Source organism: Carettochelys insculpta, chromosome 9 (genome assembly GCF_033958435.1).
Source record: "Carettochelys insculpta isolate YL-2023 chromosome 9, ASM3395843v1, whole genome shotgun sequence".
NCBI lineage: Eukaryota > Metazoa > Chordata > Testudines > Carettochelyidae > Carettochelys > Carettochelys insculpta.
Window position 1 is genome coordinate 22,876,564 of NC_134145.1, and position 576,716 is coordinate 23,453,279.

The 576,716-nt window shown below is 43.5% G+C and overlaps 8 protein-coding genes and 1 non-coding gene across 28 annotated transcripts in view; 5 read left to right on the forward strand and 4 right to left on the reverse strand.

Moving 5' to 3' along the window:
• Nucleotides 1-29,650: 29,650 nt before the first annotated feature.
• Nucleotides 29,651-93,791, reverse strand: LRRIQ3 (leucine rich repeats and IQ motif containing 3). Of its 2 annotated transcripts, XM_075002562.1 has the most exons (9): nucleotides 93,658-93,699; nucleotides 89,086-89,145; nucleotides 87,158-87,455; nucleotides 85,688-86,011; nucleotides 80,930-81,063; nucleotides 53,926-54,094; nucleotides 44,599-44,737; nucleotides 35,057-35,771; nucleotides 29,651-30,406 (listed from the first exon to the last, which is right to left on the reverse strand). In XM_075002562.1, exons 3-9 carry the CDS (start codon nucleotides 87,416-87,418, stop codon nucleotides 30,223-30,225), a joined length of 1,926 nt encoding a protein of 641 aa, XP_074858663.1. In that variant the 5' UTR covers nucleotides 87,419-87,455; nucleotides 89,086-89,145; nucleotides 93,658-93,699; the 3' UTR covers nucleotides 29,651-30,222. The 2 variants fall into 2 exon arrangements, with proteins under 2 accessions (XP_074858663.1, XP_074858662.1); XM_075002561.1 differs by lacking the exon at nucleotides 89,086-89,145 and having other exon boundaries at nucleotides 93,658-93,791.
• FPGT (fucose-1-phosphate guanylyltransferase) lies at nucleotides 93,748-116,160 on the forward strand. Of its 4 annotated transcripts, XM_075002566.1 has the most exons (6): nucleotides 93,751-93,909; nucleotides 97,247-97,414; nucleotides 100,595-100,687; nucleotides 101,665-103,350; nucleotides 105,064-105,934; nucleotides 106,132-107,144. In XM_075002566.1, the coding sequence occupies exons 1-4, from the start codon at nucleotides 93,831-93,833 to the stop codon at nucleotides 103,110-103,112; spliced, it is 1,788 nt and encodes a 595-aa protein (XP_074858667.1). In that variant the 5' UTR covers nucleotides 93,751-93,830; the 3' UTR covers nucleotides 103,113-103,350; nucleotides 105,064-105,934; nucleotides 106,132-107,144. The 4 variants fall into 4 exon arrangements, with proteins under 4 accessions (XP_074858668.1, XP_074858667.1, XP_074858665.1 ...); XM_075002564.1 differs by lacking the exons at nucleotides 105,064-105,934; nucleotides 106,132-107,144 and adding an exon at nucleotides 112,751-116,160 and having other exon boundaries at nucleotides 101,665-103,524; XM_075002563.1 differs by having other exon boundaries at nucleotides 101,665-105,934.
• On the forward strand, nucleotides 115,464-115,584 carry LOC142018137 (U5 spliceosomal RNA). Its single transcript, XR_012646735.1, has one exon. It is a non-coding gene; the product is annotated as a U5 spliceosomal RNA (small nuclear RNA).
• Nucleotides 116,161-126,616: 10,456 nt separating the features above from the next.
• On the forward strand, nucleotides 126,617-294,602 carry TNNI3K (TNNI3 interacting kinase). 4 transcript variants are annotated; one of them, XM_075002557.1, is made up of 26 exons: nucleotides 126,669-126,997; nucleotides 127,654-127,762; nucleotides 130,824-130,909; nucleotides 132,786-132,883; nucleotides 136,483-136,593; nucleotides 154,687-154,785; nucleotides 156,992-157,130; nucleotides 175,767-175,911; nucleotides 175,998-176,102; nucleotides 177,085-177,179; nucleotides 178,277-178,426; nucleotides 184,699-184,785; nucleotides 186,176-186,232; nucleotides 188,117-188,209; nucleotides 188,288-188,345; nucleotides 188,467-188,661; nucleotides 189,021-189,125; nucleotides 232,193-232,245; nucleotides 235,139-235,191; nucleotides 237,759-237,891; nucleotides 240,581-240,688; nucleotides 246,439-246,548; nucleotides 270,017-270,076; nucleotides 271,998-272,167; nucleotides 287,496-287,575; nucleotides 293,060-294,602. In XM_075002557.1, exons 1-26 carry the CDS (start codon nucleotides 126,958-126,960, stop codon nucleotides 293,134-293,136), a joined length of 2,616 nt encoding a protein of 871 aa, XP_074858658.1. In that variant the 5' UTR covers nucleotides 126,669-126,957; the 3' UTR covers nucleotides 293,137-294,602. The 4 variants fall into 4 exon arrangements, with proteins under 4 accessions (XP_074858660.1, XP_074858661.1, XP_074858658.1 ...); XM_075002558.1 differs by lacking the exon at nucleotides 240,581-240,688 and having other exon boundaries at nucleotides 126,676-126,997; XM_075002559.1 differs by lacking the exons at nucleotides 270,017-270,076; nucleotides 271,998-272,167; nucleotides 287,496-287,575; nucleotides 293,060-294,602 and adding an exon at nucleotides 262,368-262,517 and having other exon boundaries at nucleotides 126,617-126,997.
• On the reverse strand, nucleotides 250,250-257,196 carry LRRC53 (leucine rich repeat containing 53). The gene is made up of 2 exons (XM_075003228.1): nucleotides 257,031-257,196; nucleotides 250,250-252,789 (listed from the first exon to the last, which is right to left on the reverse strand). Exons 1-2 carry the CDS (start codon nucleotides 257,194-257,196, stop codon nucleotides 250,250-250,252), a joined length of 2,706 nt encoding a protein of 901 aa, XP_074859329.1.
• Nucleotides 294,603-304,661: 10,059 nt separating the features above from the next.
• On the reverse strand, nucleotides 304,662-372,870 carry ERICH3 (glutamate rich 3). Of its 2 annotated transcripts, none has more exons than XM_075003354.1 (15): nucleotides 372,685-372,870; nucleotides 358,050-358,143; nucleotides 357,633-357,758; nucleotides 354,902-354,973; nucleotides 352,686-352,814; nucleotides 349,502-349,663; nucleotides 346,727-346,942; nucleotides 344,869-345,049; nucleotides 343,268-343,454; nucleotides 337,189-337,487; nucleotides 332,426-332,662; nucleotides 323,169-323,474; nucleotides 317,377-317,514; nucleotides 309,112-311,168; nucleotides 304,662-308,099 (listed from the first exon to the last, which is right to left on the reverse strand). In XM_075003354.1, exons 1-14 carry the CDS (start codon nucleotides 372,702-372,704, stop codon nucleotides 309,130-309,132), a joined length of 4,206 nt encoding a protein of 1,401 aa, XP_074859455.1. In that variant the 5' UTR covers nucleotides 372,705-372,870; the 3' UTR covers nucleotides 304,662-308,099; nucleotides 309,112-309,129. The 2 variants fall into 2 exon arrangements, with proteins under 2 accessions (XP_074859455.1, XP_074859454.1); XM_075003353.1 differs by having other exon boundaries at nucleotides 322,980-323,474.
• A 15,609-nt stretch (nucleotides 372,871-388,479) lies between these two features.
• CRYZ (crystallin zeta) lies at nucleotides 388,480-476,717 on the reverse strand. 12 transcript variants are annotated; one of them, XM_075003486.1, is made up of 10 exons: nucleotides 476,680-476,717; nucleotides 473,842-473,908; nucleotides 415,461-415,577; nucleotides 414,978-415,130; nucleotides 413,008-413,171; nucleotides 411,641-411,692; nucleotides 406,491-406,640; nucleotides 405,721-405,822; nucleotides 405,526-405,621; nucleotides 403,867-405,232 (listed from the first exon to the last, which is right to left on the reverse strand). In XM_075003486.1, exons 3-10 carry the CDS (start codon nucleotides 415,569-415,571, stop codon nucleotides 405,071-405,073), a joined length of 990 nt encoding a protein of 329 aa, XP_074859587.1. In that variant the 5' UTR covers nucleotides 415,572-415,577; nucleotides 473,842-473,908; nucleotides 476,680-476,717; the 3' UTR covers nucleotides 403,867-405,070. The 12 variants fall into 12 exon arrangements, with proteins under 12 accessions (XP_074859582.1, XP_074859580.1, XP_074859585.1 ...); XM_075003477.1 differs by lacking the exons at nucleotides 473,842-473,908; nucleotides 476,680-476,717 and adding an exon at nucleotides 416,594-416,599; XM_075003476.1 differs by lacking the exons at nucleotides 473,842-473,908; nucleotides 476,680-476,717 and adding an exon at nucleotides 416,019-416,199.
• Nucleotides 416,662-431,708, forward strand: TYW3 (tRNA-yW synthesizing protein 3 homolog). Its single transcript, XM_075003488.1, has 6 exons — nucleotides 416,662-416,929; nucleotides 421,833-421,913; nucleotides 427,117-427,215; nucleotides 428,622-428,693; nucleotides 428,922-429,055; nucleotides 430,681-431,708. Exons 1-6 carry the CDS (start codon nucleotides 416,756-416,758, stop codon nucleotides 430,886-430,888), a joined length of 768 nt encoding a protein of 255 aa, XP_074859589.1. The 5' UTR covers nucleotides 416,662-416,755; the 3' UTR covers nucleotides 430,889-431,708.
• Nucleotides 476,718-568,245: 91,528 nt separating the features above from the next.
• The window catches only part of LHX8 (LIM homeobox 8), a 20,704-nt gene continuing 12,233 nt past the window's right edge, over nucleotides 568,246-576,716 (forward strand). The window contains exons 1-4 of the mRNA XM_075003474.1: nucleotides 568,246-568,607; nucleotides 569,517-569,770; nucleotides 570,453-570,611; nucleotides 575,293-575,414. Of these exons, the coding sequence (XP_074859575.1) occupies nucleotides 569,690-569,770; nucleotides 570,453-570,611; nucleotides 575,293-575,414 (362 nt within the window). The 5' untranslated portion in view covers nucleotides 568,246-568,607; nucleotides 569,517-569,689. The remainder of the gene's footprint in view (nucleotides 568,608-569,516; nucleotides 569,771-570,452; nucleotides 570,612-575,292; nucleotides 575,415-576,716) is intronic.

Genomic DNA, 576,716 nt, shown 5'->3' on the forward strand with positions numbered 1-576,716 from the left:
ACAGAACATGTACAAAAACAATTGTACCCTATGCTGAGGAGAAAGAAACCTCATCCTCTCCTCCAATCACCTTGGAGAGGAGAGGTCTGGATTCATATTTCCTTACCAGTTGTGGCAGGCAGGGGGTGGGGCTAGTGTCACTGCAATAGAAATACTGGGGGAGGGTGGGGGTGATTTATGTTTCTAGCCTTATGTGCAGGTATTCAGCAAGCTATTTCACATCCTCAGGCTGAGCAGGGCTCCCTGGCTGTTGGTATGGAGGAGACGGTGGAGGGGATGCAGCAGCACCATTGTGCCTGAGATCAAGGTGGAAACTGGGTGCTCAGGCTGGGAAGAAAGAGGCAAACTACTAGCACCATCCCCTTTTCCCAGTCTGGGGATGGATGCCTCCCTCAGTTCTTCCTGCTGTGTCTCACTAGTGCCCAAAGCACCCATCCTGCTAACCCCCTCTCTCTCGCTGATACCCCATGTGTCCCCCACTACCCATGTAGAGCTCCACCCAACTTCCCTCCCTGTCTGACACCCTGATTCTCTTTCTTCCCCGTGCTTAGTACATTTATGTTTCACTGTGCACCTCTGCCGCACCCCACCTCCTACTCTAAGTGTGCTTCTGCTGCCTTTGTGGATGACAGCTCTCTTTCACAGCTGTTGTCCAGGTGATTTCTGTGAGCCCTGTACAATCCCCATAATGACCCCCAGCTATCACTCAAGCCTGAAGGAATCCTTCCTCTTCCTGCCACTGAAGGCAAAGACAGTTTTTGACAGGATTAAGCCCTAGGATGTTGAGAGAACACAGGTATGCTCAGGCTCCCTAATGTCATCTCCTCTCTGGTGCTAAAGTAAGGCAGAACCTGTGCTCCACAGCTGGGCAGATGAGTGCACTGGGCAGCCACATAGCTGCTTCTGAGGGACCTTACCCTCTCGGTGAGCAGTGGTGCGCAGCAGTTTAACATCTGCATGGCTGCTCAATCCTTGCCCTTGAATGGCAGACTTTCTGTGACCCAGAAAAGGCTAGTAGAAAGATACACAACCAGATTTTAAAACCAAACAAAACCCAGTGCTCCACAAATCCCAACTAGGCACCCAAATAAATGGACAGGAAAGGCCAGCTCCCATTAAACGGCAAAATAAAGTTTTTCAAAACTCCACAACACTCAGCAACTCCCACTGCACGTGCAACAATGAATGCCAGTGTGCACCTCATTTGCACATGTAATTACAACATGAAAGCAAAGTGGGTATTTAAAAATTCAAGTGGCCAGCTGGATGCAAAACTGCCCATTCACATATTCATTCTCAACGGGAGCAGCTGAGTGCTGAACACTTTCAAAAAATACATCAAAAACATATGAGCTTGTACATAAAACCACCCAGCTTAAAAGTCATTGCCATGGCTACATGACAAGCTATTCCGCAGTATGGTATGTTCTGTAAAAAATGCATGACCCCAGTTATTTTTAGCACTACAGTTTGGCTAATAGCCTTTTAATTATATCCACCGTCTTCTAATTGTTAGCATAATTATAAGCTTATAAATTAAGATGTTTTATGGGAAATATGCTGAACTCTTTCAGAAAATATTTATTTTTCCTGGTAATTGAAATCTTGCTTTGCTCTTTGCACTATGTGGGAACTATCTGTATGGAATGGTATTTAAAACTCTTGCTGGATTTTTATATCCTTTATCCTAGCTGTGACACATTCCTTGTGCCCATTTTCTTTTACTTGAAGATGTCATAAAAAGGGCAAACTCAAACATCAAGTGTTTTCATATAAAATGCCATTCATCTCTACCCTTCATTTTTTAAAAAAGACATAAATCATTACTAGAAATAATCCTAGAAATACGTTATAAACATTAGAACTAAAAAAAATTAAGAAATATAGTCTGCAGACTGCCAAAGATATAACTGTGTTCTCAAAATAACTGATAATATTTCTTTATTAATTCCTTTCACTTTTTCTGGATTAATATTAGATTGCTAAATGAATTATAATTTTTTTTCATTTTTGAAAGCCCCATGTCATTTAAGTTTTCATAGCCTAAAATATTGACAGCTTTCAGTAAGGCAATATATCCCATATTTCAAAAGGAAATATCATGTTATTAATTTCATCTTCCAGTGCTTATAATACAAATACCTTAATTTTAACTTTTCTCCACTTTTATTTTAAATCCTCACTGAAACTACAATTAAGCATTTCCAGTGCAAGCTCCTTCATGCTGTCTCTTCAATGCCTCAGCTTTGACCTGGGTAGACCATAATTTGTAGATGTAAAATGCAGTTCAGATATCATGGTGTCCAATTCTGGTCTGACTTTCAGCAGAGTAAATAAAAGAATTACTCACCTTGTACAGTAACAGTGGTCATTTGAGACGTGTGTCCCTGTGGGTTCTCCACTCTGGTGCTGGTGCGTCCTCGCGCAGGTCACCAGAGATTTTCTAGCAGTGTCCGTCATGCCACATTCGTGCCATGGCACTCCCTCATGCCATTGGTGTCTGTTAGGTGCGTGCACAACACAGCGCCCTCCATTCCTTCTATACTGTCCTCGGCAGCAGACAGAAGTCCTTCTCTTGCCCCTGCTTTGACAGAAAAACAACAAAGAAACTGTTACTTTACCTTTGTTTCCTCATACGTTCAAGTTTTAAGACCCCTTCCTCACCCTACAATCACCAATTTTTTTTTCTCTCTGTTGTCATCAGCCTGCCGCTTTTTACCATGCCTAATGCCAGGATCTCCCAGCTTCAAAAGATGTGAATCCTGCCGAGATGCTACGCCCATCTCAGATGGGCATTCCTTGTGCATAAAGTGCTTCAGAGAGGTCCATCAGACACACAAGGGTACTTACAGCTCTAATCTGAAGCCAGAGCATGCCGCAACTGTGCTAACAGGTTAAAACTTTTTCTACATGAAAAGTCATTCCAGCCACCTTCTGAAGACAGACCATCTACCTCAAAGTTAACATCTGAGCCAAAAGGTATGGACAAAATGCATCCCTCTACCTCTTACGGGAAATCTGGCCAAAGCCAGTCTTTCCCTAGTCATATCCCTAGCCTCAATACTGACTTTCACAATGGTCAGCACCACAGGCAAGCCCAGGAACTCTGACACAGCACCGTCCAAGACCAAGAGTAAACCAGGAATCTCTTTTTACAGTGCAAGTAAGAGAAAAATCCAACTCCCAGTGATCTTGGCATGAAGAACCATTCATATTATATAAAAGCAACGAGGGGTCCTGTGGCACCTTATAGACTAACAGAAATGTATGAGCATAAGCTTTCGTGGGCAAAGACCCACTTCGTCAGATGCAGGTAGTGGAAATTTGCAGAGGCAGGTATAAATAAGCAGGCCAGAACAAGGCTGGAGATAATGAGGTTAACTCAGTCAGGAAGGGTGAGGCCTTCTACCAGCACTTGATCTGGAGGCGTGAACACCAAGAGAGGAGAAACTGCTCTTGTATTTAGCTAGCTATTCACAGTCTTTGTTTAATCCTGAGCTGAGGGTGTCAAATTTGCAGATGAAATGCAGCTCAGCAGTTTCTCTTTGGAGTCTGGTTTTAAAATTTTTTTGCTGTAGGATAGCTACTTTTAAATCTGCTCCTGTGTGTCCGGGGAGATTGAAGTGCTCTCCTACAGGCTTTTGTACATTGCAATTTCTGATCTCCGACTTGTGTGCATTTATTCTTTTCCATAGGGACTGTCCAGTTTGTCCAATGTATATAGCAGAGGGGCACTGCTGTCACATGATGGCATATCTTACATTGGTAGATGTGCAGCTGAATGAACCTGTGATGGTGTGACTGACCTGGTTAGGGCCTGTGATGGTGTTGCTGGTGTTGATACGTGGGCAGAACTGGCACCGAGGCTTGTGGAATGGGTAGGTTCCTGAGTCAGTATATAGTTGCTAGTGAGAATTTGGTGTGGTATATAGTTGCTGGTGAGAATTTGCTTCAGGTTGGCAGGTTGTCTGTGGGCAAGGACTGGCCTGCCTCCCAAGGCCCATGAAAGTTGGGGATCGTTGTCCAGGATGGGTTGTAAATCACTGATGATGCACTGGAGGGGTTTTAGCTGAGGACTGTAGGTGATGGCCCATGCTGTTCTGTTGGTTTCTTTCTTGGGCTTGTCCTGTAGTAGGAGTCTTCTGGGTACATGTCTGGCTCTGTTGATCTGTTTCCTTACTTCCTCGAGCGGGTATTGTAGTTTCAAGAATGCTTAGTAAAGATCCTGTAGGTGTTTGTCACTGATTAGAGAGATTTTCTAATTGTTGGCGTAATTATAATCTCACAAATTAACATGTTTTATGTGAAGTATGAGGAACTCTTTCAGAAAATATTTATTTTCCCTTTATCTGAAATATGCTGCTTTACAGCACGAACATGATTTTCCTCATCGACATATAATATGTTACTAAAACACATGAAAATTGTCACTCCTAGGGCCCAGACCCTGAAATATGTACACAGTTCAGTAACGTTGCTCACACAGACCTCGATACATGATTTCAAGGTCAGGCTGGTTGGTGAGCTAAGTGCTCCAACCAGGGGCTAATTCTTCACACAGCACTGGAAGCATGATGTGCCCCACCATGGGGGACATGGACGAGCAATGGAATGGGGGAGAGGGGGGTGCCACACTCATGTAATTTCATTTTGGCAGTTGCAATCAAATTGCTTCACAGGGCTAGCCAAAAATAAATCGTCTGCTCTGTCCTGCTGTCAGAAATCTCTGCTCGTTCTATTTTGGATTTCCAATAAAGTGGCTCTTTCTAAAGAATGTGTTCTCCTTGCACAAGAGCTGGCCTCAAAGCCTCATATTAGACTTCTACATCCATATTCAGGCAAAAAGAGCTGAAGACCCACCAGCTGTCATTATGTTCAGGTCAGTCTCTCTTTATAGGAGTGCGAACAATTTGGCTATGTCTACACTAGAGTTTTGTAGCCAAAACTGGGATTTTATAGACAAAATTCATGGCTTGTCTACACACAAAATGTGTTTTGTTGACAGAAACTGTTGACAAAAGAGCTGTGTAGATGCTCCGGGGGGGGCGCTTTTGTTTACAGAGTGGATCAAAAGATTGATCTATTTTTATGTGTAGACAGATCTGTTGACAGAAGTTTTGTGAGAACATCTCTTCTGACCGTAACTTCTGTAGATAGATGCTTCTAGTGTAGATGTAGCCTTTAGGTATTTTTCCATTTACACTGGAGAAGAGTTGAATCTATTTTAAAAGGGGAGAATACAGACAAAGTGCAAGGCAAACTATGTTTTGTTCAACTGGCTTACTAAAAAAGCTACTGAATGCATAAGTAGGATGAAAAGTATCTACATGTTTTATATCACCAGTGCTTAAACTATTGACATATTCAGAAAACTGCAAATGCATAGTTGTTACTCTCAAAGAGTGGTTTTCAAATTTGGCAGACTCCTGAAAAAAGTCACATGGAGGTGTGGACTTTGGAAATCTTAGACATAACGCGGACCACTGATGAAAACCACAGTTCTATGGGGACAACAACCTTAGACTGATTCCTTAGACATACTCTGTGGACCACCAGGAGTAAACGTGGACCTCATGTTGAAAACCGCTGGTCCAAAAGACAGTTATTTGCAGTCCTGTGGCCTAGAGGTCATGCACTGCAGAGCTATACAAGATACCTGGGTTTAATTCCTATTCACACACTTTCACTTTTGAGGCTGAGGCTATGCCGAGACTGCAGCCTTTTCCTGGGATACTGAAGGTCTACCGGAAAAGCTATGCTGCATCCAAGGAAGGTGTCTTCTTTTATGGAAACAATTTTAGAAAAGCGGATACATTCTTTCACCATCCCTATAAACCTCATTCTACAAGGAAGAAGGGATGGCCCAGAAGAGGAGGTTCTTCCAATATTTGTTGTCATGTAGACATGCCAATTTTTGGAAAAGCCTCTTTCAAAACCAAAGCAGAAAATGGTACACAAATTGCAGTGCGCAACTTGTGTATCTTTTTCCAACAGTTCTTTGTAGTGTAGCCATACCCTGGGGTGTAGCTGGCATTATTCAGTGGTGACTTTGATACCAATTAATGAACCAGGCTTCAAACACCAAGAGGAGTCCTATTAAGTTTCCTTTACCCAGAAGGAAAGTGACTGAGGGGGATATAGAGTGAAGAAAAAGAGAATTTTCAGAGTTCTAACAGGAACCCCAGGGGAAAACAAACACAAAAGCTGAAGTAGCTCAATGCGATCATTGCTGCAAACAACCATAGCAGAGTCAATAGTGTGACAGGATGGTCCATTGCTGTTCTGCCTCCCTTTTCTAAAGGCATTATTCTGCGGTGTCTTCTAAAAAGCAATCCAATAAAGTTATTGACATCACTCTCGCTTTCTGGTGCTGAAGTACATTTTTGGCTTTGTTTGCTCAGTTTGTGACTTTGGCACCGGCTTATAACCGCTTATAGCATTACAAGCCCGTGCAGAATCTGACATAAGCCCTGTCCACGTTGGCAGTAAGCTAACCCAATCTTAAGTATAATTTGCTTTGAAATAGCTTTCAAAACTGCTTAGTGGGTCTGATATAGTTCCCAAAGAGGTAGTGGACTGCATTAGTCAAACTGTGTTTGAGATTAACCCCCATCCATAACAGTGCTCAAATATAGGTCGCTAACACGCATGCAACCCAATTTAAAAATGTCATAAGATTGAGATAAAATATGCTGTACAGTTTTAAATTGTTCTATTACTTAATATAGTAGTGAGAGATGAAGAGCAACAGATGCCAGCAGATGGTTCACCCCTGGAATAAACAGAAACTGCTAACGAAAATTGCCTTATTAGGTGCCTTGCAGGAGAGTAAACATAAATACCACTGACGAATAGTAGAAGAAAAAGGCAAGCATGATAATGATTAGCTACCCCCCAAGGAATTAGAAACAAGAACATCTGTATCTTTAGGTAGGGTAACAAGTTGCTCACAGCCCTTTGTGTGTGGAAAGGGAAATGTAATACCAAGCATACCTGCACCTGTTTGTGCTCTGTCACTCAGTATCCAGTGATGTCTCTTTCATTATTTGTGTTGTCATCAAATGAGCAGCTCAGGTGGGACAGGACTAAGGTATGGTCTTCACTACAAAGTTAGGTCAACACAAGGCAGTTTATATGGACCTAACAATGGAAGTGTTTACACTTAATTTCACTTGCACCAACATAACTGCCCCGCTATGCTGATTTAATAATTCCAACTCCATGAGTGGCATAGAGTTGAGGTCAATGTATCAGAGGGGTAGCCATGTTAGTCTGTATCCACAAAAATGAGAAGTTTTGTCACCTTAGAGACTCATAGATTTTTTGGAGCATAAGCTTTTATGGGCAAAGACACATGCAGCTAATGAAGTTGGTCTTTGCCCACGATAGCTCATGCTCCAAAAAAAATCTGGTGATCTATAAGGTGTCACAGGACTTCTGATTGTTTTTAAGGTCAATGTAGTTAGATCAACATAGAGTTAGTGCAGACCCTGCATTACTGACATCATCCATTACCAGTTTTCAGAAGCCATATAACATGGATGGTAAAATCAATACCAGTGCTCCTGGGGAGGATGAATGGTGCCAACAAAAAGAGCAGAGTGTAGACACAAGTGATGTAATTACTGTGGCAGCTGTATGCTGACATATGTTAGAGTGACTTCATTTTATAGTTTACTCATAGGCTAAAAGATGAAGAATAGCAGCTTTGCCTCACCTGCACTGAAAATAGAATATCTGGGTGGATCTGTGAAGATACTGTTATGCAACCACAGATATTTTGACTTTTCAGTGAGAAAAACTTAGTTTGAGCTATAAATGTAGCAGATATTTTCTCTATACTAACACTGGAGAGACCATTATAACTATTATTTGCGACAACATTTTGAACAAAAATGTTAGAGGGAAAAATAATTAAAATAAGACACGCATGCCTGACAGCGAAAGAAAGATAGTTATGCTTAATACATTAGAGAAATTGTTTGAGAACAGCTCAGCAAGAACTTGGCTTATCTGTCACATACAGTATAGTACATGCTGGCTTCCTCAAGTTAAAGGAGCCCACTGGGTTCAGAAGACATTCCAAGTGTCTGTTTGCAGGAAAGTAAAGGGGCCAGAGGATGACATTCCCCATGGAAAGTCATACAAAATAAAATGCCTTCCAGTTTTAGTCTAAACAAGCCAAATTAGAGAGGAGAGAGAGCAGGACTTCTTCAGCCTATGAAGAAGAGGTTTCCAGAAAAATTGCAGCACTAGAGTCAGAGTAAAATGTTCCAAACCCCGTACGCGACTTAGCATCCTAAATCTTGCTTGCAGAAGAAGGAGTTAGGGTCCTAAATACATCTCTAATATGCAGATATTTAGGGATTGCTGTACTTAAGAGTCAAAGGGATTTTGGCTCCTGCTTGCCTAAAGCCTTATTGAAAGTGAGAATTAGGTACCAAAAATAGTTAGATGTTGCAACACTGAGCATAGCAATGCTTAACTAAGGCTGTTTCTACACTCACTCCCTCCTGTCGGAGGTGCCACGTTCATGAGGCAATTTGAAGCAAGCTAATGAGGCGCTAACATGAATATTCAGTGCCTCATTAGCATAATGGCAGCCACACAAATTTTGAAGTACAGACTTCAAATTGCAGATTGACAGTGAAGATGGGGGCAGCTTTGAAATAAGTGCCCCACTTCAACATTCCCTTACTCTCACAAAACTAGAACGGAGTAAGAGAATGTTGAAGCAGGGTGCTTATTTTGAAGCTGCCCCCATCTTCACTGTCAATCTGCAATTTGAAGTCTGCACTTTGAAATCTGGGTGGCTGCCGTTATGCTGATGAGGTGCTGAATATGCACATTAGCCCCTCATTAGCTTGCTTCAAATTGCCTCATCATCATAACCCCTCCTGATGGGAGGGGGTGAGTGTAGAAGCAGCCTATATTCAAAAACCTGTTCTTTAAGTCTTAAGTTTCAGTCACCTAAGTCTTACGTGTGTTTTGGAAATCAGATTTAGGTACTTTTGAAAACATTATCTGTTTTCATGTGAGAACCATTTGTTTAACAGAAAGCTTAAAGATTCACTTCTGCCACCGTACCAACAAACTTATCCAACTTCTTCTTAGACAAGAAGACAGAGAGTTCAACTGAAAAATTACTGTATATATAAAAAACCTAATCAATCAAAAGCCCTCAACCTTACACTGTCCACCAGGCTCACCAGTTTGACTGATCTTACCTGACTCTACTAGAAACAGTCCTTGAATTTCTGATGGACTGGGCCCTCTTTGACTGTAAGACTGTAAAAAGAAAACATGGTCATCTGGATAATATGTTGAACTGAGATGCAGGACAGCTGAGTTTAATTCCTGGCTCTGCCACAGACTTCATATGTTCTAGTGGGAAAGTTATTTAATCTTGAGTTAAAATCTCTGGCAAACTCATATTGACTTCAAAAGGGCCAAAATTTCAACATGGTGTCATAGTTCTTTATTTAAGAAGATAAATTAGGTAATATACATGACATTCTTTGAGAAATGAAAGAAGTTCCATGCGGCAGGATAATTATTATATTTGTGTCCTGTATAACAACGGGCATAGTATGTTTATAATGTGTACAAAATAGATTTATCCAGATCTCTAGGCCATTGTCAAAAGCTCTAAAATAAGATCAGTTATAAAGCTACTAGCTGCTCCCAATACTGCAGTGCAGAAAATAACCAACCACAGCATAACAAACCCTGTCATGGATTCCCTCCCCCACAAACATCAGATTTCTTCTTGTGCCTCAATCCCCTGAAACCTGAGTATATTTACGCACCTTGCACTGTGTCCTTATGATCAAGCAGTTCGGAGGATACTGGAGCCAGAAGAGCCAAGGGAGAGGACCCTCATAGAGAACGCCATGCTGACAGTTTCCTCTCATATATACCGAGTGAGCTCCATCTTAAGCACTTCCAGTCATCACAGGTGTGGTTTTTCAAGTACTCAGACGCAGGGTGTGTAGGGCTTTGTGTCAAATGCAGCAGGCAGCAAAATCATGACACGTCCATGTCTCATGCTTTTGGCAAGCAGCAGGGCTTCTCAAGTGAAATGCTGCGTTTTATGTCAGTTTCATTTTCTATGCTGCTTTAAGGTTTAATCCTGTGTGGAGTGCATTATAGTAGTCTAATCTTGTGGTGACAAAGGGAAGAATCACAGTAATGAGCTAGTATGTAAAAATGCTTAAAGCCAGACAAAGATGAAGAAAAGCCTGCAGCACCACTACATAGCCATCTAACAGCCTATGGAAAGCTGTAGCCCTCAATATGTTAGCTTAAGTAACAAATACTTGATACACCATGAATAAAGAATTGTGTCTTCTACTTTCACCTGCAAGCCTACAAGCATCAAGATTTATTCAGATTGTGATGCAGCTAGCAAGCTCTGACCTATGCCCTATCTTGCCACAACCTGCGCAAGCTGTTCAGTGGCAAGGGTGGATTGCATGAGACAAATACATATGTAGGTGTTATCAGTATATGGAGAAGACCACACCACATGCCTCCTCACTAACCTTCCCCGTAGCACCATATAGCACCATATACATGATCAACAAGAATGCAACAGGACAGATCCTTCTAAAACTCTGCATTGCAGCACTTATATAGATCAACCTGTTGCCCAAAACCCTCCTGTGGAAAGACTCAGCAAGGATAGAATGGAATAGAATGGAACCACTGACCAACGTTCCATCCACACTTGTTGAAGTCCACAGGTGAGATAGCAGCTCACGATCAGAAATATGCAATGCAACAAGCACTCCATATACTATCACCATTGAGGCATTGATGCAGTCTTTGATTGTTACCCAGGTCTGTCCTCAGACTGACATGGATCAAAACAACAGAAAGTGTATATGTACTAAAAGTTATCTTTTCAGTCTTTTATATAATCTTCATAAAAATTGTAGGCAGTGAACTAGACATTTGGATAGATTAGCAATAGCAGTGTCAGTTTCTCGGATGAAGTCCACCCTGCCATGCACTCACAAGGGATGGAGTCATCCATTGGCTGTCCAGACCTAGAATACCAGCAAATTTGCTGCTTGCCAGGAGCTATAATCTGGGATATTACAGAGTCCCTGCCAAAAATCATTAAATATGCAGACTATTACCCCCTCCTACTTCTCCACGTAGGAACCAATGATTCAGCTAAGAGCAACTTTGATGAGATCACAGCAGATTACGTAACACTAGGAAGGAAGATCAAGGAATATGAAGCACAAGTGGTGCTCTCGTCTATCCTCCCTGTGGAAGGAAGGGGTCCATATAGAGATCGTCAAACCACAGAGGTGGTTGCATGGTTGCATAGGTTGTGTAGCGGGGAAGGATTTGGTCTCTTTGACCATAGGATTCTCTTTCATGAACAGGAATTGCTGGGAAGAGATGAGATCCACCTAATGAATAGAGGAAAGAGCATCTTTGCGGGCAGGCTTGCAAATCTAGTGAGGAGGGCTTTAAATTAGGTTTGTCGGGGGTCAGCGACACAAGCCCTAAGGTAAGTGGGGAAGGAGGAGGGAACAATCAAGCGGGTTTCCAGAGTGAAGAGGAGAAAGTGGGCCAATTAGCTGCTTCTCTAAGATGCTTGTACACTAATGCCAGAAGCCTAGGGAACAAACACAAAGAATTAGAGGCCCTAGCACAGTCAAAGAAGTATGAGGTGGTTGGAATAACGGAGACTTGGTGGGACGATTCGCATAACTGGAGCACGGTCATGGAAGATTACAAACCATTTAGGAAGGACAGACAGGGGAGAAAAGGAGGAGGAGTTGCACTTTATGTGAGGGAGAAGAATGATTGCTCAGAGCTCCCTTATAAGGAGGGAGAAAATCCAGTTGAGCGTCTTTGGGTTAAGCTTAGAGGCGGAAGTAACAGAAGTGACGTTGTAGTTGGTGTCTGCTATAGACCGTCAGATCGGGGAGATGAGGTAGATGAGGATTTCTTCAGGCAGCTAAGTGAAACTTTCAAATCACAGGCCCTGGTTCTCATGGGAGACTTTAATCATCCAGACATTTGTTGGGAGACCAATACAGCAGCACACAGACAATCCAGGAAGTTTTTGGAGAATGTTGGGGGTAACTTCTTGGTACAAGTGCTGAAGGAATTGACCAGGAGCCATGCACAACTTGATCTGCTGCTCACAAACAGGGAAGAACTAGTAGGAGAAATAGAAGTGGGTGGAAACCTGGGCTGCAGCAACCATGAGATCATAGATTTCAGGATCTGGACAAAAGGAAGAAGGGCGAACAGTAACATACAGACCCTTGATTTCAAAAGAGCAGACTTCGACTCCCTGAGACAACTGATGAGCAGGATCCCTTGGGAAACAAAGATGAAGGAGAAAAGCATTCAAGAGAACTGGCAGTATTTTAAAGAAGTCTTACTGAAGGCACAGGAACAAACCATCCCACTGCAGAGTAAGAAATGCAAACATGGTAGGCAACCAGCTTGGCTTAACAGGGAAATCCTTAGTCAGCTTAAACTAAAAAAGGATGCATACAGGAAATGAAAATGAGGACAGTTGACTAAGGGAGAGTATAAACCTATGGCTGGAGAATTCCATGGAGTAATCAGGAAAGCAAAAGCACAATTGGAACTGCAGTTGGCAAGGGATGTGAGGAATAGCAAGAAGGGTTTCTACAGGCATATTAACAATAAACAGGTTATCTAAGAAGGTGTGGGGCTGTTACTGGATGAGAGAGATAACCTACTGGCAGATGATGTAGGAAAAGTCTTCACGGACAAAGTCAACTCCCACATGATGGTCCTAGATAATACAATATGGGAAGGTGGAGGGCAGCCATCTGTGGGGAAGGAACAAGTTCTGAGCTATCTGGGAAAACTGGATGTACACAAATCCAAGGGTCTAGATTTAATGCACCCGAGGGCACTAAGGAAATTGGCAGATGCCATTGCCGAACCTTTGGCCATTATCTTTGAAGACTCTTGGAGCTCAGGAGAGGTCCTGGATGACTGGAAAAAGGCAAATGTAGTGCCCATCTTTAAAAAAGGAAAGGACAATCCAGGGAACTATACACTGGTCAGCCTTACCTCAGTCCCTGGGAAAATAATGGAGGGGATCCTCAAGGAACCCATTTTGGAGCACTTGGAAGAGGGGAAAGTGAGCAAAAGTAGCCAACATGGATTCACCAGGGGCAAATCCTGCCTGACCAATCTGATTAGCTTCTATGACAAGGTAACAAGCTCTGTGGACATGGGGAAGTCAGTGGATGTGATATAACTTGACTTCAGCAAAGGTTTTGATACAGTCTCCCACAACATCCTTGCCCATAAGTTAAGGAAATATGGATTGGATCCTTGGACTATAAGATGGATAGAAAGCTGGCTTGACGGTCGGGCCCAACTGGTAGTGGTCAATGGCTCAATATCTAGATCGTGGTCGGTTTCAAGTGGAGTGCCACAAGGCACGGTTCTGGAGCCGGTGTCGTTCAACATCTTTATTAATTACCTGGATGAGGGACTGGACTGCACCCTCAGCAAGTCTGTGGATGACACAAAACGGGGGGAGAAGTAGATACATTGGAGGGTAGAGAGTGACCTGGATAAATTGGAGGACTGGGCCAAAAGAAATCTGAGGGGGCTGCAGGGGGTTGGCAGGCAGGGCAGCCAGTCTGTCATGGCCCAGGTGAGGGTGTGAAGGGCTGCCGGCACCTCACCCCAGGCCTTCCACCGCCATGCCACATCAGCCTACTCCAGTGCCAGACACTCCCACGGAATAGCATTCTGCTCCCACCAGACAGATGTGTGGTTGGCACCCTCCTTGTCATGGTGGCAGTGTGGCCTCCTCTCCCCATGCCCTGCTGTCAGCTAGCCCAGTAGCCCTGGTGGTTCCCAGGTGTTGTGGGGTCCACACATGGGTGAGGTGTGCATTGGGCATGGTCCACTTCCCCCCTCCCCCAGCATGCAGCTAGTGATGCTGTCCACATGAGCCGGTGCTGAGTGTCACATGCAGCCATCTGCACAGCCCAGGAGACATGGCCATCCAGGATGCATCCACACTGGGACCATCAGCCATGGGGCCAGCTGGCTATTACAGAGGTGGGCACACCCTCTCCACGCTCCAGGGTGTGTGATGCACCCAGTACATACCTAAGGATCCCTTGAGGAACTTGGGGAAGGCCCTGGTGGAAGGTGCCAAGCTTGACAATCCAGACAGGAGGACGATTATGAGCATCCCACCTGTGGACCTGTCATCTTTGGAGGTCATCTCTGGCTCCTGATTCTGGGGGGTGGTCCAGCCCAAGGGTCCCAGCAGGCCTTCTGGCTCCAACTTGGGCTCTGGCTCAGGCCCCCACAGTATCCAGCACCATAATTAGGGTGCTGCTTCATTAGCCTCAAGGAGGCAGTCGATCTCCTTATACTGGGGGTAGCTGGTGGGCACTGCCCCAAGTGGCCGGCCATGTCTTTGGCCCTTCTGTAGGCCTGCCACATTTCTTTAACCTTCGACTGGACTTGGTCCAGAGGAGAAGTGCCTCCAGGCAGTCAGGCCAGCAGACAGCCTGCAGAATGCTGTGGTGTTGAGACTCTAGCCGGTGGTCTGCAGCAGGACCCCTTCATCCCCCCTCAGCCCATTGTGGTCCTGCAGCTCTGGCTCTGACCACGATGGAGCCCACTTCTTCGTGCCCTGGGCTGGCTCCTGCAAGCCCTCTGCTAGCTCACTGGAGGGCTCCTGGGGGCACAGGGCTTCTGGTTGCTGGCCATAGGCGCATTGGTGTGGCTCCAGTGGCTTCAGACTGGGCAAGAGGGTGTACTGCTGTGGGCTTGTGCCTGTGGTGCTGTTTGCATGCTCTCAGCACCATGCCACAGGGTTTCTGGGTCTCTGCATCTTTAAATGCGGCTGGATGCAGGGAGAATAGAGCTCCAGTCATGCTGGCCCATGCGTCTCTGCATGCCAGCTGGCTGGCACCATGGAGGACTGCTCTTTCAACAGAGCAGCCTGCAGAGTGTCTACACGCATTTTCTTTTGAAAGTGCCTTTTGAAACTAGGCTTTTTACCTGAAACGGGAGTGGAAGAGCACATTTCAAAGGAGGGCCACATTCTTTCAAAATTGATTTTGAAAGAATGCATTGTGTATGTAGATGCTCCCCCAGATGTTTCAAAAGAGACCCTTCTTTCAAAAAATATTTTGAAAGAAATTGCTAGTGTAGACACAGCCACTGTGGATTTATATTGCAGCATTATGGTATTTTCTCTCCTTTTCCTATTGGTTCCTAATATTCTATAGCTTTCTGACTATTTTTGCACATTGAGCAGATGTTTTTTAGAGAACTATCAACAGTGACTCCACCACCCCCCTCTTGAGCAGTAACAGCCAGTTTAGATCCCTTTATTGTGTGTGTTTAGTTGGGATTATAATTTTCCAATGTGCACTCCTTTGCCACTGATGATCACTGAATTTCATCTACCATTTTGTTGCCAAGTCACCCCTTTTTGTGAGGTCCCTGTGTAACTCCTTACAGTCAGCATTGGACTTAACTATGTAGACTAATTTTGTATGTCTCCAAACTTTGCCATCTCACTGTTTTCCTTTTTGCTGAACAGCACTCATCCCCATACAGATCTCTCCAGGACACTGCTATCTATATCTCTTCCCTGTAAATATTGACTATTTATTCCTACCCTTTACTTCCTGTCTATTAACTCATTATTGATCCACAAGTTACCTTCCCTCATCTCAGGGCTGCTTAATTTGTTTGTGCTGTTGGATTAATTTAAAAAATGAATAAACTTAAAACTATTTAAAAAAATAAAGAAAAGCTATGAGAGTTCACTTATTTTAAACCTCATTTTAATTGACTCAATACATACTGAATAATAATTAATTGGGGGGAGGGATAGCTCAGTGGTTTGCACATTGGCTTGCTAAACACAGGGTTATGAACTCAATCCTTGAGGAGACCATTTAGGGATTGGAGCAAATAGATGTCAGGGGTGGTGCTTGGTCCTGCCAAGAGTGCAGGGGACTGGACTAGATGACCTCCCAAGGTCCCTTCCAGGTCTAGGAGATGTGTATCTCCAATTATATCTATCTAAGCCTTGCCTAACACAAAGAGATGGTTTGGGTTTCTCTGCATAAGAAGATTTCTTCATATATTGTATCTATAGTATATCAATCATAATATTAATGTTTAATGCAAACATTAAGAGGCCAGCTACAGTGAGGTTCTGAATATCCTCATTACTCAGTAAAGGCAAGAGTTGAAGATGCTCCGCACCTCAAAGGATTTAGTCCAAGGTGACATTTATTTATTGTCAGAAAAAGAGTTTCATGCCATTTTGTTTGGGAAGAAAGGATATTTTTATCTTTCCAGTGCAAGCAATCATGTTTTTAATCAGCAACATCAGGCGACTATGTAGGTCATTATAATAATTTATTCTTGGATTGGTATAAATGGAATCTTTAAACATTTCAGAAATACATTTTAACTAAGAGTACAAAAAAAATCAAAGTAGTTTACAAATTACGTACTCCTCTTTCAATAAATCCTTCCTGAAGAGTAACTTCTAGGTTACAACATACGGACTCTTTCATATCTGGAATTATATTATGGGGAACTCTCAAATAACCAGCATTTTAACCTTCAGTAAATTTTAGTTACATTTTCCATAGGTACGGTATAGGGAAAGTGAATACAAATAAATACAGCAAATACAGGATAAGTGTACAGTGTACAATGCTACTGTTGTTCTGTTGTTGGTAAATAAAGTACTCTGCATATATGTAATACTGTTCTTCTTTAGTATTATGCATTGCTGGTTATATGTCTCTACTATCCAAAATAACTGAATATTCGGCAACCTCCCAGTCCCAGATATGAAAGTATAGTGTACTGTTGGGAGGACGGGGGTAGCTGTGTTAGTCTGTAGGTTCTTAAAATACAAGCAGTCCTATAGTACCTCAAAGACTAACAATTTTATTGATTAGGTAATGAGCTTTCATGGGTAATGAAGTGAGTCTTACCCACAAAATCCCATCACCTAATCAATAAAATTGTTAGTCTTTAATGTGCTACAGGACTGCTGGTTTTTTTGTGAGGTTACAACATGGTTCATACGGGTAAATTTTTTAAAGAAAATTAAATCTAACATCACTTTTTCCTTTAGTGTGGGTCTAGCTTTTCATACAACTTTAGGCCTTAACTAAACAAAAACTACAGTCAAACAAAGAAAAATGTATTTCTGTTTCCTGCAGACCATACAGAATTTTCCTTTTTGAGCTCCTGGTGTTTGATTCTCTGCACCAAATTCTCAAAGCACTTATTAATACTAAAACCAAACAGAAGTTAAATATTTGGTGATTGCATCAAACATAAACGCTTAGCAAACAATGTCTGAAAGTTTGTTTTGTAGATTTTAGTATGTTTTTGCTGCACATTCATTTATTCATTTATTAAATTCAGAATATTTTCTTTGAAAAAAGATTGAATGTATGCTGCCATCTACTGGAAAGTACCACTTGATCAAGCAAAGTTGATAACACAAGCATAACTATACTCCCTGGAGTAGCTATTTTGAGTCGATGAGACTAAATTTAAGCACATGTAAAAGTACATGCAAGACTGGGGCCTAAATTACTTCAGATTATATTTGGAAAACATCATTAAAAATCTAAGCAGTATCTACACTAGAATGCAACATCGAAGTAGCAAGCCCAACTTCGAAATAGCGCACACCACGTCTACACACAGCACACGCTACTTCGAAGTTGAAATTGGAGTTAGACAGCAAGACGTCGAAATCACTATTCCTATCAGAAGATGGGAATAGCACCCTACATCAACGCGTGTAGACATTCTGCGTCCCGCAACTTCGAAACAGTGAGGTCCGCCATGGCGGCAATCAGCTGTTAGGCGGAGACGTGCTGTCCAGCCCCTGCGGGGCTCTATGATCTCTGCAGCCAGCGGTTCTTAAAGCTGCATGGACCCGGAAACCCCATAGCAGGAAGCTGACACCATGCAGGCAGCAGCCGTGCCACAAGGTGCCCCTGCACAGCCCAGAAGGAGACCATGACAGCAAGCCAGCCCCCCAAGTGCCCCCAGAGCTCCCCCCCCGGGGCCATCCCAGGGCTCCCAGGCCTGCAGCCAAAGGCACAGAAAGCGGGGCCCCTCCTGGACCAATTCGGAGCTCTGTGACCTGCTGGGGCTCTGGGGTGAGGATGAGGTGTTCCACGTAATGGGGAGCAAGCGGTGGAATGCAGAGGTGTTCGCCTGGCTGGCCGAGGGCCTGGCCACCCGGGGTCACCCTGTCCACACTCCTGACCATGTCAGGAGTAAAGTCAAGGAGTTGCAGCAGGGTTATGCCCGGGCCCAGGACTCGGCCAGCCAGTCTGGGGCTGCACCTGCTGCTTGCCCCTGTTACTGGGAGCTCAGGGCTATCCTGGGCCCCCAGGACAGCTCCTCCCCTAGCCACCCTTGACAGCACAGCTGTCAAGCCCCAGCAGGCCTCAGAGCCAGGGTCAGGTCCAGAGGCCAGCCCTACACCCCCAGGGCCAGAGCCGGGACCCTCCAAACTGGCCATGGAGTGGTCCAGTGAGGAGGGAGAGCTCATGCTGGACATCCCTTCCTGCAGTTCCAGCTGGGCATCCGCCAGACAGGCCTCCCCTGACCATGGCAGTGGACCATCTGGTATGTACCCCACAGGGCACAGACCCCCAGGTCATGGTGCGGGGGCACTGCTTGACCAGGGCCCCCCCACATCCCTAAAAGACCCCAGCCTGCCAGGGCCTGGGCAGACCATGGCTCTGGGACAGTGCCACAGCCACCAGTGCCCATCAGTACCTCCACCCATGGACAGTGCCGTGCCCCAACCCCAGTGGGAGGTGGGAGGGGTGGACCACTGGAAGAGGCCACCCACAGGGTCACTGCACGCACCAATGGGGGATGGGGACCAGATGCCGTTGGGGGGATGGGGTGTGGGCCACAGGTCAGAGCTGGATACTCACAGCCTCCCTCCCCGCTTCCCCCGTTTCCCCAGCAATACCATCCGTGGTCCCAGACAGCCCCCTGAGACCCTCAGACCACCACTGCCCAGGGTCACCTCCTGTGCCAGGATGGGCCCACCCCTGCCAGGGCCAGAGGCACACCATGCATGACCCCAAGGTGGCCACTGCCCTCTGGCGCCAGGCGGACATCATGGAGCAGAGACTCCACTTCGAGGAGCAGGAGGCCACCTGGCGCCAGGAGGCCTGGCGGGACTTTATGGCCACCTTTAACCAGGTGGCCACCACATTCAAGGAGCTGGTGGCCTGGCTGCCTCCCCGTTGTCCTCCGTGCTGCCCTCCCTGCCACCCTGCCTGATGTCCCGCCTGCCGCCCCATCTGATGTCCCGCTTGCTGCCCCATCTGACGTCCTGCCTGCTGCCCCACCCACCAGCTCCGCAGGGCTGAAGCCCACTGGGCCAATGACTGGGCCGAGGACCCACCTCAGCTGTACCTTCCAGCCCCCAGCCAGTCTTGCCGGGGACCCCGGCTGAGGGGGGACTGGCCACCCGAACAGTGGGGTTTGCACCCTTCCACCGGTGCCCCGGAATGATAGGCCGATGTCTGGCCTGCCCATGTCTCCCCCCGTGTATATAGTTGTCCACGCCCTGTATATTGTTATTATAGTTTCCCCCCCCGTATATAGTTTATAATAGTTGTCTCCACCTGTATATCGTTATTTTCCATGATGCTGTTTGTTATTAGTTTGATATGCACAGAGGCAAGGTTTTTGGTTATTTAGACAACGAGGCACTTTTATTTTTCAAAAACCCGTGTCCCGTGTGCTTTTGGTGAAGGCAGGGTGCGGATGCTGGGACGGGGTGCAGGGGACCCACCAGGGATGGCCTGGGTGGCACTCACTAGGCCTCCTTGTCAAAGTACTCCTGAAGGACCTCTCAGACCCGGACCCAGTCCCGATGGGCCTGGCAGCTAGGGGCAATGGCTGGCTGGGAGTAGCCTGTTCCGGCCTCCAGCACCTAGCCCTGCATGAAGGCCTCCCCCTTGCTTTCCACCAGGTTGTGGAGCATGCAGCAGGCACCCACAACCTGGGGAATCTTTGGGAGGCCTACATCCAGGCGGACCAGGAGGCAACGCCACCAGCCCTTCAGGCACCCGAAGGCCCACTCAACCATTTGGCGGGCATGGTTGAGTCATGCATTGTAGTGCTCCTGGCTGGCATTGAGGTGGCCTGTGTAGGGCCGCATAAGCCAGGGCTGGAGGGGGTAGGCCGCATCCACCATGAGGCAGAGGAGTAGGGAGGGAGATCCCTCTGGGGGATGTAGGTCTCCGCCTCCAGTCGGCGGCATAGTCCTGAATTGCGGAACACGCGAGCGTCACGGGTTCAGCTGGGCCAGCCCATGTATGCGTCCTGGAAGCGGCCACAGCTGTCCACCATGGCCTACAGGACCACGGAGTGATAGTCCTTCCTGTTTATATAGCACCCACCACTGTGTTCCGGGGCGCAGATGGGGAGGTGGGTCCCATCGAGGGCCCTAAAGCAGTTAGGGAATCCCATGGCAGCGAATCCCATGATGGCTACATCCAAGTCCCCAACTCAGATGACCTTCTGCAGCAGCAGGGCACTGAGTGCACGCACCACCTGTGGGGAGGGGACATGGGTGCCTGTGAGGGTATGCAGAGTGCGCCCCAAAACCTGGGCCCCCCACCCGGGCCCCCCTGCCCAGGACCCCCTCCCTAGGACCCTCTCCCCAGGTCCCCCTCCTCTTCAGGACCCCCTCCCAGGCTCCCCTCCCCAGTGGGTTCAGGTCCAGGCTTCCTTACCTCCATCACAACAGCCCCGACTTTGGCCTTGCCAACGCCAAACTGCTGTCCCATGGAGCAGTAGCTGTCTGGAGTGTCCAGCTTCCAGACTGCTATTGCGACCTTCTTCTCAACAGTGAGGGTGCGCCACATCCAGGTGTCCTGGTGCCTCAAGGTGGAGGGGAGCCACTGGCAGAGCTCCATGAAAGTTTGCTGGCTCATGCGGAAGTTCCGCAGCCACTGGTTATCATCCCATTCCCCCATAACCAGGCGCTCCCACCACTCAGTGCTGGAGGGGTAGCTCCAGAGCTGGCAGGGCACCTGTGTGGGGGGGAAGCAGGAGGGCCCGACGGTCCAGGGTGTCCCCTTGTGCCCGTGGGGAGGGCTCCCATGCCAGAAGCTGTTGGTCAGCCACCCATGCAGCATCTAGCAGGGCACCTGCTCCGCGGGAAGAGGCTTGGAAGGCTACCAGCTGCTACTGGACATCCATGTCTGTGGGCTTAAGGCCTGCGAGGCTTGTGTCACCAACGCAGGGCTCGTGCAGTGCAGGCCAGGTGTGTCTGGGAGGGGCCCTTTAAGGGAGCGGCTTGCTGTTGCCCCAGAAAGGATAGTCTGCTCTGAGACCCCGTCCGCGGGCTTTCTTGGCCCCTTATTTCAAAGCAGGGGGTGCTTGTGTGTGCGGACGCTCTGCTTTTCCTTCTGGGTGGCCCCTTTTGACATTCCCCATCGCTACTTCAACGTTGTACATCAACAGCACCAGCCCTGTAGGATGTGCGGACGATACACGTTGACGTAGCCTATTTCGATGTCGTTACTTCAAAATAACCTACCGTGACGTCACGTCCTAGTATAGATGTGGCCCTAATGTATAGCCATTGAATTTTGTAAATTCCTTGAGGTGTGGACTATCTTTTTCTATGCACAGGTACAGCACCAAGCATAAAAGAAGGCTGGCCCTTGTTAGGAATTGTCACAATACAAACAGTGATATTAAACAGTTTCATCTGACAATCAGTATATGATCTACCCTTCAGTTAGGGCAAATAAACAAATGACATATTGCTTCATAGGCTTTCAGTTAAAGGGATAATAGCTGGGATTTGTGCTTTTCAGACTGCCTACATACTATTAACAGTGCTGCCAGCTGCCACTGTTTAAACACCACCACCACAAAAATCAAAACAAACCACAACCAAAAAAACCACTGGAAACACACAGACATTTACTCCTGTTTGATAGCTCTCTGGGATAATAACTTGAGATCACTAAAAATAAAGATGTCTCCACTTTTACTGATGGCCTGGATAGGGCACAGAACATGTTCTCCTTGTCCTCTTTAAGAGGAAGCCTCCATCTACTACTGCTCTAATTCAGTGGACCCCAAATAGTGGCTAGGGTTACTTTATGAGATGGCATGTTTCCCCTGCTCACATACACAAATTTGTGGTAGTTCAATGAGGATAAATAGCCATGTAGCTGTAGTAACATGGGCAACAACAATGGAGCCATGGCTTATATCATGAATCAAGGATTTGTGTTCTTCATGGCATGGAGCCATAATAGTAACACCTGTGACTTGGGTGAACGTTATGCCTAGGTGGTAATATCTGAGTGCCTCCCTGGCCTACATCACTGTAAAAACTTCTTTTTTCTGTCATGGAGTAGGCTGTCTTGGGAACGATTTTCAGCTTAGGTTGAGGACAGGATAGTCCAGAAAGGAGACAATAGCAAGGAAGCTCATGGACTAATCAAACAGGCTTTTTAAAACAAACTTCAATTCATGCCTTAAAAATGTTTTGCTCTCTGTAACACCAGGCAGCAATGATGAAGTAGATATCATTTAATGTGATATAAGTACATTTTTGATACAACAAGAGAAGCTTATGGAGAAGTTGATACTGGTCTGAACACATATTTAGGGATATGAATTGGGGGTAATTACTAGTGGGGGGTCTCAAATATAGGAAGGTATCAAATGAGTTTTCCAAGATCTGAAGGATGATATAAATCTCACATTACATAAAACTATATGAGGATGTTAAACTAGAACAGCAAGGCTTAATTAGTAATGAGTTACGTGCCAGGGTTCAAACGACTTTTTACTTTCATAATGACCACGACAAGCCCTGGACACACATTAAGCATTGTGGAAGGAACAGAAAGCACTCCAGAAAGAATTGATCAGAGTTACAGAACAGTCTAGCAATCTTAGCGAGATGGACAAATGTATTTATGAGATGAGACATAACGCAGGTGAGATTTTGTTATAGAGACTCTCAAGCAAATAACAGCCTTCTACTGACTATACTCGAGACATTTCCTATCTGATGTTTTAGAATAAGAAATATTTTCCATTGTTAGTTGCCCTTATTTTTATTTAGAAAGGGATCTTCAGCTAGAATATTGAAGCGACACTTGCAAGACTAGCAAAAGCAATGAGGGGTCCTGTGGCACCTTATAGACTAACAGAAATGTATGAGCATAAGATTTCATGGGCAAAGACCCACTTCGTCAGATGCAAGTGACGAAGTGGGTCTTTGCCCACGAAAGCTGATGCCCATACATTTCTGTTATTCTATAAGGTGCCACAGGACCCCTCGTTGCTTTTGCAGATCCAGACTAACACGGCTACCCCTCTGATACTTGCAAGATTAGTTGGACCCAAAATTAATCTACTTAATATCTGATTACAGGCCAAACTTCTGCACCAAAATAAATACCAGCATTCTTTTTCTGTTCATAAACTTAAGCCTCTAATACTAGTGTGAACAAGCAGAGTTCCCAGGCCACCTTCTACACAGCACACATATGTTGTTAACATCCAAATGCCTAGTCCACTTTCTTTAGGGTGACCATAACTCCCTGTCCCGTCTACAGGACAGGGGTATATGGAGCTGAGAGGGGTGGCTCCTCCTGGCTCCACCAAACCACAGTGAGCCGGGAAGGAGGCAGCAGCCACCAGCCCTCCCTGGCTGCGTCTACACGTGCACGCTACTTCGAAGTAGCGGCAGTAACTTCGAAATAGCGCCCGTCACGTCTACACGTGTTGGGCGCTATTTCGAAGTTGACATCGACGTTAGGCGGCGAGACGTCGAAGTCGCTAACCCCATGAGCGGATGGGAATAGCGCCCTACTTCGACGTTCAACATTGAAGTAGGGACATGTAGACGATCCGCGTCCCGCAACATCGAAATAGCGGGGTCCTCCATGGCGGCCATCAGCTGGGGGGTTGAGAGATACTCTCTCTCCAGCCCTTGCGGGGCTCTGTGGTCACCGTGGGCAGCAGCCCTTAGCCCAGGGCTTCTGGCTGCTGCTGCTGCAGCTGGGGGTCCGTGCTGCATATACAGGGTCTGCAACTAGTTGTTGGCTCTGTGTATCTTGCACTGTTTAATGAAAGTGTGTCTGGGAGGGGCCCTTTAAGGGAGCGGCTTGCTGTTGAGTCCGCCCCGTGACCCTGTCTGCAGCTGTGCCTGGCTCCCTTATTTCGATGTGTGCTACTTTGACGTGTAGACGTTCCCTCGCTGTGCCTATTTCGATGTTGGGCTGAGCAACGTCGAAGTTGAACATCGACGTTGCCAGCCCTGGAGGACGTGTAGACGTTATTCATCGAAATAGCCTATTTCGATGTCGCAACATCGAAATAAGCTATTTCGAAGTTGGGTGCACGTGTAGACGTAGCCCCTGGGCCCCAGGGAAGCAGCTGCTGCCCGCACTCTCAGGAAGCCCCAGGGAAGCAGCAGCCACCCATGCTACCCATACTTCCACTAGGGAAGTGACCTAGTGCTCTCTGGCCAATAACTGCGCCTGCGCAGCTGCTGGTGGAAAAGGTCAGCAGGGGAAGGCCAAAATATGGGACAATTAATTCCTTTTAAAAAATAAGTAGGGTCACCTTTTTGATGTTGCAAATACTGGACTGTCTCACCAAATATGGGACGGATGGTCACGCTACCTTTCTTGGCCTCTACCATCTTTCCAGTAGAATAACAACACAATGTACATTATAATCTGAGTTTCCTCCTGAGCGGGTTTTACTAGTTTCCCACACAGTCTTTCAGTCCCCATAGAAGAACATACAAACCTTTTATACTTTAAATTGGATCTAATGAGATCCATGTGGACTGGCTGCCAGGATATGTCAACAGAATAGTCCTGCCTCATTCTTCAACACCTGACATTCTATCAGTGCTAGAAGACTAGTGATAGTGAAAGAAATAAAGGTATCAAATTGGTCTTGTATAAGATGTGCAGGGAAAATGCTGTTGGTTTAAAAAAAAATCAAGAGATTTTATTGATCAACTTCAAATTAATAATATTAAGCAGTCTGCATAACTTTAAAAGATTTGTGATTTGGTACCCCTTAAAGCCAGTTATGGGAGATGTTCTTAATGTGACTTTCTGAAAACATAGTAAGATTTTGTACTGTGCCGTCAAAGGGCTTTAATCCAACATTGAGAACTTGCAGTTCAGTTTCAGGAACTGTAGCCAATGGGAGCTGTAGAGGAACTGCCTGTAGGTGCAAGTGCAGTGCACAGAGTCTCCTTGGCTGCTTGGCACACGCCTGGTGGCTGCAGGACCTTGGCAGCTGCTTCCTGGGAGCAACAGTAAACACCAGTGGGACCCACATCCCAACTTTGAGCTTTTTCCTGTACTCCAGACTCCTCATCTCTGGCCCCACTACAAAGCCTGCACCCTGGGCAGAGTTTGCACCCTCTCCTACATTCCAACCCCCTCAACCTCACCCCAGAGCCTGTACCCTCAACCAAAGCCTGCACCCCACTCCATGCCAAACCCATGCTCCAGCCTGTAGCCTTCTCCTGCACCCCAAGTCCCCTCACCCCACAACACCTCTCCATTGCTCACACTCCCAGCCACAGCCCTCACCTTCTCCTCCTGCACCCTAACCCTCTGCCCCAGCCTGGTGAAAGTGAGTGGGGAGCAGGGCCTGGGAGAAAGGGAACAGGGGTGTTTGGCTTTATGCAATTGGAAAGTGTCACCCCTGGAACACCCCATGTAAGGACTTCTGAGGGCTCCTCTGTACAGCAACCTACAGCTGTCACAGCCAGGAACAATCCTGGGGAATTCCTCCCACAACCTGATATGGGGTTTATGGCACCATACAAGAGATGTTGAGGTAAAAATTGAACTATGTGGGGTTTTTTAAGGTCTTACAGGAATTAGCAAATATTTCTTCTATAAATAGCAACAGCCTGATTCCACATGAACCTTTGCTCCCATGAGATGTCTGTAGTCAATGTGCCACCATGGAAATCATTGCGAGTTCTTCCGTGAGTAACTTTCAAATGCCGATTGAGCGTAGAGGGCCTAGTGCAGGGGACTTGTTCAAGCAACTTTGCATCATGAAACCTCTTGATTTGGGCCAAAATGGTGTGGTGGATATTGCACTTCACCCCACTGGCAAAATTAAATCAGTGAGAAGAGGGCATGCAAAATTCTAGAAAGATCAGAGGTTATTAAAATGGAGAAATGTACCTCATAGAATTGGAAGGGACCTCAGGAAGTCATTGAGTCCAGTCCCCAGCCTGCTTGGCAGGACAAGCACTATCCCTCTCTTTCTTTTTTTTTTTAGTTCACCCCAGATCCCTAAATGGCCCCCTCAAGGATTCAATTCACAACTCTGGGTTTAGCAAGCCAATGCTCAAACCACCAAGCTATCTCTGCTATCCTTGCAGGGACTTAAATGAGATCTGCCCAAACAAAAAAAGCCAATAATTATGACTTTTTTAAAATTCTTTACAGATTGTAATACCAATATTTTCTTGTCAGTCCTCTTTTTTAATTTGGAAAATCTCAAGGGGGTTTTGCATTTGGAATGCAACAAAAATGGACATGGTTGCTTTTGTTTCAATTAGAGCTAGATCAAGTTTGTTTAAGGGTAAAAATCATCACTGATTATGTTTAAATAAAATATGAAATTAACTCCAAAATGACACTGAATACAAGTTGGTACATCACAAAAGTCAGAAGCCTGCATATTACAAAGTCCAAAAGCAAACTGCATTTTGTAATAAATAACTAATAATTAAGGAAAATGACATTCTGTTGAACTTTGTCTTTAAGGAACCCATAGACATTTCTTTATGCTATGATTTACTGCTACATTTTCCTCCTGGCACTTTATTCCTTTGATATTAGCACTGCCTCATCTCTATAGCACCTGCTATCTGATGTAAGGGAGGCAGGAAGGCTGAGACATTAATGAATAAAGTGATTAAACTACAGACCAAACAAAATAAGAAAAATGAAAATCTACTTGACGTGATATTTGCAGAGCATGTATGTCTAATGCTACTAACACAATCCCAATATACTGAAAGAGAAATTCATTAAAATTTATAGATACTAGGGCAAATTTTCTTGCGTTCCAAAACTGTGCTCAGACTAGCATAGGAATGGCAGAAGATCTGTCAGTGAACCAGTTTTGGCTCCCGCAACACAGAGATCCTGAGAGAGAGATTTCTGAATGCTAAATAGAACTCATTGCAATGCAGAATAGGAATAGTAAAGTGTAGCTGCCCCAGGTCCCTCACAAACCCTGTCATCCTTTAGGACAAAAGTTCCAGAGGGGGAGGGTAGTAAACTCTATGCCCAGAATCAGAACTTTTGCACCAGCAAGAAATATCCATAGGGCTGGGGAATTCTCTGCTGAACTTTGCAGGCCAGTTTCCAGACCCTTGGCACCTCTGACATGTTACAAAGAGAAAAGATCTGATTAGAATCCAGCTGAATGTCTTGTTTTCTAATTGCTCCAGCTTTTCAAAGCTTTAGGCTCTTCGCACCTTCTCTACGCACTTATAATTACAGGCGTGGGTAATAGAAATCACTCACTTGTAATTTTGTCTTTTGTAATTTTAGCTGATCAGGCTGAAAATCTCCGTATTTCCTCTGTTTCTTGAAACTTTCGGTGAAAATTGCTCAGCAAGTCTCAAAAAACTGAAAAAGAGATGATAGGAAAACAGGATGTGGCAGTGCTAATATCAGCGTTAAAAAAATTCCAGGTGGTTTTTACTTGCTTTTAACAAGTTCTAATGCCTACATGTTTCTGAGCAAGAACTTGATATTTTGAAAGGAAATAAACAGAAGGTTCTCACACAGTGACACAGGTAGTTCTGGCTGTAAGCACATACCTACCTAGATCTGACTGTTGTAAGCTCCTGAATACCACCATTTGCCCAGGATCAGTAGAGCTTGTTAGAGGCCAGTTGTTAAATTCTTTGAACTTTCAAACAGCCATTAGCATGTTTCAGCTCCCTACATACTGACTGCAATAAGCATGCAGCCTTTCTGATCCTCTTCATTGACAGGCACATAACTAGAATCCTAAAGGAAGCAGGAGTCGTAAATGCTGCTTCTCTAGTAGCCACTTTGCCCTATGAATAGGTGAATTGGATTAAGAGCCAAGATCAGACAATGAATCATAAACTTATGTTTCTTGATAATTAGTATTAATAATCCTGTGAACTTCATAGCTCTTATTATTGAGCACCATCTCTTACCTTGACCTTTTGAGGCAGGTTACAATCATTCACCCATTTCAAATATCAGACAGCTGAGAGATTACAAAAGGTCGCTTCTGGCAGAGCTGAGAATAGGAACCGGGTCTCTAACACGACAGATCAAAGACCCAGCCATTTAGTCATACAACCTCTTAGACTCAAGTTTATCTCCCTTATGACCTGTGAGATTTTTAAGTCTGAAACATCGTTCTCACTTTTCGAGGACATTGTTTTCTTGATGTTATATTCATATTGTTAAGGTCACGACTTCCAAAAGCTGGCTTTTACCAAGAACATTCATGTAGCATGAGGGATGCTAGTAGTGTTCTCCACTGAGTGATCAGTAGTGTTCTCCACTGAGCAGCCATTTTTATTAGAACGGTCGCCTAATGCTATTTCTATAACCTGTAACTCTTTTTTTAGGTGTGCAGTTGCATTATCTATCCTCCCAACATAATCTGTGCCTGGGATTGACAGCCAGAAGTTCAGAAACAGTAGCAAATGAGAGAAGTGTGGAAGGGTATATTTGCACTACAAAGTTATTTCAAAATAACAGCTGTTAATTCAAAATAACTTGCTAGCTTCTACACAACACAACCACTATTTCAAAATAATTTCAAAATAGCAATTGACCTATTTCAAAAAAGGTAAACTTCATTCCATGGAGAACAGCAGCTATTTTGACCTATTTCAAAATAAGTGCTGTCAACAAAGGGGCTACATCTACACTTGCATTACTCTTTTGAAAAAGGAATGCAAATGAAGGAAACTGAAAATGCAAATGAAGCACTGATTTATACCTCTTGTGCTTCATTTGCATAATCTTTTTTCGAAAGAGATTCTTTTGAAAGAAAAAAGCAGTGTAGATGTGGCTCTTTTGAAAATAAACCCTGTTTCTGAAAGAACCATTATTGCCAATGTATTTTATTTCAAAATATTTCTAGAATATCTTATTTTGGAGTAAAAGCGCTGGGTAGAGATACCCAAAGAGACTAGTTTCCACCCTGTGTGCCAAGAAAGAAAAGTGAAATTAAAACAATAATAAAGATTATATTTTGTAAATGTAGTGTAGTGGTTGCTGGAGTCCTGGGATATTTGGGAGATAAGATGGGTGAGATAATATCATCTGTTGGTGAGAGAGTTTGTCTATTAGTCCAATAAAAGATATTCCCTCACCCACTTGTCTCTCATATTTTATATAGACATGCATGCACACATATACACATACAGTCAGAAGTATGTATAAAAATAATGTAATCCGAATAAATTTGAAACATAATTAATTACATGTTTGAAAGCAGCTCATGAGATTAATCAATGTACACAGTGTGCTAATGAAAGTTAGCAGCCAGGACAAAATTAATGCAGGGGTTGCCAGAATGAACTGGAAAATACATTCTGGCACGAGCTAATGGCATGTGGCATTGTATACATACATTTACTGATGCAAAGCTTCAGCAGCATTGTCTGAAATAACTGTGGTCAAAATTTTAATTTTACACTGCTATTTATCCACATTATGAAACCATGAGTTTTTCACCTCTTGTCACATGAATAGTTACAGAGATATTTGTAACGATTTCCATTTAAAAATAAATATTTATTACCTTACAAGGCAATCTGAAATACATAGTCACATCTAAGGTAAGGAAAATACTGAGCTATCTCAAATGCTACAGTGTGTTATCTAACATTAAATGCTGATTTTTAGAAAAATACACTTAAAATTAGTTATATACATTCTAGGAATAAACATATGTAATTGTCTCTCTTCCTTTTTTTTCCTAACTGAAGACCTGGAAGTTCAATTTAAATGATGAGAGTATAAACTTATACATTTAGCATCCAAATAAAAAGACACAATTTGGTTTATATTCAGATACACAGTTGCGAACTAGCATCTTAAACATTGGAATTTATTATACATGTTTTAAAGCACTGCTGCTCAATGGCAGCTTGATCACAGTTTTCATAGTGGCTTGATGATTCTTTACAGTTGCAACTTTTGCCTTGGCTTTCTGTAATCTCTCATTGGACATTTGAGAAACAATGGAACCAAGAACCATTTTTTCTGCTAAATTTTCTTTTTGTAACATCAATTGCCTGGAGAAAAATAAAGGGAGAGACTTCAGTTTTATTCACACCAACTCACAGCCATGGTTTACCATTCACAGATGAGCTGAATAAAATGTCTTGTCTCTAAGGCTATGTCTAGACTAGAGAGTTTTGTCAGCAAAATGGCTGTTTTGTTGACAAAACCCGTGAAGCATCCAGATTCCCAAGGGTGTTCTGTCAACAGTAAGTCAACAGAACAGAGCAATTTTGTCTATAGCTGTACCCCACTCACCATGAAAAATGCTTCTGTTGACAGAAATCTGACGAAAAAAGCCAGTCTGGACGTTACAGGGGAGGGCTTCTGTAGACAGAAAGGGATTCTGGGACACTGAGCAACTCTTTCTGCTGTGCTTCCAGTTGGCTGTTTTGCTGATAGAGCAGCTGGACAGCCTGGCCGCTCTCTGTTGACACAGCAGATCACTCTTTTGATCCGTCCTGAGGATCAAAACTTCTGTCGACAGAAGTTTGTCGGAAGGTATCATCCAACAAAAACTTTGGCCAACAAATCCCTCTGGTATAGACACAGACTAAGAGTTAGACTCATATGGATATGCTCTTGGTGGCTTCTTTAAATTTTACAACTTTGTCTGGCTTCTTTTTTCTCCAATTAAACTGGATTAATTAAATTTATTTTAATTAAAAATTTTGATAGCGTTGAAATTTGACATGTTACATCCTCCTCTTCTTTCACTTCCTTTCCCATAGTAATTAAATTTATATATAATTTAGACAAGCCAGAGGAATAATTTTTACTCCTGTAGCCGGAAGTTCACCTACATGCAGAGGACCATCACAAGGCTCTCTGCACCAAGGATTCTCAACCAGAAGTATATGCACGACAAGGGACATGCAGAAGTCTTCCAGGAAGTATATCAAAGTGGATAGTGAATTCATTTTTGTGGAGTTGCCAAAGCCAGAATTAGACAAGCTGGAGCCCAGTGGAGAAGCTAAAGCCTAAGAGAACCCAAGGCTGAAGCTAAAGCCCAAGCAACCAAGCTTTGCAGGGCTCCCTGTACTGTGTGGATTCCACCATCAGTTACATTAAAAAGACACTAAAAAGAGTGGTATTGTCCTGTTTACGACGATTCCTCATGGTCAAACTATTAAAATTTTCACTTTCTTAAAACGTTACATTGTACTCTAAGTTTTTAATTTGATTAAGCAGTGAAGCTGTGGTTGAAAGTCTCCAAGTATCTTGGATATCAACCCAAATTATGTGGTTCATAATTGGATATTGCACATTTCATAAAACTGAATATCAGTAGACAACTTAACTTCCAAAGAGAACAGTCTATTTAAGGAATGTACAAATCAATTTTAGCCACACGGTATAGGGCATAAAGTTGGGTTCCCAAGGCCATACACACTATAGATCTCTTTTCCAACTGCTGTACAGAGAGACCATTCCCAAACAAACCAAAACAAGGACCAAAACAAACAAAAGCCCCAAATCAAACCTAAGAAATAACATAATTACTTATTTTAGGCCAGATCTACACTAGGCAGTAAAATTGATTTTAGATACACAAATCTAACTACAAGAATTGACTCATCTAAAATTGATTTTTGCCACTATCCACACAGCAGGAGGTCTCCCATCAATGTCCCTTACACCTCACAACTGCCAGGAGTACAGGGCTCGATGGTGGCATTATGACAGTTTGATTTAGCACATCCCCATTAGGCACAAGCTAAATCAAGCTCCAGAAGATTGACTACCAGAAAGTCGATCTTCCCATAAGTGCAGATGTACCACTAGGAAAAGTACACAAATGGGCTACAGCTACACTAGCAAGTTTTACCAGGAAAAGCCCAGTTTTGTTGACAAAACTGGTGGAGCGTCCACACACAAAATGGGATTTGTAGACAGTATCTCAACAAAACCCAGCATATTCACCAACAACCTTCTGCCTCTCCCAAATGAGGAAGAACACCTTTTGTTGACAGGATGTGTGGATGCTCTGTGGAGGCGGGGGGCCTTCTCTTGACAGACAGGGCATCCAGAACAATGGGCAACTGTGTCTGCTGTGCTTCTGGGTGCCTATTTTTTCAAGAGAGCAGCCAGGCAGTTTGGCTGCTCTGTCATCACAGTGGAGCACTCTTCCAGTTGGACTTTGTCTGTGGCTGTATTCTATCGACAGAAGTTTTGTTAGGAAGTATCTTCCAACAGTGACAGAGCTGGCATTAATTTAGGGTCCAAACCTAAAATCTTTACATAGGCAAAATTCCCCTGGTGAATCAATGGGAGTTTTGCCTATACAAATCTTGAATGAACAACCTCCTGAGATGGATAAGCCCTTGTTAGTGTGGCTGCCCCTATGAACTGTCCTCTCTGTTGGCAACACTGTGATCCTTAGACTCCAGGAAGGTCTACACTTCAGCAGAAGGTTGAATACTGTAATATGCCATTCCCGCTATGTTAATTACATAGCAGGAATTGGCATACCTTAATTCAGGCTTCTGTGCAGTTTCCACTAAGACAGGTCCGCAGAAGTTCTCACTACTAACAAGGGGCAGGAGTACTGACCATCACAGGTGCTCTGTAAGTTTGGTTTGGCACATCTGTACTAGGCATGCTAAATTGAACACTACAAGATCAACCATGGCAGGGTCAATCTTACCTGTTGAGAAGACATACCCTCAAACTACTGGAAAGATGTAGAATTAGGTGAACTGAATAGTTCAATTGCTGTGGTAATTTTCCTTGAATGAGACTGCTGTTAATGTACAGCTATATTTGAGTCCCTTGTCTCCTGTGAACCACAATGACTGCTAGTCACTTGAGCTACAGGTACGCTAGCAAGTTTTTTCGACCAAGGCATATTCAAAGTCACTGATTTCCAGAATCTTGTCCTCCATTGTCTAAGTGTAATCTCTACCTCTTTTTTCTTAGGTGTACAAAATTATTATATTAAAATGCATGTAGTTCAAGTCAGCATACTTTACCAAGCAGTTCAGATTGTTCTGTAGAACAGATCTGGTCTTTTCATTCCATTATTGCTTTTTATTTCTTCTAGCACAACAGATCCAATAACTAAGAGGGAGAGAGCTAAATTCTATTTCATCTTGTTTATCACCACCAGAATCATTTATTAAACTTCCAATCAGTTCCACAACTGCAAGCTCACTGAAGACAATGGAATTGCTCGGCTTCCACTAATGGCATAATTTGAGATGATAAGGTTGTACAGGTGCAACTGGGGGTTTAATCTGGCTTGCAGAACATCCGTTTATGACAAAGACCAACAACATGGAAATTGGCTTACTTACCTCTAACCTTGGAGGTTAAGTTTGTAGTTAAAGAAAAACATTTATTTTGTAAAGTAAGCATATTTTATATGGATGTCCCTGAAAGCCAACACACATGGACTCTCACATGTCATTTTTTAGAGCAGAGCTATACTTTAAATTTGAATGGGCGTCTTTAGGGATTTGGAAAAAACACTTTAAAATAGATAATGTAATTGCCTGGAAAATGTAATTAGCCGGTGTTCAGAATAGCTATATTACACAATAGAATTTATTTTCGCCATACATTTACAAAATCCAAACTTTCACGGTTCAAGGCTCAACAATTTCAAATTGTATCAAGCTGAATTCTAACGAATGCATTGACAATCTCGATTCAATTTTTGTCCCCAAATTGTCTTGGGCCTTAAAACTGTTAAAGATTTATTTGCACCACTGATTTCAATCCGAGTATGCTTAGTAAAAATAGTACAGTATTGTGCTACATGTAAAGACACTGCAGAGTAAAACAAAAAAGGCTGCTGTTGCGTCTTATCTAAACACCATTAAAACGCAGCTTGGGCATTGATTGTTCTATATATTTGTTTTATATTTTCTACCATGCAAAGTCTCCAATGAAAGAATGAAAAATCTTAACCATCATGGTGAAGTTTTAAATTAATGAAGTTTTAAACTCAATGCTATTTGTTTCTTGCTTTTTATGGACTTTTGTCTTCATAATCCAGCAGAGGTGATGCTGTATGGTAAGAATAATGTACTGTCTGCTTTATTTTTATGGGTGACCCCTGCTACATACAGTATTTTATTTGTGGAATTTTCCCTTAAAAAGTCGCATTAGTGTTGCAATGTTAAAGGAGCAAATCCTGCCCCATCCTTCCTAGCCATGAAAAATGATGAATGCAGGGAACTTTCACGTTGCAGAGGTGGGTGAGCTGAGGCAGAAGGCTCTCAATTCCACTACTTTGTGCATCTGTTGGATTGTCTCGAGTGGGATGAATAAATCATTATACAAGCCACTTCAGGCCTGATCTCTCTCCCCCACCTCCCCAAGTATCTCGTATCTAGTACATATAGCCATGACTTTGTACTCAGAATCAGTGCAAGGGGCAGGATTGGCCAATCTGGTCTAAGAGAGGGAAAAAGGATGTACTTAAAGTTCCCCTTGATTTCATAGTTCCACTTCTAGAGGAATACTTTGCTTACAGTACTGTAACTCTGATATTTGATCTGCATTTGGAGCTGAGTAAGAATGTGATTTGTGTTTCTGCCTATTCTACAAATAAACATCCAAAACCTTCTAAAGAATGGATGTATTTCAGTCTAGAAAAATGATCCACATTTCTGTACAGCATTCATATTTTACAACACTGAATATTAATAAAAATATACCTCTGCTTCTGAAAATTTTTAATCAGCTCCTTCCATTTTTCTGCATCTTCTTTGTTTTCCTTAACAATGCTCTTTCTTTCCTTTATGCTTTCCTCACGTTTCCTCCATCTGTCAACTCTAAACAAATGCTGTGTCAAAGAAGCATGCTGACTGCTGAAGTTTTGAATTAACAAATACTCTGATGCTTTTTGGCTCTTGTTTTCTAAAAACTGAGCATGCCTTTGCCTTACTTTTTCAATAAATCCTGATCTTCTCAACTGATGATGTTGTAAAGCTTCCTGACTTCTAATGTCTTCTTTGCATCTTTGCTGAACACCATTCTTTTTCTCCTTAAGGAAATTCTTACTGCAATAGTCAGCTTCACCTTTGGCAATTTGCATCTGTGTAACCTCAGATATCTTTTTCGTTTGGACTTCACATCTCTTACTCTCCCTGTAGGCTTTATCAATAACACAAAGTGGTCCAAGTCTTACAGATCCATACATTCTAGCAAAAATTCTCTTCTCTATACTTACAGGGCGATTCACAGCTTTAAGTTGTGGATCAGGACGAACAAGAGAATGAAATGGGTGTACAGCATACCAAATGTCTTCTTCTTTCTTTTGAAAAGTCATCAGCTTATCTTTCAATTTATGAAAAACAGGCTTACCAACTGAAAGCCTAAATTTAGTTTCTGCCTGTCTCTCCATATTAGCTCTCTCCACATCCAAGAAACCTACAATACAAAGACTAAAATAGTTAATCTGTTAATATGTATTTGGTTTATAAAAATGTACCATTACTTAATATTTCAGACTCCTTATTAGATTTCAATCTGCTGATAAATGTTCTAGTTAAGTCAATCTATCTTCTTGAGAGTTTGAACTAAATATTAAATTACTTTGAAAAAAGACATTACAGTATTATTATCTGGCAAAATTTGCTTGCTCAAATCACCTAATGATGATAAGCAAGGGCTTAGAGTTAGGTCTAACAGACTGCTTTTTATTGTATCAAAATGACTCTTCAAATTTTTAAAATATTTAATATTAATAGTAGTAAGTGCTAACTTAAAAATCATCTACTATTTTAGTTGGTGCTTAATCCAACTCCTCAATGAAATGATTAAGAATCCTTGAATTTACTTTAAGTTTTAGATCAGCAACTTATTTCTCATAAAGCAGCTAGTTCCCTTTCTGTGATATGGAAAACAATAGTATTCCAGGCACATCCCATTATCTTAGCAAAACCAAACCCTTACCTTCTTGAAGTTATGATAAGAGTAAGTTGTATATCAAATTTGGTAGTCCTAGCTTTTACCATTTAGGAAGAATTCTTCAACAGACAGGTAGACAGACTCGCTCATTCACAAACAAATATACAGCAGACTAATTCAATCAAGCCAACTGAACTAAATTATACAGGGTGATCCTTGTTTAACTGAAGCTTGTCCCATGTGTCTAGATGAGCCATGCCATCACAGGTTTCAGCAAAAATCTGTGACTCACTCATATGGACTCCCTCCCCAGTCTCCAAGCCATGCTTCACCACAACAAACGTCCCCCAGATTCCAAACTGTTCCATTTTGGAACAGGCTATGCCAATCCTGGCAGTGGGTCAATATCCCACTACACTGGCTTTCATACACCTTTGTTTCCTTCCCTGACCTGTTGCAAATGGCAAGATTCTGTGTTGTACATGTCAGTCTATATACACAGGGCCCAGGTCATTTAATCCAGCTACTCCCTGGGAACATGTGGTATCTGAAATAATACCAAGTGACTACAAAAATCACAGTAACTAAGTAAACAGCAAACAAGCTGTGCCACAAACATGATACACATGCATACACAAAACATGTGTATGATGAAAACCCACACAGTAAGTCAGAAAATTCTTCCAGGAATTCTCCAGGACCTCAGATGTAATCAGATGTAATTTCACATCCCCCAGGATGAATACGATGTAGAGCAAGATAATAAGACAAAGGCATCAAGGAAGTACAAAATATAAAATTCTAAACCAAAGGAATTGAGTAAATTCAATGAACAGTCAAACAATTGGGAAGGCAGGTAAAGAAAGCAGAGAAGGTCCATGATATGAATGCAGGGAAGACACCTGCTACACATGGGAGGGCCTTTTACATAATTTAGTATGGGTAATCTCAGCCAAGATAAGAGGCTGCATGACTCCAGGCACAGCCAGTAGCCTATCTGTTTGGCAAGCTGATTCAAAATGCCATGTTGAGTCAGAATTTGCAGCTCCTCATCCAAGGCCAGCTTGCTTATTCCATCATTGCCCAACCATCACTCCTTTGGAGGGGGAGCTGGATTACACCCAAGCTTTCACTTGGGGATTGCAGAGTGCATTTTGTCCAACTGTTGTGCAGAAGAACCAGTCACAGCCCAAGCCAAGCCTTCCCACAGGGAAGTAGAATTTCATACCACTACCCAGTTCTGTAACAAGGGCATAGTGAGTGACGGACTTGCCTTGGGCACATAGCTGAGGGGGTGCAGAATAACAATAATGAAAATTAATTATTTTAAGACAACTACTAAACTACCTTCACTTATGCCCCGCAGCACATCAGCATCCCGCCCCGCACCGAGGAAGGTCAACTGCTCCTTAGGGGCGCCATTTCCTTAGGGGTGCATCTTTTTCAAACTGGTATAGTAAAATAATATGCTTTGCAACAAAGATTTTGTCCATTTCTAAAAAGATGTTTCCTTTTTGAGGTTCACAGTAAAGTCAATGGGGCAAACCCTTAAACATATGTTTCCAATATTCAAGACAACTATTTTAACTGGGAGTGTGAGACATTAAAGACAACTGTATTTAAGTTTAAGAATTGAAGCAGAAGAAAGTTTTTCTTATCAGTTGTGTATTGTGTTTGACAGTAGGTAGACATTCTTTTGTTAACATGGAATTGTTAATTTTCAAAAAGCAGCAGTAGATTTAAGTTTTAAATATGTGTCAGAGTTTCAGAGTTTTAAACATCAGGCACTAGCACTGTTGCCAAATGTTTAATCTGCAACTAGTTGGGACCTTATACAGTAAATTTATTAATACAGTATGGCCAAATCTTATCCAAATTTGGAAAATCACCCTGTGAATATTTTTGCATTTGCCAGTGACTGTGGCTTCTCACGAAACAAGCTTTAGGAAGCTAAAATTAATTAAGAACTACCTTCGAGCATCCACGGGTCAGGAGAGATTATCAAATAAATCCATTTTATCAATAGACCATGAGGTAGTGAATAATATTAATTTCAACACAATTATTGATAAATTTGCCTTATTAAAAGCATGCAAAGTACAATTATAAACAAATACTTAATAGTGTCTGACATGGTGATATTTTATAATTATACATATTAATATATAGATTATATATAGATTATGTTATAATCATATGTATTAAGATATATATTAATTGATTGTTTATGCAAATCTGATAACTATAATAAACACTGTGGTATTATTATTATTATTATCATTATTTCCCTTTTCTACAAAATAACTACTATGAATATATAAACACGAGGGGACATAATTTTATATTCTTGCCTCATGCACAAAATTAGCTAGTTATGGCACTGCCACTGCCCATGAGGGTTAGAAGCTAACTAGCACAACTGCCAAATATACATACTACATTTCTGAAAGAGAGATGAAATTTTAAAAAGCCTGATGCCAAATTTTTTATAGAATATTTTTTCTTTTTAAAACATCACTAATCAAAGTGCACTGTTTTAGGGTACCAGTAAAAACATAATTACAACTACTCCAGGTGTAGCTTTCTGAACGGGATAAACCATCTTCTAAAATATTTCAGCGCAGTGAATGGCGGGAAAGGTGCACTGCTTCAGAAACAATTGACTATGGTGATACAGTGCATGCAATCCACTTTTTCTGTGTGTATTTAAATATAGATAGTATTCTCATTAATAACATATGGCTCTGTACTTCTGATTAGCACTACTACACTACGAGAGGAACTGTCTTTGTATTAAAGATCAAAAATATACTTCAATGGCTCTTATGAATGATGGAGTTTGTTTGAGTATGGCTGAAGAAGAGGAGAACTATTTCTATGGAACTTTTTATGCTACCTAAAAAAGCAATTTAGAAACTTGAAGAAAGGCTTAAATATGACATTGTTTCCTTAATTTATTTTGCGATGTTCAGCTCATGCACTTCCCTCAGAACCTTACAGAGCCAACAACATAAGAAGCAGGGATTGAACTGTTTGACCTTTGGGCTTTTATTTAAGGACTCGATATTTTTATGCAACAGTTGCATTTGAAATATACACCTGGTTACAAAAAGGTGTTTTTGCTCTATCTGTTTTCTACTCAAATCCACTTCTTACTTGTGTTCTAGTCATATTTGCTTCATTTGCTCACTAGCAAACTGCCAGGCATTGCTCAAGTATTTAAGGCTTTTTTTTTCTGTTTGCACAATAAAAGGAAAATGTGGCTGTGTCTACACGTGCCCCAAACTTTGAAATGGCCATGCAAATGGCCATTTCGAAGTTTACTAATGAAGCGCTGAAATGCATATTCAGCGCTTCATTAGCATGCGGGCGGCAGCGGCGCTTCGAAATTGATGAGCCTTGCCGCCGCGCAGCGCGTCCAGACGGGGCTCCTTTTCGAAAGCACGCCACCTACTTCGAAGTCCCCTTATTCCCGTGAGCTCATGGGAATAAGGGGACTTCGAAGAAGGTGGCGTCCTTTCGAAAAGGAGCCCCGTCTGGACGCGCCGCGCAGCGGCAAGGCTCGTCAATTTCGAAGCGCCGCTGCCGCCCGCATGCTAATGAAGCGCTGAATATGCATTTCAGCGCTTCATTAGTAAACTTCGAAATGGCCATTTGCATGGCCATTTCGAAGTTTGGGGCACGTGTAGACGTAGCCTGTATGTTTTATGCAAATAATTGCATTTTTTTTGGAAAATGAAGGAGAAAAGAAGTTTGTATTTATAAAAGTCTGAATGATTTAAAGATTACACAGGGCTCACTGGCAAACAACATTTACCATCTTTCCGTCATTTGCTAGAATAAATGGAGGGGTCGATGAGTGCTGGGTTGTGGGAGGGCTGACAGTAGCGGTGGGTGGCATGGGAGTGAGAGCAGGGGGCTTGGAGAGTTGGGAAGGGCAGGGCAGGGGATAGAGGGTGTTGCAGTGAGGGCTCAGAGTGTGGAGGGGGAAGGGCAGAGGGCTTGTTGTGTGGTGGGGCTGACTGTATGGATGGGGGTAGAGAAGTGAGGGCAGGGGATTGGGTGTGGGGGTGGAGGCCAGAGAGTGAGGGGTGCTAGAATGAGGGTAGGTGGTATGGACTCAGAGAACAGTATTTTGTGTAAGTGAGGAGGATCTGGGGTGGGGATGGGAACATAGATGCCACAGCGAGAGTCTTGGTGTGGGGGTGGCAAGAGGGGAGTGTGGCAGAGTGACGGCATGGACTGGGGGCTAAGGGACGAGGGTCTGTCCAGGAGTTAAGAAGTGGTGTTGAGGTGTGGGGGCAGGCTGTGGCCAATGGGTTTGGGTGCAGAAATGCAGGGGCTGGGAGACTATAGGCCCTTAGTGGAAGGGAATGGGTTGGTGTGGTGAGGGTAGACAGTGGGGATGAAGATGTCAAAGCAGGGGCAGGGGTGAGCGCAGAGGGTTTGGTGTGTGTGGGAGGGTCAGGCCACAGGCTTGGGGTGCAGATATCAAAGCAGTGGTTTTGTTGGGGGAAGGAGGTTCAAGGCAGGAGGTAGAAAGTTGTGGAGTCAGGGCAGTTGGAAGGGGCTGAGGATAGAGAGTTGGTTGAGGATGGGGAGTCGCAGAGCAGGGGACTTACAGCAGGGGATTGGGAAGTCTCAGGGAGCTTACCGGGGAAGGCCACAGCAGTGAAAGTGGAGCTGATCTGGGGGGACGATGGAGAGCGAGGCTATGGCCATGGATCTTTTCTTGGCTTCAACCCAGTAGGAGACAGGGCAATGCAACCCGGGCCAGGGCTGGGGCTTTTTTCCCCCCAGCCTTGGGGAGAGCAATGGGAGAGGCCAGGCTTGGGGCTGGGCATGGTTTTTCCAGGCCCAGCATGAATTTGGGGGTGTGGGCCAGGTCCAGGCTTTGTGGCTGCAGCCTCTTGGAGGGAATGCTAATTGTGTAAGGAGTTGTGTGGTGGGTAGCGGGGCTGCCACTGCACTGCACTGTGGCCAAGCGCCAGGAGGGAGGATTGGGGTAGACGGGTACTTACCTCTCCTGGTAGGGTGCAGAGCCCTGTCTCTAGATGGGCACTGTTTTCCTGCTGCCGCTACCCCCACTGGTCAGTCTGCCACATGGCTTTTCTCTTTGCTCGCTGCTCACTGAAGTATGTTGTCTCTCCTGTTGGAGCCCCTCCCTTTCCATGTTGCGGGAAATCCTGGGATTTCAGATATTTCCCAATTTCCAGGGACAACCAAGCCCTGAGCTTGGTTTAAGTCAGAGTAAGAGGAAGCTGTCTAACAAATTTCATGGTCGTAGCTCTTATGGTTTAAGAGAAGTGCTTGAAAAAACCTAGCACCAACAGACAGACAGACACACTCTGAAATATATAGTAGATAAAATAAGTTTTATTACTGTAAGAAAGCCAATAATGCAGTAGCTGCACAGGAGTCTACTAAATTTTGTCCTGCCTCATGCATCATCATGCAAAGCAAGCCACATGCTGACTTCAGCATATTTACTGTACAAGGTAAAAAAGAAAATAACTTGATTTCCAGATACCTGACATGCTGTCAGTTAAAAAAAATCCTGGTTTGATTTGAAAACTAAGCAAGTTTGATACAGAGTGACTTAAGGGGAATAAACATCAAACACCAAAATGGCTTTTCACAAAATATTTTTTCTAATCATACATTAAAAGTAAGTGTGAGCAGTCTTTCTTTTCAAGCTAAAAAGAATTTTTTGTCAGTAAAAACTGGATAAAGGTTTACATGAAGTATCCTTTTAAAAAGAGTATGCAGCGACATATTTGTGATAGGCTACGTCAGCTTTATCTAAGATTTCTGGCAAATAACGTAAATCAAGCTCTTGTCTCGTTTTTCAGCTTTCTTTCCCTGACATCCTCAACACCATAATCCTTTGACTATGTCAACTAGAATAATTCAGTATGTCTGCTATGATTTTTTCTTATGTTTTGAGGTATGTGAGAATTCAAAAATGCTTTTCTTTAAAATTATCTTACTTTTTGTTACAAGAGACTCAAAACATACTTATAAAGCAGAAATAGTGGCCCGCTTGTTTATTTAGCACATCATTTATTGAGTCAGCATTTCCTTATATATACTAGTTTTTTTTTTAATGTCCACAGTGCTTTAAAGACTGTTCAATAATAAGGTGTTGTTAAAAACATTATTTTGATTTCCTGGAATGATCATACCACTATGGCTGCCCAAATCTGTTACAAAAGATTCCAGATTACATTATGTGCAACTATTCATAATATAAATTAGCCACTTGAATTAACAGTAACTAACAGCAACAGTAGGTTGTACTGGGGAGCAATTCAATACAATTAAATATAATGAATTCAAGTAAGAAACACCTCAAAATGCAACCAGTGAAAGTAATGATAACACCCTATCTTGACATTAGACTTTGAGTTAAACAGCCATGTTTGAGGAAGATAAAAAATGGTTCATTTTAGAGGGGCATCATATTCTCCATAATTTCACCATTCAAATGAAAAATAAAAGGTCGTGATATTAAAAGAGACAAGATGACGATGTAATATCTTCTTATTGGGACAACTTGTGATGAGAGTTAAGGTCTTGTTAAGGTCTTGCAAAGGCACTACGGCCATGTCTACACTAGCCAAAAACTTCAAAATGGACATGCAAACGGCCACTTCGAAGTTTACTAATGAAGCGCTGAAATACATATTCAGCGCCTCATTAGAATGCAGGCGGCCGCAGCACTTCGAAATTGACACGGCTCATCACCATACAGCTCGTCCAGATGGGGCTCCTTTTCGAAAGGACTCCAGATACTTTGAAGTCCCCTTATTCCTGGCTGCTCATTTTTTACTGTTTTCCTATCTGCTCATAGGAAAAAGGGGACTTCAAAGTAGCCAGAGTCCTTTTGAAAAGGAGCCCTGTCTGGACAAGCCATGCGGTGGCAAGCCGCATCAATTTCAAAGTGCCACGGCTGCCCGCATGCTAATGAGGTCCTGAATATGTATTTCAGCGCTTCATTAGTAAACTTCGAAATGGCCATTTGCTTGGCCATTTACAAGTTTTTGGCTAGTGTGGACACGGCCTACATGAGTCAAAGCTAAACACAAGCTATTTTGTTATTCTTTAGAGTGCTATATGACTGTTTTTTTGTTTTGACAAGATCAAACAGATAGCATAAGTAGTCAGCATATATTTTAAGGGACCATTCGAGGAGAAGTAGCCTATTAACATCTTTGAAGACATAGAACGAAAAGAAGAGTCAGTAGGTTGGAAAATGTTGTAAAAACCATAAAGCCAGTATCTATATCAAGACTATGATTTTTAGTGTCTAGCAAAATTATGAATTTAAGCTCCCAAGTTTGTCTTTTGAAAGTGTTGTGCCAGTTTCTTTTGAGGGTGAGGTCACATAGGTCAGACATAAACTGACTGCTTTGTGGAAAGTGTTTACCCACTTTCCTGGGCACCCTGATCATCTTCAACAATGGAACTCGGTAGAAAACTATCTGCAAGAAACACATTAATCCATCACACCTGCCTTCATAGTCCCAATAACTACCCCAAACACACCAAGAAATCTCTTATCTACAGCCAGGACTTCAAATACCACAGAATACACTTCAAGAAGAAAGTATAGAATACATATCTTAACACACTCTAAACTGTCTTCAGTAAACAAGGACACTTCTTTGGAGAAGTAGGTCACATCATAGAATGGGCAAACCAAATACCCTGAGAGAACCTGCTGATAAAAACCCGTGTTCCCGCCACTGCCAGTAATAGTGGGGAAGCAAACTGCTGCTGCCAGCACCACCCCTCCAGCCTCACTCGTCCCCCATTGGCTGTTGACCAGCCTTTCCCAACTTGGGGCCCAGGTGGCTCCTCATGGCCCTCTCCCTGACATGTCACCCCTGTACCACTCCACCCTAGATCCCATTCAGGTTATCATCAAACAACTTCAACCCATGCTCAATGTGAACCCCATTGTAAAAGAAATATTTCCTGAAGCCCCTCTTCTGGCCTTCAAATGACCTATCAGCCTCACCAAGATCATCATCAGAAGAAAGTTCTTCATAAACAAGACCACACAAACATAAAGGCACACTAGATTCAAGAATTTTCAATTCAGTTTAAGCTCTAGATGGGAGTGCTCTCAGAAGGGCATAGATACTTGTCTGCTATCTCTGAGCCTGATCCCTCTTGCCCTTCACTTCTCCAACTTGTCTCTGTCCCAGCTCTAGTTCACTTTTCCAGTTTCATTTTCCCATCATAAGCAGGATTGATACAATCTTTTTCGTAGCTTTGTCTCAGTTATGTTTACTTAGATCTTTTATTTTATGAAGCATTTTAAAAGAATTACATAACAAACCCTTTGGTGGAATTCTTTGTTTCTTTAATTTATTCCTTTTTTCTTTTCTTCTCAATGTGGTTGAAATAGAAAAATCTGATTGATTGTTTCTTCTCAGATATAAAACAGGAAGGTTTTTAAAATAATTCATATATAAGACCTGTTAAGAAAACATTTTTAATTAAACTTGCCATTATAATAAAGAAAAGTGAAAATTTCTAGCAATAATACTTCATATACTACTTTTTACTATAATTAGATACTCTATATACATTTTTACAGATTTGATAAAAAAATTCCTCCTTTTTCTATTTATTTATTTTTGTAAACAGCTGCTACCCCTTTATTGAAAAACTAGTTGTAAATAGCCAGAGCCTCTATTTGCTTGGCTAGGTGAATACTTTTTCCAACTTCACCTCTATAATTCTGGGGTAAAAAGTCCCAGTTTTTATTCTTCACCCATCATCTGTTGTACTAAAAGGCATTCATCTGCAGTTTGTCAATGAGAAGGGCACCTTGGCTGTGACTACAAGTCAGATCTTCCAGAAGAACACTGGCTTCTTCTGGGAGATCTGGGGAGTATCCACACATGTAAGGCACTCTTCCTTAACATGCCCCCTTCGAAGTTGGGGGCAGGAGTAGACACAGCCATACGGAGGTGATAGCCACATAATTGCACAGAAGAGTGATAAATAATTTATCCTGCTCCCCCAAATGCCAGATCATTGAACAGTTTCAAAGATCTATTAGCTGTTATATCCTGTTTACTGGAGAAATATTTCCTCCTACCTTTTAAAGGAAAATTCCCCTCTCCCACCCTCAGAGTATGAAAAGTCACAGGGTAAGAGTCACTGCATAAACTGAAATACATATTTTGTAAAAAATCAGTATTAACCACGCTGCCTAGTGAAGGAGACAACCACTGAAAAGTAGTATCGTCTGCAATAATGATGACTAAGATCTCTGGTGGTAATGGCTTAACATCACAAGAACAATTTCAGTATATATAAACACTAAATATTTTAAGGGGATTGAAAAATGATGTACAATCTTACACTAGGCTTCCACAGTACTTATGTCAAAAATGGCATGGTCTCAAGTTTCTCTCTAGCAATGTTCTATAAAATATCAACCTTAATAAATGGTGAAAAAGAATATTGTATAGTTCATTTGTGATTAGAAGTATTTTTATGTGTTAAAAATGTAAATGTTAGGCTTAGGAAAATGAACACAACTTTTCTTTCCTTGTAATTCCTAAATTCATGTTGCATTAACAGCTCAGCTACATTTGTTGTAAATTAAATGTTTATTTTTCTTACACTTTTTGAAGAGAAACACAATGCTAATTCTGTGTACAGACACTAACCTAACCATTTCCATTTGGTAAACCATTCAACTCAAGAATCTCAGGGCAGTGCTTTTAGATGACTTCTGGAAATCAATGTTTATAGGTTCATAAGCAGAACCAACAAGTGTTGTAACAGAAGTCAAAACTCCAATGGCTAATTTCAGCTGTGATTTCAGAAGAAGCAATTCTGCTGGGGTCAGTGGAACTCCACTTGCTTAAAGTAGAGTTGAATTTGGCCTGCAGAGTCTGATTCATCTACCTTGTGGAACGAACATAAGCTTAGGGTGTTTGAAATTCACTCCACTTTGTCTTCACATTCACACTGCTTTATGGAGTCTTCCATTTTGATGAGAAGAAGATTTAATATTAAGAAGAAAAGTAAGAGATGCCATGTGTTACACTGCAGTACCTATTCTTCACAATGAGATTTATGGCATGATTATGGAATAGTTATGCTGCATTTTATGCAGGATGAGTCATGTGACATCACTGGAAAAGTTGTGATTTACTGACGATAATTTACCTTATTTATATGCATATAGTATCTTTTTATTTGAAGTTATGAATATTGTTTTGTATCTGTTATGTATCTCTATTTCAAATGTAGTTGCACTTGGGGAAAGCCCACTATGCTCTCAGTATAAAATGGTGGGAGGGGAATGATCTATTCACACCAATGGGTCATTAGTAAAAACAACAGTGAGGAACTTTCCAATGGATGCTCCAAACAGCCTGTGAGTGCTGGCTGCTATGATTCTAAAAGGATATATGACCAGGTCATGTGATGCTGAATGCCATCTAGGGATGTCGGTGTTTTTCCACATGTTGGTCTGGAAATCAAACTTTGAAACAAAGGGTTTGCACTATGTACAAAAGCTGTGTAAGGCAGGGAGTGACATCATCTTGGATTCTTCACTCTCCACCCAACAGGACTCCTGGAAACACCTGAGGAACAAAGACTAGATGGGCTAGTGCGGGGCCCAGGCTAAAGAGCTTTTCTCTGTGAATGAAACAACTGCCCCTTCAGAATCTGAAGCCAGTTTTCATCATCCCTTAGGATTAGAGTGACCATATTTCCTGTTATTAATGAATTTTCTGTTATGCGTGTGATGGGTTAAACCCAGGGATAGTGGGTTCTCTGTTGACAAGCAGCCAAGTGAGCAAAGGGAAAAGAGAAGGCTCTTTTGAATTGAAGGGGTTACCTGCAGAGGGGCCTTAAATTTCTGTGGCTGGAAGAGAGAGACACAAAGATTTTTAAACCTACCCAGGCCACAGGGAGATCTGGGCATACAGATATGGAAGCAGAAAGGGAATGTTTAGTCAGACACAATCAGATTATTTTTATTTTGGGTTTCTTGTGGGCCTCCTTAGAATGGCTTGTATACTCCTCTGTACACTATAATTTCTAAACTGAATCTCAGAAAAGTAATTCTCTGTGCTTTCATCTACCTTTTTTTTTTTTCAGTTGCTCTGTAACGCCTAGCTACCAAGTATGCTTTGGTAATAAATCACCTTTTTGTTTAAAGGCAATGATTTGATTCCTGTGTCCTAGAGAAGGGGCTACGTATACGCACACCTAAGACTGAAAGGTCAGCTATCAGAGTGCAGCTTAAGTTCTTTCTCTTTCACTTCAACCTCTGTCCAAAGGGAGGGCTAAGAGCTTTTGGTTACCCCACATGGGCCACATCTACATGAGCGGCTTTTCCCAGCAAAGCTGGGCTTTTGCTAGAAAAAAACACAGAGCGTCTACACAGAAAATGTGCTTTGTTGACAGTCTGTTGACAAAACCTGGCACATCTGTTGGCAGCATTATCCCCCGCCCGGTTCAGGTATAATGCTCTCGTAACGGTATTCTGTCAACAAAACAGTTGTATAGATGCTCTGGGGCCCTTTTGTCAACAGACTGGGCTTCCAGTTCCCCCTTTTGTCAGCCATTCTGTCAAGAGAGGGCCAGGCAGTCTGGCTGCTCTCTGTCAACAGAGCAGATTGCTCTTTCAATCTGCTTTGATGCGTAGATGTAATCTGTTGACAGAAATTTTGCCAGGAACCCCCTTCTGACAGTAACTTCTGTCGACAGTGGCTTCTCATGTAGCTGTGGCCATGGAGACATCTCAAATATATCTTCCTGAGTTTTAAAAATGGGTTTTCTCACTTGGGTGGTGGTAACTAACTCCCAGGGTCCGGGAATCTGGGACTTTTGGAAGCTTTAAGCAGATGCCTATAGAGGCAAATATCAGAGAGGCAGCTGTGTTAGTCTGTATCTTGAAGAACAACAAGAATTCCTGTGGCACCTTACAGACTAACAGATATTTTGGAGCATAAGCTTTCGTGGGCAAAGACCCATTTTGTCAGTTGCAGCTAACAAAGTGGGCCTTTGCCCACAAAAGCTTATGCTCCAAAATATCTGTCAGTCTGTAAGGTGCCACAGGAATTCTTGTTGTATAGAATCAAGGTATTTTTAAGGTCTCTTGCAGGCCCCCACCTTCTGCACTCAAAATGTCAGAGTGGGGGGTCAGCCCTGACATTTCCGTATGGTGAATATGGGACAAATGGTAAAATTATTATATTCAAGCAAGTTCTACATCAAGCAGTTGCACAAATATTCAAATTAATATCAAATTAATGGAGCCACTCTTAAAAAAGAAATACTGTGTTGATGGCTTCTTTTTATTAACCTTATGGGGAGGAGTGACACACACAATCTCATATGCCTCTCTGACAGAGGGGATTGTGTGTGTGACCCACTAACCATTCAATCCTCCCCGCCAAGCTCTTTGTCTTCCATGTCTGGCTGGAGCCCTGGGACAGACCCACCTAACCTAGCCCTGGCAGTGCATCTTCCCAAGGCAATATGTTAGTGGGGTAAGGGTGGGAGGAAGCATTCAGGATCACATTCCACCCTGCTTCCAAGCAGGAAAGGGCAGGCGAAGAGATGATTTTGCCTGTGTTTGCAGGACTCATCTCTTCTTCTGCTTGCCCGCTTATATGTGCCTGAAAGCACCTTGTCCTTCAGTGCTCACACACTGTCAAAATGCAACTAACACCTCCAGGCTGCTGCTGGTGAATGATATATCCCAGACTCCTCCTGCTATAGCACGGGCAGGAAAAATCAAGCCCTAAGGATGTATTGAGCACCTCAGCCCAGGGAGCCTGCCTCCAGGGGGCTTCAATGAACCCAGCCAGAGAGGTTGTTCAGCAGGGGAGGGCGCCTAGGAACGTAGTAGCATTGTGTGTGCTGAGGGCAGAACCGAGGGAGGTATGTGTGAGAGAGAGAGAGCCAGAGAGAGAAAGAGAAACCTGCTAGGAACCTTCCCAAGGGGCTGCTGTGGAGTTTGTAGGCTTGGGGTGCGAACAGGCAGGAAATGTCTTTCATTCCCCCATCTCTACAGACCTTAGCTGAAGGGCAGAGAGGCTTCTCCCTGCCAGTTACATGTGGAGTGTTGGCACAGGCAGGACTTGGTTCTTTCTGGCCAGGGCCCTGAGCAAGAGGGTCTTCAACTTTCACAGGGTGCCAGCCCAGCCAGAGACAGTAGAGGAAGGAAGGAGCAGGCCACTCAGGCTGCTGGTGACCTCAGTGCTCTGACTAGGGCCTGGTTCTCCACACAACACTGGGAGCAGAACACACCCTGCTGGAGGGCATATGGAGGAGCAGTGGGGTTTGACGGAAAGGAAAAACAGAGAGGACAGCAAGAGTAGGAACCTACAAAAGGCGAATAGGTGGGCAGCAGAGGTGACACATAACTTGTCAGGCGCCTACCCCTACTCACCAACAACAGCAGCTCACAACCAGAGCCAGCTGGAAATTGGACAAGGTGGCAGGGCCCTGCTGGTCAAAAGCTAGATGCAGCAGGGGCAGCATTGATGAATCAGTGGGAGGAGCAGCTGACCCCATGTGCTGCATCTTCATGCTGCCAAAATCTGTGCACACCCACCCTAGCCACTGGCCAACAGAGCCCACTGGTTTGACAGGTAGCTGGTGAACAGGGATCTGACCAACAGCAGGACCCACCAGTACTGATGGCGGGGAGACAGAAAACATGGAACAATTTGTCCATTTTTAAGAAAAAGTCAGGATACCTGCAAGAGAGCTTAAATATGGGACTGTCCTTTTAAAAATGGGACCGCTTGTTCCCCTACTTAGGGTGAAAAGCTGCTATTCATAGCCAAATTATTTAGTATATTAAGCCTCGTTTGCATTTTTATTTATGTGCTTTGATCTGTTTGCTGTTACCTAGAATCACTTTAAATCTATCTTTTGTGGTTAATAAACTTGCTTTTGCTTTACCTAAAACAGTGAATTGGAGTGAAATGTAGGGAAATCTTAACCCAGGGGCCAAAGACTGTTGCATATTCCTTTCATCATTGAAGGAGGGGATGAATTTGAGCTTCCACTGCATGTTCACTATGCAGAACAAGTCAATATAATTTTGGGCTTATACTCCAGAGCAGGTGCATGCCTGAGGAGCTGGTAGCTGCCTTAGCTGTAGCCTTTCTATGCAGGGAATGGGTCAGACCACCCGCATGTGACTGCAGTTGAGTATGTCCAACCTCGCCAATGGAGAGCACAAAGGGGACTGTTGTCCCTGGGCCCAGCGTTGCAAAGGGACCCAGAGCTCCAGTTCCTTTGAAATGCTACTTCAGCAGCAGTACCAGCCAGAGCACCAGACCTCTTTGAATGCCATGGAGGGCTCTGCCACTGCTCTGTGTATGGTGGTGGGGCCCAGGGCTGACTGCCTTAATTACCACCCCTTCCACCCTTGCACCCACCTCTTTAGGGGCAGGGAGTGGGGCACCCCTCCCACTTTGCCCTCAGGCCCACGGCAGCTGCCAGAGCAGCTAAGTGTGTCTCTATCTTATATGTATGCTTATGAAAGTGCAGGGTGGCGGGCTAGCTCTGCAGCTCATCCCAACAGTACAGTGTGAGAGCGAGCCCAGGCTAGTAGGTCAGAAGGCTCTTTTGTACCCCAGTTCCAGGTGGTACCCCAGGGGAACCCATCATGCCATGTATCAGAAAAAATATATAACAAATAGTATACAGTAAACCCTCGATTTAACGGACCCCAATTTAACGGACATCCAAAACAATGGATGCTGCCTGCTGCCCCTCTGCCCCCAAATAAATGCTGGCAACACACCAGAGCCACTGGACCTGGAGCTGCCGGGGCTGGAGCAGCCAGAACCATGACTGGGGCTGCCGGGCCAAAGGAGCCACCACTGTGGCTGGGGCTGACACTGCAGCTGGGACCACCAGAGCCGGGGCAGCCACCAGGCCTGGAGGAGCCACTGGGGCTGCTGCTGCTGGAGCTGCCATGCACTCCTCCCTCCAGGGGTGGGGCACATATATGGGCAGGCAGTATGTGCTGACCTGCTACAGATTTGGATTTAACGGGCTTTGGGCATTAACGGACACACCTTCCCCTCTATTAGTCCATTAAATGGAGAGTTTACTCTACATTTAGAATAGTACTTTTCATGGATTTATGAAATGAAAAAATGCCTTAGACTCTGGGCCTGAGCCTCATTTACAAGAAGGTCCTGGCATGGTAAAAGAACTTTAACATGGTATAAAGAACTTCATTATAAATGAGAATCAGGCCCTCTATCATATTTACCATTAAAATATATCTCTCTCTGGGATACAAACTAAGCAACTACTCTGCTGACAGACACAACCTTCAGCAGCAGTTTCCTCTGTGGTCAAAAATTTCCTTTTCCTAAGTTCAGAACTTTATTTATTTATGGGCATTCCTATGGAGATTTGCCATATTCATTTTAAACCAGTGCAAAAAGCATTGCTAGATTAAGGGATCCATGACAGTTTTAAAGTTCAATAATTCACATGCAATCAAAAGCTAGAAATTAATGCTGTATATCATAGGCAAGTTTTTCTATTGTTATATATCAAGTATATTTAGCTACAGCAAGTCACAGAATACTGGAACTTGGTATCATACCATTCTGGTTACTTGATTGCTCTTCCTTTCACCTCTATCCCCTTATTTTAACACCAGCTACATTGACTATTGCTAGAGCTAAAAATCTAAAATTGGAGTTGTAGGTATCCAAAACCTTTGACCCAACCATTCAGCTATCATAGAGTTGACTGAAAGGCCAAACTCCCACTGATTTTGAAGGAAGAAGGATCACACCAATAAAGCATTAGCCATATCACATGTCCACCAGATATCATCTGTTAAAATCATATCAAAATCGAACTGCAGAAAATAGGAAAATGGTAATAATAATAATCTGATTTTAAGGTTGAATGTATCACACTACCACCTACTACACCAATATTGTGTGAACTTCTCTGATTACTGCTTCTAAACCAGTAACCAGAAAGGAAAGGGTTAGATCTATGGCTTTCACTGGAAATGAGATAAGGAGGAAAGCACTTTGTTTAAGGCTATAAAACTGATTATTAAAGGAACTCTGCGTCAGGATCAGGATAAAGGAAACACAAAAAGCTAGAATCAGATAAGGAAATTTACAGGCAGTATCAGATGGATGGCAATTGACAAGGACCTTTCCTGACTCCTACCATGCTTGCAGCTATGCTTAGAACCATCTCTGGTAAAGTATGATTTTTAAGTTCAAGACAGATAGTTTAAAATTAAATACAATAACTTTATGTAACTTTCTACATGAAATTAATTCAGCAATTATATTTAAGGTTGTAATATATAACCCTATTTACTATATAAAGAGAGGGTATTTTTGGTTTTAATTCTAAAAAAAGAAGACTGATTCTCTTCTAGGAGCAGGAAAATTACAATTGTGTGCAAAAGTGGGACAGTGCCATCCTATGCAATATCTGCCAACAGAAAGAAAAGCACAAGGAAAGAAGGAAAACAGAATAATCTATTTGCAGAAAGAAAGCAGATATGTTCTTTTTTTCAAGTGGGTTTTCTAATGTTCTTTATTTTTTTGCCACAGAATAGCAGCACTGTATCTTTAAACTGTGTGAACAGATATGAAAAAGATAATTAAATAACAGAAGTGCACAAATGACATGTAGACTTGATAACACTGCACAGCACTAACAATTAACATGCCACAGTATATAGAGCTGCAATATGTACACCAACCATTAGCATTCCTGTCTTTTTCATCCATTTGTATCACACATCAGCATTTTGCATCATACATTCTAGACACACAGGAAGACAGACATGATGTGAGGCATGTGCTTTAATTAGGCCATAACATTATTAACCTAGTCGATCTGCGAACCATTCTGCAATATCTTGTACCATGCAGTTCATGATTCTTTCTTTATCCATTTCTATCTGGTAGAGGGCTATAATCATTCTTCCACAGCCATTCCACAGCCAGCTGCTGGGACCTCACCAACTCACACACGGGTTAGGAAGCTATCTCCTCATGACACCAGAGACTAGGAGCCCCCACATGCCTTACATCTGTGTTCATCTCCAGTTAATCAAGGATCTGGTTCCCCGACAAATATTTGCACTTGTGGATACCTTCCACAAGGAGATGCCAGTAATTAACTTGGCTACTTCCCTCCTGTTCCTCAGCTGGTTTCTCAGATGTTTAACATTTCTTTACCTAATTTTAGCCAAAAATACACCCACTCCCAAATCAGAGAGGTGTACCTCATTTTCCCTGAACAGAAGAGGCTCTTGCTGGAAGGAGTGGGTGTACATATCTTTTTCCCTGTGTGCACTGGGGCCAATGTTTTATCAGCCCAACCATTCAGCTGATACCTTCTCTACTTTGCCCCCAATCCCTCCAGGGTGAGGGAACCCCTAAAAGATCCAGAACTCTTTTTTTGTCCTCTTGAGTCCTGTCTTTGAGGATGTAGGGATTGCAACATGATGTAAAACAGGGCCTTAAATATGTTGAACAAAGTTTTATCAGCAGATGCTCTTTATTCTTAACAGATGTTCCTGGAATATTTAAAATTATCTTTGGAACTATAGCCAGAGTCCAGATTTTGAGACAATAGTTATTAAATAAATATTTAATGGTACACTTACTTGTTTCCCAGATGTAAGCATTTTGTCTTCAGTATTCTGTTCAGGTTTAATGATGTGATATATGGAACTTTTACTATTGCAGACTGGAAGTGTGCTTTGACTATAAATATATTTTGCTCCATCTCTGATATAATGTCTCTTCAGAAGAACTTCAGCCAAAGAAATTTTGCTGTAAAAACAGAGCGTGTGTTACTTTTGTTCACAGGAGATAAAAATATAGGTACTTGTGAGTGACTGAATAATCTGGACAACTGATGTTTTTATTGTAATTAAAGAACAAAGTGAAATTCAGTACTTGAAATTTCTTCCTGTACATCATTATTACATAAGAAAAACAAGGAAATTATATGACAAAAGTAATGTTAATTGAATATGTCGGGTGAAATCTTTTAACCATAAAAGGGAGAAAATTCACTTACAGTTCCCACTTCTAATTTAACTCAGTTCCCTTGATGATATATGCAGTAAAATAAAGATATGTAACTATATACAAAATAAGAAAAACTAGAAAGGCCCTTGAGTTAAATGTAAGCCTCACGGTTGTCTTAAGAGGGCCTTCAAGAAAGAAAAAGGCAAAGAAAGTACTGACTAAATGAAGTGAAGGAGAAGTAAGAAAAAGATGCATATAAAGCCTTTAGGGCCTAACTCAAGTTAATTCATGTTAGATCCCATTCAAGTCAAGATTTTGTTGAGAGATTTCTTATACCGAAAAACTGGGTCTTAAGAACTGATATCTAACTGTATAGATATTACCTGATGTTTATTAGCTCAGCTTGTAAATCAAATACATTAAATTTTATTGCTTTTGAAAATATACATTTTGGCCTACACAATCAATTTCTCTTTTTTTTTCTTTACCTCTCAATGCTGATTTTAAAGAAGTGAGCCTACAACTCACAAATCCACACTATCTGTACATAATGACATTTAGGTTTGAGAAAAATTGTCTTTTTAATCATGTCTTTAATCATTTTGACTTGTAAATGTTATTTTTAATTTTTTAAATTTTATTTAAATTTTCGCAGCTGTGGAAAATTACAGGGGTGTTGCAAAATTGAGTTACACAGTAAGCTTCAAAAAGTTCACACTTTACAACCATTAAATAGTAACACAAATTGTCAAACCCTATCAAAATACACAAATAAATGACCTTAAATCTAACACTAGTAAGTTCTCAAGCAACATTTTTCTAACTTTGTCTATCTGTAAATATTGTCTGTGTATATAGGGTGAAAATGGATGCTTAAAGAAAGATATCAAAAAATCCAATCCTTCCAATTGTAATTACATTTGCATTCACTTTAAGGAAACTTTATACTACCAGTGTAGTGTGAAAGGATTGTCAGTGATTTAAATGGGATTGGGACCTAAATATAGGGTTCTGTTTTCTTTGCTTTACACCTTATATGGTAATTCTACCTGTCATATAGAAAAGTCAGCCTGTTGTCCAACCATGACACAGTACGACTCAGAAGATAATAGATCATTTCAAATGTATAAGTAAGATTACAATTCTAGCAGGGAGGTCACAGATTCAATGACTTTCTGAGACACCCATGACTTTGTGGACCAGGGCTAGAAGAGCTATCAGCCGTTGGGTTGCTGGACTACCAGATGCTGGAACAGCTGACCAGCAGCCAGTTCCAAGGCGGCAGGAACAACTTACCCACCATCACCCAACAGGCTGCTATAACAATGGCCCCCAACCCACCAGGGCAGCAGCTGAAGTTGAGTCAGTCCTTCATGCAGGAGCAGTGATGGGCCTATAGCAGCTGCAAGCTTTGGTCTCATTCTGTTTGCACCTCCCAGGGTATTTTTATTTACAAGAAAAAAGAATTCATGAGCACCTCACAGGCATCAGCGAATTTTTGTTAATGATTGTGACATGACTGTAAATCATATCTGCTAGATGTTCTAGGGGGCTGGTGTTGATCAGGAACTCCTAACCAGTAAAAGCTAGGACAACAAAATTCAGTATATAGCTTCCTCTTGTCATAACTTAAAGCAAAGTCAGGGGTTGGTTGTGCCAGGACAATGGGGTCTGCAGGAATGGGAATGCTTCTCCTAAAACCAATCAGAGAAGAGAGTCACCAAATCAAGTATAGCCCTCAAAATTGATATAACTGAGCAAACATTGAAAATAGGATGAACCTTGAATGCGATTGCTTCTCAATAAACCTAACATCAAAGAAATAAAATGGAGACATGCGGGGCAGTGCTCTGCATTGACACAGCTAAATCAATGCTTAAGGGTTGAAAACTAGAATAAAAGGTTATTGGCGACCAAATGGACTATAGCCCTTTTTTGTTAAAACATAGCAAATAAGAGCTTATAACAATGAAGACAATAGAAAAAAACAATTACTAAAACAAATGAATAAATTTTAACATACAAAACACTATTTTTGAAAAACACAATTATTTAAATAACACATATGCATTTTCCTTTTGTTGAGTTACGAACCTGAGCAACTCTCGGTAAATCTGCTAGTTAATAAATATTTAGATAACAGCTAACTCACTCTCTGAAAGCAAGCCCCATATCCATGGGTGATTTGTAAACCACTGGCAAGCACCCTTCCCTACCCTTCCACCCAAGCTCCTGCCCCTTCTGCATGCCCCAGAACTTACCTAGAACCCCCTCCCTGTGGCTGACAGGTTCCACAACCTGCCACCCCCACCCTGCCCACAGCCCTGGAGTACTTGGAGGGAGACTAGACAGTGGTGTAAACCGCCCAGCCCCAGGAAGTTGGGTGACATGATCCCAGCCCTAGAACCCAGCAGCACCAGTGAAGTGAGGTCCTGTAGTGAAGGATAGGCAGGGCTACACCTGGCTTTCAGTGTTCCTTGGAAGCTGTGCCCTGGATGACTGCTCAAGAGAAAGTCAAAGCACCCAGCTGATTAGAAGAGTGCCCATAGCTAGGTTTTGTGTTTTTATTGGTGCAATTCACACGTTCCTAGGCGCACATAAAAATTTTATTCTGCACGTGGATGGAAAGATTAGAGTGAACACAGATGGTTGTCTGGGAAGGCACAGCCCCCCCGACCCAAATCCAAATCTTCTGTGTGAATTTACATCTGCCATCTAATTAACTAAGAAAAGCTTTTCAAATATACCAGCACAAATTCCAGTGATATGGTATGCTGTGAGATTCCCATTTAACGCATTAGATAAAACAAGAAAAAATATTTTCTCTCTGCTAACAGGATGCAAGGTTACAATTCTGAACTCTTTCAAGACAGGAAGTACTTCAGTGATGTGGGCTTGAAACAAATTAGTTTACATCCATGGGGAATGAAGAGAGGATTTGGAAAGTAAAATTTAATATTTATGTTGAACCTTAGGATCAGCAAACACAAGGTTTCGCTTGCTTCTGATTTTCTTTTTAAAACAGAGGTCAAATAGGGGCACCATCCACAACAACGGACTTCAGTGAGATTTTTTTTTATCAGTACTTAGGGTTGTCTTCACTGCAAAACAAACAAAAAAGGAGTATTTTTACATCATGATAGCTAACTTCATGGAAAACCCTAATGGAGATAAGGCATAAGTCATCTTCCAATGTGGCCAGTCGAAAATCAGCCTAATATCCACCCTCACCTGGTATCTGTAGTTAATTGGTGGGGGATATAGGTTTACTTCAACTACCCTGAGGTAAAACTACATGTCTTGTCTACACTAGAACTTTACATGAAGATAGCTATCTTGAGTTTTCTATGTTAATGTAAAAACATAACTTTTCTGAAATTATTCAGAAGATAGTGAGGATATTCTCAAGAGAAATTCAGTAAATGTCTATACAACACAAATCATAGCAAAAGTAGGAATGACTACTGTTATTGTGGAAAAAGGTATAATACAGGAGGAGGTAATTATATGCACTAGGAAAATTAAAATCCTTAGACCCAGCATGGAGGGGATACAAACATACCATTAAAAGCAAGAAATAAATCAGTATAACTAAATGGCAAGGTTCAAGAGGGTTATTCATGCCAAACAAGTATAATTATGAAAATGAAAATTCAACACTAGTAGAGCTTAAAGTAATATGTAAAATGGAAATTAGGAAAGTTAAGTTGGTATTTGAAGAGCAAAAAGCCAAAGGTATAAAAAGCAATAAAAAATTCAGTATATCAGACATAGGATCTCTGCAAAAGAATTGGTATTTCTGTTGTTCAGATGTACCAAAGGAAGGAAATGAAACACTTGGTATGGTTTTAATCAGGCTACAACTTTACTATTTGCTGTAAATGTACGGTGTAGGTAAGTCAGAAATGCAGCACTGTCTGAGCCATGCAAGTTATGCTTTTGCCCACCTGAGACAAAGGGTCTTCAAGAACTGATATATCTATCCCAAAACAAAGCTCCTTGTATACCGTGCAATGGTTGTTCCATATGCATGTGAAACTTGGACAACATACAAGCGTCATTTGAAGGCACTTGAACAATCATCAACGCTGCCATAGGAGAATCATAAATATCTCTTGGGAAGATAGGCACACGAACACTAGTGTCCAGTGTTGGGAGTGGAAATCCAAACCCCCAAATTCAAAATGGACGATGGTCACATGTCCAAGCTGAAACCCTTATCTGACACTGAATCCCAAAATGGAGGACCATAATTTGCTGAGTCATTCTGATACAGCAGGTTTTTCCCACCTTTTTCTAAATCACCTCAGGAGCTTCCTACAGGGTCTCCTGGCAGGGGCTTAATTACGTCAGTTTGCCCGCCACAAAGACAATATATGGACAGCATCCAGCCTTCAGTGGGGGCTGTCCATCTGAGTGGCAGAGTGGCTCACGCTTCCACCAACATCAAGCATCAAACACCGCAGGACTCCCAACAAGAGACAACGCCCATCGTCACCAGAGACATTGCCACTACGGATATCGGAGGGCAACATACCATTTACTCACCATTGAGGGGTCGCCCCAGAGTTCCTTCTGAAGGAGTTACAATTAGTCCGACAGTGGAAGGTCCTGGGTAACCATCTGGAACCTTGAAGAAGGGTTATTATGAGTTTATGTGTATGTTGATGTGGGACTGATTGCTATGATTAAGAGTGTTGTGTTTTATAATCTTAATTAGCTTTCTCTCACTTTCTCTGTTCACTGTATACTTAACAAAAAGGCCTTCTGTTTGGTTTACATAACTTTTGCTTTTATCCTCATTGGTTAACATAACAGTCAACCAGATGGCAGATGCTGGCATGCAGTGGCACAGGCTAGAGGACTAACTTGTTAGGGCTACTAGCATAGCCTTATCCAGAGATCCTACCTAACACCTAGGGAGACAAACATAACCAGTGGTGAAGCCATTATCATTCATCAACAACTTTGTTGGACTGGTCACATAGTTTGGATTGTCTGATCAGCATCTCCCAAAACAGATTCTGTTTTCCAAACTGGAGGAAGGATAGAGGAGCGCTGGGAGCCAGCAGAACCGATAGAAGAACACACTGAATTCGCACATGAAAAAGTGCAGCCTCAGTGTCGACCCTTGGGAGAACCTTGCCCAAGACCATCCCCAGTGCAGAATGGTAATCCATGAGGGGGTGGCACAATTTGAGAGGTCCCACCCACCACAGTGCAACTAGGAGAGGCGAAGTAGAAAAGAGCATCAAAAACTGCCCTGTGCACCTCCAACAGCTACTAACACTGGCCTCTTCTGTGATAAGATCTGCGGTTCCAGAATTGGGCTAATCAGCCATCAATGGACTCACAAATATTATCAAATGACCGCCAAAAGACCCCGCCATCACACAATCACTTGTAAAGCATCCTCTCCCTCATCAAGCCAGACAATGCCCCATCCAAAAAAAGTGAGGTGTGTTCAAACTAATAACAAGGGGACAAACAAGGGGGACAATGACACTGTAGATATGCTAACTGCCTTATAGGCATCAGTCTTCGCTATAGCTGATGTTGAGGAAATCTCTCTTCTGAACATAGTTGTGCAAGTAACAAAGGTGAGATAATATTTGACTGAAATATCAAAAGGACTAGAAGAAATTGATACACTGAGGAACAAATTACTATGACCCGACGGTTTTTAGTCAAAATTGTTGAAAGCTTTTAAGAAGGAAATGTCTGAATTGATAACAAAAATAAACAATCTCTTACTAAAATCAACTGCTATACAGGAGAGCTAGAAGGTAGCAAATATTCTACCTATTTTAAGGCACAAGAGGTGATCCTGAGAATAGCAAAACTTGCAAATGACAAAAGATTTGTGCTAGCAAAATCTACAGGCAACTGTGAGAAACTTCAGGAGGGACCTATCAAAGATGTATAAAAAGACAGCACATGTATTTCAGTGTTGATACATGCAAAGTGATGTATAATTGAAGGAAAACTCTGAAATGTTTATAAATTTACTTGTTTCTAAACTATAACAGTTTAGGGAAAATCTAGGTGTAACTGCAGATGGATCAATGAACACTTCTGCTCAAGATGAAATTATTTAAAGCACTAAATCACTACATGCAATCGTGATTTAAAACAAGCAGGAAACCTTTACTTAAATAATGTATTTTAATCTTGTTTTATATTTGTACTTTTTAGTTACCTGCCTAAAAAAATGTTGAGTTTCATTGGTTGGTAACTGTTAAAAATGTTGATTTGCAACTAAATACAGCCTTTACACTTATTTGATACTTTTCTTTGCTAACCAAGAGGGTATGCTAGATCTATGAATCTTTATTCATGCGATTACATAGCTTATTATTCAAATTCTTATTTTTTACATTTTTTTAAAATTATGTTAGGAAATGGAGAATGATGCATTTCTTATGTATTAAATGTTAACTATTTTAACTCATAATTTGTGTCAAGCATTTGGACGGAAATAGAAATTCAATTAAAAACAGTATTTTCAATTTTAATAGTTAAATAAAATTACATTAAATGTGTGGGATATGTAAGGGAAGAACATTTAGCAGGACATGTTTTGCATTTGAAACTAGCTGATCTAATAAACAAGGAAGTATTACAGTACTCATGTCCCACAGCTTGCATTTTACTCCACAAGAAATCCTCACATCTGCGTAGTTTCACCATAGTGTGTTTTATTTGCAGTATCTTCTACAGTTCTGTGTGCATGCAGCATACAATCCACCATGCTTCACTCTATTCCTATGTATAGGGCTGGGGGATTTTCATCTGTCTGAGATCCCAGGTTTTATTACCCTTCTTTTTCCTCCCTCTTCCTGTCTCCTATTTAACCAACTATAGTTCATGAGCTGGATTCCCTTGTTTACTGGTTAATCAACCAGTCTTTAATCAATTATCTCCCAGTTTAGGCCAGGAGGAAGCAATGGTTCATCCTTATGCTATTCCTACTCTGTCATAAGAAGTGTTAGGCTTATTTTGCTGCTCTTTCGACCAGGAAGTTAACAGCTGATGTTTGATTTTATTTGTCATGATTTCAATCCTCCATCCAAGAGTTGTACAAGAGCTGGTTCAGAAGCTTACTGAATCACTGATGTTGCTTTTAATAAATCTAGGAACACTGAGACAGTTCCAGAAGACTGGAAGAAAGCTAATGTGGTGCCAGTATTGAAAAAGGACAAAAGAGTTGACGTGAGTAATTATGGGCTTGTCCGTCTGACATGAATCCCAAGCAAAACAGTGAAGCACAGAACCAGGAATCAATTACAAAAGAATTAAAGGACAGCAAAATAATTAATGCCAATCAACACATTTATGAAAAACATATCCTGTCAAACGTTCTTGATATTTTGTTCTGATGAGATCACAAGCTTGGTTGATAAAGGTCTGTCACAAGGTAGCTACTGCCTGCGGACAAACTAGGCCCAGCCACCCTGGACCAGGGCAGATAGGACCAATCCAACCAATTAAAGCAGAGCAGGGGGCCTCAGCAATAGTTGAGCCTGTAACAGGCTATTAGCACGTAACAAGACAGAGGAACTTATTAAGATACGCTATGCCTGGGGGAGGAAAGGCCACAGTGAAGTAGGGTTAAGTTTTGTGGCATATTTCCTGGAACAGGGTTTTCAGATCCTCATGCAAACTGCTCTGAGGCTACTGCATCAGAGAGAGAAAGTAGAGTAGGCTGAAATGGCAAAGCTGCAAGAGGCCCCTTAGAGGAGAGGAGCTGCAACTTGAAAATAAAAGTTAAAAGATTGTTTTGCTGTTTGTCTGTCTGTCAAGAAAATAAAATTCCTTGCAAAAGATTGAGTGTAGTAGCATATATTTTGGAGCTGGGGAGATGCCCCACGTAGGGGCAAGGTCACACAGTTTTGATGTATTATACTTCTGGAATGTGTTTGAATTGGTAGCGCTTTTTATTTTAAAAAACCTAGGATAATATAAAATCAACATGGCACACATTTAAGCTGGACAAGTGATGTCTCAAAACATAATTGTAAAGATGCATCATCATCCAGGGGATATGTTTCTACTAGAGTCTCTGAAGGGATTAGTTCTTGAAGCTACATTAGTTATTTTTACCAGTGACACAGAAGAACACATAAAATCATCAATGATACAGTTTGCAGAACACACAAAAATGTGGGGAGTGCTTAATAATAAAGAGGACACATCACTGACACAGTGATCAGGATGGTTCGAGGAATAAATATTCTTCCAGAAGGGGAATTTCCTTCCCAAGAAGCCCTGTCTACATGGCAGCTTTTGCTTCCAGAAAAGGCTCTTCTGGAAGCAAGATGTCACAGGAATATGCAAATGAGGTGTGAGATATTTAAATCCACTCCTCATTTGTATGTTCCCCTTCACTCATTAGCATGCCCCTGTCGGAAGGGCAAAGCCCTGTAGACGTGGCCATAATGACTACCAGGGCATTTGCTGAATCATTCACTTTTCTTTTTGTGGATTAGTGTCCGAAGGGCAATTGGGAATTCCACTTGAATGGGGCATCCAAAGCCAAGGCATGTTATTTTAGCCTTAAACTTGCTTCAACTTGTATCACACCAACACAAGTATTTTGGGTAGTGGGGATATGTCTACACAGCAAAATTATTTCAGAATAACAGCCATTATTTCAAAATAACTTTGCAAGCATCTACCTTACACACACTCTTTTGAAATAAATTCAATATAGCAGGCATGTTATTTTGAATTTTGTAAACCTCACTTCAGGAGGAATAAAGCCAATTTTGAAATAGGCGCTGTTAAAACGGAATACTGCTATTACAAAATAAGCCATAATGGAATCTGAAATGAAATCTGTCCAGACATGCTATCTCAAAATAGCTGAATGCTATTTCAAAATGCATTCTTAAGTGTATTATTTATTAATTATTATTATTTTGAAACACACTATGTTGGAATAGCTATTCCGGAATGGATTATTTTGAAATAACACTGCTGTGTAGACATAGCTTGGGAGAACACACAGATAGTTTTAAGGTACTTTTTCTCCCAACCCAGCTGGGTTAAGTAGGGGCTGCGACACCTCAGGATCTGAGCCTGAATATTTTTTTCTGAGTCTTCAGGTAATGCACAGATTGTACTTTCCTGCTGACTGGGAACATCAATTCAGTTACAGAGCACTTGATTTATGTTGTGCTTCATTAGCTTCCTAAGGTCCCAGTTAGGCTCAGGACTCCAAGCCACGATAAAGACACACAAAAATTCCTCATTCCAGAAGAATTTATGATCTAAGACGACAAAAAGAAACCAACACCCACATATGAATGCTGAGATGAAATATACTGCATAAGTACAAAGTTATTAGGGAAATGGTATTTTTCTGTTCTGCCACCCTTTTCAAGCCATTTGCAAGGATTGGTGTTTGTTATCAGAACTTAGTTTTAGGATTTTTTGGGCAGACCCAGGATAGAAATGAAAAAGAGTTGATGAAGAAAGAAAGGGAAGTAGGTAAAAAGGAGAGTGAAACTGAGGCAGAGACAGGTAAAAATGGGAAATGAAGAAGAGAGTGAAACTCAGGCTCCATCTACAGTATGACGTAAATTCAATTTTATTAAAATCAATTTTGTAATGCTGGGTTTTATAAATTCAAATCTGACTATCCTGACCGCCCCACAAAGTCACCACAAAGTCAACTTACTGCTGCCACACTCAATCATCAAACATCAATTGTTGCCACAGTGCATTGTGGGAACCTATCCCACAGTTCCCTTAGCCCCATAGCATTCTGGATATTTTTGCTGGTGCAGTATGGGGAAAAAAATGCTCTGCAAGTGGTTGTGCATACATGATGTAATCTTCCCACACTGCATTGCCCTCACTCCCTCCCATGGAAAGCAAATGGCCATTTATTCAGAGTGTAAGTAGTAAAATCAGGGAATCCCAGGTGAAGGAAAACCAAACAGACTGGCTTCAGAAGGTGTAGTGCTCCAGGCAGGGGATCTGTCATATTGACCTGGGATCATCTAGGCGCCTGCATCATCTCATCTGGTCCTCCAGCCACTTCCCACCACCTTGAATCCATAAACAACATCCCTGAAAATGTGAACAGTGCACAATTTGAAGAAAGAGAATGATAGTAAACTTGAGGAAAAAAGGCAATTGTGATGCAGGATTTTTGGCTTTCCACTTCATTACACAGACATGTCCAACATGGGGGATGCAGCTTGCCAAATTTCCACATGCATGAATGACTCTGTGCCCTGTGATCACCCAGGTTTCTGTGCCATCTCAACTGGCCCTCCAGCCACTTTTCGCCTGCTTGAAAGCATCCCTACCTGGACAGAATGGTATAGCTTCTACCTGATATGCCAGCTAGTGCTCCAGGCATGGGATTACCACTCCCCTCGACCGCCCCACATTCTATTAGGGGCTTTGTGGAGTGTTAGATTGCCTGTTGAACGGCCCGTTGAAAATGACCCTTCAGTGTGTTGCTCAGGTGGGGGAGGGCAGCCCTGACTGAATGCGGGGGCGGCCCCCCCACATCCCATTCGGGGGGTGTTGTGCGGTGAGGGGGGCTGTCAGTTGAAGGGCCAGTTGAAACGGTCCCTTCAGTACGTTGTGCAGGCAGCACGGCCAGCCGCAACTGACTGTGTGGGCACCAGCCCTCCCACATCCCATTGGGATTGTCATGGTGGTAAGAGGGTTATCATTCGAAGGGACAGATGAAATAGTCCCTTTTCCCCTGTTGGCAGCAAGCGCCTGAAAATCTTTCCCACCTTTGGAGCCCTCACCGCGCACAAGTCAAGACATAGTGCGGCCTAGCAGCATGGTCCACACTGCATAGCAGGCACATCCTTGTACTAAGTTGGGGGCTAGCCAGGTGATGTGTTTGGGTGCGGGAAAGACCCCGACTACATGGCCCCTGTGGGGGAGGTGAGGCTGCCCCTGTACAAATGTAAACTGCAGAAAAGAAGTCTCTTGGTCTCTCACACAAGCACGACCCTTACAGCCTAGGTGCCACATGGTGCAGTGGGGTGGGGGCTGACACCAGTGCTGGGAAAAAAAAAATCCAAGTGCTGCTCAACTTACAAAGGGAGAGACAGAACAATGAACTCTGTGCTGGGGCTATTTTTAATAGGTAGATGCTCTCACTGCACTGATAATAAAGAAAGAAGTTTCTCATCCAGCCATACAAGCATGACCCCACAGGTTAGCTGCCGCAGGGTTTCTGGTGCTGAATTCACATATGTGGGCTTTCTGTTACCTAATTCCTACGCACCTGGAGAGCATCGGCGTTCGAAACAGCCAGAGAAGACAACCATGGGGCACTGTGGGACACAAGCAGGACTCCTCTGGAGACTAATAAAGTTGATTTAAGGACATGGTTTTTCCACGCTAGCCTTAATTCAAACTCTTAAGTTCAAACTTGATGCTACACTGAGTCACTTTCAGCAATGTTACAATATTGACCTGAGCACTCCCTAAAATCAACCCAATGGTATTTACAGTGAAGATAGTGATGTTGTAAAATCGAGCTAAGTGCCTTAAATTCAACTTTATCGGGTAGGGCAGACATAGCCTCACAATGGGCAGGGAAAAAGGGGCTGGACAGCTGAAGGCCTTCAGTAGTAGAAGTAATCTGCAGCAAAGTTAATACAATCCAGGAGGGGGACAAATTCAGAAGCTCAGTTTTAAGGTTGGATGAATGATTATATCAGGGGGTTGTGAAAGCTCCTCACAGCTGCCAAACTTCCTTGAATGTGGGTGGGGTGGGTGGGGCACTGGGTATTGCACTTTGTGTGAAGTTTTCTAAGCGCAGTCAGAGTATAAAGTGATACTAATTTAAGCCCTGAATCCTTGACTGTTAATAATGCTGAGATTAAAAATGAACCCATGGATGTTACTATTTAAGGTAACTAACTTTTTTTTATCACAGAAGGCAACATTATGACAGTTTTACTCAAAGGCAATGTCTACACTAGAGTGATCTGTCAACAGAAGTTGCTGTCAGAAGAGATCTTCCAACAAAACTTCTGTTGACAGCTCACAGCCACACATGGAAGTGGATCACTCTGTCAATCTGCTCTGTCAACAGGGAGTGTCCAGACTGCCTGGCCAGTCTCTCCACAGAACAGCCAGCTGGAAGCACAGCAGAGAGGGTTGCCTGGTTGATAAGAGTCCCCTCGTCTCCCTCCCCAGGAGAGTCCACATGGCTTTTTTTGTTGACAGATTCTGTCGAGACGGGCATTTTGCCTCATGGAGGAGAGGCAGAAGACTGCCACCAAAAGTGCCAACAAAACACATTTTTATTGTGGACACTTTGTGGGTTTTGTTGACAAAATGCCTGTTTTCTCAACAAAACCCCCTAGTGTAGCTGTAGGTAAGAAGAGTAGTACCTTACACCTCAAGCAGTTCAGCTGGTGTCAATAGTAGGGAAATATTTTATTTTATCTGAGCAAAACCATCACAATCTGGCACCACAATTACTTAAAACAGGCTTTTTCATGTCACTAATCTTCAGTTACACCTGGCACCAAGGCCAGAAAGGGAAGGTTTAAAGTAGCTTACATAGTATAAATGAGCTCAAAATAATAACTGAGGGCAAAACTAAGACAAGGTTCAGTGAGTTGTTTGGGGCACAAAAGAATAATTGCAGAAGCAAATATAAGAAAAGAGCATACTAGCTAACAGCACTAAAAAAAACCAAAAAATCAGATGTGAATCTAGTAGGCCATGTCTACACTAGCCCCAAACTTCGAAATGGCCATGCAAATGGCCATTTTGAAGTTTACTAATGAAGTTTACTAATTAGCATGCGGGCGGCCACAGCACATCGAAATTGACGCGCCTCGCCGCCGCGCAGCTCGTCCCAATGGGGCTCCTTTTCGAAAGGACCCCGCCTACTTCAAAGTCCCCTTATTCCCATGAGCAGGAAGGAGCCCCGTTGGGACGAGCTGCGCGGTGGCAAGATGCATCGATTTCGAAGTGCCGCGGCTGCCCGCATGCTAATGAAGCGCTGAATATGTATTTCAGCGCTTCATTAGTAAACTTCGAAATGGCCATTTGCACGGCCATTTCAAAGTTTGGGGCTAGTGTAGACATGGCCGCATAGTGGTAGAAGAGGAAAAGATTATTTCAGGACTACTCAAATCTAAACTGACTTTAAGACAGAATTTGACAGATCTGAAAACAGATCTGAGGATGGCCAAGGAACTAAAAGTTCTGGGCTGATGAACATGTCCAAATAAACAAAACATACGGCAAGCATCAGTAAATGAATCAGCTCGCATGCCTTCTTGTTGTTATTCATGCTTCACTAATCATTGTAAGGTCCTCAATTATATGCATTCGGTCTTCTGCCATAAAGACACCATGGTGTTGTATCTGGTTCTCCTTGCTAACCTTACTTTCTAGCATATTGTAATGGGGAGAAGATTATCCCAACTTGGTTTTAAAATAATATTCTAACTGCCCTCATACAATAAAAATCTCATTTAAAATCACTACAAATCTTGTGTACTTATTTTTCAGCCTTACAATGGCAACGTATTATCGTCCATATTAATAATGATGAGCTACTAAATATTGTTATGTTGGTGTACTCCGGACACAATGATATCCATTAGCTATACCATGATACAAAACAGGCAGCAGAGTCCTGAGGCCTGTTACACGGCACAAGAGGCATTTTTAACACTAGGTTGGGTCAAACAAATTACATTTATTAAGTTTATGTACAATTTACCTACTTAAAAAGCAGTAAGTTTAAAAGACCATGAGAATGAAAACTTTATTTCCTTCATTTCAACTTCAGCTTTGGAGGAACATGAAAGACCACACTTGGGTCCTCAGAGACTCTTAAGATAGCAGAGACTGACAATGAAGAATACCTAACCACCTCAGCTACACCAGCTCCATCATTTTAATGTTTTGGATACACTTCATCCACAGGCGTTTTCTTAGCTGAAAGTAGGAAGCTGTCTCCCTCCCAGAGGAAAGCTTGGTTTACGTCCCAAACAACAAAGAACCTGTTATTTTTCGTAAGGAAAGATGAACAACAAAATTACCCTTGGAACACCAAAATATGTTTTCATAAATCTTCAAGTAAAACCTGACTAAAATACCGCTGAAACAAATGGAAATAAGTCCTTGAAATAAGGGTCAATATCGAGAGAAATGTCATAATCCCACATCAGTGCTGGTTCTCACCTTATGGATAAAACACAAAGACATATTTCTCAAGAAAGAAATATGAAGCTGCAAAAAAAGCGCTAAAAATATTTCTTAAATATAATCTAGCAGCTATTGGTACTTGTTGTCTGTTCTGCAAAAGGAAATGTTGATATTGACGCAAGCCAGCCCAAACAGTTAATGTTCATACTCACCCTTTTCCTTAGGAAAGACTATATTGATAAAAAAACATATAACACAGTGTAAGCTTAGTAACAGAGAGACAGCCATGTTATTCTGTATTCTATCAAAACAAAAAAGCAGTCATGTAGCACTTTAAAGACTAACAAAATAATGTATTAGATGATGAGCTTTCATGGCACGGATTCACTTCTTCAGATCATAGCCTTACCAGAACAGACACAATATATAAAACACAGAGGTCCAAAAATTGTTATTAAGGTTGACAAATCAGAAAAATTATTGTCAAGGTTGGCAAATCAGGTAGAAGAGAAGAAAGGGGGGGGTGGGGTGGGGAAGTTAAGTGTTCAATCAAACATCAAAGTATGCATAAGTAAGACTCTTTCACATACTTTGATATTTAAATAAATAACAACTACGAGAAATCTCTGTTCTTATAAAACATTCCACAGTCTCTTCTACGGCCATATACAGCAAAACTGCTCATATTTTTATAAGGACTCTTTTACATATTTTATCTGACTCTTGACTCCCCCCCCATCTCTTCTGGTTTGCCCACCTTGATTACAATTTTTTCTGATTTGTCAACCTTGATAACTATTTATGGGTCTCTTTGCCTTAAATATTGAGTCTGTTTTGGTATGGCTATGGTCTGAAGAAGTGGGTCTGTCCCATGAAAGCTCATCACCTAATAAATTATTTTGTTATTCTTTAAAGTGCTACTGGACTGCTTTTTTGTTTTGATAGTTTTTAACGTCATCCTAAAATCACACACAGAGTATACTGTTTACCTTGCCCACTATAGAAAGATGAAGGACAAAGTTGACCCACTGTAATATGAAACTGGAGTTCTACGACGTTCTGATATTCAAAGCTAAAGCTCAAAGTGATGTGGAGGGTTTGTTTTCAGTTCTGTCTAATCTCAAAACTAATTTACATTTGTCTGTTTCACTATTTTAACATTGTATCTATCGCACAGGAGCCTGCTTTTGGTCTTTCTCTACAAAATCATGACCTGGATAGGACCTGCCTACCTATGATTTATTGTACTTGACATTGCATTCATTCTAACATCTCAGGAGAACACTTTTTCATTCCAAAGGTAAGTAGGCAGAAAGAGTATATAAATATGTAAGAACAACCCAGAGTTTATGAGAATTACAAACATTAAATTTTATGTGATGCACCAAGTCCCTTTGAAGCACCTTATGTTTCTTGCTGGATATATAATCTAAATATTCAAAGGAGATGAGCTTCCCCCCTTTGATGTACAATATTGCTTTGATGATCCATGAATACATTCTTATACTAGACATCATTGGTGATAAATAAAAACTTTAAAGGTTTTACCCTTTTATAGAAGGCAATGAAAATATAACCTACACTATGGCAATGAAAGATAAAAAACACATGTTAAAATGACAACTATGCAAAAGTTCAAGGCTCTATAAAATGATGCTCTAAGAATACAAGCAACAGTAAGAGAAGGAATGCAAATTGCCACAAGCCTTGTAAAAACACAGATAATACACACAAAAAACAAAGAAGTGAAACCAACATATGTAGTATTACCTACAGAACAAAGATGCATCATGCCTGTATTTTCATAATAGATTTGAGTGAAGAAGTGGTTAAGCCATAAAAACTATCTGCTAATTTAAACAGCAATCCTTTTGCCAGAGGAAAGATTAGAAGTCAAATGGCTTAGAACCAAATTCTGCCTTCGGGTACCATTTGTGACCCACCTGTGATGTTGCACCTCTATATTTCTATGGAAATATGTTTTTGAATATGAATATGCATAACTCAAATGTTGTGTGTAAATTGGGGCATGTAAATTATTACCAGAACTTGTTATCCCCTGAATGTATATATTTTGAGTGCATGTATCATTCTTGAATATGAAATTAGGAATATGAAGTATAAACCCATTTATAAATCTAGATGTGCTAGTAAAGGCCATTAGCAGTACTTAAGAAACGTAATGGCCTGATATGCAAACCAATGAGCTGTGAATAGTCTTGTTTTTCTTGTAAGTGTATAATATGGTTGGTCCCAGGGCCACTGAGGCCGTGTCTACACGTGCACGCGACTTCGAAGTAGCGGCGCCAACTTCGAAATAGCGCCCGTCATGGCTACACGTGTTGGGCACTATTTCGAAGTTGAAATCGACGTTAGGTGGCGAGACGTCGAAGTCGCTAATCCCATGAGGGGATGGGAATAGCGCCCTACTTCGAAGTTGAACGTCGAAGTAGGGCACGTGTAGACAATCTGCATCCCGCACCATCGAAATAGCGGGGTCCGCCATGGCGGCCATCAGCTGAGGGGTTGAGAGACGCTCTCTCTCCAGCCCCTGCGGGGCTCTATGGTCATCGTGTGCAGCAGCCCTTAGCCCAGGGCTTCTGGCTGCTGCTGCCGCAGCTGGGGATCCATGCTGCATGCACAGGGTCTGCAACCAGTTGTCGGTTCTGTGGATCTTGTGTTGTTTAGTGCAACTGTGTCTGGGAGGGGCCCTTTAAGGGAGTGGCTTGCTGTTGAGTCTGCCCTGTGACCCTGTCTGCAGCTGTTCCTGGCACCCTTATTTCGATGTGTGCTACTTTGGCGTGTAGATGTTCCCTCGCAGCGCCTATTTCGATGTGGTGCTGCCCAACGTCGAAGTTGAACATCGACGTTGCCAGCCCTGGAGGACGTGTAGACGTTATTCATTGAAATAGACTATTTCGATGTAGCGTGCATGTGTAGACGTAGCCTGAGAGCTGCTGAAGGCCCTGGAGCTAGGGAGGGCCAGGCTCCACCCCCTGGAAGATGTGGGGCTTCAGGCATTCAGTCCTCAGTGCTGCTGGGACCACGATGCTGGGCTCCTAGACCCTGCTCCCTCCTAGCCACAAGCAAACCAAGCCGCACTACTCTGGCAATTTAGAGGGGCCTGTAGCTCCAGCAGCCTCTGCTGCTACTCTCACAGTGGCAGAGACTGGAGTTCCAGGCCCCTTTGAAAGGCTGAGTCCAGGGGCAACTTCCTCTCTTTGCATCGCCCCATCACCAGGCCTGCTTAGTCCTACAAAGACATGTAGCCAAACCACTTGATGCTGGAACCCATTTTGATTGTGGTAATTGTCCATGAGGGTTGGGGGAGGGTCAAAGCTAAACACAAAGGATTCCCACCTTGGGAAAAATCTATTTATAAGCAGAGAACCCAAGAAAAAAAGTCCTTTCACTTTTTAGGCTTTGTCTCTTTTCAAAGGTGGTGGTTAGCATGCAAAAGAAGCAGACTTGTAAGTGGTCTGGCCTTCTGGTTTCTACTAGATGTCATTACTAGCAAATTAACACCTGACAATCTATTTTTCAGGTGTACAATATTTTCTCAGACTAATCCATTATATTAGTCCTACATGTTTTTACATTATTCTCCAGCTTAATAATGGGATATAATCTTTATTTTTTCCCTAATCAGTCTATGGAAAAGGTGAGATACATGCAACAATGTACATTTCTTTTAATTTTAAACAGATTTTGTCTCAAGGTTTTGAATAACAGAAGGGGCAATGATCAGAAAGATCATTTCACATGTACCTCTTCTATACGTGAACAATCTGATTGATAACATCACAGTTCAGTTTTAAATGGTCTTGTTTCTGAAACATTATAGAAGCTTTTAAACCAGACAGTGATTATCAACTGTTATGTGGGTGCATTTCTGCTCTCTCATCATTTCATCCCCAGACAAATTATATTTCACTCCTGATTTTAAAGCTGTGAACTCAAGCCAAATTAAGTGGAATCCAAGTCTACATTCAGAGAGAAACTTGCATTCAATTATTTGTTAGCTTTGGAGAACAAACTTTTAGACCCTAATGACCCCGCATAAGTCAGTGTTTACTGAGATTGTTAAAAGACTGAAGGATGACCTGACCAAAAAAAGTGAGATTTTTTCATCCTCGAAATGATAAAAGAATGTGCTGTGATTTGGATTGCCTTTGTTATAGGACACTTCTTCAGAATATAAAGACAGTAACATTTTTCCTGTTTCTGTTAAGAAATAAGTTACCTTTAGAAGGGAATATAAAAAAATTTCTGGATGAGAAAAAGTTGTATCACAGGCATCTTGGGAAGGAGTTTGAACTTGCTGCCACAGAGAAAATGTAATCTCTATTTTGGAATTGGTGGCAATGAGGTACAATCTTAACATCAAACTTGCTTGGGAAAGACATTTTTCTTCCTTTTGTAATAACTTTCTATTAATCATTTGTTATGGTCCAGCTCAGTGGATCTCAGCCTCCTTAAAATGGCTTCCAGTTTCCACCAGGGAAGTAAGAACACTGATCACCCCAAAATGCCAAAACAAAGCTCCTGGGAACAATTTTATCTTATCAGTAGCTTACAAGGACAATATTGCTTGGTGGGACTCTAAGTAGCAAAATTATTTACTCCATCTTTTGAAAACCCTTCACAGACAGTGGCCAGAATTAGGATAGTGTGGGAGGTTAACCTAGTTGGTCCCATCACGAGCTATGTCTAGACTACAGAGTTTTGTTGACAAAATGGCTGTGTTGTCAACAAAACCCACAGAGGGCCCAGATTGCCAAGCATGTTCTGTCGAAAGTAAGTCAACAAAATGCAGTGTTTTTGTCAACAGCCATACTCCACTCGCCACGAGGAAGAATGCAGCTGTTGACAGAGATCTGTCAACAAAATGCCAGTCTGCACATTCCGGGGGCGGGGGGGTGAGGGTGCAGAAAGGGCACCTTCTGTCAACAGGAAAGGTCTCAGGACACCGTGCAACCCTCTGCTATGCTTGCACATGGCCGCTTTGCCAACAGAGCTGTGGGGCAATCTGGCTTCTCTCTGTTGACAGAGCAGAGTGCTCTTTTGATCCACCCTGCAGTCTAGACACAATCTATTGACAGAAGTTTTGTTGCAAGATATCTTCCAACACAAACTTCTGCTGAAAAAGTCCTGTTGTCTAGACGTAGCCAAAGGGTGTCCACCATGCAAGCACATTTCCCTCTTTTAGAACTCTTGCAGTATTTTACTCTCAAATTTTTGACTGGATTTTTTCCAATCCTTCCTTTCCTTCCATTACATGGTTTTCCACTATTTTTCAGCAGTCACTCGATTCCTCAATATCCCTAGCATAGCACACATTCATTTACATCCCCTTTTTTGACTTGTCAAAGAGTGTGTTCTGTGAGGGATTTGAAACATCAATGCATTCAATACTTACCTAGCTTGCTGTTTACACTGTTATGTTGCAAACCTCTCCAGTAAGACTGTTCCTAAAGTACACATAAGTAAATGTAACATTTATGAGCAACCGATTCAGCTGAAAAAAATGGGCAGTTGGTGGAATTGTTTGCCTCATTGAAGTGTGTTGTGTTACTGTAAAGATTGGGAACCACTGACCTAGAGAGGTTGCAGAACCTCCATGATTGGAAATTTTTAAGAGCAGATTAGACAAACACTGGTCATGGATGATCTAGATAGTGCTTGGTCCTATCATTAGGGCAGGGAACTGGACTTGATGGCCTCTTGAGGTTCCTTCCAGTTATATGAGAAACAAAAATATGTTATATTACATTTAACAAATGAAATGTGAACAGAAAAGCAGTGCTTATGCGCAATGCGGCTGAGATAATATTACAGAACCAAGCTTAGTTTTTGGAAATTCCTAACTTGATATATCCAACTTGAGCAAAATGCACTATTACGTGCTTTTGCATTTCTTTTCTTCTTTTAAAGGAAACAATTAAAAAGATAACATCTGAAGTTCTGTAACTCAGGAATTTAAAAATCCCATCATAAACACCCATGTATATTGTTAATTCACTGATTTAGAACTAAAGACTTCTTAGCCATCTTATAAGCTCTGCATTCTTCCAGTCATTCTAATGAAAGCATTTTAGCTAAGGAGGTGTTTACAGCCTTTATCTGCTCATCCAAATTTATCAATACATGTTGAAATTTGCCTAACAACAACATTGTCAACTTCTGAAAATCAAATTAATTGGGAAAAAGTTGTCTGTATTTGAATCACGTGAACTTTTTGACTAGGTTCATAAAGAATACTGATGCCCATTTATTAAGAGATGCCTCACACAGAGAATACGCAAGTGAGGCTGTAGTTTCTTCCAATTAATTTCTGGTAGACTTAAAAAGTGTTGACTTTTCCATGCAAATTCATAATTGATTTGGATTCCGGCAGCCCCAGAGCCTCTTTACCTCCGTGATATTACTAAAGCTGTAGTCACTGGAATGCTCTAATAGCACAAATGTGATTTAAAAGAGGCAGATAGCAGGTCATTTTCTATAAATAGTTCTTGAGTCTCAAAGTCACTCCTCCAATCAGCCTAGCAGAGCCCAGGTTGTTAACCTTTAGGGAATACTGCAAGGTTCATGTTACAGTTCAGGATTTTTCATTAGTTTGGAGAGGATTTTTTTTTAAGGATACATTGCTTTATAATTTTGAACTGGGACCTGGATAGGGGGAAGAGGTAGAGGTAAACCATTCATTTCTTTAAGATGTGCTTGTTTCCTTTGTTTGCATAGCATTTACACCTTAAGCAACTTTTGGTGAAAAAATCCCATTTAATTTACCACACCCTTTTTTTAAAATCATTTCCCTTACACCATAATTTGATCTTTTTATCTATCTCAGATAATTCCTCCCTCTGCTTATGGACAATATGTACTATAGATGGATTAGTTGTACAGATTGCCATTTGATGGCTGAACTGTGCACTTCATTTTAAATTTGGATTTAACATATTCCATTAATATTTAATGCCAAATAAAAGAAAGGTGGCGGGAGTGGTGCAGAGTCCTCCTCACAGGCCAGATCTCCAATTTCAAATTGATGCTAGTGACTAGACTCTGAACTGTGCCACTGATGTGCTCCTAGTCGTCAGCAGAAGGTACCACATTATCGAAATTCAAATGGTCTTCCCCATACTATCATTTGCCAAATCCCTACATAATTTGCACCCAGAAAACCCCCTGAAAAAGAGCCCCACAGCAGGACTGGAATCCCACAGGTTCCATATGACCAGGTTCCACAATAGCAAGAGCTGGCAAAATGTACTTTGTTGCAGGCAAGATTGAGTGGGGAGGGGAAAACCCACAGTGTGCACTAATTTGCAGGAAAACATTAAATCTTTCATTCGTAACAGAGAGAAAGCCGTGCTAGTCTATATACTATCAAAACAAAAAAACAGTCAAGTAGCACTTTAAAGACAAACAAAATAATTTATTAGGTGAGCTTTCATGGGACAGACCCACTTCTTCAGACCATAGCCATACCAGTACAGACTCAATAACACATGGTTTGAATAGGGATGCAAATTTTCTGGGTCATTATAGGGGCTCTTTTGCAAACTTGGCTTAATCTTATTCTTGACTCCCCTGCCCCTGCCCCTCTACTCTCTGATTTGCTCACCTTGATAATTTTTTTTCTGACTTGTCAACCTTGATTACTGTTTTTGGTTCTCTGTGCCTTAAATATTGAGTCTATTCTGGTATAGCTATGGTCCGACGAAGTGGGTCTGTCCCACGAAAGCTCACCTAATAAATTATTTTGTTAGTCTTTAAATCTTTCATTAGTTTGTTACAAATAGAATTTCAGGAATGTACCAGTTTTCCCTTTTTTAAAATAAAGGTTTTAATATTTAAATGGAAGTAAGATAAAAAAAAATTGATGTCTATTACAATGGGAGTTGAAGTATTTTTACATGGTTTAAGCAAGATTTATTTTATCCCTCCAGTGGTAAAAACTGTGTGTGAATTCTGTGTGTGTGTGTGCATATATATTAACATTGTGGAGTTTGGTGGGCAGTTGTAGCTGAGGGAACCTATATTTTGCATTATTTGAGGGATCTAAAGTTTTTACAAGTGGGAGTGGGATAAAATTAAGAACCAATACAGGGCTCTTCCTCTTACAATCAAAGCCTTTCTTATATTTTGAACAGAGGAGGAGCTGGCTCTCTGGCAGACCCATATCAAGCAGGTATATCCTCCAATAAGTGGGATAGTAGATTCAACTGAATATTTAAAAACCAAGTGGTTAAGTTAAGATAATTTGTCCTCTCATAATGCAGATATTGCTATGATTCACTCTTCAGATAACACGTTACAACCCAATTTAAAATAAAAAGACTTCTGCCACCTTAGTGTGTCAAGTTTTATGCTTACTTTCTTTGACCATTTTCCAAAGAGACACACATGGTGGGCAATATTTACTCTATAAACACTACGTTAGACTGCAATTTCTAACCATTATAGATGCAGAACAGGTGTAGAATCAGATTGCAAGAGTATGATTTGAGAGCAGATCATTGCAGCACACAGTAAAAATGAACAATTGTGCATAAATGCTATGAATACTTTCAGCATTAGGCTATCTTACCCTGCATAATGACAAATGCCCTGATATACTTATTTTTGGTGCAATCATCCAAGCGAACATTCTGCAAAATAAGTGCCAAACATCTTGTACTTATCATTATTATTGATTGGCAGTGTTGTATAGCTGTGATGTATAGACAACTCTATATGAAAATGAACTTACTTTACATCTTTACAGGAAAATGAAATCAAGCTGTAAGATATATAGAGATTAAGATAAAATGAAAATAGAATAGACATAAATAATGCACACAAATTTTATTTGCACTGTGAAAAAACAATTTATTGCAGCTCTGCTTTCTGCCATTTAGTTGATTGCTAGCCAATAAACTAGAGATACGTTCAGACTGTGTCTCCACTACAAAATAACTTTGAAGTTGCTTACTTCGAAGTTATATTTCGACGGAACTTCGAAATAGAGCGTCTACACACAAAATGCACCCTCTCTTACTTCGAAGTGGGCTTCCCCCTACTTCAAAGTTAAGTGCCTACACATAATTAGCCCCTACTTCAACATAAGGGGCCAGGAAATGCTGCAGGCATAGGGTCGCATGACCAACAAGCCCTTCCAGGCTCCCAGCCAGCTGACCCCTTAAAGGGCCCCTCCCAACACCCACACCCGGCACATGTTCAGGACTGCCAGGCTGCAGACAGCAGCAGAGCACATGCTGGGCAGAACAGCCGAGAAACATGACCACTCACACCCTCCCTGAGGCCAGGGTACTCTCCACCCTGTCCAGCCTGCTGGCCATGATGGTTGCCCTGATCTTCCAGTGGCACGGCTAGGTTGCCCACCTGGGATCCAGGCTGCAGGCCCTGGCCACGACACTGCTGACCCACCCCCGGGACCCCCTAGTGATGCTGATGGGCCTTCACCACCACCAGCAAGTGGTGAGACTGGCTGCTGCTGAAGGACTGGGATGACGAGCGGCAGCTGAGGCACTTCAGAGTGACCTGCCAGACATTTGAAGACCTCTGCCACTTGCTCACCCCAGTCCTCCAGCACCAAGACACATGGATGCGGCTAGCACTCCCAATGCAGAAGAGGATGGTCATTGCCCTGTGGATGCTGGCCATCCCCAACAGCCTCCAGTCTGTCAGCCACCAATTCTGCATTGGCAAGACTGCTGTCAGAGGGGTGATGATTGATGTACATCTGGCCCCCACCATGGACCCACCCAGGGGAGAGGGCTACTAGGCAGGGGGAAGGAAGTCCCTGGTGGGAAGGGGGACCTCCCATTCTGGCATTCATGGATGTGTCTTCCTCCCCCTCCCTGCCCCCGCAGGTCATCCAAGCCATCAACAAGGTGCTCTTGCCATGAGTTATGACCCTGCGGGACCTGGACACTGACCTTGTTGGGTTCAGGATCTGGGCTTCCCCCATTGTTTCAGAGCTCTGCACGGGATGCATGTGGCAATGCAGGCTCTGGACCACTGCAGGGGCTCCTACATTAACGGGAAGAGGTACCACTTGGGGACTGGATATGAGCAGCCACCCACTGCCCCGTTCCATGAGGCACAGAGGGATGGGGTCAGGGGCTGGGAGGCCTTGTGCCAGGCCTTCACACAGGGCCTGCCCTGATCCTCCCAGCCACACTCCACACCACAGGCCCCTCCATTGTCCCATCCCGCATGCTGCCCCACCCCACTCTCCCACCAAGCACCAGGGACACAGGTTAGTGTGGGAATATTAAATTTTAGTATTAGAGTAAATTTTTTTTTGCAAAACCAAACAAAACAATGTGTGAAACTATTTACAGTGCACGGGGCAAAGAGGCCCCGGGAAAGAGGTGAGGGGCTAGGTAAGGGGACTGAATTGGGAAGGGAGGCCAGGTGGTGTGCCTGAACTGGTAGGGAGGCCTAGGTGGGGGAAAGCTCAGTCGCCCAGGGCCATGGGGGGCTGGGAATCGCATCGGCTATGGCTGCCCCTACCACCCTGGGTCCGGGGCCCTCTGTGGGGCTGCGACGGGGCTGGGACCACAGTGAGGTAGGAATGAGGTGGGGGTGCCAGAGACTTGGCCCGCGCAGGGTGTGCAGAGGGGGCAACTGGGGCTGGGCCAGGTGCACCCATCTCAGCCAGCAGCCACCAAGCCAGCTCCAGGTGTGCAGGCAGTGACAGGTCTGCTAGGAGGTAGGCAGCTGCCAGAGTGGTGGCTGTAGACCAGGCTGGCAAGGGGGTGGGTGGTTGGGCAAGGCAGGCAGCCAAGGCCTGGGCGATGGCATCCAGACTGCCAGCCGGACACATCCACACGTCCCCCTACATCACCAGCCAGTCCCAGACCGCCCCAGTCACCTCCCACGACTGCCTGGTTGGTGGCCGCCTCCTCATCCCTCCAGGGCTGCGTGCGGGAGGCCCTGATGTGGCTGCGACAGAGGGATGCAGGCAAGGCAATAGGGTGGCCTCCCAGGCCCCTGCGGCTGCATCCGGCTCCAGTGGGCTCTGGCGCCTTCCCAATGATGGACCTGTGGAGACAGAAGAAGACAGGGGGATGGCCTGCTAGTGCTGGCCCCCAACTGCTGAGGGGGCTGGGGCCCCCGCTCCACTGGTCCCCACCCAGCTTCCCTTCCACCCGAAGGCCCACGAGTCCTATGAGATCCCGGATATTCAAAGGTTCCCACCTGGCGAGGGTCGGGCCATGTTCCTTCCTCTTCCCCTAGCATGTGGACTGCAGGGCTGTTCTGGGGCGGTCCCATCTCTGGTGACATCCCGCTTGTCCTGTATGTACTGGCTGTAATGTCCTGGGGCTCTGGCGAGGCGAGGCTGGAGGTGTCCCAGAGGGGAGGGCGATGATGAGGGTTGGCCACTCCCTGCCCAGGGAGCTCATGGTGCCAGAGGGGCCCTCCTCGTCCCCACTGTGTGTGGGGCGGAGCGGGGAAGCAGCGGTGTCCACCACATGCTCTGGGGTGGCTGCCTCCCTTGGCCTCAGGAGCCTGTGCAGCTCCCTATAGCAGAGGCAGTAGATGGGCTGTGCCCCCAACCAGCTAGCAGCACCATGAGCCTTGATGTGGGTCTGGTGGAGTTCCTTAACTTTTATCTGCATGCTACTGCCAATGTGGTAGGGGTGGCCTCGGGCGGTGAGGCTGCTGGTCAGCCAGTCAAAGGCTTCTGCATTTCTCTGCCAGGCGCCGGTTTGGCAAAGGATCTTCCCCTTCCCCCCCTAGGGCAAGGAGGTCCTTCAGCTCATCCTCTGTCCAGGAGGGTCCCATCCTGCCATGGCCCCTGCCTGAGCACTGCAAGCACTCGGACTTCTCATCCAGGTCTCCTGGGGGTGGGGGGAGGGGGGAAGGCAGCGTGGTTAGGGTGCTCCTGGCATGCAGCAATGGTGGCCAGGGGAGTGCAGATGGACTGGTGCTTTGAGCAGGAGTAGTCCAAGTGGGAGCTCATGCTGACCCTACTTGTGGCACAGTCTCAGCTTCCTGTCTTGGGTTGCTGGGGAGGTGTTTCCTTTAAAGGTGGCCAGAAAGGACCACAGAGCCCTGCCTGCGCTGGCCAGTGTGTCTCTGTCCTCCATGGAGTCAAGGAAGGAAAAGCGTGTAGACACTCTGCATGCTACTTCAAAGTTAACTTTGAAGTAAGTTTGTGGTGCAGACACAGCCTCAGAGACTCAGAACTTTAGCCATCAAGCAACACAATAGAATTTGGTTGAATGATTTCTTCAAAAACTGTATGTTGTGAGAACACAGAACCATTTTTAAATTCTGGAATGCTCATACGTATGCCATTCCTGAATATACCTTGGCTGTCCTTAAATATATATCTGTTGCATAAAGTGATCACAAATGTGGCACAGTATTTTATAAGTTTCCTAAATATGTAATTATTCTTCTGCATAAAAAGCTCCATTTCCATCCTGAAAAAATTAAAAATAAGTGCAGTCTACATACCTAAATCTTTTTCTAGTCAAATATCCCCTTATCCATCTTTGAACAATCAAAATTGGTGAGTGATGAGCTAGAATGCGATTGATTTTTGAAATGATATCCTTTACCACATTTATATTCTCCTCAACAGTTGCTTCCTGTATGAATTCAAATGAAAATACGTTGACTACTGTACCTTAAAATCTGTACTTCTCTAATAAATAGTTTTGAAACAACACATTGAAGGGATTATTTTAATTTTCATTCCATAGATATGGATTGAAGGGAAAAGCAAGGTATTTTGTTTGAAGAAAACTTAAAACAAGAAGAATAAAACTGTTGATTTTATTGAAACAGAGCTAGAAATAATTTATAACTAGAATCTGAATCAGTATGCACCTTCCCATATTAAACACACACGTGTTGGTGAGAAAATTTTGCCTATTGTAGAAATGTCATTCATTTTAAGTTATAGAAAAGCCATCTAGCACTCTCAACAAAGATAACCCTAGGTTATTACAATATTATTTTTAGAGTAGGACAATTAAAAATACTGATTTCTTTATAGTTGAACAATGGAAGAGGTTAAAAGGAATTATGAAAATGAGAATATAGTTTGATTATAAATACTATAAAAAGTAATGTAAAACAACACACAGCTCACTTTTCTATAGTATTCCATTAAACCTAAAATGAAGGGGTAAAAAAAGCCTTCTCATTTTTGCACAAAATGTTATGTCTTCTCAGGTACTGAGTCCACCTACTGCATGAACTGTTTATGCCCAAACCCACATGGAGCTGGCCTAAAGTACAGGTTGCTACTTTAAACAGCCTGCAGACGTTACACATTTTCAATTTTAGAAAATGTTAATACAGTCAAACATATCTTCAGAAGTTATTCAAATGGACTGACAAATTTGGTTGTTTAAAGGAGATGTTCTTTTATAATAGGCAGGATAGAATTACACATAGCACATTTAGATATGCTTAGATGAGGTTTCTTAAATCAGAAAGATGTCTTATTGCTAGGTTTCAAACAGATTTCAACATAAAAGCACATTACAAATGTTCAAGGATGGCTTTATTACAATATCCTAAGTATAATTTGAAAAAGTGATAGAAGATAATATTTTCAGTGTTTCTCCTTCCCCAAAAGAGAACTTATTCTTATTTCAGGGCCTAATACTCTACTTATTTCTGTGTGAATAGTGCCAATGAAATAAAGTAGTATCACCTCATTCAGCAGCTCGGGATATGAAAGATTAGGTTTTCTACTATTTTTAATTTTTTTCTATTGTAAATCATCCCAAGAATTGGTGAAGTTAACTGCACAAATGTTTTGTCATTACTGCATAACCTTTTGCTGTCATCTTCACTATGATATCCCATCTCCATTAAAGTACTCCCACAAAGAGAAGGGGAAAACAGCATTCCTGAGGAGAATTTTCCTATTCTCTGCATTTACTGAATGCTTTTTCTCAAGGGGCGCACCTACACTCGCAAGTGCTTTCAGAAAATCCGCCCTTTTCCAAAAGAACACGCAGAGCATCTACGCACAAAATGTGCTTAAAGTAATTCAAGAGAACACATCTCTTCTTCCAGAAGCTCTCTTCCACTCACAGAACTCGGGGCTTGGCCAGCGGAGGGGACCTACACCCCGCGGTGAGAGCTTCCAGTTGGGGACATCGCCATGCCCCTGTGCATGGTGGCCAACACCACCTAACCCCTGTACCTGTGGCTCATGCGGTCCTACACCTGTGACCCAGACCCAACACAGCACCATTTTTAACACCCAGCTGAACCAGGGCCACCATCCTGCAGGGTGTGCGTTTGGGCACCTGAAAGGCTGGTTTAGCTGCCTCCTGATGCACGTAGAGGTTGGCCTGCACAATGTGCCTGCCATGGTGGGGGCATGCTGTGCTCTCCACAGTGCTGTGGAGAGCAAGGATGACGTCCGGGGTGGGCTGCCAAGGCCTGCCCCAACTATGAGCAGCTGGCCCAGGCCCTGTGTCACCAGGCGGACAGGGTGTTGGTCTGGGAGGCAGGTGGAAGGTGTCTGACCAAGGCATGCCTTACCTTCATAAAGACGGCCCCAACAGTCACCTTGCCCACCCAAACTGATGCCCCATGGACCAGTATCTGCTCAGGGTGGCTAGCTTCCACACTGTGATGGCGACCCACTTCTTGAGGGGGGAAAAAACGGGCCACAGGCAGGTGTCCTGGTGTTGGAAGGTGGGGGCGAGCCAGTGGCACAGCTCCAGAATGTCCACTTGGTCATTCTGAAATTCTGGAGCCAGAGGGCATCATCCCACTAGCCCATCACAAGCCAGTCCCACCACTCGGAGCTGCTGACATGGCTCCATAGGCACAGGAGCACCCAGGGGTGGAGGCACAGATGGAGCCCTGTGGAGAGGGCCAGAACAACAGCAGTGGCAGGGGTGTCACCCACCAGAGGAGGTGAAGGGCAACAATGACCACCATGGCCAGCTTGCAGACTGCAGCATCTAGGAGGTCCCTCCTGGGGAGCTGCTGAGGATCCATCTTGCTGTGGGCTGGGCATCTGGTCCCTCCACTGGGTCTGCTCTGCTGCAAACAGCTCGACAGGTCTCAGCAGCATTTACAGGGAGGGGCGTGTTAGGGAGGGTCCCTTTAAGGAGTGGCTGACTGAGCCTTCAGAAGGGCTTGGCAGCTATGCAACCCTGTCCACAGCACTTCCTGCTCTGTTCTTTTGAAAGAACAAACAGGGCTGTGTGGATGCCCTCTTTGGAAAGAACGGCTTGTTCTTTCAAAATAGCAGATTGAAGGATCAATCTGCTTTTTGTTTGTGGATGCGCTCTTTCAAAAGACGATCTTCTGGAAAATCTTCTTTCAAAAGACTGCTGTAGTGTAGCCAGGGCCTAGGTATAATAATATTTAAGTTTCTCAGATTGTTTATATTCAAGTATATTTTGTGACCTTTGGGATTCTTTCTATGCTTTTGAAACTTCAGAAAAACAGGATTACAAGCACCAAAAAATACCTCGGCAGGCTATTCTTCTTAGGGCAAAGATGTTTTCAAAAACCATTTTAATAGCACTTTTTTTTTAAAGTTATAGATTTTATTTTAGGCAAAAAACTTGTAGGAAGCCAAAATCTGTTCATATTTTAGTGCATATGCTGCAGGGCTCTATCCCAGCCATGTACCATCTAGTACTGGCTGTTGTCAGAGAAAGAGAAAATACTAAACTACATAGTCTAATGCACTGTCTCAATACCTATTTTCACAAAATCAGAGGTTTCCATATGCTCCATAGCAGCAATGCAAGAGAACAAAACAAAAATAATTGGATTCAGATTAGAATCCTAAATTGACCCCAGTACAAGGTTGTTTAGGGCAAGGGTTTTGGCAGCACTGCTTCTTAATACATTAAGATACTTTCAGTATTTGTTGTGATACAGCAAACTAGCCTTCTGAAATAGTTAACTGTGAAGTTTTTGCATCATACAATATAGGATTATTATATTTCTGTACTGCAGATTTATTTTTGACATCAGAGTTGTACTAGTCTAGTACAAAAGCTTGGCATTTCTTATAATACAATTTTTCAAGTACTTTTCCAGTAAAAAAAAAAAATCCAAAGAATTATCTTTTTAAACTATGATGCACATTACAGAGAGAAGAGTGAGTGACTGAATATAAGACAACTCTGGAAATTGTCTGCATAATCAGCAGATTTATTTCAATGGTATATGGTGCAGTAAAATTAAAAGTCATAGACAAAACATTAGTTATCAACTTTAGCAGACATTAGCTTGGCTGAATGAGTTTGACATGCTGCAGTTATTATCCATCATCATCAAAGGCCACTGTACATTTAAAAGTATTGTATGGCAAATTAATGCTTATTTTTCTGTGTGCTGGTACTGAAAAGTTTTCTTGAATATGTATGTCAAATCTTAACCAGTGTAGACCAGCAACCTTTAATGCCATCTGATATGGGAGTGCAGCAGGGTTGCCAGAATCTCCTGAGTCTAATACTTAACATTCTTGTTCAAAGAGCATAATATGAGGTCTCAAATGAAAGCTGGTCTCATAGTGGATGTCAGTATCCTTGTGAAATGCACACACAGATTATAAGTAGTTTAAGTTTATAATATATTCTTACACATTTGTATCAAGTTATTAATCACCACCATAGATGAAAAGCATGTTTTCTGTCAGAACATAGCTATCCATTTCTCTCATTATGTCTAAATTACGTATTGTTTCATTCAGATTGGGTCACCTATCTCTACTACTAATTGAATGCAAACTAAGGAAAGCAAGATCCTTTCTGAAGTTCCTTCTAATAGGAAGAGAATAGCAGTGAAGGAGAGAACTTTATTAAGAAGGTACCCTGGCTCCCTGCACTGAGCAAGAAAACTAACAGGGTTTTTGCACCATGCCAACCGGAGCTCAAGTGCTTGAAAGGCACTTCACAGTCATGGTACTTATGGGAGTGACACAGACTTTTTGAAATGTTCATATACTATATGACGCATATTACTGATTTTTTTTAAATTGAAGAACAGAAATACATCAGCAAACCAATGAGTATGTACTATGTAGATAGATGAAGCATTATTATGAAATACAACGGTTTTAATATATGAATGCTTTAGTCTAACCAAAATATGCGGAACACAGTTTTAACACAGCTATTATAAAAAGATGTAATTATCAGTGCAACAAAGCCAAATAAAAAAAACCAAACATGTTAGTAATAAATATCTAATCAAATGTAATGGAACATAATTGCTTACCTTGCTAGGAGCAGTGCAAAAATCAAGGAGAAGGCTAGGGCTAAATCTTTTAAATGTGGGGGGGAGTTTCCAGTCTTCAACAATTTCTTCATCAGAAATTACATAGTAATCCAATGCTTTGAGTGAGAAAATGCTGTTAACAACAATATGCCGATATGCTATTCTTAGGCTCAGTGGAGTATCGAACAAGGTGAGGCCTATCAGATTGGGACAGAAAGACAACGAATGCACAATATCCAGTTTTCCAATCCCATTGTCATGAAGATAGAGTAGATTTAATTCCTTCATGCCTTGCCAAAACATTGGGCCAGGAAGATGCAAAATCTGAAACAACCATTAAAATGAAATTTTGAATTATGCATTTTATTAGCTCCCACATTAAAAATGCCACAGTGATCAAAGTAGATGCAAATCCACTGAATACACCAGGGCTGTACATGGACCCTACTTACTGTTCCATTTTGGAGCTACTGTATGATGTGACCAGGATGTCACTAAATGGCTACGTCTACACTAGCCCAAGTCTTCGAAATGGACATTGTGAAGATTACTAATGAGGCACTGAAATATATATATTTAGCACCTCATTAGCATGCCACCAGCCACAGCACTTCAAACTTGCCGCAGCTCGCTGATGCGCGGCTTGTCCAGACGGGGCTCCTTTTCAAAAGGACCCCGCCACCTTCAAAATCCTCTTATTCCTACCTGCAGCCAGATTGTGAAGCCAATTAATTTCAAAGTAGAAGTCCAACTCTAGGTTGAAGCCCAAACTTTAGGAACCCGCCAAGTGGGAGGGTCCCAGAACTCCAGGAACAGCCTAAGCCAGAATATCTACACTACAATAAAACATCTCCGTATCAAAAGTCAGCAGGCAGGAACCAGCTGTGTGTGTCTAATTCCAGCATAGATATACCTGAAATGGCCTATCTTAGCAAGTCTTTTCCACTGCTAACATGCATGTATTAGAAGATGAATGGAAAATGTTGATGGCATAAAAAGGAGTTTTTCCAATACATCACATTTCAGCCTCCCAAATTCTGTATTTATATCATCTTGACAGAGCTTTATAAGTGCTATGCAAATATGTGGAACTATTATTATTATCATCACTTTAGACTTAAGTTACAGCATTGCACAGAGTCCCCAGTAAGAATCAGAACCAGCTACAATAGATGGGATTGTAGAAAAAAGATAGACATAGGGTGAAATCCTGGACCCACTTGATTCAATGAAAAAACTCCAATTGTCTTCAGTGCAGCCAAGATTTTACCAACTGTTTCTGAATAGATATTTTTAAAATACAAATTTAAAATATTAAATAAGAGAGCAACTTCTATGAACAAATAATATTGTTAAAGTCTGCATTTAAAATCTAATTGAGTCTAAGATATACTGTGGAAATACAAGCTTACAGATAAATTTACTTCATCAAACTATTCTATTTAACATATCTCCAAAACAGCTGTTTACCTGATTTCCATGAAGATCCAGCTTAACTAAATGAATGCAACATTCAAGTGCATCAATATTTGTAATATAATTATTAGACAAGATGCATACTTTAAGCAAAATACAGTATTGCAAATGGTTAACATTCTTTAAATATAGGCCATTTAACCAAACTATAATAAGATCTTTCAGCTTCTTAACGTGGGCTTGACTGGTAGTTTGTCCATATTCAAGTAATAGGTTTTCAGAAGTAGAGACAAGGTATTCAGTTAATTCCGTCATGGCTGTTTATCTGCTTTGTGGCTCATCCACTAAAGATCTAAGGGGGTAAGAAAGAATTATACAATAGGTTACATTTATTCAACTTCCAAAAATACCTTCAAATACTGAAAACAAAATATCCAACTATTTGTTGTAGATCATGTACTATTACAAAACATTACACCTCCATGTGGGAGAAAACTCTTATAGCACCAATTTGAAAACTTAAAAGTGAATGAAAGAGTGCAAGTGCATGTTGTTATTATACAGGATATTTTATTCCAAAGGAACCCCAAAAGTGCTTTGGAAACTGTAAGCTTGATTCTGCAATCCTTTATATTTTCTATTCACTCAATCTGTCAATGAACTGTACATACATAAATGTACTGAGCTGTTTATTAGTTATCCTTTTAACATGAATATGGGTTGTAATGATGAATTCATCAGCTGCTAACATGAAGCCACGTTGGAAGTGAGGCAATGTTTAACAATTCACTGCAGCACAACACAATAAATTGGCCAGAAAAAAAGAAATTGATTACCATGAGCCATTGAAACTGCACAGAGAAATATGATGGCAGTATGTAAATTTCTGAGATACACTCTGGTGAGAATACTAATGTTAACTGCCCATACCTTACAAAAACTGCTATGAATTCTTTAATCACAAATGGTGAACAACTCTGTTTTACATCTTCCCAAAAAAGAGCAGCTACAGCAGTACAAACGTCCCTGTTGATAATGTTTCTTAATGAATCATGAATGCTACTTTCTGCATCAGCTAAGAAGGTTTCCTTTTCAAATATCAAGACAATCCAACACTACTTATTGTATGAAATTTCCTGGAATCAGCCACAAGTTGATAAAGTTTTACTGATAAAGGGAGGAATATTCCTCTAACTGAAATTATTTTTTTAAAAGATAACTAAAAACAACAGCTGAAATCAGCAATTTTTATTTTTAGACCAATAATTTTAACATAATTTAAATGTATAAATTATCAAAGTTAAATAATGCCACAATATTAAAAATAAAAAATCAGTACAGTAACATTTTACTCCAGTGATAAGGCTCTAATTATAGATGCAAACATTTCAGTTAAACAGAAATATTTTGTCTGCAAACTTTACATTAGTTTTACAACTTCAGCAATTTCATGAATGCCTTTTAAATTATAATATATTTATTATATAAAAACAGGTGAAGCATGTGTGGCAGAGCTATAAGTTAAAAAGGCAAGGGATGACTCAATGACAGTCTATAATGAATAGTAACAAAGAGGTAGCCATGTTAGTCTGTATTCTAACAAATCAAAACAGAAGTCATGTAGCACTTTAAAGACTAACCAAATAATTTATGATGCATCTGACGAAGTGGGTCTTTGCCCACAAAAGCTTCATCCAAAATGTCTGTTAGTCTATAAGGTGCCAAAAGACTTCTTGTTATTTTAGAAGTTATTAAAAGTTTAGAAAATATGACCTATGTGAGAAGACTGAAAGAAAGAATCAGGTTTGTTTAGTTTGGAAAGAGAAGACTGACAGGGGACATAAAAGTTCTGAAGTACCTAAAAGTTTGTTACAAGGAGGAGGAAGAAAAAATGTTCTCCTTTACCTCTGATGGTAGGACAGGAAGTAATAGGCTTAAAGTGCAGGAAGAGAAGTTTAGAATGGATATTAGAAAATACTTACTAGCTCTCAGGGTGGTTAAGCTCTGGGATAAATTGCCTAGGGGAGTTACTGGATCTCCATCTGGAGTGACATTTAAGAGCTGGTTAGACAAATATCTGTCAGGGATGATCTAAACAAGGAAGGGCAATAATTTGTGATGGAGGGGCCATTCCAAGAATTTGGTAAATGATCAAAGGCTGCACATCTCTATGATATTAATGGAGGAAGTGCAGGGTCTGGGATAGAAGTTGGGTGCAGAGGGGGTTGGGTGAGGGACTGGGACACAGAAGGCATGGGATCTGAGAGGGAGTTTGGGTGAAGAAGCGGGTTGTGACCAGGGCAGAGGACTGTATACAGCAGGCGTGTCCAACCCACGGCCCTTGACAGCTAGTAATGCGGCCCCACAAGATCGTAAACTTTTAACATTATTATGTGATTTATATACATTAACTATATTATATATTTTATATGCGGCCCAAGACAATTCCTCTTCACTCAATGCGGCCCAGGCAAGCCAAAAGGTTGGACACCCATGGTATACAGGATGGTGTTTGGGGTTGGGGAGGGGAGGGATGGGTTCAGATGCATTCAGAGCAGCACACGTGGCCTCTGCAGCCTTGCTTTAGGCCCCCACTGGACCACATGCTGAATCCGGCAGCTTGGTGCACTGAATGCAACCTGCATGTCATACTTTTTCCTCTCCCTCTCCCCAGTCTACACAATGCTTGGTCCTGCTGTAAGTGTAAGGGACTGGACTTGATCACCTCTCAATGTCCCTTCCATTTCTAGAATTCTATGATTCTATAAGAATACAGTATTCATAAAGCAAGGCAAATTAATGAGATCTGCTTATGATGTTACATTTCTGCTAATTGGCAGAGCAGAATGAAAATAGTAGTAAGAACCTAAAACATCAAGAATAGTCACCTTATTTACAAACAAATCATATAGTTATACCTGCAGCAGTGAACAAATGATCTAACTTTCTCTCACCAATGTGAATAGCAGCAGTGAACAAATGATCTAACTTTCTCTCACCAATGTGAATAGAAGTTTTGCCATTACATGTCAATTGAAACTGAGTCTAGGAAAATAAGAATGGAATTTACGTAAGTAAAGCTGCTTCTCTCAGGAATGAGGGTGCCTGACTCTGGAGGAGAGCACTTACATTTGGGGAAGGCTGTGGATGCCTGGCTCTGGGGGCTCAGCAATATGGGAAAACTAAGACTGGACCAGGGTCACATATGATGATCAAAAAATAACCTAATTTTAAATTTATTTTTAACAGCTTTTCAAACTATATTGTCATTGTGATATCAAACTGTATTTAATGGAACACTGAAAAAATTTCTTAATTCCAGATCAATAGCACTTTGATATTTTAACATCCATCTGCATTCACTTGCTAAGCCACCACTTTTAGCAAGTTGTACCAAGGTGATAAAAAATGGCTTTCTGGAAGAATTAGGCTATTATCTCAAGAAGATATACTTTGTTTCCTAAATTCTTTATAGCAGTTTCTGCATAACTTTGAAGGCTTCCTTTATTGCAAGATTTGTATATGGTGAGACATCATGAAAAGATACCAACATTTCATTTTCTTCTGTTTGTATTCTGCACCTGTAAAATCTAAATTCACAAGAGCAAGTGAAGATTGGAATGTTATGACTGCTGAGAAGCAAAGAAAGTAATGAGGCAAGAAAAGCTTTCAGCAACATGGATTATACGAATGCTGTACAACTGCTTGTAAGTTAGGAGAAAGGACTACATGTAAAATTAAGCATGCATGAAAGATCATGGGGATCCCATTCGCTACTTGACATATTACTATGGCACTAAGGAAGTGTAAATTACTAATTGAGTACTGAGTAAAACAACCCAGCATCACAATGATGCATTTCTTTTGAACCCAAATGGTGATAAATTGACACTAGTCCACTAGCCTGAAAATTGAAACTAGCCTATGAGGTCTACACTAGAAAATTAAGTCATCTTAGCTGTGTTGCTTAGAAGTGCGAAAAATCCAAACTGTCTTGAGCAGACAGTTAAACCAACATAATTCCTTGTGTAGGCAGCACTACATCAGTGAAAGAATTTCTTTCATCAACCTAGCTACCCTCTCTTGACAATTCCTTACACCGGAGGCGGCCAAACTGCAGCTCACAAGCTGTATGTGGCTCTCCAAGCCATTAAATGCAGCTCCTCAGAGCTGCCATGTTGGAAGCACTGAGTGGCAGCGATGGCCAGCATAAAATTAGAGCTGAGCAGGGTCTGAGAATGCCTGGCCCTGCGGGAAGGGCACGGCGTTGGGTTAGAGCAGGGAGGCAGAGGGTGCCTGGCTCTCGGGGAGAACATTCACTTACATCTGGGGAACGCTTTGAGCCACTTAGTAACTGTTTATTCTATATATCGATCTATATTTATTTTATATATCTATAAATCTAGCTATATCTACATATAGATAAATATAAAATGCATGGCTCTTTGTACTCTATCCACTGCTATTTGTGCTCTTCATCTGTAACTGGTTGGCCACCCCTATCCTACACAAATGGAGAACCTTCCCATCAGTGTAGGAAGGGTCTCTACCCTGAAGCACTGTATGGTGAAGTAGCTGTGCTGGTGCAGTATTATAAGTGTAGACACACTAAGGCTTGTGAATAAATTTACAACTTCTGTGAATAAAGTTATTGACGTGCCCAAAACCTGGTCTACACTAAGAATTAATTTCAGTATAGCTGCTTCTCTCGGGAATGTGAAAAATCTATCCCTTGGAAATTCAGTATGGAGCTATCCCAACCTATCCCAGGTGAAGAGCACTACACTGGAAGATTTGTTCCCATCAACCTGGTTACCACCTGTCAAGGAGGTTGATTATCTACTTAAACAGTTGCACCAATATAGCATTTTAAGTACAGTAAGTCCCCAACTTACATGGGTCTTAGTTGCATGGATCCATAGATACATGGATACACAACCATGATCCTTAGTTCAACTACCTCTCAATAGATGGTGTAACTTATCAGCGTGCTTGATTGTTAGTTCAGCTGCAGCTCAATAGATGCACAGCTGGCAGTGTTGCTTTTTCCATGTTGGTATGTCAAAAATCTATTCTACTTAAGTAGTACTGGACATACATGGTTTTCAATTTACATGGCAACCTTCAGAACAAATTACCAGTATAAACTGGGGACTTTTCTGTATAGGCATACCCTAAGCCTTTGTAAGTTTGAGCTTATGCACAAAAGACACATTCATGGGTTCCTACAAAGCTTCACCATTACTAGAACTGGAAAAAAGGGTATTTTGTTTTTAAACTGATAATCCTTGCTTGCAGTGAATAAACAAAATACCACTAAAAACTGCAAATTGTTTGACATTATTGGTATAAGCTGTCACAAGATTTCAATGAAGAATGCTTATGATTACAAATGCATAGTTTCAAAAACAAGAAGTCCTGTGGCAACTTATAGACTAACAGATATTTTGGAGCACAAGGCTTTGTGGGCAAAAGCTTTGCCCATGAAAGGTTATGCTCCAAAATATTTGTTAGTCCATACAGAGCCACAGGATGACTTGTTTTTGAAGATACAGACTAACCTGGCTACCCCCTCCAATATATATATACAAAATTAGAGATACACATCTCCTAAAACTGGAAAGGACTTCCGGAGGTCAACCTAGTCCAGTCCCCTACTCTCTTAGCAGAGCCAAGCTCCATCCGTGACATCTATTTGCCCCAGTCCCTAAATGGCCCCCTCCAGGAATTGAACTCCCAACCCTGGGTTAAACAGGCCAACATGCAAATCACTGAGCCAGCCCTCCCCCAAAAGAGAAAACCTAAAGCACTGGAGAATGCGTGTAGTGATCCCACTACCTCTCACGCGCAAAGCAAGCGCTCTGCCATTTGAGCTATTTCTTGTACAGGTTTTTAAACCAGATTGTATTAGCACAGTAATTCTTTACCTGGCGTCTTTAGAAACTAGAACATAGCAAAAGAAACCACACTTGCTTCTTCAACAAAAAAGCCAAGACGAAATACAAAGGGAAACTACGTGACCCAACACAGCATGAACACATTGTAAATTGTAAGTAAATTCCCAGTTCCCCCGGGCGTGCCTCAGAGAGAGCCAGGCAATCGACTCGGGTTCTTGAAACCCCCCTAGTAACACAGAAAACAAGGACCCTGAACTGCCTGGGTAGACGCTACCGGGCCCGTGATTACAGGTGTAAGGCGGGGCCAGACCACGCAGGTGCACGCGAGGCTTAGGAAAGAATTCGGGACCAGCTACTTTGAAGATAAAACTCCTCGTGTCACTTTCACACCTGCGCTCTGGCTGCACAGATCCTAACTCGCCCCTCCCTCCCCAGCTCTCTACGGCGCAACTCCCAGCGCCGCGGGCAGCTACTCCTAGCGAGCACAGGACCCCGCTTGCGATCTTCACTCGCGTCTGTCGGAGACCCAGGGACGCAGCCCCCTACCAGGCGCCACCCGAGAGCCAGGCTCCGTTGGTTCCCCCGCCCTCCGGGCTCATTAAAACACTCCCCGGCTCCGGCTCTGCCCCCGCCCGGCTCCCTCTCCTAGTCACTCACCGGGCTCCCGCTCCATCCCGGAGCCGCTCGGCTGCGAGCCGCGGCCTTGTTTGTCTGGCGGTTACCATGGGAACACCCCCCACCCCCCGTCCGGTCGGGCCGAGCCGCGCGGGGAGGCGGGCCCGAGAGGCCAACCCGGAAGCCGCTGGCGGGCCGGGCCTTGCGCCGCCGCGATGTCCGCGGAGGAAGAGCTCGACGTTTTGCTCCAAGAGGCCACTCGGCGGAGACTGGCCAAGTTTGACGAGCTTCGAGGTAGGGGCCGGACGGGGGTCGCCGGCCTCTGGGCGGGGTGACGACCTGTGGTCGCTGCCCGGCAGGCTCCCGCCCTCAGCAAGGCCCCTTCCCGCTTCCTCAATGCGGCCTCAGGCCGCGGGGGGTCAGCCTTAAGTGCCTGCGCCTGGGCCGCGGGGTTAAGGCGGGCGTCCCAGCCCAGCAGAAACACGGGCTGCTTCCCGAAGCTGCCTCCCCTAAGCCCCACGGCCCGCTCGCCCCTCCCCGTTGGTCTCCATTGCAAGTAAAGTTTAGCACATGGGTGTCCAACCTTTTGGCTTGCCTGGGCCGCATTGAATGAAGAGGAATTGTCTTGGGCGGCATATAAAATATCTAATATAGTTAATGTATATAAATCACATAATAATGTTAAAAGTTTACGATCTTGTGGGGCCGCATTACTAGCTGTCCAGGACTGCAGGTTGGACATGCCTGGTTTAGCATATGTAGAAGGGTGTGTCTACACTAGCTCGCTTCTTTGAAGGGAGCATGTTAAGTAGAGTGTCGGGAGATTATTAATCAAGTGCTGTGCTACATATGCAGCACTTTATTAAGCTAATTCTCCCCTGTGGCAACTTCGAAGTGCTGGCTTGTGTGTAGCCCCAGCTAACCCACTGGCACTTGACTTTGAAGTTGCCCAGGAGTAAAGGGACTTCGAAGTACTGGCAGGTTAGCCATGGCTACACACAGGCCAGCACTTCAGAGTTTAACACTTAGAAGTTGCCGGGGTGGAGGGGAGAATTAGCTGCATATGCACTGCAGCACTTCTTTAATAACCTCCCGACACCTTACTTACCATGCTCCCTTCAAAGTAGGGAGCTAGTGTAGACGCATCCCAAGTGTTTGCAGGATCCACCCAAGGCCTAGGTCAATGCTTTAGCCCCTAATCCTTCGAAAGGTTCCACTTCGGAGATACTTACATCAGTGTGACTCCATGGATTTAAATCCTTTGGTTGGATCACGACTTTATGGAGTGTGGTGTTAAGCATAGGAGAGAAAAAGGTCTGAATTTGAGCTGAAATAATGAGTGCTGAGGACAAAACTTTTGTAGATTCTGCATAAGAGTTTTGGGGATCAAAGAAAGTAAAAAAGAATGATTGCAAATGATTTTTACATTTCTTCATTTTACTGGTAAGATTTTTTTAAAGCCACTCTTTAAGAGAGAGAGATTCCAAAAGGGAGGAGAAATGTGGTGCTTCCTACAGCTGCTCCAGGTTGAACCTCTGTCTGGCATCCTTGGTAAATGCAAAGAGCTATCTTTTGCCAGCCCAGCTCCCCTCCAACTGTAGGTCCTGGCTGTTGGCCCCAGCTCCTGGCCACCTGGGGTCCTAGCAGCCAGTGGCAAATAGTCATAGCTCCCTGCCACCCACAGGGTCTCAGTAGTGGGTCTCTTGCCTCTGGTACAAAATATTTCTCAAATCATTTCAGACATAGTTTAGTCATTATCCATCCCTTTTGGTTGCCATGGTATGCCACTGGAAATAATTTTCACCCCTTTGAATGCCCTTGGGTTCACACTTTTCCCAACAATCATGAGTTTGAATTTTTGTGTAACTGCTGTGTTGCTACAACCAAAGACAGTTACCCTGTACTTTTCTGTGCCTGAACTTCAACTCCTTCATACCAGATGGTGGCTCCTCTGCATCAGTAGCGAATGCCTTTTTTAGTCATACAACATCCGTGGAGAGCAATTTCATCTGCATTGTGTACTTACTCTGGGGATAACCTCTCATTTTCAAATCCATCAGCTTACTTAGCAGCAGCTTCTGTATCTGCACTTTTTTCACCGCACGTGATGTGGACTAATGCCATCTCTGTTCATAGATTTCTATAGCCATCCTTGGGAATAGTCAAAGTCATGCTGCAGGTTAAGTTCTTTATGGAATATTTTTGCTAGTTCCATCATCATCTCACCTGCTATGCTAATGCCTCCATTCCTGTGTAACTTGATCACATGCCTACATTGACTATCCAAATCACCACTTTTCCAGCACCATTAACAACACTGCCACTGCTTGCTGGTCGCTTAGAAGACACATCTGGGGTAAACCACAGCCAAATATAGCACAGAACTAGGGCTGACAGGACTTTCCCTGGCCTGAGGAAACTTGTGCTCACCCGCAATAAGCAGACATGTGGCTAACTTTGGGAGGTAAGGGGTGCCATCCTTTCTGCTCCAAGCCCTGCTCTCACTCCACCCCTTATCTAAGACCCCAAGCCTGCCCCATCTCTTCCTGCCCCTGCTCCACCCTGTCCCTCCTTTTCCCTGACTCCTGCCCTGAGTGAACCTCCCTTTCTGAGCTTGGTACTCTGGAAGCTATGGGAAGATGGGGGAGGAGGAGCTGCTGAGCTGGGAGAGGAGATGTTGCTGGGTGACAGAATTCCAGTTGAGAGGTACATCCTGTAGTTCTGTAGCTCGACATTGAGTCTTGTAACATAATCTGAGGTTTAAAGTCATTCAGATTACAGGAGACATCCTTCATATTGAATATATGAACTGCCCTTTGTCACCATATTAGTGTTTTCTAAAATAATAATTCCATTAAGAGTAACTGTTCTGCAAGACAAAGAATAATGTACATTTCGTGGTCTTTGAATTACAATGAGCTCATAGGTAGCTCTGAGCTATAACATGAAGGAAAGTATGTGCAATAGTCCAGTCTTATTATTTAGGGAGTTAGTTAAGAATATACATTTTCCTGGCTCACCTGTAAACAGGGAGCTCAACACTGTGCCACAGAGTGCTAAAGTGCTAGAATTGTTATGTGAATAATACGTCCATGTCTAGACTAAAAGCTTATCCAAACAATTAGTTTGCAGCAGGCTGGGGCATAAATCTTGAAGCTGGCCTGCTGTGCTCTAAGTGTTCATGTGGACCCTGCTGACATACTATAGCAGTTCTTTAAGCAAACTAGTTTTGTAGCAAGATAGATAAAACCTTAAGGTAACATTCTGACTCCACTCAACACTTCCATTGTCTTCAGTGATGCCCTGATTTCACTTCTAGTGTAAGCAGGATAAGTTGTAGTTTTACTTTAATGTAGCCAGTAGAGTGGAATTTAGTAGGAAGATTAGGATTTCTGTGATTTTCTAAGCAGTGTTGAGCAAGTCTGTTCTAAAGAATATGCATGAGGTGATGAAATGAAGGATATATATGGACCCCTTTTATTTGGGCATTTAATAATTATCGAGTGGTTCATTTTACAAATGTAAGTTCCTTGCAACATAGTTATTGTATTTGATACTACAGAGAATGTCATTAATCTTTCATTTTTATACCATTTTGGTGGTTTCTCTTATTAACACCCTTTTCAAATAGGTAAAGTCATACAAACTGGAGAATTCTGGGATGTTGTTGCCATTACAGCAGCTGACAAAAAACAACAATTGGCTTATCAGCAACAGGTGTCAGAAAAGTTGAAAAGAAAGGAACTGCCCCTTGGAATCCATTACCATGTGTTTGTGGATCCCCCGGGACCAAAAATTGGTGGGTATATTATTGCCAATTTTTCCTATTTTCTCTTACATGACATAATAGTTGATGACATACCTTTTTCTAGCAATCAAATAAATAAATTAATGTTTCCAGGTTCTAGCTACATTCGTTCAATAAATGTATATAAAATAGATTGTAAAAACAGAAGGCACCTTTGTTACCATCTGGTGTATCCTCCTATATAACACAGGCCATAAAACTTCCCTCAGTTAACTTCTACATGAACTAATACATATCTTTTAGAAAAACAGCCAATCTTGATTTTAAATGTTTCCAAGGATGCAGAGGCCACCTCAACCATTGGTAATGTTCATAGTTTTAAGATTTCACTATAAAGTGACTAATTTTCAGACAGGCAAAAAGTGCTCACTGTCAGTATTATGACAGTAGCTTCTGTCTTGTACAGTGAAAGATTTCCAGAAATCTATTAGAAGCTGAATTGTATTAATTAAATTTTAAAAAAATGTTCTAACAGCATTAAGTAGTGTGCTTTGATTCAAATGTGTAATTATTAGTGTTAATGAGTGTGGAGCTTCTTTGGACTTCGTATCAGTTCAGCAGATAGATTTTAAATTTGCCTAATAACATTTATATATTGCTATTAAAGTGCTTTCAAACTACATGTCATGGTGGCATAAACGTCAATTGTACGTTACTGTCTATTATAAGTGCATAACACAAAATGCCTCTGATTCATGTTGCTTCCTATATATTCATGTTGCACATCATAAGAAATCCATTATACTTTATGGAAAGTTGATCCAGCATTGCTTAGATTTTTCAGAGTAGGGGGCTAGAGGTATGGGGGTACAGAAATCATGACAGGGTTTGGGGGTGAGTGCAGGAGTCAGAGTAGGGGGTGAGGAGGGGCTTGGGGCTGGGGTATGCAGGAATCACAGGACAGGGAGTTGTGAGGTTTCTGGGGCTCAAGGCAGGATGTGGGGTGTGCAGGAGGCAGGGCAAGAGGTTGAGAGATAGGAGGGGGCTCCATAGGGGCATTGGGGCCTACACTGTCTGCTGGCGCCTGCTTCCCATCCAGCAACTACTCCCCATGGAGTTCTCTTATTAACTCTACCTATCCTCTGCACGTACGGCCTCCCCATGGTCATTCTGTAGCATAACTATCCATGCAATCGGACCCTTCCCTTTTCGTTTGATGAGAAACAGTTGAATTCCAAGGACATTCCATTGTCCTGACACGGTCAAACCCTTACCTTGTTTTAAGTTATGATAAGAGAAAACTGCATGCCAAATTTGGTGCTCCTATTTCTTACCATGTAGGAAGAGATCTTGAAGAAACAGACTCACAGACAGAAGAACAGATAGTTACACAAACTCTTTAAAAATGTAGGAGATACTGGAATATGTTTAAACCTGTTAGGTCCAAAATATTAAATACAAAGGAGGTGTCTTAATGAAAAATAAAATTAATTATGTATGGACGGGAGAGTTGTAAGCAAGGCACGAGAAGTAATTCTTCTGACCTACTATGTACTGATTAGGCCTTACCTGGAGTTCTCTTCGGTTCTGGGAACCACATTTCAGGAAAAATGGATAAATTGGAGAAGGTACAGAGAAGAGCAACAAAAATGACTAAATGTCTAGAAAACATAACCGGTGAAGAAAAACTGAAATAATTTGGTTCGTTTAGTCTGAAAAAGTGAAGAATGAGAGAAGACATGATAATAGTTTTCAAGTACCTTAAACAGCGTTACAAGGAGGAGGGAGAAAGATTATGTTCTTTAACCTCTGACAATACAACAAGAAGCAATGGGATTAACTGCACCAAGGAACTTTTAGGTTGGTCACTAGGAAAAACTTCCAAGCTGTCAGGGTTGTTAGATACTGACATAAATTGCCTAGGGAGGTTGCGGAATCTCCATCATTGCAGATTTTTAAGAGCAGGTTAGACACATCCCTGTAAGGGATGATCTAGATGGTGTTTGGTTCTGCCATGAGTGCAGGGAACTGGCCTTTTTGAACTCTCAAATTTCCTTCTAGTTCTAGTATTCAATGAGTCCATGATAACTAGTTATAGCGCATGCACAGTATCATCTACTAAACTGCAATAGTTTGGCCATTTGTTTCATTAGAAATAATGAATCTGATTAGGGACGTTAACAGTTAACTCATGTTAACAGTTAATCCACAACCTAAATGGATGAGGTTTACCAGTTATGGTAATCAGTGAGTGGTGGAGCAGTCCCCTGCACACCAGGGACAGGGAGCTTCTCCAGCCCAAGTCATGCCATGGGCAGGGGACGTTCCAGCCTGGCCAAAGCAGCACTGTTCCGTGGTGGGCCTGTGGCATGCTTTGGGCACAGGCACCCCAGCCCACTTGGAACAGCCCTGGTCAGCGCTGTGGGGCAGGGGCTCTCCAGCCTGGCCAGAGCAGCCCCTGTCAGTGGTCACCTTCCTCCCCATTTAATTATTTAACCAATTAAATGTATATCCAATTAACTAATTAAATGGGATTTTACACCCCTAAATCTGATTAGAATATAGAATTATTTGCAAAATATTAATTTTAAAAAACAAAACAAAATTTTGTTACTGAAGAATAAGAATAAAAATGTCTGGATTTTTTTTTCCATTTCTGTACTGTGTATGTCAAAGTCCTTCTGAAAATCTGCTTAAAATCATTAGTAAGATTTTGTATGATAGGTTATATGAGACAGCTAATTTTTGTAGCTGAGTTATGATTCTCTGTGACTGATGTTGGATCTTGAATGATGATATTACTCAGAGATGAATTGGAGGGGGAAGAAATGTCTTTTTCATCAAGACCTGACCCTTTGAGATGCTATTCATAGAGGATTGTGCCTAACCTCCTTCCTGCCAGGTTTGAACAACGGTATGGAGATGAATAGTACTGTTGTTTCAGAGTTGTTTATGCTATCACAGGTGGACATCATTGTGTCAGTAGACACTAGTTTACAATTTAAAAGTGATCTTTGCAGTCACAAGGGCTAGAAGTGCCATTTAAAAATCATGGACAGCATATGCTCTGGAGTAAGAGGTCAACACCTTTAAAAAGTGCTTGTGTGCCCAGCTTCCTGAAACTAACCTGGTTCAATCCCTGATACTGGTAGCATGTGATTTTTTGTACACATGACATGTTTATGTAACTAATTGATGATGTTCTTAATTTATGTATTGAATATTTTGCAGGAAATGGTGGCTCAACACTTCATGTCCTTCAGTGTTTGGAAGAGATGTATGGTGATAAATGGACTTCTCTGACTATCATCCTAATTCATTCTGGTAAATCGTTTTTCGTGTTTTACATTTTCTAGAACACCTCTCTATTTTTCCTTTGTCTCGGAATGCAAGTATGGTGGTGGGGAGAAGTAGTTGTCAAATGTGATCTCCCTCTCCCTTTCTCTCTCCCTCTGTCTCTCGAGAGCTCCAGTCTGTCTGTCTGACTTGGCAATATAATGCCATCTGAATGGGAGTTTGCAGTGTAAGTCCAACAATCTCAGTTAAAGGAATCTGGAAGTGCTGTGAAACAGCAGCCTCAGCTTTTTGAGAGAAAGAAACTTATGTCACCATAAGGCAATATCCTCTGGAGGCTCATCTGTGGTTTGAAATTGCAAAACGGATTGCTTACATGTTGCAGAAAGAGAGACATTAATGCCAGTCACTTTCTGACAGTTAGCTTTATGCCAGATGTTTGCTGATTTCAAGGGTGTGGGAGAAGTAAATATAAAAAAATAAAGGCTGGTATGGTGAGAAAAGGGCTGGGTTAGAAGGTTCATCTACCAAATCGAAGATGAAGTGGAAATAATTCGGTTTTGCTGTTCCCATTGCAAGCAAAAAAATCCTTTTCTTAATTTATTTTGAACACAAACGATAGAGGATTAAGTCAATAAATGAGATTTCATGCTTTTCACTTCATCTGTCACAGTGTGTTGCTACTCACAAAAGCTTATGTAGTAAACTAAGTGTTAGTCTTTAAAGTGCTGTTGGACTCCTTGTTTTTTCTCACTAAATTAGGAAGTTGTCCCCCTTTAATGTCCCTCTCTTTTGTACACTCTGAGGATCCAACATTAGTTCTTCCTGAAGGAGTTTGACTGATATTAAAGGTCTAGACAGCATGACCTGTGAGGGAATACTGACTAAACATGTCAGTTCTTTGTATTTCATTTTTCTTTTTAATAGCATACTTAGAATACAGCCATGTGCATATGAGAAAGTCACTGCGATCCTGTATATAATATTTGTTTTCTTTTTTTTTAAAGGTGGCTATAGTCAACGTTTACCAAATGCAAGTGCGCTGGGAAAAATTTTCATAGCTTTGCCTTTTGGTGACCCTATTTATCAGATGTTGGAGCTAAAGCTGGCAATGTACGTTGATTTTCCTACCCATATGAATCCAGGAATTCTCATTACTTGTTCAGATGATATTGAACTTTATAGTGTTGGAGCAACAGAAGTCATCAGATTTGATAAACCTGGGTTCACTGCTTTAGCTCACCCTTCCAATTTGGCTATTGGTACCACTCATGGAGTTTTTGTGTTAGATTCATCTGGTTCATCAGAAAAGCAGCTTGAATACAGATCTTGTCATCGCTTCCTACACAAACCTAGTATTGAAAAGATGCATCAGTTTGGTGCAGTATGCATAAAAAGGAATTGCTCTCACTCAAAGTCTTCTGGAGAACACAGTGACTTAAAAATGTGCTATGAGTATGTGTATACAGACAGTTTATTTTACATTGATCATAACAGTGCAAAACAATTACTGTCTTTTTCTAAGCAGCTTGGTACTCTTTGCTGTGAAATAGATGCATATGGTGATTTTCTCCAGGCTCTGGGACCTGGAACAACTCAAGATTACATAAAAAACACAGAAAATATTACAAAAGAAGGATCACAGTTAGCAGAAGTAAGGCAGAAGCTATTTTCTCTTCTAAAAGGAACACCGCTTAATGTTGTACTCTTAAATAACTCCAGGTTCTATCATATAGGGACTACAAAAGAATATTTGTTTCATTTTACTTCAGATAGTAAATTGAAATTGGAGCTTGGCTTACTATCTAAAGCTTTTAGCATCTTCCCAGATGAAGCAGAAAACTCAGATATATCAGCATGTATCATTCAAAGCATAGTGGATTCAAGACGTGTTATAGCACCTGCCTCTGTTATTGAATATTCTAGGCTGGGACCTGAGGTTTCAGTTGGCACAAACAGCATTCTCAGTGGTTGTTGCATCAGTGCTAAAGCAGATGTACCACCAAACACTTTTGTGAGTTCACTGAGTGTCAGGATTAATGGAAAAGTAATGTATGCAAGTGTGGTGCTTGGTGTTGAAGATGACTTGAAAAAGAATGTGAAATTATTGTCAGACATACATTCTCTTCATCTTTTTGGGGTCAGTTTACTTCAATGCTTGGATGTCTGGGACCTGAGAGTTTCAGATCAGCTCTTCTCTGGTGACAAGACAAGTTTGTCTTTGTGGACTGCCCGAATTTTTCCCATTTGTTCCACTTTAAGTGATTCAGTTAGAATGTCATTAAAGATGTTAAGTGCTGTGCAAAACAAATCATGTTTTAAACTGAGTGGCTGGAAGCTCCTGTCCATTGAAGAAATGCTCTTCTACAAAGATGTAGAAGATATGTTGAAATTCAGGCAGCAAATTTATGAAGAAATCACTCTAAAAAAACAAAAAGAGAAATCTGATTTGTAGATGTGGCACATTTTACACTGTGTTTTTCTAATGTGAAGATGATTGATTGTTTTCAAGCTTGTAAACCACAGAAGCAAGAAGTATAGAACTTTTTTCCTGATTTCGTTGAAGTAGAAATAATTAAATTGCATTAACAGTGTTATTGTAGCATAACATTAGTAATGCAAAAAACATAGATAAACCATTCTTTTGATGAAAGAATTAATGAAATATTTCAAATCTATGAAAACACTAAGAGGTAAATTTTCTTGGCATATCCATTATGGGCTTTTTTTAAGATTTTGTTAATAAGAATATGGAATGAACATTAATTCAGTGTTTGATTGAAAACTACTTAAAACTTCTTCAAAATACAATGTTGGTTCTTGCAATGTGCCGTGACAGCAATGAGTTACCTTTTCCTCTTTTCACTGTATCCTTTTCAAACTGGTATTTTAAAAGGCTAAGGGAATTTTTCATTATTTTAAGCAAAACAAAGATTTCACTTGTGTTTGCTTAAACCTAATGGTTCGTTAACTTATGATTCCAGTTCTTTGAATCCCCTCATAGTGCACAAGTATCTCTGAAGACTTTTCCATTTTGTGGTTACTTCATAACTTCAGTTCTCAAAGGAGACCAGTGCCAATGAAATTCCCTGGTTCAGTATCAACTTTTTAAATATCAAGCCATGATACAACCTTCTCTGTCCCATGTTCAGGTGTGACAACTTGATACCTGCAGCATCTACAAGATAACGTTCCCTTTCGTTTTATACTATATTAACAATATTCAGTGGCACTGCATTAAATTGCTGTTTTGCCCAGAATGTAGAGTTCTGAACAGTCAAGATGGCAGCACAGATGGTAATGCTGGCAAGATGGTGAAGCTGCCGGTGTGATGGCGGCCTCAGGGTTCAGTGGCCAGGTACGCAGTACCCACTGCCTGGCGGCGGCGGGCCAGTTCACCACCCAGCCATGTCCCCGCTGAGGCCGCTTGGGTGCGCTGGCGTCTCGCCACTTGGATACTCTGGTACCTTTTTGGGAGCGTTGGCAGCTGAGGCTGGTGAGCGCTGCCGATGACGTGGTGGCAAGAAATCTTGCGCCTCAGGTGGTGAAGGCAGTGCTCTGGGCTGCTGACACGGCAGTGGTGTGGCAGTTTTGTTAGTGATTTTAGCTCTGGTGTACGCTGCCTAGGCAGCCACACCAAGAGTGATTTGGCTCAGTGATTCAGCTAGGTGGATGCTGCTGTGCAGCCACACCAGAAGTGATTTCAATCAGGTGGACGCTGCTATGCAGCCACACCAACAGCGATTCAGCTCAGCTCTGTGCAGCCACACCTTTCTGCTCTCAGCCCCCTACTGGGGTGAGTGAGACCCCCAGTGAGAGCCCTGAGCTCTACTTATATAGAGCAGTCTCATGAATCATTCATGATACGATTATCATATTTGTGCGGTTTTCAACAAGGTCCTCTGATTCAGGGAAGGTTCTGGAAACTCCAGGTGTCACCCAATCAGAGGCCTTTGATTCAAATACCTGTTTATGAGTTCAGGTTACTGGGGAAACCAACTGACAAAAAATGACCATTGGTGCTGCTGCTAAATGGCAGCCTATGGAACTTTGGATTCTTCATGTGCCTGCATGATGTTACACAGCCAAGGGCTTGTTTTCCCTGGCCCATGGGGACGATAATGCCCAGGGGACAAAAATCCCTGACAAATTGATGAATATATCTGCTCTTTCATTTTCATCCTCTAGGAACATACAGTCACATTCCAACCCACCTCACCCCTTCCCTCATGCATTTTTATTCTTTTACTGACTGTGGGTAATCCTGAGCTGAAGCTGTCCATTTTGTGTTTGTATGCCAAACTAATTAACTTTGCATTCCATAAATTAATTTTATTTATATTTTTCTTAAATTGTTTTACTACATTGTTACAATGTAAAATATTTTAACTTTGTTTCCCTTACAGTGTGCTTGTTAAGCTGTGACAATGCTTGGCTACATCTACATGTGCACGCTACATCGAACTAGCTAATTTCGAAGTAGAGACATCGAAATAGGCTATTTAGATGAATAGCGTCTACACGTCCTCCAGGGCCGGCAACGTCGATGTTCAACTTCGACGTTGCGCAGCCCAACATCGAAATAGGCGCAGCAAGGGAACGTCTACACGCCAAAGTAGCACACATCGAAATAGGGATGCCAGGCACAGCTGCAGACAGGGTCACAGGGCGGACTAGCGCTTCCGGGGCAACAGCTAGCCGCTCCCTTAAAGGGCCCGTCCCACACACTCAGCCTGCACAGCACGCGGTCTGAGGAGCCATAGGCACACAGACCCCGGGCGCCGCAGTCATGGACCCCTAGCAGCAGCAGCAGCAGCCAGAGGTCCACCCAGCCCTCCCAGCAGGAGCAGGGCTTGCCCTGCTCCATGCCATGCAGGAGGCAGCTGAGCACCTCCTTGCCACAGAGGAGGAGATGCCCCCAGGGCAGCAGGGCTCAACCCCTAACCCTGCAGCACCCCGCCCCACCCCCCCCGCCTCACACGCCGGCGGCTGTGGAGCTACCCCACCAGCACCGACTGGTGGGAGCGGCTGGTGCTTGGGGAGTGGGATGATGACCGCTGGCTCAGGAACTTCAGGATGAGCCGGCAGACATTTCTGGAGCTGTGCCAGTGGCTCACCCCCGCACTCAAGCACCAGGACACCGCCATGCGGCGTGCCCTCACAGTGCAGAAACGGGTCGGCATCGCTGTCTGGAAGCTGGCCACTCCAGACAGCTACCGATCCGTGGGGCAGCAGTTTGGTGTCGGCAAGGCCACCGTCGGGGCTGTCTTCATGGAGGTAAGAGAACCCACGGGGGGAGGGCAGGGCAGGGGAGGGGGGCCCGGGCAGAGGAGGGGAGGGGAGGCCAGGGCGGGGGAGGGCAGAGGAGGGCAGGGCAGGGGAGAAGGAGGGGAGGGGAGGCCAGGGCGGGGGAGGGCAGGGCCACGCACACCCTGCTCACCCCTCATTGGTGCTGTCCCATGTGTTCTCTGCAGGTTGTGCGTGCCATCAACGCCATGCTCCTGCACGGGCTCGTGAGGCTGGGGGACCCACATGCCACCATCGCGGCCTTTGCCACCCTGGGCTTCCCCAACTGCTTCGGGGCTCTGGATGGGACTCACATCCCCATCCGCGCCCCACATCACAGTGGAGGACGCTACATGAATCGAAAGGGCTACCATTCTGTCGTCCTCCAGGCCTTGGTGGACAGCCGGGGACGTTTCCAGGACATTTATGTGGGCTGGCCTGGCAGCACCCACGACGCCCGGGTTTTCCGGAACTCGGGCCTGTGCCGCCGGCTGGAGGCGGGGACCTACATTCCCCAGCGGGAGATCCCTCTGGGGGACACCACCATGCCCTTCTGCGTCATCGCAGATGCGGCGTACCCCCTCCAGCCGTGGCTCATGCACCCCTACATGGGCCATCTCTCCGCTAGCCAGGAGCGCTTCAACGAGCGCCTGAACCGTGCGCGCCAGGTGGTGGAGCGCTCATTTGGCCGCCTGAAGGAACGCTGGAGATGTCTCCTGACCCACCTGGATGCGGGCGCCAACAACATCCCCCAGATCGTGGGTGCCTGCTGCGCCCTGCACAATTTGGTGGAGAGCAAGGGGGACACCTTTTTCCAGGGCTGGGCTGCGGAGGCCGGCAGGGCAGACGTCCAGCCACCTGCTGCCCCCAGTCGGCAGGTGGACCCCGAGGGGACCCGGGTCCGAGAGGCCCTGCGGGCCCACTTTGATGAAGAGGCCGCGGGGTGAACTCTGCCCAGGCCCCCTACTGCCCGCCCCTTCCTCCACCACACTCTTGCCCCAACGCCTACACCATGGAGCACCCCACCGCACCCCCCTCCCACTTTTCCTGGACAAATGACAGCATGCACTGGTGGCTGAACTTAAACGTCTTTTTGTTTCAGAACCTTTTTTTTTTTAACTGTAAATATTTGAACCAAAAACAAACTATGTACAAACATGTGGAAAAAAACTAATATGTCCAAAAATAAAACAATACAAAGAAACAAGTGTCCTCAATAATAAAAAGAAAACCAGGGAGGATAAAGGGGAGAACTATTTACATGGGGGGACGGGGCAAACGGGGGGCAACAAATAACTGTAAACTATATACGGGGGGGGGCCACGTCCCGGGCCCCTCGCCCCTATAGCCCAGCACTGGGCGTTGGCGGCTGGGAGCCCCGCCACGGTCGCAGCCCTGTCCGGGGCTGGGTGGGGGCGGGCCGGACTGGAAGGAAGGATGCCCGGCGAGGCTCAGGTGGCTCCAGGGGTCCCTCGGTGCTCCGGCCCTCGGCGGTGGGTGGCGGGGCGACGGCGGACGGGACGGCGACGGGCGGAGCAGCTGGTGGTGGGGCTGGTGGAGCAGGCAGGGCGGGCGATGCAGCGGCCGGCGTGGCATGGGGGGGACAAGTAGTCCACCAAGCGGTTAAAAGTCTCCATGTAGGCCCCCCATGCCTCCTGGCACCAGGCCAGCGCCCGCTTCTGCAACTACAGGTGCTGCTCCGCGACCTCCAGCTGCTGACGGTGGATGGCCAGCAGCTGGGGGTCCGTCACCGTCGGCTGGTGGTAGCGCGGGGTCCGCCGTCTAGCCCGCCGCGGGGCCGGTTGGTCCTCGGCCGAGGGGCTGGCCTGGAGCGATGGTCCCGGAGGGCTCTCCGGGACGACTGAGGCCTCGCCGGCGCTCTCTTCCGGTCCTTCTGATGGGGCAGGTGCAGGACACAGGAGAGGAGGCGGGGAAGAAGAATGGAGACAGGCGTTAGTATGGGCCCCGAGCCGTGGCCTTTGTCCCCCCAGCCCTGTGCTGCAGGTTCCCCATCCCCGTCCCCGGGAGATGCTGCTGTGATGGATGGGGTTCAGGGGTCCCCCTGCCCTGCACCCTGTCCCCTGGTGGGAGCAACTCTCACTTCACCCCGCAGGGTCTGACAGCAGGAGAGGTTTCTTAGGCCACAGATGCCCAGTTTCTGCCAGGAGTGACAGCACCAGCTGTCAGAAGAGACAGTCCTTCCAACCCGTCGTGGGGAGAAGACCCCAAGGGGTGCCCCTCTGGGATGCAGCTTTCCCCCTCCTCAGGCTGGCTGCCTTCCAGCTCTCCCTTCCCCTAGCCTCTACCTGTGGCCCCCGCCCTCGCCCCCTGATTCCAAGCCAGCTCGGCTCCTCCCTCCTCTTTGTTCAGGGCAGAGGTGTCATCTGCCAGCTGTAGCCCCAGGATCCTCCTTTGCCCCTGGGGGAGCTATTCGGCTCTTGTTGCTCCATGTGTAGCCTGAGTCTCCCTTTTGCACTCCCCCCACTCCATCACATGCTGCTGCTGCGGGGTGTCCCACCCCCTCCTCCCGGGGGCCCCTCGAGGTTCCGCTCCCCCCTGCCCCGGGGATGGGGCATGGCACTGTCGTGCGTGGTGGTGGGGGGCAGGGGCTGATGCAGTGCTGTGAGGGCCATGGCCCTGCTGTCCTTGGGGCCATGGCCATGTGAGCATGTGGGGGGCCCCGGACACATATCTGTTACCCCCTGCCCCTCAAGGCCAGGGGTGTACACCAGAGGGGGGTACCTACCTGTCGGTCCACTCCCACGGTCCGGAGATCCCCGGGGGGCAGAGGCCCTGCTGCTGCTCCGGGATGGCAGGAGGAGGATCTGCAGCCCGGATTCTGCGGAGGAGGAGCCCCCCTCCTCCTCCTCCTCTTCCTCCTCCTGCCGCGATGTCCCAGGGGTGGCCTCCGGGGGGGGGGCCCCCGGGGTGCGGGGCTTGCCTCCGGGGCGGACTCCGTGTGCAGGGCCTGCTGGGGCTCGTCGGCCGAGGTGTCAAGGGTGGCCGGAGGGGAGGAGGTGTGCCGGGGGCCCAGGATGTCCCTGAGCTCCCTGTAAAAGGGGCAAGTGACGGGGGCGGCCCCAGATCGGCCGGCCGCATCCCGGGCCTGGGAGTAACCCTGCCGCAGCTCCTTCACCTTACTCCTGACGTGGTCAGGAGTGCGGGCAGGGTGACCCCGGGCAGCCAGGCCGTCAGCCAGCCGAGCGAACGCATTCGCGTTCCACCTCTTGCTCCCCATTACCTGGAGCACCTCCTCCTCGCTCCAGAGCCCCAGCAGGTCCCGCAGCTGAGCCTCCGTCCAGGAGGGGCCCCGCTGCTGCTTCCCAGCCTGGCTGCCCTTCTGGCTGGGCTGTGAGCCCTGGCTCCCCTTGGGGGGGGTCCCCTGGGGGGGCTTCCAGGCAGCCATCGCAGCTGGGTGGAGGGCTGAGGGGGGTGCAGGCTGGCCGCGTGTGCAGGCTACCGCCTGCACGATCCCTCAGCTTCCTGCACAGGAAGGGAGGGGGAGGGGACATTTCAGGGGCCGCTCCACGCAGCCACCAGTGAGCTGAGGGGCTGGAGAGAGCGTCTCTCAACCCCTCAGCTGATGGCCGCCATGGAGGACCCAGCAATTTCGATGTTGCGGGACACGCAACGACTACACGGTCCCTACTTCAACGTTGAACATCGAAGTAGGGCGCTATTCCTATCCCCTCATGGGGTTAGCGACTTCGACGTCTCGCCGCCTAACGTCGAAGTTAACTTTGAAATAGCGCCCGACGCGTGTAGCCGCGACGGGCGCTATTTCGAAGTTAGTGCCGCTACTTCGAAGTAGCGTGCACGTGTAGACGCGGCTCTTGAGAGCATACAACATGCGACTCTATGTAACGAGGATTTGATGGGAAGCACCGATGATGCAATCAATGAGAGTGAATTGCTCAAAGGTGTCCCAGGGCAACTGGCCCTCAGGTTTTACCCCGCGACCTGCCTCTATGTACACGGGGATCTAGTCCAGTGAAGTTTACAGGGTGTGTGACAAGCTGTTCCACCTCCAGAAAGACGACAGACAAGGAAATTAAGTTTAAACTAACAAGGGAGTTTATTAGGAGGAAAATTATCTTATTAAATAAATCTGTTTGATTAATATGTACTAAAACCACAACTACTTAATCCCTCACCTACTAGCCCTAGCACAGGATTTTATTCCTATTAGACTTGTAGCCTTTAAACAATGTACAACTGCAACAGCAGTAATATATCTAACCCCTTCTATTACTTACTGTGTGTCCTGGGGTGATCATAGTATTCTTCCTCGTGTGCTGAAAAATGGAGATAATTATTACAGAGCTATGTATAATGTTTAATTTATTCCTGGTTCTTCCTTTTAGGTTCACCAGGTCGCTCAACCCTAGGCCGAGTTACCTTGGGGAGCAGATTTTTTTTGTTAAATGAGGAAATTTGCCTATACTAAACTATAAGCTTTCCTTTTTATATTAAATGGGTTGCCCTGCTGGCCATACAGGGGAGAGCCCAACATATATATGGGGACACTTAAAGTGTTTTTTCCCCCTTACCAACAAATATACGGGATTTTCCTATTTAAAGGTTATCCCCTTAATCAAAATGGGGTTTTCCTCCTCAAGAGGTTTGCTCCTAATTGGCCTTAAAGGGTTATCTTTGCTAGGGTTTTCCCTTTAACGGGTTTTCCCCAGCCGCTCTACCCCTCCTAAATAGGGGGGGAGCTAACAGCTCTGTAAACAACAATAATAATAACAATGCTACATAAACCTAACTAGTCTTCTATTTGAATGCAATCTTTATAGGCTAGGCTGATAAGACTGGCCTCCTGTGCTTTACAACTATGCACTAGAAGGTGTGGGTTACAAAATGTAAGACGCGTCTAGACGTGTACTGTCTCTTTAAATTCTTTGTGCACAAAATAACAGTAGAACACTATAAACTTAAGTACAGCTATGAGCAACAATAAACACAACAGAAAGAATAAAAATCCTGTATCCATTCTAACATAAATAACAGCAAGCAAATAAACAGCATAAGCAATAGAACATGCACATCCAGTTGTTCATGTTGTTACTAGACCTAATGAATGTTAAATACCTCCTCTTTCCTGCTCTGTTGTCCGGGCGCCAGGCCCGCAGGTCTCCTCACAGAAGCTAAGAAGGTATGACCTTCACTGGCGCACTTGTACGGCTGCCGCGTCAGGTCAGATAGGAAAGAGAGGAGGAGGGAGGAAACCAGGAGGAAAAAGGCCAACGTGGTTAACAAAAAACCTCCTGGATTTAGAACAACCTTGATTTCAGCCACCGGCCCCGAGCAAAGGTCGATGACTGAAAGGGCAGGGCCGCTGCTGCAGTTCACCCATGCAGGGCGCCGTAGATTGGGCGGCGCAGTCTGCCGAGTGAACCCTCCGGATAAAAACACCGGAGCCTTTAAAGTGATTTCAGCTCTAAATGCTGGAGCTCTTCTCTTTAGATCTTCTACGGCCCACGGCGGCTAGAGAGTGATGACTGACATGCAGTTCAGCTTTGGCTCTTCCGCCAATGATCTTCGGCTGTAAGCACAGTCCAGCTCTTAGCTCAGTCCTTTTTAGATCTTCTCTTCTGGTCCGCTTCCTCCCGAGGTCGACGACGGTCTTCCGTGGACTCCTGCGGACTGACGGGCTGCCAGGTGCGCTCCAGAATTTATGGAGCTAGGGCGGACCTGGTTGAGCACCCTCACCTGTCAGGTCCTCTCCGCCGTTGCCCCAGCAACCAGGACGCACCTGCTCATTGCATATGCATGAGCATTCTAAACCAACCTATCAGATTACAGGATTTCAAACCTTAACCTATTAATATTAATAACCCTAATGAATATTCATACTAACCGGCCCTTTCTAACGGCCGTCCTGTAGAACTTACATTGAGCCTATTTGTATAACCAATTCAACACTTTTCTGAAGTAAATTTCTTTTGTTTTTTGTTTCATTTTAACGCGGATTGATGGGGAATAAAGTTTAAATTGCTAATGTAGCGAATTTTATTTTTAAATGCTTGGTTTCTTGAGGCTATCTGGAAAGGGTAGTGGAAAGCACACAAACCTCACAGCCTATGGCCAGGGACATGTTCTCTTAAAAGAGGAATTTACAACACTATGTATGAGTGAAAGATTTGTTCAGTAGTTTGAAATGTGAGCAAGAATAAAACTGCATCTCTCATTTAAAAGAAAAACAGTTGAAGTCAAATGTGAATTTTATGTTTTCAGTCTTCAGCCTCCTAAAATTAATCGTTTCTATATGATAAGCACACAGGTAGATTCTGATCTCTAGAACTAGTGTAACTCTATAAGAACTCCTTGGATTTACTCCAGTAAAACAGAGATCAGAATTGGGCCCAGTATTTTTAGTGTTTAACAACAGTTCTAACGACAAAACATGGCAGCGGTATGCTTAGTGCAAAATACAGAATACATGTAGCTTTGATTTTTTTATCATGAAATTACCAGTAATAAAACTATCCGTTGTTGAATTCTTCAGAGGCTTTAGAAGACGGAGAAGCCTAGGGTAATAATCTGGAATTTGAGGTTTGGCTTTTTAGTGTGGGAAGCTGAATGAGTGAATGTGTCATGGTTCACAAAAGATCCTGTGCTTACGAGTAGGGTTGAAATCAAAGACAAGTATTATCAGATTAAGTTTGTATGATCCTTTTTGACATATGGGATGCTTTCTTGACTTCTACTTGTATTTCTCGATGCCAGTTACAAGGCAATGGAATATCTCTCTAATCCTATTTAATAGCAAAGTCGTCCTTAACTTTCACTATGTATCGCCAGTAAGACACTACTTCTTTTGGAAGGTTTATCTGCTTGAGCTAAGTCTTCTGCATATGAATGGATACTGAAGGACTAGATCCCCTCGACAAGATGGCTGGGGAGTGAGAGCCTGGGGTTTAATTTGCATGGGGGAATGGAAGCCAAGGAAAAAAGACAACAGGATAAAGTACTATTGAAATGGTTTTTGTTGTTGTTGTTGTTTTTAATGGCTGCAGAGCGGTATATGAAAACAGAATTTAAAGCTTGAAATCAAACACCATACAAATAAAGCAGTAAAATTAACCATAGACTATAGTGCATGAGGCATAAGAATGCTCAGTCTGTCTTCAAAGTTGCATAATCTTTGTGTCATGAACTATTGTGGTGTTATACAAAACAATGTGCGTGGAAAAACGTTTAACATACGGACATTGCATCTTCAGTTTGAGACCAGACTTAGCTCCTAGGGTTGTCCTGCTGATTTGCCTCATCAGACTTAAGTATGTAGCCCATATAACCAGTAATTTGTTTTCAACTCCTATAAGAGGATTAATTTTAAGAAGGTCCCCAAACAAAATGCATTAATAACTACTTTGTTCACTGAAATTCGCTTAGTATAAAGACAGGTTTTGGGTTTTATGACCACAGCTGGTTATTGAACATGAGGAGGTAAGAGAAAGGCACACTGACCAAATAGATGCTGAAGCGTGCTAAAGTAATCTTAACAGACTGGTAGCTGAGGTGTAGCCGAGTTAGTCTATATCTTCAAAAACAACAAGAAGTCCTGTGGTACCTTTATACACAAACAGATGTTTTGGAGCATAAGATGCATGAGTGGAGGTTCCAGAGGAGAGTATAAATTTAACAGACTGGTAACTATATTCCTGAAAACACTGCAGCCTGTATTGCTCTCAGCAGGGAGGATGGAAAGGGTAGGGTCCTTATTAGACCCCATCTCACCCCATCATGATCCTGTGGTTTGTGGATTGCTTCAGAAGCATATAAATATTTGGGCTAGGGCTGGAGTCCAAATGTCTGTGCCACTGTTTCACAGCCCTCTAGCCTGAGATATACCACCCCAAGTCAGCTAAATGTGGCCAGCTGTGGATGTTTAATGAGTGTACACATACCCTAAGACACCTTTCCTTCCTTGCACAGGTTCACGAGGAACCAAAAATTTCCTTGAGGTGTCTCCTTCCACTTTGGAAGAGAAATCACAATCTATTCCAGAATATGGAAGCATGAATGTGCTGCTTATTAGCTGTGTTCAATGGTGATTTAATATCCCATCATTTATGTATGCTTCCCTGCACTAGCCAGTTTCAATAACCAAACATTTAAAGCCAGAGGCTTTAAACTCACTCTGGGAATAAAGGTTGATGCTATCTCTGTTTTTCTTTTGCGTTGTTATAATCTACACAGCTTCTGTTTCCGCTATTTAGCTTTTACTAGCAGAACTGTCCATAACAAAGAAAATAATTGTTCCCAACAAAGTTTCTTGTGATGGAGAACTGTTCAGTCAGGATCATATTAGCAGTACTAGCTGTGAGATACTGCATTGGTGGTATAAGAGCTAGTGGTATTCTAGGCTCAATACAACTCATCACAGCACCGATATAACTATCCAGACCAAGTTGCACTGAAACCTTTTGTTACCAAAACATGCTGACTAAGCTGTGCCTAATTTTTTTCATAAGATGGCAATTAGTATATTTTAATTATGATATCATGGTTGGACTAATTGCATAGTTTGTAAGATGGAGCTTGTGTTAAATCTGGTTTTTTGAAGCTTGCCCATATCCTTTCCTGGTTTGTTGCTGTTTCATCAGAGAGGAATTTCTGGGGTGAAAGGCAACTGCACAATTTGTTTGAACATGTTCTTTGCAGGGGTTGGGGGAAACTGGATTTAAACTTTAAAAATTTGTGGTAACATTTCTGAATAGGGCTGTAAACAAGGGTTTTACAAGAGCCTCAGATCAGCCCCATTCCACTAAATCTGCAGTGGATATCAGGCATGGAGATTGGTTTAACTAAGTTGGTAGCTGATGGAGAAAGGGAGTGATCTCCAACTTGTATTGAGTGATGGAAGCCTGAGAGCTGAGAGAAACTGCTGTCTGTCAGAGCCTTGAGGAAAGGTAGGCTGACAAATGGAGCCCAAATGAGTGTTACCTAGATAAGTCAGACTGAATAGAAGGGCTGGGTCCAACCACAGTCTAAGATGGATGACTGGTGATTTTAGTTCTGTTGTATTTGTTTTGGAGCTTGGATACCCAGGAAGGAACCTCAGTTTATTTAGCTGGAGAACTAACTCAGCACAAGGCCTTAACACGTAAGAAGCAGATGCTGACTATTGAAGAACTGGAAGGATACTGAGGCATGGTGAGTAGTACCATGGCAGGCCACAACAGAGTGCTGCACCACTTGTCCTGCAACAATGTCTTTGTCCACTTTTAAGATTTCAAAATGGCTTTCTGTGTTCACATTCCGCCCCCCCCCCCCCCCCCCGAAAAGTAACAGACCAACTTTTACCTCAAATTATTTTCTGGCATATAATTTTATTCAATTTTTGCAGAAATTGGCCCATACAATTGTCATAGTAAAAAAAAAATGTTGCATGTAATTTTACTGTTTCAGAATATTGTGGAATCTCTGTTATGCAGGATCTCTTCTTCACATTTTTATAGTACAATTATTCCTAAAGGAGAGATTGCTTAAACAGTTGTCTGTATTAAATGTACTGTGGTTTCTTTTCCAATTGTATCAATCTTTCATCTTTTACTAAAGATTTCCATGGAGAGGAACATTTACATTGCATTCTTTGCTTAAAATCTTACTTGTGATTACATCTCTTACAATATGTGATAACCTTGAATAACGTGACTAAGGAATTTCCTGAACATGCAGATGCAGTATTTTCCTATCACTTTTGAATAGATTGGTTGAATGTCCACTCTTTTTCCTTTGCAAACCAGTAAGGTGTTTCATATAGAGTCTCATGTAACATGTAGCTTGTCAGTGCATTACTCAAAGAGGAAATAAAACATTTTAATCTTTAAGCAGAGAGGTTAATACTAGCAGATCTTTTGTAACAGAATAAATGTAGATTTTTTTTAACTGAGTGAGCAAGATTAGAGCTTTTTATGGGCTTGTGCCAATCCATGATTGCTTTCTACACTATGTATTTTGGCCTTGAGTTTTCAGAGAGCCAATGGAGATTGATGGGAGCTGTGGTTAATAAAATTGTGACTCCTCATGTATTTATTTCATGTTTCTAGTATTTAAGATGCAATTAGGTTACTGTAATACCTTTGAAAAGCAATCAGTTATACAGATGTGTTTTAGATAACCTATGGTTTTCCATATATTTTTCAAATAAGCATTATGAGTATTTTGCAATATGCATGTAGTGTATTTTTTTTTCAAAATAATGGAGATACACATCTCCTACAGCTAGAAGGGGCCTTGGGAGGTCATCTAGTCCAGTTGCCTGCCCTCTTGGCAGGATCAAGCATCATCCCTGACATTTATTTGCCCCAATCCGTAAATGGCCTTCTGAAGGATTGATCTCACAATGCAGGGAGATGCTCAAACCACTGAGCTATCACTCCCCCCCCCGCACTGTATGTGCATGAATATAAAGTATGTATGGTTGACACATACAGCATCACCAGTTGCAGATCCATCATTCATGAATAAGCACTTACATATGTATTTGTTGATTTCTAGTGGGTCATAATAGAAAAAAATTACCCAGTAACTTTAATGAATCTATAGGCTGTCCTCCACGGTTACTCAAGATGATCCAGTCGTTCCACGAAGACATGAGAGGAACCATCCAATATGACGGCGCATTATCGGATACTTTCAGAATCAGGAGCGGCATCAAACAAGGATGCGTGCTTGCTCCGACATTGTTTGGGATCTTCTTCGCACTCCTCCTGAAGCATGCCTTTGGATCTTCAACAGAGGGCATCTTGCTGCACACAAGATCTGATGGGAAACTGTTTAACCTTGCAAGGCTGAAAGCTAAGTCTAAGGTGCGAGAAGTCCTCATCAGAGACATGCTGTTGGCAGACGATGCTGCTGTAGTGTCTCACACAGAAGACCAGCTTCAAAAACTGCTGGATCGGTTCTCCAAAGCGTGCAAGGACTTTGGGCTTACCATCAGCCTAAAGAAGACAAACGTACTCAGTCAGGATGTTGCTGAATCCCCATCAATCAGCATTGACAACTATACGTTAGAGGTTGTCCACGAGTTCGTTTACCTAGGGTCCACCATCATTGACACCCTGTCGTTGGACACTGAGCTAAATAGGAGGATCAGAAAAGCGGCCACAACTCTGTCCAGACTCAGCACTAGTGTAGAAACACTAGTAAAGAATAAAATTGCAAGGCACGTAGAAGAGCACGAATTGTTGGGCAAAAGTCAGCATGGTTTCTGCAGAGGGAAGTCGTGTCTAACTAATCTATTAGAATTCTTTGAAGGGGTTAATAAACATGCGGACAAGGGGCACCCAGTGGACATAATATACCTAGATTTCCAGAAAGCCTTTGACACGGTCCCACACCAAAGGCTTTTATGTAAATTAGGTGGTCATGGGATAGGAGGAAAGATCCTTTCATGGATCGGGAATTGGTTAAAAGACAGAAAACAAAGGGTTGGAATAAATGGTAAATTTTCACAATGGAGGAGGGTAACTAGTGGTGTTCCCCAGGGGTCAGTCCTGGGACCGATCCTGTTCAACTTGTTCATCAATGATCTAGAAAATGAGGTAAGCAGTGAGGTGGCAAAGTTTGCAGATGACACCAAGTTGTTCAGGACAGTCAAAACCAAAACAGATTGTGAAGAACTACAAAAAGATCTCAGCAAACTGGGCAGCAAAATGGCAAATGAAATTTAATGTGGGTAAGTGTAAGGTAATGCATGTTGGAAAAAATAACCCAAATTACACGTACTACATGATGGGGTCAAATTTAGCTACGACAGATCAGGAAAGGGATCTTGGAGTTATAGTGGATAGTTCTCTGAAGACATCCACGCAGTGTGCAGCGGCAGTTAGTAAAGCAAATAGGATGTTAGGAATTATTAAAAAAGGGATCGATAATAAGACAAAAGATATCATGCTTCCCCTGTATAAAACTATGGTACGCCCACATCTTGAGTACTGTGTGCAGATGTGGTCTCCTCACCTCAAAAAAGATATATTGGCATTAGAAAAGGTTCAAAAAGGGCGACTAAGATGATTAGGGGCTTGGAACGGGTCCCATATGGGGAGAGGCTAGAGAGACTGGGACTTTTCAGTTTGGAAAAGAGGCGATTGAGGGGCGATATGATAGAGGTATATACAATCATGAATGGTGTGGAGAAAGTGAATATAGAAAAATTATTTACCTTTTCCCATAATACAAGAACTAGGGGACACCAAATGAAATTGACGGGTAGTAGGTTAAAAACTAATAAAAGGAAATTTTTCTTCACATAGCGCACAGTCAACCTGTGGAACTCCTTGCCCGAGGAGGCTGTGAAGGCCAGGACTCTATTAGGGTTTAAAAAAGAGCTTGATAAATTTTTGCAGGTTAGGTCCATAAATGGCTATTAGCCAGGGATAAAGTATGGTGCCCTGGCCTTCAGAACAAGGGCAGGAGATGGATGGCAGGAGATAAATCACTTGATCATTGTCTTCTGTTCTCCTTCTCTGGGGCACCTGGCATTGGCCACCGTCGGCAGATGGGATGCTGGGCTGGATGGACCTTTGGTCTGACCCAGTATGGCCATTCTTATGTTCTTATGTAGCAAGAGAGTGTGGAATAACAACAAGCTGTACACTCACACCAAAATGCAAGTCTACAGAGCCTGCATCCTCAGCACCCTCCTTTATGGCAGCGAGACTTGGACCTGTATGCCCGCCAGGAAAAGAGGCTGAACGTCTTCCACTTACGCTGCCTCAGGCGCATCCTTGGAATATCATGGAAGGACAGAGTTACCAACACAGCCGTCCTCGAGCAAGCTGGAATCCCAACCATGCACACCCTCCTCAGGCAGCGTCGGCTCTGCTGGCTTGGCCACGTCCACAGGATGGACAATGGAAGGATTCCAAAAGACATCCTGTATGGTGAGCTAGCCTCTGGCAAAAGACCCCCCGGACGCCCCCAGTTGCGTTACAAAGATGTGTGCAAGAGAGACCTCAGAGAGGTAGACATCGAGCTGGACAGCTGGGAAGAACTAGCAGACGACTGCAGAAGATGGAGGCAGGGCTTACACAAGGGCCTTCAGAAGGGCGAGTTGAAGATCAGACAGCTAGCAGAGGAGAAGCGAGCACACAGAAAGCACAATAAGGACTTGCCAGACACCCACTACATCTGCAAGAGATGCAGCAAGGACTGTCACTCTCGTGTGGGTCTTTATAGTCACAATAGACGCTGTAAATGAAGTCTTCAATTGAAACTTTTAAGGGCGCGATCCATAGTCTATGCAGACTGAAGGATGCCTACTACTAATAGAAAAAAATTACCCAGTAACTTTAATGAATCTATAGTTTTATGTGGCCCTCTTTACATTAAAATGATGGTAATATACAATATCAGTTATGACATTATTGCTACAGGGAGAAAAGGAATTATAAAAGAAAATTTCTGTATGAAAAATTCTGCTTAGTGGGAATAAAGACATATATGGGACCATGTCAAAAGGGATCTCATTTAGGCTATTTAAAAAATTAAAGCAAACTTTAGTTGCCATCTGCAGGATTCTCTTGAATATGTTTGGTTTTTTTAAAGCCATGACTTTACATTGACTGTACATGTTCAACCAAAGCAAGATACAGCACTTACAGCAAAGTTCAACAAAAATAGCTAATATATTATCAAGAATGATCGAGTGTGAAATACTGAAATCTAGTGTGAAATTCTACAGAAGTCACTGGAAATTTTGCCATTGATTTCAATGAAGCTGGGATTTTACCTGTTATTTTGTTGACACAACAAAGGTTTCTTTACTCCATTAGGAATATGATTTCTTGAAACAAAGTGTGACAGGGATTCATTGCTCTTTTGGTGGCCATCTTGTTAGTAAATGGCATAAAGCTGCTGAAGCACTACTGACTTAGTAGGGCTAGCGTAGCTCCTTAATTTCTGTAGAAAGTTAAGGAAACAGGAGCAGCTCATTGAACCAGGACACAGGCACCTTGGTGGAAAATGTCAGGGAAAAAGTTTAGTCTGAGGGTGATGAGATCCCATTTTTGAGTTAAAAAGCCCTGCCCCAGAGGGTGGTGAATTTGGACACTAACCCAGTCTCTGTAGGCACTGTTGATGATACTGTTAGGTATTTAGCATCTTCACTTGGGGATGAGATTGTTGTTTGTGGGTATTAGAGTGCCATAGAGGCAAAGTATATCACTTTGGGGTCATAATACATGATCCCAGCCCTTTGGGCCTTTACAGTCCTTTCTAGATGGAGATTTGCAGAAACAAAAGCTTTGCCATCACCATGTTTTACAGTCTGAAGAATTAGTAGGATGAACAAAAAGAAAAAGGGAAAGGGGGCAAATGTCTGGGAGTGTATGCTTTGGGCTGGCTTGTAAGACCTTTCTTTCACACATGAGTAATTATTCACATGAATGCCCTTTCCTACACAGATGAGTAATTGTTCACATGAATACTACCTCTGAATCCAAAGAGACTCATGAAATTAAATGTTCCCCTGTGTAAGAAATTTATAATCTGGTCCATTTTACTTAATGTTGCTGAAGTGACCAGTTGACTTACCGGGATTTAAAACTGACTTCTGTAATATCAATGTGCATGTACAGAAGGTACAGAAAAGAGCGACTAAGATGATTAGGGGCTTGGAAAGGGTCCCATATGGGGAGAGGCTAGAGAGACTGGGACTTTTCAGTTTGGAAAAGAGGCGATTGAGGGGCGATATGATAGAGGTATATAAAATCATGAATGGTGTGGAGAAAGTGAATATAGAAAAATTATTTACCTTTTCCCATAATACAAGAACTAGGGGACACCAAATGAAATTGATGGGTAGTAGGTTCAAAACTAATAAAAGGAAATTTTTCTTCACACAGCGCACAGTCAACCTGTGGAACTCCTTGCCCGAGGAGGCTGTGAAGGCCAGGACTCTATTAGGGTTTAAAAAAGAGCTTGATAAATTTTTGCAGGTCAGGTCCATAAATGGCTATTAGCCAGGGATAAAGTATGGTGCCCTAGCCTTCAGTACAAGGGCAGGAGATGGATGGCACGAGATAAATCACTTGTCTTCTGTTCTCCTTCTCTGGGGCACCTGGCATTGGCCACCGTCGGCAGATGGGATGCTGGGCTTGATGGACCTTTGGTCTGACCCAGTATGGCCATTCTTATGTTCTTATGTTCTTATGTTCTTATGTGGGTTGCAGGGGGATCAAGAGAGGTGAGATTAGTAGCAGAAGACAAGCTAAAGGAAGTGAGGTTTGAAAAAAGCTTTCAAAGGGAAGGAGTTAGTTAAGCCACATTGTAGGATGATCTGAGACAGAACTTGGAGTCCCTGCAGGAGAAGGAGATGAAGGCTATGTCTACGCTGCAGGGATTTGTTGAAAGCAGCTTTTTTTTAGAAGAGAGATTCCAAAAAAACTGAAATGGCTGTCAGCAGAGCATATCCAGACACCAAAGTGCACTGAAAGAGCAATCTGCTCTTCCAACAGAGAGCAGCCAGACAGATGTGATGCACTCTCAGCAAAATGGCTACCCAGCATATGTCATCCAGAATTGCAGGTTACCAGTTCCTTCTGAGTGCTGGTGCCAGAGTCCTGCAGAGATGTGCCCTTAAAGGGACCCTTCCACAAAACAATTCACTGCCCCTACTTCAGGCTTACCTATCGGTTTGAGGGACAGCAAAACTCTTGCAGTGGCCTCTGTGCTTACCCTGAGTTTGCGGGTGACTCAGCTGATCCTTGGGCGTCATGCAACCAGAGCTGCCCCGTGGCTTGCGATGGCCCCACACAGACATGCTGTGGCTTACACTGCACCTTCTGGCAGCTCCCTTCTCATTCCTCAGTGAGGTTGACCCCAAGCTCATCTGTGGGACCGTCTCCCTGTCTTCAGGAGCTACACTCTGGCAACCACACCCCATACTAATTTAGACTGGGGGACCGGCTGGTCACGGAGTGATAGGAGAGCCAGCAGTGGCTCCAGAACTTCTGCATGCAGAAGGCCACTTTCTTTGATCTCTGTGCCTGGCTTGCATCTGCCCTTTGGAGACATGACACCCAGCTGTGGCCTACCATCCCCCTGCAGAAGTGGGTTATTATTGCCAGCCGGAAGCTCGCCACCCCCGACAGCTACCCGTTGGTGGGCAACCAGTTCAGCATGGGGAAGTCCACTGTTGGGGCCCTCCTCATGGAGGTAACACACTCTTGTGATGCAGTCCCCTCATGGGGGTGTGTCCTGCTAAAGGGGGACCCTCAGAGTTGAGGAGTGTGAGGGGTTGAGAAGTGTGAGGGATGGAATGAGGGCGAGGGGAGGAGCCCTGCCCCCGGGGGATTGTGCCATCCCGCCCTCATACAGTCCTGCTGCTGGGGCGGACAGCCTCACAAGATGGGGGGATCCTGGAACATTTCCTTGAGCACAGCAACATGCTGGCACAGTATGTCCTTGTGGAGCCAGGGCCACTTCCTCCAGCTCCTGGCGCATTCAGCAAGAGAGGTCGGGGTGGCTCCTCTCTCAGTTGGGGGTATTCTGGCTGTACAGAACACAAGGAGGGAGAGACAGTCATTCATTCATGTAGACACAGTCCCTGAGGCCATGACCTCCACCGTGAGCAGCAACCAATACCCCCTAGGGCAGGGGAGGAGGGTTTTGCCAACAATTAGTCTGGACATAGCCAAAGAAATTGCTAGCATGCCTGCAAGGCAGTGGGGCCCTTACCTGGGTTCTATTCCTAGGTATGCTTCTTCACGTCTCTGTGCTTGTTTCCCTTCTTATTCATTGCCTGTGTAGACCAGGGGTGGCCAACCTTTTTTTCATTGGGGGCCACATGGCAATTTTTACATGTTCTGGGGGCCAAACACAAAATAGCTCTGATCCCCCCCCAGCCTTAACCCCTCTCAGCCCCAAACCCAGAATTAACCTACCTGAGACACAAGCTCCACATGTTGCCACTGCTGTCCCCTGCTGCTTTGTCACTGCAGCCATGGCTACCTCCTTCTCAGCACAGCTGCACAACTCCCCAACTGCCCCCAGCTTTCCTATTCCCCCCACCTGCAGCATGGACAGCTCCCTGCCCTGCTGCACTGAAATAATGGATCTCAATTGAATTAGCAGGGCAGGGAGCCAGAGGAGGAGTCAGTGGTGGCAGCATCCGGAGCCACAAATGGCCCCTTAAAGGGCCATATGCGGCCCCGGAGCCACAGGTTATCGACCCCGCAGCCAGCTATCAAAATGGTGCTGCTGCCAGCTTCAAGGGCTAGATTCTGGCCTGCGGGCCATGTGTTGGTCACCCCAGTTTATATGAAGCCCCTCAGGGCAGAAACTGTCACTTTGAATGTTTATGAAGTACCCATACAATACAGCCCTGATCTCAACTGGACCTGTAATCCGACTGCAATACAAATAACTGATTATATTAACAATCTGAGCAGAGTTATCAGTGAAAAGGGGTGCAAAGAAATATTAGGAAACCTGCTGCTGCTTCAGCAGAAATTCTCGGCTCTTGGGGAAATATAATGAAAAAACATTTTTTCCTTGGAATTTATTCCGGTTTCCCAGGCTACCTAGGGCCAGTTCACTGGAACTCAGTGAAGGTAGCAATAGGCCTATAATAAACAGCTGTTCTCTAAACTTAACATAGTGTCTTTTTTAAACTTACACAGCACTTTACAAGTATGAAGTATTTTTTTTCCTCAACCCACTTTTAAATTAGACAACTATAGCTGTCTCCATCTCACAGCTGATAAATGCAAGGCCTGGCACAGTCAAGGGAGTTGCACAAGGGTACAGAGTAATTGGAATTCCTGACACCTATTCCTATGCCCAGACAATTAGATCATGATGCTGCTCCAAATATATATTTACTTCCAACTTTTTGGGGTATACAGGATGCACTAATGAATTCTTCATTTAGGTAGCATTAATGAACCTTTCACATTCTACACATCAGGAATTTTCCATTAAATGGGGACTGTTCTGAAGAAATGCAGGATTTGACTCAGGAGCATGTGCTGGTGTTGCCAGACAGATATAGTATTTATAGACTCTGTAGCGCTGTCTGGCTTCCATCCATCCTGAAATGTTACTCTGCAGGATGGCACAATCTCAAAGATGAGTGTTTAATGATTTTATTCATGTTAGCTTTCTTTATTTAATTAGTTTTGCTGTGTAGTGCAATAATAGGGCTCATAATGAACACCATCCTAATGATTTCCCTGAATGCTCTGAGAACATGGTATAATGAACAGAGATTTGGCCATACTGTATATATTATTATGAAATTTGAGATGGGAATATTATTTCAGCAACCTTCTAGGCAGGAAATTGAAATCTGAGAAATTGGGCACTTAGAGAAGAACATCAGGAGTAGTAGATGGCAGGGAAAAAATGAAAGTCGGAAAGACAAAAGTGCCAGAAAGATAGGGGAGGTTGAGAAGAGCAATACAGAAGGGTGAAAATGATACAGATCTCAAAAGAAACACTGTTGCCTTGGAAAGAAAATGAATCTGTAATACAAGAGCTCAGAGGCTCCATCCTGTTCTTCCTAAATCTCTAATGCACACACTTCACTTTCTCTCTCCTTTCCACTTGCAGCTCAATAGATGGCATGCAGAAGATTAATCCCTTTGCAAATGCCAGTGTTACACTGTGGTAACAAAAATAGCAGTACTTTTAATCCACTGTCACAGAGAAGCGACTGTAAACACCTGTTTCATTTTAGGGGCGATTGAGTCGCTTGTATTTTATTTTCATAGTAATGTGCTTCATTTTAAAGTTCCTGTGATTATCCATGATATATCTGTATGTCACTGGGAATGATATTGAAATAGATAATGGTGACTTAGAACCCTTAGATATGCTCAGAATGAGAAGGAAAGAATCTGAAATAAGGATCATTTCAAAGGGCCTAATCCAGTAGAGGCTCAACAATAGGAAAATATACTACCTGAAATGAGAAGTGACTTTGGCAGGCAGTATTCTGACAAAGCCAAGTTTGAGAGACGTACATTTTCAAATAAAAACATTAACATAACTTCAAAAATTAATCAAAGAACTGCATAGCTGAATGTTCTGTATGTGTCATTTCTGAAGATTATGTTCACTGAAAAATATTGCTCTTGGCTTTTTAATACTAACTGTATGGATGTTAATTAGAACTGGGCTAACAGTTCAATCTGTGTATTTATGTTTTTATTTGTGAACTGCCTGTGAAACAACTGTAATTTTTTCCTCCTTTTTTCTTTTTTTTTAACCGCTTTGTTCATTGTTTTCAGTTATTCTATGGATTCTTCGTGCAAATACAACTCAGCTTATAGGGTGGATGGAGAAGTAGCACTCTCAGTCTTGCTGGAAAGTGAGGCATGACCACAGGGACTTCCCCGCCAAAGGGGATAACAACAGTTACTGCGGCTTCAGAACTACTCCTTGTGTGATCCTGTACATGGCCAGATAAGAATCCAAGTTTAAGGGCCCGAGCCCTGGATGTTCCCTGATCACTGGTTTTGGTTTAGCTGGCAGGGCAATCCTTGTAACAGCCTTGTTGTGTTTCTAAAGTATAGGCTAAGTATTTGCAGAACCTTCTTTTGTATGGGTGCACAAAACTGCATTTTAGGAATCTGAAGAAAAGTATGTAAATATGAAGCCAATATGAGTTGGGAAATACAAACATCCATGATGACTGTAGATTCATAGTTCTGATAACTGCTTAAATGTGGATTATCAGGCCTGTGTCTTTTCTCAGATATTTGGGTGCATATCACAAGCTGCACTGTCAATGCCAGTCAAAATATTAAAAATACATTGTTGTTTTTGTGTGAAAATTGATGCAAATGAACTGCTGCAGTTTAAGCACAATAGGAATGCTGGTTTGTTTACTATGGAATGTAGCACATTTAGAGTTTTAACTTATTCATATATTAATAGGAACCCTTAAGGTAAGAAATTTTATTCAGGACAATGGTCAAGGTCAATTGTGATGGTCTTACCATGGTAGTATCACTTTAAATGTTTATTTTAAACTGCTGGTATAAAAAATAAATAGAAGATTCACAAGTGCAGTGATCAGAATGAACAAAATATCAGAGTGAGAAAATGAACATGAGAGATTATCGGGTTTGAGGGAGGGGTTGAGAGAGAAAGACAGACAAGGGAGCAGACCATTAGTAAGGACAATCCAATGCACTGAGCTGTTTGTTTTAGATCCTCAAAGATAACCAAACTACTTCCTTCCTTCCATCTTAGAAATAATGACCTATGTCAAGTTGCCATCCCCAATGATGGAAAACAAAACAGCAGTCATGTAGCACTTTCAAGAGTAGTAAAGTCCACTCACAGCAGGGATGCAAGCCACATAACAGAGTAAAAGAGCTGGCCAGTACAGCAGTCTCCAAGACAACATCCTGCATTAGTACCCCAACAGAACCCCAAGCTTTGTTGCCCTAGCACAGATGATGGCAGTACTGCTGCTTTCCTTGTCTCCTGAGTTGAACTCCTGGGGGTGGGTCAGGAAACAAAGACATAATATGCATACATATGCCATAACTGTGAGCTAAGAGGTTAATCAGATTTTCTGTTCAGTTCTGTGATACTTCATTGGCATAACAACAAGCTTGACATGTTACTAAAGTGTAAGAAAGAGGCATTCTCAGAGGTGAACACACAGCCTACCCACAATAGGACTATATGCTGTGATCAGGGTTCAATCATGTGTCTATTCCTCACAGCTGGTTTGATGGCAGCTTGCTTGCCCTCCCCTTTGTATGGATAGCCAACAGACGGACACAAATATTTCTGCAGAAACATTTACAATTTATTCTTGACACAGTATTTTAAATAAACTGATTAGTTACCTTTATTATTTTACACTTCATGGCACACACTGTTTTGCTCTGTGTCATTGTTGCATGACATTCCATTTGGCACAAGTTTATTTTTAGCCAGAGACTATCAAAGTATTTTCAGTGGGATTGTCACTGCTCTTGAATAAGGAATCATTACTGCAAGAACTTTACTGAAACAAAGAAGAAATATTGAACAAAATGGGGAATTATAAATCTAGACCAACCCAAACATGCACGGGTAATTAATGTTGTTTCTTTAAAAGTAGTATGGTCCTTCAATAAGCAAATGCAGCTTTAGTAAATTTGCTCATTGCTAATTTACTCTTGCGTTCAAGGATATTGTATTGTATTATTCCTGCTTGCTATGAGGAATGGCTTGATTCGAATCACATGCATTATGCATGAAAGAAAAAGTGGAAGGAAAGACGGCAAATTTCTTCAATTCATTAGATCAAATTAAATTAGATTATTTTGTTGATTTAACTAATATTCAATTAGTACATTACTAAACCTATAACTATTTTTATTCTAAACCGTTCACTTACGTGGTTTGAACTAACAAATGCAGCCTTATGAATTTAGCTCTTGTTTATTTAAATGAAATTCATTTTCCAGAAAGATTTATATATAATATATAGTATATGGCTGTATGTGCCTAGATGATTTTACACAAAGAAAAAAAACCATGCATAATACATACAATAGCATTTAAACTTCAAATATCCATAATTTAAATTTAAACTGAAAATGTTAGTACCAAAATAATGCATAATTTAGCAAAATTAAAAGTGGAATTGTTTGATTACTGTGAGACTGTCATCTGTGTGCTAGGTTTTTATAGACCATGAAGTAGAATGTGACTCCTATTTGCTTTTTTATTGTTGTTGTGGTTAGATGAATGGAAGAAGAAAGTTAGTGAATCATATGCTATAATCTTAGAAAGATTAGAAGATGACCTGCAGATCAAAGAAAAGGAGCTTACAGAATTGAAACATGTCTTCAGGTAAATTATTCAGGAAACTTGCTGAGTATATTTAGAAACAATAATTAGCTTTTAAATGTTGGTGTAGTTGCAAATGTTTTCATATGTGCCAATGAGTGTTTCACATATGGATAGTCTATCTGTTCTCTATTTATATCTGCTGTTTTCAGGAGTCAGTTTTGTAATTCTGGGCAGTGTCCCACATCCTATAACCAAGATTAATGGCTTCTTTTTACTACAGCTGGGTGAATACTGCCAAATTTGTACTGCAAATGTATGTTTGAATTTTTAAATGAATTTGCTTTAGTAGTGTGCATACCTCCTTTTGTTCATTCTCCAAAAATACTTTGGCAAACAAGTCTCCTCGCAGGCATAGTTGTAGATTTTTACGTAAAGATGCAGGCACAGTAGTTGCTGAAAGTAATTTCACATTCCTACTTGTAGTCACTTTGTCAGGATACCTTGGTTCTAAAACTCCTATTTAACCCATAAAGTAACATGAGTCAGGCGTGACCACTACCTAATATTCAGAATAAATGTAAAGAAACCATTGTAGTCAGGGCTGAAATAATAGACTCATAGGACTAGAAGAGACTTCCAGCTGAGTCCCCTGCACTCGAGGCAGAACTATGTATTATCCTGATGATCCCTGACAAATGTCCATCTCACCTACTTTTACAAATCTCCAATGATGACTATTCTACAACCTCCATAGGAAACGTATTCAACCTGATGGGAAGCTTTTCCTAATGTGCAACCTAAACCATCCTTTCTGCAATTTAAGCCCATTGCTTCTTGTCCTATCCTCAGAAGTTAATGAGAACAAATTTTCTTCCTCCACCGTGTAGGAACCTGTTAGGTATTTGAAACAGCAGTAGCCCACAAAATACAGACACATGGAGAAGTGGAGTAAAAGTTGAATCATATGGTGGTGGGGTTCAAACACAGGGGCTACGGCTGTGATCGATAGACCTCTTTTGGGTGTGGGAGGAGGATAATTGACAACAAGCTGAAGCATCTATAGAGGGCTAAGAAGACAGGCTGATAACAGTCCAGAGAAAATGGCCAAGTCCAAATGGGAAGGATAGGCTTGTATCAGCAAACAAAGGAACTGATTCCCACTGTTGTTTCTTCCTATGTTCAGGGAAACAAAATTTTCGAAAGAACACTCACATTAAAAAATACCAACTGCCAATTTCTCTTCACCGGAACAACCTACACAACTGAATTTTCTACTAGTCACTCAGGTGTAAAGGGATGACAATACCATGTGAGCTACTTGTCCAGTCGAGACAGCTCAAGTAATGAATATATTCAAAAAAAGGACTTTTGAATTTGCAGCAACTATCTAGTAAATAATTTCAAGCATCAAATGTTGTCGAGAAAAATCTTGTGTTCTATTACCAATTAAAAATGAAAAAGACAAAATTGGTCAGCTAAATTATTCATTAGGATAGTTCTCTCAAATATGTTAATGGCCCTTGTTTGAAATCCCCATTTGAAATGCAGACTGTTGATTATATTTGGTTCCATCCTGCACTCTGCTTTGAGAGTAATTTTAAGTATGTGAGGAACCTCCTTGACTTATCTTTATGGCAACATCTACACTAGAAGCATCTGTCTACAGAAGTTACCATTGGAAGAGCTGTCCGAACAAAACTTCTGTCAACAGATTGTGTCTGCACATAAAAGCAGATGGATCATTAGATCTGCTCTGTCAACAAGGGGGGCCCTGGAGCATCTACACTACTTTTTTGTCGAAATTTTCTGTCAACAAAACACATTTTGTGTGTAGACACTCTGCGAGTTTTGTCTACAAATCCCCAGTTTTGTCTTCAAAACTCTAGTGTAGACATAGCTTTAAGTGTGTACATAAATGCTTTGCTAGAATGCTCAGCACTGTGCTGCATTGAACCTTATCTTGTGACATAGATAGTGGTATTAATTCCCACTCAGTTTAATGGGAATGACAGATAGGTTGGGACCTTCTGTTACTGACGTCCAAAAGGTGGACTTTTGACTTTTAATCAGGGTTGGCATGTCTTCGACAGGTTCAGCTCTCCCATCCACCCATGGTCATTGGAATTGTCTGTCTTACGTGCATCTAAAATCAGAATCAGGTCTGGAGGGGAAGGGGATGCCTATTCATAAAAAAATAGTGAAAATTAACTAAGATATAGTTGGTCCCACCTGAGTTTGAAGCTAAAATTCATTGTCACACCCCCATTGCCCCCAAGGAAAACTAGTAATTGGAGAAAATATATGCAGTACTTGAGGTGCTGGCAATATCATTATCATATTTACCCAAGAGAGCTTAGCATGTAACTTGCCATGTGGTAACACAAAAACTGAGATCACTTATGGTGCTTGAGCAAATGATCCCAGCTTAATTCTTGACTGTGGAATGCACCTCTTACTCTAACAAAGTTGTTCTGGGGAGTACTGGCTACACTGGTTTTAATAACACAGCCAAAGCCAATTTGCAGTGTATGCTATCACCATTTCCAGAATAATTGAAGGTGGTATGCTTCACAAATCATATGACGTTTTCATGTGCTACGGTGTGGGCAATGCAGTTCCTCTGCCTCCTTCTCCCCTACACAACACCGCCTGATGGGAGTGCTACTTTTGCCAAGAGCAATCATGTTTATCATTCATATATATATATTTTATATTCCTTACAGTCAGTAAAAAAGGAAAATGTGTCAATGCATTTTATTCTTCCTGCCAAGAAATGGGTTTCATACAACCACTGTACAGACTATAAAAGAGGTGTAAGATTCCTAATATGATTCATTGCAGTTAGGGGTAAAGTAAAGCTTATTAGCAGATTTAACCTTGTAACACTAAGCTTTACAGCAAGGTCATTTGGCAGATATGGTAGAAAAATGTCAAACACCTGAGTGGCACAACATTTTATAATCCATTGACATCAGTGAACTAATTCTGGATTTACAGTATTGTGAATGAGTGCAGAATCCATCCCAGTTTCTCTAAGAAACTGCAGTGAGATTTCTCTTTTCAAATATAAGAAAATATGCTAACAGGTGAAAACTGATCATCCGTAAATCTCTTTTTCCAGCTCTGATGAAGCCTTCAGCAAAGTCAATTTAAATTACCGTACAGAAAATGGTCTGTCTCTTCTTCATTTATGTTGTATTTGTGGTGGTAAGTAGTTGAACCTTCATACTCTTTAAGCGTGTTATTTACATGCTTAGTGATTTGATCTCTTTAATAACCCACAGGAACATTATATTTTTAAATCTGCCTTTCAGGCCTTGTCCTTGTTGATGCTCAGGGAAGCATTATTTACAACACTCTAAAACTAAGGTGACAAAGTGAACTGGATCGAAGTAAATTTTGATATCTTTTCTAAACAATTTTTCAATGTAGCAAAAAATCCAATCAACTCTGCATATTTAAGTGTAGATGTGTAACTAACTTGAAATTATTTGTTATATTTATTTTGTAATCTATACCATTATTTTATATGAAATATACACATTATAGATTCATATGAAGGATGATTTTTATATTCTTTCCACAGAGATATTTCATTTTTCTAATATTGTGAAAAAGTTTTTTACAAAATGTCAAATAATGATTAATAATAAAATAAAATCAGATTTTCTAGCCCCCTGTGTTCTCTGATGGGATACTTGCAGTTGGCAAACCAGGAGAACAAGAAAAGTCATGTGAGAGACCATATGGGCACTCATACTGATAGTAGAATATTCCACTCTGATCCATACCGCAGATCTGTTGTCCATACTGTGCTAATTTTTGCATTTGTTCTACAATCTGTAGTAGAGATCAGCATTCACAATTAATGAGAATTTTACCCTAAGGCTTCAGTTCCACAGGGCACTTCAACATGTGTTTAAGTGCTTTGCTGAATCTGGGCCCAGATGTGTAATCAGTGAGAACCTGATTATGCACCATTGAAATCAGTGGGAGCTTGTCATTAGCTTCAGTGCGTACAAGACCTCAGAGACCAGGATTGTTTCAGTTTTAGAACAGGCTGTTCCCATTAATGGCTAGATTGTGCTTGATGCTGACTGGTACCTTAAGAGGGTGGTGCCCTGCCACATGCTGTGAGTTCATTAAGAAATAGATTATTGCATAGTCACAATGTGAGCTAAATTATGGCAACCCTGTGAAGGAGGGAGAGAGCGTATACAGCACTTTCTCTTTATTCTATCATAGCTGTGCAGGAGGCAGCCATAGCGTTGATCACACCACTTAAGTGAATATAAGGCAGGTGGCAGGAGATGAGAGCGTGTTCAAGTTAAGGTTCACTAATATTCCTATAAGCTACTATCTCAGTAACAATGAACTGTAAAGGTGCTTTACAGCATTCCCTGCTTGTGTAGCCACTCAGGAGAGATTCAAATGCCTCTCAGCTCATTAGCAGAACACCCCAGAGCTAGGTTTTGTTTCTAAGGGTGGTACGCATTCTTACACACCTTGGCACACATGGGAAAGATAGGTAGGTGTCCAGGAGAGCCAACTCATACAGCAGGAAGGGAAGGAGGGAACTAAAAGAGGAGTTTGTGCTCTTTAGCACCTCAAATACTTCTGAAAAGTCCTTCCTCAAAGATGAGAATGAGATTAGCAATTGAACCGGTGTCCAAAGACACAAATATTCTCAGAAATCGCTAGATTGTACCTGATGGTGGCTGGTACCATAAAGGCATGCTCCAGCCTCTGTCATCTTTCCCCTGTCCACTTTGGAGTCACCAGCAAAGTCGGGGGATGCTAAGACAGAGAGGACTCCATTCATTTCCTTTGCACGCCCATGCAAAAGCCAGCACAATCTACTATTTAATTCTAAAGCCAAGTAACACTATCAGCTACAAGGACTGTTGCTTGCATTTTGAATACTCCAAATGTGAATACAAGCATTGAGATCTGATCTGAGCTTAATAAGAGTTTGGCTACAAATTTGTCAGTTTCTTATTAAGAGTAGAAGCTCTTACCTGATTGCTTTCATTTGTATGTTCTTTTCAGTAAATGACTTCTCTTTCCAATTTTTATTATAAAGGTAACAAATCGCATATTAGAACTCTTATGCTAAAAGGGTTGCGTCCATCCAGATTAACAAGAAATGGATTTACAGCTCTGCATTTGGCAGCTTACAAGGTAAATTAGGAATGAGAAGTCAGTGTGTTTGATATTCAGAGGTCTCTAAATTACTAATCCCAATGAAAATCTCTGTGTCTTGTATAGGAAGATTATTTATAAATGTCTGCACACAGGAAAATACTATAGACTTAGCATCTTTCATGAACATTGTTTAATTAAACCAGTATTCTTAGGGTTATGATTAGAGAAAGAAAAACATCTTCTCAAAAACTTTGTTGTTTCCCTGGCTTATTTTTGTCACATTTTTTTCTTCTGAAGTTCCCTGATCTGCTGTAATGTTTGTTTTATTTTACTATGTATTTTATTTATTGTTAAGTGCTGACATTGTGAGTGGTGACGAATGAAGCAGAAAAACAAAGACACCATCTGCCCCAAAACACTGTTGTTATTCCCATTTTACAGGCCAAGAAACTTAATGTACAGGAAAAGTAAGTGACTTGCCCAAAGTTATACAGCAAATCTATTGGCAGACCTAGTACTAAAAGTTCCTGTCTTAACTTTCTATTTGCTCACCACAAGACAGCCTTTTATTTCATAATTATAAAGGATTTATTTACCTGGCATTGCTTGGGTCCTTGGGGGAGTGGGGGTTCAGGACAGGGGAGGCACAGGAGCCACAGCAGCAGGATGGGAGGAACAGGGTATGATGGGTGCAGGATTCAGGACTGGGGTTGGCTGGGGGGATCAGGGCAGGTAGAGGGAGGTGCAGGAGTCAGGGCAGGGGGTTGGGAGGTGTGGGGGGCTTGAGACAGGGTGTTGGGGAGCGTGTTTAGGAAATAAGGTAGGAGAGTTGGAGGTGGTGGGGGCATAGACCAGCCCTGAGGCCCGGCAGTGGGGCTGTGACAGTGGGGTCTGCACTTGTGGGTCCTGCCCCGGAGCTGCTTCCCAAGCCCACCTGGGAGATGTGCTGCTTGACCAGCAGTTGCTCCGCAAGGCAGCCTGGGTGTAAGGGGGGACCAGGTATTCCCAGCTGGTGGCTGCTCCCTGGGACTGGCTGAGTCCTCCCTCTGTCACCAATGTCTAGGGCTAGGGCTGGGGCTGAGGTTTGGGGTCCAGCTCTGGGGCAGTGAGGCCACTTCCCTTGGAAGGTGGCTGGCAACATGTAAAGCCCTGTCCCCAGCTAGCTAGTGTCTTACAGTTGCACACACCTCCCTGTGGTCACTTTGCAGTATAACTGCTCCCTGGGCTTACTGACCCCCATGGTCATTTCAGAGCATAACTGTCCCTGCCAACAGACCCCTCCTTTTCCATTTAATGAGAAACAATCAGATTACAGGCACGTCCCGTTGTCCTATTACAACCAAACCCTAACCTTGCTTTAAATCATGATGAGAAGAAGCTGCATACCAAATATGATGGTCCTATCTCTTACCATTTAAGAGTTCTTGAACAAATGGACTCACAGGTGGATGGACAGATACACACAACATTTCTAAAATATATTGTAGATTATAACTTGCTATTTTGCCTATTTCTGTAATCCTTATACTACTTTTATTTTATGACCACTGATGATAACTGACATTGACAGGTGCCAACTAAGGTAATAAAAGTAGTCAAACTGGTGCTTCAGAATGTAGGATGATGATCAATTGCAGTCATAAAAACTTTCACTCTTGTGCAAGGAGGCACAATTAGCAAAGTGCCTTACAGGAATTTTGTTAACTTACTCTCAAGTAAAGCAGTAAGGGTTTACTTGAGAAATTTTGCATTTTGTTTCTCAATTACATGTTATTTGCAGATAGATTCAAATATTCTTGAAAGCACTCTTTAAATTAGACCTTTTTTCTTTTTTTGTAGTTTCTTTGGTAAACACTGCTTTGTCTGCTCATAATTTTCAATGTGTACAGTGAAGTCAATGAAAATAAAGAATATACTTAAAGTTAAGCATATGCTTAAGTGATTTTGTGATTCAGGACCTTAGTCAGTCACCCGAGCCACATGGTATCTTTTCTGCATTCTGATTTGATTCCATGCAGCTAAGCAAAAATTATTGCAAACTATAAATTTTGAAATCAGCTATACCATCTGAAATGTCTTTAAAGGATATGTGAAAATTTAAGGCTGCAGGATTTACCAATCATTATCATACCATACATCTATGAGATTACAATGATGCTATGTAGTTAGCATGGGGAACTACAGATAGATCCCAGATGCTGCAGTGCAGTAAGCATTGGTAAAGGAAGACTTGAATGGCACACTCTGGGTCTGGCTATGGCCAGATTACCTAGTGAAATTTGAGGCCATGAACATAAACTTGCTTTCAGCTGGACTAAGTTTTCATTTGGAAAAGGAAATCTCCAAGGAATTCTTATTTTAGGCCGTTTTATGTTCAGGTTTTATTTTTCACTAAATTCAGATTAAAATATCACATCCAGTAATACAGCACCATCTTCCGGAGCCCTGGGCCTAAAAAGATTGCTTTTATTTTTAGAACTAAAATTTGGCAGAGAGGACGGCGTTAGGGAATGCCGTGGTTCGTGATTTCACACAGAAATCGATAATTGCTTCATGAAGCTGAACACACACATTTGCAACACTAACAGAATGACAGGTCAGCTGTCACATCTTCACTGCATGTTCTGTTATGCCAACTCATTCATGACATATGCTAGATTTTGTATAAAACATAGGAAGAGGGAGCTGTTGGGATGGCGTGAGCTTGAGTATCTTTTATGCTATTATGGTCTTCTTGGTTATGATTTTTTTCACGGTACCACTTAGGAACTCTAGGCCTAGACTAGGACCCCATTATGCTAAGCAGACCAAGACAGAACAACCCACCCCCAAGAGATGGTCTTTGCCTGTAAGATACGAGACAATGGGTGGCTACTGACAGACAGAGGACTACAAGGAAACAATGAGACAGTACTACTCAGCATGACAGTCCATTGGATGCTGACTCATTTGAATATGTTTTATTCCAAGCTGGCTCACAGGACCAATTATTCAGCTGGTATAAATTACCTTAGCTCCACTGGAGTCAGCTGAGGATCCGGCTTGATATTGGAGCAAGTCTAGTTTTGCAGTTAGATAGGGGACCGGGTGTTACATGATCTGGCTTCTGTTTAGGGTTCAGCCAGTGAATCACAGAGTGACCCCAACTGAGTCCCTTCATTTCTTTATGCATAAGTTTACCCTTTTGTAAATGATTTCAGTAATATCCACCTCACCTAGATATTGCCCCACCAATCCTAAGGTTTGTGAACTGATTTTAGAGTCTCAACACATTATAATTACCATTATAATTTCCTTTGCCATTTTTATATCTGGCAAAAATCTCATTGGTGTTCTAGCCCATTATGGTGCCAACAAGGACACTCATCCAAAATACCAACCTCATAGAGCTGGTATTCAGCACTGTATATCCTGTGTATTTGGGGGATTGCCTTTGTAAATCCTGAGAAGTCCTAACACATCCTTCTTCTGGGTTTGACACACTAATGGTTCTGATACTTAAAATAGTCCATACAACCAGTTAAAGATGGTTCTGAAGCCAAGTGATATTTAATTAGCTCATGAAATTAGGGAAAGACACTGCATTAGAGAAGTCTATTTCCCTAACAACAGCATTTGAAATGTGTGCTTTGTAGGATAGTGCAGAACTTGTGACCGCACTGCTGCACGGTGGAGCTGACATTCAGCAAGTCGGATACGGAGCTCTTACAGCACTTCATATTGCTACAATGGCTGGTCATCGCGAGGTATGTTTTTTCCTCTTCTAAACAGGAAATGGTGAGAGGGAATGGCATGATCAGTTGGCTCATGTATCTTTTATCATGGTACTGCTTAAAACACAGACAAAGCCGCTCATCAATAACTCAGTAAATCTAAGCTTCATTAACTGACACTTAGTAACACCTGGGAGAGGCTAGTAGGATTAAATAAGTTTTTCTTGGTCTATGTGTACAAAATATACATGAATGACTGTACCAGGCATATTCATACCTCTTCTGCTCTTTGTATCACATCCCTTGAGAGTTTTGCTGGGAGCCAGTGCCATTCCTTTCTTACTATCAAAGAGTTTAGCAAAGACTTGAGGTGACATGAATGCAGATGAATACCTTTGGTGGGCTCCTCCCCAGATCTGCGAGGCTCCTCTTTACTGTGGAAGTGGTGACTCCATGATAGTCTCACCCCCTTCTCCATACCCTGTAGTTTATGCTCCACAAATGGAGTGAATGTTCTGCACTTGGGTGGGAGAGTAGGTGCTGGGGCAGGGAGACAATATTAGCCCTGCTGCATTAGTTTGTCTGTGAGTTGTGTCTGGGGATCCCAGGAGCAGCTGCAGTCAGGGGAAGTCCCTAAGCTGAGGCTCCAGTAGAGCCATGCAGCTGTTAAGGTAGAGCACATGTGTAGCTATTGCCTTCTGTGGACACCTGGGGATCCTCCAAACTTGGGCTTGAGCCCCATGCCTTGTTCCTCCTGACAGAATGAGCTGTAGGCACTCAGTGAGGGACTTCTTCCTGTAGAATCTGCTCCTGAGCGGAGGGCAGGCGTCCTGCAGCCCAGCTCCTTCTTATATAAACATGCTTTTAGTCATGAACCTGCTAGAGCCCATCACTTTGCATCTCAGTCTCTATTTGGTTGCAGGTTTCTGGGAGCAGATGTGTGATACAGTTAAGAGGGCAAGTGGAAACTTTGGCCCATATTATATTAGGGTGGTATTCCTCAACCTGTGTCCATACTGGAGTTCCTTTCTCATTTAGCATTGATAACTCACACAGAATTTATGGGAAGGACCAAGGGTTGAGACCATGCTGGAGAGAACACTTGCTTTAGGGATGGGATTTCATTCTAAACTTTGTATTTTTAAAAGATTTTTATTGGAAATCAACTTAGAGTTCAGGTCAATTCCTAATAGAGGAGTGTCAACATCACCAGAACTAACATGCTGCTTTGTTCTAATTGGCACCTGTGCTGGCATGCTCAGTGTGAAGAACAAAGACTAAATGAGCACAAGGTCTATCTAGCTTCGTGCTAAGCACACTGAAGCAGTGGAGAGGGTATGGGGAAGAGGGAAGCATAGGTGTTCTGCAGAAAGTGAGAGGTTTTATTTTAATCCAGTCCAGCCCTTTTTAAATGACTGAAATCAGGAGGGAAAAAACCCATAAGACTAAATAACTAACACTTCTCTGATAGAGGAGAAATACATCACTATGAAAACACTTACTGTAATGATTGTAAAGCAACATTCGTGATTTACTGATACCCCAGAAAACAAAGAGATTCAAAGATAAGATTTAATCTCTGTCATTCACCCTGCATTGCAAGCATCACCAAAATTGACAGTGCTGCCCTTGGAGAGTGTAACAAAATTGCTAAGTCCCACAGGCTTCGAAACTGCAGAAGAAACAAAGCTGCCATCTTGGGATAACTGCATTTGCGAAGCTTTGAGATGCTCCTGTTTACCCTGAGACCCCAGTCAGCTCAAGCATATCTTTACTATATCAATTCATAGATAGATTCCTACCTCCCTTTGAAATCAATGGGAGTTTAGTGCTTAACCTGCTTAGGAGCTTTTAAAAAGTTATTTAAGTCCCTAGTTGCATCTTTAGGCACATAAATACCTTTGAATATTTAGCAGTCTCTAAAACTCTGTATCTGTGCACTGCTAAGCATAACATGCCTCAATTCTATCTGCAGTCTCTGGATGCTAACATAATGTAAATAGTAACTACAGCGACTTTATCCTAGGCAAGTTCAAATGCCCTTTGCAGAGCCAGCTTCAGTTATCTGCCCTTCCTTGGCATTTCCACCAGGAATAGAAATGCTATGCTCTGTTAAACTCTCTCTAGAGTCATGCTGTGACCATAGAAGCCCTAGTGGCAAGGACTGCCTAGTGGAAGGACCAAATCAGACCATATCCCATCCACTTCCTCCTCCCATCCACATCACTCACACTTTAAGCTGAGCTGGCTGCCTAATGCCCCATGGGCAAGGGAGAATGAGGGCGCAATACACTGTTTCATCCTTCCACCTGGCCAGACATTCTGCATTTGGGGACCTTCTCCCAAGCCGGGGCCAGAAGAAGCCAGTGTCTGAATCTTGCCTCAGGTCTATATCTGCTAATACTTACAAACAGTAAATACAAAACATGCCAAAATGAGAATAATTCCAAATGTTACCTTTGCATTGATTGATTGGGAGCTAGAAACCATAAAGAAAATTCACACTAAAGCTTGGCAATACCTCTGAAATCTGTGCAGATGTGACAAAGTGAGAAAAGGGATAAAGCACTTTACAGTTAGTCACACACAAACTCAATTAAAAAGCTGTTATTCTTCAATGTTTCGGTCAGCAACTCCAACAGTTATCAGGGGACAAATCAATTTGCAGTATCTGTGGGCAACTGTTTAAGTCTGTGGATGGAGAAGCATGCTAATAGAGTAGACTGACATTAAATACTTTGTTTTGAAGTTTGGCTTTTCAGGGGGTAGGTTTTGCTGGTGATTTGGTGTTTGTTTTTTAGCACTACATTCTTAAACTCATGAGACATCATGTCATTCCCTTCATTAGTCAAGTCTATTCCTATGTCTGGTTGTTTACTTACTTGAAATGCTTCCTAGTGTCTCCTGTCTCAAAAAGCAAATACTGTTTACAACGTCAAAAAACAAAAAAAATATCCAGTCATTTTGTTCAATTACAATAGGCAAGTTAACAGAAGTCTTACTAGTTTTATGATCCTTTCATCGTCTCAGAAATGTGTTTTGTGTATGTCGACTATGTGTTACTTGGTAATGAGCTTATGTGCAGAGTGATATTTTGCCTTGTTGGGGTCATGATCGTTAAGGGAATTGTCTATATTCTTTAATGGAGCCCCAAGTACCTTAGGTGCAAGCTGTAGTATATAGTCTTCATAAAACAGTTTCTATCTTTTCCAAAGTACCTTGTATAGCAAGTAAGACTGTCTTATATTATCTTATTGATTTTGTTGTCTTACACATTATGCTGGATGCTCATTAGATTGGTCTGTTTACTAGAGTCATTTTAATAGCTCATTATTTCATATAAGTGTTATTTACAGCTGGTACATTGCAAGGCAGACTTTTATAGAATCACTTTCCCTACCATAAAAGGGCTCCAGTGTGGTAGTGAGATGTACTACTGTGGTTCCCTCTCTCTGTGTGGCAGCAGAGCCCTGGGCCCTTTAAACCACTGCCGGAGCACCATGGGCTGAGGTGGGAGATGCACCTCAGTCAGGGTGGCACTGATGGCTGGCTGCCCCTAGCCTTGCCCTTTCTGCCAGAGGATGCACCCTGTCCCCTGCCTTGCTTAGGGGCCTGTTAAGGCTATTGTCCCTGCTGCCATTTAAGCACTCAAAATAAGGTTCACTGGGGACAGAGTTGAATAATTCTTGGGTAAACCCTCTTTTCAGGGGGGAAATCTCAGCAAAATATACTATTATAAAAATATTTCTTTCAAATGCATAAGGCATTGGATCAGCTAGAGGTACAGATATTTATATATATTAAAAATAAAGAAATATATGTTTTCAGTTCAATACTATGCTGTATCGGTGCACGGTGACATACTTAACACTTCTCAGAGGTTCTCAACTACGCGTACTCAGAGATCTTCTGGGGGTAGATCAGTTCATCTAAATATTTGCCTAATTTTAAAACAGGGTACATGAAAAGCACTAGTGAAGTCAGTACAAATGAAAATTTCATTCAATTACTTATTTATACTGCTCCATATTTTATACACTGAAATGTAAGTACAATATGTATATGCCAATTGGTTTATTTTATAATTATATGGCAAAAATGAGAAAATAAGCAATCTTTCAGTAACTGTGCTGCGACATTTTGTCTTTTTAGGTCATATATTTTTCTATCTGATTTCTAGGGAAGTAGTTTTTAAGCTACTCGTCCCCTTTCAGGAGATGGATAAGGTTGAGAATCTCTACTGGAACAAGAAATACCATGCTTCAAAAATTACTAAAAATGATTTTCTTCTCTGGTGAAATTCAAAAGTAGCATATGCTTTTGATGATCATTACTGGATTTAAATATTTATAGAAAATAGCATATGATCAATCTGCCATATAAATAGTGTTTTTTTCAGTGGCTCCTACATATTTCTGCTTCTGTATGTGGCACCTCCTGGCATTGAGCAGGAGAGATTATTCTGACAGTGAACTAGTGGAATGGCCACACCCACTCTTCAGTTCCTTTTAAATTACTCAAGGTGCAGCAAGCTCAGCTCATAGGTGGTGTCTGTCCTCAACATTTCACTCTTCTTTTTCTTGTTTTCATCTGTCCTTTCAAGGGCTATTTTATTTTGGTGGGTTAAATTAACATTAGTGAAGGTTTCTTTTGTTGAGTTAGAAGAATAAACAGGAAAAGGGCACCTGTTAGAAATGGATCTCATTAGAATCAGAGGGCTGCTTCTCTCTCTCTCTCTCTCTCTCTCTCTCTCTCACACACACACACACACACACACGAGGTAATGTTGACGAGGCCTGTTGAGCCAACCCTAATTAACTCTGACAACTGTATGAATGGAGAATTAACCTTGAACATCAATGGCCATTTTGTCATAGGATTTCACCCATTGCATTTTGGTGTGCTACTGTGCCTCTGTGTTTGATGTTGGAAAGTGAGAGATAAGAACAAAAGCTTGCAATAGGAAAAATTATTAGTTTTAATTAAATCTACACGTGAGCTAATATCTTAGGGTACTCTGCTGTGTTGTTCATGGTTCAAGTGGACTGAGATGAGTCACAGGAGCATTGTTCACCAGGTGTGGTGGGATGATGATTGGGGTAGTCCATAGATAAAATTCCTCAGTTTGACATCTGCATACCAATGGTCAACCTTGTGCATCAGACTTTTGCTCATTTTTTATGGTACTTCATCCTTCTCATTACAATCCTCTCTGAGGAATGTGTTTACTGATGGAGTAGTCTGGCATAAGATCATTCACTGAGTCACAGCCTTATGTTATCGTACATTCTCCAACAGCTGCAGGAAGGAAATGTTTGCAAACCTTTATGAAATCAAGATGTTTTAAAATAGAAGTATATGGCACATGGCTAAGATAGAAAAGGTTTATTATTTGCTATTTACAGCTATGCTTTTTCCTCAGAACTATGGTTTACCATATAAAATTATGGGACCTAGACCTAATTTTTGCAACATTAATGACTCATCTGGTTTTAAGTATCGGAGGGGTAGCTGTGTTATTCTGGATCTGTAACAGCAACGAAGGGTCCTGTGGCACCTTATAGACTAACAGAAAAGTTTTGAGCATGAGTTTTCGTGAGCACAGACTCACTTCATCAGATGCTGGTCTTGGAAATCTGCAGGGCCAGGTATAAATAAGCTAGAGCAAGGGTGGGGATAACAAGGTTAGCTCAGTCAGCAAGGGTGAGGCTTACTACCAAAGTGAGTCTGTGCTCATGAAAGCTCATGCTCAAAACTTTTCTGTTAGTCTATAAGGTGCCACGGGACCCTTCGTTGCTGTCATCTGGTTTGGTGTCCTAACCAACTGCCAAGAGAAATATCAATCCATTATCGAGAGAAATGGTGTGTGTGTGTGAGAGAGAGAGAGAGAGAGAAAGTCTGGACAACTAAAGCCAGGGGGAAAATCTCTTCAGGCTGTGTTTCTTGGTGCTACTGTTTTCTAAGCCTGGAGATGGGGCAGAACCTGTAGGCCACGATGCTCAGGGCACCACACCCCCATATCCCACAGTGAGTCAGATGCTGCAGGAGGGAGCCCTGAACTTCAGGGGCCGGATTCAGGCAAGTGCGGGCTGATTCCCCAGCCCTGACTTACAGCCTCACCACTGATGCAGTACTGTCACTGTAAGAGCTCTAGCAGTTCTATGTTGATGGGCAGGAACTCTCCTAATGACATAATTAAATCACTCCCAGTGAGCAGCGATAGCTATGTTGGTGGGAGAAACTCATCCATGACAATGCTGTGCATCCTACCCCTCGTGCCAGTGAAGCTTATATTGCTCAGGGGGACGATTTTTCCACACCCTCTGAGGGACATAAGTAGTAGTGCAGACATGGCACTCGTTCTACAACACGCTGCCTTGTTATTGGTGAGTAAGGCACCTCTTTTTCAAAAGCAATAAAATATCTCTTGTGCAGTGGTTCTCTAAGTGTGGTCCATGATCATCTTGCAAGTGGGCTGTTGGCTTGGGACTTCCCCCTGACCCTACCCGTGCAGCAGGGAGCCCACCCTGGCTCTCCAGCCCTGTGTGCCCACCCCCACTTATGTTGCAACTACGTACATGTTTTTATGTTCCTGTAGACTAATGGGAATTAAATGGTATTTAGCAGTAAAGGCATTTTCTACTAACGGGTGGCTGGCTGGTGGTCTACAGAAAGGTTTGCATTGAGCAGGGCAGGCTGCGATCCAAAAAGTTTGAGAGCTGCTTCTCTAAGGCTAATGAATTTCAATTTTCAGATGGTGTCCTCTCAGAATGCATACTGCGGACAGTCGAAATTGCCCATTTTGTTACAAAGTAAATATCAGCTCCTGTCAATCTTTTGGGTACAATAAATAAGAAAGAAGTGGCAGATTCATCTCTGATGGCATTTAATAAAAATCTTTTAGCTATAAAAAAGTGGTGTAGTAGTAAACTACTCAATTTGATGTAAAATATGACTTAACTTTGCTTCCTGAAGACATCGGAGGTGGAAAAAGGCGTCCTGACAGACATGTCAAAAGGAAAGTGATTCAATGTGCAGCAGCAGTCAAGGAAGAAAATAGAATGTTAGGAATCATTAAAAAGGGGAAAGAAAATAAAGACAGGGAATGTCTTATTGCCTTTATATAAATCCATGGTACACCCACATCTTGAATGGTACATATAGATATGGTCATTTCATCTCAAAAAAAGATACCTTCGCATTGAAAAAAGTTCAGAACAGGGCAGCAAAAATGATGGAATGGCTACCATATGAAGAGAGATTAAAAAGACTAGGACTTTTCAGCATAGAAGAGAAGAGACTAAGGATGGATTACGATCGTGGTCTATAAAATCATGACTGGTGTGGAGACAGTGAATATGGAAAAATTATTTACTTGTTCTTACAATTAAGAACAAGGAATCACCAAATAAAATTAATAGGTTGCAGATTTAAAACAAACAAAAGTAAGTATTTCTTCACCCAGCTCACAGTCAGCCTGTGGAACTTAGTGCCACGAGACTTGTGAAGCCTGGGATTTAACAGGGTTCAAATAAGAAAGGGATAAATACATGGAGGATAGATGCATTAGCCTCTGTTTGTCAGAAGCTGGAAATGGGAATGCCTGGTATTGACCACAGTCAGAAGACAAGATTCTGGGCTAGGTGGACCCTTGGTTTGACCTAGTACAGCTGTTCTTATCTTCCTAAGAAAGACAGTCCCTGAACTCTTGCACACAAATTTGTAGTGATGTACCAAATAGCTAGAGAAGAGCCTAAACAATCCAAGATGTGAACACTCAAATCTGGATCTGAATTTGTGGCTGGCCTCATCATAATAGGCACCTCAGATCTGAAAACCTGGGCAACTCAGATCCATCCCTGAATTTTGTGGATGTTGCTCATTTCTGTAAGTCACCTGCTTCCACTTAGAAGGGAGAAGGATTTATTCACAGGCTGGTGGCTGTGAAAACTACTTTGCTATTCCAGATAATTTCTAAATAAAACAAGGAAATTCATTGTTTCCCTGCATGCTTTCAAAGGTTTGCTTCAGTTCAGCGTATATGAACACACTGATTATCTCTCTGACGTGTGGCCTGAATGTACTGATATTTGGAAATTTCAGTCCAAGTATACCAAATTCTGGAATAAGTCCAGTCTTTCATTACCAGCATCACGTGAACAACTGCTGAGCAGCCAGTTTCAACGACAGGAAAATAATTAGGATGGAACCTATATGAAGAATCTGCATTTGTCATGTGGAAACATGAGCTTATTTAAGCCAACTAGATCTTGTAATTCTTTAGTTGTTTGTTGTTGTTTGAGAAATGTATAAAAATATAGGACATGATGAGAGTGAGCAGCTTGTCAATGTATTTCCATAAGATAGAGTGAGATCAGATAAGAAGATACAGAAAGGCAAGATAAAAGAATCACTCATTACAGAAGAAATAGTTATACAATACTTCATTATATAAACAGTGTAAAATATCTCACAACTTATATACATGTAATGTATGCAAATATCCAGAGTGGTATAACAGGCCCTAATATTAATAAGACATGTAGAATGACATACTGACCCACTGAAATCAATTGTAAAATTTACAAATACTTTGAAGTGCCCAGAGTTTCTCCCTTACTATTTCATAACAGGAAAAGCCATATTCTCAGTCTGGCCCATGACTATGGGCAGAAAAATACTGCATTCACAAACCCCACACTTACACAAATCAGATAATTTAATGCTTACCACATGTGGAGGTGTGGGTGCAGAAATTTTTTATGAACAAATATTGAAGCTGGGCTACAAATTGAAGCATATGATGTTGATTGGTTTCTTTGTGTTGCTTGCAGAAAACTGCTGCGTATCGAGTCCAAAGTCATTCTTCTTGCAAATGAAATTTGTCATTATTTCTCTTTCACTAAAGCAGAATTATTTGAGAAGAGAAATGAGTCAACTTCACTAATAAAATTTGATTTCCAGATAATGAGACAGATTAATTTGCAATTTTTTGGCTTTCCTGAATAGATCTTTCACATACAGCTTTGAATTCTTTATTACTTAATTACCATTAGTTGGCTAAAGGAAACAAAATATTATCGATCTAATTATGCAAGATTGTATCAGAGTGTGCGCTTTTTCTCTCAAGCAGTTGAATTGTTTTATGTGCTAGCCGGAAAGAATTTTTCAGATTATGGCCCATACTTTGAAATTCTGGCCTTCCAGACTTTCACTCTTCTCCCTCTTTCTATTGTTTCCTATATCTACTTTAGCCAATGTGTTTTTCCTCTAGAAAGTTATATAACTAATGTACCATTCTGGCAAGATAGTGCTCATGACAGAATTGAGGGAGTTGAGGAAAAGCCTGTGGGGAAGACTTGACATGATGCTGTATTTTCTATAGCTCAATTGAAAGATACTCTAGTTTGTGTGTGTATATAATTCATGTGATATGCACAAGAACATAAAGATGCACTTCAGTTCATTAAAAAGAATGATAATGAGCAGAAAATACCAAATACCTTGACTGTATTTTACTTTTTCAAGTTGATTTTTTTTAAAACTTTTGGGCCTGATGCTCTGAGTGAGTGGGCGCTGCCTACAATGAGCAGAGGGTGCTCAGCTCCTTGCAAGGATAAAGTCCCTAATTTAATGTAGAACCATTTTTGTGAGTAGTTTACATCCATGCAGATACATATCTCAAAGAACTGGAAGGGACCTTGAGAATTTATTGAGTCCAGTCCCCTGACCTCTTGGCAGGGCCAAGTCCCATCTCTTATAGTTTTTCATTTTTAAATCTCTTTGCCTGAGGCCCCTAAATGTCCTCCTCAGGGGTTGAGCTCACCGCCCTGAGTTTACAAGGCCAATGCTCAAACCAGTGACCTATTGTTTTCTGTGTTATTAATAAGCAAATCTTTGCCAGAAATATCCCTACAGAGGTTTGTACTCTATGTACCTCACTTGGTCCTGCTGCTGGTTTCGAATCTGAAGCTTTATAGTTCAGATTCTGCCTTTTCCTTTTTTTTTTTTGTTTGTCGTAGAACTTTGAAATAGTCAGGCTGCTGAGAATCTTCTCTGCTAGGTGAAATAGCTTACGTTGCACAAAATTTTATTAATATTCATGGAAACTGGAACTGTAAAAAACCCTAAAAAGTGCAGTGAAATGTAAGTCAGAGAGAGAAAATATATTTGACATTTTCCTCCATTTCAGTAAGATAAGAAAAATGTTATTTATTCAGTTACAGAAATAAGAAATACGCACCAGCTTATTATACATATTATTCAATTCTCCATTTCTTTAGAAGAGATACTCACTATTTCAGAGCCAGAAGAGAAGGAACTGAAGACTATTGCTTTGATTCTCAGTTCTGCTTCAGGGCCAGTTTGTGACCTTGGTAAAGTTTCCACACACCTCAAACCACGATGGTAGTCACCTGTATAAACCTGGGAGACTGATGGACACTGCTATAAATAAGGCCAGGTCTACAACTGCATAGCTGGGATCGATGTATCCTAAATAGATTTTTCTGGTTACCCACACAGAGGAGGATCGATGGGAGAAGCTCTCTGTCAACCTCCCTTACTTCTCACAACAATGAGGAGTACCAGGGCCAACTGTAGAGCCCTGATGGTTCGATTATAGTGCATCCCCACTGGGCATGCTAAATCAAACCCCAGAAGACTGACTCTGGAGGAGTTGTTCGTCTGGTAAATGTAGACATACCCTGAGATGTTCCAACTCAGCTGAGCTAGTTTTGTGCATAAATATTTCCTCTTCCCTGTGATATTTGTGTCATGTTTGTTTACTTTAGCCAAACTAGTTTGTTAGCTTGTTTTGCCAATTAGTGGACATTCAGAGCATGATCCTTTTACTAGAGTCCTCAGTGGGAAGTGTACAAAATTGAGAAAAAATAAGATGCTGGAAACCAAATTAGATTCCCAGTTTAAAAAATGGCTCCTAAGCCTGATGTTTCAAAAACATTAAATGTTTCCAGCCCAGAGAGGTCACTGCTGAATTAATAATACATTCTTAATAAGCACTGATGTGCTATCCAATATTGCCACACTGAAAAACTAATATTGCTGCCTAATTCATTTCATAAATTAAAACTGACATTTGCAGTTTACAGTGCGGAGAGGTTTGAGATCTGAGCTGAGATTTCAGTTGGGAGGGAGGAGTGTTATTTCATTTCACCACATGTTCAATTGACACTAATGAGTGAATCCATTTGTCTTCTTTCAACAAGGACTTGTCGGTAAAGAAGGGGTTTGTCTTATAACTACAGCTTTCCTAGAATAAAACACAGATTTTCACATCTAAACCCTATTTTACAATAGAATATTTTTGTCAGCTCTAGTTTTCACATGAGAGATGATTATGAATAGGGATGGGTGAACCTCAAACAATTTGAGAAAAGTTGGAAAGTTTTCATATTTATTTTAAATGTATCTGAATATTTCAAAGTCCTCATTTTCTTTCATCTCTCTCATCATTCTACAGTTATACTTCTATGTGCTACACAGTTACACGTTTTCCCTTTCTTCCAATCTCTTTTATTCCTGACTTCCAATCTCTAACATCTCAGTTTCCCCCACCTGACATCCAGTATACCCTCTTCATGTCATGCAGTCCTGAGAGGTCTGATCTGAAGTTGTCATATTTCAATGTTATAGTCTGTCTGGCTAGAAAAAAAATCTAATCTCATGAATTCCAGGGGCCTGGGATCTTTATAGGCCTGAAACTTTGCTGAAGGTTTGTTGCAGTCATTTATGCTGGCACAAAGTCAGCGTAAAATGCTGCCAAATCAAGGTAGTAGAGCAAAACCTAGGCCGCCTATAGATGACTACACACCTTGCTGGGGCAATGGTGAATAAGGTCCAGGTCTTCTTCAGACTTTGCCTTCATTTGAAACCTGGGCAGTGGGCGGAGATACCCAAGACTTGAATACCGTAGTCATTTTAACAGAAATTGCCCAGTCTCCCAAAAGTATTTAACTAAAGTTCATGTCAGTTCTTATTTTTAGAAAGGTTCAGTTGTGATTTAAATTAATACCCTTCTTTTCTGTGGAACCAGTTCACTTGTTCTTGGTCATTGCTCTCCTGAATTTAATTATGAAAGCAAATTTGCAGCAAAACAAGATGAAGACAATGCATTTCCATTTCTCTAGGGTTCCAAAATAGCACAGAGATGAAATCACACAGTAGCCAGATCCTGCCAACTCTCATGGGAGCCTAGCACATTCCTCAGTGTTCTACATCAAACATCTTTTACTTGACGTCTCTTGCCTTCTTCAAAGGTGATCCAACAGCAGCTAGACCAAGATATTGTGGTCATTTTTTTTTTTTTAAGATGGTACACTGATGAGGAGGAAAGAGTGGTTTTCTTTTGTTTTGTTTTTTTTCCAGCTGAGTTCTCAGTTGAATAACCTTTCATTGGAATGCCCTCTTACCATCCATGCAGACATAATTTAACATCTTCAGAACTGCGTGAGCTGTTTGTGTGGTTGTCTAGCTGGAACCCTAGTTACTTCAAAAGTGCCTACAATGGCGCTGCTGTAGATTTTCAAGTATTGGCATTCCCCTGGAATCTGAAGTCTTTGTGTTGCTTTTGAAAATGAGACTTGGGCTCGTAAGTCACTTAGGCACTTTTGAAAATTTTACCCTCCATGCTGGTATGGTATTAAAGGATCTTTCACCTTTACTATGACACCACCAGCCAAACAACTCAAAAGGTGTTAAAATGTGTCTGCAGTGGCCCACAACAGAGCTTCAGCTAACTTGACTGAGCCCCCAACTCATCAATTCTCCCCAAGAGTCTGCCTTTTGAAGCAAATTGCCTCTTTTAATGTCTTTAAACCACCTGTCAAAATAATTGCGATGTTTCAAAGTATAGTATTATTAATGAAATGATGAGGGCAAGACAATTGTCTTCCCATAATATATCAGTCAGTCACATTCTGTGTGCAATATCTTCAGATAAGAAAACAAAACACCTCAGTTCCTTGCTACCTGCTTTGGAATGAGAAACCATTCTTGTGGGGTGAATGATATATTTCAGATCAGTACCTATATCTTTCACTACTTCTTTATCTTATCTATTCTAATGCGGCTATGAGAATATACAAATAGCTTGGTTCAGTTCTGTCTTCTGTCCAAGTCTAACAAAAAATCATGTAGAAACATTTCGGTATACTTCTTCCTTAATAGACAACTTAATTAATTTATCTTACATCTGTCAATTAGAGTTTCACAACCACGTGGGAACATTTTAGGCATTTAGTGCTTCATTCTGTTCAAGGTTGATTGTAAAATTCTTGCAAATCAACAAAGAGTTAAGAGTTTTGTGCAAAGAATCTTTACAGGACCTGACTGACTACATCTATGTCTGCTAAATTGGAAAGAATTAGGCCAGTGTTTGGTACTCTTCTTATTTAGATTTTAATGGCTTAATTAATAAAGAAGCTCTGAAAAGCATTCTAGATACATTAGATGTGTTAACACAAGGATGTATGTAGGCTAATGCTGATGCACATGGCTTAATTGTAGAAGTGGTCTCTCGTTTTAATTTTACCTACTAGCAAGTCAATATCCATTGATTTAATTTTGTTAGAATTCTTATCTCCTGCTCTTGTTCAAGAGATAAAATCTTTATGTAGTCTTACATTCCATTTGTTGACTCTCTCTAACCTTCAAAGTTACCTTAATTAACAGACTTTATTTGAAGTGGGCATAATTTACTTGAATTTTCAAAAAGTATTGGATAATGCCTTTCATAAAAGACTCAGTGTAAATAATGAGAGGATAACAGAAAAGATATTTTGTGAATTAAAAACTGGTTAAGCAAGAAGAAATAGAAATAGAGTTGTAGTGAATGATTACTCAGAGTGGAAAGCAAATTAATTGTGGGGCACCACAATTGTCAGTCTTATTTAATAAACTAAAGCTTTGGAGGAGAAAGTAGCTGAAGATTGAAAATAGTGCAATCAGCAATTAGTTAAGAAGATCGTGAGAAATTCTAGCCAGTTATAAACTTTAAATGGATCTGTTGCAGTTCAGAGGCCAAAGTCCTTCCATCCTATACCAAGAAGAATTGGGCCCTTCTTTGAACAGTATGCTCTGTCCAGTTTCTCACTCAGAAAGAACATGAATCAATCTAAACTCAGGTATTTAGCCTAAAGATTTTCTTTGTCTGTTGGTCTCTGAAGACTCTAGCTTGAATTAATATTTGCAAGTCTGGCCCAAAATGACTCTCAACCTTAATACAGTAAGATCTCCAACAAATATTGCGGGAAATTGCCCCATATATCATAGGACCAAAACTGGAATCTCATCTCTAACTCCCCTGGAATACTGGATTGTAATGATTTTCCTTCTGGTTCAAATCTAAAACCAGAAAGATCCTACCCTCTGATCTGATTCAAATACAGGCAAAATCTTGTAGGCATGCTATTCTTGTGTGGTTTGTTTTTGTTTATTTTGTTTGTTTGTTTTTTGGTAAATAATGGTAATTTAGCTAACACTCGTAGTGATTTTGAATCCAGAGTTTTCAAGGTGCTTTACAATCCTCGCATTGTGGCAGATGATGAAATCGAGACACTTCTCAGTTAAACCTCAGTTTTTCCAAACTGACTTGTGCCTTTAAACGCCTACAGTCTATTTTCTGCTGTTACTGAACACCCACAACTCCATAGCAAATCTGTGAGGTTCTCTGAGATCTGCTTGAAAACTCCCTGTGATGTAAGAGTCACACCTTTGTTCACAATGCTTGCTTTCTAAAGAAAGATTTCTCTCTCTGGTGTTTTCATGAGGACCTGAAACTATCCTCTCCTCCAAAGCATTCTCTGAAACACAAGCCTACTCATATAGATCACCCCAGAATTTACAATTCCTCAGAGCAATTAGAAGTTTTCTGTGATTTTCCTAAGATACCATGGTGCTCTCTTTCCTACAAGGGTTACTGCCTATGAATCAAACAATATTGCCCACAGGCAATGGTTGAAGGCCCAATGGGGAAGACTGGTCCAAGCCCCACCCTTTTCTCCCAAGACCCTGCCCCTTCCATCACCCCCATGCCCTGCAGAGCCAATCCCAGCCCCAGATTACTGCTCCTAGCTCTTGACCCCTTAATCCCCCTTCCAAGGTGCAGGGAATGGTCACACCCTTCCTGGCACACCACAGTGCCTGGCAACTGTAGGGCAGACAGCCCTGGCCCCAACCCTCCCAGATGGCTGAACAGCCACAGCCCTCTCCCATCCCTCACTGGGTGACAGGCAGCCCTGGCCCCCTCCCATGCCTTCTCAGGTGGCGGGACAGCTGCAGCCCAGTCCTTCCTGGACCACTCCAGCCCCCCTTGGGTTGCTGGACAGCCATGTCCCAGCCTCCCACAGATAGCCAGACAGCTGCAGCCCTGGCTCACCCCTTCCCAGGCCACTGGAGAGCAGCAGCTGCAGCCAGAACCCCAGCCCTGCCTGGGTGGTCAGGCATCCATGGCCCAGGTTCTAAGCCTTGTAGCAGTGTGAGTCTTGTTCCTGGGCCCCAGGCCCTCTGTTCAGTCCACTGACCCCACCATAGGAGCTCTGATACCCTTGATGGGGCAGATGGGTGGTCTGGGGGGAACCCAGTCCCCACACACTCATTCCAGGTTCCAGCCCAGACACCCTGAATGACTGCTGCCAGTGAGGGCTGACTCCCTTCACCCTTACCCCTGCTGCTCTTCTCCCTGGGCCACTTCCCAAGTGGACTTCCCCCACCAGTACCTCCTTCAGATAGTGGCAGCAGCAGCAGCAGCAGCAAGTCCCCTTCCTTGGTTGACTCCACCAGCTGACCAGTTCTCCACAGTCTCTGGTTGAGCCACAGGGTCCCCTGGACTGGGGGGCAGCCCAGCCCCAGGTTACTGAGGCTCTTCTCCTTCTCTGCTGACTCTGTTGTTCCTCCAAGTCTCCTTAACCACCTCTCACACTCCCCACTTGCCCTGCGAGGGAAAGGGTTTATAAAGGTAGCCCTGAATGGGATCAGCTGGTCCTAATTACTTTAGGACAGCCTACTCCTCAGCTGCTCCCACTCTGATTGTCAGCTCCAAATCTGCCCTAGTTTTACTCTTGTCTTTCCTCCCCTGGCCTCACCCTGCCACAGCCTTCCTGAGCAGCCAGGTTGCTATACTGCAGGCTCCGACCCTAGACCTCACTGGGCAGTCACTCTACAGCCCCCAACCCCATCTTTAGCCAGGCAGCCCAGTGGTGGCCCCTTCCATCCCCATCTGGTTGGGGGATGTAGGCAGTTTGGGGAAGGCAACGCCTTCCCTTGCCTACATTACCCACCACACATGAGATTGCTTCTCTTTCTCCCACCTCTTATGGGTGAGTGTGATGAGTCACAAGAAGCTCTGTTGAAGTTAGTGGAGCTATCTTGAGTTACCCCTGCAGGGCATCAGGCAAAGGACTTTAGACCATGAGGGAATGAATCCCCGCTGATGCATGAAGATCTCAAGATATTCCAGAGGAAAGCATCATTCATAAGGAGACAAATTCCTTCTGCACCTCTTCCTACCCTCAGAACTATCTCCTTGAGGACCTTGACAATATGGCTTCAAGACTACTGAGTTTCCTTGAACTAAGTTCTATAGCTCTGAGGGTAAAATCTGACAAAACAAGGCCCTCCCTCCATGCCTGTAGTGCCCCTAAAGAGGCAGTGCCATGACATAGTTGCATAGCCCTCCATGCATGTTGTTTTCAGATTGCAATTCCGGTTCTCTTCTGCTGAAGAGCGTTTGAGCCATTTCTAGAACGTGATAAATGCTTTGAGGTCTTATTGGAGTGAATGGGATGGGAGGAGGATATGTGTGTGGCAGAAGTAGCCCCTAAAACACTAGTCCTAGACAGTCTTGCACAGAGTGTTAGAGTGACATTGTAAACTATAAGGGAAAAAAACATTAAATGTGGCATGGGCAGGGCTCCACGCAGAAAATTCATTCTGTGAAGCACATTGAAAAAATATTTTTCAGTTTAAATAGTCTAAAGAGAGAATCTCTGAACACTAATGTTGCTTAGTAACCGGTCTTAGTTCCACCAGTGCTTGTGAGTGACATAAATTTAAATATCTGGCCTCATTGTTGCTCAGGTAAAATGACCTGGTGGTCTCAATCCAGTTACTAGTTGACAGGAGTTCACATCACAAATGATTCATCATGTCTGACACTAATTGGGACCATAGCTGGCAGTGTCAGCAGAGAGGAGGAGTGAATAGCACTGGCATCTAAACTATCCACTTATCCCCTCACGTGAGGGGGTCCCTTTATGTCACCTTTGAGATACACGGGTTGGCTGAGCGGCAGTGTGTTTTCCCTGCTGTGCCCCATGCTGTGGATAATTTCCAAGGTTGTCACTCCGGCACCTTTCACAATCATTAAACTCCCATGCAGGATATAAGGAAAAACAATAGCATTCCATAAGCCTGTGTAGAATTATGCAAATGATCTGTGGCATAAGACCTTTAGTGAGTACAAAGACTCCCTGGGGCTTCAAAAATAACTTGTGCTGAGGCTTCAATAAATAATCCAAAATGGTTTAATTCAAATTTCCATTCTGACAGTTATTCAGAAGGCCAGTGCTTCAAAATTAATAGCTGCTCGACCAAACTATTGGCCTCTGAAATGACTAAGAGAGTGGAAATTTGAAAGAAACCACTTTGGGTTATTTATTGATGTCGAAGGGCTATTCTCTTCTAACATACACTGAAATCTTTACATGTGGAGGGAATTATGCTTCTGAATTTGCCTGCATGCATTTAAATTAAAAGGGGTCTTTGGTTTTGTTTTCTTTTTAAAACTGTGATGTATTTATTGGTGTTTGTTCAGGAAGCCTAAAAGAAGATTAAAGTCTATTCTAAGCCTTCTGAGTCGGTCATATCTAGGCCTCTCTCTTCAGGCTTTTTACTGTCAACTACATGCTCAGGTTTATTTATAAGGCATCAGTGACATTCAGTGTTCAGTTATAGTACTGTAAGTTAATTGCTTTTATATGCTGTATGCAGCTCTCCACCATTATAGTTTCGTGTTTGTTCTTTCCAGGCATAATGTAATAGAATTTTATGATAAAGTGACCACATACCAAGCCTCTAATTGGAATTTTTTATTTCTTTTTATTTTAGGCTGTGGATATACTTTTACAGCATGGCGCTTACGTCAATGTTCAGGATGCAGTGTTTTTCACCCCTTTACATGTCGCAGCATACTATGGCCATGAACAGGTAACTAAATGGGTAGAATCTGACAAAGGTGATAGGGTGCAATCATTCAATGAGCCACACATAGGTTTACTGTCAGCCAACCCCTATCTTTGTATTCAGAAGGATCCCAATAGAGCAGCTGCACAGGTTTCACATAACTTAAGTTGTGCCTTTAATTATGACAATTTCTGGTGCTTGACTGCTCACAGGATTATGGCTATTCATGTTTTAACTACCCACTGCTAGGACCCACTCCCCCCCCAGCCAAATTTATTGACCTTCAGAAGAGCCCTTGGAATTGGTTGCCATTCATGAGAGAGAGCTTTTCTAACCTACAGAAGGGTTTCTCACTCATACAGCACTTACCTCCCATCCTGCACCTTGTAGCTACTTTGTATCCATTAAGTGTGTCCAGGCTCACTGATGGGGGTGGGGCAGGGCAATGGGGCAGTTGCACTGGGGCCCAGCAATTCAAGAAGCTCCCAGGCAGCGCCGCTGCAACCACTGCAGGCAGCCCCAGGGGCTGGCTCAGGACAGTGAGGAGCTTTGGTGCAGCACACTCTGAGTGGAGGTGAGGGCTGGCTGCCACAGCCCTGCCACTTCTACCCAAGGCCTGTTCCTTCCCATAGTGCAGAACCTGCCCTGCTCTGGGACCCACCAAGTCTGTTGCCCCCCACCCTACCCCCAAGTGTATCAGTTTAAATACAGCTACAAAAATGTGTCTCAATGGCCCATAGTAACTCAATAACGCCAGGATTGGGGCACTTGGGATTTAATAGGCAAAATCCAGGCCTCATGAAAGTCAGTGGAAAAATTCCTAGTGGACCCAGTGAAGCCAGGACTTCACCCAGCATGTTGTGGATGCAAAGGGCTAAGTCTTGTTTCTTGCAATCACCAGCAGTGAAATTTTAAAAAAAACACTCAGGCCTTGGACCTCCTCCCCACTAATCCCATTTCTCTTTGCTGATGTAGAAATGTCTGTGGCTTATTGGCAATATAGCCGTTTGCACAGCAGGAGATCCTTGGGTTCTGAAGTAGCCTTGTGTCTGTGTTGGCTTATATGAGCCAGTCCCTATGCCTTTTTTCTCCTGGAAACATGCGTGTGTTGGAACATTTTCAGAATTTCAAAGCATGACCTCTAGGTAGAATATATTTTTCATTTCACTGAAGTTATTTAGCGCGTGTTGGAGAGTCATTCCCAGAAAATGCTTTTGAAAGGACAGACTCCAAGAGCTCGAACAGATGATTGAAAATTCTATACTTCTATGGTTCAATAGCAGTAAGGATGTGCACAAAGCATGCATTCCTGCACCCTCCTTTTTTTATACATTCACCTCATCATCCAATAACATTAAGAAACTCTATTACATGTTGGGCTGAGAGATTAGTTTGCTTATTTCCCGTGAACCACTTTTGAACAAATAGTCACAGTCTTGTGAAATTATGCTAAAATGCACATGGTGCTTTTGTGATAAGGGACTGTACTTTCTGAAGGAAGCTACAGCTCTGACATAGCTAATTTATGGATGTTAAGGGCTTTTACTTTATTATGCTGACTAGGTCAGTTAAACAAGTAAGTGTGTCTTTTTCCCAACCTCTTTCTATCCATATCATTTTTTAAAAATGAACTGGCATTTGCTAGTGAGCGATGCAATATTTTTATAGGTATAACTTACAAATGGACTTTATAATGAGTTTTGTGACAAGAAATTATATACCTACGTAACCCTGTTTTAATTTTCAAAAATAGAGTTTTCTTACTCAAAATGTTAAATCCAGTATAGAGTAAGCTTTAACACAAGAACTAACGATTATCATTTGAAGTCAATAGATGATATGTTTAAAAAATAAAAGGAATTATTTATTCACACAATGCACAGCCAACCTGTGGAACATGTTGTCAGAGGAAGTTGAGAAGGGCAAGACTATAACAAGGTTAAAAAAAGAACTCGATGAATTCATAGGCATCCATCAATGGCTGTTAGCTAAGATGAGCAGGGATGGTGCCCCTAGCCTTTGCCAGAAGTGTGGAATGTGTGACTGGATGAATGATTACCAGTACTGTTCATTCATATTAGCAATTGGCACTGGCCACTGCTGGAAGACAGGATACTGGACTACATGGAGCTTTGCTTTGACCCAGTATGGCAATTCTTATGTTCTTGTGTTCTGGTTTTATTGAAATGTTTGTTTTCACTTGATCTAATTTACTTTGTTAAATATTTAGGTTACCCGCCTCTTGCTGAAGTTTGGTGCTGATGTGAATGTGAGTGGAGAAGTTGGAGATAGACCTCTTCACTTAGCTTCTGCAAAAGGGTTTCTTAATATTGCAAAACTCTTGATGGAAGAGGGCAGCAAGGCAGATGGTAAGGGAAGATTTTAAGAAGACATTAAAATTGTATTTTGTATGTAGAGTCACGTTCTAAAACATATTTTGCAGCAGTCTTGGATTTTGCTTTCTGATATGTGAGTGCATGTTTGTGTCTTGAAGTTTGTGAGTAGTGCAAAAACATTCTGGAAATATTTATTCATATTCCAAATATACTTTGTCTATATTTCTGCTACCTTTGGGTCAGCTTTTCATGAGTTAGCTAGAGGTTTAGCTTATTGGCAAAAGTGCTTACAGGAACGGTGAGTTCCAAGAGAATGCTGGAGAATGAGGCATGAACAAATTTGACATTCATAATCACAATAGTGGAAATTTGTTTCTAAAAGTTATTCTGATGCAGCCAGAGCACAGAAGGAAATCACGTGATGTATGCGTCCAATCTAAACGACTCAGAGTTTGAATAATAAACACCCACAATAAAGTTAGTGAAGGAGCTACAGATGAAGGCTATTAAAGTAGAAAACGTGATAAATATTTTCAAGTAATAATATGGATTGCATGGGTGAAGTGTTGTTCTCCAACTGCTCCCCACTATGGAAGAGCTGGTAGGAGGCTGTTGCAGCTAAGCATAACTTACAACAGCCCTAAAGCTCAACACTCAGCAGTCATAAACATGGCTTAACATCTTTGCTAACATCCATGCCCTGTCACACATTTCCCATATCTGGCAAAGGCTAGGGGCACCTGTCCACCTCCCTTATTTCTGGAGTTTAGCATCACATGAGAGGAAAGAAAGAAATTGTCCCATTAGCCTGCTTGAAAAAAGGACCTGAGTAGTACTATAAATAATTCATTTGAAAAATCTCTAAAGTAATTAAGCTGGTTTTCCAGCACATAAATGGTTATGGCACCCCTGCCATCCTGGGACCTTCCTCATCTATAAGCAAGGCCTGTGTTTTACTGTAAAAGGGGACTCTGCTCTTGCCAGGAGCGTCCATGTCTAGCTCTGCAGAATTATGAGATGTTAGATCGTCACCTTGGTTTCTGTGCAATACTGATTATTGCCTGTTTTCAACAGTAGGGCTGTACAATTTGGGCAGACAGAGAGATAAGTAAGCATTTTTCTGGTAGGCTGATTGTTGTCTTATTACATGGTGACTCTTTGAAGCTGCTCAGAGATTGGGGATGGTGGGCAGAGTGTGAGGGAAACAATCTAAGGTACATGATTACTATATGCTGGATACTTTTGAAATGTATCACAACTATGCAGAGGGCAGAGGAAGGGGTGTTGGGTTTCCAGATCTGGGCAGCACTCACCTCTGACAGCTCCCCACAAATGGGAGCAAGTCCCTGCTGCTCCTAAGTGGAGGCATGGTTAGATAGCTCTGTGTACCATCTCCGCCTCTGGGTGCCACCACAGCTTCCATTAGCCATAGTTCCCAGACAATGAGAATTGCTGACTTAGCACTCAAAGTGAGGGTAATGCATAGAACCCCCATGGCTGTGCCTCTACCTAAGAGCCCCTGTGACAAGTTCCAACTTCCGGAGAGGCATGCGTAGCCAAGTAGGGGGCCTATTGCACCGTAACCTGGATTTTCAATGAAGAGCAGAAATGCTACTTTATCGAGCTTTCTGGTTGGGAAAGTGCCAAGAGAAATAGATTTTACTATACAGTATCATGGACCTGCTCTGCAAGTGATACTGTAACTGTGTCTGCACCCACACTCCTCATACTTTCTGAAGTCTGACAGTATAAATTTATTCTCAGAGAGTTATGAATGTATTACGTCCCTCCTACTCACCCATTAGGAAAAAATGAGGAAACAGCATGACTCAGATTTGTAAGAGTTTTTTTTTCAACAGTGAGCTCTTGATATGTAAGTCTTGATATGTGTGCAGTGAACCAATATAATTGTAATAAAAGGAGAGAGGGAGAGAAGGAGAGATGTGCATTCACCATACAAGTGTATAAAAGGCTTATTATCACTTGCTTAATTTATTCCAAAAGACGACGACATTGGATCCCCATTCAAGATTAACATCTGTATATTCCTCAGTAGAAAAGCAAAGAAATCTGAACATGTCTTACCCCCAAAGTAGCACATTTTGAAACTTGAAATCACCATAGCAACAGAGTAAGAACTCATAAACGTTTAAGAATGAAAATAATTCATGTTATAAAATTAGCCAGAGGAATCTGAAAACATGCTCTGAAATTCAGAAACATGTTTCATGGCTTTCACCTTTTCATTTTAACAATTATTGAGTGTCTAGACATTCAATTCATGTCTCTGAAAAAGAGAAAGAAAAGCAGTTACCACTGCATCATAATAAAAAGATCAAAGTATGGCCAAACTTTACAAATATTTACAAATTCTAAGAAGTGCTGGTGTTCCACTTCATCCCCATCGCAAAGAGATAGAAAAGTAAATACACAAGTGCATTGTTCACATACCAAAATGCAGTGCACTTTCTCTCCAAACTTTAGTCCTGTAGCTTACATGGAACTTCCTAACATTCAATATGAACACCATTGGAAAGAAAGTCTTAGCAGAATAACCAGATAAATAAAACATTTGTATTAAATACTGTGGCCCTATCAAGACTGTGATAGTGCATTTTTATTATAAACTCTCAATTTATTTGGTCCACCAATAGATTTTAAACTCTAATTTACCTTTATGAACTGTTGTCACTTGAAATTCACTTAATATTGAAAATGTCTATTTGCTGACCTTGATTTATTGGCAGGAAAAATCTCATTTTTGTATAATTTTTTTCACATTTTTGTCTTTCTATCTTCTTTTCACTCCTGTGCTCCTATTGGGTTAATGTTCTATTTGCATTATTCATGGGTTCATTATTTTTACCTATTTGCCTTATGTAGTATCTTGGTAAATTCAATCTCCAATTTAGAAAATACAAATAAAATGGTATGATAGCAGGAAATACTTTATTATGAGGTGACAGCATAAGCCATTCTGATTTTGGCCCACATCCCACAAATACTTCCTCATGTCCAAAATCCTCACACATGTGCGTAGTTTCATAGTCAGTGCTACTGTTTATGTAAATTGATACTTCTGCCATGTGGCAATGGTAAAGAATCACTTTCTTCTAACACCAAACAAGGAACATTCTTACAACAAGAAGAAAGAGGTATCTCTATAATAACCCCCTACTCTCCAATATTTTTCAATATAGAACTTTTTTCCTCGAGTTTTCCTCATCTCCCTGCTGCCTCTCTTTCTGCCAGAGGTCAAAAGAAACACAACACATTCCTTCAAGAGGATTTTTCCAGCTGATTCATTTAGCTGATCAAATCCTAGGGCTGTAGACTCCAGTCTAATAGTCTTCAGGTTCTTATCTCCATTCGCCATGGGAACATTTCAAGTAGAGTTATATAGCAATTCTGCTGGGCTGTGAACTATCTGAAGATGCCATCCTCTTCTTCCATGCTTCTGAATATTTTGATCCGTCACCATCTTGAGTACAGAATGATGACTCATTTGGAACACTGGCACAACGATGCCTCAGGACAAAAGCTGGTGCTATCCAAATTTTATTTTGTCTCCTGTTTTATCAAGACCGGGTCTACTAATTTAAGATTGGATTAACCTTAATATTCATTCTGATGGCTGAAGAAAGATAACCCTCTTATATTTAGTGTTTCTCAGTGTAGTGAGTCAGTATGGCCTCCTGCAGACCCGGAGGCCGGGGAGACTATGCAGAGGCCCTGGTGGGTGGGGCCAGAGCCAGGAGATCAGAGGCCCGCCCCTCAGAGGGCGGGGCCAAGGGCTAGAAGAGGCAACGGCGGGACTCAGGACCCATTCGGGCCTGGGCCTCCGGGCAGGGAGGACGTGCCTGCACAAGCTCCTCGGCACCAAAGGGAGAGGGCCTGCGGCCGCCCGGCCAGGCCAGAGGAGCAGGCCCCCAGAGGCTCCAAGCAACCCTAGGTCCATATGCCCCAAGGAGACTACCCGGACTTCCCAGACCTACCAGGACCTTCACGCTGGCGGAGACCCCCCGCCTTGGAAGAGGCCCCAGGAGCGGGCTGCCCCAGAGTCCCAGCGGATCCTTACAGCACTCAGACCCAGGATCGCCTTGCGTCTCCTGTATTGCCGCCACCTGACTACCCTAACGACATTGTTATGGACGATTGGCCGGAGCCCCCGAAGGTGGATGACCCGGAGGAGACCGACCTAGGGGGACCCCTCGACCAGATGGACTGGGACCTTCCGCCAGCAGAGGGTGAGGTAGGAAGTGGCCCGGGGAACGACGCTCACGAACCCATGGCAGTGTGTTGCGGTCTGGATCCCCACTGCCAGGGTGGCGTGTGAGCGACCCTCAGGGCCCCGGGCCGGGTCGCAGTGGAGTGGGAGGGCCTGCGACCCCCTACCCGCCTCCTTGACAGGGCCAGCCTGTGCTGGGCCTGCGCTTAAAACCCTTGTGTTGCTGCCCCGCCCCAAACTGAGGGCTGGGCTTGTGTTTAAACCCTTGGGTTGCTGCCCTGCCCCAAACTGAGGGCTGGGCCTGTGGTTATACCTTGTGTTGCTGCCCCGCCCCAAACTGAGGGCTGGGCCTGTGGTTGTACCTTGTGTTGCTGCCCCGCCCCAGACGGAGGGCTGGGCCCAGAACTATACTACTCTTGTGAACTGCGGCCCCGCCCTAGGTTGAGGGCTGGGGCCTGTATGGTGTTGTAGCGGTGAGCTGCTGACCACCCGAACTGAGTACGGGCTGGTGCTCTAACCCCTTTTTGCTGCCGCCCGCCCTAGGCCAAGGGGCTGGGCGTCTCTGGACGTGTTACACTCAGCCTCACGTCCTTTTAACAGGACCACATAGATACACCTCTGAATTTGAAAATATTATTCTTAACTGTAGACTCATAACCATCTGAATTGTCCAACTTAGGTGCAAAATATAGGGGTTCCCTTATCAACCCAACAGAACATGGAGGCAAGATTCAGGTTTGGGGAGTTTTTGTATTTGGTTGGTTGGGTGGTTGGTTTTTCGTTAATTCTAAGAATACTGTCTTTTAGCTTCTCTCCCTTGAGGGTGGTGAGGGCTGGAAGTAATGTTCTTGAAATCCTTATTTTGCAAAAGCTTGGAACTCTAAATCAGCAGATTGTGCTTTGTTATTTGTAACTGTTCCTCCAAAACAAGAAATCCTAGTTTTGTAACCTAGTGGGTAAAAAATAAGGAGAATCTCTACATATCTAGAAAAGTAGTCAACAGCTAGTAGATAAGTATGTCCTTTGTCTTCACACAGACATAACGCAATTTTTTCTTCAGTCTGTTACGAAGTCCATATCAATGGCCGTGGTTTCGTCTAGGCAACTGCTGCAGTGGTTGTCAGACATATATTCACTGCCTGTGTAAGTCTGATGGGTATTTCATTAACCTAGAAAATTTGTCTGGCCCCTTCAGATGACTGAACGTTACCCTGGTTTGTGATTTGTCTTCTTAAAAGTCTGTTTGCAAATCACAATCACCTCTGTACATTAAAATTAAATTGAAATTAGATACCAGATTTTAAAATTAACAGGACAAGCCCATTCATTAATATTGGTTTTGAATAGAGAGCCCATGAACAGGTAGAACTCACGCTCTGTTGGCTATTTCCTTGGCTCCCTTGACACATGGACTCCTTTTCTTGATTCAGCTAGTTGGCAATTGTCAGGCCTGTCATATTTCTGTCCTGATGATCTGAAGGGTAATTTTTTATGGTGCTTCACTTTTTCCCCAGCTGGAATTTATTCATTTCTTCTTCATATACCCTGCTTCTACTATTTTCTTTCTGGCTGATTTTCATTTTTGCTATCTCAGACTGTCAAGCCAGCAGCACCAGCTGTCCCAGGATTAGTTCAGACATTACCTGTGATTTTTCTAAAAGGTCCTTATTAAAAATCCAACTATCACAAGACTCTTCCTTACTGAAACTCAAATCACACTGCACTTAATTACCTTAGGAAAGCATTTGTGCTTTTTTCTGGGCCTCTGCTCCCTTGGGGAATATATTGCTGGTTGTCTATTAAATTCCTTTTGGGAATGAAATGCTCATTGCATTTAAAAAAAAACAGTGTGAAAGTTACTCTTATCTCCTGCCTCTACAAAAGGAAATGCTTTAAAAATAGTTTTAGCTTCACTCTCCAGGCCATAAATGAATGTGCCAAGCTGTGCTTCACCACTCTTTGTGCTGCTCTTTGTTGTGGTTTGGAATGTGGTGACGTACTCCTGCCTCTCACACTACGTGGTGGTCTTATCATACTGGAAGTCTTCTAGGAGAGTTGAACTTTGACATTTTATTTCCCTCTTATTTATTCTTGTTCCAAATGAATTAGCCTCTGGCACTGTGACAGATAACAGTAGTAAAAAATCAAAAGTGGCACAATAGAGCTTTACAAAATAAGGAATGGTCTAGAGAGAAATGAAATTGTAGGCCATTTTCCCCTTCTTAGAATACAAAAACAAAAGGACAATTGATGGAACTGAGCACCAACAAACAATACTGATTTTGCACAATGCATAACTAAACCATGAAACTTATTGCTGTGATATATCATTGAAGCCAAGAGCTTGTTGCATCAAAAAGGGAGATGAACAATTTACATGGGTATTACGAACATCACAGATACTTTACAACAGTGATACACAGAGCAAAGTGGTTCCAATTTAGTGATCATCATTACCCAGAAGAGCCAAGGTAGTGTGATTTCATAGTTCCATTTATTATATGTATGTAAATAGGAAATAAACAATTTGTGTGTGTACATATGTGTACGCACATGCACAGCAAAATAGCTGACCAAGCATTCTACAGTTGGTCAATAACATAGTAATGTCAGTGCGGGCAAAGTCGCAGGCCAAAGCAGGCCTCGCTGACCCCACACCAGTAGGCCGCCCGGACCCTCAAGGGGCTCGAGACGAGGAGAAGGAGGGAGCGGCGGAGACCAGGCGACGAGTGAAGGTTGCCCCGCCCCTCCGCAGACCAACCCCACCCACCTCCGGCAGGGAGCCCTGGGGGATTGCGCACAGGCCCTGAGGGAAGAGGGTGAGACAAGAAGAGGAGGACGGCTGAGTGCTGGTGCAAATAATAACAGAGTTTATTAACAAGTTAACTGAACAAACAGAAAGGCAAACAACAAGTGTAATACAATAAGCAATTTCTTACAAACTAGTAACTACTATTGCTATTATACTAAGATGCTGAAACAATATATTACTTAAACACTTACAACTATTATATTCAGGAACTTCATGAGGTAGACCTGTACAGTATTTTCTATTCAGTTGAGAAACAAAGAGGGCAGTTTAAGAAGAGGGAAAAGGAAAAAGGCTTAGGGAATTTAATTTGTTTCTTCAGTTCCGAGCAGGGACAGGTTAATATACCTTTCCTTCCCTTATTGCTCTGGGTGGTATGGTTGTCCACCCTAGTGGGGACCCAAGGGCTGCTTTGCCTGCTGGGGTCTCCTCCCAGGGAAGCATTACCTTCCTGACTGGGGTTTGGAGGGTAATAGAAAGACAAGGTTTGGGTTAGAACACAAGGGTAGAAGGGTGCTGGGGAGGTTAAACCTCTACCAAATATTTAACTAATATCTTATCTAGTAACTAACTAAGTTCAATCAAACAAACTTCAACTGTGAAAGTTATTAATACAAGTGTACGCTGATGTTGTTAAGCCTGGGCGTTAAGGTCCGGCCCTAAAGGTCGAGCCTTTGGGTATGTCCCTCCCTCGGCCCTGGAAGGGCGTGATTTGGGTAGCGACCCCAAATCCCCCAACGCGGGGACCCGACACCCACAATACTATTACAGTGTAATGTTTACGACCTGGGCCAGGCCTCGGGCTTACAAGAAGTTTTTTGTGGCCTGGAGGAATTATTAGGCCTGTGAGGAGTCTTAGTAGCTTAGGCCAGACCTCAGGCCTGTAAAAGTCTATATAGCCCTTGGCAGTCCGTAGGACCACGGGTTGGTGAAGCCTGAGGTGAGCTTCAGGCCTGCAGGGAATTTTACGTGTCTCGACGGGTGAAGTCCTCTCAGGCGAATGGGTTGGCGGCGAGATCGTAGGTGCCGCAGTGATGGCAGGCCCTAAGGCTTCTATAGGTGAGCGTACAGTACCTCACCCTATGGATGAGGCCAGTTCATCACCCACCCGATCTGCCTTAGGGCTGTGTGAAGGCGGTGGGATCGATGGTGCCGCTGTGGTAGTAAGTTCTGGGCTTCTAGTGTCAAGCGTGCAGTACCTCACCCTATGAGTAAGGCCAGTTCAGCACTTGCCAGACCTGCCTCAGAGCTGCTTTATGCTCTTTTTGTGATAGCAGCACTCTCTTGCCACAGCAGGTGGACCCTGCTGGGTGGTGCTGGTGTTGGAAGCTGTTATGAGCTCTTCAAAAAGGCTTCTGAGCCAGAGCTCTTCGAAAAGGCTTCTTAGCTGGAGCGAAAAGGAACACTGGCGCTGTGATGCGCTGCTTTTTATCTGGTGTTCTTATGAATAATGTATGACGTGATTTGAATATGTATGAGTTTGTTTGCGGTTTTCAGTCAGGTCCTCCAACCTGTGGACGCTTCGAGAACTTTTCCCCAGGTACCCAATTAGAAGCCTGGGTTAAGGGCCCAATCAGAACATGACTGGAGACAACCAATTGGAGGCCTGGATTTTGATCCAGGGTGTAAAGTGTTTGAATTCAGGGTTACCAGGGTAACCAACTAACCCAAAATGGCCATTACAAGGGCTGCAAATGGCAGCTTATATGTTTTTGGGTTAAACCTGTTTCTGCAATGATATTAAATGGCCCAAGGCTTGCTACCCCTGACCCATGGGGGCGATAATGCCCGAGGGATGAAAAATCCCTGACAAGTAAAAGCATCCTGGTTGGTTAATAATTTACATTGTTTAATAATTAAATCGCAGAGTTTTTATATCATGTTGTGAAGAGCTGCAGGCAACGCATTAAACATCACTTGGGACCCCCCGAACTGCAGTTTGAGTATCACTGCTTTTGATAAAAAAGAATTTATATAAACTTTAATGCTTTAAGGTATAAAACAGCTGCTAATTGAGAGGGTTGGGAAGAAACTTGCAGTCTGGAATCTACCACTTACAGGAGGAAGATTTTGTAGGATATTGCCTTTAAATGAAAATAGCATTTTTGCTAATCTTGTGGGTGCTAACTGAAACAAAGCCCCAATTCGATGAAGCATTTTGGAATATACACTTGAGTGTTTTATTGGATTGAGATGCAAAGTTTCAAGAGTGAAATCCTGACCCTATTGAATTCAGTGAGCGTTTTGCCACTGACTTCAGCGGGGCTGGGATTTCACCCCAAACCTTCTAAAGTTCACCCAGAGCTAATTAATACAGTCTGTCCCCTAAATATTTTTTAAGAAAAATATATTCATTAAAGTGGGAAATAATAAACTTATCAAATTTTAGGAGATTGGTATCACACCACATCTCTTGGTGGATTTGAGTTTATTTTTAGAGGTATTTTAATTTTTCTTCTCAGTGTGATACATTTGCATGGTAACTAATGCAACTGGCTTTCCAGGTGGAGGGATATATGAAATTGTCTTCATACATTTTTAAAAATTCTCTCTAAAACATTTATAGATTTTATCTGTTGTAAAATGTATGCCACCACATATAAAATCCATGACACTGCTAAAAAATGTGATTGCCTTTCCATAGTAATGCAGCCTTCCCAAACCCTCACACTATGGGTATGTCTTCCATGTAGCATTACGTACAAAAGACAGAGAAAGAGAGACTGTGCCTGTCTGAAAATTGGTTATCCCAATCCCGCAAAGATTACAGACCTGCTTAATATTGCTGGAATCAGTAGTTCCCTCTCCTGACGCATTCCTGTCGAGTTAAATGTGTGTACCTTTTTAAAAAAAAACGAAACCTCTTTTCTTTAAAGCAGTTACCATGGCTAGAGGTGGGACATTAGAAGTGGGTCAGGGTTCTGAAGTGGCATCAAGTGGCCTCTCTCATAAATGATTGGCTGATTCTTGCTCGCATGCTTAAAGAACAGATCAGCATGTGTGAAGCTGGGAAGGAATTTTCTCCTAGATTGGCAGTGTTCTTAGGAGGTTTTCACCTTCCACTGTCGTGCAGATGCAGATCACTTGGCAGGATCACCTCGGGCATACCTCATGTAATTATATCTCTGACGTTGTGGGGGCCACAGTCCCTCCTATTCTCTGCTTGTGGCTTATAATATCCTACTCTTCTGTGGACTTTGTTCTAATTTCGGGGCTTCACTTTAGCATGCTGATGCAGCTTGGATGATACAGGAGGTCAGACAAGATGTTATGGTGGTTCCTTCTGGCCCTAAACTCTGTGACTCAATGGCTGCAGAACTGAGGTTTAAACATATCCACAGGAGGCAAGGGACACTTGGGAAATCCCAAAGAGGAAGTACCCAGAAAGCACTTAGAGCGGCCAGAAGAACAGTACAGCAGACAGCCAGGTGCTCTGCCAACAACCACTGGCTCCAGCTATGCAGCAGCATCCAAGACCTGTGCTGACTTTGGTAATCTCAGAGGAATGTACGAGCATATGAAGAAGGCATTAGTACCCACCCAGAACAAGGTGGCACCTCTGAAATCCAAATCTGGTGATGTCATCGCTGACAAAGCCAAACAGATGGAGCGCTGGGTTGAACACTACTCCGAGCTGTACTCACGCGAGAAAGTTGTGGTTGATGCAGCCCTCGATGCCGTCGAGCTCCTACCAGTAATGGACGAACTGGATCAGGAACCAACTGTGGATGAACTGAAGAGAGCCATCGACAGCATTGCAGCAGGAAAGGCCCCTGGTCAGGATGGTATACCACCAGAGGTAATCAAGTGTGCCACAGACACACTCCTGGAACCCCTACATGAGCTACTGTGCCTGTGCTGGAAAGAGGGTGAAGTTCCACAGGATATGCGCGACGCTAACATTGTAACGTATAAGAACAAAGGAGACAGAAGCGACTGCAACAACTACCATGGAATCTCCCTCCTAAGCGTCACTGGTAAACTGTTCGCTCACATCATCCTTGGCAGACTCCAGAAGATTGCTGAGAGGGTGTACCCCGAATCTCAGTGCGGATTCCTTGCAGAGAGGTCTACCGTTGACATGGTCTTCTCTCTAAGGCAGCTGCAGGAGAAGTGCAGGGAGCAGAGGAAGCCACTCTACATAGCCTTCATCGACCTGACCAAGGCCTTTGACTTGGTCAGCAGGGATGGTCTGTTCAAACTGCTGCACAAGATAGGCTGTCCTCCACGGTTACTCAAGATGATCCAGTCGTTCCACGAAGACATGAGAGGAACCATCCAATATGACGGCGCATTATCGGATGCTTTCAGAATCAGGAGCGGCGTCAAACAGGGATGCGTGCTTGCTCCGACATTGTTCTGGATCTTCTTCGCACTCCTCCTGAAGCTTGCCTTTGGATCTTCAACAGAGGGCATCTTGCTGCACACAAGATCTGATGGGAAACTGTTTAACCTTGCAAGGCTGAAAGCTAAGTCTAAGGTGCGGGAAGTCCTCATCAGAGACATGCTGTTCGCAGACGATGCTTCTGTAGTGTCTCACACAGAAGACCAGCTTCAAAAACTGCTGGATCAGTTCTCCAAAGCGTGCAAGGACTTTGGGCTTACCATCAGCCTAAAGAAGACAAACGTACTCGGTCAGGATGTTGCTGAATCCCCATCAATCAGCATTGACAACTATACGTTAGAGGTCGTCCACAAGTTTGTTTACCTCGGGTCCCACATCACTGACACCCTGTCATTGGACACTGAGCTAAATAGGAGGACTGGAAAAGCAGCCACAACTCTGTCCATACTCACCAAGAGAGTGTGGAATAACAACAAGCTGTACACTCACACCAAAATGCAAGTCTACAGAGCCTGCATCCTCAGCACCCTCCTTTATGGCAGCGAGACTTGGACCCTGTATGCCTGCCAGGAAAAGAGGCTGAACGTCTTCCACTTGCACTGCCTCAGGCACATCCTTGGAATATCATGGAAGGACAGAGTGACCAATACCGCCATCCTTGAGCAAGCTGGAATCCCAACCATGCACACCCTCCTCAGGCAGCGGCAGCTCCACTGGCTCGGCCACGTCCACAGGATGAATGATGGAAGGATTCCAAAAGACATCCTGTATGGTGAGCTAGCCTCTGGCAAAAGACCTCCCGGACTCCCCCAGTTGCACTACAAAGATGTGTGCAAGAGAGACCTCAGAGAGGTAGACATCAAGCTGGACAACTGGGAAGAACTAGCAGATGATCGCAGCAGATGGAAGCCGAGGTTACACAAGGGCCTTCAGAAGGGCGAGATGAGGATCAGACAGCTAGCAGAGGAGAAGCGAGTGCACAGAAAGCACACTAAGGACTTGCCAGACACCCACCACATCTGCAAGAGATGCAGCAAGGACTGTGACTCTTGTGTGGGTCTTCATAGTCACAGTAGACACTGTAAATGAAGTCCTCAGTTGAAACTATAAAGGGCGCGATCCATAGTCTATGCAGACTGAAGGATGCCTACTAAACTAATGCACATAGAATCATAGAACTATACAGCTGGCTAAAAAAGCCATCAAGTCCAGCCCCTGCCCTAGGCAGGACCAAACCCATCAGATCAGCCCAGCCAGGGCTTTGTCAAGGCGAGACTTAAACACCTCCAGGGATGGAGACTCCACTACTTCCTGGGTAGACCATTCCAATGCTTCACCACCCTCCTAGTGAAAAAGTTTTCCCTCATGTTCAACCTGGACCTTCCCAACTGCAACTTGAGACCATTGTTCCATGTTCTGCCATCCGTGACAACTGTGAACAGCCTCTCTCCAGCCTCTTTGCAACCTCCCTTCAGTAAGTTGAAGGCTGTTATCAATTCCCCCCTCAGTCTTCTCTTCTGCAGACTAAACAGTCCCAATTCCCTCAACCTTACTTTATAGGTCATGTGCTCCAGCCCCCTAATTATTTTGGTTGCCCTCTGCTGGACCCTTTCCAGTGTATCCACATCCTTCCTATAATTGGGGGCCCGGAACTGGACACAGTACTCCAGATGTGGCCTCACCAAAGCCGAATAAAGAGGAACAATCACTTCTCTGGATCTACTAGCAACGCTCCTCTTGATGCAACCTAATATGCCATTAGCCTTCTTGGCTACAACAGCACACTGTTGACTCATGTCCAGTTTCTCGTCCACTACAACTCCCAGGTCCTTTTCTGCAGACCTACTACTGAGCAAGTCGGACCCCAGCCTGTAACAATGCATGGGATTCTTCGGGCCCAAGTGCAGGACTCTGCACTTGTCCTTATTGAACCTCATCAGATTTCTTGCAGCCCAGTCTTCCAATTTGTCTAAGTCACTCTGGACCCTATCCCTACCCTCCCACGTATCTACCTCTCCCCCTAGCTTAGTGACATCCACAAACTTGATGACGGTGCAATCCAACCTCTCATCCAGGTCATTGATAAATATGTTGAACAGAACAGGACCCAGAACCGAACCTTGGGGCACTCCACTAGAAACCGGCCACCATCCCGACATCAAGCCGTTGATCACTACCTACTGGGCCTGACCTTCTAGCCAGCTTTCTATCCATCTTACCATCCATTTATCCAATCCACATTCCTTTAACTTTCTGACAAGAATATTGTGGGAGACGGTATCAAAAGCTTTGCTAAAGTCAAGATAAATCACATCCATTGATTTTTCCCCTATCTACAGAGCCAGTTATTTCATCATAGAAACTAATCAGATTGGTCAGGCATGACTTGCTCTTCATGAATCCATGCTGACTATTCCTGATCACTTTCCCCTCCTCCAAGTGCCTCAAAATGATGTCCTTGAGGAGCCCATCCATGATTTTTTCCAGGTACTGATGTAAGACTGACCATCCAATAGTTCCCTGGATCATCCTTCTTCCCTTTTTTAAAGATGGGCACTACATTTGCCTTTTTCCAATCATTCCGGATCTCTCCCGATCTCCACAACTTTTCAAAGATAATGGCCAAGGGCTCATCAGCAACATACGCCAACTCCCTCAGAACCCTCTGATGAATTAGGTCTGGGCACATGGATTTATGTACGTTTAGCTTTTTTAGATAGCTCCTAACCTGTTCTTTCCCCACCAAAGGCTGTCCACCTTCATCCCACAGTGCATCACTTATCACATTAGTCTGGGAGCTATCCTTGTCTGTGAAGACAGAGGCAAAGAAAGCATTAAGTACTTCAGCTTTTCCTACATCATGGCTACATCTACACTAGCCCCAAACTTCAAAATGGCCACGCAAATGGCCATTTCGAAGTTTACTAATGAAGCGCTGAAATGCATATTCAGCGCGTCATTAGCATGCGGGCGGCCGCAGCACTTCGAAATTGACGCGCCTCGTCCCGACTGGGCTCCTTTTCAAAAGGACCCCACCTACTTCCCCACCTACATGAGCTCATGGGAATAAGGGGACTTCGAAGTAGGCGGGGTCCTTTCGAAAAGGAGCCCTGTCGGGATGAGGCATGTCAATTTCGAAGTGCCGCGGCCGCCCGCATGCTAATGAAGCGCTGAATATGCATTTCAGCGCTTCATTAGTAAACTTCGAAATGGCCATTTGCGTGGCCATTTTGAAGTTTGGGGCTAGTGTAGACACGGCCCATCTGTCACTGGGTTACCTCCCTCATCCAGTAGGGGCCCCATGCCCTCTCTGATCACCTTCTTCTTGCTAACATGCCTTTTCTTGTTTACCTTCACATTCCTCGCAATGTGCAATTCCAGTTATGTTTTTCCCTTCCTGATAAATGCCCTACATTCTTGAGCTATACCTTTTATATCCCTCCCTAGATATCTGTTGAAGTTTCCACTTTTTGTACGCTCCCTTTTTGTGCCTAAGTTTTCCAAGGATTTCCCCAGTAAGCCAGTCTGGTCTCCTACCATATTTACTTCTCTTGCTGCACACCGGGACAGTTTCTTTCTGTGCCTTCAAGAGGGCTTCCTTAAAATACTGCCAGTTTTCCTGGACTCCTTTTCCCTTCATGGTAGCATCCCAGGGGATTCTGCCCATCAGGTTCCTGAAGGAGTCAAAGTCTGCTTTTCTGAAGTCCAAGGTGTGTTATTTACTACTCTTTCCTTCGTTTGGTCAGGATCCTGAAGTCTACCATCTCATGATCACTGCTTCCCAGGTTGTCACCCACCTGTACCTTCCCTATTAGTTCCTCCCTGTTTGTAAGCAGCAGGTCGAGCCGCGCACAACCTCTGGTCGGGTCCTTCAGCACTTGTACCATGAAGTGGTCCCCAACATTCTCCAGAAACTTCCTGGACTGCTTGTGTACTGCCTTATTGGTCTCCCAACAGATGTCAGGATAATTGAAGTCCCCCACGATAACGAGAGCCTGTGATCTGGAAACTTCTCTCAGTTGTCCAAAAAAAGCCTCATCTACCTCATCATCCTGATTTGGTGGCCTGTAGCAGACACCAACACCACATCTCCAGTGCGGTCTACACAAGTAAGCTTGACCCACAGATTCTCAACAGGCTTTGTTAACTCTATGTACTGGAGTTCCAAGCAATCATAGGGCTCTCTTACATACGGTGCAACTCCTCCTCCTTTTCTCCCTTGCCCGTTCTTCCTGAACAGTTTATACCCTTTCATGACAGCACTCCAGTCATGAGAGTCATCCCACCAAGTTTCTGTTATCCCAATCAGGTCATAGTTCTTGGACTGTGCCAGGGCTTCTAATTCCTCCTGCTTGTTACCCAGGCTTCCAGCATTCGTGTACAAACACCTTAGATAATCAGTCGATCTCCCCGCCCTCCCTACTCGAATGAGGGGTCCACTTTTGTTATATGTTCCTCTTTGCATTTCTTCCCAGCCTCCAAGTTCCTTTCTCCCCACAGGATTTCGGTCACCATCCCCCAGCAAACCTAGTTTAAAGCTCTCCTCACTAAGTTTGTAAGCCTACTTGCAAAAATGCTCCTTCCACGCTTGGTTAGGTGGACCCCATCTCTTCCCAATAATTCTTGTGCCTGGAACAGCGTCCCATGATCGAAGAATCCAAGGCCCTCTCTCCGACACCACCTGCGTAATCGTGCATTTACTTCCTCAATTCGACGGTCCCTACCTAGCCCTTTCCCTTCGACAGGAAGGATGGACAAGAACACCACTTGAGCTCCAAATTCTTTGACCCTTCTTCCCAGCACCACATAATCCGTAGTAACCTGCTCAAGGTCATTCTTGGCCGTATCGTTAGTTCCCACATGCAGAAGTAGGATGGGGTGGTATTCTGAAGGCTTGAGCAGTTTTGTAAGTCTCTCAGTCACATCCTGAATTCGAGCTCTGGGTAAACAGCACAGCTCACAAGATTCCAGGTCCGGTCAGCAGATGGATGGTTCAGTCCCTCTTAGGAGGGAGTCCCCAGACACCACGACCTATCTTTTTCTTATGAGGGTGGTGGTCATTGAACTCCTACCCCTAGGATTACACATCCCATGTCTTGCAGTAGAAGCAGTTCCCTTCCAATTTTTTCCTTGTGAGGCTCCTTCCAAAGCATTCACCACCACAGAACCGGTGGAGAGAGCCTGAAAGCAATTATTTATCTCTAGATTGATGAGAGACTTCTGTACCAGCCTTCTTTTTCATCTCGAACTTACATGCTGCCAGTTGCCTGCTTCATCCCCTACCACCTTCCCCTTTTCTTCCGCCTGCCTTGCTTGCAAGATTAAACGCTCCCTTCTGTCACGGAAATCTTCATCCTCCCTGATTGAGCATAGAGTTGACACCTGAGCCTCCAGTCCTCTAATCTTTTCTTCTGAAATGGAGACCAGTTTGCACTTAGTGCAGAAAAAATCCCTTCTTTCCTCGGGAAGGAAGGCACACATGGTGCATCCCAAGCAGGTACAAACAGCTGACCTGTGACTATCCATGCCTGCCATCCTAGAACAGGGATTTAAAAGAAAGGCAAGGGTCTCTGGCCCCTTCCAAACTCCCTCTCTAAACTCCCTGTTTGCAGTCCCCTGTTAACTCCCTCTCTAAACTCCCTGTTTGCAGTCACCTGTTCATAAGCTCACCTGTTTGCCTGGACACTGCTTTATAAAGCCCTGAACTCCCTCTAAGTCCCTCCCCTTACTGAGGCTCAGCCAATCAGCAGAGGCTTCTAGATATCAAGCTTATTTAGAAGCCAACAGTTTCCAACTGCCAGTCCCAGTCCACCCTCCGTGGGGGTGGGGGGCAGGCAGGAGGGGAAAAAAAAACACAACACAGAGCAGAAAAATACCACAGCCACAGCCAGAAAGCCCCAAACACCAACACATGAAACATTATATTCTTACTTGTGTTTCCTGTACTTCTCTGTTGATATTATTCTGTCACTCTGTGAATGCTCCTGGTTCCATGGTTCTAATGCTGGCACTGAAGAATCCTAATATATTCTTTAAAAACAGCTCTGGTTTTCCACCCCAGAGAACAGCAATGAAAGATTTTCTTCCTGATTTTTTTTAAGTGAATGAGTTTTGTTCCACTTGAGCTGCGTCTACACGTGCAAGCTACTTCGAAGTAGCGGCACCAACTTCAAAATAGCGCCCGTCGCGTCTACACACGTCGGGCGCTATTTCGAAGTTAACTTCGACGTTAGGCGGCGAGACGTCGAAGTCGCTAACCTCATGAGGAGATAGGAATAGCGCCCTACTTCGACGTTCAACGTCGAAGTAGGGACCGTGTAGACGATCCGCGTCCCGCAATGTCGAAATTGCTGGGTCCTCCATGGCGGCCATCAGCTGGGGGGTTGAGAGATGCTCTCTCTCCAGCCCCTGCGGGGCTCTATGGTCACCGTGGGCAGCAGCCCTTAGCCCAGGGCTTCTGGCTGCTTCTGCGGCAGCTGGGGATCTATGCTGCAGGCACAGGGTCTGCAACCAGTTGTCAGCTCTGTGTATCTTGTGTTGTTTAGTGCAACTGTGTCTGGGAGGGGCCCTTTAAGGGAGCGGCTGGCTGTTGAGTCCGCCCTGTGACCCTGTCTGCAGCTGTGCCTGGCATCCCTATTTCGATGTGTGCTACTTTGACGTGTAGACGTTCCCTCACTGCGCCTATTTCGATGTTGGGCTGAGCAACGTCGAAGTTGAACATCGACGTTGCCGGCCCTGGAGGACGTGTAGACGTTATTCATCGAAATAGCCTATTTCGATGTTGGCTGCACGTGTAGACGTAGCCTTGGTGTTTTTTTCCTTATGCTTATTGTCTTTGGATCATAGTTTTGTTCCACACTCTTAATACACCGGCAGCAATCCACTTTCTGAGGGTCATTCATTCATTCATTCACACCTCCCACTTTTCTTCACTGAAAACTTTATTGAAACATTCTGTAAATCTTCTGTGGCAATAACTAATTATATCCTGAATAATTACAAAATACTAGCTTTGGCCATTTATTATGAACAGTGTCAAATTACATGGTCTGATATGTCATGTATTGAATCAATGGAAAAGTTCCCATTAACTTTGGTGCAGCAGGCTCATACATATTTCATCAATTATTTCAATTTCATCATATTTTATCTTGGGATTTCATAGTGCACATGTGTAAACTTCCTTTCTCTCCCCCCGTGCCTCTCCCCCACCCACCCTCCCACCCACCCAAAACATTTACAGTCAATGTAAACAGTTTACTTTCCTCTATCTTGTTCAAATGACAGTGAATGCTCAGGACAATGAAGACCATGTTCCTCTACACTTCTGCTCTCGATTTGGTCACCACGAAATAGTGAAGTTCCTACTCCAAAGTAATTTTGAAGTTCAGCCCCATGTGGCCAATATTTATGGAGACACACCTTTGCACCTGTGAGTAACGCATGGAAGCTTTGCTTTGCATTGCAGTGGTGTCGTTCATAGCATTATCAGTAACTGTCTGCTGACTTTGTCTTCAGTGCTTGTTACAGTGGAAAAATTGAGGTTGTCAAGGAAATAATCCATCTGTCAGGAACAGAAAGCTTGACTAAAGAAAATATATTCAGTGAAACAGCTTTCCACAGGTAAGGACATTTTACACACCATTGTCCATAGAATTCTACTCATAGATGCATGCAAAACTGGCTGTAGCAATCATTGGAATCTAAGCAGGATTAGGACTGCAGTAAGCTGTGAATGCTAGACTCATGTCTGAGGGAGAAGGAATACTTAAAAGTAGGTGCCATCCCACAGATAGCAGAGAAGAAGAAAAGAATAGAACCAGATGCTAATATCAGATGCAATATTGACAGTTTGTCAACAGCTGTATAAAGCACTGCTTCTTTTCCTTTTTCTGATCAAAGGAAATCTAAGCTTGGACCACATTATACCCAGAATGCACCTGGCCTCCATACTTTTTATCTCACAAAGTAGCACAGCAAAAGTTGTGTAAAATTTTGTTCCAAATACTTTTGTCTTCAATTTTATGAAAATGTAAAAAGTTCTTTAAAAGCATGAACAGAACAGACCCAATAATTTTTGCACAGTTGTGTCTGATATTGGCACTGGGATATTCAGAATGTTTCCATTGTACCAGGAAAGCAAAATCAGTTTGAACCTCTCTCATCCAGTACTCTTGGGACCTGACCAATGCCAAACGAAGAATTTGCTAGATGACAAAAGGTCAATGTTTTCTAGCACATTACCAACTTCCACTGCTTACTGGGCTCTTAGAAGACATATTAGCACAGAACACTGAGAGCTAGGACAGCTGGCTGTAAACAAACTTTATCAGAGAATGGGGAACTTGTCCACACCCATGATAAGTGATCATCTAGCTAACTAAAATCATGCCAGATTACGGATGTTGATGAACAAGAAAGTTCCAGATAAGAGAGGTTCATCATGTATTTGTTTTGGTAGATAAACACTGCATTTGCACATGTAGATTCTCAAGACCGTTGCATGGGTTTATGTCAATGCAACTCTCTTTAGGTAAGCAAAGTCAATTTTGCTGTTTCTTGGGAATGGGGAATTCTTTTTCATTTTCTTATTTATTTGTTGCAGTGCCTGTACCTATGGGAAGAACATAGAACTTGTAAAATTTCTTCTTGACCAGAATGTTTTAAGCATCAATCATCAAGGAAGAGACGGCCATACAGGTATGGTTGTGAGGACCATGATTTACCATTTGTACATACAGATAACACCAAACTTTTTAACAAGTAAAATGTACTAATCAGGGAACACATTTCCAAGCCTGAAGTAGTTAGGCTGGGATTTCCAAAGGTGCCTACCCGTAGGCATTAGGTCCCGCTGGATTTAAGAGGGATTTTCATACTCTTGGCTGCCTTTGAAAATTCCAGTCTAGCACACCAAGTACCCAATTCTGCAATGGGCTGAGCATTCTCAACTCCCACTGAAGGCAACAGGTGCTCAGTTAGGTATTTTACCTGAAAGACATAAGCAAGTACATTACAGTGACCAAACACAAAGCAGCATGTGATCTTTATAAGTAGTGCACTTCATATAACAAGTGGGTTCCCATAAATTTTTTGCACTGTTTGATGGAGAGTAGTACATTATTGTGCAGCTGTTCCAACCCATGTTCCCTATAAGCTGTGCACGTATGGGACCCTTCAGGAGAGATTCCAGCACTGCCCAGATGAGTAGCAGAATGCCCACAGCTAGGTTTGTGTTTCTCCTGGTGGTGCATACTCACTTTGGTCTACATAACAAACTTTATTCTGCACATGAGTGGAAATGATTAGAGGGAACGTTGGTTCCAACTAAGCATGGTGACATGGAAGAGGGTGCAAAGAGGGCAGCAGTGTAGGGAGCTGGAAGTGTCAGTCCTGAGAGAAAGTTGGCTGAATGGGGTTTGGGGACAGATATGTAAGCAGAGAGGTTGTGAAGTGCTTAGAGAAAGCTAAATAGGTGGGGAATTAGTGAAGATAAACAACAGGGAAGGAGCCCTGCTCAAACCAGAGGGTGAGGGAGCCCATTTTCTGTTTGTCTTTACATCTGTTTCCAGTTGCTAACCTGTGTTTGTGGTAGTGAATAGTAAAATAAGCACTGACATGTACCATAAGGCACACAAGAGATTGGCTCTGTTCTTACATTGCACCGTCTTTTGTCTGATAATATATTCCTTTCTCAAGAAAATCGGTTCCAGTTTTATAGCGATTTCTACAAGTCCAATTATGTTACAGCAGTTGTGCTTACCACAGTGACTGTTCTTTCTTTTCTAATGTTCTAGGATTACACTCTGCTTGCTACCATGGTCACATTCGTCTAGTACAGTTTTTGCTGGATAATGGAGCTGATATGAATCTGGTAGCCTGTGATCCCAGCAGGTCTAGTGGAGAAAAAGATGAGCAGACCTGTTTGATGTGGGCTTATGAGAAAGGTATTTCAATTCTCCACTTTCTGCTGCAAATACATAGGAACACCACGGGTAGAAGATAATAGTACAAAATAACCCTGTAACCCCTGTAGATTGGGAGCTCCTGCTATCTACATACCAGTTTCTGGCTTCAAGGATTATGAAAACTAAGGCTGGAATTTATCTTTTTGCATATTCTAGGCTGCTAAACATCACCTTGGCCCCACACAATCTTTGCTGCAAAAATGTCCTGCTAAAATTAAAGAAATATATTTTTCAGAAAGACTGTTTAGAAATGCAATTTCTGCCTATTTTCTATAGATATCAGTTTGTGTTTTGTGGAGGGAGAAGGAATTGTAAGAAGCAGTGCATTACAACAGAGCAATCCTTTATTTCCACCAAGAAGAGGACTTTCAGTACTACCATACATTCCTGTTTGTGTCTCATAGAAATTGCCTCAGTAACGTGTCAGATTTGGGGCCTGCATCTCTTTCATTTTCCTATTCAACCCAAAACCTTTGTTTCTTGCTGAAAATGTTTCCAGCTATGCACAACCATTGTTGGGTTGGGAGCTGCATGTGTAAGAATGCTTGTGCCCCTGTCTCCTGCCCCGAGCGCTCTTACCGCTCACTAAGCCTGTCAAAGTGTTTGTCTACATGATGCATCAGTGCACACCAGCTGGAGTGTAAACTGTAGTTTACACCAGTGTGTCACACACCATCGGTGCATACCTTGCTGGTATCCAGTAAAAGGTTGCTTGTGCACATTGATGTAATAGTGTATGAAGTGGGACTACATCAACATGCACCAGGGAGGAGCATGTAACAGGGCCCACATGGACAGTTAGGCCAAGGCTACACTGCAGACCAATTTCAAAATAAGATATTTCCAAACAGCTATTTTGAAATATCTTATTTTGAAATAAAACAACCACACACCAAATACCTTTCGAAATAACACCCAGATATCTCAAGGTAGCATTTCGGGGTCAATAGCACTATTTCAAAATAGGGCCATTGGAGCCCATTATGGCTTATTTCGAAATAGCGCTATTCCATGTCTCAATAGCGCCTATTTCAAACAAGCAATTTTGAAATAGACATTATTCCTCTCTTTGTGGCTGCAGCTACAGTATGTTCCCCTTTCAGAGGAAGAATGTAAAAGAATGCGCTTGAAAATGCAAATGGAGTGGTGATTTACAAATCTCATGTCTCATTTACATAATGTCACGCAGTCTCATTTCAGGAAGAAGCTTTTCTGAAAGCAAAGACACCTGTGTAGACAGGGTTCCTTTAGAAAAAGAAAAAAAATGTTTTCGAAAGAACCCTTCTTCCTGAAACAAAAGAGGAAGAAGGGTTCTTACAAAAACAGGGTTTCTTTTTTTCCTGAAGGAACTCCACATACATGGCTGTTTTTGGTTTTGGAAAAGTCTCTTCCTGAAATGAGTTCACACAAGATTATGCAAATGAGGTGTGAGATTTGTAAATTAGTGCTTCATTTGCCTTTTAATCTCCCTCATTCGTATTCTTCCTCTGAAAGGGGAATGTAGTGTAGCCGTAGCCTCTGAGGTTTACTAATTTCAGTATAAGACATCTGCTATTTTGAAATTATTTCAAAATAGTGTGGCCACAGTCTAGACAGCAGCTCAGTTATTTCAAAATAACTGCTGTTATTTCTGAATGACTGAGTAATGGAGCCCTGGCCTTAGTGCTTGATACACTCATGAACACGAAAATGTACATCCTTGATAGTGCTTGGTAATTCATGATGTAGGCAAGTTTTTAGTGTGTAGTAGTCTGCTGCAATTTGGAAGCAAAGTAATCTGTTCTGCCCAAGGGCATACAAGAAATGTGTCCACATGGGGAGTTTGGGAGGAGAAGCTAGTGCTCTTTGAATTCACACATCAGCTTACTGCATACTAACTTCCCTGTGTAGATCAGCCCTCGTGCTCTTCCATGCATGACCCCAGGCTTTTTTTGCCACCTCTGCGCAATCAATATGTAGAAATAAGAGCTGAGAGAATAATCAATTTTTCAGCTCCCTGTGAATTCTGCAAAATCGAAACATAAACATTTTAGGTAAACTCTAAAAGGAAAATTACAATCAATTAAAAATGAAACGCAACAAAAAACAAAACAAAACAAACCTACCATGTTGCTTCAAAGCCCCTGCCATTTTAGTTCTAACAAATTTTTTTTCTCACTTTTGAGGATTTTTCAACATTTAAAATATAATCAAAAGAAATGTTCTAAACAAAATGTGTTTGAATTAAAAAAAAAACAAAATATTTTGTTCAGGAATTGAGGAAACATTTTGGACTTTTTTTAGGTTATGGAAGGAGTGGTTTTGTGTTTTAATAAATAAATTCAGCAATATTGTCATGAATTCTCAAAATGATTGGAGTCTCTGAGTTTACATTTTTCACCGAAAAGTCTGTCAAAAATTTTTGCCCAGCTCTAATTCAAAGACCAGTCAGTAAGTTGTCCCACGACTAGAATGACCAAGGAAGACACAGCAGTTTTACAGACCAACCAAAATTAATCAAATAATTTAACATATGTTATTAAAGTACTATTTGAATAAACATAACAGCTACAAAATAATGATGGATCTTTTGGCTCCCAAGCATGTTTCCCTCAGTGTAGATATATACTGTGATTTCAGGAACAGAGAAAACACTTTAGGGCATTTTCTTTTTCTCCTCCTTTTCTGTGTACAGCACTCCTGTTGATATCAATGGTAGCTGTGTCCAGAGATCAAGGGGACAATAGATTTTTACTTTACTCTGAGGGTAACTATAGAGGAGGTCAAAAGATTTCTGTATGAAGACATAGGTGCAGTACCTCCTTTTTGTCCTGCTCTGCGCTGTGACTTTGGGAAGTCCTGAAATTTTTGCTGTTTTGATGATTTTTACAGAAGAAAATGAACCATGAACATCTGCACAAAATACAACGGACATCGTATTTGTGGTGAAACAGACTTTGGCATCCACAGGAACAGTCTCATGAATTTATCAAAATCACAAAAGAAGAGCTGCTATCACCTTGGCCCCAGAATGTCAATGAATTCTAGAGGCACAGTGTAAGCAGGTGCTTTTGCAATGCTCCTCCTAATATACATTGAACCTGGTCCAGATTCACCCACTTTCTTGCCTTTACGTTACTTTAAAAAGCATCAAAGCATAAACCTCAGTCTGAGCAGTTTCTGAGCTGGATGCACGCAGGCTTTAGAATCACACTCTTGTTCCTGAATTCTTCTGTGTTCAAGCAACACTGGAGCACATTTATTTTCCTTGGTTGGAACTAACAGTCATAGTCAGGAGGGTCAGCAGAGGTTCTCTGGTCCCAGCACCTGACCACAGGATGAATCAGCAGGACCCTTGCATATGATCCTAAATTAAATGAATCAGAGTAGTCCTAGCCTGCCTGGTGTCTTTTTACATGTGCCCTTAGCTGCCATTATTTCTTTGACTTACTATAGTGTCACTATAACCAAATTATTAAGGTGACGAGTGTTCAGTTAACCTTTCTGCAGAGTAAATAATAATCTATTGTCATTTTCCTCAATTCCACTTCGATAATACACTTGAACCTCTGTACTCTAAGTGTCCTTGATCTGGGAACATCCATGGCATAGACCCCGGCAGGGGGAGAAGGAAGTGGCTCTGTGCCCTGCCACTGCCATTCTCCCTTCCCCTCTCCCCCAGCTGGAGGAATTGCAGCACAGCACTGCACTTCTCATGAGTCTCTTTCCCGATGTTCCCATAGCAGCAGGGGATGTTTCCCAGGAGATGGGCACCAGGAGAGCCCCTCACCTCCATCCCTCTCATGTCCTCACCCCACAGTGCCAATCCTGCCCTGGAAAATCTTTAACCCCATTTCCCTTGGTTGCTGAATGAAAGAGATTTACGTGAAGTATGACCAAGGTTTCAAATGAATATTTGCATACAGTCAATCACTTCAAATTATAGGTACAGGTCGAACCTCTGAAATGTGGGACTCTTTCTGGTCAGTAACTTCCTTGGTCTGGCATGGCATGGATGTTGCTGGACCGGAGAGCTCCAGAGGTTGGGAGCAGGGACCAGCTCAGAGTCCGGTGGCTGGAAGCCTCGGCCTGGGCTGGGCAGACATAGCTGGGCCAGCAACAGGGGGACTGGCAGTGGCTAAGGAGCCATGGCCATGGCCAGGAAGCTGCAGTAGGGAGCAGAGGGCTATGGCCGGAGCTGGGAAGCTGCTGGCCCGGGGCTAGGAAGTCAGGGCTGGAGAGTGGGGACCAGGGCTGGAAAGTGAGTGGCCCATAGTCCAAGGCCAGGAATTGTAAGCCAGCAGCCAGGTGGCCAGGGCCAGAAAGCTGCAGATGGTGTCCAGGAAGTGGCTGGGACTGGTAGCTAGGAGTGCACTGGCAGCTGGGAGGAGGTCCTGGAGAACATTGACCTCCCCTGGTCCAACAAAATCCCTGGTCCAGGACAGCTCTGGTCCCAAGGGTCCAGACCATAGAGCTGCAACCTGTATTTCAATTGGAGTAGATGAAGAGATGCAATAGCTGAGGTTATAAGCAACATCACATCATCAATCACCAGGTTGTAGGCTGTCTTGATTAATTAGTTCCTGATAGCGCTCCATAAGATTTGCCCCAAGCAAAATTTTTTACTTTCTCAACGACTATATTAAAATACTAACCAATATTGGACAAAAGTAGTGTCATGTCAGTTCCCTAGTTAAATCCCAGGGATCATCTCAGGAGACAGAAAAACTGACTCTAGCAATCTTCAGCACTCTTGAACTCTAGTGAAGAAGCCTTTCAGTGCTTGCAAGTTTACTGGCATTTCCTTGGCAGGTTCATGCTTATTATGAGCCAGGATGCTTGCACTCATTAAGCTATTACTAAAGTATATCCCTAAGAAAATGGCTGCAAATTGTGCCACTGGGTTGGCTGGGAGTTAAAACATTTCCAAGTAAACACAGCCAGGAGAGCTGTTCGACTGCAAGGTAGCCTTTGGTATGTGAGTACTCCATCACAATCTCATTCTGAATGTCTCTCTTGTTTCTACTCTCCTCTTTGTGGGAGGCAAACAGCAGCCCTGGCTGATGCCTGGAGTGAGAACCCATGATACAGTTTTCCATTGTACTGGGGAAAAATGAAATAATAGGGAGGGGATTCTGAGGTCCCCTAGAAGCATTAAAAATAATATGTTGAAAATTCATCTAATTAACCGCGCAAAAAACCTCAAAAGAATAAGGAATTCCTCCTTTTAAAAGAGCATTCTGATAACTGGTAAAGTGAGTGATCTAGGTGTACCAAATGCAACCCCATGCTTCACTTTGAAGTGTTAAGGGGTTTGTTTGATCTCCAAAGCCTCCAAGAGACTGAGACTATAAAAGTCTGACTAATTTGTTCCTTGGTGAAACAGAGTGACAAATATTCCCAAAACAAAACAGAGAAGGTTTTGGGTACTGTGGCTTGAGTAGCTGAAATATTTTCAGTGTTTGCTTTTTCCCCATTGACTTCAATGAAGATTATTCCCATCTTTTACATTTGGATTTCATACTGCGATTTATCAGTATAGTTTCCATGGCTATGTCTACACTGCCATAACGAAAAACAAACAAATCCAGAACAGCAGGTGACGTGGGCTCTAGCTACAAGACTAAAAATAGCAGTGTAGGTAAGTAGTCTTGGCTAGACCATAGGCTGCAAGCACCTCAGGTTCTAGACCTTGGGCCCCAGCTTTAATTCAACATGACTTTTCCCCCTGAAAAGTAGAGTGGAAACCGTTGCTCTGTAGTGCAAACTCTCATGACTTCCTAACAAATCTCAAGGTGCGTGGTTTGAAAAAAAAGACAAAAAAACAAGTCAAAAAATTAGTCTTTAAGGTGCTACAGGACTGCTTATTTTTTGAGAAGCTACAGACTAACATGGCTACCCCTCTGAGACTATTTTAAGATGCATCGTGAGTCTCTGAAAGTCTCATCACTTGGAGTAGGGTGATTATGTCAAAATCTGAATATCTATGCCACTATTTTTAGACCCATGAGCCTGACAGTTGACCCATGCTCCCAGACTTGCTGCCATTTTTTTTTCTTTTTGCAGCGTATTCAGACATGCCAGCCTGTGGTATAAATTACTTTTACTTTTATCCAGATTTTCCTCATGTTCACCTGATTCAAAAGCCTACCTAATTTCTGATCGCAGTCACTGAATACCTTATTGATATGTTTCCATAAGCAGAAGCGTTGTTTATGTGTAAATAATGAATAGTGATATTTAGTACACAAATCCATTCTTCTGCTTTTTAGGACATGATGGCATTGTTACCCTTCTGAAGCATTATAAAAGACCCCAGGATGACTCACCTTGTAATGAATATTCGCAACCTGGAGGAGGTATGGTTTGATAAGCTAGTTACTTTACATTGTGAAGGAACTGATCTGAAATCCATTGAAATCCAATATACTCTTTCCCCTGCTATCTGTGAGCTTGCATCAGGCCCTATCTGGTACAGTAAGTTTAAATTTGAAGGTAGTTTAATGGCATGAGTGTCCCTATTTTTTTAGGTGCAGAGTGTCTCTGATTTGTGTCCAAACTTCTCCTTTATCTTAGAATACTGTTGTCCCTCTGTGTTACTGGTTTGAGATAAAAACTGAGCTTTGAAATAAAAGTCATTCCTTAATAATCATTACACATACCTTTCTACATATTTAATTTCTTGTTTAGGCATTCTCTTTGTTTTCTCTTCATTTGATGTCTGTTTGATTACTGACATGCAGTAAGTTTCCTTGTTCAACCCAATCCTTCATATTTTTTAACATCTTTAGCTATCTAATTGCCCTGTATCTAAAATTAATTACTCTTTTTGTTACAAAAATCTTTCTTTCCTTTGCTAACTAAATGATAAGTAGCAGGAAGTAAATTTGCTAATCACAGCTCTCAGGTGGGCTCACAAAAGTTTTAGATTGTGTTAAGAAAATATGTGCAAATAAAATGAGACATGAAGCATTCTTGCTTTGATTCCTCAGACGTACAGCTCACCTAGGGCACGAATTTGCTCTTAGTGAGTGAATGAAAAATTCCCATTTATATACATAGGACTAATATTGGGCCCTGAAAGCCTGGATTGTCCAAGTACAGTGCACTCTAGCATAGGTATACTGTATTTCTGAGGCAAGCGTGTCTCTGAAGGGCTGAGTTTGCACACCTCCTTGTATTTCAACTCCAGCAAGCTACTAGCACATGCAGACAACAAAATTAAATCTGCTCACAGCAGATAAATGCCAGACTTTTTCATGAGTTCCCTCTCTTGGTACTTAAATATACACTCTGTAGTGTGGGTCACATTTTTAAAAGTTCAGCATCGCCAGTTAAGGCCAGGTCTTGAAACGGAGCTCAGCTCCCATTTAGGCATTGAAAGAAGTGGTCCGATTCTCAATGCATGGTGAGCACTGAGCTCTCTTGAGCATCTGGCTGAAGTGTCAGAAGAGTGAGTGATTGGCTGGTGAGTGTTTTGGGAATCTGTCTCCAGCAGTTGATGCTGAGCACTTACAAATATAGGCACCGGTGGAGTTATGCCAATACACCTGCTAAGCATCTGGCCTAGCATATAGAGCATATGTGTTTGAAAACTCGCTCACAGTCCCATCAGAATTTTTAAAATTATATTTTTGCCCACATTTTCTCTACTCTTTAAGTAAAAATTGCCTCGTTTCTTTTATCAGCAAAGGCATTTATGCTGTCCTCAGAGAAGTCCATATACTTCATTTTCTTCTTTGATTTCAGATGGTTCCTACGTGTCTGTTCCGTCCCCTCTAGGGAAGATTAAAAGCATGACAAAAGGTATTTTAATGACAGAGGGGGGACCAAGGTTTATATTCTGTTGCTGAAGTTGTTTATCATCCTCAATATAATGCACATGATCAATTTTACCTGCTTTTTTATTTGGAAATGTGAAAAAATGTGACTAAACAGGAGCTGTGTTCCTATGGGAGCATTTTGGAAAGCAATTTACTTACTCTGAGTTATTAACTTTAGTGGAGACAGAGGTGTTCAGTGTCTGGCAGGAGCAAAGCCATACTACTGAAGTCTTACTTCATTTTCTTTTTATGCAGCATTGTTGTAGCTGTGTTGTTCCCAAGATATTAGAGATGTAAGGTGGGTGAGGTAATATAGTTCATTGGACCAACTTTAATTGGTGAGAGAGGTACATTTCTGAACTTAAACAGAGCTGAACAAGTTGGTCTAATAAAAGATGTTGCCTCACCCACCTTTTTTCTTCGTTTTCTTTAAACTTTTAAATTTCCAGAGATTTTGACTTTTCTAAGGATTCAAACCAAAGTCTCTTGTTTTGACAAAAATATGTGACCGTGAATTGATATGAAAGAAATATAAATATAAGAATGCAGAGCAAGCAAACATTAGACTGGAATCTTCAGTGAAATGTTTGGGGATAATTTTGTGATAGAGTTGCTATCCAAAAATTAAAGATGTTGTGTAGATGCAGATTAGCCAGAGAATTCAGCTGCATATTTATATTTAAAGGTATTTCATTTGCAGAGATCCTTTTGATTTTCTATTTCAGATGTTAGAGCTGTGTGTACTCACATGCATATAGTGTTTGCATGTAAGCATGTGTATTAGAACGAGCATTTCCAGCAGATCAAGAGAAGTTATTATTCCTCTTTATCTGGGACTGGTGAGGCCACATCTGGAGTATTGCATCCAGTTCTGTGCCCCCCAACCCCCACCAGTATGGAAAGCATGTGGATGCATTGGACAGGGTCCAGCAGAGGGCAACAAAAATTATTAGGGGGCTGGAGCACATGACCTGCAAGGAGAAGCTGAGAAATTTGGGCTGATTTAGTTTGCAGAAGAGAAAAGTGAGGGGTGATTTGATAGAAGCCTACAACTTCCTGAAGGGGGCTTCTAAAGAGGATGGAGAAAGGCTGTTCTCAGTAGGGACAGATGGCAGAACAAGGAGCAATGGTCTCAAGTTACAGCAGAGGAGGTCTAGGTTAGATATTAGGAAACGCTGTTTCACTAGGAGAGTGGTGAAGCACTGGAACTGGTTACCTAGAGGGGTGGTGGAATCTCCATCTCTAGAGGTTTTTAAGTCCCAGCTTGACATAGTCCCATATGGGATGATTTAGTTAGGATTGGTCCTGCTTTGGACAGAGGACTAGACTTCATGACCTCCTGAGGTCTATTCCAGCACTAGGATTCTATATTAAAATGTTATATTTAGGTTCTTATAAGCACATTGTTGTAGACCACATGAATCAAGAGTTTAGGATTGTGTGGTGTGTGAATTCAGTTCAATATAAGAGTTCAGATTTCAGATGTCATTAAACAGTAGGATGTGATCACAAATACGAACTAGAGGATTGGTGGAGAGTGCTAGAGGCACAGAACGGAGAATTCCTTCTGTAAAGGATTTTGTGCAAAAATCACATGATCCAGACAGAATATGCTTATGGGACAGTGTTCATCAGTGATAAGACTTTAGAGCCCAGATACCCTGAAGCACCTTTAATGTTGTAAATCCCATGTTTATTACTGGGGTTTATCCTGAGTAATGACACAAAAAAGAAATGGGATTACCAGTCAAACAATTTATGGTAGGAAAAGCAACTGCTGCTGTGTAATGTTTTTGTCAGTTTAAGTGTTTTTATTTCCCCTCTCCCTCAGCACCCTATAAAAAAGGATAACTATTCTCTTTTGCAGAAAAGGCAGATGTTCTCCTTCTCCGTGCTGGTTTGCCCTCACATTTCCATCTCCAGCTCTCTGAAATAGAGTTCCATGAGATTATTGGCTCAGGTATGAGAAAGCTTCTGTCTTAAAAGTTTGACGCACACAGAAAATATCTTTGTGCTTATTTATTTTTAATCATTTTAGGGTCTTTTGGAAAAGTGTATAAGGGAAAATGCAGAAATAAAATAGTAGCCATCAAACGGTAAGTTTGCAAAGACGTTTTGCATAGTTAGTACCCAAATGTAGAGGGCCAAAAATCATCCCACATAACTTTCTTGCTATTTTTCAATTATTTTTTTATTTCTCTCCACGTCAACTATTAGCTACAGAGCCAATACCTACTGTTCCAAATCAGATGTGGACATGTTTTGCCGTGAAGTTTCTATCCTCTGCCGACTCAATCATCCTTGTGTCATCCAGTTTGTTGGTGCTTGCTTAGATGACCCAAGTCAGTTTGCTATAGTCACTCAATATATTTCCGGAGGATCGCTCTTTTCACTCCTGCATGAACAGAAGAGGTATGTGATTAACTCTTTGTATGACGCTATTATAAATAATACTGAACATTATAAGAATTCCCCAGGTGCAAATATTTATTATTCATTTTCAGTTAGAGGAATGCACCAAATTGTTGTTTTAATTATAGGACTGTTTGGTATGTAAAGTAAACAAGCAATTAATCACAAAAATATTAGATTTCTCACTGTTGTTTTACTTGGAAAGATTTTTAAATTCAAAATACAATAAACCAACTATGAAGGAATTTCTGATTTGCAGCTGACTCAACTGTCAGGGTATTATGATCTCTTCAGAATGTTGCAAGTAAGTTTGTCTTATATCTGTCCATTTTGACCAGTACTATATGTTTTCAATCTAGGAATCTTGACTTGCAGTCTAAATTAATCATTGCTGTAGATGTTGCCAAAGGCATGGAGTATCTTCACAATCTTACACAACCAATCATACATCGGGACTTGAACAGGTAAGTTTCTCTCCTTGTCCCTCAAATTCAGTGAAGGATGCAGTACTCAAAAAAAAAAAAAACACCAATATTCTGTAGTCTGATCTGCACAGCCAGGCTCTTGTACCCTGTGCAGAAGCTCATTGAAATCCATGGGGCTCTGCACAGGCGCATGAATCGACCTGCATGGATCAGATTGAATCACCAAGCCTGAGTGTGTCAGCATTACTGAAGGTTTAATGTGTTTATTCTGAATTATTTATTGGATACATTTCATTTATCCTTCATACTAATACCTATTTCACAACAACGTGTCATTCTGAAATAATTTATGATTTGTGTGCATCATGTGAGGATAAAATTGACATGGGAAATACACATCTGTTGTGTAATTTACACTAAGTTGCACCCCTTAATATAGTTACTTGACATTCAGTGGAGTAGTCAGCTGGTATATACATACAAAGTGACAGGAGAGGCTCAAGTATGAAAGATCTGGGTATCCAAATTCATGTATGTAAATGTTAGAGCAGATTTGAAAACTGTCAACTGCCCGTCACACTTCTAGCATATGTTCCATATATAACCACTGCTTGTGGTGATGTCTGTTGAATTCTGGTGGTAATCTTTCCAAAAGGATGCAGCTGTTTAACAACTATATTCTCTCCAGTATACAGTCCTGGTCTCTGGAAGGAAGGAAATGATTTTTATACAGGACCTTGCTGTTAAGTCAATGGAATTCACGCTATAAGACTATAAATCCAGCTACAGGAAGAATTGTAACGGGTTAGGACCTTATTAGGTACAGAAAGGATTTTCCTCAATATCAGGCATATATACCTTCTTTTCTCTTCATTTATTCAATAAGCATTTTTGGTAAATAAGATTACAGGATTCATTTTTGTTTGGTTTCCCCAATGACCCACTTCCAGTGTTGCAGCCTAGTGTGATACGGAACTGTGTTCCACATACATCTCTCTTTTTGTATGATCTTTTGATCCTTGCTCAAAGCTTTCATGTCCTGTTGTAATTGGTAGCCGCACTAAAAGCTTCGTGTGCCAGTAGTTCTTTCCCTGGGGAATAGAACTGGGTTTTCTCCTCTTGCTTTGTGAACATGAGTATTTATTGTATTGTCTTCCGAACCAGTTTTCTAGTGCCAGCATCAGAGGAGCCTGAGGCAGTGGTAACTTTTCTGGCTGTTGTCAGTGCTAGCATCACAAGAATTAATTGTATGGCCTTAATATTTGAAAACATCTGTAATATTTTCTTGCTTCCAGCAGTACTTAAATGGAGGACATTCAACTCTTTTAGCTTTTTAAAGTTCTGACTTGACTTGTACATCTATTTTGGATGATAACATATGAAGCTCAACAAAGAAATAGGTCAAAATCCTGAGGTGCAGCTCTTGGCTCATATGGGGATCTGCCACTTTTCCACCTGCTGTTCTAAGTTGTTCTGGCAGATAATAGCTCATAATGAGCCATTCTCTGCACCAGCTCTGCTTCCCCAGCTGGGATAGCTGGCGTGCATCAGGCTGAGACCTTGCTCTGGTTCACCTTCCCTGACGTGTCTCCATCTCATCCTAGAACACTCACGGGGCCCTGGCAGGGGTAGAGAGACAGAACAGCTGTCACAGGCATATCCAGCTGATGATTTCCCACCCTAGGGAAATCTTCAGGTGCTGCCATGCAGTAGTTTGTAAGTCTATAACTTGTGGCTCCAGAGTGGTGTAATGTAGACTTAGAAAGAGCAAAAAAAATTAGGCTAGATAATAATTTCCACAAAGCATACGCACAGCATCTATTAATAATTACTAGCCAGTGCAATATATTCCATCACTGAAAGATAGTTTGAGATGTAAGTCCAGTGATCTTAGCCAAAGAAATGGGGGGAAATTTTCAAAGGCATGAGTGGGGCTTAGGTGCCCATTGACTTTCAGTGGAAGTCTGAAGTCTGTCTGGCCTTTGTGACCATGACAGCTCACTCTCTATCGCCACCTCTCAAGTTACGCTTTCAAAAAGACAGCATAACTTCTGTCTTGCCAACTCTCGTGATTGTCACCAAAGTCTCACAAAGACACTGCTTTGGCTTTTTTTCAGTCTGAGCTCCTATGGTCATGTTATTATGTAACTTTTAAAAAGTATAATTCTAGCCTTCATGTTTGTAGGTAAAAGCTTGATATTATGAGCCCGAAAGTCTCAAAACCCAGACAACAAATCTCACAATATTTAAACCAGTCTCACACAGCAGGACTCATGAGCTGTGTCTACATGTGCACGCGACTTCGAAGTAGCGGCACTAACATCGAAATAGCGCCCGTCGTGGCTACACGCGTCGGGCGCTATTTCGAAGTTAACTTCGACGTTAGGCGGCGAGACGTCGAAGTCGCTAACCTCATGAGGGGATCGGAATAGCGCCCTACTTCGACGTTCAACGTCGAAGTAGGGACCGTGTAGACGATCCGCATCCCGCAACATCGAAATTGTGGGGTCCTCCATGGCAGCCATCAGCTGGGGGGTTGAGAGATGCTCTCTCTCCAGCCCCTGCGGGGCTCTATGGTCACCGTGTGCAGCAGCCCTTAGCCCAGGGCTTCTGGCTGCTGCTGCTGCAGCAGGGGATTCATGCTGCATGCACAGGGTCTGCAACTCGTTGTCGGCTCTGTGTATCTTGTGCTGTTTAGTGCAAGTGTGTCTGGGAGGGGCCCTTTAAGGGAGCGGCTGGCTGTTGAGTCCGCCCTGTGACCTTGTCTGCAGCTGTGCCTGGCACCCTTATTTCGATGTGTGCTACTGTGGCGTGTAGACTTTCCCTCGCTGCACCTATTTCGATGTGGTGCTGCGCAACGTCGATGTTGAACATCGACGTTGCCAGCCCTGGAGGACGTGTAGACGTTATTCATCAAAATAGCCTATTTCAATGTCACCACATCGAAATAGGCTACTTCGATGTAGGCTTCACGTGTAGACGTAGCCATGGTTTTTAAAAGTTGCCAGATAGCTATTGTGGCCTAAAATCTGCCTTGTGCTGTATCTCAAATTACTTGTATGCCTTAATTCAGTGGTTCTCAAACTGTGGGTGTTGACTCCAAAGTGGGTTGTAACCTCATTTTAATTGGCTTGCCAGGGCTGGCATTAGACTTGTTTGTCACTGTGGTGGGGGCCAACACCCAAGTCCCACAGCCTGGCACCAGCAGGCTTTGGAATTGCCCTTTGCACCCCCCCACATCCCCAGTAGTGTGCCTTGGATGGGCTCGAGCTTCAGTCTCCGCCCCCTTCTTTCTGGGGTCGTGTAGCATTTTGTGTTGTCTGTACAGGGTCATAGTGCAGTGAATTTTGAGAAATCCTCCCTTAATTAGTCTGCCTACTAAATGTCTGAGTATGTCTATTTGTACATGCAAACACCTGTATTAAGAGGCAGAAATGAATGCCCGTGTACCAGCTGCCTGACTGCATGCACAATCACTTGATTTGAATGTGCAGCTTTAGGTATTTCTAAGTACAAATACACCACTCAGCAGTGCTTACAGGTGTATCAATAGAGGCCAGCTGAAGATGTGAGTCTTACTGTGCAACTTTTTTTCTGAATAGCAGAGCAGGACCATTGGTATCAGGAGAACCAAATTCTGCCCGTAAGTTCAATGCCTGTCCCTTGCATTCTGTACTAATTGCGGCTCATTTATCAAACAAGTTGGAACACTCGTTTGCAAAGTTTTGCAATAACCAGTTCTGTAGAGTTCAAAGGCACTGATCAATTCACCTGAAAGGGAAAGAAAAGAATGAAGTGTGGAAATGTTTATCACAATGCAAAAGAGCCATATGTTGTCATATGAGCTCTTCGAAGAAATTCCTATGGCACACTACATGGCTGCTTTCCTCTCTACCACTTGGAGAATACACTCTAAACTCTTACTTTTTGAATCCTCAGGTGTCAAGTACAAGCTATGGGTGCAGTCTGACCCCTATGGCATCCTATTTCATTTCGCCAGTTAGAAAAAGTTCCCCATTTAGCCTTCTTGTAACCTAATTAAACAGATTTTTTACTAATCAATGATTTCTCAACTTACATATTATCCTTCTATGTGAAAATTGGGAGAAGGCATTCTTTTAAAAAATCCATGTGATGTCCACTTCACTGCACTTTCATCTACCCTGTCAGAAGCATCCGCTGAGATTCACAGCAAGTCAGTGAGGCATGATATTCCTTTCTCACTACTGTGTCAACTACTCTTAACCAGGCAGTGCTTTTAGTACAGTAAATGTTGCACCTCTTGATCCTCTAAAACATTTCTGAATGTTTTCTCTACAGCTGGCAGTGAACTACCTGGCCTCTAATTTCTTAGTGTGTTACTGCCCCTTTACACTGCTATTTTCTAGTCTTCAGGGATATGCCCTGAATTAAGTTAGCTTTTGAAAATGTCAGCTTTGGGTTCTTCAGCTTCTGTCCTCTGCTCTGACTATTTCTCTGGTGTACACTATGCTCTCTAGTCCTGACACTTTGACAAGTTTAAGAATACAGCTGAATGATATTCTGGACACCTAACTCATCAATTTCGCTCCTTGCTGACCTGATTTCTGATTTACGTAAATAACCCCTCTCTTGTTCTGAAAAGATAGACACCAACCATTGTTGAGCAATTGTTGATTCTTTTGCATGTACACAAAATGCATGGCCACCCCTTCAAAGGGAATGGCTATTTCATTGTTTCATTCCCTACCCCTCACAGTCTTCCTCCTGCATCTATCTTCATTTATGCCTCCTTTATCTCTATCCTACTGTCCAGTCCAGTCCACTCCAGTCATCCTCCTGTATTCCATATTTCTCTCTCTTCATCTGCTCATACACCTACACTGCCCTCCACTTCCTCAGTATCTCTTCTCCCCACCACTCATATTCTCTTCTCCTTCCTGTGACTCTCTCTCCTGTACCTCAACTACTTCAGTCCCCTCATGATTCCCTGTCCAGTTTCCCAACCAGAGTGCACAGAGGAGTGGCCATGTTCTCAGAGGGAAGCACAACTGTTGCCCTTTAGGTTTCTGTTGATAATGAGCCAAACCAAAAACTCAAATCTAACTATATCTGACCATCAAAGCAGTTAAAAACCATATCCTAACTTTATAGCATTTCTAGTCACAAGGGATCATTTCAAAAATGATTTCCAAACATATCATCTCTTATAATTGGCAGGCTGGAATCTCTACCAGGTCACGTTAATACAATGACCAAACGGTACCGTTTTGCTTTCATGTCAACAATGCAAAAGGCATGTTTGCAGTTTTTCGGTGGTGTTGGCCACTGCTAGAGTAGATGAAACTTTGAAACTTACTTTTAAATGCACCCCATTCCCTGCATGACTCTCATTCAGCCCCAGACTGCTCTCTAGTCAGAGACAAAGAAAATCACAGAGAGAACACACTTGACTCCAATTAGGTCAAAAGAAGTTTTGCCACTGCCTTCACTGGAGCCAGGATTTCACCTCAAATTTGTTCATCAGTTATAATCATTTTTGTGAAGTTCAGAAATGACATAATGTCTCACATAATAAATTACATGGAACCACAACATGAGGTGAGGGAAGAGAAGGATGAAGATGTATCTCCATACTTCGTATGCTGGACTAAAGGTTGTCTCTGCTATGCCATTGATACAATCGTTTGGATTTTTGTGTTTGGTTTTGTTTTCCCGATTAACTTCCAGATTTAGATGGTCACCAGCATTGAGTATGAACTCCACCTTAGTGCCAGGTTGACCAAGATCACTTTTTGAGTGAGCTCAAACAGCATCATTAAAGCACTTTAATAAAAGCCTATATACTTTCAGTACCAGCATCATTGAAACTATAATAGCTGGCCATGGTGGAACCTGTCTTTTTTAGTGACTAAGTGTCATTTGATGGCTTTAACTATCTATAAAAATTTCTTAAGATCTGGCTTGGTGACACAGATGAAAGAGTGGACAGCAGCTTGGCAGTAATGAGGATGATTTCTGCAACTCTTCTTTGTTATAAAAATCCCCTTACAACATCTTGAAATAGTATTGCCTTTCATTAAATCTTCAGTCTCTTAAGGGTAGAAGGATCTTTTAGTGACCCTGTGCTTTGGAAAAGGGAACACACATTTAATAGGCTTTGCCTGCCTTTTGCTCTGAAAGATGCTCTTGAGTCTGGCAGTCAAGCACAACTACTGGGTTTTATAAAGGACAGAATTGATTACATGTTCTTCTAATTCTTTTTCTAATTTCTTTCAGTTCATCAGTGAAGGAATGAAAAGGGGTATTCTTGGTTTTGCCAACTCAAACTGCATGTTTTGCCAACTCAAACTTCATGCAATTTAGTCTTGATTCCTCTGAATTCTTTATTAACCTTCTCTTGGCTGTACTGAGGTTTCTTCTTGTGTATTTCCCAAGTGTGAGGCTTAAGGGTTCCTTTCTCTCTGTCTGCACTTTTCAATGTTCTAAGTGCCTTGAAGGTAACAATGGCATTTGAGAGCTCTCTTTCTATGGCCTAGGGTTTTTTTCCTTAAAATTAATGCATGTAGTGCTAATGAAAGGGGCCAAATTGACAGCCCTGGAAAAACACTTCTGTTTTTTTTTCCAGTGAATGGGTTCAGCATAGGTGGCAAAACAGGTTATCCAATATTGACTCGTCATGGTGCCTTAATTTTAAACGGAGGGGGGTGACTGCATTGTACTATCTATTTCTATTGAACCTTTCTGCATGAAATTGTTACATGGATTCCAGACAGCACCAATTCTTGGGCTGCTTTCACTGAATTTATATCTGCCCACTATGACCTACTGACCAAGATTAGATGTGAACCAATAACTTAGAGATGTCTGTAATTCTATACTAATTTTGTTGTTTACAGTTCTACCAGGATTTACCATTCTAGAGTGGGTCCGGTTTAGTTTTGCATTTGATTATTATTTTTATTTGACATCTCCTGTTGTCTCAAAATAATTCGACTTGTCATACTCAAATCCATATATTCTGATGGTAAGTATGTATGGGAGCTGAAAGATTCACTAGAAACTTCAAGAATCGTGGAAACGTTGAATGAACCCATTACATTTTTATGATTAAATTTGTCATCCTGTGATTTTGGTTTGCGTGGCACTAGAAATTTTGAAGACAGTGATTTGTAGGAGTCCTGGTTGGGGGAGTTCAAATTTTATCTGTCTTGAAAACTATTATCTGGAAAGAATTTGTGTTCCTCACTTGACTGTCCTCTCTCCTATCAACAGCTCAAATATGGACGTGTTCTGCTTTTTGTCGAGACCATCAATATTACTTTCATTTTCCCTTTATCATGTGTACTGGTGCCAGCTAGTTCATTTCTTTCTTTTCAAATACTTTTCACCCCCTTAAATCTACTTGGATCTGTCACCACTTTGATAAATATCATATGAGCATTGCCAAGTCCACATTCATAACCTCTTCATGTTGTAATTTGTTCTGTCCTTCACACACCCTGTGCCATGAACATACAGTATAGTAACTGGCACATGAAAACTTCCTAAATGCTTTGATCTTCACAGTTTCTTGGAGTTTTTGACATATACAATACCATTTTCTAACTCCTTAGCCATACTCACAGCTTCAGTTTCCAAATCCTCATAGCAATTATAGTTCTAATTTCCAGAAGCCTTGCCTTTTGTGTATTTGTTGCATGCAACCTGTATTTTTGAGCTTCCTCTTGCGTGCTCTTTGCTTCAAATTAAATCAATTGTAATAGCTTTCCCAAGTCAGTACATCAATTTTCATTAGTTTCTGTAGACGCTTTTATTCCTAAATGACATTTTGCAAAAGGCAAAATCCATTTTAGCTGTATGACCATGATCTCCAGTTTTGTACTGCATCTTAGATGCAGTATATTGTTTTAACCTGTATGATTTTAGATGCATTTTCTCTATGTATTTGACTTGAGCTTGCTCCAGATTTTCCAGGTGGTCTTAAATGTACATAACCCCGATGACGCTCCATTGTTTTTCATTTATTTTTAAAGGTTTCATCCCTTGATAGCTTTTCTCAGTAGACGCAGACATTTCCACATTTTGCTACTGAGTATTAAAAAATTTGAACACATTTATATCCAACAAAACTTTAACTGAATTGAGTGCTGAATGCACAAACCTGGTTACAGTCTTCCTCTCTCTCTTCCTATCACTTCTCAGCTTTTGCGGATGCTAACACTTATGGCAAATGGCTTGTCCTTGCAGCAATACATATTTGCATTCTGTGACAGTATCAGAGTAAATCTATTTTTCCAATTCACTAATGTCAGCTCCTTTCACTTTATATGAATTGCTTTTGATAGCTTAGATGAGGTTTCTTTGCAAGTGGTTATTGTATACCTTTTATAAAATGGCAAACTCTCCTTTCACAACTAGGTGCCATTTCACACTGTCTTAAGTATTTTTTGGTCTTCACATTCCGTCTCTAAATTAGGCAAGTTACTTGATCCTGTTTTGAAGGTACTGAGACATGCTAGAGTACATGTCTAGCATACCACAGAAGTGCAGATTTACATTCCGTATTGGGGGGGGGGACTTCAAATTTTGGTAAGTTGTCAAGGGTCACACTTCCCTATGGAAGGAGTGTGGGGTCTGGGATGGAGGCTGAGTGCAGAAGGGAGTCTGAGATAGGAGACTGGGGTGGAGGAGAGGTGGTGGGATCTAAGAAGGAGTTTGGGAAAAGTAGGGGGTTGTGACCGGGGTTGGTGCTCAGTAGGCAGGGTCTGGGAAGGAGTATGGGTGTTGGGATGGAGCAGAAGGCAGGATACCAGAGGTAGGCTCTGGCTGGGAGGCACTTTACTAAGCAGCTCCTGGCCAGCAGCACTCTCAGGCAAACCTCTCTGTTGCATGTGGCGTTCTGCACTGGGGAGAGAGAGCTTCCCATGTGGCTCCCACCCAATGCAAAATCTCTTCACTTCCATTGGCCTGTTTCAGGCACTGGCCCCACCTGCATCAAAATCTCTCAGCTCCTGTCCTCTGGAAACTGGCCAGCTGGAGTTGAGAATTTGTACTGCCACCGCCCCCAGCAAAGTCGCTCAGTTCCTATTGACTGGTTTTGCTTGAGAGGCAGAGGCAGCACCAAAAGCTCTCCTGCCTCTACAGTAGTATAGCTGGCTGCAGGCCAGATTAAAAGGTTTGGTGGGCTGGATCCAGCCCGTGGGCCTTATCTTACCCACCCCTGCTCTATAAGCTTCATTTTATTTCATCCCTAAAATAGTTTTGGTGTTCGTATGGCTGTGTGAGCTTGTGGTCATGACAGTGCAGCTAAGATCATTGCCTGTTAGCCAGAAACACATGCCACATGTCCAGATGATAAATGTATTCATAAATATTTTAAAATAATCAGTTGAGCTTCTGTAGAAGTCAGGTGTACCCATGATCAAGGGAAATACTGACAAGGGGAGATGGCGGTAGCGTGAAAAGGCTGGAGAGTAGCCTAAGTATATATTCAATAGTGGTAATAAGTTGTTCGGTACAGTGATGAAGGAAAAACTCTGTAGTCATGGTGTAGCCAACTTCCAGTCACTTATAACTTTCTCAAGATATTTACTGTTTGGGCTGAAAATTCCCTTCTTTACTGTCATCCCAGAACATTTTTATATGAAAATTTTATAAAACTCCATTGAGTTGTAGAGCTCTATTTGTATTACTGAAATGTGAAAAAGTATTATTCAGAGTTAAGCCATTTTCTGATGCTTTTTCTTCTCTCTTCCCTCTCCTTTCCGCCCCCCACCCTGCCAACACTTTTGTAACTCAAGCATAGTTTCATTTTAAAGTGTGGTTCTGCTTTGAAGAAGAGCTCTGTAAAAGTTTTTTAACTCAAGCCATCTAAACTCAACCTTAACTCTTCAAGACAAACTAGGTTCTATCCTTGTACATTATTGCCAGAAGTAAAACATCTTCATTACTGGTTATTCTGTAAGTGATTCCTGTGCAATCACAGTGCTCTACTTGGGGTCACATGGGTGCAAGCAATTCATCATCATCATCAACCATGGGCTCAGCACCCATTGGTGTCCAGTGCCTCCCTCACTATTTCCTTCCATCTTTCCCTGTCCAGTGCGGAATGGCTTAGTTGTAGCAGACCAGCCCCACATCCATCTACTATATCATTTCTGTGGGGTCTGCCTCTCCTATTCAAACCAGCCATTATGCCGAATACCAGGGTCTAGACTTTTTGTTCATTGTTCACTCTCCAGATATGTCCGAATAGCTGTAACTTCCATTGTATAACCTTCTGCAGTAGGTTCTCTTTCAACTGTATCTTCCTATTATAATTCCTCATTGGTGACCTTTTGCATCCATCCTATTCTCAGGATCTTTCTGTAACAACTCCTCTCGAGCACCAATATCCTTCTCTTCAAATCTTTCGTTATCACCCATCTCACATCCATACAACATGCTGCTAAATACATACATTTTCAAGATGCTCAACTTCATTCCTCAGCTAATCTCTAATTTCATCCCTTACACTTATATCCCTTCTACCTCTTCCTTGATCTTGTCCATCACCCTCTCTAGGTGCATGATGAAGATTCTCGGAGATATTGAATTTCCTTCTCTCATACTTCTACTCAATCTAAACCAACTTCCTAACTCTCTCTGCACATTCGTACTGCTGCCTCTGCATTGTCATTGATATCCTTCAACAACTGTATCAGTCTGCTGTCCACGCCGTATGACTCCAACACTGCCCAAGTCACTTTCTAATCAATACTGTCAAATGCCTTCTGAAAATCAATGAAGAAACTGTAGATGTTCTTGTTCTTTCGTCAAGCTTTTTCCACTATCTTAGTGCCGATATCTGTTGTATGGTACTTCTGTCTTTCCTGAACCATGCTTGCTCATCCATTAGATGTTCTATCTGTGATCTCCACCTCTCCATCAGTATCATCATCAGCATCTTGTCTAGATGATTCATTAAGGCAATCATTTTATAGTTCTTGCACTCCAACCCACTTCCTTTCTTGTGTATTGTCACTAACATTAGCACAGATCTTGTCCATTCCTTAGGTATCTTCCTTTCTTTCCACACTGTATTGCATGGTGTATTTCCTGAATCATACTTTCTCCTCTGTATTTGATCATCTCTCTCGTGATCTTATCATTTCCAGGACTCTTGTTTTTCTTTAGTCATGTCATTGCTCTTTCTATTTCCTCCTTCGAAATATCAGTCTTGCTTTTGATGGTCAGTGGAGATTTCTTTGATCAGTCTCTCTGAGATACTCAGGTCCAAATGTGCCTTGTACAGATCAGTGCAATATCTCATCCATCACTGCACAACCTTCTCCTTGTTCTTGAGCACCTCATCGTTCTCGTCTTTGATTACCATCTGCTTCAGCTGCCACTTCCTATTAATATTCCTAATCATTATATGCACCTACGTGCTCTTATGCTCACCGTAATACCTCTATATCTTCACACTGATCCTCTAACCATTTTGCCTTATCCATTCTGGCTGCTTTCCTTACCTTGTTGCATTTCATTCTATATTACTGTTCTGCCCTCTCGGAAATATCCCTGCTGATCTTCAGTTCTCTCTTCTTTTGGACCAACTTCAGTGTCTCCTGCATAATCCATTTCTTATTGATCTTCTCTTCTTCTGGAACCATCTGCTCAATTGCCTCTTCTATTACTATGCCTATCCTTCAACTCTTTTATGCAGGTCTTTCTATGTGCCTGCATTCCTAATCTTCTCTTGGAGTGCTCCTCTGTACATAATTGGAAGTTATAAATATGTTTATCATGCACAAGAAGGAATTTACCCACCTCGCCCTCTCTCATAGCTGTGATGGCTTTTCAGAGTTATCCCAACTGGGGAAAAAAGGTCAAAACTTACTTTTGTCAATAAAGTGGGCTGGTCTATAAGCCAGAGGATCTGATAAGTAAAAGATCATGTGTTCACATGGCCACTTTTAGAGTAGATGGTTTGCATATACTGGAGGGACGGATAGCTCAGTGGTTAGCGGCTTGGCCTTGTAATCTGAGACCTTTGAGTTCAGTTCCTGAAGGGGCCCTTCTGGGGCAGGTCAGATTTATGTAAAATTTAAAAAAAAAATGTGTCACAGATGGTGATAGGTTGATAGGTCCTGCTGTGAGTACAGTGGGCTGGACTTGACCTCTCAGCATCCCTTCCAGCTCTATGAGATATAATAGCCACATAGTTATAGCTGTTAGGAGGATACTTGTCTCTGCTTTACAACCATATATTGAAACATACAGCCGTGAAGGTCTGACCTCCCGAGGTCCCTATCAGCTCTATGAGATGTGTGTATCTCCATATTTCCTGCTTGAAGCAGGGGGCTGGACTAGATGACCTCCTGAGGTCCCTTCCAGCCCTATTATCCTATGGTACCTAGTGAAAATGTAGCGGTCGCTGAAGTCTGATGTTGATTGTAAGTAAGCAACTGTATTGTCTTCAGCTCTGAACTGTTAGTGCCAGCAACTCTTAGGATCAGGTTCTGAGACTGAAAAGGTAAAGAAATCCTGAACTGTGTTTTATTTTAAGTATTCTCAGGCAAGTTGATGGTATGGTATGGCCATCCTTCCTTCTGGGCTGCTGATGGTGGGCGGCGTTGCTGCTGTCCAGCCACCCAATTGTGCAGTCCCCATTTAATTCAGTAGAGCCAGCATTCAATCTTAGGAACTTAATTTCCATTCATTCAAAGGGAACCCGATTCACCTCTCTCTTTGTGCTGCAAATCAGGAGTTTCACTATAGCAAAAATAATCCAAAGTGAGAGCAGAATCAGGCCCAGTGTCCATTTGTCATTTTCACATCTAGGTTTGGATTTCAGTTCTCCCGAGCTCCTTATTACATGAAGGTGCTCATATGTGGGACTTGGTTTCAACTCTGTCTCTTCAAATGATTATTACTCTGGGTTTAATCAATTCTTGGACAAGAGAGCACCAAGCACAAGGTGAATCTGGAATGAATGCATGTTTGCTTCCCCAGACAATTTATAGAACTACTATCAACAGAGAAAGCTCAGTAGGTGGCCTGTCTGATTCCAAACACAAAGGTCCCTGGTTCAATTTCTTGCTGGAATGGATTCCTCACAAATAAGAATTATCCTTGTTTGAGACATACTCATTTGATTACTTTCTGCATCAGGCTTTGAAGTATTTTGTTTGTTCCTACATTTCTGAGGATGAGAGTGTCAGGTGAATACATCTGGGGGTTTTTTTCTTTGACAAAGCAGAGTGCTTATTGAAATACATGTGGGAGAGGTTCTAATTCTCTCCCTGCCCCTTCATTATTAAAGAAATAAAATTATGGTAACTGCAACACACAATGAGTGAAATCCCCACCCTCACTCTGAGCCCATCATGCCAGAAAAAGGCTGGTGTACTATGTAGAGACTAAAAGAACCAGTTTCTGCTCAGGAAGGAGTCATCTCCTTCAGGAGACCTGCTCTGGAGCCCCTTAAAGCACTGATGTAAGGAGTGTGTAAGTGGGCCTGGCCTGGGCAGGAGAGGGGTGTGTCTGGGCAGGGTTGTAGGATTGCGGAGATTCTGGGCACAACTGCATCTTATTGGGCAGTCTCAGAAAGGGTGCCATAATTTAGACATTTCTTCTGAACTGTCCAAATTATCCTCAGGGTCTTGATTGCCCCTGGAGGAACCCAAGATCTGGAGGACGGAGACAGGCTCAAAAAAATCAAAAAAAATCAAAAAGGCAAAAATTATATTTTTCAAGGAAAATTGTATTTTCAGCTAAACTTCGTTTTGACATAATTTTTTGTTGGAAACATTTAGAGCAATCCATATAGGTGTGTATATAAGAGACAGATGTAACTGTGTATATGTGCATCCTGTAATCGAAATCCATGGGGTACAGAGAAAAATGCCTGGAAACAGGACTACTGTGATTGCACTGTGCAGGATTTGGGGGGACCATGCTGTGGATACAGCGTCTTTCTATGGCACAGAACACTCTGCAGAGGCAGCTGGGGTTGAAGTGCCAAATGCAGCTCTGTGGATCCTGCCTTCTTCCTACCAGCATTTAACTGTAAGGGTGAGGTTTGGCTCTGTGGGACACAGAACCTTCTCTTGGGATTCTCTTGAATTATCTCCCCCATGAACTAAGGACAAGCTCACACTTCACCAATTTATGCTCAATGTACAAGGTAAACACATAGCAACAGGTATATCTAACAAATGGAAAAATAATAGTATTGAAAGCCAGGCATTCATTTCCACCTGCTTCTTCCTCTAAGAATGAGAGAATAAATAATATCTGACATTGGTTAATGCACTATTGGAAGGTACTAGGCTACACTATGCTATGCTACAGTGATGAGTGCAATATAAACACATAAATATAAGAGTATTCTGACCCCATCTCTATATATAGATTATTTTCCTAATGATTAATGTGTCACGAATGCCTTCTTAAATGATCTTAATTTGTGCTGAATATAAAATGACTGCAGCATTAACCTGACTCCACAAACGTTTGACAAACTGCTTGAACAGATCTTTTCAAAATGGGATCTATGCAGTGTTTTGTTTTGCATGTTCACTCAGTTTCCTTTTTATTTGGCCAGCCTTCCATTCCACTGGTCATGCCTCCCTGCCAGCCATTCACCAAGATGTCTTTAGGACTCCACGCTTAATGCAGCTCCCAGTGAACCCAGCTGCTGGTGCATAAGGGACAGAGCTCCCAGGGACTCCCACTGCTGGTGCATAAGGGACAGTTTTACAACATCAGAAACACAGTCCAAAACTAGGTTACTTGGTGATTTCAGCTCTGCAGCACATAAGAAGAATCTCAACTGAGTCTAAATTAGCTCTACTATTATACCATGGAGAGAGGAAGGATTACACAGAATTCAGGCTCCACACCACTCACTACAGATATCCTTGAACAGTAACGGAGGTAGCCATGTTAGTCTGTACTTCAACAAACCAAAGCAGCAGAAACATAGCACTTTAAAGACTAACAAAATAATTTATTCAGTGATGGGCTTTCATGGGACAGACCTAATTTATCAGATCTGATGAAGTGGGTCTATCCCACGAAAGCTCATCATTGACTAAATCATTTTGTTACACATATTCTTCTCCACTTTTCTGCTCCCCCTACTGCTCTTTGGAGCCCATGTCCCCTGCCTACAAGTGCCATGTAGTTGAGGGGAGTCTGGATGTGCCAGGTACTGTTCTGCTGCCCTGGATTCACACAACAAGGATGGCCACACTAACTGCCCCAATAAAAAGGAGACTGGGGACCCAACACCATCCAAAAGTGATCTTTAAGGCAAGCAATCTCATCATGCTGAGTAGGGGGTGTGCCAAGGCAAATGAGCTCAGCTCCTGAACTCCTCTTCCACAGCTTATCACTTGAGGTCAGGGGAGAGCTCATTCAGACTCTGCTTACAATAATGAGTAAATATGATCTATTGAGCTTTGAAATGAAACCAGGATTCCTAGATTTAGTAGTATTTGCTACGCTATCACCATTCTTTTATTAGCCAGCCTTCACTATCTGCTTTAGTAGCAACTCTCTGAGCTAAGAATGAAGTACTATTAACCTCCAGGGGCATATTTGTAATTTCAATTTTAATAGCACAAATCCTGAGAAGTGCATTTCTCAGCAAAGTCAGTGGAAGCTGCATGTGTTCAGTATATCTCAGGATTTGTCCCATGGTTGGTAAATTGTTGGTTCTCACATCACCATTGGGATCATTTTGGTACCAATGCCTGCATACTTTTATTCATCCTACAGATCCTGGGGAATTGTTCCAAAGGATCTAAGTATAAGTTCTAAGCCTTCCTTTGGAGCATTTCACCATATAGTTCCTTCGCCCCAGTCCTTTCCCCTGTGACTTGACACAAAGCACTGAGTGGATCACGGTAGCTTATCTGGACAGCCATCTTCTGCTGTTTCTTCCTACCTATAGGAATATGTAATCCTATAAATCCATTAAATTGTCATCTTCAAGTTTTGCTGATGCCAACGTGTGTGCACAGAGTGCAGTGAAGCAGTACTACTGAGGGGGATAAAAAAAAGATGAAGTGGTAGATCAATTCCATTCTCTCAAGGTGCACGCAGGAGAAATAAACATCCCCACTGCTGGTTAGTGATTGATCCCTCAGGAGGCAGAAGGACAGAGAGGGAAGAAAGAGAAGGACAAAGGATGAAAAATCAAAGCTCATTGGGGGGGAAAGCGAAGGAATCTGACACAAGCGTGGCTCTCGGAACAGCAAACAATACCCCACCAAACACTACTGGATTGAACAGAAGACTGACAGAGACAGTAGCTGGGTAGCTTTCTTCACCTGCCCTCTTGAACTTCCTCTGCTGGAATATGAATAATTCCACAGTATTCTCCCTCTAAGAATCTGGAGGTGCATTACAATCAATCATTAAGCTTCCTGCCCGAGATATAGGTATTTTTAAACGCATGTCACACATGAACAATAAAGAGGAAGAAAAGTAAAAATGAGTTGCCAGGGATCACACAGCATTAGTGAGAGAGCTAGAAATAGCAATGCAGAGTTGTAACTGTGCTCTGATTTCTAGCCTCTTCCCTCCCTCAAACAGACTGGCACTCAGGTTGCTACCAGAACCTTAGTACTAAATTTTATGAGTTTTGAGAAATTATGTACACATCAATAGTGCATTAACCATTGCTAATGCTGAGCAGGATGGGTGTGCCCATGTAAATGAGAAAAAGCTAGCTTCTTTGCATTGTTAAAAGCAGGTGGATGGCAGGGGGAGGGCTAGGAATTATAATCAGTTTTTTAAAATTGTATGTTAGAGCTAGACAATTAAATGTATATTTATGCACTTGAACAAGCAGCCAGATTTTCAGAGGTACTGAAAACCCACAAATTCCACCAAAGTCTATGAGGACTGCGTGTAGAAAATCCAGTGTCACATAGTGGTTCACATGATTGATTTAGCCTACCTGTTTACCTACATCCAATCCTGAGATTTGTAATTCAGGAACTTTGCCCAGAGGTCAAAAGGGCCCCACAGAAACTGGTTTTAACTGTTTTGAAAGCTAGACTCTTTAATGTGAAGACTATTCTGCTCATGCTTGTATAGTTCTACAGAAAAGTCAATATTACTAGAAAAGTAATTCAAACATTAATGAAGTCAGAATGTATGATGGTTCACATCAGAAGTCTGTGTGGAATAATACCCTTATTAAATCACAGCTCCTTGCAGGATGTAACCATTTATCATTTGCATTGCAGTTGTAACGAACCACTGCAACGTGAAAAATAAGGGATCTCTAAATGGAGTCATGATACAAGTACACTGAAGTGAAATAGATTAGCTTTAAATCTAACACGTCATTTTCTTTTATTGGAGAGGAATCTCCCATTTTATGTTTTGCAATCCAGAGTTTTCCAGTTTGTTACAGTATGGGCATCAGGAGAGCCTCATGAATAAACATTTAACTTCTACTTCCCCCATAAAAAGGGCTTACTTCAGAGCTTTCCTGTTTGTGAACCAGAAGTGAAGCCTGCTTAACCTGGAAAAAGCTTGTAAAACAAAGCAAGGCCATGTCTACACTACAAAATTATGCCAACCTAACTTACATCAGCATATGGTACCCGCACTTTTTAAATCACTTGTTTGTGCATGTGCTTATTTCCTTGTCTTGGTGGAGCATGTCAATTGTACTATCAGTGTGAAGCTTTGTGGGACAACTCCTGAAAGCCAGTAACAGTAGATGTAGGCAAGTTAGTGTCCATACTGGCACTGTGTGTCGACCCAGCTACATGGACCATAACTCTACAGTGCTGAGAGAGATGGTTATACTCCATCAGTGCAGAGAAACCCTTATGTCAGCAGAAGCCTAGTTTAAGTGAAAACACTCTGACAGCTAGGTCAGTGCCTTACCATCAAGTGTAGCTTGTGCTTAATATCCGAGGAAATTTGTTTCTACACAGCGAGGAATGGGAACCACATTGCTTTTCACATTTGGGAGGTACCACCTTTTAATACTTGAAACTTGCAACTGCTAAATTGCATTTTTTCAGGTAAATTCCAAGACGTGAAGCCAGAAGGGATCATTATAATCATCTCATCGGATATCTTGTATAATAGTGCCATAACTCAGGTTGATCTAAATATAGATGTTTTAGAAAAACATCCAACCTTGATTTAAAGACTTCAAGTGATAAATAATTCATCATGTCTCTAGCTAAGTTGTTCCAATAATTGATTACCCTCTCTGTTGAAAAAAATTGCATCTTATTTTTAATTTGAATTTGTCTATTTTCATCTTCCAGATATAGGCCAATAGTATGTTCTCTGCTATTAGGAGTTTTCTCCCCATTTAGATACCTATTGCTTAGGGTCAGTCTGTGTTGTAGCCTTCTTTGATAAGTCAAAAGATTGAGACTGACAAGTCTTATTGTAAGGCAAATTTTCCAGACCTGAAAATCTTTCTTGTTGCTCTTTTCTGAACCCACTTCAGCTTTTCAACATCTTTGGGTTTTAAGTGTGGGCCCCAGAACTGGACATGATATTCCAATAATGCTCTTCTGTGCCATCTTTTCCTTAATAGCTCAAGCTTGATGGGATGATGTCACAGCACAGGCCATGTGGAGATCATTGGCTCAGCAAGTCTAGCTTGTTGGACTCATGTTACAGAGTGTGTGAATGGTTCCACATTCCTAATTTGTTGCACTAATGTGAAGGAAGCAACTTTTTCTGTGAGGTTAGTGGCTCAGCACCAGTGAGTGAGCCCTTCAGTTCTGGTGACTGTATGCCATCATGGGTATAGATGTCATGTGGTCAGGATATATGTATGACACTGAAAATGAGGGAATAAGTGTATCTGAATGGAGTTCATGTCCCTGAGGAGACCCATAGCCAGCTGAGCAAAATGCATGTTTGTGCGTGTGAGTGTATGTACCAACTTAAAGGCAAGTAGATGGATATATGGCTAGGTGGTGGACAGTTTCCTGAACAAAGATAATCTTTTTTGGTGGTAAGTGGGGAGTTCCCTCACTGAGGGAGTAAATTTTATGATAAAAAAAATGGTAGAGTAAATTGCATGACCATAGGGATAAGAATATCCCTACACTGTGCCAGCATTGAATCTTAATTTCTGCCAAAATATTTCACCTCAAAGGACAAAATTGAACCCACTCAGCTCCTGTTGTAGATCATAAAAGATTTGTAAGACAGACAATTCTTTGACATGTAAGCACCCTGGAATGGCTCACCACAGCCCTGAAGATACTGCCCTTTGCAATATTCCCTTCCCTCTGTAAGAAAGTACCACAGAACAGTAAGGAATACAGCTAACAGTGCTGGTTTAAGCACCCTGAAACATTTAAAAGACAGGGCACTAGCACTGATGTAAGGGGGTTGGCAGTACGACAGAGCTTCAAATGAGATTAATTTTTTGAAGATTTGGTAAGCCCTACCTACAGTATGGTGCTCCTAAAATCAGTAGTGTCTAGTGTAATCAGAGGATGTGCCTGTCTTTGAGGGATGTAGCCAAGAGTGTCAAACAGACTGATTTCATTCACTGCTCACTGTCATCCTGGGGTGTGGGGGATTAAGAGATTGTGAAAAAGAAGATCTCTTTCTTATTTTTCCCTTTGTCAATTAAAGGGGGGGGGGGTGCGCATGCGTGTGCTGGAGAGGGGGTTTTAGAGTTTGATCCTCTTTTTGTGGCTTTTTAAAAGCAGGTGTACTATAGAACACCCGCTGCGTGCTAAGCTTTGGGTCCAGAAAAGCATTGACAGGTATTCATGATGTGCAAAACTATCAGAAAATAACAATGCCGATACGATAAAGTAGTTGGCAAAAGCATAGTTTTATCTATTCTGACAGTTCCCAGGCTTGTTAACTGTTTATTTTTGCTTCTTTACACAGCATTGCTGATTATTGGTAAAGTAAACATAATTTGAAGTATCTCTCTAAAATGAGCTTGTTCAAATAAATTTTAAAAGTGTAACTGAATGGTATAACTAATCTATATCTTTGAGAGCGCAGCAGCTGGAAGATGAAGAAAAATTCAAAGATAGTGGGACATGCTTGTAAAACATGCACTGCATCCCCCTCTAGTGGCTAACTGACATATAAAACCTGCTCCCTACTAGTTTTCCAACTGAAATAGCTGATTAGATTAACTACATTTTGCAGGAATGTATTTCATCAACATTTTCAATAGGAAATTAGTTTGATGAGGTCAGATGTTTAGTGTTGACATTATCGTTTTAAATTTTAGTTGAGTAGTTTGTGCAATTGCAGAACAATTAACTCTGCTACATAACATAACACTGCCATCAGCCTCTTACTGGATGACTGGCAGATAGCTTATGTTATGCTTATTTTTAAAAGAAGACTTCAGAAGTGATCTTAGCAATTACAGGCCAGTAAGTCTAACTTCAGTACCAAGCAAATCGATTGAAACTGTAAGAACAGAATTATTAAATGTGCAGATAAACATGGTAACACTTGAGGAAGAGTCAAGGGGCATCATGCCTGACCAATGTATTAGAATCTTTTGGTGGTGCCAACAAACATGAGCAAGGGAGATCCAGTCAATATTATGTATTTGGACTTTCAGAAAGCCATAGACATGGACCCTCACCAAAGGCTCATAAGCAAAGTAGGCACTCCTATAGCTCAATAAGTGCTTAAAAATAGGAAGCAAGGGGTCGAAATAAATGATGTTTTCATAGTGGAAAGTGGTAAATAGCAGGGTCCCCTCCAAGAATTGGCACTGGGGCTAGTGCTGTTCCACATGTTCATAAATAGTCTGGAAAAAGGAGGTAGGCAGTGACGAGGCCAAGCTCGCAGACCATTCAAAATTACTCAAGATAGTTAAGTCCAGACTGACTGTGAAGAGTTGCAAAGGGATCCCACAGAACTGGGTGACTGGGCAACAAAATGGCAGATGTCATTAAATGTTGATAAGTGCAAAGTAATGCATATCAAAAACCACCCCACCTAGCCATACAAAATGATGGGGTCTAAGTAAGCTGTTACCACTGACGAAACAGAGGTTGGAGTCCTTGCGGATAGTTTAACTGGAGCAGCAGCCTAAAAAGTTAACGCAACATTAAGGACCAATAGCAATGAGCTGGATAATAAAAAATAAAATAAAATAAAAAATCTTAATGTTACTATATAAAGCCAATGTAAGCCCACACCATGAATACTGTGTGCAACTCTGATCACTTCATTCAGAAAAGGCTTGAGAGAATTAGTCTGTGTTAGTCTGTTCAGCATGAAGTGCATCTGAGGAAGTGAGTTGCAACTTATACAAGCTTATGCCATAATAAAATTGTTAACCTTTAAGGTGCCACTGGACTCCTTGTTGTTTCATCTCCATAAAAATACATTAAAAATTAGGAAAAGTATAGAGAAGGGCAGTGTAATAATTAGGGGTAGGGAACAACTTCCATAAGAGGGGAGATTAAAGAGAGTGGAACTAGAGCTTTATAAAAGCACCCTAATTCGCTTTAATTGGAATTAATCCCCTAGTGTAGACCAGGCCTTAGAAAAGAACCAACTAAGGGAGAGGGAGGTCTATTAAATCAGGAATGGTGTGGGGAAAGCAAATAAAGAAGTGTTGTTTACCTTTCACATAACACAAGCACCCAATTAAATTAATAGGCAGCAGGTTTAAAACAGATGTAATTACTTCTTCGCATAGCACAGTCAACATGTGGAATTCCTAGTTGGGGAGTCTTGTGAAAGCCAAAAGTATAAATGCATTTAAAAAAGAAAAAAACTTCGATCCGTTCATGGAGAGTAGGTCTATCAATGGCTACTAGTCAGGGTAATCAGGACTGCAACTCCATGCACTGGGCATCCCTAAGCTGCTGACTAACAAAGACTGGAACTGAATCATTTAATAATTCCACGTTCGGTTCATTCCCTCTGAGGATCTTGGGCTAGATACACCATTCTTCTGATCCTGTCTGTATATTCCTATGTTTCATGTTTATGAAACAAAATATTTTGATTTTTTTTCCAGCAAATTTAGACATAGTGACTTTTTGTTTGTGTTTTGATTCAGGGTGAAAATTCCATTTTCTGACCAGCTCTACTCATGACATAAAGTAGAGCTTGTTACAATAGCTCGTAAGGTCTGACATTCTTTGGGGGATCTCAGCCTAGCTTCTGCCTGCACATTCATTATTTTCTGCCCAGGCACACATCACTGGCACGAATTGAGATGAACACGCAGACACAAACACAACCTTCGGGAATCTGATCAATTCTATCACCTATGTGTGAGTATGCTATAGCTGAATGTCAGTGGAGGCTGAGTATCACAAAGACCCTAAACCTTAAAACCTTGACTTCCGTCTAGGTGAAAAAACAAATCCAAGCAAACCTGGAGTCTAGCGATACTGTGTTTCATTGCATTCATCCAAAGCAAGAGAGGATTTGACACCAACATACCTCTGATCCTGCCTAACTGAAGGCAGATTTTGGCCCATAATGTTTCTCTTAGTGCTAGTGATTTAGTGCTGAAAAACCTTTGGTTTTATTACAAAGACAATATAGTAGGAAGTCTAAATATAAATAAGAAAAATCAGGTGGCAAAAAAAGCCTCCCTAATATTTATCACATCAGCAGAAGAACCTTAATATAGAATATTGTGATACAGCCAGTGTTGTGAGAGTGTAAGAGTAAAGGTGCTTTACAATTTTGCATTTGTTACTGACATGATTATAGACTTTGAGAAGATGCACGCTATTTTTTTTGCAGTGCTTATAAACTGCCATCCCTTTCTAAATAGGTACTAGGCATGTGAGAGCCCATAAGTGCTCTAAAAGGGACTTCAGTTTCTCTGATCAAAGTCTACTGTTGGATATTTCATTTCACGGGTCATTGAGTCAATAGACAGTAACAGATCTGCTATGCAGCTCTATGGCTTTTTAGCTCAGTACCTGTGCTGGACGTGTGTGATAGGAGTGCAAGCTAAAAAATCTTTTATGAAATTTGTATTTCAAAAAGGTACAGAGACAGGATTTGTTTGGTGGGTAATTGTGTTTTTTGATTGTACACAGGTAACGTTTGGGCCATCTGCAATAGCAGAGCAACTGGCCACAATGTAACCCTTCCGTTACCCTGATCACAAAAGCTATGGAAAGTTAACACAGGTGCCCGCAGTAATCTCTCCACGGTAAGGAGTGCAGAGACAGGGCACATGTCCCCACCACCATGGTCCTGTGCACCAGCCTTCAGTGCTGATCAAATGCTGCACCTTCTCCTAAGATGGCAGAACAGCTGTTTCTCATGGCATTCTGGGAGGTATTGCTCAGCCCTGCCCTGGGTCAGGGGTTCTGTTTCAAAGGCACAGCAGAGCACTTTGTTATCTGAGCCACTTCTCTCCGTTTGGTACACATACAGGTCCTTTCCTGAGGCAAGCAAGACATGTTAAATACATGGATTGAGTCCCTCAGGAATTCTTTCATATCTGCAATAGCATAATTATTATTCCTATTTTAGGAAGAAGAAAAAACGATCAATGGAGGCATGAGCAGGTTATGTGACTTGGGGCATGTCTACACAGCAGCCTTATTTCAAAATAAGCTATTCCAGGGGAGCTATTCTGGAATAGCTTATTTCAAAATAATGCTGCTTTGCCCAAAAATGTATTTTAAAATAGCACTTAGCTATTCTGAAATAGAGCATGTACACACCTAGGCTGTGTCTCCACGTGCCACTTCTTCTGGAAATAGCATGCTAATGACCTATCTGGAAGATGCTAATGAGATGCGGATGCAAATTTTCTGTGCCTTATTAGCATATCAGCACGTGGTTTCAAATCCAAATTGTGGGAAAGAAGGGGCTTCCAGAAGGAGGCTTTCCTTCCAGAAGATCCCCGCAGGCCGCACGTCTGCACATGTACCTTGGAGTCTGAAAGAGCTTCTTCCGTACTCCAAACCACGTGCCAATATGCTAATGAGGCACTGAAAATTGGCATCCATGCCCCATTAGCATCTTATGGATAGCTCTTTAGTGTTCTGCTTCTGGAAGAAGCAGCACGTAGAAGTGACAGCCATAGAGCCTTTTTTGAACGGAGCCATTAGATGCACTAAGGCTTATTTTGAAATAGGTGCTATTGCTCGTGTACAAATCACTGATAGCCAAATCAACAGCACTCTCTACCAGAAACCCACTGACCACTACTCTTACCTACATGCCTGCAGATTCCACCCAGGATGCATCACACGATCCATCTTTTATAGTCAAGTCCTGCATTTACTCCAGTCCAACTGCTAGGCCATGTCTATACTAGCCAAAAACTTTGAAATGGCCATGCAAATGGCCATTTCGAAGTTTATTAATGAAGTGCTGAAATACATATTCAGCGCCTCATTAGCATGCGGGCGGCTGCAGCACTTCGAAATTGACGCGGCTCGCCGCCATGCGGCTCGTCCAGACAGGGCTCCTTTTCGAAAGCACCCCGCCTACTTCGAAGTCCCCTTATTCCTATCTGCTCATAGGAATAAGGGAACTTCGAAGTAGGCGGGGTGCTTTCGAAAAGGAGCCCCGTCTGGACGAGCCGCACAGTGGCGAGCCGTGTCAATTTCGAAGTGCCGCGGCCACCTGCATGCTAATGAGGTGCTGAATATGCATTTCAGCGCTTCATTAGTAAACTTGAAAATGGCCATTTGCATGGCCATTTCGAAGTTTTTGGCTAGTGTAAACATGGCCATAGAGACCAAAAACTTCAAGGTCTTTACCAGGCATTTGTAAAATTTAATTGCCCACTAGGAGAAGTAAAAAAGCTGATTGACAGAGTCAGACAAATACATAGAACCCAGCTTTTTCCAGATAGGCCCGAGAAGGTTAATAACAGAACACCATTTCTCATCACCTATAGTCGCTAACTCAAACCCCTCCAACTCAGTATTGACAATGTGCAACCTATACTGGAACATGATGCTGGACTTGCACAGGCCTTGGGTGAGAGGCTTGTTCTTTCCTACAGACAACCACCTAACCTCAGGAAAATTCTCACTAGCAACCACAAACCACACCACACCACAGAAATACTAATCCTGGAATTTTTCCCTGCAACAAACCCCATTGCCAACTCTGTCCACGTATTTACTCTGGAGACACCATCACTGGACCTAACCACATCAGGTACCTGATCAGGGGCTCATATTCCTGTACCTCCAGTAATATGATATATGCCATCATGTGCCAGCAGTGCCCCTCTGCCACATATATTGGACAAATTGGACGATCACTTCGCCAAAGAATCAATGGACACAAATCAGACATTAGGAATCGGAATACACATAAACCCGTCAGTGAGTATTTCAATGGAGCAGGCCATAGCATTCAAAACTTGAAAACCTGCATTCTAAAACAAAGAGACTTTAACACCAGATTACAAAGGGAAAAGTGAATTGGAATTTATACTCAAGTCTGATACTTCACATCTTGGTCTCAGCAAAGATACCAATTACCTTACGCATTACATGGACATTTTCCCCATGTTTGATATCCACAGTGATCTCTGGCAGCCCAGTTAATAGACACTTGCAGTAAGTAATTTTCTTCCCCTTCTCTCCCCACCTTCTTCTGTCCTATGTCTGATTCATCAGTTTTCATTTAATTTTTTTTCTATATTTCTGTTAAATTCTCTGTTAGTTTTCTTTTATAAGAAGTCTCCAGACCTGGAGAAGTGGGTCTGTCCCATGAAAGCTCGTCACCTAATAAATTATTTTGTTAGCCTTTCACGTGTTACAGGACTGCATTTTTGTTTTGTGAAGATACAAACTAACATGGAGTCCTCTCTCAGACTGTTCGTGGAATGAGGTTTACCAATTTTGAAATAAGGCAACTGCTATTTCAAAATTACTTCAAAATAGCAGTTGTGTTGTATAGAAGCTAGATTAGTTGTTTTGAAATAACTTTGCTGTGCAGACCTGCCCATGTTCACGTTTTCATGGTAAACTACTGAGAAGAGGAGTAAGAGTCAGCAATAGAGTCAGCTAGATCCGTGGATCCCATCGTTTTCAGTAACACAGTACACTACAATGAGATAGATGATTGTACAGCACTCCCACTTTTTTCAGCTGAGTAGGTTGTTCATAAACATCACATTTACTTACAGTTGCTGTAGTTATGATCTTACTAGAGAGATTTGCAACATATTAGTGCATACAACAAGCTAAACAGGATCAAATGAGATGTTGAGTAATCAAGTAATTGCTGAAATCTCATGGGGTGGGGAGGCTCCCCTTCCTGCCAGCCTGTTGGAGCTGGGGCATGGCATTTAAACTGCATCCCAGCTTCAACAGGCTTCTGCCCTACCTTCCCCCTCGCCACATCAGTGAGGGGGAGCAGGCTCCCTGCCAGCCCATCTTGGCTTGGAAGCAGCATTTCAGCTACCTCACAGCACCAACAGGGTCCTGCAGGGTTGGTATTACCCCTCACAGCAGCTCTGCGAAGATCCACCGCAGAGGGAAATTGACCAACCTCACACCAGCTTGCCCAGCCCAACCCACCCCCCTGCAGGGGCCATGCAAAGAGCCATGGTGAGGGGAAATTGATGAAATTTCATGGCACACTCGGACATTTCTCATGGCACACCAGCTGAAAACCACTGAGCTAAATTCCCAGCTTCAGTTTAACCAGCTGGTATCCTGCAGCCCTTCAATCTGGAGTCTGGACCCTGTGGAAATGAGAGTAATCTTATTTTAAAAGTCTCAGGATATCGCTTCTGTTATTTCCCCTGAAGGTATTACTTCTGAGAAGAAAACCATCTCAAGTAATGCAAGTGTTACTAATGTTGTTGTTGTGGAGCTATATATAGTCTTCAATACACACATGAAAGTAGAAAATACAAGGGCATTGAATTTTTTTAATTTAAGCTCTGACACCTGGTTGTTTGTTAAGCAAATTCCAGTACCAATTTAATGTTTTTGACTATAAACCATTGAAATGGGAATGTTGCTGGGGGGAGGAGGGTGTTGGTTAGCATGTGTACATTGGAAAGAAAATATCTAAAGGTTTTGAATAAATTTATAGTTTACTTATTAAATGCAGCATCAGACTGTTTGCCAGAGATTCAAACTCTGGCAAACAAGCTACTCTCGGGTCCTAGCTGTGACGTGATTGCTTTTTGCCCATGATGTCTGAGCTCAAAAACAAGCTGAAATGCTGCCGAGAATTATCCTGACCTACCAGTGACCTTCAGAATTCATACTGTTCCACCAGCTAATAACCATGCTGCCAAAAACAAGATGACATGGGGCAGTGTAATCTCATTTTCAGTATGATTTCTTGTTTGGTGTGAGATTGTTTGGGAAAGGTGAGGGGACATGTGCCTTTAGCAACACTCCTAGTTTAAATCAGAATTACAGTGCAAAGATACAGCCACAGAAACTCACTCCACTAAAAACATGTCCTCACATCTGCCCTGTTTGCAGTCCTTTTGTATTCATTTTCAGCAAATGTTCATGCAGTCAAACTGTAGTAGCCCAAAAATGGTGGAAGGGGATTAGGAGCTAGTCATTAATGTGCAAGTGTTACGGGTCCCTCTCTGTGCCTTGCCCACAGGAGACATGAGCCTGTTACAGCCCCATCTAGCACATCTTGGCTATTAAGTTCAACCTGTCACAGCCTATTCTTTTTAACCGCAGGTATCCTCAGTTGTATCAGTGAAGATAGGCTCCATTCACTGTCACATGTATTCACACTGGGAGTGGGAAGTTAGGATGGTGAGCTGAGAGGCTATTGGTCTTAACAGACAAAGCACAAGGCTGGACCTCAGCAGATCTGGGATCTACTTCAAGCTCTGCCAGTAACATGTTGGGTGACCTTGGGCTGTCATTTCTTCTTTTCTGTGGATCAGTTTCCCCATCTGTAAAATGGGGAGGATGGTACTTCCCCTTCTTTGTAAACTGCTTTGAGATCTACTAATGGAAAGCACTATAAAAAGCTACCTATTATTATTTACTGAATGGCACCATTGTTAAGGGTATCTCCAATTCTCTCCTTTGAGGGACTATAAAACCTCCCTATTAAACACACCTTATTGCTGTTGAGGAAATCCAAAAGTAGGAAGTAATCTTTGTATGGTGTGTGAATTGGTAAACTACATTTGTACCACTGGAGACTTACCCAGCAAAGATGGGTTCCCTGGAATAAGTTAAGGTGTGGGAAGAAAGAGTGTTTCTGGAATTTCAGAACTCTAGGTCTATGATGAGTGTTCTGAGCCTGATGAGTCTTTTGAGATAATTTAATTGAGAGGAGTACCCCAGTTGTCCTTCAGTCTCAGTAGATCTTCTCCACGTTGTTTGAGGCCTTTCTCTTTTGCGTTTTCCTTGCGGGTCCCATGTGGGAGCTTGATGGACTATGCTGGATGATGGTTTTCTGAGAGTGTGGCCAAGCCATCCCCATTTTCTACTCTTGATTTGAATGTCAAGTGATTCTTGTTCTGCTCTGTTCCAAAGTTCCTCATTTGTGACAAAGTCTTGCCATTTGATGCTAGGAATATACCTAACGTATCTGTTTATGAATGTTTGTAGCTCGTGAGCTGAAGACTTTTCAGTATGCCAGGTCTTGCATCCATACAAGAGCACACTCTTCACATTTGTGTTGAAGATCCGCAGTTTCATCTTCACAGATATTATTTGTCAGCTCCATATGGGATGAGGAGTCTTGAATGCAGCTGTTGCTTTCCCTATCCTGGCACTGATATCCTTGTCTGTTCCTCCATCTCTGCCCATAATACTCTCCAAGTAGGTGAACTGCTCCATGTCTTCCAGATCATCCCCTCCCACTGTAATGGTGGTGTTGTTGGACTGGCTGATCCTCATTGTCTTTGTCTTTCCCTTGTTAATGCTCAGGAAGTTTTGTCTAGCGTTGCAACCTTTCCTTTCACATTTTCATGTTAGTGTGAAAGGAGGGCGACGTGATCAGCAAAATCAATGTCCTCTAGCTGTTTGAAAAGTGTCCAGTGAATGCCCCATTGATGGCCATCTGTTGTGATTCAGTCCATTGTGATCAAGAACAGGAATGGTGACAATAGGCACCCTTGTCACACTCCTGACAGTATGCTGAAGGATTCTGTCAAGACACCGTTGAGAACAACTTGGCATGTCGAGGGTTTGTACATTGAAAAGATCAGGTTAATAATTTTGAATGGGATGTCATAGAGTTGCAGCAGTTTCTACAAAGTGTCTCTATCAATGCTGTCAAAGGTTTTTTCAAAGTTTACAAAGTTTATGTATGGGGGATAACTTCCACTCAAGCAACCGTCCTGTGATCATTCAGAGAGTTGCTATTTGGTCAGTGCAAGATCTCTCACTTCAAAAGCCAGCCTATTCTTCCCTGAGCTGTCTATCAACTTCTGTCTTCAGTCTCTCCAAGGTAATCTTATTGAACACTTTTCCTTGAATAGACAGTTAACATGATGCCCCTCCAGTTCTTGCATTCCTTCAGCTTGCCTTTCTTTGGAAGCTTCATGAGGCAGCCATGTTTCTGGTCTTGTGGGATCTCCTCAGTGTCCTGAATTGTCCCAAATAGACTACCCATCATATTGACTGATGTCTCATTACCAGCCTTGGTTGCTTCTGTAGGGATGTTGTCTAGACCAGGTGCTTTTCCGCTTTTCTGATTTCTTCTTTTGTAGGTCTGCTGCTGTTAATTAGCAGAGGTATACAGTAATCCCTTGAAATGCATGAGTTAAGTGCAACTCAAAATCTCACTCCACCCAGCCCTGGCTCAACTCCCCTACACAGCCCCAGTTCAACCCCCACCTCCACACAGCTCCAGTTCAAACCCCCCTGTGTGGCCCTGGCTCAAACAGCACCCTGCCTGGGTTCAACACCCCTGCCACAGTTCTACAGCCCTGACTCATGCCCTTCCCCTGTGCCTGGCTCACCCTTACCCCTGCACATAGCTCCAGCTCAGTACCCCCCACGTGGCTGCGGCTCACCCACCCACATGCCCAACTCTGGCTCACCTCCACCCCCGCCACCCCCCCTGCAGTCCTAGCCCACCCCAGGCTTAGCCCCCCTGCCCTCAACCACCGCCAGACTCAACTCTCCGCAACTGCTCTCCCCCAACCTCAGGACTTACCTTTCAAAAGGAGCTCCAGGTGCTCCTGCTGCTTCCCCAGCTGCAGAACGTTCATTTGGCCGGGGAAAAAAGCCGCTCCCCACCCCAATATGCAAAATTCTTAATGCCTTGTCACATCATAAACAGGCTGTGTTCTAATAAAAATGCCTGAGATCAAATTATAACAAAAGAAGTTCAGTAGTAAACTCTATCTTCCCAAATGTTGGTTTTGGAAATGGAAAAATCAGCAAAGATGTAAAATATACTCCACTGAAATCTTCTATTAAAAATGGTTATTAATTTGTATTGCTTAAACTGAACCCCTCTGTTTCACTTCATCAGCGATCTTACAGGTGTATAACTGAGGCTGTGTCTGCACCACCCCTCCCTTTCAGAAGGGGTATTACATGACACAGATTGGAACTGTCAAAACAAAAAAGCAGTCCAGTAGCACTTTAAAGACTAGCAAAATAATTTATTAGGTGATGAGCTTTCATGGGACAGAAGTGGGTCTGTCCTACGAAAGCTCATCACCTAATAAATTATTTTGCTAGTCTTTAAAGTGCTACTGGACTGCTTTTCTGTTTTGATAGCCATGTTAGTCTATATTCTATCTCTGTCACTATGCAGATTGGAACTGGTTAATGAGGCACTGATATGAATATTCTGCACCTCATTAACATACTAGCAAACTAGCTGTGTAGATGCAGGTGCTTCAAAATAAACTCCAGACTTCGAAATTCCCTTATTCCCACCATACAGCACAATGCCACCTCTTCCCCTCCCACACCACCACATACAAATCCTTTCAGAAAAAGCTTTCGCCATCAAAGCTGGTATTTTAGTCATTGGCGTTTTCCCACCAAGTGTCTACAATGCCCATTACGTCATAATTTCCTTCATAGTCCATGACTTCATGTTCATCCTGGTTGTTCCCCACATTCCTTGCATTTGTGAACAGGCTTCCCAGATACTTTGCAGACTGTTCTGTTGCTTTTCTTCTGGCCTTTTTGCAGAAATTAGCCTTGTCTCTTCATCTTCATTATTCGAGTCTAGATGCTTATTGGCCAGATTTTTGTCACTGTCTTCCACAGGACTTAGTTTAAAGCTCTCTTTTCAGGTTAGCCAGACAATGCCCAAAGATGCTTGTGACAGGGTGGGACTCACCAAACTAGCACCTCATACTGGCTGTCTTGGGAATTAGCTGTACGTGCCAGTGTGCTTTCTGGTGATTTCTGGCTGCTGGCACTTCTGCTTCAGGTCCTGCATCATGAACAGGGCCACAGCATCCTCTTCATGACACAGCCCTCCAGCTATGGCAAGCTCTGTTCTCTCCCCTTCCAGGGGAACTGCATTCTGCGGTCCAGTCACTACTGTCAGTGGTGACTGCAGCCAACTGGCTGGCCATTTCCTCAATGATGAGTGGGAAACCAAACCCATTCACAACTCTGCGTGAGGCAGTGTGTAGGGATAGAGATGTGGCATGCTATCATCCCTTTCCCAATCTGATGAAAGGGCTATAGGAGTCTACCACATCCATTGGGCTGGAGTCGTCACAACAGAACAAGTTTCAGAGGGGTGGCCATGTTAGTCTGTTTTAGCAAAATCAGAGCAGCATCTTGTTGCATCTTAAAAACTAACATTTATTTGGGCAGAAGCTTTCACGCGCTGGAACTGATTTTGTGGAAACCAGTTTGGGAAGCACAAGCAATGCATAGGGAGCTTGTGGCCCCCCTCCAATGCCATGGGCAAGAAGCAAGCAAGCAGTCGGTGGTGGGGCTAATGGAGGAGGGTGGTGCCTGCAGCAAGTGTGGAGGTCCCATGCCCTGTCAGGGTTCTGTCCCCACTCTGGCACTCCAAGGGCAGGAAGTGGGGGCCCGCAAAATCTTAAAACAATTTGCCTATACATAGCCTTTACTTTAAAACTTCCCAAGGTCACAGGTCCCTGGGACAGTATGCTGCCACCACTCAGGTAAAACAAAAACCCCTTAACCCAGGAAAATACTGGGATTATCTTCCTCTGGGAGCAACCCAAGCTTTTAACCCTCCCTCCAGGGACAGCTCAGGCACAAAAGCTGTAATTTAGTAGCTGACCCCTCAGTCCACGGCACAAATATACACAAACCCTTCTTAAGACACAGATATCAGATCAATTGCTAAAAAACAGTGATTTGTTCACAAAACAAGAGAAAATAAATTATGAGGTTTCATGCAGAGAAAAATCTTTTCCCTGGGATTCAGCTTAAAAGTTACAGAGGGAAGAACATCAAGTCAAAATAACAAAAAGAACGGAGCAGTAAGCAACAAAAAAAGGTAGCAAGCAAACAGCAGTAGCAGTCCAACCAAATTCAAAATAACCATAACCCGATCACATCTAATTATGCATTACATTACATCTCTATGGCTGATCTTGAGATGATCAGGGTATTTGAGCTACATTCCAATCTTCTGGGAGACATCCTCTTCCCCTGTCTTCTCTCTACCTTCCCAGCAGACCAAGCCCCGTAAATTGCAATTGTTATTTGTTCAAAATAGTCACTCCACTCACATGGGCTCAAGTTACCTCAGGAAGAGATTAACCCCTTCCCTGCTCATTCATGACACAAAAACACACACCCACACACCCACACACACACTCATTGGCAATGGTGGAGCAGCAGCTCAACTCATTGAGCTCCTCCAACCATGCATTTGGGCGAGGGACAGGACTGCCCCTTACTAACTAGAGAGAGGTGGCAGGAGGAGCAAAGTTAACTGGGGCCATTGTTCCACTTGCCCCACTGCTGCTGCCAGGGGAGGCAGGTTAACTCCTTATGCTGATACTGGTGTGGAGGGAAGAGGAAGAGGCAGGTTGACTCCTGCTGCTGGCACTGGCCTCCACCCATGCTAGTCCTCCAAGTTGCAGTGCTCAAGGGAAGGGACAGAAGTGGGGGTTGGGTGGATCAAAGGCAGGAAAGCAACAGGGTCTGAACTGGGCCTGGGAGTAGCTAGATCATCACAAAAAGTAATTTTTCCTCTTTTGGTATTTGTACTTTCTCATCAACTGTTGGGACTGGGCTGCCCCCCGACCCCATTTAATTGGCTTTGTTAGCACTGATCCTCTGCATAGTAATGTAACACACCCCTCTTTGTATGTGTATAGATCCCTGCCAAACTGAAGTTCCCACTTCATGCATCTGATGAAGTGGGTTCCAGATCACAAAAGCTTATGCTCCTCCCAACAGCTATGCAGCAACTCCATGATTTCTGGAAGCATGCCAAGCCACCCTGCATAGCTCTTCAGTGCCTTATTTGGCAACTCAGGGTTTGTCCTGGGCTCTGGATATGGTTGAAAGTCACTTTGAAACTGTGACCCATAGGACATGCACATCCTCTGATATGTGGAGTTGCCCAGCATTTCATTTTAAATAAAAGCTCAGTTCTCTTATTGTTTAGTAAAACATGGAGTATTATTGCCAGTATTTTGCAAAACACCAATACCCTGCCCAGTGTTTTGTTTTATAAAAAAAAAAAAAAAATGGAGAGAGATGTCAGTACTCACCCTCCTCCCCAGCTGGAGCTGGAGATCTTACAGCCCCACAGCTGGGAGCCAGCTAGGGCACAGAGCCCTGCCGGCATCCCCAGCCATGGGATCCCTGGCTGGGACACTATGAAAAAGGCTCCTTTGCATATCACACATATTGGTGAAAAAAAAAAACCACTGCCTCTGCCACATATATATGACTGCATAGCCGCGCTAATCATCTCTCATGCACAAAGTGCTTGCTCTGGCTATCGTGAAGCTAATGGGAGCATTTCAGTTACTTCAGTAGAAGTGGGCTATTGCCCCAGAGCTCAATCCTAAGATTCAGTCAAAACTTTGAGTGAAACCTACTCAGAGAATTTAAGGTACAAACATAGCTGTGGGTTAGCAGCAGGAGCTCCTTTTGCCTGGTTATCTCTTTGTATGTAAATGTGAAGATGTTACACATCTTTGCCTCATATGGATGGATGAGACAAATATCCTTAAGCCAATATGTTTTGTAGTAACTTACAGCACATCCTCTGTTGTTAGCTATTTGAAATCCTTAGGGGCTGAGGACCTGCATGAGTGAGGTTATGTTTCTCAGAAATAGAGTTAAGCTGGCCCCATGTCATGGAGTTGGCAAGGTATGCTCTATTTTGATAAATTTCATACAGCCTTGTTCTTGATCACTTACAGCTCTCCTCTCAGCTGCTTCTCTGGGTGGAGCACTTTAAAACTTGCAAATGTTTCCCTGTCTCCATGGCTACGTCTACACGTGCACGCTACATCGAAATAGCTTATTTCAATGTAGCAACATCGAAATAGGCTATTTCAATGAATAACGTCTACACGTCCTCCAGGGCTGGCAACGTCGACGTTCAGCTTTGACATAGGGCAGCACCACATCGAAATAGGCGCTGCAAGGGAACGTCTACACACCAAAGTAGCACACATCGAAATAAGGGTGCCAGGAACAGCTGCAGACAAGGTCACAGGGCGGACTCAACAGCAAGCCGCTCCCTTAAAGGGCCCCTCCCAGACACAGTTGCACTAAACAACACAAGATCCACAGAGCCGACAACTGGTTGCAGACCCTGTGCATGCAGCATGGATCCCCAGCTGCAGCAGCAGCAGCCAGAAGCCCTGGGCTAAGGGCTGCTGCACACGGTGACCATAGATCCCTGCAGGGGCTGGAGAGAGAGCGTCTCTCAACCCCTCAGCTGATGGCCACCATGGAGGACCCCGCAATTTCGATGTTGCGGGACACGCAACGACTACACGTTCCCTACTTCGACGTTGATTGTCGAAGTAGGGCGCTATTCCCATCCCCTCATGGGGTTAGCAACTTCGACTTCTCGCCGCCTAACGTCGATGTTAACATCGAAATAGCGCCCAACACGTGTAGCCGTGACGGGCGCTATTTCGAAGTTAGTGCCGCTACTTCGAAGTGTAGTCACGGCTATAGTCAATAAAGAGGGCAGGGTTTTGTTCACATAACCCTCACTGTCCTGTGCACAAACACAGGAAACTAGGGACTAGAATCCCAGTTTGTCATATCCAAAAATAAAGGTCTCTCCTACTTGAGCTAAAGAAGAGTGCCTCTAGCTAGCCCTGTTTGTAGGATACAGATTCTGTATGGACCAGTGACAATAGCACAGTATCATTCCTAAACACAAAAACAGCCCATTACAATAAAATTTCAGCCTAAATTTCCAGACATAAAGGGCTAAAGTGCTCACCCATTTAGTGTCACATGGTCCCTTTTATGTTCAGTCAAATTCCAGCAGTGAATTGCCCCTAAATCAAAACCTGTTCTTTTTTTGAGATCAAAGTTCTGTTTTTTCTCATCTGAAGCGATAGAAGTGAAAATCTATATTGAAAACCCATTTGGTTCTTATCTAATAACAACATCATCTTGCTCACAGTTCCAGTGTCAGAACAACTGTGGTTTGTTTTCCTTTGCTTTGTGGTTCTGTTACCTACCTGTACACAAGATCATGCCCCTATGAAAGAGATAAGTGTTTATAACCATACCTAGAAATTTACTTTGTAGCCGATTTGCTGATTCTTGGCAGCTCATTTGTAGGAATCCTATTATCACTAGGATACATGTATATAGTTAGATTTATTTGTAGACATTATCACAATCCCCTATTGCATTCCCTGGTTTTGAACAAATAGTCAATAAAGAGGGCAGTGTTTTGTTCACATTACCCTCAATAAATTGGTTTAACTATGATACAAATCTCATAATTCGCCTCTTGAATCCCAGTGGTTATCAGACAAATCCAAGGCTTAGCTGTAAGCCTTCAAATATACCTCTGCTGCCAGTCTGAGGTAATGTCGTAGGTCTGCAGTCCTTCAACTTATTGGCGTTTTCAGTTGCTATGGTTTCAAAGATTTCACTGAAATTAAACTTTTTACGTATGTCAATATGGCTAATGAGCTTTTACAAATAACTCCACCGTTGCCAGCTCTGAGCGGGGATTACCCCATGCCAGGAGCTGACCCAAGGCCAATTATTAAGGATTCTCCACCCCATCATTCTGAACAGTCATTTCTCTCCCAAGAAGCCTCTTTTCTCAACAGCTGCAGCATGCTCAGAATACACCAATGCTGCTGGAAAGACGAACTTGCCTGGGGTGCTGATACAGCTAATCGAATAAATGGCTCCACCCTCCCCACCACTAAACCTTAGCACATAATTTTTGTGGGCTCTCTGAGCTCGGCTAGTGGAGACATAAAGAAATCCTCTGTCATCTCCAGATCTGAGTCTCTACTTTATCAAGCTGCTAACAGCCGGCTTCCCTATATTGTCTTGCTTTTAATTATATGAGTGATTGCATAGCAGGCAGATGTGTTTGTAAACTAATAGCTTTAATGATGTGATGAGATTAAAAATGAAGCCTAATTAGCTCAGTATATTTAACCCTTGGAATGCTTCCAACTTTGCCTATGGCTATGCCACGCTAATCATACAGGTTAATCACTTTCACTGCTGTAGCACAGAGTGCTCCCACTTCACGGGAGACATCATTTTCTCAGTATGGTAGGCAAGTAGTAAGTGCCTTCTGGAAGCAGCCTTTCTCGTAATAATGAAATTGCATGATGTGTGATGGTGTTTGTGAGTATAGGTTGAACCTCTCTAATTTGGAACTTTCTCCTCCAGCAACGTCCGTAATCAGGCATGATTTTAGTCAGCTGGGTGACCACTTATCGTGTGTGTGGCCAAGTTTCCCGTGCTCCCATAAAGTTTGTTTCCAGCCACCAGTCCTGGCTCTCAATGTTCTGTGCTGTTATTTAGCTGTAATTTACCCCTAAATGTCTTCTAAGAGCAGTGGAGGTGTTGGTAATGCTGCTAGACAATATTGTCCTTCTGTGGTCCAACAAATTCTCTTATCTGGCACCAGTCAGGTCCCGAGGGTGCCAGATTAGAGAGGCTCAACCAGTATATGAGTATTTGTAGTAACCCAGAACAAGGACAGAAGAAGTTATTTTTTAAAAGGACTCTCCGCATATCGCTAAGATCCAGATCAGTGCCCTTGTCATTCTTAGATGAGTCCTGTTACTACAGTTCCCTGAATGGTGAGGCTGGCTTCAGAAAAAAGAGGTGATACAGTGGTGGTCTGTCTGTCTATCAACACTATGCTTAAGAACATACATAAGAACATAAGAATGGCCATACTGGGTCAGACCAAAGGTCCATCAAGCCCAGCATCCCATCTGCCGACGGTGGCCAATGCCAGGCGCCCCAGAGAAGGAGAACAGAAGACAAGTGATTTATCTCCTGCCATCCATCTCCTGCCCTTGTTATGAAGGCTAGGGCACCATACTTTATCCCTGGCTAATAGCCATTTATGGACCTGACCTGCAAAAATTTATCAAGCTCTTTTTTAAACCCTAATAGAGTCCTGGCCTTCACAGCCGCCTCGGGCAAGGAGTTCCACAGGTTGACTGTGCGCTGTGTGAAGAAAAATTTCCTTTTATTAGTTTTGAACCCACTACCCATCAATTTCATTTGGTGTCCCCTAGTTCTTGTATTATGGGAAAAGGTAAATAATTTTTCTATATTCACTTTCTCCACACCATTCATGATTTTATATACCTCTATCATATCGCCCCTCAATCGCCTCTTTTCCAAACTGAAAAGTCCCAGTCTCTCTAGCCTCTCCCCATATGGGACCCTTTCCAAGCCCCTAATCATCTTAGTCGCCCTTTTCTGAACCTTTTCTAATGCCAATATATCTTTTTTGAGGTGAGGAGACCACATCTGCACGCAGTACTCGAGTACTATTAAATGCTATTTAAGTATTGCATAGTGTCCGTCTTCTTCAATTGGCATTGGCTTGAACTTCCAGTGGCATGTCACATAGATTTGACACATTTGGGTTCAATATTTGAGATCCATTGACCGATAATGTTGTTCCAAAAAAACAGCCTATGTTGGGGCTTTGCACCAGACTCTGAGAGAAGCTTGGTGTATGGCAAGTGAAACCCTGAAGTTTGGGTTTTCACTCACAAAATAATGGAAAAGCAAATTTTCTTCCATGGTTTGGTTTATACTTTTTGAAGATTCAATGTAAGTGCTATGATTAAGTGAAGAATTGAAGGTGATCATCTAAATATTGGTTCCTGCAAACCTACGCTATGGTCCCACTCCCACTGACGTGGAGGGGAGTTTTGCCACTAACTTCACTGAAAGCAGATATAACACTACTCTGAACTCTTCGATTTCATCACACTTCTCCTAATTATAACCCCTTTTACCTCTCCATCCCATGATTAAAAGTATAGAATTATCCTTCCCTTCTACTTTTTGTTTATGATTATTACAATCTTTCCTTGTATGTCATCCCTAAACCATTTTTATACTCAGATGTCCTGGTGCTTGGTTTAACCATGTTCCTACATAGATACCTGAAAACCTCTTTTCTTATCTGTAGATCTCAAATCACTATTTAAAGCATTATCTCCATTTTACAGACAGGGAGAATGAGGCAGTGATAGGGCATATGATTGCCCAATGCCATACAGCAAGTTAGTGCATAAATGGGAGTGGAAGCCAGGTGTGCTAAGTCTCTGTCTTGAATGCTAACCAGTAACCTCCTGATTTTTAAAGATCTAAGGTTAAATTTTCAAAAGTGCTAAAGAGACAAAGGATCTTATTTCCCTTATTGTAAAGAGATTTAGGTATGTCAGTGCCACTGAAAGTCAATGGTACCTGGGCGTGCAAGGGCCAGATTTTTTTTAAAGTATTTAGGTGCCTGAAGCTGGAGACAGGCACCTAGTGGGATTTTCGAAACTGACTAGCCACCTATTTCCCATTGAAATCAAGTCCCTCCTTGACTCCAACCTGTCTATATCATTGGGCCTAAATGCCTTCAAAACTCTGACCCTTACACACTTTTGAAAGTTTGACCCGTTTACTGTGCTTAGTAGAGCAGATAGACTATATGATATTTTTACAACCCCTCCCCCCAACTTTTGCAATAGTTTTCTGATAATAGAAACATAGGACAGGAAGGGACTTCAAGAAGTTATCTAGTCCAGTGCCTGCACTCATGCCAGGACTAAATATTATCTAACCTGCTCTTAGAAATCTCCAGTGAGGGAGATGCCACAACCTCCTGGGGCAATTTATTCCATTGCTTAACCACCATGATATTTAGGAACTTTTTCTTAATGTCTTACCTAAGCCTCCCCTGCTGCCATTTAAGCCCATTTATTCTTGTCCTATATTCAGAGGTTAAAAAGAACAGTTTTTCTCCATCCCCATTATAACAACCTTTATGTACTTTAATGTGGTATCCAGCAATGAATGCTGTATTCCATACGTAATCACACCAGAGTCACACAGCGACAAGGAAAATTAATTTAATTCCTCAGAAGATAAAGTAATAATACATGAAGTTAGTGGTCTTCAGCCCGTACTTTGCAGATGCCCGGGGGTCTACAGACTATATCTAAGGTTGTTGCTACCACAGAACAGTGATTTTCAATCTGTAATCTATAGACCCCTGGGGCTACATAGATGTAAGTCTAAGATTTCTAAAGGGATCAGCAGCTCCATTCAAAACTTTTTAGAGGTCCGCAAATTTAAAAAACTAGAAAACCACTGCACTAAGTGCTACTTACTCCCTTGAAGTCAATGGAGAGATGCTGATTTACATCAGATGCAGATCTAGACCTTTTTGTCAAAATAGCTTTGACAAAAGTCATCAGTTATCTCATACTACGTGAATTCCCTGAGATATTGAGAACAGTGATATCCTGGAACTCAAACCTAAACAGTGCATAAGGGTGAAATCCTGGATTAATTGAAGCTAATGGCAAAACTCCTGTTAACTTCATTGGGACCAGGATTTCATATGAAGGTTGTTTGCATAAATTATTGTAAAGATTTCAGTTTGTCATGCTGTCAGGAATGGCTCTCCACCAGGAATGCCTGCCTCAGGGCAGACTGTCAAACACAAGGCAGACACCCCAAACTGGTGGTATGTTCTAGAATGAGATTTCACACACCCAGTGATAAATGCCACATCTATACCAAGGCAAAGTGGCTTATATACCAGGCAGTGGTTATTCTAATGGTACTGTACACATGTGAAACCTAGACAACATACAAGCGTCATTTGAAGGCACTTAAACAATATCATCAATGCTGCCTCAGGAGAATCCTAAATATCTCTTGGAAGGGTAGGCACACGAACACTAGTGTCCTGGAAGAGTCAGACCTGACCAGCATTGAAACCATTATCATTCTTCATCAACTTCATTGGACTGATTACGTGGTTCAGATGTCTCATTAGTGCCTCCCGAAACAGATTCTGTTTTCGGAGTTGAAGGAAGCATGGAGGAGCATTGGGGGTCAGAGGAAGCAATATAAGGACATGATGAAGGCACACAGGAAAAAGTGTGGCATCAGTGTCGACACTTGGGAGAACTTTGCCCAGGACCATCTCCATTAGAAGGCAGTAATCTCTGAGGGGGTGGCACAATTGGAGAGGTCCTGCTGCAGTGCAGATGAGGAGAGGTGGTGAAGAAGAAAAGAGTGCCAAAAACTGCCCTGCACCTCTTCAACAGCTACCAACAACTGCCCTCTTTTACTAAGACCTGTGGTTCCAAAAGTGGGCTGATCAGCCATCAACGGCCTCACAAATAGGAGGCTGACATGCCTTACCAAGTGACCGCTGAGAGAGAACAAATATGAATTCCTGGGTCACTGTAGCAGTCTTACCAAGAAGTCCTCTTCAGCTCACCAGTCTGTCTTGCCACTGAGGCAAGATGGACTTCATGAAAAATGGTCACTTATACCAAAAATCACAAAATAGTCAGTTTGCTTCCAATCCCAAGGGACTAATCACTTACCCTAGGTCAAATGATGCCCCAGATCTTATGCTAAAGACAAAGCTTCTATCCAATACTGTAACAAACTATTTACAGTTAGGAAAAGGAAATAAGGCTGTGGCCACACTTGGCCAAACTTCGAAATGGCCATACAAATGGCCATTTCAAAGATTACCTATGAGGTGCAGAAATGAATATTCAGTGCCTCGTTAGCATTAGGACGCTTCCAGCCGCGGCACTTTGAAAGTGCTGCTTTCGAACGCATGCAACTCAGCGCAGCTATACGAGGGTCCTTTTTGAAAGGACCCCGCACCTTTTGAAATCCCTTTATTCCTCTCACCAGAGGGGAATAAGGAGATTTCAAAAGGTTCGGGTCCTTTCGAAAAGGATCCCCATGTAGCTGCGTTGAGGCGTGCATGTTCAAAAGTGGCGCTTTTGAAGCGCCACGGTCAGAAGCATCCTAATGCTAGTGAAGCACTGAATATTCAATTCAGCGCCTCATTAGTAATCTTCGAAATGGCCATGCGAATGACCATCTCGAAGTTTTGGCCAAGTGTGGCCACAGCCTAAGAGTTATTTATGGGTTAAACCAAGCAGAGCTTTTGTCTATATCCTGAGAGTGACAGCGCTGTAGTGATATGTCGGTTCAAAGTGTCTTTCAGGGGTAACTCAGAGATAACTGCAGGGGATCTCTCACTTCAGTTTAGAGTCTCTGGCTGTCTGTGAGTTCAAACAGCAAAGAGATGAAGAATTTTTCCTCATGTCCATATTTATAGCTTCAACTCACAGACACCAAACTGACACCAATAGTCCCTTCTTCCCGGTGTGGGAAAAGGAGAGGAATGTTCTGAACGAAGTCTTTGATCCTGGATCTCACACAATAGCTCATTTGCATTTAATGAACATGATTTAACATCTTCTTGCTAGAGGCCATCATTTGCATTACTCAAGGTTTTTTTTCCCTGTTTGATGACTTACATAGTGGAGGTTTGCAATGCAAATGCTTGCTATCACTTTATAAAATGAAGTATAGCTGAGTGAGAAGAGTACATGCAGCATCCTACAAGTATTTCATAAAACACTAAATGCAGTCTTATCAATTTAACATCTTTTATTTATTTGTAATGCTAACACAGAGTTATTTATTTAGTTATGGTCAGTGGGCATGTTACCTTGAAATGAGCTGGCATCTGGACTGCAAGCATCCCACAGTCAATATAAACTGAACATTGATAGGAGGCACACAGTATATCTGCAGCTGAAGGAAAGACTGTGTCTAAATCTAAGTGCCTAAAACATTAGAGAAACTTTACTAAAATAATGGTGTCACAGAGATATTTTTAAAAACCTAGGGTAAAGGATAAGATAGCTTGTATCTTATAATGTTGAAGTTTGTACCATACTTCACCTGTGGTCAATATAAGCTAGGGTCACCTGGTGCAGAAATGTGATAAGGTCCCTCATTTTTCTACCTCCTCAGACAGCATCACACTGGTCACAAATATGGGTGAGCAAAACCACTTTGGTGTAGTTTTCTGTTGAGAGCTGGTGAAAATCAGATGAATGTGGGATGTAATTCAGGGCAAATTGAATGAGGCCTTCATGACGCATTGGTAAAGAATCTTTAGAAAATCATCCCAAAATACTTTCCAGTATGTATTTATGTTTTCTCATCTCCATGAAGCTTCAGTGGCTTCTAGCAGTTATCCCTAATATTTAGCCTCTACAGCCTTGCTTCTGCTCTTACTTCCATCCATGTAACTCTAGGAATTAATGTAATAGAGTTACAATGGTGTAAAACCAGTGTGAGAGGAGAATTGGACCTTACCATTTTGTTTAGAGGGTTCACCTTAAAAATGTCATCGTTTTCACTTTGGTAATGCCGGGTACATAATTCGTAAAGCTGTTATATTTGATCTACTACTAACGAAAAAATGTATTTGTTCTACGACTGATTGGAAAATGACTCTGACATTTTAGTTTATGAAACCGTCAGGTTTCCTTGTTTTTTGTTTTGGTTTTTTTTAAGTCCTCTGAGTAGGTAGGTGTACTTTGTTGTACAAAGTGGCTGCTCGACAGACAAGCCACTGCTTAAAAGGGTATAAGATGCTAGAGAGTAGAATAAAGAGGCAGAACCTTAAAATACACTATTGCTTCAGGGAAGTATCATGTAGTTACCTATTCTAACAACTGTCTTTCCTTACAGCCACAATATTCTGCTCTACGAAGATGGCCATGCTGTTGTTGCTGATTTTGGAGGTGCGTTTTTGGTGATTTAATCAGAAAAAATGTCAGCAAGTTCTCAAAAACTGGGGCTCTGTTTTTGCTGATGAATCAGAAAGTTAATGAGGCTGCACTTTGCTTCATTATTTCTCTGAAAAAGATTCTGGAGAGTAGATTTGAGCCATTGCTGTTGTGTCCTGCTGTGTTCGGCAGGGTTCTGTCTTGTACTCGCTCTTATTAAAGCTGTGTAGAGGGCTGTGTGGAGAGCTAGAGAGGGGCAAGGCTACAGTCCATGTGCAATCTATAGAACTTTCAGAATGCCAATGAACCCCTGCTTCACAGATCTCATTTAAGTCAACCTGTGCAGCTGAACACCTAATCCAGGGTCTAACTGAGACTGATGCATGGATGAGGTTCAAAGAGCCAACTCTCAGTCCAGATAAGAATGCAGTCATGGCAGTAGGATGAAGGAAATAGCTGTGGGAAATGGCAAGGGCTTTGTTTGTCCTTTTAATTCAGGATGGCTGGGTCTACACTACACAATTTTGTTGACAGAAGTTACTGTCAGGACATTATTTCCTGACAGAACTTCTGTTGACAGAACGTGTCCACACTGAATAGAGGCTCCCCTGTCAATGCCCTCGGTCGACAGAGAGCAGCCAAACTGCCCAGCCCTCTCTTGACAGACCAGCTAACTGGAAGCTCTGCAAACAGGGCTGTTTGGTGAACTGGAAGCCCTCTCCGTCAACAGAGAGCCCCCTGGAGCATCTATGCTATTTTTTTGTTGATGCAATCTGTCAACAGAGGCATTTATGCATTGTATAGGAGTGACTTAACTCTCCCAAGAAAACTGCTGCGTTCTATGATCAGTTTCTTGACAGAACGCATTTGTATTGTGAACACTCTGAGTTTTGTTGACAAAACTCTGTAGTGTAGCCACAGCCGATGAGTTCCCATCATTTGTTACTAGAGTTCCCAGTCCAGGAGTAATGTTGGAGCCATGCTGCTATCACACAATCCTAAAGCATCAGGGACCAGGATAGCTTTTGGTCATCTTCATCCAGGCCCACTGAGAGTGGGGATAAAAATGTCATGTTCCCCAAGGCCTGGCATTTTAGTGGAGCCTGGAGCTCCATCTGCATTGCTGCTACTATGGCTGCTGCAGATGCCAGAGCTCCTGGCCCCTTCGAAGTGCTATGCCAGCTCTACTCCACTGCTCTGCTTGGCTCTGAGTGAGTGGGGGAATCACCAGTGCTGTGGTCCTGGCCGCCCTAAGGCCTTAGGCCACACCCCTTTCTGCCTTTGGCCCCGCCCCTTCTGAGGCATACACCTGAGCCCCCCGTCCCACCTTGCCCAGGGCCCACAATAGCTGTTGACCCTACTGTCTTCCTCTGAAGAGAAGATTGTGACTCTTCCTTTCAGCCGTAGAATTTTGGATATGTCTATACTATAAAATTAGCCACTCATGAGAGCTAGTCTCAGAGGTCAGGTCAGCTGACATAAGCTATCAAGGCTCATGCTATGGGGATAAAAATAGCAGTGAAGATGTTCTTACTCAGTCTGGATCCTAGTCTCTCAGATCTACCACCTGTTGATCCACACTGCCATTTTCAGTCACATAGCATGAGCCCACAAGCCCAGATCAGTTGACTGGGGTCTGAGGCTCACTGCCCCAATGTGATGGGTTTTTTTTTCCAGTGTAATCATACCCTTTGTCATGACAAATTTTGACCAGACTTCTTAATTATTGAGGCTGATTCAAAGTACAATGGCTGATTAATTAAGTACATTTTCTGTCTGGAGCACAGGTCTCAAGTCACTGCCTGTTGGTGTCTGGGTGGAGTTATGGAGTTGGTTTTCATCTCTAAAGCTCTACGTTCCCTGGGGCCTGCCTATCTGAGATACCAACTCTGTCACTGTGCCATATCAGCACAGTTTTGATGAGCAGGCGTACGTGAGCATGATTTTTAAAGAGAGAGAGAATGGTGATGCTGACAGAACATGTGCAAGGGGCTCTTAATTTTGAAACAGTCCAAATTAGAAGCAGACACTTTGCAAGTCCCACCTACTTTCCCAGGCTATTGGAGAACAAGGGGTGCACTCTAGTCAGGTAGTTGTAGAGGTGGCCAAGTGAATATTTTTCTTATTGCTGGTTATATTCTGCGTAGTGAAGCTGCTGGCTGTGTTTTTGTTTGTACAACATGCAGTCCGGTGGCACCTTAGAGACCAACAAATTTATTAGGTCATGAATTTCATGGATTAGTGTCTAAAGTGCCACAAGGCTGTTCACTGTTTTTAAAGTTACAGACTGACACAGTTATTCCTCTGAGTCTTGTTTGTACAGGTAGGAATGTATTTTTAACATGTCTTATAAGTACCTACATTTCTGGATAAGCACTTATTTATATCTATATAAATGCATAAATATTTAATCTATTGCCTCTGCCAAAGTCATGTAAGAGCTAATTAAACTAAATTTAACAGAGAGGCCTGTAGCTGGTATATCACCAGCCAGCTGAAAGGCAGTGTGATATTAAATCAGAGTGCCACTCTTCTGTGCCTTTTAATTTTAGTATAGGGCTTTGGTGATGTTTGTTTTAAATCTAAATGAAGTTAGACACACCAGTATAGTTAACCCCAAATTTAAAACTCTAAGATGGAACCTTAGCTGGTATAAATCACCATGAGATCCGGTGGAGATTATGCCAATTTATAGCAGCTGAAGCTCTGGCTCACTGATGTAGGAAGCTCCTTTTCATTGGGAATACCTTTATGTGTCCATGTTGAATAGTGGGATATTATATTTCCTCTTAATTTTACAAAACTCTTATTATACAGAAGTGCTGGGTTTCCGGCAAGATTTCTGTAAAATAAGGTTGGTTTATTTATTTATTTGTTTATTTTAAAAGCTTTTCCTTTTTTGTCTCAGAATCTAGATTTCTGCAGTCCCTGGATGAAGACAACATGACAAAACAACCTGGGGTTTGCTTCTTGTTCTGTTCCATTTACTTAGTATAATATTTATGTGCAAACTCAGCCTAGGAGAATGTAATGAGATTAGATGTTTTTGCTGGAATGGATGTTGTTGTACTGTGACAGTGTAATACTTTGTAACTTTTGAATGCTAATTTTTCTTAGGCTGTGTCTAGACTAGCCTCCAGCTTCGAAGGGGGCATGGTAATTAGGGTATTGGGAGATTGCTAATGAAGTTCTGCGCTGCATATGCAGCACGTCATTAGGCTAATTCTCCCCCATGCAACTTCAAAGTGTGAAACTTCAAAGTGCCAGCTTGTGTGTACCCGTGGGTCAGCTGTGGGGACTTCGAGGTGCCCACACTATTTCAAAGTCCCTTGAGTAGCAAAGGGACTTCGAAGTAGCTCAGGCACTTGAAAGTACCCGCAGCTACACGCAAGATGGCACTTTGAAGTTTCATACTTCGAAGTTGCTGCAGGAAGAATAAGCCTAATGAAGTGCTGCATATGCACCACAGCACTTCATTAATAATCTCCCAACTTCCTAATTACCATGCCCCCTTCGAAGTTGGGGGCTAGTCTAGACACAGCCTTAGGGCTTGTCTACACTAGCTCCCTACTTCAAAGGGAGGATGGTAAGCAGGGTGTTGGGAGTTTATTAATGAAGTGCTGCGGTGCATATGCAGCACTTCATTAAGCAAATTACCACCCGCGGCAACTCCGAAGTGTTAAACTTCAAAGTGCCGGCTTGCATGTAGCCCCGGCTCATCCGCTGGTACTTCAAAATGCCCAGGGTACTCTGAAGGCCCTTTACTCTTCAAAATTCTGGGGAGTAACGGGACTTCGGAGTAGCCCAGGCACTTTGAAGTACTGATGGGTGAGCCAAAGCTATACACAAGCTGGCATTTCAAAGTTTAACACTTTGGAGTTGCCACGGGGACGAATTTGCTTAATACAGTGCTGCATATGCAGTGCAGCACTTCATTAATAAACTCCCAACACCCTACTTACCATGCTCCCTTCGAAGTAGGGAGGTAGTGTAGACACAGCCTTACTGTTTAGTATCAGCCCTTATAATTAATAACAGAGATTATTGGACTCACGGTTGGGGTCCCTATTGTGGGTATTATTGATTATTGGATACTAAATTGTGTGTGGATTATTGGATACTCACAATTGGCCTCCCTATTGTGTACTCAAAAAACAGTGTTGTTATATGGTTCTTATTTTAGCAATATCACTTAGGCACAACATTCAAATCATTCCACATACATGGCTCTCGGATAGTCAAAATTTCTGATAGGGAAACTATTATCCAGTGTGGATTTTCTTTTCTGACTTTCTTTCTCAGAGCAGCTATTGAAAATAGATTGCAAATAAATTGCTCATACAGGCTCCACTATTCAAAAGACACCACCCAAAAGCTTGAACATGCACTTTATAATGTTTAGCCCATACCCTTCCCTCCTGTGAGAAAAAGGTAACAATACATTCATTCCGCATTGCAGCAGCATCATCTATTACTCTGGAATAGAGTAGACTACAGTGTTAGAAATAGCATCATCCTCTAAACAAGCAGCAATGCAAACCAAACAAGGAGACATGATGGCTGTCAGTACAGGCTCGGTAGCTACTGGATGCAGTATGATGATTCACTAAGAAACATTCTTTAACATCTTGGTCTTTTAAGAACTGTGCAGGAAATTCCCTTTGGAATAGGGGATCAAAGCAAGACCCACCACTCCTCATGAGCCCAATGGGTGGTAGTTTGTTTGTGAAGCAGCCACATAGATGGATTCCTGCAGAATGAGATGATGGCCCAGGAGAGAAGTAGAAAGATTTATGTATACATAGATATAAATATTCTGCACAGTTGTCATTACTTGTTGAACCTCTCTAATCCAGCACCCTCGAGACCTGACTGGTGCCAGACAAGAGAATTTGACAACCCACAGGAGGTCATTTATTGTCTGGCAGCATTACCAACACTTCCACTGCTTACTGGTCTCTTAGAAGATATTTAGGGGCAAATTACAGCTAAATAACAGCACAGAACACTGAAAGCCAGGACTAGTGGCTGTAAACAAACTTTATGGGACCACAGGAAGCTTGGCCACACTCATAAGGAGTTGTCTAGCTAACTAAAAGCATGCCAGATTACAGATGTTGCCGGATGAGAGAGTTCCCGATGAGAGAAATTCAACCTGTACCATTATTCCAGCTCCTAAACTGGAGTGATAGTGAAAGTGAGTTAGACATGCTAAAGCTCTGTACCCTAGTCTCAAACTGGAAGCATGGATTTCATCTCCTGCTCCACTCTCAACCCTACTCTTCACTCACTTAAAGCCTGACTATATTAGCTTTATGTGAGTGAAATGAATTCCATCCTAATGCTGAAGACACAGTATAATATATGGTGATTTACCACATGAATTTTGTGTGGTACTATGACTGTGTGTCATTAGATTTACCTGTTAGCTTGTGAGGGAAGGGAGGCAAAATAGAGGAACGATATGTTCTTCTGCAAAGGAGCAAAGCATTCTGTTAACGTATGATGGATGGATTTTTTATGCACAGAACCTGCGCTGGATGGCCCCTGAGGTATTCACTCAGTGCACTCGATACACTATAAAAGCAGATGTTTTCAGCTATGCTTTGTGTCTCTGGGAGCTGTTAACAGGTGAAATTCCATTTGCTCACCTCAAACCAGGTAAGAGCCTCGTTAAACTAACATGAACCTTACTTACATCTCTGAACTGTAATAAAGTAGCTGCATTTCATAGTGTAGTACCCAGAGGCACTGAGACCTCATACTAGGGTGAGTGAAGTCTCTGCTCTACAGCCTTGGTTAAGAGCCAGCTGGCCTTTAGCTCATATGGTAGAGCACAGGGCTTTAGCCCCAATGATTGCAGGTTGAATCCCTGGTTCCTGCAACACAGGTCTGTCAGGGTTACAATAGCATTAACCCTTATTCTACTAGTATTCATACTGTGTGGTAGTCACCAGAAAGTCAGCTTTGCTAAGGAACCAGGAAACACAGGAAACTGAGTGTGCTTCCAGATTTGGGTGAAACCTTGAGAAATGTGAGAATATCACTCCTGAAACTGTGAACTGAAGTACTGGGGACTTGTTCTTGTAGTTGGAAAAGGAAGGAGAGGGTGGTAGTTAGGACAAGAGCCGTGATCCTCACAAGGCTTATTAGACAGGAATTTCAAATAGTTTTCTTACCAGGTGGAAGAAGACAGGTCTGGGTATGAAATTTTGTGTGGGAAAGGTAGTATTTGTTTGTACAATTTTGAATTCTTTACTCAGTAATATATATCAACAATTACAAGCAATTCTCCCTCTCTTGCTTTAATCCTGAAGGTGTACCATCATTGTACCAGATCAATTAATTTGTAAAATAAATAACTCAAATGCTAAATGAAAAGTCATTCATGACTTTCTGAATCAATGTCATCCCCATGTTATTAAAACAAGTACTAATTAAATGTATTATGTGATATTAACATAAGCAACATGTTAACAAATGATATTCCAAATAGTAACTGAAACTTCAACTTTGGAAATAGTTTCCTGTTAGCTCTCTGACCTGTGAAATGCCTGCTTAGCCATTGCTATCATAAAAGTGTTTAGGTATGGATCGTCCAGGTTTCTGATACCCTTGAAGTTAGATGTAAATTAATTAATTTTTTAGCTATGTCTACATGTGCCCTTCCCTTTCAGAAGGGGCATGTAAATGAAACGGGTTCAAAAATACTAGTGAGGCACTAATATGAATATTCAACACCTCGTTTGCATAATGGCAGCCACACGGAACATCGAAAGTGCTGCTCTTGAATTGCAAACTAACCATGTAGACAGAGTTCCTTCAAAAGGAAACCCTGATTTCAAAAGCACTCTTTTTTCAATCTATACAGCTAATTTCTAATTCGAAAGCAGCACTTCCGATGCTCCAGGTGACCACCATTATGCAAGTGAGGCACCAAATATTCATATCAGTGCCTCATTAGCATTTTGACCCACTTTTTTTATATGTCCCTTCCAAAAGGGAGGGGCATAAGTAGACGTAACTTTTGCAAAATGATGTAGCTCATCTCTTATTCCTGTGGACCAAATATTTTTCCATTCAAATTTGACTAATAAGTTATTTTTAAAGCAATTGGGTAACTAATTTTCTTTTTTACATATATATTTTATTTAATTCTTCGGTATTAGATTTAATTGGAAGTACCAAACACCACGTGACAGCTTGTCTTGGAACCAAAAGCAGGAACTGCCGGAGCTCATCTAAGTATACCTGTTCTCACACGATTTCCAGTCTGATTTTCAGAACACAGAGTTTCAGATAAATTTAGGTTAGCACCTCAAGGTTCACCCATCAGTAGTTTTCATCAGTCTATGTTTCCATCTCTTGACTTCAACTTGGCCATATTAAGTAGTTGATGGTACTCCACAGGAATTCAGTTTCTCAGCAGTATCCTAGCAACTGTTGCATCTCAGAAGTCTTGCTTCCAGAAATGCTAAGGAATGGATGTTTACTCTATTGCTATCCACCCTGACTGATTGTCAATAGTTGCGCAAAGACATCCTCCATTCTGCTACTCGCATGAGCTCTTCTGTCTCGTTTTCCATGTACCACTGTTCTGGTTTCTCTCACTCATTTACTTCATCTTCCACCAAACACTTTTTCTACCACAAGCTCTATACATGGTGGCCACACAGTACTCAATGAGGACACTATTCCACAGACAGAGGCCTTGAAGGAGCATTTTGACCATTGAGTGTCATATGTGTTGCTGTAGCATGCTCAGCTGGGCACTGTTTGTTTGTACTGTGCTGCAAACATAATTATTGGTGCATGTGCTGAAAAGTAACACATTTTAAATCACTTCTTAAAGTAGCACTTGGTACTATGACTGAAGTGATGTTGCTGAACGGTAATACAAAAAGTCCACAAAAGCGTTTGGGAAAGGTGTGGAGAGGGGAGAGGAGAGAGAGAGTGGGGGTCTGAGTGTGTTGATCCAGACCAGCTTGACTGTCTCAAGTGTGCGTGCAGCCTGCTGTGCCTGCCTGCCTGCCACTGCAGTCCTAGTGCCATGGAGAACAAAATTCCACATTAATGTTTTCATTCCATGCATGTTATCCTTAATGCAGATTTCATAGGGCCCTGTATATGTGTGGCTTATGTTGGGTTTAGTCTCCTGTGAGGAGGAGTGCATTAAATACTACAGCACCCCAGGAGATCCATGGAATGGGGTGGGGAGGGAGAGAGGGAGAGCAGGTCCTTGTGATTCTCTCCATGTGCCTCCTTCCAGTGATTTCTCCCCACAGACCCATACTCACTGCCTCCTCTTCTCCCAGATCACGAAGATCTTCCCTCCTCCTCTATACTACAGGCACGAGGGTGTTTGCTGCATGCTCAGCTTGGCAGTGCCTTCCTGGGGCTTTGGAAGGGCAAGGATGTGTGTCAGTGTTCCTAGCTTCAGGGAGTGGAGTTCAAAACAGTGAGTACAACAGTCACAGTGAGCAAAGTGGGATACCTCCTGTAGGCCACTTAGTAGGATGTAAGCAATGGTGTTCCCACACGACACTGCATCAGTCTAATGTGGAAAAAAAACAAGCCCATCTCTTTCTCATCGAGGAGGTTTCACTAGGCTGGTGTAGCAGGAGGGTGAAATCAGCAAGAGGAACATTGTGGGGTGTGCACCTTCACTGGTTTGTCCAACAAACTCTAATCTAGGGCTGCTGCTGCTCCACTGCACAAAGATGAATTTCAGCTCTAGTACTAAGCTTAAGAAGTGAGGAGGGTTGTGGGGGGAGGCATTCTGAACTGAACTGGCATTCATTGGAGACGTGGGGAGGATTCCTTGCTAAGTGAATTAACCCAAACAATAATGCTTCCTTTGATTTTTTCGTGTGTCTCTTTGTCCTCCAGCAGGCCTGTTGTGGTAGCCACACATAAATGCTCCCAGTGTAGAAAGGATGTGGATGCTTTGGAGAGAATCCAGCAGAGGTCAGCCAAACTGATTAGGGGGCTGGAGCACATGACCTACAAGGAGAAGCTGAGGGATTTGGGCTGATTTAGTTTGCAGAAGAGAAGAGAAGAATTAGGGGTGATCTGATAGCAGCCTTCGACTTCCTGAAGGGGTGGGGGTTAAAGAGGGTGGAGAAGGACTGTTCTCAGTATGCGTTCTGACAGATGGCAGAACAAGGAGTAATTGTCTCATGTTACAGTGGGTGAGGTCTAGGTGATGGAATCTCCATCCCTAGAGGTTTTTAAGTCCTGGCTTCACAAAGTGCTGGCTGGGATGTTTTAGTTGGGGTTGCTCCTGCTTTAGTCAGAGGGCTGGACTCAATGACCTCCTGAGGTCTCCTCCAGCCCTAGGATTCTATGATTCTATATTTCCCTATTCTAAGCAGGAATCCTTTGATTACTGTTTAATTAGGCTTTCTTGTCCTGATCATCAGCCATTCATTCAACTTCCTTCCCTAACAGAGGATACTTAACTTTTCATGGCCTTATTTCTGATGCATTTATAGCTATACTTATTGATCCCAGAGTATGGCACTATTTTTGGTGCCTGATGGAGAAAGCTTCCCCGTTCCCTTTCCTCTGAAATCTTATTAAATCCAGATTCTTTTCCCCTTTGCTCTTTGCACAATTGTGCTACTTTACAGTCCTTTGGAGGTCTCCACACTGTTCAAAAAGTCCACTTCTCTTATACAGGTGGTGTAGCTGCCATTGACCTCAATAACAAGGGGCATTCCAATTCACTGTATAGTCCTGAGTTTCTAAACTGTGTTAGCTATATATATATATGAACACAGTTGTCTGATATTTGATTCAATGCTGCTTCAGTTTCTAGTATGACACACCATTGTCATCCCAAATTCGAAACCCAAATTTGCTTCCTCCATTCTATCTTTCTACCACAGCTGTTTAATTGAAGATCCAGAGTATGCCATCTGAAACATAGCACCACTGCCCTGTAGGTCAGATCTTCATCTCCTTCTGCATGACAGGGCCATGCTTGCCATTTATCCCATTTCATTCTGTGTTAACCATTTGTCTGCTCTGTGAGATACCAGATGTGAGAAAAAACACTACACTTGTTGTACCAGGCATGTCGTCAGTCTTCTACTGCATGGAAGCTGGAGCACAATACAGCACTAAAATAGTATAGAGAAGTAAACCTTGCCGCTCAGCAGCTATCTGGGTGATGGAAGCATTTCAAGTAGATGGATGAGCAGAAGGAAGGATGAAAGAAAGGGGAACATGAAGCCTGTGTTTCTGAAAGGGGTCACAATTTAATCTTTTCTTTCTCGTATTTTTTTAATCTTCTTCTTTCTTTTCTTTTTTTCTTTCTTTCTTGGAACCCCACAGTGAACTTCCACAGTGTTCTACTCCCATTAAAGTCAATGAGCACTTTAAAGTCTCATCTATCCATCACTGTTATCTTTAAATAACACTAAGTTTGGGGGATTCCTTTTTTCAAAACATCAACTAATTAATGCTCCCATTTGCTCTGTTGGAACTTTTATTGTCCCTAGGTTCAGGACTGCAGAGAGACTTGCCAGGCTTCTGGGCAAGGTAGAGCAGGGGGCCTTCAGGAAGAAGGGATGGGGATGGAGTTAGCCTCCCCCAGCTAGCCACTGGGAATGCCCAGAATGCACTGCACAGAGGTCCAATGTCAATTTAAAGGCCCAGGGCTCCAGCTGCTGCTGGTGCCACAGTAGCAACAGTGATGGTCAGGAGCTCCAGGCCCTTTAAATCACCAGGCCCCAGTGAAGCCACCCCTTCCTCCTGTGGGCTCCCCAGTCTCATCCCCTGCAGCCTCAGCAGCCCTACCCAAGTTGTAGTTGGGGCCACTAAGGCAGACAAAGAAAGAATTTGCAAAAGTCCACTGAGCAAGTCAGTGTCAGATTCAGGAGTAGTACTCAGTAGCTCCTGGCTTGTAGCCTCTGCTCCAAGACTCCTTTGTTTCTCAGAAGTGTATAATGTGCTGAAATAAGAAATCTGTCTGTGAATTCAATGGTGTACATTTCATTTAGAGCCATATCTTCCAAACCTATTGTGGGGAGGGAGCATCGCTAATAGTCTTTGTACAAATCCCACCCTCTCCCTAAGTTCAGGTAATGAGCATTTGATTTAAAACAGAAAGCCCATATTTGTCACTGACTATACATTTTAAGCTGATGAGAGTTCTGTTTTCTTTTTAAATGTTTTATGTATGCTGTGTGTGGAGCTCTGTAACTTTACTTATATATTCTTAACTTTCCTTCTGTCTGATGTTGACCTTTGTACAGGCACAGAAGCATGGGAAACCATTCAGGCTAAGCACATGGGAATAATTAGATGTTGAAAAGAACACCTAACTATAAAACTTAGCACATGTAGAATCTGTACATCACCCTTTGAAATGGATGTTGTCTTTGCAGTAATAGCACCTCTGTACCCCTTATTGAATCAAATATTGTATCCAGTTCAGTACAGGGTCGCTGTACACAGAATTAGATATCCATTTTTCAGTTTGCAGAAACAGTCTTATGGCTATTGAATCAAAATCGCTACTTATTTTATCAAAAGGAGCATCCGTTGAATCAAACAGAATCCCCAATGAAATCATGTCAGTATTAAATCAAATGTGTTTTGTGAAATAGCGTATCATGTAATTGTATCCAGGCCCACCAATGGGAGGGGAGAAGTGGGAAATGCTCCTGAGCCTGGTGTTTCCAAGGGGCCCAGAGATCCAGCCACTGATGGTGCAACTTTGGCAGTGGGGACAGACAGAGCTCCAGGCCCCTTTGAATTGCCACAACAGCGCTACTGTGCATGGCCATCAGGGAGAGCAGGACCTAGCACTATGGTCCAGACATGGTTGAAGGCCAAATGCCCTAGGCCCCACCCCTTCCACCTTTGGCCCTGCTCCTTCCAGGGCATGGAGCCAGACCTCCGTCCCACTTTGCTCTGGGCCTGCAGTGCCATTCAAAACTGCTGATTCTATTGTACCAAAGATGCTGTATGTTCTGTGGCCAGTAAAGAAAATCTACTGGATGTCAACCATGCCAGTTCCCAAAGCAGAGGAGTCAATACAGAACCAAAATCCTTACATGGAGAAGTTACTAGAAAATGCACTCATTACTAATATTTAACAAGCACTAAAGTGATGTCTGCACTAATGACTTTACAATCTAAAGCTCAGTCTATACTACAGTTGCAGTTGAACTAAGGGTTCTGGTTGCAACTCTTTGTCCCTTTACCAATAAGATTTAAGTCTAGTCTACCTTACCTGTTAAAACCATGTTTGTAACCAGGTTAGGAGATCACTGAGTTATATAATCAGATTCCCAAACATGGTTGCATTTGTATCATAGATAACCAAAAAGGCCAAATACCTAATAGTGTACTAAGGTCAATAGGATTGTGTCCAGGAGAAACAAGCAGGAGTTTTGGCTGCAGATCTTATGGTTGAGTAAGAGGGGTTTGATAAATGGCATGTTTGGTCTGTCATTATCTTTCTGGACAGATACAAAGGTGAAAATCTGGTATATTAAAAAGAAGAAAAGAACGTCTAGAAACTCAAGAAAAGATTTAGATCTTATGTCAATCTGAACAATGCAGTAGTGTTTATCAGTTATATGAGGACTTTGTTGGGTACTTAAAGATCAGATATCAGGATGAATTGCACTTAACAAATAATCTGAATCTGAAAGATTAAACCATTGAAAGCATTGGAGTAGCATCTCTTTGAACTCTTGAGTGTTCTGCTGCCATAAAAAGTCAGTTTGTTCTTTGAGGTTGGATTGTGTGGGCATAGAATGTCACTATCTAACAGCTACTGGGCTTTTTATCTTAATTATTTAATCAATGTTATCCATATAGCACCAAACCATGTTCATCTCTCTAATGAACTGGAGTGGGAAACAACAGTATCAGAATTGGGTGTCAGCTAAAACACCAAGGTGAGATCTTGACCTCTATTGAAGTCAAAGGAGTTTTGTCATTGGCTTCATTGGAATCAGGATTTCACCCCAGCATTGGGAAAGGCCAGGTCCAGGTCCACATCTGAACATAGCCCTTCTATCCCTAATACATAACACAATCTCCAAGGAGTATATTGTGGGGAAAAGAGAAAAAGACTGTGCATAGATAAATGATAGGCTGTATTTATTTTTCATTAACAGCTTTTTTTCCCAATCTGCTCCTATTCTCTGTCTCTCTTAAGCAGAACATGAACCCAGTGAGGTTTGAATCAGGCTTTCAAATATGCATTAGAATTGGGCCAAAATTAGGCAAAATATGTTTGCCCACCCCCTTGCATGCTGCTACATTTCACAGACTGTATCTGATATTAACATTCCGAGACTTCATTACAGTGACAAAGATTGCAATGAGAACAGACAATAGCACAAATTAATCTGTTCTTGTGACAAAGGCTGTAATGAGAATGGGATATGGTTAAAAAAATTAAACCATTCTTGTTACAATCTCAAGATTACAATCTCCTGGTCTCCCTCAGATACTTTATACTCTGGTGATGTATCACTTAAGAGTGTCAGTTTAACAACAAATTTTCTTACTCTTGCTATGAGTCTGGCAGACATTTGCTTTTACTTTCCACATCTAAGCTGTTTAAAAAGAATGCAGTGGGGATTTTTTTTTTTAAATCCTTCTATGTATAAACATAATTAGGGGAACATTCTGACATTTTTTTCTTAGTTCATTGCAACTAGCACATATAAAGAATTTTCTGATTTGTTTTTGTTAAAGTAATGCTTGGGATTACTTTTAGTCTTCAGCCATACCAGAGCTAACTATATGTTATTTTCAGAAGTTGGAATCTGGCCTCAGTTTATAAGTCAAATGCATCTAATGCATGTTATTGAAAGCTGCTCAGTCATGCTCTATTATTATGTCATATGTGAGGTGAGGGTCAACTGATGTCTTTTTTTAAAGGCTATTGTTTCAGGGTTTACACCTGAATCAGATCATTTTCAGCCAGGCTAATAAACACTGGCAGAAATGTGTACACATCAATCTGGACTGTTGGTTGTTTTAACCTAGTGCATTAATAATAGTGCTTTGATGGCTTTGGAAGCATCCGAGGCCCACTCCATTTGCAAGTTTAATACTTAAGCATTACCATCTGCACAGATCTGTTTTTCATTCAAATACTAAAGTAAAAAGTGTTGGCATATGAATGTTTTTTATATCTGAATCATAATTAGCTTTATTGTATTGTTTTATTTGTAGCTGCAGCAGCAGCAGATATGGCTTATCATCACATCCGGCCTCCAATAGGTTATTCAATTCCCAAGCCCATATCATCACTGTTAATGAGGGGCTGGAATGCGTGTCCTGAGGTAAGTGCTCCCACTTCGTTAACCTGTGAAGTGGTGATTACCCGTGTTTGTCATGTGTAAATGGTTATTTTGCCAAGAGCCTCAGGGAGAAGGTGCACAGGTGGCTATTTTTATATTTCCATTTTTTCACACTTTAGAAGGCTCCTAGTTATTTTGCTGACCTGACAACATAGAAAGCATTGCAACAACAAGGCTCTTGCTCGTTCCTAATTGGTGTCATAATATATGCAATTTAAATCCTCTTTTATGATTCCTAATTACAAGCTGGATATCTGTGTAAGTCAGCTGCTTCAAATCTTCAAGGCCAAGCTCCAGGACCCTAGCTCCCCTTCCCTGTAAGCCATTCTGTATATGAACAGAGCCTTAAGGATTTCAGTTAGGCTCAAAGAGGTCACTGGGGATCAGTGCTGAAAAGCAATGTGAAAGAAGCGTGTTTCAAGATTTGACCAGAGGTGTAAGCACTAACACTCTACCTGCTGGATATCTGACTAAAATATTTAGACCATACCTACTATTTGAGCATCTCATTATATTAATCCTCCCTTCATGTCAATTTGGTAAGGAAGTACAATTATCCCCGTTTTACAGATGGAAAACTGAGGCCCAGAGGCTCAAGTGACTTGTCTGTGACCACTTAGGAAGTCTGTGACAGAGCAGGTCTGCAAACTCAGATAGCCCAAGCCCTAGGCTTGTGCCCTAATCACTGAACCATCCTTCCTCCTCAGGGACCACAACCCTGACTCATGAACTGGAATGCCTTTCTGGAACACTTGCAGACAGCTTATAAAGAGCCTCTCCATGATTTTAGAGACAACAAAGCAGCAAGGACTCTTTAGCCTCTCAATCCCCTCTCTGAGCTTGGCTTCCGCATAGCCTGTAGACAGGTTATTGCTCCCATAACTTCTCATTTGGGGCTAAATGGTGACTCCTCCTGTGTAATAAGGACTCCCATTGTACCTCTGTATGGGCTGCCTGAACCTTCGATGTGTGCACATATGAATAAAAGGGCTCTGTTTACTCCACACTCCATCACTGGGTTTGAGAAGGGCTGGGCGGAGTGAGGAGTAGGCAAGACTGTGGTCCTAGAAGTCCCTCTGGCAAGGCACTGGCAAGACAGCTGAGCCTGTTTAACTGTTTGTATTTACTCCTGATATAAGCCATCAGCAAACTGCTATATTCCTGCCCCAGAGCAAGGTGGTAGGAAGGAATGATTTGAAATTCAACAGTGTGTCTCTGAGTCACAAGCCTGCTATGGCTAATACAAGGGTAATGTTATTTATGCATCTCCTTTGCTCAGGGCAGTGCCTAAAGTCACAATCAAGCCTCAGGAACGAAGGGTCCTGTGGCACCTCATAGACTAACAGAAAAGTTTTGAGCATGAGCTTTCGTGAGCACATACTCACTTCATCAGATGCTGGTCTTGGAAATCTGCAGGGCCAGGTATGAATAAGCCAGAGCGAGAGTGGGGATAACAAGGTTAGCTCAGTCAGCAAGGGTAAGGCTTACTACCAACAGTTGAGCCTGTAATTGGTTTCATATTTATGGTTACCATATCTGACATTTCCAGAAAGGGGACACCCCTGAAAGGGAGTGTACTTGTATCAGTATCTTCTAGTTGTGTTAATGTACTGTATACACTATAGCTTTGATTGAGTTGGTAAATACTGATACATATTACACTCTTTCTCAAAGGAGTGTCCTCTTTTTTGAAAGTTCAAATATGGTAACCCTATATTTGACCTTCACATATAAAAGATACTGACAGTAATGATGTGAAAGCAATGGGAGTGATATACCATATGTCTGCTACTCACTGAGTACTTCTTTGTGATGCTAAAAAAACCACCTTTCCTTTCCTTTTTCTTACTGTGTTTACTTAATGGTTGGCTTTTTTCTACTTTGTTTTGTTTCTCAGGCCCAAATTACTCATATGCTCTGGCTTTCATATGATTGGAGAAGAAGGAGTCTTAATCTATTTAGTTTATTTAGAGTGTCATCCAGAGAGGAAAGGAAGGAATGGGGAAATCAATGAAACAGGCAGAAAAACTAAATAGGAAGGAAGAGAAACTAATGGAAATACAGGAGAAAGGCATGGCAGGAAAAAAAGTCAGGAGGGAAAGGGGAAGTGGAAAGACAGGAATTTGCAAATAAAGGAGGAAAACAGAGACCAGAAGGATTATGTGGAGCAGAAAATAATCATTTAGGCATACCACAAAAAGCTTTTGATATTTCCATTATGAGTCCAGTGTTTGGATATATACTGAAGAAGTAGGAGCTTGTAACCTGCTCTGATGGTACATTTGTAAATCCTCTTTTAAATTGTTGAATTTCTCTTCTCTGATCAAAGTGAAATTCAGATATTCAAAGAGAGGGTCCAGGTTACTCCACAGGTGCTGGGTAATATTTTTACAATGCCCTGAGGCTACCATCCAATCTCCTCTAACTCTGTACTGGTACAGTACTAATGTAGAAGTCAGAACTAGAGGGGGGAAAATAGCTAGATGTTAAGTTTCCAGGGCAATTAATATTTTAAAGAGCCCCTAATGTATACAACGGTATGGGACACACTGCTGGTCCATTGAAACAGGACAAATAGCCAGCAATCATGAGTTATAAGTTTTCATAAATCTTGAATCAGAAGGAAATGGGAAACAGTATTCCAATAATATGGGACATATTTTTACCCTAGGGATTTATGGACTTGGCACTTAATGTTCTATGCTTTTTGCTTCTTTCTACTTTTCATAACTTGGTGCATCCCTTAAGTAGGATGTTTTCTTTTTGTACATTTCATGAAATGTCACTGTAATAAATATACAATTTCTTTTCATTTTGTTTCCTGTTCTCCAAGGCACATTCTTCTCTCATAAGAAAGCCAAATGGTAATGTGTTGCCTCACCCAAGAGACCAGTCCTAGAAAGCTGATATGTTAATGAGATATTTATTTTTTCAAAAGCTTAAGTTTATGACAATGAAGAGATGCAAGTATCATGGAGCTCCATAACCCCCTTTCTATGCAGAAACCATTGTGTTTCTGTAGATATTCTTCCCAATTGTTCAGAGTCTGAAAAGATTGAATCAGAGATCTCCTCCTAGTGGTTAAACATAGTTTTCCAGATTCTGTATGGACTATTCCATCCACTACTCCCCTCCATCCTCCCCGCAGTTTGGCCAGATTTCATTTAGTTCCTTTCCCCAAAGAGAACTTAATGGGTAAGAAAGGTTTTACAGCTCCAGGAAACCAGAAATCATAGAGATCTACATGACTTTAAAGTAGAATATAAGAGTTATAGATAAAAAGAAGATTTTACATTATCTTCAACAAACACTGTAATAAATGGAGCACAGAAATGTTTTAAATAATGTAACTTGTAAACAATAGAAAGCAGCAGTGTTTATAGCAGTTATAAACATAATTTTGTACATTGTCTGAAATACACAGTATATATTCTGGTTCATAAACGTCAATTGCTGTTCTGGTCAGTTAACAGTTCTGTTTTATCTTTCTCATGTTTATGCCATGAATTTTACTTTTTGGCTGCTCTAAAAATACCATGCCTGTGTCTGTCTTCTGATGTCTCCTTTCCCCAGAAATGGTATTCAGTTAATCAAGCAAAACGTCTCTAGTTCATTGGTTTTGCATTTTTTATCTGAGTCAATCAAATATTGTTTTATGTTCATTGACTTGTTGAAATTATCTGCTACAGTAATGAATTTTCAGAAAGGCTGGGCTTGCTTGTCTGTTGTTTGGAAGCAAGCAACAGAGGAATGTGATTGTTATTTGAGTTATTTTCATCACTTTGCTCTGCCTCTAAGGGTGATGTATTAGCGCATTCAGCAGATGGTGGGTACAGTGTAGCTTCTGGAGCAGAGTTTTCAGCATCATTTATTCTGCTAGGAATTAAAGACGCTTCATTTTCTGCCTCAGAACTAATGTCTTTTAACTCTGATAACACAAAAGGCTCTTTATACTCTTCCAGTGCCATTTCACCTTCTTCATGTGTATTGTTATCTTCATCAGATTGATTGTTTTGAACATGTTGCAAATTCTGCACGTTCTCCATGTGCATATTATTATTTATCTGAAAACTGATGTTGCTACATGGTAGCATATTTCTAGTTTTAGGAGAACTGGGGATACTGGATGTGTTAGACATAATAGACACTTTGACAGTGCTTGTACAAAATAATTTACATCTTTCATTTGCCACATCATTCTGAGTTTGTGGTATAACTTCAGATATCCCATCTAAGTTCACTTGTGTGCCTGGAATTAACACTTCAGACAGTAATTCACTGTCATTCGATGGCTGTTTATATTCTCTCTGTTCTATTTTTACCCCATCTTCCATGTGAACTGTTCCATGCAGGTTATCAGTATTGTCAGCTCCTTCTTTGCTCCTGATAGTTAAATGCTTATTGGTTTCAGTATACTGAAGCAAACTCGTGCTGTGATTTGAAGAGTCTGTGTTACTTGGTTTGGGAACAAAACACGTTTCTGGTGCAATTGAGTGGCTATCTGGTGGAATCTGAGGTATCGCAGTGATGGTATAAGATTCCACAGCAAGTAGCTTTTCTTCTAATGATTCACATTCCTTCACCTTTTCACAACTCTCCAATCTTTCTATCATGTTTAAGTTTTCATTCTGGCTTTTTAATACTTGGTTTTCCATCTGGCCGTGACTGACGTTTTTCACTGTGTTCTGCATAACTGATCTCAGTCCCAAAACACATTCACTGTTGGCATTTTTATTCTCTAAGTTGCCTGTGATTTGTGTTTGGGCAGTAAGACCTGAAGAAGAATGCAAACCTTTTTGCTTTCTGGTAGTCATCTGTGAATTTTGGTACACACGTGAGTCTGTAGCCCCTGTGTCTTTTGCATTTACTTCTCTAGAATTCAGGGGTATGGAAATATCATTTGCCCCATTTTGTGAAGTATTTACTGAATTCTGAGTTGCAAGAGATATAGTTGGAATAACAGTCTTTGAAGTTTCCTTTGTTGAAGGCAGAAGTAAATTCTCATTATACATTACAGCTTCTGCAGGCACAGGTGATGTGAGACCTTTAGAATTTCTTGCATTGGAAATATTCTCAAAAGGAGGAGGAACACTCACTATTGGATTATTGCACTTTTCTTCAGATAATTCTGCTGCATCAGCACTTGTTATAATAGTTGCACTTTTGGCATTTTTGCTCATAGCAGAGGTCTGCTTGTCAAAGAACTGCATAGCAACATTTTTGGAATAAATCTTCCTCTCTTCTCTGGTGCTTTGCTGCACTTGGGGAACTGCAGAAAACCCTTGGTTTGATTTTCTTTTTTTTCTTTTCAACTCTTTGTTGGAAGCGTGGGACAGTTTCTTCTTAGAGTCATTTGGTGGCTCTTTGTGTTGATGATCAGGCTTTTGTTGTGGTTTTTCACTACAAAAGGATTTCTGTGGGTGGATTCTCACTTTTCTGAAGGGATGTAAATTTAATTTTACTGTTAAAATGTCTGGTCCTTTAGTTTTCATTTTATTCTTTTGTTTGACTTCACATTCTCTCACCCATTTTTTCCTTCCAAGGTCTTGCTTAGCAGAAGACAATTTAGCTTCTTCACTTCTTGTTTCTGAACTGCTGTGCATTCCGCTTTCCAAAGTGATCACTTGGTTTCCTCGAATACTCTTCTTATGAGATCCTACCTCACTGGAGTCCATCATCAACGCATCCAAATTGTTTATTGTTGCCAGGCCAGGTACATAAAAGTTAACACTTTTTGGAATATATCTTTTCTTGATTCCTGATGATGACATCATGTCTTCATCACTCATAAAGTCATCTCCTACTACTCTTGTATTAGCTTTGGTTTGCTCTTTCTCCAACTTTAACATTTCCCTGTGATTTTCTTTCTTTTCTTTTGTATAGCCCTGGAATTTATCACAGTTCACATATTTACAGATAAGGGAGATGTGTGGCTGTGAAGAAATATTTTTCCTCCTTTCCAGCAATCCACATTGATCATCACATTGTAATCTATGACTTTCTAAAGTCTTTTGCACACAACATTCCTTTGACTCTATTGATGTGTTAGGTGCTGTTGGTGAGTTGGTAATAAAATATCTTTGCCTGTAATGTTTTAAAGTCTTGTCTTCTGCTTCTGATGGAAGCTGCTGTGATTCATTTATTGAACACTTTTCAAGTCCTTCTTTTGCCAAGGCAGGCATAGGAATTGCACATCTTCTGTTAGATGTGTCATGCCTGATACCTGCTAAATAATAAATGTTGGTATTTAGCACATGGAAGAGTTTTATTACACTGACTAAACACATTCGAACACCTCTGTACATAATGCCAAAAGAACTCTCTCTGCTTGTGGTATAACATCAACATTTAGCTACTGTAATATTCCAATCAAATCTGGGTAAGACATTTTAACTCTATAGTACTCTGGTAATTACACTCACATACTGGAGTCACATTTTAATCAGTTGAATTTAAACTGACTGACTGAATTTTGAAAATTTCAGTCTTAATCAGAACTATCTGTAAACCCTCCTGTCCACTAGCCCAGTGTGAGGTTAATCAGCACAGGGGAAGCCTTGCGATTTCTTGCATAACTTGGGAGACTAGGCCTGAGGCTCCTTGGTGTGCTCTGCGTTGTATGTTAATTTGTGTGTGCACCTCAGACCAGACCCACTCAGACAAACCACCAAAATCAGGCTTTACTCTGTAGAAAAATGCAAAACAGGATACAAGTCAGCAGACCGGCTCCTCTGTCTGCAGCCTGCATGCTGCTTCAGCTCAGTCTCTGCTGAGACCCTGCTGGGGGCAGGGTGCACATCCTGGCAGGAACTAGGGAGTCCTCCCAGCATGCTGCAGTTTGTGGTCCACAACTTGTAGTTCCCAGGGCTGGGGCTGAAATGTGCTGGTCATTGGGCTACATATCCATAGGATAGTATGTGTGATTATAGTTATGTTAAAGCAGTGTAACAGGTGGTATGTTCAAAGATTGGGTATAGCAGTACAAGGCTCTTCTGCTGATACTCTGCACTGTCTGGCACATACTACGTTGTGCAAAGGTGCAACAGTGTTTTTCTGACTCATGCCAATAGGTAGATTTTGTTGGAGCCACCCAAAGAGCAAGGCTGCACAGGGAACTAAGGATGCAGACAAGAGTTAGTCTGCCGGAAAAACCCTAGAAATAGTCAAACTCAGGAGAAAGATTTGATTACATCTATTTTTGGTGTCATGATTTAAGTGAAATAACAAAGGCCAACTGAAAGAATGAGTAAGAACCTATTTCCTTCAACTTAGTATATTTTTATATTCAGTTTTCCCTAATATAACTGTATTTGTTTTCTCTTCAGTGACATCTGAGTTTGGAAAAATGAAAGAATTTTTATGGAAAAGTTTTCAGAAATGCTTGAGTCCCATTTTCAAAAGTGATTTAGGAGCTTATGTCTCCTTGAAAGTTCATGGAACTTGTGTACCTGAATACTTACGTTACTTTTAAAAATGAGGCTTAGTCTTTTAAGCCACTGAAGTGCTTTAGAAAATATTACTTCTACTTCCTAGAGTGATAGAACTTGGCTGTGTCAGGGAGGTGAGCCTGCAGACAGAAAGTACAGTAGGAACCAATTTCCCCACTCCCTTCAGTGGGCCAATTCACAGAATATTGTTGTTGTGTCCTGTCCTTCATGCCTGCTATACAAAGAAAAGTGGAAAGGGCAAATCCTGAGATGACAGAATGAGAGCAAACAGTAGAGTCCTTCGAGATCATCCCTTAGGTAAGTAAAGAGCCCACAGTGTTGGTGATGGGGGAGGGCAGGAATGAGAATTATCTTCGGAAAGCAACCCAATTTTTCCATATTGTGAACGATATTCCAGTAATGAGCAGTTACTCACAGGAAGAGTAACCTTGTTACATATAGTGGGATGATCTGTGAAACTAGCTCACCAATGTGAATAAAACACTCAAAATCTGGTCCTAAATTTCCTTCTCATCAAGCCTTGGGGGAGTATATCTAGGTGGAGATTGTCAACAAAACACATTTGTGGTCAAAATGTAGATTTGTCCACACTAAATTTGTATTGGTTTTGCAAAATTGCCTGTGTTGGAAAAAAAGGGTGGAAGGGGAGCAGAACAAGCCTGCCACCAAATGCTAGATTAAAACACTTTTGCGCATGAACCATTGATCTTTTGGTTTGAAACAACTTTTCCTTTAGAATTTTTAAAAAATTTCTAAAATCTTGAAAATAGCCAAAATTTAAGTGAGACATTTTGTTCTGGGTCACATGAAATGACATTTTTGACTTTTTGATTAGATGAAAGCACTGAAACATTTCATTTTTAGTTCCATCAGACCAGTTTTTCCCCTATTGTTTTTAACTGCTAACAAACTGGAAAATCCATTATTCATACAGCTGTATTGAGAGGTGCTGTGCAGCTCCATCTGCCATTAACTCCATTTTGTTCAGTGCTTCTCATGGTATTGCCTGAAGTCTCTGTAACTTTTAACATTTGGAATATCTCTCCCAAGGCTCTGCCTTTAGCCCTGCATCTTTCATAAAAATGAATTAGCAGAGTGTCACTTCTGAAAGCAAATGAATAAATTCAAATTCATTGCTGCTCATAAACAAGCTTAAAATGCCTATTTTAAAAGAAGCTGCAACTTTAGGAAAATAAATTGATAAATGTGTGGCATCTGGAGAATAACGTGGAAGCCCCAGGGAATACCTCTCTAAATTAAAAAAGGAAAACAGATAACACGTATGAAATAAGTATATTATAATCGGATTTCTGGTTATGAACTAAACCCGTAAATCACTGGATATAAGCTCTTTCTGCAGGAGCGCTCACAAGAGCTAGCGTGCTCCATGTTGTCCTGCATAAGTCACCTAAATAAAGAGATATCACAGAATGAAATGGGAGAAGCAGAGCAACAGCCTGCTTAAAGTAATGGTTAATATAATGGAAGACTGGCAGGATTTTGTTGTGCTTGAGTGATAGTGGAGTTTTCTGAAAGCAGTGATAGTGCAGATTGGAAGATGAAATTTTGCCTCATTGGGATAAGAAGGGAACAATCCATACATAGGGAACAATGCAGAGGACAGTAAAGCACATGGAGGGTGTGTCTACCCAGCAAAGTTATTTCGGAATTACAACCACTGAGTGCTATTAAAAAATGCATTTTGTGTGTAGGTGCGCTATTTCAAAGTGAACTATTCCAGAAAATCTCTTCTGGAATAGCTTAGTTTGAAATAAAAATTCAGGCATAAGGGACTGGTGACAGAAGTGGATGTAACTGGCAGAGGCAAGTCTGCATGGCCTATTTCCTGCTGGCAGATCCCTCTAACAAGAGCGAAATCTTGCGTGACTATGCTAATTAGCTGTGTGAGTATGCAAATTGGAAGCCATCTGCAATTTCCAGAAACTTGCTTAGCATATCTCTGCTGGCCGCAGAGCTGACGACTCGGGCAGTGTAGACATGGTCATTATTTTAGGATTTCCCTAAACATCAGACATTTGAGTTTCCTTTTTAAAAACTCATTATGTAAGAAACTTGACATCACTGATGAGGACTGTGACAGAGGCAGGTATTTTCCAGTGCAATCCATCAACCCAACCACAAAATCAGAGTTCACTTCTCGCCAGCATACCTGGACTGACACTGTCAATGCAGGGTCACTTCATTGATTTGTCAGGTTGCATAAGGAGTATTAACTGCAATATTGTTACAACAAGATGGATAACCACTCAAGTTCAAGCCTGTCAGATGTCATTATGAAATGCCAGTATCCTCCCATTGTTCTTATTTGGGAGTGTGGGGGGAGGTGTTTCTTTTGAAAGGCAAGATTGCTATTGATAAAAAGCTCTGGGAGAGTGAAGGAAGGGTAGGGAAACATGATAACCTGCTTTCTATAGGACTGTCTGCTTTTCAACAAACTAGTCTGCTTTTTCGACACCTCAGAGGACAGCCAAATGTCCCTCTCTTTAACACTGATGACTGATCTTATGCTTGTCCTACTTTAGCAGAATTAAGGCCTCATGTTACACCCATTTCAGAAACAGGAAACTTTTACCGTCTTGCATCTGGTCTTGATTCTTTACTATTTTGCACGTGGTTTAGTCGTTTATACCTGGCACAGTGGGTGTAAAATGTTACCAAATTCCCCACGTTCCTCAAGTATAAATTGCTGCCAAAGCCATGGACAATGAAGCTCAGAATATTTATTTTGGTATCTCAAAGTTACTATTGCTTCCTGCCATTTAGGGTTACTATATTTGGCCTTTCAAAAAAGAGGACACCCCTGAGAGAAAGTGTATCTGTAACAGTATCTAACTCACATTATATTATTTTCCTATATATGCTATAACCTATTCATACAACATGAGTTGGTATATACTGACACAGATACACCCCCTCTCAGGGGTATCCTCTGTTTTACATGGTAACCCTACTGCCGTTCGATCCTGTCAGTACTGTCTTTGAAAAGGAAACTCACCTTTCTCAATCTTTGAACGTTCCTGCGTCACTGTAGTCTGGAAATCTTCCCACTGCTCAAAGCTGTTTTGGCTTTTAACTCTCCTGTCGAAATCTTTGGTCAGGCCACCTGTTTCATTCGTTATAGACATAGTCTCATAAAGCTCTTGAGGAGAGGACTCTACCATTCTGCATTTAAGGCAGAAATATGAGCCACTCTTTTGGTATTCTTTCTCAGTTTGAATGCTTCTGAGGGCTGCGTCTAGCCCAGTGGACATAGCGTCTGCCTGTACTGTTGCTTGATGCCTGTATTCCTGTAAAAATGGCATTTCCCTGCCAGACCCCACAATGGATGTGACCTTTATTTCATTTTCCCCAGTTAAGTGGCAGTTACAGTATCCCTCCATGAGGTAATTTCTTCCCTCATGACCACATTGGGATTCATCTAGAGTTCTGCAACAGCAGTTTTCTGATGTGTGTTCATTTGCTTTGCCTTGTTGAAGTTTCCAGTTAAAGAGGGTTAAAACTAGGCAAGTGAGACCAACAGCTCCTGTGACAGACACAAGGTTCATCAAAGACACAATCATAAAGGTACATAAAGGTATAAATCATCCAATATTAAATATACAAGCAGGAATGGAATTAATTAAAATTTCCATGGTAGCTTTCCTGCCTTACAGTGTTGTTAAGATATAGGAAAAATACCCAATTAAGCAGTGAATATTTCATCGGTATTATTCGATCTTTCCATAGAGCTATCTCATGCAACATTTTCTGTAGCAATAATTCAAGAAGAAAATGCATTTGTAATGATTGGGAATATGTCTGAGATTTCTTTAGCAGAAAGGAGAAGCTGAGACTCCATTTCTTCTGTGGTACAATTACTGAATTAAAGGGGGGCTGTCAAGTCTGATAGGCTCAAATTCCCTTGCCTTTTTCTAGAAAGGTCATCTTACCATTCTGAAATGCCACCCACGGCCTCCCAAATGAATGAAGCTTTATGTAAACTCTCCAAAAATGAAGTTAAAAACAGCTTGAAAAACTCAGCCTCCTAAAATGAGCAACTGTACAGTGAATGCAACACGTAGACAAGAAAAGGGTAAGTCATCTATAAAATTAGGTACTGAAAACCAATATACAGAAAGCATTAAGGTGGAATCTTTAAGCACCCAAAGTCAGGAAATGCCAAAATAAGCCACAGCCATACCTCTGTCTGCTGCTGCAAATGTTTTACCGTACTATGTTCAGTTATGTCATCACTCTATCTCCACCAGGAGAGTTAAATAGTCATATGATTTTTTTACAGCCTTAAATAAATCTGTGTCCAGAGATTTATTTAACAGTGGTTAAAGACACTATGCTTCCCCATCCTAGCTAGCAACCTTTGATGGGCCTATCCTTCATGAACTTACCTACTTCTTGTAGCAATATGTAAAGTGTGGGCAAGGTGCCTATGGGGGCAGATTGGTGGTAGTTCTTTAGGGCTTCCATCTGCCACAGTTGTGGTGGTTACTTGAGGGGGCCAGGTCACAGGATGCATTTCTGAACAGATGCACTGGGACCTCTCCTCCAGGCGGAGGTGGCCCAGGAGGGCCCAAGGTGGCACTTTGACAGCGGGTCCAGTCAGTGGGCAGCAAATACTATAGTCAGTTAGAGCATGGGGCCCTGAAGGCGTCACGGCCAAGGATCCTCCTTGATCACCTTGCCCTTAGCCTGGGCCTACCTCCAGGCTTTGGATGGGATGGATACTAGCATTACAGATGTTACAGCCTTAGCTTGGAGTTGTCTCTGTAGTCTTAAAAGAAGGATTACTCCACTCTGCTGGTCCCCCACCACCCTGCCTAGATACAGCTAAATGTTAACTTGTAGCTCAGTAGAGCTGTTACTGAGGTCTTCCCTCTCTGGGGCACAGGGGGAGCAGCACCTGGCAGGCCGGGGCTCATTACAAACAAATGCTAATTTTTAATAGAAAAAATGTGACGGCTTTCCAAAAACAAAATCAAGCTCCTGAATTTGGAGCTAAGCCTCCTGGGTCCAAACAGCCATTCAGAGGCTGTTGGCAAAGCCATGGTAACACACCAGTGGGCCAGCAAATGATTAATCCAAGTGATAAATATGTGCATGAGAGCTCTTTCAATGAACCTGAGCAGGTGAATATTAGGTCTGATGGCATCTCCAGCTGTCTGCTGCCAAGCAATATTGCAGAGCATTGGTTCTCTTTACACTCAGTAGGAGAAGTTCCACCTACCGTATCACCAGTCTCGTTGCCTACAGCCCCCATGTGATTCGTTGGTTTGTTTTCCTTGGCAGTCCAAGCACTGACTAGATCTAACCTTTCTTAGCTTGTGAAATCAAACAAAATCACAGCCTGAGGCGGTCTGACTTCTGGCAATGCTATGGCTGCAGGCTAGACTTTAGACTGTAAGGTAAAACTGTACCTGGGTATGTACAAGGACAGAAGTTGACAGCTGCACAGGAATCCATGAGACATACAAGGCATAACTGTTGCTTCATTCCACAGAGAGGATGGCAACATTCTTTAGGTGTTTTGAGGAATTTGATGGTGAAGGGAGAGAAAGAGCAACCAAGCCAATCTGCTTAAAATGATTTGTGATAGGAACTGCTACAAACATTGCCTGTTGTGTCCTGAATCACTACTGACTATTAGGCTAATACAATAAAATGCTCATTGAAAGTTCTACTTAATAAACAAATTCATGGTTAATAAATGCGAAGTAATGCATTCTGGGAATACAATCTGAAATATACATATAAAAAGAAGACATCTAAATTAGCTGTTCCTGATCAGGAAAAAAGATCTCGAAATCATGGATAGTTCTTTGGAAATGTCTGCTCAATGTGTAGCACGAATCAGAAAAGCAAACCAAATGTTTGGAACATTTAGGAAAGGGATAGGTAAAACCAAAAAATATCATGGTATTGCACTATAAATCCAAGGTACCTACACACCTTGAATGCTGCGTTCATTTTTGGTGGACCCATCTCAAGAAACATCTGCTGGAACTGGAGAAGTTGAAGAGAAGGGCAGCAAAAATTATTATGGGTATAGAACAGCTTCCATACAACGCCCAGTTAAAAAGATGGGGACTGTTCAGTGATCAGTGTTCTCTGTAAGATGAGCATTTGGGCATCTGCCCAGGAGAGATCTGGATGGTCAGCAGAGTGCCCACAGCCAGCAACATGTGTTTCTATTGGTGGTACACATCTACACATGCCTTGGTGCACATAACAAAATGTATTGCACCCATGGATGGAAAAAAATAGAGGGAACACTGAAGATGATAATGGTCTACAAAATCATGAATGTGTGGGGAAAGTGCATAGGAAAACGTTGTCCGCCCCCTCACAAACACAAGGGCTCAGAGTCACCCAATAAAATTAATAGGTGGAAGGTTTGAAACAAACAAAAAATTCACTTCTTCACACAAGACATAATCAACTCATTGCCGTAGGATGTTGTGAAGCGCAAAATTGTAACCGAGTTTAAAGAAGAAATACATAAATTCAGGAAATATAATCCATCAATGGCTATTAGGCTAGATGGTCTGGTACACAAGAACAGCAATGTGCAGATCACAGGTCCAGCTAACCCAGTATCCCATCTTCTGACAGAAAATGCACACAACAGGTAATCATCAAGTGATCCATCCCCTATGACCCATTCCCAATTTCTGGCTAGCAGAGGCTAAGGACACCATCCATGCCCATTCTGACTAATAGCCGTTGATGGACCTATCCTCCATGAACTTCTCCAGTTCTTTTTTTTTACCATTACAGTCTTGTCTTCACAACATCCACAAGTTGGAATTATCAGTGCAAGACCTGCCAGCCTGAAGTGGTGAAAAAGTGAAAGAAGTTCAGAATCCTGCACTGGGACACCCCATGAAAAAGCACCCCGAGAGAGTGGCAGGGAGGGAGAATGAGAAGGAGGGATGAAATGGAATTGTATGGGATACCCTGCTGAAATCGTCTCTAGGACCCATCTATTTGATGTAATACTCTGCCAGGCAGGTAGGAAATGAAAAGAGACCGATTTCTGACCTTTGACCAGGCTGACAAAACTTCCATTTGGTTGACATCTCAGAATTACATGTGACACTTGTGAAGGGTCCTTTTTTGTGAGGTCTAGACCTCTTTCTGGATGTTCAGTGGGCCTTATACAGGTCTGCTATTGTATTCATCTGGAACAAGGAGCTGTCTGGGACTTCATAAACTGTCTCTTCATTGCAGGCTTGTATATCCCAAGAGATTGCACTTTCACAGGTCTCTTTAAGGAAGTGAAATGTGCACTATGTATTGTGTAAAAAATACTTCTGTTTGGTTTTAAATCCCCAGTCTTATTTATCTCTTCTCATAAGGCAGTCATTCCACACCTCTAATTATTTTGTTGTCCTTTTCTGAACCTTTTCCAATTCCAATATGTCTTTTTTGAGATGAGGCAATGGCATCTACACTCATAATACAGGTTGAACCTCTCTAATCTGGCAGTTTCTCGTCCAGCAACATCCATAATGTCATAATTTTAGTCAGCTGAATGACCGCCTATCATGGATTTTCTGTGGCCAAGTTTTCCGTGGTCCCATAAAGTTTGTTTCTAGGAACCAGTGTTCTGTGGCTCTTAGTGTTCTGTGCTGTTATTTAGCAGTATTTTGCCTCTGAATGTCTTCTAAGAGCCCAGCAACCAGTGGAAATGTTGGTAATGTGCTAGACAGTATTGACTTCCTGTGGTCTGGCAAATTGTCTCATCCGGCACCGGTCAGGTCCCTAGGCTGCTGGATTAGAGAGGTTCAACCTGTATTCAATATGGATACCTAACAATTTAGACAACTTATTTCGTGTGTATAAAAAAGCTAAAGAGCTAGAAAGTGGATTTATGTAGCTCCAGTCTGATATTTGCTGTCTGTGCTGGGATCACCCAAGTCCCTGTCAGAAATAGAATGCTGAGTTAGGTGGGCTGTCGGTCTGATCCACTGCAATCATTGTCATATGATATAGAGGTTTGTAAACATCTGGGCAATTAATAAACACAAGGGCCATTATTTTCAAATTCAGATGCCTAAAGTTAGGCAACTAAGACAATTAAGACCTGAGTACATTCAACTCTCTTCAAAAATCAAGCCACTTATTTGGAAGCCTAACCATAAATGTAGGCCTTTAACATTAGGTACCCAAGTTTGAAGATCTTGGCCTGTATGTTTTCAGTATGAAGTAAAAGCATAGACAAGATATTTCATGTGCATAAAAAAGTAGAGGGCCAGGATTATACATTACCTACAACGCAAAATACAGCTACCAGAGTAACATCACACCAATAGGAATTCATCTTTTTGTTTCCTAGAATTGCAGTCATATTTTGAAGATCTGAGTCACAGTTGACCTCTGTCAGCTCAAGCACATTGTGAACTGCTGGGTTTTGGGAAGTTTTGCAGTTTATATCATTGGCATTTTTGAGCAACCTGCTTGTAGAATTCACATAACTCCTTAAGAAGAAGGCTAGATCACAAAGTTGGCACGTGCAATCCCACTGATTTTGATCTAAACCTAGAAGAATTAGCTGAGTGAGTGGAGAAAACGTGTCTGGAATGAGTGCCAGCCTGTTCCGAGAAAGGTCCATTTCTTTCAGCTGAGGTAGGCATTGGAAGGCATTTTTCTCAATGTAACTAATGAAATTGTTAGATAAATCCAAACTCCTAAGACTATCAAGACATGCTGCTCCAAAGCTGCTGGCCATCAGAGTAGTGATTCGATTCCCATTTAGCTGCAGCCTCATAAGACTCTTTGTAGTTTTGAACCAGATCCCATTGATATTGCTCAAAACATTGTTGCTTAGCACCAGGACTTCCAGCTTTTGAAGCTCACTGAAGGTATGATCACTGAGAGAAGAACTCAATAATTGGTTTTGGTCTAGCAGTAGCGTCCTTAGATCTCGAAGCCCATTAAATGCATTTTCTTTAATGTCTGCAATTCGGTTGCTGCTTAGCCTTAGTAGGGTTATGTTGAACAGGAGCGACAAGCTGAAGCTTTCTACTGAAGTGATGTTTCCATCAGTAACAATTAAAGCTTTTGTGGCTGGAGGAACAGCTGTAAAAAAGAGGAAGAGAGACATTAGCTACAGGAAATAGGCCTGGATTATGCCTGAGTTAAGATCTTAGCACTACCAAGGAGTTTTACGGATGGGAAAATAAATCTTTTTTTCACGTATTCTGATTTTAAGGAAATGCTTCATATTGTATTTATTTAGATTTCTAAAATTCTTCATAGGCTCCACTTCAAAAATTAATAACATGGGACAAAAGAATGATCATCTCAGATTGACAGGTACATGAATATTCACCAACAAATTACTGAGGACATTAAAATAGACCCAAACCTCTCAGCCTACTCCCCCACCACAAAAACCTGGTGGAAAAGAATGGGTTTTGTAGAGTTCTTGGGTGGTTAATTGACCCAGCCTCTGGTGAACCAGGAGGGTGACCGTCTCACAGAGAGCCACCTGCTGCCCATGCCAGCTGTCTCCCAGTTGCAGAAATGCAGCTCCCACTCTAGCACCCTCCCTGGACTCATCTATGGAGCCAGCGCATGGGGAGTTTGCCAGGTCCACACAGTAGATGAATAGCTTCAGAGCTGAATAGAACACTTTGCATTCCACCCAGGAGCATGCTGGTCCCCAAAGCATTGATGCAATATGCTTGCAGCATGGAACTCCACTTACAAGGCAGGCTGCAGAGTTCTGCGCTAGCATCAGTTTCCCAGTAACCTAGAGGTTGAGCCACATGTAGAGGACATTGCAACAATCTAACCGTACCATGACAAAGGGGGATAGCTGTGGTAAGGGCCCCACATCAGAGAGAAAAGATTCTCTTTTTTGCCATGTATAGATGGGAGCAAAAAAGCTACTGGCAAGTAGCCCTGCCTGCGCATCCAGGTCCTTGCGGTCCTTGCTCTGATACTGACTCTTCGAGGTGGTCCTTTCTCTAATACCAACTCGTCTGTCAGGTCCTAGCAACGCACCAGGTTACACAGCTGTGGTTCAAACTGCAGTAACAACACACCCTCAGTCCGTGGCACCAACAGTAAGTCTGCCAGCCCTTCCGGCAGCTTCCCCCAGGTCACCAGCATAATTTCTATCTTGTCTAGGTTACACTGCAGACAGGTAGCCCTCCTCTGAGGCGCAGGGTTATTCATCATAACCTGCATGCATCAGTATATTAGATTTTTTTTTTAGTAGTGCACTGACATGACATATTTGCTCAAGAAAGAAAAACCCATCTGTTCCACTAGAAGGCCAAGTTAATGCATTGCTTATAACTGTCACTGTTTTTATTTTGGGTTGAATTTTTTCATTGCTCGTGGAACTGCAAAACTACCATTTGGGGCCAGACATGGTGCAGGCAAGAGCTGTGCTCATCAGCAGGCCTCATTCCTGTCTTACACCACCTCTACTGTTTTTAAAGGTCCAATCCTCCCCCCCACCACCACCCAAAGTGGCACTGGCATTTGAACTACCTAACCCATTCATGGGTATTAATGTTTATCTGCACACACACACACACACAGTTGTTTTTTGTTTTGTTTTGTTTTCATTACAATATGTTGTTGTTTTTCTTTTGAGGCTCAACGTAGCAAATGTGATGGGGGTTTGTTCTGTTTTGGGTGCCCTGAGGATTTTCACATGGGAATCTCATATGCTCTGGAGAGCACAGACCCCTGTTGGACATGTGTTGCATTAAATAAACTTCTCAGTGTGATGTAAGGCAAATATCCTCTTGACTTCAAACTATGGCCAATCCAACTGGGATAATGCTATAATGTGCATAATAACTTACTGTTATGTCACGTTTATTGGAGCATCTCTCAAACATAAGTTACTGGATTCTTCTGACCATTTTTAAAATGAAAGGGAAGGCCAGACTATCGTCCCTCCTTGCTCAACAGACTGGAGAGTAACAGTCATGCAAATAATGTAAATGAAAAATTTGCTTCTGATCATATCAAATATTATAGAAAAAAGGATCATTTTACTTTTGTGTGTATGGCTTCTTCCTGTTACTGGAATGAGGGAAAATATGTTGCTTTAACTGAAAACATTTATTGATTGACTGACTAATTATGTGGTGGAGTCTAAACACCCTCTCCTAGAGCAGGGGTCCACTCTGCAAGTGCTACACAAACACTTTAAAAGAGGAGGAAATCTTTTTAAATCACTCTGTTTTGGTTGCTGACATTATACAAAGGGCTAAATCTTCAGGACGCATACCCACATTCTTCTGCTTCAGGTGTGTACACGGCCCAGTACATAAGCCTAATGCACCCACAAGCTGGGGTGGACAGGCAGGCTAATCTGTCTGCGCACACAAACTCTGTCTTGCATAGCAATAGCAGGGCTTGTGTGTCTTTAAACTGGCACATCCCATGGCGCACGTGCTGTCAAAGATTGTTTTGCCTTAAAGATTTGTTGCTTAGTAAAAACAAATCTTTTACTTGTAGCATTTTTGGGACTTTGCCAGTCCCCCCAGCGATGGATAATAGGAAGTGGCCAGCTTCTCTCTGTTTTATCTCGCACTGAATAATGTAAAGAATGACAGGCCATTTATTTGTTCTGCAGGCTTCTCTACACTTGAATTGCTACAGCAGCCTGGCTGCATGGCTGCTCCTGTGCCACTGCAGTGCTTTGCTGCACACAAAACTTACACAAATGGGTGGGTGGGGTGCTTCCATCTGCCAAGATGCTCCCACCAGCCATTCACAGCTAAGTCAGTGGAAGAATTTCTCCGTTGACATTGGGAATTGGGTGTGGACTTTTTGTGCTTCTAAGTGACATCAGTGAGCCAAGTTTATTTCCTAGTGCAGACCAGGCCTGTGTCTCAACAACTAAGCACAAAATACTGCTTTTGCACATGCACGAGGACAGTGATGTCACCTTTAGACACTCAGATCCTACAATCTAGGAACTCAAAATACAATCTGTTTCATATGTTCAGCAACACAGATAGCAATGCTAATAACACTGCTTTTCTCTGGCCTGATCTAAGAAAATAAAGTGGTTTTAATTATACCATTCAGAGGTGTGAAAAATCCACACTCCCAAGTGGTCTAGTGAAGCTGACCTAACTCCCAATGTCCACTTCAGTGCTGTCTGCAAATTCTTCCAATGACACGCACCTCTCAGAGAGATGGATCACCAACTCCAGTGAGAGAACCCCTCCTATCAGCAGAGGTCATTCTACACTGAAATGAGGCTTCAGCAGTGCTTCAGCCATGCGGTGATAGCGTTTTCGAATGCAGACAAGCCCTCAGGCAGGACATTCCAGAAGCTGGAGAATTCATAGCAAACTGGGTGCTTAATTTGTAATTGTTTGGGGCTGGAATTTGGAATAATGGTACTCTACTTAGTCTTAATAGCAGCCATAGCTTTCTGTAAGCAAATGCTGGACTCGCATTCTTGTAGTCTTGGATTGTTTGGGTTCTGGAATCTATTTCTGGCTCTGTCGGTGGTTCAATTTGGCCCCATTTCAGGGAAGTACTTGAGTATGAGCTTAAGGCTGTCCCTACTCAGGTCACCACATATGAACTTGCATAACTGAAGCAATGGGACTTAAGCATTTGTCGTACTTTTCTGAATCAAGGCCTCAGTCACTAGCAGGCTGTTGGGCTTTACATCAAGACCTTAGCCTCCTTTTGAGTTAGCATCCCCTTGCATAAGCTGGACTTAATAATACTTACCCACCTTAGTGAAGCACTTTGAGAACTATGGATAAAAGATGATTTACATGCCAAATGTTATTCAGTTTTATGGCTGTTAGGACTTCGGATTTCTTAAACTGATAGCACCTTTCTCTTTTCTAAATGAGTGTTAGAGGCTTGCTGCTTTCACAATAAACAAAATATGTTATTTAGCGTCAGTATGAAAGTTACATTCTGTTTAAATTTGTTCATCACGTATCTTATTAAACTGTTGACTTCAGCAAGCAATATGTACTGAATAAAGTCCATGTATCTTGGTAGCATTTCTACATCTCATTTAGCCCTAATGAAAAGACACCATTGTTTCAGAAGTATAATGTTATAATGCACTTTGATTCTAATCAGTATCACTGGTATATGACTTAATCTTACTAATGCTGTAGCATTGCCTGGCAAGGTTTTGAGGCAATCCATAGTTGGTTCAGCCAATATAAGGCTTGAACTTAGCACAAAATGTGGACAATAATTTAGTCAAACAATCTATTTTTAAAGGAGCCTTGCTGCATGAAATGACTCCCTCCACAGTAACAAAGGTTTTCAATTACCTCAGAGGGCCTTAGAATGGCTTTGGTAAGGTGCTAGGCAAAAGAGCACTAAGCCAATGTTATCACTCTTTAGACAGCAAGAGACTTGCTTTTAGAAGCAGAGTCCAAACTCAGTCAATATAAATAAGAGTACTGCAGTGAGCTTGCTGTATGAAATAAATATCAGCTCTCTTAAAGTGGCTTATTTAATTACCTGGTATATATGTTAATCCTTGACACAGAGTTACATTTCCAGAGCATACCAGGCATGAGGAGGGACATGATGTTATTAACTGAATCACCATAGCAAGTAGAATAAGCAATGTACCTAAAAAAAAAAGAGCAAATATTTCATGATATTGACATATATTATTCAGGGTTTAATTGCAAGTGGATAATTAAGTAAATTAGTCACCTCTGCATTTTTAAAAGGAGAGTTAAATTTGTCATGAGAGAATGGTGAATTTTATGGCCCAGAAAGAAATCCAGTGGACAGCAATTATGACTAAAATTTTCCATTACCCGATTTATTAAACAATACAGTACATGTGAGACAACAGTGTGTGTTTATGTGATATTTTGGTCCCATTCTTTAAAGGGCCTTAAAATTAAAGAGTACAGCTTAACATTTGCAATTAATTTAAGGCAAACTCATAGCTCATGTCACTTCACCACCAGACTGTGCCCATGTATCAGGTACTTAGACGTTTCCCTGCTGAAAAATATAATTGCAGTTGTTTCCAAAGGCAAACGCGTGCCCAGAAAATCAAAGACAGCAACTCATAATACATTCCTTTTATGTTTAGCTTTTGCCTTTTTTTTAATCAAAATAAAACTAAGTTGCTTTGACAGGGCTGGGGTCCTGATTCAGCAAAGTACATAAATGCATGCGTCATGTGACTAATTATGGGCCTAATCCATGTTAATTGCAATCAATGGCAGTCTTTCCATTGATCACAATTGGCTTTAGATCCCTAAAGTCAATGGGACTTAATCACTCAGTAAGATAAGCAGGTGCTTAAGTGTTTTGCAGAGTTGGGGCCACAAAGATGCTTTCGGGCCCAGTACAAGAAGAGAGACAGACAGGTATCTCCAAAAGTACATTCCAGTTATTATAATGACTAGATTGATATATCAAGCAAACCCCATGAAATAACTTCACATCCAGGCCTTCTGTAACATCCAGAGAAGATGCTTCCATGCTCCTGACCGAAGTCATAGAACAAATGGAAAAGAGAGGATCTTCAAGAACTCATATTTGGTTTTGCAACAGACTCTGCACATTGGAGTCAGGATACATTGGAAAAATGTAATCCATTCATCATAAACAATGAAGGCAAAAGATAATAAAGAGAATAGGTTTTTACTACTGAGTCTAGTTGCATTAATCCAAAGCAAGCAGAAATATGAGACACAACAGCTCTCAAAAGTGTCCTCCTTCACCCACCTCTCAGCTTGGAGACGTAACAAAAGCTCTTAGCATCACACAAGTTGGCCCTTTGCAGGGGATACATTGTGCAATATGTCACAAAGCATTCAGATTAGCAGTAAGAACCTATTGGCTGCAACCCAAATTCTGAAGTCTGGCTCATGTGTATTGTCTGGCTACAGTCAGTGTGACTGCCCATGTGGGTAAGAGCTTCAGGCACTTGACCCTAAAGCCTGGTCTACACTAGAGGGCAACCTCAACCTAAGATACACAACTCCAGCTATATGACTAGCATAGCTGGAATTGATGTACTTTAAATCGAATTTCCATCCCCACAGTGGGTGGTCAAATGGGGGGAATTTGCCCATCAATTTCCCTTACTCCTCACAACTTTGAGGAGTACTGGTGTTGACTGGGATGCCTGGAACATTTGATTTAGTGCATCCCTACCAGGTGCACTAAATCAAACTCCAAGAGATCGATCTCTGCTGCGGTAAGTAGAGACAGACCCTTAGACTCCTATGCTATGGTTACACTGCGGAGCTATTTTGGGATATCTCGGTGTCCTGAAAGAGTAACTCTGTGTCTAGGAAACATGCCAGCCATGCTATTTTGGCAGCCCCTTGTTGTGAGAGGGGTAAGGGATGCCGTGAAATAGCACTGTATTTCAAAATTTGGCACTGTGTAAAAAGTGCCAAATCCCAAAATACCCTATTTCCAAATTGACTTGAAATAGGATATGCAATTTGTGTAGTGGAAATTGCATATTTTATTTCAAGTTAGGGGCACATTGTAGACCTCGCCTTAATGCTGGAGTTGGGAGGAGTGGCGTTGCCATCAGCCCAAGTATTGGTCGTTACATAGGTGTTAAAGAAGTCTCCCTAAGTGCACATCTGATAAATTGCACATTTTCAGGTCCTATAAAAACCAAATTGAAGCACGTGTGGCTTCTAGACAACACTCATGTTCTAAGATCTGAACAAGCCGTGCATATAGGACTTGCACATAAACTCACAGAGGTGCCAAGGAACGCAGCGACAGAAGGGGAGAGGGTTCATAATCACTCTCCCCTCTCTTATCTGTATAGTGTTTAAATGGGAAGTTAGAACAATCAGTCAGTATGGAGCAGGCTGCCCTGTAAATGGTACCTTCTTTCCTGGGCAGGGTCTCTGACAAATGCAGATATCTGCATTTTAAAGTTTAAAGCTGCAGCTAGCAGTCCCTCTTTGGTTTGCAATGCAAATTTGCCTTCTCTCTCTCTCTCTCTCTCTCTCTCTCTTGCATTTGCAGGGAAGACCTGAATTTTCTGAAGTAGTCACAAAATTAGAAGAATGCCTGTGCAATATTGAGGTAAAGCTATACGCTCCTGCAATTAAGTAATACACATGCACCAAACGAGCAAGTGTGAATGCAAGCTGGAAAGCAAGACACGTGTGAAACAGACCATAGCACTTGCTGACCTGATTCACCCAGTTGTAACTTCCCTCATTAAACATTAAGGTGCTACAGTAAACAGCTGCCCCATGAGCACACTAAGAAGAAGAAGGCGAAAGGCCAGCCTGGCAAAGTATGATATGAGATGAGGTCTCTGGCTCCCGGCATTTCCACAAACCGTAACGCTGCAGAGAGAAACTGTTCAGCATTGCAGGGATGTACCACAAAGGCGGGACCCATCTAGCCATCTGAGTTCTGCTTGGCTAACAAGACGAGGCATGGATTTTAGGGAGGGGGGTTAAAAGAGCTACCATAAAAAGAGAAATACAAAGGTACGTTGCTGCTTCTCTCTGTGGCTAGTAACTGGATCTATCAGCATTCAACCTAATGAAGGTAACTGATCAAACAAGGAGTGAGTTTGATTAGGGACTCCTCCTGTTCCTGACTTTACATTTGCACTCTGTGTGTGTGTGCGCACGCCCACACACAAGAATTATAAAACTCCCCCCTCCCCTTATTTCAAATGTATGACTGCTTTTAAACCAAAGGGTCAGTGCAGACTCCCATCATCTGTTACATTTCTTCATGCTCTGACTGCAGCAGGTTGCTTTATGTGTAGGTGGAAGCTTTTAAGTTTTTTAAAACAAGTGAAGTACCACATCACAAGTAACCATGCTGTCTCATGGGAGACCTGGCTTCTGTGGTACAGGGGCAGCAGCGCATGCAGGATGAACTCTGGGCTATGAACCACAAAAAGAAGCTCTATTTATCTAAGGGGTTAGTGCTAAGTTCTATTGTCTTCATGGCAAAACCCTGTTTCAGAGAGTTTTAAGGAACAAAATCTTTGGATAGTTGTTAAGTGTGACAGGCAACAAAGGACAAACTCTGAGATGATAAGATTTCCCTTTTTTTTTTTTTTTTGTCTTGTCTGTTTCCTCCTTCCCTTCATTCAGAAAGGTAATTTGGTTCCTTATTAAACGTTTAAGTGCCTCCTCCACCTGCCCTGCCATTCTGGCTTTGTACTTAAACATTCATAAATTATAAGGCCAGAAAAGACCGCTATGCTCATTTAGCATAACTTCCTGTAGAACAGAGGCCATGGAATTTCACCCAATAATGGCTGAAGTGGAAGGAATTACTCTTCCCTGCTATGTAAGTGAACACTATCAAGCCCAATAACTCACAGCTGAACTAGAGCATATCTTTTAGAAACACATCCAATCTCAATTTAAAGACTCCAGCTGATGATGAATTTACTACTTCCCTTAGGGCTTGTCTACACTATCTCCTTACTTCAAAGGGAGCATGCTAAGTGGGGTGTCAGGAGATTATTAATGAAGTGCTGAGCTTTAAGCTAATTGTCCCCCTCTCAGCAACTCCGAAGTACTAAACTTAGAAGTGCTGGTTCGCATGTAGCTGCAGCTAACCCAACGGTACTTTGAAGGGCCTGGGCTACTTCAATGTCCCTTTAACGCCCATTACAAAGTTTTGAGGAGTAAAGGGACTTCAAAGTTGCCCAGGAACTTCAAAATACCAGCGGGTGAGCTGTGGCTACATGCGAACCCGCACTTCGAACTTTAACACTTTGGAATTGCCACAGAGGAGAATTACCTTAATGAAGTGCCGCATATGCACCACAGCATTTCATTAGTAATCTCCCGACACCCTACTTACCACCCTCCCTTCGAAGCTGGGAGCTAGTGTAGACACAGCCTTCGTAAGCTGAACTCCAGAACTCCAATAAAATTCTTGTTCTTTTGCATGCTCAGGGCTTTGAAGCCTCTTCAACATTACGAGGCTTGTGGATAAATGTTGACAATGTCCTTTTTTAATTTAGTTGATGTCTCCAGCTTCCAGCAACAGCAGTGGCTCTCTGTCTCCTTCCTCTTCTTCTGACTGTCTTGTTGCTCGAGGAGGTCCAGGCCGTAGCCATGTAGCAGCTTTACGTAGCCGGTTTGAGCTGGAATATGCCTTGAATGCAAGAGCTTATGCTGTTTGGTCACAAAGGTAAGTCACAAAACCTTGAAGTCAGACTAGCTTGCATTATGGGCCAGATGTGCTGGATATCATCAAGAGAGTGCCTCCACAGAGACATCCGTCATCTTCCATAGCCTGTAAGATTCCCAGATCAGTGGTCATCCTTCTTAGATATTTGGAAAGCACCTTGAAAGTAGTGGGCACTACCATGAGTAAATAATCACATGAAGCATACCTGGTGTTGCTGCAATGCAAAGGTTAAAAAAAGTGTTTCAGAAACCTAGCTTCTCAGATATTCCCACAGCAATATGACAAGTATCAGAAGGGTAGCTGTGTTAGTCTACATATGCAAAAACAACAGATGCCTCTGAAGAAGTGGGATTTTGCCCATGAAAGCTATACCCAAATAAATCAGTTGGTCTTTAAGGTGCCACAAAATGCCTTGTTGTCTTAAAATTCTATTTAAAATGTTATGGACTTTATCTGGTTTGGTAGGCCACAAGTGCAAGCATCAGTCTAAAAGCTTCACAAAATCTAATATTAATACAGATTTTGTTCATGATTAAAAATATAAAGAGTCCAGGAGGTGTTCAAACAGCTGCCTGCTCTGCTTGAACTGTAAACTTGGCAACACTGCTTCTAACGTAGGTCAACAAAGAATGACGACTGCCCATTTAGTGGTGTCGTTACAAGTGCTCTGTCAGTCGCCATGCACATTGCACTGCCAGGCACTGGACCCAGGGGAGCTGGTTTTTACTTTATGGTTTATTGTTCACATTTGAAATTCAAAACGAGGAAAAGTTATGCAATCAAAAGGTTTATCTTTGCAACAATAATAATGAATCATTAATAAGCTGTGTGTAAACTATAACCATAGGGGCTTCTGGCTTCAAAATGGGAAAGCCAATTTAGATAGCTGACAAGCATTTCAATACTACTGTGGTGGGAGTTGCCAACTGGTGCTGTTACACACAGTCCAGCAAGTTATTTCTTAGCCTGTGGGCATTGTTTAAGCTCTTAAAATAGTCTATACAATTTCTTATTAGGAAACTGTGGCAAGTTTGAACTTGCTTGACCCAAAGGACCAGGTCCTTATGACTTAAGAATCTGCTGTCGTCTTCAAGGTACAGATTTGGTCCTTTAGCCACCAGAGGGAGCTGTGTTCATGTGAGTCATGTTTATTAAAACCACCTGGTAGGCTATACCAGCTCTAGGGTGAAGTCAAGGCTTTCCTAGCAGCTCACCCGGTTAGCAGGCTGCAAAACCCTGCATAGAGCTGCCAAATAGATTCCTCTGACTCCTTGTGACCAACATAGTTTGTTAACTCTGTCACGGTATAAGAGACATGGGCATGGCCTTCTAGCCAGTGGGAACACTGGAAGCAGAGACAGTCGTTTCTTAAAGGAACACTAAAAACAGCCAAGCTTGGGAAGAAAGTTAATATTATTTGTGTTGCCAGGAAACCTTCCTCCACCCTTGCTTATTTTAATATGAAGTGTATCGCCATTATCTGGAGTGGTGTGTGAACACCATCAGCTCACCATGGCATTTTGCAGCAGCAGTAAAATGCCATTCTCTCCGGTCAATGATCAGTAGCAGTAGTATGTAAGCAGGTATGTATGTATTCACTACATCTGGATAGCACAGGCACAGCAAATCCCTAGGTAGCGAAGGTGCCTTGATATTAATATTATGTGCATGACTAGACTGTGGCTTGAGCTACGCAACCTGAGGGGAACACCCGGCCTTGAGTATTGTGTAGCTGGACACATCCCTGGGGGTATGAAGTACTAGCTTTGCCCAATGTGCAGCTAGCATGGAAAGCGTGGCAATCTGCTGCCCCTATAACCAGGAGCAAAATACAATGCTCCCTCCTGAGCCTGTCTCCTTTCCCCCACAAGAAGGAGGGAGAAGACGGAATTGTACCTCTATATGTGTGTCCAGGTCAAAGGCCTTGGGACTTCTCCTGGGTTGCTCATGTTCTGTCTAGAGTGAGCATTTAGTCCTTAGTGATTAAGAGCGATAGAATGAAAACCTGACCTCATCACAGTAACAGTAAAACTCCCACTGATTTCACTGGGGCCAGAACTTCATCCCCAATGTATGCTCCAGTGAAATCAGAACGGGGAATAGGAAATCTGTAAGGACTGGTGCAAATGTATGTGTTACATTTCTTTAGAGAAGAGAAGCCATTACAGAGTTTTCTGGGGCCGTCTCAAGATCCATGTTCTCTGCATTATTGTAACATTAAGGTTCATATCTGAAGGAGTCTGTGCTATCCCTTGGGAGACCTGGGTTTCAGGGCAAATTTAACAATCTCCCTTCTGGGTCTCAGGGGGGCTGAGAGCACTGCTGAAATGAAATGACACTCTTAATTTCTGCTAGAAGACACAGATTTATGCTTTACTCTTCAGCACCACCAAGCAGTCAAAAACCGGAACAGCAGAAAAACCATCCGGACATCCTACCCTCCTGGCTGTAATGGGGAGTGAAGGGCCTGAGCTGGAAAGACTTAAAGTAGTGGCCTTGGAGAAGCGAGCAAATAAAAGCAAAAACTGCTGTCTGTTTGGGCCCCAGATAGGGAAGGCAGGAAGGGGCACCTGCTCTCAGATGTGAAAGCTTTCTGTATTCAAAATAGAAATCCTCCTCTGGTGAAATAAGAGCAGTTTTAAATGTGAGAAGGGCATGCAGGTGGGACTGGGGTCACAAGGAATGAAGAAAGACCCTGGCTTAATCCTCCTGCTGTAAAGGCTCAGACTTTGCTGTGGAATGTAATAGTTTTGGATGAAAAGAACGAGGGAGTGACATATTCAGGTTACGTGCAGACCCCTGCGAGAAACAGCAAAGAACCTCTCACTCCTGCCTGCCTGAGCCTGTAGTTTAGCATTCTCAGTCTGCCAACCACACTAGTTAGTTCACTGAAATGGGGGGTTCTCCGTAACCCAATGGGTTGTTTAAAGTTCCCCACCTCAGATCCTCTGCAACACAAATTAACTAAATCCAATCCTATACATAAAACTTTGATTCACCTAGAGGCAAAATGCACAACAAAATGGAGCTGAATTCTGCAGTTTGTCAATTATATGACATACTGAGATGATTAATGACTTGACTTTCTAATGACAATAGTTTCTGAAGTTTTTAATTTTTGAACGTGCATCTCTTGGAAGACAGAGGGGCCTCCTGCATTTCTAGCATATTTCTCCATCTCTTCTACCTTCTCGGTTCTGACCACTTCATATTCTCTGAAATACTGTGCAGTGTGCAATGTGGTAACACAGCTGAGACAATTCAGCTAATGAAATCTCCCTGTTCCACACATGGAGTTAAACAGGCATGACACTGAAGTTATTTGTTTGCTTCTTGCCTTGTAACTTCAGTGTTTGTGTTTAGTGAGCCTCTCTCCTGCATAGTAGCTGTTACCATAGGAGAAATAATGAAAGACAGGTCACAGTGCCCTGGTAATGAATTGGGTGCAATAGAAATGCATTCTGATTGCCGATCTAATCAGTCTGCTTAATGTATCAACCCATCACATATTAGAAGCTTTAGTAGTTGATTTTCTACTTCTTTGCACCTTTAGCACTTCTCATATAAGGGCAAATTTGCAGAAGAATAGCAATCCTCTTAATCTAAGTAGACCCTAGACCCAGCAAGATTAGCATGAGTCAGAATGGTTTTGTGCCTCTTTGCCTCTGAAGTATGAAATTAACACATTCTTGGGCATTGGTTACAAACTGGAGGAGATGCATTTGAAACTATGCTACAGGTCCGTTCAAGTGGCCAAAGATTCCTAGGCAGAGCACGGTGTGGCCCACCACACTATTAAATGAATTCCCTGTTCATTCCGGACCAAGGACTCATGCCACTAGAACTTGCTATGAACAGGTCCTTTGCAGCATTTTCAGCTAAAGTTGTTTGCTGACTGCTTTTGAATAAAATTGCTAACAACATAGTTCCATGTGTAGTGAGGACAGGACCTTCATGTTTGTGTGATGTATGCAAGCCTAGATTCCTCCTATCCAGAACTTGGTGCACCTTGTTTTGTATTGCACTGGCTTGACTATGATTCAATATCATGTGCATGCTACTGATTATTTCTGTTGAAAGCAGAGGAACACCAGAGACCGCAGTCAGACTCTTCAACCAGTGGCACTTGCTGCTACATATGCACACATAGGAAAGATACAGCCCTGGCCTCACATAGCTTCCATCCTGTAAAGATATTTGTGCAGTCAGACCTTTATGCCTATGTGCAGTTTCATAATTAATACCACGTGAATTCTGTGAAAATACCTCTCAAGCCAAGCCGGTGAAATGGGCTCTTTGTAGTCATAGGAGTCTGCTTGTGGGCCCTGTTCAAGGCTTGGAGCTTATGTAGGCAATGGCAATGCTAGCAAACCGCAAAGCTTCTATTTGGAATCGGGGCATCCTTCATGAGGTACACACACATGCATGGAGATTTCAGCCATGGGACGGGCAATTCTACTTGCAGCACCTCAGCCCAGGGTTGAAAAGGAAAGGTGATCCATTCAGGAAGCAACTGTGCAAGACCAAGGCAATTAGAGTGATGGGTTTTGTTCAGCAAGAAGACTCTTCTGTTTTGTTAAATAGCTCTTTCCCTCTAAGGCAAGCAATGGTCTAGCAGAGACTAAAATACCAGCACTGTATCACTCACCCACTCAGCCTCTTCCCATCCCTAGCATTATTAAACTTTTACCAGGTGGCTGTCCACGTGGAATTAGGATCAAAGTTCTATCCTTTACCAACTACTGAAAAGAGGAGGCAGCAGGAGAGAAAAGCCAAACTGAAATATTTCCCCACACACCATCCCTGAAGAAATAGCCATAATTTTTTTATCAAGGGAAAGGCCATTTTTCCAAGCGCTTCTCTGCTTTTGCTTTCCTTCAGCTGCTCTTTCCACCCCCCCTACTCCAAACTTGACAGCAGTGATTTATTGCCATTAGTTTCTGTTGTTCTAATTGTTTACTATAATCTTTTACCCAATTGACAACAAATTGCTAAGTCATCCTTTCAGTAAAGTGTGTATGTGGATGAGTCTAAGGGCTTGTCTACATTGTTTTTTGTTTTTTATGGTTTTTGTTTTTGCAAAAAAATCCCTTTTTTCCACACTGCAAATCTTGTTCTTCTGGAATAACAGGGCATTTAACTTGAAATAGTACCTCCACCAAAACGAACAACTTTCCCTGCCACCCACCCCCTTGAATTTCAAAATGGACTCTGTCTATACTTAGCAGAGGTAACTACAACTTAACTGGCCTCCCCGGAGGCATCCCATCATTGCTCTTATTTTGAAATTGGGCTGTAGTGCGAACGCTCAATTTGGAAATGATCTTACACTGTGAACACTGTTTCCAGAAATAACTTATTTTGACATTAGAGCATCTAAATAAGTTATTTCTGATAAACCCTGAGGTGTAACAATAGCCAAAGATTTAAAAAAATGTTCTGAGGATGATTAGCTTCAGTGATTTACCTTTTTTGCCTCCTGTAAAATCAGGGTCATGGTACATGGCTGTAGCTTTTCATGCATGCATATACTTGCATTGTAGTCCTCTCTCAACAGCTGAATTATCAGCAGTTCTGTTTTTTAGATATTTAAAATTCATGAACATCTCAGTTCCCTCTGGCTGCTTTGGGCTGAAGGTTGACAGCAGCCCTTGAGCTAGTTTGAGGATTTCCCCTGCTAATGCTACACTCACTTTTGCCTGGAGTCTGGCCTGGTAGAGCTCAGATCCCAAACCAGGATTACAAAGCTCCATGACTCCAGCTTTGCCACCACTGCCTCCATCCTGTTCTGTATGAAACACACTTAGCCAGTCCTGAGGATCCACTGCCTCCATCCTGTTCTGTATGAAATACACTTAGCCAGTCCTGAGGATCTTGGACCATTTCTGTACCCTAGTGCATTAATTCTGTGAGATGCTGCACTAAGTGATTCAAGCCATGTTCCAAAAGATTTACTGGCGCTGCACTGTGATAGCATAAAGACACTCAGTAGTGCGGCTATGTTCAGCTACATATTTATCCTTCTATGACTTCAAGATTGATACTAGTCTTTGCCCCCCCCATGTGTTTGTCCACAAGTGGGGGGTTGGGGAGGGATTGTCATAAATTATGAGTTAACATTAATAATATATCTAGGATCACAAATATGCAAGGCTTTATATTATGGTAGGATAGCCCCCAAAATTGTCTCATCTAAAGGCAGGCACATATGCAAGATAGAGCTGAAAATATAAGTGTGGGAGGAAAGGGGAGCATGGCCATTATCACATGCTTCACAGAAAAATTGTTGTCAATCAGTGGTGAAGAGAACTACATGGCTGGCAGAGGCTTACCCCCAAAATATAAGATGCCATGAAAAGACACAATATGGGGATGGGGTGAAAGGTGGTGGTAAAAAGGTTATGGTCAGAGGTGGTAATACACCTCTCATAGAAAGCTGGGTAAAAAGAGCCCCAGGAACATGCCTGACCCTCAGAACACTCAGCACAGCCCTAGAATAATATTTGCTTTGAGGCTAGAGCTGCAACCCAACCCTAAGCATACTTAAAACAAGCAGCTTGTATCCTGACAGAGGTAGCTAACCTTCAACAGTTCATGTTCTCTCACTTGGACAAGTGATTGAGTCACTCTTTTTGTTCTATGGCTTTGTGTTTTAGGGGTTGAATAGCTGGATTGATGAGCTTTGCCAGAGAAAAAACATTTGAAGAGTAAGTGAAGCCAATGACACATTACTTTGCAGTTTAGTGGAATATAGCAAATCTAATTCTATTATCCTGTCAAAGTTTTACTAAAGAAAGACCTAAAAGCATATTTTCAGAAGATCCTAAATAAAAGCCAGGAGCTGTGAATACCTCTGCTAAATTCAGATATATCTAGTGGTGATAGACCTTTGCTTTTCCATATGCTGTGAAATAAATAATATCCCCAACAACTAATTAAGTTTAAATAATGTTCCGTTTAATTAATCTCACTTTTGCCTATGCTATGAAAAGTATCAGAGTCCTAGAGCCACAGTCTTTCAATTCAAAGACTGCTCAAGGTTTATGTGAGCATATTAACTGAAGGCAGACCAAATGAAAAAATCCTCTTTTTAAAGCACAGAACTGAAATGCAGTTTTTATGGAGCATTTAAAACCAACAGTCCTTGTTTATTCTCCCAACTGAGTATCAGATATGGTCTGATAACGGTAGACTCACTTTCATGCCTAGAAGAGCGCAAAAGCATTTCAGTGATGTCACTGTTTGTCAGGTGCTAAACAAAAGGATGATAATTTGCTTGGTTGTCACCATTGCTAGTTTATGCAATATATGTATGGTCACAAATATGGTAGAACCCTCATGCAGCCCTTTTTAAAATATTTTCACAGAGCAGTTTTACATTGGCTGAAATTCCACCACAAGTAAAATTGCAATGTTCATATTGCCCTGCATTGGAACTCTGTGTTATTTTCATTTTCATTCACTGTAAACAGAGTGCCTCTGTAACTGAAGCTTTGTCTACACTACAGCTTATGTTGGCACAACTTATGTCACTTAGACCACATCTACACTAACAGGAAAGGTTGAATTAAGATATGCTATTCTAGTTACGTTAATTGTGTAGCTGGAGTCAAAGTACCTTAAATTTGAGCTTCTGCGCCGTCTCCACTGAGGAGCAGGAGTACTGGTACCAACAGGAGGTGCTTCCGAGTTCAATTTAGCATGTCCCTACCAGACATGAAAAATCAAACTCTGGAAGATCAATTGCCGTAACATCAAACTTCTCCATAGTGAAGCATGCCCTCAGGAGTGCAAATAAACCACCCCCCGACTGACACAAGTTACACAGACATAAATGTCAGTGTGGACAGAACTATGACAGCAAGAGAATGTCTCCTTTTGACATAGTTATTGCTGCTTGTGGCTGTGGTTTTATTATGCCAGTGGTAGAGCTCTCTCGGTCTCTCTCTCTGTCTCTCTCTCTCTCTCTCTCCTGTTGGCACAGAGTGTCTTCGCCAAACATGCTGCAAAGGCACAGCCACAGTGCTGTAAGTGTAGACATGCCCTGAACTCATGCTCACCTAAGTAATAGGCAGAAGACATGAATAAAGTGTATTAGTTCTCGAAATTATAACATAGACCATACTAAGTCATTGGCCCCTGTAGACAACTGCCATTGACATCAGTAACTAACTGTGCAAAAATGTTAGTTAATTAATGCAACAATTAACTGGCTTTCCTGGTATAGTGTCAGATTTTCTGTTCAGTCACAAAATTTCAGTGCACATACTTGTATATGCAATTGCAGACAGATGAAAAATTCTAACACCTGCAAACAATGTGCCACTTAGAATTTGCCCTGAAAAACCCTAATTTGCCTGGTGGATTCTATTGGTATAAACTCTTGCACATGCAAGCACACAGTTGATACTTCAAAGTGAAAATACCACAGAGTTTCAGACCTTTGCAACTGACTCTAACAAGACCAGGATTTCAGCCCTTGAGAACTGGGTGAATTGAAGGCAGCATGTAGAGATCCTGTGGGAGTAGGTGCTCTTTGAAACAGCACATGCAAGAAGAACTCAGCTGAAATATATGAGCATTCTAAACATCTCACCATGGCTCAGTTATAATGATAGTAAATGTCAAACGATCACTGTTTCATTCCCAGTTCTGTTTCTGAGGTGAAGCACTACGGACACAGAAAGGCCCACCACACACTTCAAAACTTAACACTTGTCAGGGATTTGTACCCTGATCCCTCTGCTCTGCAGCTGCACAAAGAGAGGGAGGCTGGGGAAGGAGTGGCTCAGAGAATATTCTTCTGGTGGATTTTCCTTTTACGTCAAGTGTCTTTGCTCCGTTTTTTGCCTAGCTTTTTGTCAGGAGCCTAAAAATTGCTGCACTCGGGCCTGTAATGTACAGTGAGGTTCAAGACACAAATGACAGGCAGTAGGCACAAGAGCTTTGAAGAGTTTGTTTGCCAGCAGGGACACTAGTTTACTGCAGCTCTACTCTAGGGGCAGCTGTCTGCACTTTCCAAGAGCTAGACTCCAAATGAGGCAGCTGTTCCAAACACGTATAAATAAAAGAAATGTGTTCCTATGGGAACCTTTGCAATATTAGATTACCTATTCCCCAGCTAGGGTTTCCTTTCAGTTCACTTTCTCACAGAGAATTGTAGATTGCAGCATACATTTTCAGAGCTGTGCATGTGGCATTTTGCTTCTTAGCTCACTAAAAACATACTTAAGATGTACCCCATGGATTATCCCTTAATGATGTGCTTACTATTAATTGTCCTTTCCTCTTACAAATGAAATTGTTTAGAACAGATTTACAACACAGTCATGGAGAAAGTATCAATTCAGACACAGACTCACCCACATTAGGTCAGGATGATGAAGGAAAAATGAATGATATGTCAACCCACCAATAAATATTATTTTTTCATGGGTGGGTAAGATTTTTTCCAGAATAATTTAAGTACGCTCAATTTTATTTTTATTCCTTAACATTTCAGAGGGCAGAAAGCACCAGAAAACCCTTGTGGGAATCCATCTCCTTATTTTGCGCAAAATAAAAAGATTTAAAGTCAAACGTTGCTACTGCATATACCTAACAGCTCTTTGAGGCAAGGATTGATTACTGCATGTCTGAACAAATGCTAGCACAATGGAGATCAAATCCTGGTTAGCTCCTCTGGGTGCTATTGTCATATCAGTAAAAGGTGGGCTGGTTTATGCATTTAAGATAGTGTTTCAATAGCAAGTTAATCTGTTCTGGAAAGCATTTTTTTTGTTAGTACCAAACCAATTTTGGTTTATATTTAAAATGGAATATAAATTATAGAAAACATTAGTTTATATAGTGGCATAGTAGATGCAATGAGACTAGAGCCAAACCAGCTATTTGCAATTAATTTCATTTATGTAGCTGCTTTTTCCATTTGTATTATCCATGAGCAGACATACAGACTTCCTAGTGGTTCAATATTATTTAACAAATGCCTTATGTGAATCTGTCTTATTCTGGGGATTGTTCAGAAATGGTTCACTTCGACTAAGCCCTGATCCAAAGGACCTTGAAGTCAATGGAAGGACTCCCATTTATTTTAATGGCTTTGGATCAGTGCTGGGTTGTTTCAGATAATTGCTATTCATAATAAGCTGTTTATGCTGGGTGATGAAATACTACTGGTAAATTGCATGGTATTATTTCTGCTGCTGCCCCACAGAGATATTTTGCAATGATTATCAAACACTATTTCTTTATAGAAAAGTCCTAATGGATATAATAGAAAAAGGTAGCCTTCCTATATCTTCTTAAACCATCCTACACAACTGAATAAAAATTTATATCTTTACATGGACCATTCTATACAATTCTATTACAATCATGAAAAAGGAGATTATTCATGATTAAAGTCTATGATATTTCACAGAATTTCTATTAAAACCTGATTTTTTAAATTGTTATACAATTATGTACAACTCTTCCAAAGGGCCTCCAGGACTGTTCATGGAAGTATTTCTATGAGTGTACATGACATTTTTTTCCTTCTGTGAACACCTTAGCAATCAAAAAAAAATCATGTGTTAATGTTTATGGGAAACGAATGACGTGGTTCAAATTATGACATAAAATTGTTATATTTATTGATGGGATTATGCAGCATCCACCTAGTTCTCTCTCTCTCTCTCTCTCTCTCTCTCTCTCTCTGTCTCTCCCTCAGAGACATCATAAGCAATCTCACAAAGGGCTGATAAAAACCAGTCCTCAATGGCAGTGTTCTTTCCTTAAGTGATGTCATGTACTACTTATGCAGAGTAAATACAGTAACATAGATATTGTTTTCTTTTGCATATACCCACTACAGCACATACACACAAAGGGAGAGAAGGAGTCTGGCTTTATGAGTCATGTATTAATGCAAACATCCCCAAAGAGTCAATATGATTTTCACTCAAAACCAAAACATTAGTTATAAGTTTGTAGCTTCTGTGGAATATTTCAAATATGTGGCAGTGATCCATGTTTTGCACGTTGAAGGAATGCTCTAGTTTTAAATCAGTACATTCAGACCAGCCTGTCTCAGCAACAAAACAGCATGAGATCCCCTTGAAGAATTCACTTGATCCCCATACAGGCCATTGAGGTAAACAAAGATGACCTTTGATTTCGCTGCACTCAGAAGAAGATGGAACAGTGTTCTGTACAGCAATCTCAAACCAACGTCCTTCACAAATTCACTGTGTTTCTCTAAGCCATTGCATAAATATAGGCTGGACTTCTCAATGGAAGGGAGTTTAATGCCCCATTCCAATTGAAATTCACTTGATTCCCTTGCATTCCAACCCTCTCCATCCCAGGTACAGACTTAATACATTATACATGTGTACTGCTCCCCGGACATAACGTCATGTATGTTCAGGGTCTAAAATCTGGACGTGAGGGGCTCAGAGACAACGTTTGATTTCTCTCTAGGAACGTACAACTACGTATACACGTCATATCAGAGTGAAGGGAAAGAGAAAGTTATCTTTGATTATGACCTTGCCAGAGGTTGGGGCCCAAACGTACTGCTCACATTCTATCGGGGCAATTGTAAAAATGCACCTTCCCTACAACTGGAAGACTGCATATGATTAATATGGATCTCGATTCTGTCTTCGGCTGTATTCCTTGGAATAGTGGGCATACAGTGTGAGCCGCTTGCCCATGATCTATGAGGGTTTGGGGTAAATGTTCCAAGGCACTCTGGTCACTTATTAGCCTAACTAGTATTAAGTGCCAGTGGGGCTTAGGGTCTGTCAGCATGACCCTTCAGTTTGGACTACAGGGAATGAATTGCTGTGCACATTGGAGTGGGCATTGGTAACTACCCTGTGTGGATGCTGCTTATGCAAACTAAAAGGTAAAATAAGTGTATGGAAATATACATATCTCATGGAGCTGGAAGGGACCTCAGGAGGTCATTGAGTCCAGTTTGCTGTCCTCTCAGCTGGACCAAGCACCCTACCTGTGAGATTTGTTTTAAATCTATTTGTCCCACATCTCTAAATGGCCTCTATAAGGACTAAGCTTACAACCCGGGGTTATAAGGCCAATGCTCAAACCATTGAGCTAGCCCAATATCACCTTACTTAAACTAGTAGCAAAGCAGACATGAGCCTCTCAGCTGTATCTTTGTATGAAGACCCTCAAGCCTTATTTTTTCCTACTCTAACCTGCCCCAGGCCCTCAAAAGGCCTCCTCAAGGATTGAGCGCACCACCCTGAGGCTTATAAGGCCTAGGAGCTAACCACTGAGCTATCCCGCCCCCCTTTAGCTAATTTGGATTAAGTCAGTCCTCTTTGAACAGGATTAAATCAATGTAAACAAGCTGTGTCCACCTGGGGGAGTTACAATACACCAGGCTAGTGCCTACTGCAGTTCATATCCTACTCCACGCAGCAGGACCGATCGGACAAGCGCTAAGGCTCTGATTTAGGTCTGTACTCACACAACAAATGCAGTTTTAGGTATTGTTTCTTTTATGAAAACTGCTGAGCTTGAGTTGGGTGCTATTGGCATTGTATATTTTGACCAGGACACAAATTAGGTATCATTGCCCGAACATTGTTTCTGAGCTATAAATTAGTATTAATTAACAATATCATGGAGCTGGAGCAGTGAGAAAGTATTGTTTCTGTAAACAGCCAGAATGAAGCCATGGCTTGAGGTTAGTCACTAAATTGGTAAATATTTTATCCAGTAAGTAAAAGTAATGTTGGAGGAAAGGCTCTCTCTTTCCTGTGGCCCACTGACCTACACATTAGCTACTGAACCCATGAAGGAGACATGCTTCAGGGAAACACAGGCTACATCTATGCTACAGAGCTCTTTTCAAAGAAGCCCTTCTGGAAGATCTCTTCCAAAAGAACTTCTTTCAAAATAGCAATGAAGGGTCCTGTGGCACCTTATAGACTAACAGAAAAGTTTTGAGCATGAACTTTCGTGAGCAAAGACTCACTTCATCAGATGCTGATGAACTTCTTTCAAAATAGTGCGTCCACACACAAAAAAGCAGATCAAAAAAGTGATCTGCTCTTTCAAAAGAATGGGCCAGTGACTGAAAAATCAGGCCCCAGGAGGACAGCTCTTTTGAAAAAAAGTGGGCCTGGGGAGCATCTCAACATGTTTTCTTTTGAAAGAAGCTTTCAAAAGGGGGCAGGCTTCCTGAAATGGGAAAGGAAGAGCAGTTTCCAAAGGAGCACCTCAGTCTTTGGATCTACTTTCAAAAGAACACTTTTTGTGTGTAGACGCTCCACAGAATCTTTCGAAAGAGCCCCCTTCTTTCAAAGAATTTGCTAGTGTAGACACAGGCATGATGTATATTCACTTTTTTAAATATAAATCTTACATATACTGAGCGCTGTGCAGCTTTGTTGCTGATTGTAACCAAAGTCAGGACTGAATCAGAATCCCAGACCTTTGGGAAAATTCACTTCTGGGTCTGAAGTTCATGGATAAACAAACCAAGATCTTAGATCAAACAGCTCCAATAAGTGGGAGATTTTGAGCTGGTTCTCTAATTAAAGCACACTGGTTGGTGTAAGGCACAAAAGCCAATTGAATTTAATGGCCTCTGCTATGCAATGATTCCACTGTCCAGTTTCCGAAAAATTACTAGGACATTATATACAGCTAACTGTAAAACTCTGCTTGTGTCCAAAGCTCTAAAAAAAGGGCTATAGTCTAGTATCTCTTGGTGTCTATTCTTAACTCTGCTGCTTGTCTGCTGTGTTAACTTAAGCAAAGCACTGTACTTTTCTGTTCTGCAGTTTGCCTATCTGTAAAAGATGTACAATAACGTAGCTCATAGTTATCACAGTCAAGTGACAAGTATCAGAGGGGTAACTGTGTTAGTCTGTATCCGCAAAAACAATGAAACATCCTGTGGTACCTTTTAAACTAACAGAGTTTTTAGAGCATAAGCTTTTGTGGGCAAAGACCTGCTTCATCAGATGCAACTGATGAAGTGGCTCTTTGCCCATGAAAGCTTATGCTCGAAAAAATTTGTTAGACTGTAAGGTGCCACAGGACTTCTTGTTACACTTGAATGACTAATATTTGTGAAGCATCATGGATTTAAGGGGCTAAAGAAAGGAAACAAATTAACAAAGACTTCCAAGATAATGCTTATACTATTATTTAAACTACCTCACCACCTGCAAAAGTATTCCCCCCAAAAGTTTTTTCTCCAAAGAAGCAAATAGATGAGCTGCTCTCAAAACCAGTTTTTGTCTCCCTCCCTCTTCTGTAAAAGCTTATTCAACACAGAACAAAAATGTCAAGTATCTTTATACATTTAAAAAATAAGATGATATGTCAGGGAGGAAAGGAACATCTTTTATGTTTTTATTAGTCAGAGTGTCCTTTTGAAGGAGAAAAGTCATTTCGTTCCTGTAATAAAGGTTATAGCAGAAAACTAGAGAGTTTTTTTTTTAAATGAAAAAGGTCTGATTTAAAATCATCTTTGGTACAATTGAGACTAAAAGATAAAATATTACCCAGGTCTAACCATTCTTGGAAACCACACAACTTTTTCAGGCATAAGATCAACCAGGTTGTGACAACCTTACCTGCCATTAGCAACTTGCCACACTGAAATCACCAGGGAAACTGCACTGCTGCAAATAATCTTGTGTCCTTTCCAACGATGTCTCCAACCAGCGTACCTGGAGATGCTATGTAACCGTAACCGCTGTGAATCACTATATATATATATATATATATATATATATATCTTGCCTTATTCTGTTATGCCTCCCTAGAAATACAGCTCTCGTGAGGCTTCTTGTTTTCTTTTCCATGTGTATGCTCAATTTCTGTTTGTCTGTTATCTGAGAAGAGCCAGTAAAGGACAGTCTGTACGTGATAGCTCTTTACAAATGAGGATAGATAAACCCATTGGCAATGTGGTGGTAGTAGTCGGTACCACTGAAAGACAGCTCAGGGATGTTCTTTGTCAGAGCAACTCATTTGCGAGAACCTGATAGCAGCGATGCATAAAATATTGATGCCTAGAATAGCTACTAAAATAGCAATTTACAAGCAGTTGTGAAGCCAAACCAGGATATTTGAAGAAAGTAACTTTGGGCATGTGAGTGGTGCACATGTGTTTGATTTACAGTTGTGAATAAGAGTCCTTCACTCTGAAGGCTTTACTGTGAATGCTGGTGGCATCTAAGCAGGTATATTCCATGCTAGTGTCTTTTGCTTCAAAGTTTGTTAATTAAAAAAGCCAAAATCTGATGCAAATCATTATGGTAATTGTAATCCAGGTCTCATGTCAATTTTTCAGCACTGGTCAACACCCCTCCCATGGCCTGTCCTTGGACGACATGAGGAGGAATTTTCAGTACCCGCCTATTGACAGAAATGGTGAGTACAAGTAGAACTCTCATCTTCAGCAAAAGCTGAGTGTAATTGTGTTTGGTTTTCCTTGGGGCCCATGCACTTACCTGTGAATTTAAGTGATATGAGTCAGGAGGCATTTGTCACCCCACACTGAAAATGATCTGCCTTGGAGAGGGAGGGGACACACCATGTTGTCAGAGGAGACCAAAGCTCCAGTGGTTCTTGAGGGTGGCTCTTAGCTGAAGTGAGTATGGCATTGTCACTCCCTGCAAGGAGGGTCCCTGGCAGATGTTCTCTGGGGGTTAGAATCTGGAGCTGAGGGAGATGCAGGAGGACTGAGGCCCTGGTGACCTCTTAGGTGTATTTGAGCAGACCTCAGGCATGGTAATTTCAGGCATTTGCTGTGACAACTGCTTATTCCCACTAATCACCACTGTCACACTGCACTTTTGCTGTTTGTTGTCACTACCTGATTTTGTTTGTCTTACGCTAAGATCAGAAGGGCCAGGTTTGCAAAGGCCTGACATTAAAGATATTAACTGAAATCAGTGGGAGCTAGGCACCAAGAGACGATTAAAAAAATCTAGCCCTAAACATTTGGGAAAGGGGCTGTCTGTTCATTGACTGGGGTCTCTGGGCACTCCTGTACTGTAAATAAAAGCAACAATTGTTATGAAAACGGATGGTGCTAGAGTAAGTGGGATCATTTAAGGCAAGGGCAGGGAAAGTTTTTGGTTCAGGAATCAGACTCACAAAAAAAAACAGTCGGGGGGCCACACAAGTGAACAACAAAATAAAAAAAATCCCCTCATCCCCCTCCCCAGAGTCTAGGGGTACCTGAGCTAATAGATTCTGGGGGCTCCCCTACACTCTGGGGAGTGCTAAAAATGAGGGTTCCATGTGAGAGGAGGCCTCCAGGAAGCAGGTTTTGGGTATGGGGTCTGGAAGGAAGAGAGATATAGGAGCAGGCTGGCGGTGGAGGGTCTGGATGGGATGGGGGTGCAGGAGCATGCTGTGGGTGGGGAGGTCAGTGGGAGGGGGTGCAGGAGTGGCCTGAGAGTGCAGCATCTGGGCAATGAGGGTCATTTTCCTGGTGCAGCTCCCTGTGGGGACACCTATGACTGTCTCCCCTGCCGCTCCCAGGCACTGCCCTCAGCTGCTCGGCTTGGCTGCAGTTCCAGCCAGTTAGAGCAGCTGGGGAAAAGGCTCTCCAGGCTGTGCTTCTCGGTGCTGACATTCCCCCAGCTGGGGGAAGAGGGAGGGTGAATGGGGGAGCATGGCAGCAGTCTGCAGAACCACTTTCTGCCCCCGCTAGGCAAAGCCCATGGGTCAGACCTGGCCCTGGCCTGCCTGACTCTGGCCCATGAAGCTCAGGGCTCCACACTCTGCTGTGGGCTGGATACAGTGGAGGGGAGCTCCAGGCCTCAGGACAGGATCCAGGCAAGCTGCAGGCCAGTTGCAGGCTGCGGGCCGGGGGTTCCTCCCCACTGCCCTCAGTTTACGGGAAAGAAGCTTATTCACCTCAGACTTGTAGCCAGTTCTTGTGGCACATCCCAGGCTGGTTGGAGAACACGTTCTTCTGGAAGAAGTTAGGGCTCCACATGTGACAGCCTCACTCTGTGCTTTAAATGGGACACTTATTGTTGCGGGGGAGGTGGGCGGGGGGAACACAGGATGGCTGTGAAAACTGAAAAATTATCACAATAAAGTGCATGGCCCAGAAACAGTCTTAGGCCAATGGCAGTGGAGAGTGGTTATGTCAATAATACACAGGAGCTATCAAGAACCAGCACGATCAATGGCACTAACACTGAGGAGTGCCACAGGAAATGACACGAATAATAAATAACACTCAGCACACTTCTTCCATGGCACTTTGCTAAGGAGGACAAGTGAGATTATCCCCAGTGTATTACAAAGAGCTAATTGAAACTCAGACAGTAGAACTGACTTGGCCAGGGTAACACTTAAAGGGCGTGAATGTAACCCAGGTCTCCTGTGCCTTTTCTCCCAGACCACAACAGCAATTAAAGGCAGTAGGGTGCAGGTAAACAGCCACTGAAGACAAGACTTGCAAGAGCAGGAGCCTGAAGGGATGTTCCTGAATCCAGATTATTACATAAATAAGTGGCCAGATTTTCAAACATGCTGAGCACCCAGCAGGTCCTACCAAGGTTCCCAGGCGCTAGCTGTTTATCACATTAGAAAATGTGCACACTTATTTAAGTGCCCAAACAAGGCGCTCAGAGGCAGATTTTAGGAAACCATTTTTTTAAATCTAGGTACAACATAAGTGGAAGGTCGATAGTATTGTCACCTCCGGCCAGAGGGCATAACCAATAATGGGGAGCTTGCACATTTGTTTCTATTGGGTGTCCAGTGCTTCGATATATCTGTTAGTGCAATCCAGTTTATGTACAAAGTTGCTATTCCCCAGCACACAGTAGAAACAAACAACAGCAGGCAGCTTCCTTGCTCACAATGTACAAGCTCCTTCTCCAGTTAGGAGTGTGCCCAGGGAAGATTGTGTCTCTGCTCCCCCTCACAAGTGCCTCTCTCCTTGCCGCCTCACTTGCTTGGCCTCCCACCGCACCATCCACCCCCATTTAGCCGGTCAGTCCCCTAGCCCATACAGTTGCACTGGTTCCAGGGAAACCACTGTGATTCTCCATGGATTAAGTTCTTGCTCAGGCCTTTCCATGTGGCCCAGTGCCTTGAGCAGCAGCTTCTGCTGTTTCCTGCTCTCTCTGGCTACAGCTGCACGAGCGGATTTTGCTGATGAAATTATGGTTGTGTCGACAAAACAGTGGACAGTCCATGCACAAAATGTGTTTTGTCCACAGTTTGTTGACAAAAGTCGGCACTTCCACTGACAACCTCCTGCCTCTGCCAGAGGAGGAGGAGCGCCCATTGGCAACAGGTTCTGATGACAAAAAAACTGCTTAAACACCGCCAGGGGGCCTCTCTCGACAGACAGGACATCCAAAACAATGGGCAGCCCTGTCTGCTGTGCTTCCGGGTGCCTGTTTTGTCGAGAGAGCAGCCAGCCAGGCCAGCCACTCTGTCGACAGAGCGGAGTGCTCTCCTGATTGGCTTTTGTGTGTGGCCGCACTCTGTCAACAGACGTTCTGTTGGGAAATCTCTTCCGCGAGCGACTTCTGTCGACAGATCGCTGTAGTGTAACTGTAGCCACTATGTAAAATTGGCTAAGTTGGTCCTGCCACTTACCCTGACTAAAGGGTGTTGCGCACCCCCTATTGGTTTCACCAGGGCTGTGACTGCCTACTTATGAAAGACCATTTTGGTGAGACCCATTAACACATCACCATAACAGTACTGTGTAGAGGTAGGCACTTGACCTCCACAGTTATATTAAAATATGATAAGCGATTTAGAATTATTTAAAGAATGGCACTTCCAACTCTGCAGCTGCGCATAAAACCAGCCTGAGTTCAAGCATATTGGGTCTTGTTCAAATCTGCAGGCCACATGTTTTTGTAGAGCACATCCTGCACTCTGATGTCTCCACAAGTAAATTGCCCCAGCACACACATGCATAGAAACCCTTCATGCCTTTGGCCCTAATAGTGGCAATTCCAGCAGTTTCACTGATTCTGCACTAACCACCTCAGTGGGCCATGACCATTTTGCACTCACCAGTGTAGTGGCAGCCATAAGTCTAGGTAGGCAGGGCTTTTGGATCCCAGTGATGTTTGATATAGTTGGCAGCCCTTTTACCCTAACTACATATAAGGCTTGTTTACACTTGTGCCCAGCTTCGAAGGGGGCAGGTGAATCAGGGCCACAGGAGATGACTAATGAAGTGCTGTGGTGAATACACAGCTCTTCATTAGGCTAATTTTCTGCACCCGCATCCACCCTTCCCCCCCCGGCAGCAACTTCAAAGCTTCAAACTTCAAAGTGCCAGTGTACATGTAGCCGCATATGTGTAGATCCAGTCATAGAGCATCAAAGGGCTAAATCAGGGATGTCAAACCTTTTTTTTTCAGTGAGAGCCACACAGCAAATTTTTACATGTTCCAGGGACAAAACACAAAGTAGCCCCAAACCACTCCCCCAGCCGCAGGTTTAACCCATCACAGCCCCCAACCACACTGAGCCCCGAGAGCTGCACTGAGCCATGCCCAGCCCTGAGAGCTAAGTGGCTGCCTTTTAAAAATGGTGCCCCTGCCAGCTCCACAGGTCAGATTAAAAAGTTCCGCTGGCCAGATTCTGGCCCACAGGCCACATGTTGGACACCCCTGGGTTAAATGATAGGCACTAAGGCCTGACAATGATTTTTCCTCCTGGGGAATGAAGCGATGGTTTGGGGCGCCATAAAGGTGTTGCCCACGCTGCAAGAGTCTTTAGCTTGTGTCTTTGCCTTTGAGGATATTTTTCTACATACTTATATTTGATAGCCTAGCAAAAAAGAGTTGTACACATCGGCCAAAATACTGAAGCACAGACTCAGCCCTGGGAGATTCCTTCCCAACACGGCATGACTCAAGGAGCAGAAGGAAAAAAGGTCTGAACATAAAATGTCTCAACTCCTTGCTTTTTATACCCTGAACAAACAAGCAATGCTATCACTGGTTCCTGGCCTTTAGTCAACGACTCCAAAGGCTGTCTTGTGCCTGGTGCCCAGGTAATCAGGTTTCCTGTAGGTCCGTTACTGCAGCACAGAACCTCTGTAAGCTAATAGTGATGTTTACAAGGCAGTTACACATATAACACAAACAATTTTTCTTTCTTGTGATCTTACTCTTTTGGTCCTTCCCTGTCACATTCTCAAAATGAACTTAAAGCCATTGTTCACATGGGCTGTAAGCCCCTACACCTCCAGGCTGCTAATAGGTGGTGGCGCTGAGTTTCACTGTTGAGGGTTTTGTTTACTTTTTTCTCCTCCTTAGCCACATTTTATCTTTTTTTTTCTGTTACCTAACCTCTGACTAGAGCTGTAGAATGACTCAAGACCCAGAAATTTGAGCTGATGGGGTCAGATTTAGACAAGTTACAGCAGCATCATAAGAACATCAATAACTGTTGAAAATATAATGCTGGCAATGGCAGTAGATCTCCTCTTGATAACCTCCAAGAATGAAAGCATGAAGAATTATTCATGCAGGCTGCTTACTTTGGCCATTTTGGACCCCAATTTGAAAGGTCAAAAAGATATTTTAATATAAACCATGCACTGCATTATTAAAGTACTTGGAGTCAAGTTTTGTGTCAATCATTGATGTTTTCCTCTGCCTGAGTGCTGTTAAATTCCTTCAATGAATGATAGGGTCTGTAGGCTTTGTGTTTTAATTTTGACTTCAGGAGGTTATATTGACTTGGGTTAAATAGGCAGTAAATAGACATCAGCGTGAACATTGCTTATTTATCTTGAAAAGGCGATTGCCTTATCTTTAGGACATGGTCACTGGCTGAAAAGGAGAAAAAATATTGCTATGGTGAGAGGTGCTTGTGAATAACACCTGAACTTTTCTCTGCTTTATGCAGGTTACGTGTCTGATCCCATGAGTTCCATGAGATTTCATTCCTGCAGTAATAGTGGCAGCTTTGAAGACAGCAGCTGACAGCATGAACCATCTACCTGGAGTGAGATTCCCCATATACTGACAGCAGCAATTCTTACTGTGTCAGCGTAGCTCCTAGTCATCATACTTTACACCAAAGATGCCTAAAGGGACCTGTTTATTTTCTGGTGGAGAACATTTCTATCATAAATTATACTGTCGCCTATTTTTCCTGCCAGCACGCTTAGGATTTTCTGATGGTGCACATCTACTTGTCCTTAATAAAACCAAATGTCCACAAGGAATGCTGCACCTTAAACTTGACCATTAATAATTCAAAAAGCAAAAGTAAATTTGTTGAAGTTACACTATTCTAGGGCAAGTTGTTTTACCTTGGCCTGCAGTAAGACATACAGATGTCATAAACCTCCCAACTGATACAAAGTAATAACAAACCCAATTTACATCACAGAAAAGGATCACCTTACAGAAGTCCTGCAGCCACAACAGGACACAGAACAGCCAATAGTGTTCCAGTTGCCTAACATTTTCCTCATGTGCTTTTTGGGTTTCTGTGTTTAGAAACATCCTGTTCTCTAATGCCTTATGTTCCTGAAAGTTGTACAGCTGCAGTTCTCCAGGCTCTGAGTCCCACGGTCCTCAATCCCAGGCCCTGGAGGCTTTAAATCCTCTGTATGAGACTGAAGAAAGCCTCAGCTGACTGTCATAATTGGCTTCTGAAGAGATTTCTTTTTCATATCTGCTTTTTACTTCAAGTTGTGTGCCTTACATCCTCAAATTACATAAAAAATTATCTGTAGTTCTGTTATGTTTGTTTTTAAAAAAACTTTAACCAGCTAGAGAGAGAGAGATAAGACACTAAACCCCAACCCATATAAGTTTAATGTAGCCATATAAAAATTTTGTGTCACAAATGTAATAACCTTGCAGCTAGACAAAAGGTTACATTTTCCCTCTCCCAAAGCAAAACTACTCTGCAGTGCCATCTAGTGGCTGTATGATGCAAACATCACGATTGAGCATGCGAGGTTTTCACCGATGTGTTTCAATCATTTGGTTCCATGACAAAATTTTAATTACTGAGAACCCTCTTTTATCCCCCCAGCTCCAAACCCAGAAAAATAAGAAATAAAAGGCGCGTAAATTATTGTTCTGCAAGCTAATGTAAAGCTAAATCCTTTACTAATTAGTTTGTATTGTATGGAAAATAAAATTTGGAAGAGGATTCTCTTGCTATAATATTTTGTCTTCGCTGGATTATACGTAGCTATCAAGATGCATATAAACTCATGTTCAAGATTTGTGTTTTTCTGAGACTATTATATGTTTGTTTCATGTAGCTGATGCTTCTGATTTTTTTTTTTCGAGCTCTGTGATTAGGCATTGCAAGTGCTAACGCATTTGGTCTATAAACATGAAATATGTTTTATTGACTCAAGTCTTCTCTGCATGTTGTTAGTTTCAGGCTCCTGCAGCAATAAAAAAGGAGGAAGGTTTCGCTTGGTGAGCTGTGTAGGTGGTGCAGTGTTTTATTATTTGTTTTACTTCAGAGTCATCTGATGCATTGCAGGGGAAAGCAAAACTGAAATATTAACATTGGCAGGTTGCAGCTTCCTTCCCTCAGTGTCAGCCCCAAGGCATCTCCTGGGTGGCTCCTTCAGCTTGTGAAAGGTTGAGGCTTCATGTAGAGAAACAAACCACTTAGGTAAATGTAAATGAGATGGCTACTCACACAGAGCATGGCTAAGAGTCCAGCTCCTCACCAAGAGGATTTAATATCAGAATAACATTTCCCTCCATAGAACCGAGAATCCTCTCTGCCAGGAACACCAACTCTATAGCTGATAAGCCCCCCCCCCACCCCCCAAACCCGGCTTCCAACCCTGCATACCTGTTCCCAGGCATCGCTTTTAAGCCAGCAGCTTCTTTACCTACCACCTCCTATCACAAGGCAAGAAGTGGAATGGCATCACGCTGCGCCAATATTTCCATCACTACACGAAGGTTCACAGCTAGTGCAGCATGGGTTCAAAAGAGCTTTTTGGTCTCCTGTGCCTACTAGCTGGGTTTTTCCATTGCTTTCTATGGGAGAGGCCCACAACAGATTACTTGCCCTTTGAGACATTTTTTTCTAAGCCCAGAAGCTTCCACACCCCCTCTTACTCATTAAATCGGTAACGTCTGACTCCACCAGCCTGCATCGTGTCTGCCAGGCTCAACTGAGTAGCAATGCTGACCACCAGGCTTCCTCTGCTCCACTGTTGCCACTTTAGCCCTGAATACTCAGCTAAGTGTTGAACATGTGCCGCCACAAAAGGTAACTGCACCAAACCACTTTCTAGCCTAGCTAGAAAAGAATGGCCCGACTCTCTCTGAGGCCCTGCCCACAGCCATCAGTGGTAGGTCCTACTAGTGACCCTGGTCCTCATGTGGTTAATGCTACATAAAGCCCCTGATTAAAAAAACCAATAAAAAGAGCATAGACTGTCTTGTCTATTGCTAGAAAGAGACTGTCAGCTCTCCCAACAAAAGTCTGTGATATCAGCACTTCATTGGCTGTTTAATGGCTCATCGGCCTTATCTATAATCACCATTTCTAGCGATTTTTCACTGCTACAGTACCAAAGCAGCTACCTGCTTGGAGCAGAGCTAGACAATGTGATGTAAACACCTGTGCGTGGTCTCTTCTCCCTCTTGTAGCACAGCAGCAGAGATGGGACAATGGCTGTGTCTGCACTGACTGTTTCCAGATAGTCCTTCAAGCATGTATAGTGTGGTGGCGCTAGAGGTAGGCAAACTATTGCCGGAAATGCTTGGGGCAATTGAAACATTTCATATTTGTGTCATACCTGCTAAATTGTTTCAGGGGAGGCTGGGGAGGGGCAGCCAAAAGCTGAACCATATTTTGCCATTTGCAACAGTATAGGTTTGACCTCAGTTCAAAATGAAAAAACCTCATTGAAAATTAAAATTTTATTTAAAAAAAATAGAAGTTTTAAAAACAAAAAAAAAACCACCTTGAAAATGAAATGAAAGTGCCTTGTGGAAATGGGAAGAAAAGCCGCCTTCCAGATGAACATGTACCAGGGATGAGTTTGGGCCTTTGGGAAAGGGGAACAGGGCTGACAGCCACTGTGACCTTAGGGTGGGGGTATGAGGGATTGGTGCTATGCTCCAGAAGAGGTGGGGCCAAGGGCACAGGGGGAGGGCCTAAGCACCCCTCAGCACTGCCCTGACCGTGGCGCAGGGTCCCACACTACTCCCTCACTGCACAGTGCACAGTGGAGGAGCAGCACTTCAAAAGGACCCAGCGCACCGGCCACTGATACTGCCAAATGCCAGGTCCCAAGGCAACTGCCCCTGCCTCCCTCCTCTCCCCCCGTCAGGGGCCTGGGAAAGGCTGAGTTTCTTAGGGAAACTGGAAGGGCGCTGCTTGACTATAAAACTGGCTGCACCTACTACACTCGTGGGCTGATATTCGGCATACAGGAAACCCCTGAAATGTGCGATTTGGAGTTGCACTGTACTTGCATTAATTTAAGAGCAACTCAAAATCCAGCTCGTCCCAGCCCTGGCTCAGCCCCCTTCTCCACCCCGCACGGCCCCCAAGTCAACCCCCGCCCCAGCCCCATTCATCCCCTGTGCATGGCTCTGGCTCACCCCCAGGCAACCCCGCACCCAGCTCTGGATCTGGATCGCCAACCCCATGCACCACTCCAATTCACCCCCACCCCCAGTTCAAATCCCCCATGCATGACTCCAGCTCACCCCCTCCTGCCCCGTTTCAAACCCCCCCCCACCCCCACCGCCCAGCTCACCACGCCCACGCATGGCTCCAGCGTATCTCCAGCCCTGTCCACCCACAGCCCTAACCTACCCCAGGCTTAACTCTCCCCAATTGCCCCCCCCCCCCCCAAACCCAGGATGTACCATGCAAAAGGAGCTGCAGGTGCGCCTGCTGTTTCTGCAGCTGCAGAACGTGCGTTCCACCAGGGAAAAAGCCACCCCCCAACTTACGCAAAATTCAACTTATGTGAGGGTGCATGGGAATGGAACCCTTGTGTAAATCAAGGCACTGCTATACAGAGATACCCCATTCCTTGACAGCAGCAGTTCCCAGCCGTTTCCAGACAGGGCCCCATTTTGACAAGTCAGGAAGACTTGGTGACCAAGGCAATTCAAAAAGGGGTTGCGGGGGTGGGGGGAAGGATGGAGGGAGCAGTGCCATAACTAGCTTTGCACCTGAGGCAGAAATATAAAATTGCACACACACCCATTTCACAGTAGTTACTTCATAGAAAAAGGAAAAATACATTAATAATAATAAAACTACCCTTATTATAGTTTATTATTATTTTATTATAGCTGAGCTGCGTAGTGGCGGGGAAAGACCCTTGTCTCCAAACTGCTCCCCCAGCTTAAACCCCACACCGAGGCTGGAGGGAATCACACTCAGGGGCTGGGGGGGGGGGACTCATGCTCAAGGGCTGGGGGGAGCCACACTCAGGGCCTGGGGGGGGATCATGCTCAGGAGTGGGAGGGCAGGGGGGGTCACGCCCAGGGGCTAGAGGGAGTCACACTCAGTCTGGGGGGCTGGGAGGGTCACACTCAGAAGCTGGAGGGGCTGAGGGGTCACACAGGGCTGAGGGTGTCACATTCAAAGGCTGGAGAGAGACACAAATGAAAAATGACAAATCAGCTGCACAGAATAGAAGGCGGGGGGGGGCATGAAGATTACTTACTGCAAGAGTTTATTAAGTGGCTTGCCTGGGATGGCTACAAATATCAAAGATGGAGAAGCTCTTTGTAATGCATAATTGCTTCTCTATTGATAGAGCTATTAATTAGAGCTATAATTGCTGCTCTGTTGATGGATATGGCAGTGTTAAGGAGCTGTAAATGGCTTCTTTAAGAGCCACATGCAGCTCTGAGCTGCTGGTGATCCTTAACAAAGCTAATTGTGACCCATGTTTCGGTCCAAACCCATAGGCTGGGAAACCCTGCTTTAAGGTGTCAAAGAATTGCAAATGAACACATGGTCTCATCTGAAAAGTCTATTCGTAGCTCCAATATTTTTTCCCCTAGATGTGAATGTTTTTGCACAGGTATCATTACACTAGTGTACGTTCCCCTCACAGCAGATGCTTGAGGATCCGCCCTTAATACAGTAGCACCATGTCAAACCTGGTAATGAGTCTGGATCAGAAGAAGAAAAAAGGAATCATCAAGGAAAACTAACTGTGTTTTATTAGCCTGGTGTACCTATGGCTCTCTGCTCTGTAGTACTACCTATGGGACTTTTAGCAGTTTGCCCCAATGTATCATTTGGGGAGATTTGCTAGTATGAGGAATGTAATTCTAAAAGCTTCAAGAGTTTGAAATGTAAAGCATTAATAAAGTCCAACTGATCAAATCTATGCACAGCAAACAGTTTTTACCAGTAATTAAAATAATTGGCTACTTGAAAAAAACAATCTCTCTGATAATTGGTCTCCATAGATGAAACATTAGGCCTTAGGGGAGCAAACATAGTGATAAGTTATTAATACAAATGGAAATGCTGTAAAATTGAAATACTGATTAAAACATGTTCCAGAAGTGGCTAGCAGAAGCCAAATTAGTGCAGGTTGAACCTCTCTCAGCCAGCACATTTGCTGGACGATGGGAGGTCAATATTTTCTAGCACATTATCAACAATTTCACTACTTATTGGGCTCTTAGAAGACATCTGGGGGTAAATTACAGCTAAACAACAACACAGAACACTGAAAGCCAGGACTGGTGGCTAGAAACAAACTTTATGAGACCACAGAAAACTTGGCTACACTCATGATAAGTGGTCATCAGGCTAACTAAAATCATTGCAGATTACAGATGTTGCTGCATGAGAGAGTTCCAGATTAGAGAGGTTTAACCAGTATGTGCCTTTCCTAGACGAACCCAAAACAAAAAAGCAGTCCAGTAGCACTTTAAAGACTAACAAAACAATTTATTCAGTGATGAGCTTTCATGGGGCAGACCCATTTCTTCAGATCTAGAAATAATGCTGAAAATGAACTGGCATGACGAATGTATAACAGAGAAATAGAAAACTTCCAGCTACTCCTAGACAGGCCCAAGAAAGGCAATAACAGAACACCACGTCATCACCTATAGCCCTCAACTCAAACCCCTCCAGCACATTATCAACAACTTACAACCTATACTGGAACTGAACTCATATACTGATCTGAAGAAGTGGGTCTGTCCCACGAAAGCTCATCACCTAATAAATTATTTTGTTAGTTTTTAAAGTGCTAGATTACTGCTTTTTTGTTTTGGTAGAATACAGACAAACATGGCTATCTCTCTGCCTATACTGGAATATGATGCTACACTCTGAGAGGGTCTGGGTGAGAGGCCTGTTCTAACCAACAGACAACCACCTTACCTCAGGAAAATTCTCACTAGCAACCACACACCACACCACCAAAATGCTACTCCTGGAACTTTTCCTTGCAACAAACCCTGTTGACAACTCTGCCCACATATACACTCTGGAGCCACCACCACTGGACACCAATTATGCAATCAGGGGCTCATATTCCTGTGCCTCCACTACTGTTATATATGCCATCATGTGCCAGCAATGCCCCGCTGCTATGTATATTGGACAGACTGAACAAGCACTCTGCCACAGAATGAATGGACACAAATCAGACGTCAGGAATCTGAATACTCATAAGCCTGTCAGTGAGTATTTCAGCGGAGAAGGCCACAGTATTAAAGACATGAGACTCTGCATCCTGCAACAAAGAGACTTTACCACCATGTTACAAAGGGAGACATCTGAACTGGAATGTGTTCTCAAATTCGACATTTTCTGCCTTAGCCTTAACAGAGAGAGCAATTACCTTACACATTACAAAGACAGCTTCCCCATCTTCAATATGTGTCGTGCTCTCAGACAAGTCACTTAACTTTATAGACACTTGCAGTAAGTAATTTCCAACCTACTCTTCATCCCTGCTCCTAGCTGATTTGTCAGTTTTTATTTCTTTTTTTGTTTGTTTGTTTGTTTTCTATCTCTCTGTTACATATCCATCATGCCAGTTCATTTTCAGCACTATTTCCAGATTGGAAGAAGTGGGTCTGCCTCATGAAAGCTCATCACTTAATAAATTACTTTGTGAGTCTTTAAAGTGCTACATAACTGCTTTTTTTTTTTTTTTGTGAAGATACAGATTAACACAGCTACCTCTCTGTGAATATTCACCAGAGAACTCAGTTCATTTGAAATATTTATAAAGGACGAGACCCACCCCCACCGCTGAGATGAATTAGTTTGTTTTCAAGACTATCCAATCTGTAATAGCCAGGACAATACTGCAAAAGTGTTACATGAATGATAATCAGATAGTTACCAAAGGATTCACATTAAAAAGCAGATAAAGGAACAAGCAAATTGCAAACCAGAAATAAAAAACTACCTTTTATCATGAGCACTTTAGATACTTCATTTAAGATAAATGTTTCTATTAACTTAAATGGATTCTACACTGGTTCCCCACTCAGGAAATAGAAAGAGAAACAACACCCCGAAAAAATCAAGCCCATCACATTATATTTTCACACAAGATGTTACAGGCTTGTAACAATCATACTCTTCAGTTACTGGAATTCAGGCTTTTGCATACAAAACATATAATCCACAAGTGGGATTTAACACTGGCAAATTCCATAGATTCAATTTGGCACGTATGAAGACCTGTAGCCATTTCCAGACGTTGTAGAGAACTATAACGTGTTCACCTCTGATCAAGGGATGAGTTACACCAGTGGCAACACAATTAAATATTTTCATTGTCTCACATATGTTTCATCTAATCATTGGTCTTTTGTATACCTAATTTGTTTTCGCTTTAATGGCTCTTTTGGGTTTCCTTTTTGACTTAAATACTAGTAAGAAAGGGCATTCATGAATAACACTTCACACACCTTTGTAATTTCACCTGTTCATTTTTCCTATCAAAATTGTACTTGCCTGGATTCCTGATGTATCCAGAGCTTGAATTTATCTGATGTAGCCATCTATACAGCCAGTGTAGCCAGGTTTAAAAAATGTCAAATGATAATGTGGTGCTTAAATGAGAACTTTCATCCAGATCCCTAATGATTTTCCAAAATTGGCTCATTGTCTTTTAGAAACAATGTACCAAATGTATTTATTTTATAAGACCACATACCAATGTAACAAGCACTGTCATAGCAAAATAGAATGAATTCATTGATGTGCTCAGAAACAGACTAATCTGCTGCAGGATTTTATTTTATGCAGTAATGGTTTGCTATTTACACATCAGTTTGAGAATTACAGTATCTGGGTAAATATAGAGCTTTAAAATGGATAGAACATACCTCACCCACCCTGATTTATAACAGTTTAAATGCATAGTTCATTATTCATTTTCCTAACAGCTAAAATAAGATTTAGAAGAGAACTTTATAAATAATTCAAGTATATTTAATAATGCAATGTTTGGTTCTCAACTTCCTACAATCCTAGACTAAAATATTACTCTAACTCACAAGTCTTCTCTTCTGTCCCACACCTTTCACCAGCATGGGGAACTACTGTGGGTTTTGTTAGCCTTTCACTGAAGCTCTTTTCTTTCATCCTTTCCTAAAGTTGTTACTGGATTTTGTTAACAATTTTGCTGTAACAAAAAAACTCTTTCTCCATATGCTTACCTTCAACATGCATCTGAAACATCATGTTTTCTGCCAGGTCAACCCTAATGGTTGGTATACTGCCCGATTTGACATTGAGCAGAGCAATTGTTATTGCAGGGCGCTGGGAGCAAAAGTGAAGGTGTAGATGGCAGTCTCAGCCAACCTCCCTGTCATGGATCAGTGCCCAGGCCAGAATACGTGCAGCCAGGATATGAATGCATGGATGTGCAGTTGATGTCGACAGGAGGGCTTTGGCTTCCTTGACCACAGGATGCTGTTCAGCGAATGAGACCTGCTGACAATAGATGGAAGCCACCTGCTTAAGCTGGAGAAGAGCCTCTTTGGACACCAACTTATTGAGGATGGTTTTACCTGTGTGTCGAAGGCAGCAGGTGACAAAAGTCCACAGGTAACCACTAAAAAGGCGGGAGGGAAGGTTGTGGGGGATATGGCAATTTATAGTACAGTCAAAGGAGCAATGAGTGGAGGAATCTGTGCAGCATCTTAGATGTTTACAAAGGCAAGGAATACAGGAGATGAGCAGGATGAACTGGAAATAATAGTGCATAAGATAAAATATGCCTTAACTGATATCACAGAAACTTTGATCAGGAGAGGCTTACAAGAACTGGTTGGACCCACACCTGCCAGGGATGAGCTATAGCAGTTTTTTCCTAAACTTAAAACATTTGTGTACCCCTTTGGGGACTTACGCCTTATTAGTGTACTTCTCTCCCAGTCCTGCTCTACTGCTTAGAGCCTGAGTTCTAGTAATTTAGCTTCTGCTGTGTACCCCTTGAAATCCTTTCCTGTACCACTGGGTGGTATGCACACCACGCTTTCAGAAACACTCATCTATATTTCCCTGGCTCTGCCTCAGCACAGGGGCCTTGACCACACAAGGGACTAGCCAGCCCTGCAGTTGTGGATGGCAAGCTGAGAACTCGTTACCTGGGTAAGTCTGTTCTGCATCTCTGAGAGAATTTGCAGTCTGAGGTTGGGTGTGGAGGCCAGTATGGAGGGGCGGGGTTAGGTCAGTTTGGTGCCCTCCTAATTCTGGGCTGTGCCAGGAGCTGAAGAGAGCCACAGTGTAACAGCACTGGCAGCCTTCTAAGGTACAACAGCTGCCTCAAGCTCCCCAGAAATAGATCTACCATTGGGGAAAAAAACAGAGCAGGGGTTGAGGCTCTCAGTGTTCCCTGTTTTTATTTTGCAAAACGACTGTTCTTTCATGGTATGTTGGGGTGGTTTGCAAACCACTCTAGCCCTCATTAAATGATCCCAACTAAGCTTTCATTCTCTGCATTGTCACAAAAGGTCATGTATGTTAGGACATGCCACATCACAATCCCCAACAGAAAAAAAATCACTGGGATGCACAAAGCCTTAGGCTCAGCCTTCCTATACCTGGAGGCGGTGTCTACACTTGCATTCCTCTTCTGAAAGAGGCATGTAATGAGGGAACTCATATATGCAAATGAGGTGCAGATTTACATATCTGGCACCTAATTTGCACGGTCTTCTTTTGAAAGAGCTTGTTTCAAAAGAAGAAAAAGCAGCGTAGACGCAGCTCTTTCAAAAGTAAATCCCATCTTGGAAAGAACCCATGTTCCTTTTCTTTTCTTTTTTTTTTGAGGAAGAATGGTTCTTTTGAAGATGGGGTTTACTTTTGAAAGAGCCGCCTCTACACAGCTTTTCTGCTTTCAAAAGATGCTCTTTCAAAATAATATGCAAATGAGGTGCCAGGCATGTAAATATGCATCTCATTTGCATTTTCACTTTCCCTCATTTGCATGCCTTTTTCAGAAGAGGTATGTAAGTGTAGACAGCTTGAATGGTGGGAGAGAGGTGCCCAAGACTGGGATTCACAATAGTCACCAGGCTAGGCAGCTCCCCACTTAGCCTAGTCAATGGGCGGTGTTGAGAAGGGCGTGCTTTAACCTTTGCCCCCCCCAAAGGCTCAGCACCTGAATCCAGACTGGAAGGAGGTGCTGTGTCTTTCTAGGGATGTATCCTACCCACTAGGCTGAAGGTTGAAAGGAAGTGCTTTCTGGTCCTGGCCTGTGTAGCATGAGGTACACCTACTGGAATGGGCCCTGCAGGCGAATTAGGCAGCTGATCATCTCTTTCCCTGGTGTGTAAGTAGTTCTGGGGGTTTGTCAGGAGGAGCCATCTGGACACCCAAAGGGAGACAGCAGTGCACCCACTCAAAGGCAGAGATACTGCAAAAACATAGGGCCTGAGATCTGACATGTGAAGGGTTAGGCAGCAATTGAGAGGGATTTTTTTTTTTTGAATACCAGGAGCAGCTGTCTTAGATTTGGGCTCCTAAACTGGCAGCCAGGCACCTAAGTTCCTTATTGAATCTAGCCCATTGTGTTCAGTGAAATAACTATCACCAACGAGGCAGGGCAGCTTTGTGAACTCAGAACAGAGCTAGCTCTAGCCCTGGCTCTTGCCGTGCAAGCACATCATTCTACTCCTGTACATTTTCCTCTATCCCAAAAATTTGGATAATGGCACATACTAGAGCTGAGAAATACTGGAACAATGGCATTTATCACAGTTAAATGGATTTCTTTGTGTCCTTATATGCGCTTATGGTTGTTTCTTACCACACGCCGTACTGTGAAAAATTTTAGTGGCACAAATATTCACACAACATGCCCATATTTTTATACAGATGTAATTCTTCAGGCACCCCTTCAATCAGAGATGAGCAACAAGTATCCTGTGGCTTATTTGGCCAACCACAATTCCTCAGCCTGGTTCAGCCATTGAAGGTTTACAGAGAACTGGTCACCAAAGAGCTTTTTTTTTTCTTTTCTTTTCTTTCTTTTTTCAAATTGCCAACATAAAAAAAATCATCATTTCAAACACAGTAATACATTTTCAAGCTGTTTGTGGATAGTCTTGGGGGTAGGAACTAAGGGTATACTCAGCTGTTGGAAGACCCAGCATGACAAGGTCTTACAAAGATTAATTCGTTAATGTATGTACAATGCATTGGAGAAGTATCAAACCTGGTCCTAAGCCAGCTACAGCCAGGGGCAAGGCCACCACATCAAGAGGTCCCTGACTGACTGCTAAGCATTAGTATTCTTAAATGAAAGATATCACCAAAAATCCAGACAGCTGCATAAACTGAAATATGGCATCACTTAGATGGTCTAAAGCAAATATGTGAATCTATGCACATACACGTGTGGACAGACGACCTCCACCAACCCATCTCTCTCTCTGGCACTCTCTCTCAGAAGGCCATGAAGAAAAGTACAATTAACATACCAGATTTATTCATCTGTCAAATACATAAATATATCACATCCATTTACTGTTAATATTGAACAAAAGTGAAAAAGTATTTGTCCACAGAATACACTGATTCATATTTCATGAACACTCTTTAAATAAAAATAGACCAAGAGGGTTGCAACACAGGTACACACTTCCAAAGAAAGTAGTGCACAAATTGTACAAAACTAAGGATTTAAAATGCAGAGGTTCACTTGATACAATGCCTCAATTTAAATTACCAACAAATATAAAAATAATCTGCCCTTGATCTTGTTTAATCCCTTGATGTTCCTTTCTACTAAAACAGATGCATTTAGAAGATTTATTTTGGATACTTTTCTCTCTCAAAGTGCTCATTAGAGATTCTGGCCCAGGAACTCAAATCCAACTCTCTTTTAAAACAAACACAAAGTACGTTACTGTGTTTAAATTTACTACCCCGTGTGGAAACCAAAACTAATTCAGCATAATGAAGCACAGAGCTTCCATTTGATTTTATTCCATTGTGGCATGCCCTGTGTATGGGAGGCCATACAGAAGGGAAGTATTTCTCATCTCTAGCAATGTCTAATTGTGAGTGCATGCCTCAGATGGCTTTTTAAAAATGTTGTGTGTTGACTGGGTCACGGTACAGATGCCAGCAAAGCTGGGAAGCCTTGGCTTTGATAAGGGCATGGTCTGATTAATAGTGTGAAAAACAGCCGTTACAAAGTGTTCTCTCATTTTTGTGAGTTTTACACTGGCTTCACACCCATTGCATTATTACTGGTTGACAGCAAGATGAGTGACAGGAGACTCCAGCCTATTGTTTATACCTATACCCATCAGATTTTTGAATCTGAAGTTTGTAATTGTGTACTTGCATAACAGACATGGAAAGTATGGCACTTTTTTTCCCAGTTTTTACTCTGAAGGAATCCACTGGCTTATTTTCATTTTTTCTACCCTAATCTATCAGGGCTCTTTCATATTAGTTATTTCGTTCAGGCCACTCATTGCAGCTTGTGTGTCTTTCTGTACTGAAACGATGTTTCTGGAAATGTCAGGCCACTGCCCATACCATCAGAGGCCTTAGCCTCAGAATCTGCCTGGCCCGCACTGGAAGATGGCACAAGGAACTGACTCTTTCATGGCCTGTGTAAAGATCAGGACAAATTCCAGTTGTTTTATGTAGGGGAGAATAGAGACAGCTCTGCCCCTGTATCAACGGGAGCATAAAGCATTCTGCAAGGAAGCAGTGGAGCAAGATCACGGTTCCATTTTCACCACCACCTCACTCCATACAACTGTCCAGCCACAATGGGGCAGGCCAGCCATAGGCTGCAAAGGGACCATAAACAGGACTACACCCTTGACATACGTACGAGGTCCCAGAGCTCACTCAGGACAGGGCAGCTTTGCTCAGTTCCTCAGAGCCAGGCTAGGCTAGCAAGCCACCAGCAAGGTCTTACTAACTGTGATGGCATCTGAGTGTAGGCTCCAAGGGGCAATGCCTTCTCTGACTGAAACAGATTGGTGCTGTTCAGTAAGCCTCATAAAAACAACATTGGCATACACACCACAGAAACACTATGGCTGGGAAAACAATCTTGGCTCTACTATTTGCAGCCCCAGAGGTGGATAAAGCTGAGTGATGCCAGGTGGCTGAGTACAGCTGAGCAACATATTCCCACCCATTCATCTCATCAATGTCAATGACCCTTGGCTGTCAGATATACCTGCTGGATCCATTTCTCTGCCATTCAGCCATTGGGTGAATGGTTTGGGAGAACATTTCAGCCTTTGATTTCCTTGTGAGCTACTCATCCTACCTATTGCTTCATGTGTATTTGCTATTCATGCTAGGCCATCGGTCATGTAGGTCACATGGCTCAGGTCCTGATCCCTGCTCTCTTCCAAGCCCACTAAGGGCTTTAAGAGTAGCCAAACTGCCCCTGGAGCTGTAGGAGCCTGCCTCTGGGGCAGTGGAGAAGGGATGGCATTTTTTGCAATGCTTTTGAGCAGTAGCAGCAAGGCACTATGCATGCCCACCTACCATGTGCTGTACACCTCAGCTGGTGCTCAGGGGAACATGTGGAGCCTAAGTTTCATTGGCACCAAGGTCCACCATGTGTTGGCTCCTCCCCAGTCTAATGTTCTCTGAAGTCCTATCCTGACATGCTGCTCTGGATGTTTTCTCCACTCAGGGAAGCAATTGTCTTTACAGCCCCCACGTCTGCCCTCCATTAGATAGCACAGTTCCCACTGGCTTCAATTCCAGGGGCATCACCACTCTGTGAGATCAGAATTGTGTTCCTTATTGTTATTACTCTCATTTACTGTTTACATTATAATGCCACCATGATGCTCCAGACAGAGAATCCAGGCCTCCATCTGCTGGGGAACCACATATACATACAGGTGGGCATAGCCACTGCCTTGAAGAGTTTACAATCTACAAATGCAAATGCCATGCAAAAATTGTGGGGGGTTACAATCACATAAGTACAATTATATATCCACATGTACATTTGCACTTTGTATTATTAAACACAAAGTGCCAGCAAACCACTACCTCCTCCTTCACGCTAGTTGTCACAAAACCCACTGAATTCTATGAGGCGGGACAGGGGAGAGAATTTGAGTTCAACCACCATAAGAATTCTCTGTATTTCAAAAAGAAACTCATGACAGCTTTGGAAAGAGCCTTATTATTAGAGTCGGCAGAACTATAGAGGAATGTGATTTCCCACACTAGCTGCATAAGCTTATTTCAGTCATCTATTGCACATTCCAGAGATGGTCTAGTAAACAAACAGATCGTTATGCTACTCATAAAGTAAAATGAAATGAGGGAGGGAATGTCCCAGCCAGCACAAAGCCACAGTGATCTGTAAAAAATACTACTAAAATAAGATGACAGAAGGAACTGTAGAGGATGCTCTGATGTGTCTTTCTTCCCCTTCCTGCGATTGTATCGAAGGCAAGATAATTATGTCCAGCTTTAGTGCATTCTGGAAAACAACAAGGAAAGTGTTAGTTCCATATTAAACAGGTACATTAAGGATCATGAGGTGCTTAGTTGTTAGTGTTCCAGGACCATACAAAGCTACTGCTCTTGCTCATTTACTTGCTTCCTCCTTTGTCAGCCCCTCCTCCATCACCATACCTCTAGTGCTGCCTCCTCTGGTACTGCCAGACCCTCCATTGCTGCTCTCTCAGTCACCGACACCTCCCCATCACTGTCAGTCAGCCATGGCCACCCCCTCAGCCACTGTTGCACCCTCAGCCATCTCCTCTATATCTATTGCCTCTTAACCACTAGGGTCAGTCCCACTGATGGTAGGGGGCACGTAGGGGGCTGTTGCCCAGCACCTTGTGTTTCAAAGGTACCTGACAGTTTGGAGCACCATCGCTGCTACTGCAACAGCGGCTGAAACTCCAGGTCCCTTTGAAATGCAGCAGCAGTGCTGCTCCACGTGGCTCTGAGGGGATGGAACCTGGCACCGTGGTCAGAGTAGTGCTAAGGGCTGGCTGTTCTTGGCCCTGCCCAGCTGCCCTTAGCCTTGCCCCTTCCGGGATGCAGAGCTGGGCCCCCCTCCCAGCTTTTCCCAGTGCTCACAGGGCTATCGGCCCCACTGGATAGAATAATTTTTGTTCCTGTAACTAGTCCCAGTACAACACCTGGCACTACTCATGGAGGCCAGTCTCACTCAGTACAAACAAAGATTCAGACATTTAACAGAGCTCTGACTGCTCATAATGTAACTCAAAGTCACTCCTGACTCTCCAGTACTAACTCTTAGGAAGCACTGGACGTGAAAGAGAAAAGACTATAATAAATGTTAGAAGAAAACCATGGCCACTTATCTCCAAATAAATCTCACAGTTCAGTATTTCACCATTCAGTGGGACTGGGGCTTTGATAGCACAGCTGAGGTGCAGCAACTTCGAACACCTTACAAAGGAATGTAAAAAAAAAACATTCCTCTGTTAGTTAGGAATCTGGCTCTTACCGATACTTACCATCTCCTGTGGAGCCCCTTAATTTCTTCCTTCTGTAAAGGGTGTCCCTATGGTGTCTGTCAGGCATTCTTCCCCGTGCTGGGTTTCAAGCAGATGTGTATTCCCATGAATCCCCTGTGGATATTCATTCAGAGCCTCTGTCTTTTCTGTTTTTATTTTTTCTCTTTTCTCCTCTATTGTCTCTGACTCTCCCACCTCTGTTCTGTCATTCCCATCAGCATGTCTCACTTTTGCCATTATCTCTTCCACAAGGACTGCTTCCTTCTCTACATCACCCTTGTGATTGGCCACTGCCTGTGTCACACCTTCCGCCTCACATGCTGCTTCCACTTCATCCTTCAGAGATGATGGTGTCATCTTCTCCACCTCCGGCAATGCTCTTTCTGATCCCATATCTTCATTGGGTATTATCTCCTCTGTCATCACCTTCTGCTTCTCTGATCCTGCCTCCTCCTCTTCCTGGCCCTCCTTGCATCCTGCATCCTCTGTCTGCACCTCCCAGTCCAATAATACTTCTGCACTTCCTCTCTCACCACACTTCTCTACTATCTCCTCTCCTTGGTATGGTGTTTCAGTGCCCATTACTTTCCCACTGCCTCCTACACCCTCTGACATTGCCTCCTCAGAGGCTGGTATTTCTGACATCCCTTTTCCCTCTCTCTCTCCTGACTCCTCAGTCACCACAGCTCTCTCCTCTGTGGCTCCCTCAGCCATCTCCAATTCCTCCATTGCCATCCCCTCAGTCACCACCACCCTGTTCATTGCTGCTCCCTCTGCTACTGCCTCTTTTATTGTGGATTTATCTATTGCCTCTTCAATAGATACCTCTTTTTCTAACACCAACTCTTTTTCAGCGACTGCTACTTGGGGCAACACCTTGTCTTCTGCTTCCTCTATCACCTCCTCCTCAACAGCTGTCACTAGTTTTTCTCCCATATGTGTTGTTTCCTCAGCTACCAACTCCCCTCTGTATGCTGCTTCATCTACTACCTCCTCTTCACTTTCTGGATCATCTGCTGCTTCTTCCTCTTCAGATGCTTCCACTATGCTCTCCCCTTCTTTGTGTGCTCCTTCTTCTGTTGCAAGGTCCATTTTTATTTCCCTGTCCAATGCGGTTTCTTCTCTCCGAGGTGGTGATTCCTCTATTTCTGGCTCTTCTTCAGTGGTTTTATTTCTTGTCTCTCCTTCCTCTGACATTGTTTCCAGTACATCCTCCACCTCCTCCTCGGATGTTTCTTCTGCTACTGCCTCTTCCACTTCTGACACTGCTTCACCTGTGGGAACTGCTCTTGATTCTACTGATTCTTCTATTTCAGTTTCTGCTCCCACTAGAGGAACCTTTACTGATGCTACTGACTCCTCCAGAACATATTCTGTCTCTCCCACAGCCTCCTGTCCCTCAGAAACCGCCTCCTCCACAACCTCCTCTCCTTCCAATTCTATCCCTTCTGGATCTCCCTTTCCTGCAGAGTCTGCCCTCCCAATAGCCTTCTCTGCCTCAGCAACTGGCTCCTCCACATCTTCCTTTTTCATGTATTCTGCCATCCCCACAACCTCTTCTGCCTCAAATGCTGCTTCCCCTATGGCCTCCTCTCCCTCAGGCACCTCCTCAGCCACCTCCTCTCCTCCAGCTGATCCTTCCTCCACCACCCTCCCCTCATATGCTGCCTTTTCCACTGCCTCCTCTCCTTCATCAACTTCTTCCTCCATAGCTACATTTCCCTCAGAGACTTGTTCTCCCTCAAATGTCATTTCCTTTCCTGCCCTACTCCCTTCCAGATCTTCTTCCATGACTGCCTTCTCCTCAGACGCTTCTTCTTTTACTGTAAGTACATTGTCCACTGTCTGTCCCATCATAGCTCCTGCTTCTTTCATGGCCAGCAAATCTGCATTCAGACCTGTTTCCTTGCCTGCCTCTTCAGTGTCAGGGGCACCATCCTCAGCTACAAACTCCTCTTTCTCCACCAGTGTTTTTTGCTCATTTGCCATCTGCACTTCTTGTACCACTTGCTCTGCTGCCTTCTGTTTTTCATATGCTTCTGCCAAGAAAGCTCCATCTGAGGAAATAATCCAAACATTAGTTTCATTGTGATAATTATGTTAATGTTAAGGCTCTTTATGAAGTGATTATTAGAGATTCCATCATTCCAAATCAGTAATAGGATTTTAGCCTGGGTGATGTGGGCAGCAAGGGACTTGGCCTGCTGCTTCCCATGATGCACTGTCCTCTGACTGTTTCCAATGCTGTCATTCTGGCATCAGGAACAAATAATTGAAACAAAAATCATGTTGCATGGTCAAGATGTGACCTCAGGGTACACAGAGAAAGGTAGCCATAGGCGTGGCACTAAGATTTATATATTCAAAACAGGTGCTACTTTACTCATGCAAAACAAGCATGTACCGGAGACAAAATATACAGCGGTCCATGCAAAATGGGTAATGACTTATGCATGTCTGGGATCTGTGCCTGTCCTCTTGGAAGTCAATGGCCAAAGCACTCACCGAATTCAATGGTGCAAGATGAAGTTCTTGGCAAGTACAGTTTCTTATTTGTGCTAGTGCACTTGTACATGTACACACAATTTAGGATAAGGCTATATTTTTGAAAAACTGGCCTAAATGCCATAGGAAACAAAAGAATGATGCTTTCCAGATACTGCTCTGGTGGCACTCATAAAAAAGCAAAAGGGAGGGGGAAGGCCACCCTGCCCATAATCCCTGACTTTCTTTGATTTATTCTCCTGTCAGCTTCTTGTATCTCCACAGCCCTCCATCAGTGCCTTGTTTAGCCTGTCTGGGCCTAAACATTTATTCAGAGCACCAAGCTGCATGAGCCTTTCTCTGAAATGTCTGCGTAGAGATGGTTCAGATCCCTGGCCTGAAGCACAATGCTCTGTAAGTCAATGCCTTAGCACCAGAACACAGATGGGCTCTTGTCTTCTCCATGTGGTTCCTCCTGAAACGTCCATCTGCGTGGCCAACTCCCTAGAGTCACTTTCCTCACACTAGAGCAGCACTGACAAGAGAGGAATTGGTGACCTAACTCGCATGCTGCAGTGCTCCACCCTGCCCTATAGGTGATACTGAGCTCAGAGGGCTGTAAGCAGTCCATTGCAGCAGAAACCAAGGGAAGCCTTGTGCCACTGGAGAGGCTGAAAGCATAGGGGGAACGGGATGGCAGCAGTGAAATACTTGAGAAACTGAGTGTTATGGAGGGGCAAGAGAAGAGGGAAAGTGTGAAAAATCAGGGCACTTCTCTGAGGAAGGGGGAATATAGTTGCATATATAAGGAAAAAACCCTACTGTTGAGATGGCCCCTTTATGTCAGGACAGCTGGTCACCATTTCTAGACAGAGATCAGGGATAGGTGGAGAAAGAGAAAGGGGCTCTTGGAGGGATTTATTTTGCAGACTTCCTGCTTCTGATATACTTAAAGTGTTGCTATTACTTTTTGAGTTTTAGGCTGGGTGTTCTTCAAATTGTTTTTGGCCTTCCTACTTATATTTTTATACTTTATTTGATAGCGATTATGCACCTATTTTTTTCACGAGGATTTAACTTCCATTTTTTAAACAATGCCTTTTATTTCTCACTGTTTCTTTTATTTGTTTGTTAAGCCACGGTGGCACTTTTTGGTTCTCTTACTATGTTGTTGTTTTGTTTTTTTTTTTAATTTGGGGCATACATTTAAGTTGAGCCTTTATTATGGTGTCTTAGAAAAGTTTCCATGAAGCTTTCAGGAATTTCACTTTTGACACTGTACTTTTTAATTTCTGTTTATCTAATCTCATTTTCCATAGTTCACCCTTCTGAAATTAAATGTCACGGTGCTGGGCTGCTGTGGTGTTTTTCCCACCATTGAGATGTAAAATTTAACTGATTTGCTATTTCCAAGAAGTCCAGCTATCCACCTCCTGGGCAAGATCCTGTGCTCCACTTTGGACTAAATCAAGAATTGCCTCTACTTTTATATCAGAGGGGTAGCTGAGTTAGTCTGTATCTTCAAAAACAACAAGAAGTTCTGTGGCAACTTACAGACTAACAGATATTTTGAAGCATAAGCTTTCATGGGCAAAGACCCGCTTCGTCAGATGCATGAGTGAGGGTGTTTCAGAGGAGAGTTTAAAGAGGGAATCTCAGTCAAGGGGAGAGCCAGAGTTGACAAGGTCTGTTCATTCATGGAGGATGTGGCCCATTGTAAGCAATGAATGTGGAGTTGTGAACATCAAGAGAGGAGAAATCAGGTCACATCAGTCAGGGTGTATATGGCCCATTATCAGTAGCTAATATACAGATGTGAACATCAAGAGCAGAGAAACTGCTTTTGTAATGGGCCAACCACTCCCAGTCTCTGATGAATCCTTGGTTGATGGTATCAAATTTGCAAATGAATTGCAGCTCTGTAGTTTCTCTTTAGAGTTTATTTTTGAAGTTTTTTTGCTGTAGGACTGCTACTTTTAAACCTGTTACTGAGTGTCCAGGGAAACTGAAGTGTTCTCCTACAGGTTTTTGTATGTTATCGTTCCTGGTGTCTGATTTATGCCCATTTATTCTTTTACGTAGAGACTGTCCAGTTTGGCCAATGTAAATTACAGTGGGGCATTGTTGGCACATGATGGCGTATATTATATTAGCCAATGTGCAGGTGAAAGAGCTCCTGATCGTATGATTGATGTGGTTAGGTCCTGTGATGATCTCACTGGTGTAGATATGTGAGCAGAGTTGGCACCGAGGTTTGTTGAAGGGATTAGTTCCAGGTTTAGAGTCACTGCGGTGTGGTCTATAGTTGCTGATGAGAATTTGTTTCAGGTTTTCAGGTTGTCTGTAGGCAAGGACCGGCCTGCCTTCCAAGGTCTGCGAGAGTGAAGGATCATTGTCCAGGATGGGTTGCAGTCACTGATGATGTGCTGGAGAGGCTTTAGCTGGGGGCTGTATGTGATGGCCAGTGGTATTCTGTTGTTTTCCTTGTTGGGCCTGTCTTGTAGCAGGTGGCTTCTGGGTACACATCTGGCTGGAGCACTTAGGGGATAATCTAATGAGTTTTAGTTCACTTTAATGACATTACAGTGATATTCAGGCTGTGTTGCAGTTAATGTTGCCCCCCAAGTCTTGAATATTCATGGTGCCTGAGAACCTCTTGCCCACATAACTCGCTGCCCATGCCCTTATGTTAAAAAAAGACTGGCTGCTGTGATCACAATGAAGGCAGTTTAGTGTCACCATCACCCAATTATAACAGCATTCAGTTTTGGGGACTGCAGACTGCATATTCCGTGTCCTTTCCTCCTCTGCCAAAAGAGCTTGTGGAGACGTTCTTCCTTTGCCCCTGCTCAGGTCGAATTCAGTATTTTGTTCTTAATCTATAACTGATCCACAGGACAGAAGCTACTAATATTTGTTTTTTTTCAAAGGCAGAAAAGATAAACGGTAAGTATTATGGAAAGGCATTTAAACCAGTCAGTCAACTAGGTACTTTCATGAGAGGGACCTCTCCCAAGACTAGCTTGCACTCTGTACGCATCTCATTCAAAAGTCCAGCTAGCATTACATGGCAAGGCAGTGCAAGCGAGGGCAGAGGATGTTTTGCCACCCAGAAAACACATGTATATGCACACACATACACACTTCCTCTTAGCACGAGCCAAAACTGGGCTCAGTGTGCACTGTAGGCAAAGTCAGTTCTATCAACCGTCTTTAGTTTTGGTCCCATTGTACAAGAGTCACCTGTTATCTCCTATTGAAAGATGGCTCCTTTGTTCAATTGGGATGAAACCCTAAGGGCTGGATTCTGACCTCAAGGTGGTCTACGTCAATGTTACTCCACTGACTTCAAAGTTGTTCTCTAGAATGTGAGCACAGATTCAGGCCCAGAGAGTGTTTTATTATCTGTTGGGGGCTGCAAAGGACAACTGGGGTGTTTGAATGCAGCAATTCAGCTCTTTGAAGCCACTTTGATTCCATGTGGCAACATAATGGCAACCAGCAACTAACACTATATTGAGTTAGGAAATGGACAAAATCCAGGTATAAACATAAGGTCTTTCAATAGACTGATGTGTTACAAACCATTTTTGTTCTTTAATTAGTGTTATTCTGGCTATATTTTTAAGAAAACAAGGTCCAGGGTAATTTTGCCAGACACCCACTGTTCATTAGTAATTGTTTTTAATAATTAGGCTCTATATTTATAGGTTAATTTTCAAAACATACTAGATTCCACTAAAATACAGTGATTTTTGGCTCATGTGCCTGTATAATTTAACAGTCTTCAGCAAAAATTCTGGGAGCTGAAGTGTTGATGGCATCTCTCTACCATTGTCTATAAAGTTCACAGAACAGCGTAATCAAACCTGGCAATTCTTGAAATCCGAAAGATGTATCTATGGGGAGCAGAACAGAAGAAAGCTTCTGTAATGCACAAAGGAGAAGCACAGGAGTAAACAAAGGTATTATCACAAAGAACTGCATTATTCACCTTATGGAAAAATTGTCTATACTTATTTGAGTAGCCAAATGTGTTTCATTGTAAATGTCTAAATCTATGTGCTTTACTCACAAACCAATCCCCATTTGCTAATACCTAAAAGCAATGTCTTGTGTAATAAAGCTAGGCAAACATCTAGGACAAGATTTCAGGTAGTCATTACAGCCTTTGTGTATCTCAGTCTCTGGGGCAATATCTACAAAGCAGTTATTTCAAAGTAACTTTGGCAGTGTCTAAATAATGCATATGCGGTTTCAAAATAAAATTGAAATAGTGGGTGTATTATTCTGAGTCTGATAAACCTCATTCTGGCTACATCTACACTAGCCCAAAACTTCGAAATGGCCACGCAAATGGCCATTTCAAAGTTTACTAATGAAGCGTTGAAATACATATTCAGCACCTCATTAGAATGCTGACAGCCGCAGTACTTTGAAATTGATATGGCTCGCTGCCGCATGGCTCATCCAGACGGGGCTCCTTTTCGAAAGGACCCCAGGAACTTCGAAATCCCCTTATACCTATCTGCTGTTAGGAATAAGGAGATTTCAAAGTTGTCAGGGTCCTTTCAAAAAGGAGCCCCGTCTGGACGAGCCGCACGTCGGCAAGCCGCGTCAATTTTGAAGTGCCGCCGCTGCCAGCATGCTAATGAGGCCTTGAATATGTATTTCAGTGCTTCATTAGTAAATTTCAAAATGGCCATTTCAAAGTTTTGGGCTAGAGTAGACACGGCCTCTATGAGGAATAATGTGTATTCTGAACTTGCTATTTTGAAATAGGCACATCTACATTCATTTAATAGAGCCTATCTCACAGAACTGGAAGGGACCTTGAGAGGTCATTGCATCCAGTCTCCTGCACTCACAGCAGGACCTTTCACTCTGATGGAAAATTTTTAACTCTTTTTGCCCCAGATCTCTAAATGGCCCCCTCAAAGATTGAATTCACAACCCTTGGTTTAGCAGGCCAATGCTCAAACCACTGAGCCATCCTTCCTCCCTCTGGATGAGCACTATTTCTAAATAAGACATAATGGGTTCTAATGGCACTATTTCAAAAGAGTGCTATGCGTCCGGAATTGTTATTTTGCAATAGCTGGGTGCTATTGCAAAATGCATTTTGTGTGTGGTTGTGTTATTTTGAAATAAGATATTTTCTTATATATCTTATTTTGAAATAAGGTTGTTGTGTAGACGTAGCCCAAGTGTCCAACCTAGGCCACCTGACAAACAAGCTTCTTTAAGGTATCCAAAACCTGGCACCCAAAATCACCTGACATTTTAAAAATTGTTTGCTCTAGTGAATAGAACTTATTTCTGATGGGTTAGAAACTCCCAGTGCAAGCATTCTCCCAATGTAAAACACTCTAGTATTCCTTGAGATACTGAAGCATCATTACTCTACCAGTGAATTCTTTCCCTCTTTGGGAAAGAACATTCCAGGCATCTGAGAGTTGACAGGTTGGAACCAAAGTGAAACTTACCAGATTCCTATTTTTTTGCAGCAGTCTCTACTAGCAATCACTTTTTCTTGGCCTGAACTATTTATCCAGAATCACTGGTAGCCCCTAAATTGCCTCACTTTTGCAAGCTTCACAGCTCTAGAGGCTAATTAATCAGACCCATGATTTTATTCAAGGAAGGAAAGAAAAGAAAAACAGAAGGCAGACATGCAAGTGAGAAAAGGAAAGTGAAAGAAGGAACTAGCTGTTCTTTAAGGGGCTTTTCAATGCAGAATGAAGTTTAACCCAGGTCCCTGATCCTATTAATTGACCTCACCTTCTTTTAGATCATGAGCTGTACTTGTTAAGTTCTCCTCTTCTTCATCTGTACTGGAATCACTGGGCTCAGGTTCAGAACTCAAGTGATGATTCTTTTCAATTGCCTCTGTTATTTTCTCTTGGACTGATTTACAATCTTTAAAAAATATCACATAATTACTAAACAAGGAGCAAAGAAGAGAAATAACCAAAAGCATATGGGGAAACGGAATCATTCAGTTGTCTGAAATTGGCTTAAACAAAGCAATCTTCTCAGTGCAGGGTTAATTAAAATCCAGCAAGCATTCACCAGTGATAATGTTTTGAAGTATAGTAAAATCAAACGGCAAACCATTATAAAAACTCATGCAGGTGGATCTACAAACATACATGCAGGAAGCCAGCCACAAAAACATCACAAAGACACAAAACTTCCTTTGTTAAACGGTACATGCACAAACAAAAAAACTGTTCGATTACCAGAAACGTTTTATTGTCCTGTGCTTCTTTTCTAAAAAAAAATCTTACACCATATTTTTACACACTAAAGTCTCCATATTCATTTCTGATTATTTGTAAAATTCCTCAGACTGAAGACATAGTCTTATCTAGAGACACAGTAATAGGGGAATGTAAATCCAGAGAAATATTTGCTTCACCTAACAGCAACAAACTATGATGTTTAAGATTTTGTTTGATAGACAGGATTATTAGCATGACATTTGTAGCATTATAGTGGAGGTTGTGCTATTCCTTCTAGCAGTGTTTCACGTATCATATGCTAAAGAGTAAAATTAGAAGATCACATGCTTCTAAACTACGCTATTTAACAAAGAAGGACAATGGTAGCTCGTGTTGATTTTAGCTGTGCTCACAGACTAACTTCCTGATGCCTCCTCCTACTTCTTCCCTCCTGCAAACTGGGCTTATCCCTCCAAATACCAAGCAGGTTACTACAACTGTAGCTTCCATTTGAAGAGTCATAATATGACTATATTGTGTTTAATTTTTATTGAGGGAGATGTATTAAGAACACTACATTTCTGTCAATGTTGTCCAATTTTCAGACCAAAGGAAGGAACTATCCTGCTTGCAGATAATGCTACTGCTTTTATGGAGAATGCTAAAAAAAGAAAAGAAAATTGCTCTGTGAGAAAAATAAAACCCCTGGGAGGAGGGAGTGTATGGACAGAAGAGGTTTCTCCTACCAATGAATGGAAAATAATAGCTAGTGATGCTTTTGAGACTGGAGAATGAACACCAACAATCCACAAACCACAATATCTATCAGTAGATATAACAGGGTTAAGGTGCCCAGTATTTCAGAATTACTCATGGCAGTGAAAGACTCTGTCAGAAGCACTAAAGGTGACAATCCAACTGTCAAAACAAAAAAGCTGTCCAGTAGCACTTTAAAGACTAACAAAATAATTTATTAGGTGATGAGCTTTTGTGGGACAGATCCACTTCTTCAGATCATAGCTATACCAGAGCAGAGTGGTTCTCAGTGGAGGTTAGGAAGGCCAGTGGAAGTCGCTACAGGCTGAACCTCTCTAATCCAAAACTCTTTCATCCAGCAAACTCCATAACCCAGAATGATTTTAGTTAGCTGGAAAACCAGCTAACCATGGGTGTGGCCAAGTTTCCTGTGGTCTCACAAAGTTTGTTTTCAGTCATGAGCCCTGGCTCTCAGTGTTTTGTGCTATTGTTTAGCTGTAACTTACCCCTAAATGTTTTCTAAGAGTGTTTACCCCTACACATCTTCCAAGAGTGGAAGCGTTAGTAATGCTGCTAGCTAATACTGGCAAATTCTCTCGTGTGGCACCAATCAAGTCCCAAGGGTACCTGATTAGAGAGGTTCAACCTGTAGTCAAACTCCTCCTCGCTTATCTTTTTCCCCTGACTCTCTGTCTACATCTTACCATTCTACTTTCTTTCCTTTCCCCTTCCTCTTTTGCATTTCCCGTGGGCTTCCTTGTTCTCCACTGCTGCCCCTTCTCCCTACTTCCTTTTCTGAGGGTGTGTTTACGCTAGAAACTAACGTCAAAGTTAACTTCAAAGTTAGGCACTACTTCGAAGTAGCCAGTGGAGAGTCTACACACATTTTCCCTTCCTTCAAAGTTAACTTCAAAGTAGGGAGCCCAACTTCAAACTCTTTACTCCATTCCTGGGAATGGAGTAGTGCCCTACTTCAAAGTTTAACTGCAAAGTAGGGTGTGCGTAAACGCTCAGCTTCAAAGTTGCTTACTTCAAAGTTGTACTTCGAAGTAAGTAACTTAAAAGTTATTTTTATAGTGTAGACACAGCCTGAAATAGGACAAAGTCAAGGAAAGACAAATTTTGTCGGACTGGCAGGGAAAGCTTTCTAAGGATGATCAGTTTCCCACAGGAAATGAGAGACACCGCCACTTACAGCTTATAAATAGAGACTGAACAAACAATAGGAACCTTGGAAACAGTCCCATGCGGGCAGGACGTAGACTGGATGGCACTTACTAGGTCCTTCCTCTCTGTAACTCTGTGATTAGATTATTGTTTTTCTTCCTCACGCTTGTTTATTCTCACCTCTTCCCCACCTCTCAGCTGTCTTGCTATCTTTCTCCCCAGCATTTCTGTTCTTTCTCCCCAGGCCTGGCCTTCACCCACTTGCATTCTGGTTAAATAATATACTAGCCCCAATGTGAAGCCACTCCATTTTCTTGGAGTTATCTGGACATGACACAACCACAGAAACATAGAACACTAGAACTGGAAGGGACCTTGAGAGGTCATTGAGTCCAGTCCCCTGCCCTCAGGTCAGGACCAAGCACCATCTACACCACCCTGATAGAGGTCTATCTAACCTACTCTTTAATATCTTCGGTGGTGGAGCTTCCACAACCTCCCTAGGCAACTTATTCCAGTGTCTAATCACCCTAACAGGTAGTTTTTCCTAATGTCCAACCTAAACCTCCCTTGCTGCTAAACCATGCTGCAGCATTTCAAGGCAGAGTCTTACCTGTTGATTAGCTGGCAGCTCCCACTCATCCCAGCTTACTGCCCTTGTTACATGTTCGACAAAAGGGAGCACTGGGAATCAATCAGAATATAAAGCCCAAAGCAGGCTGATAAATACAGCACACAGTAATTCTGTCTCTTGGGATGAGTGATATCTCTTTGTCACAAAATCCACAAGATCAGAAAATACACAGCAGGTATTTACATGCCTTCTACCAATTCTAACTCTCACATTTATGATGCCTTTCCCAGACTCAGGCAGCAACTGAATAAGCCCTGACCAGTGTTTCCTCTTATGAATTTCTTTTCATGTAAATTAACCTCTGAGGACTATTTCTGCAACACCTAGAATCAGACAGGTTGGCAGCAGCGTAGTCAATTTGCTACCAACAGTAGCACAGTATCTGCTACCAACCACCAGGGCAGGGTAGGAACACCAGATACAGGGGGAAGAGCAGTGGCGACTACTTTCTATAGGAAAGGTGGGCAAAATACAGCCTGTGGGCCTGATACAGCCCACCAAGCCTTTGGATCTGGCCTGCCAGGACCTTCAGGCAGGCTCCTTGCCTGCTGCAGCACCAAGCAGCTCAAAATGACCTCCCCATCAAAAATTACCTACCCATCTTCTACAGAATGTTGGCAACTAACCAAAGGAACTCATGTGCAGAAGAGAGCTAAGAGCCTAATTTTGCAACTCCTTCTAGATGTTAGCCAGCGAGAGCGAAGCAGGTTTTCTCTGGAAGTGGGTGCAACGCAACAATTTTCCGGACTGGCCCAGTATTTTGCTAGATTAGTGAGTAGGGGGAGATTGTGGGGTCAGGCCCTAAGGAAAGTTTGATTGACAAGGTGCCAGGTACTATCCGTCAAATCCTTTTTTCTCAACGGTAGTGTCCTTACAAAAAGGCCCTTATTCAACCATTACTCACATGCTCTTCCTTGACAAATTCTGTATCTTCTCCCAAATTCACCATGAGTATCCTGTAGTGGGCAGGGAGCTGGATTGGATAGGACCTACTTTTGTATTTCTACCTTCTATGATTAAATTATTATTTTTGGCCGCATAGCCCTTGTTTTCCCTATTTGGCCCCTGAATCTTAGACATTCTCCAGGCACTGACAATGCTGTATTTTGATGGAAAAATATATATTCTTTTATCAGTACTACACTTACCCCATCTGGCATCCTCATCCTGGCAACTGAAATAAGCCTTTCTAAAAACAGAAGCCATCCCAAATGCTATATTCATTCAAAACTATAACTACAGTATAAAATTATGCATTAATATCAGCACCCAGGAATTTGATCGAATAAGGACAATGGTCTTATTTTGTGCCAAAACCATGGCAGGTCATTAGCTCAGCACATATGATTATCCCTTTCTTCCCTTTCCTTTATTACAGCACTTTATTCTATATGCATGCTTGCTAATGACTTCAATCTTCAACCCCACTTAATACTCATCTAACAGTCTAATGGTGAAACTGCTTAAGCTGAGGTGCCTCACACAAGTAAAAGGAAAGTTTTGAGAAACACTATAAATAATTCAATGTTATCCATGAATACTAAATTATCCCCTTTTTACAATTTTGAATGCATAATAGAGCAAAGCCAAAGTGCAGTGCAATCCAAAGCAATCTAACACCACAAGACTTGCAAATAATACAGCAAAGCATTCTACAGGGTTTGCTTTGCACAAGCAGTGCTATTTGATACATGCTGCACTCAAACAGAAAGCAACAGGGACAAAACACAAACAGCTATTAAAACTAACTGAGATCTTTACATACTCCACTGCAAAACTGACATCCAAAATACAGTTATGCATCACTACAGAAGGCCATTTCATTACTTTACAGGGACATTCCCAGTCTTTTCAGAAAACACTCCACATGAAATTTCATGCCAAATACGTAACTTCCTTCCCACGCAAATATGCAATCCCGAACAGTCTTATTCATATGGGTACAACTATAAACTGTAATTTGCCCAGCCCCCAAAACGTCCCTCCATAGCAGTGGGGCTGGAACATTAATATCCCCTTTTTACAAACAGCCAAACGGAGGCCCGTGGAGGTTAAGTGGTTTGCTCATGGTCAGAGAGAGAGTCTGTGACAGAATGGAAGACCATGTCTGTGGACTCCCAGTTTGGTTGCCTGCGCACTGCACCACAATATACAAGAGATTTTAAGGGGTCCTTATGGAAATTGGAATTACAAGAATTACAAACCAGTTCATCTGAGCTGGCATATGAATCCTCTAGGTCTTCCAATCTTGTCATATGAACAGGACTGAGCTTTATAAAATTACAGAAGATGTCCAACGTAAGGGTACTGCAGTCCATGGGGAAAAATTAATCACATATTGCCCCCATGACTGATAGAAACACAAAAAGAATAGCCAAACCATACATTGGAATACTTCATAATATCAAGCAAAGAACTCACAACACATCACTGCTGGTTATTTGGCACACAGATCAAAACTACAATCTAACCGTTTTACAGTATACACTAAGAACTTCTCATACTGTATCAAAATGCCATCTCAGTTATGAATGGTAAGACCAAATGACATAACACTTCCATGCACTGGACACATCACATTTCCACCAAGAGACCATACTTACCACCTCCTTCATCAGCCTCAGGAGGATCCTTGTTTGTATTCTCTGCTTCCACAGTGCTGACTTCCAAATGCTCTAGAATAACCTCCTCCCCATCTTCCCTCATGTCGCTTCCATCCTCCACCCCCTCTTCCCTTGCATTATTTTCTATTGACCCTGCACAATTGAGTTCCCCATTGAGTTTATTTGCACCTTGATGATGTATTTCCATCATACTTGCATGAAGACCCTCAACTTCTTCCCTCACCACAACCTCTGCTTTTCTCTCTTCTGCTTCATCCATTTCTTCCTCTTCCACTGCATCTATTTCCTGATTTTCCACAGCTTTCAGCAGTTTGCTTTCCCAAGTCTCATTTCCATACTTCTCATGTGTTGGTGCCCTTTCAATGTCTTCCTTTTCATTGCCCTTCACACTGTCTTTCATCTTTTCAGTTTCAGAGTTGTCTTCACTGCTATACAGAGTACTGCTGGATGAGAGAGAGGATGCAGACTTCCTATCTACAAACAGTAAACACAATTTTATTTTACTATTTTTCTGCAAAGCATCTGGCCTCTCTGTGCACCAGTTCATTTAGCTCTGCTGAAAGTGCCAGATCCCCATCTGGGGTAAAGTGCCATTGTTCTGCTTCAGACCAGCTGAGGATCTGCCACAAAATGCCTAATTACACCGACAGGTCCATGACCTGAAGCTAAAAAAAAAAAAAAAAAAGAGTTAATCAAAGCCAGTTAACATATTTTGTTTCTGATACTGCAACCATAGCACCGGAAATCTCTATCAATGATACATGGGATCTGCTTCTCAGACTACCTCTGAATACAGCTGGAAAGGAGTAACAACAAACTCATCCAGCTGTATTTGGCATGATGTTTCAACAGTCAGAGTTCTTCAGCACACTTATAATAGATCCAGCAAGATGTTATGAATCTCCTGTGGCCCACACAGGAATCAATACCATACAGGATTAATCCTTGCTGTTACACAGTAGCTCTCATTTTCTGGCATTCTACACAACTTTATTTTTCTTGATGCATTCTTATGACTATGCTTCAATTTTATTTTTTTAAAACTTAAGTACAATATTTTTACAGGAGCTAAATTCTTTGAGTTATTTATGTACAACTTCCATGAACTTCGGTAAGACTAGTGAGGTTGTCTTCCCATAGGGAATGTGGCCCTAAAACAATATACTGCTTGCTAAGAGTAACAGATTATCCATCCAGGAGGCTAAAGTCTTCTATTTATCACAGAGGAAGACAAAGAACAGAGCAATCCTCCCTACATGTCAGTTCTAGGGTGCCTCAGCTTTGTTCTAGAAAGGCCATCACTGCATTAGCTCAGAATCACTTGCCCATCCAAGCCTTACCATCTCCACAGAGACTGACAGTGAAGATGATAATTAATATCAGTGGGGATGTGGAATCTGCCCGCTTGTATTTTACTGAAAAACATCTCACACGCAGACTACTGAACAGCAATCCCACGGTAGTGACTTCCAGTAGCTACTGTCTGCCTAAATCCGACCCTGCAAACTAGAGGTAAAAAGTTCTGAATCCCTAGGGCCACCCAGTTCCTTAGGAACATTATAATTATTAAAGATACAAACAACAACATGAATAGACTCATTGAGAAAAAACAAAATTCATACACTCACGTAAGTAGCGTGTGTTTCTTTCCAGTAGAACTGGTCAATGATACTTTACTATGTATTCATCGGCTTATGCGCCTTAATGATGTAAGTATCCAATTATTTTTTATTTGCTCCTTGTTTATGCCTAAGCCATAACTTTACTTGTGAAAATAAGAACTTAGGCTTCTCAGTTATCTGAATATATTTATAAATCTTTTCACAATGGCTACATCTACACTAGAAGCATCTGTCTACAGAAGTTACTGTCGGAAGAGATGTTCCGACAAAACTTCTGTCAACAGATTGCGTCTACACATAAAAATGGATCAATCTTTTGATCTTCTCTGTTGAAAAAGGGCCCCCTGGAGTATCTACACAGCTTTTTTTCAACAGTTTCTGCTGAGAAAACATATCTTGTGTGTAGATGCTCCACAAGTTTTGTCAAAAAAACCCCAGTTTTGTCTACAAAACTCTCTAGCGTAGAGGTAGCCATAGGGTGAAATTCTGCTTTCAGTTACACCTGTACAATCCTTTTGAATTCAGGTGCTGTAGTGATGCATGCAGCATAAATGAAGAGATCATATGAAATAAGATATAATTTGATCTACCCTGTATTATTCTTTGTCCCATTATTATCATCAAAAAAACAAACCAGCAGTCACGCAGCACTTTAAAGACTAACAAAATAATCTATTAGGTGAAGTGCCAGCTCCATTTTGAAGGGGGAGGCTGCCTGGTGAAGGGCAGCCTGGGGGAGTTCCTGGCCATATTCCAGGATGTCGCAGCCTCCTAACAGCAGTTCTTGGCCCAGCTGCCCCCTCCCGCTGCCCCCACCACTGCCCCTCCCACCAGCCACCCAGGAGAGGACCCTGCTGGCTTGGACTGCCAGCCTGAGGACAATCCCTGGCCCGACCTCCCTGTACTCCCCGCCGGGGACTCCTGACAAGGCGGGGCATAGGACCCAGGTCTGGCACGGACTGCACTCCTCCCTGGCCCCTGAGTGATGGCCCACTGGGTGGGACACCTAGGTCCCCCACCCCCTCCATAGTTAGCCCCCTAGTAAATAGCTAGCCCCCCTGTAAATACTTAGCCATAGCATTATGTTTAGCAATAACTATTACACACACAGTTTCTACAGTTACCAATACACGGGTTTCTTTTTCAAAAACGATGTGTGCTGTGTGTTTGGCTGGGGGGAGCATGAGGTGCGGCGGGGAGTGTGCAGGAAGCCCTCCGGGGGTGGCCAGGGCAGCACTCACTGAGGCCCCTGGTCAAAGTACCAGTGCAGGGCCTCCCGGATGCAGATCCTGTCCTGGTGGGCCTGATGGCTAGGGGCAGCAGCTGGCTGGGAGTAGCCCATGCCAGCCTCGACTGGCCACACCTGCACGAAGGCCTCCCCCTTACTCTCCACAAGATTGTGGAGCGTGCATCAGGCGCTCTCAACCTGGGGCACACTGACGACGCCCACATCCAGGCAGTCGAGGAGATAGCACCACCACCCTTTCAAGAAGCCAGAAGGTACGCTCAACCACCTGGTAGACATGGTTGAGCTGGTGGTTGAAGCTCTCCTGGCTGGGGTTGGGGGCCGAATGAGCCAGGGCTGGAGCGGGTATGCAGCGTCAGCCACGAGGCAGGGGGGCATGGTAGTGTCCTGCAGTGGAATCTCCCTCTGGGGGACGTAGGTCCCTGCCCCCGGCCAGTGGCACAAGCCCGATTTCTGGAAGACCCGCACATCATGGGTGCAGCCCGGCCAGCCCACGTATATGTTCTGGAACTGGCCCCGGCTGTCCACCGTGGCCTGCAGGACCAGAGAATGGTAGCCCTTCCTGTTTACGAATTGTCCTCTGCTGTGCTCCAGGGCATAGATAGGTGTGTGGGTCCCATCAAGGGCCCTGAAGCTATTCAAGAACCCCACTGCGGTGAACCCCACAGTGGCCACATCCAGGTCCCCAATGTGGATGACCCACTGGAGGAGCATGGCATTTACAGCACAGACCACCTGCAAGGGGGTGGGGGCATAGGCATACATGAGGGTGTGTGGGGTGTGCCCAGCCCCACCCTGGAGCCCCTTGGCCCCACCCCTGGTGGGTGCACGCTCGGACCTCCTTACCTCCATCACGAAAGCCCCAACTGTGGCCTTGCCCACACCAAATTGGTGTCCCACTGAGCAGTAGCAGTCTGGAGTGGCCGATTTCCCAGAAGTTATCACAACCCTCTTCTCCACAGGGAGGGTGCACTACATCCGGGTGTCCTGGTGTCTCAGCACAGGGGACAGCCCCTGGCAGAGCTCCAGGAAGGCCTGCTGCCACATCCGGAAATTCCAGAGCCACCGGTCATCATCCCACTCCCCCATGACCAGTTGCTCCCGCTGCTCTGAGCTAGTGGGCTCACTCCAAAGCTGGCAGAGTGCCTGCGGCGGGGGGAGCAGAGGACCTCATGGTTTGGGGCATGCCCTTCTGCCCCTTGGGCGGGGGCCCTGCCAGGACCTGCAGGGCAGCCAACAGTGCTGCAGCCAGCAGGGCACCCACTCTGCTGGTGGCAGCCAGCAGGGTGTCAAGCTGCTGCTGCTTCATGTCTGTTCCTGAGGGCACTGTGTCAGCGGGGGTTGTGGCAGCTCCGCAGGCCTCCTGCTGTGCTGGCCGAGGGTGCTGGAGAGGGGCCCTTTAAAGGAGCAGCTTGTTGCGGCCCCAGAAGACGTTGGCTACCCTGCAACCCTGTCCGCAGCATTTCCTGGCCCTTTCTTTCGAAAGAGGCCATTGGCGAGTGTAGATGCTCTCTTTTGACGTCCTGGATGGCCCCTTTTGACATGGCATGTGGCCCTTTCAATAGTGCTCATCAACACCGTCAGCCCCGGCCCGTGTGTAGACGCTCCCCTTCAAAAGATTGTCTTTCGACCACGCTATTTTAAAAGAGCGCTCTAGTGTTCAGATAGGTAGTATGTCTTCTATCTATCTAACTACAAAAAAGTGAATTTTCTTCCATTAGCTTATAAAGTATCTCTTGTTTAGAAGAATGGGGATTTTATTTTATTTTTGTTTTGTTTTTATTTCTCAGCTCCTGCTCCAATCATTTTAAGCAGTGGTCCTCTATACTGATCATAACCAGTACCCTTGTCCGCACTGTCTTTTGACTGTCTGCTTTCTTGCCCATAAGTCATTGCTGACAATCACATACACTCTTAACAGGTAAATCAGTGCCTGGCATAGTTAACAAAAACACAATAAGAAAAGTTGTCGTTCTTTTTTGATAATTAAAAGCAAATCTTGCCCATCATTCCTAAGCTAAATTCTTCTTTTCTTACCAGTCTCACAGCACTGTGTCTTACCATGCTGCATGACACAAGTGTGTTTATCAAATGCATCAGTTTCCATTGTTATCCAGACGTTCAAATTTTCCACGCTTTTCGCGCATGTAACATACAGTATTTTGTAACTACTTGCCCTCAAAGAACATTTGTCATCTAGGCAAAACTAAGCCTAGCCAAAAGAATGAAAGCTAGATAGTTAATCACATGCCATGGAAAGGATTTACTGGTGGCTTGAATTCCATTGCCACAATGTCATCTTCTATTTCATATTGTTGAGGCAGACTCTTGTCCATTGAAAAGTTGTCTTTTTTTCAGCATTGACTTTCAATACATACATCCTTTCACTTCAATAGCCAAAGAGTTCTGGTTCAATGAGCCATTGCTAGCTGGCTCTCTAAGAACAAAACCCTGTGCTCAGCGCACTGGGGGTAAATCAAAATTACTACAGATTATGATGCCAATAAAGTAAATGGATGTTAGGAGAAGATAAATCCTCCTTGTGGCAGACTTTTAGTTCTAGATCAAAAGAAATGTTTGAAGACTGAGTTTGAGTTCAACAGTGGTGAAATCTCACATGCTGTTATAGGGAGACTCTGGCCCACAATTATGACAATCTCATAAAATAAACTCACTTCTGGAGATTTCTCCCATCTTGAATAGTAGAAATCTCTTTAAGGAGACCAGTCATTCTCCAGAGACTTTGAGTGCACTGCAGTCAGAACTCAAAGACCACTCTGACTGTAGATCAAGGAATTCAAAGCCAGACCTACTGGAAATCCAAGAGTTTTGGAAGTCATTGTTGCAATTTGGCTCCACCCCTAGTTCATAACCAAGTGCCTCACAACAGCCCTCTGCTGACTACTGACAAATAAAAACTACAGGGCCCTTTCTGTCTTTCCACACTCAGTATATAAAGCCAGTGTAACTGTACATCTTGTCAACAACCACTTTCATAATACAGGGAGCAAGTTTAGAAATACTTGTGAGAAAGTATTTTCTGGCAGTTGGTTGGTGCTTTCTAACTCTTCAGTTATGATGGTGCTAAACATGCACCTTTCTTGACAAATCTTTATGTTTCTAATGGCATCTAGTTCCTAACGTCCTTTTCTCTTTCTCTTTTAACCACAAAGAAAAGAAGCAGTGACTCTGAACTGAGGTCCATGCCAGGTCAGTAATATCCATGAAGAACAGAGGCAAGCCCACTGACTGCACTTCCGTAACAAGTCTCATAGCTAGCTATCCAACAAGCATGATCATTCTGCTTAAAATAATTTCTCATTAGGGTTGCATGAGGAAGAGAACAATTACCAGCCCAACAAGTTAGTAAGGATCTACATTTAAAAAGCAATTGATCTGAAAACTGATATTGGGGAAAATTGTTTGCATGATGCTGGCAACTTACTAGGAAATACAATTTGTGTTACTATCTGGTTCAATTTATCCAATTTCATTAAACATGGCCAACAAAGCAAAGCTAACTAAAATAATTTAGGGACAGAATGTGAGAATCCCTGGGCACAGACTTTCAGAAGCATTTTGTCAATGAGAAAAAACAAATTTCAGGCATTTCTGAATGGCCATGCCATGCCCTTATCCGTGTGCAAGCCTCACAAGTGAGTACTGATAAACAGAAGAATCTCAGAGTTACAGGCACCTCAGGAATGGAGGTTGTCAGTAACGCTGCTATGTTCGTAACTCTGACTAAAAGACAGTCCAGGCTCCAGATCCACTAGCTGACACTCCAGGTTAGGCTTTAGTAGTGGCTGAGCTCCCTACTCCAACCTCAGCCTGACTTTGCAAGCCTGTCTCCCTCCTGGCAGAGACATGTGGAAAAAGGCACGTTCCACTGCCAGGGAACGGGAGGAAGAATAGTACATCCCCCTCTGAGGAGAAGGGGGGAAACGGTGCACACCCCACTGCTGCTCCCCTTTCGCTGGCTTTGGTGGCCTTGGCCATTTGCTGTAAGTAGCTCTCCCTGTGCATGACAATGGGAGTAGGGGTAGAGTGTGGACAGGCAGCCCAGAGGAGCCTATCCTTAAGATGCAACACAGGCACATTAGTGTCCCCCTCTGCCCCAATCCCCTCCCCTCCCAACGCTTTCTCTGCTCCTGTCCCCACGCACATCTTCCCCCAGTGGCACAGCACTGGTATGGGGCGGGGTGGGACCACCTTATGCTCACAGGAAGCAGCACAGTGCTGAGGGTGAGTGCAGGGCAATGGATGCTGGGGGTTGCATATGACCCCTCGTACACCCCCCCCACACACACACACCTCGCCACTGTAGGCACAGTGCAGTATTTGTATTTTATTTTTGTTTCTGCTGCTGCTTGATTGGCTGCATTCAGTTTCACATGAGGTCTGTAACTCTGATGTTTGCATCTTTGAGGCCCTACTGTATTTCAAACGGTTGCATGAAAGAGACTTAAGGGAAACACCTCTCTGTACCTTAATGACACCATGTGAAGAGTTGTGGTATTCAACAGTCAAATAAGAAGTATACTAATTTAGAAATAACCAAGAATCCTCACTGTTATGTGACACACACATACACACACGCGCGCTCTCTCTCTCTCTCTCCTGACCCTAACACAACTGATACAGCTCAAGAAGCAATTAATTTGGTCACAAGAACACTGATTATGCAAGACACTAATAAGCGGAAAACAATTTTTAGAAGTGTACTGATTGCCAAGGAATCAATAAATAAATTATTCCTGGTAACCATCTGGGAAATGAAAAATTAAGATTCCTTCTTATCATTGTGGTGATTTGATATGCAAACATATGTCAAACCTGGTTTGAGTTTCTGAAGACTTTTACGTTTTCTACAGAGAGCTGCAATTTTGTTCCTGAGAGCTGCTTTACGTTTGCCTATTTCACATAGAAATACAAACATGAAAGTAACATTTACATGTAACTTGAGCAAATAACTCACATATAAGATCTGCCAGATGGAAAACACCTGGGCTGGGTCTACACTTGCCCCCAACTTTGAAGGGGGCATGTTAATCAGGGCAACAGGAGATTACTAATGAAGTGCTGCAGTGAATATGCAGCACTTCATTAGGCTAATCCTCCCCCACGGCAACTTCGAAGCTTCAACCTTCAAAGGGCCAGCATGTGTAAAGGAGTAAAGGGACTTGGAAGTAGCACAGGCATTTCGAAGTGCCCATGGCTACATGCATACCAGCACTTCAAAGTTTGAAGCTTCGAAGTTGCCATGGGGGGGGCGGAGAATTAGCCTACTGAAGTGCTGTGTATTCACCGCAGCACTTCATTAGTAATCTTCCATTGCCCTGATTAACATGCCCCCTTCGAAGTTGGGGACAAGCGTAGACAAGCCCCTGATGAGTTAAAGGTTACACATCTCATAAGAGCAGGGACGTTAACCAGGGTCTGCTGGTCAAATCACAGCTAAAAGAACAAATCCTGAGTTGACATAAACTGCCATAGATCCAATGAAATTGAAGGAAGTGTGAAAATTTATACAAGCTGAAGATCTGCCCCCAAAATATTTAGTTTGTCTAAATTCCTCCCTAAATTCCCCTAGCAACTACATCTTCATTTCTGCTGCTGAACTAATCTGCAACATTGCTATAAAGCTATTCAACAGCTGGTGCCTTGCCATCCACAACTGACTGTATTTCCATCCTGGGTGTGAAGTGATTTTTCTATGTCTCTTATCTGTTACATTTTGCTAGGTACAATTAATATTTGTAGTTCTCAGACGAAAGGGACTATGGCAGGTTAAATGCCTACGATGCTGTGACACAGCTAATAATATGCCCGTCTTTCTTTCTCCTCACCCCTGGACGTGCAGTAATGCGACTGCAGACCAGAGCTGGATTAACTGAATGGATGCAGTGAGGAGGGATGAAGGGTTCTGAGACTCAGGAATAGTGGAGCTAAGATGGGAAGAGAAGGTCTGTGGTCTTCACTTCTAGTTGACTCCACAGTGAGCTACTGCAAAGCTAGGTTAGCTGTGGAACAGCCTGGAAAACCTATGAAAGGGGACAGAATCCACAGCATTCTAGGGCAGTGGTTCCCAACCTGGGGGTCATGAGAGTCTGTGAAAGTACTGCAGAGGGTCCATGAAAAAGAGAGAAATAAAAATGATCATATAAAATATGTTTTTAAAAAATTGCAAACTTACAATCAATTATTATTTTTAAATTAAGTATCTTCCATTGCTGTCCAAAAATCTAGGCTGTGGTTTCCTTTTTGATGTAATGAAGTGTATGTAGTGGCTAGAATTGGCTTTGATAGGAGTCCATGAACGGTTGGGGGGGGCACTAGTGAAAAGGAGGTGAATCATTATTCTAGGGGGTTGCCAGCAGCTCTGCAGGCCGTGGCTATTTTTTGATGGATGATGCCCTACGTGTCACTTTAATGACACAGTGTAATGTGGAGCTCACCATAAATGCAAGCTAGATGTACAAGTTGGGGCACATATAAAATGTAAAACACGGATCAGGTCAAGTACCCTAAGCCATGATAAGAAAAAAACAACTAACCTTGTTTATCTTCCTCTGAGTCACTGTTTGAGTATCCATCACTTTCATCTTTCTCACTGTCAGAGGCCTGCAGTGTTTTCTGTGATGAGCTTTTACTCTCCTTTTCATGGTCTAAATTATCTTTTTCATCATCTGAGGGTGACTTTGACATTCCATTCATTTGATCATCAGCCTGTCCTTCTTCATTAACTTCCTCATCCGATTTCTCTTCATCGGCTTCAAAATCTTCATCATATTCTGAAATAAAAGAAGGCCTCTACCGTGAGACAGAAAATGGAATTCATAACTACTTAAAGTTCTTATTAACCAGGGAGTTAACTCCATTAACCCTCTTTTTCCTTTGCATTTCCTCACTTCTTTTTACAATAAGAGAATATATGAAGCCACAGGAGGAATTGTAAAAGTACATTACCTCAAGAAAAGTCATTTTCTTTGTATCTAGAGTAACAGAAATGGAACAAAGCTATTCAGCGATCTAGCAGGTGTCATTCAGGTGCAAAGAATAAAAATCAACAAAGATAAGTCAGATAGGCAAATGCAGGAATAACATTAAGGAAGAAATCCCCATCAAAAAAAAAACACAAAAAACAAAAAACCATGCTTCACGGAAAATTAACTTAGGAGATAAAGCACCAGAAGGATAATATGTTCTATGTGGAAAGTCAGATAAAGGGGACTGACAAGGCTAATTAAAAGAGAGGTGTGCTGCAAAATAAATTAATTATTCAGGCTCAGTCAAAGGACGCTGTAGGAACACTATGACTATAGCACAGTTCTTCTAATATATTCTTTTTGTTACAGGGTGAATTCCTAACTCCACTGACACTAATGGTAAAATTCCCATTTTGACTTCAGTGGGGACAGGATTTCAACCCAAGCCTCTTACTGCGAATTTGATTCAGAACATTTGATAACCTCAGGGCTTTGTATGTAATTCCAAAACTGAAATCATACATGTTTTAGAAAATGTTCTCCACTCTGCCCAGAAAGAGTGCTAATTATATTCCCACAAACCTGAACATACATAAATCCCTCTCACAATACAATATTTACACTGCAACCATTAATTTGCTGCACAGTTTGCAGACAGGCAACAAAACTGTATCATGAAAGAGAATTGTCACATCAGACACGCTCCAGCTGTCCCTCGTGGCAATAATTTCTCACCTTTCAGATATAATTGTTCACCTCTTTTTCTTGTTGAAGTGACAAAATGCCAAAGACAGAAGGGAAGAGTATCTGATGTGGAACCAATTAGGCAAATAAACAATTATTCCACAATGAGAATTAAGAAAAATAAGTAAATTTATTTTCTACATTCAAATCAATTGAGATTCCAGCTGCCTCTGAGGTGCCAAGCCTTCTCAGTAAATTGTCAGAGAGTTGTCCACCCCCTGCAGGGATAAAGGGAAAACTAATTACAAAAACGTATATGTCGTGCCTAATAGAAAAGTCTTCTGAGGGTGCAGAAACTGAGGACGGGAGTAGAAAGTGTGAAAGTCCGAGAATATTTATTAAGAAATAGTATGATATACTAGAGGATTTACCCAGTGTTACTCAGGTCCTTAATAGAAATCATTTTTGCTTTTCTTCATTTAAATCATTGGTTTGGGCTGGGGGGGAGGGGGCTGAGGGGTTCAGTATGAAGGCTTCCAGGTAGAAAGAACTATCCCGAAAAAGCTTGGAGCCAGGTGAGAAGCACCTGTCCATGGCTGCTGCAGCTGGCACAGCTGGGAAACAGGGAATGTGCCCCCTGACTGGGGGACAGATACACACACAAACTAGCAGACAAAACTCTCTCAAATATGTAGTATGTGTCTGTCCCTTTCTCTACCCCAGCCCTCTGCTGCCCCCAAGGGTTATAGTTGTTCCAGTCCCCATCTCTGGCCCCATGCTGCCCCACCCCCATGGTCATTATACAGTAAAACTGTCCCTGCTACCAGACCCCGCCCTTTCTGTTTTATGAGAAACAATTGTATTTCAGGCACATCCCATTGTTATAGCACAACTGGACCCTTACTTGCTTTAAGAAGCTGCATACCAACCTTGGTGGTCCTGGCTTTTACCGATTAGGAGGTGTTCTTCAACAAACAGACTCACAGACAGACGGATGACTGACAGACACATTAAGGCCATGTCTACACTAGCCCCAAACTTCGAAATGGCCATGCAAATGGCCATTTCGAAGTTTACTAATGAAGCGCTGAAATGCATATTCAGCGCTTCATTAGCATGCGGGCGGCCACGGCACTTCGAAATTGACGCGCCTCGCCACCAAGTGGCTCGTCCCGATGGGGCTCCTTTTCGAAAGGACCCTGCCTACTTCGAAGTCCCCTTATTCCCATCTGCTCATAGGAATAAGGGGACTTCAAAGTAGCTGCAGTTATTTCGAAAAGGAGCCCCATCTGGATGAGCCGTGCGGTGGCGAGGTGTGTCAATTTCGAAACACCGCAGCTGCCCGCTTGCCAATGAAGCGCTGAATATGCACTTCAGCGCTTCATTAGTAAACTTTGAAATGGCCATTTACATGGTCATTTCGAATTCTGGGGCTAGTGTAGACACGGCCAAACTCTCTCAAATATTCAGCAGATCATGAATAAGGCTTCTCTTAAATAAGTAAATGAATAAACAGAAGGTTCTAGCAATCTTTGTATAGACAGATAGGGTATGTCTACACTACAGAGTTATTCTGGAATAATTTATTCCATGGTTATAATTCCAAAATAAACTATTCCAGAATAATGCGTCTACACTACAGGGAAGCCCCAAAACAAACAAAACTTGTTCTGAAATAGTGTCTCCATGCACAATAGAGCCTATTACAGATTAGAGCCCCTGGAAGCAGTGATTACAGGGGCTCTAATCCAAAATACTATGTCTACACAGCAGCATTATTATGGAATAACCTATTCTGGAATAGCTTATTTCAAAATAACCCCTATTTCCTGTGTACACAGCCCTTATTTTGAAATATCTATTTTTAAATGGGTGCTATTCCTTGTGGAATGAAGTTTACCAAATTCGAAATAAGCTGTCTGCTATTTCAAAATTATTTCAAAAGAATGGTTGCATTGTGTAGACATTTGCGAAGTTATTCGAAATAGCAGCCATTATTCCGAAATAGCTTTGCTGTGTAGACTCACCCATAGAGGGCAGCTTGGGCCCTGCACAGAGCTTTTAAGCCACCAAGGCGGCAGCTTGAGCCCAGTGGACAGGGGTGGGGGCGGGGGGGCAGCTCAGGCCCAGCACAGGGTGGCTAAGCCACTGGGGGGACAGTTTGGGCCTCAGGGGGTGATTAAGCTGCCACAGGGCAGTTTGGAGACCCCGGTGGGCCCTGCAGGGGGCAGTCTGGAGACCCCTGGGGGGCAGCTTGGTCCCCACGGGGGGGGTGCAGCTTGGGCCCTGCAGGGAGGGCAACTAAGCCACTGGGGGGCTGTTTGGTCCCCCCACAGGGCACCTCAGGCGTAGCGCAGGAGGGCTGCTTGGGCCCAGCACAGGGTGGCTAAGCCACAGGGAGGGTGGTTTGAGCCTCCCCTGGGGTGGTTGAGCCCCAGGGTAGTTAGAGTCCCTGGAGGGCGCAGCTTGGGCCACCTGCTGGCAGGGTTAAGCTGCCAGGAGGGGGTTGGGCAGTTTTGGGCTTGAGTTCTGCCACCACTTTTTCTAGGACAAAAGCACTGGTTTTGCTCCTCACACTGCCACTCTGCTGATATTATCCCCTCATTACAGGTGAGAGACTTAGGCACAGAGGGGTCAACATGCCCACTAATTCTGAGACCCCTCAGGCCTGATTTACAAATGAATTAGGCACCTGAAGTTGCACATATGCACCTAGTGGGATTTTTAAAAGCAATTCAATGAATTGGGCAACCAGTTCCCAATGACATTGACCTTAACACCTGCCTTGCCCCGCTCACTCTATTCCCTACACATTTGCCCTCGTCCGCCAATGGTGGGGGGACTAAGGGGGCACTGATTCAAAAGGGCCAAGGGCTCCCGGCTGCTGCTAATACAGGAGCAGCAGCACCCAGAGCCCTGGGCCCTTTAAATTGCGACTGGAGCATTGCAATGTCTTTTCCGCCACATGACCCCTTGAGCTCTGCCCCTTCCGGGAGCTTGGAACCAGCCCCTGCAACTTGCCCAGGAGCCCAGCAAGTCTGTTGGTGCCCCTGCATCTCCCACCTCAGTTCCAGCCTTCCCTGCACCCATGCATCCCCCTCACAATACGACTCCTGGCTCTTTCCCCATCCTTCTACACACACCCCAACCCCCACTTCTGCCTCTTTCCACATCCTTCTACACACACCTCAACCTCCACTTCTGCCTACTCCCACATCCTTCTACACATACCCCCAACCCCTCCACTACTGCACACTACAATCTGTCTCTATGCTAAGCGTTTGTATCACTGCACTTATGCTGTTTGCTACAGTCATGGTGTAAACAGGACTAGACATTTATTCTGAAAGATTCTAAAGCCCTGTTTTCTGTTCTTACTTTCTGTAACCAAGTACCACACTCAGGGGATTAAGACCCTGGGATTATAGGAACAAACACAATGCAAGAGACCGTCCTTGAGCCTCCTGCCTAAACAGACAAGATATAGATGGACTGGGAAGTGGAAGAGAGGTGAAGGTACATGCTTGAAGTCAGTGACTTCCTTAGGACTAGAGCCCAGTTCTCCTGACTAGCAGTACTGTGCCCTTTCCATTAGACAACTCTGCCTCCATATTTGTGTTCCTTAATGGTGATTTTTGATACTGCACCTTCTTTGCTAGCAGTTTCCTTGTCATCTTTAGACTCAACCTTTGGTCTTTCTTGTGAGTCACTTTCTCTTTTCTCCTCTCCAAGCACCACCTTGTCCTTTGCAGGCTCCTGACTCTCTTCATGAGATGATGACATTTCTGCTATTGAGTGTTTGATTGCCTCCTGCTCACTTCTGCCCTCACTCAGCTCCCTGTGCTCCTCATCCTTCACAGAATCCTCTTGCTTTTCTCCATTATCTTCCTTCATCTTTTTCTTTGGAGGAGAGGGTTTTTTGTCCAGGCCCATCGCAATAATACACCTAACAAAAACAACATAGGAAACTTGGAAACTACATGTTTTTCCTTCAGCAAACAATGGAAAGGTATGAAACATAACCTGACATATGCCTAGTTATTTAATAATAAAATTAAATACATTGTCCTGAGCCTCAGGTTAATCAGCAATAAACATGGGACAATAACATTCACCCACCTCTGCAAAGGACTTTGGAATCCTGGGATGAGAGATACTTCAGAGCAAATCTTAGCCCTGCTGTGGAGTAACTCTTTACAGCTAAATATGCCAGCTCCCAGTGGCCCAGCCAAGGGATGAATGAGTTGGATGTACAGGAAGAGAGGTAAATGGACTCTGTTGTGATAATGGTGCTAAAGATGTACCGTATCCTAAATGTGAGTTCTGCTGTAAAAAGTGAACGAAGGTTCATAATATGTTGCCATAAACTGTAACAACAAATGCAGCTGGGCAGTGGTACTAAAAGGTGTGAGAAAGATTAAAACTAGCCCAGACAAGAAGGCTTACAGCTATTACTCTACCAATTCCAGCTAATCTCCATCCACCACATGAGTGAAAGGGGCTCAGGCTTTAACAACAGCACTTCTAGCAGGTCTCAACTAGCTTCTCTCTTCCCCCAAGGACAGTTATTACCATCTAAGATGGCGTTAAACAAGCAGGGGTCCTTCTAAATGTTTTCTTGCCAAAGGGGAAAGGAACCGAGGATATTGTTAAAATTAAAGCCTCATAGAACACTTTGCATTTCAATACTCTAAGTGTTTTCCTCCTTTCCACATCCCTAATAAAATGTTAAAAGGATTTTAATAATATGTTTGCCAAGGTACTAAGTAAGCTAAAGTTCCCTGTATTCAAACCCTGTGCTTTGATAAACATTATTTAATGTTGGACAGCAACTCAGTTATGTTAACACTGTTGGCCCATATAGTCCATGTGAATTAAAAGATCACCACCATACATGCTAGGCTTCTGGGAGCTGTCCAGCTAGAAGAACAGTTCACACAAATGTAAGTACAGTCAAAGCTGGCCTGGCCGTTGGATGACGATTTGGGGCAGCCACCCCAGATCCTGAACCAGCCACCTTATCCGTCCTATGGATAGTGCCCAGGGCTAGTGACCATGTTCCAAGCAGGTAGATTATCTCCAGCCCTGGGAAAACCCCCTTGCATCACTGTAGCAAGTGTCTACACTACAGCACCATAATGGCACACTGTGCTAGCTGTACCACTGTAGCATGTATAGTGTAGACACTACCCAGCGACTCAGTGCCTTGACTTAGGGAATAATAAAAACCCCACTCTGCTTATTCCTTTTACTTTCCTTACGCCAACTGTTCTGGGACTGATCACTCTCACTTACTCTCAGCAGTTCCCCTCTCCCATAAGCTCCTTCCCATACCTTTCATTCCCTTCCTAGAAAACTGTGGCCTAGGGTCTTTTTCTTCACTCCCTTTCCAACTGCTCTTCTCACATCAGGCTTTAATGCAGCAATCCCTCATGCTAACCCTTTCTACCAGTGCTGCTGGGTGCCATGAGGTAGTCTTGTGACTTCTAAGGACAGGATTTCAGCAACTGATTTTGGGTATGTCTACACAGCAGCCTGATTTTGAAAGAAGCTATTCTGGAAGAAAACAAGAAGAAATCCTGTGGCATCCTACAGACTAACACATAATTTGGATCATAAGCTTTCACGGGCAAGAACCCGCTTTGTCTTTGCCTATGAAAGCTTATGCTCCAAGTTATCTGTTAGTCTGTAAGATGGCACAGGACTTCCTGTTGTTTTTGAAGATGCAGACTAACTTGGCTACCTCTCTGCAGAGCTATTCTGGAATAGCTTATTTCGCAATAACAGAGCTACACACAAATATGCATTTTGAAATAGCACTTAGCCGTTTCGGAATACAAACAACAGAGCCACTGGACACACTATGGCATTTTTTGAAAGGCTTCTATTCTCTGTCTTAATAGCCACAATTTTGAAATAGGTCAAAATAGGTGCTATTCCTCATGGAATGAGGGTTACCTATTTTGAAATAAGCCAACTGTTATTCTGAAATTTTTTTGAAATAGCGGTTGCATTGTGTAGATGCTAGCGAAGTTATTTTGAAATAAGGGCTGTTATTTAGAAATAACTTTGCTGTGTAGACATACCCTTTCAGTTTCCTTGGCACCAAAATGTAGGTGTGAATAATTATGTTAGGAGTTCTGTCCCCTCAGTTATTAGTGTCCATAACTTCCTTAAGGTCATTCAGATGCTGGCATTCCCATGTGCAGGTGCATAGCTATTTAGGGCTTCCAATCTGCACAGGTTAAACCCAGCATCCAGGCAGAACTTACTGTGTAATCAGGGACTAAGTCAGGGCTTGACCCATCACCATGAAAATCAGTGGGAACCTGCTCTGAACAGGGGTTGAATCTGTGGATTCAAAAATCACACACAAGATTCTTTGTGCTCACCACTTTGCTCCTACAAACATACAGGGATAAAGCATGACTTTATGGGATATGACTTGCTGGAGACGTGTAAATACAGCTGTCTCCACTGGAAACGGAAGCTAGAGTTGGGTGGGCTGGTGGGACAGGAAAGAGTTTCATTAATCATTGGACTTTTTGCAATATTAAATAATCTGAACCATATTTCCAGGCTCATATCACTTCAGATAAAACTAATTCATTTTCTTCTTCACACACACACACAGGCACTCAGAAAGGCTAATATTTGAGCTAGTTGGGTATTTACTGAAATCAGTACCTCCATCCCTAATTCAGCTGATTTTCTGTCCTCAGAGAATCCTTATCACAGCAACTACAGCATAACATTTACATGAATCATGCAAATGTTTGCTTGAAATGGAGAGACACAGGAATTTTTTCCTCAGAATTTAGTGCTTATCTAAAAAGTTAGTTTGGCTCTGCGGGGGCTTCTCTCTCTCTTCCTCTTCCTCCTTATCTAACTGTTATTGTTGTTTTTAAAATATTTTTATGAAAAGATAAAAAGATGAAAAATTATCCTCAACAGCAGTAGTTCCACTGTGTGACAGCTTTGAAAACCAGAAGACAGATTTTATTTATTACTATTATTATTATTGCTGAAGCTTCTTAGCATACGCGCCAGCTGTGTTCATGACATTGTCTTTGGTCATGAACACAACGACTGCTCGGTTGTGCTCGTATTTGTTTTCTATATCCTAGCCAATGTCCTGTATTGGCCTACTCTGTAGCCAGGGAAATGACCGTGGACTTCAAATGCAGAGGCAGCTTTTCCTCCAGAGTCTGAGATTTTGTTTTTATTCTTTTAATTATGTATCTAGCTTGTGTGGTGGCCTAGAAAACCATAAGAACACAAACTGAGTGTGAACTTATTTAATGATGTGTACCTGAGTCAACAATAGGTCTCAGCACTGGGAATGGCCCTCTGAGATTAATGGATTGTTAACTCTGGAACCTACAGATAGTTTAAATGGCACCATTGTTACTTATTTCACTGCTTATATTTAGAATGAACATCTAGATGGCACACTAATCCAACAAGACCAAACCACTTTCTGTGCCTCTCTGGTAGATAAAAGGACCATTTCCCCCTTCCCACACTAACAGATGTGCCAACTTCCTCCTGACTAACCCTCTGATCGAATCACACATCTTCAGTTTAATGCTCTCTGGCATATTGAAAACAGAAAACATGGTTGTGACCCAAAAACCCCTCAGCATCAACTTGCAATAGAGTTGCAAGAATATCCTGATTCTGGTTTGTGCTTTCTGGTTCAACATAGAATGCCACGTGAGGTCTTAAATGAAAGACAGGGTCACACCTGTTCTTAATATCATTGTGAAATGTGTGGACAGTTACTATGTATGGAGTAAGGTGGGACTATGGAAAAGATGTTTAGATTCTGTATCACAGCCAAAGTGGAGAAACAACTGAAAGATGTTTATTCACCTGTACCTGTTAGTACGCAAATCAAGCATGGTAAGCCAACATATTAGCAGTATTTACAAACAAAGTCAATATAGATGTGAAATCAACATGGGAGCGCACATAGCAGAGAAAAAGAACCTTGTCTTGAGTTACATTTCAAAGGTTTGCTGAACTACATTTGGGTAACAAAGGAGATCCTCTCTCATCCTGTACCCAGGCAATAAATAGGCAGTATGTTGACATTCATGAAAACAGGAGTCCAATCAGGTTGGGCTGAACATGCTGTAAAAGGCTTTGGGTGGTATGAACTTCATTAAACAGGAGGTTAATCTACTAGGTAAGTGAAACACCTAGAACGTGTGTTATGGTTTTATTTTATCAGTAGCCCTTGTTTCCACTGACCTTACTCACAATCTCTTGAATCTTTGACAATAAACTTGTTTTTGCTATGGCTGTGTCTACAATTGTACTTCTCTTTTGAAAGAGACATGCAAATGAGGGAAATTGAAAATGCAAATAAGGTGCAGATTTACATATCTGGTACTTCATTTGCATATTCTTTCAAAAGAGCTCCTTTCTGAAGGAAAAAAGCAGTGTAGATGTGGCTCTTTCGAAAGTAAACCCCATCTTTGAAAGAACCTTTCCTTTTTTTTTTCATAGGAAGAGGGTTCTTTTGAAGATGGGGTTTACTTATGAAAGAGCCACATCGACACTGCTTTTCTTTTTCAAAAGAATATGCAAATGAAGTGCCAGATATATAAATCTGCACCTCATTTGTATTTTTGGTTTCCCTCATTTGCATGCTTCTTTTGAAAAAGAAATGCAAATACAGACACAGCCTATCAGTGCTGTGGTATTAATCAAGGAGCTGACCCTGAGTTGAATCCTACAACCTGCTTCCTTGGGCACAACTGACCCTGGTATTGCTGTGAGTGATCAGGGCAAGGGGGCTGCATACCACAGGGAAATGCTGTGAAGGGACTCAGGGACTGGGATTCACCAACTGTTAACTTCATGTCAAAGTGAGGACTGGTGTAGGCCAGAGGGGAAGATTCAAGAGTTTGTCTAGACCAGGGCTGAGCAAAGTTTTTATATGTCAGCCCCCTGCCCCCAAACTGTCTAATGCAATCCAAAATGACAGAACTTTCAGTAATGTTCATATGAAAAAACCCACCCTTTTGGCACATGTAAGACAATAAGTATGTAGAATGTAAAAACGTTATTAATTGGCACATAAATATGAATACACGTACATGAAAACAGTAACATAGTTCAACATTTTTAATGAGATGGATGATCCTGAGACCCACAGCTTTATGAAATTTCATGCCCCCCATGGGGCCCCACCCCCACACTTTGCATAACGCTGGTCTAGACTACACAGAAGATCAACTCAGTCAGGGTCAGTCTTCTGGGGTTCAGTTTTGTGCACTTGGTAGAGACAAGCAAAATCTAACTAACTATCTGGAGCTGTCCGTCAACCCTGGTATCCTCAATATCGCGATGAGTAAGGGAAGTCAGCAAAGAAACTCTTCTGCCGACCTCCCTCTGTGAAAACAGCCAGGTAAGTCGATGGCAGATAAGTCAATTCTAGCTATGGGGGAACTAGGGGACTCAGTCCTGGATACTCTGAGTGTTATCACAATAGTATAGTGTTAAAATCAACTGATTTCAGTGTGAGAGACCTACCAGAAGCCTACTGCACAAGTAGATCCAATATCCAGATGAGATAGCTGGTTTCAAAATAGGCAATAGATCCCCATTCGTTTGAGCTAGTACCTGGGCTCTGGTGAGATCAATGGGTGAAATGTTTGACAGATGTTTTTCAAAAGGTGGGGGGAAGTGTTGTAACCTAAACACCTGTGAGCATACCTGTAGCAAGGAGAGGCTTTGTCCACGTTCACGAAGCCAAAGTATCCGTGCTTGCCTCCCAGTCTTGCACCCTTGCGATGCTTGTATTCGCAGCAGGAACTCAGCCTGTCCACCTGTATCCCATTGAGGAAAAAGGTGAGACTGAAGGGGAAACCGTGGTGCCGTTTTGAGGTAAAGTGAAAGGTCTCTGCAAGTGGACAAAGAAAGAGGTTACTGCTCTACTGACAATCTGTCTCGGGTGATCCCCATTTTGTCTGCCTATGTGCCAAACCTATGGACCCTCTCAGAAGAGGCTCTTTACCTCTCGTCTGCAAAAGTTCATTATGCTGTAAAATTCCATCTGCTGATATCTACAGAAACCATCCTTGTCCCCAGCCCCACAGCAGCATCCTGGAGGTGCTGTAACACATCTAAGGTCAGCTAGGACCATTGTCACTGCAGCCATGCTAAACTTTAGAGCTGTAGAAGACTGGAACCCAGAGCCTCCCATTTAAAAAAATACAGGCTCCCTACCACTTGATTTACAAAAAGGCATCCATCCCTCAGCTGTTAGCTAGCAATGCAGGGCTTATGGCACACAGCTGAGCACTGACGATTCTCTCCAGCAAAAGGCAGTAGGATGCAAACATAGCTCTCTGTCATATTCTGTGAAACCCCAGAAGCAAACACAAACCATTACATACAACTCTCTGAGAGAAACAGAGCTACTGGTTCTAATGCTTCTCTCAACAGGGAGACTAAAATCATCTCTTCTGCAATAGCAGTCACCCCTCTGGGTCACAGAGACTCATCAGCACGGCACTGGAGGTGGGGAAAGTTGTATTGTGCCGGGACCTAGGCTTTATACAGAGGAACTCCGTCACATTGGTAGTGATGGGAAGGAATCTTCCTCCAATCCTTGGGGTAACTCTCCCCCATTCCATAAATGTAGATGCCCCTCCTTCCTCCACAGTCAGCTAGGCAGAGCCAAAGCAGCGCACAGTTGTATGATGCACAGTGATTAAGAGCCATCCGTGCCCTATGCAGCAGAAAAACTCTGATTCCTCTGCATATGAGGATTTATGATCATAACTCTGAATTGATCTTCAGCTCCCAAGACCAGTAGATTCCCAAGTTTGATTCTCTTCTCCCTCCTGATATACACCAGAGTAATTCTAGAGAAGTCACTGGAGTAGCACTGGTATAAAATGGACCAGAATTGGGCCCCAAGAATATAGCTTTACTTCTGGAACGATAAACAGCATACATTCCTGGATTGCTGCTACTCAGAAACAGATCATTTAGTATTCAGGGATAGTTTACTCCTGCAAATATTTTATTAACCATACATCTCTGTCCAAAAATTAATCTAACCCATAGTATTTTGTTAAATTACTCCTCTAAATTCCTTCTTCCCTAATTTGCAGAAGTAATTGCAACCTCATTTTCAATCACGGAACAGTAAACCTCTATTTCAGTTGGAGACAGCTGGTTTATAAGTCCCTGGATGCGCATATCTTGACTGAGCTCAGCTGAAATCATTTTGATATCACATTGACAGTTAATTTACAAAATAAGATGTTGCCAAAATTAAAATGAACTCCTCAACTTTTAATCCTCACCTCCTTCCAGTAGCTTGCCTTTGTAGACACAAAGGTTTTCTCCTCCGCAGTGTTGCTGATAGACTTTTATTTCATCTCTGTAATCAGTGTCATCATGAGACAAGTGCACACTTCTTCCTAGGTAGACCATCGTAACGGATGCATTGCTGTGTAAAGTGGGCTTATGGAATTTTCCTGAGTCCTACAACAGGAGTACAAACACGCACGCAATAAGCCGATTTCTACTTAGAGGTGAACAAAGGGGCAGCACTGATGAGACATTTTTAAGTACTCATTCACCACTGTCTCACACTGAATGTAACCTTCCTGAAGTGCAAATAGATCAAAATGTTGTGCGAAATCCACGGCCCTGATTCACAGCCTATGTAATAAACCAGTTGGGCAGAGAGGCCTCAAAGCTGCCCTACTCAGTCCACTGAGGATTCCATGGCATGGGAATGCACCTTGGCGAAGGGAGCGTGGCTAGAGCACTGCTGGACCCCAGCAGTCCCCAGATGGTGTAATCGAACATCAAGTCAGCCTAGCGAGAGTTAATTTTAAAAAGTGCTGCGGCTGCTCTGACTCACACTGAGGCAACCGTGCGGCTCAGGACTGTGCAAAGGTGGTACAAAGCTCCACCAGACCCAAGGATCAGCCCGTGTGTCTTCACCAGACAGACCTTGTCCAGAGGGATAAATTCTATTTTCTCCTTTGAGTTGGCAAACGTTTACCCACATCTGAAAGTACAAAACCTGCATCTGGTATCCCAAGCCCAAATCAGCTTTCCTCCCTGCTACAGAACCCTGTGGTTAAACAATTCCCAGATGTCCATGGCTAACTCCAGGCATGTCACTAACCCTCAAATGTGATCTGTTCCTGTTCTCACTCGTGACATCAAAGAAAGGAAAGGGGCATTTCCCAGCACTGCTGATGACTAAGGGCCCATAAGGACAATCTGGTGCTGGCAGTGGAATGGATTGAATGGTCAAATCAGGCTTTCCCACCTCTGCCTTCTGTGATTCTGCCCACAATGTAGGCTTAATCGTGCAGTTTGCATAACGGCAAGCTCTTATGGAAGTTTAGGGCAGTTCTGCCCAAGAAAGGACTGCCACAAAAGCCAATTTTTCAATTTTTCACTAGCACAGAAGTCAAATACATCACTTATTTGAATGGCGCCATCACAGGAGGCAGTGGTGTATGAGGTGAAATCCCGAGTCGATAAATTATCTTCCCAACACTCCAATCTTGGTTCTGTGAACACATCTGCTTGTCAAATGGTTTGATGCACTTCATTTCCTTTAACAAATGATTTTAGGTTCATGCTCTTGCACGCATGTGCAAAGCCACTCTCTTCATTGGAAATGCTTTAGGGAGGAATCCTTGGAAGGTGTTCACAAAACAAAATTATCCAAAGGTGGGTCTTTAGGAGTAAATAGAGCTTTACATAGGGGGTATTAATAACTCTGGTTATTTATATTAGACTACTCTATTAATGTATTCTGGCTAGGGAAAACCCAGGCTGGTGCATTCAACAGAAGACTGTGCAGTAGCTTAGCACAGATTTTAAGGAACCATGTACATCCAGATTGTGCCATTAAAGCATCCTCCTAAGTAGAGCCCCACTGACAAAGCACTGAGGGTGGCCAGCCTTAGATGCATGCTGTATATGTACCACATACATACCCTGGTCTGCTCATCTTGCTATTTCTGGCCCGCTGGGGAGACCGGCATTGCTTCCACTGGAAACCAGGTTCAGCCTGTCTTAAACCACTTCACTGCCTTTTCACATACTCAGGGCACCAAGTCTGACAAAAGTGCCTCTGGAGTAAGACAAATAGGTGTGGGGGGGGAAGAAGTGGGAGGAAAAGCGATCTCATACCTTTGTTAACAGCTGCTCTAAGCCATCTGATGCGGTGGTCGGGCGAAAGCGTCTCCCCCGGGCAGTCCCATAACTAGCTCCCTTTAGGTTCTTATCTCTTTTTTGGGTTGGAGGTGGCACTGGTATAACGTAATTGTTAATGATGGGAAGTTGGTATGGAGATAGTCCCGCTGAATAATCCACTGAGTTCATACTCCTCAGCATGCGTTTTTCTCCCTGCAATCACATTTAACCAAGTCAAAGCCGAGGTCATACAGACCCTGAGCCTGCACAGCACAGTGCACACTGAAGGGACATGGTTTGATTGTTCCTTCCATTTTACATTCACGTTTTCAAAAGGAGTCTCTAAATCTGCACCCACGGCTTTCCTCATGAAATGATTTGTGTGAATCTGGAAGGACCTGGGTCCAAGCCCCTTGAAAATCTGATCCAAGAGTCTAGTAAACTGATTATAATTATTTTAAATTTTGTATTACTTATGATCCTGGCTGACTCTGGACCATGGCCAGCCAGAACAGTGAATGAAAGAGCAGTGGATGAAATAACAGTGTTTTTGCAGTGCTAGTTGCCTTTCACTTGTAGGACAAAAACTAAAGGTAGCCAGAGTTTATCCATCATGGTTCATGATTTCTTACTGCAGTACTTTGTAGTGGCCGCATAAAGATCACAGTCCCTAGTTCAGCCTCTAGACCACTCATATCTTTAACAACATAAACCCTGTTAACTTAATTTTTTTCAAAGCTATGGAAGAAGGAGCTGAATATCCTCTGTAGGCAACTGCACACATGCGAGCAGGTTCTACAAGCCTGAGCATCTCCTCTTCCGTAGGCCTACTTCTTGGGTTTCGCAGGAGGAGCTGTGGTGAGGAAAGGAGAGATGATTGCTTCTCCTTTACAGCTGTGGACTCCAAATGACCTTGACAGGCCATATAATCCAGTCCCCTACTTTTATGGAAGGGCCTTGTGTTATCTAGACCAGGGGTGCAAAAAATGGAGGGTGGTCCCCCTCGGGCGTAGAGGGGCATGAAATTTCATAAGGTAGGGTGCAGCACAACTGGCTGCTGGGACTAAGGCTCATCCATCTCATTAAAAATGTTGAAATATGCTCCCCTTTTTATGTACGTGTACTCACATTCATATACCAATTAATAAAGCTTTTACATTCTACATGATTATTTTCTTACACCTGCTGAAAGGGGCTTTTTTTCCATATGAACATAACCATTGTTTTAGATTACTTTACACATGAGGTTTCTAACTGTAGGGACAAAAAGTGGGGCCCAGCAAAAAAAGTTTGCTCATCCCGATGTAAACTATCCCTGACAGATGTTTGTCTAACCCTGCTCTTAAAAAATCTCCAATGAGAGAGATTCCACAATCTCCACAGGGAATTTATTTCAGTGCTTAAGTAACCTGACAGGAAGTTTTTCCTAATTTCCAGACTAACCTGTCCTGGTTGCAATTTCAGCCCAATGCTTCATATCCAATTCTCAGAAGTTAAGGAAAACAATTTATCTCCCTCCTTGTAACAAATTTTACATACTTGAAAACTGTTATCATGCCCCCACTCCATTCTTCGCTTAGCCAGGCTCAACATATCTACTTCTTTCAATTTTCCCTCATGTGTCACATCTTCCAGAACTGTAATAATTTTTGTTGCTCTTTTCTAGAGTTTCTCGTATTTGTTCACCTCTTTCCTGAAATGCGACACCCAAACCCGGCTGCCATATGTCAGTTGAGGTCTAATCAGCTCTGAGTAAAATGGAAGAATTATTTCTCACATTTTGTTTACAACACACCTGCTAATACATCTTAGAAGTATATTTGGTTTTTTTTTTCGCCCCCAATAGTGTTACACTGTTGACTCACTTTTAGCTTTTGAACACTAGATACCCCAGATCTCTTTCTTCCGTTCTCCTTCCTAGACAGTCACTTCCCATTTCACATGTGTGCAACTGATTGTTCCTTTGAAGTGGAATACTTTATCTTTGGCCTATTGAATTTCATAGTATTTATTTTAGATCATTTCTCCAATTTGCCCACACCAATTTGAATTTTAACCACTGACAACCCCAAATAGATTTGTATTATTTGCAAACTTTACAAGCCTACTCTCTATGCCATTACCTAAATCACTGATGAAGATATTGAACAGAACCAGAACTTATCCTTGCTGGACTCCCACTTGTTATGCACTTCCAGCTTGACTGTGAACCACTGATAACTCCTCTCTGGAATGGTTTTCCAACCAGTTACACACCCAACGGATAGTACCTCCATTTAGATGCTCTATAAATACCCTCTGCTACACCCGTTCAGATGCAGAAACACCCCCTATAGAGAATCACCACAGATAGTTCCATCTGAAGCAGGTCTTTGCCCATGAAAGCTTACGCTCCAAAATACGTGTTAGTCTACAAGGTACCACAGGACTTCTTGTTGTTCTCGAAGATACAGACTAACATGGCTACCTCTCTGATACACAAATAGTAAACAATTTGCATGCAAAGAAAGACTATTCAATTAAAAAAAAGCATCCCATTGTGTTTCTCAATGCTGTGATGCAGGTCTGAACATCAAGTCAATAGTATAATGGCTTTGACAAAACAAAAGGAAGAGAAAGAAGGAGAACAAACAGCTCATGGTAAATAATTGTGCATTAAACACTTCATCTGATGGTCACAGTTCTGAGACACACAGTGTTTGTCTACCTCTAAGTCATTCTTTCTGATGGTCCCTAAAACTACGTAACTCCCATAAAGAAAAAAGGGCTAACCCCTCTGGGAAACTGATGATTGTGTTCAAGTTCCAAGAACTTTTGTCTGGATCTTGAAGAAGTCTTTGCTGTGGATCCTACTGTGGGATGTCCAGGAAGCGGCTGAAGTCGGACTGGGCGTTGCATATTTCCTGGTGCGGTGTTTGGCCGAGGAGAGGAGGACTGGAAAATTGAAACAAGAGAGCAGACATGTAAAGGAGTATTCCCACACATTACAGAACCTAGGAGCCATCCAATAAAGCAATGGTTCTCAATCTTTCCAAAGTACTTCCCGCAATTCAGGAGTATGATTTCAGCTCCAGGCAGTAGCGACTGAGCTTTGGCTTCAGCATGTCTCTTACTTTTGCAGGGCCCCTGCAAGTGGCTCTACACTAGTGACTCCCCATCCCATGATCCCGCAGGGCCACCACTCTCCCAGGACAAGAAACACTCATACAATATATACAGCAGAATATACAAGTCACTATCTGTATGAAATTTTAGCTTGCACTGACTTCACTAGAGCTTTTTATGTAGTCTGCTGTAAGACTAGCCAAATATCTAGAGAAGTTGATGTAGCCCCTCGGTATATGCATCCCTGCAGGAGAACCACTGCAATAAGGGACTTAGTATAATTATACATGAATCTTGAACCTGTTATTCAATCAAGCCTTGCAATTTGGGATGTAGACTTCTTATAAATTAAAAGGTGGGAAGAAACATGTACTTATGAATATAGGCCTTACAACAGGGATAGAAAGTACACCATCCCAAAACCCAATTTTTTGGAGGACACAAAAAAGTTATTGATCAAGATGTTCAAAACTGGTGACAGCTTTTGGGTGCTCAAGTTGAGACACATCAAGAAAGCCTGATATTCAGAAAGAGCTGAAAAGCATCCCTCTGAAGAGCGTGTCCCAAATTGGGCACCAAAAATGGGCACATCCAAAAATCACTCTTTTTTCGTAATTGTAGCTGTGTCAGTCCCAGGTTGTTAGAGAGACCAGGTGGGTGAGTAGATATTTTCTACTAGACTGGCTTCTGTTGAGCTAATAGAAGAGGGGTGCCAGTGAGCAGCTTCAACACAATAAAATAGTGGACCTTTCATTAGCATTTGGTCATCATATTTACATAATTTGAGCTTATGCAAGTGTGATACTATACACAGAAACAATCTAAATACATATAAAACAAGCTGAGCTTAAAACAGAAATCACAACAGGTGACTTGAAATCTTAGGGCTAGACTACACTGGTGCACCTGCACCGCTCTAATGCATCTGATGAAAACGCTCTATGCTGAAGGGTGAGAGCTCCCCCACTGTCACAGTGAAACCACCTCCATGGGAGGCACTAGCTATATTCATGGGAGAAGCTCCCCCACTGATATAGCACTGTCCACACTGGTGCTTAGGTCAGCGTTGATGTTGCTCAGGAGGGTGAGTTACACCCCTCTGTGACACATGATGTAGTGTAGATGAGCCTGTATTAAAATATGTAGAATCAGTTTGCCCCACACAGGCTTGTGTTTAGGTTTCTGTGACCCTCCGGTGTAATATGGTTGGGCACCACTGCAGTAGAAGATGTTACCTCATCTGCCTTGTTTCATGGTCCCCTTCTGAAAAGCACCATCTAGTTCAGGCGTCAGTAAACTTTCCAAGGCGGAGTGCTGAAATTTGACCTTTTGACCTCTGTCTGAGTGCCAGTGATACACAAGATACCCCCAACCCCCACCTGTCCATGAAGGGGGGGAGACACACCTGCTCCTCAGACTCCAGGGAGGGGTGCAGGGTGAGGCTGGGTCAGCAGCGGCCAGGGTCCCTTTGGCCATGTCTACACTAGCCCCAAACTTCGAAACGGCCACGCAAATGGCCATTTCGAAGTTTACTAATGAAGCACTGAAATGCATATTCAGTGCTTCATTAGCATGCAGGCGGTGCGGCACTTCGAAATTGATGTGCCTCGCCACCACACGGCTCATCCCAACGGGGCTCCTTTTCGAAAGGACCCTGCCTCCTTCGAAGTCCCCTTATTCCCATGAGCTGATATTCCCATCAGCTCATGGGAATAAGGGGACTTCGAAGTAGGCGGGGTCCTTTCGAAAAGGAGCCCCGTCGGGACGAGCCGCGCGGCAGCAAGGCGCGTCAATTTCAAAGGGCCGTGGCCACCCGCATGCTAATGAAGCGCTGAATATGCATTTCAGTGCTTCATTAGTAAACTTCAAAATGGCCATTTGCGTGGCCGTTTCGAAGTTTGGGGCTAGTGTAGACGTAGCCTTTGTGTCCAGTACTCCCTGCCCCTCCCACCCCATGGGCACTGAAGGCTACACCAGAGCTGGATGGCCAGACAGCTCAGGCCCAGAGCCCAGGTGCCTGCCCCTCGGTCAGCGGGCTGGCAGGCGGCCTTGCCTGTCCAAATCTCTGCTCCACCACCGCTTGGTGGGGGAGGAGGGATGGGGCTGAGTGCCTGCCACGTGCCACTGAAAAGCAGCTCATGTGCCAGGAGTAGCTCACATGTCAGGGGTTGATAACCCCGATCTAGCTTTTCCTATTGCCATTTAACATTGCAGCCCTCTTGGGATTATAACGAGCTCATAGCCAGTCTCCCAGTTTTAGTATTGCTTATAAAGATGTTTATCACCAACATCACCAAGGCTATATGAGCTCTACAGCTTAACTTGTTGTAAGTCATGCTGCTCAGGGATGTGAATAAGCCACACGCACCCCGAGCGAGTAATTTACACAGACCTATGTGCCGGTGTGGACAGCATTATGTCCACAGGAGAGCTTCTCCTGCCAACACAGCTACTGCCACTCCCAGAGGTGTTTTATTATACTGACAGGAGAGCTCTCTGCTGTTGGCATACAGGGCTACACCAGATGTGCTGCAGTGATATATCTGCATCCACGCAGCTGCACTGCGGCAGAAACGTACCTGTGGACAGGCCCACAACTTCTGTAACACTTACTGCGGTGATACAGATCCAATCTTGGGCGGTGGTGCAGATAAAATTGAGAATTAAGGTATTAAGATAGATTTATTGTGAAAGCCACTGTTCTCTCAGTACTGGCATGTCAATCCTGCCACATAACGTGTGGCTTCCTCTCTAAGGGCCTGATCCTACTCCCTTTGGAGCAATCAGCTCAGTCAGTGCTACAATGAGAGCAGTGACGGGTGCAGGACTAAGGCTATTTGATAAGACTCACTGATTGTGAAGGACCAGCTTGCTCTCCATCACCAAAAGCATGGCGCCCACAGTGACTTCTTGGACAAGCAGGTGGATGTGGAGAGAGCAGAGGATTAATATCTTCCACTGATCTTCTTGATCGTTCCATCTAGAGGAAGAAAAAATTATACATCTGCACTTTTTGTCTGAGAGGAGTCTGTACATCTCTGTTACGGAATGCTGAGCTTCCCTTCTGAAACAGCTCATGTTAGATGGCTGCAAGTACAGAGCAGAGGGGTAGCCATATTAGTCCGTACCTGCAAAAAGAATGAGAAGTCCTATGGCCCTTTATAGACTAACAGATTTTTTGGAGCATAAGCTTTCGTGGGCAAAGACCCACTTCGTTAGATGTACGTAACATGCATCTAAGTGGGTCTTTGCCCACCAAAGCTTATGCTCCAAAAAAATCTGTTAGTCTGCAAAGTGCCACAGGACTTCTCGTTGTTTTTGAGAATAATGAATAGCTTTGGCAAGTGCTCAAATCAGTGCTCAGTCATTATTCCTGGTACAGAAAAAGCAACCTAGATCTAACAACAGAGCAGGAAAGGGCAGATGGATAGAACGGGAGAAGAACAGAGAATCTCTCACTCTTTTTGGTTCCCAGTTCTGCTGCCTGTTTCCCATCTTTCTGTTTCTTTCCTTTCTCCCTCCTCCTTTAGTCTTGTCCAAACACTGGATGGTCCCCATCACTCCCACTTCCCCATCACTCCTCCCCTTGTTTCTGTGTATGTTTGACTCTCTGCCCTCGCCTTCTCTATTTCAGTCTTCTACACTTTGTTTTCTTTGAAGCCTCACTTCTTTTCTGAATTTTGAGGACCCTGTGCAATCCCCTACTTCCTTTCTTTGACATCTGTTCCGCCTCCTCCCCCCTCAAAGTCTCTATATTATGGGGATTCTCTCCCTGGCAGTGAAGGGCTAGAGGTGCCTTTATCCCCTGTCCCCTTCACTGCATAATCACAAATCAGCTACTGCCCAGATGAGCAGACTATTGCGGAGAAAGATGTAAATTACACCTCCCTGCATCAGCCTAACTCTTGAGTTTCCAAAAGAGACAGAAGACAACCAGCACCAACCACAGAATTCCCACTGAGGGGAGCAATTTTTGTTTATGGTCAGGAGTCCAAAATGACCCAGCACTGTGACAGGCATTCTTCCATAAAGGGTCCTGAATATAATCTCGGGCAGACTCTAAACCTCAGCCTCTCTCCTGTACCTCCTGGGTAGGGGCTAGGTTTTCATTTATTTTTCCATCTCCCTGTCGCAGAGGCAATGCTGAGAAAAGTGCAGTCCAAACCCCTGCTAGCCTGCATTGGTTTCTGCATGTAATCAAAGGACCAGACAGCTTCTGAACCTAACTCTCAAGATTTTGTTGTCATGAATCTCACAATAATTGTTTTCCTTAAAGCCCCAGCTCCTGAAGTGAAGGGGATAGGTGATGATTTCAATCTTTGTTCTTAAAGACAAAGTCAGTTTCTAGCCCTCCTGCCTGTGGAGAAATGTGACCCTGGTGCACCCTAAAGGCTCAAAAAGCAAAAGGCAAATAAAAAGGATTCCGGCTCTATTATTTTTACATATTATTTTTATTTTAAAGCCAACCTCATGATTTTGAACATGCGGGGCTGCCCAGGCTGCACACCCTGCACTATGCATGCATTCCTATTGTAAAGGGTAGGAGACTGACTTCAGAGGCGCCAGCAGAACTGGCAGGTCCCTGGGCAAGGTGTTGGGGGTGGCCCCATGCTCCCAGAAGGGGCGGGGACTCAGGCAGGAGCAGCCAGCCCTCAGCGTCACTCTCTTGGTGCTGCAACAGCAATTTAAAGGGCCTGGGGCTCCATCCACCTCCATTGCGGTGGCAGCAGTGGCAGTGGCAGCCAACGCCTTTTGAATCGCCGGGCCCTGGGGCAACTGCCTTCTTTGCTCTCCCCACTCCCCACCATCTGTGGGCCTGACTGATTGAGAAGACAAGATCCCCAGTGCACTTTTTTAAGTGCTAGCGAGTTATTCGTGCCTTGTGAATTTTCCTAGCTCCTTGGCTGGAACAACCACTGACTTCCATGGCACTTCCACGAGTCCTGTGGCTTCAAAATCAAGCCAAACTCCTGAAAGAACTCTACCCTACTGTGGTGCCGAGGAAAACCAGGCAGAGGCAAGTACCACAGAGCAAGTTTGGCAAGGGCCCAAGTGACACATCCTTACCTTCAGTCTCTGAACCTGCTCCCTCCTCACGACATTTTCCAGCTTCCTTTTAATTTCTAGCTGGTGATGGCGCTGTCGGTGCAAGAGAGAAAGCAATCCTATTAATCCCCATAACGAGGCGTGAGTGAGTGCAACAAGGCTGAGCTCCAGCTTTGGCTACTTCTCCTGTGTCTTGCTAGTTGTTACACCCGTTGCTCACTGCTCTGTAACTATCTTTGACTTCAGCACAGGAAACAGTTACCCGCCCAGCACAAACGCCATAGTGGCCCAGTCAGCTTTTATTTCTGCTGATGCTATTCCCACCACCAGAGCAGCACACTGAGGGCAGATTTGTGCCCATAACCTTGCATGGGCAGAGAGAATGTGGGGGTAGCTGCACTGCCTCAGTAACAGACCAGGGCCACCATTCACTCCAGGGCTCTCCTTACTCCTGGGGGGAAAGCAGCTGGCTACTGGGCTATAGTTGTGACAGATTTCCTTTCTCCTGCCCCGGGAATGGTGGGGGAAGGGAGATGAGGAACACAGTCTTGGCCGTGCCCATTCTTCTCCTGTTGCATTGCACCATCGTGTAAAGCCTGCACTCAGCAAGCAGGAAGCTGCCTGTGGACAGAGGCGGACGGGGCTGCTGAGTTCCGCCCCCATTCACTAGTTAAACAAACGCTTTGCAGGGAAAGCTGATGGCCTCAGCTGGGTAGAGAGTGCTGCCCCACCCTGCCCACCTGCGTGCGCAGGGAGGGGGTGACTGTACTGCAAGAGGGGAGGGAGCCACTGTGCAGAAGCAGAGGGCAAGAGAGGACCTTGCTCCTAATTGATGTTTATTAGGAAGTAAGCACCTGTGTGCTCCGGGGCCCAGTGAGAATGCCTTGAAATTTGCTGAGCTCCCCTCACCCCACGGCCAAGGGAGCAAGGAGCCCCTCAAGAGGCACTCAACAGCTCACCATTGCAGGCTACACACAATGAGCAGCCGGAGCCTGATTCCCCACTGCCCTGTATTTTGTGCAGACATTTACACCTCAGAGCACCCTGTCAAACCAGAATTCCCCACTTCCTTCCAACAGCAGCAGCTTTTTACCCCATGGTGCAACGGTGTCAACCACCACACCAGGAACAAGTCAATGGGGTAGCAATAGCTCCGCACCTGCAGCATCTTCCCCTCTGTGCCAAAGTGACAGCAGGCAGCTGCAAGTAGCACTCCAGTATCAACCTGGCATGAGAGTCAGCTGCCAGCAAAGACGAACTGCCTAGGGAGGTTGTGGAATCTCCATCACTGGAGGTATTTAAGAGCAGGGATGGTCTAGAGACTCTAGATAGGACTTGGTCCTGCCGGGAGAGCAGGGGACTGGACTTGATGACCTCTCGATGTCCCTTCCCGTTCCAGAGTTCTATTGTTCTATGGCACAGAGACAAGACCGCTTGCTTTGCAAATCTTCTTGGGCTCTGCGCTAGCTGACCTCTGACGTAGCCATGGCCACTCTCTGTTCTCTCTTGCTAGACTGTCTTTTTCACCTGTGTGAGTGAGGGGACCATGCACTGGAGGAACTGTGTCTGGGTTCTCACAGCCATGTCCCCCTCAGAAGGGGATGACTCGGCTTTCGATTTACAGTGCATTTTATAAAACAAAGTGGATCTCTGACGGGGGTGGGGGAGGAGGTATAAGCTGCTGTGGGCACATCAATGAGCTCTGTCCCTAGTCCAGGCCCCCACTGGGCTGGGAGCTGTATGAACAGAACATAATGACAATCCCTAATGCCAAAAGTTGCAAAGGGAGGAATTAGTGGCAGTTTTAGAGCTTTTCATCCCATCTAGTTAAGAATTTCATGAGGCAAATATTCCTCCCTAGCGTTGTGCTGTTTGGATGAGCCCAGAAGATTCATAGGCTCTGAAACAGGACCAAAGCAGGTGCTGTCACACTGGAGGCTACAAGATGCCTGAGGTGAGCTTCAACAATGAATTTGAATATTTATTTGAATATTCAGATATAAGAACTGTGTTAATCCGTGGTAATCAGAATGCCATTTACTGAATGTTTGTCTAGGAAGTCAAGCTGGCCAACACAAACAAGTGAAGAGGGCAGCTATTTAAACACCATGCTCTGCAACCCTCTGAAGCTTGGGAAGAGCAGTGTAAATCTCAGAATCTTTAAGGGGAGAGTGAGTTTGAGCTAAGTTCAACATGACGATGATGATGATAATTTTTTTAAAACAGGTGTTAATCATCTTACATTTTTTTTCTTTTTAGGCAATGGAAACCAAGCAACAGGTGGTGAGGGCTGAAGAGTTACGAAGAGCTGTGCTGTACACAGACCCTCAGTTCATAAAAACAAAGAAGAGCGTATAACAGTACTCAAATTCTGAGATCAAAGAAAAGCAGATAAGCAACAATACACAGAGGCAACTAGATCTTTTGGCACACAAGAGAGGGTGTGATTATCTGATCTCATGACCCTGGGACTCTGTCTGAGCGCTGAAGCGGCTTCCTTCCCACATGGCAGACCACAGCACCTTCCACTACCATGTGCAGATGAGTGGGAGAAGATAAGTGTTCTTATCAGGGGTGTTGCAGAAACATTCTCTTTGTTGGAGTCACCAACAGTGGAAACATCAAGCTTCCCTCTCTTTCAAAACCCCTCTTCTTTGGGGCAGCCCCATAACATACCAGCACGAGTACACAGCCCTTAGACATGACAAGGGAACTACTCTACAAGGCTGATACATGGACAATATGTTCATACCTCCATGTCAAGGACCTTGTGAAATATGGCCTGAGCTAGGCATTCCCGTACATATCTTTGGTGTTCCTTCCTCATAGCATTTAGCCGATACTCCTTCTCAGAAATTATTCTTCCATTTCTTGAAATCTGCCGTAAGCAAATAAAATATAAACATAGGGAAAAGGAAAAGAGAGACCAAGGGGCATTCCAAACAAAACCAGGTACAAAAGGAGAGCAAAATTACTTGAACATATACAACCTGTCTCCACTTTTACTATGTCCTCCCTTCCCCTGCCCCCTGCCTCCACCATTAGAGACCATAGAGACACAAGATGGGTGAGGTAACACCTTTTACTGCATTGACAAATTCACAACCCCATGTCTCTACTGAAAAGCAGTTTGAACAAATAGTAACACAAAGGAAGCCTTTAAACCTACCAGCCCTGATCGCTGAAGATGCCGTCTTATCCTGGTATTGCTGAAGTATCCTGCCAAGTGTTTGTCTGCAAGGCTGTTGTAGTTAGCAAGTGACCTGAAACCAATAACTGCCATCACCATGGAGACATTATGAAAACCCAGAATTTAGCTGTGACAATTTTTGTTGGCATTATAAATAATCTACCTGAAATACAGATGCATAAAATGGAGTCTTGACGTGTCAATTCAGCCATTTTTTCAGGTGCATAACCTTCAAAATGTGCTTTGAAGGTAACATGCCCCTGTGAGAGATTTACATCTTCTGCAGAAATCACTCATCCTCTGACACACTGACCCTTTGTTTGCTCAATGTGAGATAAAATATCAACTAGTAAGGATAGTTTTCTCTGTGTCCTCCCCACCCAGGCTTGAAGTTCTTACTTAGACAAAATCCCCATGAAATGTCTGCCATAGTAAGAAATTGCTGGATTTACGGTAGCTTAACACCATACCCATAGCACCAAGGAACACTCAGGTGCAATTAATATGGGGGCAGAATTGGCTACGAGGAGTTTGTGTACAGTGAAGACAGGCAGGAGTACATCAAGGAGCTAGCAGCAGCTCTCTAATCCCAACATGCCTGGCCCTAGTGCAAGCTGGAATTGCAGAGGAACACAGCTTTAATTTTCACCAGTGAAAGATCACACATACAGGAAATCTGCTTCCTTAAAACATGGTGACATACCTATCTTAGAGAACTGGAAGAAACCTGGAGAGGTCATTGATTTTAGCCTGTTGCACTCACAGCAGGACCTATTACCATCCCTGACCATTTTTTTAACCTATTTGCCCCAGAACCCTAAATGGTCCCCTCAAGGAATAGAGCTTACAACCCTAGGTTTGAGAACAACAAGAAGTCCTGTGACACCCTAGGTTTGGCAGGCTAATGTTCAAACCACTGAGCTATCCCTCCCCATTCCTTATACCCTTCTCCATGTCTCCAGCTCACCTGCAACATGCACCCTCTATCCTTTTACACTGGGACTGGAAGGAGATGGTGCATAATGGAGCTATGCCACCTCGGCCAGTTTTATGCAGTCAGAGCTCACCTACACAGGGTCAAAATTGCATTTGCCTTCTCCAGCTGATTTCAATCCTTTCTGTGCTACTTGCATAAAACAAACCAGTTAGCAGAGAATCTGCTTCTTTCTATATATATCTATAACTGAAACAGCAACTTCTAGCCCCACTGAATATAAAGAACATGGTCTTTCCTTTCCTCCCACAGCATCAGACCCTAGGGATCCAACAGTTTCCACTACGTATTTCAGTTTTGTGCTGGCATGTTCAGGCTTCTGAGCAGCTTGTTGAGGGAACTGCCTTTTCTCTGTATTGTTCTGCTTAATATCTCTCTCGGTCATCCTCTTCTTCTTTCTGGGTGGTTTTCATCTTATCAGTAGTCAGGAGAGTCGTGTGGGTGGCATCCAAACACACTGTTTCTATAATAAACCTTGGACCATCTTTATTTGTGTTGGTTTTAAAATTAACATGCAGTTGTTAAGCCCAGGATGCACGCCTTCTCAAAAGGGCTGATTAAGCTTTTGTCTGTACCTCAGAATTACTGAGTGTTTCTTCTGTTGTTATGAATCCACCTGTCTTTCTAGAGCATCTCTATTTACTTTCATGACTGCAATATCTATAAACCAGCTCCATTCCTTGGGGCATTTTTTCTCTTTATTTTAAGCCACTGTCTCCATAAGGATTTAGCTAAGTGGTTGTTTCCCAAGAGGAAATGTTGCCAGGCCAGCAGGCTAATGCACTAATGAGGAAAGGCTCACTTAAAGAAATGCATCTTGCACTGGATCCTCAAAGTGGCAGATCTCAAGCTCTGTATGTGATGACTAACTCATGACAATAGGATTAGCATCTGTTCCACCTATTTTCAGAGCTGTTTTAAAAAAAAAAATCAGTGGTACATCAGCACAGCTAGAATATATTATTTAAACAAGATACACAAACCTGTATGTCTCATTACCAATATGCCTGAATTCACCTGCACAGAATTTACACTGCCTCATATTCACACATTTCATGGCGTTACAAAATCATGATGCTATGGTACCATGTTTTAGTCTGCACTTGCCATATGGCAGCTGTTTGTCTTGTTTAAAGTGCAGCTGGTAATGGTGAGATTGCTCCTTCTGTTTTCCTCCACAGTAGCTACAGCCTGTTGGAGAAAATCATCAGACTCACTCTGCTAGGTTGGTGTTCTAAAGCTAAATACGATAGTTAATTTACTCCACAAGCCACTGAAGAGCTGGTTTAAAACGCCAATGTGCACACTCATCTCTTATTAGTGTTCTGTCTGAATCCAGATCTGACACTGTCCCCACCAAAATCTGACATCGAGTTTTACTGTCATTTTTGGAAAATCAGCTAGGAATATACTGAGTGCCCAAGAGGCTGGCACAGACACTTCTGTAAGGCCAACACTAACACTGATGAAAGTGGGTCTTTGCCCACAAAAGCTCACGCTCCAAAATATCTGTTAGTCTATAAGGTGCCACAGGACTTCCTGTTGTTTTTGAAGATACAGAAATGGTGAAAAGTTGTCACTAGCCTTTCAGGAATGCAAGCTCTGCTCACCTAGAACGCTAAAGATACCAAACAGCCCACCCTGATGTACCATATGAACCTTCTCAGGAAAAAAGCAGTTGTCTTTCCATTCTGTGTTTGTACAGCACCTCGTACAATAGAGCCCTAGTGAATGACTGGAGCTCCTATCTGCTGCTTCTAATAACTACATAAGCTCATCAAAAGCTGCCATGCTCAGTCAGACAAATGACCCAAGCCTAATATCTTGTGTTCAGACAGGGGTCAATGCCAAGTGCCCCAGAGAGAATGAGCAGAACAGTAAGTCATCCATCCCCTGTCGCCTAATCCCAGTTTCTGGCAATCAGAGGCAGACCATGGGGTTGCATCCCTAGCCACCTAGGCCAACAGCCACTGATGGACCCATCCTCCAAAAATGTATGTATCTAAGTCATTTTTGAACCCTACTATAATTTTGGCCTTCATGACATCCCCTGGCAAGGAATTCCACAAGTTGACTGTGTCTTCTTTGAAGAAGTACTTCGTGTTGGCTAGTTTAACTAGTAACATGTAGAGCAGATGGATTACAGAAAACAATACTGGGATACTTAAAAGAACCAAGGAAACTGGATCATCATATCCCATTGAATTTAAATGAGAATTGGGCTCCTAACTCATTTAGACCCCAATGAATATCTCACCTAGCTCAAGTAAGTGAGCAGTAAGGGTGTACAAGATAAACCTCTACACGCATTTTATCAGAGAAGTAGCCGAGTTAGTCTGTATCTTCAAAAACAACAAGTCCTGTGGCACCTTATAGACTAACAGATATTTTGGAGCATAAGCTTTCATGGGCAAAGACCCACTTCATCAGATGCATCATATTTTAGTGTGTGAACACTAATAAATGAAGAATTATTTAGGGTGAAGCCAAGCTTATTGGCATAAGTGTACCAATAATGCACAACATTTATAAGCACATACGACAGTTCAAATATACTAAACTATTACAACATCTATAGTAAATGAGAATTGTCTTTTTAGATGGGTAAACTCAAGCAAAAATATTTGCGAAAAGCCACACAAGCCAGTAGCAGAGCGACCATTATAATTCAGGGCATCCCGACTCCCAACCTGTACTTACTCATTGATTCGCTATGGAATTAGACATAACAGCCAGAATATGTAGTCTGAATTTCAGAAAAATTATTTTCTTTCCTGAGAGTGGAATTGTAAAAATGGTCAAAGCCCATTTTAAAGACACTCTTCTAAATGAGAAAAGTATAAAATCTATTACTTGAGATTTTTAAAATTAGAATAGTCTAACAAAGAGCTTAATAATATACCAAAGGGAACAAGGCTCCATTAGCAGAACAGGGAGTCCTCAAGCTTCAGGCACACTGAGCTACGCATGAGGGGGCAGAAGTTTGCAACCTGTTCTGCCTCCCAGACTGGGGCTGGTTCAGGGTAGTGGTGGGCAAGCTGCAGACCATCAGGTTCTGTGTATAGCTGCAGGACATTTTGTTTACTGTTACTTATGCACAGGGTTATCAGATTCCACAGGTTTCCATCCGTGGCATTTTTTGTACAATTATTACTACAGTGGGACACAAGTAAAACAAGGTTGCATGAAGTGCACACACACACACACACAACATTGCTGCGAGAGCCACATTCTGCCTCTGCAACCAATCAACATCCTGCTACACTTCAATTGGCTCACACTGCAAATTCTAGGTACACAAGCACAGTTCGCAAAACTTCCCTGTCCCAGGAGATTGTCTTGGTTACAACAATCTTGCAGCCCACTGAGATAAAGGAGGGCCACTCATGCGGTCCACTCCCTACCCTAGGTTGCCCATTGCTGCCCTAGAGCAATGTGAACAGCTTTGTTACTGCTATGAATTACAATTGCTTCCAACAGTCCCTTACAAGTCACTGTGCTAGGTTATGATCGATGGAGTGCAACGTGCTTGGGCTACCCCAGCTTCTGCCCCAGCTCATCCCCAACATTGGTGGTTCAGGGCAGTGTATCAGAGACCCATCTAGAGCAACTTTAAGTCCACTACATGTCACTAGAGCAGCATAAAGAGCTCCCAATGTGCTCCCAGATCTGGTTCAGGGTAATTCAACTTAATCAGTCTCTTCCATCTCTATCCTCACATTATGTATTAAACATCCTTTCTAATGAGCATGACCATTCCCTGTAAACAAATAACATGTCTCTTGCCTAATTCTCAGTGAGAAACAGAGAGAACCACCAAGTGAAGAAAGATGGCCATGGAGTCAAGAAATGAGGCTTCTCTGCCTGCCTCTATCCCAGACATGTTCTGTGAGCTTTGGAAAGTCACCAAGGTCAACACCAAGCCTGCACTAGATGTAGTCACCTCCAGTTTTGGGCATCCAACCTGAGATTACTAGGGCCCAACTGTCAAAGCTACTGAGTCCTCACAGCTCCATTGGAACTCAGTAAGAGTTGTACGTGCTCAGAAGTACTGATAATTTAAGGGGTCCCAACTGGGTATGAAAAACTGAGGCATGTGCCAGTAAGTATTAATGAAAATTTATCACCTTTGTTTCTCAGTTCTCTCTTCAGTAAAACGGGACTAACAATATTTATCTCCAGGAGGAGAAAGGCTGAGCCTAATTAGTTCATTAATATTTGTATAGGTCCTTGGCACACTGTTGGGTGGAAGAGGTTTGCTCATTTGTTTTTAACCTGAGCTTGGCTGTATATTTGATGTGTAACTTTCAATTGGTTTATGTAGGCTTCATGTCTATTACACTACATAGAAGTACTGTGTGCAAAAGAGCTCTCAAGTTGATGGCCAGAATGGAATCGCCTAAGAAATACACGAGGAAGGAGACAGACTTACGGTCAGTTTATTCTTGATTTCACAATTGAGGTAGCCTGAACCAACCAAATTAAACTTTAAACAAACAACTTAGTTTATCATGTTATGCACGGAGATTAAACATTGGAACTATGGCAACTATTTTGTTACTTTCTTTACTCATTGTTTGCATTTTGCATCTGCATTTGAAACCACCAGATTACAGCAATTATGGCAGGTCTTGATTTACACAATCACTTGGCAATGCTGTGCCATATTATTAAAGACAGAAGAGAAATTTAACCCATTATCTTTTTACTTACTTACTTCCATTTAATATTTCATGTGTCATATAGCAAGTTATAATACAGCTTCTCTCTGGGTGTGTACCAGTCCTAGCTCTTGGTAGATTTCTTGTTCTCAAATCTCCTTTGACTTATGAATAGGCAGTGCCTCAAAAATACTGAATTCAAAGATCAGTTGAATCTTGGAGAAAGGCAGAGACATTCTTTTGGGGCCTGATTGAAAGCCCAGTGACATCAAGGGAAAGAATCCTACTGACTTTCACAGACTTTAAAGCAGGCCCACACTGATTTACCCAGACTGGTTAGCATATAACTGACGCATACAGAGTAGTGAGACATCGACTAGAATTCAGATTTGAGTCACATGTATGGAATATGGGCCTGATTCTACAAACCCATGTTCATGACAGTCATACGGCCTCTGGTAAATACTGAACAGGTCATCAGTAAAGGGTGGTTTCTGTATCTAACACTCTGCAGCAAGGGGTCATATTAACACTGTGTAAGGCAGGGGTGACCTGGGGCAGGCGACTGAGGTGCAGGAGGAGGTGCAGGGTGCAGGAGGGGGTATGGTGACAAAGAAGATTCTGACCTGGAGAAGGGTGTAGGAAGGGGTGCAGGGTCTGGGAGGGGGCTGTAACCTGGGGCAGGGGTGCAGAGAAGGTGCAGGGATTTGGCTTGCGACTGGGTGCAAGGTCTGGGAGGGGTTATGGGTGCTGGACTGGCGGGTGCCGAGGGTTTGGTTTCTGTGATGTAAAGGTGCAGGAGGGGAGGCAGAGAGTTGGGGGAGGGAGGGACTGGGGTGCCAGAGGCAGGCTCTGGCAGGAAATGCACTCATGTGAGAGTCTCCCAGCCAGCAACCCAGCAGGTCCCTGAGCCAGGCTCGCTACTGACCCTGCCCATGCACACCACACAGAGTAGCTGGCTGTGAGAGCCGTATGTTTCTCAGAAAGGTATGGGGCATTTCGTATACTGTCTGTCCTGCAAACAGGCGACTCCCACTGGCTGGAAACCAGCCAATGGGAGCTGCAAGATTGTGCTGGGGCAGGGGCAGCACATAAAGCCTCTCTCCCTTTCCCCCCAGGCTCGCAGCCTTCAGAGAAGCACATTTCCTCGCTGCCGGCTTCTCAGAGTGGCGTGTGAGGACAAGAAGCCTGGCTCAGGCTCCTGCGGGACTGCAAACCAGATCTGGCATTTTGGTGGGCCAGATCCAGCCCATGGGCTATATGCTTCTTGCCACGGGGGAGGGGCTGTCTCCAAAGCCCACCGAAATAAGTGGGACAGCAATGGGCCTGGGAGCACTTCAAAAGGACTGTGTGTGTGAATATTGTTCATATAGAATGTATTCCTCGTCAGGCCTTCTCCTCAGACTCTAATGACAAGGCACACCACTTACTCAAAGACCTGCATTTCAGACGAGGCTTGTGTTCTCAGATGCTGAAAGCTGCCTATGGCACAGATATAAGGTGTTCCTTGTTGTGACAAGGGCACCAGCCGCACGATCCTCATATTACCTCTCCCAGACACTCCACCGTGAGCTATTTATGTCCAGCTCCAACTAATTTACCTGTCCTACCCGGTGAGACGATTCCGAAAAACACTCATCTGTTACAGTGGGGAAAAAGCAGGGAAAGAATCAAGAAAGAGAGTAAAATATCTCACACTTTAGATTGGTACCCGCCGCCAAAGGCCTATGGTGAGTTATTAATTAGCTTCAAAAGTAAGGCACTCACTAACTTCAGGGTGTTAGGCTGAAACCTTCCATGGAAACAGATTCTCTCATGGCTCTAGCTAGTGTAAGGTTTCCTCCTCTGAAGCACCTTGTACTGGCCACTGCCAGAGACAGGATACTGAACAAGATGGTCCCGTGGTGTGATTTAATAAAGAAGTTCTTGTGTCCCCGTACTCCTAAATATCATGAGGAAGGGGAGGTTAGTGAGGTGATTGTTGTCATTTCAAAGGCCATATCGTAAAAATTAAGTCCATAGATTATATATATGCAGAAAATCTAGCAGAAGTGAACAGCATAAACACTTTGGTATCACTGGTCTTCTAGCATGTTCACACAGCTTGTTACTGGTATGACTTAAAAATTTAAAAGCCCATCACCTCTGAAAATGTTACTAATATTACCCTATTCTTTGCTGTTTCATAAGTGCTTTGTTACTTTCTATGTCTATTTTTTCCAGTCCATTAGTTTTGGGGGTTCATTCTACAATTATTTTTTATTTATAATCTCTCTATTGGCTAAATCAGAATGCCCAAATCCCACATGTGAGCATTAGGCATTTGCATGTGTACATGCCTATGTGGGCACTGAAAGGAGATGAGTGCTTGGAAGTTAGACCAGCATACACGTGCATTCATTTTCAGACATTAACTAGAGAAGGCTTAGCACTGCCATTCCAGAAGGATCCATTTAGCTGGGTCCAGGACTAAACACAATTCATACCTCATGCAACCAACCCAGCCAGGGAAGTAAGCAGTGAAGGATCTGTACGGGAAAGGTTGTCCAGCCATGCTCCTACCCACCTGTTGCACGCTGCTTTGCCAGGAGTCCCCATCAAGTGGGACTTGTAACCGTAGAGACCAAATGCTATCCCTCCAATTTCCAAGTCCCTTTATGTAATATAAAATCTGGCCTAAAGTAAGCTCAGGAAGTTTGCTAAAATGTTGCATTTCCAATAAAGCCATGCATGGCGGGGTAGGGGGAGAGAGGGAGGAGATACCTGTGATGGATAGCTTGGCCTTACATCATCCAGGATGTGTCATTTCACTTGCCCACCACTCACATTTTGGTATCATTACACTAAGATAACATCCTAAAAACCTGATCAGGAAAATAAATTGCTGTCAGTGGAGCCATCTCTCCTTTTACATGTTAAGGACAAACACTCAGAATGACAGATGGATAAACGCCTAGAAACCAACGCCCACCTTCCCCCTCTAATGTCCCAGGACCGACACAGTTACAACTACAGGGCATACAAACTAACAAACAGAATTTTGCCCTTTTGAAAATTAAACATCAGACTATCAAAGTTTGCATCTCTCAAGAACACCCAGCAATAAATCTGTCAATGGCACTGGGGAATTCAAAGACAAGAGTACATGCCGCTCATTCATATTGCACATGATTTTAGATGAGTTCCTTTTACTGCCTTTCAGTACCAAACAGAACTATGTCATTTTCATTCAACCACCCAGCACTACCTGATTAAGCCATGAAGTATTTAGTAAATTAAGGGATTATTCACTTGGAATCATCTACTCTATCAGGTGTTCATTCACAACATCATTGCCAGATATTTTTCAACAATGTCTGGTGTTTACCAGTTTACAACGCATTATGTACTGTAGCTCAGAGACAAACAATGCTGTCTCTGTAGTGATGATTTTATGGACATTTTTATTGATTCGTAAGTGTATTTGAACAAAGTCTGGTAGGCCCCTAATGTTACTTTTATAAATCAAATCTTCATGGTTAATTGGTCATTGTGTAATCAAGTTAGTGATGTTCCACCGAAGAAACAGGCTTAGAGTGCATCCATGCCTTATTTATTGATTCATAGTATCACTAGGCATTACAATTCCTGCTTTATATTGTACAATTGCAGTTTATTGCCACTTTTTCACTTAAGCCCTAATGAGAACAAACAGTTCTAGCCCTGAGGGAGATTCCGTCTCCAATTTAATAAAAAAATTTTAATAAACTGTAGAATCTTGCATTGCTTCCAGTTGATGACATACAAAGACTTTCACCATTCTTATTTACCTTGCAAAAAGAGGAAATCTAAAAGAAATGTTACCCTTATGCTTTAATTGTCAGCCACCATCATCATCAACAGCATTCTACTACAGAAAAGAACCAAATCCACAGCCCTGGCTCCTATAAGAAGTCCCACAGAAGAGATGTGTGAGTAATTTCCACAAGTCTTCTGGTGGCAATAGGGAGTTCTCAAAGTCAGGTTTCGCAGAATCAGATGTGAAATGGAATCATGCTATGCCCCTTAAGGAAGCTCTGCTGCCATCATGCCCCCACTTGCAATGGGGTTTCTCGGTACCCTGCCAAACCAAAGGCATGCTTCTGAGGCCTGCTTTTTGCAGAAGGGCAAACAGACCTTTAATCTCAGCAGCATAGGATTTAAGAGTCCCAGCTGGGAGTGTCTGCTTCAGAAGATAATCAAGTGCAGCTGAGCTTTAGTACCCATCAAAGAGCTGGGCTAGTCTCAGTTTAGGCACAGAAATGGATTTTGCTGTTTACAAGCCAAGACAGCGTGCTCCAGAGCCAGAACAGCTGCCTTGATCATACTGCTATATATTTACAGTCGGTTATCTCATTTGCCATTTATGAACTTAAACTACATGAAGGAAATGTAGCCAGTGATTGAGACAAGTTTGCAGGGGTTTGGTTTGGGGATTGGGGATTTTTTTGGGGAGGCAGCAGGGGCTGGAGGTTCATTTGCTGAAAAAGAATGTTGTGGTAGAACTCTGAATCCCCAGAGATGAATTGTTATTTTGCTTTGTAGGGGAGATTCTCTCTCCACCGGTTCCTAGCAAAATGCCCTAAGGCAGTATCTCTGAAAACACCAGCAGTCTGCTTGAGCAGATCTGTTTGCAGAGCCAAAGCCATAATGGAAAAGGGGCTGAACAGCATGATGAATGCATTTGCAGGTATTCAAGATAGTTAAGCTCAAAGCTGACTTAAGGGTTATATAAGGATCTCGATAAACTGGGCAACAAAGTGGCAAATGAAATTCAACTTGGTAGGTATGACAGGATGTTCTCTGGGGAGAAAAAAAAAGGTTATTCCAACTATACATATAATTTGATGGGATCCAAATTTAGCTGTTCCCACTCAAGGAAAAGTTCTTGGAATCATTATGGATCGTTCTCTGAAAATATCCTCAGTGTGCAATAGCAGTCAAAATGCTACCGATGAATGCTAAGAATGACTGGGAAAGAGATAGATCAGTGGTCAGCAACCTTTCCAAGGCAGAGTGCCAAACTTTGACCTTTTGACCTGTATATGTAGGCCGAGTGCCCGTGATACTTTTTAAAGTTACTGATAGTCCCACTTACAATAGCTTCACAAATGAGTTAAGATGCAGAGCTTTACCATTTGGGTGGTGGCTGGTAGCCTTAGCTGATCTTTTGTTACTCCACAGGCAGCATGGCTTTGAGCAAGCTTCTAGCTACATGGGGGAGGAGGGATGGGACTGAGCTCCTGTCTCAGGTGTGGATGAAAATTGGCTTGCCTGCAACTCTTGGCACACGTGCCAAGGGTTGGTGTCCCCTGGGATAGATGAGATAGAAAAAAAAATCATAAGGTTGCTATATAAATCCATGGTGCATCCACACTTGAATATTCCATCTCAAAAAAGATATGAAAATTGGAAAAGGCGATGAAAATGCACAAAGGGAGCTAGAACAGCTTCCTAAAAGGCAAAATTAAAAAGATGAAGCCTCTTCATCTTAGAAAAAGAACTGATATTGGGGGGAGAGGGGGAGATAGGGCATAAATCTATAGAATCCTGTACAGTACAGTGTTGCTGGGGGTACACATTTTGTCCCTTCCTTGGGGATGAAACCCTTGCGACTTATTTCTTTCCCCCTTTTTCTACCTCAGGGGGAAGACCAATCAATCAGTACTGTTGCAGATAGTGCTGTCTGTCTCCTGCCCCCCTCAGCTACTAAAGTTGTTCTCACTGGTGGGAAAAGTTGGAAGAGAGCACAGCAGAAAAATTCCAGCAGCTTCTCCCTTCCTTCAGATCAGTGGTGTCCAACAGGAATTCAAAGATTGCCACATTTGTGGTTGTCGTCTTTCCATATTCGCCACAATATACAAAACCTTAGAGAGCCAGGCACTCTCAATCCCCCGCTCCCTGCCCGCTGTAAGTAAATGCCATCCCCCTACCCCAGAGCCAGGCCCCCCCAAAGCCAGGCGCTCCCAGCATCCCCCTCTAAATAAATGCCCACCCCAGGATCCCCATTTTAATTCAATGCCAGTGACTCACCAGAGCCGCCGGAGCCGCCACCACCATCAAGCAGCAGAGCACATGCACAGAGCAGGAGGACGGCACTCCCCGCTTGCGGCTCTCAGAAAGAGCTTCATTTAAAGGCGCCAAGAGCCACAAACAGCCCGAGAGCCGTGGGGTGGCTGTCCTCATATATGCCCCAATGCAATATCCTTTTCACCACATGTGGCCAGTGGTAAACATTGGACATTCCTGCTATAAATAATGGGATGGCTCCTCCACCTCCGCAACACCAAGCCTGGGCAAAGGGAGAGGTGACCCTGCTACAGGCCCCTCATACCAACGGAAGGGACTAAAAACCATTAGGAGCTGTGGGAGAAGAAAAAGATGAGACTGGAGTAGGTGCCGAATTGACCTGGGGACTAGAGAAGCAGATGGGATGTTGCTTTTACTATGGCATGAAAAGAGAGACTCTCAGCCCCTACACGCACTTTTTAAAGATCACCTGCAATACTGGTTGTAACATGGCTGGTTTGCTGATCCAAAATCCAATAGACAGACATGTTCACAGTGATGGGCTGTGGATTGGGCCAATGGTTAATCACTTTGCCCCAAAGCTGCAAACAGTTCTGCAAAACTTTACTCCCATGATAAACCCACAGCCTCACTGGGAAGGCAATGAGATTACTAACATGAGTACATTTACAAACTCAAGTGTTTGCCAGATCAAGATTAGGCCTGCAAATCTGATGCAATGCCCACCTGATATCTTTTGGAACCTTTCCACAGACTTCAGTTGGCTGAGGATCAGACCCTTACTTATTAAATAGGCTTTCCATATAAATATTTTAATACTAGCTATTGACTATTTCATGTGTCCCTGCTTCGTTAAGTAGCTGTGGTTTCGATAAGAACAGAAGACAAAGATTTTTACATCTACATTGTTCTTGTTGAAAACATTTATTTTATTTTATTTTCCCTAAATTTATTTTATAAATTTATTTTAAGTATATTTATTTATTTTCATTTAAGTATATTTTCCCTAAATTATAGTCACTGATCTTAATTATCCACAGTGCTTTAATTCTCTCTATTTTCACTAAACAGATGATTAGCCAGTCTAATCAGACTACCTCATAAGTCTTTTGAGAAATATGTTATAAGGGCTGGTTCTCCAACTTACAGCAAGTCTGGTTCATAGGTACAAGAATGGGAATGCAGTGACTTGGGTTCTAATCCCCATTCTGCTATTAACTTGCATTGAGACCCTGAGCAAGTCACTTCAACAGAAGGCCTAATTTGTAGAGCCTGCAGCTCCCATTGATTTCAATAGGGGCTGTCAAGTATCAGAGGGGTAGCCATGTTAGTCTATAAGGTGCCACAGAACTTCTCACTGTTTTTGCACATACAGACTAACGGATAGATTGGAGCATAAGCTTTTCGTGGGCAAAGACCCACTTTGTCAGATGCATCTGATACACAGAAGTTGATGCACAGAGAAATTAAGATGCATCTGACGAGGTGGATCTTTGTCCACAAAAGCTTATGCTCCAATATATCTGTTAGTCTATAAGGTGCCACAGGACTCGTCAGTGTTTTTAATAGGGGCTGTGTGTACTTCCAAGATCAGGCCCTAAGCATCTCAATATGAACATCCAAAAATTGAGAGACTCAAAATAACAGGTGCTTTTGACAATGCTGATCTTAACTTTTCTGTGTATCAGCTTCTCCTTATGTAAAAAAAGGAATATTTGCTCATCTTTGCAAAGAGCTTTGACATCTATGGATGTTCTCTAGACAGAAATGCCAGGTAAGAGCTCAGTTCTGTACAGGCTTATTGAGCTAATAATTAAATAATTTAATTAATATGAGCAGTCTAATGGATTTCAATGGTGCCTACACTCCTGAGTTAAATTATTCAGGTTACTATAGGACAGAGTGCTGTGTAAATATTATTGACTAAAGTTTATTGAGAGTTTTGTCTAAATCTGAATGCAAGATCAGGCCCTGAAATCTTTCAGGCTATTTGTTTCACTGGATTTTATTTCAGTATTCCTATAAAATTAATTAGAAACCCAAATAACTATAAAACAAAGATTACAGTCTCATTTCAAACATAAAGAAAATCAACTGCTTTTAAGTAAGCTGTGCTATTCTTTAAAAATTTAAAACTCTAATCAATACAATGAAAGGGAAAGAGCACATTCAAATCATTTGTAAAATACGAAGCTTCATTCTCGCTATTTGTATTTCCGATGTTACCAGGGGAAAAAAAAAACTAGTCTAAGATACATTCCACTGTGTAATACAGAAGGGAATCTGAGAATACCAGATTGCTATTATTGGTTTGGGGTTTTTTTTCCTCTCTCTCTCTCTCTCTCTTAAGGACTGTATTTGTTTTTAGTAAGAGATAGCAGTGGTTAAGAAACTATAAGAGATCCAAAGGGAATCACAATCTCTCTTCAAAATAGTAAACCTAAAGAAGGAAGATATGGAAACCCTAACCTTGATGCAGCTTTTTAATATTAAATTACCCCACACTCCTTCTTACTGCAGCACTGCAGGAGAATGTGCAATAAATTAGCTCCCATTCTCCCAACTAATCCTATTTTTAGTACTTATAATTTTCCATGCAAATGTTATCTTGCAACCACCACTCCTTTGACATGCCTGAGACTGTTGCTGGTCCTGACATGTCATGACGTGCAGTGTTTTATTTAAAAACAAATGACCTGGTAAAACAAAGGGCTTCAGAAGCTTCATCACAGAAATCGTGGGAAAGGTATTTTGTGTACTTCTCAATAGTTTATTATTATTATTATTATATAGCATCAGTCCATGCCCCTTATTCATTAATTAACCTGCCACCGTCGGCTTCCCCAGCCAGGGGAGGCACAGCTGGCCCAACCCCCTGGCTGCACAGCTGCAAACTTCAGTTCTCACTTACCCCGGGCGAGGGTGACTCATTTTTGCAGGCTGCCTTTTGGATCGTGCAGGAAATGCAAAGTGAGCTGCAGATGGTTGTGCTAATGGCTGGGCGCTTAGGAGGAGGCAGCTGTCACAGCTCACGCTGCGGAGACACCTGCCTAACACAAGCTCTTCGGCCCAGCGTCAGCCCCTCCGGCCTCAGCTTGCCGAGCCTCCTGTACCGAGCCATCCCCTCCTGTTGCTAGGGCAGAACCACGTGGTGATGCTTTGGCGGAGGCGGGCAGAAAAGCGAGCTTAGCCCAATGAGTCTCCTCTCTCCCAGGGCCTGGCTGTGGTGGGGAGCGGGGAGCCGGCTGCCACTCATAATGTGTTGCAGGCAGGTTCTCAGGCACGCACACACAGCAGGGGTCTCTCCCCGGCGAGCAGCCGCCACGGCCCCCTGAGGACGAGTTTCAGACACTGTGGGTAGCACACGTGGCTCCAGGGCTCTGCATGCTGCCACGAGGTTTAAGCACTGGGTGGGTAAAGGCAGAGGAGTTATCAAGTGCTCTGCCCTAAGCCTGGCTCCTCTTGCTCCAAGCAGTCAGCTGGGCTACTGACACTCATTTGGATTGCCCCCAGTTGGTATAAAGCTTTGCAGTCATGTAAGAGGACACAGCCCTGGCCCTAAGTGGCAGGTGGGACTGTCCCCATCCTGCCACACAAAATCTGTGAGTGATCTATGGGACTGCCTTTCTGGGTGGTCCACATACAGGCCCCTGGTTCTGGCCTTCAGGCATCGTTGGTAGTTCCCCACATGCCGGGTCAGAATGCTATACTACAGATCACACAAGTCATAATGATCAGCAAAGCTCAGACCAGGGGTCGGCAACCACAATAGCAAGAACCATTTTTACCAATTTGGTAAAAAATTTAATTCAAGAGCCACAATGCATATGAATACGAGACGGCCTTATACATGGACATACACATATCTCACAGAGCTGGAAGAGATCTGAAGAAGCCATTAGGTCCAGTCCCCCACCCTATTGACAGGATCAAGCATCATCCCTGGCAGATTTTTTTTTAATCTATTTGCTCCAGACCCTTCAATGGCTTCCTCATGGACAGAGCTCATAACCCTTGGTTTACAAGGCCAATACTCAAACCACTGAGTCAAATGATACATTTTGTAACCCTTATTTTAAAAACAATGAGTTGTAAAGTCATACATGTTTACTCCAAGGTGGCAAGTATCAGAGAGGTAGCCATGTTAGTCTGTATCTTGAAAAACAACAAGAATTCTTGTGGCACCTTATAGACTAACATATTTTGGAGCATAAGCTTATGCTCCAAAATATCTGTTAGTCTATAAGGTGCTGCAGGACTTCTTGATGTTTACTGCAGGACATTAAACTATTTACATAATCTCCTCACAATTACATGTGTATTTGTATCACTGACTTCCTAACGTTCATTCCCAAACCTCCTCTCTCTCTGGAGAACAGTAGGGGAAGTTATCCAACATTCTGAAATCACATTGTTTGCTATTTAGATATGAGTTGTTCATTTTTGGGCTTTTATACATTCAACTGTTTATCGAAAACAATCAGGAGGGGTTGTTTTTTGTTTACTTTGTAATTATAAGTGTCAGGATCCACAAAGAAGTCCTTAAGGAGGCACATTGGCTCCAGAGCCGCAGTTTACAGACCCCTGGGTCAAACCGTGCAGCAGGGGAGACAGACCAGTACACGAGGCTGGCAAAGCATTTCTCAGATTTTAAGGAAAGCCATTATTTCTGCCTAGTTCTGTACCATTCTAATTAATTAGGGTTTTTCTGTAATCAAAATGATGAGGCACGAGAGTAAAAAGACCGAGCTTACAGCAGATGCTGGGACCTATTGTTTGTGGGTTGCACCTTCTGTGATTTCCCATGATAGGCTACACTTTCTGATCTATATACATTAGGTACAGCTCCTTGCACACCCCGCACTGAAGTGATAGCAGTAGCTCTCACTAGGCAGACAAGAACCTAGATGTCACTTGGCAAGCACTACAATGCAATCTCCATTGAAGTGTCTCACCTACCTGCACAGATAAATAGTAACAGAGGTAGCCATGTTAGTCTGTATTCCAACCAGCAGTCAGGTAGCACTTTAAAGACTAACAAAATAATTGATTAGGTGATGAGCTTTCATGGGGAAGACCCATTTCCAGTACAGCACTATCTGCAGATCTGAAGTGGGTCTGCCCCCAGAAAGTTCATCACCTAATCAATTATTTTGTTAGTCTTTAAAGTGTTACATGTGCTGTTGTGTTCTGCATTGATAAGGTCAGTGGAAATCCTGCTTCAGAACAGGTATGTCAGAGAATGCCTGGTGCTGATTCAGAAATACTCAGACCACTAACTTGCTTAAAACAGTGCAAAAGAGCCTTTTTAAATCACAGAATTAAATTAATACAAATATTCTGAAACACCAGGTCTCTATGCTGTCTCCACCAACACCCTCCAACAGGTACCTTGGAAGTCTGATTCTCTGGGAATAACGAGAATTCCCACTCCAGGAAGAACTCTGCAGCAAAATATAAAAATTCTGCAAAAGTCTGTCAAAATACCAACGTAATCACACCAGTTTCAATTACTGTTGGAAATTTATTTCAAAATACCTGTCCACAAGTCCATACCAGTACAGACAATGAAACAGAGTCAGGACTTTTTTTTTTTCCGGAAAAATAGATTCTTCACTCGTCAAATTAACATAGGACAGAGTAACAATTTATTTAAAACTACAGTACAGAACCATATTTACTTCACCCCTCAAAAGCAGTGTGAAGGCTTGGGTGAGTCAGGGCTAGCAAAAATGCCGAGGAAGAGAGAAATAATTGCTGGGAAGGAGCCTCCATGTGAACTTGGAGGGTTGTTGGGAATGAATGGGAAAAGAATGGAATGGGTGTTTTTATTTTTGGGGAGGGCACAGGGGAGGGGGGTTGAAGCACAGAGAGGGACCATTAGGGAGCCTCCCACCATGCAGACCCTGGCTGACCTGTAGCTACTTCTATTCAGTCAGGCACAAGGGCACTGGAACAATTGTTATAGTGGGAACCACGGAACCAAACAGAAAATCCCTGCATCTAAAGGATACAACCTCAAGCTAGGGAGTGCTGCTGCATGCCCCCGTTCCTCTAGTTTCAGCAGCTATGGTCAGGCGCATCTGCCCCTCTACCCATATGTCCTGGCAGCCCATATGCCCTTGTACCATCTGTCCAAATGTCCATCCACCCTCACTCAGCCATCCACTCCGTCCATCCCCATGTGGCCTTACACCGCCCCCCGTCCCATTCAGCAACTGCCCCAGTCCATCCGCCCCCAACAAGCTGTTATGCACTCTGTCTGATCCCCCTGCAGCCCCATGCAATCGGTCTCTGCACAGCCCATCTCCTGACATGGCCCAACAGACACTGTGAAGAAAGCAGGTTCCTTCTTATCCTTAGCTGGCAGGGAGCTGCTCATGCTCTTTTCTTGCACCATAATACCCCTCTGACAGGCAAAAGGCAGCAGTACAGCTACTTTCCTGCAGCTGCTTTTTCCTCTGCAAAAAAATTAAAATATGCATAGCTCATTAATTATGCACACCCAGAGAGGTGCAGAATTCCCCCACGAGTAATAAATGTACTGGAGCAGAAAAGACACCAGGTCTGCTAGCCCCTCACACCAATCCCACATCACCATGCTAAATCCACAGTTGCAACATCATAGGACTAGAAGTGCCAGTCCCTAGCATTCATGGCAAGAGAAAGTATTACACCATTCCTGAGAGGTTTTTGTCCAACTTGTTCATAAAAACCTTCAGCGATAGGGATTACACATTTCCTAGACAATTTGTTCCTGTAATTAACTACCCTGATGGGATAGGAAGTTTTTCCTAATGTCCAACCTAAATTGCTCTTGCTGCAATTTAGACCAATTGCTTCTTGTTCTACCATCAGATATTAAAGGAACAGTTTTTCTCTCTCCTCTTTTAACACTTTTGTATGTACCTGAAAACCGTTATCAGGCTGGCCCTTTTCCTCCCACCGAACACACACACACACCTGTCTTCTTTTCACCAAATTAAACAAATCCATTTTTTTTCTATCTTCCCTCAGAAGTCATATTTTTCTAGCCTTCTAATCATTTTTGTTGCTCACCTCTGGACTTCTGGATTTATCTACATCATTCCTGAAACGTGGCACAAAGAACTGGACACAAGACTCCAGCTGAGGCCTAATCAGCATGGAGTATAGCAAAAGGATCACTGCTTGGCCATGTCTACATGAGACATTTCTGTCGACAGAACTCACTGTAAAAAGGGATTTCCTGGCAAAACTTCTGTCGACCGATATGAACCACTTTTATGCGTGGACATAAAGAGCAATCTGCTCCGTTAACAAAGAGCAGCCAGACTGCCCAGCTCCCTCTAGACAGAACGGCTGACCAGAAGCTCTGCAAACAGGGCTGCCTGGAGAACCAGAAGCTCTGTCTTCAACAAAAGGTCCTTGGAGGGTCTACAAGGCTGTTTTGTTGACAGTACACTGTTGAGAGAGACCTTATACCTGAACAGGGGGAAGTTTAACACTGCTGGCAGATGCGCAGCATTTTGTCAACAAAGCGCATTTGCTGTGTAGACGCTGCATGTTTTTTCCCATCAAAAGCCCGGTTTTGCCGGGAAAAGCCACTTGTGTGGACGTGGCCCTTGTGTTTTGCTTCCAAAACTCCTGCTAATACATCACAGAATGATATTTGCTTTTTTCCCCAAGTGTTGGCTCATGTTTAGCTTGTGATTCAGTGTATCCCCCAGATCACTTTCTGCACTACACCTTCCAAGGCAGTCATTTCCAATTTTGCATGTGTGAAACCAATTGTTTCTTCCTAAGTGGAGTACTTTGCATCTGGCCTTATTGCATTTCATCTTATATAATTCAGACCATTTCTTCAGTATGTCCAGATCATTTTGAATTTTGATCCTATCCTCCAAAGCATTTGCAACACCCCCGTACTTGGTATTATTTGCAAACTTTATAAGTGTACTCTCTGTGCCATTATGTAAATCATTGCTGAACACACTGAATAGAATGCTCTTCCAACTTGACTTTGAACCTCTGGTAAGTATTCTGGGAATGGTTTTCTAACCAGTTATGCACCTACCTTTAATAGTTCTATCTAGATGATATTTCTCTATTTATTTATTAATTATTTATGTGAACGTTACACAAAGCAGTGTTAAAAACCTTACTGAAGGCAAGATACACCACATCTACCACGTCTCTACATTCATAAGACTTGTTACCCGGTCAAAGAAAGCTGTTAGGCTGGTTTCACATGATCTATGCTTGAGAAATTCATACTGTTACATATCACCTCATCTTCTAGGTGATTGCATAACTATTTACTCCGTTATCTTTCAGCATAATGAAGTTGATTGGTCTATAATTCCCCGGGTTGTTCTTATTTCTGTTTTTACAGATTGGCACCAGTTTTGCCTTTTTAACATTGCTCTAGAATCTATCCCATTTTCCAAGACTTTTTGGGTCACTAATAAACAGTCTCTAGTGGCTCAGATATCTCCTCAATCAGTAGTAGTAGTAGTAGGCATCCTTCAGTCTGCATAGATTATGGATCGCACCCTTTACAGTTTCAATTGAGGACTTCATTTACAGCATCTACTGTGACTATGAAGACCCACACGAGAGTGACAGTCCTTGCTGCCTCTCTTGCAGATGTAGTGGGTGTCTAGCAAGTCCTTAGTGTGCTTTCTGTGCACTCGCTTCTCCTCTGCTAGCTGTCTGATCCTCATCTCGCCCTTCTGAAGGCCCTTGTGTAATCCCTGCCTTCATCTGCTGCGGTCGTCTGCTAGTTCTTCCCAGTTGTCCAGCTCAATGTCTACCTCTCGGGGGTCTCTCTTGAAGACTTCAAATTATTTCTTAAGGCCCTGGTGACTTGAAGACATCTACTTTGTCTAAGTAATATTTAACTTGTTCTTTCCTTATTTTTGCCTCTGATTCTCCCTCATTTTCATAGGCACTTACTATCTTAAAGAGTAAGGGAGAGGTAGCTGTGTTAGTCTGTACTCCAACAAAACAAAACAACAGAAATATAGCACTTTAAAGACTAACAAAATGATTTATCTGGTGATGAGCTTTTGTGAGACAGACCCACTTCATCAGGTCAGTCTCATTTCCAATACAGACTGATATTTTTAGGTACAGAGGACAAAAAAAAATTGCAATAAAAACTGATGAATCAAATATATAGAACTGAAGGAGGGGGTGGGGGTAGGGGGATGTTAATTGTCTTCCCTGAGATAATTACGAACATCAAAGGAAGGGAAGCAGTCCTTCTAATGTGTGAGGTAATTGATGTCTTTGTTCATACCATGTGTTAATGTGTCAAATTTGAATATGAATTCCAACTCAAAAATTTCTCTCTAATCTGTTTTTAAATTCGTTTTGCTCCAGGACACAGATTCTCAGGTCTTTAACAGAATGGCCTACTACATTGAAGTGTTCGCTGACCAGCTTATTTGTATTGAGTTTCTTGATGTCTGCTCTGTGTCCATTTATTCTTTGGCAAAGGTTTTGCCCCATCTGTCTAACGTACATAGTGGCAGGCCATTGTTGACACATAATGGCATATATTATGTTGCCAGAAGTGCAAGAGAATGTGCCTTTGATCTTGTAACTAACATGGTTAGGTCCAGTGATGGTATCCCCAGAATAAATACGTGGACAAAGTTGGCAGCGGGGTCTGTTGCAAGGAGAAGTTCCAGGATTAGTATTCCTGTGGTATATGTTGTGATTGCTGGTGAGAATCTTTCTTAGGTTAGGAGGTTGTCTATAGGAGAGGATAGGCCTGTCACCTAGGGCCTTCTGGAGCATAGCATCCTGATCCAGAATAGGTCGTAGGTTTTTAATGATGCATTGCAGGGGTTTGAGTTGAGGGCTACAGTGATGACAAGGGGTGTTCTGTTATTGATCTTCTGGGGCCTATCTTCAAGTAGCTGGTTTCTGGGCATTTGTCTGGCCCTGTCAATTTGTTTTACTTCTCCCAGTGGGTAATTCAGTTTTATGAATGCTTGGTAGAGGTCTTGTAGTTTTCGGTCTCTGTCGGTAGGACCAGAGCAGATGTGATTGCATTACAAGGACTACTTCCCTTCCCTTGATGCTCGTAATTACCTCAAGCAGGACAATTAACATCCCTCCACCCCTCTTCCCCCTCTTTCAGTTCTATGTATTTGATTTATCAGTTTTTATTGCCTTTTTTTTGGTCCTCTGCACTTATAAATGTCAGTCTGTAGTGGAAATAAGATTGATCTAAAGAAGTGGGTGTGTCCCACGAAAGCTCATCACTGACTAAATTATTTTGTTAGTCTTTAAAGTGCTGCATTTCTGCAGTTTTATTTACTGTCTTAGACAGTCATGGATACTGTGGAAGCAGGGTGCACAGGGGGCCACACACACACACACACACACACACAGAGAGAGTCAGTGCTGCACCCCATTGCTTCTGATGAGTACAGGGGCCTCCTCCAGAACTGCGCAGCATGAGAGCAGCACAAGCTTCCTAGAAGCTGGGGCGGGGAAAGAGCAAGGCAGGGCCAAGGAAGGACTGGGGAATGGGTGGAGCAGTGGGGGGGGAAGGGTAATGGGCAGGGGAGGAAAAGGGCATGGGAGGAACAGAGGCACACAGTTAGTGCCCCCTCTGCAATTCCCACACTGATCAACCTCTGTAGATGCCAATTGCTACTAACCCTTTTGTGAAAACTGAACCAAAATCTTTCAGCACTTCTTCCACTTCAACATGTCCCATTATTTTTTTTGTCCCTCAAAGGCTGCGTCTACACGTGCACGCTACTTCGAAGTAGCGGCAGTAACTTCGAAATAGCGCCCGTCACGTCTACACGTGTTGGGCGCTATTTCGAAGTTGAAATCGACGTTAGGCGGCGAGACGTCGAAGTCGCTAACCCCATGAGCGGATGGGAATAGCGCCCTACTTCGACGTTCAACATCGAAGTAGGGACGTGTAGACGATCCGCGTCCCGCAACATCGAAATAGCGGGGTCCTCCATGGCGGCCATCAGCTGGGGGGTTGAGAGATACTCTCTCTCCAGCCCTTGCGGGCCTCTGTGGTCACCGTGGGCAGCAGCCCTTAGCCCAGGGCTTCTGGCTGCTGCTGCTGCAGCTGGGGGTCCGTGCTGCATATACAGGGTCTGCAACTAGTTGTTGGCTCTGTGTATCTTGCACTGTTTAATGAAAGTGTGTCTGGGAGGGGCCCTTTAAGGGAGCGACTTGCTGTTGAGTCCGCCCCGTGACCCTGTCTGCAGCTGTGCCTGGCTCCCTTATTTCGATGTGTGCTACTTTGGCGTGTAGACGTTCCCTCGCTGTGCCTATTTCGATGTTGGGCTGAGCAACGTCGAAGTTGAACATCGACGTTGCCAGCCCTGGAGGACGTGTAGACGTTATTCATCGAAATAGCCTATTTCGATGTCGCAACATCGAAATAAGCTATTTCGAAGTTGGGTGCACGTGTAGACGTAGCCAAAGAATAATAGGCTTGCCTAGTCCTGGGTTTTCCTCATGTCTCTAATGTATTGTAGCTTTTTAGCCTTTTATGTCCCTTTATTTTGTTCCTTAGCCTAACATCCACCTACTGCCAAGTTCCTGAACTTCAGCTCTGTTTGCACTGAGGCCATGGCTGCATGCTTTGTCCTCATCAGGTAGTCTACCTTTGCACTCTTGTAAGGGCCTCATCCAAATCCCTTTTCATTCAAGGGGAATATTGGGTAAAAACTAAGTTAAGGAATTTTATTCACTGTTCAAATGCTTAAGAAGTGTCCATAGAAGACAGTTGCACAAGTTTAACAAATATGATTTAGAAACAGAGGTTGTTAAATTGGTACAATTTCTGTATGTTCCCAAGCTCCACAGGTAGAGAGGGAAGCACTGATTGTCAGAGAAGAGTAAGATGAAGACTCTAAGGACATAAGTAAAATACAACCATGTTTCACCACCTTTACCCCCACAATTAATCCTCACCCCCTCTTCATCTTCAGTGCTTACTTAAGGTTGTCCAGTATTCTGGATGTGCAGTTTGGTCTCCATTCAATTGCAGCTGTGATGAGAAACCACACTCCAAGCAGCAGTTTGTTTTACAACGTGATCATTCTATTTCCATTCTGAGAGCATCATCTGGAAAGCAGGTTGTGGCAGGGCCATCCTGCCAGTTAGGCAGTCATACTGCAATTTTTGCATCAAAACAACTGGATCAAGAGAAATAAGCCTGTGCCATCTTAGTGCTCTGCACCCCAAAATAAGAATAATATCTCCAGCTATTTGCCAAAGAAAAGCTCTGCAAATGGAGGCAGGGAACCAAATGGTGAAAAGCCTGAAAACACAAGCACAGGGGAAGAGAAGAAACAAGTTAAACCATATTTTATCTTGTTTAATTAATTTTTTAGTGACAGCAAGTCAGGAAAAAATAAATTGGAAAGTGCTTTGTATATTATATACTTATTTATTTATGACATGAAGATGAGGTGCCAAGGATCTTTTTATAGCAAGAGACAGCAAGAAGTCCAAAAAAAAAAAAGTGAATAGATGGGACTAAATAAAAGTCTCCCAGTAAAGGTTGTAGCTATCTACCTGGAGCTATACAGCATTCCAGCTTAGCATCAAAAATAGAAAGTGTGTTGAATGACTTCAGGGGATCCTCATTGGGGTGTTTCTGTGCTAGTATTGCTGGCTGGCTGGCTGCCTCTCTCAGTGAAGGGCACATCAGAGCTCTGACAAGCAGAGGTATGTTCGTGTGGTTTGATGTTCACACCAGGAGGCTATTGTGACATGCAACTTTATGTCGGGAGAAATTATTACTGCTGACCCATACGAACTCACGATTTTCTAATGCCATTTTCCAACACATTCTTTCTGTTGTTGCTCACCTCTTATTTGACTTATGCACCAAGGCCTGAAGTGAGAATGCCCAAACTGTGCCACTGTGGCCAGTATCAGAGACCTATCAGGAGCCTGAAGAAAACACCTAATTTATTGGCGTTTTACCAGAAGCAATGCTTTTTCTTGTGCTGGTACTTGCCAGTACTGAGCACCAGCACCTCTGCAGCCATAGCCATGGGATTGGCTAGGGCGTGAGGACAGGGAACCAGCTGAGTACTGGCTCCTCCTTTATTTATTTATTTATTTTGGCTGAAGTAAATGTATGCCTTTCCTTACTAATTCCTCATGACGTTCTAGTCACATACCTAGAACCTGAGATCGGATTAAGTGCTTTGTATTCATTCACAGATACTTTAGTCTTGAAAAAGAAACAAAACACATCCCAGTTCTTTAGAGAAGATAGGTGAATAATAGCTACTCTATGTAGGTCACTTTCAAGAACAAGGAAGGGTAAATTCTACTCCACTGGGGAAAGCAATTTATTGTCTTTTAAACAGAGATTTCACACAGGTTCCTGAACACATAAAGGGGAACAAAATGGAGTAACTGAGCAAATATGGTTAGGGTGGGGAGGACGGGGAAGAAGGGGGAACTAAAGCAACTGAAGCAGCAAAATAAACTTTTCAATAGTAATAATTTTCTAAAGTTTTAGCTATTCACAAGGCCACAGACAAGAGGCCAGTGACAGACGCCCTAAAATATGCAAACCATTGAAGAGAGAATAAAATGTAAATTAAGATTTATCTCAAAATATAGCTTCCCATACAGTAGTGCATGGCACACAACTATATCACAAGTTCCAAGCAGGCTGGAACCTACAAGATCTGTTTAGAACCTAAAACAAAGCCAAAAACTGGCTGATGTGGCACTTACTGTCTTTTACATGACCTCTAAGCACCAGTCAAGACAATAACAAAACCACATTGACATGGTTCTCTTAGGCCAGGTCTACACTAAAGGGGAAGGTTTGAATTAAGACACACAACTCCAGCTATGTGCACTTTAAAAACTAACAAAATAACTTTTTAGGTGATGAGCTTTCATGAGTCTGCCTCACAAAATCTCATCACCTAACAGATTATTTTGTTAGTCTTTAAAGTGCTACATTACTGCTGGCTTGTTTTGTTAATATACAGACTAACACAGCTTCCTCTCTGTTACAACTCCAGCTATGTTAATTACGTAATTGGTGTTCACATACCTTAATTCAACTTTTGTTTCCTCTCCACTATGGGAGGTCGATGGGAGCAAACCCTCTTGTCAACTTCCCTTACTCCTAGCAAGGGGCAGGAGTACCCATGCCAATGGGAACACCCTATCAGTACAATTTAACATGTCTCTACCAAGCGTGCTAATCGAAATCTGGAAGAGTGACCACACAGGACTCCCCAGCATAGAGGAGTATCTGGGTGGTGCATAACCCAGATATATCTGAGAATCCAACTCGAGGAGTCTCAATTTTCTGCTTCAAAATAAACCAAGGAAACTTTAAGGTTTGATATCTCAGTGTCCAAACTCAGCTGCTTGCATTGTCCTTAAAGCATTGATCGTATTTGTTCTGGACCAGCGTATGTACAATGTGCTTATTGTATAATGCTCAACTTTTTCCATGTGTAGGATATTATGAAGACTATCAAATCCAAGACATGTATAGACATTCATAGGTTATCTTCACAATAACCTGGAGACACAGGAAAGTAGATTTGTCTTCCCTTTACAGCTGAAGAAATGAAGCAGCTTGCCCAAGGTTAAGCAGAAGTCTGTGAGCCAAAATTAGAACTCAGATCTCCTGAGCCTCAGTCCCCTATCACCCGCTCTTTGAGAACATTCTCTCTTTTGCAGACTGGCTTCACCATTCCCTCTCTTTGTCCATCCTCTTTATTTTTGGCTCTATGTTGAGCTTGTTTTTGTTCATCCTACTCAATTTGTTTTTAACATTAAAACTTTCCCTCTTATTTGTGTGGTTCATTAACCAATGGGCAAAAGAATTAAAGGTTACGTTTCTTCAAACCCTGTCTAATTTATTGTTATTATTCCCTTGCAGACAATGGCTGGAGTGAAGCATGAACTGTATCAAAAGTGGTAGAACTAGTATGACATCTGCTGGCGAGAAAACCTGAAACAAACGGTTACCAGGAGTCACAACTGACAGACAGAAATGTTACCTCAGTACACTGATCGTATAAGACTCAAAGGTAGCTCAACAGAGTGGCGTCATGGAGCAAATTACACAGCAAAAGCAATTAATGTACCTTTCTTCCATGTAATCCATCTTGTCTGATTAGGATGGCATTGTAAGGGTGGAAGGGAGGAAAACCTAGGATAAGGAATATTTAAAAATAAGAAACAAAAATATAGTAAAGGGTGAGAAGAGATCGAAGTGAATAAAATGCTTTGAGAATCAAGGCAAAAATCAAAAAGTCTTATGCTAGTTAGAAGGGTCTGACTATAAAAGACAAACCTGTTCCAAATGGAAATGAGGAACTCCTGTACTCTAATCTCGTACTGGAGTCCCTCACTTAAACAAGGACTAAATGTTACCAACTGAAGTGCATTCACACAATGGTATCTTTTCCCAAATGCCATCTTCAGTGCTCTGTCCAGTCTAAAAGAAAGTTCCCCTAAAGAGCTCTAATAATTAGAATCAGCACAAACTGATCTTTCATACTAAACTCCTTTGTTCTCACAGCTTATAATCATTATGCACCTCACTTACTACAGCTGGGTGTTGTCATTCATTTCATTGTGCTATTGTTTCCTTGTTCTCTTGCCAGAGGCAAGTTTGCAAATTAACAGAAGATATCGAAAATGAGTGTTATTGATATATGGGGGACCTGTAGGTTTAAAGACACATTTGTGCTTTTGATGGCTATATACATCACTGCTATCATTTTTCCCCACTTACGTTTGATGTTTCACCTATGATATGCTCCCTCCTGCCAATGATAATAGTTAATACCTCTTTTGCAGAGAGTAAAATGTGAATTCAATATGTTCAAAGTTGCACTGCAGTGTAATAAGAATCCAGTATAACTAAATGTAACAAACTGATGTCAAGAACATCAGAGAACCAACAGGCAACTGGAAGATATAATGAACTCTTTTCATGCAGTGGTGGTAACGAGTGGGAAGTCATATACATCCTGACTAGAAAGCTAACACCAAAAAAAAGAGAAACTCAGTTTAATCTGAAATCTCATTAAAATTTGAGGGGCATTTGACCAGTATAGTTTTTCACTGAAAAATAACCACGGTGCTAAGCAGCTGAAATCTGCTATGAGAAGATATTTAATAGCCTACAATATACCTTTTGCAAATGAATCTAGTCATGTTATTGATTCCAAGAAAGCACAAACATGCAGACCCACCCACTTACAATGCCAGTAAGTACCCTCACAACCATTGATATTTTAAATATTTTATAATTTGCTAGTTTTCCATAAAAGCCAGAAAAAACCCTTTCTAATCCCAGCTCTGATGACATATGTCTGTTTAGTCTTCTGTAAAATTAGGATAATCCTGTTTGTCTACTTCACAGTGATACTGGACTACTAACCTTTTTTGTATCATACTTCAATATTTAGTCTTGAGAGAGACACTTGGACATATTCATGAGTACTTATTTACAAATAAATTTGTGAGCATTCTGCCAGTAGCTAACACATTAGAGCCGCGTCTACACGTGCCGGCTACTTCGAAGTAGCCGTGCCAACTTCGAAATAGCGCCCGTCACGGCTACACGTGTTGGGCGCTATTTCGAAGTTAACATTGACGTTAGGCGGTGAGATGTCGAAGTCGCTATCCCCATCAGGAGATGGGAATAGCGCCCTACTTCGGCATTCAACATCGAAGTAGGGAACATGTAGCCGTTGCACATCCCGCAACATCGAAATAGCAGGGTCCGCCATGGCGGCCATCAGCTGAGGGGTTGAGAGACGCTGTCTCCAGCCCCTGAGCTCGATGGTTGCCGTGTGCAGCGGCCCCTTAAAGGTCCCCGCCCCCTGCCTTCCTGTGCAGGAAGCTGAGAGAGCATGCAGGCGGCAGCCCAGCCACGCGGCCAGCCTGCACGCTCCTCTGCAGCCACAACCACCCCCCAGCACTGCGATGGCCACCCCCCAGCCCCCTAAGTGCCCCCAGGGGACCCCCCCCAAGGGGAGCCAGGGCTCCCAGACCAGCAGCCAGGCTGGGAAGCAGCAGCGGGGCCCCTCCTGGATGGAGGCCGAGCTTCAGGACCTGCTGGGGCTCTGGAGTGAGGAGGAGGTGCTCCAGGTAACGGGGAGCAAGAGGCAGAACGCGGATGCATTCGCTTGGCTGGCCGAGGGCCTGGCCGCCTGGGGTCACCCTGCCCACACTCCTTACCACGTCAGGAGTAAGGTGAAGGAGCTGCGGCAGGGTTACGCCCGGGCCTGGGATGCGGCCGGCCGGCCGATCTGGGGCCGCCCCTGTCACTTGCCCCTTTTACAGGGAGCTCAGGGCCATCCTGGGCCCCCGGCACACGTCCTCCCCTCCGGCCACTCTTGATACCTCAGCCAACGAGCCCCAGCAGGCCCCAGAGGTGCAGTCCGCCCAGGAGGTAAGCCCCGCACCCCAGGGGCCCCCCCAAGAGCCCACCCCTGGGGCACTGGAGGAGGAGGAGGGGGAGTCGTCCTCCAGCAACACGGGGCTCCGGATCCACATCCCGTCCTGGAACTCCAGCAGGGCATCCACCCACCAGGTGTACCCCAACTGTGGGAGTGGACCATCAGGTATGTACCCCCCGGTGCACACCCCTGGAGTTGAGGGGCAGGGCTAACAGACATGACCAGGGCCCTTCACATGCCCAGATGACCGTGGCCCCAAGGACAGCAGTGGCACGTCTCTCAGAAGAGTGCATCAGCCCCTGCCCCCCCAGCACGACAGTGCTATGCCCCATCCCTGGGGATGGGAGGAGCGGAACCTCTAGGGTCCCCCGGGGGGAAGGGGTGGGACACCCATCAGCAGCAGCATCTCCCGGGGACAGGGATGGGGAACCAGCAGCAGAGGGGTCGGGGGACAAGGGCCACGGCTCGGGGCCCACACTAACGGCTGTCTTCACTCTTCTTCCCCCGCCGTGTTCCGCAGCTGCACTATCGGAAGGACAGGAGAGCGACGGTGAGGTGTCAGTGGTCCCGGAGAGCCCACTGGGGCCATCACTCCAGGCCAGCCCCTCGGTGGAGCACCAACCGGCCCCAGGGCGGGGACGACGGCGGAGCCAGCACCATCCGAGGACGGCAACGGACCACCAGCTGCTGGCCATCCTTCGTCGGCAGCTGGAGGTCTCCGAGCAGCGCCTGCGGGTGGAGGAGCGGCACCTCCAACTCCAACAGCGGGCGCTGGACTGGCGCCAGGAGGCCTGGGGGGCCTTTATGTGCACTTTTGAGCGCATAGCAGACTACCTGGCCCCCCCCCACGCCGTGCCGGCCGCTGCTCTGCCCGCCCTGCCTGCTCCACCCGCTGCTGCACCGCCGTCCGCCACTGAGGGCCCTTCCGTCGAGGGGGACCTGGGGCCAGTTGACACCCACAGCCTTATCTCCCGGTCCGCCCGGCCCCCAGCCAGCCCTGGTGTGGGCTGCGGCCGAGGCGCGGCTCGCGGCCGACCACCCCCAGCGCTGGACATTAGGGGGTGTGGGGCCCAGGACGTGCCTCCCCCCGCTTTGTATATATACCCTTCACCTATCTTTTGTAAATAGTTTGTATTAGACCCCTGTTCTGTTATGTTATGATGATACCTACCCCCCCATGTCAATAGTTCCCCCCTTCCTTGTCTTCCCCTTTTTTTTCCCTTTCATCTTATAATACGTATATATATATAATATTTATTTTGGCTGTACATAGTTACGATATAATAAGAGTTCAACATATATATTCTGGTTTCACAAAAAACATGTCTGCTTTTATTTACAAGAAAAGGGGAGGGGTGTGCGCTCTTGGGTGCTCTGTGGTGTGGGTGTAAGGGCAGGGAGTGTTGTGGAGGATGGAGGGGGTGCAGTGGGGGGCCTGCCAGTGTTCACCCCGCAGCCTTGTCGAACTGGGCCCACAGGGCCTCCCGGACCCGGGTCCCTTCGGGGTCCACCTGGCGACTGGGGGCAGCGGGTGGCTGCACGTCGGCCCTGCCGGCCTCCACAGCCCAGCCCTGAAAGAAGGCCTCCCCCTTGCTCTTGACGAGGTTGTGTAGGGCGCTGCACATGCCCACAATCTGGGGGATATTGGTGGGGCCCACATCAAGGCAGGTGAGGAGACACCTCCAGCGCCCCTTGAGGCGGCCAAATGTGCGCTCCACCACCTGGCACAGGTGGTTCAGGCGCATGTTGAAGCACTCCTGGCTGGCTGACAGGTGGCCCGTGTAAGGGTGCATGAGCCAGGGCCGGAGGGGGTATGCCGCGTCTGCGATGACGCAGAGGGGCATGGTGGTGTCCCCCACAGGGATCTCCCGCTGGGGGATGTAGGTCCCCGCCTCCAGCCGGCGGCACAGGCCCAAATTCCGGAATACCCGGGCATCGTGGTTGCTGCCAGGCCTGCCCACATATATGTCCAGGAAGCGGTCTCGGCTGTCCACCAAGGCCTGGAGGACTACTGAGTGGTAGCCCTTCTGGTTTAGGTAGCGTCCTCCACTGTGCTCCGGGGCGCGGATGGGGATGTGGGTCCCATCCAGAGCCCCGAAGCAATTGGGGAAGCCCAGGATGGCAAAGCCCGCAATGGCGGCATCCGGGTCCCCAAGCCTCACGAGCCTGTGGAGGAGCATGGCGTTGATGGCGCGGACGACCTGCAGGGGAAGCACATGGGAGAGCACCAGTGAGGGGTGTGCAGGGTGTGTGTGGCCCTCCCCTGCCAGGGCCCCCCTCCCCTCCCCTGCCAGAGCTGCCGCCCCCTCCCCCCGTGGGTCCTCTTACCTCCATGAGGACAGCCCCGACGGTGGCCTTGCCGATGCCAAACTGCTGGCCCACGGATCGGTAGCTGTCTGGAGTGGCCAGCTTCCAGACAGCGATGCCGACCCATTTCTCCACACTGAGGGCACGCGGCATGAAGATATCCTGGTGCCTCAGTGTGGAGGTGAGCCACTGGCATAGCTCCAGAAATGTCTGCCGGCTCATGCAAAAGTTCTGGAGCCAGCGGTCATCGTCCCACTCGTCGAGCACCAGCTGCTCCCACCAGTCGGTGCTCGTGGGGTAGTTCCACAGCCGGCGGCGTGTGAGGCGGGGGTGCTGCAGGGTTGGGGGTTGCGTCCTCCTCCCCTGCGGGCAGCTCCTCCTCTGTGGCTAGGATGTGATCAGCTGCCTCCTGCCTGGCATGGAGCAGGGCGAGCACTGCTCCTACAGGGGCGGCTGGGTGGACCTCTGGCTGCTGCTGCTGCTGCTGCTGGGGGTCCATGACTGCGTCGCCCGAGGTGTGCGTGCCTATGGCTCTGCAGACCACGTGCTGTGCAGGCTGCGTGTGTCTGGGAGGGGCCCTTTAAGGGAGCAGCTAGCTGTTGCCCCGGAAGCGCTAGTCCGCCCTGTGACCCTGTCTGCAGCTGTTCCTGGCACCCTTATTTCGATGTGTGCTACTTTGGCGTGCAGACGTTCCCTCGCAGCGCCTACTTCAATGTGGTGCTGCCCAACGTTGATGTTGAACGTTGACGGCACCAGCCCTGGAGGACGTGTAGATGTTATTCATCGAAATGCGCTATTTCAATGTAGTGTTCACATGTAGACGTAGCCTAGAAGTCTCCTAAATTTAGAACCAAGGTCGATTGTTTTCAACTTCTTATTGTACTTGAAAGTGGCTTAACAGTAATTCTTTGCTGGAAAAGCAAGCTGGCATGTTGATATATGGATTTTATAAGGCCCGTGTTGAGCTATCACATAATATTTACCCAGAGGGCCACGTCTTGAAACGACACTTGTAAAATTACATTCAAAATGGTTTGCATAAACAACCCATTTAGCTATTCTGTTTGCACAAATAAATCCAGGCTTTGCACATGCAAACAATTCTGCATGTGAATTTGGCTAGCACAGATTTAATGGCTGAGGTGACAATTTGGTCCCAAATACTAACTTTTTAATGGGCCTCAACTCGGCCTCTGTTTTGCACCTACGATTATTTGCGAGTGAAAATGACAGTGTTCTTAATTTTACCTGATCGGCAGTTCTAACCAGATTGATACTGAAACACCATCTTCGGCACAAGTTGTCATTTGTGATCCTGAAGCGTGAACACAAAAACAGAGAAAAATTAGTCCTAAATGTTCCAAGGCCTCAACACTGTTTTAGGAAGCTAAACAATCCTGCTAAAAGGCCAAACATGCAAAACTGTGTGTGACCAGTAAGAGAGAAAGCTGTACTAGTCTATATACTATCAAAACAAAAAAGCAGTGAAGTTGCACTTTAAAGACTAACAAAATAATTTATTAGGTGAGTTTTCATGGGACAGACCCACTTCTTCAGACTGTAGCCATACCAGAACAGTCTCAATAATTTAAGGCTTAGAGAGCCAAAAATAGTAACCAAGGTTGACAAATCAGAAAAAAAAAATATCAAGGTGAGCAAATCAGAGAGTAGAGGGGCGGGGGGAGGGGGGAGTCAAGAATTAGATTAAGCCAAGTTTGCAAAAGAGCCCCTATAATGACCCAGAAAATTCACATCCTGGTTCAAACCATGTGTTAATGTGTCGAATTTGAATATAAACAGAGTTCAGCAGCCTCTCATTCCAAAAGAGTGTGAAAATTCCTCTTCAGTAAGACGCAAACTCTTAAGTCATTAACATAATGGCCCACTCCATTAAAATGTCGCTGACCGGTTTGTGGATCAGGAGTGTTTTTATGTCTGTTTTGTGCCCATTAACTCTTTCTCTAAGAGAGGTTGAAGTCTGCACTGGCTGCTGAACTCTCTTTTATATTCAAATTCGACACATTAACACATGGTTTGAACCAGGATGTGAATTTTCTGGGTCATTATAGGGGCTCTTTTGCAAACTTGGCTTAATCTAATTCTTGACTCCCCCCTCCCCCCGCCCCTCTACTCTCTGATTTGCTCACCTTGATCATTTTTTTTCTGATTTGTCAACCTTGATTACTATTTTTGGTTCTCTGTGCCTTAAATATTGAATCTCTTCTGGTCTGGCTATGGTCTGAAGAAGTGGGTCTGTCCCATGAAAACTCACCTAATAAATTATTTTGTTAGTCTTTAAAGTGCTACTTGACTACTTTTTACTTTGTGTGTGACCAGTGTCAGTTCTTGCAATGGCTCTCACTGCTGTCACATCCTCAACTGCTGCTCTTTTTTGGTAATCAGTATGTTAATAGGACCAGAAATATTTGCCTTACCCAAGGGTTTCCAAGATGTGGAATTATGGACTCCAAATGCAAAATGACATTCTGACTTAAATGAACAAGAACAATAATCAGCAACTTTTACCAATAGCCAATTATTCATCCACATCACTAATTGACTACAATGTGTTGAATATTAACAAAGAAGTTACTGATTTGTCAGTTCTTATTGCAATTTTTTTCTGGTTCTCTATAGTTATAAATGTCAGTCTGTACTGGAAACACAAAATTGATCTGATGAAGTGGGTCTGTCCCTCGAAAGCTCATCACCGAATAAATCATTTTGTTAGTCTTTAAAGTGCTACATTTTCGCTGCTTTGTTTTGACTAAAAACGTGTAAGTAGAGATTTCTCTTCTGCCTTCCAGTTTAAGACTGAGGAAAGCAGAAGTTTCCCAAGTGGAATGAGCCACCTTGGATTCCTATGGGCATCTGCACAGCATTCTAGAACCACACAGAGGGTGTACAATGGGGGAAGTGACATACTATACCTTTGAGGAATGTGAACTACAACTTCCAGCTATCTTCCTCTCAAACATTTCCAAAAAGAAACATTGAGATATTAGTCAGAAATAATTTATACCTTATCCAGGCATTAGAACTATTGTGCAATGGATGCAGTGAACTCAACTGACGGCTTGAACAAATCAAGAGAGTCCAATATATTGCACAGTTCCATGTTGCGAAAGAAATTGCTTAAGTTGCATGGAATCTTCCATAGCCATAAGAGATTTAAAAGTCATTTATCCTCATATTTTTTTTAACACCAGGAAATGAATAACTCACAAGCTTAATCCATACAAAATCTAAACTTCGTAACATTCATGAAATTTCACAAGGTTAATAATTATATGAAACAACCATGCAAATTGAATGTAGATAACTTATCTATGGCACAGTGAACCTAATGCTTGCACATAAAATACAAACTATAATCAAAACAGAAAGTCACTTCAGTGGGAAAAATCTTATAACTGCACAACACAAGTGGCATAAACAGGACACAAAGATAAAATTGCCTGATTAAAATCTAGTTCAGGAGACGTTGCCAGACAAAACACAACTGCACATATGAACAGTGTTTCCCATTTATTGCAAGTTCTGAAACAAGTTAGGTTTCTCATGAAAATTTTACCATAAGAGAAGTTCTGTGCTAGTATCATTAAGTTATTTCTCATGTTCTTCCAACAAGTTCAAAATACTCACAAACCAGTGTAATCTAAACAAAACAGCATGGCTCAAATTCTAATCCCCGACTAATTGTGTAGACTTGGACAAGTCACTTCACCCTTCTGCATCAGTTCTCCCCTCTGTAATACTTATCTGCACTCACAGGGTGTTGTGAGGCCTACTCAGTTAATGTATATTTCATGCTTTGAACCTGTAAAGCACCACAACTATAATAAGTATTATTATAGAAATACGCTAGGCAGCAAAAGTCGCTACCAAATATCCATTCAATACACAATGTTACAAAATAGTCACAGTGCATTTCTTAAAAATCATATCACTAGAATAAATGGAACCCTGACACTCTGCAACTATCCACTTTCTATCTGTGGGTATCTGCATTTGTGGTTGTGGATGCAGATATCCACGGCTCATTTTTGCAGATATGGATATGTATACAAATTTTGTATCTCGAACCCTGGATTTGGATGCAGATATCCATGGATTATTTTTGCCGATGCAGATGCAGATACCAATTTTGCATCCATGCAGAGCTCTGTGCATAAGCCATAAATCAACAGTTCCATGTACATTAGGACATGGGCTGCAAAGCTTATTATTACTATAGGCCCATAAAATTATAAAATGTGCATACAGATTTAAATTAACCAAACACTTCAAATACTGAATTTATGTACTGGACTTCCTTATAGGTGAAACGGGTAATTCAAGGTAATTAATCTGTTATTTCAGTTGAAGTTATGTCACACTTTGCTTACTGTAAACATGCCACCTAAGATAAGCAAAAGTCCCAGGTAACTAGAACTGAGGCAGTATTTCTGCTCCTGCTTCAGCCACATTCAGCATTTCTTCTGTCCTACCTTGTCCCCAAACACACAGGGCTCAATTCTGTGGCAGGGGATGCAAGAGATTTTGAAGCCAACTTTGCAACTTTTTAGAATAACACTGCCAAAGTCCTGAAGCTTGGTGCTGCCCCATCTCAACCGCCCCAGCCACCTTAAAAACAAATGCCCATATATTAGCTACAGTTTGCAGTCCCTCTCCAGGATGGCTCTGTACCAATCTATCATGAGGAAATCAAGAGCACAATCATTTCAAATAATTGAGCTGTTCAGAAAGAAGAGGCATTTAGATAAACACAGAATCAACCATATGAAAAGATCTCTAGCCCCAAATTCAGAAAAGTTAATCTTAAATATCAACTGTCATTCCTGACAGACGTCCTTTTGGATGTCAATTTGCTTTTTCATTGGCTTGATTTTGGACAGTGCCTAAAGTAATTTATCAAATCCTCTCTGGAGCCAGAATTCAATGCTACATGACCCAGGCTTCTCAATAATTCTATTTTACCAATTATTTCTAGCCTGTAACAAATTTAAACTCTTGACAGATGACGTTCCATCTGTTACAAGTAACCTGCTATTACAGTTTTACTGATTCAGAGGGGTCATTGTACTTTAACTTATGTTCTGACTAAATTAGTTAGCACCATCTAATTAACTCAGTCTGTTACAACCACTGGGCCAAATTCAGTCCAGGTATAAATGGGAGCAACAATTAAATCACTGGAGTAATACTCACTTGCATCAATTCTGAACTTGGTCCTCTGTCTACAATTAAAAAAAAAATATTTTTTGAAGAAATGAGAGTTTTAAAATACTCATATGGAGAGCTGGGTATTGGCTCAGCTCTCCCAAAGTATTTATCGTTACAACCACTGGAACCAGTTCTGTGCTGTTCTTCACCCACTGCAATCATTAGCACTACTGAAATAAGGTCACCAAGAAACCTGTCATTCTGATTCTGCTGCACCTTATATTGGTGCAAATGACTTAGTGTATTGCAACATATAATCAGGCCAACTAACACACTTCACCATGGAGCAAGGCCCTTCAATCTGACAACATTCTATACTTCCCTTTGCAGAGATAAGAATGGAGAAAACAAGCCACAGGAACCTATTATACTTCCTGATATCAGTGGAAAAGTTGTATCCTAAAGTATGGTAGCCCTGCTTATATGCATGTTCATTTGTATATTGGAAGTAATTAATAGTTGCTGTGTATTTGTACGCAAACATATGTTTTGTTCTTGAGTGACAACCACAAGGTAGGTTTACATGACACCCAGACAGCTCAATGCTGGTCCATCCATCATCGAATGGTTCATCATTCATCAAAATCCACACTGCAATAAATCCTCCCACAGCTGTCATTGGCAGCAAAGAGCCAGCGGCCAACCCCTGAGATTCAGAAAAAGACGCGAGATCATACGATGTGGACGTGTGACCTCAGATTCAATCTATAAAGATTGGATTTCCACGTTCACGGCAGAGGATATAAAAGAGAACTGAGAAAACTCCATTTTGCCTCATCCCTGCATTTATTTTCTGGCCTGTGAATTTACACCTAAAATGAGTATTTTGAACAACAAACTGAGGCCCTACCAATTTTTTGGAAATTACAAGAGAGAATTGCAAGCCAGCGGTCTAGTCCATTGCTGCTACAAACCTGATATAAGAACTTTACAATCACTGGTAGGTTTATGATATATTATTAACCTTTTATAAACTATTCTTTTATTAATACAGCTTCAGTTAGTTTACAAAAGACCGTCCGACAGCATGATATTTGGGTGGGATCTGACTTGGGGGAAGCTGCTGATCTTTAGAGATGAGCAGAGCCTCACATATGATAAACTAGGCTTTCAGGAAACTCTCACTATTTTACAGCTTTTTGTCTGGTGGGAGACATGGGCTGGAATGAATAAAAGGGATTGTGTTAGACTGTGATCTTTGAAAAGTCATGGAAGTTGGGAGACATTCCGGAAACCTGGAAAAGGGCAAATAGAGTGCCCATCTGTAAAAAGGGAAACAAGAACAATCCAGGAAACTACAAACCAGTCAGCTTAACTCCAGTGCCAGGAAAGATAATGGAGCACATCATAAAGGAATCCATCTGGAAGATAATAAGGTGATAGATAACAGTCAGAACAGATTTGTCAGGAACAAATCATGTCAAACCAACTTCACAGCTTTTTTTGATAACATAACATGCCTTCTGGATAAAGCAGAAGCAGTGGGTGTGGTATACCTAAACTTTAGTAAAGCATTTGCCACAGTATCACATCACCTTATCAGTAAACTAAGGAAATGCAACCTAGATGGGGCTACTCGTAGGTGAGTATGTAATTAGTTGGATAACCATTCACAGAGTAGTTTTTAATAGTTCACTCAGGCTTTAAGGGAATAACAAATGGGGTTCTGCAGGAGTCAGTTTTGGGACCAGTTCTGTTCACAATCTTCATAAATTATTTAGATAATGGCACAGAGTACCCTTACCAGTTTTCCAGATGATACCAAGTTGGGTGGGGTTGCAAGTGCTTTGAAGGACAGAGTCAGAATTCAAAAAGATCTGGACGAATGGTCTGTGGCAAACAGGATGAAGCTCAATAAGGACAAAGGCAAAGTACTGTACCGCATTTAGGGAGAAACAATCAGTTTCACACACTCAAAACTGGAAGAGACTCCCTGGGAAGGAACACCGCAGAAAGGGAGCATGGGGCTGTAGTGGACCACAAGCTGAGTACAAGTCAACAGTATGATACTATTGGAAAAAAAGTAAACATTATTCTAGGATTCATTAACAGGAGTGTTGTGAGCAGGACATGAGAAGTAATTATTTTACTCTACTCTGCACTAATTAGGCCTCATCTGGAGTATTGTGTCCAGTTCTGGGCTCCACATTTTAAGCAAAACCATGGAGAAACTGGAAAGGATCCAGAGAAGAACAACTAAAATGATTAACAGTCTAGAAAATATTACCTATGACAGAAGATTAAATGTTTAGTTTGGAAAAGAGAAGGCTAAAAGGGACATGATAGCAACTTTCAAGTATTTTAAAGGGTATTACAAGGAGGGAGAAAAATTAATTTTCTTAGTCCCTGACAACAGCACAAGAAGCAATGGGCTTAAATTGCAGCAAAGAAGGTTTAGATGGCACATTAGGAAATAATTCTTATCAGGGTGGTTAAGTACTGAAATAAATTGCCTGGGGTGGTTGCAGAATCTCCCATCATTGGAAATATTTAAGAACAGGTTAGATAAATAGCTAACAGGGATGATACAGATGGTGCTTGATCCTGCCATGAGGGCAGGGAAATGGACTTGATGATCTGTGGAGGTCCCTCCCAGTTCTAGTATTTTACGATGTTATAACTTTGTGTTCACCAGTTTGGTGCTACAAAAGCTCTTTTGCTGCTGATTTGGTTAATCTCACACCGTAACACCAGTAGCTCTGTGCCCCCCAGACACAAGCTCAGAAGGGCTGTCAGAGCCTGTGCAGAGCAGTACTGGATCCAGCATGGCAGCTGAGAGCCAAAGGCATCCTTGAGAGCTGTGGTTCCTTGGCCAGCTTCCTGATAAGAGTTGACCCTGGAGCAGGGAAGGGACTACATTTTCCAGCATGCCATCAGCCACTACCAACAGGAAAAGGAAAGAAAAGATAGCAAAGGTGAGACCCATGCACAGCAACTTGTTGTAAATGGAGGGCAACGTGCTAGAAAGGGAGTGGCACTGTGAATAGGGAATGTGTGTAAAAGGCTTTGGACCAGATTTCACCCTCAGAAGACTTCCTCAGACTGGATTAAGGGTGCTGGTGGCCTCAGCTGGCTGCTCCCCAAGAAGAAATTGGGTGATCTGAGAGGACAATGCACCACTGTTGGAAGCCTAGCTGGGGAAGCACGTGGACCTCACTAGGAGAAATTAAAATAAGGGAGGAGAGGCACACAGGAGGATCTGACTCAACTTCCACTTCTGAGCCATAGAAGCCAAATTGGCTTTTCCTTTCCAGATTTATCTAACATTTGGAAATGGATCCTACCACCTGCCCTTCAGCTATGAAAACCCACAAAACTCAAGAGTATTCACGTTCAATTTGGGGAGATGTTAGATCATTTCTCTCTCATCAAATACTGACCCACTGCAATTTGCTGTAGAAAGTTGGATAAAATTGAGCAACAAATGCTGGCTGTGATGGTGTCCCCCACCTATACTTTATGAAAATTGGCTTATGAATATATTCGTTACTCAGGGCTTGTCTACACTAGCCCCCTCCTTCGAAGGGAGCATGTAAATGAGCCCAATCGGAGAATAGCAATGAGGTGCTGCACTGCATATGCAGCACCTCATTAGCATAACGCTCACAACACAAACTTCAAAGTTGCTAACTTCAAAGCACCAGCAAGCAGTGTAGCTGCAAGCACTTTGAAGGACCCGTGCTACTTCAAAGTTCCTTTACTCCCAAAACATCTTACCTCACCTCATAAGGACCTGTATGCAATACATCTCTTGGAAAAGTTAGGATTAACTATGCATTTTCGTTTCAACATAGTAAGTTAACCTTGATCTGCCTGTTCTCACTTAATAGGATTTAAGTGCTTTTATTTATGCTTAATAAAAACTTTTTTTGCACAGAGATGGATTTATTTAGGGGTTTGATCCTGCGTACTGTGACCTAGACCTGCAGCCTTCCAGAGCTGAAGTAAATCAGTGTTTGCACACCCATGACTCTCCTAGCCACCCCCAGACCCATGCATGCACTGGGAGTCTCCTGATAGTGCGCAGGGCAGCAGAGCAGTGTTCCCAAAAAGATTTTTCCATCCTTGCATGAGTTGAACTTTCTTTTGAGCAGGTTAAATTTCTCATGTGCAACACCAATACCAAGAGAGAATGAGGATGTGCACCACCAGAAAGAACAAAAAAAAACAAAAAACCCTGGATATAAATATATATTATAAACAGGCCATAGGTGTAGAAAAAAATTACATTAAGATAAGGAATAATTAACAAGGAGAAATGTTTACAATGTTTACTTAATATGAAATCAAATAAAAAGAAAACTAACGCTACCCGAGGTACCTGTATTGTCATCCTAGCAACTCAAGCTATCGAACGCACCAAAATGCATAATATTCATGCATAGCTCAGCTTTAAGATGCTAAACAAATCATGACTCAATTAGGAATACACTCATCCCTCGTTAAACAAGTACTTTACTTACGAGTACGCGCTAAAACAAGGGACACATATACCTACCTTTGTTCACTAGATGAGTGAACTCCCCCCCACCACAACAGGAGCCTTGCCTCACATCCCACAGATCAAACCCGCCGCAGCCTGAACCCACCCCCCAGCAGCCCCACAGACCCAACCTGCTGCAGTCTGAACCTCCACCGGCTCCACGGCCCTAACCCGCTACCACCTTAACACCCCGTCTGCCCTGTCGCCCCAACCTGCTGCAGCCTGAAACCCTGCCAGCCTGACAAACCTAACTTGCCATGGCCTTAAGCCCCCTCCCCGGCTACAGGCCCAATCTGCAGCAGCCTTAACCTGCCCCACAGACCCAATCTGCAGCAGCCTGAACCTCCCCCGCCTGCTTCACGCACCCAACCCACCACAGCTTTAACCCCCTGCCTGTCCCACAGACCCAACCCACCCCAGGTTTTAACCCTCCCTCCCGCTCATGGCTCCAAACTGCCCCCAGCTTTTAACCCTCCCCAACCCCCGCAATCCAAAATTCATTTACCTTTTAAAAGTAGCACCACATACTGCCACTCCTTCGCCGAATTATGAGCACTTGGAACCAACCAGAGACTTTTACATGTATTTTAATGGGAATTTAGTGTCCCTCTGACCAGTTTTCACCTACGAGCAGAAAGTTGGGAACCAATTGTGCTAATACAACAAGAGGTGAATGTATTCCAAAAAACTATGGAACGGAGTGAGAGAGGCCCAGGGCATTGGGCTTGGGATGTGAGGGTGCAGGAGTCAGGGTTGGGTACATGAGGGACAATTTGTGGGCATAAAGTTAGCGTAGGGTGCTGGGGTTATCAGGGCATTCAGCAATAAGGGTTGGTGGCCTGTGAGGGACCCACAGCAAAGTATCAGAGTTCATGAGGGGTCTCAGGGTAAAGGTATTGGTGGAGTACCAGACGCTAGCAGTGAGGAGTAAGGTATGGTGTGGAATGGAGGAGGTACGGTGGAGGACAGGAATGACCCTGGGGCTGGGTTATCTTTGCTGGTGCTGGGCACAGAGTGGAGCTGGGTTGCTGCCACAGCCAGAAGCCCTGGAGTCACAGCCAGTGGGGCAAGGCCACCGCATTTCAGGTTGATGACTTCAGGCTTCCAGGGACTAAGTACTCACATGAACTTTGGTGAAATGGTGTTTGCAAATGGCAATACAGGCTGTCTACACTTACGAAAAAACTTCAAAATGGCTACATTAATGGCCAAATAGAAAAATACTAATGAGACGCTAAAATGAATATTCAGCGCCTCATGAGCATGCCGCTGGCCACAGCACCTCAAAAGTGCCACGTTTTGCTCACCTGCGGCTCATCTATATGGGGGTCCTTTTCAAAAGGACCCTGCAAACATCAAAATCCCCTTATTCCTATCAGCTCCTCATTAATATTCTTCTATTTGGCCATTAGCATGGCCATTTCAAAGTTTTTCCATAGTGCAGATATGGCCATAGGAACTTGGGAGAGGGATTTATTAGAACTGATCAGGTATCTGCTGGCTGTGGAACTTTATTGAGTTGAGACCATGCACAGTGACTGGTAAAACAGGATGGTACTGGAGCCATGGCTATAAGAATATTTGAATGAGGAAGGAGACAGAGTTGTAGGGAGTTTCCCCCGATCATTCTGAAATCTCTGCTCACTGTGGACACTGGTGAATCCACATAGATGTATGGCTCCATGAGAAAAATTAGGGGCTTAGGAAACTGTATATAATATTACATACAGTCATGCAGAGCTGTATGATCAAAATGAGAAGTGTCGGAGATTCAGTACCTCATAAACTACAGTACTACTACACCAGGCCCACACTCCCACGGAGACAATGACTACTTGGGATCTCACAACTATATTTGGCATTCGGTTAACAAAACGTTAATCTAGCCCTGAATCATATGATGGAATAAAACACCAGTTTGTGGGAACTGTCCACCCTAAAATTGCACTCAGTGCAGTCAATCCCAGACACCTGGTCACAAGACCTATTTGAATGAGATATGGAACAGACTGAACGTTTCAGAAGAATACTGGGTAAGTAAGCATACAAGTCATATGAGCATTTGGCCCTTCTGTACTCTGGAATGATACTAGTTGTCAATCCTGGGACTCCTCTGCTCCACTATTGAATGATCAAACAGCTGCAACCTTTGCAAAACAATCTTGATTCCAGATTTTTTAGACTAAGTCTAAAAGAACAGATGGTGAGCATTAATTTAAAAACAAAAACAAAGCAGGTGTCCTCAGCACTTCAGTTCAGTTTAGAAAGCGAAATAGCTCAACAGTAGTAACGCCCAACTTTCTGAGACAAGGACAACTGTTCCTTCCTGATACATAGGTAAGACAGCTAAATGATTCTATGCCCAAGAGAATTAATGTGTCAGAGGCTTACTTTTCCCAACTGTGCACTCCAAGACAAACATGGATCATTAATTTCAACACCTGTTAACTGCAAATCAAGATACTGGAATTACAGATTTATAAAACACAGTATTTTCTATGAATACTCCCAAAGGCAGGACATTCAGGTTCACTAATTTTTCTATATAACTTTAGAGTAAGTTAAATTTTACTAGGAATGTGTGGCTATTCAAAGAAAGCTCAGAGCAGAAAACAGAAGTATAAGAGGATCACTACCCTTTTAGGCTTTCATAGAAAATTGTACATAGATTTGAAGTCAAAATGGACTGAACCAGAAAAATGCAAACTATATACCCAGTAAAATAGAGGAGTATTTTTACAATGGAATTGGACACCTTTCACAACTGTACAGACTAACTATGAGAACTCTTCTTTATCCTTGACAGAAACGTTCTGATATAGATCAAGTACAATCTAATGTTCACTGGGAAATCGTCTCAAGGGAAGCTCTTTAATATCAAACATTACTGTAAATTCGTAACTGTGAGTGTCCACATATCACAAGCACTATGCTTTATATTACTTAGATTATATTTAATAAATTTACATTGATCAGCAGTGTCATCTGCTCTATGTTTAGCTGGGATTAACAAGGTCAGAAAAGTTATATGGAGCACGGAGGGGCAGAGGCTCTTCCTTGTTCCAGGCAAATGACTTAATTAGGCTTACAAACAGGACTAGGTGGAAAACTCTACTCAAGAATCAGTATGATGAACTCAGGGCCACAATTCTGAGGCCTGGTCTACACTAGGGAACACAATCTATCCCAAATGTGCAAATCTAGCTACACTATTAGTGTAGTAAGGATCGACATATCAGAATCAACCTTCTGCCCTAATGTACATCAGGGCTCTTCTGGCTTGCACTGATGTCTCTTCAAGTGGAGTACCAGGGTCGATGGCCACGCCCAGAGAGATCCACTTTGCCACATCTTCATACACCCAGCAAAATCAAACTCCAGAAGATCGATAGCAGCGCACTGAAACCCAGTAAGTATGGGCATACCCTGGGTCACATGAACTGGGAAACAGTGTTACAGTCGGATGTTTCAAATAATGATGTTTAGCCCAAAACATTAAATTTGCCCAGACACACACAGAACAACTGATTAACCCAGTAGGTTTTTGCTCAATGACTTTGGTATATAATCAGATAAAAGGATTGTGAGAACAAAGGAAGTAACATGGACTAGTTTGCTGCTGGCTTGCGTCTTCAATAAAGTGTTCATCTACCAGCATATTTTACCCAATGTTTTCATGATCCCGGGCCCTTTTAGTGATTCAGAGTTAGAAAAACAAAAGATAGTTTATGGATATGAAAGTTACTTGTCTCATGGTAGGCTGTTTTGAGAGCCAAATGTACACTGGGGCAGGGAATCCATTTAAAAATGGAAGAGCACTGAACCAAAGAACAGGGGTAAATGTCAACTATCCTTTCTACAGGTACCTCAGAACTAAGAAAGGTCTTTGGTGAGTCACGATAGCACCTCAGGGACACCTTTCAACTGCCAACGTTCAAGTTTAACACACTAACAATGTTTTTCCTGTCAGTTGAATGATAATTGTATTATGTACATAAAACAAACATTGCTATGTGGAGCCCTATAAAATTAAGAACAGATTACATACCACATGTTAGAAAACAGTGCAGATTTTTAAAGTAAGCTTCTCTTCTATCATACCGAAACGAGGTAAGTCTGCATCTACATCAAGATTTGTTGGTATTTAGAACCAGTGACCAAAATATTTCATGTTTGCAAATAATGAGAGAGACTAGACAACTGTTATTACCAACTGCATTTGTTGATTACTCCACACATAGGAGTACAGTAAAAGCTGGATTTTCCAGAATCTGCATAAGCAGCAGGCTCAGTTAACCAGCAATTGTCCAGCCACCGGCAGTGGGGACAGGAGCCAGCTACTCAGCTGGGGTCAATTCTCCAGCCAGCGGCGGTGGAAGCAGGGCCAGGAGCCAGCTGCTCAATTGCTGATGGCAGTAGCACACATGCAGCACATTTGATTATCCAGCACCCCCAACTCCTCACAGGTACAGGATAGCACTTAGAGAGCTTTTACTGTAGTATATGGACCCAAAACGTGTGCTCTTATCGTTGGCATGTTCTGGAGGATTGCAGGATAATTCCTTGCTTTGTTTTATAATTTAATAAACCAAAGAAAGTGGTAACAGAAAATAAAACAACAAAAATGTAAGCAAGGAAAAAAACAAACAAACACTTATTACAGTTGATTTACTGTTTATTGATAGTGCCAATCAAGAACACTGACTAGCAGTTAAACCAAAATAGCTACATTTGATTATTAACAGTTGCCTTAGATCACAGAGTAAAGAGATAAAACAGTCAAATATGACTACAAACCGAAAACAAGACAGACCTAGATTCTGTTGCAAGATCCCCTGGTTTTTACTGAATTCTGGTGTGGCAAATGCAAATGTCCGCTGCAGATTAACATATTCAAAAACTAAGATTTCTACAGTAATTAGGTTTGAATAGTAACACAATCAGTACAGAGGCCATCTTTCAATGTATGTTCATTTGTTTTTCAGGGGGCTACATTTTCAGTATGGTGCATACTTTTATGTTGAAGGGGACTGATGATTAGAGAAAGACAATTTAGGTTCTTGGCATGCAGGAGGGAAGGCAGAGATGGAAATTACTTTCAACTCAGAAGAAAGAGAGAGGGACTGTCCTAACTTTCAACAGCAAGTAATCATCACATTAACTTGCTTTTCTGCTAAAACTGTCAGTAGCAAAATAATCAATTGATGACACTGGACTTCAGAGTTACCATCCCTCTCAGGTAATTTGGACAGTTACATCCCTCAGGATATTGTCTGAGGCAGATTCAGGAATACAAGGATGCCTCTTATTTAAGTTTAATTTGCATCTGGAAGGCTCTCTTAGTAATCAAAAAGGCCAGAAAGTTAACGGCTTTAAACCAAAGTTTGGACTCTAAAGCACATTTCTGTGGCAGATGGTGAATAGAAGCATATTTTGTGACTAAAATACGTAGGGCCCTAACTTGTTGATCTTTAAAAGGGATCTGAAAGCCACATTCTGCACTAGCTGAAGTATCCCTGTAATATTCAAGGGAAGCAATGAGTACTGTATGGTACAACCTCGATAGGACAGAACAGGTATCAGTGACAAGAGCAACACAAAGAAAAAGATGTGTTTCTTTCACTTGGCTGACCTGGAAAAGTCCTTAGAAGCTTAATTCTGACTGTTTTCTTTAGGTAAAAAGGCATTTTCATTTAAGACATCTGCCCTGTCATAATAGGGCTTGCTATTACTATGAAGCATGTGATCAACCTTATGTAAAACATGCTAAATGAGCCATAGAAGCAAGGGTGTAATTAGAACAGCCACAATTTAAGTGGAAAGAAACTTTATTACATGACTTATCATATAAGAAGCACCATCTTTCCCAAAGCACCACTGCTGTTCATGAGGTTTTCATGAGCCTCAGCAGCTTTTTCCAAAGGATATTCAAGGCCAACTACAGGTTTAAGCCAGCCAGCTTCTATACCAGCAAGAAGTGCTGCTTCACATTCATGCATCAACTTCTGTATAGTTAAGACAGTATTTGCTGTAAGTCATGTGCACTTTATAAGGATACTGGATTAAAACTTGCATAAATATCTAAGTTTTACAACTGAAATGCATTTTATTACATTTGAGATTTATTTTAATTCTTTTATGTTCTTCCCTCTTTAGAATCAAATACATCATTTGCTAAAATTGTGCCATTACACCTTAAATCATATCCAACTACATTTGTTAAACATTTAATTTGCTTTGACAATGAGGTATTAGAATAGCTCATCTAAGTAAATTCTATGAAGTAAAAATGCCTTACCTTAGTTGCACTAAATATAGCAACTCCTATTATACTGGATTCTTTCATCATTGTGTCCCTGGGGTTTATTTCAATAGGACCTCTACTTCCCACAATCTGATACGAAAAGTTTTAGAATAACAAAAAATATACTTAATCCAAACATCTTTCAACAATTATAAACTTAGCTTGAAGGCAATTACAGAAAATACTTACCATCACCCTTCCTTGAGGTGACAGTAATTTTAAGTCAGTAGCAAGATTAACATTAGCTAGCATTTCTATTATCACATCAACTCCCTGCCCACCAACGAATTCCTGCACAGAATATAAAAAGAGTTAAATGAGAAAAGCTCACATTTAAGTGTCTGTCTGTATTTCACAGGCTTTTGGTAACTGGGATTTCTACATGTTAAGGCTGACATATCTATGGCAACTCTGAAAATCTCTCTTCATTACCGTGTAGTTTACTAGGATCTGAGAAAGTAAAGCAAATAAGAAACCCAGCTTCAGGAAAGTTATCCTGCTATTGCAATGGACATCATCATCCATGTTCCAGAATGACTGCCATGTTACAGAATGTGACTAAAAATGAGACTGAAGTCTGATGCTCACAAAATCACCACCACTCAGCTACAACTACTAAACAGTGAAAAAAGTATAATTATTAGAGGTTATGATTTAATGCTCTTGGTATCATATATTTAAAATTAATAATTTTCCTTTAAGTACAAATTAAAAGGATGCATAATGGACTCCTACATAACCCTTACACTGGTTCAAAAGAAAAATAAGGAGCTGTTTAAAGAATGTTTCATTTCATAAAAATCATGCATAGACAATATCTAGTTCATCTAGCACACAATTGCCATCTATAATACATATCAAGAACGATAAGTAATATAAACCAACACAGATTTTAAATACTTAAAATGGAAGAGAAAGGCTGGAAGAACTATAAAACTTTCAATCTGGTAGTAAATTACCTTAATCTTATCAACATAATCAGCTTCTCTGTGATTAAACATCTTGTGGGCTCCATTCCTCAAAGCTATGTTCATTCCTTCTTCAGTTCCAGCTGTGCCTAAAACCTTTAAACCATAAACTCTGGCAATCTGACATGCTGCTATTCCAACCTGGAAAAATGAGTAATATTTCCCTTTACCATATATTTTCCCACTTTTAATATAAATATCAACTTTCAGAGTCTGAGTACCTTGTATGAAATTAATTTAAGATATGTCTATCAGTTGAATGGTAAACATGACAGGGACTAAGGCAGGGGAACCTTGTTTGTGTCAGGAGCCAAACAAAACAAACAAACAAAAAAAAAAACCAGCCCCACTCTATGGGGCGGGGGCAGGGCTAGTACATTTTGTGGGCCACCAAGGCCCTGGGTGGGGCCAAAAATGAGGGATTCAGTGTAGGGGGGGTGCCAGGGTCTGGGGACGGTATCTGGACGAAAAGGGGTATAGGAGTACGTGCAAGGTTGGGGATCTGAGCAAGAGAGGGATGCAGGAATGGGATGGGAGTCTGAGCAGGAAGAGGAGTGCAGGAGTAGGGTCGGGGGTCTATGTGGAAGGGAAGTACAGGAGCAGGCTCACAGCATGAGTTATGGGCGATGGTGGGGGCCCACCTACCTGTACAACACCTCAGGGAGACACACAGCTCTGTGCCCCTGCTCCCACCCCCACTTTAATTGGCCACAATTGCAGCCAATCAGATCTGCAGTGAAAAGTCCTCCCAGGCAGCACTGAAACTCTGCCTCCACTCCTCCAGCTGGGGGAGCAGTAGCAGCAGCACGCAGAGCCCCTTCCTACCCCACACCAGGCACAGCCCGTGAGCCCAGTCCGGCTCTGGCTTGCCTGACTCTGGCCTGTGATGCTTGGTGCTCTACATTCCCCAACCCTGACATGGGCCAGATGCTGGGAAGGGAGCCCCGAGGGCCAAATCCAGGTAAGCCCCAAGCTGGGGATTCCCCACCCCTGACCTAAGGGATACTGTATCTACTAGAACAGCTGCAACAATATCTTGATTTTTTTCAAAATAGCTATTCAATATTTGTGCACTAGTAAAGGTGCTGCACACACAATTTACTGACTGAAAACCAAGAAATGAAACGCTGAGTCAGGTAACAATACACGTCACCTTTCTTTCCACAGACAGACACCACTAACATGATCACCGTATACCACAGATGATGTACCACAACCTTGACTCAACCACAGAAGAAGTCCATTTACCACCTGATTCCCCAGACTCCCAGCACTACCACACACAGATGAGACTCCCAGATCTCCCTGCCCCTTCTGCTGAGTCCTGGAAAACCACATGGGCAGTTGCACAGGGCCCAGCATTTCAAAGTGGCCTGAAGCTCCAGCTGCTGCAACTTCTGCAGCAACGGCTGCTGGAGCTCCTGGTCCCTCTGAAACACCGCAGCAGTGCTACTCAGTGTCACTCTAGTGGTGAGGAGCACCACTGCAGTTGACCAGTGCCAAGAGCTGACTGCCCTAGGACGCGAGCCAGGCCTCCTTCCATGTTCCCTCTGTTTTTTTCCACCCAACAGCAGAATAAATTGTTATGTGCACCAAAGCACTTGCAGATGTGCAACACCAATAGAAACACAGGATACCAATTGGCACTCTGCTTATCAGCAAATAAGCACGTAAATTTCTCCAGGACAGCTGCCCAAGCATTATCTTCTGGCTTCTGGGTACATGTCTGAGAACACTGCCCCCTGCCCATCTTGCCCCAGGGCCCCTGGTGGCTCTCAGTGTCCCTGCAAGCAAGTAAGGGCACTGAAAGCCTGGTCAGACTTTGATCCTGCCAACCAAACATCTGTATTCCCTACCATCATATCCTCACAACCTTGCTTTGCATCTCAGTTGCTGGTGAAAGGTGTTTTATGAGGACCAAGCAAAGGTAAAGTCTGTCTTGTTAGTGCCTCAGGATATAAATAATTCAAGTCAATGGGACACATCACAGGCTCAACTCTCTCACACTGACTGCTTACGTGGTGTGGAAAATGTGAAAGATGAATGAGAAACAAGCACACACAAAGCTTTGCCTCACTTCCCAACCTAGTACCCCTGTGGAAAGCATGCTCTGCAACCTATGGGAACTAGCCCAGCAGACAGATACTACTTTTGTTAATTAAGGGCTGTTAATCTCTTCTTTTAGTAACAACCAACTTCCCATGATTCCTATTACCAACATATTCCATCTATTGTCATTTACAGCTCTGCTAATGAGACTTGGCCCTAACAAGCATTATGTGAATACACTGCCTTCCTCACAAGACATCTTCACAACCCTCACTCTTGCCAGGTGACAAGTATCAGAGGGGTAGCTGTTTTAGCTTGTAGCTTCAAAAACAGGAAGTCCTGTGGCACCTGATAGACTAATATTTTGGAGCATAAGCTTTCGTGGGCAAAGACCTGCTTCATCCGATACATGAGGGTGGGTTCCAGAGGAGGGTGACACAGCTAGCTGTGTAACCAGAAGCCACCAGCTACAAGACAGGCCCAACAAGGAAAACAACAGAATACTACTGGCCATCACATACAGCCCCCAGCTAAAACCTCTCCAGCACATCATCAGTGACCTACAACCCATCCTGGATGACGATCCTTCACTTTCACAGACCTTGGGAGGCAGGGCAGTCCTTGCCTAAAGTCAGCCTGACAACCTGAAACAAAGTCTTACCAGAAACTATAGACCACACCACAGTAACTCTAAACCAGGAACCAATCTGCAAACTACCTTGGTACTAACTCTGCTCACATATATACACCAGCGACACCGTAACAGAACATAACCACATCAACCATACTATCACACACTCATTCACCTGCACATCTACTAATATAATATATGCCATCATGTGCCAGCAATGCCGCCCTGCAAAATACATTGGCCAAACTAGACAGTCTCTACCTAAAAGAATAAATAGACACAAAATCAGATACCAGGAATGGTAACGTACAAAAACCTGTGGGAGAACACTTCAACCTCCCTGGACACTCAGTAACAGATTTAAAAGTAGCCATCCTGCAACAAAAACTTCAAAAACTGCCTCCAAAGAGAAACTGCAGAGCTGCAATTCATTTGCAAATTTGACACTATCAACCAAGGATTGAATAGGGACTGGGAGTGGCTGGCCAATTACAAAAGCAGTTTGTTTTTCTCTTGATGTTCACACTTCCACATTAGCTTCTGATAATGGGCCACATTCTCCGTGACTGAATTGACCTTGTCAGCTCTGGCCCTCCTCTTGACTCCCTCTTTTTCCATGAGCCTATAAATTTAGACCCTCCTCTGGAATCCCCGCTCATGCATCTGACAAAGCAGATTTTTCTCCTACAAAAGCGTATGCTCAAAATATTTGTTACTCTATAAGGTACCACAGGACTTCTTGTTGTTCTCGAAGATACAGACTAACATGGCTACCTCTTTCATACTACAAAAGCTTATGCTCCAAAATATCTGTTAGTCTATAAGGTGCCACAGGACTTCTTGCTGTTCTTGCCAGGTGCTTATCAACTCACCTTTGACATTTACATTTCAAACAAACCTATTACATGACTAGCTTATTTCAACACCTGTAAGTTGTTCATTGAACAATCGGAAGAGGATATAAGATTCAAGGATCACGGTTACTTTTTTGTTTTGTGAAGATACAGGCTAACATGGCTACCTCTCTGTGACTTTTGAAGCATATATCAATGAAAAGCATCACAGACATCCATGCTTATCACTACACCTCGTGTCCCTTCGCCTACTCTCTTCTCAGTGCACTTGCAAATGTTTTTTTTAAATCTGCAAAGCCATAGAGGATAATATTTGTAGACGGAGCCATTGCAAGACAAAAGCTAGTGTCTTCCCAGAAGCATATAGAAGAAATGGCAACAGAATATCAAAAATCTCCATTTGTGAAAATAAAGACCATCTTGCAATGTACAAAAACATTTAGTAAATGATCTGACTTCTCTCATGTGAGACTTTCATAATCAGCCTTTTGCAGCCAACTGAGAAACTCAACAAAACTTGGAAAGCTCACAATAGGTTTTTCCAGCCAGTGGTAGGGGAGAAACGGCCCCTTAACATTTAACTACACCGTTACTCCACTCATCCTTCTTGTTTATTCAGCAGAGCCAAAGGTTAGCCTTTCGTAATTGCACAAGTTAGTTGAGAAAACAAAGTCCACTGACGTATGAGACTGTGTTCCCAATATCTACCATATTCTAGTTACAATCAATCTGTGAGAAAGTACACAAAAACCCAATCCAGCTAGTAAGCATTTCCTGCACCCCTAAGGACAGTTTGCTTAACTTTTAAAAATGTAACTTTAACTTTTCTTGACCCAGATGAGCTGTATGGCTCCTGAACCAACTTCTGACCCTTCTGCCCTTTATGATTACACTGGTGACTCCCTAAATATAATCTAATTATGTTCATATTATATCAGTATTTGGGGCCAGATGTGGGCATTTGTGAAGTTTCAGGCTGTTACATGCTGGATGATAGGGTGAATGTTAAGGCTACGCCGACATTACAGCTATCTCCCAACAGATCCTTGGACCAAAAGAGCAATCTGCTCTATCTACAGAGAGCAGCCAGGCTGCCCAGCTGCTCTCTCAGCAGTATGGCCAACAAGAAGCTCAGCAAACGGGGCTCCCCAGTGAACTGGAAGCCTGTCTTTTGACAGAGTGACCCCAGGGCATCTACACGGCTTATAGCTAAAAGTGTAAAAAGCCTTCAAAACAGAAAACCACTTGCTTTAGAATGGATTTGTCTAAACAAGGAACTAAGCTTAGAAGTTAACTCCAAAGTTAGGTGCTACTTCAAAGTAGCCTGCAGAGTCTACACACATTTTCCCTTACTTCAAGGTTAACTTCAAAACTCTCACTTCATTCCCAGGAATGGAGTAGTGCCCTACTTCTAAGCTTAACTTCAAAGTAGGGTGTGTGTAGACACTCAGCTTCAAAGTCTGTTATTTCAAGTGTTGTAAGCAACTTCGAAGTTATTTTTGTAGCGTAGACACAGCCAGTCACAAAAATAGATACTTCATACATTAAGTATTTTGTGTATCTCCTTCCTACTTTCTTCCTAAATTAAGTATTTTCAAAATACTTACTCCTCCACTTGCCCCATGGACTAGCACAGTTTCCCCTGCTTTGGCATGCCCTCTAGAAGACAAAATAGAAATAAATATCTATTTAGTACATTATAACTTAACAAATCCTACTGTCCTGAAGGTAAATACAGGTGTAAGCTACAATGACAGAACCAGTTTCATGTATGTATCTGTTAACTCTAGCCTAGTATTCAAGACATCATTTCCTCAGCTTTAGTTTTCCAGGCTTCAAAATAATCTGCCCGTAATTTTTCAAAGGATAAACTAGATAGATGGCCCAATGCTTTATTCTATGCATTTATCTAGGCTGGACTACCAGTCTGATCTCTCCTCCACTAGCTAACAAAGCACTGTTGCCTATAATACGGTAATCTCTCAAAATGTGCAGTTTCGAATTGCACTTAACTCACATTAATGCGAGTTAAGTGCAACTCAAAATCCCATTTCCCCCAGACCCTATCTCAAACCCTTGTCCCCAGTTTAACAACCCCCACAGCCCCATGGTCCCAGCTCTGGCTCAACTCCACCCCACCCCACCATGCGCAGCTCCAGCTCAACCTCCCAGAAGGCTGTGCAGCCCCAGCTCAAATGCACACCCCCCAGCCCTAACCCCACCCCACGCACCTTAACCTCCGTGACCCCGCTCCCACAGCCCCAATCCACCGCCAGGCTTAACCTTCCCCAACTGCCCCCCCCCATCCCCCAACCCAGGACCTACCTTTCAAAAGAAGCTCCAGGTGCTCCTGCTGCTTCCCTAGCTACAGAACGTGTGTTCCGCCGGGGAAACCACCCCCAGCAACTTACACGAAATTCAAGTTATGCAAGGGTACATGGAAATGCAACCCTCGCATAACTCGATGGATTACTATATAGATTCATTAAGCAATACCATAGTGATTGGCTGTTAAATACTTAGAACTCTTCAGTTCAATCACGAAGCAGAAATTAAGACCGCAACAAGTCTTATCTGATTTTTCTTAAGCAGGATAGTGGAGAGGTAAAGAGGAGTAGAAGGAGGAAAACAAATTTTTATTTCACTTTAATATTTCATAGTCTCTATCCCTGTCTGGGCACCTCTGATACACTTTTAAAACATATTCTTCAAAAGAAAATGACTATTAATTACCTATAGCTCTCAATTCCCTAACAATAAGATAGGCAACAAATTTAATTTACTCCTACAACAGAATCCCCATCAAAGTCCTCCTCCTGTCCATATGCTGCTTAAGTGGTCTCCCACTCTTTATGAAAGAGTTAAGAAAAGCCTCACAGTTTGCCCAGGAAAGCTTAGTCATGAAAACGGCTATTATGTATGGCATGGGTACTCTGTAGTTTATATTTTCAAAAGCAGAAGATACAGAGCTTACTTTTGGATGAGTGCATGGTAAGCAGTGAAATAGGGAATTCCAATGGCAGCACCTTGCTTGAAGTCTAATTTATCTGATAAAGGGAACACTGTGTCAGCTGCTGCAACTGTATACTCTGCATAACCACCAGTGATGGTACCATTTGTGAAAACACTGTCACCTTTCTGGGGGGGGGGAAAAAAAGTTTTAGACACAAGTTTCAAGTACTTCAGTTAAAACTTATTAGTATATAATTATCTTCTCAAAAGAAAGGTAGCAGGAGTTTATAAAAATCAAGTAACTGAAATCTATGCAAACACAAGAATATAATTTTGTATATCCAGATTTCAAATGTGTGTGGATGACATCCTAGGTTCTATACTGTCACACATAAAGCTACTGGATGATAAGGTGATCCTTAATGAATTTGAATATTCAGTGTTTCCACTGAACTCCACAAGGGACGTGCCGCAAATGGTTTGCAAGCTTATGAAAAGCACTTAAGCAATTTATGAAAACTGAGAAATATACGTTCTTAACAGGAATAGTTATTGGTAATAACTATTGTTGGAGTCCTTCAGTTGGATAAATTTCACAACCACCAAACAATCCTCAAGTGAGCTGTGAAAGAAAAACGGAATAATATATAGTGTAACACATACAGTACATTTAACGCTTAATTCCAACCTGAACAGCTATGGAGTACCAACTAGTTTGGTTCAAGTTGTAAGCTTAATAGAGCACATCCCAGTTCTTAAAACATTGTAAATTTATGTTCTGACCGGTTGCAGGTATCTCACTTTCAAAAATCACTGTATGATGATCTCAGTACCTGCATGTAAGAGTGCCAAGATCTGCATAACTGCTGTATGGCTCCTTCTTACATACCATCAATATGCAAATATCTCTATTTTAACTGGCTACTCTATTCAGTTATTTCAAACCATCTGTCTGCAACAACTATTGCTCTCAACTTCTTCACCTTTGATTTAAAACAGAAAAATGCTAAAATTTACCTGAAAAACTAAACACAAAGAAAACTGAACTGTCAAACCATTGGAATACATTTCTGTTTGTTTTTAGGATTTTATTTTTAAGCTACATCTCAATTTTATACTCCACCTCCAAGCCAGCAAGGCTCTTACCTCCTCAATAATTGCCATTCTGAGTTCAGACTATGAAAACCCCAACCCTCTATCCCAATACAGTGTTCAAACAATACACATTCTGCAGACTGCAATTAATCTTTGGCCAACAATCTTACTGACCTATCAGGAAATAAAAAAAGAAGGAAAAGACAATGAATAGCCCTGTGAAAATATAAAATTTGTATCTGTATCTATATTTGAAAAAAACGAGCCATGGGCATCCACATTGAAATCCACTGACACAAAGCAGGTATCTGTGGATTTGCAAGGCTCTACTAACAAAACACTTCTGCACATCTTTTAATAGGCCACCTTTTCCCCTTCACAAGATGATACAATTTCGCCAGAGGGCAACAGGTGAAATATAACCACTGTGAGACAACAGCTGAGTATGTAAACATTACGATGATTAGATACGCCTTTCGTTTTAAGTATGATTAAAAATAACAAAAAATCTCAGGGTCCTCAGGATGATGATGATGATGATGATGATGATGATGATAACTACGGGTCAATACAGCAGCCTTGACATCTATAATATACCTACAGTGCTTTAAAACTTTTTCTGTGTAAAACAAGACCGAAACCCTGCAAGCAACTCCATGCTATCAGGCTCTCACACTTCTGCAAGCTCTGCATAGGTGTAAGGGACTGCCCTGGAGAACAGCTTGTAGGGTTAGGGTCAACAATTTGACCCGATTTAGGCATTTAAGGCCAATTACGGTCAAAAACATACGAGAGTCTGACAAGCCATTTATGATCGAGACAGCAGTAAGTACTACAACAATAATGTTTGTAGAGAAAGCATAAGCAAACAATTAAAAAAGACACAGAATATAATACCTTGAATTTGGTTACACGCTCTCCAACAACTTCAATTACTCCAGCAACATCTGTACCAGGAGTATAAGGTAAAGCAGGTTTTCTAGCATAAGTACCAGAACGAATATATGTCTCCACTGGGTTTACGCCACATGCATGGACTTTGATTAAGACCTGAGGAAAAATTATTATTTGTTACATAGCACTACAATCACCGTAATTTTGCATCAACAGCTTGGCATTATTAAAGCAATTTCTTTACTATTAAAGAGCCCTTAGTACAGATGTGAAACAATTTTGAAAAACCTTTGAATTCACTATATAGACTGCATTTGAATAACAAAACAAATAAAGCCACAGGCATCAGATTTACTTAACACATATGCTGCTCAACCTATTCATATTCAGAATTTAGATGACTCTGCTTTGGACACTCACTCAATTTATACTCAAGTCATTACCATTCAGTGCAATTATCTGTTAGTTTACAGCTATCATTTCCACCTGGTTTTCTTTGGGACTTGGCAATAAGACATCTGACAGCAGCTTAAGCACTTCAGGTCCACCAAATTCAGAAACTCTGATAGCTCTCATCACATTTCTTCCAGTTGCCATAATGATCTGAATATGAGAAGATGAGAAAATACTGCATTATCTTGACAATCCAGTCTTCCCCTCAGAGGAAAGGTTTCAAACACCCTACTTTCAAAAAACTGTTTAAATCCAGAGCACACTGCTGATTTCTTTTCATGGGGGGAAAAAAGTCTTTCATCTTACAAGCTTTTAAACGAAGAGCATCACAACCATCTCTTGTGAGGAAGTATGAGCTTTAAAGTGAATCAAACACATAGATAACAAAAAAATAAATGAAGTTGTTCTTGTACTGGATATCACATCACATCTAAAACCACCCATATGGTTTTCAGTAAGATTAGCTCAAGTCCTTCTAGAAAACTGGTTCTCTTAACCAGGGCCAACAAAAAGCAGAGCTACAGCTAGTTCAGCTGTCACTCCTTCAGGCAGCTAAAAGAGTGTTCCCCTCAGAAGATGCTGAGCTAACACCTCTGTGCCTCAGTTTCGGCCCTGCACAATGCTGCCCACGCTGCTCTCAGATGGAAGCTGCAAGTTAGTTTCAAAGTCTTTTCACTCTCAACCCGCGGCCTGGTGGCCAATTTTAAACACTCCGCTTTTATCTCCTCGACGTGCCCGAGGCGAGCAGGGCCGCGACTCTACAGCCCGAAGCGCGAGATCCGTCTATTGACCCCACCGGCCCCCGTTACACCGCCGTTCTGTGCGCCCCGGGCTCCCGGCCACCGTCTCACACCCCGAGGCGAACACGTGAGTAACCGCCCCGTGCCCCCATGCCCAGCCCGCCGGCCCCGGCTCATACAGGCTGCGGGGCTGACGGCGCTGGGAGGCGGGGCCGGGACCAGCTACCCGGGGCAAGTTCGCCCGTTCCCGGCACAGCGGCCGCGGGCCAGACACGCAAAAATGCAGGGCTCCCTAGCACTCCCGCTTCCCAGCGCCCCGAGACCACCTCACCTCCGACCACCCAGCGCCTCAGCACTGCCCACGCGCTCAGCACTGCCCCGCCCACTCGCGAGGGCCCGCCTGTAAGCCCGTCATTGTCAGCTCACCGCCCGCCCGCCTCTTCCGGCGCGTACCTCCGACGCCTCAGAGTCCCACCCCCTTCCCGGAAGTGCCCCGCGCGCTGTGTAATCTCTCCGACAGGTTTGGCCCAATCAGGCTGCCGTCTGGGGCGGCGGTGGCGTAGCTCGCTGTTGTTGCTCCGTGCGCCCATGGCCGCCTTCCAGCACTGGAAGGAGCAGCGCTTGGCGCGAGTGGACGAGAGCCGGAAGGGCAGCGTGGACGAATCTATCGCGGAGCTCGTGCGGCTTCTCAACGGGCAGCCGCGGTTCTGCACCACCAGCTCGTGCGCTGGTCGCCTGGTACTCGCGCAGGCGCCCACGCGGGTGAGTCCGGCAGCGCTGTGGTTAGGAGGTTGGGATGGGGGGACTGCAGGAGAGAGCTGAGGTGTGGGGCCTAGGAAGGAGCTGGGGTGGAGGAGCCAGCGCAGAGCCAGGGTTGAGCTGAAGTGTGGGGTTTGGGAGACAGTCAGGGTCTGGGAGTGAGGCGTTTAGGACACTTAGGATGGGGTTGGGATGCAGGCCATTTACCTGAGGTAGTTCATGATTGGTGGGGAGTGTGCCACTGACGGCTTCGAACCGCCCAAGTTGCCTCATGCTGACCGTCAGTCACTCACCCCAGCAGCTTCCATTGGTTGTGATTCCTGGCAGCAGAGCCTCCAGGCAAGGGCAGCATGGGGACAGAGCTCCCCAGTGTTCCTAGCTCCAGGAGTGGGAAGGAACAGCAGCAGGCAGAGTGGGCTGGCCCAGAACAGTGCAGGCTTTACAGGCAACAGTCCATAAAGCCCCTGTTTTAATCTAGTCCCGCTGTTTTGTTTTTCTTTCCTTCCATTTTTTTTTCTTTCTCTGTTTCTAGCAGGGAGCTGCCACAGTGCAGGGACAAGCGCATTCCTCCAGCCCCAGAAGGGAGCTTCTGCAGCTGGGGAACAGATGCACTCCTACAGCTAGTGGAGCACCGTGGGCTGGCAGCCCCTGAGCACCTTTGCAGAGCTTATTAGGCAGCTGAATGCCCATGCAACTTAGAACCTTGCTTCTGACCCCCCAGCCAAGCTCAACTGCCCCTTTGCAGGAGCCATGGACCTTACAGCCCACAAGTGGCATGAGGCTTGTAGCTGTCATAGGCCAGTTTACTCCTCCTTTAGACCCACGCTATTGTCTCTTTTGTTTTGCAGATACATGTAGATGTTAGATCATGTCCCACCCCACCTTTGTCTCCTACCCACCCTCTGGATACTTAATTTTTTTAATATTACACCAATTTAACTTGGTGTTTACAGCAAAGGATAAGAGAATTTTACTGAAAAGCATGGTCTTCATTTCTTGCACCACCTTGTAGTATGCGAAGATTTGATCTGTTTTGTTCATATGTGGGGTTGTTTTTTTTTGTAGTGATGGTGTCTTTTTGATGAAAACTGAGAGCACAGAACATATATACAGTGCTTTTTTTGTGCTGGTACTTGCTAGTACTGAGCACCAGCACCTCATCAGCCACAAGACTGGCGGACTGGGGAGGAGGCCAGGAGCATGAGCATCTGTCCACGTTTTTACTCTGGCAACCAACCATCATTTGGAGATGTGAGCAGCAAAATATGGTGCATTCAGAGCAATTGTGGGCAGCCTGTGGCTCCTTGGAGTTCTGCTGTTGGCCCATGAGACTTTTTGTTTACCTTTGCCCCCATTTAGTATTGCCAGATTCTACTGTTCTCTGTGCAGGACTTGGGGGGGGGGGGAATCAATTTTTTTTAAATTAAAAATTGATTTTTTTATTTCTTTAAAATCATCAATAAAATTTCATTTAAATAAAGTTAAAATTAAATCTTATCACACACATGCTTCACATACACTTCCAGTCTCATAAAAATGTATTCATGGCTCTAGTTTGTCCAGCCTAACTACTAGCTCTTGCTGCTTGAAAGTTCTGGGCTTTCAATTTCTGTTTCTTGGCAGACTAAAAAGTAACACCTGCAAAGAAAAACACAAACTGGATAGGATTGTTTTTGTTCTGTGTTTATTTGGTGGTGGACCTAGGCCAAGCAGGCAAAGGAAGGACGATCTATAAGAAAAGACAGAGGCACCATAGAAAGGAACAGTGGAGTGGACTAGAAAGAAAAAGGAAAGATGTTACTCAGCAGACACACAGCTTCCTGTAAACAACGCCCCCCCCAACACACACACACACACACACACTTCTGCCGCAGAAAAACTCATGGCTTCTCGGTGTAAAGGAAAACATGTCAAGTGTAAGCCATGCAGGGCCTAGCTGCAAGAATGAAACATCATAAAGAAAACAGCTTATTGAGAGCAACTAATGCGAATGTGGCTGAGTTAATCAGCAGGTTAATAATTTAATTCACTTTGCAATGCATCATTCTTCAAGACTATGTCTTTTAGTATAGATTTGTTTTGACAAGTAAATTCCCAAGCTGTTACCCATATTGGATGTTGCTAGAAAAAATAGTTTATTTAATCCTTATGGCTTGTTTTGTTAACTGCATATAGAATCTATCACTCAAGTATTCAATACAGAAAACTGCAGTAACAGAAATTTAAAATTGCCAGTTGCCACTGTGTCATTTTTTTTTACTTTACATTGCCTAATGCATGCTCTTTATTTTGGAACATGATGGCCACACACCATAATGGTGACACCATAAGTCTATTCCCTACTTTGCTTCAGAATAATTCAGCTTTTCCAAGGGAACCCCCATTCTGTACATTGAATTTTATTTGGCCACAGAAGCGTGTTAGACTTGAAAGAATTTTGCAGAACCCCATTCCCAGGCTCTACCCACCCTCTGCCCCCAAAACTGCCCCCCATCTCCACGCTTTACCTGCCCCAGTGTTCAGCCCCCAAATCTGCCCCCTATCTCCAAGATTTACCCCCCATCCTGCAAACCCACCCCTTCAACCCCAGGCTTAAGATCTCAGCATCAAACCCACTCCACCATCCTCAGGCTTAACCAGCTTCAGCCCCAAACCACCCCCAGGTCTAACACATCCGTGGCACTGGCTGGGAAGCCTACGCCAGACAGCCATGAGCACCCAGCAGAAGGAAGGCTGGTGTGAAGGTGTTAACTGGTTGGGCTGAGCTGAGCCACACCCACCAGAGGGGTGTGGCTACTCAGTTAGTGGGGCAAGTGAGGGGCTCTCTGCGGCTCCCTGCCCTGCTACCACTGAAATAATAGAACTAAATTCAGTTGGTTTAACAGCCAGATCCCTCTGTGCACCCTGACAACCATCAAACCAAGTAAATTTGGTTCTACTGTTTCAGTGGCAGCAGAGCCGGGTGCTGCAGAGGAATTTACTCGTTGAACCCTTATTTTCAGTTCGTGGAGCCCTGGTGTTCCACAAAACACCACTTGGGAAACACTGCTGTACTTCTTTCCTCAAAAAAACAGAAGTGCCAGTGAGTTCAAAGGGGCTTACTCCAAAATCAGGTGCACACTCAGATTTGGATTTTTGGTAACCATTTTTTTTTGGGTGGTTTAAATTGTGATTTAAATCAGTGGTTTAAATGGTTTTGATTTACATCAATTCCTCATGTTTCAGTCTGCATAATTTTTTTCCTGCCACTAGAGCAAGGGCGTCAGAAGTGGGGTGCATGCTGACTGCACACTACATTGTGTGAAAGCCCTCAGCATCTATTCAGAGTAATGTTATAGTTCAGTCACCACACAGCACAAATTCTAGGTACACAAGTTCAGTTAGCAAAACTACCCTATCCTGGGAGACTGTCTGGGGTATGACAATCTTGCAGCCACTAAGATGGAGTGCCAACTATGCAACCCACTTACTAATTTAGGTTGACCAGTCAGTAAGTCATAGTGGCTACGTCTACACATGCACGCTACATCGAAATAGCTTATTTCGATGTAGCGACATCGAAATAGTCTATTTCGATGAATAACGTCTACACGTCCTCCAGGGCTGGCAACATTGACGTTGAACGTCGACGTTGGGCAGCACCACATCGAAATAGGCGCTGCGAGGGAACGTCTACACGCCAAAGTAGCACACATCGAAATAAGGGTGCCAGGAACAGCTGGAGACAGGGTCACAGGGTGGACTCAACAGCAAGCCGCTCCCTTAAAGGGCCCCTCCCAGACACAGTTGCACTAAACAACACAAGATCCACAGAGCCGACAACTGGTTGCAGACCCTGTGCATGCAGCATGGATCCCCAGCTGCCGCAGCAGCAGCCAGAAGCCCTGGGCTAAGGGCTGCTGCACATGGTGACCGTAGAGCCCCATAGGGGCTGGAGAGAGAGCGTCTCTCAACCCCTCAGCTGATGCCCGCCATGGCGGACCCCGCTATTTCGATGTTGCGGGACGTGGATCGGCTACACATGCCCTACTTCGACATTCAACTTCGAAGTAGGGCGCTATTCCCATCCCCTCATGGGGTTAGTGACTTCGACGTCTCGCCGCCTAACGTCGATTTCAACTTCGAAATAGCGCCCAACACGTGTAGTCGTGACGGGCGCTATTTCGAAGTTGGCGCCACTACTTCGAAGTAGCGTGCACGTGTAGACGCGGCCAGTGTTTCTCCCAAGATCAGTATTTTGAATTGGCAGTTCTATCCAGTTCCTTATATTCTTTAGCCATCACTATTGCCAAGACAATGACTGTTACATCTTGACGCACTGATCAGAAGTAATAATTACAACGAATCTCCTTTAATTGATTATACTACGTGTCTTTTCATGACCTTAATTTTCCTCATGCACTCTCCACAAACTTATCAAAACCACAGTTTTGTATGCAAAATACAGATTATATTACACAGGTCAACATGCGTGTTTCTTATTGTAATATTAGAGATGTATAATTTTAAGATTTCATAATATACCAGTGCAGCATTTTTATAGTTGTATTATGGTATAGTAACTACATCAGTACGAATACCCCCCACACACACTGTACACAGGTCTTTAGATTAGTTGTGTATATAACCTCAAACTCCAAAATCAAATATATTTTAATAGAGAATATTCCTAGTGTAAGGTAGTATGGGGCGAGCATGTGCGATTGTATTTTGTTGCTTCAAAACATGAGTTTCATGTTCAGACATCTAACTGAATTTTTCATATTAATCAGTGCACCACTACAAAAGTTATAGTTTGATTAATGATCAGAGAATATTCTCTACATTTGTGTGTCCCAAACACAGGTTGCAAAGGACATTTGGTTTTATAATTGCTTTGCTGTTTTAATTATTTGTTTTTCATTAGGGTTTCAATGGCTATGAGATACAGAAGCAAAACTGTTCTTGGCTCATGGTAACGCATCAACTCTGCGCAAAAGAGGATGTGGTAAGAAGTCAATAATGTACAATGTTATGCATAAGTACATATCCTCATCTCATCCCAGTCCTCCAAAATCAAAATTTCAGACTAGAAAAGAATTTACATTTTTCCTTTATATTACTGGAGTGAATACATTCATTTTAGAGCACTGCTTTATTATTAGGACAAAATTCTGTCTATGTTAACAAAACTGTTCGCCCCTTTCTACCGAGAGCATAGTTTAAGCTGGTAATATGACTACCTTGCTCAATGTAAATAGTGCTTGTGTCAAACTTCCTTAATTTTGAACTAGAGCATGACATCAGTAGGTTACAAAATCCTCTGTTTTCAGTGGGTTTTAATAAGGCATTTTGCATGGCTTGCACAAGACCAGTCTTTTATGCTGATTCTAAGTCAGCTTTCTTTCCTCTTAAAAGTATTAATGTAATGCTTCTTATTCATAGAAAAAGTACAGTCAGGTTTCTGGTACATGGGCCACACTTCCATATTGAAGGATCACTTCTGTTGTACAAATATATTTTTGCATCTAACCATTTATTTAATCCTGGCTTTCTCCACTGAGGCAAGCAACATAGATGCGGCTGTAGAGTGACTGATGCAGACACTTGCAGTAGGAACTAGACTGAAATCATAAACTCACTTTCTATAGATCACATAGGCTTTAAATGGTAAGGACTTTGTTATTAGCAGTGTAAATTGAATTAAGAGCAGCAATGAAATGTAAAACTTCCCTCTAATAGGAATAAAGGAATTGCCAGATGAATCTTACCGAAGGTATGCTTAGTTAATATCCTATTTCAGACAGTGGCCAGCATCAGATGCTGCAAAGGCTGCACAGTATGCATACGTGGGATAATCTGCCTCCTGCACTGCGTTTTATCCTAATTTCTAATTATCAGAGATTCTGGCACAGAAGCATGAAGCTTAAATGTCCCTTACAGTCTGTCATGAATTATGACAACTGGATATTTATGTTATGCATGTAGTAATCCTTATAAGAGTTATATGTTCTCACCTGTGAATATTCTGTCATGCATGAATGACTGTCCATAGATACTCATCTTGGTCTGCAGAAAGAAATTTGTGTCAACTGATCCTCAGAGCTCAACTCTTGAGACACACAGTAACCAAATGGGCAGCACATGGTTCCACCCTTCCAAGGACCCATCACCTCATGCTGTTGGCTCTTCCTGGCTGTGCGGATGTATTCCCCCATGCCTCCTGTCTGGGCCTATACAGAAACATCTCCAGTATGACTGTATGGGAGGGTGCACCTGGGAGGAGCTGTCAGCACAGGTCACTGACTTCTGGGAGTGGAGGTACCATGTTTTGTGATTCTCAAGAGTAGAACCCTGTGGATGAGTGGATAGAAACTTATGCTGTATAACCCCAAGATACACGCACTCAAGTTGCATGTATCTTGGGTTAACACAGCTCTGAATGGCAGGAAGCTGGTGCCTGGCTATGGGCTGCCCACCACTCAGGGGAGCCAGGAAACTGATCAGCACAGTAGCACTGGTCATTTTCTGGCTCCCATGCATGGAGGGCGGGCTGGAGCCAGGTCAGCTCCCTGCCACTCATAGGAGCAGGGAAACTGACTAGCATAGCTGTTTCCCCACTCCTGTCAGTGGCAGCAGCCGAGAACTTCACTCTCCGCTTGTGCCACTGACAGGAGTGGGGAAACCACTCCTGCCAGGGGCAGAGAGAGCCAGGCTGCCGCCCCTGACGGGAGTGGCTTCCCAGCTCCTGTTAGGGGCGGCAGCCTGACTCTTGGCTGCCACCACTGACAGGAGCAGGGAAACTGATCAACACAGTAGCACTGGTCAGTATCCTCTCTCCTCTGAGTGGTGGGCAGCGCAGAGTGAGGCTGCGCTGGTCATTTTCCTGGCTCCCCTGAGATATGCAAAATTTGACTATCGCAGGGTTGCACAAAAACACAACCTCTGTGTAAGTTGGACATCTACTCTACCCACACAGGACTCTGACCGGCAGGGGCAGATAAGGAAGCAAACACAAATCTTCATTAAAAGGCAGGCATGTTTCTTGAAAAATACATGTTTGTTTTGCATGCAGCAGAAATTCCATTATGAATTATCTTAACTTTCAGTTTAAGAATGAAATGCCATAGCTTACAACTACACATATGAACTAATGCAAAATGACAATGGCTCTTATGTAGTTAAATTATATCCTGAAAATGTTGTGAAACCTAACATTAAATCAGTTTAAGACACTGTTGAACAGTTTAAAGATTTACAAACTACTTTTTGCTTCTAAAACTGCCCTTTGCTCTCTAAATTCTCCTCTTTACATTGTACCCCATGAAATGAAACTAGTTATTCTATAAACTGTAAAGATTGCAAAACAATAATATACATTTGAACCAAAAAAGTCCTTTTGACTTATTTTTTTCCACTTTAATTGATATCACTTCCATAGAAATCCCAGGAGCTTTTTATTTGCGTTCTGCTAAGCGTGGAGTCTTAGGTTCTGGGGTTTGGGATCTTGCCCGTTTCTGTATTGACTTCTGGTTGATACATACAGTACAACTGTTCATGCATCTATTAAAGGTCAGAGAATTTTTTACTGACCACTTTTTAAATGATTACATTTGTATAGAATACAAGCATAAAGTGGGGAAAATAGGACTGGAAGTCAGAACCAAATTGTATGTTGTGTTGTGTTTTCAACAGGCAAGCTACTTCACCTATGTGTGCCTGTTTGTATCTACCACAGTAAAATAGGCATATGAAATTTGATTAGGAGTTTATAGCTATCTTTAAGATCCTTTGAAGAAAGATGTTTTTCATTTATAAAAAGATAGCTGGGCCTTATTCAACAAGAAAACAAAGTGTAATCCTGCATCTGATGAAGTGGGTCTTAGCTCACAAAAGCTTATGCTCTAAAATATCTGTTAGTCTATAAGGTGCTACAGGGTTGCTTCTTCTTTTTGAAGATACAGACTAACACAGCTACCTCTCTGATACTTGTCACCATGCAAGGCACTGCATTTAGCCGAACTGAGAAAACTTGCACTGATTTGTCAACTCTGTTCTGTAAAGAATATACAGAGGAAGGTTAGCAGTTATTTTTAATATGTATATGACTCCTGTAAGAACTTCAGGGAGTCCACAAGCATCTCTCGTTTGAGAGCTTTAGGATGCAGGGAGGTTTTTGGAGCAGAGACTGTATCAGGTCCCTGAGGCAGTGAGCACACTTCCTATGCTCAATAGTAACAGAGAGTAAGCCGTGCTAGTCTACACACTGACTGCTTTTTGTTTTCCTATGCTCAGTAAATCACGTCTATACAAATGACCAGTGTTCAATACAGGCAAAATGCTGGCAAATGGCAAAATGTTTCTATACAGTTATTTATTAAACATTACAGTATTTGAAATGAGGGATTTTTTTTTCTGTACCACTTACATACCTCATCAGTGATAGTAATTTTTTATTAATTAGTTTCAGCAGTTATGCTTTCACTGTTAACTAGGGTCTGATCCAGCTCCCACTGGAGTGTTTGGCCATTGACTTCATTGGGAACAGTATTGGGCCTCAGACTTTGTACGCTTAATAGGAAATTACATTTAGTATTTTCTTATTAAATTCTGAACCGTTTACAGGAAATTGGTGGTCTAGAAGCAATAAGGTAAAATCCTTTGGTCACAGTTATTTCATTCAGTAAGCATTTTGGTGCAGTAAGCAACATAAGTCACTGCAGCCTTGGGCATACTAACATACACAGATCATTTCAGTCAGCATGACTGCGTCTACACTAGCAAGTTTTTGTGGAAAACTGGGCCTTTTTCAAAAAAAAAAACCCATGGTGCATCTATACACAATGTGCTTTTTCAATCAAAAGAACACGGCCCTTTTTCTGGCATCCCTCTTCTTCTCCCAGATGAGGAAGAGTATCCTATTCTGAAAGATTCTTTTGGGAAAAAAAAAAGTGCACGTATAGATGCTCTGTGGGCCCTTCTTTTGAAGTAGCAGTCCTCATGGTGCCAGATTTTTCAATCCCTCAACCATTCTTTCAAAAGAGCAGAGGCTGTATAGGTGCTCTCTATCAAAAGAGCAGATCAGTCTTTCAATCCTCTTTTTTGTGTCTGGACACCATCTTTCAAAAGAAGTTTTTTTCAGAAGATCTCTTCCAGAAGAATTCTTTTGAAGAATCATTATCATGTAGATGCAGCCTGTGACTTTTTTTTGCCTGTTTACTATTATTGACATAACTGTCCCCAGAGTGTCTGCTAAATTATTTAGCCTTGTCAATGAAACCTTTTTAAAAAGTGCACCCACGAACTTTACTAAGTTTGATTGCAATCAGTATTAGATTCTGTTATACCACTTGTCGCTGAAACAAGTGTATGTTGATTTCTTCCTGCATTGAACACTGGTTAGGGGGTGGCAGGGAGTGAGAGAGAGAGTGTGTGTAGTTTATATAACTCAGGTGGGTAGAAATCCATACATAAGATCACTGCATGAGCAAGCCAAAGCCATGTGGAAGCCAGTGGGGCTCGTGCAGGCATAGCAGTTAACCTGTGTATTACATAATGCAGGACTGGGGCCTCTGGTTTCTGAAAAGTGTTGAGTATCCCCAGTTCCCATTTGGCTCCAGTAGTAACTGTTGGTACTTAGCACATCTAAAATTGAGGTAATTTATTTAGGTGCCTAATTTTAGGCACCTATATTTGTAAGATTTATACCTTAATAGCAAGGATAGTTCCAGAAAAGGAATGCTACACAAGCACTTTTCAATATTGTACAATATTCTGAGGGGGAAAATAGGCTCCTCAGCAGCTATTACTGCTATCTTAAATGGTTGAATTTTTCAGTTTCAGTGTATAAAAAGAATTAAAGAAATATTTTCAATATGGAGGAAAATTAAGGAAGGCTGTAACACCCTTCCTCCCTTCTCCCCCCCCCCCCCTTGCAAAAAAAAAGGCCTGGGAAGCAATTTTATTTTTTAATGATCCAGTACAATTCAGTGCAAGAGCATCAGCTTAATACTTAGGTTAAATATCAGCAGAGATTCTGAGCATTATCAACAATGAGAGGTTAAAGGTAAATAACAACAAATATGAGTTTTTGAGCAAAATTATTCCTGGTGTCTTTAAACCTTTCATAAATTAGCTATTTTATTTTGAAATATTAATAGTAAGCAGTTAGTCTCTGTAGTACTAATGTATACATACATTGTGTTTTTCAGATAACAGCATTACAGAAAGCCACTGGTGACACTGTATTCAAATTTGAACCATTTATTCTTCATGTGCAGTGTCAAGAATTGCAGGATGCACAGCTTCTGGTAAAATTAGATCAATGTTTTACTGTTTTGTTTACATTTGTAAAGTAAAATATTGGCACCTGCTATTCTAAACACTTAGTCTCAGGAGCACTGTGTGTTTAATAAATAACTGGATTAGTAAAAGGATATTGATGGAGAAAATACAGATTTAGATATTTTTCCCCAGGTTTTATTGTGTTTTCTAGCAAATGAAATCTCTTAAATGCACTTCAGTCCTATAGTACAATACACCCTCAAAATACAAGTTAAGCGCAACTTGTAGCTGCTCTGTGGCTGTCAGCCTACCTTGCTCCCTGCAGCTGTGGGCACCTAGGCAAGCTAAGATCCCCTTTTCCCTGCCTTCCCCCAGCCATGCAGCTGTCAGTGTGACGGTGGCACTGATGGGGAAAGGTGGGGAGGAGGTTTTTAGCGTGGCTGTCAGCCCTGGTTGATCAGTTTCCTGGCTCCAAGGATGGGAGGGAAGCCAGGAGCCAGGTTGCCTCTGGTTCCACCTCCCCTCCACTGGCTGGAGCCATGAAACTGACCAAGGCTTGGGAGCTATGAGCTGGTCAGTTTCTCAAGCTCCCCAAATGGCGGGGAGCTGGGAACAAAGCAGCAGCCTGGTTCCTAGCTGCCCTGTGCTGGCACAAAATGGGAAACTGACCAACCATGAGCTAGTCAGTTTCCTGGGTGCCACAAGCAGTGGGGAGATGGCAACCAGGCTGTCCACTAGTTCCCAGTTCCTGCAAGCTCCAGGTTCCCATCCCTCCCCCGGCGCGAACATTTGCAGGAATACAACTCCTGCATAACTCAAGGGTTTACTCTATGGGCAGGTTGACTAGACGGTGCCTGAATTATCTGTGCTGCTTTCCTTGGCCCATGACAGTGTTCTTCAGAAATTAGTTCACTACTGACTGGGACCATTTACTCGCAGATTTTAGTCAAGTTGATAATGCTGTGCCTTTTGCCTTTCAAAAGGGGTCTGTAGGCTAGCAGAGGATTGTTTTGTTCCCTATCTTCACTCTGCAAATCTTCAGATTCTTTCAACAAATTTTGCTGAGTTGAGCAGAATCTACGTCCAAAAACATGTCCATCCCACAATTGTCTTCTTTAACTGGGAGCTGTTTAAATTGGAACAATATGGTGCCAAAAGAAGTAAGAACTTCCTCTTTGTCTTGGTGGAATGTGTCAAGACAGAAACCACCATCTGTCTTTGTCACTGAAATTTAATTAAAAAGTATTCTGTTTCAGTATTAGCATCTGACCCTGTAAACACTTACTAGTGATTGTAGTTCTTAATGCAGTGAGCTGGAACTATTCTTTAAGCTTCTGCGAAACTGGAACCCTCATTTGCAATATAATCTATGGTAAGCTTTCAGTCTGACCAAATATGTATGAACTGCTGCTTAAAATGTTTTTGTTCACAGCACTCAGTGGCTATAGATTCTGGATTCAGGAACTCTGGTATTACAGTTGGCAGAAGAGGTAAAATTATGATGGTATGCACTATTTTTCTACTTGCTATATAATTTAGAAATTATTTGTTAACATGAGCACTTTTAAAAATATGTGGGAGATGTGAATTATAATTTTAAATGACATGTTACTCTCCTCACAAAGAAGTACTATCATGTTTTCATGTGGTTTTCCTGCAACACACACACCTACTTTTTAGAGCTATTCTTTCCTAATGTAATTCGAATGAGTGCATCTTTGTATACATCTAGGCTGTCCGGAGTACTCATTGCTTAGAAGTTCCGTTAAGTCACATGGGGAAATTGATGGTCACTGAAGAATATGTTGACTTTCTGGTACAGATAGCTAATCAGAAGATGGAAGAAAACATGAAGAGGATTGACAGGTTTGTTAAAACGTGTATTCTGTATCACCACATCTAAATCCAGAGAAATGTAAAATTTGTGTGCTAAATAACAAATCAGAAAGATTAGTCACAAAAAATTACAGTAAAAAACAGATTAATATCTTACCCTCAGAGGAGTTTGTTTTGTTTAAAATTATGGATGACCCTAGAGGATCATTTAACCATATACAGTAAACTCTTTCATATGCGGCAGCCAGGGGACCAGGAGGTTGCCAGATATTCAAATATTCTGGATAATAGAGAGGTATGTCTAGCAATACATAACACTAAAGAAAAACAAGATTACATGTTAAGAAAAACAATTGTATGCAGAGTATTTTATTTACCAAACAGTAATATTTTACACAGTAAATGAATACTGTATCTTCATTTACTCTCACTATACTGTACTTATGGAAAACAACGAAAATTATGGTTAAAATGGCAGTTATTTGAGTGTTCTGAGTAATAGAATGTTGGATCTGAGAGTTTACTGTATAAATAACAGTATCAGGTAGTGAAGAGTAGCTTTGTTGCAGGATGTTTTAGGAAGTCCATATTAGACTTCCAACTGTTGCTCTAGACATATAGCATAAATAGCACACAATAAATACTAACTTACCCAGCTGCACCTTCATGTGGGGATTGGAATTTACCATGTTTAAGGACAGAAGATTCACTCTTTGATTAAGACAAATATCTTGTTATAAATCTATGGGATTTACACATTTTCCTCTGAATTCAAATTAAAATGCCTCCTTAAAAATTGCTATACAAACTTTAGTCTGAAGTTCCCAAACTGTGGTCTGCAAATAGGTGATTAGTTATGCAGTACTATCTTTATTATTCATTTCCAGTTGTGAAAAATAGAAGGGAGGAGGTAGGCAGAAGAAATAGAAAGCCGAAGGCTACAGGACAAAAGCAGTTACACCAAGGACAGTTAAACATGTATATATTTTTTCATCAGTATTTTGTGGAATTGTTCTAGTTGCTACAGATGTTAAAGTAATTGCAAATGGGCGTGATCATCTGATCATGAATAGGATTGGCCATTCCATGCTATTAACAAGTGATGCAAACCACAAATATATTTGAGAATTTAGACTATTGTGTAGTTACAGCACTACGAATGAGACTTTTAGGGCTGGTCTACACGAGAAAAGATATTCAACCTAAGATATTCAACTCCAGCTACAAGAATTGCATAGCTGGAGTTGACCTAATATAGGCAACGTTTCTGGCACGGCCCCATTGTGGGACAGCAAAGAGTACCGCAGTTGACGGGGACACCCTCAGGGTCCAATTTAGCACGTCTACTAGGCATGCTAAATCTAATCCCAGAAAAATTGACTACAGCAGTGTCTTCACCTTAGTGTAGACATACCCTCACTAAATACAGGGCATAATTAGATTCCTGGCATGTTATATTAGAGAACTGGTAGAACATGCACAGGATATATGTTCTGGCATGCCTGATCCTCCTCACAATACTGATCAGAGCTGCATTTGGATATTCGTTAAAACTGTGTGAAATATTATAAATAATATTTTGTGTTCCAAAAGTGTTACTATTCTGTCTGTAGAACTTAAGCAAACATAATAAATACACGCTTGTTCCTTTCCAGGTTTCACAACTGTCTACAGTTAGCTTTGCAAACTGAGTTCAGCAGGAGTAACTCACCTCTTGAAATGATACAAAAGACTTATTCTGTGTACACTCACAGAAGAAAAAGAAAGCAAACTAAAGGCCTTGGGGTGTGCACCTCTCCAGAGAATAAGGAAGAGTCAGAAATTGAAGATGACCCAGAAACCCATCAATTTTTTTTTTGCTGAAATCCATTGATTCAGGGTGATACCTGTTTTCTGATACAGGTGTAGATCTGTGCTAGCTGTAACAGTACTTCCCTTGTACTGCTCTTTATAAGAGCTATTCATATGGCTGTGCTATAGCAAGTTATGCTGTCCTGAAAGTTTACCCTAAATACAGTGTTCACCAAACCAATCAATTCCAGAAAATAGAATTGTGAAGTGTCTTGTGAGTTGCATGAAAACACCATAGAAGCATGCAAAGCAGAAGGGTTATATGGGCTTCTTAAAAATTATGAAGAATATTAACAGTGAACAGAACAGCTGAGGGCTTTAAGTGTACATAGGTGTATTGCAAACTATGTTTGAGACATCTCTGTCATAAAAGATTGATTTACTACTGGTTGCATCTCCCTGAGCTGACATGGTCAGGACCTGACCAGTCCTGAACAAGAGAATTTGCTGAACCAGGGGAGGATCTCTGCATAGGGTGCACCTCCCTGCTCTCCCTCCCTTGCCCCTAAGCCACCATTTTCTCTCTCTCTCTCTCTCTCTCTGGTCTGCATGCCCATCTGCTCTGGGACAGCTGGATTCCGGCTGCCAGGGGAAGCAGCCTCAGCCCCGTGTGGCTGTTGGGGGTTGCTGGTTCCATCCTGCCCTTTTCCACGGTTCTCCGGGAACATCTTTGGTTCTGCCAGAAAAGGGATGTTGCTGATCCAGAGAACAGCAGGTGCAACCTGTATGCGTGTTTTCCTTTTCTAAAATGCAAGACCAAAGACTAAGTCTATGCATATGAAAACACTCTGGCTATGTCTACGCTAGCCAAAAACGTCGAAATGGCCATGCAAATGGCCATTTTGAAGTTTACTAATGAAGCGCTGAAATACATATTCAGTGCCTCATTAGCATGCGGGCAGCTGCAGCACTTCGAAATTGACGCGGCTCACTGCCACACGGCTAGTCCAGATGGGGCTCCTTTTCGAAAGAACCCGGGACTTCGAAGTAGCTGCGGTCCTTTCGAAAAGGAGCCCCGTCTGGACGAGCTGCGCGGCAGCGAGCCGCGTCAATTTCGAAGTGCTGCGGCTGCCCGCATGCTAATGAGGCACTGAATATGTATTTCAGTGCTTCATTAGTAAACTTCGAAATGGCCATTTGCATAGCTATTTCGAAGTTTTTGGCTAGTGTAGACATGGCCTCTCAGTGAAGTGTTTGTTTTTTGTATTTCTGTCTTCTTGGAACAAAAGTTTTTGCAGGTTACTCAAATAAATACAGTAGTGCCAGAGATTTACTTAGTCTACTGGGGCAAATTCAGTGCTGTATGCAGGCAGCAAAGCGCTATGCTGTTGGGGAGTCTGGTGCATGCAGTTCCTGATCTGCCTATGCCTTGGCAGAAATTAAAGCAAGGGGTAGGCTTTTGTAATTTGTCCCAACTTCAGTAGTTTACTGGGGATTTTGTCAGACAGCTGTATAATTAATTGCCTAAGAAATTTACTAATCTTTAATAATGCTTTCCGAAGTTCTACTCCATAAAAATAAACTTGTTAATTTTGAAGTAGAATATGTTGCCTCCAGCAGTGTTACATGCAGCACTTGAGTTACAGTGAGTTTCAAAAGAAGCACCCCTTAGAGAATGCAGATGTGTTGTTTCTCTCTCTTACTCATGTGGGGCTGGATGGTATCCATTCAGAAAATTGTTTTAAAATTAGCATAACAAATAGACAATAATGAACTTTCTGAGTTATGTGTAAGCTATAAATATATACTTAATGATTAAATAGAGAGGCTTGGGCTACTACAATTTACATACTCAAATATTTGAACTTGAGGGGAAAAAACTTGATTTGGTTTTCATTAAGCTATTGATAAAAACCGTGATTTCTGAGTTATTACTTCGGTTATGAAACTTATTCAGCAGATTCTGACTACCCTGTCTTGAACGCTTTGCTAAGGAATTGGTTTGTTTGGGGAATAATCGTGCTCTGAGGTCATCGTAGTTAAGGAGCTGTCATTGTTTCCGTTACATAATCCCCTGAAGCCCCAGGATTATACCACCACTGGAAAAGTGTGCTTCTTGCTAAAATTTATCATATGACATCTCAGTCCAGGGGAAGAATTTGGGGGATATTTTAATAGATTAAAAAATAAGTCTGCTGGGATGTGTTTCCAATATCAGGAATGCCAGGAAAAATAGACATGGGCCTGCATGTGCTACTCTAAACAACTTGCTTATTTTCATAGCTGTACATTATAGAAATACAATGCCCAGTCACTAAAAATAATGCTGGCCCACCACTTGCTTCTGAAGTTGGGAAAAGAGGAGCTAGCCAGTTACTAGCCTTTCTGCCAGAGGCTTGCCTCTGATCATTCTTTGGGGCTACCAGATGAAATGTCGATTGGTTTAATGCTGTTGTTAGAAATTGACTGCATGAAGAAATAGCACCTCCTTTTTGGCAAGGTCTGTAGCTTTTTTATTGTATTCATCTCCTGGAGCAGGGATGGGGAGTGGGAGGATATGATTTGAGATCTATGAGATTTGAGAGGGCTCAGAGCATCACTTTTATTATTTCTTTAAGGCAGCAGTTACCAAACTTTTTAGACTGCATTTCCCTTGACAAATAACGTAGTCTGCTGCATACCCCCATCTGGATTATAATATACCCGTGTCACGTGCCAAGTCTCATTAAATAAAATGTGTTGTCTACCATTACAGGATTCATCTTGTGTACCTCCTGACACAAGATCATATCCTTGTTTGAAAACCAATGCATACTAATTTAAGGTCCCAGAACAACAGGAACGGAGACTGAAGGTCACAGGATAACACCAGGACAGAGATTCATCAGTAGCTATACAGACTTCAGCAGGCAGCTCAAGTTCACCTCCCACTTGACCTTGATGGGAATGAGTGCATGTACAGTACTAACAGCTGCGTGAGCCAGTCATGGGAGGCAGAGTGAGCAGAACGTCCCCCAGAAAACTACAGGAACTGGGGCAGCAGAGCAGCTGCACTAGCTGCTAGTGAGATCAGGGCAGTGGCATCCCCTCTGCATTAGGAAGGGGAGAAAAGTGGCAGCAGCCCCAGGGTGAATATTGTGCTAGTGTAAATGGTGTCAAAAGTGCAAGAGATCAATGCAGCTGGAGGGCTGACTGACCCAAAGACGCAGCGGTGACAGAGCAACAGCTCCACAGAAAAAGGGTAAGACAGCACCACTACTGCCTCCTCCACGTGGCCCCAGAGTTTTACTGTTTTGCAAGGTAAATCGCTTCCATCAATACAGTAGTTACTCAATTGTCTTCTGCCTCAGGCATTCAATATGCCAATATTAATGCAAACCTTTGTTTCCATACTGCAACACAACTGCATTATTTTGAAGTGAGGCAAATGCAGTCCAGCATGTTCTAGCAACTAACAAGCAGCTGCTTCAGCAAATGGGGATATAGTTACAAATTCACATAGTTGTGACTGCACAGAAATCTGTAGGAGAGAGACTAGGTAAACCATTACATGTTTAGATTTATACAAGAGGCCACTAGGTGGTAGGGTGCTACATAGAGTCAACACAGTGACTAGTGTTTCGGCTTTAGGGCTTAGACGATGTTTTATTTGCTTATGTGGCTAATTTGTGCCTCAACAAGCTGCTTCAAAAATAAATCAAAAGGTTTGTGGAAAATGGCCTTGCACTCAGTTAATTCAGAATGTCATGAAATCCATGACTGCTTTCTGAATTAAACGCAGTTTCTAAAACGAAACACTTGAAATGTCAGCTGATCAATTTGGGTTTGTATTGAGTCGGTGAACGTGCAAAGTTTCCACATGCTGTAAAACTAGCACCTTCTTACACTTTCTTGTCCTAGTTGTAAAACTATCACCTTCTTGTCCTCTTTGAAAGACAAAATACAGAGCCACAAAAGATGGGATATAACTAACCTGTATGAGACTAAAGTTCTAGCCCAAAGATTTTTACACACCTGAGAATCATTGAGAGGCTATTTGCAAAATGCAATGCATCTTGTAAGGTGCAAATGTTTGCTCCTAACAAGGCACTTGGTGTGTTCATATTAGAAAAATACACTTAAGAGGCTTTTCATGTTATGTATTGTATATTAAAAGTACTTCAGCATGTGCATATGTGTTGAGATAAGGAAGGTAAATGCCTTTAGAGTAGCTGAGTATTTCATACAACTGTTATTGCTGAGAAAACTACTGTTCTCTTTACTTTCATTTTTAAATGGTATAGGTACTACAGCAACAGCTCAAGCCTTGACACTGTTGCATAGTTTGTACAGTGTTTTGAATGCGTTTACAAAAAGCTATTGAATAGTAACAGAGGAAGCCGTGCTAGTCTATACACTATCAAAACAAAAAGCAGTCAAGTAGCACTTTAAAGACTAGCAAAATAGTTTATTAGGTGAGCTTTCGTGGGACAGAAGTGGGTCTGTCCCACGAAAGCTCACCTAATAAACTATTGTGCTAGTCTTTAAAGTGCTACTTGACTGCTTTTTGTTTTAAAAAGCTGTTGGTGTTCAGAAATGAGTGTGGTGCAATCTGTGTTCCTCTCAAATAAACTATACTAAACAACCTTGGTGATGTTGAGCCATAATTTACCCTCATGAGTATTCACTTATAAAACTGAGCTGTTCAGGGCCGTTGGAAGCGACTTAAAATACCCCTGAGAGACTGATAGTTTAAAGCTGGGTGTGGGAGATTTGGGTTGGTAAGTTAGTAGACGACCAAAATGGTACACTATTTTCTTTTGTCTTTACAGACTCCCTTGAGATGACATTTACTCCATGTTACAGGGCCTGTAAAAAACCTCTCCATATGGTGTATAGTCCAGATAAGGTTATGCTTGTGGAGCATCTAATCAGAGGTGTTGCACAACACCTGGCACTAACACAAGACTTGACTGGAGACAAGATCGAGGTGGGGATATAAGGGCTTCTGCTTTCACAGATCCTCAGCCACCATACAAGGGTCATGGTGGGGCAGCGGTATTCCCATTTATGTTTGGGAGGATGGGAATGAGGACAAGAGCTGCACTATGGGACTCTAATTTGCCTGTATTCTGGGGATTTTATTCTGCTACCCCAAAACTCCCCCAGTTTTCAGTCTGACGTTTGATAAGCTGTATTTTACTTACAGCTTGTATAGTAATTTTCTGCTATTAGAATGCCCACTTTACCTAGTTTCTGGATATATATACTTACCCATGGAGAGATTTACAAGTAATTTGGGACAACTGCATAGATAATGGAGGAAAATCCTGGAGTTCCCTGGGAGGAAGGGAAGTCCTAGATATGCAACTAAAGTGTCCTAAAGCTTAGTAACTTTTTATAATTTTTAAAAACTTGCAGCTCAATTTTAATTAGAGGACAATTCAGTCTAATATTTTGTACTGTCCAGTCTGCTGCTTTGATTAGTTAAAATAAAGCCATGTTTTCTATGAGCATTGCATTTACTTTACGACTTACATATATCTGGGGGGAGCCGACATATTTATCCCGCCTAATTTATTTTCTGCATGTTGCCTACAACTTTTTAACCTAGTTATAATCACATTGTCATGAAATTTCAATCAGAACCAAGGCAGTTGCCGATTCTTTATAAAAGTGCATTGCATGATACAAGTCCAATCCTACAAATATTTATGTATGAAAGTAACTTCATTAATTTTATGAACCCTAGAGGAACTTTTCACAATAACAAAACGTACTCATATAGGCAAATGTTTGCTTTACATAAAACAATTTCTCCCCTCCTGTCCTAGTTAGCAGGTTTTCAATTTTCACTGCTAATGAAGTGTTAAATACTAAAAGAAAACCAAGCCAAAATGCTTAGGTATTTCCTCACGCTGTGCTAACAATTTAAAATTTAGTCTTGATCATAAAAATAATTCACTGCTGTTAAATATCATTATATTTTGGAAGGTCTTCAGCATTTAAATAACATTTAAAAAGATGGCTAACTTTTGTGTTGTCTGCCAAGAGTTGAAATAATTTTAGTGCAGTTTCTTGTAGATTTTTAAAGAGTGCTAATTGAGAGGGTAGGCAATTACCTAACTATATAGATAAACAAAACACACACAAAACTCCAAAAAGTCAGACTCAAGCAACAAAGTAAAACAATTTTTAGCTTGCAGAATGGTGAAAAATTTTCCCAACTAGGCATTGCTAAATACAATTTTTTAAAATATAATCAATTTCGAAATTACTGTCTCAACTCCACTAACTCCAGTGGGATATCACCACAAGTTAGTGTACGAAAGTAATATATTATGTTTTGAAAGCAGAGCAAAGAAAAGCAAATACAATATGCCTAATAAAATCAGATGCATAATTTCATTCTAGTGTAGTTTACCTACCATAACTGATTGAAACGGATAAACAAAATATGTTACTCCTGACCCAATTTCTTAGTGTAAATACTTTCTTTGCTATTAGTTTCTGTGTTGTCCAGTGAGGGGGGGTGGAGGGTGCATTTTCCTGACAGCGGATTGAGCTTCTCGTGACACGGACATAGATCTTTTCCTCAAAAAGCGACAGCAATTATAACTATGTTTTTTGCTGAGTCCTGAAGACAGAAAATTAGGGGAGTTTAACTGCTAATATCACTTTACATCACTGGTGGACGTTCCAAGTCCAACATTTCATTACATGAACATGCAAAAGTGCCAGCTGAAGAATGGAAAAATATCTAAAAGATTTAAATAATAAAACCTCTTTTTCATTACTGGCATAAGAGCAAATAGACAATGCAATGTTCCACTACAGATGCTTCGACCATATGCAATGAAGCTATGATGAATTACAGTAGCGAGGCCCCGTTCCTATAAGTGAATAATGAGAATAGGCTTTTTTATTGTTTACATGCATGACATTCAAATAGAAATCCAAAAGCCACTTTTTCATAAATTCTATAGGAGCTGCAGTGACCAGTGTAAGGAAGACTGGATTACTGTTGTTCTGATTTACTTTAGTCACTCATGACTTTACAAAATTTCATCTTTCAAACAAATTCAGGAGTAGTCATCAGTACAAAATTAAGAAAGTACATAAGAGTTTTTGCCTCTTCTCAAAGACAAAATTTGGGTAAGTCTGACCAAAATTGGTTCAGCTCCTTTCTAAGTAAAAGGAGAAAGACAGAAATACACTTTCCCCATTTTGTGAAATTATGATCTTTCTGTAATGAAATGGCTTTGGATAGAGTTGAAAATGTGTCCTGGAAATAGCTCTCCATTGAAAAGTGCCTTAGGAGTGAAGATATTTTATTTGACTGAGTTATGACCCACTAAAAATTGCACCCTTTATGCCTGCAGTACAAGAGTTGTCTTATGACTTTGAGTTCAAGGGGCTGAAAGGTGAATAGAGACAAACTAAAATGGTCCTCTAAGCACATAAGGGTGGAAGGGAAAAAAAAATAAAATGGTTTTGTCCTTTCTATCCCAACTACAGATATTTGTCCCCAGAAACTTTGAATGATCAGTACTCCATAGGCTTTGGGCTAGTGTCAGGCTAGGGGCTGGAATTAAAATAGCTATTTTATGCAACAGCATCGCCAGAGAGGAAACAGAAAATAAACAGTATGTGTGACAATGTTGCTCCACGCACCCTCTGTACTAGGGTAACCTATGCAGTCTCCTTTTTGTGACCCATACTCCAAAGTCCACATAACTGCTCTATATTAGTTTGAGGTCAATCGATTCACGGTCATCCCCTTCTCCTCCTATCCTTTACCTTATGAGAAAGGTCTATAGAATTTCAATCACATAGTGTTATATAGAAATGTCTTGACAAAGCTTTGTATGCTTTCTAAAGATCCAATTCATGGCTACCTTGTAGCAACTTTGGGGCAGCTGTATCAGTGCAAAGTGACCACAAGACAGAGATTGTGGTCAGGCATTCTAGAATTAGAGGGTGTGTGACTGCAGTGGTCCCGTCTCCTAAGGATTCATAAATTATTGCAAGTCATGCAGTATCCTACATGGTTGGGCATATATTAAGCAACCCAGAGGTCTGCTCTAACCAGTGTTGGGATGGGCTCAACTCTCTTTTTTAATCTTTCCACACTTATTTAAAAAATTTTTTTTAAATAGTCAAATACCATTGAGAGGTTACTGTGTTTGCCATTAAGTTTCACGAGCCATTTCCCATGAGAAGTGGTTTCCTTGGGAACATTCTGCACTTTTGCTATATATTCAGTAATTTCTTTAGGTCAAGTCCACTGCTTCCTTGCCAAAGGTCTCACTAGCACAAAGTGCGAGCTCTGAGTTTTTGAAGCAGCTTTATCTACCCTATGGGATATTCTGCTGAAGGATGTGTTGTAGCCTGCAGTTGGCACATAATCTAGGACATCCATTTTATTTCACTCTGAACTGTTTCTTCATAACAGAGTTTGTTGTGCAAATTACACAACACATGTCCAATTAAGAAAATTAAAAATACATTTTTGTAATGCAAAAATATAAAACTCGAATCTCTAATATAATTATTTTTTCCCGATTAACTATATTGGAACTTTAAATTGACCCTTTTAGAATTTGCCACTCTCTGATAGGAATTTTTTCTGTTTTGTTACCTTCCACTAGAAGCATGTTGATCATGAGACTAAAAATTATCTGTTTCCTATTGTCCCTTACAGAGCTTCCAACATTGGCGGTTTTGATACTATGATATCGCTTGCTCCATCTTGCTGTCGAATGTGTGATGTGTAGATTTGTGAAGCAATGCTATTTTTAAGATAATTCAGAAAAAAAACACACACTTTTACCCTGAGGAAATTGTGGTGTCTCAAGACAGACAAATAGCTTTTCTCTCATAAGCAAAAGAGAGGGGTTTTCCCCTGCCCTTCCCATTTTTTTTTTTTTAAAGTAGTGAAGCATTTAGCAGGTTACTCTTATTCCTGACTGCTAATGTGCTTCAGAATAATTTTTAGTCTTACTTCCCTGTTCAGAAGAGAAGGAACAGTTCTGGTGATTTGTCTTAAGCATGCTGTTTTCTGACACTAGGGGTCATTTAAGCTGTAGTCATGCTGTGAAATACTAAACATCAAGTGAATACAATAAAAACTCTTTCATATCTGGCAATCTATTATCTGAAATGCTCAAATAATGAACATTATAACCATAAATAAATTTTAGTTACATTTTCCATAAGCACAGTATAGGGAAAGTAAGTACAAATAAATATAGCAAGCACGGTATAAGTTCACAGTGTACAATACTACTGTTGTTGATAAATAAAGTATTCTGTGTACATTTTATTTGGTTTTTAATATCTAATCATGTTTTTTTAGTGTTATACATTGGTAGTATACCTCTCTATTATCCAGAATATTTGAATAGCCACCAACCTCCCCGGCTGCTGGATACGAAAGAGTTTACTATAGAAAGATAATGTGCTATCCTATTGTCCAGTGGTTCTCAAACTTTTGAACTGTACTTTTGACACCTTTCACTCTGCAAGCCTGAGTGTGAATCCTCCTTATAAATTAAAATAAATAAGTAACTTTATAAATGCTGCAGAAAAAGTGAGGTCTAAGGTGGAGGCTGATAGCTTGCAACCCCCCAACATAACCACCAGTTTGCGTACCCCTGCCGCAGTCATGTGTAACAGCTCAGGAGTGAAAAGCACTGGATGATTTCAAGTAACATAGAATGCTCATCAGCACTTTGCAGGATCAAGTCTTCAAACAAGAAGTGGCAAATTGACTAGAAGTCAGTTTGGGATCTGTTGCCATTGCTCGCCAGCTTTCCTTAAGCTCCTCAATAGCCTTGTGTGGGTGGAGAGGGCAGAGTAAATCACTGTTACGGAATCTTGGTTCATCTGATTGGAAATGAAAACCAAACGTGAACCCCCTGAGAAGTAACAAGCCGTCCTGTAGCACCTTGGGGACTAACAAATGTATTGGGCCATGAGCGTTCATGAGTAAGGGCCAATTCTTGGAAAAAGCAGGGGAACTGGTTTGGAAAAAAAAAAAAATCACCACAAAGGTCACCAATTGGTTTCTCCATTACTTTGGTGAGTGCAAAGAAATGCAGGAGATTAATACTACACAAAACACTGGTATGTTTTGTATATTACTATTTAGCCCAGGTGCTACAAGTCGCAACTGGTCTTTGTTCAATGACCAAATGCATGAGTTTTAAAATATTGTCAACTGGGAGTCAGAATTCTAAAGTGCAAAAGTCTTACACTGATATCCTGGGAGATTGTGATGCCCTCTAAAGCACTCGGATTAAAGATTAGATGCCACTCATCTTCTATAATTTTGAGGCTAGTTTCCCACCCCTCCCCCAAAAATGTTACATAAGATCCAGAAAGTTTCTGTACAAGTAACAATGGAAATGATTTGCAGAGAATTTGACTTAAGTTGTTTTATTTGTAAATCAGGCTTGGTCTACACTAAGGGAGAAAGTTGACTTAAGATAGCAACTAAACCTATGAGAATAGCTTCGCTGAAGTCAATGTACCTTAGGTCAACTTTCTCCACCATCCCCACAGCAGGAGGTCAATGGGAGAAATACTCCCATTGACTTCCCTTACTCCTTGCAACTGCATGGCATACCAATGTCGATACCCTCAGTGTTCAATTTAGCACGCCCCTAGTAGATATGCTAAATTAAACCCCAGAAAATTGACCTCCACAGGGTTGACACTGAGGCAAGCACAGATGTTCCCACCCTACAGAAATTAGGATATAATAATGTATTTCTTATAAGGACACATTATTAATAAAATGGCCAATATCATTCCAGATAAAGAAATTACCAGGCAACATAAGAAAATAAAGATTCAAAATACAATCATATTTAGCAGGCTAGGCAGATTTCTGACTACAGAAACCCAACCCACAGCCAGAACTGTTTCAATTTTCAGAATATACAGGATGTATAAAAACCTTCACCAAAAAAGTAGCAGAACTTATACCACAATTAGATACTCTAAAGGATGTTTACACAGAAAAAAGACCTGACTTGCACGTAGAGACCATGGAGTAGAGACCATGTTTTTGTGTTTGAGCAGTTCCTAACACATTGTAGTTACTACCAGAAACTAAATAATATGAGATCTATTGTAAAAACACTGTTTTCCAATATTTTTGCAAAGTGAGGCCCTGATCTTGGTTTGGCGTCTTTGGGCACTGCTACTACATACATAAATACAGCTAATGAATAAGTAGTAACAGTATGAATGTTCAATTCTTGCAACAGATCTCTTTCTGGGCATTCCTAGGAACTTTTAAGATGATGAAGCTCCTTTAACATGCTAAAGCTCATTGTGTTTTTGTATATTTTCATCACACATTACTTTCCCTCTAGTATGACATCAGTGGTAATCAAGCTTGTGGAAAGGGTAGAGCCCCAGAGAAAAAAAATATCTGACAAACAGCAACTGCTTCACAACTCCCCCTTAAAATAATAACAATTTGCCAAATTGTTGGGAAGTTGTTATAATTCCTTTTCCAAATTATTAGTCGCCCTTTAGATTAGAAATGAGGCCAGGGTTAGCAATCAACCATAAATGGTAGGATTTCTGAAGTAGAAGCACTTGTCTGATTGTGAAGTGGAGGCCATTATTGCCTTGATTGAGTCTTTTTTTTTTTTTTAAGCGTTCTTGATTTGTGGTTGAGAGCGCATATTCACTACTGTACTAGGAGCAATCAGAGCTTTCCCCACTCATTTTTGCTCTGCGATTTAGGGTCCGCTACTTTTGCACAGCTGCCACCTTTTAGCCTCCATCAAGCAGAATATATTTTTAAGTCCTGCTTTTTGTGTTTGCCTTAAAAAAACACAAAAATATTTAACAAGGACTTTAATTCCAAGTGCAAAGTTTAAATAAGATTGGGTTATAGCCTTTGTGAAATAAAATGTTGACATTCAGCTCTAACCTCGTACTGCTATGGTTAAATTATTTGTAACACCAGGAGTAGGGACAAAAGGCCAGAGCCTGAAAATACCTTACACATGTGAGTATTCCAGGTGAGATGAATAGCACTTTTTACGTGCATGAAGGTACCCATGAACCTAAGTGCTTATGGGATTGAGCCCTTAAGAGGCTTGCTTGATTGAGAACAGAATCAGGCCCAAAGCACTATCCAGGAGCTTGCTCTTCAGTGAGCTGGAAGCTTTCATATTGTAAGTATAAACGCATACTACAAATGTTCCCTCACCTGACCCTAAAAAGGATGCCAGAATCTAGTCTTTTTAGGGTGTATACCACAAGCCAATTTATCCAAAGCCACAGTTGCTTTTGAACTACAGCAGCCACCAATACCTACTTTTTCATATTTGTGTTTCTTAGAAATGACTGAGAGGATTTTGCTTCAAATAGGATGTAAAAAAAGTTCATTGGCAGGCAGAGACTGTGTGTCGAGCAGCTTGACAGGAATTTTCCTGGCCTAATCCTAACTTCTAAAGCCAGTGGTTTAGCATTGAAATGTTACCAGAACCTTAATAATGGTGTGACAGGTGCCACTCCAATACATGCCATATAACACAAGGCAATAAAAGAGTGGTAATATTTAATACCATAAGCTAAATATGATCTAAAACAGGAATAAGGATCTTTTAGTTTTCAAGCTCGTATTTTATTTTCCTTTTGGTTTACACTGGGGGTGCGCAAGCTATGGCCCACTAACCTAGGGCGGCCATATCTCCCTGTCCCAAATATGGGACAGGGAGATACGGGAGGAGGGGCAGCTCCACCAAGCCCCAGGGAGCTGGGAAGGAGGCAGCAGCCACTGGCTGTTCCCCAACCCCAGGCCCCAAGCTCAGGGGAAGTGGCAACTGCCAGCACTCCCTCCCTGCAGCCCCAGGAAAGCAGCACAGACATGGCAGCTAAGTGTTCTCTGGCCAGCAGCTGCTGGCGGAAAAGGTCAGGGGGAGGTGGGCCCAAATACCGGACAATTAGGTGCTTTTAAAAAAGAATAAGGGGTGCCTTTTTGGTGCCCCAAATACGGAACCGTCCCACCAAATATGGGACGGATGGCCACCCTACACCAAGCCTTTGGCTCCGGCCCACAGCCTGCTGAGATGGCTCCCTGCCTGCCACAGCCGCAGGTCACTCAAAGCCGCTGGCTGCTCAGGCCCTGTGCCTCTAGGCGTCATGTGCTGCTTGCAGAGAAACTGAGGCCTCACATGCTGCCCTTTCCTTGAGCACAATCCTCACCACTGACTAGCCAATGCGAGTGCTGTGGATTGTGCTGGAAGTTAGCTACAGCATGAGAAGCCTCCCTCCCCCGACCTGCAGCCTGCGGTGATGTAAAATGGCTCCCGTTGGGCTGCTGGCCAGGAACCGTCTGGATAAGCACCTCCTAGCCAGGTCCTGCATCCGGCACCCTAACTCCCTTTCCCAGATCACCACCCAAACCCTCTGCACCCCCAACTGCCCCGCATAACTCCCTTCAAAACACCCCTCCCCAAGGCCAGAATCCTCTCCTGCACCCCAGCCCCCTACCCTGAGCTTCCTTCTGTGTCCAGCCTCCATCACAAACCCTGCACCCCCTCCAGAGACAAGTTCAGCCCTTCACCACTTACCAAAATCTTGGAGTGGCCCCTCCATCAAAAATTACTGTCCAAAGCAGTCATTTCTGAGGGTATGTTTACATTACTGGCTGAATCGATGGACAATGATTGACTCTGGTACTCCACCAGAAACAGAAGCACAAGGCAAGTTGACAGGGGCACGTCTCCCATAGACGCAAGGCAGTGAAAACACCGTGGAGAGTAGAGCAGAGTATGTTGACTTCAAGTACATTATTCATGTAGTTGCAGTTGCTTAGATCCATCTCTCCCCGTAGGGTAGACAAACCCTGAGAGTTCATATGCGGGGAGTGGGAAAAAAGCCTCACAACTGGGTCATATTTCTGCCCAGTTAGGCAGCTTATTTGAATGAGGTAATGGCAGACTTAAAATAGCCGCGTCTACACTTGCATGCTACTTCGAAGTAGCGGCGCCAACTTCGAAATAGCGCCCGTCACGGCTACACGTGTTGGGCGCTATTTCAAAGTTAACATTGACGTTAGGCGGCGAGACGTCGAAGTCGCTAACCCCATGAGGGGATGGGAATAGCGCCCTACTTCAACGTTCAACGTCGAAGTAGGGACCGTGTAGTTGTTGCGCATCCCGCAACATCGAAATTGCGGGGTCCTCCATGGCGGCCATCAGCTGAGGGGTTGAGAGACGCTCTCTCCAGCCCCTGAGCTCGATGGTGGCCATGTGGAGCGGCCCCTTAAAGCTCCCCGCCCCCTCCCTTTCTGTGCAGGAAGCTGAGAGAACGTGCAGGCGGCAGCCCAGACACGCGGCCAGCCTGCACGTCCCTCAGCCGCCACAGACACCCCCCCTCAGCTGCGATGGCCACACGCCAGCCCCCTAAGCGCCCCCAGGGGACTCCCCCCAAGGGGAGCCAGGGCTCTCAGCCCAGCAGCCAGGCGGGGAAGCGGCAGCGGGGCCCCTCCTGGACGGAGGCCGAGCTTCGGGACCTGCTGGGGCTCTGGAGCGAGGAGGAGGTGCTCCAGGTAATGGGGAGCAAGAAGCGGAACGCAGATGCATTCACTCGGCTGGCCGAGGGCCTGGCCGCCCGAGGTCACCCTGCCCGCACTCCAATCATGTCCGGAGTAAAGCGAAGGAGCTGCGGCAGGGTTACGCCCAGACCCGGATGCAGCCAGCCGATCTGGGGCCGCCCCTGTCACTTGCCCCTTTTACAGGGAGCTCAGGGACATCCTGGGTCCCCGGCACACCTCCTCCCCTCCGGCCACTCTTGATACCTCAGCCGAGGAGCCCCAGCAGGCCCCAGAGGCGGAGTCCGCCCCGGAGGCAAGCCCCGCACCCCGGGGGCCCCCCCAGGAGCCCACCCCCAGGGCACTGGAGGAGGAGGAGGGGGAGTCCTCCTCCAGCAACACCGGCCTCCAGATCATCCTCCCATCCAGGAGCTCCAGCCGGGCGTCCGCCCTCCGGGTGTCCCCTGACCATGGGAGTGGACCGTCAGGTATGTACCCCCCCCCGGTGCACACCCCCGGGGTTGAGGGGCGGGGGTAATAGATATGACCAGGGCCCTCCACATGCCCAGATGACCATGGCCCCAAGGACAGCAGTGGCATGTCCCTCAGAAGAGTGCATCAGCCCCTGCCCCCCAAGCACGACAGTGCCATGCCCCATCCCCGGGGGCTGGGGGGAGCGGAACCTCTAGGGTCCCCCCAGGGGGAAGGGGTGGGACACCCAGCAGCAGCAGCAGCATGTGATGGAGTGGGGGGAGTGCAAATGCGAGACTCAGGCTACATATGAGCAACAAGCTGAATAGCTCCCAGTGGCTAAGGATGATCCTGGGGCTACAACTGGCAGGTTACACCTCTGCCCTGAACAAAGAGGAGGGAGGAGCCAAGCTGGGTTTGAATCGGGGGCGGCAGTTAGAGGCTAGGGGAAGGGAGAGCTAGAAGGCAGCCAGCCTGAGGAGTGGGAAAGCTACACCCCAGAGGGGCACCCCTCGGGGTCTTCTCCCCAGGATGGGTTGGAAGGACTGTCTCTGACTGCTGTACTGTCGCTTCTGTGAGAAGCTGGGCATCTGTTGCCTAATAAACCTCCTGTTGTACCTGCTGAGTGAGAGTCATTCCTGCCAGCGGACGGGGCGCAGTGCAGGGGGACCCCTGAACCCCATCACAGCAGCATCTCCCGGGGATGGGGAACCTGCAGCAGAGGGGTGGAGGGACAAGGGCCACGGCTCGGGGCCCACACTAACGGCTGTCTCCACTCTTCTTCCCCCCTCCTGTGTTCTGCAGCTGCACCATCGGAAGGACCGGAGAGCGCCGGTGAGGCGTCAGTGGTCCCAGACAGCCCCCCGGGACCATCACTCCAGGCCAGCCCCTCGGCGGAGGACCGACCAGCCCCACAGCGGGGAAGACGGCGGACTCAGCACCACCAGCCAACGGCGACAGACCCCCAGCTGCTCTGGCCCTCCACCGTCGGCAGCTGGAGGTCACCGAGCAGCGGCTGCGGGTGGAGGAACGCTGCCTCCAGCTGCAGGAGTGGGCGCTGGCCTGGTGCCAGGAGGCATGGGGGGCCTTCATGCGGACCTTCAACCGTATCGCAGACTACCTGGCCCCCCATGCCGCGCCGGCTGCCGCAGCGCCCACCCTGCCTGCTCCACCTGCTGCTCCACCCACTGCTCCAGCCGCTGCGCCGTGCGCCGTCGCACCGCAGGCCCTTCTGCCAAGGAGGACCTGGGGCCAGCTGACACCCGCCAGCCGTATCTCCCGGTCCGCCCAGCCCCTAGCCAGCCCCGGCCAGGGCTGAGGCCGAGGCGGGGATCCCGGCCGCCCACTCCCAGCACTGGACTTTAGGGGCGTGGGGCCCAGGACATGCCCCCCCCCCTTTTGTATATATTCCCCCCAGTTTTAAGTTACTTTGCTGTAAATAGTTTGTATATTTGACCCCTGTTACAATGCTGATCCTTACCCCCCCCATGTAAATCATTCTCCCCTTCCTTGTCTTCCCCTTTCATGTTATCCCTATTTTTATAATATATATTACATAGGTTAGATCTTCCCTGTAAATAGTTAGTCTGGTTGATAATAATAATAAGAGTTCTAAAGATATTTGAGTTGACGAACAGCTGTCTGCTTTTATTTTTACAAGAAAAGTGTGGGGGGGTGTGCTCTTGGGTGCTCTGTGGTGTGGGCGTAGGGGCAGGGAGTGTTGTGGAGGATGGGGGGCGGGCAGTGAGGGGCCTGCCAGCGTTCACCCCGTGGCCTCATCGAACTGGGCCCGCGGGGCCTCCCGGACCCGGGTCCCTTCGGGGTCCACCTGGCGACTGGGGGCAGCGGGTGGCTGCACATTGGCCCTGCCGGCCTCCACAGCCCAGCCCTGAAAGAAGGCCTCCCCCTTGCTCTCAACGAGGTTGTGTAGGGCGCTGCACGCGCCCACAATCTGGGGGATGTTGGTGGGGCCCGCATCAAGGCAGGTGAGGAGACACCTTCAGCGCCCTTTGAGGCGCCCAAATGTGCACTCCACCACCTGGCGTGCGTGGTTCAGGTGCTGGTTGAAGCGCTCCTGGCTGGCAGACAGATGGCCTGTGTATGGGTGCATGAGCCAGGGCCGGAGGGGGTATGCCGCATCTGCGATGACGCAGAGGGGCATGGTGGTGTCCCCCACAGGGATCTCCCGCTGGGGGATGTAGGTCCCCGCCTCCAGCCAGCGGCACAGGCCCGAGTTCCGGAATACCCGGGCGTTGTGGGTGCTGCCAGGCCAGCCCACATAAATGTCCAGGAAATGGCCCTGGCTGTCCACCAAGGCCTGGAGGACTACTGAGTGGTAGCCCTTCTGGTTTAGGTAGCGTCCTCCACTGTGCTCCGGGGCGCGGATGGGGATGAGAGTCCCATCCAGAGCCCCGATACAATTGGGGAAGCCCAGGATGGCAAAGCCCGCGATGGCGGCATCCGGGTCCCCAAGCCTCACGAGCCTGTGGAGGAGCAGGGCGTTGATGGCGCGGATGACCTGCAGGGGAAGCACATGGGAGAGCAGCAATGAGGGGTGTGTAGGGTGTGTGTGTGGCCCTCCCCTGCCAGGGCCCCCCTCCCCCCGTGGGTCCTCTTACTTCCATGAGGACAGCCCTGACGGTGGCCTTGCCGACGCCAAACTGCTGGCCCATGGATCGGTAACTGTCTGGAGTGGCCAGCTTCCAGACAGCGATGCCGACCCGTTTCTCGATGCTGAGGGCACGACGCATGGCAGTATCCCAGTGCCTGAGTGCAGGGGTAAGCCACTGGCATAGCTCCAGAAATGTCTGCCGGCTCATGCGAAAGTTCTGGAGCCAGCGGTCGTCATCCCACTCTCCGAGCACCAGCTGCTCCCACCAGTCGGTGCTCGTGGGGTAGCTCCACAGCCGGCGGCGTGTGCGGCGGGGGTGGGGGGGGCGCTGCAGGGTTGGGGGTTGCATCCTCCTCCCCTGCGGGCAGCTCCTCCTCTGTGGCAAGGAGGTGCTCAGCTGCCTCCTGCCTGGCATGGAGCAGGGCGAGCACTGCTCCTGCAGGGGCGGCTGTGTGGACCTCTGGCTGCTGCTGCTGCTGCTGCTGGGGGTCCATGACTGCGTTGCCCAAGGTGTGCGTGCCTATGGCTCCTCAGACCGCGTGCTGTGCAGGCTGCGTGTGTCTGGGAGGGGCCCTTTAAGGGAGCGGCTAGCTGTTGCCCTGGAAGCGCTAGTCTGCCCTGTGACCCTGTCTGCAGCTGTTCCTGGCACCCTTATTTCGATGTGTGCTACTTTGGCATGTAGATGTTCCCTCGCAGCGCCTACTTCAATGTGGTGCTGCACAACGTCGACCTTGAACGTCGACGTTGCCAGCCCTGGAGGACATGTAGACGTTATTCATCAAAATAGGCTATTTCGATGTCGCTACATCGAAATAAGCTACTTCGATCTAGCGTTCACGTGTAGACGTAGCCAATAAGAAATTGCTTTAAATGAGTGGAGAACTGTTTCAGCATTATCTAGGGACAATCTTGCAAAAATTGTTGCTGTGCAGACACACAGGGCAGGCACAGCAAAGCCAAGATGTGGTGATAAGCAAGATTCACTTTTACAACAACCACAACACACAAAGACATTTTCTTGCAAAGCACCAACTGATGTGCTCTTCTGACAGCACTCCTAGCAAATCAACAGAGAGAGGTGGCCAGGAAATACCCTTCTGTTAATATACATGCCATATACAACATATGGAGCCAAATCCAGTTCACTTTACTCATGGAACTTGGCCTGTGGAGTAAAGGACTCCTAACTGTGTTTTGTAGAAGGAGCTAGGGAAGATATGCCCTGCAGAAGGAAAGGGATTGTGGCAACATTCAGCAAAAGTAAGGGGAGAGGTAGTGCTACCATCCACGTAACAAGGGCTTGATGGAGCCCAGTACTAGAATAGACATGGTTTGTCAGAGCAGGGATGAGAAAAAAAGGTATTCAGGTTATTTACACTCACTTAAAAGGCTCTGTCCGGCTCTAATTTAACCTAAATCTTGCTACTTTCTTTTGCGCCATGTCTATCTTTCTCTTTTGCTTGCTCCTGACTCCAGGCTTCTCTTCCAAGTACTCTTCCCTTTCAAAATACGCCTGGAAATCCAGGCATTCTGAGAAGCACTCAAATGGAAGGAGCTGCACTGTTTCCTGTGTTCTGTATTGTATCAGCTTGTCCCCTTAGGCTGTGAGGTCTTCAGGGCACCTTTTCTGCTATTTCTTTGGCGAACTATACACGTCACAGAGTGCCAAATACATCTGGGGTGCAGCAGGAATCACTTTAAAAGTGCAATATTCTTATTGCCACATTTATCAGAGGTGAGTATGAACATCTGATGGGCTACAAAAGAGCATGCCCTATCCGCAGCTGTCAGAAACAACTTCACCTTGAACAGTCCCTTGAAATGTGTATTAACTCCTTAGGCTAAACAATCTGTTCCACTTTGGACTTGCTATGACACACTTACGTTTCCCAGACCTGAAGAAGTGCTGTGTGTAAGGTCGAAAGCTGGTCTCTTTCCCCAGCAGAAGTTGGTTCAATAAAACATCTTACCTCACCCCCCTTGTCTGGCAAACAAGAGAGACAGTTGGTCCATCAAAACACTCTTGGCAAAGAATTCACCGAATGATAAAAAGAAGCATTTTTTGGATCATGAGTCTCTCTAGTAGCTACTAACAAACTACTAGTGCGTGTTTTTAAACTGTCATAAGAAGGTGCACGAGTTAAATCAAATAAATCACATTAGTGTAAGGTTCAAATTGTGGCTCTCACAACTGACATTTCTTGACATTTAAGGTTGCCAGTGGAATCTCTTTGGCTATGTCTATACTATAGTGATTTGTCGCCAGAAGTCACTGTCGGAAGAGACCTTCCAAAAAAAAAAAACTTCTGTCAACAGAGCGTGGCCACACACAAAAGCGATCTGCTCTGCTGACAGACAGTGGCCAGACTGCCCAGCCCTCTCTTGACAGAATGACCAACCAGAAGCACAGCAGACAGGGCTGCCTGGTGACCCAGAAGTCCTGTCTGTCAACAGACAGCCCCCGAAGCAGCCACACAGCTTTTTTTGTCAACAGGTTCTGTTAAGAAAGGTGTTCTGCCTCATGGGGGAGAGGCGGAAGGCTGTTGACAAAAAGTATTTTGTGTGTGGATGCAGTTTTGTCAGCAAAACTCTCTAGTCTAGATGTAGGCTTCCTCACAAAGGTGGAGAAAGGTGATTTGTCAAAGGCTTATAATTGAGCCAAAATTGAGTGGATTTGCATGAAGAGGACACATGTGAGACAAAAGCCACCTAACTGTCAAATTTCAAGTCCCTGCTCCAAAGCATGAGGGAACTCGAGCACTTCCAAGACAAGGTCCTTTTCTTTTCTTTTTTTCAAAAAAATGGAAAAATCAGTGTGTTTTCCCTTTAGGCTTGTTCTCAGAAACAGCTCACCCATTTGGGCTAAAAGCATGGGCCTTGTAAACCCAGAGCTGTGAGTTGAGTCCTTGAGGGGACCATTTAGGGGACTGGGTCAAATGCATAAAAAATAAATAAATAAAAATCTGTCATGGATGGTGCTTAGTCCTGCCAAGAGGGCAGGGGACTGGACTTGATGACCTCTCGAGGTACCTTATGGTGATACCAGATATGTATATGTAAAAATTCAAAAGATCAGCCTGAGGCATACACTCTTCATGGAAAGACTTAAGCCTGAACAGTTAAATTTCACTAAGTTATAAGTAGAGCCTGGCAACTCTGCTGCTATCCGCTTTATATCCACAGGTAGCCACCGCTCTTTTTTGTAGATACAAATGTGAATACAGATACAAATGTTGTATCTAGAACCCTGCAAATTTGAAGATACCTGCTTTATATGCAGGGGTATCCACAGATGTCAAGGCGGCTAGCCATGGCTCACTTTTGGGCTACAGATACACATTTTGTATTCGCACGGGGCTCTAACTAGAAGCAACTAAAACCAGAATGCATAATGGGAAGCATCAGGCAGCCTCAGGCCTGCCGAATGTGTGGGGAGGAGGGGAGAGCAAAGGGGGCGGTTGCCAAAGGCTCTGCTGTTTCAAAGGGGCCCAGAGCCCCAGCTGCCACCACTGCTACTTCGGCAGCAGCTGGAGCTCTGCAGCCCATTGAAGTGACTCCACCACTTCGTGCGGTGTAAGGGGGTTGATCCAGAACCACTGACTGCCCTAGGTCCCTCCCTTTCCACGCTTGGCCCCACCCCCTCTAGGATGAGGAGCTGGGCCCCCCCTCCCACCTTGCCCTGAGGCCTGCGGTGGCTGTTAGCCCCCTGGGCAGCTTTAATAATAAGCAACACTATCAGCCTCCATATAATACATGGTTATATCTTTATCTCCCAACAGACATTATATCCATGCTGTTGGAATACACTGTAGTACAGGTTTTATCAGAATGAGGTGGGGTGAATTACTCACAAAATTTCAGATTGTGAATAAACTATACCAGTCTTTTCAAACAAGTACGTTAAAACTTTTACGCTGAGCTGCATAGTCATGTACTCTGTAGGTCACATGTTAAAGAAAAATTTTTTAGCCATATTTTAGAGTTTTTAGAAGTTGTATTTTGAATAGCTATATCCCATCCCAATCCGATGGAGAGTAACTGAAGAGGCAGATTTAAAAAAAAGGACATATTAGAAAAGTCTAAAAACTATGTATACCAACTTTGTGTAGAAAGAAGTTTCAACAGCTGTTATTTCAGGTCCACCCATGGCTACAAGGAAATGCCAGATCCTGCTGGGAAACAAGAAATCTCCTTTTCCAGTATAAGGAGAGGGGCTCAAGGGATAACAGAATTTAAAGCCAGAACAGTTTTTATATCAGTAACACAGAAAACATCATTGCCACAGAGATGAACCTTTCCATGCCAGGTATTGATGCAGGTGCAATTTAAAAAAAAAAATCCATGTTTTGGGACCAAGGTGGAAGAAATATTGCCCTTGAAGATTTTCATGTTGGTCTCTTTTTGAAGTTATTGAATGGGACATGAGAAACAGAATGTTTGATTAAATCCTGGGAGAGAGATTCTGATGGATCAAAGACAGGTGAGGTGATAATATTGTCATGCTAAATAAATATACACAAATTCATCTGCCATTTTCACATAATATCAGACTATTTATGCATTTTTAGAGCAGGTATGGGGAAAAAAAGGGGGAGGGAATTTTTCCATTTAAAAATATTACATATAACTTTTTGATCAGCTCTATAGCTGGTCAGAAAGAGTGGGGCTGACAGCCGCCGCAGGGCCCCAGGACAAGGTGGTAGGGGGGCCTGGCTTCATGCCCCAGAAGCCAGGGGGCAAGGACAGAAGGGGTGTTGGCAGTGGCAGTCAGCTCTCAGTACTGGCCAGACCATGGCACTGCCCATCTCTATTCCCTCACAGCCACGTGCAACCAGAGCAGCGCTGCCACAGCATTTCAAAGGGGCCCAGAGCTCCAGCTGCCTTTGAAACATCAGGCCCCTGGGGACTTGACACCTCTGGCCTGCTCTCATTGGCAGGCCTTGTCACCAAATTGAAAAAAATAAAATAAAAAAGTACATTTTTGCTGTTTGTTTTGGTTAAAATTTTGAAGAAGTCACAAAAAAGTTAAATTCAGATCATTTCAAGCAGCTATCTTGTATACAGCACAAGCATATGCAAGTTTAAGTTAGAAGTATTTTGCTTATCCTTATTCAGTGTTACCATAACGTACAATAAAAGCGCATTCACCTCTTAGGTAGCTAGAACAGTTTCAGCTCCTCATTAAAATACACAGCTGTGCATGGACTGTAGAAAGGAATGAGCGCAGAGCTATATTTTATGTGCTTAGTCATTTTCCAGGAATGGAAAAACCTAATTTTCACAAAGGTTTTACCACAGCAGTTGGCAATAAGAGAATAGGATAAGCTCTCTCAGTCTCCTCCCCCACCTCATCCTGGAAAGTTAAGCCTACTGCTTTATGGAAGAATACGTGTTTCGCTGGCTCCTTTGAGTCAAAGGCCAAAACCACTTGGGTATAGCAGTTCTGAGCTGTCATTTACCATTATCAGCTCCATCTACTGTATTTTCAAGCAACCTAAAATAATAGAGCTGGACCAAGTGTATGTTTCCCAGGGCTGCAGGGAGGTAGCATGTCACATGTCTGGTAACAGAAAGGGATAACCATCTTTGTACAAACTTGACATCTATAAATTGATTACATAAGTGGGCAGTGGTGGTCTTTTCAAGTGGGCTCCTTTTGTTTCGGCTTTACAGTAAAATTACCAGCAGCAGTTTACAATTAAGGGGAATAATAATAACTGCATCTGCTTTCATCTGTACATACAATTACAGTGAACTGCATGCTTTAATAGGATTGTGAAAAATCTGTGTTTGACCCATACAAAAAAGTAAACATTCTTGTTCTGGATACTATATCATTATCACAACAAAGAGAGACTCCTGAAATCTGATGATTTAAACATCTGGAGAATGTTAATCGCTTCAAAATGACGGATGTTTTTTATTTTAGCTTTTGACAGACACACTCCTTTCATAGATAGATGATTATTTACATAAATTACATCATCAATGTGAAAAAAAATCAGAAATAACTTCAAAGGACAAAAAGCTTAATTAAAAAGAGACGTGGGGTTTTTGTGGGGTTTTGGTCGGAAGGCAGGAAAAATACCTTTCCCCTTTGCAAATCCTTATAATCCATTCATGATTTTATAAATATGGAGCAGTTGTTCCTTTGTGCTACTTCAGGTAGAGGATATTGGAGTGTCATATAGAATACAATGCATTGTTTATTTCTAAACCTTCTACACCAACAGTGGATGTCACTGTTTATTTAACAGGATTGGAAATATTTCCAAATAGTCATTTTGTTTTAGCTTAGTTCTGCTAATAAAAACTGATCTGGTACTAGAAACATAGAAACTGGTTGAAAACTAACAAAATATACATGGCCTTTTACTGCTCAGACTGAAATGGTCTCCTCTTTATCCAAGTTTTATATTGATATAACTCTGCTGACTTCAACTGAATTACTCTTGATTGATCAAATCTAAAGGACTGGAGAATTAAGCCCCTCCACTTATTGCCACTGACTTCAGCAGGAGCAGGGCCAGGTGCGTAGAAAGATAAAGGACAGAACACAGGACTTCAGATCATACCCTTGGTTTTTCCTCTTATCTTGGCTATGGTTACACTACAGCCGTCTGTCGACTGATGTCACTGTCAGAAGAGGTTGCCTGACAAAACTTCTGCTGACAGAGCAGCCACGCACAAAAGAAGAGCTCTGCTCTGTTGGCAGAGTGGTCAGACTTCTGCCGCTCTCTGAACAAACAGGCACCCAGAAGCACAACAGACAGGACTGTGCATTGCCTGTGTTGAGAGAAGGCCCCCCAGGAGCATCCACACAGCTTCTGTCAACAGAACCTGTTGACAAAAGGTGCTCTTCCTCATCTGGGAGAGGCGGAAGGTTGTCAGCCAAAGTGCCAACTTTATCAACGTACTGTTGACAAAACGCATTCTGTGTGCAGCCGTTCCACCGGTTTTGATGACAAAACTGGAGTTTTGTCCAAAAAAAAAAAAAAATCACTAGTTTAGCCATAGCTCTTGGATATTGGTCAGGACAAACCCCACTGAAATCACCACAAGACCACTAACTTGAGATCTGAATCAGGCCCAAGCTCTCTGCTTCCACTCTGATCCACAAGACAACAGTTCCAACAAAAAGTGGCAGATGTGTTGAGAGAGGAGATGGAGAGAAAGTTGCATTATGTAACATCAGAGAAATCAAACTGTTTAGTCGCGTAATGGCTATATTTTATACAAGAAAGCTATAAAAAGTGCATATGTCACCATTCTGCTGGTGTGAGACCTTGGTGAGCTAATATCTCTGCCCCTGTGCTTGATTAGTTCAGCAGACTCAAGGACAGCCCAAACTCAAAAAACTAAACATGCTGCTCTTCTCAAAAGTGTAATCCAAGAGCCCTTCATGTGCTTAGCCGAACCTCAGGCCATCCTGGAAGGGAGACTGTATTCCTTCAGTGTGCCTCTGACTAGTGGCGTGCTGCCTAATGCGGGTTGGTAGACCCAGTGCAATTTAACTGATCCCCTACAATTTCCTCTTACACTCTGAGCTGATCTGTAGTTTGACCTCAGACAATTTGTCTTCTCTCTGGCAGAAATGTCACCCAAAAGGAAGCTATTAAGTCAAGAAGGTAATTCTGGACGACCAGTCCACTGTATAAACAAAACTTGACCTACAATCATTTATTTCTGGCACTTTATAAAACAACTGATGGGTGTTGGGAGCTAAATCTATCAATAAATATAGGGAACAAAACCTTAACTGGTATTTATGAGGGATCGTCTGATTTTAGGACCTGAGAAACTGAAGAATATTGTTTGAAAAGGGAACAGTGGAGTAGTCAGATTTGAAGGGATCTTGTGCTCTTAGTTTCACAGTGAATATTTGTGAAAGGCTTAATTCAAACTAAGATTTGTTGATAAGTATTTGCACTTTCATCTTCCACCATTCCCTACTCCCCCAGTAACTACCTTTAAAATACACTGATCAACTCAACAACTAAGACATTTTTACTGCTTCCATTCTTTACTGGGGAAAAGGGCACAATGTTAAGAGGCTTTCAAGACCTGGAAGCAATTTAAACAGGGAGTGAACTAAAACACTGAAAAAGAAAATCCAGTACCTGGCTACTGCTTTGAAATCAATGGCTGTTTGCAATCTGCTTATTCATATTCCAGCCATTTTTATTTTTTGAGATCTAACCAAAATCACTTCCGCATTGGTGACCGGTAGTGAACATAGAATGGAGTGAATATTATCCATCCTTTAATTTAAAAGGGGGCAGAAAGCTATTCCATTTTAAGAGTCCTCAGATCAGAAAATAGATAGATTACTCCTGAGGAAAAACAGTTAACAAGGTGGCTCCCTTTTTTCCTGTTACAAGATAAACTAGTATTATTTTATTAATAATCTTCCCTCCTCCTGACCAGCTCAGGCCTGTTCCTTCTTTCAGTCCTATTCCTGTCAGTCAGTAGAATGAGTCCCCCTCCCCACCCTCTGTGCCCAGGATTTAGAAACATGGGAAATACAATAGGCTAAGTTCAGCCCTAATGCTGCTCTATTGACTGGAGAGAGAAATTTGCCTCAATGTATCTAACTTCCTCTTGCTTCCCCGCGCCCTAGGATGGAATTGAGTTGTCAGCTTCAGCACCGTGTGGCTCAGAGACCACCCATAGCATCTGTGACCTCTGCAAAAACAGAACAGTGCTGAAAACCTGTCAGCCAAAACTGACACAAAGGTTGGCAGGTTACATGTAATGCATGTAACATTTTCCTAAATCGGTTCTGAAAAGAAGCTCAGGGTACAGAGAGTGAGACAGGGGATTGGACCTCTTTTCTGCTGAAGGCGGAGTTGGCATTCCATATGGGAATGGTGGGAATGGGTAAACTTTAGTTTTAGAAGGTTTGGGTTTAAAGAAGTAAATGGGGGGGAGGAAGTGTTAGTGACAGTGTTGGTGATGTCACAAGAGACCAGCAGCAGGACGACCTTATTTAGAAAAGTAAGTTCCCCTAAAAGAATAATCTGACTAGTTGTGTACTTTTGGGCTGATTAAAATGAATCATTTGTATGAAATGGCAATGAACAGGTTAATGTGCATGCATACCATTGCTCTTGGGTGGGATGGAATCAGCATGACTGTGAGAGATTCTCTCAAAACTTAGGAGTGGTGGAGGCCTATGCTTAGGAACAGCCAGTTCTATCCGTGTACCATTGTCAGTGTGAGGGACCCAACTGTAGGAAAAAAACAGAGTAGTAGCTGGTACTGACAGACTGGAACCTTTACGTGGTCAAGCACGTTGTTGTGAATACATGAGACCTTCAGGAGTTATAAAAGCAGCTCCCTCCCATTCCTGGTATTTATATTTTCATTAACTAAAAAGATTTTCAATAGTACCAAAACTCAAAGTTCAAGGAATTTTGAGTGATATCAAATGTTTCCTTAATGACTGCACCTGGACCCACATGATCTCATTGTATACACCTACAACCACGTTCAAAAAGCAGCCTAGCAGTTCTGTTTATTTTCACCAGTGAAATATGACTATAGGGTGGTTGACAGAAAGTCAGACTCTGCTTTTTGTTTTGCTGTAGTCAAGAAGAAGGATTTTGCAACATACCGCAGGCTGTCCAAGATCTGTTTGAAAGCCCTGTTGTCCGGAACAGACAGGCAACTCCATTTACTAAATGTTGACCAACACATTGTTTCTACATCCTCAGTCATCAGTTGAGAAGGCTTCTTTACTCTCTGTGCCAAAAAGAGTGAGTCTGTTTTCTGGCATTACTTGTATATCCCTCCCTCCGCACACATCCCACTTGAATTTGCAAATTTGTCTCACAAGGGGTTCACTTCAGATGCCTAAAGCCCAGGATACCGTTTCCTGTCCAATTTTTATTCCGAACACAATACAATGAGCTTTTGGTAGTTTGAGATCTATTTCTAGTGGAATGACTCACACCATGCAGATATTTGTACAGTTTGGCACACAGCACAGACCCTCCCGTAATGAATGAGGTATTGCAGAGCCACTCCAAGCACAATGAGGACTGGTCCTATTGACTTTACGATAGCAGGACTCCGATGAGTCAACCCGATTACTCTAAATTCACCTCACAGTAGCAGAGCAGAATCAGACTCGAGGCATTTAAAGCCCTTTCCCCACCAGGAAGTGGCAAATTTACATCTCATACTCCAGATCAGGGCTGGCCAACACATGGCTCTTGAGCCTGATATGGCTCTTTCAGCCATTAAATGTGGCCCTTCCTCCAAGCTGCTTGCCAGGAGTGTTGTCCGCCGCTCTGCGCGTGTGCCCCACCACTTGGTGGGAGAAGCTCATGGTGGCAGTGGCAGCTCTGGAGCGGCGGAAGCTCTAGTGAGTTGCCAGCATTGAGTTAGAGTGGGAGGGGCATTGAGTTGGAGCAGAGGAGGTGGTCTGGGGGTGCCAGGTTCCAGAGGAGGGGAGGGGGATTTGATTAGAGTGTGGAAGGGGTGAGAGTGCCTAGTTCTGGAGGAGGGGGAAGGAATTGTGTTATACCAGTGGTGCCTGGCTCTGAGGGATGGGGGGGGAGCACTGAGCCACGTATGATAATTTATTTTTATCTAATATCATACGTGGCTCTTTGCACCCTGCTCTAGATTGCCAGGGTATGTCTACAGTGCAGCTAGGGGAGAGGAGGGCTTGAGAGCCTGAGTTGCAGTCCAAGCCTCGACATCCTGAAGCCTGTTCTCCCACCCTCAAGCATGAGTCAGTCTACCCAGCCTGAGAGGCTCACTGTGTAGACATGCCTTTACAGGACCAGACCATTTATAAAGGGGGAGTTTGTTCAAAATGTCTCTGCATTGACTATATTTAAATCCTGGGGTCTTATTTAAGACAACCCTGTTGTTTGTGTAACCCAATTAAAAAGAAGTTTTATCGAAGTACTGTACCGTTTGCCCTTATACATTTAACAAACAATCCTATTTGCCAAATCCACCATCTTCCTCTCTCTGTCTCTCTCTGTAGCCTTGAATGAGGTCAGCTGATAAAAGTTTAGATGGAATAGTTTTTCCACAGAAAAATGCATTTTTTTTTCCAGACTCCAAGTGTTCCACAGGCACACGTCGCCTTCTGTGTCAAAACATTGTGATTTGGAACAAAAACAAAATCTGAATGGTTGGAATCTGCCATGGAATTGATGTGCTGGTCCCCGACCAGCTTTAAAAAGCATTGCACTGCCTGGTAGGAGGGGAAATCTAGACCAGATCCAGCAGCTGGCACAGATGCGAAAATCCCACGGAGCAGTTACAGGAGCACTCCTGAAATGAGGGTATGTGGGCACACACATGCGCTGGGAAGAGGTACCAGGGCAAGGGGTGTGGGGGTGATTATCTATTTGAGCTATAAATGAAGAAGGTCTTCACTTCTGGGGCCTCCCCCATTCCCTTCAACTTTAAAGGTTCCAAGAGTCACTCAAATGGCCTCTATAATATCCTTACAAGCTGCCCTAGCCTTGGAGTTGCTCCCAGGCTTATTAGACGCAGACTCAGTGGAGCTTCATGCGTTTGCCCTTTGCTCCCCATTTCTCAGCACAGATTTAATAACCCGGTGCTTGGCAAGGGACCCTCAGCCGTTCCTACTGCACAGAATATACCAAGGAACTTTGTTGTACTGCCCTATCACAGGGCACATCCATCGCTACCCAGTGAACTTCACTGCCTGGCTACTTCAGGTAGCTTCCCAGTCAGAAACGCACACCAGGCTGGGTATCTTTCACCAACGTGAGCATTCAGTCCTCTCTTACACAGTAATGCCCTGCAATGAAGACTTCAGCAAGGGTAGGCTTTCCAGTGCCCTCACTCCCTTTCTCTGGCCTCATGTCCTTCCAAACCCCTCATGTCCTGCTTTCTTCCCCTATATTTTCTACCCACCTACCTTGCTAGCACAGTGAAGCTCATAGAAAGTTTCTAATTGCCCTCAGCTGAGCCTGCAGCCTTTTTGAGGCTGCAGCAATGTCAGTGACCAGGGTGGTGCTAATGGCACCCTGTCACATGCATAAATATCAAACCATAAAATCAACCACCATTAACTATTGTGACCCATTATCCTTGGTTTGTTCATTGTATTTATTGCTAATTACTCGCTAATACTTATCTTAATTATCTTTGAGGGATGGAGGAGAAAGGCACTCACCACAAATATTTACAGTGTGTCTCCCAATTGTGAGTGAGACCTCAGAGCATTCTATTGTCCTGGAGGCTGTTAACTCTGCAAAATGTTTACCCATAAATAATTTGTAACAATGTGATTAATGTGCCACAGAACAATGAGAATATTAAATAATAGCAGAGCTTTCCAGAGTTCAAAACCCACATGGAAAAAATATCTAATGTAGCCCATACATACTTGATAATTGCAACTTTATGGAAGATGAGAGTTACCAAAAAACTTGGAATTCTGGATCTGGAAGTGATACATGGTAATAAAATCCAAACCAGACATGGGAGATTCATAATACTGAAAAGAAATTGTACAGCAGTGACATCCATATGCTCACCCAGTATACAAGAGAACTGCAGGAGATGTAGGTATGTATATATTCTACGAGATGGCCAGATTGGCTCACTCTCATTTAGTGAGGTCAGAGAACATTTGTTTCTAGTACTCTCTACCCAGGAAGTTTTCCAATAAGACTGCAGAATTTGAGCTTAAAGCCTACCATCAGCAACAATTTTCCCAGTGATGTCAGCAGACTTATTGACTGAGCACAGTTGCCAACATTGCAAAATGTTTTGCCATAAACAACTTTCCAAGAAAGCCAGAGCTCCCCCAGGGTTATGCATATGTATTCTGGTGGGTTTTTTTTTAGGACACTGCTTTCTTAGCTGGGCAAAAGAAAAAAAAATCCCACCATTCACTCACACACACTTATAAACTATCAGCAACCCCAATCCCTCCTTGGAGCTTATTTGAAATGTTAAAAAAACTGTGTCCATTTAAAAGTGTTGCATTCCTTGCTCCCCACCCTCACCCAGGTACATGGCTCAGCCCCAAAAGCCGCCCCCATTCATTTCTATGCCATATGGTCTTTTTCCCCTGTTTGCCAGTATCCTGCCCCTATGGCTTCTCCACTGTGCATCCTGGCTAGCAGAGGATTGTCCCTTCTACTCCTTACCGTCCTGTGGAAGGAAGCACAGTTGCGAGATGCTACCTTTCAACATCTTCAAGGGAGCTTGGCAGCCCTGTTTCCCAACCCGGCATCTTCTGTGCACTCTCTCATTTGGGGAAGGAGACATCCCCATCAGGTCAGCCTCCTGGCTTCTCCCTCAGATGGCAATCTTTAGGGTTTCTGACAGCCCTTTGAGTTCTCCCTGGTGACATGCTGTGTCTACCAGCCCTACTTCTTCGCTCTGGTGAGTCTCACCACCCTGGGCTAGTGTCAGGGGACCTTAAACTTGATGAAGATTTCTCTGAAGAGGTAACTCAAGTGGATGCCCCTAATACCTCTCTACACGTAGCAGAGGGAGCATGTTAGCAACATCTGGAAGCCAAGCAGGGGTCTAGCATGGGAAGAACAGCCTTGACTGGAGTATACTATTGGATCTCCAATGGGTGACACTGTCCTACAGGACCGCTGCAGTCACCACAGGTTAGAGCAGCTCTGTGGCTGCTCTAACTTGAGCCAGGATGTAGGCACAAAAGAGGTCTAGAATCATCTTTACCTTCATCCCCCATACGTTCTAGCAGGACGATGCTCAGATGGTAACGGGGATTTTTACCTGGCCCCTTCCCTGCAGTACAGTTTTGTGTATATGTCCCTGATGTCCATCACATACTCCTTTCATAGAGAGGCAGGTATGGGAAACTCTACCACTGGAAAAGGAAAACTATAGGCCTTTGAGAACCCAATTTAAGACTGGAGCAGAGGTGGTACTCAAACACTTTAGGGACATGATTATTGCAACATATTCCATGGCGAGTTCAGCTGCAATAGCATCCATCAAACTATGTGATTTTTAAACAAGCCATAAGGTAGATTATATTCTCAATTTAGCATGTGGGGCTTTGGCTATGGAGTATACATTCACATGATGAGTCAGAACCCCCAAGGACTTGGATTTGGATTAATTTAAAACAGAACATATACAACTTCAGCAGATTACAATATGCAGTGATGATTTTAGAAAGAGAAAAATTGTTTTAATAACTAGGCATAATGGACGCATGCTTTGTCTTTGTAGCAGGCAGTTATCATTTAGTTTTTTCATATTCAATAATATATTATTGGTTATTAACGTATATTTCTTCTCTATGTTGTTTTTTAATGTTACACCAATACAGGGTTTATTTTGACAATGTACCAAGCTGGTGAAATGTCAGTGCAAAGGTTCTCTTCTTGGCATCTTCTGTCCCTGACAAACAAGATCCACAACCTCTACTGAGACAGACGTTTGCAAAACAGCTAACAAAATGGGACTCTGGATAAAAAGAGGACATCAATATGCTCTTGGAGTGGGGGACCTGCTACTCTATATATCTGCACAGAGCTGTTCAAACTTCTGGAATAGTATGGACGAGGGTTCAGTGATACCAGATGAGAAAAATGCTAGCTTGAAAAATAATTCAAGAACTTGCAAGTCTAAGTTAAAAAGGAAGGGTGATTCAATGAGAAGAGTCAGAATATCAGCTATCTGAAAGGTACCAAGTGTAACGACCCATCAGGCTACAATGGAGAAAAAAAAAAATGAACTGAATAATTGCCTTAACCTTTGAGGCTTGCTTCTAGGGCATGGTTTCCCAAATTGGGGGGTGTGAAGAAATTCCAGAGATGGGGGGTGCGAGGTGTGATGGGGTTCAGGGGTTCCCCTGCACTGCACCCCGTCCGCTGGCAGGAGTGACTCTCACTCAGCAGGTACAACAGCAGGTTTATTAGGCAACAGATGTCCAGTTTCTCACAGAAGCAACAGCATAGCAGCCAGAGACAGTCCTTCCAACCTGTCCTGGGGGGAAGACCCCGAGGGGTGCCCCTCTGGGGTGTAGCTTTCCCCTCCTCAGGCTGGCTGCCTTCCAGCTCTCCCTTCTCCTCGCCTCTAACTGCCGCCCCCCGATTCAAAACCCAGCTCAGCTCCTCCCTGCTCTTTGTTTAGGCAGAGGTGTTATCTGCCAGTTGTAGCCCCAGGGTCATCCTTAGCCACTGGGAGCTGCTGCTTGCCTCGGACATCCAGCCTGACTCACACATGCACCCCCCCCACTCCATCACATCTCTCCCCACTTCCAGACCGCACTGAGCGGGGTCACTTAGCCAGTGACCTGGGGAAGTTCGGGGCCCTCCCTGCGTGACAGGGCATCGGCTATGGTGTTGTTGTTCCCCTTGACGTGGACCACCTCCATGTCGTAGTCCTGCAGGAGCAGACTCCACCGCAGGAGCTTGGCGTTGGCCCCTTTCATGTGATGCAGCCAGGTCAGGGGTGAGTGATCGGTGTACATGGTGAAACGCCGTCCAAACAGGTACGGCTGCAGCTTCCCCAGCGCCCACACCATGGCCAGACATTCCTTCTCTATGGCTGCGTAGTTCTGCTCCCGGGGCAGCAGCTTCTTACTCAGGTACACGATGGGGTGTTTCTCCCCTTTGTCAGTCACCTGCATTAGCACCGCCCCCAGCCCCACGTCCGAGGCATCGGTGAACACCAGGAAGGGCTTGTTGAAGTCTGGATTTGCCAGCACTGGGGCCCTGACCAGAGCCTCCTTCAGCGCGCAGAGGGCCTCTTGGCACTGCTCGGTCCAGACCACCTTGTCAGGCTTTCCCTTTTTACACAGCTCCGTGAGGGGGGCTGCGATGGAGCTAAAGTGGGGCACAAACCTCCGGTAGTACCCCGCCATCCCAATGAAGGCCTGGACCTGCTTCTTAGTCTGGGGTGTTGGCCAATCTCTGACAGCCTCCACTTTAGCTGGCTCTGGCTTTAAGCAGCCGCTGCCCACCTTGTGGCCCAGGTAGGTCACCTCAGCCATTCCCACCTTGCACTTCCCTGCCTTGATAGTCAGCCCGGCCTTCTGGAGTCGGTCCAGCACCTGCTTGAGTTGGGACACATGGTCCTCCCACGTCTGGCTGAAGATGCAAATGTCGTCCATGTAAGCCAGGGCAAAGCTCTCCATCCCTTTCAGTAGCTGGTCCACCAGACGCTGGAAGGTAGCGGGTGCCCCCTTGAGGCCGAAGGGCAGGACCAAGAACTCGTAGAGCCCCACAGGAGTGATGAAAGCCGACTTCAGCCGGGCATCTTGGTCTAATGGCACTTGCCAGTACCCCTTGGTGAGGTCTATGGTGGTGAGGTAACGGGCTCCCCCCAGCTTGTCTAAAAGGTCATCAGGCCTGGGCATGGGGTAGGCGTCCGAGACAGTGATGGCGTTAAGCTTGCGATAGTCCACACAAAACCGAACAGACCCATCTTTTTTAGGGACTAACACCACGGGAGAGGCCCAGGGGCTGGACGAGGGTTGGATCACCCCCAGAGCCAGCATGTCTTCAACCTCCCGCTCTATGTCCTGAGCCGTCCTCCCTGTGGCTCTGAATGGCACACACTTGATAGGGGCGTGGGTGCCTGTCTCTATTCGGTGGACAGCCAGGTCAGTGCGTCCGGGTCTGTCCGAGAACAGCTGTTGATGCGAATGCAGCACCTCCTTGATCTCCGTCTGCTGGGCAGGGGTCAGCTGGTCTGAGAGGGGAATAGACTCCAGCAAGGAGCCGGCTCCAGTCCTTGTGAGTAAATCCAACAAGGGATCTTCCCCCTGCCCCTCCCAGTGTCTGCACACGGCCAGCACCAAGTTCTGCCTGTCCCAGTAAGGTTTCATCATGTTCACATGATAGACCCGGTGGCGGTGGGCCCGGTTCGACAGTTCCACCACATAATTCACGTCATTTAGCTGTTTGACGACCTTGAAGGGCCCATCCCAGGCCGCTTGCAGCTTGTTCCGCCGCACAGGTATAAGGACCATCACTTGATCCCCGGTGGCATAGGCTCGGGCCCTGGCGTTACGGTCATACCAGACCTTTTGCTTCCTTTGGGCCATGGAGAGGTTCTCCCTGGCCAGGCCCATGAGCTCGGTGAGTTTTTCCCGGAAGGTCAGTACATACTGTACCACTGACTCCCCTTCAGGGGAGGCCGTCCCCTCCCACTCTTCTCTGAGCAAGTCCAAGGGTCCCCGTACCCTCCTTCCATACAGCAGCTCAAACGGGGAGAACCCCGTGGATTCCTGGGGCACCTCCCTGTATGCAAACAGCAGGTGGGGTAAGTACTTGTCCCAGTCATGGGGGTATTGATTCATGAAGGTTCTCAGCATCTGCTTCAGAGTCCCATTGAACCTCTCCACCAGCCCATTGGTCTGCGGGTGGTAGGCTGTGGCCCAGGTGTGCCGGACCCCACACTTGTCCCACAAGCTTTGCAGTAGGGCCGACATGAAGTTGGACCCCTGATCTGTGAGGACCTCCTTGGGGAACCCCACTCTGCTGAAAATGGACAGCAGTGCATCTGCCACGGTGTCAGCGTCGATAGAGGTCAAGGCCACTGCTTCTGGGTATCGCGTGGCAAAATCTACCACTACCAAAATATATTTCTTCCCCGAACGCGTTGCCTTGCTGAAGGGTCCCACTATGTCCATAGCCACTTTCTGGAAAGGCTCCTCTATGATGGGCAGTGGCCTCAGGGCAGCTTTCCCCTTGTCCCGGCTCTTCCCCACCCTCTGGCAGGGATCGCAGGACAGGCAATACAGACGGACAGCTGCAAAGATCCCTGGCCAGAAAAAGTTCTGTAACAACCTTCTCCTGGTGCGGTGGATCCCCTGGTGTCCTGCGAGCGGGACATCATGAGCTAGGTACAGCAGCCTGCGCCGGTACTTTTGGGGAACCACCAGTTGCCTCTGGACCTTCCATGGCTCCGCTTTGCGTCTGGGAGCCCATTCCCGGTACAGGAATCCCTTTTCCCACAGGAATCTCTCCCTGCAGCCCTCCCCCAGCTGCGGAGCTGGGCTGAGACTGGCCAGTTCCCTCAGCTTCTGCAAGGAGGGGTCTCTCTGCTGCTCTGCCTGGAATTCTTCCGCTCGGGCAGGAGCGGAGGCTACTTCCCCATCCCTGCCTGGCTCCAGCATCCCTGGCCTGTGAGATCTGGTTTTTGGGGGCCCCCTTTCTCTCAGGGTTGGCCCCTGTGGCTTTGGCTGGGCCTGTACCCCTGAATCTGGGGAGCGCACCCCTCGTTTTCTTTGGCTACGGGTCAGGACCAGGGCACGAGGGCGTTCACCTTGCCAGTTCTCCAGGTCAGCCCCCATCAGTACATCTGCCGGCAAATGGCTGTGCACGCCCACTTCCTTGGGGCCTTCCTTCTTCCCCCATTTCAGGTGCACCCTGGCCATGGGCACCTTGAAAGGGGTCCCATCAATTCCTGTTATCGTCAGGTGGGAATCGGGTATCATGCAGCCCGGTGCCACCACCCCGGGTCGGGCCAGCGTCACGTCAGCGCCTGTGTCCCAGAACCCCGTGACCTTTTTCCCATCTACCTCGAGGTGTTTGAGACACTTGCTCCACAGAGGTAGCGCTGCCCCCACTCTGTAAACTGGCCTCTGAGCCTTTGGTCCCCCTGAGGAGCTGGTCTGTGGGGCGGATTCGGCCCAATCTGAGTGCCCCTTGTCAGCACCACCCGCCTTGGCCGCCAGCCCCTCTGACTTCTGGGACCCCACCCAGTTGACTCCATGACCCCCCGGCCTGCTCAACCTGTCTGGGAGCCTGGGGCACTGGGCTGCTCTATGCCCCTTTCGCCCACAGCGGTAACAGCCTGGGTCTGGTTGTGTCCCTCGGGCCGGCTGCTCTGTCCGGGCTCTGTTTGGCTCTCTGGGGGGTGGGTGGCTGGCCCCTCTTTCCTGGGCTTGCCCAAGAGGTGGTCCCCTCTGTCGTACAGTTAGGGACCGGTCTCTCTGAGATTCTCGGTTTCTCCAGGACTCCCTCTCCCTCCGGGACTCCCTCTCTCTCCGAGACTCCCTCTCCTTGTGGGGCTCACTTTCAAACCTGGCCCGGCTGTTTGTGAAGTCATCTGCCAGTTTCCCTGCATCATGTGAGTCCCCTGGCTTCCGGTCCACGAGCCACACCCTCAGGTCAGGTGCGCACATCTCGTAGAATCGCTCCACAACCGCCAGCTCGATCAGGTCCTCTACGGACTGGACTCCCATTCCGAACGCCCACTTCTGGTAGTATTGCTTCAGGCGGGCGGTTGTATCTACGTGGGTTTCCTCTGGCCTCTTCTGCGCCTCCTGGAACTTCTTCTTGTACATCTCCGGAGTCAGCCCGAACTTATGCAGCAGGGCCTGTTTGAACCGTTCATAGTCCCCAGGCTGCAGCCCCACCAGCTGGCTGAGCACCGCTGCGCCCTTCCGGCCTAGCAAGGGGGTGAGGTGCCGGAGCCACTCATCTGGGGGAACCTCATGCAACTCACAGGCTCGCTCGAAGGCGGTAAGGAACTCGTCCATGTCCCCTGTGTCCTGACACTGGGCCAGCACACGCGTCTCCAAGTGACTGGCCACCCCGAGCCGTCTGGCCCTCTCCCCGCTTACCGCAGCTGGGGCCTCTTGGCGTCTCGCCTCTGCCATGGTTCGCTCATGCTCCCGCTCTCGCTCTCTCTCCTCCCGCTGTCTCTCTTGTAGCTGGCACTCGTGCTCACGCTCTCTTTCTCGTTCCTGGCGCTCAAGCTCACGCTCTCTTTCTCGTTCCTGGCGCTCACGCTCTCTTTCCCGTTCCTGGTGCTCCAGTTCCTTTAATTTCACCTTGAGTTCCAGCCGTCTCAGCTCTGCGGCGGGGGACTCTGCCCGCGATGGACCACCGCTAGCTGAGCGCGACCTGGTGGGCACCGCGTCTGTCGGACGGCGTCGAGCCCCTGCTCCTGTCGGAGAATCCGAAACGCTTCCCGAGGCTGACCGGCCACTTTCTGCCGGGACAGGCTCTGCCCCCCCGGATCGGTCATTCTCTTCCAGCTGTGCAATCAGCTGGGCCTTGGTCGCCTTCCCCACGGTCAGGCCCCTCTCTCTGCACAGCCCTGCTAGCTCTGCCTTCAGGAGTCTGGTATAATCCATCTCCCCGCTATTTCCCGGGGTATCCACTCACCAGCAGTAGCTGCAGGAATGGCTCTGTTCCCCCTCTGGCTCTTGTGAGACTCCTTCCTTCTCTGGTGCTCAGTCAGCCACTGCTGGGAGCTCATCCGTGGGTGCAGTGCATCCCACTTCTGACACCAGTGTGATGGGGTTCAGGGGTTCCCCTGCACTGCACCCCGTCCGCTGGCAGGAGTGACTCTCACTCAGCAGGTACAACAGCAGGTTTATTAGGCAACAGATGTCCAGTTTCTCACAGAAGCAACAGCATAGCAGCCAGAGACAGTCCTTCCAACCTGTCCTGGGGGGAAGACCCCGAGGGGTGCCCCTCTGGGGTGTAGCTTTCCCCTCCTCAGGCTGGCTGCCTTCCAGCTCTCCCTTCTCCTCGCCTCTAACTGCCGCCCCCCGATTCAAAACCCAGCTCAGCTCCTCCCTGCTCTTTGTTTAGGCAGAGGTGTTATCTGCCAGTTGTAGCCCCAGGGTCATCCTTAGCCACTGGGAGCTGCTGCTTGCCTCGGACATCCAGCCTGACTCACACATGCACCCCCCCCACTCCATCACACGAGGCCACCTGGCTCTCCCATCACTCCCTCTACCTGAAGAAAGGTCCAGCCTTTGCTTCCAACTCTCAGCCCCTGCCATTTTACATGGGTGACTCTGTGCAGCCACTATAAAAAGCAGGCAGCCAGCAAAGACCTAGGTGGAGCTAGCTGCCTTCTGCAAATGAGAGTGAGTGTGGGTTGGGGAGGAGGAGAAGGATGGGGTTAGACAGGGAGCTGGGGGTGCCTAGCTTTGTGGGAGGGCAAGGGAGGGGCTCAGGTGGGTGGCTTGTAGAATTTGCGGGGCTCAGGTGGCCGGCCAGTTTGCAGGACTCATGGGGCTCAGGTGGCTGGCCCTGGCAGCGTCGGGCTTGGGCGGGTAGCTCACCCACGGCTGGGGTGGGTGACTGGTGGGCAGGCAGCTGGTCCCGGCAGCACAGGGCTTGGGCAGCCGGCGGGCAGGTGGACAGCTGGCCCTGGCAGCTGGCGGGCGAGCAGGTGGCTGGCCCCAGTGGCATGGGGCTCGGGCCGTGCAGGTCTCAGGCAGGCGGGCGTTGGCGCAGGCATCTCTGGAGGCTGGCTCGGGGCTCAGACAGCTGGCCAGCTGGGGCTGCATCAGGCAACCAAGAGGGGCTAAGAAAATTTTTAATTTTAAATACCATTTTTATTATCAAGCTTTTGTGTTTATTTCAAATTATGAATTAAATTTTTATTGGGGGGGTGGATGACAGTAAAGAAGGGGGTGTGAGGGTTTCTCAAAAATCAAAAGGGGGCTATGATGCCGGAAAGTTTGGGAACCACTGTTCTAGGGGCTTGTTCTCTAACCTGCTGTTGCTTTCTACAGCTAATGCTGGATCAATCAGCAGCACTGCACTAGCTTCTGTTCTTCCAAAGGCCATATAAAGAATAGGGTAAGCAATTGTAGAACTTAGTACTGTTTGATGCAGTTTTGGTAACTTTGCGTTATTTGGAAAATTCCACCTTTACAGCTTCAGTTACAATGTTTATAAAAACACACCTGCCTGGACTTGTTTGCAAAGTTATATATGTGGTCCTGAGAAATAATGTATGGGCTTTTTTTTAAATGGGAAGAAGGGTTCTTTCAAAGATGGGGGTTTACTTTCGGAACATTAGCATCTGCACTGCTTTTCTTCTTTCAAAAGAAGCTCTTTCAAATGGATATGCAAATGAGGTGCCAGATATGTAAATCTACACCTCATTTGCAGTTTTGCTTTCCCTTATTTGCATGCCTCTTTCAAAGAAGGAATGCAAGTGTAGACGCAGCCTAACAACTGTAAATGGGAGGTGCCATGCAAATGCCCACAGAGAGACTCAAACCTGGGATATCTAGAATTCAGTACATGAACCTCTACAGTGGGAGCTGAAAGCCTACTAGCTCTTAGCTAAGGTGGTAGAGGACAGTAACTCTCCCTGAGCGGTCTAGGTGCCACTACATGGCACAGTGAGTCATAGCTAGGTGTGTGGGTTACACAAACTGTAAAATAACATTTTTCCTTGGCAAACAAGAAAGCTTCTATAATACAACAGGTAGTCCATTTACCACCAGCAAAAAAACAACTCTTACAGAAATCCTCCTGCACTGACAGCCAGGCCAGATCTAACAAGCACAGCTACCATCACCTACAGCATCAGCACCGAAAACAAAATTATAATTTTGCCCAGAGCACGCTCTCTCCCTCTCTCATTTGCTGGTGTAGTGCAGCTAAGTGCAGCTGAACAAGCAGGCCCTGAAGAGCCAGGGAAAAACCAGCATTGTTAACGCCTTCACACAGAGTCCCTCTGATTCCCCCAAACAACTACCCTCCTGCCAGGGTGACAGCTATTTGTAAACCCTACCATAGTCCTTCTGTTCTCTGTGTTCCCACGCTTTGTTTGGCCCTCCTGCTCAAAGCCAGTCCAGCAGGCTCAGCAGAGGCTGAGCCAAGATCCTTAGCACCAAGCCAGGGTCCTCAGCACCACTGGTTCTGGCATTGTCCTTCAGCAGCTCTCATGTATTTACAGAAAAAGGGTTTTCAGGATCTGTTATTTTCTTTTTTGTCTGTTTTTCCTGTTTTTTGTCTGTCAGTGAGCAAATCCAATACATTCATTCGGCAAACATCCCCATACCAATCACAATGTGCAACTTTCATCAACTGTTACACAGCAGATCCAAATCTGTTGCAGACAATAAGAGCTGTACTCTCGGGCAGCATTTCTTAACCAGGGGTACATGTACCTTTAGGTGTACTCTGAGTTCTTGCGGAGTTACATCAACTCATCTAGATATTTGCCTAGTTTTACAACGGGCTACATAAAAACACCTCTAAAGTCAGTACAATCTAAAAAGTCCTTCAGACAGTGATTTGTTTCTACTGCTTCACATGCTTTATGCTGAAATGTAAGTACAATATTTCTATTCCAACTCATTTATTTGATAAGATGGTTAAAATTCAGCAAGTTTTCAGTAATACAGTAAACCCCCGATTTGTGCGATGTCAGTTTGTGCTTAACTTGCATTAACGCAAGTTAAGTGCAAGTTGAAATCCCCTCTCCAGCTCCCTGCTCCAGCCCCTGGCTGGGGAAAGCCAGGGAGAAGCCATGCCTGGCTCCCTGCCACTGTGCCTGACTCCGACAGTGGTAGAGAGCCAGGAACCAGGCAGCAGCCTGGCTCTCAGCTCCCCTCTTGTGGCAGGAGCTAGGAAACTGACCAGTGCACTGGTCAGTTTCCTGACTCCTGCAAGCCCAGGGGAGCCTGGAAACCTGACTTGCATGAAATTTGAGTTATGTGAGGGTTGCACAGGAACACGACCCTCACATAACTCGGGGCAGGGGGTCCTACTGTAGTCTTCTGTAATATTTTTTTACATGTTTCTCTAAGTAGCTTTTAAGTGAGGTGTAACTTGGTGGTATGCAAAACAAATCTGACTACTGAAAAGGGTACAGTAATCTGGAAAGGTTGAATGTTTCTCAATGAGTGGTACACATCCCCTTCAGGGTACACAAGAGAAGTCTTGGGGTACTTATAATTTTTTAAAGGGGGTACTTTATAAAAAAAAAGGTTGAGGAACACTGCTTTATGATTTGCTGGCGGGTAGAAGAGCAACCACAACAAAGGAGGAATTGACAGACAGCATTAATGGAGAAAGACAGAAGGAACTAGAGCTCTCAAGCTCTCTAGGTTCTTCTGCAGTGCAGGTATAACCCACACACCTCTGTGTGGTTAACTGTTCCATGTAGTGCTACCTAGAGCATTTCGCAGAGAAAGAGTAAGTGTCCTCTACAGCCTAAGCCAAGTGCTAGCTGGCCTTTAGCTCAAGCTGCAGTGGCATCTGCACTTGATTCTAGAGGTCCCATGTTTAAGTCTTCCTGTGGGCAGTTATACAGGCACAACTGGGACTAAGATCTTCTGTGTCATTCAGCTGTTTAGTGTCCCTAGATTTGACTGTTCTGGGAGAGTAACAAAAAGCTCCTGAGCCTGAACTCTGAGGTTAACTCCTGAAATTGATCCAATAGGACCCAAGTCTGTTGACCTACAGGACACTGAGTAAGGCCCACTTACTATCTTAGGCTGTTCCCAGAGAGCAGCACTTATGGGGATAATACAGCAATTAAACTTGGGCGTAACCTGGAGTGGCTCTTTTATAAGAGCTGTGTGTGCTTGTTTTCCATATGCTTTGAAAATTGCCTGATGGGCACATTTATAAAAATCCTTTAAAACTTACAATACTTCAATCTAAGTGAACATAAGGAAGGACAAATACTACATCCGAATGAAAGCAAAAAAGCAAATGCCATAGTGACAGGAGTGACTGTAAAACTACCCCTATTGTCACTGAAAAATAATCTGCTCCAACCTTAAGATTCATGACTGGGGTAGAATCGAACACTGTGGTCAGAAGTGAGAAAGAAACCAAAGATAAAAGGATAATCAGTGCAAGGAGTGGAAACAAGCACCAGCTGTCACCCCAGCTGATCTTTGCAAACAATCAATCCATCAGGTATTATGATTGAATCACCAGCCTCACAGAATCATAATGACATCACCATCAAAGCCACTGTCAATGCAGCCACAGAAGCAGCTACAGAACCATATCTATGGTAGCTTCAGTGATGGACTCAAAATAAACATGGGAAGAACCATCACATGAGTAAATAGGGAAGAAAGGCTTCATTAGGGAAAACAGAACAAAAGCAAAAGCAGACTGAGTCATCTGGGTCCCGATAGTTCTGCTTGCTAAACAAAAGGAAAACAATGGAGTTGTTGACATTGTAATTGGGAGATTGGAGTCCTGTTGCACATTAAGAATACTGCAAATAGTTTTAAACAAAGCAGCATGATATTCTTAATCGTGGATTAGAATGAGGTTAAGGAAATCAGTGGACCTGGCAGCAATGCAGCATTGTGATAGTGAGAAGTATGGGCATCCCACACTGACAAAAATGAACAAACAGAGATTGGAGTCCTCCCATTTTCCCCCCAGTCTACAACTCTCCTCCCTCATGCTGTTCACGTGGCTGTACTGTATGAAAACTACTACAAAACACAACTGAACTAGACTATCATCCTGGCAACAGAGAAGTTCAGCAACAGTAATTAAAATACTAACCAAGAAGAAACATAGTTCAAACTGTAGGCAAAACAAAGTAACGCTTGTATAAGGTCAAGATACACCAGCTTTAATGAACTGGGAAGGGCAAGAAAATGTAAGAGGCCCATAATCAGGTATCAGTCTTATGTACCTGAACAACAGGTCCTTACCTTACCAGCACTAGGTGTAGCCATGACTGTTTCCCTTCCAGCCAAATAATAAAGCTTCCTCTTCCAGGGCATCTAAAAAACATCCAATAAAGAAATAGCTCTTCAGTCTTTCTCCACAGCTCCTTCCCAGAAAGTCTCTGCAAAGCCCCCCAGCTCTCATTCCCTCTCTTAGGACCTTATCCTTAATCTCTTCTCAGGGGCCATGACAGAAACAAACCAAAGACCCTACATCTCACCTCACCTTAATCTCTCTCAGCCTAAGTACACAACTTGCATTATACAATCCTGCCCTCACATGCTCTCCTTAGTCACATGATTCTGGAGTACACCTTTTGTCAGTCCCTTTGAACTACAGCCCCAGAGTTCTTTGTTCCATGCCAAACTGGGATTGAACTGTGCTTCTCCAACCGCCTCCTTTAAGGGGTCAATGCATTCACTGAGCATGCCTTGGTACAGTACCAAAAGAAGGGCACTTCCCAGCCAGTCTTTACTACCAGAAAGAATTGTAGGGTGCAAGCTGATCTCTTAGATAACCAGGCTCATATACCATTCACATCTTTACAGATCATGACCAACACCTTTAATTGCTTCTAAAACCCAATAGGGCAAAGGTGTTATTCATTCCCATTGCCTCAATTCCACTCAGGAAGAGGCAGCCATGTCTGCCATGGACAGGAGCTTTTAGAGGCAGCTGGAGGTACATCATGTCCCTGTAGTCAAGCCTGGTAGTAACAGAGATGGAAGACCACTGGAGGGTTTTCATTCAAGAAGGATAGTCACCCTCACCAGACACCCTTGTTTGGTACATGGAGAAATACAGACTACTGAAACTTCTTGTGAATTCAACAGGACCCAGAGCTGTAAGATGAAAATCAGGTGTGCACCTCAGTTCCTGGAGTAGCTGTGGCCTCCCTCACTCCTTTTAATGCTTCTTCCTCCTTTGAAACTTGCCCAGGGTTAGTGACAGACAGTTCACACCTTGAAGCAAGTATAAGGATGCACGAATCTGCTGACTCTGGTATGTATACTGGACACACATGTATGGACATTGTATAAAGAATTACCCATACACACTGCAACGTACATTCTTAAACTCTGTGTTTAGGGAGTGGTCACCAGCAAAGATGAAAAATAGGTCTTCTGTCATACAAAAAATAATTACATAGCTTGCTGTTTACATGTAAATTAACCATATATGGTTCCCAGGGGGTCCTGTCCCACCAGTCTGAAGTAATGCTAATGAAGGGTTGTAAGAACTTCAGAAAGAAAATAATAGGAGGGAGGAGGAGTGGCTGGAGAGGAGAGAAACCTGGAGGTTTCAGAAAGCCCACCCACAACCAACATGTGGGTGGTGTTCATGGGGGGTCACATGCACCTCAGTGTTGGCTGTCCCTCCACCCCCCTTCCTCCCTCCACTGAACTCACCATCAGCATTGTGCCACTTCCAGAGAATATGGAGCAGTCCGGGGGAGGGGGCTGCTCCACATTCACCAGAAGCAGTGTGACATTTCCACAAGAAGAGGCAGGTAGGGAAAGAGTAGCAGGAAGGAGTGGAGCAGGGGCAGGTAGAGGGTGGGGCATGGGACAGGAGGGGGAGGGACGTGTGGCCAGTGGCCCCACCCTTGGAATTGTCTCATCAATTGCCTCTGCCTGCAGCAAGACGAATAAACTGTTTCATAGTAAGGAAAGGTTGTGATGAGGTGCATCACAACTCTGGATACCCTGGGGGAGTGTCAGTCAGTGGCCTCTGGCACCCAGCTTGCTGATTAGATAAGGCTCATGCTCCAGGCATTTATACCCTAGATTCCAAGAGAGCCACAAATGAGAAGTTTTGGAGCAGGCAAAGAAAAATTTACATTATTTTGGGTGTGGGGTTATTTCAGGATGAGAGAAGTACAACAAAGGAAAGTAGCTTAGTGGTTTGAGTGCTGGCCTGCTAACCCAGGGTCATGTGCTCAATCCTTGAGGAGACCATTTAGGGGCCTGAGGCAAATAAATTTAAAAAAAAAAAAAAGCCATCAGGAATGGGGTTTGTTCCTGCCAAGAAGGCGGGGGACTGGACTCAATGACCTCCCAAGGTACCTTTGCAGATGTGGTTTGTAACAGGCTTTAACTAACCATAAGAGGAGGAAACAAGATAAAGAGCTCAGGCTGATCCAAAAGCAGGGGCCAAGTGGTAAGGTGGCACAGCCACAGAAAGCTATCCTGATGCGATTTTCAGTGAGGCAGACATACAAGTTCTACCCTTGATTTTGTGTGTTCCTAAGTAAGAGTTTAAAAATGTAGAATGTAAGCAAGCTGAAACTTTTAAGATTCAAACTCCTGAGGAGGTTACAGATAACAATGTAGTGAAGTGTCTGAGAGGGGTAGGCATGTTAGTCTGTCTCTCCAAAAACAACAAGGAGTCCCGTGGCACCTTAAAGACTAAGGCTATGTTGAAACTGTGGCAGCTATTTCAGGATACAGCAGTATTCCAAAATAGCAACTCCACAGCTTTTCCATACACTCAAAATAGCAGTGCCATTTCGAGCACAGTATGCCAGTTCCGCTACCCCTTGTGAGAGGGGTAAAGAAACTTTCACAATAGACCCTTATTTCAAACTTTGGTGCTATTTGTGTAAATTAGTTTGGAACATGGAAGCAGTGTCAACATAGCCTAACAGCTTTATCTGGGCATAAGCTTTCATGGGTAAAACTCCCTTCACCACATGCATTCAGGTGGAAATATAGAGGTAGGGATATGTGACTAACACACTGAGTGAAGAAATCAAAGACTTCATTTAAAATAAGTAGTTAATGCAAACAGCCATTACAACATAGCCATACCCTGCACTGATACTCACATTCCAAGATTAAATGGTACACCAGGGACAATCAGTGCCTATAAGAGAAGAAGAGATATATAAACGCTCTCTAATGATACCTTGATGGTGGGTGAGCATGCTCATATGAAATTAGCATACTATCCTTTTTGTAATCAGTTATAACAAAACACCTTAATTAGTTAGCATGAAGTCTGCTTTTTGCTTTGCCTATGCTCTTGCTACCACAATTCAATACCTTCTATTTTTTTCATTGGCTATGTAACATTAAGCATCATCTTAATTAACATCTGTGTGCATAGCATTCTAATAACTCTCCAATAAGATAGCATTCTTCCAAGTCATTCCAATTTTATCTTACCTAACTCAAAACGTGTTCACAACATGGCCCAAGGTTGCATTCTAACTTACCTCTAAATGTCTCAGTTCCTATCACTCATATTTTACTAAGCCTTATTATTATCAAATCCAATTTTAGGCCCCCAAACCTATTCTCTACTTACATTCCAGCACATTTCTATTGAACATAAGCAAGCCTCATCTTTGTGGCTACAAAGTCAAACTGGCTGAGATGGAGTGCCAGAAGATGACAAGAGCTGAGTGGACCAAAGGGCTGCATACAGAATCCAAGATAGCAGCCCACCAGTAAGTACTAGATCTTGAAGATAAAAAGCACACACCCAAAGAAAAAAGAGGGGAGGCTGCCTGCTACAAACATCGCTGGAAAAAACAAGGATAGGTTCTGGTACTTCTCCTCTCCAAGGATCCTAGAACAAACTACATCCTAGTTACAGGGGATGCATTGAATGCACTGAGGAATATTTAAGCAGTATACAAAACATCCTCAAAATCTGGAGAGAGACTGTTTTGCTCTGCAAATTAATGAGTAAAGCTTTGCAGGTGTTTAATGATATGGATGTAAATGAGGCTATAAAACAAGCTGTTTTCAAGACCAAGGTTTCAAATTACCCCAGAGCATATTGTCGCAAATTCAGGAACCTCAGAAAGGTTCCTGAAATGCATCTGATAAAATGGGGTTTTGCCCACGAAAGCTTATGCTCCAAAAATTCTGTTATTTAAGGTGCCACAGGACTTCTCGTTGTTTTTGCAGATACAGTCTAACAAGGCTACTGCACTGATGCTTGTCAGAAATGTTGGTAAGTTAAGTCACAGAATACATGCATAAGATGATGCATTATTAGAGAAATTGGATGAAGAGCAAAGAATCAGACCCCCATTACAATCTGGTAAATTGGATTATTCAGAAGACATTCCTCGAGGACTGCATGGAGGATCTGGGAACTTCTGCATGGAAGAAAATTTCAATTTGGGCAGTAGTCAACGTACAAGCTAACATACAAGCCAGGCTTGTCAGCAGAGAAAGACACTGCATCACTAGCGCAGGGAGAAGGCATCTGCTTACCTCTGACCATTCTCCTGCCGGCAAAAGCAAAAGAGATTTTGCTTCGGAGCAGGAGGCAAATTTCTCTTTAGAAAGAATAAAAGCAGCCATCCCCAGTAATGGTTCAGATAAAGAAAACAAAGACAGGTTCTATAAAGACGAAGAAGGATGTACAGAGAAGCCCAGCCTAATGGGGAAAATAGAGACATCCCAGGAACACTTGCAAACACATGGCTGTGCTACTAAATATCATGTGGTGCAAATGTTACAAGTACACAACTGTTGGTGTGCAATGAACTTAGGAACAGAAAGGGCATTTGAAAAACAGTATTGACCGAACATTCAGAACAAGGTAATGGATTAATGCTGGAAGCAAAAGAAGCCTGTGGGTGTCCCTTGTGCCCATCCCCAGCAATCACAGGAGCATTTTTCAGGGTAGCCAAAGATATCATCAGCCCATTGTCCTGGCCAGCCCAAAAGGAATGGGCATGTATATTGGTCATAGGTGCCAACTCCATGGGTAGTCTGGGACTGGAGCACTCATGGGGAAAAATTAGCCTATACTCAGCATTCACCGGCAGCCAAGCTCCTCCTCAGCCCCTCACTTTGCATTCTCACTCACCAATGGCCTCCCTGAGCAACTCTTCCCACTGCCTCCTGCCATGAAACAGCTGGTTTGTGGTGTTCAGGGTACACTGGGAAGAAGTGGGAGGGAGGAGAGAGGACACAACAGGTTCCTGGGAGCAGGTAGGGAAGAGGCAGAGAGTGTGGTTGGGAGAAAGGGGCAGAAGGGAACATGGTGTGGCTGGGCAGGATGAGACAAAGCAGAGGTGGAGTGGGAGATGGGGCTTAAGGGTCAAGCATCCACCACCTAGAGGGGGAGGTTGGTGCCTATGGATTTTGGCAGTAACTGACTTTGCCTCCAGATACTCAGAAGCAGTTGCTCAGTCTGAAACAACAGCCAGTTTCACTAGGTTCAGGCTTTTCAGAGGCAATCAGCTTATGGGTCAGATTTCCTATCCCAGTTCTTTAGTCAGTTATGGGGGGATGTGTGGGGTAAAACAGGTGTGATCTGATCCAGATCACTGAGAAACAAAAAAGTTTACCTGAAAGGTTCAATGGGACTCTAAAAACTATGCTGAGAGTGTAGGTACCATGAGGGGATGTGACGGGAATCCTGGCTGTACTTTCTCTGACTGGGAGGTATCCCAGAATCCATGGGGTTCACCCTTTTTGACCTCAGATAGTGGAGGAAGTTCAGTGGCCCCCTGGATCACCTCATGAACTCCTGGAAGAGTGGAAGGGGGTGGGGAGTGGAGACCAATAAGTACAAAAGCTCAGGGAAAATATAAAAACTATGATGGAAAGGGTTCAGCAAAGCCTCACCAAAAGTGATGCTGCATAGAGAGCCTGGGATGGCCACAGTGCCTGTGAGCTATACTTTGATGTAGGGGATTTGGTGATGGGGTTACTCTGAGGGGAAGAAGGGTACACAATGGAGAACTAAAGGGCAGGGCCTGCTGACCTGTTACCTGCACAAAGGTCCTGCAGCCAGGCTGCTCCTTGAACTCTGCCTGTAGCAGGTTTAAACAAAGCACATCACAGCTGAGCAGCTATTGTAAGCCATTACATCATAGAACTGGAGATGTGGTATGCTGTGCAGAAAAGATGTCTCAGACTGCAGCACTCATTGATCTGATGTCTGAACATCAAAAGGAAGACCTCACTAGAGAGTACTGAGGTAGGTAAAGAGTTAAATCCAGTCAAGAGGAGCGTGTTGCAGAATCACCCACAGATGTTTTCCAGCAGGCCAGGTTTGACTCATAAAATGGTCTGTAAGATTAACACTTGGAGTGTCAACCCATCCCCAGCATAGTATATCAGAAAAAAAATCACAAGGAAACAAAAAGTACTTATGCTCCACAATATCTATTAGTCTATAAGGTGCCACAAGACTTTTTATTGTTCTCGAAGCTACATACTAACACAGCTACCTCTCTGGTAGTGGAAATTAGGATAATTTAAAAAAAAAAAATCAAACATTCTCTTGGCATCTCCAGTTATCATGGTTCCCAAGATAGGAACATAAGGTTTTGAGTTGATTGCAGAAAGTTTAACACTGTCATATTGCCAGATGTCTACCTTATGCACAGAACTGATGACATGTTGGACATGGTAGAAGGTAAAAATACCTACTACCTTGGACCTAATAAAGGGATATTGGGAAACCCTGTTAGACCGTGAAGCACAGAAGAAGTCCACCTTCCTCTTACCGATTTGGGACTTTTTCAGTTCAGAATGCCACCTTTCAGAGGTTCAGGAATCAAGCGTTAGTACTCTTGCCAACCCTCCAGGATTGGCCTGGAGTCTCCCACAATTAGCATCAATCTCCCAATGACGGTTGAAATCAATCCTTGAGATTCTAACAGGCTATTTTAAGAAAATGACATTAGGTCATGTTAGGGGAAACAGATCTCCCAGAATAGCTTCAATCAGAGTTGGCAACCCTAATGTTACATTGCAAGACTTTGCATGGGCTTACATTGACAACACTGCAATAACTAGTCTTCTTTGTCAGATCATAAAGTCTGCTAGGGAATTGTGCTGACAAAACTCAGGGACAGGTCCCCCAGTGAAAATGTCAAAATGCAAAAGAGGAGCAGCCAAAGTCCCTTGTTTAGTACATGACCTACAAACCACATGAGGCTATCAAGAGGAAGGCAGGTTTTCCCAAGAGCATATTATAACTTTCTTTCAGCTATAGAACATCACTACAATGGAAGAATCACACAAGAAAAGGCCAGGCTGCTCCTGATGATAGTGCTTCTTGGCTGGCAAAAATCAGTCTCTGACAGGGGGATGAAAGTTTGGAAGGGAAAAAAATCTACAGCCCATGAAGGCAAAGCTTAAAGCTACAAAATCACTCTCCCCTCTGTGGCATATGATAGACCCTAGAAGAATATGCAAGGGAAAGCAATTTGGATGAAAAATCCAAAGAAAAATAAAGCAGAGTTGGGCAGTCTTGTAACACATTGTGTTTCTGCCTCCCAAGATAAACAGAACACAAATTAATAAAATTTATTTATTTTTCCGTTACATTGATTCAGGAAGCATTATTGCCAATATTCATACTACCTATGCCTCTTGCTTTCTTCCTATCATTTGATAATCATCACTGGTATTTTTATGAATTAGTTATGAATGTACATGACAGTATTACCAATAGCAAGCAAATTCAAAGAGGAAAATAAGTTGATCAAGATCTGAAGCTGCACAACTCAGTGATAAGAGATGCAGAATAACTTTATCTCAGTACAAAATATGTATTTTTTTCTACTATGGAGTGTGTGTGCCAGAAACTCAGTGGAGTTACATCAGTTACGTTTGTTCCAACATTCCCATCTCAAAATGACCTTAAAGATGTTGAAATTGATGTAGTTCTTGGATCTGACCCAGCACTACAAAATGACATGAATATTTCTTAAGAATCTGGAATGGCAGGTAACTTATTCTGTCAACATTACAAATTTATTATTTACTTTACTAGGATTGATCTACTGAAGCCTCTCCTAGGAAAAGCTCAAAATCTCTCTGTGGCCCATCAGTCATGTCATGTTAAATCTTCTGTCTCCTCAGTAGATGGAGAAGGTCCAAACTACAGCAGAAATGTCACCATTCCTTCCTCTGTAGAGAGGCAGAGAGGGATAGGGGCAGGAATGCACAGTTTTCTGTGTGATGAGTTGCATTCTGTGAGCAGCTGTCTCTAAGACAGTAATTCTCAATCTTTCCAGACTAGGGTACATTTTTCAGGAGTCACATTTGTCTTGTGTACCTCCAATTTCACCTCACTTACAACCCACTGGCTTACAAACAGAGACATAAAAATTCAGAAATGTCACAGCACTTACTGAAAAATTGTTTGCTTTCTTATGTCTGTACTAGAAAACTAACCCAACATTGCACAGGCCTGGGACCAGCCGGGGGGAGGCACGGTAAAGGGGACAGGCACCTCTCCTGTTTCTCCCAGAGCCAGCCCATAGATTGGTGGGGGGCATGCAGGGTGCCCACCATCCCTCCCCATGGCCAGCCCAGGGAAGCCAGACCATGTGGCAGCTAGCAATTACTCCCTGGGGCAGGCAGGGATGGCAGGGGTTATGCTGCCAGTCTGTAACTGATAACTGGGATACTTTCTGCCCCCCTGTGGTCATTCCTGAGTATAACAGTCCCCTGTGGTCATGTGAGTATAAACGTTGCTGCTTTCACACCCCTTCTTTTCTGTTTGATATGAAACATTTGCATTCCAGGCACAGCCCATTATCTTGACACAACCAAACTCTTCCCTTGCTTTAAGTGATAAGAGGAAGCTGCATACCGAATTTGGTGATCCTAGCTCTTACCACTTAGGAGGAGTTCCTGAACAAATGGAGTTATAGATGGATGGAGAGACAGATGCACATTTTTAAAATATTTGCAAAGATGATATTTTCATCTGTGCTGACTTTCCTTGTGCTTTTTATGTTGCCTGTTGTAAAACTAGGCAAAATAACTAGGTGAGTCGATGTATCCCCTGGAAGAGCGATGCATGCCCCCAGAGGTACACACACGCCTCGTTCAGAACCACAACTATAAGAGACAGGCTGAAGAGCAGATCAGGAGATTAGCCATGGCACCTTCACAGGATCACAACCTGTGCTGCTTCACAGCCCTCTTTACTTCAACCATGTTATTTCTGCTGTGAAAGCCCCAGGTAAAATAACCAGCCAAGGAAAGCAGCTGGAATTGCAATTCCAGCAGTGCAGGTCCTCTGCACTCACAAGTATTGGCAATTTACTACTATAAGGAGCCACAGTGAACAAATGAAGTCGGCAACTTGAACATAACAGCTCCAATACATGCTGCACTGTGGGAGCTTTCTGGGCTGCTTTCTTGATGTATTTCTCTACAGTCTAGCTACAGCTATAGGCTTCTCAAAAATTGATATTTTTTTATCATTTTGACGGATAACATCCATGGGGTTTTTTAGCATTTTTTTCCATTTTATTGAATTAATTTTTCAGAGTTGTGCAAAAATTCCAGGGTGGTCAGACAATAACTATTTCATGACACTAGACATTTGGACAGAAAATATCATAAAATGCCAGAAAATACCATAAAATGGTCAACGGCACATGTCAAAATATACTACGCAAATACACCTAAATCAAACACAAATACACTCTCAAGCAGCGTATGTCTAACTTTGCCTATTTGTACATTTGAATTATGAACCAATGGAAACATTTTTTCTGCATTTGCAGGGGGGCAGCATGTAAAATTGACATTCGCCAGCATTTATCAATAAATACATCTAATCCTTCCAAGCCTACTTCTCTCAGCTATTTTAGGAGATCATATTTGTTAAGATCATATTCATGGGGATCACTTATATGAAATTGTCACTTTCATGCTACAAAGAAGGCCTCTGAACATTTTAGCGATTTTTTTCTTAGCAACATTTGCAGATACAGAATGGTGCTATGTAGCACAGGCTCTCCAATGTAACAATTGTCCCCTTAAGAGCCAACCACAGATATGAATTAAAACAGAAACTATGCCTCTACAAACCATTTGCAAATTTAATCAAGGCTCTCTTATCAGAGTCTAAGATCCTGTAGGATTCAAAGGCGAAGGGGGATGACTCTGCCATTTAACATCTCATATATCTTCTCAGCTGTAACTGATTTAAACTGTAGACGTAGGCATGCCCCAGAAGGCCTTAGATCTTCCCATTAAGCATTATTCAGGTAAACCTCCATTGCTTGACCAATGATTCAGTAAGTACTACTTTCCAGGACAGGACTCAAAACCAAACTCTGCTCCCACTTACAGATTTGCACCACTGTTCCCTATTTATTGTGGGTTATCCCTGGCCTACACTGGTTTGAATGAGCTCAGAATCCACATAGTATCCTCTCATGTGATATGCATTACAAATGCTCCATGTTGTCAGTGGCTGAGTTCTGTGTAATTTGTGATGTTTCCATACTTATGCAAACGAGATACAATGGGCTGGACTAGGGTTGCCAGATGTCTGGTTTTTGACCAGAACCCCCGGTCAAGAAGGGATCCTGACAGCTCTGGTCAGCATCAGTGACTAGTCTGTTGGAAGTCTGGTTGGTGCAGGACTGGCAAGCTCCCCGCCCTCCCAGCTGCCCAGAAATGCCAACATGTCCCTCAGCTCCTAGGTGGACGGACAGCCAGAGGGGTTCTGCATGATTCCCTGGGGTCAATGGGAGCTGCTGGGGTATTGCCTACAGGCACATGCAGAGCACACAGCCCCCAGGTCATCCCTGAGCCTAGGAACGGAGGGACATATCACTGCTTCCAGGACCTTTCTGAGTGAGGTAAGTGCCACCTGGAGCCTGCATCCCCTCCTGCACCCCAATTCCCTGCACCAGACCTGAGCCCCCTCCCACAACCAAACTTCCTCCTGGATCCAGTACCCTGAACCTCCTGTCATGCTACAACCCCTCCCCCCTCTTGGACAGCCACCTCAGCCGGGAGCCCCCTCCTGTAATCTGAACCCCTCATTCCTGGCCCCATCCCAAAGCCCGCACCCCCATCCCAGTGAGAGTCAAAGCAATAATTGCTGTTCTTGCTGGAAGTTTTGAATATAACCATTGTGAGTAAGCAAGCAAGTGTAAAACCTTCACTGTTCAATTGGCATTTTTTCATGCACTAGTAAGGGAAATACATATTTTTCTTCTGCAAAGGTAAGCTCAAAGGGAATCAGAGATTGAAAACAACCCACTGTCATTGCGGGCTTCTTAGCATCAGCATAAGATCTTTTAAAATATACAAAATGTGATTTCATCCTTGCCAAATTGGAATTAAAGGCAAAAACAAGAGGAAAATATATAATTTATGACTGCTAACAGCTCCAAAACAAATAATTAGGATCTTCATTCTGCAATGAATATGGAAATATGTCACTGAATTCCTCAGGTACCTAAGCAGCATAAATCTGTATTGCCCAAACAACCACTATGCAATTGTAAAATGCCACATCTGAAAACAACATCAGGCCCTTGCTGAAATACTGCCTGGAATCTGAAGTAGACATTCTTACACAGCCATAGGAGTGTGGGACTTGTAGCTGCATCATTTTGCACACTTAGATCATTTAAATAATTTGAGAATAGGTGGTGGCTTCCAGTGGGATATCATGGTTTAGTCCCCTGAGTGAGACTGTACAACTGAAGCAAACATAAACTGTAAGAGAGAGTTTCCTAGGTGTATAAATAAACATAAATGCTAACATAAACAATTATATCATCAGATTATGGCAAACAGAGCAGACAACAGCTTGTTGAATTGTCTCATTCTTACTATAGGGAACATTATGACCTTTGGGAACATCATAAATCAGATCCTGCTGACAATACATGTAAATGAGAGTGCAGATGATTTTGTGATTATAGCTGAGGTCTGGGATTTTGAAGATTTAGATTCTCTGTGTGATCTTGGCTAAATCATCTAACTTTCTTGTGCCTCGCTTCCCATATCCCTAAAAGCGGCAAAATGTTGTTTACTAACTTCACACTGTACCCATATCTGTAGGAATTATTGTGATACACTTTTAGATCCTTCTATAGGAAGAACTATAAAAATGCAATGTATGATCATTAGCCAAGTATAAAATAAAACCACACCTTCTTTATAACTCTGTGCCATATCCTTTTTTGTAATTAAAGATGAAGAGAGACTATTCACCCTAAAGTTCTTTTGAAATCCATAAAAAGGAGCTATAGTCACCACTGCTACAAACCCCATTTTAGGGAGTTTATAACTTAATTGTTTGAAACTGGTCTAAAATGATCAAAATAAATTCACCCATTTTTTTTACTCGGAGAAACAAAGAGCTTTAATTTTGGGACTTGCCGACAGTTTAATCTAAAACAAGTGTTACCCTTCAAAATGAAATTCCACAGGTGCTTAGAACTTTCTATTGAGGGTAATGAACACTGAACTAAGCCCTTGGACCAAACTGTTGACTGGCAATTCACATTTTTAATATCCCTGTTTAACATTTGTTTCATGTTTCAAAAGACACTGGACAACTAAGAATAATTTAAAAAGAGGGTGGGACGTGAAAATCACTTTTCTGCTGCAGTGTATCCCTAGAGTTGCCTGGAACCGTTTATTTGTAGGATGGTGGACACATGTCTTTCTTTTACTACTGCCTTCATCTAAAGAGAACCTTCCAGATGCCATCCTTCTTGAGTTAAATTACTTGGTTTACACTGTTGCTTCACAGTGCAGAAAACAAAACACGCCTTCATGCATTTTTCATGTTAGAACTTGTGCCACATTCAGTGCTAACACATCTGTGCACTTATCCATAAAACTAACACTACTAGTACAGAAAGACCCACTCATAAGTCTAGTTTTTTCCTTCCTCCCGCTAAGGCAGCAAGCAGAGGGGTTTTTGTGGGTTGGTTGGTTGGTTGGGGTTTTGTTGTTGTTTTTTTTTTGTCTTATTATTCATAATCCTGTCTCCTTCCTTGCTGTTATGTCTTTGGTGGTGGTACAAATGCTAAAGTGAAAAAATTATTCCTATCCATCAGCCATGTGCCTATTTGCCCTCTCCACAATATAAAAACAAGGTGTTTGGGATGCTAAAGAGAGACTTTAAAAATCCTAAAAAGAAAGTAATCTAATGAATAATTAGCTCATGGATTTCATGGTCACATGATACTGCTAAACCAAGAGCAGCATTCAGAAAAGAATTGGTCATGGACATAAGATCCATTAGACAGGAAAATCTTTGGGTGTTCTTATTTTGTGTTTTGTTCTGTTTTGTTTTTGTTGGGTTTTTTTTTATTTTATTAACGACATGGGATATAAACCTTCATGCTTAAGGGCAGGGGAGAACAAAGTTTTTCCATCGGGCCCCACTTTGTGTCCCTGCAATTAGCAGGACCCCCCAAGCTGTCTAATGTAACCCAAACCAAGGAAATTTGGTTTCGTTCATATGCAGAAAAACAAACCAACCAACCAACCGAACCACCTTTTCAGCATGTGTAAGAAAATAAAACTGTAGAATGTAAAAACTTTATAAATCTGTTTATAAATGTGAATACACAGACATAAAAACTAACATATTTTAATATTTTTTCATTCGGTGGATGAGCCTGAGACCCAGCAGCTGATCATGCTGTGCCTCCCCTTATGAAATTTCATGACTCCTCCTCCTGAGGGGACCTACCCCCTACTTTGTGCACCCCTGCTTTAGGGCACAAGTTTCATATTGGTGGAGGTTAGCAAGAAGCTGCTTCAGTGGGCTGCTTACTCCACAATTGTCCGTTGCAGGTTTTATTGCACATTCCTCTGAGGAAGCTAGTTCTGGTCACTGAGAGTCAGGATACTGGACTGGGCAGATGACAATCTGCGCTGGTATAGCAACTGCTAGTTACCTGTGATAATGCACCTCCTATATTTGGTAACACAGCAAAGATTGTGCTTCCTTCCATCACACACTAAATCTTGAACCCCTTCCTTGGTATTTACTTTCTCCCTCCTCAGGGAAATGCCCATTTGCAGTAAGGGTGCTCAGGCTCAGATATTTAAAGGTATTTAGTTTCCTCAAGATTCAGTTAGGTGCTTAGTGAAAATTTACTAAAGTGCCTAGGTGAGTTAGGTGCATAATTCATATTGGCCTTGTCTACACTATCCCCCTCCTTTTGGAGGGGGCATGTTAATGAAGGATTTTGGCAGATGCTAAAGAGGTGCTCCCATGAATATGCAGTGCCTCATTAGCATAAGGGTGGCCATGTGTGTTTTGAAAGTGACATATTTTGGAATGCACACCACCCATGTAGACAGAGATCTTTCGAAACTAAATGGGAAGAAGGGGCTTTCAAAATCAGGGGGTCCTTTCAAAAGGCCCCTGTCTACACAGGCAGCATGCTTTCTGAAAGAGGCACTTTCAAATTACGCGTGGCTGCCATTATGCTAATGAGGCTCTGCATATTCACGGTAGCGCTTTATTAGCATCTTCCAAAATCCCTCATTAACATGCCCCTTCCAAAAGGAGGGGGCTAGTGTAGAAACAGTCATTGATTTTAATGGGCTTTGACAATCCCACTCGGCATCTATCTGCAGAGATGCTGAAGCAATGCGTATAGTCAGGGTGCTGAGAGCCATTGAGCCAATTTGTAAAACTGATATATAATGGAAGCCATTTTAAGCAAGGGTGTGCAGCAGTACTCCAGCACCCCTAGGTTTAGCATGTATGTGTACCTGTGTGTTTAGGCACCTACATACCTTTAACTCTTTGGTCCTCAGTAATTTGCAGAAGGCATTTATCTCACAGAACCAAGCTCCTGATGTTCGAAGGCAGCATACCTAATTGTTCTTACCATTCTTGTTGATTCTTCTTTAATGTACACATAACTAACATGAGTTTCCTTTTCCACACCATCTTTTATTCATTACCTGCAAAGGTAGAAGCCAAAAGGCTGCGTTGTGAGTGTGCTCCTTTCCAATTTAAATTTCTGGAGAGAAAAATCTGGGATGAGGTCCATGACTAGGGCTCTGTTAAATAAACCAAAAAGCTATGCACTTTCAAAATAAATCAGAGGAATAAGCATACAGTGAAAGAAACTGTCATCAACCTCCAGAATCCAATAGCCACAATGAGAACAATCCCCAGCAGACACTACCTCTGAACTGCTTTAAAAATAAGCATGCAAGCTGCAGGCAATAAAACTAAAATAATTAATCAATATCCCATTTAAACAGACATCCAAGGTATAAGTCAGAAAACACACACACCCCCCACATTCTACTGCAGCATAGAAATGTGTACCTAAAACAAATTCATTCACGTTTTCTTCTTAACTGAAAGGTTGTGACGGGAAAGTGCTGGATGACCTTCTCAGACTGGCAAACGATGGCAGCTGAACCTGAGCACAGGTATATGAAAATTGTTAAGCCAGAGTTTTCTTCTGCATCCATAGACTCTTAGCTGCTGGAAGAACTATAAAAGGGAAAAGACTTACAACACATTCTTGAGGGCTCAGTGTCTGTCTGTCTGTCTGTCCAGGCTACAGGTGTTCAAGAATGCCTCTTAACCTGTAAGAGCTATGACCATGACACTTAGTATGCAGCTTCCTCTCGCCCTAACTTCAACCAAAGTCAGGGTTTTGTTGTGCCTGGAAAGTAGGAAATGCCTAAAATCCCAGGATTTCCCAGAACATGGAAAGGGAGGGGGCAAGAGGGGGAGGGGGCAAGAGGAGGAGGGAGGTGAAAGGGAGGGGCCCAGACAGGAAGGATACAATACTGAGTGTGCCCATTAAGGAGAGCTACATCACTAAGAGAATGGCTGTGGCTCCACCATCTTGCCTGCCAGGAAGCCTGTAAGAAGCTCCCCTGCCCAACCCAGAGCCAATCCCCCACAGAGAGCCTCCAGACTACAGAGGGGGCTCCTGGAGGGACAGGGCAGCCCACCAACAGCCTGCAGGCCATGGGGAGAGGTGATGGAAGAGGGCACAGCTGGAAAGGGGTGGCAGCCTCTGGAGGCTGTCCCTCTCCAGAGAACCCGCAGGCTGCAGGGGGCAATTTCCCAGAGCCTTCCACCCCCCAGACAGCCTGAAGGTCACAAGAGGCAGCTGGAGGGTGCAGCCCTGGAGCCTGGCCCCTCCCAGACAGCCAACAGGCCATGGGGCAGGGGGTAGCTGGAGAAAGGGCAACTCCCTGCAGCCTGACCCCACTCAGACAGCCCATAGACCAAGTGGAGGCAGCCCTTGGAGGCTGACCCCTCCCTAGACAGCCTGCAGAGCACAGAGGGGCAGTTGGAGTGGGGGGCAGCCTCTCAGAGCCTGCTGCCCCAGACAGCCTGCAGGCTGCAGGGGTGGGGGAGCCTGCTGGAGGCTCAGGACAGCTCCAAGAGCCTTCCCCCTAGCCTGCAGGCCAAATGGGAGCCACTGGAGTCTGAGGCAGCCCCCAAAGCCTCACCCCCACTTCAACAGCCTACAGGCTGTGCGGGATGGGGCATTCTGCTGGTGCCTCCTGACAGCCTGTGGCATGCAGGGGGCATTGGAGGTCGGGACAGCCCCCAGAGGCTGGCCAGCCACTGGAGCACCCCACCAAACAGGCTACAGGATGGAGAGGACCACTGGGGGCTGGGGTAATGCTCAAAGCACTGCCCCTCCAACTAGTGCAGGGCCAGAGTGGGTAGCTGGAGGCCAGGGTCAGCTCACAGAGCACTGGCCCACCAACAGGCTGCAGGGCGGGGCAGCCACTACCCCAAGCAAAGACCCACTGAAGAGGCTGCAGGCTGTAGGGCGCAGCTGGAGGCTGGGGACAGCCTGACAAGCTCCAGGCCCCACATGACAAACACTGGATGTGGATCTCTCCCTCCCTCCCTCCCTCACCAGAGGAATCGCTGGACAGGGAGTGCAGCCCCGAGGCCCTCAGGAGGACCTGCTGGCTGAGGAGTGCTGCCTGGCCCCCGGGAGGTGCTGCCACCATAGCAGCATCCCCCTCACTGCCACACATGGCCCTGATAACGCCCACCCACCACACCTCCCAGCCCGTCCTGAGACCCGCTGCTCTAACTTCTGCTTCTCCACACCATGCCTTGAGCCCACCAACCCTCGGCCCTAAGTCACCTGCATTTATGTTCAAAAAATTACTTCACTGAAACCCGAGCAATGCCAGGTACATCTGCTAGGCTATGTGTATTCTATGTACATAGTGTCACATTCATAAAATGATTAGGTCACACACTCTCACCTGAAGCACTATGTTCATTTGAAAGTTGACATCTCCCCAGCAGGCAGACAATGAGGTGCTCCAGGCTGTTTTCTCAGTAGAACAAGGGCAGCAGGCCCCAAGTGTCCTCACCCAAACACTAGCGCCCCTGAGCATCACTGAATTCAGAGGCACCTGATCTCTTTGCAGTGCCTCTGAGTTTTCTCTTTACCCGAGATCACTATACACTGAAACTTCATATCTATGACCTCCTGCCCATCAAATAAATCAATTCAAAAAATGCACAAATCTAAATATGTGACCATTATAGCCACGAATTGAAAACAGACCAGCTTCCTGCTCACAGCTCTACAGCAGTGAAAAACCGCAACAAACTGAGGAAGACAGTGAAATGTTCTGAAAGGAAATCTCACACCAGCACTCATATGGAAAAGATTTTTCAAAGCACAGCAGCCCTGCATACCCTGTCCAATACATAGCAAAGTCACCAAAGCCCTGGTTAGCCATGGCATCCCCTGCAGAAATTCAATCCGTTCAGCGTTTTAGATTCCAGCAGCTTACTGGGTTTCCACGCTTGGTGTTTAAGAGCAAACGTTAACAGATCATAAAGGAAGCCACTTGCAGTGGAAAGCAAATGCTGTACTGGTCAAACAAGAACTATGCTACATATTCTTGAACAGTACCTACTGGAATCTTAACCACTAACTATTTACATAGACACAGCCAGAGAGCACACTTAACAGTTGGCATTAAACAGGCATGAGAAATCCATGGACCTTTTCTATGGTTTCTGTTGTAGCTAGAGTATTTATATGTACTGTTACAACATGTGTTACTTGCAGCATTGCCCAGAGATGATGATGATGATGATATTAATACTGTGTGTGTTACCAGTTCCATGAGGGTTTTCTCTGTTTATCATTGTTCCTTATGAAATCCAGGGGGCTCTAAGAGCTGTGGCCCAGGGCAGTGTGGTGCACAATATACCCTGCTGCTAGCAAAGAAAATAACTCACGAGCTCTACAGTTAAATGCCCACAATATAGCTATATACAAGAGGTATTACAAATGCAAAATTATTAACAGGAGCCAACTTAACCTGAACCCAGGCAGAAATCATTTACCCTGATTCAGCACAGCCCCTCCATGTTGTCCTGTTCCGCAGCAAATGCTTATGTGCCACTGAGCTCATCAGAGAAAGATACTCCCACAGAACTGGTAAATGGGTGTCATGAAAGTTCAAATTGCTTGAGACAGCCTGTCCTAGTAGCATCCATGCAGAGTTTGTATATTGATCTTGTGAGACACCAACTCCTATGAAGGAATAACATAGCATCCTCATAGGATTTTCTTCCTTCTCCTGGCTCCAAACAGCCGCATGAATGCATGGCCTACTTTCAAAGAAGATCCAGATATCAGCTGCTAGTTTCACCGAGATGAACATGTTCAGGTCAAGAATTCTATCTCAAAGACACACCCTCTGCAGCAAACTTGGCTCTCCTCTTTCAACAATCTCTTCTTAAGTGAAACTGACAAAAAAAAAAAGATTCCTTTTATGCGTGTAAAGGATATGAAAGAGGGAGGCAAAGTTAAAGAAACTTTAAACTTAGATAAAGCTATTCCAAGTTCTGTTAGAACTGATTTTCTAGATGATCTTCCATCAAATCTTCACTTAGAGTACTAATGTTATTGTTAAAATGACTAAGGGGATATTAAGTGAGCAAAACTGGACATGACAGCATTTAATCAGATACATAAACCTTTTGGTTTAAATTAGAGTGTTAGTGTTAAGATTGTAAACCTGTTGGACCTGCAGTAAATATTCTGCATGGAGAGGCAGAGTAATGATTCAAAACAAAGGTTCGAATTCAGACTGGTGGTAAGTGGACCCAAGTGCAGTGAAGTCCATGTTTTTGAGCCAGGACTGAATCTGAGCCATCTTAAAATTAAGGTGTGTGGACGTGAGGAGTTCAGGGAAAGATCAGGATCATTTATGGCATTTACATTTTGCATTTGTAAGGTGTTAAGATGACACATTTCTGACCAAGAGATGAACGCCAGCACAGGTGATGCTTATAATGTTGTAGCTGTGTTTGTCCCAGGAAAGACAAGATGAGTGAGAGTATCTTTTGTTGGACCAATTTCTATTGACGAGAGAGACGAGCTTTTGAGCTACACAGAGGTTTCTCCAGAGTGCTTTTTTGGTGCGGATACAGAGTACCAACACCTCAGCAGCACCAGTCGTGGATCCCTGGTGAGGTGGTGGGGGACCCTGGAAGTCCCGTGTCAGGGAGCTGGCTGAGTATTGATTTCTTCCTTTTTTTTTCTTTTTTTTTTTTAACAAAAAAATCACAGTTTCTTCAGGTCAGGGGTTTCAATAGATTGACATAGATTTCTACAGGGCATCTGTTCTAGTTTTATTATTGTTTGTATTATGGCTAGACACAGTACGAGAACAGAACAAAAGACAGTCTTTGCCCCAAAGAGCTTACCACCTAAGCTCACCACCTTAGCATCAGCCAAACCACCACGATTTGAGAAAATGATGCCTCTACTCCCCCACTTCCTGCCTTTGCCATGGTGCAGACTCTAGCCTTTCCAGCTGATGTCATGCTGACAGCTCTTTTGGGTGCCAATTCTAGGGAGCGGTTTGATTCTTTCTGCCTTCAAAGGCCCAGTTAAAAAGGTATCCCGAAATAGCTACTTTGTGGCTAAACACCACTGCTATTTTGAGCACTAAGTTCAAAATAAGTTAACTTGAAATAAATTATGCAATTTGTGTTGCACAAATTGTGTACATTATTTTGAGTTACAGCTACAGTGCAGCCATAGCCTTAGAGTGACCCTTAACATGTTACTTGGGGATGTAATATTTGCACTATACTCCCTATCCCACCAGACCGATAATAACAGTTACCGGAAGTGGGAGATATGGGAGGACATAGCTCATGAGTTTTACTAGAGTTTTACTCACTTGTCTAGTGAGAAGAAAGATTATGTCATTATACCATGTGGGTGAAATTCACTACTGTGGAAAGGGCTGTCTCAAACCCTATGCACCTTTAAAGTGAGACCAAAATGGTGTATAGGCCTGGTGCCCGTTTTGTACAGATGGATTAATTCATTATATTTATACAGGGTGAAATCACTCCATTATGAGCCTTAAGTCAGTGAGAGATCTCAGAATGGTGAGACGTGTAGCTTTTCCAAAACGATCATCTACCATCAAATCAATTAGTGAGTCATTATCCTTATGTTGGCAGGTTTTAAGGTGCTGCAGCTTCGAAGTGCATTTGGGGTGCAGTTTGTACAAACGTTCAATGTTGGGTTAGCTCCTCTCCGATTCAAATGCAATGACAAAACAACCCTTTGGTAAAATCATTAATTTCAGTGGCATCCAGGGAAGCTCCCTTGAAAATCCCATCCGTATATTTTAAAATATCAGATGCTCCATCACTCTATGAATTATATCTCATGGCAAACAGTTACAATTCCACAGTCCCATCTGGGGCTTTTATCATGACTATAGCTGATTGCCCTGGGGTGGCAGTTTTGGGGCTCAGATTTTCTGAGGAATACTGCCTTCATTACAAACAATTTAAAAATTGTTTTCTTTTGTACAAGTCATTGTGCTGAATCATGCCTCCATATTGGATGATATCAATATTAATGATGGTAACAAATCACTTACGTAAATTACCATAAGAAAGAAAAACAAAGACAGCAAAATCTGGTCAGGACTTGCCCAATGCATAGATACTATTACTGTCACATTGGCAAAGCAAGCAACTTGCATGTTTCTGTGTTACTCGGTGCTGGTCAGGAACACTGGAATAACCACTGTTCCATACTGTTTTGCTCACCAGTTGGGGACAAGCTCACACTTACTTTAGAAACCCCAGCAAATCACATACACAACTATCTTTTATCAGAGAGGTAACATCTGTGAGAACTGGATTGATTGCTTTTTTCTTCCAAGTAGTAACAGTACAAAGATAGGAATGGTGAACTGTCCTATAGCATAACAGATTACAATTATCTAATTTTTAAAATAATATACGTGTATATAGCGACGTGCTCACACACAAAATGTATAAGTTTGTGAAGTTAATTATGAAACTCAATAAAATTGTAAAACCTGAGAGCCACAAAACACTCCCACCTCCGTGATAAAGCACTCCAGAAGCTCATGAGTCCTACACAATTGTTTTCCACAAGCTAAAATCACAGAAGAAAAATTTCTCAAGGGGTTGATTTCTAATGCTAATTTCGATTTCAAATGCTTATAGTAAATTATTTTTGACCACATTCTGAGTTCTGGGCTGCCACAAATTATCCAAACCACATTGCTGGGATAAAACACTTTAAAACTTATACTTCCTTCAGAGTGTTTTGATTATTTTATACAAACTAAACTCAAACAGCACAAAAAAATTCCACAAGGGAAACTCTTGTGTGGTTTAAAGCCACATAATCCAGTTTTAGCCCTTGTCTTTTCCTTGAATTTAAAGCTCTACCTTGAAACAATAAAATCATACTTTAATATTTCTTGGGGGAACTCAATTCAGAATCTTGGCAACATCCCTTGAACAATATTACCAAAAGATGCAGGTGATTTTATACAGCTATGAGGAACATGTGAGGCAATTCCAAAGTCTTAAAAATAGCACAGGTATTTTTCATTTTACACAGACATCCAAATGCAAGGCACCAATGGTCTCCCACCACACTTGTTCTGGTATGTTCTAAAACTTGCTTTTAACGTTAAACATTCATCCTGTGCTGAAGCTTGGTATACTGGGAACCAGTCAGCATGGTGGACATTTTTGTTTCAGAATTCATATAAAAACTTGGGCTCCCTTGAAGATAAAGGAGCATATGACAGAGTAAAAATTATCTGCCTATGGGATTTTGTAAAAGCAAATTTATCTGCTGTCACATTTTAAACCTGAACTGTGCAGATCTATGACATATTCTACAGTCATTGCCTATTTGGACACAAAAACACAGCCCCCCCGCCCCCCCCCCCACCGCACACACAGTTGGTCTGGGGTTTCCCACAATAATTATTTTTTCTTAGGTTTGTACCCTAAAATGATCTTCTCTCACAATGCCATTTAGTTAAATATGGCTTCTGGGATGGGCACTAGCCACTGTTAGTAAGCAAACCAACAGCTTACAGTTGCTGTGGTGTGGTATCCAAGACACCATCATTTCCCCATATAGTTAGGGTAAGACACTTTGCAGTAGCTTTTGGGAAGTACTGACTACTGCATAGGGCCTCTTATCCACTGAGAGCAATGAGGTGCTGCCAGAGGTGAACACAACTCTATTTTCAAAGTCTTGTTCAGCAGTCGGATTAATTTCAAAAGGAGTTTCGCACATTTACCTCTAAAGGGACTGCAAAAATGTAACCTGTGCCACATTAACATGTATCATGTTACCCAGAAGGAGCTCAGTGATCATCGTATAGGCTAGTACATGCAAAATGAATGGTAATGCCTGCCCGCCATGGGAGAAATCAAGGGCAAGATTCTCTCTCCATTCTATGGATGTCTATTACAGATCACCACAGTTCGCGATGAGAAAATAAAACCTTGGGACCACTGAGATTACCCCATTGCCAGGACATGTATATAATCTGCATGCAAAATGAGTAGTGATATTTCCCTGGCAATTAGTGATCCCTTGGAAGTTTGCATTTCCCTGATTTTGTCAAAGCATCACAAGCAACATTATTACATATGGTTTGTTACATGGTTGTGAATTTTAGAGATTGCCTGATGCAGAGCTACACAGTATTGTCTAAGGGAATAGAAATCACTGAGATTGTGATTTGAAAGCACAACCCTGAAAGCTGAGGACATTATTTAATAAGTGAGGTCATGTTTATGTTCTCAAGAAACTATTCCCTCCAAGCCATCACTCTTTCCACATTCAAATCCATCCTAAAGATTCATTAATTCCATGATAACAAGAAGTTAACCAAGCAAGCTACGTATTCACAAACAAAATATCATATCTTACAAACCAAACCTAACATAGGGCCTCAACCCAATTCCTCGTGATGTCAATGGAATGACTCCAATTGCTGTCAATGGGAATTGGCTCCGGTCCCTCATGCTAATACTTCCCCCCCAGTGAGACAAGAAGCTGTGCAGAAGAGGTATTCCCTCAGCAGTGGGATGAGAATAACTGATAAGTATGCACACTGGATCCCTCTTTGTCTAAATTACAAATCAGCTTGGTCTAAGTTTTCAGGAGAAATGAACTCATACTTCAGAAATGTTCTGCCAATGGTCACACCAATAAAAAATGAGTGTTTTGACTGTGTTCAGACTCCTTTCGGTTCCTTTCCATTTAAACAACAAGGAGTTCAGTGACACAATTTTATTATGGCATAAACTTTTGTGAGATGCAACTGACTTTGTCAGATGCATGAAGTGAAAGAAAAAGAAATAGATAGTTGGGATACAGATCTTTGAGCAGGAATGGTCACAGACGCAGGTGTTTTAAGCAAATGTTGGGATACTACAGACCAAAATCACATTTGTCTTCATGAGGGGAACATTTAAACCCAAATCCTAATCTAAACTGGTTGGTTCTGACAACAGAAATAATGTGCAAGCTGTTTGTCCAAACAACATTTCGCAGTGCAGCTGAAATTACTGACCAAAATTTTTGACAAATTGTTTCTAACAATGGATAAATTGAAGAAAATTACCATTTACACATGAACAATTTGCAAAGAGAAAAAAACGAAGGATAAATTTATCAGATCAATTAGCAGCTTTGCTTGTCTATTTTGTTCTAATTACTAATGTGTTTTTACTTTATTTGAGGCCAAACTGTGTCCCAGATTGTCCAGCTGCACTAATTGAAGGTAGCAACATGGGACAGTGATCAGCCTACATGATGCTGCAAGGCTTCCTCTCACCTGAAAGTGGAAAGTAGCAGTAGGGCCTTGACTCCCTCCAATGCCCTACATTGCATAGCTAGCCAGAGAGTCGGGGAAGTGTTCTGTACCATGTATAAGCCTGATGCAGGGCACTTACCCCACATGGCAGGGGGAAACCAGGAGGCAACTCACCATCTGCTTCCAATGGTGCTCCAAGAGCAGCACAACATCACACTGGCCCTTTCTCACGGCAAAGCCCTTTGGTTTTTAGGCTGACAAATGATAAATGAAAAGAAATTTTACTTCAGTGAAACCTACAAGGAGTGGGGCATGTATAATCCTACGCTACCTCCCATGCTTCTGCCATTACCAGCGCAAGGTGGGATCTGATTTGACAATAACACTTCCTCTGTCTGGCTCAGGAATGAAACAGTGCAAAACAAATTTAATCCATTTTTCTCCCTTCCTCCCCATGTAGAAAGCAGTGTTGGATACTTTCTTTATCAGGCTTCAAGAGATGCTCTTTAAATTCAAGACAAGGAGGTTTCTAAGATGGAAAACAAAAGTTTGTTCTTTTAGGTAGGTACTCTCTTCCCCAGCTGTCACAGAGTTTCTCTCTGACACAGTTGGCTGTAAGTAGCACTCTGATCCCCTCACTCGCTTGATTTCAGTAGGGCTGTCCATCTGAATAAGTAATTCTGGGTTTGGCAGTGTTAGTTTTAGACCCATTTGCTGACCCGTTCCTGTTTAACAGATGGCTAACAAGGCCCAACCTCACACGTGCTGCTGCAAAACAATAAAATAAACTTAGGCCTTCAGTATCCTGCAGCACTTTATTAGGGTCTTTGAAATGTTATGAGTAAAGCTTAAATAAATAAATTCGCAATATGGGCTACATCCTCTCTGTCTGAGCTGGTGTTGTGGTGATTTAGGTGGAGGGTACTTAGAAATCGTGTTTTCATTTCCTCCATGTGAGCAGTGATGGATTACAACACACTGTCCTCAAAACTTTACCCTACCTTGTATTATTACTATCCTCCCTTATAGCTGTTTATCTGAGGTTTGATCCTTTACTATTGTCTTTAGTGAAAGTAGGGGTGAAAATCATTTCTAAAACGATTAATCCTTTCCCACATTTGTTTGCATTTGAACTTCCTGGGCCAGAATCTTAGTCCCATTCTGCCTCCTTTACGCCCCTGAGCAGCACAGAGGGGGTGTAATCTATCCCCAGCTGGCCAGCTAAGAATTTCCCTCCCTCCAGCAATATAAAGCTGGGAGGGGAGGCTCCTACACCAAATTTCCCTTTGTCCTAACATCACAGAGGTAGTGTCGGAGAGAGGGGTGGTAAGGGACAGCACTCCCTGGTGGTAATTCTTAGCTGGCATATGACTCTTTAGGGATTATAACAAGCTGTCATAAATTAAAGCAGCCCTCAGTAGGCTCTAATGCACATCAGAGCCTGGGTGGACTAATAATGAATGCTGTAATGGGCTCTCTGGCAGCTCATCCCAAGCTTATCATATCTGAGCACAGGAGAAAATCTGGTCCTTTAGGTTTACTCTCCAGCCATAATGATCTGCAGAAGATGATCTGGTTTGGTCTACGTAATTTCTAGCTTTGTTCTATGGCCACATCTCAGGCTATACTGTGATTTTGGCAGCCACAACCACATCGGTAGGTTGAGGCAGCACATTACCAGTCAGCCCTGGCCAGATCATTGAGCCTCAGGCATACTGAGGCAAACAGAAAGTTTCCAAGGGTGCTGGGAGCATGCTCTGGAATGAGCATTACCTTTCAAGTGGGCACAAGTGCAGCTGCCCCTTGAGCTGGCCTCCATATGCTAGCACCTACCCAGCTGTGCCACCTTTGGGCTGATTAACACCTCCTACTCACTGCCGTGATGTTCTCGTGTCCTTCTTCTCTCTGCATATCCTCTCGCTGTCCTTCCCCTTGGACACCCATGCAAGAGAAATCACAATCTGGCCCATAGCTTGAGAGGGAACCCAGCAAAATGAACTAACAGGGAATCTATAAATGAAATCCTGGCTCTATTGAAACCAATGCCAAAATCTCCCTTAAGTGGGCCATGATGTCACACCTTAAATCATTAGGGAGGCATCAATACATTTCTCTGGGGTAGGGAGGAGAGGATATGTGCCAAAACTTCCCAAGAAAAAAAGCTCTTTGCATGTTGCAAGAGAACTTTAATAGACCAAAGGTTGGGAGAGATTCTAATGCAATCCAGCTGCGTCATTTCACTCCTACTTACAGCCACGCATAGGGAATCATATCCAGTTGGAAGGGCAGAAAGCCTTTACACGTGCCCAAGCAAAGAGAAATACAGTTTTGCCCATCAAGGCCAATGAGTCTTGGAGAGAGAAAGATCCATCAAGGAAAAAGGAAGCATAGAACTGGCTGTTTTCCCATGAATTAAATCTGCAATGTATTTAACTAACATTTTTAAGTGCAAGCTGCTTTATTTTCCCCTGAAAAATGTTTTCCTTAATAATAGGTTCTGTTCTGTGACTCTTTCTCAACTTTTGGGAAGTACCTGAAATAATTTGGCTCTGGGAATTTTGAGAAAATTCTTCCTTAGCAAGGTATTGGCGGTATGAAGAGCAGAGCATCCACAAGTTTTTAACTCCCTGCACTCCAGCACTGCTGAGACATGGAGATTGTTCTAAAATCTTTTCCTGTCCACCTGATACTCATCCGGCATTTTTCTTAACTACTACCAATAACAGTTATCAAAGCACTGCATTGACTCAATGCAAAAAAACACCCTTTTGGTGATAGCAAAGATCTTCCTATGAAGCCAGTCACATCAGATATAGTATGTCCATATCAGACACCATGCTAAAGAGTGTGCTAGAAAATGACCGGATTGATGGACTGGCTGAACATTTCCCTATTAAAATATTCTTTATGTTATCTGCTATGAATGTTCTATCATGTACAATACACAGAAGCACGGCATGGTATTACACTGACCATTTTTTGCATACAACAAAAAGTTCATTCTAGCTGAGGTACTAAATCCTTCCCCCACCTTACCACACAGTATCTGAGCATCTCCTAATCTTCAGCAGATTTATCCACACAACACCATTGCAAGGTAGGGGCATGCTAGTCTCTCCTCAATAAAAAAAAATCTTGAACAACTGTTTGAAGGATTCTATATGTAGCAGGCAAAAATTTAGCTAAGAGCACCTACTGCTCAGCTCCCTAGTTTAATCAGAAAGACTAATGGCCAGATTTTCAAAGGTATTTCGGAGTCTGAAGGCTGAGTTATGCAGCCAAGGTGATTTTTAAAAGCATCTAGGTACCTAAGAGCTTTTGAAAATTCCACCAGATTTCTATCTGAATCTTGGGCATGAAGAGCACTTCAAAAATCTGGCCATAAGAGCATGTCTACAGTGCATCTGGACTCCCATGTCTGGCATGTGCCAGCTAGCTCAGGCACGATTTAAATTAAATGTAGACATTTTGGCTCAGGTTGTAACTTGATCTCCAGGAGAGCCTTCCTCCTTTCAAGTTCACAGAGCCCAGGCTCCAGCCTGAGCCCAAAGGTCTGCAGCCCCTTAGCTGTGAGTTTTTAACTGCAATGGTGATATACACTAAGTGACTTGCATAGAAAGCTAATAGCAAATCAAGGAATAGAACATGGCTTTTCCACACCCATGACTAACTCCCTAGCCACTAATCCACTCTTCCTCTACCTTAACCATCACCTGTGGAGACGAATCCCATTGCAACATCTGTGCCAAGCAACAGTTCAGCAATTCAGATTCATCTCAGAGAGGATGCATTTGTGATACTTGCAAACTGAGGCTGGTGTTTTAAAGTGCCCTTGGAGCCTGAGGTGCCCCAATCCTATTGGCTCCTCACTCCCATAGAAACATTTGAAAATCCCAGACTCATGCTTTCGTCGCATTTCAGGTCAGCTGCTAAATGCTATTGCTGTGAAGGAGATGGGTTTGTTTGTTCCGTACTGGAGAACAACACAAGTGGAGAACCATGTTTTGCTGTGAGGAACGGGAAATGTTGTTAATGCAGGTGGCCAAATACTTCCATTAACCATACTCCGGTGAAGACTTTTAGCCATGTTGCAAAAGTCACTATTCTAGTGTTAAGAAAACCCACCATAACTTTTATTATCCTGTTGGCAAAATCTTGTCCTTTCTAAGAGTAGCCGGGAGTGGGCTGGGCAGGGGGCAAAGTGTCAGCCCAACACAGGATCCCTGAGAAATTCTTCTGGTACGGGGTCTACCTCGAACAAGGGCTGCAGACAACTGTGTAAGAAGAGGGGAGGTGGGTTTGTAACCCTGCTGAGAAGTCAGCACATCACTCTTCCCTGGGCTGAATCCAAGGGCATCTTTCCCCCAGGTCCCTGAGTGCACCTAAATAAAAAAGAGTAAAGAGCACTGAAAATAAGCACTACCTCTCTAGCTATGCACACGTAGCTGATCATTTATGTGCTCTATATTAGAGCAGGGAAGAATGTGCCTCAAAGATGTGTGATTTTGGGTTTAGCAGACAAAGTGTTTCTATTGCTGTAAAGTTAAATTACACTTGGAACCACTGAGCAGTGTATATCATCTCAATCCTTCAGTTTAGGCAATCCAAAGACAGAAGCCTCATCTGGACCGAAGTTTGCTTCTGCATTTTGATGAACAGGTGAGATCAGATCTGAATGTTACAACATCAGAGGAAAGCAGCAACTTGATGGCAGTCATCTTCTGTCTGTTACTTTTGTCTGGAAAAGATGAGGAAAAGGACTAAACATGGAGTAAGTTTAGAGTTCCAGCTTTTTCAAGATGATGAAGAACATTCCCTCTAATTTTTTTCCAGCCATGGATGGAATAAATTTTGTTACATGCACCAAGGCATGTGAGATGTGCACCACCAATAGAAACACATGTTGCTGGCTGTGGACACTCTGTTAGTCAGTTGGGCAGCACCTGAAATCTCTCCTGGGTGGCTGCCCAAGCACTCAGCTTACAGGGAACACTGATGATGAAACCTCCCGGAAATTTAACCTTCAGGCTTGCTTACCCAAATGGGCTGGCAAGGTCCTTTCCTCCTAGCTATAACAACAAACAGGGCACATGTTTTTATTGTATGTATGCGAAGCATGCAACGGAGAAGATATACTTCTATATATGTCGTGCATGCTTAACTAATTGGTGCACACCATATATTGTGTGTAATGTATGTACCCCGGCACCCACAGAGATCAGTACTGGATGTTATAGTGAAGGTGAGAATGAATGCAAAAGAGAGACAGTATTCTAGAAGAGATTTTTGTTAACTAAATGTACATTAGCACTGTAGCTATAACAAACATTTGACTTTCAAAATCAGTAAATCTGAAAAAAAGCTCAAAATAGTATCCAGGGGACATAGCCAACAAAAGGATCATAAAGTTAAAAAGTCTCCGTTAATCAATGACAAATCTAGTACTTGTTGCTACAATTACAAAGATAATAGTTCCTTTATGTCAGTGCCTTTGGTTTTGCAGCTGTAAAATAGCTTTGAAATTCAGCATTTCAAGTAACAGAAATTAATAGGAGGTCATTTCTACCAGAGAAATTTTAGGGGCCCATCCTCTCTAATCATCATTAAAAAACTAAATCCACAGGAGAAGAGGCACTTTACTGATTGTCAAGTGGAAGCTATTATTCATTTGATGAAGCTCTTGGCGCAGTGCCATTTATTCTGCTGTAGAGCCTGCTGGTTGCTCTACTTCATCTCATGCAATCAAGGTTGTTTCTGCCTGCCAAGAGTTATTTATAGAGTGGGGGGGGGAGCCAACATGTTCTGCTTCAAAAACAACTTTCAAACTTTCTCAGTGAACAACTGTTTCCTTACTTCCTGAGTGACACTCCTTTATTTCAAGCTCCAAATGTAAGAAAACAAAAGCACGTTCCTAGATTTCCTATGCCCTCAAAACATAAGAGATGACTCTAATACCACACACATTTCAACGGGGGAAAAAATCATCTGATTCCTTTGGATTAAGAACTCACTTAGCCACGGACTTACCACCATGTAGGGTTACCATCTATCCAGGTATTCCCCAGGATCTTTCCCTTGTTGAGGTTGCAACCCTGGGGAGCGGGTAAGAGTGCTCAGTATACATTGCCAGCTGCCTGATTTGATGAGCTCATTAGAATACCGGCTGTCCCAGGTTTTTGCACCTCAGAGGAGGGGTACTGCAATGAGAGGTACTCAGGGTGCAAAAGCACCTCCTGGCTTGAAGTGGTTTGCATCATACACAGGACTTGCAGTTTTCAATGACTTTCAGTCTCCCGTGATAAAAATTGCTCCAATGCCAGCACCTCAGAGATATTAGCCCTATCAGAGCGACTGGTCCGTTTGGCAGTACGTCAGCCACATTGCATGGAGAGTCACATACTCAGCAGATGGGTCTAACACAGAGGGGCCGACAGAATTGCCAGGCCCCTGGCAGTGTTTGCTGTAAGCTGAGGGCTTGGGTGGCCACCCAGGAAAGATTCAGATACCACCTAACTGAGTAGCAGAGCGCCCACAGCTGCCCACCACCAGCAGCATGTTTCTAGTCGTGGTGAACATCCACACATGCCTCGGACACCTAAAATTTATTCTGTGCACGGATGGAAAATAATTAGAGGAAACACTGACCTCTAGGCAATGTTGGGGGGGAGCCTGGCTCTGCATTCCAGGAAGAGGTGGGGCCTCAGATGGAAGGGGTAGGCTGGAGGCAGCCAGCCCTCAGTGGCACCCAGACTACACTGCATTCCCCACCAGGCAGCCCTTAGCGCCACCCAGAGAGCACTAGCTGGGTCTTGGGTGGCGATGTAAAGGGCCCAGCACTCTAATCATTGCTGCACCACAATAGCAGTGGTGGCAGCTGGGAGCCCCAGAGTTTCAGCCAGTAGAGCTTCAAATTGCCTTTGTTGTACAAACTGATTTATAATTTTTGCAGAAGTGCCAACAGCCGTCGCAGGCCCAGGGCCAAGGTAGGAGGAAGGTATGGCTCCCAGACCCCAGCAGGGGTGGGACCAAGGGCAGAAGGGGCAGGGCTTAGGGCAGGGAGCCCAGGCCCCCCACCACGCGCAGAGTGGCTCCATGATGTTTCAAAGGGGCTGAGAAGTCTGTCTGCTACCACTGCTACTCACATGGCAACTGGAAGCCCTGGGCCCTTTGGAAATGCTTGGCCTGGGAGCAACTGCTCCTTCTCCCTCCTCACCAGCAGGCCTGACTTTTTGTTATCTCTTTTTATACACATGAATTCTCCTCTCCCATCAGCGCAGAGCTGATGTAGGTGCAAAACAGACTCTTCTAGCTTTCCAGTTACTTTGTCTCATCTTTTTCTCACAAAATATGATGCTGCTGCAATTTCTTACCTATATACTGAACACCATTAACTGTCATCAGAACAGACTCTTAAAATTCACAGCAGGCTTCTCTCAGGCCTAAATATGCCTTGGCTCCCAGCAAGCCAGTCACCTGTATTCCCATAAAGGTCCATGTACAGCATGAAGGTGGGATACACCTCCTTGAGAAGGACCCCTCACTTTAGTATGATTGCAGATGGCAGGTGTGGACATCCTTTGGAAGGGGTTCTATGGCTGCTCCAAATAACCCAACGTGGAAGGTGCCACTGGCCTCAGGACATGGGCTGAGGCAACGGATTTGCATTTACCCCTAAATCAGAAGCTAATGCAGAGAGTGTTTGTGCTAGGGGTAGGGGGTGAATTTCACTCTCAAAATCTAATGTGCTACTGCCTAATTATTTACACCTCTGCAAAGTGAGTATATATGCTACCATCCTGGTCTGGTAGGATTTTATACCCACTCTGCACAGGTGTTGATGATGCTATGGAATCGAGCCTTGAAGGCTTGTTTCTGATCTCACACTCTTGGAATGGCAGTAGTGTAAAACCTGTATATAAGAGGCCAAAAATCAGATGTTTAGCCTTCAAGTGCTGAGCTTTAGATTTGTTTTTAAAAACAAATCCAAGTCAACCACAGACTGATCTAGAGAAAGGGGAATGTTACACCCAGCAACAATAAAAGCATTACAGACTCCTGGGATGAATTCATGAGCATGGAACTGGACAGTATTACTGTAGCTTGGCAAAATTCCAATTTATACAGTTCATTAAAATAGAATGTGATCATAGGCGTTATCATTCTTGGCACGATAGCTAATCCTGCACATTCAGATCTGCAGTATTTTCAGAAATATCAACAGTCCCTCTAATCAGCTTTGGAGGACCAGATTCTGATGACCCTACTCATATTGAGTAAACCTTTATTCCACAAGTGACATTGATTGCACTCGTGGAGTAAGGTAGTATTCAACATGCATAAAAAGGATCCAATTGGTCCCTAAACCTCCATCTGCTGTCTAATGTTCCTGTTTGAGTGGACAGTGGTGCAAAGTATAGAAACAAATTCCAAACTGGGCCAAATTCGCCCTTTGTTGGGCAAGGCACATAAGGATTCAGGGACTGAAAGGATTTCTAGGATTTTATAAAAAACTATATAGACCTGTGGGCAAACCACAGAGCACACTGCAGACCCTGCTTTGGTAGCCAAAATATCAGGCACTAAATAAAAAGTGAAAATGGTTTTGTAATACACTCCTAATTGTTCATCTTCAATCACTTGTTTATTTTTGATTGGCTGATGCAAAATTTGAAACAGATTAACAGCTCTCTAATAAAACAGAATCTGTTAAAAATACTGAGAGTCACTGAAGACCAATTGCCATTGCTGGATTGCTGGGTAATCTCTTCAATAAAGAAAATGTTGAACAACTGTTAGCCAATTTCCTAGGGATTTTATACATAATAGGCAAAGTACCTTAGGAGCTCTTGATTTAACAAAATACCCTGAATTATGCATTTGTGTAATGACAAGTACTGTAGGCAACATTTATACAACCATGCAAATTGTATGTAAAAATCTAATTTGCACATGATGAAATACCCATTTCCTCCATGTATGACACATAAGATAATTCTAGGGTAGAATATACAGCTGGTACTACATCTGCTCTGCAATAACTCCAGGGAATCTTGATCAAAAAGGTATATTTCTACTAAGACTAGCAAACCCATTGTTCTTTTTGGAATATAAAGGCAGATGTAGAAATCATGGCGAAATCACATGTGGTTTGAAGATTATTCATCTGAGTTGGCTTTCTTATTGGACAGCCTGCCAAATTCTGGACACCAAAATGTGTTATGTTGAATGCCAAACACCAATCATTCATTTGCCTGTGGTTTAATAATTGCATTTCTTCCTTGGTATACAATTAAGCCTCATACAGCAACAGAAAACAGACAGAATTAGATCTATACGCCTCAAAGCAGAAATGTAAATGAATGTGTATATACCAATAAATAAATAAAAAAAATAAGGAGGATCAGATAGCTGGATCTATATTTCTGAGGTCTGCACAGCAGTGCAATATGCACATGCAATAAGAACAACAGCATAATTACCAGATGTAACGGCATCTCCTCCATCCAGAATGGGAAAGAGCATGGCATTACAAAAGAATTTAAAAATTAAAAAAATGTGAGGGAAACCTAAAGCCACCAACACACAGAAACATGACCCCACACTGAGTTCTGGCCCTTGGAAAAGGGAGCTGCCTTTTCCCCAAAGCATTTAAGTCATTAGTCATCCAAATGCTGATACCAGATGTACGTTCCTCCTGCAACACATGGAAAAGGACACCTGCTTTGTCTGGCAGGAGGCTCTCTTTTAAAAAGCTAAGTAGAGATTGGAGTGTATGGAACAATCCTTTGGGCCCTCAGGACAAAAATCCTTATCACCAACTAATACACTAAAGGCAAGAAAGGAAAATTTAAAACAGCACACTGAAAGCTCAACAATTTATATTCTGCTTTGCCTTACATGGCCTTTAATGTTACATTGTCATACAAGCTTCCACTTAGAGTGGCACTGTAATATTTCGTTGTGATTAATGTGATGCAAGGTGGCATGAAGGATAACAAAAAGTATTTTACAAGCTCACCGTTAAACAAAGACTGTTCGAACACTCATTTTAAACTGGACTACAGTAAGGTCTCAATATTCATGAACCTAAGGTTCATGAATTCAATTATTTGCAAGTGGCTGCGAGTGGCCACGTCCCTGGGGCCCTGGGCAGGGAGCACCAGCAGCCGCTGCTTCCCTGGGGTTCCGGGCAGGAGCCTAAGCAGCCAGGCTCCAGGTGGGAGCTATTCATGAACTTCAACATTCGCAAGGGTTCTCAACACGCAACCCTTGCGAATGTTGAGACCCTTCTGTACTTGCATGAATTTCAGTGGAGATACTTCCAAGTTACACTGGTGTGAGAGGAAAACTAGCCTGTCTGTTCCTCTGTCTGTCGTTCAGGTTTGTGCAATGGGCCTGGATCTTGATGGAGGCCTCTAGGCATTACAGTAATAGAAATAATCAATAATAAAATAATGCAGCATGTGCAGCAGCAGTGCAATATTCCCCCTCTGCTCCAGTACCACCGGAACCCTGACCAGGAGTGTCCCAAGCCTACCTGAGCTAGCAGGTGTCTTTCTCAGATTGACAATTATCACGAGTTGTGATGCTGGTTATGGTACCTCAGCCAGGATCCGGAGTGAGCTCATGTCAGACAGTTGTACGCATGTCAGCTAAAATCCTTCTATTTTAAACAAGGGACGTATTCTAACAGAAGCAATGAGGGGTTCTGTGGCATCTCATAGACTAACAGAAATGTATGAGCAGACCTGCATCTGACGAAGTGGGACTTTGCCCATGAAAGCTTATGCTCATACATTTCTGTTAGTCTATAACGTGCCACAGGACCCCTCATTGCTTTTGCAGATCCAGGCTAACACGGCTACCCCTCTGGTATTCTAACAGCTAGCTCTGAACACAAAGGGTGTGTCTGCACTTGCATTCCTCTTTCAAAAGAAGCATGCAAATGAGGTAAATCAAAAATACAAATGATGTATAAATTTGCACATTCAGCACCTCATTTGCATATTCTAATTTCAAAAGCGCTTCTTTCAAAAGACGAAAGCCAATATAGATGCTGCTCTTTCGAAAGTAAACCCCATCTTCGAAAGACTCCTTCCCATTAAATAAAGGGAAGAAGGATTCTTTCAAAGATGGGTTTACTTTCAAAAGAGCAGCGTCTACACTGGCTTTCTTCTTTCAAAAGAAGCTCTTTTGAAATTAGAAAAGGCAAACGAGGTGCCAAATATGCAAATGTATACCTCATTTGCATTTTGATGCATCCATTTGCATACCTCTTTCAAAAGAAGAATGCAAGTGTAGACACACCCAAAGGGAGAACAAGTGGTTACAGTGAACCCTCCATTTAACAGACCCCGATGTAATGGATTTTGGAAATAACAGATGCTGTCCATCAGTCTCCCCCCCCGCCCCAAAATAAATACTGGCAACTCACCAGAGCCACTGGAGATGCCACTGCTGCTGGAGCCGCTGGGGCTAAAGGAACCACCGCCGCATCTGGGCCCACCAGAGCGGCTGGGGCCACTGGAGTCACAGGCGCTGCCAGAGCAGCTGGGGTCACTGCCACAGCTGGGGCTGCGAGAGCCACAGCACTGAGCACGGTGAGAGCTGCAGGAGGTGCAAAGAGCCAGACCAGCGTGCAGCTCGTCTCCTGGTACTTGAGAGAAGGGGAGGGATGTGCGAGGACAAGGATGGGCCAGGAGGTGGGGAAGGGAAGTTGTGGGGGGCAGAGGACAGGAGTGAGCAATGGCCTGCGGAGGTCAGTGCATCATCATACAGTATAACCATTCAGATATAACAGACTTTCATCAACAACGGACACCCCTTCCCCCATTAGTTTATTAAATCGAGGGTTTGCTGTATATCATTCATCTCTTCTCACATTTTGGTTTCACCCGCTGGGAAAGAACATTAGCAATGGTTGATGGACTTCTCCATGCAGGCAAGCCAGAAGAGAGCCACAGATGGACTTAGAAACTAAAACGGATAAAGAGTGAACCTACGACTTTTCCTTAAAGCCATCTGTCTTCAACAGACAGAAGAACCAAGCTGCAGAATGTGTTTCCACATAAGTTTCCTGGGAATAGTTAGTTTCTGTTCCTGCCTGCCTAACAAGTTACACAAACTGGTTCTGCTGCCTCCGGAACCTCCTGCAGTGACTATGGTGGGAAGGGAAAGGAAGAGAATCCATTGTCGAATCATCAGTAATCAACAATACTAGGCCAAACAGGCTTGGCAAAACTCAGGTCCATTCAGGATCAAGAGACCAAATTCGTTGACTTCAGTGGAGTTATATGGAATTTGCAACAAAAAGTGTTTTGAGGACTACCAAGACTATCACTCGTTGGTGCCACTGTATGTTTCTGGACATTCCCACTGTTCAAAGTGACGCTTCTGCAAATATTGTGGCAAAAGCTCACACTCTTTCCCTAAATGAAGGATTTCATTCCAGAGATGACTAGGAAATGGTTTCATTTACAGAGAAAAATATACATAAAAACAGAACAAATTTTCATCTTCATTGAAATTTTTCTATAAAATCTGTTGGATTTTATCTAAAAAAAATTGCACACTCCCCAACAGTGTTTCTGGTTCCAGCCAAATTAGTTTTGCTTTTTCCATTGTTTGGTGAACATCTGATTTGGTTAAAATGTTTAGTTTCTCTCTCTCTCTCTCTCTCTCTCTCTCCCCCTCACACACACACACACACACACACACTCTGATTTGGTTAAAATGTTTAGTTACACACACACACACACGCACACACAACTATCAACAAAAATGAAACATTACAACTAGCTCTAGTTAATTCCCTTTGTGGGCCTTGTAAAATGTATGGGATATAGCAATGAGGTGGCGTTGAGGACTCAATTAGGCTCTTAGAAGGAGTATTGGAAACTCTCTACTGCCAGCTACTGGCTAGTCAGAACTGGAAAGGAGAGTTTACAAGAGAGGAGAAGCCCACGCTCATTTGAGTACAAGGCTAGCCTGGGAGCTAAGTTGGGGGTGCTTGTCTGATTCCTGGTTACATAATACCATCATGCTGTTGTTTGTTTATGGACTCGTGAACTTGCATGACTGGACGGGACCTCAAGAGATCATCTAGTCCAGTCTCCTGCACTCATAGCAGGACTTAGTAGAGACCACCGGTCCAAGGAACTTTTTATCTTCAAGATCACTTTTTGAATTTAAGGGCAACCCAAGATCTACCCCATCCCTTCCCCAAAGCTCAGTCCCTTCATTCCCCACTTCCAGCCCCCACTGCTCACTCTCCCTCACCCTCACTCACTTTCACTTTCACTGTACTGGAGCTGGGAATTGGCTCTAGGCTGGAGCCAAGGGGTTTGTAGTGTGGGAGGGATGAGTGTGAGGCCAGGGCTTGGGGGTGCAGGAGGGGATGGGTACAAGTTCTGGGAAAGAGCTTGAATGCAGGAGGGGGTGCCAGGTTGAGGCAGAGTGTTGGTGTGCAGGAGCGGGTGATGGATGCTGAGAAGGGGCTCAGGTCTGGAGTTTGGGGTGCAGGAGGCGATTTGGGTGCAGAAGGGGTTATGGAGTGCTCTCTCTGAGAGGGAGGTTAGGGCTGGGGCTTGGGGTGCAGGAAGGGGTATAGTGCCAGCTATGGGAGAGAGGTTGGGGTGCAGCTTCCTGCCAGGCAGCACTTACTGTGAGTGTCTCCCAGTTTGTTCCCATGCTGCTCCCAGAAGGGGCCAAAATGCCTTTGTGGTCCCCACTGCTGGGGGGGCATGTGGCTCTGTGCACTACCCCTCTCTTCCAGCATCAACCCTTGAGCTCCTACTAGCCATAGTTCCCCATTCCTGGCCAGTGGGAGTTGCAGGGGCTGGTGCTTGCACACAGGAGCAGCACACCAGAATTCCTGCTCCTGACCTGCTACACCCAGGGCTGTGCTGGCCACTTCTGGGGAGAGCTTTTGATGTGGGGCCCACAGAAAGCCTGCTCAAGGGCAGCCCCAGGAGCCATAGTCAACGGAGACTTCCCAGGATCTGCCAGTTGGGGTGACCACTGATCTAGACCTTTCCTACCCAGAGTTTGTCTAACGACCTCTTTAAAAAAAAACAAAAAACACCAGTCCACTCAAATACGTTCAAGAATGAAATCTCTCTGACTTAAAATGTTGACAGAACTCTTAGGCAGACCTGATGAGGATCTTGGTCTCAGTGGGAACCAAATCATAAGACACTTTGGGTTTGTTTCTTTGTTTTTGTTATTGAACTTACTGATCCATTCTCCCAGCATAGACCCTGCCATATTCATTCTGGCAATAGTATTGCCATGTCTAAATATTAATAGCTCTAGTCATTTGAAATAACCACAGTAATATTTATAAACATGGCAGAGATGTCAGCACCCCCCAGAACTCCTATTTTCAGGCCAGCACATCCTTACCCAAGGAAATATTTTACTCTATGCTGATGTATGTGAACACTAGCTGTGACAGACCTGCAGCATGGCAACGGAGGAATGACGTGTAATTAAAATGACTTTATTCACCTACTGACACATTGGTTAATTGGTGTTAGTGACTGCAAGTGCTTTGCGATTGATGACTTAGCAGAGACACATTCTCTCTTGGACCTATTCCATTCCCTGTATGATTGAAACAGATGTTTAGTGGTGCCTGTTGTCTTGGGGACCACCGCTTTCCATTTATAATGAAAAGTCATTGCTTTGTTTTGTTCCACTTTACTCCATCAAATGCCTGTAATTTTCAGTAGTTACCTCAGAAGCCCAGCAATCATATGACGCAACTCAGGACAAGCTTACAGTACACACAATGATAACAACAATGGTTACTCTATCCACTGAGCTGTTTGGTTCAGACTATGATGAGCCCATTTCCCCGATTAGTTGGGTTTGTTGGCCTTGTTTGTTCTTAGTGACAAGCTTTCCAGGGGCTCCCTTGATCTGACCTCTAAAATGCTGCAGACAAGCCTTCTCTTCCAGGATGAGCTTTCATCTTTTCCTTCATAAGAGGACAGGCACATCACAGTTCTGCTAAAATAGAATGTTCCATTGATCTATGTTGTGGGATTTTTCTGAGTGGGTGTGATGACCTGCCACAACCTGCTTTAAGAATTCCAGTATTTCACGAGGGTTTGTAAGGTATCCTGCCTCAGATCTCACTTGGGACCAAACCTCCTCTTATGTAATGAGCCCAAGTAAATAGGCTGGGAATAAAGGTGCTACATAGGAGCCATAATCCTGTTCATTGCTTTCTCTCTCATCCTCATCTCTCACCTAGCCTCAAAAGAGTCATCTACCTCTCATCGGATTTCTCTCCTCATTTTTGCTGTTTCTCTGCTCTCCAGTCTCTGGACTCTGCCAAGACAGCAACGACAACCAAAAAGGAACAGATTAATTTTCAAATACAAACCTCAAGACAAGGCACAAACCATCAGAAGAAAGCCCACTTTCATCTGCATCATTACCACCAAACACAATGCTTCAGATTGCTTCAAGCAACGTACAGCTCCAGTGAGCACAGATAGAACTGAGAAGGCATAAAGAAGGAGAGAGGTGAATGAGAAATGGGAAAAGTAGAGTAGTAATAAGAAGAATGGGAAAAGAAGTTCAGGAATTCCCTGCAGCAGACAATTTTCTCTTCTTTGCTACAAGGACCATCTTCCATTTTATGTGTGGACATACAGGCTACGTCTACACGTGCAGCCAACATCGAAATAGTCTATTTCGATGAATAACGTCTACACGTCCTCCAGGGCCGGCAACGTCGATGTTCAACTTCGACGTTGCTCAGCCCAACATCGAAATAGGCGCAGCGAGGGAACGTCTACACGTCAAAGTAGCACACATCGAAATAGGGATGCCAGGCACAGCTGCAGACAGGGTCACAGGGCGGACTCAACAGCCAGCCGCTCCCTTAAAGGGCCCCTCCCAGACACAGTTGCACTAAACAACACAAGATACACAGAGCTGACAACTGGTTGCAGACCCTGTGCCTGCAGCATAGATCCCCAGCTGCCGCAGAAGCAGCCAGAAGCCCTGGGCTAAGGGCTGCTGCCCACGGTGACCATAGAGCCCTGCAGGGGCTGGAGAGAGAGCATCTCTCAACCCCCCAGCTGATGGCTGCCATGGAGGACCCAGCAATTTCGACGTTGCGGGACGCGGATCGTCTACACGGTCCCTACTTCGACGTTGAACGTCGAAGTAGGGCGCTATTCCTATCTCCTCATGAGGTTAGCGACTTCGACATCTCACCGCCTAACATCGAAGTTAACTTCGAAATAGCGCCCGACGCGTGTAGACACGACGGGCGCTATTTCGAAGTTGGTGCCGCTACTTCGAAGTAGCGTGCACGTGTAGACGCAGCTACAGTGACATCCGGGTGCCTAATTTGGGCTCCAAGATGTCATTATGATACAAAACAGTCAATAATAACAACAGAGCCTGTGCATCCACTTGGCGCTATTCAGAACAATGCTGCAAAGTGAAAGACCACCATCTGCTGTATAATAATCTAATTATTAATGTAATAATATAAATGGGGAAAAAATCTGTCCTAACACACTCCATGCAATCTCACTGACTTTCATGGGGTTTTCTCAAAATCAAGGCAGAATTTGATCCCTTTGACAACATCTGAGTCTTCTGTACAATTAATGTGAAGATTCTGCAACTGTTGCACTTGAAAGTGCTCTAATATTTGCTCTACTATGAAGAACCAAAGAACAAACTCTAAGATACAGACATCCATAGGTCAGAGAGAGTTCACCAGGGTTCAAGAATGGCTACGAAAAAGTTAGAAGAGGCAGTCATGAAGTTCTGAAAAACTGGTCCCCTTGGAGGAACTAGAAAATGACACAACCTGAAATATCCCATTTGATTTCCTTGGCCCCAGTTCAGTAAGGCACTTAAGCATGTGGTGACTTTGAGCATGTGAGTAAATCCCAATTATATCAATTAATTATTATTATTATTATTATTATATACCATTCAATAAACTGAAAGCCAAACAAAACTGAAGTCAGTCAGAACACTCATGTACCTAACATTACATCCTTGCCAAAACCAATTTAGTAGGGTTTGCTTCATTAATCTTTTAAAAAAAAACCCTTCCAAATATTTAATAGAAATAGGTCTCCTTTTTTCTGCTGCAATACCCTCCTCTTGTGGGCTGCAGAACAACCATTTCAAAACAATAAATAATCAATTCTATTTGCTCCTTGGAGTTCACTACTTCTCAGATACCCTTCTCCTATGGGGAGGAGGTTGTGAGGTCAAAGGGGATTACGGCAAATGTAGCATCTGACAAAAGCATTTAATTATTGAAACACCAAAGTTTAAGATGAAGAATTAAATATCTAAGGAGTCACTTTTCTAAGCAGTAACATTTTGATATTAGCCAAATGGACTCTTAACAATAAGTAGCTATAGGACTGGTTAAACCAAGGCTTGTTTTTAATAAGCCACTCCTTCTTAGGTAAATTTGCAATAAATTGTGATCATGTCCCACAATGAAAAAGTTCACAATAATATAACTATTAATGACTTGTATCACACGAACAAATACAGGCCCTAGATAATATCAGGCCCCTTTATGTCAGGTAATATACATGTATGGTAGTAAAATAATGCCTTTTTTTCTGAAGCGTTTACAGTCTAAAAAGAGAAGACTGGTAGAGGAGGAGGGGACATACAGAAGTGAAGTGATTTACCAAGGGCACGCAGCAGATTAGCAACAGAACCCCTTTTGATTACTGTTTTTGGCTCTCTGTGCCCTAAATATTGAGTCTGTTCTGGTCCAGTTATGGTCTGAAGAAGTGGGTCTGTCCCACGAAAGCTCATCACCTAATAAACTATTTTGCTAGTCTTTAAAGTGCTACCTGACTGCTTTTTGTTTTGATAGTGTATAGACTAGCACGGCTCCCTCTCTGTTACTGTTTTTCCTAAATCTTAATCTATTGCTCTAGTGACAGGAGCACATCGCTTCTAGATAGTGCTTCTGCTGAGTTTACATGCATGTGGGGTCGACAACCTACCAGGACTGGCCTGGAGTCTTCCACAATTGTTATCCATCTCCCAGCAACTACTGAAATCAATCCTGGAGATTTTCATAGGATATTTTTAAGTAAATAACATTATGTCATGTTGGGTGGAAAAAAGTTCCCAAAATAGTTTCAGTCAGAGTTAGCAACCCCATGTTCACATGGTATTTTTACTATGACAATGAATTCTAGCCATTTGTGGATGTTTCTGTTCCCATGAAAGAATTAAGGGCCATCCGTATCTTAAAGTCCCATTTATAAATCATTTATAAAGGATTCTTCACACAGTCAACCTATGTAACTCCCTGTCCAAGGCTATTGTGAAAGCCAAGAATTTAACAGGGTTTTAAAAAGAACTAGAGAAAATTCATTGAGGATACATTCATCAATGGCTATTAGATAGATTGACTAGGAATGCTGCCCCGACCTCTGTCTGTCAGGGCTGGTAATGAGCAATGGGAGCTGGATCACGTGATAATTATTTGCTACATTCATTCCCTCTAGGGTCCCTGCCACTGGCCACTCTTGGGAGACAGGACAGAAATTTTGGGGAGTAAAGGCACTTTGAAGCAACATGAGCACTTCGAAGTGCCCGTGGCTACATGGCATGCCAGCATTTTGAGGTTTGACACTTCAAAGTTGCTGTGGGGGAGAATTTGTCTAATGAAGTGCTGCATATGCATCACAGCACTTCATTAGTAATCTCCCGTCACCCTGATTACCATGCCCCTAGCTTCGAAGAAGGGGGCAAGCGTAGACATGGCCTATACTGGGTCAGGTAATTGCTGTCGCTGTTCAAACCACGTGTTAATGTGTCAAATTTGAATATGAATGTTATTTCCCAACATTTTCTCTGCAAATTCTCATAGGTGTAAACATCTCTTTTCTGCAGAACACAAATTCTCAGGTCTTTAACAGAATGGCCCACTCCAGTAAAGTGCTGGCTGAAAGGTTTGTGTATTCAGAGATTTTTGACATCTGCTCTATGCCCATTCATTCTTTGTTCTGGTAAGGCTATGATCTGAAGGAGTGGGTCTGTCTCACAAAAGCTCATCACCTAATAAATTATTCTGTTAGTCTTTGAAGTGCTACACAACTGCTTTTTTGTTCTGAACAAATATAGAATGCAACATTAAGTTGTTTCCTTAATTCTTGATAATTGAGCTATAGACTTGCCATCAATTATTCCTAGTTGCTATTGGTTCTATAGTGACTCATTGCCCAAGAAGGCTTAGAGTTTATGTAGATTTTACAAGTTGACAGGAAGACAAGGTAGGTTTAAATGAAGGTAAATGTTTAGCAGCATTGATAGTAGAGGAGGTAACGATGTTTTTGATGAGGCTGATTTTTGCAAACATATTAATTGGATTGACACTGGCCTAAAATTTCACTCTCCATTCACTTTCAGGTCCATCCCACACACAACACTTCCCCTTTTTACATTATAGTTACTTTACCAGTGTGCCCTATTTTGTATATATTCTAGGTAAATCCAAATTGGGGAGATGGGATGTGAATCTAATTTTGTGTTCAGTGCAAAAATTATTACAGAAAACTATCCTTGTCTGATCTTTTGAAAAGGAAATATACCCTAATTTCTCAGCAGCGGATAAACTGTACTTCAACTTCAGTGTTACAGGAGATTTACAAACTTTATATTTTTAAACAGGATTTCATCGTACATTTCCATCAAATAGCCACAAACACTAAGTCCTTCAGTTCAGTTGCAAAGGAAGGTCATTAATGGATAGCCTGCAGGCCTAGACCACCATGGGAAGGTCCCTTGTTTACTTAGCTTGGTCACACTTTGTCGTAAGGTTCCATTTGTAAGTGGTTTATAAAATATTACCATCAGTTTATAGATGTTACGAACATACATAATATTTGTTTTATATGGTTTCAAGCACATCAGTGGAAGGTGTTCCTGACTGTTATAAACTGTTGGACTCCACAACAAACTATAAGAACAGGTTAACAATTTATTAAAACATCCATTAATCATTTATTAACCTTTTAAATAGGATTTATAAATGGAACCTTAAGATAAAGGATGGCCCTTAACGCTCTCATGGGAATGGAAACATCCAAAAATGATTAGAATTAATTGTCATAGTAAAAATACCATGTGAAAGTAGGGTTGCTAACTTCTGACCGAAGCTATTCTGGGAGCTTTTTTTCCCCAACATAACAGTGTTATTTTCTCAAAATATCCTATGAATATCTCCAGGCTTGATTTCAATAGTCACTGGGAGATTGATGACAATTCTGGGAGGCTCCAGGCCAGTCCTGGAGGGTTGTCAATCCTACAGGCATGTAAACCCAGCAGAGGCACTATTTAAAGCAGTGTTTCCCCAAATGTGGTATGCGTGCTACCAGTGGCATGTGAAAGAATTTCAAGGGGTAAGTCACAGAAAATAAATTACTAAAAATCAGGAGATAAGCACTGGGATGCACTGGAAGAGGCGGGTACGCTGAGAAGGCCAAAGTCCCGAAAGGGGTAAGCAAATATTTTAAGTTTTGAAAACACTGATCTAGAGGCTGTGTGGTCCTGTGAATAGAGCAGTACATTAAGATTTAGGAGAAAGGGGTACTGTTGCTAATCTGTTGTGTGCCTTTGGTAAGTCACTTCACTTTTGTGTGTCCCTGGTTCCCCTTCTCCTTTTATCAGTCTTCTCTTTTTAGGCTGGAAACTTGTCAGAAAAAGGACATAATTTTACTACATGCATGTATATTACTTGGCATAAAGGGGCCTCATATTAGCAGAGGCCTGTATATTTTAGTGTGATACAAATCATTAATAGTTATATTATTGAGAGCTTTTTCACTGCAGGCCATGACCATAGTTTATTGAAAACTTACCTACAGAGGAATGGCTTCTTAAAAATGAACCCTGGCTCAATCAATCCTATAGCTACTTATTGTTAAGAGCCCATTTGGCTAACATTGAAATGTTACTGCTTGCAAAAATGACTCCTTCGGTATCTATTTCTATATATTGAACTTCAGTCTTACAAAAATTAAATACTTCCGACTAACTTTCAAACCCATGTTCAAACTCACATTAATTTCAGTGGGGTTGAATCACTTTGTGATTTGTGTATTCTCACTGCATTCTAGAAGCCACAGAGACACTGGTTGTGTTTCTCATGTAACTATTGTGTTGTTAGAGAAAAAAGGTCAAACACTACGGTCTCCTATGTGGGCATAGTTCCCATTGACCATGTGTAGGCAGAATCAGGACCTACCCCCTCTACTGAGCATCTAAACCAATGACCCCCTACACGGCAAATGCACAATTTCTTTGAAAAGCACATTCTGCTCTTTTTGAGCTTGAAGGCTCTTGTCCTGACAAGCTCACCACCATTCACTACCCTCATTTGTGATTGAGCAAAAGAAGCTTTATTTCAGAGCAAAACTGCAAATTCTGCTTGGAATAAAAACAAAGAAAACCCCAGGTACTGTAAACAATAGCTTTCTGGGCAACATCTATAGTTACACGTAACCACTTGTGTCAGGCAGAGCTGTTTAAGCCTCTGGAGAAAACTAATATGCAGCATTTGTGAGCATGGATCCTATCATGGCTAAAAGAAAACCACTGTAGTCATATAGGCCTATGACAATAAGAATGAAAAACAGAATTTCAGGGAATACTAGGGGTGAGGTTTATTCTAACCAGTCACCATTTGCAAAGTATTCTCAGCACCAGGATTTTTTTCCTAAAAATTCAGGGATTAATGTAGAGGAAAGGAGGAAATCAGTTGTAAATTTTAGCATGTTAGGAAAACAGGAACTTCCAGGGATGAAAAGAATGATTTGTTCTGGACTGCATGCCAGATTATTGCTTTACATGCACACTTTTATCCAGCCTTATTGGTTTTACAAAGGTTTGCTGAGACAAATCTTCCTCTCTTCCCACAGGACATGTGTCATCACTTTTAAAGCTAGTGGGCCCCAATTTTTCCCTGAATTATGCTTGCATAATCCCACTGATGTCAGTGAGATTGCACAAGTTTAACTCAGGGGAAAACATGGCCCAGTGCCTGCCCAAAGAAAGAGTGAATTCTCTGCCATTGAGGCGCCTGGTACCCGCCATTTCCAGCAGTTGACGTAACAGACAAGCTCTCCCTTTGAAAAACCTATGCAAGTCAGCTGCCCACTGTGCCTCAGAATAACCTGTAATTCAAATTCCAATCTGGGGCTCCGAAGCCACAGCCAGACTGTTGTACAATGGAGGACTGAGGACCTCATTCAAAAGAGTCCTCAAGTTGTGAGTTTATTTACAGAACAGAAATGTTTCAGAGCCCCCATCTTAAGTGCCGAGCTTGAGTCCACACTGCCAATGAGGAATTCCGGCCTCAGCTGGGCCTGGCCTAATGTGGGTACACAGAAGGAAGGTGTAAAGAATCATCTTCCCCTCCCGCTCTCCTTGGAACTCCGGCAAGTTAGTACTACTATAGGTACTAGCCTACCAGGGAGGTGTGGTGGGGAAGGAGCCAGAGTCCAACTAATCCTCCTCCTCTTCCCTCCCCACACATATATACAAGCCAGCAACAGTGGCTCTTGGTTTGAAGGAATACACACTGCTGCACAGTCTCTAAAGGCGGCACAGTGGTCACTCTCCTTCAGGGCTGCTGGAGGCTTTGTGCTCTTCTAAGTTAAAATTCAGTGCAAAAGGCATCACTTGGGCTCCATGTAAACCTCTGGACTTAAGTGCAGTGACTGTGACCCAGTGATTATGGCACAGATCCAAAGGCATTTCCACCTCTAACTCCAGTTGATTTCAATGGGCAGTGGGTACCTAAAAATGGTGGAAGATCTAGGGCTGTGTTCTTGAGCAGGCACTCTGCTCCAGTCACTTTCAGAAGACCCCAGAGTCCAGAATATCAAATATGTTGCTCTTTCCTGTTCTCTACTCCATTCTGCTTGTTCAGTTTGCTGTGACTGCACACTAGGGCCGCGTCTACACGTGCATGCTACTTCGAAGTAGCAGCGCCAACTTCGAAATAGCGCCCGTCACAGCTACACATGTTGGACGCTATTTCGAAGTTGAAATCGACGTTAGGTGGCGAGACGTCGAAGTCGCTAACCCCATGAGGGGATGGGAATAGCGCCCTACTTTGAAGTTGAACGTCGAAGTAGGGCATATGTAGATGATCTGTGTCCCGCAACATCGAAATAGCGGGGTCCGCCATGGCAGCCATCAGCTGAGGGGTTGAGAGACGCTCTCTCTCCAGCCCCTGCGGGGCTCTATGGTCATCGTGTGCAGCAGCCCTTAGCCCAGGGCTTCTGGCTGCTGCTGCGGCAGCTGGGGATCCATGCTGCATGCACAGGGTCTGCAACCAGTTGTCAGCTCTGTGGATCTTGTGTTGTTTAGTGCAACTGTGTCTGGGAGGGGCCCTTTAAGGGAGCGGCTTGCTGTTGAGTCCGCCCTGTGACCCTGTCTGCAGCTGTTCCTGGCACCCTTATTTCGATGTGTGCAACTTTGGCATGTAGACATTCCCTCGCAGCGCCTATTTCGATGTGGTGCTGCCCAACGTCGAAGTTGAACGTCGACATTGCCAGCCCTGGAGGACGTGTAGACGTTATTCATCGAAATAGTCGCTACATCGAAATAAACTATTTCAATGTAGCGTGCACATGTAGACGTAGCCTAGATGAGCTCTCAAAATCCAAGGAGTCTTTCCCTTTACTGTTATTTTGCCCCCAGCTTCTTAGAGGATTAAGTTATATAAATATTGACCAGGAAGGATAAATAATGAGAATATTTGCCATTTTTGCTGCCATTGGTGTTAAGTTTTAGCTTCAAGGTATAAAATTCCTACCTCATTAAATATATTCATAACATACAAAACAAGGAGGAATAAGAAGCATTTATTTTTAACTGGAGTGCAACCCTCTATCGCATGGTAATATCAATACCCGTTGAATAAACGAGGAATGGAATAACACACATGTACAGGGGATAACACAAAAGAAATGAATCAGTTTTTTAGACATTGTAGCCTTTTGATCTTTGCTCCCTATCATAGATACCTATCATTACATTCCAGGATTCTCGGATCATTATATTTGTTAGTGAAAGCATGTGTGTAATGTCTCTGCAGAGTGGTTTCAGCATGACGGATGCTTTCATTTTGAAAACTTCTTCTTCTAAATATGTTTAAATTAGGGATTGTTTCTCTCCACTTGTGCACCCTGTAGAATTGCTTAGAACTGAGATTCAGCAAATCTAGTACTGGGTAAGATTTTCAAAAGTGATTTAAAATGAAATCTCATTGACTTCCAACAGGTTATTCTGGTAATTTGGATGCTGCTGAAAACCTCAGCCATAAACTTTAATTCTACAGATAGTACAGAAAATGTCCCCAAACATCTAGATACTATAAAGATGGAACGAAACAGATATCTAAACTGAACAGTGATCCTCATTCTGTGTGTGCTGTGGCTTCAGGGGATATAAATCCTGTGAAGAATTTGCCTACATCTTAAAAACCTGTGGCTGGACTATGATATGATTGTGCTTCACATCAGCAAGAATCCAGTCCACATATGTACAAATCGACAACTGACTGAAGAAACTGTGAAATGTGTCTAGAACTTGAAACAGAAGCACATATTGTCAAGATGACCTCAAGTCACCCACCATTAGAAAATAAAGGAAATACGCTGTTTATATTTATGTGAGATGGCACAATTCCTATACTCTTGGAAAGTGGGCATTCAGCATTTGCAGGAAACACTGGAGAGTAAAATGTTATTCCTATCTTTAAAAATAAGGTTTAAATCAGCCCCCTTAGACCTCACAGCTCAGAGATGTTTGGATTCAGGAGTTTGGTTTCTTTTTTTTTAAATGGTGAACAGAACCATTCATGAAATTCTGCTCCAGATCCAGGTTCTGATTTTAGACATCTTCACACTCCCCACTGGAAGTGTTTGGATTTGGGGATCTGGATCTGTTCTCTCTCTAATAATAAATAATGTAATGCCTAACAAAGATCAGAAATCCCTGCCTCTAAGGAATTAAAAGACTAGAGGCACAGGATCACAGCAAGCTCCTCTATTCAGCTGCAATTTTTATACAAAATGCTGTACAGTTGAGCTCAGAGAGGAATTACTTAGTGAGCACAAATTTGCATGAATAAGACAACTACAGAATAAATTTCATTCAGGTTCATTGCATGTTCCTTCCATATAATTTCTATGATGGAGATGTATAAATTGCAAAGAGCGCTTCAGCATGTTGGTGCTGTGTGTTTCCTCCCTTTCATGTAACTGTAAAGTATGATAGTTAATTAACTTTTATGGACAATGATTTTTTTAAAGGCAGAGTTAAACTAGGCCTCATAGACATGATTTCACAAGGGTCCAGAGCTATAGTGGAAATTTCACTATGAAACCACTTTATAATTTTCCTTGCAGATTTTTTAAGAGCTTCAACACAAGAGACAAGACTCTGTGTTGATTTATGTTAGTGTAAATGTGGAGCATTTCGCCACAGTGGTGCTATTCCAGATTTACACCCACATAAATAAGAAGTGAACTTGTATCATCTTGCAGCCTCAGGTCCGTGTACAAGGAAGTTCTTCAACACATGCTTAAATCCACTGCTCAGATCAGCATCTAAACATGTGCTTAACTTCCACTAACTTCACTGGCACATAAACATGTTTTAATAGCTCTTCCCAAATAAGGATGCTTTGCTGAGTCGGGGAGTCAGCGAATACCTCAAATCTGACAGATTTGTCTGTGTCTCATCAATACCATTTTCACACTCCTGTCTCTATTAAAAACAAATATCCGGAAAATGCAGTGGAGATAGTGTGAAAACCAAGGTAACATGGAATGTGTATTGTTCCCATCTGGCTCTGTATGTCATGTTGACTACATTGTCAAATGAACCCAACCAGCAAAAGAGCTCTGGGGATAAGAGCTGCAAAATCAGTTTGTTCAGCTTATCTAAAACAGGGCATGTACTGCCTCTAGGACACGCACAGTCTCTCTGAAATGTCATTATCTCACAAGTGACACACTTCTAGTTGATATAAGGTAAATCAATAAATTTAGCAAACGGACAGAGACCAACAGCTTCAAAACAGTCAATGATGTGGGATGAAAGGGTTCAAAAATCCATCCACATGGCAGAGAAGTTACTCATCCAGCTACTCCCATTGGCGTCAAAGGGTTAACAGTCTGACTCTTAGATCGTATGACCTGCTTCTTACAGGTGTTCAGGTGGTGGACACCTGCACCTTAGTTAGGGTCCAGAACCTCAGAAGAGTTGATCAGCATAAGCCCTTTCTTATAAAGGGGCTATCTGTGGTAATGGTGAAACACAATCTACTATCATAGAACAGAAACTGCATCCTCCAGGGCTAGCATAGGTTGAGAAGAGTTTACTCATAATCTTTAAAAAGCCCTCTTTTTTTTAAACCATCAGAAAATATGAAATGCTGAGGCTGAGTCTTCTCTGTATTGTCTCTTGTAACATCATTGTTCGCACCTTTGCAAAAGAGGGGTCCAGCACCATCTCCAACTCAGAACTCTATACTCACTCACACAGATGGTAACCTGCTGTCAAGTGTTTTAATAAATAGGATTAATACTCAGCTTTTTCCACACAGCTTTTCATCCTTTGATCTCAGATTTCTTGGCAAAGGAAATACACTGGTTCCAGTTTTTTCTTTAGAAACCTGAAAAAAAAATCAAAAAAATGGGACATTTCCCACAGCAATTTCCATTTTTTATTAAAAAGCACCTTTTCTTGGACCAAAATACATTTTGAAGTAAAAATTTTAGCTAGTTGTGCTCTTTCTTGTGTCTGTCCCTGGTGCTCTAACCACTGGGCAACATTAATCATTTGGAATGAAATCTAACGGTAAAAATATGAATTGTATTGCATGGTATAAAGATCACTTTACCTTTCTTCCATTTCAGGTTTATGTGCCTCTTAATATAAATTTCAGAAAATATGGTTCTCAAGGAAAATCCCCTCAAGGATGGATGAATAAATTCACCAGTATACTGAATGCTCTGGTACCTTTCTAAACTTGAGTGTCTACAAGTGCCACATGCCTTACCATGTTTGGAAGTAACAATGCATCTCTCTAGGATATATGGTAACATACAGTTTAGCAAGAGAATCAATAGGTCCACTAAACCACCAGGGAGTAAAGGGGACAACTCAAGAAGAAAGTAAGGCTGCTAAAAATTTAGTCCAGTAAATGTAAAACCCCCCCACACACACACGCAGAGCAAAATATTATTAGTGCAAATGCTGGACCAAGCAGACAAAATCTAGAGCAAACTATGAGCATCACTGCGTAAAGAACACAAATCTTAACAGCCCATATGAGGTAAAGCCAACCAAATGGATTTTTGCTAAACATAAAAAGGCTAGTTATACTGTGCTGCTATCATGCTAATTGCAGCTTGAAGGGATTTTGAAAAAACAATGTTATTAATCCCTACATAGAAGAGATTCTAATCTATGATTTTAAGATTGCCATTTGTGACTTGGGCTCTTGTAAGGGTGAAACCACTGAACAGCCAGTTCCGGGGCATAATCCACACTGTCCTCTCTCCCTCTCACTCATAGGTGTATTTCCCCGACAAAGTGCAGAAGTTGGTAGGATATTGATGGTAGCATTCTTTCCCCTACTGCAGTAGCCCACAGAAGCTCTCCTGTAGGAACTCCAACGGGATCAAGGTCCATGAGACCAATCCCCCACACTTTGCCGCATTGCTTGTATAATCACTGGCATTGATGCAAAATGTGTTCCATCATTCTGATGAGGAGGCATTTCTGTCCCACTATGAGCAAGAAGAAATTAAGTCTCTGGAATGTAAGGCCATAATAACCTCTCTGATGGTCTCCTCTATAGGCCATGGGTTATCTGGGCCCATTTTATTGCTCCTTGAAACATTAACTTGGGCTTCCTTCCTGCAGCCCTCCAAAGAAGTCGACTGTACAGCCAGCCAAATCCATCGGTTGTGAAATAACTCCACTAATATCACTGTGCCAGTTATGGTGCTTACTTGGAAAAGAGTGAAGATGGAGTTGCAATGCAGACATATTCCTAGTGTATGCACTGAATGAGCTGAATCAGCCATGGAAGCAGTACAGGATGGGAGATGCAATGATTTTAAGGCAGATAATAGTTAGGCAGAACTGTGAATGTTGACACTTGTTTCTCTGCAGAGCACTTGTATTTGCTGAGCATCCATGGTACAAAAATCAAGCACCTGTACACCTTAACCTGACTTTTGCATGTATGCTTCTTACAAGGATTTCTTTGGCCACGTTTACATTTCTGGGAAGACTGACAATGACATGATTGATCTTGCGGAGTTGGATTTAACATGCCTGGTGGGGATGCACTAAATTGAATTCACAGGGCAACCACATCATTGCTGATACTCCTGCCCCTCATTAGGAGTAAGGGAAGTTAATGGGAGCAAACACTCCCATCAACCTCCCTTATTGGAGACGGCACAGAAGTCCAAATTAACCTAGCTGGAACTGTGTACCTTGAGTCAAACTTCCACCATAGTGTAGACCTGCCCTTTGACACCTATCACAGTGGTGCTTGAGCCATTGCAAAAATTAAATACACATGTTTATCAGAGCTTTGGATGGATGCCCTTGAGCCTGGACCTTGTGTTAAACCAGACTCTGACCACTGCACGCTGTTGGTGAAGTAGTGACAATGCAAGGATCACTGGCGCTCCACAGCATGGGCTAGCTGGGAAGATAACTCCATCTTCTCAACTACTTTGTGTGGAGCATGGGCTCAGAATTTAGTTAAAGGCCTGTCCCGTGACTACTGGCAAAGGGACCAGCCGTGTGCTCCAGCAACTATAATCCTGGATTAGAGAAGACCTTTGCCATGGCAAGTTATCCCCAGGCTCCCAGTTGCTCTTGCATTAGTTAACATTTGCACTTCCTAGTTAATTGTGGCATGCGAATGGCAGGCTGCACAGATGTCAGATGTCATGCTCTATCTGATGAAGAGGTCCCTGCCTCAGGCTGTTTATATATGACCTACCAGGATTTCCTGCTGCATGATGAAATAATTAGGGGGCCCTCACACAGGGAATAAAGTTGTGAGGAGGTTGTAGAGAAATTACGTGAAAAAAATATCCAAAGGATTTTCCTTATCTGTTTGATAATCTTCCATGCTTTTTTATATATATCTTACTTGCTTGCATTATTTCTTTTAAAGTTCATCATGTTAGACACTAAAGGAAGGTTTCAAAATGTTTAGCAGTGTGTTTTCCTTTATGCTCATACTACAGACTGGGAACTGTGGTGCAAGCAAATGGGGGAAAAAGGGGTTGGTTTGTTTGTTTTAAATATCATTTGCCTTTTTGCCTCTTGCAGCAACAAACTAACCTGTGGTGTGGTCAGCAAAAGTTGAGCTGATCAGCAATGAAAATCTGATTTTTATGGCTCTTTTTAAAATACAGATTCATTTTTAACCATTTAAAAGCTATTTATGTATATGAGTTAGGTTAATTTTAAAAACAAAAATATTGATCTAAAAGTTCTCATGTTCAAAAAAATTAATCAGAAAAAGATGAATTGTCCGTATAGGTTTCCAGGCAAAACTGAGACCTGCTCAGGGGTCTATTTTGATGGGATATGGCCCTTGTGGAAATCTCACATAACTGCACTGACATCATCTGCGTACTCTGGATTTACCAGAGGTCAGGATGTGGCCCACAGTGGAGGTAGAACTTCAGAGGAGCAGTTCTGTTTGGAAAGGTTGTTTGATTACAGATAGGTCAAACTGAGTTGGGAGTAGCATTAGGAACAGAGCCCTGTAAATGCCAATATGGAATCCACTCATTGCCATATCTTAAGCTGGTATAGAAAGGACACTGGCAGTTTTACCCTTGTACCACCATATACTTCTCTGTTTGCTGTGGGGCAGAATTTTACAGAGGCACCTCGCACAGCCATGCCCACCAATGGGGTGAGGGGGAGTGGCCAAAGGGGACTGTTGCCCCAGGCCTGTCATTTCAAAAGGCCTGGAGCTCCATCTGCCCCCACTGCTGAAGTAGCAGCAGTGGCAGGTGGAACTCTGGGCCCCTCTGAGGTGCCACAGAGTGCTGTGCTGCCAGTCTGTGAGCACCTCCGAGGGAATGGGGTGGGAGGGGCAGGTGTGACAGGGCCGACTGGCCTAAGCCACATCACTTCTGCCCTTGGCACCACCCCTTCTGGGATATGAAACCAGCCCCCTCTACCTTGGCCCCATGCCCATGGTGGCTGTCAGTCCCACTGAGTACAGCCATACTAGCAGATCTTTGGCCTGCAGGACAAGAGGATCTGACACTCTCTGGCTCCTCTGCTCCTTCTTTTCACCAGGAAGAGCAAGAGGCACAAAGCAGCAGTTGTGGGGGTACCCTGCAGGGCAGCAGAACCACCAAGAGGCAAGATATCCCCAGCCACATTGCTTCCTGCCCCTGCTCTGCCCTCCCTCCGCTCACCACTGCTTCAGCGGCAACCTGCCTATATAGATGTGCCATTTGTGATGGAGGCTACTATGGAGACAATTGAGAGGTGTCCGAGCCAGCAGATCGAGCGGCATGTGGAGCTCAGAAGACACTGCTGTTCATCAGGAGAAGTTTAAGGCCCACCCTCAAGCCCCTTTGCACAAAACAGCTAGCAGGCAACTGCAGCCTGGGCCCCCAAGATTACTGTACTAGAAAGTTTTAGTTTCAGAAAAGGGTCAAGAGAACTTTAATGAATGACTGGGCTCTTACCCATCTTTATTTATTCATTAGACACTTGTCCAAGGGCCCAGACCTGAAAGCTTTCTGTCCTTGCTAAGGAACTGAGACCCTCCACTCCTACAATGTTCAATGGGAAATTTTTCCCAGAGGCAGCTCTCTGGAAACATTCAGTCCCTGAGGGCAAATTTCCTTGGGGAAATTTTGCCTTCTCTGGGTGAAATTCCAATATCCTGCTTATGGGAAACAAAACCTCCCTCCACAACTAGTCCATTGACATCAGTGGGGCAGCTTGTGGAGTAAGGTGCCATCCAACATGAGCAACAGCATCTGAACTGAGTCCTTTATTAGCAGTGATATCTTTGCCATGCAATTCACCACTCCAGCCTAGGAAATCAAATCAACTCAAACTGCTACTGCCTTCTTACAGCAGCTCGAGATGCTGCAGATTTTACTCAGACAAGCACTTGCACTGGAATCACTCAGAGATTTGTGAATCTTCTGCAGAGTTCAGCTGCAGATCAAGTTTTGTAAGTCTGATGCAAGACCTGGCCATGTGACAAGAGCAAATTTGTCAAAATCCAAAAAAATTAAGAAACCACTTTCCCTGGCTGAAAACAAAAAGTGAGACAGTTTTTTGTTAGCCTGAAGTTGGGCTGTGATGTCACTAGAAGCTATTTCTAGACACTATTTAGTTTTCCTTAACTCCTTAAACTAGCACCTACATTGAAAAGATTGTTCTGAAGATTGAAGTTGAAAAGATTGTTCAGGTTGGGCTCTCAGATAAATTACCAGGGTAGTAACTTCCCCTTCCTGTTATCCCCACTAGTTTCATAATTCCACAGGGTAATTGTGGACATTCAGGACAACAGCGACACCTGAAAGACAGCTGTCATCAATGAGGAACTGAAGAAGCTCCAAGTTGACATTGCTGCTCTGCAAGAGATGCGACTTGCAGATTCGAGATCTCTAAAGTAAAAAGGACTACACCTTTTTCTGGCAGGGTAAAGCCCAAGAAGAACCCAGGCAGCATGGTGTTGTCTTCGCCATCAGAAACACCCTTCCACAAATGGTGGAATTAGTCATGGGCGGATCAGAAAGACTCCTTCAGGCCATACTTCAAACTTGCGCCGGTCCTGTCCACCTGATCAGCGCTTACGCTCCGACCCTGTACGCCGCACCGGAAGTAAAAGACAAGTTATATGATGTGCTTAGTGCTGCCATAGCGCAAATACCTGCTCGCAAACAACTGTACATTTTGGTGACTACAATGCAAGAGTTGGAGCTGATTGGGACTCATGGCCTTCCTGCTTAGGCCACTTCGGTGTGGAAAAAATGAATGGAAACGGACAGCGTCTTCTCGAACTTCGACACCCACGCTTGAAACACTGGCATCAACTAGACGTGCTCATCGCTGGATGTGATAACCTCAAAAATGTTCTTCTGACACACAGCTATCATAGTGCCGACTGTGATACAGATCACTCGCTAGTTTGCTCCAAACTCAAGGTGATTCCCAAGAATCTGTACCACTCTAAACCAACTGGAAGGCCCCGCATTGATGCCAGAAAGACAGCAAACTCAGAGAGAGCGGAAAAGTTCAGAGAGACCCTCGAGGAGAATATGAGCATCAGCCCTGGGGGTGCCGATGTGACATCCAGATGGCAGCATCTGAGGGATACAATTTACAACACGGCCTTGTCGGAGTTTGGAAGAAGAGCTAGAAACACAAATGACTGGTTCGAAGCTAACTCCGACGAGATGATTCCAGCCATTGAAAAGAAGCACGCTGCACTTCTGGAGTACAAACACTCACCGAGCCAGAGTACCCTGCAAGCACTCAGAGCAGCCAGAAAAACAGTACAGCAGACGGCCATGCACTGTGCCAACAACTACTGGGTCAAGCTATGCAGCAGCATCCAGACCAGTGCTGACTTTGGTAATCTCAGAGGAATGTATGAGGGCATCAAGAAGGCATTAGGACCCACCCAGAACAAGATGGCAACTCTGAAATCCAAATCTGGTGAAGTCATCGCTGACAAAGCCAAACAGATGGAGCGCTGGGTCAAGCACTACTCCAAGCTGTACCCATGCGAGAACATTGTGGTTGATACAGCCCTCGATGCCATCAAGCTCCTACCAGTAATGGACGAACTGGACCAGGAACCAACTGTGGATGAACTGAAGAAAGCCATCGACAGCATTGCAGTAGGAAAGGCCCTGGGCCAGGATGGTATACCACCAGAGGTAATCACGTGTGCCACAGACACTCTCCTGGAACCCCTACATGAGCTACTGTGCCTGTGCTGGACAGAGGGAGAGGTTCCACAGGATATGCGTGATGCTAACATTGTAACCTTGTATAAGAACAAAGGAGAGAGAAGCGACTGCAACAATTACCATGGAATCTCCCTCCTAAGCATCACTGGTAAACTGTTCGCTCGAGTCATCCTCGGCTGACTCCAGAAGATTGCTGAGAGGGTGTATCCCGAATCACAGTGCGGATTCCGCGCAGAGAGATCTACCATTGACATGGTGTTCTCTCTGAGGCAGCTGCAGGAGAAATGCAGGGAGCAGAGGAAGCCACTCTATATTGCCTTCATCGACCTGACCAAGGCCTTTAACTTGGTCAGCAGGGATAGACTGTTCAAACTGCTCCACAAGATAGGCTGTCCACCACGGTTACTCAAGATGATCCAGTCTTTCCATGAAGACATAAGAGGAACCATCCAATATGATGGCACATTATCAGATGTCTTCAGCATCAGGAGCAGCGTCAAACAAGGATTCATGCTTGCTCCAACATTGTTCAGGATCTTCTTCGCGCTCCTCCTGAAGCACGCCTTTGGATCTTCAACAGAGGGCATCTTTTTGCACACAAGATCTTATGGGAAACTGTTTAATCTTGCAAGGCTGAAAGCTAAATCTAAGTTGCGGGAAGTCCTCATCAGAGATATGCTGTTCGCAGATGATGATGCTGTAGTGTCACACACAGAAGACCAGCTTCAGAAACTGCTGGATCGGTTCTCCAAAGCATGCAAGGACTTTGGGCTTTCCATCAGCCTAAAGAAGACAAATGTACTTGCTCAGGACGTTGCTGAACCTCCATCAATCAGCACTGACAACTATATGTTAGAGGTCATCCACGAGCTCGTTTACCTTGGGTCCACCATCACTGACACCCTGTCATTGGAGTCTGAGCTAAATAGGAGAATGGGAAAAGCAGCCACAACTCTGTCCAGACTCAGCGAGAGAGTGTGGAATAACATCAAGTTGTACACCCACACCAAAATGCAAGTCTACAGAGCCTGCATCCTCAGCACCCTCCTTTACGGCAGCGAGTCTTGGACCCTGTATGCCTGCCAGGAAAAGAGGCTGAACGTCTTCCACTTGCGCTGCCTCAGGCACATCCTTGGAATATCATGGAAGGACAGAGTATCCAACACCGCCATCCTTGAGCAAGCTGGAATCCCAACCATGCACACCCTCCTCAGGCAGCGGCAGCTCCGCTGGTTTGGCCAGGTCCACAGGATGAATGATGGAAGAATCCCAAAAGACATCCTGTATGGCGAGCTAGCCTCTGGCAAAAGACCTCCCGGACACCCCCAGTTACGCTACAAAGATGTTTGCAAGAGGAACCTCAGGGAGGTAGACATCGAGCCGGACAGCTGGGAGGAGCTGGCAGACAATTGCAGCAGATGGAGACAGGAACTACACAAGGGCCTTCAGAAGAGTGAGATGAGGATCAGACAGCTAGCAGAGGAGAAGTGAGCCCACAGAAAGCACAGTAAGGACCTGTCAGACACCCGTTACACATGCAACAGATGCAGCAAGGACTGTCACTCTCATGTGGGCCTTCACAGTCACAGTTGACACTGCAAATGATGATCCCAAATGGAACTACGAAGGGCGCGATCCATAGTCTACATAGACTGAAGTATGCTGCTGCTACTACTACTACTAATTGTGAACACCTTTTTGCCATCTCTTTCACAGCTAATACTTTATTTGGATAAATATTTACATACTCTTTTTTCTCTCTTGCCAGAGTAAGTTATAGTGCAAAGGGGGACGAAATGGCTTTCCTGTGCTATTTAAGAACACTAAAATGTTAATTAAATTATGTGTGTTTAAACAGTTAACCAGTTGAATGCTAGCACTGGTTAACCATTTTAACTTGGGTAATGCCACCCAGCCCCGCCACAGCCATGGGGTCCTGCTGCCCATCCTCCCACTGTCAGAGTTCACCAGCAAGGGCCAGTGGGTCAGCACTCCCACTAAGACTGAAGTATGCTTACTAGTTAATATCCTTAGATTAAACCTTGAAGATTTAGTTTTCCTCAAACGGAAAACAAATGACAATGAATTATTTAACTGGGTGGGCTCTATTTTCACTCTCCTGCTGTATATGGACTCTGTTAACTTGTAGTACATAAAGAATTTGTAAGTTTGTCCTTCACTTAGAGTCTTTGTCAGCAAAAGCGGGACAAGTAGACGAATCAGCTGCAAAAGTATCAATAAATGTTGGCAAAATTTTTAGGTCATTACACACCAGGGACTTTCTCAGAAAAAATGCAACTGTAAATAAAATTATATGAAGAGATGCATGGGCATGACAAATTAACATGTAGAACTTATTTCTTGAAATGTTGCTATTATAGCATGAAGTGCCAGCAATGTGGCATGAGTACAAATGCTAGAGAAACACATAAGCCTCGGGCAGAAGTTATGTGATGAAGTGCTATGACCAGAGCTACCCAGAATTTCAGAGGACATGGTAATAGTCCCTTTGAGCTTTAACATGTCTTAATCTATATACATAGAGAGAAGTTACACCTTATCTTCCTTAATAAGTAAGTTGATAGATCAAATTATTTCCCCACCAACCAAATTAGCTGTCCTGAAAGGGCGTGCAGTTGGTGTGAACTGTGTATTTTTGACTAAAACTTCAGACACTTCATCTGTGACCTAAAACACTTCTTTATTGACCTATAACTGACAGGTTAGCAATTCCACAGCCTCTCTTTCTTGTAGTCTCACAGTAACGTGGCATTACAGCTTCTTAAGTCTTAGGACACTGAGCAGACTCTTTTCAATGTCTTGAATTACACAAGCATTTCTATTTGGTCTTTGACCTCTGATGTATGGTAATGGGCTCTCCTATTGGATAAGTGATCTAGTACCACCATGACAACAGCCAGTCCCTTCTCTGGGGATAAGAAGAAGAAACACCTTTGTTTCCTTACTCAGGTTTCACGTCTGTTTCCAACACTAGTCTCCAATAACAATTCAGATTGTTCTAAAGAACATTTGAAAAGCCGAGTGAAATGAACGCCATAGCTCATCTCTCACAAATATTTCAGGTGCTCCAGATTCAGCTTAATGCAAATGATCAGATTTTCAGAACAGCAAATAAGTTTTCATGCTGGACCACATAAAAGAACAGGTGCCCCAGCCAGACCAAATGGCATGGAAGAAAACAGATCTGCAGCATGAATCTTAAATGTAATGCACTTGAAGTTTTTCAGAGTTAAGAAAATCTGCCTATATGAGTAAGAAACAAAGCTTGGGTGTCCGTGAACATGTATAAATACAAACCCAATGTTGATACAGGATTTATCCTAGCAAAAGCTAGTCGGTAACATAGCAATCGATCTATCTTGGGCTCCAACTTCTCAAAAGTTCAGGTATAACAAACTAACATTTCTCCGAATGTGTCTGTATTCCAAGAGACCCTGGTGGCTTTTCAAGCAACAGCTCTGTGTTCTGGGACAGATTTGCACTTCAGAATCTATGTACACAGTGAGTGAAACACTTTAACAGAGATCACAAAGAATGCAAACTTTCAGAAAGAAATCTACTCTATGGAATTTTGTTAGTGCCCAGATAGCAATATGATGGGAGCCCTGGACAAGCACAGATTAAATAATAGATAATAGATTTTTCCTATTGCTGTCTATCTGTAATGCAAGAGGCTGTAAAGATATCCAATTTGGGACAGTCTTCTCTTTCTAGCACAGTACACTGGCTGGTTGATGTAGGTCTCACTATTCACAATCATAAAAAATAACTCATGTTTTCATAGTAGACTGAGCTCTCTTCTCCAAGCCCCCGAGCAGTGGTTCTAGGCAAACATACTCGGGGGAGGGGAGTGGTGAATTCCTTAGGAGTCTATTATAAAGTGTTTTGCCGTTGCAATGCTCACATTATCTACTGTCCTTGACTGGGTAAACATGAAGCCCTCCTTTTTCAGCTCTGTGTGTTGGATAATGGCTTTAGACCCATCGACATATCTCTGCACTGACCATCCATGAAATGCGTGCTCAAATCATGTCACAACATGTGTCAATCTTAAGGGGGCAAATAATTGCAGACTACACCGTGAGAACTGAATCTTCTTTAAAAACATCCAGCTGAGGGGCTATGTCGAAACCTGACACATCACAATGAATCAGTTGTATTGTGTTACTTGGCAAGACGTGCCACAGAGACAAGCCAGCATGAAATCACAAGTCACCTGGAATGTCTGACTGGAAAACAAGCCAGAGGAAACACCAGTTGTGAAAGGGGGATGAATTTTTTTTCTAGGAAAGGAAAGCTGTTTTCTAGTCATAAAATAATACTAATGCTCAGCATTAAAAGGGAGTTTTAATCCTCAAAAGAGCTGTACAGAGATCGGCTAAGTAGTTGCACACCACCCTGCCTAATATCACAACAGGAATCAATGCCAGAGCTAGGATTAGAGAGGTAGCCGTGTTAGTCTGTGTCTTCGAGAACAACAAGAAGTCCTGTGGCACCTTATAGACTAACAGATATTTTGGAGCGTAAGCCTTCGTGCATTTGATGAAGTGGGTCTTTCCCCACAAAAGCTTATGCTCCAAAATATCTGTTAGTCTATAGGGTGCCACAGGACTTCTTGTTATTCTCAGAGCTAGATTAAAACTCAGAGGTCTCTGGTTCTTAGTTCTCTTCTCAACCCACTAGAGAACCCATTATAGCTAGTATCCCTGAAAATAATTTTGCAAATCACCAAATCACCTCCTGCAAAGGTGTCCAGGTAATAACTGTTCATGGGAGCTTCTGGCAGATATCTTCCTGCTAAATGCAGGGCGGAGTGGTTGTGATAACTTCCCCATAAACAAAGCCCTTTGCTTGCTGCCTTCCTGCCCCAAACAATCTTATATCTTACTATGCTAATATCACAGACAGCCTGCTGCTGACTCAGTTTAAGCGCCTTATTCTCCTTATGCTGATGGAGAGTAAGAAAAATTAGCAGGGCGAGAAAATCCTTCCAGATCATGCAGTTGTTCACCAGCACCACAACAGATGAGGCTGCCTATCCTCAATGACAATGTGCCTCAGAGGGCAGCCACTCCTTTCAGCCAGGGGAAATCAGCAGTGATATGCTCTGATGGAAGGCCCTGCTTCCTCAAGTATCAATTTAGCACAGCAGGGGGAAAGAGCAGCCGCAGCAATATGCATTTCAAAGCAGGAGGAAAATTAACGGCAGCCGAGAGGGGTGTGTTTGGAAGTGAAGGTTGAGGTGAAAAGTAACAATAGCGACAGATGGATAAATAGGAGGGATGGGGGGTAACGAATGGAAAGTGGGGCTGAGAAGAAAAACAGTGGATACATCTACACGAGAGGCTTTTCCTGACAAAACTGGGCGTTTGTTGGGAAAAAACGTGGTGCTTCTGCACGTGAAATGAGCTTTGTCGACAGTCATGGACAAAACGAGGCACGTCCGCTGGCAGTATTATACCTCTCCCCATCCGGGTATATCGCCTCTTTCAACAGTGTTCTGTCGACAAAACAGCCGTGCAGATGCTCCGGGGCCCTTTTGCCAACAGACAGGGCTTCCAGTTCATCGGGCAGCCCTGTTTCCTGAGCTTTCGGCCAGCTGTTCTATCGAGAGAGGGCTGGGCTGTCTGGCTGCTCTCTGTCAATGGAGCAGATTGCTCTTTCGATCTGTGTAGATGCACTCTGTTATCACGAGCTTTGCCAGGAAATCCCTTCCAACAGTGACTTCTGTCAACAGAAGCTTCTCATTTAGACACAGCCAGTGAGACAGTACATGGTGAAAGGGGTGTAGAAACAGGATCAGACAAATGGGATCATAGAGAAAAAAGACAGGAGCCAAACTCAGAGATGACATGCAAGATGGTGCAAGCTGGACCCCTCACACTAACTAGGGTCCTCTTCTGAAGCCCGTTGTTGTCAGTGGGAATTTTGGGTCAGGTCTTCAGTCTCCTTATACTCAGTAGCTCTTAAACCTGCATATAGGCACAATGCTGATGCCTCAGAATCTAAGATGGTGCAATGTAGGTGCTGCTGAGCAAAAGGAGGGTTAAGCTAAAAGCATTTGGAAGCTATTTTAATTTTCACTTTCTTCCCTGTTTCTGAGTGTCTCAGTTATATCCACTATTATCATCTTCTCTGGGGGATCTCCTCCTCCTCCTCCAAAGAGGATGACACCCATTCCCTTGTTCTAACCCAGCCTACCTTTTCCGCCGATCCACTCAATCTCCATAGTGCCCCATAATGGGCCTACCAGCATCTTGAAGGCAGCAAATTCTCATCCATTCAAGATTTAGAGGACATGTTATGACCCCAGGCATAGGGAGCCATGAATTCTTCTCCAAGCAGTCTAAATTTCGAACAGTTTAACCTAAGCCCATTTCAAGAACTACCCACAAGGACAAACAAGTTGTGACCTTACACCCACAGGTATGAAAACCAGACCCTGGTAAAAATTTGCAATATGATACTAGTAAGACATGGCAAAACTACATACCCAGCCCACACTCACCCAGACCTACTGACCAGCAGCTGTTCCATTAACCAAGCCTTATCACAGGCAAAAATAAACTCAATAGTTATGAACTGCCCAATCTGGAACCTCTGAGGACTGACAGGAGAGATGGAGCAAAAGGGATTCATGTATGGAACAGAAATGACAGGGAAGGAGCTACCCTGGTTTGGTTCTGATGGCCATGATGGAGATAGCTCAGCAATAGGAAATACTGGGCCTCCATTATCTATGGGCTTCAGAAAGGGCACATTGTGGCTGTGGCCACACTCGTCCCTCCTTTCAGAGAGGCTATGGTAATGTGGCACTTCGGGATATGCTAATGAGGTGCTTCCATGAATATGCAGTGCTTCATTAGCATCATAGTGGCCACACGCACTTTGAAACTGACAGTTTTGAAATGCAGCCACCCGTGTCGCCAGAGGGCCTTTCAAAATGGACCCCTGATTTCAGAAACCCTTTATTCCCATCTGGTTTTTGGAATAAGAGGCTTTCAAAATCAGGGGGACGTTTTGAAAGGCCTCCTGGCTACACGGGCAGCTGTGTTTCAAAACCGGCAGTTTTGAAGTGTGTGAGGCTACCATTATGCTATTGAGGCGCTGCATATTCATGGCAGCACCTCATTAGCATATCCCGAAGTGCCACATTACCATGAGGGGCTAGTGTGGCCACAGCCTGAGTCCTCATATAAATCTGTCTTGAGGCGTTAGTTGCTCCTCTGATTCACTAAAAGGACCAGCCAGGCATGGTTATCTCTCAGACTCACAACATATTTCAGTAACACGCACACACTCAGCAACATTTCATCACTTCAGATACAATGGTAACACAAATAACAGGACAGTTAAATTCAGCAGTGACTTCCCCAAGATACCTCACAAAGCAAACTTTTTTACAAAACACATCATCTTCATATCCCAGTGGTGAATACTGGGGTTCTAGGATGCTATTTTGAGGTACAGCGTTTCACACATACCTAACCCATATGTAACTACAGCTTTACGAAGTCATCGCAGCACATATGTTCCTGGTGGTCTGTGACAGGATGCTGTTCACAGCTACTAATAGAGCTTTTTAGAAGCCAGCATGCTAGTCACTTAGCACATCCTGCATCCTGGGCCTGGCTAGAGCAGGAGTGGCCTTGGAAAATGAGAAGGGATCACCTGCTGAGAGCCTGATGCCCCAGTGAGGTAATTAGTTCACCACTGAATAGCTGGGGGAAGGCTGGAAGAATAAGGGTTTGTCTGCCCTTAATTTACTGTCTGCAATTGCATCACTCTAGCTTTTGAGCGTAAACACTGCCTAGGCCAACAGAACACATTTTCTCATCAGCACAAGTAATCCACCACCCTGTAAAGTGTTAGCTAGGTTGATGGAAGAATTCTTCCACTGACCTACCTGTCTACATGGGGACTTAGGTCAACTTAACCACTCCACTCAGGGTGTGGATTTTTCATACCCCAACTGACGTTATTAAACTAACCTCATTTTCTAATGAAGACCAAGCATAAGTGCACTAAAGTGTACACTACACTAAAATATCTGTGGCTGGCCCCTGTCAGCTAACTCAAACTCAGAGGGCCTGGGCTGCAGGACGAGGAAGGTGCAGTATAGACACCCAGACTTGGAACAAAGCCTAGGCTCTTGGGTGCTGGAGGGGCAGATACCCTGTGAACTGTATATGCTATTTAATTCACCAAGGCTATGTCTACACAGCAGCATTATTTCAAAAAAAGCTATTTCAGAAGAAATATTCCAGAGTGGCTTATTTTGAAATAGCGCACCTTCACATAAAATGCATATCGAACTAGCACTCAGCTATTTCAAAATAGAGCACTGAGACACAATAGAACCTATTCCAGATTACAGCCCTTGAACTTATTTCAAAATAGTAGTAGCTTTGAATTCCTCTTTCGAAAGAGGCATGCAAATGAGGTGTAGATTTACATATCTGCCATCTCATTTGCATATTTTTCTTTCAAAAGAAGAAAAGCAGTTAGACGTAGGTCTTTCAAAAGTAAACCTCACCTTCGAAAGAACCCTTCTTCCCATAAAAAAGGGAAGAAGGGTTCTTCTGAAGATGGGGTTTACTTTCGAAAGAGCCACGTCTACACTGCTTTTCTTCTTTCAAAAGAAGCTCTTTCGAAAGAATATGCAAATGAGGTGCCAGATATGTAAATCTGCATCTCATTTGCATTTCAATTTCCCTCATTTGCATGCCTCTTTCAGAAGAGCAATGCAAGTGTAGTCACAGCCCATGTCTACACAGCCCCTATTCTGAAATACCTATTTCAGAACAGGCAATATTCCTCGAAGAATGAGGTTTACCAAGCAAGCCAATTGTGTTGTGTAGCTTCTCACAAAATTATTTTGGAATAGCGGATGTTATTCCAAAATACCTTTGCTGTGTAGACCCACCCCTAGCAAGCTTCTCTGCCAGGTCTCCAGGAGCTCAATGAGAGACCTGTACAGATGGTCCAACCGATTACATATACTTTAAGGATAACATTCAAATATGCCAAATGGCAAAAGACTGCTCCAGAGGGAGCATGGTCTCCCTTACTGCCCACTCCCTGTTGTTTCTGTGACTGATTGTATTATCTCCTTGTTTAGTTTTAAGTTATTCTTAGTTTATTGCATTCACTCTATTTCTAAGCCTTTTCTTGGTAATCATTTTATCCCCTTCCTTTCGTTTGGCAACCGCTAACCTGGCAACAAGCCTAAAACATGGTAAATGACAAATCACTACCAGATGAAGCTCGGAGTTTTACACAGAATATCTCCTCCAGCCACAGAACACGTTGAGGCCCAATAAAAGTACTGGAGTTATTGAAAATTACACCCTGATCAATTCTTTATCCTGAGTCGTCCTGGTGGAAGAAAACCATTCATGCTAATTCTCAAAGCTGTGAGTTAGATAGCTGGGTTAATGAAGCTCTGGAAAGATGTAAGTTGAGGGTCAGTTCCAGCAGCAAAACTCCACTTTGACTCTTCTCCATTACAGATTTATTCTTGCGTATCCCTGGTCTCAAATGGGAGCAGGAAGTGAAGGGCCCTCAGCTCGCAAACACTGAGAGAAGCAGAGGATGAAATGCCCTGCCAGGATCACCAAGCACTGGCCAGAGCATCCTCCTTTAGAGTGAATAAGTTGGTGGAAAGCCCTCCAAGTAACTCCACATGGATGGGGCTTGGGGGCTCAGCAGGGGGGTGCTCTTGGGCAGGCAGAAAGGGAACAGAGCCATGGCATGTTCCCCAGCAATCCAGCACTCTGGGCCAGGAAAAAATCAAAAAGGCAGAAGTTAGTGCTGCAAAGAACAGTATGCAAATTCTACTCCCCCCAGGGAGCAATGGCAGAGCAGGGTGCAAATATGGAGGGAGTAGCCTATGAATTATAATGACAGACCTCCTGAGGGTCCCGTTAGCAGCACAAAGTTCCTTTTTCCTACAGACACACACAACCCCATGAGGCCACAACAGCCTAAACCACAGAGGCAGCAAACTTGTTAGAATCCAGGTATCTCCCTGAACTCTTTCCATTGCTGAGTACACCAGAGGGTCCTACCTGAGGGCCCCAAAATTATCAAACAAGGGATATAATGTTTACAAAGACATGCTGTGGGTTTTTTTTTCTAAATAGACAATCGAATCCAAAACTATGACAATAGCAGCGCCCAAGATTCCGTATGGTGAGTTCCTATTTCTTAGCATAATTCCACAGCAGGAAGTTCTGAAGCAGTAATTTTATCAGTGATCCAGAATGATAAAGTGAATGTAACCTGAAACCACTCTGAGTCACATCATGTAGTCAAAAAATGCAAGGCTCTGGCTATGGCCCAGTGACAAATAAGGCCAGCAGAAAACTAAACAAAGAAAATACCCTGGAAGTAATGCCCTTCTGAAACTTTGAGATGAGCAAATGTTTAAAAGAAAAATTAGAGGAAGGAAAAGACTCACTAACAAAAGTGTTATTTGGCATTAGTTTTGTATACCCTAAATGCCACATAACATGTTTTTCAGAATAGCTAGAAAACCACTCCCTAAAGAGGGTGTTATTTGATTTTGTGGGAAAGTTTATAGAAGACTGAACTATCATATATACAATAGAATATGCAGAGTCTGTCAAGCTCACTTAACTGTTTTCAGATTCAATCTTCACTCACTAAAAACTGGATTCAACTTTCATAAACTATGATTGGAAGAGGACAGAATAATTGGTTGCAATCCAATTAGTGGGTGTTTGGAAACAGTTTAGACTTAGGCTGGTTGCCTTTCAGGCTATGCAGAGGTTAGAAACTTGCCTCTCCAAAATACCCTGAGAACAAACTGTGGGAATTTATACATTTTCAGCTCCTCATCAGCCTCCCCAAACAGTAGGCCAAAGTGCCTGTCACATGCTTCTACACTTAGGCTGCATCTACACTAGCAAGTTCTTTTGAAAAAAAAAAGGGGGGGCCTTTTAAAAAAGAAAAAGTAAAGTGTCTATGCACAAAATGCACTCTTTCGAGCTGAAATTGAAAGAACTCAGAACCTTTCCAATGGCCCTCTTCCTCTCCTAGATGAGGAAGAGCGCCTTTTTCCAAAGATTCTTTCAAAAACAAAGTGTGTAGATACCCTGGGGGCCCTTTTTTTGAAAGAGCCGTCCTCATGGTGCTGGATTTTTCCATCCCCAGCCCATTTTTTTCAAAACAGAGGGGGCTGTGTGAACACTCTCTGTCAAAAGAACAGATCAATTTTTTTTTGTGTGTGGACGTGCTCTTTCTAAAGAAGTTTTTTCGGAAGACATCTTCCAGAACAACTTCTTTCAAAAGATCACTGGAGTGTAAACATAGCCCTAGTGTGTCATAACTGAATATGTTCCTAGAACGGGAAAAGGTTATTTTGCTGGATGCTCACAGCTTATAGTCAGAGCATGTGCTGACTTTCATAGAAGGGCAGGAGTCCTAAATGCCATGAGGTAATATGAGAAATAACGAGCAATTATATAGATCTTTTCTTCTTCAAAATCTTTTTAAAAATAGAATAAGCCTTGCAATATGGGGAAAACTCAGGCACAGAAGTTGCAATGCAATCAAGTCATCAAAACAGCCACATTAATAGATATGACAGAGAGAGCTTAGAATCCTCATCCATCAGCTCCAAAACCCCTAGCTGATGCCATTTGAGCTGCAGCACTACCTTACTTCCCATAAAAGCAGGTACTCAGAAGACCAAGCACAAGAGCACAACATCATTCCATTCATTCACATCTAAGTAAGTACATAACAAAGCAACTTTCCTGAAGCCACAGAAGGAACAGGTATCACAGTCAGAACTCAAACGTCAGAATGCAGTGAGTTTTGCATTGTTTAACTAAAAATGTTAGGCTTATGGTATGTCTCCACACCAACTTATTTCTCTTCTAGACTAGCGTATTTCGAAATAACACTGGTACACACAAAATGCATTTAGAAATAGCACTTAGCTATTTTGAAGTACAGCATCTACACACATAAAACCTATTTTGAAAGTGAGCCATTGGACCCACTATGGCTTATTTTAAAATAGCCTCTTTTCCTGTCTAAAGGGCTATTTAGAAATAGGTGCTATTCCTTGTGCTATGAGGTTTACCAAATTCAATAAAAACCAATAGCTTTTTCAATATTATTTCAAAATAGCAGCTGTGTTGTGTAGATGCAAGAATAGTTATTTTGAAATAGCGGCCATTATTTTGAAATAACTGTGCTGTGTAGACCTATCCTTACATATGTATTTGAATAGCCTCAGTGGGACTTTTAGATATGATAGAACACCAGTACTGAGTCAGGATTGATCCTGCATAGTTTTCAAGGTGGGAGGCCACTCGGAAATGAAAGCAAGGGCCCAATTTTTGGCAGCCAGAATCCAGCTCTGGCAAGTGGGTAGGGAGCCTGAGAAAATAGCTACAAAAAGCCTGAATCTGGCACTTTGGTCAGTTGTTACTTCACTACCATCTGAGTGACCATTCTTCAGGACATGCTTTTTTTTCCCTTTCTTTCAGCTGCTTTGAAGGCTAGCACCTCCTGAGAAATAATTCCACTACATCACATACTGGTCTACAAGAGCTTGAGCCTTCTCAGTTTGCACACCCTCCCACTTCGGCCTAAAACCACAAGCCGGCCCAGGGCCACCCAGAGCTAACGCAGAATGAATTCCAGGCAAATTCCACAGCCAGCCTGGCGTTTCCTCCAGTGCAGAGTAGTACAGTAAATGGTTATAATAAGCACAGCAGCAACAACAAGCTCTGAGTGTTCTGGACTGCAAAGCACAGCACTGAAATTTCAGCAAGCTGGTCGATGGAGGTAAAGGAAACTTCAAAGGGTCACGTCTAGACGATACTTTCCTGTCTCAGAGAATTGCGTGCAGCCTGGGAGAGGAAAGAGAAAGGAGGCCTGTCAGGTTTCATTGGCCATAGGTAATGGTACAGGATAATTTCTTCTGATAATGTCACCAAAAAAGGAAATCCTACAGACTAAACTCATTAAAGTCCCGGGGAAATGTCACAGAGAGTTCTGGTTTTGCAGAAGGGAGGACAATAGGACTGAGGTTGTCTTTGGAAAAAAATATGTTGTGACACACAGATTTATGCCTTTTGAAGGTTCTCCTTTAGATAAATTTTAGCTGTTAAAAATCTAACATCTCATGACCCATTCAGAAGCCATGTCTTTGCAAAAAGAGAGCAAGAGAGAGAGCTGCATCTTGAAAGAGAAAAAAGGAAGACAGAGGGCTGCTACTTGGAAGCATTCGAGAACTTCACATCATTTGCACCTTTTACTGACGTGAGCAACTTAGTAAATAATGCACTGCATTATGGTGGCCTGTTTCAACGTCCACTAAAGGCAAATAAAAAGTCTTTACGTTGACTTTGATATGCTTTGGATTAGGATCAAGTGTGTCTTAAATCTGAGGCTCTCCTAGTCCTTTACAAACACAGTGGGAATGAGCCTCACAACGCCCATCTATCCAAGACAAGAATCATTTTGCAGGTAGAAAAATAAAAGCACCAAGCGGCATAGCACCAACTTTTGCTCTGGTTTGCACTAGACTAAAGCTGGAGTAATTCCATGAAGTTAAGGGAGTAACGATCCCAGGTTTGCATTTGTGTGAGGACAACAAGTTTTAGATCTAAGTAATTTGTCCAAAACCACACTAGTGTCTGGTGGAAACGTGAATAGACCCATACCCTGTCTTCAATCTACTGCCTCCTTCTGAACTTAATGTGTTCTTGAAGCTTGATGTGGGGCTGCAGGAAAATGCCTATGTCCCTATTCTTCTGAATGTACAGTATTGCAGTGAAATCTTGGCCAACTGAAGTGAACAACAAATCTCCCATTGATTTCAGTGGAGCCAGGTTCTAACACCCCAATATTGTGTATATTCTTTCTGAAAGATTATTTTAAAACTATACAGCAACTGAAACAAGATTAAGCCACATTTTTTCCATGCTTATCTGCTAGCCTTCAAGAAATTCTCTTCTGAATTTAAACCCAAATTTTCAAAAAGATGTATGCCATTATTTAGACAGGCAAATCCCCACTTGTGTGTCCAAACATAACCTAGCTCTGTACTCACACATGGTGTGGGGGTACAAACTGTGCTTAGGAACACACACAAGTGCACGTGACCACACATGTGGGTGTCATGCTTGAAAGATAAACTTTTCAATGTTTTGATATTAGAGCTGGTTGGAAATCTACCAGTGGAACATGTTTCTGTAAGCAAATTCCAGTTACTCAAGAGTCAGAACACACACAAAAATATGTTGCCATTAATGAAAATTAATTCTGAAATGAAAATTGAAAGAAAATATTTTTATACAGGTGAAATTTTCAATTTCCCACTTTTCAGCATGGACCGTTTTGGCTTCCATTTAAAATGACATTTTTATTTATTGATTTATTGATTTATTTTATAATTCGGCTTAAAAGGATGAGGTTTTTATCGGCAAGCATCGATAAACATCAATTTCATCATTCACACACAAAGCAATGATAAATATTTCCTTTTATTATAATCAAACTGTACAGATGTGCAAAGAAAGTAAAATGCTATTTGAGAATAGCATTTGATTTCAGGATATTTACTTTGAATATTTTGAGATCTGATGTAGACATTGTGTGTTTTAATTGCTCTAAAGGTTTAACGTGGTGAATCACCATATCTACTATTTATTAAATAATTATTGTTTCCCACAACTCTGAAAATTTAAATCAATAAATATGAATAAACGTTTAAACATAAACATCTGTATTATCCACTAAGATTATAAAAAATTCTGCCAATCCTATTTATAATATAAAATAAAAAGATGAAATCAGATCAAAAAATTTCAGGCAACCTGAATATTTTTTTAAAGTGTCACTGTATAGACATTTTAATTATTTTGTTTTCATTTTATAATGGAAGAAATATTCAAAATTATGAGACTCTCCATAATAAAGAGTCTATTTCCCACACAGCTGTACTTTATGCCATTAATGCATCTCATAGGATTTTCTGTAGCATATTCTAAAATAGTCATCTAAACATTCAATTTCAGAAAAAAAGAAACATCTGTATTTCATTGGCATACAAATGTGTTTCCATTAAAAACTCTTAAAAATCTGCACAGAAAGGACCGAATCTTGCAGCCATTATTCAGTCAAAATCTCCCACTGAAGTCAATAGGGGTTCTGGCAGGCCAAAAAGAGCAAGATTTTACTCATACACTGAGACAAATTATAAAATCTTATAACATGAACACTTTGGCTATATTTACACTAGTGAGTTTTGCTGCCAAAACCCTGTTTTTTGTCGACAAAACTCATGGAGCATGCACACACAAAATGGGATTTGTCAACTGTATCTGGACAAAACACAGCACTTTCGCCAGCAGCGTTTGCCTCAAAGCTTTGAAGCAGAACACTGCTGTCCACAGAGTCCATCGACAAAAAAGCTCTGTGGCCACTCTGGGAGGGGGCCATCTTTTGATAGAGTATCCATAATAATGGGCAGCCCTGGCTGCTGTGCTTCCAGGTGCCTGTTTTGTCGAGACAGCAGCCAGGTAGTCCGGCTGCTCTGTGTCAACAGAGTGGAGCGCTCTCCCAATTGGCTTTTGTGTGTGGCCACATTCTATCGATAGGAGTTTTGTTGGGAAATCTCTTCCGACGGTGACTTCTGTTGACAGAGCACTGTAATGTAATGGTAGCCTTTGTGAAACGTGTAATCAGATTTTGAAGAGTATCTAAAAATGTAAAGTCTATGGATCGAGCCACTTGCCTAAAATATTTTGCTTAGAAAAGACTTAATACTAAATTAAATATAAGCTATCATAAAACACAATCAATTAATACTTTGTGATTGTCATTCAAGATAAGTAATTTAACTAAAAACTATCCTTTGTGTACAGAGTAAGTCAAAAGGTATCAAAATATCCTAGAGGCTAAATTCTCTGTGGCCAAGTAAAACACAAAAATATACATACTGTAAAAGCAGCATGAATATCATCTTGTACCATCATACTCTCCATTTCTCTATGGTAAAGGAACCATTCCATTCCAAGCACCCTCTGCTGACCTACTGGTACCTTAGGCATGTACACCAAAAAACAGCCCTACAGGCACATGATGTTGCAGTAGCAGGGAGTGAAAGATAGTCATGCCAATTCTGGCTATTCTAAAATCACAAAGACAGCCTGTTCCACAAAGCTTCTATGACAAAAATCAAGCATGCACCAGACCTAAGATGTAATATTGGGTGTGGTTTGCCAAAGCACTCATTCAATGTTAGCCTAACTGTGTGCTCCATTGCATTGCAATAGAAACAGAGTCGGGTCAGCACTGTGGGTTCTTTAAGATCCCCCCCAAAGACTTTTAAGAGTATTAGAAGATATTATCCATTCAAGGCCATAGAAGTGGATAATGAGCTAGGCCTCCAACCAACTGACACTCTTAAGTCACAGGAACAACAATTAGAGGCACTAGAAGCTAAGGAGAGAATTTTCAGTTTGGATAGCATTGCATACCAATGGCAGCGAGCCCAGTCCTTTTCCCATTGAAAACCAGCTCTTTGTCTTCAGCACGAGCAGGATGAGACCTAATTTGAGGCTGATCTGGGTCTAAGTTAAAGTTTTCAGGGCCACGTTACATATTGTTAATCTCTTATAAGAGGCACAAAGCTGCTACTACCAGAGTCAATGGCCAAAGTTTTACTGCATCCAATTGCTGGAAGATCAAATGGTGAATATATGATGAATCAAAGGGCTCTGTAATGCATTTGTAAAATCTGTTCCTGAGACTGTTTATTAGCATTATAAATTGCACACATATAACCTTAAAATATCCTTATTCTTCAGTGTACTAATGTCAGAGGAAGATTTTATTCAGCACCTCTTAAGCGGAATCCATTAACTTTTCAAAGCCTTCACTAAAACAGCTGCTCTGAGTGAGGAGTTTTAAAGAGCAAGAAGTGTGTTTTTGCAACTCAGGATATATTTTAGCTATCACATATCCTGTTTCCTGTTTGATAGCATCATTGTGTCTTTAAAAGTGTTTTTCAGTCAGATCCATTTACTAATGCTTAGTCTGGGTTCGTACCTGTCTTCAGCAACAACCAAAAGGAAGTACCTGAATGGACAAAACCTGCGCCAGTGCTGTGAATATGAATGTTGACATGGATTTCCAGGGAAGGAGTATTGGGCTCAAAAAGTCCTGCAAAACAACAAGAACTCTCCACCTTCACTGAATGCAACTAGAGGGTTCTGAGTACCTCATAGCTTCAGGGCTTGAAGGGTTTACGGGAACCTTAACTAATAGCACCTGATAGATAGATATATATATTTTTTTTTTTTTTTTTTAACTGATCTATGATTGTTTGTTAGTGAGCAGATCAGCAGGAATGGCTCTTGTAATCCGACCTCTACTGAAAATTTAAAAATACATTTGTTGGCAGTGTGAATTCATTTCAATTAAAAGAAACAGTTGTAAGCAAAATTGCCTCATTTTAATTAACTCTGCACCATACGTACTCCAGTGCAGTGAGTGCAGACAGTGACCAAGATTTAATACAATCACCAAATGGAAGCATATACATTCTCTGTCTCTCTCTGCTAACATTTGTTGATTTTCAATTACACAAGGTTTAATGTAGTCACTGTAACTTCCGGATGTAACACATCCACCAGTAGGACTCAAGCTCCCATTCTAATCAAGGGGAGTTTGTGATTTTATGGATTTGAATCACAGCCAAAGAAGGACTTGTGATACATTATTAGCTTATTGTGTTAAAATGACCCCTAAAACTAACTCCAGGTTGATGTTGACTGTTTTCAGCTTTGACTATTGTTATATGTCTCTATTAAGATTCATGACTCATGCTTTATTTCCATCTATATAGTTCTGCTGTTAAATACAATGTATATAAATGTAAACACAGTATTGTTAGGTGAATCTTAAATGCTTTCTTGTAAATATTGATCAGGAATCTAAACATCTAGATAAATACGTTTTCCTTACAACTCAACTTAGGGCTCTCCACTTATTGCCTGCAATGGAACCAATGGTGCTCAGCACCTCTCAGGATCAGGCCTCTGGTTTAAAACTGACCTAACAACAATAACACACGTACATTTTTCCCTTGAAATGGTTCCTGTATGAAGACCACAATTTTACTACACTGCACACAGTACATGAAGACACATTAGCCTGAGGGAAGGATGTTCTGACACCTATAAAATAGTTCTTTGTTCACCTGTCCTGACTGTTCCCTCTTATTTGGTATTAATAATTCTTCCTAAATCCTCCAAACACCCAGCTAATTCAGAAATAGTGTGCATTATTCACTTGTTATGCACTTGCAATGTATAAGGAGGGTCTCAAGAGAGACAAGCAATTGGGAAAAAAGGCAGCACTTGATGCACACATTGTGTCAGTGCGACAGAGATGTGGGGTTTGTGTCAACTGAAATTTTGCTGCCGCTGCTGTTGTTGTTATTTAATACAGTGAATGATAGCACTTCAAGGGCCGTGCTTACAATGAGAAGCCCCAGAGAACTTGTGTGGTTTTGGCTAGGATTTGAAAGAGGAAAGCGTTGGAGCTTGTTGCAGTATAACAGGCTGTGTGCAAAACCAAAGGAAGAGCTGTTGAACCCACACACCTGAAATGCTGCCCATTCTCCCTCAGAGCTGGAAAACCCCTTGCTCTCAGCCTGCATCAGCCCAAAGAGATGTCCAGTGGGCACTTCCCCGCCCAACTCTTGTGGGCTGATGAGATCCCGGGTAGAGCCAGCAGCAGTGCTTTGGAGCCACACTTCAAGATCACCTCCCCGGCAGTCACTGGCCTGAACACTGAACTCATGTTACAAATAAAGACTTTCCAACCAATGGCAGCATCGCATTTAATGACAACGTCCACACAGTAGGTAGCCAAACATACAAAATTACACGGGCCTGCACAACAGGGCCCCGGGCCCATCTGCACTTGACAAAGAGTGTAGATGGGGGATTTCCTTACCGCTTGCACACATACACTCCCCAAGCCATCCCATTTGTCAGCTTGATGATCATGTTGACGCCAGAGCTTCCCGTAATCATCCTGTGTCTCCTACAAAAGAAAATGCCATGGACCAGCTTGGCTGCCCTCTTGTTGGAGTTATCAAACATGTACCTCCCAGAAGCATAACTGTGGCTAGATGGGCACTGCACATTTTAGCTCAGGTATGCATTTGCAGCAGTAATTCTTATTGCAAACTTATTGTATTCGTTCATTATGGAAATACTCCATTTGTGATAATGACTCCCTGGTAGGTCTTTAGGGATAATAGCTGTCTGCTCAGAATCCATTCATCCTTGCTGTAATATCTAGTCAGAGGCTTCATAACTGAATAGCACTTTTCGTAGCTTCCATCAACGAATGGGTTCCATATGTTCCACTTTTTCTCCTGCCTCTGAAATGATTTAGCTCTGCAATAAGGCCTGCACATCCCATAATACACTGACATTGAGACAAAACAGCTTATCATATACACTCCTATGCAAGAGCTTGGTGCATATTCATCTATCTGAACATCTTGCAAAAATGCTAGCACAAAGCTGCCAATACACCACATGGAATGCAACTAAGAAAGGATAAATGTACCTTCCATTTCTGAGCTCACTATGATTTTATCTAATCAAAATCCCAGGCTCCCAAAATAATGTAATATTTTTGTCTTAAAATTGGACATGTAAGTTAATAATATGTAAGTGCCTGATCCCATATCCTTTGGAATCACTGAGACTCTTTCTTCTATTCACCGAGAGCTAGTTTTATCCCTAAAGGAAAGCATGATTTCCCTTCCCCCAATATATTTATAGTACTTTGACCAGTTCCTCTGAAAGTACCCGAACTGATGGCATTTACCCTTTTCCATAGGAGACTCTTCCAGAGTTTGATAGAGCTCACTTAACTTCAAACAAAACAAAAAGCAGTCAAGTAGCACTTTAAAGACTAGCAAAATGGTTTATTAGGTGAGCTTTCGTGGGACAGACCCACTTGTCTGAAGAAGTGGGTCTGTCCCACGAAAGCTCACCTAAGAAACCATTTTGCTAGTCTTTAAAGTGCTACTTGACTGCTTTTTGTTTTGATAGTGTATAGACTAGCATGGCTTCCTCTTTGTTACTATTTAACTTCAAACAGTTTCTTTTCATCCCACTCCTATTCCTCCTCTCACCTTGAGCTACCATAAACAATTCTTTTCCAGCCCAGGCATGGTACTAAGGAACAGCAAAGCAGAGAAGTGCAGCCTTGTGTAAAGCTGTGCTCAGGTATGAGCCTGAGCTGACTTGTTTTTAGAATGTTTATTCACAAAAGTTAAAACAAACTCCTTTAAAAAATCCCCAGCAGCTTCCTGGGTTACTCTATTCCCCTCCATTGCAATGCTGAGTTGAAATAACAACAACAACAAAAGATTCTGTTTAAAAGTCCAGGTAAAATGTCACATATTTCATGAGGGCTCGCAGCTTTTCAATTCTGCCCCAAAGAGAATGGCCTCAAACTATTTCCTGGCCAAGGTGTAGGCAATAAAAACAAGAGACTGCATGACCACATGTGGAAATTCTACTGAAAATAATGCAACAGAGGATACTAACAACCCAAAACTGAGGCTATGTCTAGATTACAGCGATTTGTCAACAGAAGTTTTTGTCGGAAGATATCTTCCAACAAAACTTCTGGTGAAAGATCGGGGCCAGATTGCAAGAGCGATCCACTCTGTCTACAGAGAGCAGCTGTATTGTTCAGCCACTCTCTCTGCAAAACAGCCAACCCAAAGCACAGCAGAGAGGGCTGCCCAGTGTCCTGGAAGCCCTGTCTGACGACAGAAGGCTCCCAGAACATCCAGACTGGTTTTCTGTCGATATATCTCTCTCGGCAGAGGCATTTTGCCTCGTTGGAAGCAGGATAAGACTGTTGACAAAAGTGCTGCATTCTGTCAATTTAACTGTTGACAGAACGCCTTGGGAATCTGGACACTCTCCGGATTTTGTCGACAAAATGCCAGTGTAGATATAGCCTCTGAGAGATGAAGCACAAGTAACTTTGCTTAGGGGAGTCCTTCTACTGAAATCTACTCACAGGTAAAGCTATTCACATACAAAAGTATAGAATAAGCCCCCATGTAAACAGTGTGAATTGTAGATTTAAAATAGTAATTGTCTCTGAATTATTAAACACGTGTATTTTAAAAATTCCTTATTCCACTTTTGAAAATTGAGGGCTGGATGTCAAGGAAGCAGGACTGAGTCCCTACTTAGCACACTGACAGTTAAGGTGGTTCAAGATAGTGCTTTTGCACAAAGTCCATCCAAAAATTAGAAATCATTTTCAGTATATTTTACACCCTGATCAATGGGCTCATCTTATATGTAATATTCTTAAAGTCACAGTAAAAAAAGAAAAAATAAGACCCTGAACTCCTTCAACAGCTCCTAGGTACAAGCAGGCAGCTATGGGGAGCCACCCTCATGAATTGCCTGTGGTTTACCTTTATTTCTTCCCTTACCTGAAATATTAGAAATCCTTCCAAATATAAAACACTGAATATGTGAATGAAGTAGGGAAAAGAACTACACACATCAGGCCAAATTTTCCCCATTTACATAGTAAAACTGTTTTGAGAACAGTGAGATTTTCTTCTACCTGTAAATTCACTCAAAAATTAAAATTAAGCACCTGCCTATAGTCTGCCCACCTTCTAAATGTATGAGATTGTGTATTTAATTAACACAGCATCTTTACATATATTTATTACTTCTTTAAATATTTTTACCCCGCCTCTTTTTTTAAAATATTCAATGCAGCTTGCATTTTTTTTAAATATAAATATATAGAAGGATTTAAAAATGCAAAACTCCAAAACAACATAGAACCTACTAAAACATCTCAAAAGAAGGCGCGCGCGCACACACAAATGCAAACACCAATAAAATATATGACGCTCACAAAGGCACAACCCCTTTTCCATGTATCTTCCTACTTCTTTATATATATAATGATCGTGAGCTACAGGCATCAGAGTATGGAATCTTTTGATCCTGACAGTTCTGAGCTGCTTGCACTGTAGCACCTCAGAGTCAGGGACACCTCATGAATAGCCTTTTTGTCATTCTGAAATGCTCACGATGAACAAAACGTTACAGTTGTTCTTTCAAAAGTTTACAGCTGAACATTGATTAAACATTGCTCCGAGGCTTGGCTATGCAGAAGAAAAATGTGTTTTTTAGTAATTTAAATTTAAACAATATTATACTGTATTTGGGCTTGAGGGATTTTTTTTTTCATTTTTGTTTTTGCTGCAGCTGGCTAGTGTACTTCTGGTTCCAAAGAAGGTGTTTGGTTTGCTGGTCAGTTCATAACTCCAGCGTTTGTAATGCTGATGTTCTATTGTGTATCTGATGTAACTCAACGGGAACACTAGAGATAAATCTGGCCACCTACATGATCTCTTTCCTGGCCTTCTTTCCCTATATTCCATCTCATTCATCTTTATAACTAATGATTTCTAGTCAGGGAGTCTAGATAAAAAATGTTACTGTTTAGTGGGTTGTAAGGTGCCTTTAATAAACAGCTATTGGGAGTTACATCAGCATTTAGAGTAGGAAATTGACTCAGGAAAGGGGTCTGACCACTTCTTCCTAGAAATGAAATTAATCTGCCCTGTAGTATGCTCAGAAGAATAGCCCTTCACATCTGACAGTCTGTCAGAAAATTGCAGAGCGGAGTCGGTATTAAGTAGTAACATATATTCTGAGAAAATGTCTGTTTGTATCTTCATTAGGCAGGTAGAGTAGTGATCAGAGGAACAGAGGAAGTCTTTCAAAGCTCTACATGACAGTGAAAGTTTGCAAGAGTGACTACATGTTGAACCTGTCTAATCCAGCACTGTGGGGGCCTAATAGGTGCTGGACAAGCAAATTTTCCAAACTATGGGGGTCAGTATAGTCTAGCAACATTACCAACAATTCCACTGCTTCCTAGGCTCTTAGAAGACTTTTAGGGGTAAAGTACAGCTAAATAGCAGCACAGAACGCTGGCTGTGGCCACACTTGGCCAAAACTTCAAAATAGCCATGCAAATGACCATTTCGAAGATTACTAATGAGGCACTGAATTGAATATTCAGCGCCTCATTAGCATTAGGATGCTTCTGGCTGCGGCACTTCAAAAGCGCCACTTTCAAAAGCGTGCAGCTTGGCACGGCTACATGGAGGCCCTTTTCGAAAGGACCCCGCTCCTTTCGAAATCCTCTTATTCCTCTCAGTGGAGGGGAGTAAGGGGCTTTCAAAAGGAGTGGGGTTCTTTCGAAAAGGACCCCCATGTAGCCGTGCCGAGCCACACACTTTCAAAAGCAGTGCTTTCGAAGTGCCGCGGCTGGAAGTTTCCTAATGCTAATGAGGCGCTGAATATTCAATATTCAATTCAGGACATCATTAGTAATCTTCTAAATGGTCATTTGCGTGGCCATTTCGAAGTTTTGGCCAAGAGTGGCCACAGCCACTGAGAAGCAGGACTGGTGGTTGTAAACAAACTTTATAGGACTGTGGGAAATTTGGCAACACCCATGATAAGCAGGTATCTGGCTAACTAAACTCATGTTGAAATACGGATGTTGCCAGATAAGACAGTTGTGGAATAGATAGGTTCAACCTGTAGTAATTTTGACTACTTTAGTTTTAAGATGCCGAATTTGACACACCTTGCTCAGGTGTGATCTGCAGAGGATGGAGGCTCTCAGCGCTTTCTGAACACCAGATTTGGTTTAGGTCTCTCATGCGGGGCACCCAAAAATTTAAGATCCCAAAATCTGTAATACTTTCAAAAAAAATTGTATGAAATATCTGGCAAGCACAATCACTCCTGCTCAAAGGTGTCAGTGTATTCAGTACACAACACGCCTGTAAACATGTCTGACCAGATTATGAGAAATAGGGACAACAGTGCTTTTTTTTTTGTTAAAAAAAGGAGGTGCTGGTAATCCGTTGGCTCCCTGCCCCCTTCCCACACCCCAGCCAATCCCAAGGCTGGGGCTGCCAAGGAACTGGTACTCAGTACTGGCAAGTACCAGCACAAAAAAACCACTGGGGACCAGTGACCCCACTCGCTCAGATAGTTCCAGATAGGGCTATTGGCTTATTTGCATGATTAAGGTGAGCAGACTCTCACCCCCAAGACAATACATCTAATAGTCTCTGAAAAAAATGTTTGCTCAGGTGTGGGGTGGGAAGCATTGTTTTATTACAACAGGTAGATCCATGCCTCTGCCCCAGGCAGCACTTGGATTGGCATTCAGAGGCATGAGACAAATGAAAGAAGGCTCTGTGAAAGATATAGAAAAAACTCCAATACTGTGCAAGTCAGCTCATGCAGAGAGATGAGCTGGTACGTATGTGATGGTGACTTGGTTTCTTGTCTACAGTTTTGACTTCCCCTTGAGATTCTAAGACTAGGCTAGAAATAGTCCTCTTAACTGGTTACATTTAACCGATGGCTGGTTTTTAACTGGTTGTTGTAAGATAAGTGTAAATTGTAATAGTTCCCAAGGGAGAGTGACAGAGTCCAACATTGCATATTGCCTGCGACAAGGGGATGCTGAACAAGTTTTATACTAGGGGTGCTGAAAGTGGAAACCAGGTATGTGGTTATTACTGCTTCCAGCTGGGGGGGCTCTCATACCCCTAGCACCCCTAGTTCCAACACTCCTGCTCGGACACCTACAAAGCAGCACTAACGCGATTAATCAAGCCCAGGTTTCCATCCCCTTTCCCTTGACATGTATTCCTTTTCCTGGGGCTGTGTTCTCCTAGTTTTAATTTAACCCTTCCTCTTCTCCTGGCCATCTCCTGCAGGTGCTTCTCTTCCCCTGTGCTGTGCAGATTGATAGTACTTGCACACAGAGTGCTCTTGTGGCAAATAGTATTGTTATTATTTACCATAATCATGAATCAGGACCCTAATGTGCAAACCTAGAACAAAAGATGATCCCTGCCCCAAAGGGCTTACAATGTAAGAGTGGGCAAGTGACAACTGGATGCAGACACACAAATAAGGGAGTATAAGGACACAATATTGGTCTGCATCATGGGTAGGGCCCTGCCATATTCACAGCCATGCAAAAGGGATCACGGACCATGAACTCTGGTGTCCTCCCAGGAAATTTGGCCTTTTGTGTGCTTTCACCCTAGAGCGGTGGTGTCCAACACATGCACTGCTCACTACATGTGGTGAATAGGACACCGTATTGTGATTAATGCACGCAGGTGAGGCAGCCTGCGGGAACCCCTGTGGGTACTGACCGCACCTATGCTGAAAGGCAGCACTGCACAGCGTGGCAATGATGGGGGTTTGGTATCACACCCTCTAACGCATGTGGGCAGTCCTGCTGTCTGCTCACTACTCGCAGGGAACACCTGGAGCCACGCTGCTCCCCGCCACGCCAGCTGATGGTTGTTACAGGCTACATGGAGTTCAAAGCCTTTCTGTACTTAACCTTTCTTTGCTGCAATGAGTCTTGTTACTGTACTTGTGTCTGTGATTATTACATCATCTCACAGTTTAATGTTAGTTCAAAGGCCAGATGGTATTTATTTTTCTTCTTCCGTTCATGCATAGATAATAATTATTTACTTGGCAATGTTACCTAACAAGTAGGCAATACCTACCTACATTATTTAATAAAGTTTTGTATAATATAATGTGGCAAATATGGGAAGACGACAACCACAAATGGTGAGCTTTGAATTCCTATTGGACGCTGCAGCCCTATAGTATGCAGATTTCACCAGGAAAACCAGCGATTCTCAAGCTGACACTCCTGACCCAAAAGGGAGTTGCAGGGGGTCACAGTATTGCCAGCCTAACTTCTGTGCTGCCTTCAGAGCTGGGCAACCAGAGAGCAGGAGCTGTAATGTTGGCTGGGTTCCAGCTCTACAGGCAGCCCCCTGCTAGGAGCTGTGCAGAACTAAGGGTGGCAGTACCACACCCATTTCACCCTTACTGCCATACTGCCGCTTTCAGTGTTGGGCATCCAGAGAGTGGCAGTGGCACACAGCAGCACAGAAATAAGGGTGGCAGTACTGTATCATACCATCCTTACTTCTCTTTTGCTGCTGGTGGTAATTCTACCTGCAGAGCTAGACTCCCAAGAGGCAGCCACCATTCTCCAGCTACCTGACTCTGAAGTCAGATCTGCTGTCTAGAGCAGTACGGGGTAGCAGTGCTGCAACTCCACCCTCACAATAACCTTGTGACACCTCACAACTCCTTTTTGGCTCAGGATCCCTACATCGACAACGCTGTGTAATTTCAGATTTAAATTCTGAAATTTGCCATTTTAAAGATCCTGTGACCATGAAATTAACCAAAATGGACCATCAATGTGGTAGGGCCCTAATCATAGGCAGTCCCTATCCATATTCTCCACCACCCTATGTAATGGTGAAAGACAATGGTGTCATAAATGTAAATGTGAATTTCTAACTGCAATTATCCCCAGCTACAATATCCCATTTCCAGATTTCTTCATGAAAAGCCTACTCTACTAGCAAACACCCATATACTCACAATATATCAATGGATACTCATTTATCCAGTCTTCATGTGACCAATACACACACATTGATAACAAAATCAATTGATGAGATCCCGTAATCAGCCCTTACCATCCTCAGCAATGGAGCAGCCTTCCAATAGGCTCAGGTACTAATTTGTTGTGTTAACTTAAAAGTCCTGACAGATCTGAGGCCCCATAGCCCTGACCACTTATCTTAATTGCTACAGCACCTGGGCATGAGTGTTTTATGCCAAGGCAGAACTCCAAAACTTCTTATGGAGATTCATTTTGTGGGCACAGGGGGAAAAGCCAAGGTTACCTTGCCCTCAGGGACATAGGGTCCCTGGAGCAATACCTACCTGCTAGGAGCCGCCCACTTCTGCACAGCAATTCTCTCAGTAAATGCGACCACCAGAACTTGGTCTCTAGGGCTGCACCATGTTTCTGAAGGGGACTATTGTTCTCCACAGGGGCAGAAGCTGTGGGACAACTGTGCAGGAGCCTTCTTGCATGATCTCTTCGTACGAGAAGGCTCAGCTCGGCTCAAACCCTAAGAGTTTCCCCTGAGCAAGTCCAGAAGGCCAGGATGGCCCAGGTATCAATCTGAGCCAAGGCGTATTACGGGCGTGCCCGCATCATGGCTGTTATTTCCGCTCTTAGTGAAGCAACCCAGCCTAATTGAAAGCAGGCCCCAAAGGAGGGCCCACCCCACCCTTGCACAGCAGTAACTCATCACAGTCCCCGGGCTCTCCCGGGGCTTGCCTGAGGCCAGACGCACTTTCCCCCGGGTCCCCTCGTCTCCCCAGCCCCCCCCGCGTGCAGCGTCTGCCCGCAGCCCTGTGTAAACCCGCACACGGCACTGGGCTGCCTGCCAGCCCCGCTCGGGGCGTGTGGCACAAGCAGCCCGTCCGCCGTTGGGAGGGGCAGGTCCCCCGCCGGCCGGCGCGCACGTGGCTGCTCCGAGGAGCAGGCACCCGCGCCCGTTCGGCCGCCAGTCTCTCAGGCCGCGGGCCGGAAGGCGGAGCTCCCGCTCGCAGCGCCAGGGGAGGCGGGGACACGGGAGCGGACAGCCAGTGAGAGCGGCGCCGGAGAAGCGGGAAGCGCCTGGGCGTAAACCAGCGCGTTCAGCCCGCGGCCCGTGCGCGCCCGCCTTGTAGAAACCAGGGCGGGACCGTCTGCCGGCCTCTCCCCTGCCAGGGGGCTGCTCACTCCCTAGCGCTGCGGTGGGCAGAGCGCAGCCGCCCAGCTCCCGCACGTCCCTGCTGCTCGGAAAGCAGCGGCTCGATGTCTCCAGGCTCCGCGAGCGATTCCCTGAGCGGGAACTGCAGCAAGGGCCCGCTCCTATACCGATCTTATAGAGCCGGACGGGACGTATAGAGGTCGTCGAGTCCAGTCCCCGGCACTCACAGCAGGACCATCCCTGACGGATTTTTTTTTTTAAATCTATTTGCCCCAGATCTCTAAATGGCCACCTCAATGATTGTGCTCACAGCCCTGGGTTTAGCAGGCTAAAGCTCAAACCACTGAGCGATTCCTCCTGGCCCTCTGTTTTCAAAAGCATGGAGCCCACATTGGGCCCTAGGTTTTTTTAAGTAGAAGTTCCAATTGTCATACCAGATTTGGCCCATCTGTATGGCAGACCGCTGTGAAATTGTCCCCACTGTCACTTCTGCCACCCAGTCCCAAGGAGCAGATTTTTTAGACTCCGAGATTGTTTGTGTGAGTGATTACTAAGTTTCACTTTAGTAGGCCTGGCTCCAAATATTTTTTCTTTAGGCGTCTTTATTATTTTAATATTGTTTCCTTCCAGCAAGCGCTCACTGTAATTGCTATCGACTTGTATAAATGCATTGCAGAGGACTGTCAGGGAGAATAAACATATTTCATTACAGTTTATTATACAGATTCTGGGCTGGGGGGGTGAGGAAAGAGACTTGAAAAAGTGAAGGTGCTTGGCTAAAGTTCAGCTGGGCATCAGATAGTGTTGGATTTGTTTTGGTTTTTCTTAGCAGGAGGAGTGTAAAATTTTTCTAACACAACAGAGAATGTTGGAGGCAGAAGAGAGATCAGAAACACATGTGGTCCAAGCGACCGAAGTAACAACTGAAACAACAAAGAGCACAAGGTACATGGCAAAGGTTCCCACTGCCAAAAGAGCTGGGGTTGAAGAGGAGGAAGAGGAAAGAGTGAACAACAAATTGATCTCCTTATATTTGAAATGCTCCTGAGACTTTTCTGGACTCATTTTGACACGTGAACATTTTCCTGCGTGTCACCTGGACTACGGTTACATTAGTGGGTTTTGTCGACAAAACTGGTGGAATGTCCACACACAAAATGTGTTCTGTTGATAGTTTGTCGGCAAAACTCAACACTTTCGCCAGCAGCATTCTGCTTCTCAGCCATGAGGCAGAACGCTGTTGTCGACAAGCTCTGTTGACAAAAAACTTGTGTGGATGCTCTGGGGGCCCTTCTCTCGACAGACAGGGTATCCAGAACAACGGGCAGCCCTGTCTACTGTGCTTCCAGGTGCCTAATTTGTTCAGAGAGCGGCTGGGCAGTCCGGCTGCTCTGTCGACAGAGCAAAGTGTTCTTCCAATTGGCTTTGTGTGTGGCCACACTGTCAACAGACATTTTGTCAGGAAATCTCTTCCCACAGTGACTTTTGTCGACAGATGGTTGTAGTGTAACCATAGCCCACGAGTATTGTGATTAAGGAGCTAAGAGGGTGGTCAAAACAATTTTTCCCCCCCTCATATAAATTACTGTGTATACGCAGCCTGTTATTCTATAATTACTTTTCTTGCTTGGGTATAATTTAGTCAAGTTGTCATCCTGGTGAAATAGCTGTATCCATTCAAAGTGTGCAATTTAAAGACAGACTAATCTCTAAAACCCTACATAAATACTTACAAATATTTTGGTAGACTGCAATGGCATTCCCTTTATGTTGTTAAAAATGTATGGGGTGGGAATATGCTAACTCTGCTACCTGAAGAATACTGAACTGTTACAATTAAATGAATTGTACCATTAAGGAATTTCCCTGGCATGATACATTTTAGCATTAAGGATAAAAAGCCCACCCATGAAGAATATTTTAACTGCAAGTAAAACCACTGCATTTACTATAACACAAACCCAGAGTGAAATTGTATGGTTGATTCTACAAAAACAGTTCATCTCAAGACAGTACTCATTAGAATGTACTTTTTTCGCTATAATAAGCCAAGTGAAAACATGAAATTACAATCACTCCTGGGTGGCAAAATATTCTGAAACCATTCTTTATATGCAGAGCTGTAAAGCTGGTAAAAACTAAAAAAGTAATCAACAATAACTGGGCATCCCATAGCGTTGGGCAGATTTTTTTTCTTAGCCAGGGGAGTTTAATTTTTTTCTAACACAACAGAGAATGTTGGAGGCAGAAGAGATCTCAGAACCACATGTGCCCTAAGTGATCACAATAATCAACAATTAAAAGTCAAGCAGAGCAAAATTCTGCAGTTTTAGGTGATTTCTTGACCACCTCAGTTTTTACTGCGATAGCTCCATTATTTACATGTTTTTCTATTATTTTTTTTTATTTGCTGTGAGTCGGGCTCCTTTTCTGCACCTCTGCGGCGGATTACTTCTCGCAGTTTCGCTGAAATCATTTCTCCGCATTAGGTTGCCAGCTGCTCTAGGTTACACCCGCTGGTTGACAGTCTCAGCCACGTACCACCACGAAGCTGACGGTAAATGCTTAGAGATGATCGAACTAGCAGGCTATGTAAGGAAACTGACAAAGTGCTGCTACGGTGCGGCTCACCCAAGGCAGATCTAAAGAGATAGCAAGCCCTGTGAAACCGCCTTGGTTCACTGGTAATTAATGATCGACCTGCAGGAGCTGTGGCTGGGTCGGGGCTTTTTCCCCCTTGTGCGGAGCCTCTGGCGCTGCCCGCGGTTCGGTTGTGCCCCTGAAATACAAAGGAGGCTTGGAAGGAGGCAACGTGTCCGGCTACAGTCGAGCGGCAGGGCTGGCCAGTCCTTCAACTTCACCTGCCCCCGGCGCGCAGAGGCTGGGGAGCGCCGGGCGGTGTGTGCAGGGAGTGGCGCGGGGCCGCCCCGGGAACGCAGCACTATGGCTCGCTCAGAGGGGCTCTGCCGTGGGCCGGGGGATTCGCGCCGCCGGAAGGCAGGGGGCAGACTTGCCCTTGAGTCACAGGAACCTCGCCCCACGCTAGTTCCCCAGCCGGCGGGACAAGCGCCTGTCTGGACGCCCACGCCGCCGCAGGGCCCGGCTCGGGCCGGGGAGTTAGCCCGCTCCCGCCGGCGGCAGAAGCCGGGGCGTTAAAGGGCCCGATCCTGCGGGCAAACCCCTATCGCGGGCTCCCGCCGAGTTGCCGGGACTAGGCAAAGCCCGCGGGAAAGGAGGGTTTGAAATCGGCCCCGCGCGCAATGGGGATGAGTCAAGAACCGCTACCCCGAAGCGGGGGAAAGGCGCAAGCCCCGCTCCTTCCTGGTCCCCTGTGCTGGGCTCAGGGGCGGGGTGGGGCGGCTCCCAGGCCCCCTGCCCGGGGAGCGGCGTTTATCCCGCCCGTAAACAGCTGAACGGAATGGGGGCCAGGCGCGCTCCCTTGGGAACCTCACAGAGCCCTTCCGGCGGTGCGGTCCCGCCGCCTCTCCTGGGTATGCCCTGACCCTGCCGGCCACGTGCATCCTGGCTAACTCCCGCCAGGCGGTGCGGCCTGGTTCGAACCGCGCACTACCCCGCCACTAGCCGCTCCGCGGGTTGTGAATGTCTGTTCTCTCTTTGCCCAAAGCGGAAGCGCAGGCCTGTGAGATTCACGGACATGCCCCTGTGCAGATGGCCTAAAAATCCACCTGACCAGCCCTAGCCTTCCTCTTCTTTGGCTAGTCTATAGGTGGCGGGAGGGAATAACACCTCCCCTTTCAACTCTTCCTTCCACTCCACCCCAGTTACACTTTCTTCCTACCGCCTGGACCAACTGCATAAGAACGGCCATTACTGGCTCAGACCAAAGGTCCATCTAGCCCAGCATCCCCTCTGCCCACAGTGGCCAGTGCCAGGTGCCCCAAAGGGGGTGGGCCAAAGACAATGATCGAGCAACTTATCTCCTGCCATCCATCTCGAGCCTCTGCCCAGCAGAGGCCTGGAACACCCTTCCTACCCCTGGCTAATAGCCTGTTATGGACCTAACCTCCATGAATTTGGCTAGCTCTTCTTTGAACTCTCTTATAGTCCTAGACTTCACAGCCTTCTCTGGCAAGGAGTTCCACAGGTTGACTGCGCACTGTGTGAAAAGGAACGTCCTTTTATTAATTTTAAACCATTACTTTCCTTTGGCCGCCTGTCTTTCTGATATTATGGGAACAAGTAGATAACTTTTCTTTATTCACCCTCTCCACACGGCTCAGGATTTTATAAAACTCTCGCATCTTCCCCCTCCCTCTCTTCTTTTCGAAACTGAAAAGTCCCAGTCTCTTTAACCTCTCCTCACGTGGGACCGCTTCCAACCCCCCTAATCATCTCACGCAGCTCTGAAGACTTTAACAAGACACACTGGGGGAGCGATGTTTTCTTTTCTAACTTCGCGGAGTTCCGTTTAATGGGTACAACCTTTGCTCCTGGCCCACACACGCCTCTCTTATGGAACACACCAGCCCAGAGACCCCGTGTGAGCAAGGCTGGGGACACAGTAAGAGTTTTGCATTAAATCTGCAACCATCCATACGGACATTCACAGAACCACAGGGCTGGAAGGGACCGCAGGAGGTCATCTACTCCAGCCCCCTGTCCAAAGCAGACTCAACCCCCGCCCCGGACGTTCAAGCCACTTCGCGCTGACACCCGGCTCTGACTGCGGACGCACTGGCCCCAGGCCAGCCCATTGCAAAGCCAGTGCCGGAACTTGCTGGCGAACGTGGTTGGTCTTCTCCTCCAAGCCGCGGAGGGAGCCGTGACTCAGTGCAACCACGTGCTCCCACGACCTTTCGCCTGTAAAGCGGCAAGAGCCGCAGTCTCTGCTCCGCTGCCTTCAGATGCAGAATCTAAGTCCCCATCAATCGCTGGCCGCGAATTACTTGCTCAGGCCTGTGGAATAAGGTTGCCGGCCAAGCACAGGGCTTGTTAAACCAGCGGGACGCAAAACGGCCCAAGCTACGGCCGGGCAGGGGCGCGGGAGGGAAGGAGGGGAGCAGGGCTGCAGGGGGAGGACGCGACTCAGCGTTGTCGCGGGGTCGGTGCAGAGGAACGAGCCCCAGGGCCGCTGCTCCGCCTCGCTCCTACAAAGAGGGGTGGTGGACAATGGAGGGGAACCGGGCACAACTTTTCCCAGCTGCCTGGGGGAAACCCCGTGCCCAGAGCAGCGGAGAGGGCTTGACAATGGAACAGTCCGTCACGCGGGTCATGCAGCCCCCTGGCGGGCCGCCCTCGGCCCGGCCTCTCAAAGCGAAGTTTGCTGAGCGCTCAGAGCGCCGCCGGCTGAGCAGCGACTGGCACTCAGCTGTGGCGGCCGGTCGGTCTTTCTCCCGCGGGGCTGGGCCGGGTGGAGTCACCCCGCCAAAGAACCGGCAGCAGGAGTCCGGCTTTTCCGCCCTGGCCCTATGGGGGACAGACGGGGGTTTGCGGGGACCAGGTGCAGCTCCCGCCCCCGGTCTCTGCTGGCGAAGGAGCAGGAAGGCAGTTGGTGCGGCAAAGCGGCTCTTGCTTTTCACTAGATCGACTCTCCTAGAGCAGGAAGAAGCGGGTACTGCCGGGTGTTTGCGTCCTGTCAACCTCCCTGTCCTGTGCGGGGACAGAGGGGCACCGCGAGAGACGGGGAGCTGCTATTCATTGTGGAGTTAAGGTCACGTTTGGCAGCTCCCCCCCCCCCAACCTGAGCGCACACCCACGCCCACCAGCATGGCCAGGATTGGGCCAAGTGCCCCCAGGTAGCGGTGGATGCCGCTCGGGGGGCGTGGGGGAGGGCTAGATTGACGGAGAAGCCAGAAATACTTCGGCTCTGAAATCAGGGCCATGCATTATTCATGACGCAGGCCGCATTATTCCTCCTCATTTAAACCCCTATGAAATTCCAGCAAGTGGATAATTATTCCGCCTCGTCTTCTGATCCCGTCCCAGCCTGGCTGCGAGACTGTGTGATTACAGAATTAGACAGCGCCCATCAAGAGTTAAAAGGCAGGATTTCAACAAAGGTTTAATTAGCAGCAGAACAAACAGAAGCTCGCGTTCCTTTTTAACCCCCTCCCCCCCCCGGGACAGACAATGCAGAGCACCGTCGAGTAGCTCGGAGACCACACAAGGGATCTCCCGGTCTAACTAGCGGGAGGACCGATTCTTCCTCCGATCCGGGAGTGCCACCCTTTCTGCGTATTAGCAGCCTACTGCGTCTTGTCTGTGCAGCACCGTCCCTCTCCGCCCGGCCCCGCGAAGCGAAGCGAAGCGAAGCGGGGCGCTATTGTCAAAGCTCTGCAGGGCAGCTTCTCGCCAGCTGATTGTAATGTCACTGGCGTTTCTGCACAGCGCCGTGTGTTCATGTGTAAAACAGGCTCCCGCTTTGAGATGTTAAAACTGTGCCACGGCGGAGGCTGCTCCCTGATTTGCGTTTAATAGTAAAGGCAGCCCGGGGAGGGCTCGTACCAGCGCCTTACGACTGGGGTCGCCCTTTCCTTCGGGCAGGATTTGAACTCCCGTGTGCAATCCACTAGCGCCTCAGCCCCCACACTTCCGTAGGTTACGGCTGAAAGTGACTAACTCCCTGCCTGCCCCGCAGACTGTTTCTCCCACGCGGCCTTGCGGGAGGTAACGCTCCCTCCGTTTAGAGGCCTTTCCGCTTCGGAACTGGCCAGATTTTACCTTTCCCCTCCAATGGGGGGGCGTTAAAATGATCGGGGTGGGGGCAAGCCCTGCTAGTCTGAATCCGCAAGAGCAAGGGGAGGTCCGGTGGCACCTTATGGACTACCAGATATATGGCGCATAAGCTTCCTTGGGCAAAGACCCGCTTGGCGCGATGCGCCTAAGTCACGGCGTTAACACTGAATCCGGGGAGTTAAAAATGCAAACGCTGCAGGGGGTTCTCCATCACCCGGGTAGCCCCTGGCCGCGGGGTTCGGCCCCACGTCTCGCTCTTTCCCGTGCACTGTTAAATAACAATCACTATTTTCTATCCACCCTCTGGACGCTCCTCCGATGAACCTCTAGTGAAATCTAGAGATCGCCTCGGGCGCCGCTGCACTTTCCAGATCCCCGCCCTGCGGAACGGCTCCGCGCCTGAGCCCGCAGTGCGCCCCGGGCCGTGCAAACGGCGTGTGTGCCTGCAAGCAGGGAACTCTGCGCTCCACCCCGCGGAACACTTTCAGCAGCTGCAGGCGGGCTGTGGCCAGCGCCCTGGGCACTGCCACACCGCACGGATGGGGCTGAAGCCGGGGAGGGAGTTCAACAAGACTCCTCATCTCCGCGACCCCCCAATAACAGCGGCTCTTGTCTCTTTCCCCTGCGAAATACCTTCCCTCGGCTCCGCTCTTGCAGAGGCTCATTGCGAGTCCTGTAACCTGTTACCTGGCGAGTTACATGCGCTACCGGGTTGTTTTCTTTTTACGCGCCCTCCCCCGCCCCAATGGCTGCTGAAACGTGCGCTTCGTGCTCCGTTTTCCCAATGCATTCGATGGCGAACTGAAATATCCCTCGGGGTCTGCGCAGGGCTTGCAAACGAGTTCCTGCTCTGCGGAGACAGGTCAGAGCCCAGAGAAGTACTGCCAAAGTTCACAACCACTTCTCCAACTCACGTGCCAGAGCCACCCTTTGGAACGCCTCCGAAAACCTGCCACGTCTACACTACACCCTAAGTCGATATAAGTTACGTCAGTCGGGTGGGTGAAAAAGCTTCTTACGCCTGGCATAGAATTTAAGTCAACCCACCATAAATAAAACGTGTTCAGTTTTGTGAAAAGCAAACCAGCGAAACCGGGTTTTTCTGTCCCTATAATAGGTTATACACATATTATATAGGATACTGCACGGGGGGAAGGCGTCTTTTGATGTATTACAAAATGCTGCACACTGTGCTCAGCCCAACCTGACACTTGCGAGAAAAAGCGCCCTGGAAGTGGTCTCTCTTCACAAGGAGAAATTCTACTGCAACCGATTTAAAATAGCAAATTATTTGCCGCCTTTGGGGCTGTAGTCTAGAACCGGAATTTATGTAGCGAAGACATTCCCTATAGCACTTCATCTTTGCCAATCAACGCCCTTGCGATAGGTGCCGAAAAGTGACAGTTCATTAACGCGAAGGACCACAAAGAAGAGGGGGGTTGTGTGGAACAGCTGAGAAGAAAAGGACATTTGCAGCGCAAGCCAAGAGACCCGACTGATTCGGGGGTCTCTAACGTTAAGTGCTATTGATATGCACGACTGTCGATATATTTGCTAAAAGGAATCCCTGGGTGATAACGACAAATCCAGGGAAATCTATTTTGCAATGGAGAGACATTGCGCGGCACTTCTGCACGCGTGAAAAAAACAAAACCCACTGATGCAGTGATTGTGGTGGCTCCGATGTCGGATGTTTTACTCTACCGCTAGCGTTATTTCCCCTCGAGCTAACACCCAGTTCCCCATCCGCCGCCGCCGCAAGGACATACTAGACTAGCTCCTTCACCCCCGGGGCGAAGAAAGGACCAGGCGTGTCAAACGCAGGACGGGACCGGCGTGGAAAGAGAACTCCACCGCAGTCCCCGTCTCCCCGCCCGGACGGGTCTTTTCCGAGCTAGTTTTGTAGCGACTCGTTTCACCCCGCTGCCACCCGGGACTTTGTAACGAGTGGGGGAGGGGAGAAGTGGGGCAGAGGGGAGGGGAGGGGTGGGGAGGGGAGGTCCTGGCAGCAGCGCAGTAATTACTTGCACCTTCAGGTTAAGTTCTTCCCAGGACCCAAACATATGGTTAGTCCCCGTGAGGCGCAAGTGTGAAACGCCGCCTGGTCGAGCTAGGGGCACCTCACTGCTTCAATTGTAACGCGCTAAGCCCGAGCTCCTGCCGCTGCCTCCCACCTCTGCAGGGACCACCGGCAACGCGGGCTTCGGTTCACCGCGCCGAGGCACGCGGCTCCTAGAGGTCCCCGCGGCCGGAGCCGAGGAGGAGCCCGGCGAGGCTGCGTGCGCCTCGGCAGGCGCTCACACGGTAGGGCTCGGCCCCGCGCAGTTAGCTTGCGCCTGCCCGTCCTTCCGTGCCCGCCGCGCCCCCAACCCCCAGCAGCGCAGCGGAGCATCCTCAGGCCGGCCCGAGCCGAGCCCGAGCCCGAGCCCGGCAGCGCCGGCCCCGCTTCCCAGGGGAGCGGCGCGCCCGCTCCTGGCGGGCGAGGCTGCGCGGCGCGTCTCGCGGCCCGCCGGGGAGACGTCTCGCCATGCGGGCCCGATTCCGCGCGGCCTCCAGCCGGGCCGGAGCGGAAAGGAGCGGCGAGCACTGAGCCCCGGGCGGGGGGCGGGACACCGCACGTCCCAGGGAGCCCGAACACCCCCCGCCCCGAGCCTCCCCGCACTTCTCCAGCCTGCGGGCCCGGCGGGGCAGGGAGCGCAGCCTCCGCCCGGGAGGTCGCTGGCCGAACCCGCCGCGCCCGGCTCTCACCTGGCGAGGGCGAAGATCCCGACCAGCCACGGGGCAGGCGCGGGGCCCGGCCGAGCCCGCTGTCCGCTGGCACTAGAGCCACCCCCATTGGCCTCCCCTCTTGCCCCTTCCATGGCGCCGTGAAACCCCCAGCGCGGGCCGGTGACTACACCTGGGAGCCGCACAAGGCAGTGCGGGGCAGCCCCCCGGCACGCCGGCCTTCCGACGGGGGAAGCTGAGCCACCAGCCTTCCCCGGCCCCGCGCTCGGTTGGATTCTGCCGGCAGAAGCTTCTTTCCTCCTCCGTGCGAACCTGCGGAGAAGCCGCCCAGCACCCTCCGGGCGGCCTGGCTAAACCCAGCCCCTGCGCGCTGGCCGAGCCCCGGGCCTCTCGACTTGTTCTCAGAGCAACCGCCCTAAGTCGCGCCCTTTCCGAGGGGCCGAGCCAACAGCCGCTGGGATCCGCCCGAAGGCTAATGGCTTCTCGGCAGGGTCCGAGCACTCGAAGGGCCGATTTTTTGCCCCGGGAGAGCTACGCGGGGCCCGAGCTCTGCAAGCACCTTTGCCCGGGAAACGGCCCACAGCGGCTTTCTGACCTCGGCGGGAACTACCCAGCCAGCGGTGCGAAAGGCGCTCAGGTACTTAGGACTTGGCAGCCTCGCCCTGGCCTCTAGATCTCGTTTGCCGAGGGCTCCGCCTGCGGTCGGAGCCGCGCCGGGAGCGTTGCCTGCTCGCAGGATCCCCGCAGACGGGCTGGTCTTCCCAGGGCGCAACCAGCTGCTCGCAGGCCGTTCCAGGCGCACTTTAGCCGGAGCTAAACCAACGCTGGGGCGGGAGACAGGGGTAAAGACGCAGCTGTAATTGAAGCCACATGGCTCTGATTGAAACACCCCCCCCCAGTTACCTTCTCACCTGCAAGGGTCAGAAGCTGCTGCTTTAGTCTAATAAAAGGGTTCAAAAGGCAGCGTCCCGCGGCGGTGGCTGGGGACGGGGTTACCACCAGGCGTAGGCGGCAGCGGCCCGCACAACCTCGGTAGAAGCGCTGCCCTGTGGGAAGCCGTGGAGATTTTGCAGCTTCTCGGGGCGCTGCCCAGGCGGGTCCCGGCCCGATCGCGAGGAAAGACGCGGCCACGCGTCGCCCCCCGTTATTTTATCCCTTTTCAGCCGCGCCCCGGAGCGTGGGGCTGCCCGGGGAAGGGGTTGCTGGGGGGGAGGCGGCGGTACGGGGCAGGGCAGGACGAGCCGGGGGAGGGGGGATTAGACGCAGCTGCCCTCACCGGGCAAAAGCGCCACGTTGGGGCTTCGGCTTTCAGCCGCCCTCGCAGCGCGGAGAGCTGCCCTGGGGCCGCCCTCCCGCTCCCCTTGCCGGCCCCCAGTCGGTGCCGAGCGCGGGTGCGCTGGGGCGAAGGAGGCAAAGACCCGCCGGCCCGGCCGGAGGCGGGTTTACGCGAGGAGGTGAGGCCAGGGCGCCAGCAACAGGCTGCGGGCTCGGTGGTGTTTTCCTTTGCGAGGTTCCACCCCCCTGACAGCAAAACTTTCCCCCGCAGGGCCTCCCGCCCCGCAGGGGTCAGACGCGCCTGGCCGGCGGCGGCTCCGCACGGGCCTCGCAGCCTCGCTTCGCTGCGCCCTAGCCAGGGGCTCCGGCGCCTTCCCGAGCCGGCGGCGGCGGCGGCGCGGCCCTTTGCGGAGCTGGTATGTGAGAAGCGGCGCCGGCGGGGCCATGTATTGGAAGAGCGAGCAGATGTTCGTGTGTAAGCTGGAAGACAAGGACGTCCCTGCGCTCGGCGCGGCCGCGGAGAAGGTGAGCGGGGGCGGCGGTCTCCTGCCGCCCGCCTGGGAAAGGGGCTTTAGCTGCCCCCATCCCGCAACGGGGGCAAGTGGCCGAGCGGGGAGAGGGCCCCTTCCAGCGGCGCCCTGGCGCGGCCGGCGCAGCGGTACCTCCCCCAGGCTGATAGCGGTTGGGCCCGGGAGCCCCGGCCGTGCTTGCTCCTCCCTGCCCCCGGCCGCCCCACGGGAGAGCGGCGAGAGCCCGGCGCTGCGGCTCGGGGAACCCTGGCCTGGCTGCGTCTCCCCGCGCGGGTTCGGGGCTGGGCGGCGGGGGCGCCTGGGAAGGAAGGTGCCGGCGGGCGTGGCCGCCCCGCGGCGCTCTAGAGGGCGCTTGCTGCTCCTGGCCCCCGGCAGCGCCGCCCTGCGGAGGGGCCCTGGCACCTGAGCGCGGCCGGTCTCCCGGGAGCCGCAGGCGGAGGCAATTAGCCTCCGAGTGGCCCCTGGCGGCGCCGGCCCCCGGGGCTGCCGTTATTAGGGAGAGGCGGGCGGGGGCGGACGCAGCCTCCGGCCCCCACCCCGCCCGCAGTCGGCGCCAGGTGGCCTCATCAGGGGCGGGGCGCGGCGCTCTGCCGCTCCCGGGGCGCATGGCCGCGGCGGGCGGCGGGGCCGGGCCGCGGGGCCGGCCGGAGCGCGCTAACGCCCCTCGCTGTCCACAGGTGAGCCCCGGGGCGGCGGGGGACGAGGACTCCTGCCCGTCCTCCTCGCCGCGCTCCCCCGCCGCCTCCTCGCCGCGCTCCATGGCCTCGGGCTGCGCCCCCGGCAAGTGCCTATGCAGCAGCTGCGGCCTGGAGATCGTGGACAAGTACCTGCTCAAGGTGAGTGCGGCCCGACCCGGCCCCGCCGCAGGGCCTGGGAAGCGGAGCGCGCTCGGTGCCCCGGCTCCGGGGGGCTCCTCTCGGGAGGCGAGCGGCCTCCTGGGGGCGTCTCCGCTGTCTCCTCCAACCAGGCCGCCTTGAGCAGACAAGGTGTCTGGTGGGGCAGCCCCACTGCTTGGGAGCGCTGGCTTCCCCCGCAGCTGCGCCACGCCGGACAGATCGAGATCTTCCGCACGCCCATAGGCAGGGGTGAACAGCGTCGCCCCTTTGCTTCCCCGTAACGATTCCGTTTTCCCGGTTTCGTCTGTTGGCCACTGCAGATTGCATCCCTCCGAAACCGTCCTGCAAAATCCTACCGCCGCGGGGTGACCGGGTGCCTCGCTACAGACAACGGCAAAATTCCCTTAGGGAGCTTGGCGTGGCCGCCTGTTAGAAAAAAATAACTTTGACTTAAAGTTTGTCATTGCTTTTTTTAAATAAGTACGGTTAATCGAATTAGCAGCTGGCATTGCTGATGCAGAGCTAGTTCCGAAATGACTTAGAAATTATACAGCAGGAGCATATGGCTGTTAGTGTCTGAACTTCTGGGAGCTGTTTGGCATTTTGTGAAAGTACCAGGAAAAACTAATTTTATGTTTGGGTTTCAGTCTGGCTAATCAGTAACTGCTAGTTTTTATATTTTGCAGTGTGGAGAATTTAGTGTCTAGGGCCAGTTTTATGGAGAGACTTTTCTGTACTATTTGAGTTTCAGGTTTTCACTTCAGCCGCATGCAGGGATGCTTCATTCACAATTTTGTTTCTTATTAGTGTCATGGGGTTATGTAAAATACGGTAATCCCTCGTTTTAACAGCTGTGAGGCCACACTACTAAGTGCACTGTGTAAGAGCCGAATTGCAGATGTGTAATGTGGTACACATCACCAGCTCTTAACTTGAGTTTGAATATCTTTGGCTCAAAAGAGATCTGAACTTCATGGAGTTTACCATGCATATTCACAAAGTAAAAGACCAGGTGGTCTGTGATCTCTAGCGGTAATTTAGGCCAATCTCTAGAACTGACAAGAGTGTTCAGCAAAAATATTTCAAGTTCCAAAAAATGGAGCATGTAGCATAAATAGGATTTACATTATTAAAAATGCAGTAGCTACTTGCAGTTGGACCTGATGGTGGAATGCATTTAATCAAGGAGCTGAATAGATGGACTGTACAGAACTTTCCTATCTGCTTTATAGTTTGATTTAATTCTTCCTAATGAAATTTTACTTCAGTCTTGACACACTTTCTACACAATTGCTCTCCATCCACTTCCAGAAAATACTGGCAGCTTTGCCATTTTATTTTCTGGGGGTTTTTTTTGGTTTTTTTTGTCCCTGATCCTGAAGATGTGTGTGCTCTTAGCATTACAGATGAGTGCGGTCTCATTACTGCCAGTGGGACTACTCCCATGCGCAAAATTAAGCGCATGAGTATGTGTGTTACAGGAAGTGAGTGGCTTTAGCGGAAAGGTGAACAGTTGATGCTACTCAGTTCTAGAATTAAGCATTTTTTGGGAATTCCAGGAATACATTGCTTCAGGAAACGCTTCCTTGAAAAATAAATAGGTAAGCTCAGGCACTGGACACTTTCTTTCCTGTTCTGCATGCTAGTTACATTGTCAGTAGCTAATAAGCCATTTCATGCTCTTCAGTCTGCAGAAGTGTTCCCCAGCTAGAGAAATAAATATCCCTGTTGGAGATGGCTTAGTAGTACAGTGAGAAGGAGCTACAATGGTAATACTGCTCCAGTGTAGTTGCAAGGATTCAAAAATCATGAGTTGAATTTTTTAAAAAAAGTCTGATTTCAAATTTTTTTCTTTAAATATAGCTTGCGGGTTTTTTCATTGGCCTAAAGTGTATCCTAACGTCTGGGTGAATGGCTTTTTCCAGCTTTTTGGTCCCAAGGCTAGAATATTTTTTTCACTTTTTTAAAGAAGTCACTTAATCATTTGGTGTCATAAATAAACATCAACTTACACAACTCACAACTACATTGTCAGAACCGATAGCGGCACTAGAGGCATTTTCGGTTTCTCTTCTACGTCCACACTGTTCACCCTTTCCATTCAAATTTGCCTTGAGATTACAAGGGTAGGGGACATATGTACTAGTGTAATGTTCACTGATGGGCTTTGCTCAGTGGTAAAGAAGATCGCTGTTTCCCTGTAGATTAAAAAAAACAAAACAAAACCCAAATTACCAAGAAAGGTACATTTAAGTGACTGGTAGACTGACAGAGCATCAAAGAATCAGTCGGCGTTGATCAATCAAATTCCTCTGATCAGTTTTCTCTGTCTGAAAACTGCCAAATTTCTAACTTGGGTAGAAGCTATAATATACTTGGAAGTATGAATAGTCATTTAAGCAAGAGGTGATTTTTAAATATAGAATGAGATTTATGCTAGTTAGGTGTCTCTTCCTATCTACGCTAAAACATTGAATACTGTGATTGTCACCCAGGGATTGCTTAAATCAGTGTTCAGTGTAATATTTAAGTGTGGATAGAAACAGTATTAACTGCATTCAGTATGAACTGTAAAAAGCTTTTTCTACAGCTTCAGGAACCCTATGATAAATGGGCTATGAGCTGTTGCTAGGTTTAAGGATTATTCTTTTTAAAATTGTTCTGAGCGGTTTCTTTTGACAGGGTACTTAACACCTGCAGTTCATTTACGCTAGGGTTTGCTAAGGCTGGTGAAGCCAAAACCATTGTTAGCAATAGTGGGAAATACTTTTTTTCTTTATACAGACTATTTTCCTAGAGTCACTGAGACTTGGTTCAGCCCAGATACAGAATCCATTAGCAATAAACCATTTTCAACCTGAGTTGAGGATCAATTACTGCAGTGGTTTAACCTTTACAGGAGCCTGCACGCCTTTGGTTCTCAAAACTTATTCTTGCACCCCTATCAAGTGGCGATAGGGAGGGCCTATGCACTTTTAAATACATATTAAATATATGTAAAATAGGTATTAATGTATAAAAACAAATTCATAGGTTTGAAACAAAGTAGTTATACTTACATGACTGTGCTTAATTTTTTGATTTACCTTCCCAAAAAAAAAAGTCTCATGCCCCCAGAAAGGGCATCGTGCACCCCAGGTTAAGAACCACTAAATTACTGACTGCCACCATCAACAGAGCAGTTTCTTACCGTGGACAGGGGTATTTGGAGGTGAAGATCAGCAGTACGTTGTGATGTACTGATAAATTGGTCTGTCTTAAGACTGCCTGTATATTTTTCCAGCAGTCTTATTGGTAACACAATTTTAGTATAACAAAACTGACGTTTTTCTCCTCAAAACATCCTTCATATGCATTTTTTAAGGGTTATTTTGGTAAGTCAAATACAGCCCTTGTGGCAACAGTCTGATCTTTGACTAAAGACGCAACATTGCTTATAGCAAATCCGGTGCATGCAGGAAACGGATTTTAAGACCTCGTTGAGACATCTGGGATTAGAATCTGCCTTGACAATGAACGTTTCTGAACTAGTTTGGTTGCCCCTTTCATTAAAATGCTGGCTTATCTATATAAAGTTGTTACTTTTATTGTAATTGGGACTCCTTAGCATTTGGTGTTTGGATTCTGACCAGTTTATTTTCCTCCACAAATATAAAGAGACTAATGTAAAAAATCTGGACTGCACTTTATCAAATAATAAAAATGGACAATACAGAAATTAACAGCTTATAGTGGGGCAAACACTAAACGGACTATTTAACAATTTATAGTGCTTTGCAGAGCTGATACCCTTAATAACAAAGTGAAAAGTAGGTTGTCTATGCAAGACTTAATTTGTAGTAGCACTGTAAAGCACCCACTTCGGCTAAATAAATAAATCTACCACTGTAGAATTCTTCTATTAATCCAGCTGCATCTGCAGGGGTTGGGTGGTAGGGAATGAAAAGTAGGGTAGGAGTAAGATCAATTTAACCACATCAGGCAGCACTTGAAATTTTTTGTTGAGGAATTTTGCTAGATCAAGCTAAGTGTTAAATATAGACCCAGCCCCAAGTCAAACAGCATTATAGATTTCGCATCTTAAACTAGAGAAACAAAGGTTGATATTTCAGTGCTGTCTAGGGGATTTACGTCCTAAGCTGCTTTGACAATCAGAGCCCCCACATTTACTTACAGGAGTAGACTCATTTGGCAAAACAAAGTTGAGATGTAATTCGTGGCAATGTTCTCTGTACTTTATATAAAGTGCTGTGAGAGTCATCTATTGAATTTAGCTTTTTCTGTTAAGCAGATCTTTCTGCAGATTGGCAAAGTCATCGACCTCTATTTCCCTATGTCACGCGAGTACAAGTTCTTCTTTATTTCTCCACTGGGGTGAGAGCAGAATTAAGTGCAAGAAGCCCAGGTTGGCTCGAGGAATAGAACCCAGATCCCCTACTTCCTGCTTTAAACACAAAACCACAGATGTTTGTAAGGAGGAGCTAACTTCAAGTGTAATTGAAATAGCTGAAATTTGGAACATTATTTATAGAATTTTGATGTGCTGATTATGCACTGTAATGCTGATAATCTGTGGTGTGTGTAGCAAGGCAAAAGTCCAAACTTTTGCAATTTACCTAAATCAAAAGCACTCCTTCAGTTTGTGCTACCAGACTTGTATGTCATCTTCTCCCTTTCATAGGTAAATGATCTCTGCTGGCATGTACGCTGTCTCTCATGCAGTGTTTGCAGAACATCTCTAGGAAGACATACCAGCTGCTACATCAAAGATAAAGATATTTTCTGCAAACTTGATTATTTCAGGTACATAATAAGTCTCTTAAATTGAGTTTTTCTGAGCTGACAAGCAAATAAGACATCAGGACCGGATGGTCTTCACCCAACGGTTCTGAAAGAACTCAAATGTGAAATTGCGGAACTATTAATGGTGGTTTGTAACCTATCCTTTAAATCAGCTTCGGTACCCGATGATTGGAAGACAGCTAATAACACCAATATTTAAAAAGGACTCTAAAGGAGACCCTAGCAATTAGACCGGTAGGTCTAACGTCAGTACCGGGCAAATTAGTAGAAACAATAGCAAAGAATAAAATTGTCAGACATGTAGAAGAGCATGATTTGTTGAGCAAAAGTCAACATGGTTTCTGTAAAGGGAAGTCATGTCTTACTAATCTATTAGAGTTCTTTGAAGGGGTTAACAAGCATGCGGATGGGGGGATCCAGTAGACGTGCTATACTTAGATTTCCAGAAAGCCTTTGACACGGTCCCTCACCAAAGGCTCTTATGTAAATTAGGTGGTCATGGGATAGGAGGAAAGATCCTTTCATGGTTTGGGAACTGGTTAAGACAGGAAACAAAGGGCAGGAATAAATGGTAAATTTTCACAATGGAGGGGGTAACTAGTGGCATTCCCCAAGGGTCAATCCTGGGACCAACCTTGTTCAACTTATTCATCAATGATCTAGAGAAAGGGGTAAACAGTGAGGTGGCAAAGTTTGCAGATGACACCAAACTGTTCAGGATAGTCAAAACCAAAGCAGACTGTGAAGACCTGCAAAAAGATCTCAGCAAACTGAGTGATTGGGCAACAAAATGGCAAATGAAATTTAATGTGGGTAAGTGTAAGGTAATGCACATTGGGAAAAATAATTCCAATTATACATACAATATGATGGGGCAAATTTAGCTACAACAGATCAGGAAAGGGATCTTGAAATTATAGTGGATAGTTCTCTGAAAACATCCACGCAGTGGCAGTCAGTAAAGCAAATAGAATGTAAGGAATAATTAAAAAAGGGATAAAAAATAAGATCAAGAATCTTACTTCCCCTATATAAAACTATGGTACGCCCACAGCTTGAGTACTGTGTGCAGATGTGGTGGGCTCACCTCAAAAAAGATATATTGGTGTTAGAAAAGGGCAACTAAAATGATTAAGGGTTTGGAACGAGTCCCATATGAGGAGAGGCTAGAGAGACTGGGACTCCTCAGTCTAGAAAAGAGAAGACTGAGGGGCGATATGATAGAGGTATATAAAATCATGACTGGTGTGGAGAAAGTGAATACAGAAAAGTTTTCACTTGTTCCCATAATATAAGAACTAG

Bases quoted from the DNA above. Each gene is read 5' to 3' on its own strand.
- LRRIQ3 (XM_075002561.1), bottom strand. From the start codon at position 87,418: ATGACGGAATTAACTGAATACCTTGTCTCTACTTCTGAAAACCTATTA. The intron at 86,012-87,157 runs GTAAACAGCTGT...TGGTTGTTTCAG, and splicing joins TGGATCTTCATGGAAATCAG to ATTTTGCATCTTCCTGGCCC. The intron at 81,064-85,687 runs GTAAGCAATTAT...GAATTCATACAG, and splicing joins TTTGCACTGCTCCTAGCAAG to GAAGCAACTGTTGAGGAGAA.
- FPGT (XM_075002564.1), top strand. From the start codon at position 93,831: ATGTCCGCGGAGGAAGAGCTCGACGTTTTGCTCCAAGAGGCCACTCGG. The intron at 93,910-97,246 runs GTAGGGGCCGGA...CTTTTCAAATAG, and splicing joins CAAGTTTGACGAGCTTCGAG to GTAAAGTCATACAAACTGGA. The intron at 97,415-100,594 runs GTGGGTATATTA...AATATTTTGCAG, and splicing joins TCCCCCGGGACCAAAAATTG to GAAATGGTGGCTCAACACTT.
- TNNI3K (XM_075002557.1), top strand. From the start codon at position 126,958: ATGGGGAATTATAAATCTAGACCAACCCAAACATGCACGG. The intron at 237,892-240,580 runs GTAAGAGCCTCG...TCTATACTACAG, and splicing joins ATTTGCTCACCTCAAACCAG to GCACGAGGGTGTTTGCTGCA. The intron at 240,689-246,438 runs GTGAGTACAACA...TTTTATTTGTAG, and splicing joins AGGGAGTGGAGTTCAAAACA to CTGCAGCAGCAGCAGATATG.
- LRRC53 (XM_075003228.1), bottom strand. From the start codon at position 257,196: ATGGTAGAGTCCTCTCCTCAAGAGCTTTATGAGACTATGTCTATAACG. The intron at 252,790-257,030 runs GTGAGTTTCCTT...ATTATTTAGCAG, and splicing joins ACGTTCAAAGATTGAGAAAG to GTATCAGGCATGACACATCT.
- ERICH3 (XM_075003353.1), bottom strand. From the start codon at position 372,704: ATGAGTCACCCTCGCCCGGG. The intron at 352,815-354,901 runs GTAAGGATGTGT...TTCTTCCTCTAG, and splicing joins AGCAGGTTCAGAGACTGAAG to ATGGAACGATCAAGAAGATC. The intron at 343,455-344,868 runs GTGAGGATTAAA...GTCCACTTGCAG, and splicing joins AGGCAAGCTACTGGAAGGAG to AGACCTTTCACTTTACCTCA.
- CRYZ (XM_075003486.1), bottom strand. From the start codon at position 415,571: ATGGCAACTGGAAGAAATGTGATGAGAGCTATCAGAGTTTCTGAATTT. The intron at 413,172-414,977 runs GTATTATATTCT...CCCCCCCCCCAG, and splicing joins AGCGTGTAACCAAATTCAAG to AAAGGTGACAGTGTTTTCAC. The intron at 405,233-405,525 runs GTAAGGCATTTT...TTAACTATACAG, and splicing joins CTATATTTAGTGCAACTAAG to AAGTTGATGCATGAATGTGA.
- TYW3 (XM_075003488.1), top strand. From the start codon at position 416,756: ATGGCCGCCTTCCAGCACTGGAAGGAGCAGCGCTTGGCGCGAGTGGAC. The intron at 416,930-421,832 runs GTGAGTCCGGCA...GTTTTTCATTAG, and splicing joins TCGCGCAGGCGCCCACGCGG to GGTTTCAATGGCTATGAGAT. The intron at 427,216-428,621 runs GTAAAATTAGAT...TTTTGTTCACAG, and splicing joins TGCAGGATGCACAGCTTCTG to CACTCAGTGGCTATAGATTC.